Source organism: Acanthopagrus latus, chromosome 2 (assembly GCF_904848185.1).
Source record: "Acanthopagrus latus isolate v.2019 chromosome 2, fAcaLat1.1, whole genome shotgun sequence".
NCBI lineage: Eukaryota > Metazoa > Chordata > Actinopteri > Spariformes > Sparidae > Acanthopagrus > Acanthopagrus latus.
The window spans coordinates 20,198,452-20,661,147 of NC_051040.1; the positions used below are offsets into that span (position 1 = coordinate 20,198,452).

Consider the following 462,696-nt stretch of genomic DNA (forward strand, 5'->3'; position numbering starts at 1 on the left):
CGGCGTATTCCACGGGGTTGTCCCGATTAGGCACACAGAAGCTTGCACACACGTTTTTATGCACAAACACACAAACACACACACACACACGGGGGGGGGAAACACTGAGAGTCGTTTTATGTTTAACTAGAATTCAGTCAGGGAGCCAGAAACACAGTGATCCTCTGTTTAACATGAAGCTGTGTTACTGCCTTTAGGTGCGTTCTCACTGTTGAGTTTTGAAGTTTTGCCATGTTTGCCCAACAGGAATCAGGCGGGCTGGGGCCTCTTCTGTGATGTGTTTGCATGTTTTTCATGTGCTTTTATGGATTTCTTCCCGCAGTCTACAAAAATCAAGGTTAAGTCAATTGAAAAGTGTAAATTACCCAGAGACGTGAATGTTTTTATACGGCTGTGTGTTAGAAGTGTGGATATTTGACCATTCTGGAGAAACCCTGAATACGTTCGATTCGATTTTTTTTTTGTTCACTTTCTCCAATAAGTGTGCACAAAATACGTCATGGTTATAAGAGACATGCTCATATTTACTTAGTTTCATATTTTTTTATTTCAGGCGTCTGCTTGAAAAGGTTTAAATGCTTTTATGTTTAGAAAACACATTATTATTGTCCATTCACCCAAAAGCAATAGAACAGGGCAGCTGCTGATTTTATGGATAAAAAGTACCATAATGCTTACATTTTTAACCTATTTCAGTAGTCGGTCCTACACTCAAGGGTTCATGATCTACGTAGTATAGGAAAAAGTCATGTCAAAATGTTTCTGTGGAACTTTTGGGTCATGCTGGAAGTGGGTCGTCAGCCTATGATAACGGACTCCATTTCTAAACTAACGTCAGCTGCCATTGCCCTCCGTTAGCAGAGCAGAGAGGCACCGGGACGAGGCACTCGAGATGGTGCACAAAGTCACATCCCTTTGGCTGTCACGGAAAATCCGATCCAAGTCTTTCACAAAGAAATCAACAGTCCAGAAGCTTTAAACAGCCACACCGAATCATCCCCAGGCGTGTATAGGCAACCAAGCGAGACAGGGAAAGCCTCATTTTTCATGTCACATTACAATCTGCTCACATATTGCCAACTTATAGTGACATGTAAATTGGAGCCTATCAAATAAGGAATTGTTGAAAACCCATTTATGTCAATCATGAATTTGGCTTTTTTTTTTTTTTTTTTTTTACACTTTGCTGTACTGTTCCTTTCAGGAAAGTCTATAATGTAAAACGGGCACACTGCATTAACACACACACAAACTGGTGTGGATCCCAGAGCAAGACAGGCTTTGTATAACAAGCCAGAGCTGCAGTATTCAAAAAGAAAATAACATGAAAAAGTGTTCAGTCTATTCCTTGTTATTCAGCCCAGCAACATGCTTACGCCTAATTCAACAAAACATACAAATGTGACCTACAAAACAGTAAAACAACGTGAAACATGTCACCACTTACAGCTTTCAAGGTTGAAGTTGGTCGCAGGCAGGCAGTATCGATAAAGTCACTGAAATAAAAGCCCGTCTCAAATACTCTTTCCAAGTGAAGTAAATTCTGGCCCCAGCCACTCAACTGTCCAGCCAATGTCACATACAAAAACACTGCAGTTTTATTTTTCATAGTGCACCCTGCCTCTCACCCAGTACACACTGGGAGGGACCCCAGGTGCGGGATAAGTGCTTTGAAAGGGTTTAGGGAGAAAAACATTTCAGTCAGCTCACCATGGATTTGACATGGAGAGATAAGCTTTGTAGGCTTTTTATAATGCTGCACAGCCACAAATTAAAAACTTGAATAAAAGCTGTGCAGTGTTATCACACTTGGACTGCATCAACAATATCTGATATATATCTTAGATCTTCAGTTCTACACATGTGGAGGAGTTGACGCTTGTTCTGGTGTGGGGCGCATTGATCAGCTGTCCTACTTGCTGTTTCCTGAAAGTTTACTTAAATCCAGGTAAGTAGACAAGGAAAACATAATCCTACAATCCCCGAGATCCAAGATGATTAGGACGACAAGGAGAATTTATGTATAAACACATAAAAAACTGGCTGAGCACCTACACACACTCACATTCGCAGGGAGCTCCTTTAATACCCTGGGCATGTTCACACTTCACGACAAAATAATCATCCCGTCCCCATCAAAAAGTAAGCTTAGAGAAATTCATCAAACTACTGTAGACCAATCGGTTTAACAGGCCTCAGCGAGAAATGTATTGTAAGAATCAGCTGTATAAACAGCGCTACACGGGTGGGGCCCGGCCAAATCAGCAGAAATAACTTTAATTAGGATGAGGGGTGCAGTCACACAGACAAACAAACAAGCCATTAATCACCTCATTGGCAGTCGTATGCACACATATTTTCAAGAGGCAGGCTAGGTGTGTGTGAGGACAAAGTCAGAAAAGACAAAAAGAGCAACGTGAAAGGAACTTTGACAAAGAGGGCTGAATTACAGAAAAAGAACACATTTAACAAGGCCGCGAACAAGAGCTGGATAATGAGACGGACCGTAAAAATGCAGAGCGCTAGAATGACAGAGACGAGGCAGAGAGAGACGGCGGAGGGGAGGGGGAGGGTAAAAAATAATGAACAAAAGTGCGAGAGAGAAATGTACAAATGTAACGTATAGCGTCTTAATGGAAGACATGGTTTGGTATCATGCTGCTGCGTTCGTTCATATTTTATATAGGCTAGCAGTCATCATCATCATGAGGAGAGTTAATGAACCCCTTTGGCTTAGGAGCAGGATCCCTATCCATCTAAATGGAACATTATGCTCCCTATAGCACTCACTCACACACTCTGTTTCTGTCGCCGGAACACACACAGAATGAAACACACTTTCGTGCATATACGATCTAGTGTTCTGTATTTAAAAATGTGAAGAAAAAAACACAAGAAAGTTTCGCGAGCTGACGTTTTGGAGGTTTCTAAGGACACTCAACAGGTAGCTGAATGTTTGTCTCAGTGACCACTAACAGCTCTGCAAATACAAATTTACTTTACAGCACATGCAGAAAACAACTTTGAACTGTTATATTAATGTGGTTGCTGAAGAACAGACCGAAAGGCGGAAGTCATGAGCAGCCATGTAATTATATCTGGGGTGTGATGTCCATACATTTGAGGGAAATACACATCTTGCTTATCCCCTGTGAATGCACAGCACAAAACACAGACACGGGGTGGAAATCTCTGAATTACACATGGTCCCCTGGTAATACTGGTCTCATGGGAATAGGGCTTAAGAGGGCACAACATGTGAATAAAGCTCCATTCAGACGGGATTAATGTTACAGTGGAGGTTAGGAATTAAATGTTCTCTGTGCTCGACTGTTATTTGATTGATCGCGAATCACAGGACAACACCCGTAACAGGTGTGAACACTCTGCAGGACAAAGACCAAAGAGAAAACGATACTCAGGGTTCTCCCCAGACGGAGGAACAACAGCGCTGCGCCGCTATACTGCTAGCTCAGCGCCATTACAGTCATTTTCAGTGTTAGCTGCTTCATAGCGGGTGTTTGTGGGCTGCTGCGGTCTTGTTAAAAAAAATAAAAAAATAAATAAAAAATAAAAAAGCGAGCCCCTGGCTGACCATAAGGAGCGAACACATTTTTGCCATGGTGCCTTTCTGAACCATGAGTAATGTTATTGCTCTAGACCAATTCAACCTTTTCAGAGCGTACTGAACACAAACCAACATTATTATAATATCACTTGAAGGACACCAGTAGCCACAAAGACAAAGCTAAACACCAGAGTTAGCATACAAGCTGACAAGCTAGATTTACCAACAAGCTACATAGCGCCACTGCAACATGGTATGGCGATATGCACTACTGCAAGTATTACTGTGACTGCTGCCACCATAGCCTTGTGTTTAAAACATAAAATGAAACATACATCAAGTAGGGGTCCTTACCTGTCAAGCAGAAAATTAGCCAACTCTGTATTGCTCTTGAGTCCTTTACAAATCCTGCAGCTCCCTCCACCTCTGGAATGATGCTCAGATATGTATCCCTGTTTTCTCTCTGGCTCTGGCCAATTCTTTCTTTTTCCACTGCTATTCTTCGTCAGTCCTCTTATTTCTTCTCCTTGACGAGGGAAATGGTGGAGCATTTTTCGGCTCTACTGTTGTCTGTTGGAGGCCATTGTTCACAGTTTGGGCTTGAGCTTGAACCATATCTTCCCTGGTATGCCTGGGTACTGCACCTGGCGGGGGGCGGGGCACTACACAGCACGTGCACAAGAATGATTGACACTTCTAAGACACTCCCCTTGGCTCTGATTGGAGAGGTGGATTCAAGCAAATCAAACTGGGGCCATTGGGTGGAGCTACAGACATGGTAGATTTTTACACAGCTGACCTGTATCTTATTCTACTATTAGATCATAAAGACAATTTTAGCAGATAAAACAAAAACATTAGTTACAGACTATAACTTTAAGCTTCAGCTCACCAAAATAATCATTGCAGAGAAACTGAATCAGTGAGCTGTGTAGGATTACATGTGACCACTGTTTCATATGATTATGAACCTTACATAGCCACAGATGCATCAACTCAGTGCTTGGCATTCTGAAATTAGCTGTTTTCCGTTAATTTTACTTGCCTCTGAAACAAATGCAAGAACTAGTAATATCTGTCATGGTTGGATATTTGATTTGGTTACTTTCCACTTCCTGTTCTTGTTCTTGTCCTTGTACTCTACCCTGGCCCGTCTGTATTCAGCATTCTTGTGTCGTTCCCCATGTCTTCATGGTTTGTCCTCCATTTTTGTATTTATTGGATTCACCTTGATGTCAGCTTTTTCTGTCCCCAGCCTTTTTCATTGTTAGCATTTTTGTATTTTGTACTTGAGCTTTGTTGCTGAAGCGCACGCTCTGTTTTTTGACCTGCTGTGTTTCTTGTGTCTGGGTCTCTTTTTGTCTCTGGCATGATCAAGGTCTTTATGACTGGTGGTAGCGATGCTCTTTTGAACACATGGGCTGCCAGAATCAACACCAAATGAAAATCCTTGTGGCTGCTTTAAGAATCAACAAAGTTTTAAGTTTTTGTCAGAGTTAAAAGTAACTTCACTGATAGTTGTCTGAACATTGCTACTAGTTGCGGATCCAAGTTTCACACATGTCAAATTTCACATTTTAAAAAAACACACGTTGAAACACAAGGACATCACTCTGGAGAGGATTTCCATTACAGGAGGACCAGCCAGTTTGCCGGTAACCACGGCAGTCATCATTACTGGGTTGGGGGAGGAAATTTACCAGTGGAAGCTATCCATATGGGATTAATCAATGAATGAAAATAAACAACAATATATTCATGTAAAATGCACTGCACTGTAAATTCAAGGTCAACTTCATTCTTCTTCATGTCATTCTTCTTCAGCACTGAAAACACATTTATTCCTCCATCCACCACATTCTTTTAACTGTAGCACAACAAAACCTCACCTTCTGTATTCTGAAGATTGCAAAAAATCCTCAAAAGTGCTTTTTTATAATATACATAATTGAACCAAAGCTACGCCGCTGTACAGAGGAGAGGGACTAATAGTCTGATGGGACGAGAGCAGGGGATGCCTAACGAGGAGCTCCAACAGGTGTTTCTCATTAAATGCAGAATATCTAGTGCAGAGAGAGGAAGAGAGGGAGTGTGAAGAGCGACGAGGAGAGAGAGGCAGCAAACGATGAGCTGATATATTCCCGTGTTATTCATTAGTGTCTTACAGGCTGCTGATACTAATGATTCACTGTCCATAAGATTCCCCACACACACACACACACACACACACACAAAGAAAAAGCTCGACAAACACATACTACTTCACCCTCTCCATCTCCTCAGCTCTCTGGCCTGCTGGAAAAACAGGTTTGTCTTTTAAATCTCGACTGCCTCAGCTTTTTTTTTTTTTTTTTTCATTTTGCCTCACATTCCCTTTTTGGAAATTCTGCTGCTGCTTCTTTTTTTGTGGTTCATCCTTGCTTAATGTTGTTCCTGCCATCTGCGTATGAAGTGTGCGTACGCCTGCAGGTGTTGGTCAAAGGTAGAACAGGCTGTAATTGGTGAAGCAACAGGTTACTGCGATCGCGTCGTCAAGGGAGGAAGAGAAGCTGCGAGCGACTAAAAGCACATGAAAGTACACGCACACACCTACTTCCTACCTTTCTCCCAAAAGCCAGACGTTTTCCATCCAGCCTTTACCTGTCCTAATTAACCAGCTGGACTGATCCCTCACCTTGGGAGCTGCTCTGATTAACCCTCAACACCCCTTCACCTGCTTCACCCTTTCCTCAACCAGCCACCTGCAGTACTTTGCTGCACATGGATGCCTCCGCTCCATTTACCGCGAAACCGGCAAGCGCTGGAGCCCACATGCGAAAGAGGTATCGAAGGAGGGGGAAGATGGGATGGAGGGAGAGGAGGGGGGGAGGGGCTCTCATTAAACACTCTGAGCCACGACAGAATCAATTACAGTGATGTATCGATTTGTCAGAGTCCTGGTGGTTTAGCCGGGGGGACCAGGACCTGCTGCCGAACAGGGAGGGAGCGGAGGGACAAAGGGAGGGATTGAAGGGGGGGACGGCGACAGAGGAGGACATAAGGGAAGGAGAGGTGGAAACAGGAAAGGGAGCGTTCACAAGGAGGGGAAGAAAGCATGGAGGTCTGAAAAAGTGAAGTGAAAAAAGGAGGGAGAAAACGCAGGGAAAATGCATTGCCTTCGTGCTGCCCCACTTCTTTCCATGTCCTTTGTTCACCTTTCCTCAATTTCTATCCTCCCTTCGTCTCCCCCTCCCCCTCCATTATAACTTCCTCCACCTGAACTTTCTGTCCGGTGCGTACTGTACTACTTCCATCTCCAGCGTACAGGGTCATTTAAGCGCAGACAGGGCTGTAACCTTGGAAGTAATATCCAGCCCCGCTACTCAGCTGAAGCGGTGTGGCCTGTAGCATGTGGGGACGCTGCAGGAGGACACGGTCAGGGACACATAATAATACTGTGTGTCCAGGAAACGGGGATTTGTGTTTGTGAAATATGGAATCCTTTGGGCTCTGGAGTAATAAAACAGTATAACTGGCTTGAGACAATTGAATCCATCCATCCATCCATCTACACCATAGGATAACCAAGCTTGTGCTTGCGGCGCATATGAGGAGTTCACACACACACACACACACACACACACACAACCATTATTATCTCTCACTATTTGCCAAAGTCATCCCACACCTGTGTTACACTTTGCTGCTATTCAGAGCTGGGGAATAATAGGGTAGACACATACGGCAGCCCGCGCCAGCTAAGCAGCTACGAGGCTTTTTATGTTTCACAGATGACAGACAACACGTATTTCTCCTTCTCCTGTAATGAGGCGGCAGGGCTCCAATGGACGACATGGGAGGTGATTAGATGGCACATCCAGGGCAAATATGCCTCCAACCTGACAACCGCAGAGAGACAGAGGCAAGTCATTCATGCAATGGTGTAGATGGCGTTCTTGAAGAGGGCAGACAGGTGGAATACAAACAGACTGAATGAGTATGCTTCAGTCCTGGTATGTTGTCAGGGTCAACGGTCCCTGCATGTATATGTGAACATACACTGACATAATATGAGTGTTGAGTGATCCATCGATGACTCAATAGTCTCTGCCATCATGATGTCATGTTTCCCTTGTCTTCAATGCAGATCCGGATGATTCACGGCTTTCTGAATTACTGTTTGTCTGCTGGAGAATGCTGGCTCTATATGTGTATACCACGTGTCCTGTAAGAAAGACTGTAAATGGAGACTTTTTGTCATATTTTTTGTTTCATTAGGGCGCCATTAAATACTCTAAGCGGTTGGTTCTCCATCTACATAGGTGGAGAGCTCGTTTCCATACAACCAAACCAAGTTTTACATAAAGAAGCAACATGTTTTTTAGGCAGAGCAGACAGTGATTCACAAGAACCAGACATCATGTCCTGCACTTCAGGTGGTACGATCTAAAATGTGGTAAAAAAAAAAAAAAAAAAAAAAAGTGTGTGATACATAGTACCCCTGTATCACCTTGTGAGTGAAAAGGAGCATTTCAGGTTAGTTCCTTAAAGATATTTTTTTCTTCCTTTTTTTTTAAATGAATAAATCCTATTATTTAAAACCTTTGACTGGAAATGTGATTTAATTATGTCCGCTACTTCAACAAATACCTTCTGAAAGGCACATATTGAATAGATAGGTAACCTATACATTTTAAAGCATGTACACAAAAATATCAAAATTATCCAATTATATGACAATATCAGCAACAACTACAGAAAATCGTCTACTAGGCGTACTAATAATTTAATATAGCAGGTGTGTCTGAAGCAAAGGGCTGCAGAGTGCGGCTTTTTATCAACAGTAAGCATCATTAATGTTTTAGGATTATGTTTGGACAAATCAAAGCACGTGGTTAAGATTGTGGTCATGGTGTTAAAAAAAAACAAACGCTTGAGACACTGTTTTTTTTTTTCTTTTTTCAATATTTAAACAAAACCATGATCTTTCTCTCACCTTAACGCAGAAATACAGCACCCTCAACCTCACACACCTGGAATGCAACAAGTCCTGCATTTAGTATGCTCATGGTCCACCCTGTTTGCCGCCCTCCGATGGCTGTGCAGTACGAGAAGTCAACGCTTCCTGAGGAAGAAACTGTGAGCAGAATTCAGGCAGCAGTTTCTTCCCAACAGGTATTTGACAAACCCATTTGGCAGTAAACAAACGCTCTGTAACTTTTCCATGACAGAGAAAAAATATAATACAGAAAATCCCTATAAGAGTCCATAACAAGTCTAAGTGAAGGTCTAGAATGGAAAACAGCCCCTTCTCTACATTAGCGGTGTCAGTTTGTCAGTTTGACCCATTTCAGTTTATTTCTGCACAAAAATGGTCACACATGGATGCTACTGCTGTCCTTAGGAGCTCACTGCAGGTGACTTGTGAGACTGTGAAGAGTCATTCAGGGCATCCCTGGGCAAGAAAAATCAAATGGACTTTCATCAGAAACAACAAGTGGACAGGCAGCCGGGGGCAGAGCAAAGTGTGGCCACGGTGCTACTTCTTGTCAAAAAAAGAAAAACCTATGAAAATCTAATATGCTAAAAAAAAATCACCGGGCCTCTTGAGAGGACAGACAGAGGAAAAGGGGAACAGCATTCTTCTATTTGACGGCTAATGTGTGTGAAAACAGTAGCCGTTGCATGTTTAAAACTGAAAAAGATACAAGATTTCTATCAAAAACGTTGTGAGAAAAGTTTCAGAAATGTGCCCCTGAGAAAAAAAAAATAAAGTTAGTTTCATAACGCAGCATATTTGTCTGTCTGCTTTTTGCAACACACCCAGTCTGAACTCCAGTTCCAGAGAAGGGTCAGTTAATATAGTGGAGTTAAATGTCAACTTCTCCGGTTTCACTGTCTTTCTGACAGCGTCAACAACATCACAGACAACTCCAAATCTAACAAAGGTCAGCTCTCTTTTTCTGTTCCGTGTCCCTGTTTGTATGCACGAGTGTGTGCGATTGAGAGAAAACGAGCGCTGGATAGAGAGAGAGAAAGATCTGAGTTGTTTAAACCCAGCCTAGCGGTTCGATATCCATCAGATTTATGTCTCTGTTATTTTCCTCTTAAACACTAAGTGATAAACTCAGTGAAGGACACAATAACAAAGATCTACCTTTTCACCTTTCTCTCTCCTGGTCCGTCTCTTGGTCTCTCGCTCTTTCTCTCGCCTTCTCTTCGCTATCCATCAGTCTTGTGGTGATTGCTGTTGGATTACGGGGCTTTTGCTGTCCGCTTTCATGCGATTAAAGTCAGGACAAATAAAATGCCCTTAAATCCCTTCACGCTGGCTGAAGTAGAGCGGGGCCACATGCACCTGCACTCATAACCACATGCAGTGCACAAATGAACCTAATCTTAATTTCTATTACAAAGTTCAGTCTTTGACATTCATTCGTATCGGAGTTTCTCTGTGTCTTTGGTCATGTAATGCAGGTGTGATTTTCTCCTTTTTGTCCTTGTTTGGTCCTCGCATGCACATCGGCTGGAAATAAAGCAGTGGATGGTGAGTTGCGAACTCTGGTGAGGACAAGTGGCAGCTATGAGAGATTTAGACTGGCTGTGGGGAGTAATGCCAGATGATGAGAAAGAAACACACATAGCAACAGAAAATGTACACGTTCACCACAGAGATGACAAACCAGTTCCAGTGCCTGCTGTTTATACGTTCCCTCCACTCCTGCACACACATACATGCAGACAGATGGCAGCAGCGGCCACTGGCACAGTTCCTTATTCCCCACCCTTACAAACATAATTTATCACCCGCAGCAGCCTCTTTGCTGTGTGTGTGTGTTGACAGTTTGACCTGATCCAGTACCACCGTAACCTTATTAAGAAAGGAACTGATCGCAACAGAGAAAAATGTTGCGCTATCAACCCCTGGAGGTAAAATTGGCACCGCAGCCAACTGTCCCTTTAACACCTGTCGCTTAACACAGACAGACTCATACACACCCTGACAAACACACAAGCAGACTCCTGCTGAGAATTAAGCCCAACTGGCCATTCACCTTCCCATCACCTCACTTCCTGTCCTCCTCCTCTGCCTGTCTCGTCGTTTATTTTATGCCTTCAACAAGTGTGTATCTGGCAGCACAGAAAACATGGACACAGAACTCAAATCAAAACATGACTTCATAAATATATCAAGCAATGTATTTTCAAAGCATTACAATTTTATGTTTGTGTATTTACACAACAAGCAGATTTAGCCTTGGAGGCATCTGCGCCAGCCTTTACCACATGTTGTGAACAAAATCTAGATATATTGTGTGTTTTGGCTTGCTTTCCTCTCTCACAAACCTATATCTATAAGTGTGTCTTCTGATTTGTGCTCATTGAACAAAGAAGTGTGTGGGTTCATGTTCATGTGTGAGAATCTCAGGGTAGTAGAAGGACACTCTGCTGGTCTCTCTGCACAGCCTCATCTTCCTCCTTTTGTTCCTCGCTGTCTCTGCCCCTGCAAGACAAAATCCACCAATCAGAGACAGAACGTCCTATATTCACAGCATACCCGCCTGTGATTGACGGACAGATGTGGTAAGCCTTTTGCAGCTAATTTCAGATGCAGACATCATGGTTTTGCTCCATAAACATTTGCAATATATTTGTATATTTTGTATGAAATTTCTCCACCTGTAAGAGGAGGATGAAAGTAGAGAATCATAAATTAAGCTCTACCTCCCCTTTGTGAGTGTTTTTATTGGTCAGAGTTAACCACATCACTGGGCTTCCATACTTTTTTATTTAGACATTTAGGAGGAGCCTCTCCCCCCATTTTGCATTCGACTATGACAGGGCCAAATTAACTTCAGATTCTATAAAGACAGCGGGCCTATCAGTGCCATCCACACACCGCCCACCTGATCTGACATCGGTGTCAACTCAGCCTGCAGGGATCCTCCAACAGATGTGGTGGTGGTTTTATCATTCTACCTTTTCTTTATAAATCTTCTCATGTCATCAAACAGACCCTCATTTTCTTCATATATTTGATGACATTCAATTATCATTGTGTTAGATGTCCAAATAGACTTTGTCACTTTGATCCAAAGTGTTGCTTGTTGTTAAAACTTCAATAATCAGTACCTCTTTAGAAGCATGACCACATTTTCCTTTTATTTCCTTTTCTGAGCTGGTTGACAGCTGCAAATCTGATGCAATCCACAACTGACTTCAGTCTTTTAAAGGTCTACTCGACTTGCAAATTCCACATTAAATATTGTATTATATCCTGCGGCAACAGTAAATAATCAAATTAATGCCCATGTTATCCTCACTAAAACACCCCACCAAGCTACAAACTGTAATGCCAGTTGCATGTATGGAATGAGTGTTGTCAATACCAAGAAAGCAGAAGCTGACATTCAGATATTATGTGAAGTCAGTCCGAATAGTCATGAATGACCAATTACAGTGCATGTTCTTCAGCTAAATGTCAATATGTACATCATTCAAATCCCATTTAGAATATTACACTGTCATGAAAGCGCACACTGATAAGTGTAAAACTACTAGATGTCCAGCTTGAGCTTTTTCTACAATGTAAAGCTTCTTGTTAGGCTACACCCAGATCTTGCACTGGATTAACTATACATCAGACATTTTCAAAATATGTGCACTTTCCAAGTATTAATGTGATACTGCTGTGTGAGTACACACTGAGTGAAGGTTACATCAAAGACAGCCAATAGACTGAGGCAACATTAAAGCACTGCTGGGCAGCTGGAAGCAGTTGAGTCAGAGCAAAGATAGATGATGAATAGTGTTCTGGATGAGAGGTAAACATCAGCTAGGTCATAGTAGACACACACATCAGCTCACTTACCATACTGTGGTACAGCAATCTCGTGTGTGTTTTGTGTGTGTACTTTAGAGTGAACATGTAGTATTACAGTTGTAGTCACTAAAATGAATGCATATTTGATAAGTTTAATACAAGACTAAATTATAAAGCCACTCATGTTTACCTGACTACACTGTTATTCTATATAATGGTAGGCAGCAGAGACCACTCTAGAGCAGAACTCCATTATCATTATTAGTCATAGTCCCACCACTCAACATAGTCTAAAAGACCAGCTATCTTGTAAAATAATAATTGTGCCTCTGTGAGTACCTGGCAGCTGAGAGAAGCATTAAACTGAAAGCTCCTGTGGGGATGATAACATAAAACCTGTATAAAAGGGGCAGTTTTTGTGTTAAACTTTTTTGCAATTTAACTCTACAAACTGCATTTAGAGAGGAAAAGTGAAAAGAATTAAGGCCTGTTCAGACCAAAGATTTTCAACAAGCAGAGCTGAAACCTGTAACCACTTGTAATGTGCCTGTCTGCATTGTTCAGAAAACCAACCAATTAGACCAATGCCATGAGACACAATTGTGTATCATCTCTATAGCAATGACTCTTTACTTCCGATCTAACTGCCTCCTTTTGGGCATTTTTAAAAAATACCTGGACATTATTTTTTAACACCTTAAAATACAAATGAGTGAGTGGTTGTGTGAGAACGAGTGAGTGGTCAGGAGTGGCTGTGAATGCACGCAGCAAAGAAGAAAAACAGTGAAGATGTCAGTTGAACAGTAGGCTAAATTTGAACTTAAGGGTTTGTGTCATACAGACACAGCTGTTACTCAGGCAAATTAATGAGGTGATCCTCTCTTTAGTCAGTCCAAAACTGCCATTTCGACCTGTAAGTGACCGTTTTTAACTGACTAACCAGCTGACTTTGCTACAAGTCGCTGATTGCATTACGTGCATTACATTCTAAAACCTATAAGCTGAGGCAACATCATCTGGCCGCCTGAGATGGGTCAGCTCACGCTGCTGCGACTTTCCCCTCTAAAAGTTATAAAACAATTTCATCTCTTTGCAGATCTTTCTTCTAAACTGGGCTTTAGATGTACATACAAGTAAAATACCTTTGTTGAAATATGCTTCAAATGTTAGCTGTGACAACTAATTGATTACTCTGATCTGAAAAACCCTGTTAAGTGAACACTGACCAACAACATGTGTCCATATCTGAGTGTGTGTGCATGTTTCAAGGATGTAAGGAGCTGATTTCGGGAGCCCTGTCTGTAGTATGAGTTAATCCGGTTATTACACTTCTCAATGTGATATTCACAGTACTCTGCTAAGCACGAGGCCTCTAGCGCAGATTATGCCCACTGCACACACGCACAAAAACATAAACAACGTACAGACACACACACCCACACACAGTTTCGGAAATGCAAGACAAAATATTCCGACACTCTCTCTCTCTGTCTCATATACATGCATACATTAAGCAGCACATTAAGGCCTGATACCCAATATGCTTTCAAAGCTAAAGTCGTTCTGCTGGCTAACGATCCATTACACACTCCACACATCCAACAGAGAGAGGGACTGACGGAGCACAAAAAAAGAGGGATTACCCCCCATAGCGACCACTGGAACAGCAGAGGAGTATGTGGAAGTGTAGGGGCGAGAAGGCGATGGATTACATGGCGATCATGGTGAAAAGAGACAGACAACAGCATGAAAACAGGAAGAAGGTACAAGGCACCACTCAGATTCTCAAAGGAGAAAAAAAGGCACTTTTGCCTTTCAGGATATCAAACAGGAATGGGAATTTGTTATGCTTTCAAAGCTCCAGCTTCTACTTTTAGCTTCTAGAGGGCATGTAAATGTCTTAAAATGTTATATTAACTGTTTCAGGTTCAATAACAATAACATACAAGTCTCTACATTCATGAAACTGGTGGCATGTCCAAAGGCAGCTTTGGTAATTTTGCGGCCATGCTTGGCTGGAGCATGTGGGGTGCTTGAACACAGAGAGCGACCTCATCATATATTATAGTTGGTTGGTTAGAGGCTTCGACAATCACAAGCACCGCTTTCATCCCCTTCAAACACGGAGCTCGTCACTGACAGCTTGGGGGCTGTCCTCAGAAGAAACGTATTGTTGTGCATCATTGTGCTTGTTTATTTGTCATCAAAACAATCCCTACAACATTATCTGCATTAAAAAATACCACTGTAGTATAAAAAAAAACTAGATGTAAAAAGTGTCTATTTTTGCATGTTTTATTCTCTTTTAAGTTTTAAGTTTATGCAGCTAAGTTCATGTTTTACACTCAAAAAAATATTGCTAACAACCTGGAAACAGAAAAGCTGCTTAACCAGAACAATCTCTGTCATGTCTACTGATTTGTAATTCAAAAAATGTGAATCTCAGCCAGTACTAGAATCATTATAAGGAAGAAGACGTGCACAGGCGTTCCTCCAGTTATCTGGTATTTGGGTGAAAACTGCAGTACTATCTGTGGAATAATTATACGTTTGATTTGCACATGAGCATGCAGGTTCCTGTAGTTATTCTACAACTATCTGGTGCTCGCACAGAATTTAACCAGCAGATCTGCTGTGCATAATTGTGTCTTGTCAGTTACAACATCACTCCAATTAGACTGCAGATGAAAAAGACACCTGCTGCCAGTCAGCAGAGTCAAGGACAGGCCTTCAGTATAGGCTACTAACTGCCACGGATTGCAGAGCTTATAAGAATCATTAATCTTTATTCTGCCTCGTTGGTATTAATGAGCAATGGGAATACTTTTTTTTCAGTGTGATCATATGCCAGCTGGTTGAAAAGCATACACTGAAATTGGAGAACAACCAAATCCTAAATGAAAGGTTTTCACTGTGTGTGTCTTCAACAAATAACGTCACTCAGAGCAAAAGTGTGTCGAGCCGTTTACCTGCTCAGAGTGGACAGGCAGTGGAGTGTGTGGGACACACTCATTCTTGTGTGTTTGTGTGTTACTCACCGTGTGAAGTGATGATTTCCATGCTGATATTGACTTCTACTGTTTCCTGCTCCAAATACCGGCGTCTGCCTCCCTGTTTCTGAAGTAAATAGTACGGGGTTTTAACAGTTATGGCCTCATTTAAAAACCATCAATACCCCAGTAACTTATTTATCAGACATGAATTCACACTCTTGACTTTTTTATTATCATCATGGTGGTCATACCACCATGCATGATGTCTGAGTGTACTGTATGTATGTGTCTTTCTGTACCCTTGCTTATGAGCCTGAGTTCCTCCTCCAGTTTGTAGAGTGTGTGTGCGGTTGTGTCCATTTCTAGGTCAGGGTCCTCACAGCCTGTCTGGTCAACACTGCAGATCTCCATGATCTCCTGGGCTGCCCGGGACAACGGACGAAGCACCGTACCCAATTCTGAGCAAGAAATGGGATGGGACAGGCGACAGGTAGCAGGGGACTCAGATGCAGTTGGTGTGGACTGGTTAGACCCTGACCCTGAATAAAAAAGAAAGAGATAGGTGGTATTATGCAGTAGAATCAATGGATGGATGAAACAATAGATATGAGGTCATACAGTCAGGTTGTCTTACAAAAACAGCAACATGAAGTATGAGTGCAAGAAAGAGATAAGAGAAGATGCGAAGGAAGAAAGAAGAAAGTAAGAGGAAGGCACACAGCTCGAGATTCAGAGAAAGAGGCTGAGACAGAGAAACGACCACAACAGTCAGTGGAATGAGTGGTGTCTCATCCCACTCCACTGCGAGCCACATCAAATTGAATCAGATTGAACATCCATCCCCACCTGCTCACTGTAAATTACATCGAGGCCCCCATTGAGAAGCTATGATGGTGTGGGTGTGTGTGCAGCACACCGATTCCTCATGCTGCGTGCTGTCTAACCAGCTCCAGTGTTAAGTCTTTCATTCTTTCAATCTTACATTGTCTCCTTAACACACCCTCCCTCAGCCATCCCTCCCTCCTCCCCCTTTCAGTGCCTGACTCTGTCTTTCAACTGGCACAGAACCTCTACTTACTACTTCACAACCACCTGCACTGTCAAACCAAGCAGCATGGGAGGAATGATGCATGCAGTACAGTGCTGCAAACACATGTGCACTCACACATAACACTTGTAGACTCAATTTACTTCTATTTCAAAGCAGATAGGACATATTTCTAGATTTTACTCACTGATAAAGCTCTGTGCTCCTAAAATCTGATCTCCTTCAAGAGCTCACCAGGAACAGATTTCAGATACACAGAGGATGTATGCATCAGTGGCGGACTTGGGATGTTTGAGGGGCACCAGCTGTTTGCGGTGAGGTCATGAACTCCATATGAACTCCTTATAATATCCAGAGGAACGGGTCATTAAGACCAATAAAAGGGCTCTGTGTAGCAATTGGAAGCAATCTAAATGTATTTTTCACTTACATATTCGCCAAATGTGAGTAGACTGTAATATGACATAAACAATCAGACCTTCCTCGTCTCTCTTGGTTGCCTGTACAAGCCTGTAAACCATGTGTTTAAGTTGTTTAATGCTGCTGGGTGGGGATTTCCTTCTGCAGCACTCAGGTCTGATTATCTCTGACAGTCCAAAGGATGTGGCCTAATGCATGCCAGCCTGCAATGCAAGGCATACAATGCTATGCATATTCAGTAGCTAAAGTTACTTCAGAAATGGATTCCGCTAACATAAACTAATAACTAGCATCCAGCACAACACAGGAGTTTCACAGAGCACCTTTTAGTTCTTTGCCTTTCGCCACTTGCCAAATGGGTGAGGTGGCCAAACATACTTGTCCATAAAAATGAAAATGTAGGCCTATCAAAAAATTAATAAAATCAGCAAGTCATGAAAAACAACTACTAACTGGATGACAAACCCAACCCAAGGAATCATGACTGGCTAGTGAACAACTAACTACAACAATAACGTTTTTTCAACATGCATTACATTGATAGATAATCACAGCAGACATAATTTATCACTATGAAACTAATTTACAATGTTTTCAAAAAGATGTCAAGTTCAAGGCTGGATTACAAAGCTTCTGAAAAGAAAACACACACAAGCCAACATTGGAACAGCACAACAGTGATCTTCGGGGTAATAAAAGTAAGTTTCCCATGCAGCCTTTCAGATGTTAGCAAAATTATGTAATAATTATGTAGTGTAGAGTTTTATGTTAGTTTTAGTTTTTAATTTCATTCTGTTAATTGCTTGGTTACATACTGACATAAGCATTGTTTTACATGACTAATTAAAATGTCAGGAATAACTGAGGTCTATGCTAAAATACACTACATAAAGCTATAATGTATAATGAAGCCTGCCAAATACCAAATTGGTAACCCGGATGCTGTGAACTTGAAATGGTGTTCTCACTCACAAAAATTCTCAGGAGCATGAAGCTATTTCAAGACTTTCATTAATGGCACGAGGGAGCCAAAACACAGATGTTTTGACGAGAGGCCCTCCTCAGCGCGCTGTCAGACAGCACACTGGAGCATCACGCAGACAAGAGTGAGGCAACTTGCTGAAACGTCTGTGCTTCGGTTCCCTTGTGGAATTAAAAAATATTAGAAACATGTGGAAAACTAGAGACCTTCCGATGCTATAATTAAACATGTTGAAAAGGTTTTAAGCTCTTTAGTGGTATTACTAATGCAAACTTCTTTTCAAAGTATTGAACTTTAGTACACCCTAGGGCAAGTGAGCACAATGTGGGCCCCAGGGCCTCAAAGTAGTTGCTTTAGAGGTCAAACTGCAAATAAATAGAGGAAGGACAGGAATGAAACATAAAAAAGAATAATGGTATTCCATAAATGCATAAAAAATATGAGGGCAACATATACGAAGAAAACAAAAGACAGCAGGACTGAAAGGCTTGACAACATAGAGAGAAGAGAAACGGCTGTTTACAGCAAAATGAGAAAAGAGGGAAAGAGGAAGGGATTCTTGTGAACTGATTAGCAGTGGGGGGCATTAGATACATCACTGAGTAGAACAGATTATCTTCTCGTCTCTCAGGTGTTGTTATTTGTGTAAATGCAAACGTGTGTGTCTCAGAATAAACAGATTACTGCAGTGTTTCTGGGATCCCAGTGAGAGAATTGATGAGCAGACATATTCCTGGACTAAGTCCCAATTCTGCCTGTGTGTGCGTGCGTGTGTGCGCATACGTGTGCGTGTGTGCGTGCAGAACGTGTGCCTGTTTGTGTCTGAGAGTGATACAGTATAATCTCTTAAAGAAACCTGCATACTCGTTGCCAAGAAAGTGTGACTATATACAGAAATGAGCTGTATGAATTGTGCGTGAAATGGAGTTCAAATGGAGTAACAAATTACACACAAGCATGCGCACACGTACATACACTTACCAGATGTTCCTGGTCCATTTGCTGTTATTTCTCTTCTCCTGGTGGGTGTGGCTGAGTGACTTTGAATTCCAGTTGATTGGGTGGTGTTGTTCTTCAACATTTCGTAAACCAGGTGTTCCTCAGTGTAGGAGCTGAGGCTGCTGCTTGGCCAGTAACCATGTGACTCTAAAAGAGTGAAAGAAAAGTAAGAGAGGGAGCCTATCCTAACCCTGCTCTAAAATATTTTTGGAATATGTGGATACAAGGTAAATGAAATGCCAAGACATATCATGTAATGTCACACTGCTGTCAGTTAGATGTATGGCTAGCAATCGGAAATAGCAATGCATTTTCTTTGCTATCCAACTCCAACAGTGTGTGATTTCGTATAGATTCCATGCATGGAATAACTTCTTGACTATGACAGTGCAATGATGCTCCATAGAATACAAAGCAGCTGTGTGAATAATAGAATATGGATATTCCTTTTTTAATTGCTGGTCATTGATTTAAAAAGAAAAACCAAAAGACTGCTGTCATCCCTTTTTGGAAGTGTTCCACTTAGATTCTCAATAGTCAGAGTTTCAATTTCTACACACAGAACTTTGAGGAGATCACAACACATCCATTACATTTGATACAATCATCCACTCAGCAGCAGCATCTGTACCAAACCAATATTGCTTAACAAGTCCATTCAGCCAATCCTGACAGCTGCAATGCAATTACTGCAGTTCTCTTCTTTGTCTCCAGTGGTTAGGCAATCAATTAATACTATTGGCTGGATGGAAAAGCTACTAACCAGACTAAATCAGCTGCAAATGAAAAGAGGAAATTAGGAGAGGAGTCAGACAGCTTCTAAATTCACACAAAGAAAACAGAAAGGGTTGAAACTCTTTTGGGAAAAAAGGATTAATAAATGCATCAAAAGATGCCACTTGAAATTCTATCTTTATGCATGTTTCTTCATCTATTTGTCTGCTGGTCTTTGATTTCCTTACTGCTTGTCTATCAGATGTTACTGCTAGTGCCTCCTACATTTCTTCTTTCAGTCTTTTTATTGAGGTTTGATCATTGTCCTGCCTGTCTGTCTGTCTGTCTGTCTGTCTCCCTCTTTCTCCCTGTTTGACTGGATGCACATGAGGCAGAAGCTGCACACTAACAACCTCATTTTCTGACTGACCGGGTGACAGGGAGTAAGAGCGGAAAGGAGAGAGAGGTGGAAAAGGCAGAGCAGGAGCCATATAAAACCTGTTGGATCTCAGCCCTGCCTGGAGAAAAAAAATACAGGAGACAGATGGAGGGATGGAGGGACATAAATGAGTGCAGAGTGTTGTCAAGGTGATATTCCTCCTCTCTAACCTTTCTCTCTCATTAACTTTGGAGCTTTAACGATGGTGGCAGAGACAGCGCGGGGTTTGACGAGCGGCTGGCTGCGTGGTGCGAGGAGGGTAGTGGTGCCCTTGTGGGAGACTCTCACTGTCAACCTCATTCATTTAATGCAAGCTTGTCAATGAAACAGTGAAGAGGTGGGCTTTGAGACTCGATGAAGGAAAGGTTGATGGGATCACTTTGGCCCATAGCAGGTTTCTTGAGCCAACAAGGTATGAATTAGAAATCCTTGCTCAATCAAACAGTTAGTGCTGTTTGAAATGCATGAAATTCAACAGCCTTGGACAGGAGTATAAGGTGTAATGAACACCGTGATAAATTATAGCAGCTGATTCGATCCAAATATTATTACTTAAACTCTGATGCAATTTAGAGGTGCAGACTAGACTTGCAACAGCCTTGTTGGGCAGTCAGAACACCTCACAGACATGGTGTCACACCGCGGTGAGGCTGTCTTGTCTTGGGGTCTGTCTCGTGAATTTCATGTTTTATTTTGAAAAGTAACTCTCCTCTCATTTCAGGTCACTTGCCCTTCCTCTTGTGTTCCCGGTCTGACGTCATCCCTAATCCCTGATTGTTTCCACCTGTGATCCCCTTCCTCATGTGTATAAAGTCTTTGTCCTCCCCTGTTTGCGTCGCCGAAGTTTTTTCGTCTTCTATGTCGTGTACCCAAGCCATTATCCACAGTCCTGAACCTCGTATTGCTAAGTATATTTCTTGTTTTATTTATCTGCCGTTTGCCTCTCAAGAAGAGTGAATTTTTGTTGTAAGATTTCTGGTTAAGATTTTGTGTTTTGAGTTGAGTTTTTATAGCCTTTTTGTTCTCCTCGTGAGTGAATTTGTGTTTGTAATTTTGATAAGATAGAGCAGTTATATTTCATAGCCTGGTGTATCCTCGTCGGAGTGAATTTATTTTGTAATATTTTATAGCTAAGATTGATTCCAAGAATAGTGTAGGTTTTCCTCCTGCGGGAGCGTTTTCTGTTATTCCATGGTCCATGTTGTTCGTCTCGTTTGTCATCCAGATATTCATAGTCATTTGGTTTTCATTCATTCTGGAGAGTGTCAAAATCAGATTAATAAAACCTGAATTTACTTTCGCGTATTCTGCATCTGAGTCCTCTTTCCTGTCCAAGTCTGACACATGGCTTGTTTACAAATCACTAGTATAAGAAAGAAGAAACCAATTTTCAAAACCCAGACACAGTTGAAGTCTAAAAGTTCTGAAAACATTGTTAGCCATGTCTGTTTGTTGTAGTTCAGAGTGATAGAAGCAATGAGAGCAAACAATGGAATTAAATGTCTATGCATTCTCTCTCAAAGGGTAGTGATGAGTCATAACAAAGAAAACAAAAGCAACATAAAAAACTTCAATACAAACAAAACTCCTTCAAAGTTTGGTGTATATCATAAACTGCATTTTTGCTGCATTTTCTGGGCAGCGATGATAAAACAATATGTTTTTAGCTGCGCTGTCCAAGACAGATGACATTGCATCGACAACTATGCCTTTCAACGTTTCACTGAAAGGTAAAGTCAAAGTAAACTTTATATGCCATGTGAAGGACACGTGCATTATTATCTACAGTTTACAGCTGTGAAAGAAACAAGAAATGCGTGTGATGTCTGTGAGTGTGTCAAGTTTCTAGAAGGTATGTGTGTGTGCCCGTGTTCACCAACAGTTTAAGAAAATCAAGGTAGAAAATATAAGAAAAAAGCATGCAGGCTTAGACATGCACACATACACGCTCAAAATAAAAAGGCGTCTCAGAAAAGATCCCTTCGGACCCACCAGTAGTAAATTATCAGTGTTGTCCCTCATCTCTAGTTTTCCACCAAGCAGCCAGTGCTCCTCTGGGTTTAAAACTCATTTTCATCTCTCTTGTAAGCTCTACGTTTTTACATATTTGTTCTAAATCCTATTATGAGGCCTTTGTGATATGAATAACGCTTGCAAATTGGAAAGTATCTCCAGGCAAAAGTTGGACACAGAGGTAATCTTCACAATCTAATCTTTTGAAGCACAAAACTGCAACTACACTTTCTGATGTAGTTTATAGGAAAACATGAGACGGTTTCAAGAAAAAAAAAAAAAAAACTCTAACACAGGAGGATAAAAATTCAGGCACACACACATACTTATCATCAGCTAAAAATACTTCTGTTCCTCAACCTACCTTTTGGCTCTGAATCATACGATGAAGTCTGGTGTGAGTCCCAGTGTGTGTGTTTTGGTGTGTCGGAGTGACCACAATTCACATCTAAACCCAGAGGCAGAAACACATCCAGATCGGAGAAAAGCTCTGATCCAGACCCAGCGCTCTGCTTGTGCATTACCTAAGGGGACAAGGAAACAGACGGATGGATGCGGGAGATGGAAGAATGGTGGGAAAGTGGTATAAAATGGAAGGAGTAAGGGTGAAAAAGAGATTACGTGAGGATAAGATGGAGAGATGATACACAAAGGGAGATAGAGGGGAAGGGAGGAAGGGAAAGAACAAAATAGATAATGGAGGAACTTGAGGAGGGGTTTATTGGTGGGTGAAGAGAGGGACATGGAGTGAGGAGAGTACAAGGGAATAAGAAATTAATAGTGTGCTCTCACAGCTTGGATTTCATTTAAATCCTAACTAAATCAGTTCAAAGGACAAACTGAAATTCAATATCAATTTAACTTTTATTAAGATAGGTAAGAGTGTTAAAATTTGTATTTTCCATTTTCTCCAGTGCAAATGCATATTAAGAAGCCTGTGTCTTTCACTGGAGATTATTCCCCTCTCTGCCTGTTTCCTTTGTTTCCACTTGATGAATTGATTTTTAATTAACCCCTGGAGCTGCTGAGAGCATCTCACAACCGTGTAGTGGGTGAGCTGTTCCTCCCGTGCATGTGTCCTCCTGTGAGACGGGGGTAAAATGAGGAAGCTGTTTAGTTAAGATTAGATCTGATGCATTAGCATGCTAGCCATAGCACTACAAGACACCGCAGATGGGTCGGGAGAAAATAGGAGGGAGGGCATGTGGGAATAGTGTTGCTAAGAGTGAGGAAGGAGCGAGGATGGAGAATGACAAGAGGAGGACAGGCCAAAAAGAAAGAGGAGAGGCATAACAATGAAATGGCAAGAGACCAGACACAATGATACTGTGTAGAGAGAAAAATTGGAGTTGTCGGTGCCAATACCAGAAGGATGACGTAGATAAAACAAAGAGAAAAAAAGAGCAAAAATAAAGGGGACAGATAATAGGTAGAGACAAAAAGATGAACCAAAGGGATAGAAAGTGTGAGAAATACATGAAGGACAAGAGAGGAGAGAAGATTGGGTCTAAACAGAGAGCGAGAGAGAGAGAGAGAGAGAGAGAGAGAGAGAGAAAATCTATCTAATCATTTTAGGAGCAGCTTGATTCAGCTCCAGAGGCCACGGATAACCACCATTTTCACAATCATGAACCTCATTTTGCTCTAGCTTTTTAATAAAGCACCCCCTACCTCCCACCCACCCTTATTTTTTTCATCCCTCTGTCACAGTATAAAGGATTCATACCATAAATGGCTGATAGGTCATTTGGGACCATTCAAACAGTGTCTTTTTAATCCACTCCATTTCTCTCTTCTTTCATCAGTGGCGTGCACCTTTAACACCACTGCCTTAGGTGTCTCTAGGCTATGGCTGAATAATGTAAAGTAATTAGTGTGATACAAATGTTATCTAATAGATCAAGTCAGCTACAATAAGAACCTTTAACTTTGTGTTGCTGAAGTCTTCTCACTCTATGGAGCGATTATATCCGGTGTATTGATGTGCTTCTCTCAAACTTCTAAAACTTCCTCATTTACTCATTTTATTACCCAGTCTGAGATAATTCACAGACAAACTTTAGTATATTGTCGTATAACTACTGCAGACTAATTCTGTCATTTTTTGTTGGCAGTCAAACATTTTTTATCACATATCAATTAGAACTTTTATCAATTGAAGGATCTTCAGGCATTGGATTTCTTCATCAAAAATGTTGCATCTGCATCAAAATTAGTGGGCGTGCTGGCTTTAAAGGGATGGCTGAGGCCCTGTCCACACCAGACCAAGTTATTTTGCAACTGAGGTTTTGTTAAATAAAATTCTATGTCCAGACAAGTGGTGTAGTAAAAATAACAGAGAATAACTCCGTACACATGCAACCATAAAATCTGCCACCAAGTGATGCAATATACGTGTAATACATATGACACAGCAATGGGTGGGGATGGAAGGCTGTTTAAGGGTTAAAACCGGAAAGGGAAAGCGTAGCAAATACCAAAACACAAACAACAATGGTGACTCGCAAGGGTGCATCGTTTGTTTGCTCGCAAGAGGAGCAGTCTCCTTCGTTGCTCATCCAGATGCTGCCGTTGATGCATTAGGTTGAGCAGCTGGACATGACAGCCGAACACAGCTGACAGCAAGCCAATAAACAACAACTTTGTCACATCCATTTTAGCCAAGTTATCAAGCGAAGCTAGTTTACAACCTCTACCCACCTTCTAACTCTCTGTGTTTACATTGCTGCGCGTGCAATATTTACAGAGGCACACGCTCAGCTCTGATGTAAGCAATGGAAATATTTGGATATATTTTAGTCATATCCACACACAACTGCTAAAACCCGAATCGGCCAAAAACCTCACCATGGACTCCGGTTTCAAACGACCATGGTTTCAGTGTTCCAGAAGCACGGCTGCATGTGGACAGAACAGTAAAACTGGGAACATAACTTCACGGTTGCAAAATTAACCGGGCTGGTGTGGACAGCTCCTGAGAGTGAAACATGTATCGAAAGTGAGTATTACTAAACATGTCACACAGGAAAAATGATTTTGTGCTTTCTATTATTTTACCCAAGCTCTATTTTCTTTCAGCATTTTCTTTTAAAGTGGTTACCAATGACTGCAAATGGATTAAATCATGGATTCAATTTAACAGACTTGTTAGTTACACTGGTTCGACGTGAAAGTCTTTTGTATCGATGCCTGATTGTCAGCTTGGCAACACACAACACATAATCACAGCTGAACATTGTGAATGCATGATATTCCTTTGCAAACATGAGGCTTGTGCTCCCCAGAAAATTGTGCTATGGTAACTATCTAGCCCAAGGATTTTCCACCAAGAAGCAGAAAGCATGTGAGAATATATATCACATTTTACCATGAGTGGTTCCGACAGCTGTTCTTTCTCATCAGACTGAAAATCCTTTTTTCCTTCTGCATGTATGTCAGAATTCTCTTGCTCTTCATCTCTGGGTCTCCCTCTGGTTGAATGTCCTTCATCTGAAGAGTCTTCCTCATGTGAAGCCACACCCAAGCTATCACTGGACATTTCATCTCCACAGTCTTTATGAAAAACACAGACAAATATCTTTAGAGGATTAAAGATTACTTTCAATTATGACTCAAAATGTGCAAATATTTTCTCAGTTTTGGACCATAATTTAAAAAATAAAAACATTTTGTGTATATGGCTCAAAAGCTTTCAAAGTGAATAGTAAAACCACATTGACCATCCTTGACATTTCCTGCTTTGAAAAAAAAAGTGCATTTCGATCCATCCAATGAAAATGTGATCTAAATGTCCTTGACACTGCCACACACACATCAAGCTCTTATAAGCCGATAAAGAAGGCGTCAGTGTCAGACTGGCCAAAGAGCTGCAGGTAAGATGCAAAAGTTAAAGGAAAAAAAACAAAGATGATGGATGAATAGAGCAAGAGAAGAAGATGCCTGAAGTCAGGATGTGGGAATAAGTGAAGCAAAAGCAATCCTAAAGAGACAGCACCCTATACACACACACACATTCATGCATTTATTATATGCACAGACACAGACACACACACACACACACACACACACACACACACACACACACACACACACACACACACACACACACACACACACACACACACACACACACACAGGCATAGCATAATTCTGAGAGTCAGAGGGAAAACAATTAACAGATAAATTGCATTTACAAGTGCATCTAAAGTACTCTAGTGTGAATACATGTAAGTGTGTTTGGGGGTGTTCACCTGCACACATGAGAAAGAAATCTGTGTTTGCATCGGTGGATCTTAATGTGAGTGTGTGCATGCGCATGTGTGTGCATGCGTGTGTGGGTGTGCTGTATACTTAAGGGAATAGAGGGCCATTCTTTATAGTGTAATTACCTTCCTGTCTGTAGTAGCATTTTGTCAAGTATTTACTTAAAACCCTAATCGATATTAAAAAAAATAAAGAACACTTTTTATGGTTGGATCTAAATTGGCTCTGACAGCCCCATGGAATAAGAGGAAGCTATTACTGCCGAGATCCACAAGCAGTTTATTCATATAAACTGCCTGGGCTTTGAGAATCGTATTTAGGTAAAATGAAGCCCTGCAGTAAAGTCCTCTATCAGGAATCACTTTACTGCAAAGACCTGTGCTTCCCTATCCATAAATATGAACTCGTTTTCCTTTTCTTTTTTTTTTGTCCCCTGAAATTATTGTCTGGTCTCTGGAAATCTCACCAAAACATTCTGTCTTGAAAGCAAAACGTATCAAATCCACATGAGATACTTCCACAAACCGTCCATATGATGGAGGTGTTCTGGGTGTAGAAATAGTTGTAGTGCAGAGGAACGAACGATGTTTAGCAGGGCAGCAATAAACTAGGTGTGCTGTGAACAAAGATTTGTTGAACATTCATTTTCTACATAACAACACATTAAATAAGTCCTCAGTCAAAGCATGCTTTTCAGGACAGATTATCTGGTAATGTGAGGAATTTACAGATCCGGTCATAAACCTCCTGAACTGCTTACAGTCTCAATGGGGCTGTCATGATTTTCAATATATCAAACATGTTTAATATTTGTGGTTTAAAATCTCAATGATCATATCTGTACTTTCTGAGCTGGACCTCAGCAATGAATGAGAGAAGCATCCCAGAGCAGCTGATGGTGATGCCAAGGAAAGGTCAACATTCTAGCCCTTGAGGCTAACTTTAGCTAGCACATATACTGAATCACATTTGTGTACAACAAGAGGGAAAACCCCTGTATCACAAATTAGCTTCATGATGTTTATGTTCAAATGTATACATCTAATTCATTGAAAATACATGTTTGATCTTTGACTAATATTAGGTTAGAGACCTACTTGTCAAAGACAATGACAGCTGGAGTTTATCCATATCTAATGCAAGCAAATAGAGATGTTGCTGATGTGATGATATCAAAGACGGTAGCTGATAATTACAGTTTTAAATCTATTTGATTAAATGGATATTCGATTACCTCATGGAGTTAATCCATGATAACTAAAATGCGGTAGTTGTGAATACCAAATCATTTACAGCACATTCACCTTCAAGCTCCAGCTGCAGCATTAAGTAACATCTAACACTAACCTTTTCCTGTAAAAGGTTTGCTTTGAACAATTCTTTAAACAGGCTGCTAGTAAAACAATGAATGCCTCTTTAGAGGTGACCCTGGTGAGGGCCTAAAAGTAAAAAAAAATACACAGAGTGACAAATAAAACAGACATGATGATAAATTACTATAAAGCTGACTCACTGTTGTGCCTTTGAGTATAGTGTGGGTGGCTATTGAATTTGATGTTTGTGACGGCAGGAGTGTTGAAGGTCAAAATTCTCAGCACTTGTAGTACAACTTAACTCTGAAATCAAACACAGTTCAGTCAAGTGTCAAGCTGCTCGTCAGCCTTTAGGGTTCAAGTCGTGTTTGTCTTTATTCACCTGTGACCGTCATTGGGGTAATCAAGAACTTTGTTTAAGCATTACACCTAGTGTTTATTTTTTAAAAGAATTTCATTGATGAAGCTCAGCCAAACAGGAGGCCTTGAAAATAAAGTTGTTCTTAATACATTGTTTGAGCTTTTCAAATTAAATATTTCAAGATCTATGCCAGGAGAAATGTTCTTAAAATGCTGAGCAGAGGTGAAAATGCTCTTTCCAAATCACATGATCTTAGCTGGAGCTGTTTAATATCTGAGGTGTAAATTGGCAAATGCTTTTGGAATAATGAGGAATCTTTTGTGGAGAAATAAATCTCTGGATAGACCATCTGAGCACAGAACTGTATTGTTGGCAGACATATCAGTGTAGGAGGAATGATTTCTGATTGCATGTTTTGTTATTTATGTAGATAGTGAAGAGCCTTGTTTGTCTTTGTGGTGACAGCGCGTAGGCGTGGCACCTGATGTTCCAGTTGTAGTCACTGCCCCCTAGTTGAAAGCAGACTTCAAGATCTATAGCTGAAGTCCAAACAACAAAACCATCACAGTGTAGCGGTGCATCCTACAGTTAGAAGTGTGCTGATACAGCTGTAACAACAACAAAAACCTGACTGATGAAAGACAGATTAAAGGAAAATTTTGATTTTGGAGTGGCCTGTCCCTATAAGGACAAACCACGCATAAAGATTGATTCAACCAACCAGTTCATAAGACAAAGGCCAGACAAAGCTGTTTGTCTCCCCAGGAGGACACAAAATATCAAACATGTTTATGTGGATAACTGGCCCTTATCACACATTATGTGATCTGAGATTCCAACTTTCAACACCAGATAACCCATACTAGGACCGATCCAGTCAAACTAGGTTGATCAATAATCATGCCAAAATCATATTCATAATCTGCTCAGCTGTAATGAATGTCTGTATGAATACTATTAATAGTAAACTTACTAACCATTAGCAAACATTCAACTAAAAAAAAGGAATTTTTTTGTGTCTAATAGGTGCTCTTGTCACCATCTCAACACCATCCAGCCACACACAAACGCATACAGACGAAGAAGACATTTTTACAATTCACTTACCTATTGATAGTTCCTCTTCCTCCTCTTCCTCCTCCTCCTCCTCCATTTTTACAGCTGAATGAGGACTATGCAAGACATCTGAAGGAAGTGATGGGTTACACTGTGCATACTGAAGTGACAGAGTTGATTCTTGGTCTAGAGCATTCTCATTTGTTGGAGTTGAGCTCTGTCTAGAATATGCATCTGGAAGACAGTCATTAAAAAGAGATGCACGGAATAGGGATTTAAGTGGACGTGGGTATTTTCTTGGTGGGTTTGGACTGGAAGACACAGGTGACGGGGGAGGCTGGAGTTGATTATCTGATAGGAGAGAATCTGGGTCACAGGGGCGATGTTGGGATTTCCTTGAGGACTCCAGATTGCTTGGAGGGGATTGCAACAGCTTCGGTGACGAGATTGGTTCCGGGAATAACTGGGAAGTCTGGGCTTGTTCTGGCAACAGTGATGAGTCTGAGCCTTTATGAAATGGGTTTGATTGGTCAACTTTGGGCAAAAAGATTGACTCAGTGGAGCCTGATGGTGAGAGTGTGAAGGTGGACCTGAGGGAAAGATGCTGTTCTGGGCTTGGTGGTCTGGCACCAACCAAAGAAGAAACATCAGATGGAATAGAGAGAGGAGCATGTGAGGATTTAGGGATCTCAGTTTGGATATGTGGTAAAGAGGGGGACAAAAATCTTGTTGATCTCTGGTCAGGTTTTGATTTATGAACAGTGGGGGGGCAATTTGGCTTTTGTGACGTTGAGGTTGGTGTCTTGATTAATGTCTTTGAAGTCCTTGGAGTCTCAGCGGTGGGGCGTGCTGATGGCTTACTTTTAGAGGACGAAGCTGTGCAAAAGATAACACAAATTACAATAAGGATATTGGTTGCTCTTCACATATCTTCTTTTTTTTAAAAAAAGCATACACAAGGGAGTTTTTCAACAGTACAGTGACTATACAATGTGTTTGACTAGAGCTAATCTGCAGGTCTTAAATGCTCAGTACTGATTTACCACTAAACATTTGAATTTTCTTTCAAATATTTCATTATATTTTCAGTTGTTATACAGCCGTAGACAGTGCTTTTATTTCTTCAACTTCCTTACAGTTTATTATATTTCTGTAGATCATATATTGACATTGCAGGCAGCCATTTACCTCTTTTAGCCATCTATTTTCAATAGGCTTTCAAACATGTTTGTGCCATTATTAATCGTCCTGTGACACCCCTTAACAAATACATCACTGTCATCCATCTCTTTTCATGTTTGTTTCAGTGCAGAATTTGCCAAAAAAGTCACATGAATCTCAATGTGATTGTTCAGGTCATATTTATACATAATAGACTGGTGAATACATTAAAAAATGTTTATTTCTCAAGTGAAATAACCAGAGAAAGTATTTCCCTTTCACTCACAAAAAAGCAAACTTACATTTCATTGAGTGTTCTGCTCCTGTAGTCTTGGATAGATGGAGCTTCTGAGCGGCGTTGGGTTGTGCTGGTGATCTAGACTTCCTGGAAGTTTGTATAGGACTGGGAGAAGAGCGGATGACTCTTGAGGACACACCACTAGTTAAGGCCATTTGGGGCACTGGTGTTCTGACCTGACTGTGGACCTCTTGAATAGAGGGAACCCTGTGTGAAATAAAGAGATCTATATGAGAGAGACTACACAAAACTTTACTGTCAGTGAGGGCTGTACTAAATAGTTTGAAGCTTTGACATCTTGACATTCAAATCATAATTAACATTCCGGTGCTGTGCAGCTTTTGTTTTTCTATTTTGCAAGTATATTCATTCTGTTTTGACCTGATATTTCAGCACAGCCTGTGATCCAAACATTTAACAAACTCCAGAGTGCTGAAAACTGCAAGTCGAAAAATATCTCACAAAATCTTGTTTCAATAATCTCTGCTGGCGTTTAGCCTTTCAAAAACAAGTACACCTATTTATTATGCCAAGACTGATGAGAAACATTGACTAAAGAGAATTGAAAAAAAGACAATTTATTTTTTTTGTATTGCAGCTCACTTTATGTTGTTGTCTGTCCTCTGCTCAACAACATCATCTCCATCTACATCTCTGTCTGTCTGTAGAAAACAAAAGAGAACTCTATTGTCACACATGGATGAGGAAGAGAGCAAGAAATGGAAAGAAAGAATAAGCTGGTGTCTGTGAAGTGCATGTTTACTGTGTGTGTTCATGAACGTGACAGACTTTTGTAAAAATAAAATGCCTCAGTCAGTTTTACCTCATCCAGGACTTCTATGGTGAGGCACGATTCAGGTGTAGTAATCTCAGGCTCAGCCCTGCCGCTGCTGACAGGTACAGCAAACAATGACGCACAGTAGCGACGAAAATCCTCCTCCTGAGCTACAACATAACACATACACAAATCACAACAGGAAGAGAGAAAGGCAGTAATGAAATATGTCAGGGCATTTATTTTATTAGTTCGTTCAGATGGTAGGTTTTTGTAGTTGCTACCATTTGTTTTCCAGAATTACATCCTTTTAGACTCAGAGAAATGACATTATTTGAAGTCCCAGCTCCAAAATCCACTTCCAAGCTTTTGGAGAGGTATGCACAGTTGCTTTTAATTAAAAGACGCCCAGATAATTAGAGCTGGTCATTGTGATTGTCAACAACTGCATAAATCAAGTTCAATAATTATTGTTCAAAGAAAAACAACATCAAAAGAAAGATGTGTGCTTCTGAGTGTATTTTCAGGTGATTGTTTCTAGTGCCTCTTATCGCTTTTCTACCTGTGAAAGATGTCAGTGGACATGCTGTGATACTTGATACCGACAGGGAAATTTAATTCTCTCATTGCCTCCTCCTCCCCCAGAGGACAGGGTCATAGAGAGCTGCACACTGGGGTCTGTATTAATCTAATATGTTGTTTCAGCTGAGAGGTGTTGCCAGCACAGCAGGGATGACTACCCTGTCGCTCAAAGGACAGCAGACAATTACGTGTACATCTGTATGACCACTGCGTGTGTGTGTTGATATCAAACAAAATCAAAAGATAATTTCAGCTCATATTGTTATTTATGCAGCTATCCATATGAAGGACAACATGCAGAAGTCTATAATGACTGTGGGTTAAACCTTTTTCTAATGCTGCTGTCTCAAGACTACGAAGCACTTATTATCTCAAGATAACCTGAGCATTGCCTCAGCCAGAAGTAATGTGCAGCAGAAACATCTGCGGTTTTGTCAGCGGGTTAAGAGAAAAGGCGACATGATAAGTCATCCTGTCTTGTCCTTTGGAAATATACATGTAGTAATTACAATTCATTAGGGCACTTGACTGCTTTCCATAGAGAAAAAAAATTAAAAGAAATTCTAAAACAAATCAATTAGTTATTATGATAATAATAAAAAAAAAACATGTTGACTTAAATGTTCAACATGTAACTTCTGCCATTAAGGGGATCTCTTTCAAAATAAAACTAAAGCTGTTTGCAGAGTGTTTTGCTGCTCTGATCTGGAACCGTTTGCCAGTGGGAGGAGGGATCAGAGATTACTTCTGAACTCTTGGGATTAAAAAGTGTATTTATTTTTACTCTTGTTTATCAACCTGAGTGCAACAGCAATCAATGGAGCTGACTTCCATTTTTGGGTAGATGTTCGGTAATGTTGCCTGCCAGCTGGAGCTGGTCAGAAAATGTACTTTACTTCAAGAACAATGTTACAGAAAGGAGAGAAGATAAGAAGACAGGGAGCAGAGTCTCTGGTAAACACCAGAATTCACCAACAGTTGCCCTGGTTGCTCACTAAAGATAGCTTACATAGTGTCCAGTTAAGTAAGATGGCTGAAGAAGATAAACACTGCATGAGTAAGACAAATAAACCACACACTACAATGTCCCTGCAGTCAAACTCGTGTCACTGTTGATGTATACACCATTAAAGGACCACCACTGATGTCAATAAATGATATATGATAGCTGACGTGACTCAGGCACAAATGTTCACAGATGAGAAAATGTTTCAAGTTTTATTCACCTTAAATTAATTTAATTTGCCGACTTCCATATCTCAGAAGTAGTGGCTGGGAACTAATGAACCTTAAGTAAACTTGTCGATTTTTCTAGGTTCGAAAATTGGGAACATTTAGGATGATGTAAGTGCAACTCATCAAAATATATAACAAAGTTCTAGTCATATTTTGACATTTAGATGCTAAATTAATAGATATTATGTCTTTAGGTGTCTTTCTGTCGTTGTTACCTGCCTGTGCCACTTCCTTTTCTTTCTCTCACTCTCTCTCATACTAACAATCCTTCTATCATATCACCACATGGGTCTGACAGCTCAGGAAAACGAGAATGTAAAACAAGGGGGAGCTCCCCACATGATGCCAGAAAATGTATTTTATTATTCATGGACATATACATATCCCACCCTTTCATATTCAAAGAGGAGGAGGAACTCTGCACCTCACCTGTTGTAATTGGCATGTGTTAGAAAAGTTTGAAGCAGGTGGAAGGAATAGTTTATCAGCTTCTGAACAGCTCTACATTTCCCAAAGACACTTCTGTCTTCCTCACATCTGCATATCACTGAAACAATGGAATGTCAGTTATTAAAGCATGAGCAGACAGAAATGAAATTCATGACATGAATTACTGTGTTTTCAGTAGACGATGATGGGTATATTTAAGCGCTGAAGTAAAATACCCATTTTAACTATGAATGGCTTGCGAGAGATGAGAATGAGCAATGACTTGTGTTTCTTTCTAACTTGCTTCATGCACATGGTACAAGTTTTGAGTAAAGTTGCCTAAGTTTACTTTTTCTCTAAAGATGTGCGCAGATCTGCCAGTTTGCCTTTGTGGGAAACCCTAGACTTAAAAACAAAATAGACTTAAAATATATACAATTCTGTCCATTGATTGTGTGTACCAATATGTGTATGGTATAGGTGTAGGCAATCTTGGCAAAAAATAAAATCAACTGCAATCACAATCCACAAACGGAAGGGCAATCTTCTTTCTGAATTTTAAAATGTTCTGTAGACTTGAAATAGCATATGAAATTCTCCACTATCAAAATACAACACTGAATTAAGAATGGGAACTTTGTATAATGATTGGGTATGAAAGCGGCATCCTCAAAAGGCTCAGTCATTCACAAGCAAGGATGGGACGACTGATACATCCCCCTATACCCTTGGAAAAAGCATAACAAAGGTGTACCATACTCTCAAATCAAATTGTCAGCGTTCTGGGTTAATGAGAATTTTGCAACAAAAGTAACTTGGTCATGTGAAAGTGAAAGTTAAGAGACACTCCTTAAGGGAGCTTTCTCAAGAACAGTGCATTTTAACAAAACATAACTAAATAATGACAAGCACCAAGTGTTCTAATCCTCTGAAAGAAATGGCTGAAATTTCAGCCTTCTGCCCTTAATGACCAAGATCTGACCAAACGTCTGGTCCCTTAATTGCTTTCCCGCCATCATAAAGTACTGGGAAGTTACTGTTACACGTTCTGTTTTGTCAATCAACAAACAACAAATCCATTTAAAGTTGAGGTCATACTGTTTGTCAAAAGGTTGTTTCACAAATTAACCAAAAAGCGGGAAGACAGAGAGTGATTTGTATATTTGGAATGGGATTTATAAAAGTGCAACCAGTGATCTAATGGCTAGCATTATTAAAGATGCTGGGGCAGGGAGAATAAGAAGTAAAAAACTACAAAGCTGCTCATCCATAAAAGTCTTAATACTCTGGAGACAGGAGCTGTTTAAAGCTGTATAGTGTAGAGAGCTACAACTGATATTGTTAATGTATAACATGCTCAATAGTCCTTTAAAGCCACTCCAGTTACTGAAAAATGTTAGTCAAAACTCCAGTTTATTGTGTGAAATGTGTGTGGTTGCCTTGCCACATCTTAACCATGTCTTTAAGGAGTACAGGGAACCATTTTGGCCTTGCAGATTTTCAAAGAAACAACTATTTGAGATGGACAGCTATGGGGAAAGGGGTGAGCAAGGACTTGCAGATCCTAACAAGGTCAAGATTGGAGCGAATCTTGATTGATGTGATGAGAGGCAGTTGACAGCCCCAGGGTCCAGAGGTTTGGAAGGGGAGAGATAACCGTAGTCTACCCGTCTCCTGACAGCCTCGGCTGGGGGCCAGACAGCCAGGACACTCCCCTGACTGATGAGCTCCAGGCCCCGAGCTCCAGACTTACAGGCCAACCCACACCCACCCACCCCCCTCACCCTACCCCATTCCTTACCCAGGCAGAGTGCAACCTGTCAGGCATGAGCCGTCTCTAACGGCCCTCTGCCCACACAATCACAGGCAGTGATTACCCGTCACACCGCCACGGATGGATGGGCAGGCACTGATACGTCTGACCCGCTGAGAGGGAGAGCTTTTTTACTTTACAAGCGTGCGTGCGTGCGTGCGCAAGCATGCAGGTCATCTGTCAAACTATTCCGTCCTTAGCTGCATCTTTGTTCAGTCTGAGAGCCTGTTTGAGTGTGTACATTAGTAAAATGTGCACATCAAGAGCACGCAACTGTCATATGGGTGGTATGTCAACATCGTCAACATTTTGACACTACTTTAGTGTCAAAAGGTGCTCATGGACATAGAGGTGTGTGTGGGTGTACACGTGTGTGTGTGTGTGCATATGTGTTACCTGTTAGACTGCTTACAGTATCCTCCTCTGTGTTTTTGTTAGGTAGTGACTTTAAATCTGCACCAAAGGCCGATGGGGGATGATACATTTTGATTGGTGTTCTGCAAATGAAACAAGAAACAAGAAAAAGTCATATATAACTATATATACATGTTGGGGTGTGTGTATATATATATCTATATCTATATCTATGTATACCCACACACACACACACACACACACACACACACATATATATAGATATAGATATAGATATATAGATATATAGCTATATATACACACACACACACCTTACCAGCACATGCCTAATGTTGCTTTCGTCAACGAAAATTATGACTAAATATCGTTGTCAACGAGCCTTTATCACATGACAGAAACAAGACGAGATGCAATGTAAATGGTGGTCATGAGACGAAAACGATAATCAAATATATAATACAATATTGTTAAAAACGGGATAAAAACGGGACTAAATGTGGTTTACAAAATCCATCCATCCATCCATCATCTGTACACATTATGTGTACGCCGCTTAATCCTCTGCAGGGTCGCGGGGGGGCTGGAGCCTATCCCAGCTGACTTAGGGCGAAGGCAGGGGACACCCTGGACAGGTCGCCAGTCTATCGCAGGGCTACACATAGAGACGAACAACCACACTCTCATTCACACCTACGGACAATTTAGAATGATCAATTAACCTCAGTATGTTTTTGGACTGTGGGAGGAAGCCGGAGTACCCGGTGAAAACCCACGCTTGCACAGGGAGAACATACAAACTCCACACAGAAAGATCCCAGGCGTCCCAACCGGGACGCGAACCGGCGATCTTCTAGCTGTGAGGCAGCAGTGCTAGCCACTGGGCCACTGTGCAGCCCCGGTTTACAAAATATAAAACAAAATATCTCTTCATTTTTGTTGACCAAAATGAGATGAGACAAAATGTTATAACATTATTTCATCTCGCTAATATTATTATTATTTTGCAATATTTCTGTTTCCTGAGTCTCAATTCAGGTGCTGCATCAGGTTGCACTCCGCAGATGCAGGCGACATCACTTCCTCAATCCCCACTCGTGCAGCATTATTTAGAAGATGCCGCTGCGGTGGGTTAATGTTAACGACAACTCCAGACACAAAGATAAGTCTGACACAAAGAAAGGGACCGATGGCCGGCCAGCTGGGTTTCAGTGTTTCCCCAGTGTCCCCCCGTTAATCTAAACCTGCGGACAGTTTATAATCATATAGATGCTGTTATAATGTGGTGTGATTGAGATCCTGACCCACCAAACATCCTGGAAAGTGACAAAGTTAAGTTTTTCACTCTAAATTACATAGTTACATAATTGTCATCAGTAAAATGTATGCTGTCTGACTCATGCGTGGGGACAGAGGCTGTTTTCCGGGGCAAAGTTCACTGAAGTCTCACTCTGGAGGGCTGACGATAAATAAATAAATAAAACGACTTTTACGACTAAAACTAGACTAAAATGTCATCAGTTTTCATTGTCAAAACTACACAAAAATAGTCATGGATAATTCTGACTAAAATGTTCAGACTTTTAGTCGACTGAAACTTAACTAGACTAAAAAGAGTATAAACGTGACTAAAACTAATAAAAACTATAATGACAATTTGATACAAAGACTAGACTAAAACCAAAATTGAAACAGGCCGCCAAAAACAACACTACACACACCTGTGTCCTTCACGCTGTCCTTATTTCATCGCCTTACCTTTATTCATTAGGTCAAATCTGACCAACACAAGGCCAGTGAGAGAGATTCTGCAAGAAGCTTCAGGCTGCCCATAAGGGCTGACTAGGGAAGTTACTTGTAGTTTATACCTTCTCCTCTTAATCCATTTCCTCAAACCTGGTAATATTTATCTTTTTTCTGTCTATTTAATCTACTTTGAGGGTTACATTTAATCCTGTCCCTCACATCCCACTTCCTATCCTTTGCTCCATCTGTCCATCTCTTTTCTCTCTACATACAGTACTTTACATGCAGTAGCCTTGCTAGCCTTAGGTTGTTTGCATTTAGGCTTTTGTAGGGGAAAAAAAATCATATTGCTCCCCTGGTGTCCTCTGGTCTTGCATTTTTACTTTCCTCTGGAGATACACCATTGAATCAATCCTATCACAGAATGTTATACATAATATTGAATAAGTATAACTAACTAGATTCAAGACAAATTATAGAGCTGTAGTACTGCATGAATGGGAGTTGCTAAACTGCTAAGTGATGTATAAAACACTCTCAGTCAGTGTTATTTATGATACAAACAATATTTCAGTTAATTTAATCGTACTAATCAGACTAACTGAAATAACCCTGTTTGATGCCCACTACAATGAAGTAAAAGCAAGAGGGATTTGAGAGAGATGAGGCCTTCAGAAGGACCATTATTGCTGCTATATTTGCCCAGCGGACAGAGGGTAAACTCAATCAAACCTGACATCTGAGCCAAAAGTACTTTATATAATCTATCTATCATCTATCAGAGGCCATATTTTCACTATTACTCTAACTATTCAAGATTCTATTTATGTACTCAAAGCTAAAACTCTGACTAAGTGACTTTGTGGTGCAGGTCTAATTAACTGCTTCAGATCAGGTAGAGCTGTATGTGCTCATAACACACGAGTTGCAGGGATGACACACTCTGGTTGGCTCAACAAAAAACCTGGGTTTTTCAAATAGATTTAAGATTTCTGCCAAAAACATACTCTGTGGCAAACACAAGTTTATATTGACATAAGTTTAGCAAGTTAATCTTCACTGATGAACAACACTCCCAGGACTTTTAAAGCTTCCTAGTACACTATAAACATTTTACTATTGATAGATCAACAACTTGAGAAGTTTGAGTAAGGATAGTGATGGCAAGTGAAGTCCAAATCCTGGAAATTTTATGTTAACAACGGAACTAAAGTGAGGCATCTAACCCAACAACCATCCAAAAAATCCAATGGGATGAAAACATTCCACTGGACTTACATTTTTGTTATTAGAGCTGTTTAGAGGCAGCCTGGCATTTGTGTGTACTACAGCATAATATCTCTAAAGGTTTTTATTTTTTTTCTCTTTTTCACCAATGTATTGGCTCTGTCTTCATTCTTTTTTTACACAGACAGAGAAATATGATCATATTATTAGAGCCATGTTCACCAAGCAAATAATGGATTTTATAAAATATATGCGTCTTCTGCAGGCAGGTAAAACGCAGGTGTCTTTATAGATGACATATACTTTGAAGTAATTTCCTTCGACGAGAAACAAATAAATTACATATTGTTTCATTGAGCCAAGGGTGGATTTTTTAATTTGTCAGCATAAGTTGGAAACAGTCAGGTCAGATCTTATAGATGCAGGCAGGGGCCAGTTCAGATCTTAATTCTTTTCCTGTGCAGACTTTTATTTCAGCGTTCAGTGCCTTGATCACAGATACTTTGACTCTGGCAGTTGATAGAAAGGTGAGCATTCACATACCCCACCCAGACTGCCTAGCCAGCTCAGGAAATCAGATTGATGCCCCCCATGGTCGCAAGCTTGCTTTCTGTAACCTACAGGCTATCCACAAATCTAACAAGGCGATAGAGTTTATGACTCTAATATAGCTGAACATTTTTAGCAAATTCTTTAAAACTCTTTCCTCCTGCATGCTCCCTCCTTCCTTCACTCTCTTTTCCATTATTACAAAAGCTTGTTAAAATTCAGCCTCCCACTCTTTCTTTCTGCAAGCCAGCCAGTCTCTCTGTCTCTCCATTAAGCTCTGCCACCATCACCGCTGCAGGCTTATTGCACTCTAGATTGGCTCTCTAGTCTATTCCACAGTTAAAGGCTGCTACAGCTGGGGACTTGCTCACTACCTGAGCATTCCAGCTCAAGCAGTCAGCGAGCGAGCCTAAAACTGCACTCTGCTCTCCTCTCCTCTGGCCTGCTCTCTAGTGGGCTACTCAGCCCAAAAGGAGCCGCTTAAATAAAGGGCTATAATAATGGGACCTGCTGAAGCCCAGCCCTCGGGCAGTCTACGGCACAATAAGTGCTGAGATACTGCTTTGTACACTGGTGGATTTTGTAGGTTGACTAAAGAAAGTCAGGAGAGGCAAGCAAGAGAAGGTGCGTGTGATGTAAAAATGTTGTTTGCACACATGGGTGTATTTTTGTCCTTGTCATGAAAGTGGCAAAATGGAGACGGTGTTCCCAGTTGGACAGTTAGAGACCTCAACCAATCACTATGTGACCATTATTTGTGAAATGGTTAGGGGTTAGGGTTAGGGTTAGTGCAGCAGGTCTCACCCTGGCTGCTACACTGCGCGCCCGCAGGTAGCACTCTCCACCGGGGAGAGAGGGTGGTTCAGTGTCAACTTTTTACCCCCTCGCGTCTAGCCGGAGGACGGAGGGACCACGGTTATGTCTATGTTTATGTCAGACAAAAATGTACCATGCAGTCCCAGAAACAATGGCATTATCTCTGCTTAACTATGGTTGCACTACCGGTATGTCATATCTAAACACATCATGTGCCTTTGTTTAAATTTCAATTCGAAATAGAACTTCCTAGCGGAAAAATTATAATTTAAGATTACTTTTTTGAAATTTAAAAATTATCAACAGGTACTCGATATCAAAGCATTTAAATCAATATTGAATCAAATCAATATTGAATCGAATTGCAACCTAAAGAATCAAAATCGAATCATGAGGTTCTTATCAATACCCAGCCCTAATGTTCATGGACACTTGAAAAGTGAGGAAATATATGACACTGATATGCAATATTAAAAATGATGAAAAATAAAAAAGTAAAACACCAATATGTCTCATGTAGTCTGCAGTCTTAAAATTTTAACACTATGGCAGAGCACTGGACTACATACATTTAACTTAAGAAACAATTAATTAACCACATCTGTTCAGAAATCTGGCTCCTGGCTCATTTGCCATATTGAGTCATATGGAAAGACTTCATGTGTGATATCCACTGCACTCCTCAACAATACATCACAGTTGGAGCCTGCCATTCTCTATAGAACTCACTCAACTTTAGTCCGACTAAGGCATGAATACAGTCCATTACCTCTAAGACCTCAAAGAGAGGGAAGTCCACACAAGAAGACTTGGAAATGATCCCATTTTAGGAAGAAGTAATTTGGATGTAGTGGACAGAGTGAGATAATATTCATGTACGTTGCTCTTTATCAAAGGAATAGTGTAAAGGTACGAATGCAAGTTAGCTTTGTTTTATAAAGCAGGCTTTTGAGAGAAAAAAGTCTGTCATGCATAATGAAGATGGAGAAGCACAGCTTTTCATGGAGCCTACTGCCACTACATGATTTAGAATGTATGAGTGGTGCATGCACTCTGTTGTCTGTCTGTCTGTGTGTGTACCTGCGGTGCTTCTTGAGAAGCAATCTGTCCAAGTAGGTAAGGCTGTTTTCTGTGAACTCCACCCTGACAGGTACCCTCCCCTCTCCACCTCCTCTTCCTCGTCTTTCAGCACTTCTGTCTGAAGCAAGGTCAGCCTGGGTCGCCATAGCTGACACTGATATGGGGGATATATGGGGAGGGGGGGGGGATCACACAAAAATAAAGTTAAGGTAAGACAGTGAGGAAAACATAGCCAAAAGGAAAGAGTCAGACAAAAGTAAAGAAAAGGAGCAGGAAAACATTATTGCCAGCTTCTCAACACCTTCCTCAAAACACCTCCCTCAAGAAGTGAGAAAACACCTTGTCACCACACCAACAGTGCCAAAACACAAAGAGACAGGAGAGAGCCCCGTGGGAATAAGAAAAAGATGTACACAGTACAAGAGATACATAGTAAGTGCATTATAGAAAGGGAACGATGGCTGTAAGAAAGAGAAATGTTATGATTGTACTCAAGACACTTTGGCAGTCCACAGTGGTGGCTTTAAATTGGGCCTGGGTGCCATTGGCTTGACAGAAATAATTAGGGCTGGAGGGGCTAGCAGCAATTTGCAGAGCAGAGCGAAGGGAGAGTGGAGCAGAGTCTGCCCAAGCAGTAAAGCAGAGAAAATAGGAGGCCTAATAAAAAGCACAAACACCTAGACACAAACACACACAACCTGGAATGATAGCACTAATAATACACACCCACATCAGCCTAGATACACAAACACTGTTGCACATGCGCACATGTAGAAACACAGTATGTTTGAAAAGGCATAAAAATTGCCTGACGCAGTGGAGCATACGCATGCACACAGCTGAGGCGATTAGTGCTGTGGTGTAGAGTAGGGCCACCCCAAACACTCTTCTCATTATCTCAATATGCAACAGCCATGGATTACCCTCCTACTGCAGTGGTAAGCACTTTCTATAAGGCCTTAACAGATCAGGGCACAGACAGGGAAAGGGGGAGCTGGGAAGCTGAGGAGTTGGTGAAAATGGAAGGCAAGGAAGAGAACGGGAGAGAAAAAGGCCCATAGTGAGGGGGGTGTAGTGAAAAAAGTACTACTGTAAATACATATAATACACACGTTTAAGCTATCTGCACTTGACTGAATAAGGGAATTGTCTAAATTCAACTCCTATATATTCAACTGATAGTCTTAATAACAGTAATTTGAAGAAAAATATTGTATCATGGACAATTTTTTGTGATGATATTGTAGTTTTTGGTATTGTTGCATCCCAAAGTCCCACTAATCATTATTTTACACCATTAACTGGTTACAGTTACAGCTATGTGTAAGGTTCAAACCAGCACTAAGTTATCTCCCATATCTGCATCTCCAGAGCTCTCCAGCCTGGTAAGAGATTGACAAGAGAGAGGATTCATGGAGGGAACAACAGGAGAAGATGAATATTTAGCTGACTCATTTCTTATTATTGTGTTGCATTGGACTAGATGGCACGGGTGCTCATAAAATTCTGTCTACCCTTAATAAAGAGAAAGAGAGGGGTGGAGTGAGAGACAAAGAGGGTGAAAAGTGATGCAAATGAGAAAAAGTAATGTGAATATAAAAGGCAGGGCTCACAACATCATCATTCTCATTGAAAGTACTGGTTACATTTAAATGTAGTGGCACTGTGGATGTTTGCCAACAAAAGGATTAAACCTGTTTCCTCAAAGTGATGGATGGTCTTTCTACCCATCATGTCATCCTGCTATTTGTACATGTGTATGTCTATGTGCCTGCAACTATGTCTATGTAGTTCACCTGGTCGAACTGGTATCCACATTGCCTCCTCACTCATGGGGTCCCTTGCTTCATCACTCTTCTGTCCTCTCCACTGTCTGAGAGCCTCCTGAAAAGATCTTGCAGAATCTTCCTCATTGTACTCTCCACTGAAAAGATCAGTGGGAACTCCTCTTTCATCACCCCTGTTCCGCCCCTCTTCAGTCATTTCTACCTTTTTCTCCTTTACTTGATTCACAGCCAACACCTGCAACAAAAACAAATATCTCCTGATTTAAGTTAAAGTAATGGATGGCCAAGATACAGTGTAAGGCGAAGAAGCTTCCCTGCTGTATATCTACATCATTACTAAAGGTAAGCACTACCATGAATCAAAAGCTGCCCGGAAAAAATGTGTTTTCTGCAAACAGAGAAAAATCTAATTTGTATTCCTGTGTGCCTTAACTTTGAATTACTGAATATGCATTGGTTGATGAGTGCAAAATAATGTAAAGGGCAAATAATGAGATTTCCAATGCTGCTGGCACACTACAGTCTCTTGATTCTGCAGGCAAAGACAAAAAGGACAAACATGTCCCTAAAGTTTGCCCACATCCAAACTTGGCTGAGACATTTCCTACACCTTTCTTGATACACTATTAAAAAGTGACTGAGAAACTACCTTAATGTATCTATCTTTACATAACATCTCTTAACAAATATATGTTCTCATTGCAGTTGTATTCATATTGTGAGGAAATCATATCAAATGTTGTGAAGGTGCTAAAGGCCGTGTAATTCTTCAGGGTGTATATCTATATTTCAGAATAGTTTAATACATTAAATCCATAAGTTTCATGCTGAACAAATCAAACACCAGTTGGCACTTGGCAGTAACTGAATTGTTCCATCTCAAGCTTCAGGAAATCATACTAAATCAACTATACAGCACAATTTTTAAACCTCAGACCCACAGGGATGGGACAGGCAGACAATTTCTTCCCCTGGGCCCTCCTTTATAATATATGAGAAGTTTTCTTTAAACGTTCAAATGTTAAATGGTAAATTGTGTGCACTGTACACCCATTAATATATTTGAAAAAAGAAAATCTCAAGAATCTTGAGTGGTGAACTCTACAGTGAGTTAATAATTCTACATACTCAGCCTGTTATCGCTGATCAGGATTTATTTATTTTTCCTGTTAAGTCAGGCAATTGTAGTTGTTGCTTTTCAGGTTGGTGGTATTTTGATAGGTCTTCGCTCTAACTGAGGACAGAACATATAAGGTAAACACTAGATTGATATATACTGTATACCGATCTTCTCAGTACCTTCTGACCCCAGCTGTTTGAAATGACTGCTGTGTGAATAAGGTCAACTGAGCTCTGTGGTGTAAAGAGTCTGAAATGTCAATCTAACTGTTTCTGCCAGACTTAGACTGTTGGGGGGTATTTTTTTGTCGAAAGGTACAAGCAGTTCACAAGCCTGCCTGTAGATACAGCCTGTGGATATGGCGTCAATTAGGTTTTTGTTTGAAGTCTTTTCAATTGACTCACAGGGTGCAGAGGTAAAGCACACACAGTGCACAGGCTTGTTTGACATGTTTCTGCTGTTTTGTCGCAGCAAGGGAACTACATATGGAGAGAGATTTCATTCATGGGTCGATAACCATTTGGGAAAAATGACACCTATTTTTACAAAGCAATTGCCGGTAAGAGTAAAGCGCATATTTTTTTGGAAGTTTCAAAAAAAAAAAAAACCTAACTGTTACAGGGGAGCTAAATCAGTGAATGGCTCCCCATACTGGTTCCTACAATGTTGTATTAAGTTATAGTAGGTGTATGGATGTGCCTGTATGTTTTTGAATGTATGTTGCTTTTCAGTTGATGAACTATGTGCACAAATACAGTACATACTAAATTTAGTGAGCCAGTGTTTATCCTTTCAATTGCATTTTTTCATCATCATCTCAGCCCTTGATCATATACAGTATACAGTAACAGGCCTGCGTGCATTCTTGCAAGCATGCATGCATGTGTGCGTGTCTGTAATAAGTAACAATAACAAAATTACCACCTACCTGGCTGTGATCAGGGGACAACTGCAAAGGTTTTGCCACAGTCTCTGTTCCTTCTTCAGGCCTCCCATGTCCTTGTCTGGTGGTTGCACTAGACTTGATGGTGTGACTGAGACTGGGTTTGGGACTAGAACTGGAACTGGTAAAGTTACTGGGATGGGAGCTAGGATCAATCTGTTTCTGGACGCAGCTGACAACATCTCGAGTGCTCACATGGGTCTGGAGGTCTGTCTGTAAAAGGAGGCCATAGTGTATGACATACGCATTTTATTATGTTGCTTCAACATGATTGTGACTGAACAAAAGGGTGGCAGTTGGCACTGGCACAGAAAAATGTCACAAATTTTATATGAGTAAAATAATGAATAAAAACAAATAATTGTATATGTTTGTGTTTTCATTTTAAGAGACTAAAATCATCAAGCTGATTCCTCTGATTCATCAAATACATCAGGCTCTTATAGGATTATTCAACCCCCTGTTGAATGTTTACTAGAAGAAGAACCTGTTCTATCCATGTATCATTAAAAACTTCGGAAAGACACTTTTACACTTTTCATCAGCATTGTTGTTGTTGTCCCCATTGTCTACAACTTGTGACCCACACCAGTGCATCCGAACTGTCAAACTGCAGACTAGAGATGAATGGATTACAACTTTTCCACAGATTTTCATATAATTATGTATATTACCGAGGAAGTTCTACTTCATGTGCTCGAACGACATGAGGGCAATGAGATGAGGCCACTAGAGACAGCTGCCATGAGCCCCATTTAGAGGGTACAACCTAATCATTTTAAGTGCTCCTACCTACATTACTAACATAACCTTAGAATGTCATGAGGAACTCCATTTAATAGAGTTAATGTATGCACCTTTATTTTATGTAAATTAAACCACAAAGTCTGTGCACTATGCCACAGGTAATGCACTTCACATGACCAATCTGGTGACATGTCATGTATATTTGCTATACACTACATCCCATTTTAAACAGAAAGCAATACGGATCTATTGACAAACTCCACCCAATTACACATCACACGTAAATCAATTCTCCTCTTACCAAAAGTGTGATCAGATATCGCCATACGTTTAGACAGGAGAAAATTGTGAAGCACAATCCATGAGAGCTTATTGCTTTTTTCTATACAGGCTGAATTCATTAGTCTTTTCCATTAATCACCACAGACCAGTAAGGCAGCTGAGGTTAACCTGTCCTCACACTGTTATCCTGTCCTTGAAGGTGTCCACCAGATACACACAAACAAACATGAAGTTGGGAAAATGTAGAAGAACTGAGACACCCGAGAAAGACAGATACGGAATTTCGGCAAATAAGCCACAGTTTGAGTTCTTAAACTTTTTGATACATTTTATCACAGGTTTTCAGTTCCAACACCTTGACATTGGACTATAGCACTTTCAAGGAGAATGACGTTGTGTGACAAGACTTAGCCGGGTATTGCAGGACATAAGCAATCTATTGAGTACTGAGGAAAGTTATAGGATCACTTTAATCCTCACAAAATTACTCTTATGAGCCACTTCAGCCCGGGACCTTTGTGGTGACTTTGGTAGTTTCTCTATTGAAACTTCCAGATCCATTCTTTTGGCGACACTACACAGTTTCCACTCTAGGCCAGAAGCACAATCATATGTTTGAAGTCTCCTGGTCAGAAGCTCTTTGTTTACGCCTTTGATAGATCTTGCATCTGGTCCTGAACAGTTGCACACAGTAATAAAGTCATTATGGGTGGATGAATCTGTATACGCCCAATCTGGCAAAGACAAACATTTGTTCTTGGCCTGAAATATCTCTGGTCTCATCAGTGATGAAAGCAGAGTGCAGCTCATTCAGTGACACTCTATCCATGTGTTGAATTAGTTTATTCAGTATCTCGTGGGAGGGAACTTGCTCATGGCCATGAAATCTTTAAGAATCAAATCTTTGTCTGCAAACAATCCAACAAGCCTGGGGACACTACTTTCCACGTCTTAACTCTCAGTAAAAGACAATCTTTGCATTGCAAGACGTTAAAAACCGTGCAATACCCTTCTAGGAGTGTTCCTTTCTCATTACACCCATCACACAACTGTGCTTACAGGTGCACATCAATGGACACTTCAGGCCTTTGTATACTTCAAATTAAGAGCTTCTCAGATCTTCACAAAGCATCTGAAACTGACTCTCTGACCACATAAATGAAAGGGGCTGAGTGCAATCTATAACTTTTCCAAACATACAATCCATTTTTGCACCAACTTCACACAATGGCCTGGTGTGTTGAGATGTAGGAGTAGGCACTGCTTTGGACTTTTCTTTCAAGCTTCCTTTTTTAAATTTTTTATACAACTCCGGTCTCTGTTCGTGTGTACAACCAATTGTGAAACAATGAAGGCCTACAAAGAAACACATGCCAATATCACCATCATGTTCAGGCGGTGTGTTAAAACAGTACTTGCAGTCAGGGCAACCTACTGCAGGGTTCAAGCCAACCCATGGGTATCAAACAAATTAAATATCAACCACATCTACATGATGCAACCCCTAATACACCAGCTCCAAGATACTGTTCAGCAGCTGAACCAGCCTATCTTTGCAAGGCAGCTGGATTTGCAAGAACACGTCATCATGATGTTCAGACCAATCAGCATCCTATAAGGAACTACTGGTAGTTCTGGGCATGGTTAAGGTGTGATGACCAGCAAGAGAAGACACTGATGATTTAAATACAACAACAGCTGTTGCCAAGGTCAGTGGTGATGCTCCTATAGCATCAGTTATTTCAGAACTGGAGAAAATATTTCATTGAAAGCAGGAAATGCTTTTCTCAACAGAAAAGATGCTTTTGCTCTCTTTTGACTGGCCACAGCAAGATACTGATTTACCAGCTGGCTCATGGTTCATTGCTCTGATTGGCTGATTAATTTGTTCGTCCAATCACCTGCCAAGAATTTTTCTTTTTTTCTTAAAGTGCCTGCCCTTTTCGGAACAGTTTCTGTGGAGGACCTCAAACATGGTTGTGTGTGACAAACAATGTATGTCAGGTTAAAGGGATAGTTCGGGTTTTTTGAAGTGGGGTCATATAAAGTACATATCTATAGTCGACCTGTTCCCTACCGTAATCACCGATCAGCGCAGCCTCAGTTTGAACCTTCGTATCATACTGTAGAACCTCCGTATCCCTATGCAGTTGCACTTATGCATAGGGATATGGAGGTTCTACAGTTAAGAAAATGTAGTGCCAAAAGAAAGGGCGGTCTCACGGCGATTGCCTATACAACGTACACTTGAACTGTTATAGATTTTTTAGGTGAGTCTTGTTTCAGGTGGTTAAATTTCGCTTTTTCTCTGGACCCCGTTCACTGCAGTATAAAGCTGAGTGTCTGGGCTGGAGCAACTCTCTACATCTCCAAACTGAGGCTGCGCTGATCGGTGATTACGGTAGGGAACATATCGAATATAGATATGTACTTTATATGACCTCACTTCAAAAAACATGAACTACCCCTTTAAGAACCAGTAGCTGTGACTTGCCTTTTTTTAGACTAAGGGGAAAATGAGTGTACCATTTGCGTTTCCACAGCATGCAAGTGAAAGTGAATGAGAGCTGGGCAGGCGGTTAGCAAAAAGGCAACAAAAGAATTTGATAATTTTTAAGTTAGCTCAACTAAGTCTGCTCATCTATTGCTGTATAACTAAGAACTACCTGACAACAGAATTGCTTTGATGCAGCACACCACACCCATCTGATACTACACAGAGGTGAGGCTAAATAAAATACTAAAACTGCTTTGAATACATTAATTGAACCAGGTATGTAAGTGTGAGGCTAGAAACGGGAGCTAAACGAACAACTGAACTGACAAAAAGTGCAAACACGACGTACTGATGATATTAATATTACTTCTCTGACTCCAGCACTCATTCTCTATCCCTCCCTCATTCTTTCCATGGCAAATGGAACAGGATTAACAGAGGAGAGAAAGAGATGCCTGCGTCAGCTGCATGTGTATAATCCACAGTCTTTATGTCCTGCCAAAATACACAGTTTTCCATGTGTGATTGTACAAGGCTGTGCATGTGTACTGTATGTGTTTGAAACCGAGTGAAGTAAGGAGAGAAACAGCAATGAAGAGTTATAGAGAGAGGTAGAGTTGTCCTGTGTGGTTTCACAGAGCTGTTTCAATGTGTGTACTTTTTGTCTCTGTCAGTGAGTATGGCTTTGTTCCACCATGGAGGCTACTCAGTAATATATGAGTGTGTTGACCCAACCAGCACTCAGGTAGCACATGAGCACTGAATAAAGAGATGGATACATAAGATGAGCTACACTGCAAAAAGGCTGGTTAATAGTGTGCTGTTCTATACATAGACACAAACCAACACACAGTCATATATAAAGTCATAAATACATATTGAAACACCTTTTGCCAGACAAATCACATGATGTACAGGAAATATACACAGCGATACCCATGCATGCTCACAAAGAACACATCATAGTGCAGTAAATCTCCTTGTGAGTATTTCTAGATGAAAATAATGGCAACCAAGAAAACAATCACATGAAAAGAAGTGGCTGAACCTGGAGTGACTCGATAAAACATGGATACCAGCACATGCACACACAAAGACAGGTCAGTGGCAATGATGAGACACTGTTAAAGAAAAGAAAACATCCTTTCTGAACAAAATATGAGCAGAGTAAGAATTAGTAATGAGGTACTGAAGTTCTCTGGCTGAAAATGGTAGAGAGGGTTCTTTTTCTCTTGTCACCTGGATGACCACAACGCATAAATTTAGCTTGGTTAACGGTATAATGGTAAATGGTTGCATTTATATAGCGCGTTTCCAGTCTACTGACCACTCAAAGCACTTTACAACACTTGCAACATTCATCAGGAGCAATTTGGGGTTCAGTATCTTGCTCAAGGACACTTCGACATGCAGCTCAGCTCGTCATTCCGATCACTTGACAACACATTCTACCCCCTCTACCCTACAGCCGTCTTCAATAGTGCAGACCCACTTTGGACTTGCTACCAAGTACGACCATAACATTATTAGTCACTGTAATTATATGCCACATCAGACCTGATAACAGCCATAGCGATTCTTAAGCAAAAATATAGTTTATTGGACTCACCCCAATTCTTTCATAATTAGAAGAGAGAGTAAATCTGAGAAGCTTGATATCAACTATGCAACCGTATGTTTACTAGGGGGTAAACATATCTACATCAAGTGACAAACACAAATAAAAAAATATCTGCTTACGATCCAATATTGAGCAGCAGTAAATATGACATGATTTAAAACATCAAAAGGTAATTATTTAAATCTCCAGATAGATAAATGGTTTTTGCATAAAATAGCATATTCTTATAATGGCTATTTGTTCTAGCTTTGGAAAAATGAGGTGTACCTAATAAAAATGCTTTCCACACAAATTTGGTTTAATGAGCCATTGCTTGATAAATACAACACCCATTGTGAGTGTGAGTGTGTGTGTGTGTGTGTGTGTGTGTGTGTGTGTGTGTGTGTGTGTGTGTGTGTGTGCACGCGCGTCCGTGCATGCATGTACATTCTTGTGTAAAGTGTACTTTGCACAGGTGGTTACAGCTGCCCTGTGCTATGTTCCTGGTGCAGTGTGCATGTGCAAGTACAATAACAATACGTAGTCCCAAAAAGTTCAAACACCATACTAGCATCTAATTTGAACAGATGAATTAAGTGCCTGCTTCTATTTATGTCTTTATCCTGATAAATTGCCGCAAGTGATGTCACACAGTGGTAAACTGCATTATGGGTGATGTAAGGAGAATATGAGGTATCTCTTGTTTTGTCCATCATGAATCCAACAGTATTACAGGAGTGCAATCCAAGACCAGTGGACTGCTTTCCAACACCTGGCACCTACATCACCCACAATGCGACTTAGCCACTGGGTGACATCACTGAAGGCAATTTCTCACAAAAGGCTTTGTGCTACTTTTTTCACATATTCCGTAGTACTCCCCAAGACCTGTAAACATGCTTTAATGTGTAAAATTGGTGGCGTTTCCCTTTAATAAACGCTCCACAGCTGACCTGCTGTCTTGTCTCTCTGTTTTACCTTTGACGGCAGTTGACTGCTGCCACATTGACGTGTGTGTGATAATGTCTTAGTGTGTGTGTGTGTGTGTGTGCGTGTGTGTGTGTGTGTGTGTGCGTGTGTGTGTACATATGAGTGAACAGAATGAGCTTTTGTAATGAAGACATTTTCTAATGAGGAACATTCATTTTGTTGTCCACTAGTAGGCCACTGCAACCTGCAACTGCACAATACAAACGAAGACACACACATACACAGCCAGTGCAGACATACATTCCGGTTGGTATTTTGTGTGTGCACACTTACAAAAATGAGGGTGCAAGAGGGGGGGAGAACAAGAGTTTGATACTGTAGTCAGGGATTCAAGAAAGAGTAAAGAAAAGAAAGAATGAGTGGAGCTGAAGGAGAATGGGATCAGGACAGATATTATTGAAAGTATCTGTGAAAGAGAGACAGAGAGAAACAGACAGAGAGGAGAGGCGATAGATCAGATGCACGTGGGACCATGCTCACCTGAATGGGGATGATTCTGTGGAGCTTCAGTGCCCCCTTCTGGTGGAATTTGGTAAAGCAGCCTATGCAGTAGTCCTCTGTGCACTCAGCACACATCTACAATACAGGGACACACAGTTAAGTCAGTTTGTGTGTGTGTGTGTGTGTGTGTGTGTGTGTGTGTGTGTGTGTGTGTGTGTGTGTGTGTGTGTGTGTGTGTGTGTGTCTGAATATGTGATAGAGATGGGAATGAAGATTTGTGTACTTGTGTTTTTTAGGGATCAGAAAATTAAAAAAAAAAAAGAGTGGCTATATATGTGCCTGTGCAGTATGTGCACATACATATGCCTAACTGCAGTGACAGGCAGAAGCTTAAGTAATATTTGTTCAAGACTGAAACCTAAAGCCGAATATCTTTTCCTTTCCTCTCACCTCAACCTTGCCAAACAAACTTTGACAGGAGAGAGGAATATTGAAATAGATTCTCTGGCTGGATGTTGCACTGTGTGTGCATGTCTGTGTGTGTTTGAGGGTGTATTAGTGTGTGTATGCATGTGGCCTGTGTGTGCATGTATGCATTTGTGCTACGTGTGCTCTGTGTGTGTGTGTGTGTGTGTGTGTGCGTGTGTGTGTGTGTGTGTGTGTGTGAGTGCATCTTCAGGGAGGTCATTATCATATCTATCTGTGAGAATCCAGTCTTATTAGTGGGGAAAAGTCCTTGCATCAGCAGGTTGGGGAGATAGGCCTAGACCGGGTGGACAGAGCACACAGGCGAGGAGTGGAGAAAGCCAATGAGGAGGAAGGATTTGTGGAAGGGAAGGTGGGAGGGAGAAAAGGACCGAGGCTTTTTTTTTTAAATTCTAGAAACAACAAACCGTAAACCCCAGCCACCATTCGTTTGGCTCCCTTCAATTGACATGTAGGTATATTTTTCGTTATGGCATGTGGTTTCATCATCAATACCATGTCAAATTCAGAGAGTACAGTTAAGTGCGTTCCCTGGGGGAACAGTATGAATTTCACTATTTTATTGCGACACTGTTCTGGATCTAATGAATTCTTGCCACTTCTGTACCCATTGCTTATTGTAATAGAACATGGAGTTGAACAAGGCAATATAAATGTATTGTGGATCATTCCATCTCCTTTCTTTTCACTCTTTCATATCATCTTCTGACCCCTTAAATTCTTATTCACATCATTTAATGTCTTTATTTGTAACATTATGTTCATGCTTTTGCAGCCTCCTCTTTCGTTTACATATCATCATGTGATCGTGTGTTTGCTTGCACATGCAAGCCACAACAGCAGCGACATTGCCTTTTAATGGTCCCTTAAAGCAGAGCCTAATTTCCCTTCTCAGACCTGAGGAGAAATTACAGCCACTCCCACGAGACTAGGCATCCCTATCAGGCTGTAAGCGGCATATCACTGTGCTCTCCTGTGCTATGCAGAAGGAAATGAGCTCCCTTTCTTGCCTGGATGACTCTGGAATACAGTACAAGGCAAGGTGCTCAGTGTGTGTGTGTGTGTGTGTGTGTGTGTGTGTGTGTGTGATTTTGGTAGTCTGTGCCAGTATGTGTGAGTCATAGCTTACGACAGGCCCAGATGTCTATATGATTGTGTGTACGTGTGTGCATTTGTGTGCTTAAGTGCAGTTCCAGACAGAATGGCAGAGACAGAGTCATAACGCTCCCAATTATTGCCATCATTATAGGGCACCCGGGCTATCCAAAATGCGCGTGTGTGTGTGTGCGTGGATCGTGTGTATTTGTGTGTATTTAGTCTATGTGCTTTCCCAGACTACTATAAGCGCTGCCATTACACCCATCACTATGGGGCACTGGGGGCATTGGGCCCTTCATTGGACAATTCAGCGCCATCATCATCAAATGCACTATCAAGCAAATTACCACATTACATTTTAACGCAATGTGTGTGCTGCACTTAAAATAATGTATTCCACAACAAAAGGGGCAGAAAAATGGTGGCTGTCAGCTCAATCAGTTCAACCCCTCCCTCTCCTTCATTCCCTCTATCAATCTCTCTCGGTCCCTCATTGCTCTCCTTCTCCTTCTCAAAAGCATCAGTTATTCAATACTAAACTCGGCTGGCTTTGCCATCAGACAAAGGATAGGAATTACACATGAGTAGCTGAGGATCTAGAGGGCGGGGATGTGCGAGCGACTGGTCATCAAGCATGTATTACTCAGCTCGGTTTGTCACAGTCCATTCTACACACACATGCACCACAAATACACAAACAAACAGTTGGGCTTTTCATTCATTTCTTTCTCTCTCCCTCTGGTTCACACATACAGTTGCAGGCTGCAGTCCCTCCTCCTGAGCAGTAGTGGATGAAGAGCGAGAAAGAATAAACAATGTTGCCCTCAGAGGTCTTCAGTATCGATGAATGGATCCAGCTAAACTGTTATCAGTGCAAACACAAACACACAGATAGACCAACAGATAGGACAGTAGAGGAACAGCGAGAGAGAGAATAGCAAGGGAGAGGAGAGAAAAAGACAGATAAACATGATGGATGAAGTTGAGACAGACGAAAGAAACAGGCAGGGATGGACAACAGGAGGAGGACAGACATGAAGGGTCTGTGCTAAAGAGTGAGAAATAAAGAAAGGAAATGAATAATAAAAGGTGAAAGAGGGAAGCAGCTTGGTAGATAGCAGAAACCTGGATGGTAGACAAAGATAATAGCCAATGCAGGAGGAAAAAAAGAACACAAACACAGAAATAGATGGAAGGGACAGCAAAGCACCAGAAACAATTGAATAGATGGATGGAACTTAATGGACAGGTAGAAAAAAAGAGAGAAGGAGGCAGAGAGCTATGAGTGTAGATCAAGTTATTTGACACCCAGGGCCAAATGCATAAAACTCCTCACGTACACCTTGTTCTGTTTTATGACTCTCAACCATTGTGGGACCGGGTGCACATGCCAAGACTCACTTCCACCCCCACAGGTTCTCCAACAGCACTAAAATGGTCTTTACAACCATTACACACAACTGTGGCTATTTATAGAGGCCATACCATTAATTCTTCACATGTCCCTGTGAACCACTTTTGTCGCCATGTCTCAATGATCATTATCAAACATCATAAGAATGCGCGATGATTAATTTAAAACACACAATGAAACAGACTTTACAAAGTGCTTCAGAACTCAGGATCAAATAAGAAGATCAGTAACAGGGACATATCGGCATGAATTAAGTAATATCTAATTATTGCCTCGGAGTGATTTTTATCGTCTCTGCGTAGAAAGCATATATAGTAACGAAATCTGTGAAAGTGGCAAACAACCTCAGTAATTCATGTTTAAGTGTTAGGTCTCTCACCTTATATTTCTTGTCTATCTCATCATATTACCAGTAGCTATCACCAGAAAACGGTGTGTCTGTCTGGGCTGAAGTATGTGTCAGGTGCACATTCCCAGTTCACTTTATTCTTTTATAAATGTGTGTATATTTCGGAAATGGCGTATGCATGGTTTTCTGCAAAAATATTGTATTATATATGTTCTGTGCCCCTGGTTATTTTAACTACTTGTAAATGTGTTTAATTATTAGTGGGGTCATCCTTGTTTGTTTGTTTATTTCTGTCAGGTGAATGTTTAATGAGAGCAACAGGGCAGCTATCCAAAGAGGACATTCTTTATCGGCCCAATGTTGTTACAAAATGTTCGGTTTTCACTTTCACTCATGACCGTCTTTTCTGCATGTCAATGTCTGTTTGAGTGTGCACACATACCAGTCCAGCAGTCTTGACTTCACATTGTCCACAGTATCTTCCTCTCAGCCTATTTTTTCTTGTCGCCCGAGAACCGATGGCAGGGGGTGGAGGTAGAGGCTGTGGAGGGGCTGAACAAGGTAGTATTGTGAGCACTTAGCAAGGGAATTTCAGTTAATATGTTTGACATTTAAATGACTACCTGCCTAGTCCAACAGTGTGTCAAACATACAGTAAATTAAATACATAAATTATCAGAAAAAAAGTTAATATTCTTATGTATGAAATGTATCTGTTCGTTAAAGATCGATCTTTAACAAGCGAACTCCACAGTTCGGCACCTGTGATGGCAAGCATCTACCTCATAACCGTGAGCAAGACACTGTACCTTTACCAGTTCCCAGAGCATTGCTCTGGATTGTAGCTGCTCTTGAATGCTAACTTATATGTGGTGGGTAGAATGAATTTCCCAACAGGGGCAGTGTATCAAAGGTGTCAAGTCTACCTGGTGAAGGCAACCAACAGCTAAAGCTCAGGCTGGATCTGTAAACTACTCACCTGTCAGCGGTTCATCCTTCAGCACTCGGATCTTCACCTTGCCTGCTGACAGCTGTGGAGGAGACAGAGAGCGACAAATCAGTGGCAACAGTTTGTGTAAGCTCTCGCCTTCCTAACACTCCTTATGCGTGTATACATAGGTGCACTTGTATACATGAAATACTGTTTTCATATTCTTGCTGGCACTTTTACATGCATGTCTTAAACTGCAAACCATTTCATCAATAAACAAAGACCTGCTACACATTGTGCTCCTTAATATATTATCAGTCTGTCATGAAATTACTTTTTTTTTTTAAATCCACGCTACCACCACCTTTTACAAAGAGCATTTAACAGCAGGGTCTGTCCTCTGATGAAACTGAAATACTAAGAATTCAATCATCCTTGTTCTTTTTGCTCTCAGGCAGTAGTAACCTTTCGAAAAGGAGTTAGTTCTTCCTACTGCAAACTCTGAGACATTAGAGTGCCTCCCCTAAGATCCAGGGCACAAACTTCTCAAATCAAGGAGCAGGGTGCCAAGTGCACATGTACAAAAGGAGCAGTGCACTTTTGACGTATGCAGGCATATCCACACTCAATTATCAAATGATACACACACATATATAGTTTTAATGCATTTGGTACCTTTTGGAGCATGATCTCCTTGCTTTTCTTGGTGCTGTTTGTTAGAGCATTACCGATTAAGGAATCACATTGTCCAGACTTCCATCCAGAATATCTAAACAGAGAGATTGAGACAAAGGGAAAGTTGTTTAGGCATTTATGAAACAACAATCTTAAAATACAACCCCTTTTCATTAGACAGGCATAGCTCTTCTACAGTATCTTCGCTACAATTTCTAAAAAACAGAAACAGTGATTAAAGCTGTTCCAGTCCTTGATTTGATTTTCTCATGCCTCTCATGAAAATATATTTTCCAATTCAAAAACAGCCACTGTAATGTTCCTTCTACTACAGCAGATCTAGGTATGGAGCTTTGAATACAACAATCAAGATGCTTCAATGAGACACACACACTGATAAACACAGAGCAAACATTTTGTTTTGTTTTTCTAGGGCAATTTCCCATTATATTTGAGGACTTTGGCATAAATGTAAAGCATAATGTATGGATAGATTTCTTATGAGCACAAATAAATGTAAAAAGAAAATAAAATAAACTTAGACAAAGGATTTAGCACAAACTGTATTGCAAACATCTCAGTATTCCTGTATTTTAAGTGGGTAAAGTGAAGGCAGGATAGATGTAACAAAACTCAGAGTTAATGGATTTTAATCCATTGAAGTACTTGAAGAGACTGAAGCATTTTAATAACTGTGTCAGGCTTAAAAAGAGGAGAAGGAACTGATGTCAAGAAAAAGAAAATAATATCAGCATGAAAAAGGCGTAACAGCACCACATAACTAAATCCTAAGTCCTTCAGACTAAATCCATGAAAAAAAAGGAATTTGAAAAATCACTTTGTTCCATTAGATAGAAAAGAGTGTTTAATTTATCAGTCAGTCCTTGTGTTGTTGTTAAGAGGACTTACTGTTGAACAGCAAGGAAAAGCACTTTACCACATGCCTTCACATACACACAAGAATTTGGCCCTGCCAACATGAATTCTGCGCACGTACAAAGTCACAGGGGCCTACATTTTCACATTGCGTCTAAGACCAAAAGGAATGTTTTTCATTTTGCTGCAGACAACAGAGGTCTATTGAACTTCACACAAAAATAGAAGAAATATGATAGGAATTATACTTACTCCAACATTATCACTCACACACACACACACACACACACACACACACACAGATGCAGATTCAAATACAAGAACGTGAATGCAAATGTGCACATGTGTGCATACACACTCATGCAGGATGATCCTGTCAGTTGCAGAAAGTTGAGAAATGGAGAGGAATCCTCATTTAGACGGGAGTTATTCATGCTCATGTCGTTGAATTATTTATGCTATTTATGCTATTGTGATGTCTGGCTGTCTTTGAAAGAAGTTTATTTTGGATTGAGCTGGCAGCCTGTCAAGGCACAGGAAGTCTGACTCTATTTGCGTGTATGAGAGTGTCTCTTTCTATCTGTGTGTGTTGCGTGTGTGCGATGGCAAGAGTTGCCAACAGCCCTGACGCCGTTGCTGTGCTGCGCTGACACTGACGGTGGGTGTCAGGTAATCGCCCTGGCCACATCACCTTGGCAACTGGACTGTCGCTAGGGGAGACAGTTGAGGCACACCCCTGTCGGTGAGAGATGACAGGGTGTCCCCTCAGGACAGGCAGCCTGGAGAGATAAAGTGTATGTGCCTGCATATGTGTATCTCTGCGGACTCTGCATTAGCAAAAATCTCATTATGTAATCCACACATACACATATTATATAAGTAAATACTTCACAATAATTATGACTAACCATTGTTTTTAGAAGAATAAAGATGCATATACATTCCCGCAGCTGACTTTTCTCCATTTTACAAACACACAAATATACAGACACACGGTTTTATGATGGAACTGTCAGTGCAGCCAGCAGACGTCTCCAAAGTGTAAAGTTTAATCAGCACAACCAAAGTTCTTATAACACTTTCAACTAAGAATAACAGTGCGCGTCTTTACATGTGTGATAGAGCAAAAGAGACAGCAAGAGACAGAGGCAGTGACCTGACTACACCTGTTACACAAAGAGAGAAAAACACACACATTTACACACTACTATCACACAGTGCACCTTTCACTGTCTAGTGGGTGGATAGCAGATGATAACCTCTGAGTCACAGCTTGCATATTGGAAACAAACATCAAACGAGACACCTAATACCACCTCATCAAAAAACATTTCTTCATCAAAAGCAAAGCAGAAGAAGCACAGTGAGGAGTACACTTTCACATTAGCTCAGAAGAAGCTCATAATTTGCAATGATAAAAAAAGTTATATTGAAATGAAAGGAGAGGAGACGCCAACAGATTCAATTCAACCCGAGGCAAACACCACCTGTCGTACTTGGACACACTCATGTCTGATACAAGGACATGCACACATACATACACACGGCTATCACCTTTAACTGACCCATGTCACCCAAAGGGAGAACTGACAACATCTGCGTCCCGAAAGCACACGCACATGCAAATGCACACACACTGTGAAGTCTAATGCTAAAGTAATCGTGTCCTCTCTCGATTCCCTCTCTCCCAGGGTGAACGAGAGGATGGGGCAAACTCAGAGATGGATGAGACGAGAGAGATACTTACTAGAGACAAGAACGATTCTGCCATAGAATCCTACAAACACATTTTAGTCCTGCATACACAAGACACACGTGGCACGTATTAGGCTCAACAAACTATCATTTTCATTCTCAATAGATCACCAGATTTTCAAGATTAATTGATTGTTTTGTCTATTATATGTCACATTGTTGGGCTCATCACAACTTCCCAGAGACTAGAGTGATGCCTTCACATTGTTTCTTTTTTCCAAAAAACAATCCAAAGTCTAAATGACGAGGAACGTTGCTAATCCTTACATTTCAAAAGCTAGAAACAGCCTTTTTTAACATTTCTGCCTGACAAAATGACCTAAACAATTAATCAATTATTTAAATGGTTGGCAACTAACTTTCTTTCATCTATACAAAATAAGCTGTTGCAGCTCTAACACATACAGACTGAAACAGGGACCTGAAAGAAATGAGCTAAAAACAACAAATGAGGCCAAAAACTGAGAAAAGAATAAAGGAGGAAATAAAGAGGGCGCAAAAGAGCCAGTAGAAAGAAAAGCACAGCACAGAGACAGCAAAGAAAGCAGGAAAAAATGGGGGTTCCTCAACTGTACTTTTAGATGAGGCAAGAGCTAGTGTCTGTAAGCTGTGTAGGTCTAAAGACAAAGCTACATTAAATCTGAGATTCGGGCAGGCCAAAGCAGAGAATGATGTACTGCATTTGCCCCAAGCCACCGCTCTGGCTTTATTATTGCCTGTGTACTCTTCACAAAGTGATTATACCGCACCTCCTCTCAGCAAACTGAATTTGTTCGCCTATTCTTTGGCTGGGTATGAGAGGGGGAGATACCGTGTAGCACAACTAAGACAGAGATGAACAATTCATCGACTCCGGGAGCTCTGCGATCTAAGAGAGGAGCAGATAGAGAGAAAAACAGAGTGGTGCATAACACAGACACACAGTACACTACACAGCCTGAGCATAAATCACAGCTCTCCAGTACAGACTTGTCAAAGATACACTCACATGTAAGGGAGGGAGCTTAGAGAAAATCCAGGTAACCTACACATCTGAGCACCTGGTTAAACTCCCCATCCTTCCTTTTCTCTCCCATGTCAATCAGAGAGGAGCTGATGAGAAGTTGTTTCCTCTTTTTCATTAGAGGCGTACCAATTAATTGATTCAAACTGTTAAGCTGAGTTTCACATCTGAGGGACTGGTGCATCGCCAGACACACTTTCAGATAAAAGGAAGGAGGGAACTGCAGGAACATTAATGTGGAGCTCAATTGTAAAAGCCTGACAGGACATACCTAATAAGGTAATTTCCTCCATGACTGCTCCTCTTCAATACCAGTTCATTTGTTTTAAGCTTCATCACATCTCCTTCAAATTTGTCTTCTACCTACCATCTACCTTCTGCTCACTGTGTCAAGTGTATATTAAAGAATGTCGGACTAACAGACAGCAAATAAACAAAACAAACTGAGCTTGGAAGTATGGCAGTTGCGTTAAACTAGACAGACAGCAGTCAAATATAAAAAGCTAATCTTCTGACCCATCTCAACTGGCACAGAGGACTTGCTGTGACTCCCTGCTTCCCGTCTTCTGCTCTAGCAGCAGTAGCCTGAGAAATGAAAAAGGTGTTGAAGTGTTTTTCTTGACCACAGCTCTGAACAGTCAAGCCTGAGTAGTTGCACATGAAAAAACAAGTCAGCAGAGCATTATTTATCAATTATTTTCTATATAAAACACTAAACATGAAGTAACAATTAGAATCATTATCATTACTTTTCAGCCGCTTCACATCTGGAGTGCACTATCAATCTATTTATTTAATCTATTGACACACAGCCAGCTGAGCCTCTTCTCCTGGCTTCACACACTACCTTGGACACACACACAAACATTCTCTGTATCTTTCCACCTCTTTCAAGCTGGCTCACCCACAGTAAAATCTTTTTCGGGCTACTGATATTTCAGAGATATACTGCAGGGTTTAAGCAGGAGTCCTGTCCTGTAGCAGTCGAGAAGAGTTGATTAAGGAGGACAAGACATACAGATCTAAAAAAGTGCAGTACTCTCTTTAACAGGCAAGGTGTTAAAAAACACACAAACAACAAAGAGCCATTATTTATGGAGGACTAGTATCAAGTGACACACACAGGCAGCCACGCACACACCTTGTCGTATCTTGGGGCTGGTGGAGCGGTAAATGTTGCAGTATTTCAGTGTGACAGGAAACACTGTGTTTATGTGCTTATCGTTGGTGCAACCCGGACAAGATGGCCCTCTCCCCATACTGATGTATGGCTTCTTAATTAGAGCTAGACCTCCACTGAGAAACAAAGTAGTATTTATACAGGCACGCGTGCACAAACACACACATACACACTTCCTAAAGTGTGTAAAGTACATTAACCTACAATTATAGTCTACAGTATGCATTTCCTTGTTTGGTTGTGATGTATGAATATAAACCAAAGGAAATACATCATGTGGAACAAGTGCCTCTCAGCATACCTCTGCTCTAAATCACTGATATTGTAATTAGCTGCACTGGCTGTAAATGTGTGTATGTGTGTGTATAACCTTTCTGTGGCTGTTACATTTTGCAGGACTCTGTGTGTAATATATGAACTCTGCCTCTCCCTAAAACTATGCCTGAGTTATGTGCTCATATATTGTGATATACACCTCTATTAACATGTTCTCCATAGCTTCACATTGTTTAAAGCATCCCCACACTTATCAATGAAATTAGGTGAGCCAGGAACAGAGAATCAAACAATCACGTTAATAACCAGGGTTTGTTTTCATTCTGCAAATTAATGTCTTGTGCACACAGGCTGGGGTGCCCCTCAATCTGAATTTGTTGATGATAGTCACAGTAATGGACCAGGTACATACTCTGTAATGAAAATGGAGAAAAAATAAATGATTTTTTGTTTATGAGAGTCTAATCCATTAAAGAAGGGCACATACAATTTTTATATTTCAAGAGTCAAACAGACACTTACACACAAAATGATAATAGTTAACAGACTGTTTATCACTAGGTCTAATACTCTGCCCACTATTGATCACCAAAATGGAATCACAGACAAACCATAATCTCCTTTGTAATGATGACACCAAACATATTAGATTGAAGCAGTCTGTTTCCATTGCTTATGATCAGTTTGCACACTGACTCAATTTCATTACATGCAGACCTGGCCCTTACAAGAGAAAAAATACAGTTAATCTACCTCAAAGAGAACACGATCACAAAGTGCTCCTACTGCAGGCAAGTTGAGAGTAGACTTGTATGAATATGATGTTATGGATTTAGGAGACAAGACTTGTCTGTACTTGTGTTGTTGTGAACGTGTGAAACGTCAGTAGTCACAGCCAAATTACTGGTCTAATTCAAAGTCTATATCTAAGTAAGTACAGTCCAAATAACAATTGCTGTTCGATCTCCCAAGTGTCCAATTTCGAACTTGCAATTCTCTGCCGTGAGAAAGGCCTTCACCCAAATAGGTGCAAAGCCTCAAAGATACTGGGTTAATCTTAATCTATAATGTTAATGCTGTACTCTTAATAGTGTCACAAGTCCACCCCTTCTTTTTATTCTTTGTTTTTTCAAATGAAAGACTATCAACTGAAGGACACCGGCTGGGATTTAAATGCTCACTGAATAGTATCATGGGAATAACATGTGGTTCCACTGTGCTGAACTTAAACTTTCGAAGATAATGAAACATTCTTTTCACCTTTTTGCCTTTTATCATTGCCTCCACTTCTCAAAATGCAACAAATATGTGAGAGATATTCACAGAAATAAATACAAGCATTTGATGGGCACCAGTGCACATGTTGCACCAGTAAATATCTAAGCCTCTGTAAATCCTGTGCAATTACTCTGAGAAGTTGTGACAGCTAGTGTATTGCATGCTATAAACAAATTTAATCCTTATTGAAAATATCATGACATTTTCTTCTTTTTGTTTAATATTATATGAGCTTCCAGTTTAGTTTTACTTCTTCAGTTTGCGGTTGCTTAATCTTGCATCCTCTGTTTGGGCTAAGCATGATCTCCTTTGAACGTGACATGAGGGGAATACTGTCAGCCATCGATTCCAGTGAGGGAGGCGGCATCAGAGCACTGACCTTTTGAATAGTCCACTACATTTATGAGCATGAACCTACTTCATCTATAAGTGGCCTTTTCCAATTCTCTGACCATTCCTTTTTTCCTTTCATGGGAACCTTTTCTTGACCTTTATAGGGAGAGAAGTCATTGACCTCCCCCTCTCTTTTATTTAGTCCCCTCCTCCATCCATCTCTATTACTCAGTGTCTTGGCTTTCTTGTTGCTTGCTTTTTTACAGCTGGTGGAGTCTTTCTCACCACCTTACCGTACCTGCCTAACCGACTCCTGTCTCTACATTTGTCACCTGCTTTGTTCTTTATGTGTTTAGCTGTGGCAGTCTGGATGTAATTTTATCTAGCATCTACACATTAAGCTACTTAGCTACCAATCCACTGAATTGATTCCTCTGTCCCTCAACTTTCTCTGAGAGGTGCCCTTTTCCTTTTGGTTCCTACTCTTCCTTCTCTGTCTTCTCTGGTTCCTGTCTTTTCCTGGCATCCCTCTGTCTGTTTTCTCCCTATCTGTCCATGGATGGTAGCTTTGTATTTTTCATCTCACACTGGCGGTTACCGTGACCAATATAATGGTAACATTTCAGTATCAGAACATGCCAAATCAAATACTGTATATATTCCAGTACTCAAGAAAATCAGGCATATGGCTGTTGAGATGTCTTGCATTGTGTTAAAGCGTTGGACAGTCACAGGGAGACAGATGGAGGGCTCCATCCTTAGAGACCTGTTGCTCAGGGGTGGGTTGAGCAGTATGTGCAAAATTGTTATTTTTCATTATTATTGAAAAATTGTGATATGATACTATATATCTTGGGTCTTAGATTTTTAATTGATTTCTGCTGTATTGTGAAATGACATGAGTGTTGTCTTTATAATAACATAACATGGTTGGTTGGTCAGAGAGGGTAGGTGTTTGGTACGTGACATATCAGTTTTGTTTGCCTCAGTCTCTAGCATTAAACAGTTAAAGGGATAGTTCAGGTTTTTTGAAGTAGGGTCAAATAAAGTACATATCTATAGCCGGTCTGTTCCATACCATAATTGCCGATCAGTGCAGCCTCAGTTTGGAGAAGCAGAGAGCTGCTCAAGCCCAGACTCTCGGCTTTGTACTGCAGTGAAAGGGGTCCAGATGCAAAGCGAATTTTAACCACCTAAAACAAGGCCCACCTAAAAAAAATCTATATCTATATCTATATACATGCACACTTAACAGTCAGTAAATAGTTAATGTTATAATAACCATCTCAGAAGGCAAAATTCACTTTTCGCTTTCATGTGGTGCTTTTATGGATGAATGGCAAAGCTGCAAACTGACATCACACAGGCGACACTGGATCACTGGGAAGCAGTGAGGTCCAAATATGCACCTGCAATTGCTGCTTTTGGAAATCTTCAAGAATTTACAGACAGTTTTACTTGTTCAAAAACTTGCCCTTACCCACTTAGTCATTACATGCACATTACTGATGATTATTTATCAAAAATAAAATTGTGCTTATATTTTGTGAAAGAACAAATTTTCCTCCCTACAATAGGTAGGCTACTGTATTTGGTCATCACCATATATGAAGAGCTATTGAGGAGATTTCAAGATATCAAAATATATGTTGTGTATCATTATATAGCCATTTTTTTTAAATTCCTCAAAAGGAGAAGTAAAATGACCTGTGTGGTAACTTAAAATGTGAGTCAGGATTTTATGTCTACCTTTTCTCTGGCTTCCCTAACATCTGCTGCAGCCCAGCCTGCACAAAATTCACTACCCTGTGTCCCGTCTCTCACTCAACCTATCCTCTACTTCAGCTTTCTACTATCTTACTTCCATTCTCACCTCCCCACTAAGGCCTGCCTCTCTCTCCTCCTCTGCCATCTCTCTCCTTTCTTCTCTCACTGCTGCATTAATACTCACCCTCTCTCCTCCTTCTCTTTACTCATGCTCTCTTTCAGCTGTTGCAGTTTTTCCTCCATCTCTTGTCTCTCCTGGCCCAGAGTCACCGTCTTCAACTGCAGCTCTTGCATGTTCCTATGGCAACACACACACACACACACACATGCGCGCACACACACACACACACACACTCACACACACACACACACACACACACTTTTATACAATCAATCAATAACAATCATCATCATACAAATGACCTACTTTGTCAGATTGGGCAGCCAGGCTTTCATCAATATGTTCAATCCATCTGCTGCGCTAGCAGATCCCCATTGCCATGACTGATCAATAGTTTAATCAATTAGTCACTGGATCAGGGTGCCATCAAGGCAGACATCAATTAAGACAATTACCTGTTGGAAATGAGAAACTATGCAGGAGACTGGACTCAATTTTGTATTGCCCAATATATGAAGAAAACAAATACGCTGCTCTGAATCAGAATCCAGGTTGCATGATTAACTTGTCTGAAACTCCATTTTGTCAAATGCTCATTCTCTGGGCAGAATTTGAAAAGGAATAGATGGAAACAGTATGGCAGTCAAGTAACCTTAACAGGCTTTTACCTAATGCCTCAAATTACATAATTGATCTTATCTCATCTTACCTGGCTTTGAGCTTAACGGATTTGGCCTTGTTGTTAGGAAGCACCACAAAGTCATTTGAATTCATGCCTCTTCTTTCTGGAAGGTCAGGTATTTCTTGTTGGGCTTTTTTTCGTATTTTCTTAAGAGTCTCTCTGCAATAAAAACCAACAGCAATAGCATAAAACTGGCTATCCCACTGTGCCCAGGTTAAATCACACACTGCTATCAATGAACACTGCTACAATGAAATAAGCAAAAGAGCAGGCACAGATTTTGCTCAAATGTATAAGAAGCAGTTAAAACAGACAATGTGTGTTTAAATTGTATCTTGCAGGCTTATTGCATTGACAAAGGACTGGCAACTCTTTTCACCAGTGAAAGCCAATTAGCCAGTAAGGCAGATATTATACATAGTTAGCGCAAGAGAGCAAGGCAGCCACACCTGCTTGCAATTCAGCTGACTGCAAAGTGACACTAGGTGGAGGCGATTATTAGCTACAATGAGTTTTGCTCACTGTGGGTAACCTCAAAGACTCTGACATTTCACTTATTGTTACCTTTTATGAAACTTCCACCCACCATCCTAAACAATGGTGGACTAACTTTGCCGTTAAACTGATAACTTACATGTAAGTTTTAAGGGTATTTTTTTTCCATCATTTTCTTCAATCATAAGTATTAAAACTCCAAAAACACATTCCTTGTAAAAAAAAAAAAAAAAAAAAACAACTGCCAACTGCCATTCCAAACTGCCAGGTGACATCAAAAGTGAGCATTTGCCCACACAAGTCAGGTCAAGACCTTGGTGAGGATGGTGAGCATGCAGATGAGCTTCCTTGAGAAAGTTGCTGACAGCTGCATGGCAGCCTCTGCCATCAGTGTATGGTTGTGTGCGTGAACCCTGCTGACCAGTCACCAGCAAGACCAGCATTTGTTGTGTTTTGGTGCTGGTTTGGTGCTGGTCTATGCACTTTGGTTTTTGTTTGTTTGTTTGTTTGTTTTTCAACAGGGAATGGGTGAATGTGACAAGTGTTGTGAAGCGCTTTGGTCAGTAAACTAAAAAAGCATTTAAAAAAACAGTAAATTTACCAAGACTGCTAATTTTAGAATGACATTTTAGAGACACGTCCAAAGTGCACTGGTGCATTAATGTTTTTTTAATCAGCATTTTGATATGCTACACCTGTCAGGTGAATGGGTTTTCTTGGCAAAGGAGAAGTGCTCACTAACACTAACAATTTTCTGCTCAGAATCTGAGATTCAATTATTTTGTGTGCATAGGAAAAGTCTTCAATCTTTTACTTAATCTTGTGATATCATTAACAATGGCTAAATTATACAGTAAATGCCCCTTAAAGCTATACCAGCAACCTAATACACAATGTATCTTGATTAACGTTATTTACACCTGTGTTATTAGAGTCAAATGGGGAAATGTGGCTACATGAAGCTGCCCCTCGCGTCAACTAGCGTAATTTAGCTAGCTGTCACAGATTTTCTGCGCAAATTACCAGGAAAGAGTCTGTGTAAACAGGCGTTTGATGACAGCTAAAGTTACCAGTGACTCGCTTAAAACGCTTTAAGGTACTATACTGCAAAAGGGACAGATACATAGACTGAGTGTAAGCAAAGCTAACCAGTGTTAATAACGTTACATTAACTTTAACGTGATTCGAGGGACATAAACTAACTTCACACGCTGCTGAAATACTCGACTTACCTTATGCTCTGTGATTGTCCTCGTTTTAACCGCTCATTACGGTTAAATCAGTCTTTCGCTTTTACATTCAGCATGCTTTATTGTCACTTAATTGAACCCAATATTTAAATAATTTACGTTTTTTATTTCAATATTTTAGTGTTTCGCCGGCGGCTTGCTCCAGCCTCTGTGCCCAGGGCGTTTGTGTCGGGCTGGTGTTGCCACAGCAACCAGAGCCCATCTCGCGATAGCTCCGCAGCTGGTGAGCGCTGCTCCACTGACACTTATTATGTAACCTCTCCTTGGTTTTCACCGGAGGTTGTTCAGTTTCCCCATGTGTTTGCCGTTATGAACCTTCCCCTGACTGAATTTGTTAACTAATGTTCAACTTTTTAAAAGAATTAATATAGTATGCTTTTGTTTGCTCTGGGAATAAACATCGGATTCAAAGGCATAAAGTCCCATATCGCCTCAGTAATCATGGGCAGAGGGATTTCCCTTCTAATTAAAATTCCTCATGGCACGAGATAAATGTTTTAACTCTGATTAGAGCTTTGAACCCTTGTTTTTTTCTCTTTTTTTATCAGTATACTTCAGAGTTGCCTTCATTCCTCCAAGATGATCTTGTTAAGATCTTTCATGTTGACAATCATTAGAGATCAGAAGCAAAGTAATTTCTCATTCAATCCATAAGAGAAATGTGCTAGAATTAATTTGATAACGCCAAAGTGATTGATACAGTGTGTGTGTGTGTGTGTGTGTGTGTGTGTGTGTGTGTGTCCACAGGAAAACTGAGCCACCATGTGTCTGTTTATTACTTAAAAGTCTACAGTGTATATACAAGTGAGGAAAAAATCTTAATTATTCAAATGTTGACTGGCCACAGAGAATAAGACAAGACTCGAAAATTGAGTTAACTCTTAGCACTGCAATATAATCTGGTCAATAAAAAGAATACAACTTTTGTTTTCATGTTTAATTTTACATTGCTTTAACATTAAACATTTAGTAAAGCATTATTTGGCCATTTTGCTTCATTAATATGATATTTCCCAAGGAAAATAAAACTCCGAATTACAAAATAACATTTTAATGTATCATATAAATAAAACAGAGCATGAAAAAAGTCCTGCTGCAGCAGTACCTAGTTTTTGTATCAGAACTAGAATATTCTAGTGTAAATATACTAAAAGATTAAATAGCAGATGCTTTCCTTAACCATTTTATTAAAAAATACAACCGCAATTCATACTAAAATTTACCTTTTTAAAAGTAAATTTTTCACAGGATCAGTTCTATGTTTCCATATTTTACTGTATATGACACTTCTTTGATCTTGTTTTTAATGAAGTTCTATCACAAATCTGTCAGGCTTTTCGTAAATCTATTTATGAAGAAAAAGCAAAAGAAACAAATGTGCGAGGTTGTCTCTGAGAAGTGGGTTTTTTTTTTCACAATATTAATTTCACCCTGAAGAAAATATTTTAAATCAATAAAAAGGCTTATGCTGCCATAATTTCAAATAGCCCCCCTCCAGTCAAAACTGTGTTCTTTCTTTTGGTCTTGTTCTTACAGTTGAATGTTTGAGTTTAACTCTAGAAAGCTGTTTTAACATTCATCCTTTGAAAGTGTTAAGTGTATCTGTGCTCACTGAAAGTCAGATTTTAAGAGGCGGGACTACAAGCATGATCTGTGCCATCCCAAATGGTTTGATGGCTTATTCCTGTCCAATATACAATACACACAACTGTCATGTGGAAACTTGAAGCTTCCACTACACATACACTGAAAATTGACTACAGTGAAGTAGGAGACATCTTGTGTCTGACAGTTACATTTGGGAAATGATAAATATTTGCAAATCTATATAGTCTGGAATTATGTATATGCCTTAACATATGTATGAAGGAGATCTTTAAAAACAACAAGACACAATTGGGAACCACATCAAAGCCATTACCAAAGGTAAGGGCAATGGCTTTGAGTGTACAATAATAAAACTGTTGCTTGATATCATATAATTTGTATGTGATGTTCCTGCATATTCATCTGACGCTGAGGCTGCGTTTGTGCATACATCCGTCCCGTAACAGTGCAGTCATCCAACAGCCCTCATCTGTATTCCTGGACAAAAGAAACTTTCTGACTCTGTTACAAAACCTCCCTTTCCTGCAGGCCGTGACCCCCTCCACTGCTACTTTTCTCTATGTCTCCATCCTTCCTGCGCTAGCCTCCCTGCCAAACTCACCGGACAGTTATGGCCCAGCAAGCGCTGAACACACCTCCACCTCATCCTTAAATCCTGCTTTCTCATTCTCTTCCTCCCCCCCCCCCCCCACATTGTTGGCAAATGACCTATCGCTCCTGCCATCAGGGAAGTGCGGGTGTATGACTTATTGAACGTGCCCGCCTGTGTGTGAGCGTGGACAGTCATTCAGGGTCGTGACCCTCCAGCTGGATTCTGTCTCTGCTGCTAAACAGTGACTCTCAGCCTCCAAACCCTCTTTCCCTCCCTCCTCCCTCTCTCTCAGCTCTGCCTGCATAGACAGCTGGGCGTGCAGTAGCATACCGATGAGAGTGAGAAGAAGCAAGGGATGGAGTAAGAGGGAGGGAGAGAGGGATATAGAAATGAGGTAGGGAAATGGGGGGGGGGGATTGCAAGAGGCCAGAAGCCACCTGGAACACTGCAAGAGAAAGAAGAAGAACAAGAGAGCGACAGACTGCATGAAAGGAGGGATACAACAGCCGAGCAGTTGCAGGGAAAGGACAAGCACGCTGTGAAATGTCAAGGCTATTTAATTCATTAGGAGGCGATGATTATGGCGCTGTACTGAATGTCATCTGCTGGGTTAAAACTTCCTCGGCGGCCCCACGCTGGATATATATTGACTGTTTGGCGGTGGTTGGAAACCTTTTAGCAATGACAGAGCAGCAGCAACAGGGACAGGGAGAAAGGATGGGGAGAGAGAAAGTCGCCAGCCAGCCAGAGTCAACGCCGTTTTTTTGGGGGGTTTTTTTGTGACTCCTGGTATGCACAGGGGGGTTGTAGATAATCCTGGGAGTCTACTGACGAAATAATGGGGAAATTGTTAAATAACCTTGAAGAAGGAGGTGGGGAGCTTTCACACATCCATCTTGTATATCTACTTATTCCTGCTCAGAGTCACAGGGGGCGGGAGGAGACTATCCCTGCATGCACAAATTGCAGGCAAGCAGGTCACCGGTCCATCATCGGATTAACATCGGGCAAATGCTTTTAAACAGGCAATTTTAATCTGCTAGTTCACCTGATCTGCAGGTCTCTGGTCTGTGCGAGGAAAGCCAGAGCGGGCAACAGAGAGACAGTCAGACGTGGCAGCGGGTGCATGATCCAGGACCATCTTGCTTTGACTGACAAGGCTAGAGCATTAACCACCAGGCCACTGTGTTGCCCCTGACTGAAAAATGAATGGTTGGGGAATCTTTCAGTCTCATACTAATTGGATCCTGACCTGAAATTATCCCGCCAAATCAAACCAAAGTGGTCCAAATCAAAAAGAATATGCTATGTATGATATTAAAGTCAATGAGTGATGCTGGCGAGTCACATCATTACACCAGCTGAAAGAGCAAGAAGAAAAGGCAGAGAAGAAAGAGACGGATGCAAAAAGATCAAAAACAAAGAACAGTGCTAATCTTGTTTCATGCTTCAAGACAACTAAATGGCCAACTACTTCATGAGCAGCCAAGAATGAGAAGTCTCTGAACAGCCACAGCTCACACGTTGCAAAACAGCCTATAAGAAGACAACTGTGATATCTGAACAAGAGAGGAAATGTGTATGAGAATGTGTAATTCACATTTAAGAAAAAAAAAAAACCTTAGTACTTGTGTGTAGATGTGGTTCCTGATGAAGCCGAGGGGTGATGGGAAAATCCCAGGTTTGTTACTTAAAGGAGTATTTCACGGATAGAAAGCCAGACCATGCATAAAACTGGACTGTCTGTGCAGTAGAAAGACACTAATTGTTTGAAATTGGTGTTTCTTGACCAGAGAAAACAGAGTAAAATGGTTGTGATATTCCCTGTGGCCCACAAGGTAGATAACCTACAACAACCACAGTGCACTGCACTGACCAATAAACACTCTGATGGGTGACATACTGCTGACTGGACGGCGCTTGTCTCGGGCTCAGAAACAGTAAGGCTGCCAGATAGTACCAAACACTATTGTATCTCAGCACTCAAACATGTTTTTGAAATATTCTAGCAAAAAAAACAGTGTAGTAAAACTAAAAACAAAAAAAACTTGGTTTATAGTTTATCAGCACTGCCTAGTTCAGACAGTTTGTTGAGACATCCCTCACTCAATCCAGATCCCGCGAAGAGTGCTGGGCTCTGTGTGCAAGCGAAAGCGAGAGAAGTTTATCACTGTTCATTTGCACATATCAACACTGAAGTGAAAAAAAAAATACAGGCAGTGGGGTATGGATTAGCGAAAACTGGAAATACTCAAAGTATTTCAAAATTGCACTTAATTACAGTCCCTGTACAAGATTACTTTTCAACTGATGCCATCATGGCTTAGATTCAGAACAAGAATTCCTTTATTTGTCCTGCAAATGACACATTTCTGTCTCACAGCAGCCAAAGGACAACAATATTACAATAAATACAATAATACTTGTAAAAAATAAACATAATAAAAAGGTAACCAAATAAAGTAGACTTGTATATTCAAAACAGTGTACAATATGAACAGTGTAATTATAAACAGTGTAGTATAATTATGAACAAAGATTTATGGGTCAGCAGTAACACGCTTCCCAGCATCTGCCTCTTTACACCATACTTTTTTAATAACGCAAATTCAAATGTATTAAAAAGAATCCATCTTTGAGATTTCTGCCTCCCCTCCAGTACAGGAGTCTCTTTCCACAGCAGACATTCTGACATGTCACCGTAGGGAGAAGAACAAGTGTAATTAAAATATTGATGATGGCTGAATTACATTTAGATGTTTTGGTGGCAGGGTCCAGATATTTCTCATACACTTACTTACTCACTGAAGGCACAGAGCCCTCACTGACAGAAGTTCCACTTCTTCTACCCTGACAAGTCAAAATGTGTGCTCGGAAAATGGCCTATGAAGGTGACTGGAATTTTATTTGAGGCGCTCACAGCACTGAGGAACTACATATAAAATATTCAACACCACAACAATGTCTGAAAAGCTTTTATTTAAACTTTACCCAAGAAAAGTGCTGACAGCAAGCTGTATGGATAATCCAGAGTAATGGCAACAATGATTCTGCAAAAAAAAAAAAAAAAGATTGGGCTGATGAATCCTCCTATTCCAGGTATCTCAAAACCCACACAAGTGTTTTCAATTATTCTGGCTAATTACACTTCAGGTTATAGTTGGGGCAAAGCTATGCAGGATTTAGGTGAGGTCACCAAAGCCAAACGCACCAATGGGAAACGATAAGGGTGATGAGACATGATCAGCCAAAATGAGAGACACACCTGTGTGGGTAAACAGTGGACACGCACGGCCTTCACACAACCACAGGCCTCTATTCACAGCGGACGGATTGACCAGTAAAGTTCCCATCCTAGCACATGTTGTAACAGAGTCAGGATGTTCAGAACTCATAGTCAAGTTGGCATCACACCATTACTCCACTATATCTTTATATAGCGAGTAGTTGTTTGCTGGTATATTAAGATTCAAAATCTCAAATTAATATTTCCATGAGGTCCAAAATACAGTAATTACAGTATGTACGGGAATTTAAATTTGATGTATTTATTACAGTTTTCAGCAGTGACTCAGAATGAAGATCTGCAGAATTCAGCAGAATGTTTCTTTGCTTTTAGATTGACAAAAATAAGCAAACACAATCGACTGAAACACCATAAAAGCATCTCAAGCAGGTTGATATAAATATTCAGTATTTAGTTCCTCGGCAGTAAACTCATTTTTTAACCACTGTCAAGCGGCACCGTATCTTAACACTAACTGAAAACTACTGTGCCATACATGCACAAGGGGATGAAGATGTGTTAATGTTCAGAGTTTTACTAGCAGCAACTCTACTTGTTTGAAATCTGCGGGAAAATCTGTGGAGTCGTCGTTGAAGTTTTTCTGCAGCCGCAGATTCCACGTGGGCCTGCATCAGGGACTGGGGGCAACTGTTTTAATGGTAAAAACTCTGCTCGCGGCTGCTGCCGTTGCTGTGCACTAAAAGGCTGCAGTAGTCGCAGAGCTCCTTCGTTAGAAAACCGAGATAACTTCTCACAGAAGATGATTCAACGGCTACAACACTAATTTGCCCTCAGTGGTGTTATGTGCGGAACATCCAACAAGCGGATCTCATCCACTGAAAATAACGAGATATGAGATTCCTTCCCACCGAGGTTCTCGTCAGGAAAGCTCTCTCTCACTCAGGCCACGACTGTGAGGAGACATACTTAGTGGACAGTCTGAAGATGTGAGCTACATGATTAGGAGGTAGAGAGGCGAGGGCAGGGAGCAGCGTCACTATGGGCCACAGTGGGACGAGGACACGAACAGAAGTCCTTGACATCGTGGAGACAGTCCAACATACTGACGCTTCTAATGATGTCTTCATTCTCCTCTGACTTCTTGCTGAAGGTCCCACAAGGTGTGTGATTAGCTGATGTACTGTGCGCATGTATGTGTGTGCATGTGTGTGTTTTCTGCCCTCAGATAGAATAAAACATGAAACAAAATGAAAAATGAATTGAATAAATATGGATGCTGCCTTTCGGAAAATAGGAAATATGGTAAAATATATGACATTTGCTGTAGATTTGCTGATGTGCTGCGTATATCTAAAAGCCATAAACAGGGTTGACATTGAAATTTGATACATGAGCGACAGAGAAGGGAAGATGACAGACCGCGCAGCTAGTAACAAAAATAGAAAGAAAGGATGAGAATGAGACCATTTGACGGAGAACCTGACCGTCCAGATTTTGTGAGATAGTGTCCACGTGGATTAAACGCTAGATAGGAAATTGGACAAAAAGAGCAAAAGTCCAGTGAGAAGGAGTAAGTCATAAAGACAGTCGCAACAGGGCAACAGAGGAAGACGAGAATATCGAGGTGTCAGGAAGTGAGAGGCAGCCTGTCATCGGATGTCACAGAGACAGAGAGGTAATGAGAGCTCTGGTGGACGGGACAGAGGCCAGAGGGCTGGACGCAAAGGCCAACTGAGAAATTGTGAGGTTGAGGGACGGAGGAAGTAATGGATGAGTATGAGGGATGAAGGAGGAAAGCGTGTGAGTGGCCCTTCATCATATGGAGTAGCTGAGGCTGATGGCTCTGTCACCGCCTCAGGCACTTAAACACACACAAAGCACATACGTAAGGATTGCATGCATCAGTCAAAGCTCAGATGAGAGTCCGACATTAGTGTAAGACTAGATGGCGTTCTACTGATGACACCAACGGTCAGCTGATGAGATACTAGACAGGCGGACAAGGAGGGGGTGAGGTCAAAGCAACATGAAAGAAAGAAAGAAAGAAAGAAAGAACGAAAGAACGAAAGAACGAAAGAAAGAAAGAAAGAAAGAAAGAAAGAAAGAAATGTCAATTTCTAAATTTTCAATCATCTTTGGAAATATGGACTTTGCATAATTTTCACATGCAAAAAAAGCTAATTTCACATGTGACATTGTTTTGAAAGAAAGAAAGAATTCCACATGTTGAAATCTGAATACACGTGAGAAAAAGCCAGTCAATGAGGAATGTATGTAATTCAAATGTGAAAAAGTAAATTTTATTATGTTGAAATCTTCATTTAAACTAGTGGGAATGTCTAGTTCACATGTGATGTATCTCTATTTTATAGTTGACAAATGTGAACATGACAAATGTGAAAAAAGGAATAACATTGAAATGGGATATCATGTGCCATTTCAATGTCAATTACTACACTTTTTCAAAAAAGCTCATTTCACATGTACAACTTTTGTGAAAGAAAGAAAGAAAGAAAGAAAGAAAGAAAGAAAGAAAGAAAGAAAGAAAGAAAGAAAGAAAGAAAGCATTTGGATGAGAGCATCCAAGAAAAAAGTAAGAAAAGCCAAGGAAGGTGTGCAGAGAGACTAGTTGGAGGACAGTAAACCACAATCCTCGGCTGAACAATGATGAATTGCTAATTTTGGCTTAGGCGACAAGGTTTGACAGCAACACTGACTGCCTTGTTAAAGCTGCGTCGAAATAAAATTACATGTCACTCCTCTCTTATGTTTTGTTTTGGTTTTTTTTTTTCATTTTAACCCCATTCTAATATATCCAACTCTAGGAAAGGTAGCGAGTGTGACAGTAACTGCTGCGTAGGAATCTGGGTCAGACATGACGTTTAATAACCAGGGAACAAGCTGATACTGTTTGATCACATCAGCCTATTGTTCTGCCATGGATTATAGAGACAAATGGTGGCACGAACAAGATTTAGAATAGACAATTTTCCCTCCAATCTCTGTAAAACAATGTGCGTGGGAGCACAGGTAAAATAAAACTCCAATACCTTTCACTGCTGGAATCTTTTCTTTTTTTCTCTCTCTGCTTGATCACTCTAGCGCACCCTCTCTGCCTCTCGCTCTCTCTCTCTCGCTCACACAAACACAAACAGACTTTTGCAGGTGCATACACACACACACACACGCACACACACACACCTGCACACAGCCACACAATCACAGCAGCGTGTGAGGGAGCTGCACCTCTACTGCCATCCACAGGTCGTAGGTGGAACACGCCCTGGATTGATTACAACACAGTGATGAGAGCTGCGGCCTGATGAATGACTGCTGCCTCCTGAGCTATCATTGTGATTTCCTGCATACAGGGTGGGGAGAAATTGCTCAGATACTTCTGGGAACGTGATCAGCACGATATATCACGCATGACATGTCATTTGTTTTCCTGCTCTTGCAAACATATTTGGAAAATGCGAAGCCTAGTCAGTGTGGTGAGCATGTGTTCAATGTTATAAAATAACAAAATGCATGCATGAGGAGTAAGACAGCTATTTATAATCAATCATGCCTGTTTCATCTGTGACGCACACACACCTGTGTGCAACTTCCATGAGGCCGAGCTCTGCGTACGTAGCCCCAGAATCTGACTAATGCCTGTGTTTGTATAACTGAATCTGGTGTGACTGTTTGTACCTGTCAGTGTGTGTTTGTACAGTTTACGGCTGGGATGGGTTTGGTAAACAGGATCCTGTAGGTGTGCTGCAGCGGGTTACACACTATGGACAGAGAGAGACATTCAGATCGTGGATGCGGACAGAATAGCAACAATGGCACAACGATCAACCAAAACACCTTCCACTAGCCATAGTTCAGTCTTTTGTCACAGTTAAATCTATACAAATTTCTCTGTAACAAAAGTGCTTTGCCAGATTTGTATGATAATGTTGCCCTCTGTGCAATGTAAGATCAATAATGCCAGAAATGCCACGATGTCCAATAAATTGACCATTTCGTGACTATGCTTCTCTCCCAGCCAATCATGCCTCAGGATATGATGATGAAAACTGACAACTGTTGTTCTCCCTCCTGCCACTGGACACTTATTTTCAGCAACTTGGAGGTGAACCTCAAACGTTTTATCTAAGGCATGGGGCATTCAAGCCCACTTGTTTTGAATCCACACGGCTGTGATTTACTTAGCATAGCTTATGGCCTGACCTTTCACACATCATAGCTGAGACAGCGCAAGAGTACCTGGTAAACTGCTTTTTTCACATTTCTGTTTTTTGTTTGTTTGTTTGTTTGTTTAGAAAATAACACAAACAGTATACATGTTAATTAGTGAACATTAGAAATGCTGCTTTACTCCAGCTAGCTTCTTCCAATCGCGGATCTCCGTGCTAAGCTAAGCTAATCATCCCCCGACGCCAGCCATACTCTGAACTCCAACTTGTGGTGTTACTCATCCCATCTTGCTCTCGGCAAGAAAGTAAGAAAAAAAACTTGTGCCTTATCTGATCTGTGCATGTTTTTTTTTTCTTTTTATTTACCCATGAAATATTTCTCAGAAAAAAAAGTATTCAAGAATTTACTGAAACTTTGTACTTTGTAACTACATAAAAGCAGCAACATGGTCATTTTAAACATCTAACTTCCACCTATCTGACAATTTTGTGACCGAGAAATTGTTAGAGAAGCTTTTTAAAGGATTTTTTTTTGAAGGGCACAGATTTGCCTCTGTATTGGGGAAAAGAACACATTCCCTCGGCGCACCATTTGAGAACCATTGGTTTGGTGTAAGCAACAACAAAATCAGTGTTTCTAAGGAGCAGCCGGTGGGAGGTTCAGAGGCTTCAATCATGCCGTCCCTTTTTTCCCACCTCCGCCATGCCAAACGCTGAGGCATTAACCACTATTCTGTGGTGGCAAATGGTATTTAATTAGCTTTGTTGATCTGTGTTCATTTATCCAGCCCCCAACAATAAACACTCCAGATTCTTAGTTAATCATCACAGTATCAGGCCACACCACCTGCTAATACTGATTATCTTTGGATTAATGGCCGTCCAAATACTTTTACCCCACGTGCACATGAAAAAAAAACACACATGGAGGAGGGGGGGGAATTCGGGAACATGCATCTTTGTGCATTTTCACTCCATCATATATATATAGAATTATAATCATGAACACACACACACATATACAGTACATCCATGCACACAGCACTCGGGATAGACAGTTTCTGTCATCGCAGCACTTTCCCAAACAGGCTCTGATTAAACAGCAGCTTAGAGCGCTTTAATTTCATGGAAGAACAGACAGCGAGAGAGGGAGCGATGGAGAGAGAGACGGTGTGAGTGGGGGGGGGAGAGAGAGATGGACGAATGAGTTGGGGGGGGCTTATAGGAACAGAAAGAGACTGAAACAAGCAGCAGACTGAGAGCAGAGATTGAAAGGACGGATGGAAGATGAGAGAGAACGGGTGAGACACAGTAAAGAGGGAGATTACTTGAGCCAAGGAGGGCGGCAGTGATAGACAGGATGCGGGGGAGAGAAAGGGGGACACGGAGGAGAGTAAAGGGCACAGAGGGAAGGAGATAAGAGAGAAAGAAAGTGAGAGAGATATATAAAGAGAGAGATCTGAAGGCCTGTCCAGAATGTATAAAAACCTCGAAACAGGAGGTGAGGAGAGGTTGGAAAAGATACACGCTCGCAGGCAAGTGGAGGTGCTTCAATATTTCAGTCGCATCAAATATTTAAATACCCGGCTAAAAAATCTGTGAATGCTGCTTATTTGTGATTTGTCTTACGTGCCGTCACACATCACGCTCGTCTCCTCTTATCTCCATCTCTACACACACATCCCGTGACGCTTTAATGACACACAGACGCACATGCATCCGGTTAGTGGTTGAATGGGAAAAACGGGAGGGAGATTATTAGGGGATATCAGCCACAGGGGATGTGACCGCGGGGGCCAAACCGTCACACCGCGTTCTGAGCCGACACACATGTGAGCCTACAGCAAATGAAAGGAGTTAAGCCAGCAGCCTGGAGCAGTCCAAAGGCACGTGTGTGTGTGTGTGTGTGGATCATTTCTGCACTTTTCAGATGCAATATTCTATAGATTTGCACACTAAAGTGGTTCGGTTAAAGGGTTTTTCGAGCATTCAGAAAAGACAATGTGGACTGTGCAAGTGCACACACACACATAGACATAACAGGCTTTTTAAAATGCAGGACTTTATAATATATGTTAAAGTACTCAGAAATCCATTTCCTTTGAAGAGCTCACTGTGGCCTTAAGGAGAACGCTGCAGTAGCGAGCTATGGTCCCGGAATAGTAATAATATATGAATATTTATGCCACATTCTCCATTTTGCACTGCCTATAGATGGCACGGGACCTTTATTGCTGGATGTCGGCAGTGCTTACATTTGTGGAGTGGCAGGATCGTGCACAGCACACGCAGCACTTTACCTTCACAACCCCGAGAGTTGACAGAATTAAAGTTACATGGACGTTTCAGCAATCCGAGGATAGACTTCAAACACCATAGCTCCCAGGCTATCTAACTGTTGAGTTTTTTGTAACTCTGAATCTTTTATAGTTTTGATCTTCCCAAAACTGTTGGGGCCAATTTGGGCGATCGTAACCAAAGGGAACGATGTTTGAGGAGGGTTTCTGCGCATTGGATCAGGAGCTGAGAAATGTTGCCACATGTAATAAGGGTTAAAATAAAAAAAAATAAAATTAATTTAAAAAAGGAGGAAAAAGAAGGAAAAACTCACACATGCAGATTGATGTCGAGGTCATTAGCTTATGCTGAAACATGAAAAATGATCAACAGGTGGAGCAACCCTCACATAGTCACATCTTCTTCATTAAAGGGGCACTGTGTAGTTTTGGAGAAGAAATTCAAACTCGGAATCGTAATATTTACAATATTAATGAGGTAAAAAATACAAACTTAGAAATATTTATTTCTTTCCATAAGTGAATAAACAAGCTGTTCTCAGAGGAAAATGAGGTCCAGAATACTTTTTGAAGCTAGAAAGGTGGCAGGGTCCGCCACATATAAACAAAGTAAAGCAGTTGGCCTTAAAGGTCAGTTTGTTTATTCAGTTTATTTAGTCATGAAAATGAGGAGAGTTTGTTTATTTGTCATGTTCAGTCAATGAAGATCTTTCTCCTCTGCTTAAAATATCTTCCCCAAAACTACACAATACTCCTTTAAACTGAAGAAATCACATGACATCTGGTGTGTCTTGTGAAAACACACACACACACACACACACACACACACACACACACACACACACACACACACACACACACACTGGTGAGCATCTATCCACTGTTGTCTCTCTTCCCATCCTCTCCTCACCTTACACATATCTTTCTTTCTGTTATCTACAATTTCCCTTTTGCCCCCCCTGACCTCGACACCCTCACATCTCCTCTACATCTCCGTTTCCTCCCATTTTTTCTCTCCACCGGACACCTCCCTTTCTCTCAATCTCCCCATTCTGTCCTCTCCTCTTTTCATCTTCCCTCTGCTTCCTCTCATCTTCGCCCTCTTGTTTCCTCCCTCATTGGCTATTCCCTCACTTGATTCGCTCCCCCACTCCTTCTTCTCAGTCTGCAGCCGTCCTCTCCACACTTCCCTTCATCTTACATATATCCTCTCCCTCTGGCCTCTCCTCTCCTCTACTCCCTCCCTTCCTCCCCTCCTCCACACTTGGCCAGACTAGGGTAGATAAAGTGGGAAAGAAACCTGTTTTGACTAGTGAGGGCATCAGTATTTACAACCAAAGAGTGTGTATACCTGCTGATCAGTAGCAGCCTTACCCCGAGGAAGCAGCGCACAGTGTCAAAGGGAATTTATTGCCCTACACTTTCTCAATATTAAGACTGTTTAAAAACCGCTGCTTAGCATTCTAGTAGCATGCATCTTCCTGCTCTAAGTCAAATATCCCTCCTGTGCTGATTCAATCCAGATATACACAAACACACACACAGAAAACTTTCAAGTGCATGTTAAAATTTAGTCAGGCTCTCTCTTGTGCACACACTGGGCACACACTGGATAGAAGTAAACTTTTATAGGTTTTTTTTATCCAAATCTTGTGTTTATGGTTGAACGCACTGTACTCGATACGGTGCGTGCGTGGACGGACACACTCACCCACACACACGCACACATTCCTTCTCTTCAGGAGGAGATAAACACAGCAAACAGGCCTAATTTGAGCGGCATCTTTCCTGTACATAACATGCAGGAGTGGGTTGCACACCCTGTAATGTGGTCAAAATGTACCCTCTCTCAACATCACCTCCTCATCAAAAATGTAATATTCTGTGGTTTCTGTCTTAGATGTACAAGTGCAGTAGGAATGATAATAGAATGAACATGTCATTTAGGCATCATGTTTGAAAAATACTAGTAGGTCTAGCTGATGGAAAGTGAGCAGGCATACCAGATGTGCAGGCTGACTGACGGATGATTGAGCCAAGAAGCTAAAACTAAAATTGAGTTGCTTTCCATCAGTTATAGATATGGTGCCAGCTATTGTTAACCTGAGGTGCAAACCTAAACCCCTGATTTCCCAAAAGGGGATACTGTGTAAAAAACACAGAAACAGATCACTCGGACCTGGGTTTTATTACCGGGATTGGTCTCAACCCATTATAAAGGGTAACCCCCTCAATTTACAGGTCTTGGGGATTACCACTGCACATGTGAAAAACATAGCATAAAGCCTTTTGTGACTCCAAAGGCAGCTGCATGTAATCTGATTACTTGTCCCCAGTGATGTCACTCAGTGGTGATGTTGCATTGTGGGCAATGTGGCTGACAGGTTTTGAAAAGCAGTCCGCTATTCTAACATCGCATTCCTGTAACACCCCTGGACTTGTGGTTGGCAGTTTGAGAACAAATGATCAAAATCGATACAACAGAACCAGAAATATCAGATTTTTTAAATTCCAACATTTTTCTAGGCTAAAGAAAAATACACCTATTTCATTATTCAGTAATCTGTGTCATCTAACTCTGTCCTGGTTTTTATCCATCACAAAATGGACTCTTTTTATTATCAACAGCTCCCTGACGAGGAGACTTGTCTGTAGGAATACCTAACTATAGCTCCAACAGTTGGATCGATCAGTTCTTCTCTCTGCACTACAAAAACCACATGAAGTGTTTGTTTTCTATCACTGACACACCACGCTGCCCAAAAGACTCACCGCTTGTGCTCTTTAGATACCTAAAATAAGTCAATCAAAGCAAACATCGGGAAAGGAAATGATCTCAAAGTGTCTTCCTTTAGCCTGTTGTTATATTTGTTTCACAAAGGCTGGAGTTATTTAAGGATGATATTTATTTGTGGATTCGTCCAACCGGCTCCCACTAGCTTTATTTTTGTCTCCGGTTCTCTGATTCTGTGCACGTCTGTCGTTGCAGTGAGGAAGCCACAGGAGGAGTCAGATGCAAACCAGTCCAAGTCCTCCCTGAATGTTCTGTACATACAGCAGTGCATTTGGTCATGTGTTTGAGACGTTTCAAATCAAACACAACCGCACTTTCCGTTTGGTAAGTTGTGTTGTGACATCTGTCCCCGTGGATGAGTCCTCGCGGTACCTCCCAACCATTGAATATATCTGGATCACTGCAGCCCGCTCTCAGTAAATTGGATGGTAATCACGCTGGAGAGAAAGCTGTGGGGAGGAATACTGTATCTGAAGTGTCAGATGTTCACACACAGTTCTGGTATTATGATAGCTCCCTTGAGACATGTGTGGGGGGTTGGCGTGTATGTGTGTGTGTGTGTGTGTGTGCTTCCGTTATTAATCTGTATGACAATAAATCTTATTTGCGGTGGACACTAAAATTAACCAGGCAATACCAAGATGAGAACTAAATTACATGACAAATGTAAATTTGATTTATGGTAATTACGCTGCAATAAGGCAGGCGGAGCCACAACGTGCATGCACACACAGGCGACTTCACCTGCAAACAAACTCATACATACAAATGAAGCTACCGCAGAAATACAGTATAAGAGCAGAGAGATTTATGCACCATTCAAAGAGATAAGACAATGTTAGAAGCCCGGGCGCTTCTAGCCAATTATGTGCTTGAACATGCGTGCACACACACGATACACTGTATATACCGCAATTACCATAACGCCAATGAGTTAAAATCGCCAATAAGTGAAGCTCATTCTCTGCAGCAAATAAGCGACCGGAACTCAGACTGTGGAATTGCAATTTAATGGTATCACAAATGATGCCAACGTGTGTAAAGCACGGTCACACACTTATAAATGTTGAGATTCATGCACATGCTATAGGAATGTGCTCAGAGTGCGAGTGTGAGATATACTGAACTTGAATGTCACCTCAAAAACTGTGCAAAACGACAGACACGACTGAATTAGAATAAACTGAGGCTGAAAGGCATGCTAATTACGTAAACACACACACACACACACACACAAGATAAGTATACTGCACCAAGAGGCCCATATAGCGGTGCACTTTAATCACAGAGTTCATTTCATTTCCTCTCCTCTCTCCTTTATCACTGGCTCGGTTCTTATTCATCTTCATAAGAAAGCAGAGGAAGAGGAGCCAGCTCCTAATAGCTTGCTGATTTACATGATGAGTGTTTAGCCCCATAGACAAACTCCTAGGAAAGGGGACAGAAGAAAATACGAGTACATGCAGATATCTTCACACGCACACGCGCGCGCGCACACACACACACACACACACACACACACACACACGTGGTGGAATGTAATTTGTTTTCATATTACAAAGACAAAGAATTAGAAGCAGATACACACACACACACACACACACACACACACACACACACACACACACACACACACACACACACACACACACACACACACATCTATACCCGAGCACACACATCATGAGAACAAACAAGGCAGGCCCTGCTATAAACAGATGAGTTAGCGCTCGTGGACTGCTTTGCTTGTTTAGCGTGTAACTCAATTTGAAATGCTAACACTGCCATGGGCTCAGGGGCATGCAGTGGCAGGCTGGCATCATCAGCCCACTCCCCAGGAATTTAACTCCATTCTCTCCAAACACAACAGTTGTGCAGTGGCCTCATATTTTACACACAGCGGATACAATTAATTGGGCATTTTTGGCCACTTTGCATTGTAGATTAAAGAGGAAGAAGAGCATATTTGAGTGTGACCGTGTGTGTGTGTGTGTGTGTGTGTGTGTGTGTGTGTGTGTGTGTGTGTGTGTGTGTGTGTGTGTGTGTGTGTGTGTGCTTGCATGTGCTGTGGAGTTTACAGTAATGATAATGACCTCTAACTCTGCCATTAGAATTCAACATCAGCCAGAGATGTGTTGGGTTTGGAGGGAGGGGCAATAACGAGGAGGATGGAGGAGAAGAAATGAATGATTCAGTCACAGAATGAAAGCAGGCAGGCTCCATTTTACCTGTGGAAAACAGAATTACATGCAAATATTTATATCAGCAGGCAGGTATGTGTGAAGGAATAAACTCTCTATACAGTAAGCTTAGAAAAATGCAGAATTTTAGTGTAAATCAAGGTGTAAAGTCATGACTGTCGCATTTTAATCTATAATATGAGCAGAGCATGGAGGGGAAGGCGATGGGGTGGTGGTGTACCAGATGGGCCGATTCAGAGATGGCTGTTCGAGATTGCATTTCCACATTTGTGTAGAAAGGTTTCTACATATATTTGTGGTTTTCAGAACATACATTGCCAACACTTCCAGCGATTGTCTTGGCTATAGTATAGCCAGGCCAATATTGGATTTTTGAGGCCATGATATCCGTATTTGGGAGTTTACAAGTGTGATAACAATATATCGGTTAACTGTGCAATACGAAACATGTGAAACATAAACCTGGCCATGCTCACTGGTGGATGAACTAGGTAATGATGACGCCATTTCTAAATTACTTCAGTGTTGTTGAGCTTTTCTGCGCTGCAGTGTCTTGTTGTTCGCCAAGTAAAGATATATCTGCCAAGGTCCACTAGTCACCTTTAATCCAATCAAGCCCATATCGAATAAAACATATTTAAATCTACTAGATCTTGCACACGTGTGAAAGACATACCAGCCACTTAAATCTGCCTGATTTTTTTTTTCTTGTAATCAAGAACCATTCACGTCTCTTTGAGATTTTATCGAAAGAAATTGGAAGAAATTCCTGGATCCATCCTTTTCTCTGGAGCCACACCAAAGGTAATGGGTCTAATTCTGGGCTGAGACTCAACCCCCATCCAAGTTCCTTGGCGATACTTTCAGAAGTCTTCGTGTGATCCTGCTAACAAACCAACCAACAAACGGAAACAGGCGAGACTAGCTCTGTTATACAATGTTGTTATTAATCATGCGTCAGAGGTTAGGATGGATTATACGGTATGCACTAAATTTATGTCAGTGACAATCAGTTCAGTTGTTGTTTTTGAGATATTTTAGTGTGGATCAAAATGAAGAATCGATTGACCAGCACAGCACGTCCATAGAGCCAAATCGCTGGCAGTACATCTTTAAATAACTGTATTCATTGATCAAACACACAGCAGAAAACCCCCAATATTCTCCAAAACCATGTTCGATGACTATCAAACTAAAAACAGAGAAGCCGAGCGAACCTCAAAACCTCACTACATAAAGAATGTGAATGTGAATTTTTTAGAGCTACGCTGACATGTGCTTTAAAGTGCATGAGTATATGAAGAAAAAGCAAAACGATTTCTATGAAATAAATGTGGATAGGATAAGCCAAGAGGCTGCCACAGGCACCATGAGAAGGATGCAGGACACTGAGTTGAAATCTGAATTGCTAGTTAAGGTTTTTCAAAGAGGCAGTACGGTCATAACTCCTGCAGAATTCATCTTCATAATAAAACACATTTTTACTAAAGACTGCCAATCACCACGACCGCCTAACTAAAACTGTTGAACCAATTAATTACAAGAACTTGGAGGAGGAACTTGTGATTAGGCCGCAGGACTTTCGATTAAAGTGAGCGAAAGAGTTTTGCAGGACTGACAACCCCACATTTATGTTTGTTGGCTGTCGACGATAACAGGTGGAGCTCACAGCAAGGGCTCCAATTAAAATCAAAATCAACCTGCCTGCTTGTAATTGCTTTTCCAACTCCACATCGTGTGTGTGTGTGTGTGTGTGTGTGTGTGTGTGTGTGTGTGCATGTGTGAGGAGCTGGTGCTAAATTTAACAACTTCTAAATTTCACAGACTCGTTTGGTTATCAGACGCGTTTCCAAATATTCGCTCATTTAATCTAGGTTGTTATAATTTCTAGTGATCTTTATAGATCTGTAAAAAACACAAAGATTAAACCCTGTGCTGTTTTTTATCTCACTGAGTGTGTGTGTGTCACAGGGCAGGGTGTCTTATTTCTCCCGCGGATACTCGAGTAGTTTGTGTTGCCACAGAGATTAGACTGAGCGCCCAGACCCATCAATATCCATGACTACTGTATTGCCCACAAACACACACACACACACACACACACACACACACACACACACACACACACAGTGATGGAGTGAGCGGAACAGACCTGACGCTCTCACTCACCGGTAAATGGCTGCTCTGATGGACTGAGGCTATTTAGACACACGCATGCACTCACACACACACACACACACACACACTCACACTCTAAAACTCAAACACACTCAGCTGGTGATGGAGTGAGGCCATTCCCTATCCTCACCTCATACCCAGTAGCTGGCTGGCAGCCCAGTGTAGACTTGCCAATTGGCCCTTCCACCAAATCAACCACACAAACTTTTCTGATGAGCTCAGTACAGTACACACACACACACACACACACACACACACACACACACACACACACTCTCTCTCTCTCTCTCTCTCTCTCTGTCTCTCACACACACACACACACACACACACACACACACACACACACACACACAGAGTTAGTATTGATTCCCGCTGTAGAGTCCCAGTGCGCACTTTCTCTCCGGTTCACACTTTTCAGGCATTTCAAAAGTTAGCTATTGTTTTAAAATAGGTCCTTTGTCATTTGACTTGCCCTTGGGCTCACCGAGACACTTAAACTCTCTCCTCTCCACATCCACCGTTTTCATTATCCTTCTGAAACTATTACCCTGTAGATTAATATTACATTATCCTTTTGATTGGTTACAGTTTTTTATGGTTATGTAAGGATTACTTGTGGGCCTAGGTTAACATCATAAGCTTAGATTTTACATCTCATTACAGCTAAATATTATATATTATTGTACAGAAGTGCCTCTGGTGGTAAAAAGGGACAGCAGCTTTTAGGGCAAACATGTTTAATTTAGCTTTATTAACTGCTTTGCGTAATAAACTGTCTCAGACCATCATTAAGGATTAATACTGTAGATGTGGTAAGCATGACCATGATCACTGCAGAGCTTTATGCTGCTGGGCTGGCACAGCGTTACTGCTGACTTGAGATGAAGACATCATTCTTCTTGACTTAAAGAGGACGTCTGTCACTATAACTGCAAAACATATGTCAAAACGTTCCTCACTAGACTGCAGTGGCAACTTTTTTAGTTTCTAAAGAGAAGCTTTGTTTTTTTGTGTTTTTTCTTTTTTCTTTTACAGCACTTCCTCCCTGTCAAAATGTTGTGTGTATGAAAATGTCAGACACGAGCCTGAATGCTTAAATGTTTGGTACTGAGGAAAAAGTTGTAGTGTTGATGTGATCTGCCATCTGCACTAAGCTTGAAAGTAAGGTTCTCTTTACCACCTGGTTCCCAAAGGTCAAGAGTGAACATTCATGCTCAAAGTGGTAGTTCCAGTCTTTAAGGAGTGAAAGCACAAACACTGAGAATAAAAGCACTGAAAATACAATTAACGATAAAAGGAGTGGAACTGTTCAATCAGAGCCTACAATTTATATAGACAATAACAAATGCCCCCCTTAACACACAAAATGAAAAACAGCCTGACAACAACCAACAAATAAACAAATTCATGACAGCACAATGCTGGGTTGGTCAAATGCAGCAGAAGTATGCACAAAGCCTGTGATAAGCATGGGTAGCTCAGGTGGTTCCTTTACGTCCTGCTGACACAATAAATACGTCACATGACAGTTAAGTGCTCTGCTCTAAAAGTGAGCCCACGTAACCAAAAAGTCAATGAAGCAAGGAACAGGAACTGCAAGACTGCATGAAAGACAAATGGACCGCAAAATGATCAGCCAGGCGGAGGCCGGGTGCCATTTTGGATCTTGGTTGGTTGTCAAATACTCTTTAACCCTGTCTCTCCTGGAAGCCTCTGTACAGTTAAATGCCTACATTTGAATGACTGTAAACACAATTCTAAGATTAATGCAGTCAAATAGATGCAGTCCACACAAAGTCATGTTTAAGTCTTATTTTAATGATAATAAAAACTGGAAAACCAGAGTATCCAAACCTCTTATGTGTGTTGGCAAATCTATGCACCAGCCCGAAGCTACTACATAGCAACGAATAGTAGACTGACTTTGAGAGCTGCAGTGAAGACTATCAATTTTTACCAACTTTCATGTTACATCAGCGCAATCACTTTCAAACCATGAGGCACACTGTAATTCTCCCCCAAAAATCATGTTGAATGTGATCTTTCTGTTCTCCAAGCATCAGAGTAAGAATCTGGGAGCATCACAAAGGCTATTTCATTCTTTGCCGCTGTGAAAGGCGGTCCCTGTTACACAGCACAGTGTCCCGAGGCAGAGAAATGAAAAATGTGAGAAAAAAAGCTCCAATTTAGTGGCGTTTTTCTGACTCAAGTTTTTGTGACTACATGGCAGACAATGGTCTAGTTCTCTTCCTGTATCTGTTGAAATATATATATAACATAGAGTAAATTATATCAATCCAACTTGCCAAATCCTTGCAAGAAAAGTTAAAGTATTTCAGTTCAGTTCTCCCTCTCCAACCTCTGCAGAGGTGCCAGATCCTTGGGACCTCTCACTGGCAGCTGGAGGTGATTTCTTCCCTCCCTCTCCGCAGTCTTCTTGTCCTCCGTGTTCTCCCCGGTCCCGCTCTGGTTCCTGCTGTGGGTGCCGAGGTCTCTCCAAGCACCACTGCTCCTCCTACAGCAGCGAGGACCAAAAAATAAAAAAAAAGAAAAGCAAAAATGTGTGGGAGCAGTGTGAGTTTTGTTGGGTTTTTTTTCTTTCTTTTTTTTTTTTTGAGGTGACCTTGTGGCCACAAGACTGCTGCTTTGAATCAGTAAATTTGCTGGGTCTGTGCGGAGCTTGGGGACTTAAAACACACAACCCCGTCTGCCTGAGGAACTTTATCAAACTGTGATGGGAAGCAATTTAATGTGAGCCACTGTTGCTGTACTTTCTCCTTGCACTAAAGCATGTTCTTGATTGACAGTGCGTCCTTTGATTAGCTGATATGTTGGATATGGATGTAGTCTTTGCGTCTGATAAAGATCACACAAAAACAATTCATGAATCCGGTCTAATGAAGTAGTTTTTCTTAAAACGTTCAAAATAAAACACGCTTTTCTTTGCCTACCAGCTCTGTGCATTTACACTGTAGCATGTAAACATTTGGCTGTATTTCATACAGTATGTTATGTAGGTGTTTGGTTTTATTCAAGCATGCACTTCATTGTGTGTGTGTGTGTGTGTGTGTGTGTGTGTGTGTGTGTGTGTGTGTGTGGGCCCGAGGCAGACTGAAAATCAAGCAACACTCAGCAGACACCGCCCCAGGCTAACTTAATATGGGCCTCCTCTGACACAAACACACACACACACACACTCATGATTAACTGTGGCTTGATGCTGAGTTTCACATCCATTTCATCAACTGGATACTACCACCCACCGGCACCCTGCGGAGTGGGAGGATAGGCGCTATCAGAGGCAGCCCGCGCAGCCGCACGTTTGAACCGCAAGGATCTGAGGCCGTTAACCTTGACAGTGTGGTGCCGAACAATATCTCCGCCATCCAACACAATTTGGCTCAAGCGGGCAGGTTACATTATGCAATTCCAACGACAAGTGTGGCGTTCGTGTACCTGTCTGAACAGACCAACGGTGTCTCCGGGCAGGTAGCTAAGAGCCACGCTGCAGTCCGACGACGCAGAGAGGAGGAGGAGGCTATCGTCTTGGAAAAACACCTCCAGGTGAGTCACGCGATCGAAGTGTGGCTGGAAACAGCGCAGCAGTTTTGGAGGCTCCGTGGTCACTCCGTCATCTGGTTGGAGACAATAATGCTGCGGGTTGGAGGAGCAGAGCACAGGATTACGTCATCGATGATTTGGCTGGAATGTCATTACAAGAAGCAGAATAAAAAGGCATTTAATTAATATCACTGTAAGAGCTTCCTCTGCTCTCACAGCATATAGCTCTTTACAAAAGACAGCAAATTAACCACTCAAAATTCTGTATACCCATAAAATGATGGCTCCTTAAATTCACACAGGTTTTATTAGCTCCAGCTAACAGACGACTTGTGTTTATTGTGTTTATCTATTCAAAGTAGTGTCCCCGAATCTGAAGTGACCTTTTCAAGTTGTGCTTAAAAGAAAATAAATAAGATGAGAATGTTTCTATCATCTGGTTTTGAAAGAATAAACTACGCTGAGCATGGCAGTAGCCTCCAGGGTACACTGGTCCTCATTGTAATCAAGAGAGTAAAAGTACATGTCGAGAGCTGGAAACAAAACTGCTTGTTGGCCAACCACCAATAGACCCAACAGGAGAAGAAACAATCTGTCCATTTACAAGGGAACATTGGAATTAATCAGGGAATACATGTATAGTGTTTTGAGAATATCTGGGAAGACGCCAACAGAGGACAGAGAACCTGCTTTCCTCGGAGCAGACAAAGCTGATGACTCATGCGAATGTTTGCGACGTCAGAACGTAATCCTTAAAAACTTTTTTGCAAAATTTAGGACGTTTTATGTCGTCACTTTTCAAAGTTTCACTGATGCAATACTTCAAAATTTGCATGACAATATGTTAATGGAGACGCGTCTATTACGTTATCCATTTCTTGCATTATTCGCCGTTGTGTTTTTGTGGCTTAAAAAAGCTCATATGGCAAGGAAATGTGACCTCCATATCCATTTTGCTGCCAGAAATAAAAAAAAAAAACAAACAGTACAGTTGTTGTAATCATTCTAATCAAAGACTTTCATTGGCATGTTATGTTGTGTGTTTAATAACCACCATGAGGTTGGGACCTTGTACTGAACTGTGAAGTTGTGCTTCTGAAAGCACAACACTGAACGCTGTGCAATCACGTTAGTCATCCAGCTGATTCCAAAGCGCGCTCCAAAGTTGCCGAAGGACAGGATTTCTACCAGAGCACTGAGCTTGTCCAACTCTTCCCCAACTCGGCTACATATATACATAAATCAGCATAAATTAAACTGCGACTCAAATGAGACGCACCCATTTGAATTCATCCCCTCTTATAAACTGTGACAGGGAGTCGAGCTGTGAATGTTGTGGCAATAATACCCGAGAGGGGGTTCTTTTACTGCGATTACGGGCATGACAGTGACGCAGCCATGCCCTGTACCGATGGCACGATCTAAGTCTTCATATTCAGAGTCACAAAGTCAAAAGGCCCCTCTGAGGTGTCAGGAACTCTTCAGCTACCAAACTTGTGTTATGTGTGTACAGTCTTCATACATGAGTCTCTAAGAGGCTAACTTGGCTGAAATGACTGACAATGTTAGTCTTTAATGCTATTATCCCTTTCTAGTGCTGATTTGCCAAAAATGTCACAGTAAATCAGTGTTTTTTCCCCACATGTCATTGTGTGTGTCTGTCACAAAGAGGATACACAATGCAAATAATGCTCCTTTTATTCGTTTAAACTCCCTGCAAAATTTAAGATAAAATGCCAACGAGGACAGGGACATTGCCTTTTCTGCCAATATATCATTGGAGGTTTTCTAAATGACTGACTGGTCTGGTTGTACTCTAGCAAGCCGCTGGGGCTTCAAAATGACGGACAGTGCTGTCATTTTCAGAGTGAACAACATGCCAGATCTTTTGGATCTAATGGAAATATCGAGGCTCACTCTCTCATCACTGTCTACTCCAGCCTGTCTCTTGATCTCTGTCCCTCCCTCTGGCTCTTTGTTCACCGCTCTCCATCACTCTCTCTGTATTTGTCACTTGGTCTCTTGTTCTCAAATGTCATGGAGAGATGTAGTTTCGGTGTGCATTCATGTGGTCCACTGCAGCTGATGTACAATCTGTAGTGCATGTGTGCACGACATGAAAAAAACCTACCTGTATGTCCCACGTCTTGAGTGTTCCCTCTCTGTCAGCGGTGACTAGATATTTTCCGCAGGGGCTCACAGTCATAACAACAGAGCCCAGGTCTCTGTGGTGAGCTGTGAACTGTCCCACCAGACAGCTGCGGGCGGTGCTCCAGACTCTGACCACACCCGAACCTCCACAGGACACCAAGTCTGCACCACCTGCTGGCAAACAGAACATTCATGACTTTTGCAGGGATGATGTCAATGAGATGTATGGTGAGACAGAGGTCAGATCCTGCATGTAAAACTTGTGATTAAGGGAAAAAAAACTCTTTTTGTTAAAATGTAAAGCATTTTCACACCAAACACTGACCTTTGTCGGAAAAATTTGCACGGAAATGTATAAAAACGGATTTTATTGGTTCTTATTCATGTATGCACACTGTCTCGGAACATTTTTTGTGGGCCAAATGTGAAACATGTGTTGTCCATTGGGCCTCATCCAGATCAAATCAGTAGTTGGAATAAAAAAACAGCCCTCCCATTCAATTTGCCTGTCCATGGTACATTTATGCTGCTACGGTTGTGACAGTAAAAGATACACATGCACAAACATTCAAGAGGTCAGCCAAATAGAATCATGTTTTTAATGTTGCACGGTGCCTCAAACAACATCGTGCTCCTAGGAGACTACAAGCTGGCAAACTTGATGGAGAAAGCTCTTCTGGAAGAATTGCTGATTTCACGCATTGAGACTAAAACTGGACGCCATCAAGGGAAAGTTCACAGACCAAACGATGACACCCTGCCCGTTGTGTCGTCCACACTGCTGCACAATCCTGGTCTAATCACTGTAACGGCTGATTTGGTCTGAATACAGCCTGAGGCACCACCTTAACCTCGCCCTGAACCACAGAAAATTCCTAAAAGCTCAACGATCGGAACAATCACGGATGATGTACTGCTGTTCTTATTTTAGACCCCATGGCAGGGAAGTTGAGGTCAGAAACAGATACAGTATCAATAGAAGAAGATGGTCCGACCGCCCACAAGGCCATCTAGGGGCCAATTTCCTAGCCAGAGGCGAGGCGAGATAGTGAATTTGCAAAAGTAGACAGCGCCTTAGCCAAAATAATGTCAAACTCTCCAGCAACAAAGCTTTTTCTCGAGGAGAGTGGCTGCTCAGATGGGGAGTCAAAAAAGTTGTTTTTGGTTTCCTTATCGCAGCTGACTGGATGTTAGCCAAACCTCTGGTTGGAAACTGAGTTGGATCTGGGACACCAGAAGCTCACAGACACGGTGTTTTATTGACAACCTGCGAGGGCTCGATCTCAACAGCACACACAAATACGCTGTCTGAGCAGCAGGCATAAAGGCCAGGGTCCAAAGGCTGATCGTGTCTTTTTACCAAGCAGCTAGACAGCCACAGCTAGCAGAAGCAGCAGCTGCTGTAGGAGTTTCACTCAGAATAAATCAAACTGGAGTCAAAACCCAGGCAGCCACATGTATAGTTAAAAAAGAGGAAGAAAGAAAACTAAACTTCAGAGCTGGAGTTTCTGTGCATGAGAAGTTGTTAAAAAATTGGGAAAACTTGAAGCAAACTCTGCACATCAAACAATCATTGATGTGCAGCGACTATATAGTAACTTCTTCCTGTCTTGAAGCAAGTGTGCATTTGTGTATTTGCAACTGTGTATTTCAACAACAAAAACAGGGCTGCAGTGTATTTTACTGGCTTTTGATTGTGGAAGTCTTTCAACTTGCTCAAGAAACTTCACCGTGTTTGCAACAACTAAGTATTCAAATGGCAGACGATCACATCACTCAAGCTCTACACATACACACAGCCAGGATATGTTTTTTTAAAAGGCTTAAAATTAAAAAGAAAAATCACCTGCTGGTTTAAGAGTTTGGAGGGCTTTATGTTTTAAATAGGTGGCAGGGTCCGCCACATATAAAAAAAACAAAATGACATTGTGTCGTCGTTTAAGGTCAGTTTGTTTATTCTGATAATTCAGTCACAAAAAACAAAGAGAGTTTGTTAATTTAGTTTAGACATCTAAAAAAAGTCAATGAAGAAGAAATGTCTTCCCCAAAACTAAATAATGCCCATTTAATAAAACTGGGAACATCATTTTTGGGCCAGATTATATGAGCAACAGCGTGACTCAGGTCAAAATACACAATTTATTTGGGCAAAAAGAATCTGCTGTGTAATCACCGCCTCTATCTGTGGGATTGCTCCCGAGGGGATTCTGTCCAACACTGTCAACCTATCTCACTGAATCTATTTCAACAAATAACCCACGCTGTGATGTTTCATTTCATTTCATCATTTTACCTGACGCGCGTCCCGGTATGAAGAACAATCTGGTGATGGCAATGGAGTTATCGGAGTCTTCTTTGCCATTCACGACGAAGTGGGAACTGAGGAAATGACCTAGAAAATCAGAGTTCAGCAAAGCATTGAGATACGAAGAACAAGAGGCACAGATAACAGGCAGGAGCGCAAGAAACATTTACTTCACAACTGCAAAATAAAAGTGTTGAATTCATTTGTGTGTGAAAGTGAGCTGCTTCTTGCCTTCCCCGTGCTCAGAATGTGGCCGCAGTTTCCTCAAAGCCTTTTCTGTGCTGTTGTTCCACACTATAATCTCTCCGTCGTAGCTTCCTGCACACGTCAGAAGTGAGAAGCAAAGAGTAAGAACTTCACTGAAAATCTCCAGCACATTGCATGTTGCTTTTTGGAACTTATGTGTGAACAAAATCGCAGCGAAACTTGAAACTTCTCCCCATTATTCAGTCCGAAAATCTCACATTTGAAAATGTAATTTTAACAATCAACACAAACTTTCTCCCGATACAGACACTTTTACTTTCCTCGTGCTGCTGAATCATGCAAGCAGCCGCTATAAACACTTTCGAGAAGATAAAGCTTAACATCTGTCCCCAGCTGCCATCTGTTTCCCCCTCTCAAACCTGAACACTCACCTCAAGAGAGAGTGCTTTTCAAATAATCTACATTATATATACGAAAGTGTGCGCGTGTGCATGTGTGTGCATGTGTGTGTGTGTTTATCACATAAAGCAGAAATCTCATCAGGTGGCTCGACAGTTGAACAGCAGGAGTTAATGAGATATGTGAGGAGTGTGTTAGCTATGGGAGGTGTGTATGTGTGAGCAATAGGAGGTATAAAGTTTATGAGAGTGTGGGTCGCCTGCATTATTCATGCAGCCCAGGGCCAGCTTCTGTATTTCAAGTGACTTTTATCATGCTGTCTTTGTGTGTGTGTGTGTGTGTGTGTGTGTGTGTGTGTGTGTGTGTGTGTGTGTGGCAGATAGGGATATGGAGGAGGGATAAGGTGAGGAAGTGTAGAAGATTACCTGCATCATCTGCACAATGTTGAGCTTCAAAATGGACTAACATCCTCGCCATTAACTTTTAAGTGTGCTCTAATAAAATCTACTCAGCACAAAGGTTAGTGTTACATCATCGTTAATGGAAGAGGAATTGGATGAATGTGTGAACATGATCACACTAAGTGTAATACTTCTGTTTAATTAAAAGATTATTCCACCAATTTAGCATTGCACCTTTTGTAACGGAAAAATCAAAGATATCATCTCTTTCATTCCACAGACTCTTCGCTCTTGTGAAAACCTGGTGCTTACATTTCCAAAACTGTGTGGGTGCAACTGCGAACCGCAAACAATTTGGTAAGCGGTGGATGCTAGTAGCGGTTAATATAGCTTCGAGCCACTAGCCTCAAGCAGAGATAAGAAGTGGTCCATGACGTCGCCCACTGCTTTGTGGACTGACATTTTAATGTCTCAGGTTTTGGCATTATAGGCATCGCCATCTTGATTTCATGGATCAAGAATGACCATAAGTGGATTTTAATTGAAAATCAACATCATGCTGTACTGAAGACGACTTGGGACTACAGATGGAGACCATAAACTCATTAGAAAACGTTTACTGAGGTAATAAATGAAGTGAGAAGTAGGGTCATTTTCTCATGAGCTTACATACACATGGATGCCTATTTGAAACCAGTAAAGTTTGTAGAGCCCTCTACTGGTCATTAGAAAGAATACAGGTTTGATGCACTTCTGTACACTGTAAACTATGTTTTTCAGGGCCCAAAATTACGGCCATATTGCATTCAGTCAGTGGTCCGGTCAAGTGTCATTGACTTAAATGAGTTCACTTGACATTTATCAGACTTGACAGCTTCCTCCTGAGCCACTATTTTCACATATGTTACCGTCATACTCTATATAAGACCTGCAAACATATGTTGGTGTGTAAAAATGACTGGAGTTCCTTTTAAACACACTAACTTGTCAACAACAAAACTTGAAGTATACAGTATGTATGAATCAGAGTGTGCTGCCTTTGAAAAAGATGTCACTGCTGTCACTCAGTATTCTGATTTCAATGCTCCCATTTCCATTTCTAAAACATTTTGGCCGTCCATCAAAGTTCAGATGAGTTGGTGCTTGGTGGCTTGGAAGGTGTTCAGCCATGGAGGATTAAGGGATCCGAGGAAAGAAGGAAGAGTGAAAAGGGGTAAGTTGTGACTGAAGGAGGTACACAGGACCCCTGTTTACATGTGCCGCTTCTGGATGTGTGCATTTGTGTGTGTGTGTGTGTTTGACAGTGTCTGTGCACGGGAAGTCAAGCGGAACTTAGCGAAGACTCTGAATATGAATGAGGAGGCTTCAGTCCCACATGAGCCAAATGTTCCTGCTGCAACTTGATTCAACTTGAGACACAAACAAACAGATGCATGTACAAAAAATAAAATAAAATACACACACAAACACACACACACACACACACCCACACAAGCACAAACACACACAGTGCTGAGAATGTGTGCGTCCAACAGAACTTTAAATTGACTTTTGTCACTGGTGGCCATGATGCCACCACTGCTGGCACTTGGCAGCGTTTGCACATAAATTGGCAACACGCGTGCTTTGATGTCAAACTGCATCAGTCACTGAAGAAATGTGCTGGCAACGGAAATTAATGCGTCATTGCACTGAGACGCCGTCTTCCTGCTCGGTGGATTTGAGGAAGAAAGAATTAGCGAAAATAGTTAATTTGGAAAATAACAGTGACGGTTCACATCCACCTTTTGCCAAGATAATTGAGGAAATGTAGGAAATCGGGACTTAATTGTGATTCCTTCTTTTCTTCATGTTCGCCCAAAGGCCCCGGGAAAAGACAGTGACACACGGGCTATTAAAGCGTAGGAGGAATCTATGAATGAATTATATCATTTTGTGATTTTTCTTGGCGAGGACATGTGTTGATCTGGATATATCAGCACCTCTGATGACAGAAAAACACCCCAAAACCTGAAAAGTCACAGGTTTGATGCTCTTTAAGTCTTTAACCTTTAGTCTTTCTTAAGGAAATCATCGACTCTATGCCAAAGACACTATCAGACAGAGTGCTGCAACAGCTTATAAAATAAAAGGCCATTTATGAGGTGAATCATTTGCATTCATCAGACAAGCTGTCAAGAGGCATCAACATAGAGAGCCGAATGGCTGAGTGACAGACGGAAATAACGATAAAGATAAAAGGAAGATTTCCTGCAAAAATATCAGCTGGAGAAATGCAAAATATTCAACCATGGCTTTTGTTTTGTCAAATTCTTCTAATCAACAACGTGTTCAGTGATTTGGCTTCAGACCCAAAATGCAACCAAACTGTCATATATCAGAGACCAAAACACAAATATGCACTTTAAATACACCAATATACATACTTTAAATCTTCCTCAAGCATATCCAAACATTCAGTTCTGCAGCCACACACACACACACACACACACACACACACACACACACACACACACACACACACACACACACACACACACACACACACAGACACACAAACACACTTGCACACACATGCTTGACAGACAGAAAGTATTGTCTCATTTCCTCTCACTCCTACTGAGAGAGCTCTAATAAACATAATTCAAATTGGCCATTTGGATTAAATTGGAGTGGGGGGTACAGCATGGGGCTGTGTGTGTCTGTGTAGGTGGGTGAGTGGGTGGGGGAAGAAATGCAGCATACCAACCAGGGAGATGAACAGAAGTGAACAGGGAGCATCAGTTAAAGACTAGGTAAAAAAAACAACAACTAGGAGGCAGGCAGAGAGACGAGCAGAAACACACTGACAAAGAAATTGGGGAACGAACTTTGAAGAAGTTTCCAAGTTCACAAAGTAGTTCCTGAATTGTGCTTTTGTTCCAGCTCCAGCTTCTCATTTCCTTCCAAACCATTTCTCCCTCCAGGCGTCGAGAGCAGCCACTCTTATCTACCTTTCCACCTCCATCCCTTCAGTTTATCGCACTCTATACTTACCTCTGGGGCTGATGCGTCTCAGAAGGCCAGAGAAAAGGTCTGCAGTTTGTTGCCCGCGCTCCGCTCGCACAGACTGGTAAACTGAAACTGAACTTTCGATACGAGAACCACGGTGATACAACTTCACGAGCTGAAGAGCATACTGGGGGAAAATTGGATGCAGTGGTCTTGTAGTTTGATGGTTATAGAAGTGGACCAGTGACTGGAGGACTGCCAGTTCAATCCCTCAGGCAGAAAAATCTAAGAATGTGATGAAGGTGCAACACTGGTATTTCAAAGCACGCTGTGTTCACATTTTAAGACCTTAGCAGACCAGGTCGCTCTGATTATCTTTTGTAAGGATTGTATTTTATTCATGTAGCAGTTCTTTCTTTCTTCGATTAAAGATGGCTGTCAGTCTTTTGCTGCTTGATGTAACAGCCTGGCAAATGGGATCAAGTGCCACGGAGGTGAATTCTTGGGTCCACAACATCATTTAAACTAAAATCACAAGCAGAAAACTTTGGAGAAGACTTCCAAAGATTGTATGAGCTCACATACAACCTAGAGTGTCTGACAGACTGGTAAAAATGGTTCTTTCATTAGCCAGAGGCACCCAGGGGTTTTGCACTGTAAGAAGAGCCGGGTCCTAGACTGAGTCCATTACATCCCACTGAATCCATGCGCTGATCAGCTGCTTGATCATGTTGATGGTTATCCTGGATGCTGAAATGTGTAATTTTTTTCCCCTGCTTGTTTTGTACAACAACACTGCTATTAAAGGAGCAGTATTGAGATAAATACAGACACAAAAACAGACACCCCTGCTGGTCCAACCTACGACTTCTGCAGGCAGACTAGCAAAAAAAACAAAAAAAACTAAATAACAAGACAAAAACAGAGGAGGGAATTTGTCTGTCTGAGTAATTGTCCCTCCAAGCTCTCTGTAGGTGGTGCTTAGTTATGGTTACAATATCTCACACACACACGCGCACGCACGCACACACACACACACACACACACACACACACACACACACACACACTCTGTGAGGGAGAGAGAGAGAGAGAGAGAGAGAGAGAAAATACAAAAATACACCAGTCAAATGAGAACTTTTGTTGGAAAAAGATCCAAATCTCTCTCTTATTAGAAGAATGCAAGCACTGAGCAGAGTACAGTATGTGCTGTTTTTATATGTTGTGAAACCATATATACTGCTTGACCTTTCCAGTTCACCTGCCTTTAATATGGCACCACTTAAGAATTAATTAGGTTGGAACCTGCCAATTAACAGGCTCTAACATGTAAAGGTTTCAGCCTGTGGCGGAGGGAAATGTCAGCTCAGAATAGAGGAAAAAGGGAGCTGTTATTCCACTGAGGGATAAAATACAGATTCATGACGGGGGGAAAAGAGCCGGAAAGCATTTAGATAACTGTATGTGTTCAACAGATCTGATTCTAATTGGATTGTTTGCAGTTTACTCATACCTGTTTATTTTTTCACTTGGTTTGTCCAATTTCTCTCTAGCTACAATATGAATAATGTTTGACATTTAACCAAAAATGCTAAATTGCCAGATGTTGCACAAAGCTTTCAAGTTGTAGTCCTTCTGATTGTGAATATCTTAAGTCTCTTTCTGCCTACACATGTGCACCATGTACACACACACACACACACACACACACACACACACACAAAAACACAGCAAAGCTATTTCCAGCAGCGAGAGGCATGTGGAGCATGAATCCTTTGATAACAACACCACTTACTTTAATCAGCAGATAACTGCTCCCAGTTCCATTTTTTCCTTTTTATTTCTAAGATTCATCTTCATTTTGAAGCCAGCAGAATCTCTTTCCTCTGCATGAGCCCTCTTTCTTAATTTAAGTCATGAGTGTGTAATCTAAAAAGGGAAGAGAGCACTGAAGTACAGGAGCACACATGGACATGAGCGCTCACAACACTGGGTACGCGTCTGCTCGAGTCAAAGGTGACGTCGTATTCACAGTAAATCAATTACTTTGTAAAGTGTGTGGGTGAAAGTTGTCATGGCATGTACACGCACACAAACACACACACAGACAACACACGCACCTGTGACCAGAGTCTGTGGAGGCTGGAAGGCTGCACAGAGCACGTCACTGCGATGCTGAGCGCCTCCCCTCCACTCTGACGGTTCAACAAAAGACTGCGAGAAGGAATGCAGACGGAAAACTGTTAACATCCTGCAGAGACACAGAGAGGAGGAGGTGGAGGTGAGAAGTGAGAAAGGTCAGTCACAAACTATAAAGACGAGCTGGATCATCCACACACACACACACACACACACACACACACACACACACACACACACACACACACACACACACACACACACACACACACACACAATCCATTCAGTTCAGAGAACATTTAGTAGATCAAGCAATGTTAATATTTGTTCATCTTATATGTTATTATTGTTCCTGTTACTGGTAGATGCCATAAGAACACCAGTAAAAGCAGCAGAGACAGTAGAAACAGATGATTAGAAGGCAACATGCACACCATCTGGTTTGTTGCGTGGGTGGTGTAGGCAAATAAATATCCTAAAATTAAATTCGGAGAAAAAATAACAACTCAGCACACACTTCTCACTTCTGCATTTATTTATTAAAACAGGAAATGTTAACACTGTCAGTGTATAGGTTTTAAGTGTGCACAGTTATAGACTTTTTTCTTTAGCAGTGGCAGAAGTATTGATTGTAGTCTGCGTACCATATCGACATTTCTACAAAAGGTGTCATACTATTTGACATTGAACATTTCAACATTTCTAAGTGTGGAATCACTGGATATTTTAAAGCAGACCCCAGGATAATTTTCAGCTGTATTTGTTGAGACAAAGAATTGATTTTTTTTCAGGAAGTTGGGACATCACCAGCCATGTTTGTGGCCACTGAATGTGGTATTTTAAGCCAAAGTATGATCTTTCCTTATTTTCCATACCATAAGCATATTGTTGAAACAAGATAACACTGAACATTTAAGTTGGCAACTTTTTTTTTTACATATCTGTGGTTTGCAGGAATGTACACTGGCGATATGTATTCATATAGTAAAAGTAGTAGAGGTAACAATTGCAGAAGCAGTGATAGAAGTAATGGCAGATGTAGTTGTAATAGTGGAGTTAATAGGATGGCAGTCGTTGTGGGAGTGATGGAAATAGTAAGAGTAGTAGTAACAGTAACAGTAGCATTGATGGCAGGATCAGTGATAGTGGTAATAGTGAGTAGTACTGATAGTAGTTTTAGCAGTGATAGTAGTAATAGTAGCACTGATTATGCAGATACAGTACTCATCTAAGTAGCAGTAACACCAGTAGTGAAAGAAATGAGAATAGTATATAGTATATAGTACAATGTGCACATAGTGAGATCCACCTCATGTCAATTTCAGTCCAGGCTAATTGTTTGTATTTATTCCACCCAAAAGGAAAACTTTGTCTCTGCAATATGGATCAGTTAGACTTATTCCAAAGTGTGCCTCAGAGTAGAAAATAGTCTCGAGTAGCAGAAGAAGTAATAGTAACAGAGGTAATAGTGTAGCTATAACATTTGCAGGACCAGTGAAAGTAGGAGTTGTAATGAGAGCAGCACCAGTCCCAGTAGAAACAGTACCAGTCATAGAAGTTATAATGGTTCTGCATCCTTCACATGGCAAGGCAGGCATGTGCACACATAGGGCCCAAGGGCTGCCTAAGCCCCTGCCCTTTTTGCTTCGTATTAAAAAGTTCCCTTTTTGTGTGTATGAATTATTTAATGAATAATTATATTCTTGTTATTCATAGGGAAGTAAAAAAAAAAACAAAACAGTGGTATAAAAATGCCACGGTTATCTACCGTATGCATTTCCTTTTTTTCCCTGCTTGTTAATGAGTTAAGAATAATCTGACAGCTGTCTGTGTCAGCTGTTTATCTTGCCACAAATCTTAAACTTCTTCCAGATATTGAGTTTACTGTGACTTTGCTGTTGTAAACATTACCATTCCTACTAACATTCAAAGTAGCAGTCACAGTAGTAATTTCTTGGTTTTGTCACATTTTTAGATGTGTAGCCTGTATTTCTAGTTTGCACTTGCCCTCCAATAAATAGCCTAATAATAAACCAGTGTTTCATTGCTTTTTCAAGAATTGCAGCTGAATTGCAAGTCTACTAATCCTCAGTAGCCTATTATAATGTGAATCAATTCATGCTGTCAATAATGTGTTGACACTAAAGAAATGGCAATTGCATATCACTCACAGCTACACAGGATATACAGCAAGTAGTTAGCTTTATATTCTTTGTTTACGGGTTCTACGGTTGAGAAAATGTCTTACCAAAAGAAAGGCCAGCCTGACGGCGATGTAAAGCGGTGTGAATTTTCCCTATACAACGTACACTTGAACCGTTGTAGATTTTTTAAGGTGGGCCTTGTTTTAGGTGGTTTATTTTGCTTTTTCTCTGGACCCCGTTCACTACAGTACAAAGCTGAGTGTCTGGGCTGGAGCGGCTCTCTACTTCTCCAAACTGAGACTGCACTGATCAGTGATTACGGTAGGCAACAGAGAGACTATAGATATGTACTTTATATGACCCCACTTCAAAAAACCTGAACTATCGCTTTAAGGCCTGAAAAAAAAATTGGCACGCACATACTGCCCTTTTCTGACTTTGAGCCCCTGCTCCTCTATAATCATAATCAGGTTTTCCATCTTCAAGGAAAGCTATGCATGTTCTCACATTTTGTACCATTTTGTATTATTCTATTGCATTTGACTTCAATACATTTCATTTCGTCATGCTTCACTTGGATAATGTTCAAGCTGGATCTAACATAAATTGTAGTTTTCCTGCGACAGATTCAGCCTCTTGCTTTACACCGCTGTACATCAAGACAGTGTTTGTAATCAACGGGGAAGCTGTTCCTTTAGACTACAGTGCAACAGAGCACACTCATAACCTCAGAAGGGCTTTTAGCACACCTGCAATGAGCTCTACTCCCTAAATCTTCTGTCGTTACACCACTTGTATTGCTTTTTATTGTTGTGCAGGCACCGTACATGAAATGAGAAAATGATGCACTATTGTTGCAGACTGAGGACTGTGTCTCAGTGGGATGTGGATATTTCCGTCAGCATGTGACAGTATGAGCAGCAGAAGGACTTTGAATTAGATGCCATGCGACACAGCACTATATGGATTAAACTGTGGTCTAGGTGGATGTGAGGAAACGGGAAATGATATGAATGATGAAAGTCATAACAGCAGTATCTTCTTTTACTACTGCTGAGCTGTCGTCTATGTTCTCTTTACCACTGTGACACCCTAGAGAGCAAGACAGTGCGTGCGTGCGTGCGTGCGTGCGTGCGTGCGTGCGTGCGTGTGTGTGAGACTGCAAGAGAAAGAGTCGTATAACTTGATGATAGCACACTGCTGAGTTTAGCTCACAGGGTGTGAAATGATGATGATGAAGATGAAGAGCGGATGTGATGTGGGTATACAAAGACATGTGCACACGCACACACGCTCACATATACACACAAATATGAGGTAGTGATCCTCGTTAGAGTCCAGATGTCTGGCTGGCTCTGAGTCGTTGGCAGGCAGAGGGAGCAGGAGAGGACAGATAGAAACACACACACAAAAGCACACATACACATACAGTATTTCTCACATACAAGCATACTCTACCTGACTTTTTGACAGGTGCAGTTTCTTTCATACACAACGTGCAAACACACACAGTCTATGGGGATGTTAGCTCATCCCAACGCTTGATGTTCACCTGAAGCCTCATTACAGAATCGTGTCTTTGTTCTAGATGATATTTAGGGTTTTTAGCAATACAGAAACTTGTTTCCGAGCCCCATTTGGGAAATCCTATCTGAAGACTCAAATTTTGTTATTGCACAATTTGTGAATTTCCCTCTGCCACAGACACAAGTTGAGTTTGAGTTTCTTTGGGAAGCTGCTGGGGAAAAAATTACGGGCTGTCAGGGCTTCAAAAGCCTTAGCTAAGTGGGCTGAGCAATAACAATAATAGTGTACGCAGTATTCACTCAATAAAGTTGCTTTCCTACATCTTCATCTAAGAGTGAGGATTACTGTCCTGTTACTGTGAAAAATATGGGTAAATGACAGGCTGCACCAGAATCTGCAAAAGGTATCATGGAGGCAGGGAATAAGGTGTGTGGAAGATTTGATGTTTAAGTAGGATACCAAGCAGGACAAGCAGTTAGGACATTTTCCTGTAATGACGCCCCTGGGTCCTAAATTTAACTGTGCATACAATTTTTTGCACATGTTGTATATGAATGAAACAGAGGCTGCACAATAAGTAAGTAAAATACAGTAAAGATAATTAAATACACATAGTTACAGTACCTTTCCCAGCCCATTGCCAGTATACTCCTCTTCAATAGCAGAACCTGGGAGATTTCAACAGCCCGACCCATACCAGCATTCATCCTGTGGAGGCAGCGTCCATTAAAGTCCCACACCTGCAGAAGACGGCACAAAAATACTCAACAACACCAAGACATGCTATATTTCAAAACACACCCAAAAGCAAGTGGACACAACTCCTTCAGGATGTTTAGCAGAACATTAAGTCACTACACAAACTGCAAATGTCGACTTCTGTCAGCCTTCATATTTATCTTTCTGTGGTTACAGAAGTGGCAACAGAAATAGTAACACAGAGTATTCACTCATGACGTTTTGATATGACAATATTTTTTAGGCTCCCACGTGAGGAAACAAATTATCATACTGCTATCCTACTGTACATCCATCAAACATCACGGCACAGGTAACATTTCACACTGTTTCTCCCATTTTGCATGACAACACAGTCTGTGTTGTAGCACCAAAGGAACACTGATTGGCCCAATGGGAACGCTGTAATTAAAAGGTCAAAATTTCAAATTCTGAATGGCCCTAACTGCTGCACCGCAGGTTCAGTGTTGATGAAAATTGGAGAGAGGATGCATCTTATTACTAATTGGCCCAGGGGTACCTTACTCCTGAGGATGACTAGTGTAGTCGTTTCAAATGGCACGCTGAGTGCATGCACAGGATGCAACATGGCTGCAGTGTCACATGAGCTTTTTGAGTCAGTGAGCTGATGTGGTTGATTATATTGATTATAATATGCATAATTGAGATTATTATTTCATAATCTTTTTTATCTGTTGGGAACTATTTCACTGAGTTTGGAATCATTATGCAGTGCTTGAATGCGGTGTGCAAATACAGCCACAGAGAAGCACGTTTGAAATACCAAACAATTTTGAAACTCAACGAAAAATAAAAGCCTATGCAAGACATAATTCTGCAGCCCAGTTACCAGGTTGAATGTTGGCAGTTATCATTCCTGCAAACTACTGATATATTTTTTTTTTTTTGCAATTTGTCCATGTCGGAGGTACTGTTTTTACATTTCCATAAAACATGTCATATTCCGTGTACATTACATGTTTGTGATCCAACTTTTATAATCAGGAGTTGGAGATGATGATGATGATGGAATTACAGGCAAGAGGCAAGTGACCACAGTTCAAGACTGTTTTAACGTTGTAAGTGTGAAACCACAGGACATTTTCAGGAAATCTCAAGAGAATTTCTAGCAACGCCTCATCACAAAACAGATCTTTTTGGGGTGGGAAGTTCGGAATTATTTAGCTGTGTTTCTGGCAAAAAAACAGGTATGTTACATGTCCTTTCCTGATCCCAACTAAGGTGTTTTTGTTCCTAAAACCTAACCAGATCAGAAATACACTCGCTAACTGAACCTGAAGAAACAGGGGTTGGATTACACTCAGAGAAAACACAAAACAGGGAGAGTACAAGACCAAACATTGTTTGTACAATGGGGCTCAGGAGATAGAGTGGGTTGTCCCCTGATTACAGGAAGGCAGTTCAATTCCTTGCCCCTCCTTTCCACCCATTTAAGTGTCCTTGCAGTGCAAGATACTGAACCCTAAAAAGCTCCCAATGGTAAGCCAATAATTTGCATAGTAGCCTGCTGCCATTATTATGTGTGCATGGGTGTACAAGAGGCAAAAGTGAATACAAGTATTATAAAAATGCAGTCCCATAACACAGCACACTCAATTGTACTGACACGCACCGTGCCTTTAGAAGTGTGTTGACGATGTCAGTGGGTTGAGGTTAAAATGCCAAAGAAAGAGCCCTGCTTGTTTCTGGCTTCACCTCTGTTTCATTTTTTCCTGGATAAATTAAGAGTAAATAAAAAGTCAGTGAAGTGTTCTTGTTTTATTCCTCGTAAACTGTTTAAAGAGCAAGGTCACAAAGTACTTCACAGGGAAAAACTCCTTCACAGACACTAGTGAGCATGGCAGAGACAGAGGTCAGTTTGAATAATGAGCCTTCAATTGCTTAAATACACATTAAATTCTGAAATATGTAAGCAACTTCACTTTCCTCATATTGTTTGGTTTCATCAGACTCTCCTCCCTCCATTTGTTTGCACTTCAGTCAGTGTAGTTTAGAGTTTGCATCTCTTGCAGGACTGACCTGCAGCTATATGGATCACGGCTGAATGTGTGTGAGTGAGTGTGCGTGTATGTTCACCTACTTTAACCTCCCCATCAGTGCCTGCAGTAAACAACCGGGTCTGCGTACCATCCAGGGCCATGGTGGTGATGTCTGCGTTGCCATGGCAATGGTGAAACTCTTTGACCTTTTGGCCCGTGTCAGCAAGCCAGCAGATCACAGACGAGGCAGAGTCGCTGCTGACTACCTGCAGAGAGACAGAGAGAGGGAGGATATCAATCATCAAAAAGAGTTTGATCCCTTTTATGCTGTGAGGAAAGCAGCTTCCGCTGATGTATTCTTTAATGACTCTCATATAGCCAAACCATTCTCCGCGCTTCGTTACACTTTATTTTAGGGCTAAGCCACCACAGAGGAAAATATGCAACTAATGCTGCTGTCAAGAGGGAATAAAAGCACGCAGGGGAAAATACAAAGAGTGGATGCACTTTTTAAAATGAGAGATGTTCAAATAGGGTGCATTAGCTGTTTTATTATTTGTGTGGTGCTCCTACACTGTGTCGGAAACTAGCAGCAGTGTAAATCTGTCACTGAGGGAAGCAAAGGGGAATAAAACATGCAATAAAATGTAATAATGAGGCCCAAGTTTGAAAAAAAGTGAGAAAGGCACTATTTCTTTGCAAAAACCTCTGCAAAATTTAACTATTTAATGTTTGCATTATATCAAACCGTATCAATCCAAAGTGTATTTAAAAATATACCAAATTTGGCTCCAACAGTAATATGACAGCGTTCCCAACTGTTTAATGAAGTCACCACGTTTCCATACATGCAAGCATGAATTTCATGAACATGTGAAATGATCTTCATCAACAGGTGGATGAGAACATTAGGCAGAAAAGTTTTTTTTTTCTTTACTTCAGTGTTTTAGAAAAGTTCATGTAAAAAGGTCTTGAAGGTTAGACAATTCCACACTCCCAAGAAGCTCCTCTCTCCCACGGATAACACTGCTCCCAAAACACCTCATTAGTAGCAATTACGTGACATCACACTACTTCACCGTGTCATACATTTGCCAACTTTATGTCTAGCAGATAGTTTGTCCATCAAAAATGGAAGAAATTGCACCTGTGCTGTGACTAAATACATGTGGTCAAAGTCTCAAGCAAATCCCAAGTCCTTTTTTCTTGGGCAAGTCAAGTCAGATCTCAAGTTGTTTATTTTCTGTCATGTCGAGTTGCAAACCATCTAAACAATGTGATAGGACTGAAAGCACCAGAGAAGCCACTAAATCAACTTTAAGTTGAGATTTTGTCAACCACTGCTTTCAAGGAAAAGTACTAACTATTCTGCTCCATTAATATATTCACCACAGAAGAAGTAGTCCAAATTACATATCCAGACAACAATGTCTATACTTTTTGCCTACATCTGTGGAAATGTGGAATGTCTGTGGAAAAAGATAAGCAAACAGTAAAAAAGACTCTCAGTCAGTCTCAGGGAGCCATTTCCACCACATACCTGTCTGAACAGACTATTATACAACACACAGGTAACAGGGTGTTCGTGGCTGCTGGTCCTCTTCTCCTCCTTCACCGTCTCCAGCAGGAGGAGGAGACTGTTGAAGGAGAGCAGGAGGAGTTGCTGCTCTTCGTGGAGGAAGAGGAGGGTGTGTGTGTCCTCTTGCGTGTTTGGGAAAACACCAGCCAGACGGTGGACACACAGCTGACTCGATACATCCCACAGACACAGGACCTGGGAAGTTTATGTAAGGTCACAATTACAGAACAAATACAATCACTGACAAGAGGAATGGTCACCGACTCTGCACAATGTTAGTGCCACTTAGTCAGAACTCATAACTCTGTGATGTCGCTTTACGGCACAAACCAGGACAACGTACCACAAACTCTTCCAGAGGTAAAGCTTTCAGAGTGTCTTGCCATGGCAGATGGTGTTTGAGCAGAAGCCAGATGGAACATAAATCACTCCTAAAATATTCATTATCCTCAGAAAAGCCAAAGATGGGGCAAACATGCACAGTGCTACAGCGGTGAGAGGAAAAGCAGCACAGGCGGCAACATCCTCTTTGCATCAGAAAGGAGGAGGGTTTAAAGGAAATGAGAAACGCCAGCTCTTATAACAGCAGCGATGTGAAACAGGCTACCAATCATCGGCACCACCACTGCCTTCCCCTGCAGTAATTATAGCAAGGTGTAACAATTAATTTTACAATGATAGGGCTCTTTATCATTACATGATCTTTTCTAGCACAGCACTGCAAACACACACACGCACAAACAGCTACCTTATCTTTGGAGTAGCTGAGCAGTTGTTGCTTGGTCTGCATGAAGCGAACTGCGGTGACAGGGCTCGTGTGCCCGCTGAGCGCACAAACTGGTTTTGAGGTCACGTAAGGGTTCCACAGCAAGACCTGATGATCCACACCCGCTGTAGCTGCAACCAATCAGAAGGTCCCTGATTATCGGAGGCTCTAACTACACGCACAACCAATTCAAGGTTCACTGAGACATTTAACACTGTCACATCTGACAATGTGACTTTACTTTTTTCTAATTTCAAGTGGTTAAACTTTTTGGCTGAAACAACTTAAATTTGGTTTCTTTGTCTACTTTACTTGGCAATTAGGAGGTAATCTGTTTCCTGACTTTTTGTAAGTAAAGTACACATTTAAAATTGTCAGTGTAGATTATTATTCAGCATTTGGTTTAGGCTGTAAAAAAGACAGTTGGACCAACTTAAAACAAATAATTAATAACACAAATTATTTCATTTTTTAAAAATCAATTTCAAAGCAAATGTGTTAACCTAACTTCTTCATTTGTTTTCAAGTTTTTTTCAACCATGTCAACCAGTAACCAAGACTGACATTATGGCTCTCTAACCTCAATATGTTCAATCATTTCCCTCATGCAGGCTGCCAGCTGGTCCCATGTTATGCTCCTTTTCATTTTATTGTGGATGTCTACTGGAAAATATTTCCTTAAATCGTGCTTAAATACTTTAAAAGACACACTGTTTTCCTTATACTGTCCGTTGCTGCAGCACCTCTATTCACCCTTGGTCTGAACACTCATTGGCCTTTGAGCACACACCGGTCCCCACCTATAAGATTGAGTCCTTGGTGGTGGTCCATGTCCCACACACCCCTCTTCGTTAAGAAAGAAGTGACTCGCAGACTCCTGCTTTCCTTTTCCCTCCAGCCGATCACCATGCTGCTCTGCGGTCTGGTGCTGCACGACACAAAGGCTTCCAGCAAGCCCAGGTAATGTACTGCAGCAGGAATGAGACAGAAATTGAAAGTAAATTAGGTGTGACAGATCCTGTAATTAGCTTTACTACATCTAGACAAGAGTGAGTAACACAGAGGGAGGAAAAGCCTGCTCATGGTTTAAAGCAAACAAAGAGACAATTGGGACACTAAAAAACACTTTCTGTCTCTTTATCTCTTTATCTGTGTGTGTGTGTGTGTGTGTGTGTGTGTGTGTGTGTGTGTGTGTGTGTGTGTGTGTGTGTGTGTGTGTGTGTGTGTGTGTGTGAGAGAGACCTGCAACTGATTCACACAAACGACCCATTTCTATCTCTGTGCTATGAAGTAAACTCAGCAGAAGAGTAGTGGAACACTGTTGAATACCTTGACGAATCTGGCAGCCATAATGTGTAAAGGACTTAGTAAAGGCTTTAATTTGTCAAGTCTGTCCTTTAAAGTATACAATGAAAGGCCTGTGAAAAAGCTCAAGGCAGAGGGGTTGCAGTGTAGAGAAGGGTCACCTGTGACATGACCAGTCTGAAATTAAAAGTAACATGTGACCGGGGAGAGTCTCAAAATGACAGAAATCAATGAACGTTATTCATTGAAATGTTTATCCACAAATTTGATCTTAGCATTTTTCTGTACAAACTGATTTTGAAAGGAGAAATAAGAAAACACTCATAAGTGAAAGTCACTGGCTTTGGAGCAGAACCACCTGTGTGGAGCAATAACGCTGCTGAGGTTACCAGCAGAGAGAGCAAATCAGTTTCAACTCCAACAAATCCAATGTAAACAACACTGCAACATGTTTTGATGATGACACACTGTTTCTTTAATTACATTTTTTAAAATGCAATATTTCGTCCCGCTGACTTTCTCACCACCAGAACACTGAAGGACGTCCACTTTCTGAAAACGGCTCTGCTAAATGTGCATTGACCGCAACCCTGCTGTATGGTAAACCAACCAATCTACAGGCGCTCAGCACAGCATAGAATTAGGCCGGTTTGATTTGCTCACTGGTATTACAGGAAAAGTAATGGATCTTGCATCACCATCTATCTCAATTAACACTTTGATTGAGAACAGCTAAATTGGATGCCACACGTCTCTATTAGAGGCCGCTCAGCTTTCAAAATACTGCACAAATAAGTGCGGGTTGCGAGATGGCATGTGACAGTCGCAGGTCAAAGATCGGCCGCATGACTGGTGCAAATAATCACATCTGATTACATTTCATACGCCGCGTCTTTCCTCCGTCCTGGCAATTAAAAGATCAGTGGAATTTTCAGACAGCGTCGCATGACTCATCATTGATTAATGAGGCCCTTCTCTCTTTCACTGACACACACAAATCGTAAATCAAACTATTTGTGATGCGGACCCAGATACATAACATCTGCTTTAGCTGGCGATGTCACGCTCATCGCTGTGAGTTTAGAATTTGAAAAAGGGAACAGCAGGAGTCACTTTATATCGACATCAAAGCGAGCCTCTTTTGTTCTGCAACAAATCGCTGCACATTTTTGGGGAGATTTTTACCAACACTGCTGACGTTCATCCTTAATGTTCGCTTTCATTTTCTTTGATCGCAACATTATGCAGATATGTAAATGCTTTCTCTCTCGCTCTCTCTCTCTCTCTCTCTCTCAGACGCACACTTCTCTAGAGCTCTCCTTCCTTGTCCTTACGGGTCTGTGTCCATCCCAATTTCCTCCTAATTTCCTCTCAATTTCCCTCTCTGTTCCATCATGCTTCCACCCGCCCCCCGTCTCCCCTTCCCCTCCTTCCCTCCCTCCCCTCCTCTCTCTGGTGGCCCGTGAGCCCGAAGGTTTGGAGGTCTGGATAACCAGCCATGTCTAATGGTACACAGCCCACTCATACTGCAGGGTGGGCAACTTCAAAAGAACAGCAGCAGCACCCCAGAGGTATGCAAACACACATATACAGTCTCACAAGCTCCCTCCTTTCCTTTCTCTCAAAACAACACGCACACACACACACACACACATACACATTTACGCAGACAGCGAACCTTGATATGCGCCCTCTCTTGTTGTTTCGCACGCACGCGCATATACACAGCCTGTAAAATTTCAATTATCCAGCGCTTTTAATGCTTTGGCATTGTCTCCTCTGTCTCCCTCTTTTTTGTTTTCCCTTTGTTTTCCCATTTGTTGTGCTTATTTATGTGTTCCTTCTTCATGCATGTTTTTTCCCCCCTTTTATCAGAATCTCCCCTTTCAGCCAAGCAAGTCTCAGAGCGCTTGCCTCTGCTGAATCATTATCAAACAGCTCCAATGGGTCTTCAGAGGGGCTCTGCGCGAATGATGCAATCGAGATACAACAAAGCGACCTCTTTGTTACCCACGCTGAGCTGAAGTGGTGAGTCTCAAGAGGCCAGACCTTGAGCTTGTGACTTTATGGCAATATTAAAAAAAAAAAAAAAAAGTCTACCTTTGCAAGACTATCAAGTGGATGACTCAGGACTTGATGCATGTGCGTCAGTGTGTGTGTGCATCAGTGGCATACCCAAGCATTTCCACGATGTTGCATAAGCTGTTATTGTAGTGACAAAAAGGAGTGAACAAGCAAGCACAGAGAACGGCTCTCACCCCGGATGTCAAGGTGAAACTGTGACTCAGCGTCAGGTATGTCCGACACCTGGAGCGTGTTCTTTGTTTTCTTCCTCTCTGTCATCTGAGCCACCAATTTTCTATCCTTGTTTCCATTACGTCGATCTAATAAACTCAGGTCTACTATTTTTGACCTTAACCCTATTCACATGGAGGCAATTTTCTTCTGATGTCATGCTCATGGTGGGAGACTTGAATGATGGGATGAGGTTGTGCTGCTGTGATGCAGGTTGCAGGTCACATAAACGTAGGTAATCTGACAAATTGTTTCATTTCATCACTTACTGGTTCAATGGTGACTGAAAGGATTATTAGATTGAAAATCTGGAGGGGAGTTGGGCCATATTTTGAGGTAAAACAACAAGTTTCATAACCAATTAGCCAACATTGGTATCATCATTTTCTAGCTAACATTAACATACATTTCATTGCATAGAGTGGGTTTCACTTCCAGGTGTCTAAGATAGGGGTTAATATTTTGGAACTTACACACGCTTTTCATATTATATCGTGTAACACCATCAAACTACTATCATGTTAGCTAGGACGTGGTTGAATGCTCATGTTAGCCAGTGGTAAATGACAGCAATTTGTCAGCCTCTCTATGTTTATACTGCTTGAAATCCAGAAGACAGCAGAACCACAGTTGAGCTCTCCACTCTGAGTGTGATGTCAGAAGAAATAGGCTGCAGCGCGACAATGGTCGATAGGTGGTGATTTTGATTGTGAGTGGAGTGAACACTTCCCACTCAATATTTAAGCCTAGTACACAAGTATTTTTGGTTACAGGGTTTTAAAACAAACATGATCTCTGTCCAGACGAAGAATTAATCATGTTCTGTATCAAGGAACCCAAAAATATTAGCATACACTGGGCATGCAGTGGAGGTCGCTTTCCAACAAGGAAGCGCGATTAATCATCTGCTCTCCAAACAGTCTCTCAACAAGTCAAAGAGCAAACAGTTTATTTCAGAGTGACTCCACAGACTGTTGTTCTCTGTCTTGCTTGCTAGTCTGATAAAAGCATCATCGATTTTGCTCAGCAGTGGCATGGATGTGATAGACATCAGCGTTCTGTGTTGCAGTGCAAGTGACACAAAAGACAGTTTGATATTCTGATATTAGGATTCAGACTGAGACGGTGTAGAAATCTGATATAAATTGTATCTTAAATCCTCATCCAAATGTGGTTTGGATCGATATGCAAAAATCCCATTTTGTGTGTTTTTTTTTAGCTTTCCAGACTTCCTGAACTCAATTTGGATACAATCTGGATATGACAAAAATCCGATTTGGGCGGGTAGTGTGAACATAGCCATTGTCTATTCTGTGGGTGGCTGCTCCCTTTCAGTGAATACTATAAACAAAGTCAGGGAAATCTGACTGCAGAATCCTCCTGGATAATGCTGTTTTTATTAAAACATTGTCAGCAGTCATTTTTGTCAATCTCTTCTATCACTGTATTATCAATGTCTGTTTGTGTCTATAAAATATAATGTTCATTCCCTCAATGCGCAAACTCAGATATCAATATCATAACAAATACTGCCAATGAACATACACCAATAAGGCCGGATTAGGAGGTAAACGTGGGTGTCTGCATCATTGTTACCAAAAATATCTCTTTCTGCCTGCCAAGACATAAACAGTGACAGAGATTCTGAATATCTTCACCCTGGAGGGAGTTCTCCAAAAGGTCAGTTTTCTGTGATCTAAAACACGTTTACGTGTGTACAAAAGGCCAAAATGCAAAAAGCATATTCTTAAGAAATATCTGTGTATATGTGGACAGAGGTTAGAACACCTGCACATTTGTCTACACTGATGAAAACATGAAATTAGAGGACGACTTGTACTTTGACAAACTGCTTGCCTGAGAGTGGTAGCACATTAAATTCCATTATATATTGAATTATCACCTGCCGCTTGAATTTTGTGTCACCCTTTACATAACACAAGTCATTTCCACTATAAATTGGAACAGAAAGGGCACAAATTGGTACATAAGAAATCAGTGATTCCAAATTACAGCAATCAGCATTGCAGTAATTTATTTATAACAGTTTTTGTATATCTTAACATACTGGAACACATCTACTACAACAGATACACAATATCAAATAATGCTAACCAGAGAAGTCGGGTTGAGACAGGAAAACAAAGACTGATGGAAACGTTGACAACGCTACAACAAAACTCATGTGCAACTCCACAAGTTCACTAGGCTGTCATCAAAGAGAGACTTAGAGTAGGTTTGTTTCCATGTCTTTGTCTCATGATGGCACATCCAAATTGGACTTTTCTTGTGCATGTGTGCTTTTTATTTCCTACCTTTTCTAACCCAGGCAGGCATGTGTGCATGGTGTGTCACAGTGTAGCAGGAGCGATGCTTTCCTTCGACCAGCTCGTCCCATAGGATGATTTCTGCTGAATCTGAGTCAGTCCTCAGACTGAGCCTCTCGAACAGAGAGATATCAGCTGAGGTAAAATATATAGCACTCACCTGGGTCAACACACAGAGACGCAAATATACACAGTTTAACAGCAATGGACACCGTGCAAGAAAATTAAGTTCTTCCCTCTTTCTATTATTCCTTTGCTCAGTGTTTGTATAACCTGTCCTCCAATGTCTCCTATGGTGAGGACAGCCTGGTCCAGGTGAGAGGGATCCACCCAGTAGTCCAGGCACCAGGGTGTAAACTTCAAACCCTAAAGAGGACAAGAAGTTGTGTGAACAATGTAATATTTCATTCCCCTCAATACTCTCACAGGTTATGTAATATATATTGTCTGGGTAAGATGATAGAAAATGCTGAAACCAACAGAACCAAAACATAAGAATACATACTGTATACACACACACACACAAACACGTACATATATACACACATATATAAATATATACACATATGCACATATATGCACATATACATACATATATACATATATATAAAAATATTGTTGTTTTAAGCTGTAGCTGTTACCTTGAGTTTATATTTGCAGCTGAAGTCCTGTGTAGACAGTATGTCATAAAAACACACCTCCTTACTTGTGAAAGACACAGCTATCTGAGAATAAGAAGTGCAGACAGAGAAGCAGAGAGACACACATGCAAGCAGAAATGCATCTCATCAATATGATATACTAATCATTTAACAATCTCCCTGACTGATACTTTTGTGTGTTGTATCAGTCACCCATAAATCTGTAGATTACAGTATCGCTAATTGAAAGTACTTTTTAATAATTGATGGTCTTATCACTGAAAAATGAATGTTTATTTTCTGAACATTATGCAACAGTGTCATGCCTGCGATGCCATTAACCCAAAGCACTGATCAATAATTAATTGACTGAGTGAAATGCTTGTTTACCTCTGTGCAGAACATTATCTGCCCCCAAAAACTGAGGCTGCTGATCAATAATTAATTTCTACATTCATTTCTATGATGACATTTGCAACAAGATCCCGAGTGTGGCACCATGACCTGGAGACAGAACAATGAAACTGACACATTTTTCTTTCTGTGACTTTCTAAAAGTGCGAGTCACCTTGTGCACGTTGTGCAGCAGCACCGTATCGGTGACCCAGAGGTCTTTGGGTGCGACTGTGCTGTTTTGCAATCGATGCGTGTGCAGAAGGGACATGTCCTCTCCGTCCCGCAGCCCCACAGTTCCTCCTTTACTCACAGTCAGATACTGACCCAAACTCTGCAGGTGCAACACCTGAGGAGATCAGAGGACATCACATCCACAACAACATTTAACCTCGACAAATATATTGGGAAAAAGTGACAGAGGTGCTGTCCTTCAGAACAGCTTCAATGCTCTTTTTGATGCAGTTGAGTAGCATCTTAATGGGGAATTAATTAGTCAAATGGATGCTACAACCTTTAAGATGAAATTATGTTTCCTTTCTGGCAAATCTTTCACAATAAAACTGTGAGAGAATGACTGTTAAATCTTCCTCTTATTGAATGAAAGTGAGAACAAGTGAGTCGGGGACGTTCGTCTGTGCTGGCACCAATAAAACACAAAGGATTAATGAGTGATGCCATTTTATTGGCTAAACTAGAAGAGAAAAGGCTCGAGCTGACGGCGTCTGATGAGAAAGGGACACTGAATATCTTTAATGAAAGTAAGGTTTATTAATACTTACAGAACAGAGGTCAGGGCTAAGATGTACTACCGATGTAATTACTGCAGACTGAGTCACTTTGCCACACAGCCAACTGGAGGCGGTGTAAGATCTTTCATATTGGTGTGTCATGTATTTAACCTCTAATAGTTCTAATTAATCATTTATCTACAGCGCGTGAGTCACTGGTACGTGAGTTTAGCGACTTTTTTCACAGATGTCTTGTAAACAGTTGTAGATTTAAAACAGTTCATTAGACTTCTCCTGAAACTGACTGATATGAAAAAAAATGACTTTTAGTTTGACTCGGCAACTTGCAGTGTTTCTTGGCAACAACATAATTAACATTGTTTTATCGTGGTTAAAATGGTAATATGCTCAAATTCTACTGGAGCAGTAGATTCTGTCAGCTTTCAATATGGGAACACCATTTTCTTTCATCTAATCATGCAGAAATAAATTATCCACGGGTAAATATGTGGAGCACCACAAACTAGTAGCACAGCAGCTTAACTGAAAGTGGGGTAGGTCTTCAATAAATTACTTCGGTGTTGAAGCAGCATTCCTTGTTTTTTTCTTTGGTGGCAGATGAACAAGTTCTGATAACAACATTGACAGAATATCACCCTATAACCCTCAAAGACCCACAGACAGCTGGCAGGGGCTGAGATAAATTATTGTTCTAAAATGATTCATCAATGAATCGCTCATCCTGTCATTATGCTTCAAAAACTCATAGAAGCTAGAGTTATCACTTACTGTACGCTGTAACGTTCTCTGTTATGATTTTACAACCATTCACGTTTACATGGCCACTAAATGAAATCTAGGACTCTACCTGTTTTTCACTGGAAAAAGCCAAGGACAATATCATAATTAATAAATAATTTTGCTAGGAAAGGTCAGATGTGGGCATCAAAATGTAGTTATATGCTAAAATAAAATACTAGGACTTTGATTGGCTTTTTTAAGGAAAAGAAAATCAGGTAAATTCATCCATTCTCAGAAAAAGCATATGTAACCTTGGGATTTTAACTTATGGTTCTCATTTACAAATGATTTATGGCACTTGCTGCCGATGGTGGGAATAGGGTAGAAAAAACTAAATAAATACAGGAGAGTAACGTATTCAAAAAGTTAATTGTTTCAGGTCTTTGAGGGTTAAAGCTGTTGTGACAAACATGTTAGCAAAGAGGTGCCTTTTTCAGGTGCCGCCTGAGGTATTCATCTTGCTATTGAGCTGCTAAACACGCTGCTGGCCAGCATGTTCCTAACTTGGTCGTCCATTTGATTGAACCAAACCACTGAAGTTAGCTGTAAAACCAAAACAATCAGCTCAAAGATGCACAAACTGTAAAGCTGAGGTAGCCACTATGGTGCAGAGTAAGAGAGTAACTATCTCGAGGGAATTATCTGGCTATTTTGCCGCTTTATTCATCAGATAGGCGCTTACTTTGTCTACCCTAACCCTGACTGAATAAAAACACTGAAGTTGCTGGTTGTAAAAGCAAAACAATCAGCTGAAAGATGCCAAAACTGTGGAGCTGTCATGAACTGTCATGTGATGATTCTCTGTGGGTTTGTCAATTGATATTTTGTAATATACATAGTATGAATTCATGCAGGAAAGTGTTTTTTTTTCACATTTTGTATTTTGTCTATATAGCTTTAATCTCAGCACACACTAAACGGACAGAAATGGGAGTCATCTGAGCAACATCGGTCTGTCTGCCTCTTTCTGAGTGATCTAAGCTAAAGGGGTCGAAACCTTCCAGCCATTTGCAAAACAACTTACACAACACTCTGACATTTTGACATTCTCTGGATTGAAAGATTAAAGTGGTGAGCCATCACTTTAACCACAGCAGTAGGCACTTTATTCCCGGCTGCTTCATTTACATATTAATTGATAGATGTTAAACTTAAAGGAGTCCAGAGCCATTTATCTCAGAAGAGGTGTGCCATTTTGATGAGCAAGACCCTAATACTTTCAGACTTTTTCCTCACACAATGTTTAATAATTTGGAATTCCAGCGAGTCAGCAGAGTTTTGGATTCCTCAGTCAGTCAATGTCAAACTGTATTTCAGATAACATCCTGCTGGGGCGCTGTTTAGCTCAGTTGGTAGAGCGGGCATCTCATGTACAGAGGCTTTGTCCCTGCTGCAGCAGCCCTGGGTTTGAGTCCCGGCCTGGAGCCTCTTGCTGCGTGTCAATCCCCCCCCCAAAAAACAAAAAAAAGATAGTATACTGCTACAGATCTGTTTAAAATGGCCAACGTGTTCTAACTCACAACCTCTCCTCTCTTATGTCTCCAAGAGATCATTAACCCTTTTTTACCTTTTGGACCGGGTCTCGGTGTGGACAGGTCAAAGTGCGCGGCGGCTTCCAGCAAGGCACGCTGCTGGTTCTGGTGCTCTTCACTTTGTCGGAGAGCTCCATCAGCAGAAAAGAGCACAGACCTCCCCAGTCGACACGCCCTTCTTCTTTCACAGCGTCGATGTCCAGGAGCAGGCCTCGGTGCTCCTGAGTGATGACCACGCTGTCGAACAACAGGCCGTATTCCTCCTTGGAACCACGGCCAACCGATGACCAAGCCATATGAATGAACTCAGCTCTGGACAGGGAGCGAGATTCACCCGAGGGGTCCTGTATTGAGATTAAAAGGAGATGTGTCTGCACATTTCTTATGAGACTTGGAGGTGTGGTACTATAGGGTACTGGTACACACATAGATACACTCACTCAATCGCTCTTTTTTAAAAGGTGCGACGTGTAAGAATCTGCAGAGTAAATGCTAGAGTCAGAGTAAACTGCTGCTCACTGTAGCTGCCATTGCCTAGTCAGATCAATTAGTCATGCAGCCAGTGGTCAGGATTGGGAGCTAGTGTTGCCTTTTACACTTATAGGAGGAGATTTTCAGGCCAGGGATGGGGGAGACCCACTGGAGAATGCAGGAGGGAAGCGGCACCAGCATGGGCACCAGAACTGGAGTGGGAAAAGCAGGCAACAGAACCATGCTCAGCACCCTCCCAGTGAACATGGCCAAACCAGGACTGAACACAGCCTCTTTTTGTCAGTGTTTTATGAAGGTTCTTATGTACGAAAAAGGTCTTGAAAGTTTAAAAAAAAAAAAAACTTCACACCAACTGAAGCTCCTCCCTCCCATAGAAAGGCTCCAGAAGAGACAGGAGCTAAAACAGAGCATTTCAGACCGAAGGGGGAATACACTGGACATTATGAGAAAACTGATGTGTTTTTTGAACATGTAAACCTATTTTATCAGTATCACAACATACAATTATGAACTTGAATATGAGCAAAATATGCCTTATTTAAAGGTGTTGCAGTATGAGGCTATTAATAAACTGGCAAAAAGAAACCAGTTAAACACTTACCAGAAAAAGCCCCTGTAGCTTTCTATAGTCGTCAGTGTTCATCCTGCTCTCAAGCTGTGCCACCTCCATCCTCGTTCCCATGATCACAGTGCAGACCTGCCAATCAATCAGCAGCACGCCAGACAAGGTCAGGACGGTAAAGCATGTGTGTGCCAGTCTGTACTGAGGACTCACTGTCAAATAATAGATTCCTCGCATTTCTAGGTGTAACATGATGAAACAAGATGTTCCCAGCTCAAGTAATCCCTTAGCAACCTTCTATATCCGTTTCACAGCGGGTTGTCATGTCGCCATAATCATATAGCAGAGTCACAGCGGCAACGGACTTCTTTTGTTGGATCTTTCCCTTCTATCCAAACATGTCTGTGTTGAATGGTGTGCAAAGGTCTTTAATTTTCAACAAAATATTACCCTCAGCTCAGTGGCTTTCAAAAGGTGGGTGAATAGGTCTCAGAATTATGTCTCAGAAATGAATCAAGGAGGCAGCAGGTTGCCAAAGCATGTCAAGTCTCTGTTATGTCAGGTAATGTGAAGTAAAATAATGAAGTCGGGTAGAGGAGCAGCCTGAATAAAAAAGTAGGATTTGTTAAATCAGCCTGTGTGGTGACTAAAAAAGCACATTTGAGGTCTGTGAGAGAAACAAGAGATGATGAAAAAGTTTCTTTCTAACGTTCTACAAAACACTACAAAGGGCAGCGCAGGGTTCTCTGTTTGATTTCTAGTTCGACATTAAACGTTTACGAGACAAATTCATTAGAAGTGGCATCAAACTGAGCACAGATTTAGATGACAGGGTGTGTAATGAAAGTGGGGGAAAAAAAAAATCAATGCTTTGCCGAAGCCATTATCTTTTTTATAATGCTGATTAACTGCAGCGTGATCCTGATAGCTGATGATAGTTTATCCACCTCTTTATTTACATCACTGACAACAAGTAGCAGACTGCATCAGCTAGGCTTAAGCAGTAATGAATGAAGAGAACGGTGAAAGCTTTGGGGACATTTTGATCTGGCTTTGTTTATGAGTGTGATAACTTTTAATCAACAACATCCTGTCTTGTATTGTGGCAAGCAGCTGGTGTCAGTCTTTATGGGATTACACAGACGCCGTTCCGTAAAATTCACACAAAAAGAGGCCCATATTTTTGGGCTGATGCTATACATGCTGTTTAAACACATCTAACATACATCAATGCCACTAACTGTCATTTGCTGTCAGGAACTGCTTTCAATCGTGTGCATTTTATGAGACATCTCACAAAAAATAATAAATATACTGCTTGCTGTCACATCTGTTGGCAAATGAAACCCACTTACCCAGGGTGCCTCTCCTCGTCTTAGACGGCCGCTTCAGGTCTCTCCAAACTGTCACTACTGGATTTCTATCTGTGGTTTATTAAAGTTGCACAGAGTATCAGCCATTCCAGTCAAACTGTCCAGAAAGTCTTCTCAGCACCAGGCAGCATAATGACAGGCTCTTGGCCTGGCAACATCACTGTCGGATTAGCTGTACCTGTTTTCAAGGACTGCAAGTGTGTACACACACTTCGGTCAAGCAGCTTTTTAATCATGAAGTCCGTATACTAGAGTTGAGTTTGAACAACACATTCAAACTTACCAATTTCATCCTCTCAGTCCACAATAGGTGTCCAGAGTAAACTGCCTCAGTCCTCCATGCTTGCAGGTGTTGAAACCCATCCTTTTTAATTCTTTAAAAAAAACTATAACATTTTAAACAAATCCTCAGCCTCGGGTTGGTCTGTCTCAGCCTCAGCTCGGCCTCGTCTGTTGGAGATTCAGCTGCTTCAAGGAAGCCCAGAGCTTTGTGTCCAGAGGTTTGTCTAAGCTGGTGATATCTGAGAGGCAATCAACGCTAACAGCCCCGGCTGCAGCACACACACCCCCGAACAGAGTTAACTAACTGCCCCCAGTAGCTCAGACAGTGGCAGAGGCCAGATACACACGCATGCACACACACACACACACACACACACACACACACACACACACACACACACACACACACACACACACACACACACACATACACACTTCTTTCCTTTTATTATCCCTCACTCTCAAAGACTCAGGCGAAGTTTCCTGGCAACCAAGTAGTCAAAAAGAGTTGTTTGTGAGTCCAGGCCGCATCGCCTGTATGTAACACAATGTGAGTGTGCGTGTGTGTTACGTCTATTCACAGATTAGTCACTGGAGAGAAAATAATCTGTGTGAGGTACAATACCCCCACGCACACACACACACACACACACACACACACACCATAGTAACAGCAACACAACTCACAGGAACATTAGTATTCTACTGCCACTCATAAAAGTGTTCTTGCATTGAAACAAGTTTCAAAAGCACTGACGTGAACCTGGACCCAAACAAAAATAAAACACACACAGGCAAAGCTTTATAGTACCATTCAAACCCCTTTGAGAGGACTTCCCATTGGTCACTCATAGCTGAACACACACACGTAACAAAAGAGGGGAAAAAAAAGTCTCTCTGGGATTTGTTAAACTGAGACAAATAGATTGCCTGTATGACTGCAAGCACCAATGCGCACACAAGCTATACATCCCAGACAGATATTATCATTCCCGTCCCTCCCCGCTGCTTCACTGACCACGACCAATCCCTGAGAGTGACTTAATGGCCTGGAATAACTTATATTAGCTGATTACAGCGGTCGTCAACGGTGACAGGATCACAAAATTAGGTCTCAGCAATTTCAATAATAAAGCTTTAAAAATTAACACTATCACAATTGGATTACAGTGGTGCATGTAGGAGCCAGCACAGAGCCTGAAATAGCCCACCACAAAATCCACCATGGAGAATCCACTATTATACCAGGAGAAGAATGAAGTTGCTGGAATGGGGGGAAAAATGGTATGGATCTTAGCTGTGACTGGGAAGGAAAGAGATACAGGCACAGGAAGAGAATGCAAGGGCAAGTGAGCGAAAATGAAGCGCTTTCATTTGACAATGGAAATCTGAACAGAGACCCACTTTTGAAAATCTCTCTCAAATGACAGAACTCTGTTTTCTTTCATACGCACTCTTCTTGACTCCTGTTCAAAAGTTCTTGACGAATTTGTTTCAAGTCACTTTTTTTTTTTATTTACGCTCGCTTCAAGGACTCCTGTCAAGGACATTACAACTTATCTCAAGAAATAAAGACAGGAGCTGACAAAGACAAGTGTTTCATCAAATGTATTTGTGGAGACACATCTAAAATATGCTGCATTGTATCCTACGAAATCTGAATGAAAATATGAACAAATCACTAACCATTAATTTAGGTTTGTGTTGAGCTGTTTGCAAGAATCATCCATCCTTTGTTACTGGAACAGTTCTTCTGTTTTATTCTGCTCTTTGTGGTTTCCAATATGGACGACCATGACTGCAGCTGTGCAGGAGCACTTCCCCGTGTCAGATTGTGAATCAAATCCCAACACAAAGGATTGGTTCATTAATGTCTGACACTGAACAGATGTTTACCATTGATGCTGCTGAAAACACTCTGATCAAACACTGTGTAGGCTTTCTCCGAAAGCTCTCTGTGGTAGACTGCCAAAAGTGGTTATGTTTGCCATGTTTACATTCAGGAACAAAACAGAATATTTCAGTTAACAACAGCATGAAATGTAAGGTTCAAAGTCTGTCACGGTGGAAGTTCCTGAATACATTCAGCGGTGGTGCTGAACATAAAAAAATTGAGGATACAGTTTTCTTGTGAAATAATTTATACTTTTACCTCCTCAAGTCTTTAGATTGTAAACAATCACGGAAGGGAAGAAAAACTCACTCTGGTTGAACCACTCACGCCTCATGTCCACACTAAGGCCCTGACCTGTAATAATGAGTTGCATGTAGATGTTATTTCAAGGTTAGAAACCACTGACATACAGCAAACAGCTAAAACAATGACAATAAAGGGGCTCTATGTAACAAGCTGTAGCAATGTACTGTATATGTATCATTCCTTTTTTTCCATGGGCCACACCTGAGTGGTTTGTGACATCACATGAAAAAAGACACCTTCCCTTGTCTCTCATTTACTTAAACCTGTGGATGATTGTTTTCGTTGTTGAATGCAGATGGACTGTGGACTTTTTGTGAAGGACTCAAATTGGCTTTTTCTGCAACAGTCCAAAGGATGTGACTTAACGCGTGTTCTCGAGTGCCTCGTCTCAGTGCCTCTCTCTGCCCACGTTCCACAGAGCCCCTTTAGATAAAATCATTTCAAATAACTTTTGGTTCAGATAATTATCTTAAATGTACTACAAGGGAACAATTAACTGGTTATGAAACAGTCTCAATCTTAATATTGATGCCTCTATATGACATTCAAAGGCAAACCATCAGCGACAATGGCTATATCAATGTTAATATTATAGTTAATCATAATGCTCATCACCAAGTCAGATTTCAACTTATCCAGTTTGGATGAGTCATAAAATTAAAACTATTTTTTATGGCTGAGTGCATAGGATGAGTTCAGGGGTCTCACAGTCTGAGAAAAGTTCAGCAGCCTCATATTTTGTCCAAAAGGGTAACCACAATCCACAAACAGCTAAAGTTACTTGTAGTAGCTTTACAACTTTTGCATCTCTGATCACCTCTAATCTAAAAACAGCGCTGTATTATACAGTAGACATTGTATCGCTGGTGGACAGTAAATGTGAAAGCTCATATGTGTCTGTGACTAAAATAAAAACAAAGACAGCACAGCTGGGTGAGGTACTGCTCACCTGGATGGTGATGATTTATGAAGCACTGGGTGAAGCAGTACATACAACAGTATACAGACAGTGAATATAGTCCTCCTGAGGGTTTCTCCAGACCTTGATATCTGATTTAAGTTGAATATGATGCATGCTAATAGTGACAGGATATTAGTTAAAAGTATGTGATACCACCATACAGATCAAGATTATATGTTACGATAAAAAAAGTCAATAAATGTGTGAATGTATCTTGAAAGTGAATGATTTCTTTGTACTTTTTCAGAATTGTGCAATCGTCAAACTTTTAAGGCAAAGGAAATAATCACATATTTCCTCAACTTTTTTTTCCTAACCCTAACCCTAACCTTTTCAGAGCTACGCAGTGCTGAACACAGAGGGAAATATATATAAAGGAATGAAGAAATATCGACTTAAGAATCTGATAAAAGAACAACATAAAAGAGAGTTAAAAATCCCTGGCAATTACTGTCAACTTGATTTGCTTTGAACCTCAAACTACCTGATCTCCCCTCAAAGCCACAGAATCATAAATTATACAGACAAAAATAATAAACTTAAAAATTACAAAGCCTCATAGCACCTACTTGCTAATACAAACATCTGTGTGCGTGTGCATGTGTGTGTGCGTGCATCTTCTCGGGCTGCTACACCTCAGTCTTGAAGGCCTGCAGGATCATGTTGGTTTTGTGGGTGAGCTGGTTGGCGCTGACAAACACGTTTATCGCACTGGAAACAACCGTGACAGAGACACAAGGACACATGTGTCAATCACAGAGCAAAGAAACCATGGCAACAATATTAGGATTGATCCGGGAAACACTTTGATCTGGCTGGAATGGAGAATGTCAGGTTTCAGAGAATACACGCCAGCATGAATCCACAGGAAATGGGTCAAGGGAATTATTCAGCAATGGTGGATTTGATAGAAGCCGGCCTGTGATCAAACGACAACCATTTACATGGTGGTGACAGTGTGTGTGTGTGTGTGTGTGTGTGCCGACATGTGTGTGTGTACAACCATCAAATGTTGTGGTGTATACACGTGAAAAAGAAAAATGCTGAACAAGTGAGTGAGGAGACAGAAAAGGAAGAAAAACAGACAGAAAAAAGTCCAAACACAGAATAAACTAGAAACAGTGTCATACTTTCCATCTTTGAAGTAGGTTTTGAGGTTGTCACTGAAGCTCTTGGAGGATTTCACAAACTCTTTCTTCTTCTTTTCCAGTGCCTAACCAATAAATACAGACAGTCTTTCAGCTCCACTTATATCACAGCAACTGCTTTTTTTGTGCGTGCATTTATTCTTCTTCATGTATCTACGTACCATTCTGTTCGGATGGTGGTATTTCCTGAAGACTTTATTCACTATGTCTAGCAGCTCCTTGATGGCACTGGCAATGTCTCTGTGGATGATACACACAAATAAGCGCAAGACAAAATAACAAAAAAACATAAAACAATATTTCAGAATCTGTCTGTTTTTATCAGGCAGTTTTACCCTGAAACTACAGTTCTTTGATCCAGCTCGTTGTCTCCCTTTCTTCCCTCGTTCTTGCAAACATTCTTTCACCTTCAACTTTTTCTCCCCTCGTATGCACTTGAAATCGGCTGTTGCATAACTTTAATTTTTTAGCATTCCTTTTGAATTGATTTTATTTCTAAGCCCTCCGCTGCGTAAGTAACTTAAGCAGTGACTCACTAAGAGTATTGGATTCCATCAAAATAATGGCAAAGTGGGCCAAGAAAATGAAACATCTTTCACTTTTTCTCTTTAGTGTGTGTGTGCATGTGCGTGCGCACGTGCGCGTGTGTGTGTGTGTGTGTGCGGTGCAGCTGACAGGGATATGAAACTGCATGCAGGGACCTTGCAGATTCTTTATGACTAACACTAAGAGCAGCATCTATTTCATGATTTCATTTTTTATCTAAAAGACACTATGCCTTAGACAGCTCTATTGCTTGATGAAGACTGAGATGTGGCTGAAAGCTTGAAACATTGTGTCCTAACAGCATGTGACACAAGAAACCCTCATCAACATAGACAGCATGATGTCATTGTTTCCTATTGGAGATTCCCAACTGGTTGTTTTGAGCCGAACGCCCAGTGTCTGTTTTCATTCCCGTCGCTTACATTGAAAGTGCGACTTGGACAAGGACTGGTTCACTCATGAAGGTCAAATACAATATAGTCTCCTTTTAATACAAATAACTCAATGAGTTTCCAGCCTGCTGGAGGTAGATCTAAAGATCACAGTATGACACATATTTTCTGTTTAAAAAGTACAAATGTTGGAAGATTGAGCACAGCCATCTTTTACCTGAGGGTTACATCTCAAGTCTGATCTCGAGCATAGAGTGAATAAATATGTGGTTTGTTTACATAGTGTAACAGAATGCATTAAAGGATTTAGTGCGGACAGAAAGCATCTGATATGGTGTCGCATCTGATGCTTGCATGCAGTTAGGACTCAGTCCGAGTGAACCACTGAATTGAGATTATTTTGTAACGTGTTCTTCTCCGAAGGTCACAAATAAATTCCCATCCTCAAGAGTTCTCACTGGATTTGATTTCATTTTATCTTGGGCTGCCAAACAAAATTACCTTTTCTATTTAACATAAATACAGATCTTTATTCATTACTTTTGTTTCATCATTCCTTGATATAGCACATCAATAAGCTGGAAAAAATGACGCATAATTCAATATTCATTTGAACACAATTATCACCTGCATGAAGTCTTTCTTTCCCTGTTTTGCTCATTCATATTACAAACTAAGGCATACTACCTTGATAAAAGAAGGCGCTACAGTAATACACAACCATATCTTGTACTGGAGTGACAAAAGGTATGTTCAGAGAAAGAAAAGAATTTTCACCCTGTATCATTGCATGAGTTGAACCAATGAACACTGTTTTTGTGCAGTCTGTCAATTTGCTCCATACAGTTAATGAGGGTTTGAGTCTATTTGAGTCTATTCAACTTAGGAACTGATGAAAGATTTTCAGATTGTGCAAACTTGTTTGTCTCATAAGACTGAATAAAGCAAATCTGTATCCATTTGCAGCCACTCATATCTTTCCTTTGATTTACTATTTTTGTTTTTATGCAGTGAGGGACTTCATCATAAAGATCCACACTATAGCAAAGCTTTACTTTTTGGAATTGTTTACAAAACTTCTTGAGAAATTTTATGGCAATGTATTGAATAATACAGACTGTATTTCAGCCAGACTCAAACTTTGGATAGAATTAACCAGGTGTATACTGGACACGCACACAATATCACAGTCACCCACTGAGCTGTCTTACTTGATGGTCCGTAGGAAGTCTACTCTGTCATTGATCTCATCTGGTATGGTGCTGAGGATGTGTTTTAGAGCTCGGGCCCTCTCATTCAGCTCCTGCAAGTCAGGCTCTCGACTGTCGATCCAGAACTCTGAAAACACCAGGAGGAAGAGAAAAATAAACATCTTCAAAGTCCTCAGTGACAGCATGTCCACACACATGCAAATAGCAACAGAGGACACCAAAATGAGGCAATTAATAATGACAGCATGCGTGAAAAACACACATCTATGGTGCACATGAATACAATGAATACAGGATCAAGTATAATGTGTGTGCATACACTTCACAATGATATTGTTTACTGTGTTAAGTGAAGGCAGGATTAAGGCAGAATTTGGACTATGTCATGCAGGAGGTACATCTAAAATGAATTCACAGTGTGTGTGTATGCATGTGTGAATTCATTACTACCATCAATCACTGTGCACAGCACAAGGAATTCAATTATGGAAAAAAAGGAACATTTGAGAGCAGGGAAAGCAGTTGATTTGTGGAGAAACAGCTCCCCCCAGTGGATAGTTGGACTAATGTAATATTGAAACCCAAGTAAAGCTCAGCGGATAATTATGCAGCTTGCTGAAGTGTCATTGAGTGGCACATGTACATGTCCAGCTTCTGGGGTATGTTCAATTTAAAAAGCATTCACCTCCTGGAAACAATAAAGTAATACAAAATGGTTTGTAGATTTTGGTGTCGGTAAGTTCAATAACACTGACCTATGGTACATCCCATGCTCCCATGCTGTTACTGTTATATGGTTGTCCAGTGTGACACATCATATTCCAGGCATCCTACCTTCCGAATTGTCTGCAGCCATGCGAAGGAGACTCTCATTATAGTTGACTTTTGAGTGCTTCTTCTCCAGTATTTTTATGACAATGTCCTGGGTCAGTCCCGGGTTCTCCTTCTCTGCCTTGAAATACACAAATATACAGCTGCACTGATAATAATCACAGCCAGCCACACTCCTCTGTGGTACTAAAACATATCACGCAGTCAGTCAGAGGAAGATTTAAGGTGTGGGCACAGTTATTAAAAGAAAGATGGTAGTTCATCCCATGAAGTGTAAGCAAACTAACAAAAAGGAAACACGTCTTACCTTTATGAAAGCTGCTCTTAAGGTCTGCGCTGCGGATAAATTGACTTTCTCCAACTGCAAGTTACAATGCACAAACATATACATATATAAGCCAGAAGCACAAAGGACAACATACACAGCTTAGCTCTTATCGTGGCCTCTCCTCTGTCCTGAAATATAATTCTGCAGACAGCACATACAAGCCAGGCGTCCCACAGTATCAGAGGAGCACACCATGTTATGGTATTGTGAGAAATCCATTCTTCTGTATTCTTTATTTAAACTTCAGAAGAACTGAAGACTATTCTATTCCTCTGGGCTGATATAGTGGTATTACAGAGCTCGTCACTCCTTCAAACTACAACTAGGACTCCTTCAAACTACAACTACTGTCAGTTTGCACACTGTGTAATGCACATCGGAAGGATCAGGCAACTTTTCTTGACATTACATCTTTGTGATAATCATTGTGTCATGGTGTTTGCAAAGCTTTAGAACAGAACACTTATATAATCTGTGATATAAATTAAATAGTCCTCCCTTTCAAGTATCTGTGTACACATTACACAATACGTGTAGAAAATAGATGTAGGTTTTGAATTGTTCTCAACACAAAGCACTGAGTAATTTGTTTGATAAACGATTGTTTGGTTTAGTATGTGCTGCCACACAGAGTATCTTAGAAGGAGTTTCGTTGTCCTGTCACTTATGATGTTTTCAGTTTTGCATTTGTACCAACTATATTTAAAACAAAAAATCTAAATGATTTGCCAGAGAACAAAAAGAGCTATTTGCTTACCCTCTAGAGCAATGTTAGCAGTTTGGTGAGGCTGTACTAACACAGAGCAGATCGGGAAAATAAGGGTTTAACAGGTATTGTGTTGACATCCTTGTTCAGCACGTATGCATGCTAAAATTCACTCATTAGCACTAACCACCAAGTACAGCTGAGGTTGATGGGTATGAGAGTGGATTTGAAGATATTTAGTTGTAAACCAAGTAAGCAGAAACAAAACAGCAATTGTCTTCAGATTGAAGTGTATAAAAAGGAGACTTTCCTTAAGTTCAGTCATTTTAAGATGATAGGTTGTGGAAAAACTTGTTGGAGAACCATCCGAACAGAGTATGCAAAGTGCAACAGTCTGATTTACTCGAATGTAGATCAAGAGACATGTCTTCTCAGGGTCCAAGTTCCAACTTCTCTTCATCCAAGTTTGTTAAACACGTAGTGTGTCAACATTGGCATTTCTTGAAAAGTGATCCTTTGGGCTAGTTCATTTTTAGAAACAGCCTTCGAACTTGAAGGACCATTTAGTCAAGTCAGATTTGCCTAAGAGGCCCACTTATCTTTTTGTTTTTTCTCAGAGCCCTAGTGGTAATTTCCCTTGTCATACCTCTGTACACTGTCATACTGTGCTCAAGCGGAATCATTGTAACCATCCAAGGGCAGGTGTCGACATTAAGGTCAAGGGGAAATGACATGTAACACTAAACATGTGGTTTATTTGTATTGTGTTGGCAAAACAAAACGGGAACTAAAAAAACAGAATCTGTGAGCATACTGGTACCTGCTCCATTCATAATCTTTATGTTAAATCATCAGTAGCCAGACACTTCAACAGTCATAACCACAGTTATGAACTACTACAGATATGTAGTGAACCACAATATATGGGCAGTGAGACAGTGAGAATACCACAGAGAGGTGGTAACAGGGACAGAATCCTGCTCCAGAGAGAAGCCTATTGGATACGATGTTTCCTGTGATACAAACATGAGGATTCTGTGATACAGTTAGGTGCTCTTCAGTTGGGATATTTTGTTTTGTTTGTATGAGACCCTCTGTGGTCCTTTGCTCTCTTTTAAAAGGATACAGCTCCCCCTATTGGAGTATATCTATTGTGCAATTCTGGATGACCTATAATTGGCACGCCTGTGTAGTTTGATTTTGCCAGAATAGATGCTGAGGAAGGGCATACTGCGTGAAATGTACATGTGGCAACAATAAACAGTCTGATGAGAGTGCTGTCCTTCATTTTTGTTTTGTTTAAACCAAGTATTAGACACATTTAAAGTGTTATCTGATTACTTTGTAAATAGGTCAGGGGATCAAGCTCTGGTAACCATGAATATCTGTATCAAAATTTGACAGGATGCCTGCCTGGGACTCGATGGGGTTTACAGGAAAAATGCAGCCCAAGAGGAAGGAAAAATTAGAGGATGTTCAAAGTCATTAAGGGTTTTCCTAGAGAACCGTGAATGTGTGTGCTCAAAGTCATGACAACCCATGACACAGATGTTGAGATATTTATGTCAGGATGAAAAGTGATGGACCAACAGACCAACATTTCTATCTCTAGACCAATGGCAATACCAACAGAATAAGGGTTAAGTAGCAAAAATTAAACCTAACCCACTGGTGAATATGAAGCGTAAAGACCTTAAAGAACAGAAATACAGAAACCAGAGATCAACTCAACTTGTATGACGGTACAAAAAAAGAGCCAGAGCCACAGAGCCATAACACTTATCCTTGTTGGTACTCCTCAAAACTAACAGAGAACATTTTAAATAGTTCCTTATTTCTTTTCTGCTACACCATAAACCTTAGCACCACAAAACCCAACTCACAGTAAACCTCCACTAGCAGTTTTCATTCAACACACATACACCCACAAGTCTCATCCAAGTGTCTTTATCTCTCAACAAACCAGCAGGTTCTTTAATCCCCTTCTTTGATTTTTAGTGTTAACCGACACCCTGCGCTCTTTACCTGATTGAAGACAGGATACATCACATTGTAGAGAGCCATAGAGACGATTGAGGCAGTGTCAGCTTCATTCTTCGTGTCCTCCATGGTCATCTTTGACCAATCAATGGGCCTTTGTGTGTGTGACTGGTCAGTGATGCCAGTTTCACTGCATTCGATCACTCACAGGGACTGACAGAATGGGAACAGACAAGCACCTGAAGAAGAAGGAGAGAGTTGGACAGGTGAATAAGCAGGGAAAGACAGATAGTGGTGGATGAAAATAAGTGGGGGACTTAAAAGTAAAATACAACATGCTTATAATCATGAATCAGTTCAACCACTTGAACTGCCATATCCAAGTGTTCTTTTATTAAAAGAAGGGGACAGAAGAGAAAGTGTGGTGAGTCAAAGATACATTCTCAAAATAATTTCATAATGGTTCCAACAATGTACCAGCTTAATTCCTTTCCATTGCGTGTCATAAAATCCCATGTGTACCACTTCCTGGAAAGCTTTTCAGTCACAGTCATGATCATCACATAACAGCCACATTGCCAAAGGGTGTGCACTTTACTGTTCCACCGGGTGCAATTGGTGACAGAACTGGCATGAGTCATACCTGCATAAGGAACACCCTCTCCAATGTTATTGCTGCAATAAAAATAACACTATGATAAATATAGAACCTTGGCGCAAGTAGTCAGTTATTTTTCTCGCTTAATCTTGTAAAAGGAAAAAAATAAGAGAAAATGCTCATGATATTCTCATTTACTGGCAAGTGTTCTGTCTCTTTCATTCACACACACAATCCTGCATCTGACACCTCCAGGACCAGTTCCTCCTCAGCCATTGTTTGTTGTGTGACGTTTCCACATGATCTAAGATGACATTTATGCTTCATTCTCATCATACAACAAATTATCAATCATAGGGCAGGGACACTAACCAACATACCAAGTCTGTCTTCATGTGTGTGCCTCACAAGATTCCTGCGAGTCTCTGCTCGGCTAGTCAAAATAAATACATTTTCGACTTGTCGTACATATGTTAAATATGTATATGACCTTGATCATTTTTGCTGACTTCTGTATTGTGTGTAGTGTTGGTACATTTAGTAAAATTGCATTGGTTGCTTGCTCTTATTCTATTCATTTTTTATTCTAGTTAGATTAATTAAATATTCTTTTCACATTCCAATGTGAATGCCTGATTTTTTTAGAATTAAAAATCCATTGTTCTTTGAAAAGGTGTAGTTCCAGTTTTGTGCTATTATATTATCATTAGAAAAATTGTAGAGATTGATGAGAGATTGATCAGTCACAGTGTCTTCAAACAAGCACTTGAAAACAAGGGAGATAACAACAGACATGGTTACATGTCGTTAATGAAGCTCTAACTTAAAGCTGTTGTAAGGGTTATATTTCTATCAAAATAAGTGTTAAATAGCTCTATCTTCTGACAGTAATCGGAAGTAAATCACTGTTAACACACCAAACGATGCTGTCACAGATTCCTGGGTGTACATTTATACACATACCTGCAGCTAGGTGTAAATCTAAACCATTAGAAGTCAGCAAAGACACAAAAACAAGAAACAAAGATATAATTTTACATATAATCACAAATGTCCTTTCTGTATAATGTTAGTGATGATGACAATCTAAAATTGTACTTTGATCTAAATGGATTTGAAGAAAATGACTTAAAGATAATCGATTGTGGAGACAGTTTGTCAGCTCTTCATTATTTTGGGATACTTTGCTTCTTATAATCATAGAGAGCTGACAACAAATAATCATCCAGTATCCACTGTGTTTCCTCACAACAATTGAAATGATCTACAGATGAAGGTCTTCACATTTGCATTAAAGGACCCATGGTTAAAGTGGCATCTAGCAGTGAGTTTTTAGATTGCAACCAACTGAATACCTCTCCCCTCACCCTTCCCTTCCCAAGCGTGTGAGATAAGCTCCAGTCATCTGCAGGTAATGTAAAAACATGAAAGACCCTCTCTAGAGCCAGTGTGTTGGCTTTGTCAGTTCTCAGCTAATAGCGGGGCACTGTGGCAGACTCCGTGGAAGAGGACCTGCTCTCTGTGAATGGCTCATTCTACAGTAACGAAAACACAACTATTCTTATGTTAAGGTGATTATACACAGATTTTTTCATGTTCCTGGCGGTTGCTTGCCCTGCATGTTTTAGACGTTTCTCTGACCAACTACGCCTGATAAATAAATAAATAAATAAATAAATAAATAAATAAATAAATAAACAAACAAACAAACAAACAAACAAACAATTCATTATCAAGTTCTGATAACGACCAAATTCATTCATTGAGTCAGGTGTGTTGGAGCAGGAAAACAATGTAAAACATGCAGTTACTTTACTGATTTTTTTTTTTTAAAGTAACTTCGTTAGAGTAACACAAGTTACTTTATTAGTTACATTCAGCAGCCCGCCATCTCAACATAAAAATGACAACTGGTTTTGCCAATACTGACTTTTTTGGAAGTGCATTTATAATAGTAACACCAAGCATGGCATTGATAGTAGTAAAGATCTTGCTTATTATGGCACAAAACGAGGGCGAGTCAACCGTTTTTAAGGGCAGCATTTCCTCCTGAGTGGCTGCGTTGTGTGACAGATGAGTTGTCCTCATGCTGAAAACGTGACTTGTCGCACACATGACAACCCCCCCCGAGACACAAGAATAAAGCAAAAACAGATATTTTTACTAAGGAAAACGACAAAAATGATAGTAACGCACAGTGACCTGAATAAGTAACTTTAATTTGATTACTGGTTTGGAAAAATAAGTAATGTTATCACGTGAGATTACTCGTTGCTGAAAAAAGTGGTCAGATTAGAGTAACGCGTTACCAGTATCACTGCCAGCAGATAGTCTCTTTTCAATGGGGTCGGGGGATTTTTCCCCCAGTAAATATTGAAAATTGGGCTGTTAAAGATGCAAACGACTTTTGTTTCCAAAGAAACTCTGTATGTCCAGAATAACTAACCACTATAAATGCTGCAATGGCACTAAACAGTAGGCTGATGGACTCTGGTAATATCCATGATGCATAGAGGGGGAAAGAATAACATGGATGTTTAATTTGCAACAAATTATTCTGACTCTGCCCATATATGGACATATGCCATGGGGAATGTCAGGTCAGCTTCTGCGCTTGTGACAATGTTGAAGTTGTGGCTGCTGGCCGTTTGATATGCAACCACGTGAAAAACTCTGGGGTTATTTCCATCATTAGGCAATTATATTTGATTCTTTTTTTTTTTCCATATAAAAAGGCGCAAAGATCCGGGGCTATTCCCAAAACATCCAGGGCTATAGCCCGAATGCCAAGGTCTAACAAAGCACCTGCAAATGTATATCTGCAAATTTGACAATAACAAAATGAACTAAAATAAATACAAAAGCCTATGTTTAAAAAGTCTATTTTAAATTCAAGTTTCTCTCTTTAACTTGGGTTGTATATAACCAGAATGAACCTTAAATTTTCTTCCACAGGTGGACCAAGCAAAGGATGTATCTGTCTAAAGGGACCCATATTTACTAATTAGGCATCTGCATATTGGCACTGAGCCTTACCCCAATTGGACATGTCACCTGATTAAACACAAGTGTAACAAATAATCAGAATGAGTGAATTATATCTAGTAATGTAGGAGTTCTGGTATTGCACATGCTGGCTCACATCGTAGGCTACAACTCAATGCCACAATTAACTGAATTGGCGTATGACGTGTTAGTAGTTACACCTGTGCTTTACCTGTTATGACATGTAAAGGTGTCTGCCAGGTTTTAAAGCCAACCTTTCCTTTTATTTGCAGGAGCCATCACAAGTAGTCTTGCACTGAGAAAGGCTAAAATCCTTTTAAAACCACAGACTGGCCACAGCAGCAGACATTAACATGGTCACAACCCACATGTTTTACATGTCTGGTTACCATCTTGCTGAGACTGAAGCCACCATGGCACTTGGGCCTCTCTTGTTGCAGCTATCACCACAAACTAAATTACACACTGGGGAGATTGTGGCCATATCTCATTGTGACACTTACAGGTCGAGCACCTGCGTTATGCTGAGGTGGCATTTTCTGAGTGTTGTTTTTGCTTCCTCCTTCCTGAGCTTTCATAGTCCCCAAACAGTCCCCGTGTGTGAATGAGGTCATTGAGTTCGGCTTCCCATCGGCTTTGACAGCTGGGACAGAAAAAGTTGTTTCGTTTTCCATCTTCATTAGCCCTCTACCACCATTTAGCAGGTGATGTGAGGCGACGCTCTAAAGCGCCATGACACCTGAGCCCCGACAAGTTTGTCACTTTAAAAACACAGACATCACAGGTGCAGGGGGGGCTGACAGTTAATTTACCTCACGACGGGACACTTACCTGGATGAGAGCGCTGTCAGTGAACAGAAGAGAGGCGACGAGGCAACAACGAGGAGGTGGATAATGTTAAAGAGCGAAGTACAGGTAGAGTTAACGCGCTAATGTGAGATTAGCATCTTAGAGCAGGTGATCAACTCCGTCCTTAGCTAACAAGCGCTACATCGCTAGCTAAGTACATGGTGATAAAAAAACGGCGGGAATAAAAAAGTAAAAATGCAATAATTGACAAGTGTTTCGGCTGTCGGCTGTGACAGGGTACTCACCCGCTTTTGTTGTGGTTTCACTCAGGAAGTTTTCTGTCTGACAAAGCTGTCGCCGAGAGGCGGGGAGGGCGGCGCTGAAAGCTGTCCGTTGGTATCACCGGGGAGGGTTGTTGTAGTTCTTGCAGTTAGCCACATTCGTCTCTTGTTATTGTAATGGACACCTCAGCAGACTACAAATCCCACAAAGGTACAGGTGGTGTATATTCTTGTTTAAACCTTTGGAGGGTCGACGAGCAATTAAGCGCTTTTCCACTTTGAGAAAGCACACAATTATATCTTCACTGGTATGCAGAAGCTGCATTTAACAGTTAATTAAGCTAGTTATTAGCTCAGCCCGTAATTGTCTGCTGCACTGTGAGTCAAGATAAGTCTCCGCCATCCAAACTATAGTCCGTTTGCCTTACATACAAACGGCTGTATGTATTTAGCGTAAATGAAGTTATCTTTTTTTGTATAAATTCTGAAAATGTGTCACATGTTTAATATACGTTGATAAATACCGCATTTGCTTAAAAAAAAGAAGAAGCTGTATAACCCTTATAGCGGGCTAAATCCAGGTCGGTTAAACCATTAGGCAAATGTAAAATCGTCTGAATTAAAATTTCGTGCAAATTTGACACACGCTCACTCGTAAATAAAAACCACAAAGCAGCCGTGGGTCGAGGACATTTAAATGTCGAAGGCAAAGTAAGTTGAGTTTTTGTTTTAAACAAAGGCGGAAACCAGCAGCAGAGAACCGTTTCGTATTACGTCAATACTCTCTGGGCGACGTCCTTTGGGCCAATCCATGCAGAGGGGGGCGGAGTCTGCGGCAAATGAACAGGCAGTGTGCTGCGGCGCTGGAGGAGAGCAGAAGAGAGAGAGACAGAACATATCCATCCATCCATCCAACACACCTAACACCGTTTATTGGTAAGAGCCGTTTTTTGTTTGTTTTTTTTGTTTTTTTTATGAAATAACCTTCATCTGGTCCGGTCACGGAACCTGTGCTGATGTATCTGAAAAACGTGACTGGATATCAAACATTAACCGCTCAGCTTTTGAGAGATAGGGGGGAAGAAGAAGGAATAAAAAGAATAGCCTGTTTTCTGAGTTTTTCCATAGAATTATTTTCCTATGAAAATGTGGGAATTTGTTGTTGTAATATGGCATTTTTTATTTAATTTTTTTACAGAATAGTATAAAGGGATTGTGACGCTGTAATCAACATGTGCAGGTTTGATAAGGGGGCGGGTGGAGACGCACATTGGAGCCGAACATATTTCTCCAAACCTATTGATTACTCGTTTGTCCACCACCTAGTGCAATTAAATTTCTTACCGGTGGTCTACGTGGCAGTGCATATTTTTCTTGTTGTTTTGTTGTTGTTGTTGTTGTTGTTTTTCCCTCACTGAGCTCGGACATTGCAGTGCGGTTCTTGTCCTTGAAATACAGGCAAAGGCGCAGTGAGTGCATGTGTGTGTGAATTAACGAGGCAGATTGTAGTAGCCTGGTCCTACCCTATCCCCACCCCCCACACACACACACACACACACACACACACACACATAATTACACGCCACTTGTTATTCCTTCATGCAGGTCTGTCTATGTGTACCTGGTGGTTTTAAGGTGAAAATTCATTCAGTAACCCAGCCTGAGGGAGAAGAAACAGGGATACATGTATGTAAAAATGACAATTCTCCTGGTTAAATCCAAGGAATTATATAAAAGGAAGAAAAAAAAACATGGTCACTAACATACAGTTCAGTGTTCCTCATTCTCTCAATCCACCTATGATCTCTTTATCTGTTCAGCTAAGACAGTGACCTCCTAAATCCTTGCAGCTCCATATTCACAAAAACCTTTCAGTCATAATCTCAACGTATTAATCCCATGTGCATCTGATTCACTGGTTAATCTCTGTTGATATATAGCCTGCTGTTTCCTCCCTTTTTTACCCCCCTCCTATGGTGTGTGTGTGTTCTGCCTATTCCCCACCAGGCGCTGCATTAATTGCATTTCAATAATTAAATGTCTTTCAAATCAGCCTAGCGAAACAAAACGAGCAGGGACGGGTGAAGCAACTGACTGGGTTTGAACCCTCTGCTGCACACAAGCATGTGCATGCAGTGCGTGCCCGTGACAGCCTGCCATAACCCCGTCTTGTATGTACGCGTGATTGTGTGTGCAGGAGTGTTGACGTTTTTTCTCCGGCAGCTGTGAGAATAAGAGGAAATTTTAGCAGTAAGTGCTGCTGTTGAGTTGACCACAGATGCATCCTCCCAGGCTAGAGTTAGACCTGTTATGTGCTGCAGTGTGATGTGTGTGTGTGTGTGTGTGAGAGAGAGAGAGAGAGAGAAAAAAAAATCTAATTTAATCTTTCTTTGTCCTGAAATACATTTATGCCCATGGTTACTGAATTTGGAATTTATTGAAAATGCAATAGAACAAAAGGCTGGCAGTGATCAGCATGAAAACGTGCTTCTTCTTCTTTTTTTCTTTTTTTTTTTTTTGTCTCACGCAAGTGGAATTCACTGAACAAAAAAACGGTGTGACAGTTTAGTTTTTTATAATACATTTACACCACCGGTATGTAATTAAAAACATAAAGAAGAGTGGGCAAACTGGATTTCAGCAGTTCTCCGTTTTCCCTCCACTTTCTAAATTAACTCACACACTGAGACACACACTCGCACACGCACACACACACATACACACACACACACACACACAGGCAGTAGGTTTGTCCCCTGTACTGCTGCAGCAAAGACACAGGGGATTAGTTTATACCTGGCCAGATAGGAGGATGAGAGCAGAGAGAGAACGAGAGGGGGAGAGATTCACAGAGAAAGAGGTCAGGAGTTATATGAGTTACAGGAACAAGAGAGGGAGACCAAGAATGGAAATGATTTGTCTGTTTGAATTAATGGACCAATCTGTAAATGGCTGATCCAAAATTGAACTCATCCATAGAATTGAATATGTAAGGGTTGTACGATATTCTTAACAAAAAAAAAAAAAAAATCTCATGTAATTGTGATTACGTTTTGATGGATAATGTGATGTGATTCGGGATCAGTGGGAAGGATTAGTTTTGCATTGCAGTTTTCATGTTGACGTGACATTTGTTGAGTCTGCGCCAAACAAACACGTTTCTTACATCTGGAGATCTGTAAGCCAGAGCATCTCTGCAGCAGCGCAGTACGTCACTATAACGCTGTTTTGTCACACATTTGACCTTTTATTTGCTGTCAGCTACTAAGTGAATGGATACTATTTTGATAATCAATTAATCAATTTGAGTAATTCTTAAGAAAAAATGTAAAATTTCTCTGATTCCAGCTTCTTATATGTGAATATTTGCTGGTTCCTTTACTCCTATTTTACAGTTATCTGTGGGTTGTGGACAAAACAAGACATCTGAGGACTTTATCTCTCGGAAACAACGATCAACATTTTTCATCATCTTGTGACTATTTATAGACCAAACAACTTATTGTTGCTAGTGAAAATAATAGTTGGTTGTAGCCTTATTCAGCCAGGATGCTGAGTTACCTTTTACAATTTGAGGATATCCATTTTGAGACTGCACATACTGTGGAGATTTCTCCACCAAACTTGTACAAGATTGTACAAATTTAAGGGAAATGCAATACCATTTCACAGAGGTCTTTTAGAGTCCATCCAGCTCACAGCAGCTCTCACCACACACACACACACACACACACACACACACACACACACACACATACACACACACACACACACACACACACACACACACACACGTACGTTTCAATCGATCTGCTGATTGATTGGTGGTGCTGAGGGATGGGCTGAATATATATAAGAGGGATGATGAGAGAGAGATCTGTGAGGAGGATGGTAAAATGGTTGAAGTGACTGGGTAACAGTCATATTTTCCCCTCACTCGAGCTCTGTCGCTGTAGCGAACGTGTCAAATACAAAATCAGTTTGAGTTATCCTTTGCAATTGTCTCACTCGTCACCGTCTCGTCTCTGTTTTTCAACCTGTTCAACCCTCCATCTCGTGAAGCGAGCCAATCACGGTTAAGCTGGTGAGCGATTCAAACACCCTCATCATCACCCTGCCGGTTCCCCTGCTTTCTCCGCCTCACCTGACTCTCACTTCTTATTCTGCATCACTCTCCTTGTCTCTACTTCTTGCCAGTGTTAAACACAAACACACACACATACGTTTCCCCCACAGGACTAGTTGATAGTGACCTTTCTTGTTCTCCAGTGTCTCCCCGGTCTTTAGTCCATTTGAAAAAGCCTCCAGTCTTTTCACTTTTACCACTGACCCCAAATAGAGGCCGATCCAATTACAGCTCAGACCTCCTAACTGCGCTCCCACAGCACCATCGCTGTTAGTGCATGTGTGTCTGTGTGTCTGTGTGTGTGTGTGTGTTCTTCCCGATGATACAGAAAAAGAAAAGAGCCGCCGTTGAGTGCGTCTTGGCAGAGTGTGGGGAGCAGTCAACCATCTTGCCGTGCTGTGCAGGGGGTCGTTAGATATCATTGGCTCCGAATCAAAGCAGCTATCTGCATGGAAGCTGCCTCTGTTCAGCTCTTCATTGCACTTCCTGTCTCCGTCTGTCTATCTTTACATGTGTCTTTGTCTCTTTTGCTAATTTTCTACCCACACATCTTCCTTATTTTTGTTGTTTTTTTTTTCTTTCATCCCCCTCTCCATCTATTGAACTGTCTTCATGCCTCTTTATCTCTGTCCTGGCTGTGTTTCTCCCCCTGGGTGTCTCAGTTAGCAGGGATTAATAAAGGGTTGTTAACCTCTGTTTGCCCTCTGTGGAGTCTACAGTGAGCATCCTGGGACTTCAGGCGGGCTCAATAGCACGTTATGTCATTTTCTAACGAGGGGCTGAATGAGCCAAGGCCCTGAGCTTAGGACGGGCTGTAGATAGGTAAAAAACAATGTTTACATCCTTTTTAAGGCAGACATTCTTACTGTAGCTGCTAAGCTAAAGGTGTTAGCTCTCTTCCCCACTACAAATGTCAAAAATATGGCATAATGTTATGACAGAATTTAAGCACATTAAATAATGGGCTGATACTCGGCACAGTGTCCAGTACAGTGCTTTGTTTAATTTAATGTGTTGTTTGTGTTTAACAAGTGTTAATACTGTTGCTTCATTCTAGGCTAAAGCAAGCACCACAAACCCCATGTATAAATGTTGTTGTGGATATGCCTAAAATGCATATATCTACTTAGTGCTGTATAATTGCAGTTATTCAGTTCTGGGCCTCTGTGTATTACAGCACATATCTCATATTGCCTTTTAATTAATGAAAAAATAATCTATAACACATTACACACTTGATTATATAATTTCTTATGGACGAGGAGATTGAATTAATGGTATTGGACTATTTGTAAATTAAATGCTTGGATTAGATGCTGGAGAGACTATTTCTACTTAACAAGATGATGCTGAGTGTCCCCCCAGATTTTACTGTCCACAGAAATCTGATCACTGATCCCAACTCAAATGTATCTAGAATAATGTCTATCTTAGCTGTGACGACACTTTCCGATGTGAATAATCAGAACCAGAAACTGGGATGAAACTAATCACTGACGGCTGATTACTTTAATTTAGCCTCACCTTTTCATTCCTGTAGCATCGCCGTTGACAGATTTAGTCCCTTTTTTCACAGCCCACATTTTGACATGTCGCAGTATGAAAAGGACAAGTGTAAATAAGGAAATTAATCACGGCTGACTTCCATTAAGCCGATTCAGTTTCAGGGTCCTTTTTGTGGTGCACGCTGGCTCGCTGTCACCCTGTCATGACTCTTTACTGGGACACTCGAACAGCATGTTGTAACGCTGCTTTCACTAGCACGACAAGCCACAATGTCTGCTGTGAAAAAGGTCTAGTGTAAGAGAACCTCGTTAACACGAGAAACACAGAGAAATGACTGTCTCTTCAGTATTTAAGTGATGCTTTGGGTGTGCAAGTACGCAGACGGCCTATTTTGCTGTTGGTTTGACCTTCGGGCCTATTTGGTGAATTTTTATTCTGAGACTAATTTAAAAGCAAGTCACTGATGTTTATCTGCTGACACTCTCCAGTTTTATATTTGACACTGACACATCTGTGTCATTGTGGCACCAGTAATCACTGCGTTGCGGACTGCTTTCAGGAAACCACAGAGGAGTTTTGTTTCATATTTACAACATACATTATCTGAGATATTACAACAGTGGTTACAAAATCATGTTAAATCAAGCGGCACTCAACCTACCTCAACTCCACCACTGTGCAACTGATTTTCCATCAGGTTGATGTATAGTTATCAGTCACCTGTTAATAGATATGAAGTAATTCTGACCAGATTTCCCATCATCCCTCTAGATTTTAAAATACTACCATCACACGAATGTACTGTACGCTGTAATGCACAATAGAGCTATCCAATCATGAGCAATGGAGATAAGTGGGCCGTGAATAGTTTGGCTCAGGCACGAACAAAGTTGATACAGCACCAGCAACTTAGCCGCTTAGCTGCTGTTGCTATGTAGTAAGTGCATGTCAGGGGCGTGAGAAGAACAAGCGGCTTGATTGATGAATTGAATCCACTTTATTGGGCTCAGTAATGGAAGTCCACTCCTCCCAGTGGACTTGAGTGCTTCTTTTCTTCTGTTCTGGCATCATTGCAGCCTCCCTCCGTACATTTTCTGCTCTGCCTTACAATCTTCATGTCTGGGTGAACAATAGGTGAGAGACAGGTGTCTAACAGAGACATGAGCGATTTGAGATTAATGATTAGATCAGTGTTAGAGTTTCTTTTTGCATTTTACCCCCGTTTACCCCCCGAGACCAGAATATTATCTCTCACCCACAACATATCATATATCCAATTGTATCCAATCTGCTTTTATTTTTTATTCATACCACTTTTACACCAGAATTAGCATGTTTATGTTTTTGTTTTTCAAATGTGTGTAAACCTGCTAAAATGAGGCAATTAGCACCTCGTTCATTGACAGCAGCTAAGTTTTCCATTCTGCTGTTTTTTTGTGTGTGTGTATGTTTTGTTTTTTTTTCCTTCTGTGTCACATTCATCATCACAGAGGCCCCAGAAAAGCAGTCGCAGATCAGATCATACTTCCAGAAGACATTAAACTAATTTTAAAAAAAAAGATTTTAAAAAGTCGGTTTTAATTATTTGCCCAAAATGAAAAGGGTAGATCTCTGCAGTTCTATATCAAACATCTTGGAACCAAAATAAAGTTGTGAGATTTTTGCAGAGGTGTCAGCATCAGTATAGATCTCACTGGGTGAGAGTAAAATGAAATTGGAACACGGCATAAATAAAATATTTGATTTCCGCCTAACAAAATTTAGCATTTTTAGAGTGAAAATCCACTTGGTGTAATGCAGTTGCAGCTCAAAACATCTAGGAAAAACCATGGCACATCATCTGAACATGCCACCTGTCAGGATCGATGCTAATAAAGTGCGGCAGAGAGAGATTTTAGTAGAGACATATTTAGCCGGAACCTCCAAATGTGCTCTTTTAGCTTGTTTTGGCACCATCTGTGCCATTATAGATTTCTCATGTTACAGCCAATAAAACTCACTCTTACATTACACTACAGGTATTCATTCCAGCTAAAAGCAGCAGTTTTTGGCCTTGAATCTGTAGAGTCTCAGCTTCTATATGGCATACTGTTTGTATTGTTAGCATGGAACATTATGATTAGAATGCCAGGTTTATGAGCATGCATTGATTTTTGTTGCTTTTGCTTAAGATTCTTAATGTTGGAATCTTGCTCTGTTTGATTAAAAATGGTTATTATTGGCTTTTAGCTGAGCCTCTCCCAGTTAAGTGGCTATGCTGCATGATTATGATGCTACATGATTAGCATGCCCTTTAACGGTGTGCTGTTTAATATATCACCCCACCCCCTGTACACAGGGCGATGGGGAACTAGATGTCAACAAAAACTCAACCTGTGGCTATTTTTACAACACTGATAACACAAGTCGCAAAGGAATGAGACATCTCGCTTCTTCTTCTTCTCTGCTGAGAGTTTCTGATCAGTCAGCTGGAAAGGCTCTGTAAGTGACACAGAAGCCACTAACAGTGGCTACTTTTTAAATTTTAGTAGTGTTTAGTATTTATGGCAATTTATGTTTTTTACTTATTAAATGCAGAGTTCCAAAAAAGCAGCTGCTACAGCACCTCCAAGGGAAACTCGAAACCCATAAATGATAATCGGACTCCATTATATGTGTGCTGCAAAACTAACTTGGATGCATTCACGGTGAAATTGTGCCAGATTACCGTGCAGTTTTTAACAGAGCATCCGTCGCAGAAATTCAAGGCTTTGCAAGGCCACAGATAATCACAGCCATCACTCTGCAGTTTACTCCCAGATGGATAGGCCTTGATGAAAATGGGATGTTAGTCCTATCCAAAGCACCTCGGAGCTTCGGCACTTTGGAAGTGTGCTCGGCGCCTAAGTGAATCAGCGTGCTCCAGAGTTGTGGATTTAAGAGGGAGATACTGTGTGTGTGTGTGTGTGTGTGTGTGTGTGTGTGTGTGTGTGTGTGTGTGTGTGTGTGTGTGTGTGTGTGTGTGTGTGTGTTAGTAGCAGACGATGTCAGAGAGTGCCGTGACTGACAGAACTGGAGCTGGTGTGAGGAGTTCTCGCAGGGAGAAGGGTTACGGGAGGCAGAAAATGCTGAGTAGTGTGAAAAAAGGAAAGAGTTTATCTCCCTACATGGAAGAAGGAAGATATCTTTTAAGGGTAAAATTTCTCTCTGTCAGCTCGGGAAAAAACGAAAAATGTCCATCACTCGCAGTTGCCTTGGTAACCTTGGCTTAGAAGTGTATGTGGAAATGTGTACTTCAAAGTGCGTGTGTGAGGATGTCCACATTTAATAAATTCCCCCTGGCCTCCGAAGCATGCTGTCTCAAGGTGTCGGGTTTAAATGGCAGTAAGGATTAACGTGCATGCCGTGGATTTGGGTGACGTCACGTTTTAATTGTCGAAATGTCAACTGCCGATCTATTCTGTCTGAGAATTAGGATTACACAGAGAGATTAGGGGCTGCTTTTTAAAGGCCAGTGAGTTTATTTGCATGGAATTAATCAAGTTGTCAGGATTAAACTCTTGCAACTTAAACCATGAGAGATTTTCTGACATATTCGGTTCCGTTAGTCACGAGAGAGCATTCTACAGCTGGGTGTTGGGTTTCCCTTGCTTACCTGGGAACCCCACCTAAGTAGACCGGAGCCAAAGCTGGGATCCACTTGCGGACGGCATGCCGCAACTCAAAAGGTCAGAATGGTGTCACCGTTACACGTAACAACCAGCCACCCATGGCGTTATTATCCAGACACACACAGGTGCGCACACAGCGACGCTCCACTCCACTTTCCTTGGCTTAGCTGCATGGCTGGGTCTTTCCTTACAGAGAGCGGGGCTGTTTCTCTCCGAAAAGTTCAGCTCCCACAGCTCAGAAGGTCAGGAACATTACCGCCATTTACATCTCTGCCAGCCACCCCCTCCTTTCCCTCTCTCTCTCTCTCTCTCTCTCTCTCTCTCTCTCTCTCTCTCTCTCTCTCTCTCTCTCTCTCTCTCTCTCTCTCTCTCTCTCTGCAATGTCTGACTCACTACATGACACGTGAGCGCAGGTGAACACATGTGATTAAACAGTATATTAACAGCAGTGCATCAGTTATGTGCCTCTGGGCATCATTTGATTTGTTTGGGGTTTTTTTTATTTTATTTTAATCTAAATCTATTTAAAGGAGTTAAAGTCATTAACACTACACGGCTGTCTGCCAGGTTTTAACCACAGCTCGATGGACACGTCTGACTGTGAAATGAGTCAGATCTCATTATATGATTAAGATATTTTACAGTAATTCTATCAAATGATTTAAATGAATTTATGGTATTCAAATAATCTTTAGACTTTTTAGACATGATGAATGGACACATTGACCAACTAGAATGGCACTCAGTAGTGTGTTTACCTCTGCCAAAGAGCAAATCTGCTGGATCTGCATCAGATGTACTCATTCATACTCTTTAAGATCCATGCATTTTTCCGTGAGTAACTGTAAAAACTGTCTAAAATCTCCTGTTAAAAAGGAGAGGAAATATTCCTGCCTCTGTCTCTAAGGGATCCACACCACAAGTTAATAGGATCCATTCTTGGCCAAGACAAATCCTTCATTAACGTTTCATGGGAATCAGTTCTGTAGTTTTTGTGAAATCCTGCCAACAAATTTTGTAATAATTTTAATCAAATTCTTTAATGTCAGTATAGCGTTATCACAGGGACAACCTTTTAAAAATGATATTAACATACCAAGACCTTTCGATAAATAATCATCAGTAATGTGGATATATTGACTCAGCAGGTAAAGTATGAGAACAAGTCTAGAAGTAAGTTCAGAAAATGACATCATTTTACTGTAATGCAGCCTTTAAAATCAGGACGACACTTGGGTCATTTCACAGTATGAAGGTATCTGATATCAGAGATATTTCTTCTCTCATAAAAATGACGATGTCAGATTGATCTATTACCCAGCCCTGTGCTTTTGTATGTTTTGGTCAACAAGTCCATTGAAACGAACCAGAACCACTAATGCATCCGTCTGTCTCTCAGTACTGTTCTCACCTGTTGCTAGCTCTCAGCCCCAACACCATTTGTTACAGCTGAAGCTATAAAATGTACATATATAGATATATGTTTTTCTGTTTTTTTCTAGCTGGATACTGTACATAGTTTCAAACATTCCTCAAAAGGGAGTACTATGAATAGTGGATTGATAGGGGACTATTTTCAGAGGCGGATTAATAAACAGTTGGTGCTCTAGTGAGTGAAGTATGTAGGACTTACAAATCTTGAAGCTATACAGGCACTACATATTAAAGAGATCAATTCTTTGTTTTTTGTAGATTTTTTTTGACAACATAAGAAGATAACCATCTTCATCCTTTTTAGATACAACCAAGGTCACCAAATTGCATTGAAAATGTTCAGTGCAAAACTAAAAGGAAAATGCATGTGCCGTGTGACTCCACTCAACTTTGAAAATCCGTTTCCCTTACTAAACTCAAGTGGATGTAAATCCAGTTGACAGTTTGGTCAATGTCATGCTTGTCAAAAGCAGTTTGTTAGAAAACTAATAGATGGAGAACAAACAAGATGAGATCATTTTTGTCAGTTCAGGAGGACGTGAAGTGGAAGTGACGTGTTATGCAAGAGAATGAGGAATGATGCTTCAAATCTGATAATCTAGATGCATTTCATTGTCAATCAGGAGGTATTGCTTTTTTCTTGTCATTATTTACAAATTACTTGAAAATACCCAAACCACTGACATAACCAATCACAAATTTATAGCATATATTTTTGAAGGATAAGTGATTTCCTAATGAAGCTGGGAACGTGCCACCAACAGGGTGCTTGCAAAGTGTCGATATTTGACAAAATAAATCAACAATTTTTCAGAATCGCTTTAATGATATTGTGACGTGTGTACATTGTTGCAGAGATTCTCCACTGAAGACGGCATGCTAATAAGCTAGCCCCAGCCCATCAAGGTCCAAAGCACCTGAACTACTGATGAAAACGACAACACCAAAATGTGTATCAGCAAATATATTTGGACTGCCGTTGATACACCTGGGCTTCCCTGCCAAAGCAGAATCTGTGTGGGAAACACTGTGGGATTGAGTGGAAAGAAAACAACACTGTGGCTCCCTGATGGTGTTTTTAAGTCAGTGGCACAATGACCGCATGGGCACACGCCCATGCGATCAATTCATTGACGTTTTGGTCTGTATTTAATGGAATCTGTTGACAATAATATCACGAGGTTAATCCTTTAATGGATTTGACATTAACACAGTTCGGAGGGGGAACTGTTTGTCACATGCCAGAGCACAGCAGAGGAGCACAAACAGGACGGGGGGAGCTAATTTTCTGGCTGCTGCCCATTGTTGTTGTAGTTGACACTCAGGTACATTGTGAGCATAGTCACCTGTCATCCCACACATACAGTAGCAGCCAGCAGATTCCAGCACTGCATGGGAACTGCTAATAGAGTCCAGCATGATGACAACAGCACAGCAGCACACAACAAAACAAATGTGTTATTTCACACTTCATCACTGTCTCTCTCTCTCTCTCTCTCTCTCTCTCTCTCTCTCTCTCTCTCTCTCTCTCGCTCTCTCTCTCTTTCTCTCTCTCTCTCTTTTTTTTATGCTATATATCATTGACTCTCTCTTTTTTTTTTTTTTTTGTTTGGGCAGCAGAAAAACAATGTTGCCTGGCAACAACATCACCAGAGAGATGGCGCAGTGTGTGTGTGTGTGTGTCTGTGTGTGTGTGTGTGTGTGTGTGTGTGTGTGTGTGTACAATCCTTGTTATTTTAAAAGACATAAAGGAAGGGTTAAAGAGACGGGAAAGGTAGGAAAGTAGAGAGACGGGAGGGAGGAGGAGAAGATGGTGAAGATGGATGCAACATATGGACGACAGGAAGATGAGGAAAAGGAAGGCGAGAAGTGCGGAGGAAGGAGGATTGTGGGGAAGTGAAGGCCCCTTCCCTCATCAGTCATTCAGCACATACAGTCAGAAAACTCGTCCGCTCTCATACAAAAGCACTCGCGCACAGAGTGAAGCAGATTTTGAAGAAAAGAAGCTGATTTAACTCGAGATGATAAGAACGGCCATAAAATATGTATGAGCTCATTTAGCAGATGTGCTCTGAACGTCAATACTGACTGCAGTCAGCGGTACGGCTGTAGTTACCACACAGTCTTGTTGTTTATGGACTCGTCTCGCTGCCTCTCTTTCCCTGCATCTCTCTCTCTCCGTCTCTTTCCGTCTGGCATTTCTGTAACGACTGGTTTTAACTCTCACGTTGAATATCTCTTCTGTGACCCGCTGCCCTTTAGTCTGAATCCATTTAAATCTGTGACTTTATTCTATCTAATCTCGTTCTACGGCAACATTTAAGCAGTTTTTCCAGCATCTTCATGATGATACAATCCTTTTCTTCACCTCTGCTAAAAGTAGGAATTGTTTCCTTTTTATTTGGCAGAATGACAGACCAACGGTTGTTTTTTTTTCTCTTTCTCCTCTGCTCTCTTTTCGTCATCCCACATCCCCGCTGCTCCCCCACTTTCATCTCTGTCTCCCTCCCTTCCAAAATCCTCTTGTCCTTTATCTCTTTTTCTCCCTGACGCAATAATCTTCTCTACCTTTATCTCTCCCCCTCCCTCTCCTCTTTGCAATCCTCTTCTCCCTGCCTTCACCTCTCCATCCTTTCCTCAGATTTTCCTTCTCTACTTTTGGCACCGTCCCCTCCTCAAATCATTTTCTCTCTTTCATCTTGTCCTCCCTCCATCATCTGTTTTCCTCCTTCCACACCTCTCTGGCTGCCCATCCACCTCCAATCTCTCCAATCACTCATTTCCTGTTCCTTAACCCCCCCGATCCATCCATCTTTTTCGCCTCATTCACTTCCCATCCTCTCTTTTTTTCCCCCAAATTCCATCACCACATTAAATGTCTCTTCTTTTTCTTTCGCTCAGCTCTCTGTGGTCTGTGCTGCGATGTTGATCCTGGACGTCTTGTCCCCGCTCCTCCTCCTCTCCATCCTGGCGCTGAGCCGTGTCTGCTGGGCGGCGGACATCCCTGAGGACGCTACATCAGAGTTCTCAGTCAGGCTGTACCACCAGCTGCAGGCGGCGGGGGATCAGGACAACATAATCTTCTCCCCGCTGAGCGTGGCTGTAGCCCTGGGCATGGTGGAGCTGGGAGCCAGGGGGGCTTCACTGGAGGAGATACGACAGGCTGTAGGATTCAGCCACCTGCTGCAAGGTGATTTTTGGGGGGGATATAGGAGCCACCGTTTTTTGAAGTTGTCCTGAAGTACACTTGGAACTGAAGTCATATTAGCTCGACCTCTGCAGCCCATCTAATTATTAACCTTGCTGTTTTCGATATTTCTCTCATCTTTACTTTTTAAGTTAAATCTCTGGAGTGCCCCTTTACAGCTCCACTCTAGCCAGTGTTTCTTACTGTTAAGAGTTAACTTTCTTTGTAAAACAAATGAAAGTGTGGCTAATAGTTGGACATTATCATTACCATCACAACCAGATTGCCATCGTAACAAGATCAGCACCGTTAATAGGGATAACTATACATTGGATATTAGCGCGAATAACAATAGCATGAATATTTGTTTGGATCATTATCATTATTCATCACAAAAATGCTAATAACTATCACACAAACATTTACTGTACATGCTTCCCTTGCTGCCCCCAGGCATGGAGTTTTCCTTGCTCCAGAACCTGACCACAGCGCTAACGGACGATGATGCCAACTACGTGATCCGATTTGCCAACAGCCTCTTCCTCCAGGAGGGCATCACCTTTAACCCTGAGTTCCTCCATCTGATGAGGAAGTACTTCCGGGCTGAAGTGGAAACGGTGGACTTCAGCGAATCGGCAGCCGTGGCCGAGCAGATCAACACCTGGGTGGAAAATCATACTGAGAGTGAGTGACAGTGAGAGAATATGAACCCATTTTTATCTGCAGTCTCCGCATACTGTAAAGTGACAGGCTTAGTTGCCAAAGGAGGTGCATCGTTGTTTGTTTGAACACATCACCTTGCACAGAAACTACATCACAGCAGCAGCTGTCCTCAGGCTAATGAAAATTAATGTAGGTCCTAACACACAGTTCTGCCCCTCCAGGCAAGATCCGGGAGCTGCTGTCAGCTGAGGACTTCAGCAGCGTGACCCGGCTGACCCTGGTGAATGCTGTCTACTTCAGGGGCTCCTGGAAAAACCAGTTCAGGCCAGAGAACACCAGGACCTTCTCCTTCAGCAAAGATGACGGCTCTGAGGTCCAAACACTCATGATGTACCAGCAGGGAGACTTCTACTATGGTAGGGATGAGGTGTCTCTGTGTGTGTGTGTCTGTGTGTGTATACACTTGTGGCTTTACCTGCGTAGAACTTAGAATTTCAGCTCACATTTCCTGAGGAAACTTAAAATGTAAATCTTAGATCTGAACTATTCATATTTGTCTTGTTATTCCCAGGACCGGCTCCTCTTTTCTGCTCTGTTAGCTCTGCTGCTAATGCCTTCCTCCTCTGGCGTGTCTGTTTGATTAAGTTGTATGTTTTGAGGGCTATTTTGTTCACGTCATACAACATTAGCAGCACTGAATCAGTCTGTGTTAAGTCGTGTTGTTCTATATTAGGTTCTGTTGCATCTTCTCTGACAGCAGGTAGAACAAACAACACTGATGTTCTTCTTCATCTAGTTTGTTCCCCTCTTCACACACCTGTCTTGTCGGGTTCTGGGAGCTGTTTTGTTAATGACTGCTTTTAATTATATTAGAGGTGTCAGGGGTTTTTTTTAGGGGGTTGTCATACTGACTTTTGATGATTTGGAGACATTTTACAGAAGGTAGGTCAGTGTAAATTTCCAAATCTGTCTGAAAAAGCCTTTTGATTCTTTCGCTTTAAAACTTTGTCATTACATTTTCACAAACAGGGCACACACCTCATGTATTTTTAGTTCCACTGGAAGAAATAAAATATTTCATTAACCAGACTGCCTGAAACAATAAAATTCTGTTCCATTGTATATAAGACCACGATTAACTCATTGTTCTATATTCAGTTAAGTCACAAAATGGTCAAAAATGTACACCGCACATTCCAGAGTCAGAGCTCAAGGTGACATCCACCTAAAACCCAATTTTCATTTTACATCAAAATTTAGTAGAGAAAAGCTGGAAATCTTTATATTTACATCAAAAATCTTTATGGAAATCTTTATATTTACATCAAAATTTAGTAGAGAAAAGCTGGAAATCTTTATATTGGAGAAGTTTGAATATTTACAGTTTATGGGATTTATTACATTACATCATTTTCTTTTCCTCAGAGTCGCAAATAACAACAACGCAGGACAAAATGTGAGTTTAGATAGAAGTGGTGGCTAAGACTTGATTTTGTTGGGAGATTTAGTGCCCAGTGACGGACTAAAGCTTTGTGAAAGTGAGGTGTATATGGAACCAATCTAAACGCAGATGGTGTTGTTATTTTAAATCCATCACATTGTCCATCAGCATTTTGTCGTAACTGCTGTTGTTTTTCCTATTCTGGTAAATATGACATTTTGGGGATACCATTACGTAGCTAAATCTAAATCTGTACTAGACTATACTATAGATTATGGAACAGTACATGTACCATATTGTTTACTATTTACCTACAGGTTGGTTGGTTGGTTGGTTGGTTGGTTGGTTGGATGGATGGAGAATGGAGGATGGAGGATGGAGGATGGGTCTTAGACCTGCATAGACCCCATTAACTTTAATGTGCTGATCCAGATAAAAGTCCGGATCTGGTGATTTTTTTTTTTTTTTCTCATCAGGCACTCTTTGACATTTTCATAGATTTCTCAGAGAATAATACATGGATCTTGAAAAAAAAAAAAAAAATTAAAAAAACATTAAGATGCATCTTTATTTTGAAATTCCCACGGCACGTGTGTGTCACTGTTTCTGTCCATGAGCAACTCCTTTCTAAACCATGCTTTTTTTATTTAAAAGAAAGGATTGTAATAATATTTACACTTAAGATTTTAGTAATAAAAATAAATATCATATTTTAGTTGCTTTTTGCTGAGTTGAGAAAAAAAGTAATTGATTACGTTAAATGGGCATATGATATCATCTCATATCGATTGTAGGCCCCCGTATCATATGGAATCATAATCATGGCAGACTTTGTAATATTGGCAAATATCATATGTTTGTCCAAATAAACAATATAATATATCATGATGAAACTTGTGATTTACAAGCCTAGTATTTAGGTGGCTGATACCTGTGAGAGACATGGATGCAGGTTCAAATAAATATCCAGCTCTAGCAAATTCAGACAGGAGACAGTTGGGCCTGGGTGGAGATGTGAGCCCTACTGAGTGTCATTCTACTTTATAAATGTCATAATCTGCAGTTTTGCTCTCACATGTTACATGTTGTAGAATGAATGATTCCAGGATTTTTGTTTTTGCATCTCATCATTTGTTTTTTTTTGTCTGACGTACTGCCAAATACAGTGACAACAGATTCTTACTGCACTGCTGCTAAAACTGACGCATGCTAGTTATTTTGGTGCAGTCTGAACGTGATGTCTAGTGAGGTCGCATACTTCCATACACCTACATTCACAGGGAGCACACATACTCATCCTCACACACTCAGGATCAAGTGGGTGTGTGTGTGTGTGGTGAGCGCACTGTCTGCATGTGTGCCTGTGTGTGTTTAAGAACTGCAGAACAGGGACAGGTCCTTGGGGAGAAGGCTGCGTTTGTGCTTCCTTTTTTGAAGCACAATCATATTGGTTAAGTAAAATGTTCTGGGCGGCCACACCCCGCTCTCTGCTGCATCACTGCCTCACTCTGCTTCAGCAGTCGCTACACAGAATGCCAGGTTAATGAAGGACAATAAGGTTCCCTTTTTTTTGTTGTTGTTGTAATTTAACCTTTTTTAGTGGCATCAAAAGCAAAATGATGTTCAAAGAATGGGATAAAATCTGGCACTGTTAATTGCTCTGTAATCTCCATCTCACACTGAGTAAGTGATAATCTAATATTTAGATTTAAAATCTATCTGGACTTGTTTTGAGTATAACAGGATTATCTCATCCTGACTAAGAAATACTGTCTCCTTTTTATTCAAGTGAATGTTGGCTTGTCTCGATAAGAGCTTTTATCTGTGGGTTTTGTTTAATGAGATACGAGGGACAAGTCTTTTAAAGATCCACCTCAAGGCTATAAAGATTGTAGAGCCTCTGTAGTGATTCTCTAAGACGATGTCACCCTTGCTGATGTTTGTGTGTGTGTAATCGAACATCTCTTAATGTGTGTGGGCGAGTGCATATGCAAGTGTGCACATGTACATGCAAGGGTGTGAGTTGTTTTTTTTCCGAGAGCTTTCATTCATTTGTTGGGTTTTATTTTCTTGTCTTGCCCGTTTCTTGCCATCACATTTCATTCTTGAGAAAAAAGGGCAGTAAGAAACACTGGCAAACGCAGCGTCTTGTCCCACTTAAATTCATTTTGGTTGGACTACATACATTTTCACACCAAGTACAACCAAAGCCTTCGTAGTGAAGAGTCAGTGGTTTTTAATTAGTGCATCAGGGAAATGACCACATGGACTGTGATCAATACACTCGATCGATGTGCCTTACGTTCAGAAACCCATTAAAGGAGACACCAATGCGTGCGCGTTTGTGTGAATGCATATCAGTCAAGTTGAATTCAACTGGCTTTATTCACATGACTGCGTACAGCATTGCCAAGTAATGTTAACACAAACTATACAATCATAATAAACAAAACAATAAGAAAAACATATAGGGCTATGTGGATAATAAGGATGACCTAATAAGAATCTACAGTAAGTTCATCACGTACTAATTAACATCTTTCAGTGTTTCCTCCCCACCAGGTGAATTCAGCGATGGCTCACAGGAAGCCGGCGGCGTGTACCAGGTGTTGGAGATGCCCTACGAGGGGGAGGACATGTCCATGATGATAGTTCTGCCTCGGCAGGAGGTACCGCTCGCCTCCCTGGAGCCCATCATCAAAGCGCCCCTGCTGGAGGAGTGGGCAAACAATGTCAAACGGCAGAAGGTGGAAGTCTACCTACCAAGGTGAGAAATGACACTAACAAACATATATGCTGTGAGAACTATTACCCCCATGCGGGTTGATGAAATTAAATTTCAAATGCTCTTAATTAACTTCACGATATCTTCAGTTTGCAACACCACCGTTGTGCTCCAGAGGGTGTTTTGTCCACCTGATTTACCTTCACATGTCTTTGTTACTTTTGCATATATTAGTGTTCACCTACAGTACAGAGGCATCCTGGAGTTATGGTTAAATATTTCCCAGAATCCAAAGCTTACAGAGAACCTCCCTGAAGTATTTACTGTTTTCAATTTAGCAGGTGGAAGGAGCCATAACAGCTGCTCCGATTTTTTTTTCTTCCCTGTCACTGAATTGCATCCTCCATTATTGGAACTCCCTATAAGACTTGTTTATTGATGGTGGTGTAAAAGGGAGGCTGTATTTCTATTCTTATCTGTTGTGCACCACAGATATATATTTTTCTTTTATTTGTACAAAGGGATGGTACATAAACACCCGCAGAGACACAGATATAGAAATAAAATACATGTAAACAGACAGTTTAAAGGTGAGAACAGACATAACCACAGTAAACTGGTGCCCAACCCTGACCACAGTGGAGTTTCAGCCTCTCTTGTTAAGGGTTACAGTTCAGGGTTAAGGTTATGGTTTTGGTCCAGGTAATGGTTCTGGGTTAAGGTTAGGTTAGTGTTATAGGCATGGTTACAACCTTCGGACCCCTCCATTCCTGCTTTTTGGGAATACCTTCTGATAGGAAGGTCCTAGAGACTTGGAACCACTCTCTGTCCGATGGTTTTGTTGGGATTCTGCGTTGAATTGTACCACCCACAACTTTCTCCAACCAAATGTATATAGGGCAAGATTTTTCATCTGTCACCATGGTAACCAAGAAAATGGAGGAGAAAGTTGTTCTGGCCTGATTTGAGTATCCTGAACATTATCCAACTGATACTATCATAACGGAGACAGTTAAGCCCAAATGTGGGAGCGTATCTGCCAGACACTGGATGTTGCTGATGAGTGTCTTACTTTTATCATCCTCCACATTGTGAGCTTGTTGTTAGCTGTGTAGTCAACCATCTGTTACTAAAGCATTGGCTAATAAAAACAATGTGCAGCACTTTTTCACTGCAAAAGCAGCCAGTTTCACGCCTCAACCCAGTGCTCTCAAGAGCACTGCCAGCATTCTTCTGCTAGAATGAAACATGAAATCCAAAAATTTTTTTTAATTTTTTTTTTTTAGGCTTTCAAGCTCAGTTGTTGTAGCCCCAGTATATAAAGAATGTAGATGTTAAAATGTAGATTACCAACATGCAGTGATGCTGCTAAATTCTTTCTTAATAAGCACTGAGACCTAACCTTCCTGTACCTTGAGTGAGTGCATTAGACATATCCATAATGTGATGACAACTTACTTTTTGACATTTTAGCTAATGTCCCTGTGCCACTGACTGTACCAAATACAATAAGATGTATATGCTTGGTCTGTGGGTCTGTGACCCCGTTTATCACAAGATGATCTCCAACTTAGTGCATCTCATAAACATGTGATTAACTTCACATTAAGTTCTGACTGCACTGTTCAGGTTCAAAGTGGAGCAGAAGATCGACCTGAGGAGCACTCTGCAGGAGCTAGGAATAAAGAAGATCTTCACTACCGATGCTGATCTCTCTGCCATGACAGGTTCAGAACACACACACGGTGCATAACACTGAAATATGTTATCATATAAAATGCATAGACACAAACTGTAGAGAAATAAACTCATAGAAGGGTTCAGCTTGAAAAGTAGATTCAATATTTCTGTTTCTTGGCTGCAGTGAAGTAGCCTCCAGTACTTTCTAAGGTAACCAAGGTAACTGGCACCGAGTGGGCAGGTCAGAGCTGTCACATCATCTGGTAAAAATAGATCCAGAGAGAGAGACAGATGTATATGTAGAAACAGAGATGTAGGGACACAAATGTGTTGGAATAATTTGCATCTAAAGCCCACAAAAAAATCAAACCAAATTACAGTTACATAATTAGAATGTAAAAAATAAAGATTAGAAATAAATAATTGTGAGTAAGAATAAGTAAGAATTCACAATTTGATTAGTCTCAAATGCTTACTTAAAGAGAACTGCATTGAGTCAAAATGCCTTTAATGAATGAGAAAAAAGAGTTAACCTCCATGCTCACTGATGACCCAGTTCAAAACAGTTTGTTTCTACTGGTCAGATGGAGCGAGTATCATTGTGTGAAACACAATCTGCAGACTGTACCAGACTTCTGGCTTCACAGCACATCCTGTTCTAGCCAAAAAACATCCTCATCCCAACATGTTCCCAGAGGACATGTACTTTTTCTAGCAAGAGGGTAGATAAGAGAGGTCGTTTTTAAAAACCTTTTATTCAAACCATCCCAATTATCTATTGTCACTTTTTGATTAAGTGACCCCATGCTCTAGGAATGTGTCCAATAGTATGATGAGGCAGGACATAGTTGGAACCTGTTTGATGTGTGTTTTTGAATATGCATTGTTTTCTTTTGTATGTAGTTACCTCAGGACTCTGAACAGATTTTCTATGGCTAGCGCTTTGTCCGTTACCTTGATGCTAACACATAAAGGGAATTACCAGTAACGTACATATCAAATCGGCACCCAGATAGTGTGATAGCATCGAGTCTGAAGATAAGTATATCATCCTAGCTCTAACATTTGTATGGTGCCCCTCCACTGTGATGTAATTGATACATTTTAAACACAGTAATGTAAGAAACTGTTAGATACTGTAATGTTAGTCATGAAACCTGGTAAGTGCCTTGAGCATGGAGACACGGAGACTAACAGAGTGTCATTCTCAAATTAGACTGCACATCACACCATCTTCACGTCAGACAGACTGATCTGTGCTCTGAAGACAAGCTTATGATCTGTGTGTGTGTGTGTGTGTGTGTCAGATGGTAAGGACCTGTACATTGGGAAGGCAGTGCAGAAGGCTTACCTGGAGGTGACTGAGGAGGGAGCAGAGGGAGCCGTGGGCTCAGGTAGACTTGATCTTTTATTCTTCATCATAATCTTCCTGGTCATTCACATCGCTGGATACATAACATTTGCTCTGTATGAACCCCTTGTGTTTGTGCTCTCTGCCCTCTCCTCCTGCGTCTCAGGAATGATCGCCCTGACTAGGACTCTGGTGCTGTATCCTCAGGTCATGGCCGATCACCCATTCTTCTTTGTCATTAGACACCGGAGGACAGGTGTGTTTGTGTGTCTCTGTGCAAGTAAATGTACCTCTGACATATAAACACATTTGTGTTTTGACTTCACTTTTTATCGTCCTTCTCCAGGGTCCATCCTCTTCATGGGCAGGGTCATGACCCCTGAAGTCATCGATCCCAACGACCACGACTTTGACTCCATGTAATCACAGCGCGAGGTCACTCAGTCTCAGCCAATCAGATCCTGACGTCATTAAAAAAATGCTACGTGTCCTCTATCGCCATCTTCAGCTGTGTTTTATACTCTTGAGAAGAAAAAAAAAAGATATAAACTGAATATTATACGGATATATTATATATTGAAATATGACAAACGACATCTAATGTGACTGTGTTTTGATACTGGAAGCTTTAAACTCTTGGATACAGATGTGTCGGACAAGGAAGTTGTAAATATTCTCCAGTGAAGGATTGTTTGTATATGAGAAGGACGAACACATGATATGTAATCCACGCACAGCCCCTTTAAGTTCAGCAGCTTCACACTCACTCGCGCCCACACGCGATGCACAGAAACAGATTTCTCCACTTCTTCTTAAAAAAAACCTCTCTCTCACTCCGGAAACTGTATGCGTCACAATGTAAGTTTCACACTTTAATTATATCACTGTACATCTGACATTGTGTTCTATATATACATATATATGCTCCGTATTTATTACAGAACAAACATGTGCAAACATTTTCTCCTTATACGATGAATCTTAGTAATATATCCGCTCCAGACAGTATTGAAGTCATTTTATTATTTTTTTTTTTTTACAATGTAGGCACATGGCTGATCTGCTGATGAACTAATATGCCTTATCACATCTGAGTGGTCAATTAAGAACCAGTTGGGCATCTCACAGGTGAGCAAAGGGGACTGCGTAACTAAGGCGGGTTGCTATAGAGACGGACTGGAGCATGCAGTTGCACAGTAAAAGATCCGCTGCACCGTTTTGGATGTACATACATACATACAGGGAGAAACAGTAACACCAGCTGTATTCAGTCTTTTACTCAATAAAAACATGAATGTGTTCCCATTAAAAAAACAACCTGTGTCCTTCTCTGTGTGGAGGTTGTCTTTATCTGGTTGAATGTGTTTCTAATTGTAAGCTGTGTCCAGTTTATATGGGCCGTCCATAGCATTTAAGATGTCATTAACACTTCCTATTCCTAAAATAAATCCATATGTAGAAAAATGTAAATAAATTATCTTGCGGTGCATAGATAAATGGTTTAAAGTATATAATGCATGTGCCTGTCTATTCGAGAATACAATCCAGTCTCCTGCAAGACTGTTGATGGTAGGTAGAGTGAGGTTTGGCTGGAAGGCTGAGTGGAGGTCAAAGAGGTGGTGCCATGATGTTCACCTCCGCAATGATGCTGGTTCCTGTGAAGCACTGCTAAGAGACTTGAACTAAAATCACACCCTCAGAAGACAAGAGAGGGACAAACACAAGGGCATCACTGTGTAATGAAAAGTGCTGGGGACCTAAGGGCTCAGATGAAAAAACATTTATTTAAGTGGTCTAAATGATTAAATAGTGCTTTTAAAAAGCGATGGTCAGAAAAATCCAAACCCAAACAGACATTGGTAGAGTTAAAAGTCGTTTTTGACATCACTTCCTGTAAATGTTCATTGAAAATCTCCCTTATTTAACATGCTCCACTGAAATTGAACCACTTCCTGGCTGACCCTGAGGCATGACCCTGAGGCATAACCTGAGCCAATGTTAAGTTTCTGCCAGCATTATTTATGAAGGTGGGACCTACTGCAGAAATACAACATACTGGATCTTTACAATGTCTGAGCCACAGTGCTGCATGTACTTTTTATAGCTGAGTGTGCAGCTGTTGGCCTTTTGGGGAGGATGCATCCCTGAGCTCTGCCTTCTGCAGGCTGACCAGGAAATGAGTGTCGACTGGACCACTCTCAGTGAGACTCACTGTGGGATGACGCATCAAGTCAGTAGTCTCTCCTAGTCAACATCTACAGTTAAAAGTTTGTTTTCCTTTCTTTTTACACCCAACAGCCTCTGAATTAAGGACACAAGGTGCTGCAAAATTTAAACCTCACTGGATATTTACTTGTTACGTGAGGACAGCCAAATCCTTGCATGCTCTCACTAATGGAAATTTGCTACAGCACACCTCATAAAAAGCTCATGCATGAGTGGAACACTTTTGATGACAAAGTAATTCCTATCTTGTCGTATTGTGAAGCCCATCAGTGCTGCGAGGTGACCCTTGTCCTGAGCCTTCTTGTCCAGGAGGAAAGCCTCGATGCTCTGGATGATTCCAAGGAGGCTGACCTCCAGTTTCTGCCTCATCCAGTCCAAAGACTGAACCTCCAGTGGCAGCATAAAACCCATACGGCACTGCGCACTGTGAGTAGTGAGGATAAGCCTATTAACAGCACAAAATACAACATTAATCAGGACACGCTGATGCAAGAGCGTCCCCCTCATATACAGGATGGACTGCCAGCTGCTCACGTCTATTTGAAGTTCTCCCAATGTGTCCTCTAGCAGGCCTTTCACACGAGAAGATGCTGCTTCTTGGCATAGACCAGATTGACTGTTACGGTTGAACGGCCAACCATAGGGCAGAAGTTGGCCGTTCTACCATAACTCAGCTTTCCAGGGCAGACAATGTCCTGCCAAAGCATCTTGGAGCGGTTTCAGACCTGTGGCATCGCTTAGCTACCACACACACACACACACACACACACACAAGGAAACAGATCATATCACTCAGCAAGGATATACTGTGACCAAGGACAAATGAGACCTGCAGGTGGATTCTGATGAATATATATCGACCCTTCAGAGGAAAATAAGAGTCAGTATGTTCATGATGTACTAACATTTATATGAATTCTTTCTGTGGAGGAAATATCCTGTTCTGGTGCATCTCATGGGTAATCAAAGTCACCTTTTTAGAGCAGGTAGCTTAGGAAGGGACAGTTTTACATTTCCCAATAGCAGGCAGTAAAATATTGGTATTAAAAAGTCTATAAACATCTGTTTGTTCAATGTACTTCAATGCATAATCCTTTAATAACTGTTTGGAGCACATACTCAACATTAAAGGAAAAATTGCTCAAAACAAAATGAATCCAACAGCCCCATCACAGCCAACACACCTTTTCTTGTATGTGCGTCATTAGCGCACTGATGATAAAATATTAAGAGATGAACCTCAATAATTACATCCCCAACAGATGTTCCCTGCCATTATATGAGCGTTTGTGCGGGGCGATGAAAACAAAGACTACAATAAACACAGAAAAAGCTGCTTTGAAGTGTCAGCCGCCTTCCCCTGTCTCCAGCTGATGGTTTAGGAACACCAATTATCTGCGATGCGATTGTCATGCAAGATGAAACAGATTGTAAAAGAACAAAAAAAGTGAGATGAACAGCAAAAAACACTATAGTTTACTACCGCAAATGATAACTCTGTCTTCAAATAACCAGCAAAGACAACAGAGACGAGTCAGTACGAAGTCGGAGGGAATCATTTTCCACGCTCCCCTGCAGTACCAGCGGTTTTCATTTACCTCCATGAAATATCTAATAGCTTTTTCATCTCTTCAGTGTGCACACTGTGTTTCAGTGCTGCAATATCTTTAAACACAACGAGCTGCATTGTTGAGCAACGACAGCCCAAGGGTGCAGCGAGTTATAATCTAAATTACTTTCACCAGCTGGTATGATAGCTGTGCCTTGTGTCTTCATTGTGCGCCACTGACAATCTAAATCAACCTCATCCCTCGTCCTCCTCCCCGTGACACCATCCACACAGACAGAGACGGCGACGACGGGGGAGTTTCTCCAAACCTATCCTTATAGTAACTGTTGCTGGTTGTACATTCATCATTAAGAGGTGGAAAGTAACTGGACACATTTACAGTCGTTCAATTTTGAAAGTAAGTGGTATTCTAGTTTTACGCCACTTCGTGAATCTGGAATCTAAGGAAACCCATTTCTCCCAGTGAAAGGGACGAAACTGATGAAAACTTACCTTTGATTAAAAAAAATACTCCCCTGATAAATCCCAACTATGAGTTAAAAAGTTTAACTGGCAGAAATTACCTTTCATAGTCGTGCCATTTCTTGGCAAATACAATTTGATAGACAAAACGTGTAAGCTCATAGAATGTGTTGCGCTTTATTAATCTTCACTGTCATTAGTACTACACTACACACTACTAAAAATATGCCTCAAAGAGTGACTTTAACTATCCTAATTACATGTAAATGTTCCATCTAATTCTATTAATTGACACTAAAGAGTGACATTAATTACTTGATGTGTCATGAACGACAAGAGAGAGAATAATCAATTTGAAATGTATTACTTTAATAAATGTCATGTCATTATCCGTAACCGCTTATCCCTTTCCATGGGGTCACGGGGTGTTGCTGCTGGAGCCAATCCCAGCCTTGTCTCAGGGCGAGGGCAGGGTACTCCCTGGACAAGTCGCCAGCTCATCGCAGGGCCCTCACTGATGAGCAATGTGGGGTTCAGTATCTTGCTCAAAGACACTTCGACATGCAGCTCAGCCTTGCCCTGAGCCGGGATTTGAACTAGCGACCTTTCGATCACTAGTCGACCTGCTCTACCCGCTGAGCTACAGCCGCCCCACTTTAATAAATAACACTTGAATTATAAACACTTGAAAAAGACAATATGTTTATGTAGAATTCAATTGTATATGTAATAAGTGAATAAACACAAGGTTTATGTATACGTCTGCATTGATTTAAAGTGTTGAGTGTATTTAATTTACTCACACTAATGCAACATGATGAGAAAACTTAAGGGGGTTAAAGGGGTACTATGCAGTTTTTGGGAGGAAATACAATTTCAGAATTTTTTACATTTACAATATTAATGAGGTTGTAGCATTCCAATTGTTTGAGACTTGCTAGCTTTCTTTGTCTGGGGCTGATTTTCCAAAATCCCTCAAGACTGACTGCAGGAAATTCAGCTCACCTGTGCGCAGGTGGGGAGACTGACGTCTGATTGAGGAGTGGAAGCAGCTTGGGTCATTTCCCTCCCAGCCAATCATTGCATTATTACACCCTTTCTGTAAAGGCTTGAGAGAGGTGGGAAGGGGCTCTCATTCCTCATCTGAAACTGTCCCTGACCCACTGAGAACCTCATTCCCCTTAGACTGTCAGCCAGCAACTCTGGTCTGTTGAGGTCCTACTAGGTTTTCTTGGCTGCCCCCACATAATTTGTAGTGAGGAAACTGTGTTTTTTTTTTTTTTTGGGAACCCCTTAAAATCCAAGCCCCTATACACCTTCTGTTTGAGATGTTATTTCCCTGGGGCTTGTAGGAAGCATTTGTTTATTATACCTGGTATAGGCATTTGTATATTGGGCATTTCACCTAGATTTTTGCGTTTTTTGTTTATATTTTCATGTAGGTTTTTCTGGCCTGTAAGCAATTTACTGCCAGTACCACCACAAGGTTATAATACCAAATCAAATAATATTTTTATTTTCCATAAGCGAATATATGTAATATGATAAAATGTATTCACATTGACTCAACATGATCGGAAAATGTTGCATTAAATGTGATATTTAAATTGAACCAGAATACATTTGACGGATAATGTATGCGCAAATGTTTAATATGTACATGGACCAGCCATAAGATTAGAATAATGCTTAATGCGTCAATGCATCAGTAAGCTACTCTGCACAGGACTATTTTACACTTAGTGGTAGAGCCACTTTAATGCATCTTGCACCTCTCTACTTTACTTGAATAAAATGTAAATTTGGGTGTTGTTGTGTACAGTTTTTGCATCAGATTTTTTATCTGAATTAGAACTTGAGTCCCTTATTTTTATCTTTTTTTTTTTTTTTGACACTGTAAACATGACAGATTTATTACAGAGACAGTACTAAAGATCTGCCCCTACTCTGCCTCTGATTGGCTCTGACGCGCAAACTTTTATACCATGTAACCAACCACTTGATCAAGACACGAACTCTAACCAATCACAGGCAGAGTAGGGCGGGTCTTCGCTGAATGCGGGTGGTAAATGAAAAAACAAAAACTCAAGCGTCTTACCTGCAGCAGCAGCAGCAGCAGCTGGGTCCTGACCGGTGTCGAGCCAACAAAGAGGACGGTAAACTTTCTCTCGGTGAATACCAACAAACCCAGCGGGCTCCATGGGTCACAGCTGCAGCGTTAACCGAGCCGTTCACAGGGTGTTCAAGAAGGCCAGGGCAATTTCTCACACGCCGATTGGGACATGTCAGAAAGGTAAACTTACATATCGTGTTCAGTGATGTTGTGTTGTTTGCCAGGTTAATTATCATGTGCGAGAGACGTCTCAGTACTCAGGACAGTTTTACCTGTCTTTATATTTTACGATGCAACTAGTTTAGCTAGCACTGAACTCCAGCACAACGAAAACATTTTTTTGATGCTTTTGAATTATTTCAAGAGACCGTGTCGCTATTTTATTCTATTTTATTTGTCTTTAGCTTATAATTATGGTTGCTTTGTGTGCTCTGGTTTCTAAATAGCCCACTGTAACTTGTCTAACACTTAGGCTAAAACAAAAACTTGCCTCTGTATCCCCTGAAATGTAAGATGGCTACCGTCAGGTCAAGCTAACTTAAATTAACGACGTTTAAAGTTGCATTTCAAATTAAACGAATACATGTCAAACCATTTTATAGTGGTATAGAAGCACAGCAGATCATTACTAGACCGGCAGTATCAACGGAGGACCCAGTGTCCAGTTATCTGCTGCATACAGCGGCTATTATAAGCTAATAGCGCCTGCTCAGGTGTCCGCTGCTGCCATGGCAACGGGTTCTAATCTGCATTGTCAGGCCCAGTTCACTGAAACTCTACCCACTCGGCCGGTGGTCAGGGTTTCACACACACCAGGGCTTACATTACGAAAAAGACAGCTCCCCTTCAGGGTCAGGGACTAAAGATGTGACAGTGTCCTGGATGAACCTAAACTATATGTCTTCTTCTTCTTCTTCTTCTTCTTCTTCTTCTTCTTCTTCTTCTTCTTTCTCCACTCTTTGTTTCCTTGTCTCTCAGTTCTTCAGGTGTGAACACTCTCAGTGGCAGTTTTCCCAAATCCCACTCGTCCCAGTACTCTGACCCCGGCGTCGCAGGCACATCTCTCTCTGTGGACCACAGTCCTGATTCTGGACTAGTAGCTACACCTGTGAGTGGCACATGTGCACACACACACACCCACACACACTGACTCCTCCATCTTCTTACCTCGTCAGTGTCCTTCCCCTTTTTTCTCATCATCCTTCCATCTTCCAATCCTCCCATTTCAGCCGCCTTCCCTCTGTGAACTGAACCTGATATTCTCAGTCTGTTCTCTATGCTATTTATTTTACCCCTCAGGCCACTGGCCTCTTGCCTAGATTGCTATGCAGACTGATTTTTCACCCTCTTGACTATTTGAATAAGGGAAGATGAAAAATGGCTTCTTACTTAATCCTCCCTGTGTTACATGCACTGTTTCTTACTTGAAAATATTCTACATACTCATGACTCTGCAAGGTGTGAGGCTTAAAATCCAGCTGCAAGAATGAATTTTCTGAAGAATTTTATTGCTGGGTACAAAATGCTGAGTGAACTGAACCTGTGCTTCTGGTTATCAAGTGTAAAATGAACAATAAAAACAAAAGTGGTAAACACTGCAGTGAGCATTGAGACAACATTCATAACTTAGATTTTTGGGTTCAATACCAATATTAGAAAGTAGAAAATTCCAATATTGAATGTATGGGCGAATATACGCTCATATTTTGCATTTGTCCATAAAATTTGGTTTACACAAAGACATGTAATCGAGGCAGAATGTGTTACAGTTTGACAATAAAATGTGTTGCCCAAAATGACATCAGTGCGCTGAAACAATAATCCTCACTGGGAATTTAATAATTATACATTTCACCAAGCATCTGCGGGTTTGACTTGTTAAACTACTTTTCGTGTCGACTGGAGAGTTTATGTTAGTCTGTCAAGTTGTATTTTATTATTTATCTGCTGTATTTTTGTATGATGTATGTACAGGTCACCTGGTGTAGTTTTGCAATTATCCAGTCCACAACAAGGGGTCGTCAAATAAAGTGGGGTCTAAAGTATCAGGGAGGTGTTGAATTACAAAGACAGAGTAAGGGTGACCAAGATGAGTGCAGGGGGCCTGAAAAGGTCAAGTCAGGAGAAGAAGTCTGGAACTGCATCCCACTGGAGAACAGAAAATGCCTTGCGTTGCTATTTTGAGGATGGAACAGCTACAACAAAAGACACACAGCTGTTTGACTGTCCACACTGATATACTGCAGCCGGACTAAACATCTGTATGGGCAGAAATATTTGTGAAGGGATAGAAGTATAGAGGAAAGCAATAAAGGATGGAGTATTGGCGAGGAAGAAGGAGGCTGATAATAAAACATAAGTGGGGCTTCACATCACCCTGTTAACACATGTAGCAGTATAGGTTAATGGTCTTAGAAATTACCCATTGATTTTTGCAACATACTAACTGCACACTCAGGCATCACAGTTTATATTTCACTAATGGGATGCTACGGTAGATTTAGCTTCAGTGCGTCTTCTGTTTTCCCATACATGCTCTGGTTTTTGTCTGCCATGATGAAATTATAGTGTGACTGTTTTCAGCTGACGTGAATCTGAATATCTGTGAGTGCATTTTGATTAAACCTAGGGGCAGAATATGACTCATCACTGGTGCCTTCAGCATCACACTGAACATGTCAACATATCAATGTCATATTGTCATTGTGATATATGAGACAATATTTTTATCCCATGTATAAACGTACTGACTACATATTTGTAGTGCATGATATTACAGCCTCTAGATTAGATTTTAATGAAGGCGGGTAGATTGATGCATCTCACCCTCATTTTTCATCCTGTTCCCTTCTTCTTTCTTCGGTCAGCTTCCATCGAGTCGGTTCCGGTTTGTGTCCTGGCACCGCCTGGAGCAGTGTGATGTCACAGGTGACCAGCTGACCTGCCCCAGGGTCAGAGAAGGTCTGGACCACCGCTGCTGTGGCCTTTACACTCTGATAGAAATACATGCAGCCCTAGCAGAAGTACTGGATGGAATATGTGATAAGAACTCCCTATTTTTATGCACTGCTACACTGTGGCTTCTTAGTTTGAGAGTCTTCCTTCAGAAATGCTCAGTTTAGGTTTGTAGGTCGTAAAAAGAAGCAGAGATTCTTACAACCAGCCATCGGAAAGTGAGATTTGCCGCAGTGACCTGCATTACTAGAGCTGAATCTTAAATGATTTCAGCACTCAAGGAACAAAATCTCAACTGAAAAAGAAGCAATTCAAGCTGTAGCATCTCTCATCTCTGTCTCATTTAATTTTGCAGATCTAGACACAGTACTGTGACAAAGACTCTGAATTGCAAGCAGGATTAGGAATCTTTTTTATTTTGACTTGATGGATGATGATGTGAACATTGTTAGAGTCTCTTTTGTTTTGACAATGTCATCAAAAAGGGCCATCAGAAGGGGAGCTGTTTCAAAGAGAGGGGGATGTCATCTGTTTGGAGAGGGGGAGAAGAGAGAGGAGGAGAGAGGAGGAAGGACAGAGGTGGGAGGAGAGACTGCAAGAGAACTGGGAAAACTGTCTGGTAAGTCAGCAAACATTTGGAGTGTGTTTAATGTTAAAAATAAACAGTGCATGAGAAGACTGAAGACAGAAATTTTAGGAGGAACTGAGGGAGGTAAAAAGAGGGAGGGGAAGGAGGAGGAGCCTGATGATTCTCCCCCCCCATCTCCTCTCAGGAGTTAAATCTGTCCTACCAGGACTTGGGCGACCCCTTCCAGCAAGAGAATTTCCTCCGGATCCTCCGCCGGTTGATCCGTGTTGAGAAACTACAACTGGTCGACAATTCCCTCACCAACCTGAGTTCTGTACGTCTGCCAAGGTACGAACCACACCACCAAAAATACACCACAACTCCATCACCTGTACAACAATCTGATCTCCCAGTGCAGAGGTCTTGAATTCCTATTAGCTGCCACGGAGGGGTTGCACAGTATCAATGAATGAAAAATCTTTTTCCATGTAACAGTCAACAATGTAAACAAAAGCTAAATTCTAAAAAAAAAAAACAAACGGGTGCAAATAAAAACAAACAATACGGTACAAGAACTACTATAACAAAATTATATCTATGATATTCTTTTGAAAGGTAGCTTGTCTGCTCATAAATCTGTCAAGAAGTCTCTCATGAAGCACATACATTTATTGTTGAGTTTAATTCTGTTGTTTATGATACTGTAGTTCCCAGTATTCAACTGTTTTTTTTTCTTCTTCCTTTTATGTCTCCTTCATTCAGTATAATGTTATTATGGGTCACAACAACCCCAAAAAGCTAAAACTTATTTGTGCTTCCTTTGGGCAGGTGCAGAATGCTAAACCTGCAGCGGAACCACCTGGTGTGTCTGCGTCAGCTGCCAAAGCTCCCAGCAGTGGAGCACCTCTGTCTGTCAGAGAACGCCATCGGCTCCCTGGGGGGACTGGGAGCTCTGGGGAACAGCCCGCTCCGCTCCCTCAACCTGACCCGCAACCCAGTGACCTTCACTCAGGACTACCGTGCATGGTGAGGAGACAAAGATTTAAAGGATAGATTTGCCCCGAAGTGGAAAGACAGTTATTATTGAGCAAAATATTTTTGGAGCTTCAGTCGCAATCATTGTCAACATTTTAAAACAAGTCCCCATCAACTTTAGTGGTTAAGTAGAATGCTGCAGATGTGTTGCTGTGAAGCAACAGAAATGTTTTGTGGACTGTGAAACTTCACACAGCTTTCGTGCATGAGCGGGCGACAGTAGGTGAATTGTGAATTTTGGGTAATCTCATCCTTTATTGAATCAAAGCAGTGAACAGAGACAGTTAAAGTAACACATTAGGCAGATTGATTTTTATTTTTTCTCTAACCTTTTCTCATTTCCCTCTCTGCTTTTGCCTCGGTGCAGTGTTTTCCTTTGTTTGCCAAAGCTGGAGATCCTGGATGGAATCCCCAAGCTGCCAGAAGACTCTCTGCCCACCAGACTACAGTTCCCAGAAACCACCAGGATGTGCAACATTCTATGACATTCTTCCCTGGATGTGTACGGGGTCAGTTCTCCCATTCCTACAGCACTTGAACAGATGACAAGACTTCAGCAAAGCACTTATCAGCAAACTTTGAAGTCACAGCCTCATCTACACATATTGTGTCACAACAGTTGCCGAAACACACTTTGTGGACCACTCTTTGTCACAGCAGATGTGGTAATGTGCTCTAAGGCCATGCAAAACGCTTTTTTAAGTAGTACCAGTTATATATAGATTGATATTATATAGATTGATATACTTGTGAGATTTTTATTGATATACTTGTGAGATTTTTTTTAATATATCAAACAAAAATGTTTTCATAATAAATTGAAAATCCCATCAGATTTGTATTCAGTCTTGAACTGAATGTGGTGCAGCACAGAGATGTATATCAAAGGCTCATGACGAACTTTGGCGGTGATGGAGTGAGAGAGAGGGAAGGCTCATCAGATGCTGCGTGACTCATCTCCACCAGCTCAACATTTCTCAGGGCTTTGCCCAGCCAACACATTCACACTCTCTCTGCCTGCTACAACCGCACACGGGAGAATATTTTTTATTTTAGATACAGCTACAGAAACACGATCGCAGCCAACTGAAATGCAGCGTCTCGTACGGATTCCCGAGTTTTTAATGTGTCTTCAGTGTCCATCTGTAATATGTGAGAAGAGGAACAGGACATCCGCTTTTTGAGGCTTATCAAACATTTAGTGTCCAGACTCCCCGGGATAATGGCCTCTTGTGTCCTCTGACTGACTGGGTAATGACCCGTGAGCCTCATGCACACACTCACTCACACATACACACACACACACACACACACACACACACACACACACACACACACACACACACACACACACACACACACACACACACACACACACACACACACACACACGCATGCACAAAAACATGTACACAAAGAGTAATCCTTGGTAACCTGCAAAGTTACACCGGCAGGATTTAATCCCACTAAAAGTGTACGTACTCTTGGTACAGTAAAGTACTTTGGATAAAAGAGTAAAGCTAATGGCATCCGTACTCAGTGATGGAATATAATTACGTACATTTACTCAAGTATTGTACTTGTCTTTATATATATGTACTTGTATTTTACGTGTGTATTGAAGGAGAAATGTCAGACTCTTTACTCTACTACTTAAGTTACTAGTTACTTTGTAGATTGCATCAGAGCCAAAGCACTTGAGAGAAAGTCAGAAAGTAATATTTTAACACATCTTTATTTGTACTTGAGCATGACTCACTACTTTTTTACAACACTGTCATACATGAATTAGTTTTGAAGAGGTGACACTCGATTTATTCATCCATCGCAGCAGCGTATACTTTCTTGTGGTTTCATTTTCAGCCTGCACCTGAGACATAAACACACTTTGTCATCTGATACTGCAGAAGTATGAATACTGCATACATGCATATACACAACAAGTCTTGTGTAGGAACTGGGGGCACAAGGAGCAGCACTCGCCTCCTCTTCCCTCACAGTAATGCGGAGAAAACACATATTTAAGCAGCCGGTATCTCTCTTAACAAGCATACAGCCGGGCACAAACTAGAAGTTACATGCCTCATTGGGATTCGTTTAAGTGTGGAAGATTGTTGGTGCAATTTCGTGTGTGGAGACAGAGATAGAAAACTAAGTGTGCAGCCCAAGAGTGAGAGATCGTTACTGCTGCATAGAACGAGAGAGTGAAAGAGAGAGAGAGAGAGTAATGAGCTCGCTGGATCCTTGTGTGTACTGCAAACAGGATCCAGGTCGAGAAGAAAGGGCTCCAAGTGATGGTTTCAACATGCTGTCAATTATCTGTGCAGCCCATTCTGACTCTGTGATCTCTTCCAGCGTGGTCGTAAAATAGGAGAGGAGTTTGATTTGATCCCCCCCCCCCCCCCCCCCAAAAAAAAAAAAAAAGTGGGTGGAAGAAGGAAAAAAAACACCTTTTCATAGCTTGCAGCTTCAGCTTTCAAGTAAATCTTGCACTGGCGTTAAATGGGAGATTTGAGAATTGGTGGCAGTCGTGTGGGCACGCGTCTCAAGATAGACGCGGGCTCTAGGCGTCGACACGTTGGAATTATTCATGCCTGGTAATTCAGCCATGAAGTGACGACTGAAAGGAGCGCGAGAATGTGAGGAATGTGGAGGAGTTATCATCTCCGCCGTCGCTCGTCACTGTGAAAATGCGCGCGCGTCTCCCCGCGGCCTGCTATTAGCACAGTAATGAGACACCTGTTACTCTCGCACTCCTGCAGCATCCCACGGTCCCTCTTGGGAGATCAACAATCGCACAACAGCAGAGGGGGTGATAGCAGGAGAAGAAAAAAAAAAGAGAGGCAGAGAGAGAAAAATCACAGGGATGGTGACAGGAAGTGAGAGGTGGCACGTAAATAGAGAGCGGGAGGAAGAGGAAGGGTGATTTGATTGAGACTGTGCCGGGGACAAATGTTGTTCATTAGAGGTAATTGCCTTTCTCTGTCAACCTCCCCTCGTTTGATTTTCATTTCGTCCTGATTTGTCGGTTCATTTCCCATGTGAGCGAGTTCACACGCAATCTTCTAACCTCTCAGGTCCTAACCTGAGAAAAAAAAAGGAGACGTAGAGGAGGAACAGACCTGGCAGGATGTGTCCCGGAGAAGACGATGTGTCTCGCAGTGCAGACGTGATCGACTTGAGCGCCCCGTGATCTGTAAACTCGAGCATGAATATTTATGGTTTCCTTTTCCTCCTGCTTGATACATATTTATGATCATCTTGTCACTGTTTGAAAATAGACTCGACGGAGGACTGTGAGTTGAGAGTACGCGCATCTTTCCATTTTATCAGTCATGTCAGGCGACAGGATAACGACAGCAGTGGAGCATCCCAAACAACTTCCCCCGGATGCTTCACGGGATCTCCAGTTGCTCTCCGGCAAGATGCAGATTCAGTATTTATACACTATACATATTTATGATCACTGGGAAGATAAATACATGGCAGCGATTATTGTTGTAGCATCGTGTGTTAAAGATTCAGTGGATTGACACGTCCTCACCAATAATACTTGGAAGGGTACAGAGACAAAGGCAGGTCGAACAGTCTTTAATTTAGATCTTCTTACAGTTTCAGATATTTTGAGGAGTACAATTTTTTTTTCAAACCTTTTGATCTTGATAGTATGTTGTTGTATTTTTTTCAGTTTTTTCATCCAACTTTTTGCTTTTACAGATATGTTTTCAGTTTAACGGTTGCATTTTGATCACAACTACTTCGCCTGTTTTGTTCTTGATTATTTGATCCATCATTTTCCTTTTAAAATGGCGGCGAATACTTAGAAACATTGAATCTAGATTTGTGTAAGATCAGACATCATGGTCATCCTAACATCTGAAAGCTGAAACCAGAGAAAGTTTGCCATTGTTTAATCCTAAAATTACTCAAAACATTGATGATCAAAAAAGTTGGAAATTGATTTTCTGTTTATCTACAAGTTGATTAATGGTTTCGGATTATGTGCCCAGGGTATACTTTTCCTGTGGCAAACTAGCATTGTTTAGTAATTATACTAATTAACACTATAATGAAACTAAATATTCCAAAAAAAATCATTTTGCCTTTTGTAACTATTAGTTCTTGAATTTCATCAAGTCTATTTAAACAAAAAAAAAATGTAAGGAAAAAAATCAAAAGTTGGTGTCACAGAGAAAAAGATCTTTTGTTTTGCTTTAAACTTTTAAATGCTCAAATACTACATTTTGTGTTTTTTGCAAGGATTGTTTGGACTGCAGCATCTTATATTCTTTCCTAAATGCGGAGGAAATAGTTATAGAGGAATAAATCAATTTTATTGTATTTTTTGTATTTCTTCTTCTGAAGTTTTGTTACAGCTCCTCCTAACTTTGAGGAAAGCTTTACGTGCTACAAGAACATTCAAAAAGTCTAAATGGTAGCTAACATCCTGAAATGAACTTATAACACTACGTGATACTTTCATCTTCTATTCTCTACCAAAGACTGACTCAAGACCTTGGATCGTGTCCTTTAAAAATATGAAAGTACAGAATCAGACAACACAAGCTCAATGACCTGAAATCCTTTGACCTCTTTATTCCACACACACACACACACACACACACACACCGCTCATGTGACAAATGTGGTTCAATACAATCAAAATCCCACTGTTTTGTATCAAATATAACTGGTGGAAAAATGTACAAATTATCAGCATTTATTTTTACTGCACGTTGTACAGTAGACTACAGATTTTGCAATGAATTGCATTAAGTTTGTGAATTTAATTCACACCAGCAGTCAACATTAAAGCAGCCCCGATTTAAGGCTGTGCTGAAGCACTACGCAACAAGTTCGGCAACAACTGGCCTCTCATCTCTCCTTTCCTATTGAAATGCTTTTCTGACTGTAAAATGACTAAGAGCTAGAGGAGGTTTCCAAGAATGGAAAGGCACATGTCAGTGTGACACTTTGAGCACAGAGCGGCTTCACCAGAAATGTCTCTTTCGTCTGGCATTTGTGGAAACATCCTGTGGAAATACTCCTGCAAGTGAGCTTCAATAAAAGCTTCGGTAAAAGCCATCATGACACAAACTTTTTACGATTGTCAGAGTTGTCACAATCAACAATAAATAACAGAAAACAACTTGATTGATTGGAATGACAGGAGGTAAATTAAAATAATCTGAGCTCTACGAAGAATACGACTGCATAAAAACATATATATGAAGGTCTGAAACATTAGGACATCAGAATAACATAATTTATCTTTGCTTTCTTTACACGTACTCAAAGACAACACATGATGAAAATACATTCTCTGCCTGGTAAAAAAAAAAAAAAAAAAGACACATCAGGCAATCAGGCAGACGTTCGAGCAGACAGAAAATTAAAATAATAAAAGACAATACAGTATATATTCCATTTCCACCTAACAAATTCTGTCCGTTTCCACAGTGTAAGCTGCTCAGTTCCATCCCACAGTGTTTGGAATAGCATCCCATCTTCTAGGCATAAAATCCCAATTTTCTTACTTGGAATTCTGAACGGATGGCTGGTTTTATTCCTCTGGGAATCGAGGGAAAGAAAGACCTGATTGGCTCCATGGGGGGGCGACTGAAAAGGCACTAAAAGTCTTCAAAGTCTGTCTTACATTTCCGCCCTCCGATTGGTTCCCTTGTCTCGACCAGCGGTCTCATCTTCCGCCTCCTCTTCCTCCTCTTCGTAATTCTCTTCCTCGTTATTATCTGCCTCTTTTTTATGATCGCCATCCTTTCTTGGTCCCTCCTGGTTTTTGACTTCATCCTGGAGGAGATCACAAGCACACAGCTATTTATTAGCCTTTATAAGCACATTTTGGATACTTTTCCACAAAAATATGATAATTTAATACACATACCTAAATTCTTGATCAAATTTAACTTACGTGGAAATATTATTTATCTTAGACTGTTTTTTTAAACTCATGATTACGTGCCATTTTAGACACGCAGGAAGGAATCAAGTATGTAAACATGTCAACAGCATAGCTAACTTTTTAAATTCACAAAACATTTAAAAACAAAGTCAATCCTTATAAAATCTCAGGATTGTAACACACTACAATTTGAATCTACTGTGTGTAAGTGGAAGCAGAGACACTTTTATAAATGGTCCAACAGAAAAACACCTCCATCAGAGCAACTGGGCAAGAGTGGATGAATGAAGCTGAATGGGGTGAGAGCTCCACTGAGCTCGGATTACAGAGAAACACAAGTACGTCCACTCATGAGGTGACTGGGTCTGAGTATCAAACACAAGTCAGTACAAGAAGTGGAGGGACAAAGAACCTTTCAGATACACCATCATCTCAAATGATATGATCTTAAATTACATCTTTCATCTGCATGATAATTATTTGATTAACAAATCTGATGTCTTTTGGAACAACCGCAAACTGAGAGCTTCAGACAAAACAAATCCACACATTCATGATTACAAACAAAATAGACAGGGCAGAGTTTGTGGCAAGACAAACCCTCAAGGGATTATAAATAAATGAATGTCATTGTTTAAGTCTACGGAGGTTTGGAGTCAGGGTCAGTTACAGAACAGAGAGCAAGAGTCAAATGTCTTGCTCAAGGACACTTCAGCAAGCAGGGCTGCTGGTTTTCAGAGGGGTCGTATATTACTGAACTCTGGAGATCACATCACCTCTTAAGAATGGCCGAGTAAACATACCATACCGTTTACAAACTTGTGTAAATAGGACTAGTACAAAACTTTAAAATGTTATATTTAAAGAATATAAAATGTGTGTGAGCATCTCCATTCAGATTTCCCAATGAAATAAACCAAGCCCTGATGGTGACATGACACCCCAACAGCCTCAACACCTGATCTCTCTCATTTACCAGAACACACACGGGTAAGGTTCAAGTTGCATGGCCAAAACAGAGTCACAAGCACACACGCACCTTTATCTCTGTAGCTGATACAGCTAATATGTCAGTGTTATGAATAATACTTTCCAGATTTGATATGAAAGCTAATATACCTTGTACTACAGGTGTTTTCTGCTGTAAGTGTTAGAGCTGCGACAGGGACCACTTAGAAGCCCCCAGGGAATAAAAATGGATTTTCCAGTCGTTCCATGCTGAGTTAATTATTATTGTTAGGACTCTGCTGTCTTAACTGGCAAACCCCCTGGTTGAATACTGAAACTACAGGTAGTCTTTAATGTTTATATAATTTGCTAAATTTTTGGTAAAGTTGGGTGCCAGCTAGAAAATGTGGACATGCTTACAATGTTCAAAAAAACATTATTCTTCTCATACTGTTAACTGCTGCACCACCTCTATTCCCCTTTTGCCTTCCCCGTCTTAGTGCCCGTCTCTTCTGGAAAGCCCAGTGAGCAGGGATGGTGACTGTATAGTTGTGACCCAACAACCTCACATAAGTCCTGACAGCTTCGTTTGAAGGCAGTTTCTGAATTCCTGCTGTGTGCATTTATCTGTGGATCGACCTTTTTAACTTCCGAAGTATGTATGTATGTATGTAGCACAACTGACTTCTAATGTCCGTATCTCCTTCCATAAACACGAGTTGGCAGATGTTCAACCCACAAGCAAGGAGTTTCACTGTAAAGTCAAATAGTGCACAAAATATCGACACCGATGGCAACTTTTTCCTGTCTGAAACTGAGGGTCCAAGGACAGAGGATGCTGCTCGCTGTACAGATTGTAAAGCCCACAGAGGCAATGTGATATAAATAAAATTGATTTGATTTGATTTGACACCGACCCATCACAGGCACTTTAACCACTCAGTGGGACTTTCCTATGTGCCACCTGGGGATCTTTTGAAGAAAGTGTCTAGTAGGATTGCAATCAACAGTTATTTTCATTGTAGATTAAATTGTTAATCTACAGATTAAGGAGTTGTTTGGTCTTTAAAATGTCAGATGATAGTGACCCATGTCCATCAGTGTTTCCCAAAGCCCCACATGACGTCCTCAAACATTTTTTATTCACATCCGCAAAAAATATTCAGTTTACTCACGTAGAGGCGTATAGAAACCGAAATTAGCCCATTTAATAATTAGGAATCAGAGAATTTTCCTTTTTTTCTTAAACCGTTTCTCTAAGTGATTGATTGAATGTTAAAATGGTTGGCAATTGATTAGATAGTTGACCACTGCTCAATAAATCATTGAAGCCTGAGTGTTTACTAAGGAAAAAGGCCAAGTTAAGCAGCGGGGACAAAATGTGGTACTGTAGAATTTCAAATGCCTTGAGCCTCGAGGAAATGGAGATTTCCTGATTCTGCTTCCCTGCAGAAGAATCTACCTGTTCCATGTTCTCCTCGTTATATGGATCCTCTCCTTCCTCCTCCACCTCCTCCTCTCTCTTCTGCCCACCAGCTATGTCCTCCTGCGCCTTCAGGACACCAAAAACAAGACAAAGGAATTGTGTGAAAATAATAATGTAAATACAAATATATATGTCTCATATAGTAGTGAGATATACAGTACTTTACAGATTTGTTCCTAATATATAAAGTTTGCGTCAGAGCATCAGTGTTCCACACCTCATCCTCCACTTCCTCCTGGTACTGGTCATCCAGCGTGTCTTCCTGTTGATCCGGGTTTCCAGCCATCTGAACACAAAAACACAGGCAAGTAAAAAACACAAAAAACAATCTACTTGACTGATGCTGAACGCAGCTTCCGAGTGTCTGACCGTTCTCCGGCCCGTCACTCACCACCAGTTCCTCCTCCACGGCAGGCTGTTGTGGGTGTGTGTCTCTGTGCTGGGCTGGTGCTGCCGGCTCCTCTTCCTCTTCTACCACCTCCTCTTCCTCCTCCGGGACCCTGTGGTGGTGTTGGTCCTCTTCGGCCTCCTCAAACTCGTCCTCTCCCTGGTTGTTGGGGTCGTCCTCGGGGTCCAGCTCACCGTCAACACCCTGCAAATGAAGAGATCGGGGTGAGACGACGCAGGAGAAGAGAGTGATGGTGGGGAACATATATTAAGAGGATCTGATGTGATGAAAAGGAAGCACTAACACTGTAGTGCAGAGGATTAATAACAGACTGTGTTTGGCAGCATTAAAGTGATGGTGGCAGTCAGTGTACTGTAATGTTGTATTAATAGCCTTGTTAGTATTCAGGAGACTTAATTGGCTGCTGGGTTTGACTGACAGGTGGAAGATGAATGTGCCAGCGCAGGACAGTGGGCAGGGAGGATGAGAGAAGCGATTTGTGGACGGATGGCTGTGTGGACATATGACACATGATACACTGGTGTGAATGTTAAGTGAGCGGATGGGCTGAGAGGATAAGACAGATGACGAGGACGCCCGTGTGAACAGATGGAGGGATCGCGTCACCTGCTGATGTGGCGGCACTCTGTGATCCCCTTCTTGTTTCTCCTCCTCCTCCTCTTGTAACATATGAACATCTCTCTCTGTTAACACACAAGCAACATATTTAAATGCATTTTAAGAGGATGCAATGATAAATTGTCGAGACTGTTCATCCAGGATTTTATTTTTTTTACTGGTAATCTCTCCTTACCTGTCTCACCGTCTTCGTCATCGTTGTGATGATCCTCGTCTCCTTGAACAATATCATTGTCCATATTCTCGTACTCGGTTCTCTTCCTGACAGTCAGAGGAGCCACAACAAAGCAGAACAATATGTTACTGTATGGCATTTGTGTGGTAGAACTGTTCCTTGGGTAGAAACATCTGCTTTAAAGACTTTCTTCTATGCACAAATGTAATCAACGCGTCACGTTTCCTCCTGGATCGTCGATGTGTGTGTTAATGTTCAGGTCAGAGATTATTTAGTGTGGTGAGTAGCAAACATCCCTGTGAATTACTACTTCCAGTGAGCAGGGAGGAGGTTTTATTACGGGCTCACATTAATCAATAAAACACTTATTAGGGGTTCCTTATGACATTTCTTTAAGAAAAAAATAATTAAGAAAATGGCCGACAGCCGTGGTTGACTGAGCTGCAGATTCTTTATTTCCAACAGGACTGAAGATAAAACACACCAGGTGTGGGTCAGTTCATCATTTCACTTTCTTCTTGTCAAGAAGACTTAATACTTTTTACTCAACTACAGTAGTTTTTTAGCACATCCTGAGCGATTATACAAAATATGATCAATAAATAAAACGTGATATGTTATGATAGGTTAAAGGGGCTGTATGTAATGTTGACAAATTTGAAAGCAGGACTTTTACAGGAAGTATTTCTACACTGGTTTTGCTTCTTTTACTTCAGTATCACTGCCATTGTTAAGACTATTTTTGATGATTTTAAGTGATTTAATTAAATTGCACTTACTTTATTGGTATTGGCATAGAAATAGAAAGTGTATTTTTTTTGTAATTTGGGCCAACTCCTTGTGCACCTGATTTCAAGTGACTGTGATTCTAATTTACATCTGACCTCTGATGCTCATCTTTCAGCATCTTCTCCCGTCTGTCAGCCTCCTTGTGCTGCTGCTGCTCTCGCTCCTGCTCCTCCTTCAGTTTCTGCTCCCTCTCCTTCAGCACCCTATCTCTCTGGGCCTGCAGGGCCTCCTGATGCAGCTGCATCTGCCTACGCTCCTCGGCCCGATGGGCCTCCAGGCGCTGCTGCTCCTGCTGCTGCTCGTAGGCTGACTTCTCACGTTCCACCTGGGCGTGCGCCTCGTGCTGCAGCTGGGCCTCTGGGTGCAGCTCCAGATGGGGACCCTTTTTTGAGAGGACAAATGGATGCAAAAAGGAACAGCATGTACTAGAGTGTAGAGAATTAGAACGACCTAAACACACAGACGTGCTGATTATTTGAGACATAAAGGTAGAGGTAGGGTATAATTCATCCTTTGGGGAGGTTTAATAGATGAAAATGACAGCAGAAAACAACGAGCACAACACATAATGAGCAAGCTGTCATTAATCAAAGAGGTAAGCACTGAGGAAAGGCTGAAATTTGTTCTGGGAATTACAGCTAAATGACTAGCACTTGACTTTGAGCGGTAGCTATGTCCCTGATATAAGGACACACATGATTAATCTAAGATTGGAAGGTTTGTGACAGAGCTCAAAGAAGGTAATCTGAAACGGCTTTAACAACACCATATGTAAACACATTTTAAAATGAAATCCTTTGAAGGGGGGTTTCAGTCTTGTTTAGGTGAGAATCACTGGTCTTAAAACAGTCCTGACCGGCTGTGGATTGCGCCTCTGTCGCTCCAGGGCATTCTCGTCTGCCTGTTCCGGTTCTTGCTCCTCCTCTTCCTCCTGCTGCTCATCCTGTTGTTGGTCCGGGTCCTCCTCCAGCTTCTGAGGCTGTCCTGCTTGAGCCATCTCCTCCTCGGCCAGCTCCCTCCTCCTCTCGGCCTCTCCCTCACCATCGTCCTCCTTGTCTGACAGGGTGTGCTGGGGCTGGCCGTGCACCTCCTCCCCTTGATGGTCCAACTGAAGAAGAGGAAACGAGACAGATAATTTGATCTGTGTGTTTTCATATTCACAGATAGCAAAGTGATCCCAAAGACTCCCACATTACCCTGGACTCAGTGTCCTGGTGTAGCTGGTGATGATCCTCATGGGCAGGCTCATCTTTGTGTGGCTCGTCCCTCTGGACTTCATGAACGTGGGATACGGGGGCTACGGCAGCTGCTTGTGGCTGCGGAGGGGCATGGTTTTGTTCAGACTGTCTCTGAATCTGACTGTGCAGGGTGTCCTTCAGCTGCTTGTATTCATCCACCTGCATCTAAAGGAGAACCAACACAATGACAGGAGGACCAATAAGAGAAAATTCTGGGGGAATCATGAATCTCTTAAAAGCCTGGCATATTTAAATCCCTCTGGTCATAAATAATCACCAAACATTTACCTATGGGAGGAGAACTCACTCGGAGGTTACTTTTCAGGTATTAAAAGGGGATTTATCTTCACTCTTGTTTCTCAACTTGTCTGCAGCAGTGAGCCATGGAGGTGCCAACCTCTACTGTCAGGTTTAATGTACTGTAATTAGTCTCTCTGTATCCTTGTTGATTGCTGAGAGGAAGGGAAATATACTTTGCTTCACAATTACACAGAGAAGAGAGGGGAAAAAGAAGTGACTGGAAGGAAACGACCTCACAATAGATCAACCCCACCACCCTTTATTCATACACATACTTTCTAACCAGACCCGGGGCTAAATTCTAGAAATGTTTGCTAAACCCCCCCCCGCCCGTCCCTCCATTAAATCTTTCTGGCTGATTGGCTAGAACGTGTTTTAGATGCACTGCTCTGACAGCCTCGACTAAACCAAACCCCCTGAAGTGAAGGAAAGAGTTGTTTGTGAGTGTGTGTGTTTGTGCCTGGTCAACCAGAAGCACTGATAGAAACCAGGACAGGCTTTAAAATACATTAGCAAATGCAGAGAGACAAGAGAGGGAGAGAGAGAGAGAGAGAGAGAGTGTGAGTGAATATCCATCAATGCAGACAAAGAGGAGAAAAGCATTTTAAATGAACATTTCAAATGTTCAATAAACCATTCAGGCATTTCAAAGGTTGCTCCACGGGGGGAAACAGCAACAACTGATCTAATTATCCAAAAACCAAGCAAAATCTCTGGCATCTTTACTTCTTCTTCTACTGGAGATTTTACCGTCCACTGCACAAATCTTTTTGCTGTGTTATTAAGAAAGCAAAAGTTAAGATAAGGCTGGCAGGAAACAGGGAGGGAACAGAAACTCCCAAACATCTGGCAACTTTCCAGTCATTCTATAAATTACTGGTCTAAATCTTCCAATGAAATTTGCAACACTGGATGCGGAGAAAAAAAACAAAACATATGTGACTAAAATACTTGTGATGCAGCAGTCCAGCATCAATCAGCCGACTGAAGTAAAGAGCGAGCCTGCCTCTCTGCTGCTGCTGTCCTACCTGAGCTGCAGCCAGTGCACTCTTGTGGTCTTCTAGTGTCAGTGCGAGATGGTCGTGCGCTGCCTTCAGGTCCTGATGGCGAACCTGAACACAAATGTGAAACAAAACAGCATAAATTCCTATTTATTTTTATGAGGTTTCACATTATACAGCTGAAGTAAGCATTCAAGTCAAGTCAATGTTTTTTTTTCTCCAGTTTTGCTGCCTCATTTGCATGAGTGACTTATTTCTTCTATTTCAGAGAGGCAAACGGCATAAATTCAGATGGCAACAGTTTGTGTCTCTACACACTAAAAGACAGCTTACAGACAGAAGACAATTCTCTTTTTTATTTAGCCTCACCTGTGCATCCTGTAGCTGCGTGTGGATGTCATGGTGAGCCTTTCTCAGCTGTTTATTTTCCTCCCTCAAGTTATATATATTATCTGCCACAGAGCAGAAACAGCAAACACATTAACAGAAAGCGAGCATCTAAACAGGAAAAGCATGAAACAGGATCAATATTCTACTGCAAAGCATACAGAAAAATAATTTGAATCACTTGTACTTTTTTATCCATACGAGTCACGTTACAAACCTGGTGCCACTTGTCAGTATATACCTGCCTGAAGCAGTGGCCTCATAATTTTGTCTATGACTAAAGTTTAAGTGATACGGCTGAAAGTGTAAGACTAAATAGTCTAGAACAAAGCATCTGCTCATAAAGGACTTAGACTTGGCTTCAGACATGCAGTATTTCATAAAGTCAGAAGATGGAGACAAAGAATGTTTGATGATGTCATGACTTCAGAACACTATATTGCATTTGTACGAAATCTGTGTGCAACTGAGTGGTGTTAAAATACAGTATATAACAAAAAGTGTGTGTGTGTCTGTTTGGGTTGGAGAGAGACCATCAGTACCTTTGAGTTGACCGATTTCCACCTCTTTGACCTGCTGCAGTTTCTCGTAGCGTCCTTTGTGTTCGTCCAGCAGCCGGCTGTGGTCCTCGCCCTGAACCTGGTGCTGGTCCTGCAGCTCATAATACTGCTTCTTCAGGTCGTCGTGCTGGTTCTGATCAACAGGAAACAGAACTGCCGTCATCATATGATCTAGGGGTTGTTTTCACATAACATGAAAGCATACACTCATACACAGGATATAGCGTGGTTCAGTCAGAGAGATAGACAAGATAAGATTGTGTTTTTTCTAATGATCTGTACCTTCAGCATCTGATGTTGCACTTGTAGAGAGTTCAGTCTGCTGCTGGCATCTTGCTGTTTGAACATAAAAGAAACAATAATGACAAAAAGTAAAACAGGCGGCTTTGTAGGCCAGGCTTAATGGTACTGTAACAACCGATAATGGCGAAGAGATTAGTTATATCTGATGGGGGGCCATGTAGCAGCAGCATTTGTGTTGTGATTTTCAAAACACAAAGTCATGCTACAAAGCACTTTACAAATTAACAAAGCAGCACAAGCAAACAGAAAAACACAGAGGTCAGGCAATTGGATGGATTAAAAGGTTTGTACAAGATATCTATACATGATAATAGTCAGAGCAGAGGGGGTAATTCTGTGGAAACACACCTTCTCTTTGTTGAGTGACTGTTGTGCTTCCAGTTTATAAACCAGATAATCTAGAAAAGAGAAACAGCATGGATCAACACAGTTAATTCTTTCTTCAGTTCTCACCAAAGATAGATGAGAAATACAACGCTTTAATGATGTGATGAAGAATACACTACTTTCTTGCAAAACAAAGACTTGTCTCACTTTGTTCAGATAAATGGCAAATGCTCTCTAAAAATACTATTTGTGATGCTACAGATGGAGTTGGAACCAGTATTACATTACATCCCAGTTAAACTACACATTTTATTTAGCACAAGTCTTTGTCCAAAGTGACCTACAATGATACGGTCATCCAGGCTTTTTTATTAAACTCTACAATCAGAATTCCCCACAGCCCCTTTGAATAGAGACCTCCTTCAAGAGTCAGAGCTAAGTGTTTTCTTTCTCACCTTCTTTGGTCTTTTTGTGCTCTAACCTCTCTTTCTGAAGGGACTTCTCTAACCTGGAGCGATGCTCGTACACCACTGAACATGAAAAAGAAGAGATGGAGGGGAAGAGAGGGATGGGGAGAGAAAACACGGAGGTTTAGTGAAATCTGTTTGGGCCAGGCAGACGGTGAACTAAACAAAAAGAGAGACTGAACACAAATATATACACTGCACAAAACATACACAGTCACAAACTGTCATTTTAGACAGAAAGCCGATGTGCATTTCATGGCTGATGTGAGAGCCAGGTGTGATATTTATTCATCTGAGTACATGACAGCTTCTCCATCGACAGGAAGCTGTGGTATTCCTCACAAGACCGGTGGTCTAAAGGTGTTTACACACTGTAAACTACTACCGTGGTGCGGTTCAGGCCGCTTCTGTGCCTGGTGGGTGGTGTCTGCCACAAGAGTAAAATCATGAGGAAATACAGGTGATTACAGGAGAGTTTATGAAGCAGTCTGAGAGGTCAAAAATATGAACACAATTCATGGTGAAAAATATTCCCCGACATTCTTTTATAACTTTGTATATCTCTTTGTTTGAAATGAGATCCTGCTTTAGCTCTTACACTCACTTCTAATCTCTCCAGCTGTCCTCCCCACATTTTCACACACATTCTTCTTCTATTCCCTCCTTCATCAGATTCAAGATGGAATCCAATGAGATGGAAATAATCCCTGTGGGGACTGAGGCTCATTGTAGCCGCAGAGATACAGTAACACAGCATAGCGTGGTGTTCTGAGGCAGATACAACTGTTAATTACACATGCAAACAATGTACCAGATAATTTAGTAATGGCAGGTTTGCACGCTGCAGGCCCTTTCTTGTCAAAATACTCATCTCCTCTGCTCTAGCCATCCTCCAGGCTTTTGTTCTTCCAAATGAAGCCTCACTGAGAAGGAGTTGACTGGGTGACGTTTCCAGAAACCTCCTGTGAGCCTGAATAGTCTAGACAAACAGACTGCTGGGGATCAGTGTGATCAGTGTGCGTGTGTGATTGTTTGTACATAATCTAGCAGAGGTGAGTCAGAGTTGGTAACAAACACCAAATGAAACAAAAGTGGGAGGAAGATTAGAGAAGATGAATGGAAGGAAAGGGGGGGAAATATTTGAATGAGACAATTTAAACTGTAAACATATAAACGGGTCATCCTCACACTTAATAAATGCATTCAAAAATTATACTGGATGAATACATAGATAGATAATAGATTTCTTTTTATGATTATTGGAATGTTTGAATTTTTCTTTCACCAGACTGTAAATTAAATAAAGTAACACTGATCTAAAGTTATTAAATAATCATAGAGATTAAAAAGTACAATATTTCCTTCCAAAGTATCATGGAGTGAAAATATTCAAGTACATTTACTTAGTTCCCGTCCATCAGTGTTCATTTGCCACGGCTCTGCCTTGCACAAGAATTTGTGACAAACTCTGTTGTTTTAAGGCCATTTTGTTTGCACATGTGGATGCACAGTAAATGCAAAAAAAGACTTTCATCTTATTGATGTACTACATGTGCATTTAGATATAAGAATAAATGTATTTAGTAGATAATAGTACCGCACCTCAATAACTTCCCTTGTCTGATTTGTTATCTTTTCGAAATTGGCTGGTAAGTTGCTTTGTTTTGGTGATAACAACAGTAGCTGCCCTCATCAACACTTTGTGTATAAACAGTGTGTGACCATGACCTCAGTTCGTTTGTTCAAATAATCCATTACTGCAACAATTAATATGAAATATACACCAATGCTTAAATCACCATTGAGTTACTATGTACTCTGGCACTAATCCCTGGTTGTGGTCTTGTGCCAGCTCTGACTCACCCGTCTTTTAAAAGAAAACAAAAAAACAACCCTTCCTGAACAAGACAACCTGGTATGTGAATACTAAGTCATCTCTTCCTCCGGTTTCTTCTCTGTGACTCTCCTGCCTTTGGGTCGGGGGGCTGGGCGGTCTAACTGATGATGTGGCTGTTCCTCCTTCTGAGTGCCAACTCAACAGATTCTAAGATAAACTCTTAGATATGCAGAATTTCCTTAGAATTTCATTCAAGATATCAAGAAGCAGAAGGTTGAAAAAGTGAAGGAGGTAGACGTGACTGTAACAACGGAGAAGTGACCAAAAAAAGAGAAGCAGAGTGAAACAGAGGAAAGCCCACAGATGAGAGAGGGAGGGCAAAGATAAATAAACAGACGAGGAGAGACTGAAGGGAAAGAGACAGTCAAGGAAACACACACACACACATACAGTAAGAGAAAGAATGAGACAGACTTGGAATTCTGGTTTTATAAGGTAACTAATGGATATCTCAACTAAAAGAGAAACAAACATTAAGTTCTAACCGATTACCTCAATAGCTTGTTGGTTATCTAATGGAACTATTTAAGCCACTGGTAATGTAGGAGCATGTCTTCTCAACAGGGACATGGTTACAGCCCAGTGATGGTTGCGCTACATCAGATCTTTGCTCCAAGTCACATTATTTTATTAGTCAGCCCAGACTAATGCTGCTTTCAGGTCATTGCAGAGGACTGAATTTCCTGTCTCAAACTCCCAACTTCCGACCTCAAAGCGGTCCAGGTGCCAGACACAAAAAGTGAGGAAAGAAGTCTGCTGACTGGAACAGAATGAAGTCTTCTTTGGAAAGAGTAATCAGACTTGAACCTTGCATTGTAAGTGGAAATACAATAAGAAAAAAGATTCCATTGTACATTGAATACAGCACTTTTTATATTTGATATGTGAACATTTCCTTCAGTCTGCAAACACACCCTAGTCCCTTCCCTCCAGACATGTTGTCTGATATGTAGCATTAGTGTGCATAATGCTGCGTGTTTGGTTCACTTTTGGCGCTGTGCACTTTCAACGCTTTTGAGGTCGTATACTACAAGTTTAATTTGTAACCTCAAACACTGACTGAAACATAGCAATAGGAGAGGTTTAGGAGTTGTTTTTAATGAGTGTTTTAAATGCCAACCAACAACAATGGCAGACTGCTCTTGTTTAATAGAGTAAACAAACAATGACCCCGGTGATACTACGAGCGAAGTTTCATGTTGTGTCGAGCCTTCTTAGTGTTTTAAAAAGTGCCTGTAGCACTCCCATTGAAAATGAGCTGACACGAAGATGAAAATACAGTCAATCTTAAAAGTGTCTCTTTCATTGTAATTATGCTTTTACACGAAGATTTCACTCATATACATTCACAAAAAAAGCCTAGGTTGCATTTTGGCGAGAGTTTCACTTAAACCACGGAATCACTCGTCTTTATACACGTGTCAACATAACTAATCAACTGAGTAATTGCTTGTTTCAGATCAGTCCTGTGTTAATTTGGACATCATAGTCCTGACTGAAACTGCATATAAAAATACGTTTGTGCACTCACATTTTAATGAGAAAACCACTGCAAAGTCTTTTTCTCTGTTCTCTGCCCGAGGCTGTGAAACCAGATCTGCTGATATTGAATGGGTTTGAATTTCTCTGTAACTCTGCTCTAAATACTGTTATGCCTACAAAAGCCAGATTTTACATCTCTCACCTTGGCTTAACAAAACACATACATAATAGAGTTCAGGTGTGGGGAGTGTTGGTGCAGAAACACAAAAGTGGATTATTAACAGATGAAGACACTGCTGATGTCACATTATAAGCTTGATAAGAATGAGAGTCAAATATTTTTCTGATATATGTTTTGCTAACAAGCCCTTTCCCAACACTCTTTCCAATGTTGGTAATTGCCTTAAAACCCAACTACTTTTTAACCATTAAATGCATCTAGTGTGGAGGTGTATTTCTTTTTTGCTTTTCTCATAACATTTAAGGTATCAGGTCCATAATGTCCACCAAATGGTCCCATTTTCAGCCACTAATATTATGGTGTCTTAATATTTATCAGATGTTTGGGATGTGTTTGACCTGTATGCTTTGGAGTGAACACCTCCCTTTCTCCCAGCTATGTCATTTACTATTTCAAGACAGCCAGTATCAAGCCTCTTCTCAACAAAAACTGGCCTCGATCTCTATATTTACAGACAGTTTAACGACAGCTTCTGGCAGCCCTGTCAGACAATAAGGCTTTCATAAAAATCATGGTACAGACACTGCCCTTCTCAGACTCACAAATGACTTTTGCCTCAGACAGCTTCATTCTCATTTTACTGGAATTAAAACCAGGACACGGTATACAGTGGATCCTGGCATCTTGATAAACAGGGCTCAGCAGTGGACTGGAATATCTGGTGAAGCCCTGCAGTGATTTTCAGCATATTTGTCAGATTGTAGGTGTTTCAACTGGTATTTCCTCTTTAGCCATGATGACTTGTGGAGGGCCCCAAGATTCAATGTTTGGACCACCTGGTGTGGTACATTACAAACACAAAATGGAGATGATATATTGGATATTAGGTGCAATATTAGATACAGCTAGCCTGACACTTATGTCTTGCCATATCCTATAATATCTACTACTGGCCCAAGCCTAATGATGTCAGATTTTATTGCTATTCAGATGAAACCCAGATATATCTCCATATAAAAGGCCAATACCCTTCTGATCTGTTCCATCTGATTCATTGGCTTACAGATGTGAGATTCTTGTCATCAGCTATCTAATGTTCACAACTTCACTTCATAAAATTGTTTAAAAGAAACATTTCACTCTTATATTGGCAGGAATTCTACAAACATCAAATATGTGCCTTTCCAAATTCTTTTGATATCTGAACTGACAGCATGACTTTCTTCACATCTCTGAGCTTGATCTGATGGAAGTCTAGCTACATAAGATTAGGGATGTTTCCCTCTGCTTGTTAGAAGCTCTGTACCCTCTCAGCAACAACAGTGGGAAAAGCCAAAGATGAGGCCATTTTACTCCAAACTTAGCTCAGGTCAGGCCCCTTCAGTCACACACACACCCTCTCTCTAGGGGACAAGTAGGGCAACACCCACAAAGAAGTGACAGTCTAAGAAGTCATTTGAATGATTCAAATCTAATAGTGCCACAGGGCAACCCCATTACTTATATGGTACATTTCAAAACATGTAATAGACAAAGAGGGGAGAAAGAAAAACATTTTAAAATAATACTTGTATTTATCTTTGTTTGTCTTTTATTTCTCTTTCTAAACTGCAACTTCAAAAAATCTCTTCCACAAATATTCAACTGAAAACATCTGCACCATCATCTGCTTGTGTTTCAGAGTCCATCAGTCATCCATGAATGCTCCACTGTAAAATTTGTAAAGCTGAACAGGCCGCTATCCCCAACGTTCCCTAGAGCCTCCAAACACATACTGATTCATTTTACAGTTACCCTTATCTCATTCAAACCTCAGTGGGCACGGGAATGAACATTTATTGTGTGACGGTTTCCCCACAGACCAATGAAACATTTCCCTCAAGGTGCAGTTAAAAGTACATCAGCAGAGAGAGAACAAGGGAGCTCTCTATGGTGATGACCTTTACTCGCCTATTGGTTAGGGTTGGCAAAGTGCTGGGACTGTGAATACTATCAATCACACAGGGAATTAGGCTACAAGGCTTTGTCTAAGGAGTGTGTGTGTGTGTGCGTGTGTTCACACTCACATCTTGTGTACACACATGGAGAGCAGTTCAGTCTAAGAATGAGTGAGATTCAACATAGATCTCAGGTAATTCTAATAACACACACTGTGGTTCCTGTATCTACATTGTCGGAGTGATGAAAGACTTTGCAGAACACCTGAGCTATGCAAACCGTCTCTGTAAACTTCTGTATCTTTTGCCAGACGGCAACAGGCTGAACAGACTGTGGTTCAGGTGTGTGTTGTCTTTCTCGCCACACCGAGTTCAGTGATACTTGGTATATGCTTATCAACCATTCTTACAGTCCTAGTTCTGAGGTTTCTCATTTTAAGTGGAAGAGTCCCGTGAAATGTGTGACAAGCATATTGCTTCATTATTTCAGTTCATTTTGATTCTATGTTCTTACCGGGCACATGGTTACAGCCTGGTGGTGGTTGCTTAATGTTAATTTCTTTGCCCCCTTTCACAATATTTTATTAAGACTGAAACAAATTGTAGCTTTCAAACTTGTGCCTCTCATGGTAATTCCTGTGGCTTTCCTTCTGCCTCCTATTGGTAAACATAACCACACAGGTACCATTATACCCTGCAAACCCATATCTATACTGTCCATACTGTGCATAAAACAAAAACTACAGATTTGATTTTCTTTTTTGCACAAAAGGTAACTTAGAAGATGCGAGCAGGGGGGGTGTGAGTTTTCACAGCTCAGATGTCTTTTTCACTGAAATTGTAATCTCCGTTAATCTGAGAAACCTCAGACAGGTGGGAAACCAGCAAAACACTCACTTCCTCAAATAATGGACTTGAAGATGAAGGTTGAAGGAGAGAATTTTTGACCTCTGAGACTGCAGAACAACCCAACCAACTCCCCGGTAAACAAAATAAATCTTAATTTTACCTTTACAGCACCTTCAAAATCATGTTGCTCGTGCACCGTTTTATAGGCTAAATGGTGTCTACCTCAATCTGACTCTGTGCCCCAATCACTTGTACTTGTTCTATGCACACTGGCCGGGTGGGTAGGAACTTCTGGAAGAGATGCCAGACACCTTACGGCATTGGGCACACAATACCAACTATGTCAAAGAAACTGGATCATATTTAATGGAGAAAGTATTTTCTAGTATTACTTCTATCGCCCCATTATCTTCCTGCCTTGACTTTCTGTATCTTACAGAGCTTGGTAATGGACAGATAGCATTACTTGTTGCTAAAAGAACCACTAACTGCTGCTAACTGTAGCTGAGCTAAGCTAGTTAGCTCATCTGACATAACATCTGATAATTTTGTTACACAAACCTTGGAATTATTATATAACGGTGCTGTTACTCTTGGAAACTGTGTTGGCACGAATACCAGTTTCTACAAATTCTCTCAAGTCATCCCATCTTGATGTTATTGCTGAGACGGCACTCAAGATGACAACATCTGAGTCAGTGCATTTGTAACTCCAAGAACTACAGCATTTATTTCCTTTTGTCTCGTGGATAAAAACAAACCATTCCATCTGTTCCCACAAGAGTGTTCATTAAGATAATCAACAGGCAACAACAGTTGCGATGCTGAAAAAAATATTACAACACTCATTTAGAGACAGCTGCAATTATTCCATTTGATTAATGTTTCTCAAATGACATATAAACAATGAATGGTTGCCAGTGTGTGAGGGAGTGAAGGGGTGTTAAATCACAGGGACACATTTGTCACAGAGCACACAAAACCACAAAGTGCCAGTTGATTCTTTCAAATGACTGACAACTGCCAGCCTGTGGTTAAAGTGGGCAACAGTGAATCAATAAAGTTGGCTCACAGCCCCCGAGCTATGGCCCACCTCTAAATATAGGACACAAAAACCAGCAATCAACAGCCAGCTGTGGATATCAAGTGGCCTGGGCCTTGTGATTGGCTGAATGATCCGTCGCTTCTCGATAAAAGTAAGGGCGTGGTGCACAAGTGGAGCGATGCACACGGAGTTAAGCAATACCCACTTCATTCAGACTGTCATATTATATTGTCACGCTTACTGTTTTTGGATACAAAAATACTTTGAGAGAAACGAAATAGGAGCCACTTGTGTAACACCAACCTAAAATAGACTACAGGAAGCCGTTGAGCTGGAGGTAAAATGATATGTGATACAGGTGATAGATGAACAATGCCTTTCTTCATTTACCTTGTTAAATTTGGGACAGCTGTCCAACCTGACCCAACTCCCTTAGTCTAAGAACTGGTCTTATTTTCTGTTAAACAATGTAATTTGTCACAGAGTGCTTCACATGACATCAGGGCCTATGTAGGTGTGTATGTAAATGTGAGTGGTAGGAGCTTAAGGAAAACTACATGCTAGGTCTGCTGGACTGCGCTGCGTACGGCAGGAAGTGATTCTGACTGCTGGTTAGGTGGATCAAAGGTTGTATTAAATTAACAGGTCGACAGTCTAAAACCCTGAAACACTATTTGACTCCCTGATGTGGGCACAAACCTTGTTTTGTGCACATGAAGCCAAGGAGGAGCGGGCTCTCCGCCCAGCTGTTAATTTTAAACTCATGGCATAATGGCATGACACGAAACCTCACATCCTGTCGGCGCAGCACTGTGTGTTTAAGTGTGTTTATGTGGAGGGAGAAAATCTGTAAGGTCACTACAGGACAAATGTTTAATCTTCTGTAGAGGCGGGACAGTTGCTGAAGTTAGAGTTTGTAATACGAACATTTAAGGAGTGACACAAGACAACATTTTGTAGGCCTACTAATTTGACTGTGTCAGTATTTTCCAAACATGGCAATGATACATATAGATTTACTGATTTTCAAATGTGAACGTTGCAGTTTTTACTGGTAGCCATAATGTTTCATGACTATGACTAAATATCTGATGACTGAATGCCACCGATAACAATGCAGGACAGGAAGCCACGGATGCTATTCAAGAACAATCTCTGATCCATATCAGAATTTAAAAACACACCACTGAAACTAGAGCTGAAGCCATCAATCCATTCACTGATTAAGAGCAAAAGTAATCCATAACCTGTTTATTATTGATTTATGTATTGGTCATTTTCAAGCAAACACAGGCTCCTAAAAATAACAAGCCAATTGATGACAAGAGATTGTAGCAGGCATTATTTTTCAAAATGTTATAATGTTTCAGCCCAATAAGCATACTGATCATGAGAATAGACATCCGTTTTAGCCCGAACTACGACTTGCTGTCTGTACCCATATTTTAAAATGTTTTTAACATATACAAACCAACTATACATCATATATTAATGGTTAATGCTGCAATAATGTTGTATAATTTCTGCAAAAATGTGACTACACACAAAATGCTTATTTATGTATCTCAAGTTCAAACAATTCAATAAGGCTTACGCTGTTGACAGGGTGATGAGAGAAGACTTAAATATGGCAACTTAACAATTCTTTGCTTGCAACCAAGGTGACTGCGCCCTCATTTACTCATCTGCTCCTCCAGATGTGGCTGCCAGACGCAGATGTTCTGACCGTCCCATGACTTGAAGGTATTTGTATGCAGTTAAGGTTAGCCTTGGGACACAGTACCAGGTGTGTGTTTAAGTGTGTGTGCCTGTGTGTTATAGCCTTTAGTCAGCAGTAAACTGGGTAGAGTGGGCTCTAGTTTCAGTGTTACAGTGGGGCTATGCAATACAGGAAGACCTGTCCAACAGAATGAACTCTCTGTTAAACTTTAAAGCCCAATCCCCTCACACCATGACCTGGATTTATCACAAGATTAGAAGGCAGGCTGAGGTCAAGGGGTCAAAGACAGGCTCTTGGTAAATCACTGCTGAACTACAGTGTAGTTACAGTCCAGTCAGGTCAGATGGCAGACAGTCTCAGAGGACCCTCTGTGGAGTCTCGCATTTGAAACGCACCCAAAATAAGCGCATGTAGTGATGCAGTTTCAACTACCACCCACTTCGTCTTTTGGTCAGGCTGACAGGAGGACACTGTGACATGTTGTGCTGCCGAATTGAACTATAGTTTGTTGTGAATCCTAGTGAGTCATAAAGTATACTTTTAAAAGGTGTAACCATTTGAGAGTGAGCACGACAACAACAAAATCGCGGTTTTCTCGGGGGAGTGCGGCGTGACGTTCGCTCTCACGCTCACCTCCGTCACCTGCGCTGGAGACGGACCAGCCCTTCAATCATAACGCCGTCACCGTGTTTACCTTGGAGCTGAGCCGAAAGTGCCTCCTGGTGCTGCTGGTACTTCAGTGCCATCGTCTCCGTCCTCTTGAGCTGCTTGTGCATCTCGTACGATATCATCCCGGCGTACATCGTCCCGCAGACCACGGTGACCAGCAGGAGACACTGGAAGATCCGTCGCTGCCTCCGGGAGCACACCCCGTTTCCCATGTTGGACCCGCACCCCTCCCCGCTGTCTGCACGAGAAAACCCCGTCTCTGCTGCTGGAAACTTCGGTCTCAACTTTTTTTTTTTTTTTTCCACCTCCTGGTCCTCCGCTCCCCTCCTGCCTTCCTCTCAGTCCCCCAGCATTTCCAAGCACAAAAATACGAGTTATGCGCTAATGTTTCTCGATGTAGACATTATTTTAGCATAGCCACATCCACTCGCGACTCTCCGCTGCGACTTCAAAGTAGCCGCTCAGATTTTCGGGCTGACTTCACGTCAAACCGCTCTGCGACGTTCAAAACGCAGCTCGGTCCGAGTCCAACGACTCCTGCCGGGGTCTCCAGTCCCTCTCTGTGCACGCCTCGACTTTTCCTGCCAAATTCGGAGACGCCAAAAGGGGCAAAAAGTGAGAACCTCAAGTCTCCGACGAGGCCTCCGTAGCACCTTTAACTTTAGTTACGTGTCAGCCCAGCAGCTGCCTGCCATCCAACTGCTGCTCTGAAGGAAGTCCCTCCTCCGAGAAAAATCATAAATTTCCCTACTCCCGCCCTCAGAGGAGAACATTTTAACAATTGGTTGCCAGAGAGCTCGATCAAAAAACTCCCAGGCCTGTGAGGGTACGTGGGGAGTCTGGAGACTTTCCTCCTCTGAGAGGAGTGTTGTGATCCTGTGATAACATCTGAGGACACTTGTAAACACGTACAGCCATCAGAAGGTTTCTGAGACACATCCTGCCACCCTGCAGTAGCTATGAGACCTCGCCTAGAAATGTAAACATTAAACTGTTTGCAATATTCATTTGTAATTTATATGATTATGCATTTGTGTAATCCACAAGTAACACTTCCCAGGACATGTATTCAAACGTTTCAGTGCATGAACGAAACAAGCAGCACAGTGTAAAAGTCAAATAAACCCACCAACATGCAGGGGGTGGGAGTAAGAGATTACATCTACTCAGATTTCAGTAATTAAATCATGCTTTCAAGTCTGTAATTTTCCTTGGGTTTAAGTGTGCATAACACTGTGTAATCCATTTAGTTTCCTTTAAAGGTGCACTATGTAGTTTTTGAAAGAAATTTAAATCAGAAGAGAACGATCTTCTCCTTTTTCATGCCTAAACAAAGGGAATGAGCTCTTTGTTTACATGACTGAATAAACAAACTAACCTTAAAGGGCAACACAGTTGTGTTTAACTTTGTTTACTTGTGGTGGACCCTGCCACCTTTCTAGCCTCAAACATTTTCCTCTGACAACAGTTTGGTTAAATGATAATAAATAATAAGTCTCTGAGTTTGTATTATTAACTCATTAATATTGTGAATATATTCAAATTCAGTTTTTATTTCTTCACTACATAGTTCCTCTTTAAACACAATTTGAATTAATATATAAGCCTTTGTCATCTGCTTGTTTGTAGCCAATAAGCATATCTGATGACTTACAGGCCAGTGAAAACCCTGACATATGCATGAAAACCACAAAACTCTGTTGAACGGTGTAACCCCTTTGAATGCCTGCTATTAATAATGCACTAAACATCAAGGTCTAACTAACCCTTTCAGTTTAGTATTTATTTAATCCCAGTAACTGTGCTAATACTTGAGTAAACGTTCACTACTCTTAGTGAAAATAATTGTCAAAAATGCAGCAGGCAGAGATTCTTGGTCTTTGGCTGAAACAAGGTTTAGTCTCATGCCACTACAGACCAGAGTCTCTGATCATAATGTGACATTTGATTTAAAGAAATGTGTCACTGTTTCTAGGCCTTCTTATCAAAACAACACAGACGAAGATCTCTGCTGAGGATATACCATACATTGCAGTTTATTCAAGTTTTGTACACATGGTTATTATCATACATATAGTGGTTTTCCATACATGTAATATCAGAAGACATCATCAGTCAACAGAGCCTGGCACAGAGCTTAGAAGTACAGTATAACTGGCCATGGAAGGTTAAATACTAAAAAAAAATTAACATTTTGTTAAAAAAAAATACAAATAAATAGCAATGGCGTTATCATTTAAGTAAAACTACAGTAATATAAATACAACATGTTCAACAATATACTGTAGCAATATATACAAGTACTTTTTGGGGCTATATTGAAAAAGACTCATTAAAAAGAGAAAAAGGATCAACGTATGACTCGTGCAATACAAAAATAATTTATTAGTGAAAATTATTTACTCTTATTGCATATATTTGCAAACAAATTTCCTTTTCAGTCACTAAAGTCAGAACAAATCATCCTTTATTTATATATTTCCACATTATTGCATCATCTGAGAGGCTGAGAATAGAAAAAGGAACCACTCATGATCTACTTTGTAATTCTGATATTGACCAACATTTACTTGCATGTGTTTCTGAACTAGGTGCTACAACATAACGTCTATTTTCACACAAAGAGAAATAGTTCACAACCACATGATACTGAGGTAGAGAAATGTGCAGCTCTCTGCAAGTGAAATACTTTCGTTATGACCAGGTTAAACAGTGAGCATGACATGCATACTGTGCAACAACATTTGGCACAACACTGATGTGCAGTTAGCTTTGCTAATCATATAAATGAACCTGAAGTGCTCATTTGGCTCATCAAGAAGGTCATCATCTATTTGTTTTGTTACTCTGTGAATAAACATATTGAAGCTATTAACGTATTTTAATAAATTTGACCTGACAAGAGCATCCTCTGTGTTTTTAACCCGATGACAGAAAACACAAAACATCTTAAATGTGCAAACTAATTCCGAATCTCATCACTTTATCAAGTCTACAATAAAATCACATTAATATTCCTACCTTCAGATACATCTAAAAAATAATGATCACTCCCTCCTGTTTTCTCTAGTGAATGTCTCAAAATGTCATGGAGATGTCACAAAAGAGGACACCGTTACTATTAATGCTACTCATAATACTTAAAACAGTGAGGGTAAATGAAGATAACTGGTTCCAAGGCATTTTCTACAAAAAAAAAAATATTTTTGTTCTAAAACGGATATACAGTGCATTTATCTTTTAGTCTAAGAAGGCACAGACAACTTCTTTCTCCAGGAGAGAAGAGGGCTTGGACCAAGAAAATGGAGAAATGCAACATCAGTTCTCAAAGAAGAACTTAGACGTGCACATCCTGTCTTCTAATGTAATACTAACTAACTAACAAGTCTTGCATTCTAATGTTGGACAATTTCCTGTTTGCCAAATTCACATATTCATGTTGGTTCCTCTATTACTGTGCTCACACTCCATTTCATGGCACTCAAATACCAAACTCTCCCCATACCATGCGTCCTAGTTTATTACTGCAATCCTCTACAACAGTATTACCTTGTCAAAAGTGTGTAAATATAACAGGCACTTCATTCTTCCATAACGCCTGCATTTGTGAAAAGACATCTGGGATTGAACCTCCCCCTCTGGGCTGTTTGGTTCCCCGTGGCAAATAAAAATAATTATTCCACCCAAAATAAAATAAAGTAGGCCAAGATGAAGAAGTTATCAAAAATGACAGCACTCATAATCAGAAAAAGATTGCAGTGATGCTAACTCACATCCTAGACAAAAAATGGCCTGAAATCTTTCTAAAGTGGTCCTATGCTTACTCTTAAAGAGGCCACATTATTCCATTTTTCAGGTTCATTTGGGGGTCCAACTAGAATAAATTTACACACTTTAATTTAATAAAAACTCGTTATTTTTTCTCATATGGTGCATTTCTGCAGTATCCCTTTTCAAACTGTGTCTTGTACGCTGTTTCAGAGTGGGACATCTCGCCTTAGTTCAATCTTTGGTGAGAGTTGTACATAGGCCTTACTTAAGGAGCAGGATGTAACCAATCAGAGGCAGAGTAGGGCGGGTCATGCCAAGCAGAGGAGTGTGATCTAAAATAACGCTGCTACAGTAGTAGCAACTGTATGTCTGCTGACTAACTGGAGTGTATACATTTTATAATAAATACATAAAAATATATATTCATATGACTCTTGTTACATAAGTCAGGGAAGTAAAGGCTCTACTCCAACCAGGCATTTCAGGCAGCGCAGGAGCAGTGTTTTCTGTGGGAGAGTAACTTCCTTTGGCGTGGACTTTTCACTTTGCAGACCTTTCAAGTGCACAGATGCTCCAAAAGACTACCAAGGAAAGGCAAAAACCCCAAATTCACAACATTAATTTTTTAACAAAAATGTATTTACCAGACCTTTTCTTTAGCCTTTCCTTCCTTCCTTTTACCACATTTTACGCTTCTGTTCTCTGGAATAGTTCTGAGTAAACTAATGATCACTGACAACACAACAGAATCATTCAAAACGACCTGTCGACTGACTGGTCCATTTTCGATCTAGTGGCCCATGTTGGTGTTCACGCTGTGACCTATAATACTGACAGCTCCTCGTCCTCACACAGGAGAGGTTCCACCTCTGGGACGCTGAGCAGTGTGCTGGTTTTAGGAGAGCAGTTCTTCCTGTATATGACAAACTGGGCAGTCACCTTACCAGGTTAAGGCTCATACAGCATTATACAGATTATAGCAATGTTAACTTTTCTCTAGACAACTACTGATTTCTTGGCATGAATAAAAGGCTTCATGTCATCTTTTTGTAAAGCAATTTTTTGTGGCATTTTGGGATCTTTGGGCTACAGCTTAGTGTCATATCTTATTTGTTTAATTCAAACAGAAATCAACTTGTAAAAATTACAATTTAATTTTTCAGGTTAAATGCTGGTTTTGTGCTACTCTATTCTTTGGTTTGGCACCATCACTTCCTGAATTTTTTAGTATGAAGTTCATACTTAAACGATCAGACATCACAGTTGTATTGCTCCGTCAAACTATTACTCTAAGTACAGGTTGGTTGCATGCAAACTCAAATTTGTGGTCAAACATGTCCACCAGTATTTTAATTAAAGCAATTATTTGACATCAACACAGCAGGTACACATTGCAAAAGGATACGAAGAAGTCCAGTATGAGGACTCCCAGGCTGCCAATGAGCCAGGCCAGATGTTTGATGATAAAGTTCCGTTTGGAGCCCTTCAGTGCAGGCAGGATCACGATAACACTCAACCCATATGTTCCATTGCCCATCATGGCCAGGGCAAACAATAGGTACGAGGTGCCCTCTGTAGACTGTCGCTGGAACTTGAATGGATAGAGTTTATTTTATTAACAAACAAACAGCAGCACAGGACCTGTACTGGACTTGTATGCAAGTATTGTAGAGCTGCAACAACTAGTATTGTGTTGCCAACTATGATAAATGATTCATCATTTCAACCAAAGAAATGTCACATGTGCTGGGTCCAGCAGAGGATTTGTAGCATTTCTTTGTCTTTATTTATTATCAAGAGTCTTTATTGACATTTTGGCAGACTAAATAGTTAGTGGATTAACCACTGAAATAGACTTATTCTTTTCAGTGGGTATGACATCTTCCTCCTAGCATTCAAATGTGAAAACCCGCAGTCAGAAAAAAAAAAAAGGTGAGGTACTGTCAACCACAAGCCAGGTTTCTGTTTCGCTCACAACAACTTATTTGCTCTTTGTGTATATGTGCCCTTATCAACAAACCCCCTGAAGGGATGATAACCAGCAATGAATTAATTCTGCTAACAAGCACTGCATTGTCTATGGCATGGCAGTGGACAATGAAAAAAAAAAACTGTTTGTCATTTCTAAGTGTGTCATGTGGCAGGCAGCAGGAAGGATGTGTGTTTTGTCAGTGCAACTGAAATACACAGGCTAACTGAGTTCGTCACCTGCATTATACACACATCCTCCCAATAGTGTGAAACCAAAGAAACATAACCTTGACTCAGTGGTGGAGGTTTATAATGTGTTTTGGCTACTCGCCTGGTGACACATTGGACCCAAACAACACTGGGTAACCACAAAATGTGTTTACTATCGTAAAACTGAGGGTAATCAGTCCTATTTTAATTTTTCCACCAAACTGGAAAAGTAACCTGTCACTAGAAATGATATAAAGGTGGAAATGTTTGGGGTTTCTGCTGAAAAACAAACATGTTTGAACATGCAGGAATTCCCAGGGGGCAAAGCCGACTAAAATGATCTACAACAGGCATGGAGTGTGAGTGTGTTTGCATGTGTGTGCCCAGAAATACTGGCACTGGCGGGACACTGAGATGATCTCCCATCTGGTGATTAATGGCTGCATTCGATCCAGGATGTTTCCCCAGTACAACAGCACCATTGTCTTCAATGTCTGGTTCTCATTTTGACACAAATAAATCCATAAACAAGCACACAAATCCCACCACCCTCTTCAATCACAGTCACTGTTTATGGCAGACTTAAAAATAAGTTCAGTTTTCCATGGACCACTGAGAACAGACCCTGAGAATGCCGTCCAGGATCCCCCGTCCAGGATCCCCCGTCCAGGATCCCCCGTCCAGGATCCCCCGTCCAGGATCCCCCGTCAGGATCGTGGCACTCTTCACATGCAAACCATGTGATGAAAAAAGGAAACCAACTCCAACATCACTAATGAATCAAACCAACAAATCATCACTTACATTTTTATAAAGCTGGGGGAAACGTGAGCAGAGGTAGAAGACAGATGCCAGGTATCCACATATATAGCCAGTGATTTCCACTGATTTCGAGGTAGTTGGACTCTGGCAAAGATGAGGAAAAAGAGGCGAAAGGGTATAAACACAATACAAATTTGATTCATGAACACTTCTATCACCTGCACATGTACACACACAGATATGCACATCACACTGCACACAATCCACCTACCTGGGTGTCTAAAGTTGAACTATTGTCTATGATGAGTTTGGGTAAAGCCAGGAGAACTAACGTAGCAGCACCACACCACATGAAGCACAGCCACTTCAACACAGGGCTTTCTAGAGCACGCATACAAAGATATAAAACAGAGAGAGAGTGAGGACACACAAGTTATCCCCCAAAACCAATCCAACTCTTTGCCTGACTTGAAATCCATCCAAGATTCCCATAAATAGCGTTGATACGTATCTTTTTATATTACTTAAGTCCTAAAAGGTTCAAGAAACTGGGCTAAAGTACAGAGTGTAGTCATTCTGATATGTAAACATTAGTCATGCGGTCAAAGGGATATTTAACTCAGGTCTAGTAGAAGTGGAGTGTGAATCAAATTGCCCAGGACTTGTGTTAACAATGTTTGTGTTAAAAGAGGCTCAGTTTGACTGGTTTTGCAGGTCCATTACAACAGGGCTACCTAAATACTCATTCTCCCCACAGTACTGTCCAGGAATAGCTGCGAACACAGCCCCACTAATTGGGTTATGAACATGTTTCATTTTCTACACAGTATCTTAATGTTTCTCAATTCTGTTCCTGTGGGCCCATGCCCTAGATGTTTAGATGTTTCTCTGCTTCAGCGCACCTGATTTGAATAATGAGCTTGCCTGATAAGGATCCATTCATTTGAATCTGGTGTGTTGGAGAAGAGAAACATGCAGGGCAGGAGGCCCAGAGGGTCAAGATTGAAACACTGGTATAACTTCATCAAAAGTCCCCCATTATTAATCCATTTAAAATCTTTTATTATGCAACAGAAAAATCTGGACATGTTGGATTTATATCAGCAGTAACTTTACACAACTCCAAAAACACTTGAAAGCGTACATATCAAATACAGTGGACGAAAAAGTACAAACAGGGATGCAGGAGAGGAACATAAAAATTGCCCATCTGTCAGCTTCTCTGCATAGACATGAACTTAGTATTGTAACATAGGCTTGTCTGAGGGGGAGAATGGGGATCATCACAGATTGCCCAAGGTTGCAAGACATCACCACAGCCCACTTGGAGACAGGGCGAGCAAGCAATCTCAGGCCAAACGCGGTGCAACTTAGTAAAACTGATAATGGAGAACCAAATCTGCGTAGCATGATTTGACTTGGCAAGTGCAAGTGGAATAGCTCCATTTAACAGCTCTGTGAAGGGTTTTTCACAATGCATAATCTTATGTGTGTTGTCTTGGTTAAGTCTCGGTATGATTATGTGTCATTTAGCAGTCATGCACTTTTGGCTTTGGCGGTAACCACTAATAAGTGGAACAGCTGGATCTGACCCGGCCATCTCTGAAGTGATCTGGTGGCTTGTCTTTTGACTTCAGAACAACAGAGTTTTCTCATGTCTGTTATTTATTCATCTTATCCATGGAACTAATAATTACATAATGTAAAACTGCTAGTACGCCAGCCTTTGGTGGTGTGGTCCATTCGTGAGCTTTCTCCATCAATGTGAGGACTGGGATCTACCTAATCTCAGTATCTCTAGGATATATCTCTGTCGTGTGTTAATGCTCACACAATATGTCAGATAACTAAGTATGATGATCCAAAATATTAAATGTGAACAACCAGATGTGCAGGTTTTCATTTTCTATATATTTTGTGTTTGTATAGCTGTATGTGCACATACATATAGTGACTGAAATTTCATCATTAACAAAGCTGTAAAGCTAACACTGTGCTGCATCCAAAAAAAAGTCTAACTTTCACTGCAGTTCAACTGGAACAGTAACTGTGTCAACAGCAGGAAATACTTCCTTCCTCATAGTCATGATTTTCATTTATCTACAGAGACATGATATGGTTGACTAACACAGCACCGTCATCACTTCCCAGCTCAAGAACAGAAATAATGTCGGGGCTTACTTCTGCTGGAGCTGTTCTTGATTTTATAGTAGAGAAACTGGGAGATCAGGATCAGGTCTGTGAAGATGTAGAACACCACGGTAACTATCTGAGAGAGAGACATGAGAAAAAGGAGTCACAGTTTAGTTAAGATATTAGATTTTACAACTTAACTAATCCCATGTGTAAGTTATGAATAAAAGTGTTCACACTGTTGAGTGTTCTCTTTGTAGAGACAGGGTTATTAAGTTCAAAATTCAAAACCCCTGGAGTCTCGTGCTGTTGACATATTCTCCTATCTTAAGAGTGTGAAAAAGTGAACCGTAAACCTAACAGTGTCAAACGAACAATCAGTGTGAGCTATACAAACACAGATGTGAAAAAAGCCTGCAGCAAAAAGATGGCCTGAACGCAGCCTGTCTGAATGTTATGTATTAAGTCTCTAATTCCTGGGACAAGAGAGGAAATGGCTGAGTTCTGAGCTCACAGCACAGACAGACACACTCCAACAGATCAGCTGCTAAAAGTGAGTCAGGCTAGGTGGTTGCACACCAGTCAGCCACAACATTAAAATTTAATGGTGAGTGGAGAACACTGATCATCTTGTGACAATGCTCAGTGTTCTGCTGGGAAGCCTTGGGTCCTGGCATTCATGTGGATGCCACTTGACAAGAAACACCAACCCAGACACTGCTGCAGTAGTAGTACACCCCCCTTTACATCAGCGTTGACCTGTCTTACTAATTCCTCAGATACAAACCTGATCGAGCATCCATGGAATCTCCCTCCGAGTTGTTTCATGGATGCCCCACTGTGTATCAAACTTGGCTCTGACCCACTGAGGCACACCTGGCGGGTGTCATGCGGTACCTAGCATCAGGACTATTTTTGTTATTGACAGGGTGTGCTTGTTCTGCAGCGGTGTTTAGGTGGGTGTTCCATGTCTAGTGTCTCCCAGCTGAACACTGCACTGCAACCAAGTGATTAATGTTATTCCTATGGAAGTCCTTTAAATGTTGTGTCAGGTCAGTGTAGGCCTGATTGAGGATGTGTGTGTGTTCACCTGAATGGGCAGCTGGCTGGTGAGGTAGCAGCCTGCAAAGCTGGTCAGATCTCCGCTGAAGAGGAAGAAAAGAAAGCCAAAAGACATGGCCTCCTCCACTTTACCGTTCCGATAAGCTTCAATGACCTGCCTAGATAGATAGATAGATAGATAGATAGATAGATAGATAGATAGATAGATGAGTTTGACCGCAAGATGTATCACTGGTTTTAGAATGTCATGACATCACAATTATCTCGGACTTACGGTAAAGTGGAGAGCAGGAAGCAGAACATGGATATGAGTCCTATCACCACGCTGCAGTACTCCCACACATTATCCACACACTCCTCCAGCAGGTACAGGATCCACGGCGTCCCGTTGACGCACAGCGGCCTGCTCAGCGCTGGAGCTGTCCAGTTGGCGGCGGACACGTCCACAGTCTTCCCGGGGAAACGCGCGGAGGCCATGGCGAAAAAGCGGCTCCGTCAGCTGGCAGCAGGGGTCTGAGCTCCTTCCTGCTGCTAGCGGCGCCTCCAAATTGTGAGTAGACGCGTGTGTTTATTTTGGCAACAAACCCCAAACCTGTAGAAACCAGGTCTGACACACCCGCCTACCTCATAAAACAGACGTGTGATGACTGATTCTGTCATTTGACAAGCCTACAACTAAAAGCAGATCATGCGTGGAGTAAAAGCGAACAGCAAAAAAACTGTTAGAAGTGATGCAAATTGTTTAGAGTTAACCCTAAAATAATTTTAACGCCTATATCTCGGACAACCTTTCTATTTTAGTGAAGCAAGCTTAACGTAGACAGTCTATTTACTCTTAAAAATACACTAGACAGGCTCATTTGTAGCTCTATTTGCATTAGCTGTCCAGACTGTGATATTTAAGGCAAATTTGCATTGGACTTGAGGATGCTAGCAGACAATGATGCTAAAGTTAGCCTCAAGCAGCCGCTCACCTGACAGGACAGACTCGGTACGGACTGCAGAGTGTTTGTTGGACCACACGAACTGTCCCCACATCCTCACACGTTTCTCTGAACAGCGTGTTTGGCCCCTGAGGAAAATTACAGATTAGCTCCCGGTGTCACCATCAGCATCCATCGCTGTCTGGAGGTCCTCCGAGCGTCAAGACAACCGGAATGACGTCGTGACATCCTTTGAAGATTTTCAAATTAATGTCCTTACAGGGAAATATTTCAATACTTGAGACATACTGATTTACAAATTGAATATAAGGAACTTCACTCGTGATTAGTTGGTGCCAAACATTTTTTTTTTATTATATACATTATGAATAATGTATAATATATAAATGGATCATCAGATAAATGTATATGCTATTAAATGCACCAAAACACAACTGAAAATTAATAAAGGCAGTAATTAGTTTATAAAATGTGACATCTTGATATTTCATATTTAATTTGTCCCTGTATTTATTAACTTTTGTATAAATTCTGCTATTAATCCACTTTTGCATTTAATTTTCAGTTTATTTATTTATGATTTTGGCAGTTTCAGTCCTCTTTATGAATGTAGATTTGACTGTACAAATATATGCCATGCAGCAGAATTACAAACAGTTTGGCCACATATATACTATAAAAGAGAGATACAAATACATCCTTTAAGTTGTCTGCATGGTATTTAGATGTTGCAGTTTGGAATGACAGAGATTTCATTTTTACTTTTCATCAGGAAATGCCACAAGCCAATAGAATATAATTCATGGTCTTTATTTTACAAATGTAATTCAGTTAAGTGACTTCATTCCGATCTTTTAATATAGATTTCCATCTTCTGATGCGTTCCAGTCCACTTGCAGCGAGGCGTCAAATCACACAACTTTTATTTTGAAGACAGAATTGTCTCTACGACTTCATTGAAATTGACGCGCCGGAAACTACCCGCATAGTATCCAGCTTCACTGCTGATGGGTGATGTCTGGGAAAATACCGCCACCTACTGGTCACATGTGGCGATCATCAGCGCAATCTTGGAGCCAACAAATAAACAAATACAATTAAGTCAAGTCAAAAACAAATTTAAGGCTTATCTGGAATCGTTTACCTTTTTGGTGAGGCCCTCATGTTGTTTTCTTCATTATTTTTGTTTTATTATAGTTATTCGTTTCAACAATGCGATAACTGCTACTGCAGGTGGTAGGCTACTGGTGATAATCATATATTCAAGGCTCAGAGTGAACTTTTAGCAGAGATGTGTAACAAGGCCTTTCATCTTTTCCTCTAAATGGCTGCAGCCAGTAGTCTCATTATGGCATTCATGCAAACATTGAACGTTATGTCTGAGCTGGGAAAAGGGATTAGAGATAACTTTGGTTTGGAATGCAGCCACGAAGTCCCTGAGCCTCAACTCCTCTCTCTCTTAATCCCCTTTGTGGTACCACGCTTCCTTTTAGAACTCATTGTACATTCCCAGGATCATTACATCATGATTTCATGTATTGGTTGGTGGAAATATGATCAAGGTCGTTCCTCAAACAAAAGGTTAAATTTATCTTAAGGTCAACAGCCCATAGCTTGGTTGGCTACTTTAAAAGGAGAGTGGCAGAAATTAAAAAACAATTTAAAAGTCAAGGGACACGATTTTGTGTCAGGTAAACTTTAACAAAGATGAATAGGCCTACTACTACTAATACTGACCAAAATGCCAGATCTAAACATGAATTATCATTGATGTATGACATGGTCCATCCAGAACACTCAGCGGTGACTGTGCTGACAGGTTTATTTAGAGTAAAGGTGGGGAACCTCCGGCCTCCGTAAGTACACCCCCCCCCAAAAAAAAAATTAATTCAGGAAAACATTTTTCAAATGTGCAATTAAATGCCCCCGGGGCGAGTGTCTGTCTTTCCGGGCCAAGATCAAGGTTATTGAACACACGCGTGTCATCGCGTGGTGTCCTGGGTGAACAAGGGGAGGAGACGAGCGTTGGCTAAAAGGGAACATGACGAGACTTCGAAAGCTGCAAGAAGAATCTGGGCAGAAAAAAAAAAACCATCAAGGACAACCATAAAAAAAGTAGTGGAGAAAAAATAAAAAAATATATTATCTTGTGAACCATTGGAGAAGCCAGACCACTAGGTTAGGAACCACTGGCTACAACAGAGCAGAACTCAAAGTGGCAGTGAGTTATTAAAATGAATGGAAAGGGTCTTAAAAAGGTTTTAAAAGATATTACATTTAACTTTCGGATTCCTGCATACACCTTGCTGTTTTTGAGATGCCAACAGTGGAGCAAGACATCTCACAGATCTCCTTAATCCCTTAAAGAAGCTGTATTCCTTTAAAACTACTCCCTGGTTTGCGATCAAACAATTGCACCTTATCAGAATTGTCCTAAAGTTTACAGAAAAGCAGAGAAACACTGAACAGCCGTTAAAGACATCTGAAGCAGCTAACAACTCATATGAGATCAACTGTTGATGGAATTCTCTCTCTGTGAGTTTCTTCCCTTCTCTTCAGTGGGTGCTTTAACAAAGTATGATATGATGATTTGCCCTCTGCAGATATCCACTGTACCACTATACAACACAATCCCTGCATTTCAGGACAAACTGAGCACTGATGCCAGACAGGCTCGAAGCCTTATGGTGGTGGCCGGATGTGTGAGATATTTACTAAATTGAACACAGACTAAATGAATATCCTCCTTCATGGTTATGTTCACTGCCTAATGGAAACTGATACAGCCAGAAAAATAAGTTGTGCAATAATGAACCTTTCTAACAACGATCCAATGGCCTACGTCGTACTTGATATATTTCCTGACTGTACCTGAAGGCAGCACCCTACCCTGTCCCTCCCTCCATCGACCTGTTGCTGTCGCGCCTCGCGCTCTCGTCTGCCGCACGGTGGCGCGCTTTCCAATGGTGGCCGACGAGGATGACGGTACGGCTTGCACCGTGGGAGAACTTGAAGCTGTGCAGGGGCAATTTGTGTTGCCATGTACCGCTTTCTGACCGAGCCTTGGAGCCGCTGAACGAAGCTCCGCGTACAGCGTCCGTGAGCCCTCGTCCTGCAACGGAGCAGGTAAGCTGTCCGACGCGGTACCGGGCCGGGTCTGTTTTTTTGTTTGTTTGTTTTGTCTTGTTGCATATGGCTCTCTGTTCAATACAGGCATAAAACGCGGTGCTGAATGAGCGAATGTCGCCCGCATTCCCTGATGTCGGGAAAGTTGACTGGGTGAGGTGAAATCGCCGGCCGACGTGATGCCTTCAAATACCTTTCGCTCCAGAAATGTAAGGAGGAATTCACAGGGAGCGCGCAGGTGGATTGGAGAGGCTGTTGCCGTTAACACTGGCTGTAATATAAGGTGAAATACTTAATTATTGCATATAGTGACTGCGTTTGCAGGCAGGGAAAGAAATATGAAAATATACATATAAAAGATATAGAATAAAAGTAGGTGTCAGACACACAGTGCACTTAAAAATAGATATTTTTAAGATTTGATGGAAACATTGTGGCATCCTAGACTACTTATTGTACACCTGCTGTACTTCCATGCCTCCCTCCCTCCCTGCCTGTCTCCCCCACTCCCTCTGCCTCACGGTGTTTCGGTGTAAATACAGTGGAATGTGCTCCGAGAGCTTGAAAGGCGAGTTCAGTGGCATTACTCGCATGTGGTCCGTGCATTTTTTTTTCTTTATGCTCTGTGCAAGTCTAAATCCACTGTTGCTCCATCTGTGTGTGGAGACAGAGACCGAGAGAGGGAAAGGGAGGGGAGGAGTGGAGGGGAGGGGAGGGGATTGGATGGGGGATTCCTCAAGGTCACAGACTTCAGAGATTGGACAGATGTTGATGTCCCAAGATGGAGGGACATGATAAGGACTGTCCCGCTGAATGTATGAAAATAGTTTTTTATTGGTGTCCTAGCCTTCTTAGGGCAGGACAGACAGATGGACACACAGCTCATGTGCACTCACTGGCTTCCTTACAGACTGCGGTTGCTAAAATCCAAGTATTATTGGATTTCTATGGTGTCACATAGAGTATTAATTCACATGCTTTAGACAGGATTGCAACTCCTTCATTTGATTTGATCTCAGGATCTCTGAGGGACAGGGGCGAAATGTATAAACATTAAATAAAAAAGGGGCACCAGCACCCAGAAAGGGCACGTTAGAAGAGCATTATATCATGTTGTATCTACCATCGGGGCATCCCAGAGGGCACTTTGGTGGCGTTCTTTCAGACACAGGGGGTGAATGGATGTTTGTCTCAATTTCCACTGAGCAGTCCAGCTCTGTTCAGTATTTACATATGACAATGGATAGTTTTAATTTTCCATTATCAAAAGTTGTGGATGGTCCCAAAAAAACTGCTCCATGCTGTCCTGTTTCTGCATTACCCCTCTTCGATACTGGTGCCTAGCACACTGCTCTGCAACTAAAAGAGGGAGTTAAAGCAACATTATGTAGAAATGGGCATATTGTGCAATTTGGTGCCCCCCACAGTTTCTGAGTACAACATTACTGTCGTAAATACAATCAGTTATCAGACATAATGTAGGTGCTAACTACAAACAAAGCTCATCACGTCATAACAATATCATGTGTTGAAGACACAGTAAACGTGTGTAATGCTGTGATCCGACCCTCTTGCTGAAGTTACACAGTGCAGAAGCAAGTGATGGGGGGGCGGAGTGGCCGAGACAGAGACACTGTTCACCCTGTTCCACACACTGAACCATCAACATGATTTAGAAGCTGTTATTTTAAGGTCAAAAAGTTACATAACGTTGCTAACCTGAGTTTATGGGAGGTTATCTTTTAGCGTGTTTGCGTTTCCTTGTGCTGATGGCATTTAGCTGATGTCCCTTTCCGAAATGTGCACCTGGCAAGTGAGAGCAGTAATGCATCATAGGTTAAATCACCTATTCGACCCACTTAGTCACTCAGGAAGCAGGAAACCTCTGTAGTGTGGCGGATGCAAGCTGCAAAATCATTTCTAAACTTAGAAACATATTAAACATGTATTGAGGAGGATATTTGAGAGCAGCTCACTATTAAGAATGAGGTCCTCGCATTTAGTGCACCGAATTTATCGCTCCAAGCCTGCACTCCAGGTTTACTGGATCCGTATGCTGAAACCAGAACATGCTTCCGTTCAGCTCTCGGGGCAAGATTCTTGAGTTCAGGCTGCGGGAAAGCAGTGGGGAATGATGAATAATGAATGGTTTAGAGAATGCCTGTGAATGTTGGTTGGCGAAGTGTGGCAATAATGCACTCTTCCAGCCAGCCCCTCTCCTCTCTGCTGTGGAAATCCTCTCAGCAGTCGTGAGTTTCACAGCGCCGCAGAGCCAGAGGAACCCCCCCCTCCACACTTTAGGTTCAATTCACTCGCGTTTGTCACAGTTACGCCTCCAGAGACTCAGACACACAGTTACACACGGTGAAGTCAGTTTTAAATCAGCCTGTAGAGACCGTATTTTTTTCCCGCTGTCTGGGATTCAAGTGTCGTTTCACCTTGGTATCCAGCACGGTGGGTCGCACAAGATATTTTTGTGCGACCAATTGGGGTTAAAGCTGTTTATAAGAGTTTATAAACACAAACCTTCCATATGATGGATCATTTTCTGGTTCATGATTTTATTTATAGTGTGTACTGGAACAGTTTTTACATGCTATAAATGTTAAAGTTCTCATGATGCAGCACCTCTATCTGTCTGACTGCTTAGTGTGCAGTTTTAGTTAGTTTTAGTCTGCAGTCAGCTCTGATTGGCCAACTCTCACAGGCCTGAGCAAATGACACCGACCGTGTTACCACATCGCCTCTTCTGGTGTTTTTGCCCCCATGCCTTGACCTTTTTGTAGATTCAAAAAGATATGGACGTTTGACTTTTCACAATACAGGACTCTTCAGGTGTTACAGACAGAGACAGGTAAACTTCATCCACTAGATTATTCCTGTAGCATGTCAAAAGAGCTGAATGGGATGCGCAATATGGATTTATGTTGAGTTTTTCCCTTCTCTCAGAACCTTTGCAGTCATGTTCTCTTCCTTTGTAACTGTAACAGATGTCCGCACCGGCAGCAACTGTTTAGTTGCACATTCTTGATTTTAGAGTTTGTTTATTTTTAAACAACTGAGATAATCACAATTTCTTGTTGGGTGTGTTTGAACTACATACATGTATCTCTACCTTTTTTCCTGTTTGAGTTATCGTTTGGATAATGTCTTAAGAAATTAATTTAAAATGTATTATTGAGCACACTTAAGTTATGTGTTGGTGCACCAGTGCAACCAAAGGGATGGAATAGTTTGGACACCTTTTCTGTGTTTATTGACTGATTTCAAACCAGTGTTTATCAGGCGGATATTCATCGTGTATCACCAGAGCTTAGCCAGTCTGACATAAGTGTCACATTAAGTGTTGCCGTGGTCTGTTTCTAGTTTCTCTTATCAGGTCCACAGTGACCGCTCTCCAGAAAGTGAGATCCTCACCTCCTCCCCTCCTCGCGCTCAGTCTCTCTCTCTGTCTCCCCACATTTCCCATTCTGTCTGTCTTTATCTCTCAGTGTGTTTTACAGGAGCTATTTTCTCCGGCTCCTGTCATACTGTAATTCCCAATCGGAGCTCCGCAGCTGCATAACTGCAGGGCATAAATAATGGAGAACTTTCCCTTTCGCCCCGCTCACACACATGTGCGCACACACACACACACACACACACACACACACACACACACACACACACACACACACACACACACACACACACACACACACATACAGTCACCCACATTTATACAGTAGACTCTTACAGTATGTTCCTAAGCTGAACCTCGGGGACCTATCTTTCAAGAAGCCTTAGCTGAGTCCTCTGCAGAAGTGTGGATAATTTTCCAAAGAAGTCTTCAGGGAGTCTCTTCTTTGTGACTTATTCATCTTATTTATTCATGATATTCATGGCATCAGTTACATAACTGATTGGCCTAGATATAAAGAATAAATACCGATGTAATCGTACCATTTATATGGACGATAGATTTCTGCTCAGGATGTTCTCAGAGGACCAAAACATTAGATGTCACAGTGCGGTATATACTTTGACTGTTGGATGTATGGAGGCCTTTTGACAGATTGGAACTGAAGGGTGAGTCGAGTCGCTCATTGAAAGAAAGATAATCTGACAACAATATTTTAAGCAATTAATCGTTTGGGTTGTTAATGTGTGGTTTTGGACAGCTTCTGTGTCTCAGGAGGCAGAGCAGGGCATCTGCTAATCTTAGGGTTGGTAGTTCGGTCACCGGCTCTGGCTTCATATGGAAGTGTCCTTGGGCAAGACACTGAACCCAAATGGCTTTTCCATTGGCGTGTGAGCGGAAGTGTGAATGGCTTAGCGCAGAGGGTAAGGAAGCGCCGCACAACTTGTTGTTTTCGATATCCCCCTGCTCCAACACACCTGATCCAAATGAACGAGTCGTTATCAGGCTTCAGCAGAGCCCGAATGAGACAATACCAACACTCTCCCCTTGTGCTCTGAACTCTCAGTCAGAGTCAGATAATATTGCCACTAGCTGCATGGCTAACTGAGCTAACTTGCTAATAGCAGCAGTGAGGGGTTACTCAGGTGATACACTGTTCCCTGTCCCATTTCTTGGATGTTGCACTTTTAATATACAATTGTTAGTGTATAATGAGCAAACATAATCAGTGAAAGTCATGAGGATGTCTGTTCAAAGTGTTCCTGCCTGCTGAACGACAGCCAGTTGGGCATATTTATCTTTATTTTAATGGTGCGAGATGAGAGCAACTTCAAACAGTATTTTGAAAAGCAGCTTTCCAACAGTGTCAGGCTGCCTCTGCCCCATTTTGAAATCCTTGTAATAATTACATCAAAAAAAGAACAAGAGAGAGACAGAAAGAAAAAAGAAAGAAAGAAAGAAAGAAGTATTTCTTCCACATCCTGCTTCTGTAAATTCAGATATGAAGCAGTAATGAAGATAAAACAGTGGAATGTGGGACTCTTTCCTCCTGCTGTTGTCCCCTTCTGTTTCTCCCTTTCACCCGGCTACTCTCTCTAGTATTTGTGTGTGACCGTGTGTGTGTGTGTGTGTGAAATGTCTTGCAGGCCGAGCAGGTGCACATTACAGAGAAGGACAGGGCCGACTGAGCAGAGAGAGAGGGAGAGACGAGGCAGGGAGGAAGGGGTGGTCTCTCTTATAGGTCGTACAAAAGAACCAGTGTTTCCTCTCCCCGAGCGCTGAGTGAAGGCAGTCGTGGCGGTGCAGGAGGAAAGAGAGAGAGGCCCTTCGCTCACATTGTCCTCACATAGCCCCTAACCCTCTCAGGCACCCCCCACCATACACAACGCACCCCCCGTCACCCCTCACCCAGTGGCCCACTCGCAGCTCTCCTGCAACATGTGGGTGCCTGCTAGAGCTTTACATCTAATAGGAGTTCATGAGAAGAAGCGGTGTTGTTTGTCAGAAGCTCGATGGACAACAGTAAGAAGATAATGAAAAGTGCAGCTCAGTTATGCTGTTTAGTACAGGTGAGAACAAGGTACGGTGTGTGTGTGTGTGTGTGTGTGTGTGTGTGTGTGTGTGTGTGTGTTTAAAGGCTGCATTCCTGAGCTTGCTGAGCCGTAGCTGGGTGATTAATAGTAACTAGCTGATTGTTTAAGAACCGAAATTCCTCAGGCCCATTTTTTTCCTCTGCTTTTACACACACACACACACACACACACACACACACACACACACACACACACACACACACACACTGGCGCTCAGTCACTCAGGCGTGCTGAGATATAGGGAGAGCAGGAAAGGATACAGTAAATAAACACAACAGTCCACCAGCGAGGACAGAGAGAGAGAGGGACGACGTGTGTGTATGTATTGCACTGTATGTACAAGTGTGTGTGTGTTTGTGTGCAAGCATGTTGTGAGGCATTCAGGTAGAATAATGGAAGCTCAGTATGCGAGTTGTCTGCAGGTTACACTGGGAATTCAGGACAGCGAAACATTATCCACCTCTGGCTTTTCCCTCGCTGGTTCTCTGTCAGCTCTTTGCCTTTCACTGCGTGTGTGTCTTTTCTTGATCCTCTCCATCTTTATTCCCTGCTTCTTTCTTTCTTACTTTCTTTCTTTCTTTCTGGTGAATATATATTCTTGCCCCCTTTACTGATTGAAACTTTAAAACTGTTTCATCAGAAACTAAATATAAAAAATCTTCGTAAAGGAAGGATGACTTATTTTATGACTGTTGTAACAGACTGTATTTGTTTTAGCTAGGTGTACTATCACTATCTAGCTTTAATGACAAACCTTTTAATAAACTGCAAATTGGGATTTTATGTCTTGTTGTGTTCAATAGTTTAAGAATATATAAAGTAGGGATGTGCTTGATGACTAATTTCCCTGACATTTAAATGGACGTTTAAACTAAACTGTCTAAAAAAAACATTGCAGATGTATTATAAGTAGCATGTGGCTGCGTGACATCTTAGACTCAACAGTTAACTGACGTTGTTAACATTAGTAACAGATGCTCTTTGACAAGGAAGATGCTTCAATGCAAATAATGTATTATGTCAAAATGTCATTTGAAAACGTACAATATTATAAGAATTTTATTACTTTTCAGGGACTATAATTCCCATCATGGCTAGCAAGAGTAGCAATGAACATCCTAAGAAAATTGATAGACGACTTTTTGAATTAGTAATCGCTTAAATGTTTCAGTCATTTCTCAAGTATCACACATTTGCTGTCACCAGCCATGTAAATGGAACGATTTGCCTCTTCTCGTTGTCTTTTCTCAGAGTTGGACAAAAGAAGCAATGTGAAGATGTATTGGGCACTGGGAAACTGTCATGAGAACATTAAAAGTGCAATATGTGTCTGAACATGGGAGTAGTTGTCCTCATTTACCCACTAACATTGCTGATGAATATACATCCACGTGACGTAAGGCACAACCTGTTCACGGACAAATTCATTTTTGTATGTTTTGTCCTCACTACAATTAGTCATGTTAGCAGACTTCATTCCTCCTTCTTTGACTCAATTCCTGCAAAACCAACAGGAAACCAAATCAAATGTACTTTTACCTTAATGAAATTGTGAATTTCTCTGCATTTGAACATTGTTTGTCAACATCTGGGATGATCTAAGTACACAACTTGACAAGATATGTAACAAAGTTCTAGACATTTTAGACATTTTAATGCCGAAATGTTACATGTCATACCGTTAAAGTTGAAAATAATCAGCAGATTAATCACTAATGAAAATGTTGGTAAGCTGCAGCTCTATCATGCACATCCATCATACAGTAGTGATATACCGAACAGTATGTGTAGATCACATGTTGCAGGGTGTTGGTACCTGATGTCCCTCCAACACACACTTGCTGTCCCTTCAACATGCAGACATGCAGAAGCCCTGATTGTTGCTCTACATAACCAGGATAATGTGTGTGTGTGTGTGTGTGTGTGTGTATGCGCGCGTGCATGTGTGTGTGTGAGAAAGAGTCTCTGTCTGTGTGCTACAGATAAATCCCCCTGCTCTGTATTTATGCTTGTTTTGTTGTTGTGATCCCAGCGGCCTGGCTTTGACCAATACGAATTCCTGATGTGGTATCCTGGCAATGGGCGGCTTTCCATGGCCATCAGCGGCTTGGCAGGAGAGATAACGGTCTCCCAAGCGCTGCGCTTTGTGCCGTCCTCTGCCCGAGCTTGGGCTCGCTCCAATGTGACTTTGAGAGAAATGGTGTGAGCAGGAGATAGATGGCGTCTGATTGTGGAGGGTAGCGGGCGCGGGGGAGCAGACAATGACACAGATACATACGCTTAGCTGCTCATTCTCTGAAAGGAGGCGGCAGCAGACGAGCTGGGTGGCTGCTTTGAGGAGTGTGTGTGAGTGTGTGTGTGTGTTTCCGTCTTGCTAAGATATTTCTGTAAAAAGCAGAGGAACATGAAGAGTGGGTGTGTTTGGGTCTCTTGTCATTGTGTGAGACCAGAGACGTAACACACTTTCAGAATGAGCGTACATGAATCGTGCATGAATGTGTTTGTACGTGTGTGTGCGTGGTGTGAAAGCTTCCCTCCGCCCCTCCGGTGCCCCTCGTAGAGTTAATGTTTTAATGTTTAATTGAGCTTCACGGAAACAGAGATAATGGTTAACGTGGAGCCTTTGAATCCCAACAACTCTGACTCCATGCATAACACTTCATGGTGGAGGACTGTTTACTTTCATTGAACCACTAGATTTATTTACGTCCTCATGAACCATTGTATTGTATTGTAGTCTCCCAGGTTTAATGTGAACCCACCACAGCACAGTGTAACTTCACGCAAACTGAGGCTGCACAGTTTAAGTAAACGACCCTGTGAACTGGAAGCTCCAGGCACACATTCCCACGGTACATGCATGCATGCGTGTGTTTGTGTGTCTTTGTATGTTTGTGTGAGGTTGTAGCGGATGTGTCACACATTACCGAGGAGTCATTTGGTCCACATCCTCACATATTAACTAACAGTCACTGCACCTGTAGAAGGAGGAAAACAGGAGGTGACAGAAAAAGATTATTAGGATGGATGCGGGAGTGTTTCAACAGATATTTTAAGATACTACCGATAATGAATGTTTCTGCTGTTTGAAAGCGAAGCACCACCAGCAATAGTTGCTCAGAATTAGGCGAGTAGAAAACTCTCGAGAAGCAGGTACAGCATATTAGCACATTTCCCAAAATGTCGAACTACTGCTTTAATATTGACTTGCATTCACTTCTGTAAGTCTGTTTCTTGGTTGTCCAAATTGCCCAAGTCTGTTTTTTGAGACCCAAAATCCCTCAAAAATCCCCAGTTAAACCTCCACAGCTTCTCTTACTGGATCAAAATTGACTTTATATTCTTTTGTGGACAAAATGAAAATCCCAGCATTTAGTTTTTTTATTTAGTTAATTAAATCTTCCTCACTCCCTCTTTCAGGACTCTGCTGTGAAAAGACCGCCTTCTCCAGAATATGCCCTGTCTCCATGGTAACAGGCCTCAGGCAGACCTGGAAAAACATTTGGCCAAATTTGTCCACTGTTGTCCCGCCCACCAATCCTGGACTGGACTGAAGAGGATTTTGACAAAAGTTCACACAATTAGGATTCTCTCTATATGATTAATCTTCTCTATTATTAACTGCAGTTATTTTACCATTTGGAGTGCATTCACAGGACCCAGGATGCATAAAATGGTGCCTGAAATTGAAAGTTGTTGTAATTTTAGAACGTATTATATTTTGCTCTTGGGATCCCAATGACAGCAACCCTGTATACGCTCAGCATGTATGCCTGAAACCAACAGGAAGCATTATGTCAGGAATGTATTCATTCTCAATTAAGGGATCTTAAACTGGACTGCACCAGTCCCAAGCTGGTCTGAAAGGACTCCTAATCAAGGACCAGGATGCACCAGCTGTTCAGCCAGGTGCTGGGGCAGAGAGATCTGTCCAGAGCGGGGGACTTATTTTCTCTGGAGGACGCGGAGATCGAAGACTGTCTGTCTCAGGCCTTGGACCAGATCAAGGTCATCTCCTGCTCACCGGTCAGTAGGCAGAGCAAACAGACAGGTGATATTTATCCAAAATATCACTTTGATTTAATAATTCATGTTCTTATCCATTATTCATCTTTTTGTCCTTAATTTATCATTGCACCCTTAATCTTGCATCCTCTTACCGTCTGCCGTGTGACAGGACTACTTGACCAATGACAATGACCAGGCTGTGGTGGAGATTTGCATAACGCGCATCACCACGGCCATTAGGGAGACGGGCTCCATCGAGCAGCACAGCACGGCGCTGGTGGGGCTGTGGGAGTCGTGTCTGGAGCATAATCTCACCCCGCAAGGTGAAAACACAGAGGACACGCCGCATGCTAAGATAGCCTCCGACATCACCAGCTGTATCCTGCAGGTACGCGCATGCACTCACACACACAAGACTTTGCTTTGTAGTGTTGTACTCCAGAGAAAAGTATGTTTCTAATTCTTGGCCTGAAACACAAACCGCACATACAGAACATACATTTTCACCTACCTGTCAATACTAAGACACTAAGTGCACTCAGATGGTGTAACAAGTGCAGCACAACTTTTACAACAGCAGCCAAGGTGATATGTAGTATTTACCATTCCTCTATGATTTGATACTTCAGTGCTACATTTGCAGTGGAGGGATTTGTCTGTATGTAACAAGGACATCATGCAGAAACGTTGAACTTCAAAATACCCTCTGAGTTCCCAATCTCTTTGAAATTAAATTAATAAGTATGCATCCAAACTGTTAAAAACAACTCAACCTATGTTATATATTGTGTTGAGTTGTGTACTAAGGTCAATCTAAATTTCCCCAACAATGTTCAGACCCAAAATAACAGTGTGTTTCATTTGGTGGCCCGTCGCTGTAACTTCCAGGATGAGGAAGGTTTCCAGTGAGGCTGGAAATGAGCGCGACCTCGTCCTTCAACATTTGCGCCACCAGAGACTCCGGTCCTCTCTCTTCTGTTCCCCTCTCCTCTCTTTGTGGAAAAAATACATTTCCCCTCCAGCTCCAGTCCGCAGTCAGCATTACAGTAAATTAACTACCGAATATGGAGGTCACCTCCGTCGATAGCTGCTGCGGTCAGGTTGACAAACAGCAACCAAAATTAAATCCACCTTTGAATCACAAAGTTAAAAACTTGATGCTGTCTGTCGAGTTGGAGCTTATTTAGATTTTAATGACATAGACTTTTGGGTAGGTTAATCCATAACAGTGTATAATGTATATCATAAATGTATCATGTTTAGATAAATATAACCTTCCAAGACACCACTATACCACTGCTTGTACTCTAATCACAAGCTGAATTTGTCTTTTGCCCTGTTTCCACTTAATTGTTTTCCATTTGAAAAGGTTGTGGATATTACCTGGTACCTGGTCAATTTTTTGGTATTACCTCAGTCGAAGTTCCAAGGAAGCTGAGGTGATCCTAAATAGGATGAAAACACTGATTGGTTCAAGAGAATAATTACTTGAATAGTAACCTGGACAGTGACTGCACATTGTCACCGAAATGATCAACCCAGATTTCAGCAAGTGGCAGCCTGCAGAACCATGCTGTATTTTCAGACAAATGTAAAGATTCCTCTGTTTGGTTGCTGATGTAAGGATCTCAGCAGGAAAAAAGTGTCCTTTATTGTTCGTGTGTTTGTGTAGCATTGAAGATGACACCATGGCAGATTTCCTGCTATTTTGTCCAGATGATCAGATAAGTGTCACTATTGTGTTCACAGGTTATTAGCTGCAATCAGCTGGAAAAAAAAAATCAAGGAAAGTGATTGGGGCCAAAAGCATGTGGAGCTGAGTCAAGCCGAGTTGTACCTTGCAGAGAAAACATGCTATATAAGTTTTGAACCAGTGAGTCGTTTTCTCCTGGGATACCTCTTAGTCTCAAAACATTATTATTATTATTATTTTTCTGTTTCATAAATCATCTTGGGAACTGTCTGTCACATTTTTCATGTGACCGCTCAGAGGGGTACCACTGGTCTGAACCAACACTGAACTCAAAAAACAGTGGCAATGCAGTTTGTTTTTCTGGGTCCACATTCTTTTTTGGTAATATTTTTTAAATCACAATATTGCTGTAGACTTGTACTCAAATCACAAGCTACAAGTATCTAATACAATAAGCATCAAGTTGAAAGGCATTCTGGAAAGTAAAAGTAGATGAGAAAGGTTACTGCACAAGTGTAAATCCTAACATCCATCATGCAGCACATCCAAAGTAGATTTTCGCTTTAAGAGCAAATATTACTTTCTGTAATCAGCTCTGAGGGTTTTTAAAATGTAAATATAAAACTTTTCCCATCAGACCTACACAACACGAAGACTGAAAAGCAGAGGGACCCTTCATCTCTCCCTCTCTCTCTGTCTTACCTTCTCCCTCTCTTCATCTCCTTTGGGAATGGGAATGCACCTAATACCATCATAATGAGGCTAATTCTTGTTGAAAGGCATGCACACACACACACTCGTAGAGGTGAGACTAAAAGTCCTGACAGCCCTGACAGCAGCAGCTCCGGGCTCTGATGTCCTAACTCCAGCAGTTATCAGTCGAGCACTCCTCTCTCTCTTCACCCCGCCGCTGCTCCTTTCTCTGCCTCTCTCAATCTGTCTCCCTCTTTGATTATTCCACCGACTTCTCCTGCTTCACTTGTTCCTTCTTACCTTCCCTTACCCTCAAACTATCGGTATCTTCTCTCTGATCTCTCTCACTCTCTCTGTCTTCCTGTCATTTTGAATCTACAGATGCACAAACACTTTTTCTTCCCCTTCCCCTGAAACTCCCACAGAGCAGCAGACTGAGGGAACAAGGGGGTTTTATTTGCATACACATATATTTCTAGCTTCTGACAGCATCTTCAGTGTTTTTTTCATAAGATATGGGCTGCTTGATGTTTGACTCTCAGTAGTAAGATGGAAAAGAGAGACAGGATAGAGATACAATCTGTACATCCACAAATAAGGTAGATAAAATGATTGCCTGCCAAATGAGTATAATGTGATTTAGATATATGGTATGATAGTCTGTATTGGTGGAATAATAAAGTTTTTGTGGACACTGCCATCATGTGGCAGAATAGAGGCTTGACTGACAGATAGTGAGAGTGAAACGCTCTTCTACTTCACCGTAGCTTATTTTGTCCGCCAATATGGTATCACAGAAATAAATGCGATTAACAGTATTATTTTCATTTTGAGACAGTTTAATGTCAACAATATAATGGCAATTTGAAAGTAATAATAATCCAGTTACGCCCTTTCAAAGAGCATTGAACTTTCAATTCTTATTTAAAATGTAGCCATTGCACACATTTTTTAGATATTTGTTTGTAGTCTTGACAGCGTTCAAAATCATGCCAGTAACTTTTTTTTGTCTTTTCAAGTGTAAATTATATCACCATTCTAATAAAACATATACAATAAGGAAAAATCTATTTTAAACACCTCTTCACTCAACATTTTGAATTTGTGATGTCATACTCGAAATAAACAGATATAAACATAACACTCAACTGGATTGTGGACTGGGATCATAGGGTCCACCACTCGGTAGCTGAGACATCGTACTCTAACTTAAGGATCTGGAGTGGCTTCCAAATATCTATCCAGTGTAGTTGACACCATGCATTGAAGCATGCAGACACAATGCTATCTTGTAAATTGGTAGATTAATTAAACATAAATAAGATACAACCACACAACTGAAACACTGAAATAAGATGTACCATCGGCGTCTGGAAACAAAATTAGCATTTTAGCAAACTGGGCAATATTGAGGTCAGTGAAAGTGATCAAGGTCATGTACATAAGTCGATAAGATCAGATAGGTATGATAGGTTGATAACATGATTATCACAACAGGCCTTACTGTAGACTTTTTCAGCTGGAAAAAAAATCACCAGTAAATCTTCCGGTTGAAAGATATAGATAGATATGTAGATACAGATGGAGGAAGCTTGAGTTTGAAAAGTGGGAACTCAAATGAATGAGCGCAGATCAATGATACATCATAGAACATATCCAGCAGTGGATTTTTCCTTTAAGAGTAAATATGCATTATGTAATCGCTGCAGAGGGTCTGAAACTGTGAATCTAAACACAGATAAGTAGTATCAGTCTCCATTGGCTGTCTTTTTCCTCCAGCGTTCCCTGTCTTTGTCTCACACAAACACATGTGCCTGTTCAAACAGACTCAGTCTGTCCTGTTGAGGGAGCTAGTGCATTTGAAATCCCCTTCCTCCCTCTAAATTCTCTAAATGTTCACAGGGACAAACTTCTCAGACACTTGCCATTCAGAGCTGCTGCTTGAGATGAGAAAAAATTTATTTGATGCAGGGCTCCCAGTAGTGAGGATGTTTTTAGGCCACACTGTGTGGAGTGTAAACATGCAAAAATCAGACATCTCTGTTCTTAGCCATTGTAGATGATACAAAATACAGGTCACTGTGGATCTGTCCACTTTTATCAATTGAGTGACCAATTGAGCAATTTTTTCATCACTGTTAAAAGGCAGAGCAATAGTTACTGTTGATATAAAAATGTGTTGCTGTCTCCTCAAACCTCCTCTCTCTCTTCTCGTCTCCTCAGAACTACAGCTGTCCGTCAGTCATGGTTCTGGCCGTCCCGGTAGCGGTGCGGTTCCTGCAGAGAGGGAACAGGGAGCTGAGCAGGAACATGTCCAGTTATCTCTCCCTGGCTGCTATCGCCAAGGCTGATCTGCTGGCCGAACACACGGAGGCCATAACGCTCAGTGTGCTGGGAGGTAGGACACGCTTACACATGTTCATACACAACGAGGCAGGAATATGTCTGTGTTCACATATTAACATGTCAGCGGATTTGAAACCCTGACCCTTTCAAATCTGATGCTGTGTAGTTCCTCTCCTCTTTTTCATTTGTGCTGCCCTACATAGATACAGATCTTCTCACACACTTACGAAAATGTGTGTGTGGGTGTCTGTGTGGGTGTGGGCATGTGTCTTTTGTAGAGACTAAAGAGAAGAAGATCTTTGCAGGAAAACTCTGCTCGAGAATAAACATGGAACAGATTCTCTATTAAGATGTTATTTATTTAGCTGTTAATGGTTGACGTGTGGGTTTGGCTTGTAGAAAGAGTGCTTGGATGCTTCTCCTGCGAGGGTCGCCAGCAGATCTGGGACCAGCTGGTTCACTGGAGTGGAAAAATGAATTACTGTTGTAATCAGCAGTTGTAGTTTTTGTCTTATCCTATCACAGGGCATAGTGAATGATGCCATAATGTTTGCCAGCCCATTGAGGATAGTAATGGTGGTAAATAACAGCTGTTGAGAATCATCATTTCCCTGATGGACCTCTGATGCAGCATGGAAATTTGTACGTAAGAAGAAGTTATTGTGGAAAGAAAAGGATAATAACTGTCTCATCTTGTGTAGTTGATCTTGTTTTTGTCTGTGTGTGTTTGTGTGTGCACGCATGCACTACATAAACTCGTTTTGAACCTCTCCACTTTTTGAGCAACGCATCAAAAACAGTTTCATTGTTTTCTATGACATGTTTTTCTACTCTGATGCAACTTTTCTTATCTCATAAACATCGTTTATTTCTTTGTATAATTCACTCAACTAACAGACCATTGTGTATTCAGCCCACATACCTTACGTATATATAGATGGATGACATGACAGCACCCTAAATGTTATCCAAAACATCTGGATCACCCCCTGGTGGCTGGCTGCAGTATCAGTCATAAACCTGGACATGCTCCAAGTTTCCACACCGCACCAGTGTGTAACCCAGTAGCCAGGAAAAAACTTAAGTGTTTACATCACATGTTTATTATCTGACTTTCATCTCATTAGATGGGTGGGAGTTACAGGCAACATGGCCAGCATCTCCACATTTGTGCGCATGAAACCAATGGATGGATATTTTTAAGGAGACCTCAGGGCACGTCCAACCATGTTTGTAGCAACAAAACCAGGGCAAAACATGATGTTTTTCTAACAAGCGCACTGTTGTCATTTGATAGAACTGAAATCAAAAGAAACTTCAAGTTGCAGAGTAAAGAAATGCATTGAACTTTTCTGAATGGGCAGAATCTTGATGCTGCAGCTCCTCCAATGACCTCTACAGCGCAATATGGCAGTGCTTGTATCAGGGACATCTTGTCTTGTCTTTATTTTTGAACAGTCTGAGGACGTGGTGATGCGTTGTCTATCTTTATGTCAGTGATTCAGCCCCATGAGGAGTTAAGTTCCACACTTGAAGAAAAACAAATGGGACCAAATAATAGGAAGTTTGATATTAAGTGTGTGAGGAAGTGCATATATCCTCTAAAAGCAGAACTAATTTGCTCTGAAAATCATCCTTTGGCATTCGTTTTCAACAACTTCCTAGACAGGTCAGGTCAGAGAGAGGAACTGAGCTGACCTCTGGTCAGTGCTTAACGACAGGTGTTCCCACAAAACTTTTTTTTTCTGCCCTTTTAACCCTGTTTTCCAATACAGATGCTTATCAAGCTCATTAGTGTTATGTGGCTGTCTGAGGTGCTGCAGTTAGCAGTGCCTGATGGAGATCTGTTTACCCCTCAGGCTGTCACACACACACACACACACACACACACACACACACACACACACACACACGCTCCAATAATGCGAGTGGTTGCTGCGCAGGGGTTCAGTTAATAGAGAACAGTTTACTTTCTTTATAAGTCAGTTCACACATTGTGTGAACATGATTTTGCGAGGCTCTGTGTTTATTTGCATGCTGCAGGTGTGTTTTTCTCTGTGACACTTTTGGCAACATGCTAAACTAACACCTCTCTCAAACACACACACACACACAGACACACACACACACAGACACACAGCCCTACAGAACAGCATGTGATGCTAATCACCTCACGCAGCACCAGAGTGAGGTGCCCACCATGGTGATGCTCCCACCGAGCACATTTTCTGCCAGCAGCTCGGCACATGAAACAGCTTAGCTCTCTGCTGTCTGCTTCATTTTACAATTGTAGTTTAGCCAGCCAAGGTTTGGGCTCGGGGCGTTAAATCGTCGGAAGAGGCTTTGCACCTGTGGTCCATAAAAGTGGGTGAAAATAGAGATAGCAAGTGGAACCTACTGATGGGAAAACAGAAATCAGATGCTCTTTTCTGATTGAGGTAGCTAGTTTTTGATTTGTTGTTAAACAAGTGCCATTTTTTTCTTTTTCTTGGAGAGTTTGGACTGTTGAAGCACAAAATATCAACATTAGCTTTGCATATTTGCACCGCTGGCCCTCTGTGATGCGTCTTAGTTCGCTCTGCGCTTAATCAAAGTTGAACTCATTTCGTTTGATGGACTGAAGAAGCAAACGAATATCAAATTCGTGTTTGCCAGCTGCTCAGGGGAGATACAGTCATAATGTTTGTTTCAACACTTTGACACTCTTTCCAAAAGTTTTAATGACACCCCCACAGTCATCGCATGATATCACTCTGTGGGACATTAATGCAAAGTGAAACCTGGCTTTGTTTGCTGGACAAGGCAGAAATAAAAAGAATAAAAAGGGAAGAAAGATGAGGTAAAGATGGGAGAGATAAAGAGTTGTATGGAAGTAAACAGTAAAGCTTCCAGTGGCTGTGATCCAGCTTGACAGGGGGCGATGAACTGATGGTGAGCCTTATTAAAGCTGGACTATAACACACACACACACACACACACACACACACATGCACACGTGTGCGCGCACACACACACACACGTGCACACACGCGCACACACACACATACACTGAGACCAGAGAGAGGATGAAAGTGAACAAGTCCTGCTGCAGGGCTTTATTATAGCAAGTTCAGATTCAGGTTTCCTTGGGCAGTTTTTAATGCAGCCGAGGCAGTTTCAAAACTTTCCCCCCTGCTGAGGCTCATCTACTGTGCGCTCTGAACATTTCAACCTCAGGTTGGGGTTTTAACAAGCCTCCACTTTTCACCTCCCCTCCGAAAAACCTCAACATAAACACAACACAATGTAAACACAAGGCTACAGACAGGCGTAAGCATGTCGGGCCGAACCGCGTGTTCACACACTCACATAGCTTGTAGAAGCAATAACAGATGACCTCTCTCTTCTGCAGCACTCTGTTCAGGAAGTGAGCTGATGTAATGGGGTTTGGTTGATATTGATGACGGGGGTGTGATGGTTTGGTTACATGTGTTTGCACGTGTGCATTTCTCTGTGTTGTCTGTTTGCATTGGCACATAAATTGTCTGTGTTTTTCCACTTTGTTGTTTGTTGTTCCACTTTATCTTATCTGCCAGCTTAGTGTACAGCCAGCTTTATGTGGATGTGCATGTGTGTTTAGTAGGGACAGGAAGTGAACAGCAGGATACAGAAAGGAGGTTTTACAGCCTGCTACAGTAACTACTACCTGCGCACAGAAACATGTGGCATTGCTTTGGCCCCAAGAGTTCCTTCCGTCTTTAAGTAAAACCTGATCTTAAGTTAACACTGCAGCTTGGAGTGAGCAATCTGTCAAAAGTTTTATGTCTTTTTTGGCTCCCCCGGTGCAAAACGTGGGTAGTTACTGTACTCTGGCTTGTAAGGTGAAGAGACAGCAGCGGGCTCGATGGGAGTCCTGAATGTTAAAGGCGACGTTTCCATTTTGTAACAGGTCACAGTTGCAAAAACAGTTGGAGACTGTGCAGAGGTCGTAGCTGCAGGAGAAAGAAATTTTCACTAATGGGCCCGTAGCAGGATGTGCCACAGTAAACTGTAAGCATATGTGAGCTGCAAAAAAAACTGGTTGTCTACAGTTGCAGATGTGTTATTTGATTTTTACCTCTGACATTGGGGTTCTGTTTACACTCGGGTTCATGTATTGGTTGGTTAGTTTGTCAGCAGGATTACACAAAAACCACTGAACAGATTTCCATGAAAGTGGGATTGAGGATCAGCCTCGGCCCAGAATAGACCCCTTTAACTTCTGGTGCTTATCTGGATAAAGGGCCAGATCCAGGGATTTTTCTCCCTCTTTAACATTGTGAGATAGGACAGTTTTGTTCATTTCTGAGGGAATAATGCATGGATCTTGATGGAAAGGTCAGATGTATTTAGGTGGATGGTATTTGTGAATGAATAGTTATGGGTGGGGAGTGTTGGGCCTTGGTAGAGATATGCACTCCACTAAGTGCCACTCTAGTTTTAAGCAAAATATTATATACAGTAGATGTTTAATGAAAGTATCTGTGTGACATAGGCTTGAAATCCAGGCTATATCAGGTTCTTATTGCTTATTTAAAGCACTCCGAATTACCTTTATGCCTGGAAGATACAGGCAATACAAATAAACTTCAAATAAACTAGACTACAGTTTAACTCAGCTTGTTACTACTGAGTAGCATTTAAATGGTAGCCCTCATATATTTCAGTTTTCAGTGCCAAATGTGCATTTTATTAATATTTTAGAAGCTTAGATACAATATTATATTTTCAATATTGTTTTGTTATATAGTTATACATATTTTTTCTGCTATCTAAGAGGGTGCAGATGGATGCATGTCAAAAAGTACTATATAAGTGCAGCCTGTTTATTGATTGTATCTACAAATCATTAGCAGACTTTGTAGTCAAGGGGGGGAGATTTAAAAATAACAGAAAAACACTGCTTACCCAGCCCAGGAACATACCATAACTTGTAATGTTTATTCATACATCAAGCTCCATTCATCCATTCATGTTATGCAAAATATATTTATGTACAAAATACATTCAGTTTAAACTTTTCACAAGATCAACAAAAGCCATTTACAGTATAATACAAGACAACTTATTTCATAAAAGATTAGGTCATGTAAACATTGTCCTCAGTTTCTTTTATCAAATTCATAAAAACAATGTCAATCTCACATCACAAATATAACAGTTCAACTCTTGTTACTTTATGCAGTATCAATAAAAAAAGACGACATACATTTATTACCCTAAAATTAAATGAGTCCTACTGACAGAAAGAAAATAACAAAGCAGAACAGGAATTATAACACTCATATTAATGTAAACACAAAGTTTTGCAATGTAACATCTTAAAAATGCGTCAGAAGCTTTCACAAATTCAAGAAAGTTATGATAATGAAATTATAAGTCACAAAACATCATGACATTTGAAGCCATTTCTCTCAAGTTGGGCATGGAAGGAAGTACAGCAGTTTTCAGTCACTGGGGTATTTCATACATCACATGTTAACACATTAGTAAAGTACCTCTGCTCTCAGTTGTAAATGGGAATCGTCAAATTCTAATAACTGTACCTACAAGACTGTGAGACTTGCCATTGCTTAGAACTTAGTTAGAAAGAGTGAAACACATTCTTCCTGTAAAACATACATCACTCTACAGCTGCAAGACAATCTCTTAAACTGTGTGTGTCATCTTGTTTCCGCCTTCCTGCATGGCTGTCTGGTGATTACGCTGTTTACTGGCTCAGAACCAGTTCACACTTAAACAATGGATGCTTTGTCTTTCTGGCAGTCTAATTAAGTCTTTGGTAAAGGTTTTTCCTGCTAGAAAATTAGTTTTTTCAAAGCCAAATGTACATCTTTGTGTGTGTGTGTGTGTGTCTGTGTGTATGTGTGTTTATGGCAACAGATCAAAAGGTTATGTTACAAAAATAAACTTCGGCTTCTCACAGTTTTGACTTTCTCTCAGTTGAACCTGTCCCGTAAAGTTCATTGCAGCATTAGTGTTCATAGCGATGGAGATGATGAAGTCTTGATAATAACACCATAATGAAAACATTTAAACTCTAGGGACAAAGATGATGATGATCAAATCAGCTCTCTCTTCAGTTTTAGCGTGAAAGCTTATTACGATGTTGCTGATATTCATTGGTGCTGATGAAGAGTATGAATCTATTAGTTGATGAACTGAGCGCCTCCATGTGGCACCATCTCCGTCACTCCCCACGCCACTATGTTTCCCCTCTGCCCGCAGCCCTGGCCCTCCTGCAAAGCCAGCTGGGAAATCTCCTCCTCTGAAAGCACCCTGTCCCACATATTCACCCCTGACATCTTCCCCGCGAACGCCAGCTTGGTATCGAACCCTCCCTCAAACCCTGGCACCCTACTCTCGCTTGGAGACAGAGGGCAGCAGCCGTTCCTCTCCTGCCCCAGCTGGAGTGAGCCTCCGTCGGGTAGGACGTGTCCTTCAGCCACTCCGGGTGTGGCGGCCACCTTTTTCCCACCTGCCCACAGGGATGCCAGTCCCCTCTCAGATGACCAAGCCCCACACAAGTGGATCCACTCCGATGTGACTCCTGGGTTCACCACACCCCGTGCCTCCACCAGGTGAGCCTCTCCTCCGATGGTGAGGAGCGCTGATGTTTGACCGAGCAGCAGCTGGATCTCGTATGGGTTGCGGCGATTTCCGTAGGAGACCAGCACGGTTTTGTTGGAGACGATGGTCGGCTTCACCCACATGCAGACAGTGAAGGAGGAGAGGGAGAGAGGGACGTCCGGTATGACAGAGGTGTAGATACGACGGGAACGCATGGGGAAGAGGAGCGCCATCTCACAACCTAAACAAGAAGAAGAAGATAGAGTTAATTTATATCGAATAAGAGTTGTCATTTCATATTTTCATAGTTTTGAGCAATATAGGATGTCCATGACACAGACTGACGTCATGATCTGTCCTTGATATACACCAATCAGCCAGAACATTAAAACCAGAGTGAATAACATTTGTCATCTTGTTATAATGCTATGCTCGGCAGGGAAATCCTGGGTCCGGAACTCATGTGGATGACACTTGACATGCACGACTCACCCAAACACTGTTTCCGATTATGTACTCCATATGTCTAAGGTACATGGCAGCGTTCCCCTCAGCAGACAATGGACCATGCCACACTGCAAAAACTTCTCAGTGATGGCCTGAAGAACATGACAAGAAGTTGAGTGTGTTGACCTAGCCTTTCAGATTCCTCTGACTCCGATCTGATTAAGCATCCGTGGGAAATGCCAAAACATGTCCGATCCATGGAAGCCTGATCAAGCAACCCACAGACCTTAAAGCATGCACTGCCAATGCACTGGTACCAGGTCCAAGCCTAAGTTCCACAGATGCTTAATTGCAAGGGGATGTGGGGAATTTGGAAGCCAGGCTGATGCTTCAAGCTTCTTTTCACGCTCGTCAGGCCATTCCTGAGAAATCTTTGCAGTGTGGCAGGGTGCGTTGTCCTGCTGGGGCCACACTGCCACTGGGGAGTGTCTTTGCCATCAGGGGATGCACTTGGTGCAGTGTTGTTTGTCTGGTTTATGTGTGTCAAGTGGCCAGAAGTCCAGAAGTTTGTTTTCTCACAAACAGTAAGATGCTTCACTTTTTAAATAACCAAAAGGCAGGCAACAGACGGTAAAAAAGAGGCAAGGACCAGGGTGAGCCAGATGAAAGTAAGATGTAACCAAAGAAACCTGGGCCCAAAATAGAACCTTGGGGGACTCCACACGAAATACATTTTGAGAATGAGGACTACCAGTCTATAGCCACAGCTTGCTAAATCTATGTAGACTCTGCATTATATAGATTAATTTGACTTATGCAACTGATGTGTATTCATACATTTTCTAGACTGCATTGCTGCATAATGTGTGTTAATATCTCTACCCAGAAAGGATCGCGAATGCGTGCTGGTTCGAAAAGGTACATTCAGGTGGCAGTATTGGAAATGAAAGGCTTGTTGGAAAAACAGAGTTCAGTTCACGGTCAGGTGATGAGATCATAAATCATAGGAGGTTTTTTTTTTCTCCCCCACCAACACTCGTACACACCTCCCTCTGTGGGTCATTGGGTTCATTTGGTTTCTTCTGCTTCATTTCATTCTTCTTCTTCTTCTCTCTTTTTAATTACTCAAACAAAGTCTCAAGCACTCTCTTCTGATCTCACCCTCCTTTGTGAAACCTACTTTTGTTACCTACAGGCAGAAACTATGTGTGTGTCCTGTTGAGCGAAGGCTTTCTGGGCAATTTATTCCCTATTACATAATACAGTGTAAATGCATTTTGCGCGTCTGAGCTCTGTCGGAGGTCTTGTGGACTGTGGTCCTTTATCTTCTGTTCTACTTTTCTCTTTTGAGTTTTCACGTCATTACATTTAATTTCCATTAGTCTTTTTTCTTCTCAGTCTGCCCCCCATCCCTCCGGTTGCTCCAGTTAGCAGACACACTCCAACCCTGCTAAAACCAGAGTTCCCAAATATTGATGTTACATTTGTCTCAGGTTTCTGCCACTCAAAAAATAATGGTGAAAAAAGACATTTTGAACATGCTGAGTGTCTGTGTTCATGATGCTTTCCATCTGGCTCTGCTTTCCCAGGGTGCTTTGGTGCGGTTGTTGTGGCAACTGGCCAATGATTACACCTCCCTTGACGCTGTATGTAGGGCAGCTATACATTAAAGGTGTGTGCATGTGTGTGTGCATTTACGTGTGTGTGTGTGCATTAAGTGAATAATATAACGTATCAGGTTTGTTTTGCAGGTTTTATTTGATTAATTCTAAGAAATGAAGTTGTCTCACTTACATGACCACTGGCTTTGTGGGACTACAATTGATCCAAATTTACTTACTCACACTTAATAACTAAATCTCTAAAGTTACATTGTTGTTAGTCAGTGTTTAAATTAAGAATGGAGAGAAAACGAGAGTAGTAGCTCTGCTAAGTGAAACCACATGCTCTGGTGGCCTGAATCTGAGATGAATTTAAGTTTGCGGCCCATCCAGCTAGAATGATCTTTTTTTTTTAATCTTTTGTGCATTATTGGCTTCTGCTATTATCTTTAACTATCTAAACTTTGTTAAATATATTTAAATGGACATAGCTGAAGGCAAAGGTTTAGATTGATGGATGAAGTCCCACTCTAACTGAACTGTTTGGCCCAGGGTTTTGTTTTTCTTGTTGGATGATTCACCAAAATGTGTTTTTAATAAACGATAAACAAACAGAAATAATAGGCAATAAGGGAGTATTATACCACTGACCCTGTACCTGACCACTAGTTCCTCTTTTCACATGCGTGGCTGAACTGTATCAACTGAGACTAATGATAGTGGATAGTGGAAAAGGATAGATTTCTACTTGAGGACAACTTGCCTGGAGACAGACAGAGGAAGTGGAAAAGGCATGTACGACAAGGCGTATTGATTAGTTGTTGGTATTTGAGAAGCAAAGCCCAACAGAGAGGGGAGTCTCATTATTTTGCTTGAAGCATGAGCTGAATGTGTCAACGCAGAAGAAAATTTGAAGGTGGAAGTTTGCTTGGGGTGGTGCTGAAACAGAAATCCACAGGTAAAGACAGACACGTAGATTGCTGGTGGTGAGATGGATTGCTCACCTGCGGGTAGGTATCTTTGCCTTGATGACCTCAGCACCTCCTCCAGGCCGACCCTCGTCTGTTGCAGGGCGGCCAGCACCCCGTCTAGTGCGTGCTCTCGTGACGTGACCTCTTGCTCCTGGTTCACAGGTATTCTGCTGTCTGATCCTGTCTTTGGACTCGTGCCAGCTCCTGGGCTGCTGAAGCACCCGGTCTCCAGTTTGGCGAGTCGGGAAGCTTGTGCTCTTGCTATTGAGAGGAGCTGCTGTAGCATCGCCTCTAGGTGGTTTGAATTCCCGACAGAATTCCCAGCAGCAGCAGCAGCAGCAGAAGAAGTCAGATCTTTAGATTTGAGGCGCTCAAGGGTTTCTCTGAGGCGGCCCTCCAGCTGCAAGGCCATCCTTCTTCCTGCTGTCTCCACTGCAACCCCACAGGAGCCACCATACTGGGCCACGAACCTAATCAAAAGAACCAGCGTAAAAGATTTGAACCATTTTAGCTTAAATCCACCAAAGCTCAATTAGAAGTCAGTCTTGACTTGAAATGGAGAGCAAAACTCTTGAGTGAATTTGTGCCATCTTTCAAGGTAAAACAACATATTTGATAACCCATTGGCTCAAGTTAGCAGTTAGCCACTCTAGCTAACATCACCATGAGCTATGGAAACATGTCATGGGCCTTTTTCACTATGGAAACCCTAACCCTAACCCATAATTCAATAGACCAAAAGATTAATCAGTTGATTGAGGAAATGACTGGTTAATTATTTATTCTGAAAATAATCAGCCCTTGCACTGACAACATAGTTGGATCAAGGATAGGACTACTTGTATTTGCATGTTATAAATTTTGATCACCAGTGGAGTAAACTTCCAAATTACCTTTAAAAAGCATGAACTCAGGGTAATATAAAAACCTTCTGAGAGCATATAAAACACTGAAACTCTAATGGGACCTCTTACTATTGTGACCGAGTTGCTCAATTCACATTTTCAGCTGAACTGTACACTCATTTTAATCGCTCAGTCCCTCTGATCCCTTTGTCCAACCAACCTGAGCATTTCTCCGCGCAGTGACCCCATCTCCACCTTGATGATGTCATCTGCGTACTGAAGCAGCATGTTCTCCCTCATCTGACTGTTTTCCAGCATCGAGAAGATCTTGTCCCATTTGGTCAGGTCTGAAGAACTACAGGGGGCCGAGCTCGGCGTGGCTGGAGAGAGGAATTGTAAAAAGAGAGAGAAAAGAGAGAAATGTTAAGACAGCTAAGAGATAAAATCACAGGGGGTTTTATAACATGTATTAGGAGGAGAAAGATATTGGCAATGCAACATGAGAAGTGGTATTATTAATGGATTGTGTCTTAACGCACTACATTTTGGAACTGCAATTCCCATAATGTGTTGTTAGATTTAAACAACATGCACAGTATAATGTATTCAGTTACTGTAGTTAGCTGCCCTCTACAACCACCTAACAAACTTTTTTGCAAATGGGCACCATTAACAATGTGCAGAATTGGCTATTGGTTGTTCATCTTCGCACTGCACCCATGGATATACAGACAGCTATTACTCAATTACTTTAACACCAGAGAATATTTAAAAATGTAATGATTCTAAGGCGAGTTCTGGAATTAGAAGATTTTTTTTCAGTGACTTCGTAAGGGGATAACAGACATCAGTGATACTGGTAAAGCACTAAACATGTCCAATCCAAACACTTATGAATCATATTTGTGTGTTCAGACTAGATGTTATGACACTGACAGAGGGAGAACAAATTCCGGCTCAAACTGCGGCTGTAAGGCACTGAGGGTTTTAAAGTGAGTTTTTGTCTGCCTCACAAAGGTCTGGCATTCAAACAGATCAAGCTCATCATGCTGTATGTCATCATTTTTAACTCATCTTGAACGAGAGTGTCGGGAACATGAATTTGTTTAACCTCCCCGCTGTAGCAATTCAGCAGATGCTATGGCACCTGTGGCTGCATAGAGAGCAACCAGGAAAATATACAGAACTTCTATTACATGTGCTGCGTTGAGCATGCTATGGTCTCTGTAGCTTTGACAGGAACTTCCATGCCATATGGAGAAAGACAGAAGAAGTGGAACATTTGTTTTGGTCATCTGGAAGCTCAGAGAACTGTAAATGCTGCAGTCTAAGAAAGAGTGTCGAAAGATAGATGGATGGAGTACAGGTGGAGGTAAAGGAGGAAGTGAGGCTGTTGAGGGGAGAGATAAGAACGTGAGAAAGAAACGGGACAATTGCCCCATAAACCAACGGATCCTCTGCTTCCTTTTAACTCTCAAAAGGAAGGACGACCTGCTGAGAGCGTTGAGGGGAGATAACAACAGTCGAGAGAAAGCAGGAGAGTGAGAATGTGTGTCAGACACACTGTTCAAATTAACGTGAGCCTCTCAAAGTCTGTTTATACCCGCAAATGTCTTCTAGAGGGGCATTATCACATTTGTTTTGGCTACCTGTCCTCACGGTTCAAACTAAATTAGACAGAGGGTTCATGCACCCTGCTCCCCTTGACTTACCAGAGTAAAAGCACAGGTCTGTCAGGGCTTTGTGATGTATTTTGATGGATCTGAAAGTAAGTAGAGGGTAAAAAGTCCTTGGATTCTCGAGCCTTTGGGGTACTTTGGAATCTCAGAATTTGAGGTCTTTGAAAGTCAAATGAGCTACTGCATTTGGTTACTTCTTATCTGTATTATTATTATTATTATTATTATTATTATTTTCAAAACTATTTCTACTGTTCTTTGATGAATGAATTACATTTATTTCAGTTTTTTCAAAAGGACAACCCTGTACACTCATTTTAATGGTGAACAATACAGAACAAGCAGATGGAAAAGTACTTTAAAAGGTAGAAGAAGTACAACCTGTACCCTCCTTTGGCCAACAGTCGGCATTTACTTCTCTGCTACATGTATTTTTTTAACCTGTCATTCATTTGAGAATGAACCATGTCATGACCTCTTTCTCATCCCCATTAATTCAAATTCCTCTCAGACATTCAGTGGTTATAGCAGGTCAGAAGTAATCATCTGTGTCTTCCTCCGGGCTTTGACCCCTCAAACTGTACCGAACTCACGTGATCTCCTTTCTCGTTCGGTGAGCCAATTCTGCATTTTTGCGTGCTTCTTTGTCTGTCTCGCTCCCACCTTTTCATGCTTTGGCAGGCAGAAACAATCTGTTCTCCCCTCTTGCATTTCCTGTGCTTGTATTTGACTCTTCGTGGTCATTTGTTCAAGCCACTCTCATGTTTAACCACATCCCAGGCTGTACTCAGAGCTGAGTTTGCTGCCTGCACTGCAATTAAACCTCTCTCAAGCTATAAATCAACAAACAAATGTAAAATGCATGCTTGCGAGGGCCCCACCACACTCATACTTTCTCTTTCATGTGCACATCTTACCTGAACATGTTCCTTTCCCTCACAAACAGCTGAGGGAAGAGTTTCATACTGATATGCTGAAGTGTTTGTGACTGGTGATCAGTCATTCATGCAGTAATATGTGTTGGATCCCGTCGACAGCTGCAAAAGCCCTCTGCTTCTCTGGCTGAGCATGCTCTTTGATGTGACTCGTCTCGTACACAAACTGTCTCTGCCAGCAGTCTATATGCTGTATATACTCGTTCTCCCTTCTCTGTCTCTTTCTCTGTACGTTTTGTCTTTGATTGCCCTTGCCGAGTTTCTGTGTTTGATTCTAATCTTATTCTGGTTTTACACCATGTATTTATGTTGCACTTTCTGCTGCAAAGACAGAATATTCCCTCCTGGGTCAATTAAGGATTTTCTTATCTTCATGAAACACTACAGTAAGAGTCTCTTAAAAATAAAATGAGGGTGTAACAACAGATTTACAGCCATGACTCTGTAATAAGAACTGTCATCATATCACAAAACATGATCACTAGATGGAAAAATGTTTTGCTCCGGTCAATATTGGATATTATCAAATATTTGCTGTCATGTGTCATTTTTTCACAATATCGAATATGATCAGCGTTTATGACATCTTTGGGCTATTATTTTGAAAAGACATAGCACATGGCAGCTTTGGGAGATTATCACAGGTTAAAGCATGCATGCAACATTTTGTGGTATGTTACAGTTTTGTTATTGTTGTAATGCTTCTGAAATCATAGAGACTACTATTCCACACTTTTTGTCAGTTTTAAAGGCGAACGAAGGCGTGTTTTTTTAAATTTATTTTTTTATGTCGCACCATTCAGACACCAGGCATTCCAGAGGGCTTTACAGGAGCACAGGAATGCATTCAAAATAAGACATCAGGGCATCACACTAACACAGTATCAAAGCTGCTCACATAGTACACTATACTTGTGAATGATTCCTTGTGCAACGTGATCAGTCAAAGGTGCTGAATGCTGATTTCCACTCGAGTCAGTGATGACAGCGACTGAACATACAGTACGAGGATGATGCTATAATGTCCTGAGCTCACCTCTCAAGCAACCGCACACATGAATCCTACTTGAAATCAAATTTCACACTCCAAGATTAGATTAAATCTGAGTAGCTTCATCAGCACACACACACACACACACACACACACACACACACACACACACACACACACATATGCACAGTTCAGCACTTACGTTCTGGCGCGTCTCCCTCTGTGATTTCATTGTAGTAGGGGTCAGCGTAGTTGACCTCAAAGTCATCCTCCCCGTACGCGAGAACGAGACACACGCATGCCGACAGCATGCACACTGCCCGGGGGAGCCTCCACCAAAACATGCTGCCGCTGCTGATTGTGTGAGAGAGTGTATGCGGATGAATGAGTGTGTCTGCTAAATGTCAGGTCTGCTCCTCTGCCTACCTGCTTGTCTGTGTGTGTGTGTTTGTGTCTTGTGAGAGAAAGTCAGGTTGGGGGTGTGTGTGTGTGTGTTTGTCTCTGCTACCTCTCTCTGTCCGTCTGTCTCACTTTCTACAGCGCTGCAGGTCCACCACTCTGTTTTTCTACCCCTCACTCTCCCATACAGTATTTGTCCCTCCTCCCTAATGACTCCCCACCTCTCTCTCCTTCTCTCCCTCCCTCCCTCTCTCTCTCTCTCTCCCTCCATCTCTCTCTCTCTCGCTCTTTCTCGTTAAATGCTGAGCAATCCTTTGGCAGGAAGCCCGGCAGTGTAGAGTACTCCAACAAGAGTGAGGGACTGTTTGGTCCCTAAACACACACACACACACACACACACACACATTTGAATAAGAGAACTTACTTATCCATAAACCTCTGGACTCTAATTTTCAGCATTCTATACTTTTAATATCAATAAAAGGTCGATCCTGTCAGTTCTGATAACTCACCACAGTAACTATGATATGATGATATATATTGTATAATTAATATTGAAGTTTGCATGACCACAACTCAAAGAAACATGGAAGAGAGAACGACAGGAGAAAGACTCTGACCAGCCAAGACAAAAGACAAAAGCAGAAAAAGTGCTATATTATGATACACTATGATTATCTGGATGTATCAAAATATGAGATTTCGGTCATATCGCACGGCCCTAATGTGGGAACACGGTGACATCACTGCAGCAAAGTACAAGAAATAGGACAAGAAACACAAGATAGTCAGACTGGTTGTAAACAAGTCAACAGTTGAGTCACCAAAATCTGTTTTTTTTTTCTGGAGTTCAGAGAAACTTTACAAAGTTTATGAAACACTACTGATGACATGATGACAGATTCTTAAGTATTTGGGCCTTTTTGATTTGTTGTACATCAAAATATTTCTGTATTCCTGGCCGATCTCCCCTATGATATACAACTTTTTTCATTGGTAGAAGAAGAGTCAGACCCTGTTGGGTCACTCACTTCTGTCTTCGAGATCAGTTGAGTTAATATGAGTTTGTGATCTGGCTGATTAAAGCCAGGGTTGAAATTGAATTAAGTGTTACATTTTTACATATTTCACACATCAAGATGTACTAAATTATCTTTGATCCTGTCTCTGATCTTAACCTCATCTTGAACCCAGTTATTACACAAAATTATACCTTTAAACTCGTGAGGAATGTTGCTCTAGGAAGTGAGGAAATGTTAGAAAATTTCTCAAAATTTCCGCCCTTGTGAAAACGCTTGGCCCTCTCAAGTAAAGAAGTGTAAAAGCAGTGCTCCAGCTCGTGAGCGAGGCGGTGAGTAATGCGTCGTTGGAGGTAGCCTGTGTGTCGTAATCAGATATAACTTCAGCTCCTGCGACTTGGAGAGAAACAGAGAAAGGGAGAAAGGGAGAGGGGGAGGAAGCATGGAACATAAACTTTCCTGATTTTTGCCCCCATGCAGAGACTGTGTGTGTGTGTGTGTGTGTGTGTGTGTGTGTGTGTGTGTGTGTGTGTGTGTGTGTGTGCGCGCGCTTGTGCATTTGTGCATACATTGAGGGAGGTATGAATAGATCCCAGACATCGGGGGGTTTCTAAAAGGGTTTATTGTTCTTCTGCTTCGCTCTGTTTATTTATTTATTTGTCAGCCTTGCCATGTGTGGTTGTGCACGGTTGTGTGTATAGACTGTATGTGGTTAGAGTGTTGTGTGTATGCGTTTGTTTGTGTGTATTTTCAGCGGGATGGAAATAATGACTTCCTCATGAGATTTAAGGATTCTCCCGTTCTCCCACTCTCACCCGTCTCCCCCTCCCTCCGTCTCTCCGCCTGTGTCTCTTTCATTGTGTTTTCTGTTTTCCCTCTCTCAAATACCTACTGATACACACACTTGTTCTCTTGTTATCTGGGTGGAACAGCCTTTTCATTCAGACAGCTGCACATGGAGAGACAGAGTGGGAGAGGTTTGAGAAAAAAGAGAAAAGTGGCAAAACGGATTCACAGGGACAACATATTGCTTTAACCTGTCCCCAGTTTATTAAAGCTTTATGCCTTATCTTTTCTACACAACAGGGCTGAATTCACCACCGTCTTCAGCAACACGTCCTTTTCTTTCACTCCCATCTAGGTGTGTTGGTGTCTATTAGACAACACATTTTGACACTTTCTGCTGCTGTCTGGCAGGTTTTTCTCAGTAAAAAGTGAAGTTCTGGAACTGACTGACTGACTGCCGACAGATAAAAATAAAAGCACAACCACCAAGCATTTAAAAGCCATCATGACTATCTAAAAGAAAACTAGGGAAGCGCCTCAAACATGACACTACAGCACCTAGAAATCTTTTTTTTTTTCTTCTGGTGTTTCCAGAAGTTTGTATGTGTTCGTAGGTGTTGTGTATTTATATGCCATCAACCTGCCAGGGACAGCTGTCATGGTCTAGAGTAGTGGTTGTGTTATTGTGTCATGACTTGTTTGTGCTTATGTGTCGTGGGTTTTTTTTTTAAAAAAAAACAATTTTATGTCATTAACCCGTCAGCGACAGCAGAACAGCATTGTGTGTCTGGTCAGTTTTCAAAATAAAATACCTGGTGCCAAGTTGGGTATGTACAGCACAGCAAAGAGGGAAATGATTTACAGTAAACACACAAAACAACCAAATAATGAAACGATTTCACTACATAGCTCATGTTCTACCACAGCAGAGGCACAAAAATCCAAACAATCCGAAATTCCGAAATAAACACCATCAGAGCAAGTCGACTATATGAGGCTGATGTGATGCTCCGCTATTGAAATACTCCCAGTGGGGTCTGAGGCTGCTTGGACGACTGAACAAGATCGTGTTGTACACACCAGGTAACAGAGACGTGCCCAGTGGAATCAAGAGGCTCGGCTCAGTAATGACACTGAAAATGGAAAACAAGCTCCTGCCAAAAAATCCGTCCCACATTATAAAAAGTTGATTACAGAATGTTTTATGTCCAAATCTTTTGCAATTAAGGAATTAACAGGATACATAAAATGAAATATCGAACATTTGTGCTTCTTTTGATTCATGAGATACAATAGTTGGGTATTTTAAAAAAAATGAAAGCTCCACTTTCCCCATTTTATGTCATCATTTTACCTTTTGGAACTGTTTTTGTTATGAATTGTGATACAGACGTGTACAACAAGGTCAGTACACTACGACCTGTATCACTGTTGGGTGTTCCTATCAGTACAACAAACATAACAGCTGTTTTTAGTTCTTGTATCAAGTTCTATCACAATGGGCAACTTGTTTTTTTTCAGGTCCCCACTGACAACAATAAGAATCATTTCCTGGAAACACTGTACCCACACTGTTGAGCCATTATCTTCCATTGCCACAATTGGAAAAATAAAAGTTGAGAAATCATTGAATTGAGTGCAAGAGAGGACAGACGTGGCTCTTAACTTAAAACACAGAAACAAGCAGTGACAATCTGATGAAAGGCTGGACTATAATGTGTCAATTGATACCACATTGAGGTCTGTAGATCATCGACTGATTTTGGCGAAGAAGTCAGTGAAAAATCTTAAGCTGTGTAAGGAAACACTACATTTTCTCATTTTGCCCATGTTGTGATTAAGTGTGACTGCCTCTCAAATTTAACACAACTTTGTGTTGTTAAGCTCGACTTGGGGCTGCATTTATGCTGAAAAAATTGTTATATGTGTTGGGGAAAAAGATTTTGGCTGAATTATTAAATATATGCTATTAAGTAAGAGTTAAAGAAAGATTTTAAACAGAGTGGACCCATACCTGCAATGAAGGTATGAAATTAAGAATGGTGTAATGCCTTATCATAGGAAGAGGCAGACAGATATCATACACCTAAAGATGATGATTGAAAAAGACACATGTGGGTATGTTATACACATTATGTGTGTAGTGTAAATGCTTCCATGTTTTGCCTAATGGTCACAACCTGAGGTAGGAATTAAGCCACCTGGAAATACATCATACGAGTTCCTCCGACAGACCGGTAAAGAAATTACTTCAGTGTGTGTGTATGGACAATATGCAGGTTATACGTTGCGTCTACATTCTTGTATAAGTGTGACTTAATAGGGTTCTCGAGAAATCAGAAGACTGTATTTTAAATAGACTTTACTCTTATTAAGATTATACAAATGTATAATTTTAATTGCAGGATGTCAATAAAGAAGTCAGTAAAGCTTCGGAAAGGAAAAAAACACATACAAATCCAATCAGTGAGTGATGGCATCAAAGGCCAGCAGCCAGGCTACTGTCCAAAGCAAAAAACGGTTTGACCAAGAAACCCTGATGTCAGTGCTATGAAAAGGCAGGGTAACACACCTGGTTGTATTTATAAGAAGAGAAGTTTTGTTAATTAAAACACTTAAAGGAAGACAGCCGGTTTTGAACTGTCTCAGGTCGTAGTGTTAGGGGAAACACATATCAACAAAGGAACAGCCTTTGACGCAACACCAGAGTGCTCTCCATCGAGTGAATGGCCGTCCGCTGCCTCTTGTTTTTCCGCAGTGTCTATGACTCTCCCTTTTCTCCTTCTTTGCTTCCTCCATCAGCAGCGTTCTTTTTCCTTCCGGTGTAGAGTTTCCACAGTTATTCCAGTTGTACCACTGTTACCTGGGGATAGCGACTGGGGAAAACAATACCTCTTCCTGTTTTGGTTGCGTAATGGCAGGCGGCTTCCTTTGTGCCTTAATTTGACCTTCATTTCAATAGCATAGGGACTCATTCTATTTGTAAAGCCATTACACCGATCATTCAGTATTTACTTCAGAATGATCAGTAGAAGCAAAAAGTTGTTTACAGGTCACTTAAACTGTGATGCTTTTGTTAAAGTTGGTAGTTTAACTGTTTGAGAAAAGAGGAAAATGATCAAAAATATATGTAGTTGTCAGCACTGTCATACATTATCCTCTAACAATTATGCCTTTTTATTTCTGTGTTATTTGGGTTCTGGTGCATGTAAAGGGTCTCCTGACAACAGAAACTCCTCTATCCCTCAGAAAACACTAACACATCACGTCAGAAGTCCTTTAATCCTACATCAGCAACCAGTTTGGCAGCTCCTCTGTTGTTATCAGCGCCACTAGCTCAGGCATGTGCAAGCTGACCAGTCAGAGCCGACGCTGTGTTCAGGAGGGGGGTTTCTTAAAGAGACAGGAGCTAAAACAGAGCGTTTCAGACAGAGGGGGAATACAGAGCTGTAGCACTGGACAGTATGAGAAAACTGATGTGTATTTTGAGCATTAAAGCATGTAAACATATTCTAGTAATAATCCAAAATAAAATGATGAAGCTGAAAATAAGCAGAATATGTCTCCTCTCAGTCTGCAGTGACTCCTTTCTTATAACAATAATAGTGAATTCTCCTGTACATTACTCAGTCCTTCTCAATGTTAAAACATACATTCAGTTTTAGAAAAATGCAACTGAGTCACTTTTGGACTCATGTCCTGCTTTGCTTATTTAAGTATGACTTATTGAACTGACTTTACACCAGGGTGCTTCATATCATGTGACATCAAGCATGCCACTGTGATGGCTACACCTCCAGCTGCGCTTAATTTCTGCTGACTCCACAGTTGGTGAAAGAAATGCTGAGTAATGGATCTGTCTTCGACTCATCACTGTCTGAAAACGTCACTCTGAGTTCTTTATTAATTACATGGGTTGAAGAGGAAGTTCACGTCAGAGTGGAGGGGACATTTAGTCTTCCACAGACAGAGAGTCTGTGGGTGAAGTTATGTAGGTGAAAGGGGAGGACGGTCATTGAGTTTAAACTTTGCACTAGAGACTTTCTGTGATGTTTATAGATATGGATCTGTATGAAGTGCACATCTGGCCTGCTGTTATGGTCTTCACTTTATGATTTAGAAGTAAAACACTTTTATGCATTTAGGATTTTGAGTCATGTGTACACGTGAGGAAAATCCTTACGTCTTTCTTTGAGCTCCAGTGACTGGATCCCCTCCGGCTTGGCCGTAATGGTTTCATATGGTCCTGAATACTTTAAATCATTTGCACTGTGTTGCAGAGGGGTGGTGGAGGGTTCAGTCATGAAGCAAAAATGTACAGAATCCCAAAGATATGGGCTCCCTGGGAGAGGTCTGACTCCTGTCTCTCACATTTTGATTTGACAGTTCTCCCTGCCCTCGCCCACCTGAGCTTGTTTTTGCTGCATGATATATGACTTTCGGGAGATGTGTACACGAAATGAACACTGGAAGCTACAGAGAACACGTTTAAGTCGTAAAAATTTGTAGACACATCCCTCTGGATATCATTTGTGCTGATCTGTGCATTCTTGTCTTGTATAACCTCCATTGCACAAGAGTTTAGGATTCAGGGGTGTCTCTTCGCTGTGCATTGTTGGATATGAATAGATGTGAACATGTGAATGTCCACAATAGATAGATTAGATGGATGGCCATGAAATTTGGTACAGATGTTCATGTTTCCCATTCAGTAAATCCAAATAACTTTCGGGTTCCCACACTACCAAAGCCAGCACTCAATCAAAAATAATTAATCAACTAATGAAATGTATGTCCAAATGCCTGATGATAACCCTGTCAGCTCAGCAAATGTTAGCATGCTAATGCTAAACAAAGATGGTGGATGGTGTCCACCTAATTTCTAGTGCACCTAATTCCTATTCAGTTTGTTTAGGCATAAAATAAGCAAACGGTCAACAAAGATATTAACATTACTTCCTCAAAATTACATAGTACGCCTTTAACATCAGCATGTTAGCACTGTCATTGTGAGTATGTAAACATACTGGTGTTCAAATCAAGCTCTCTCAGTGCAGCTATCATGGCTGTTAACACCTTATTCAAAAATGTTTTGTTATCTTAATATTTTAGAAATGAAGTCATTGTAATCTGTAGTCTTTACTCTGTGACTTTGTTGATCTGTGACATTTGTAGGATGTCTGTCCGCCCCAAGAGAAGCAGGTCTTTCCTCACCCGCTTCAAGGGTATAAGGACAGAGGGTGACGTCTGCTGTAGACATTATTCAGCCCTCTGAAGCAAATTATGAGATGTGATTTTCAGCTACATAAATGATTGATTGATTGACTGGAAAAGCCAAAGAATCATGAAAAGGCAGCTGCATGCCCTTGGTACTCGTGGTGGACATTTCTCACGAATTGCTGATTTTTTAAGGACTGAGCGATGAGCTGATAAAATCCTCGGTAGATTATTTGATGATGAAAGTAATCATTAGTTGTGGCCCTGGTCTGAGAGTGACTAATTGCTCCATAGCTGCCACAACAAACATCTTGAGCATGCTGAGCCTGACAGAAAAGACAACTAACTAATGAGTTTGGATGCTGTTGTTCTTATTTTCGCCTTTGTAAATATTCCATTGAAGTTTAAAGAACCCTTTTCAAATCAATGTGAAATAGAGTTTTATGGAATTTCGAACACCTTGTTCTGCTCTTCAGTTCTTCTGTATGCACTCAGGGTCTCCTCTGAACCACTTTAAGGGCTGAAATGTCTTCACTTAAAGGTCCAGTGTGTAGGATTCAGGTGGGGTCTATCGGCAGACATATAATATTCATTGTTATGTTTTCATTAATGTATAATCAACTGAAACTAAGAATCATTGTGTTGTCCTTTCCTTAGAAACTTAGAGCGTTTTGTATCTGCAGTGGGAGCGCGTCCTCCATGTTGTACTGGCACGTTGGTATAGTAGCCCATAAGGAACAAACCAATCACAGTCTCTCTTTCGGGTTTTTCGCAGCCACACCACCAGCTGCTATTGAATCCTACAGATTTGGCCTTTAGGATGTTAAAAATGAAATATATATGTGCAGTTAATAACTTTGACTTAGATGCACTGGTCCCAGCGCCGTTAGTGATACCTTCACTTTATGGTTTTGTCATTGCTGTGGGTTGTAATTGCTTCTTACCACAGCCATGTCTGCAGTACAGCAAAGGAAATTATTTTTCTCATGACTCAGACTGTTTAAGTGTCCTCTTAGGGGCTTTATGGAAGTATTTTGCACAGACATTTTGATATATTCAGGACAAAGAAAGAATAGCCAAAAGCTATGTTGGAGTCATTTTTTTCTTCAGAGCTATGTAAGTGTCTCTCCAGAATTGGTAATTATATATTTTTTTGTGACTCTCCTTGGGATTCTAATGTGACATTTGGGAAACAGCACTGCAAAGAGAGAAAGCCATCACGTCCTCTCCTGCCTCTTCACATAAACCTAACAATAGTGTAACAGATCAGTTAGGTCTCTGTTTTCTTGGAAAAATATCCGAGGAGAAAAATGTTGCCTTTGTGAGCTAGAGAACCAAAGGTCATTACAGGAGGTTTTTAGTGAGATTTGTAAGTCATGATGAGGAGTAGGCTGTATGCTGGAATGAAGGTATGAAGGTCAGATAATGCACACACGCACAGTTGTAGGACGACACAGCTGAAGTCAAATAAAGTGCTCTCTCAAAATAAAATGTGGGTCAATTAGTAGATATTTAATCATCAAAAAGAGTACATTCAGTCCAGCCAGGCTGCATGTCACATGTACCCCGTGTGCGTTTAGATCAGCACTATAAATCCTCCTCAGTGTGTTTCGGTACAGAATCTCATCTCCTCCTGCCTTTTAACATTCCTCTGAACAGGCCTGTAAATGTAGCAGCCTTAACTTTATGGTTATTATGAGCTCTCTCCCTCTTTCTGTACATCTACCTCTGCTGTCTCTTTTCATGGTGATTTATGTCATGCTTGATGTTGAGTATGATTTATGATTAAAGTAAGGGACATAAAAATAATCACTGGTCATCTTCTAGATATTTATGTGCACTCTTCTTTTCCTCCTCCTCCTCCTCCTACACAGAACAGAACAGTACAGAACAGTCAGTCCTCCCTGTTGATCAGTACCGGTCATCTGTTCTAACATTAGGCCTGTGCTTAAAGTGATTTATAGCTGTGGATCACCTGTTATGTAAAACCTCGATTTTAGGCTCCTGCCTATATGACAAAAGTTCCCCATATTATAGACCAGATGTTCATGCATACAATATATACTGTTAATGTGATAAAAACTGATACACAAGGTAATTTTGTTTTAAGAAGTCAATGCAAAGGCAGGTATGTTGTTACCTAATTGAAATTTGTTGATTCGCTGACTTTTCTTGTAGCGCCACTCTGAGCTTTACATTTGTGGTTTTGAGTGAAATGCTTGAACAACCACAAGATGGATTGTCAAGACATTTGGTTCAGACATTTGTGCTCCCCTCAGGATTCATCTTTGATCACTGCTTAAAGGGTAACTCCATCAATTTTACACATCAGTGTGTGTCAACAGGTCTTCGGAAGTACTACTCCATACAGTTTAAGTAGTATAAATCCCTTTGTGGCACACTTGTGTAGGAACTTTGTGTGATCATATAAATTGCCACCAGTGATTCCATTCAATGGTTACATTGTGGGTAATTTAGGTACCAGTTTTTGAAAAAACAGTCCATTATAGCGTTGCACTCCTATAACCCTTTTGGACCTGGATTATGTACAGGTTGATATGCAGTAGTACTCCCCAAGACCCATAAACGCTCTTTAATGAATGTTACCCTTTAACTTGCTTACCTTGTACCACCAACTAGTCAAAATATCACTTTTTGAAATTTTTGGTTCATGAACAAATGCCTACAAAACTAAAGACATTCCCATCAGCCTCAGTTGTACAGACCAGCAAATGTTTTTTGCTAACATGTAACATTATATACCTGCTACATGTTGGCATCTTGGCATTTCTTGTTGATATAGTATATGGCAAGAATAAATAGTTCTAATATAGAAGAATAATGTTTCTTTTTGTGGGATTTTGATTAATGTCAATCCAATAATCTGCTTCTGCTACCTCTTGCAGCACATGTCAGCAGTCCACCATGAATAGATAAAGTTTATCTAGGATAATTTAATTAAATCATCACATGGGACTCAATCTGAAACCTGCTGAAATGGGTTGATCTCACAGTGAAGCTGTATGTTATATTCCAAATGAAGTGCTGATTTCTTCATCTGTTAAATTGAATCAGTTTGTTTTATTTTTCTGACTTCATCAGACTATGTTCACACAGTGTTTCAACTTTTTTCTGCAGATACTGTAAATAATGTAAAATAGAAGACCAACAGACATTCAACATCAACACCACACAAAAATTATCTTTTGTTAGTGTGGTTAAACACTGAATTTACAATATTTTCTTAAACATTAAAGGGACAATATCTTCTGCTTGTCAGTTCACTGTAGGACACAAAAGCCATTGTTTGAAATCTTGAAATGTCACCAATAATGAAGCTACCATTTGGAAACAAGAGTCTTTGTTCTGAACTGTGAATGATTTAAAGATGTTGCATACGTGAGTCAGTGGCTGTTGGGTAATGCTGTGGGTTGATTTTGCTTGTGCGTCAGCTCTGACTTTCTTTTTTCCTGCATCAGCATCATTGAAGCAATATTGACAACAAATGGGGAAATGGATCTGAACACAGATGTTGCATCATGACTGGGGGTCATGTCTGCTTTATGAGAAAAATAACAATTTCAGGAAATACACAAGATGTTGATGAACAGCTGCACCACAAACAGCTCAAAGGAAAATTCTTGAATGTTTTCATAACTTTGGCCGTCAGTTATTTTAGTAACTTGACCCTTGTAGATACAGTCTAATACAAGTCCTGCAATAAGTTCACTATCTGGCGAGTCTGAAATGCTGTTGAATTGTATTGCATTATATAAAGTGTAGTTTATGTTGACTGTAGAAAATATGGATGGAGCTTCTGTTTTCAAGAAGAATCTGATTTTATAGTATATGATTATGACAAAATGACCCAATTCTCACTTGATTTTTTGCCTTAGTAGTAAGCAACAGTTTCCTATGACTTTTTGGTCTTAATTGCTAGTTTAAGTCTACTTTAATACACAGTGATGTTAATTTTATAGATTATGGTGATTATGGATTATGGTAAAACAGATGATAAGGGAGGGTACAGCTTTCGGGTGAGGATACCTTGTGATTGACAATTTGGCAACCAAGATGGCGATGGCCGTATTGCCAAACTCAAGGCTTCAAAATGGCAGCCCACAGACCATTGGGTGATGTAAGGGTGAGTTTTCGCTTGGTGCACCCTCATTGCTATAAATGGGGTGGACAAAATAATGGAAACACCTTTCCATATAACGCTGTCAGTTCCACAGCAGCACAAACTGTGGCCTCGGATACGATCATAAAGTTGAGTCAACGCCTCAGTAACAATGAAAACTGATCATTATGTCCTTGATAAAGGGAGAATTCATCGCAGTGCTATTGCATTAGACTGTAATAGGTTTAACTAGATGTACCTAATGAATTAGCAACTGAGTGTACCAAGGATAAAGTTTATAACACATAAAAAAGTGGTCTTGGTTTGAACAGGGAGAAAGATTTGAAAAGACAGTAGACTTCACATTGGTCACCACTGTTCACACTTAATACTGGTTTCAATACCATGGTTCCTGTCAAGTTTGTATTTTAAATTTGTTGTTTGTACAGTTTTGATTTTTTATTGCATGGCTGACCACATATTGAAACCAACTCTGTCTCTCTTTCTCTCTGACAGGTAACCACATGCTGTTACGGGTGTTGCCCTCGGTCTACCCCCGACAGCCAGACACCATCCACTGTCACCTGGGCAACCTCACTGCCATGATGTCACAGCTGGAGTCCCCGGAGCAGCAACACCTGATCAGACTTATTCAGATGGTGGCAGAGCAACATCCACTTGTGAGTTGTTTGAGTTGATTTTTATGTGAGGAAAAAAAAAACACAGTGTACCGTGGGAAGATAAAACTATTCACTGTCCCATCCACACACTGTTATTTTGTGTGACCACATGGGCCTGAGTGAATTATCCCACTGCCACTTTCCCACAAATCTGAATGCAATTTATATTTCGTCACATATTTCAAAAACTTTTTGTTGGCATCTTAGTCAGTCTTAGATTAACTGTTTCAAGAAGCATAGAAACACCTAATTGAACACCAATTATTCAAAATGATGATGAGGGAGTAATAGCAGACAGTTTAGTTATCTGAAAAAAAAAGCACCATAAAACTAAATCAGAACTGCGTCTCTATGGCATGAGTTTAAATTCATCAACAATGTAGAGCTTTGCTTTAACATCTCTGCCAGTGAGTCGAGCTTAATCAGACATTTACCGTTAAAATTTGCTTGATCCTGTAAAGATCTCATCACGGAATGTAATAAAAATTACGCTGGAACGTAGCTAGAAGTGAGGAATTGGAGCACATCTCTCAGTAGGAATTCCCTTAATCCTGCACATTTCGGAGCAGAGCAGCTGATGTTCAAGATTAGGGGAAAGTACCGCATACCAACAGACAGAGCACATGCTGGTAAAACATGGATAGTCTCACTCACATGTGACACACTAGAGCCACAAAACCAGCCATCTGGAGTTATTCTGATCCCCACCCCCTCTACGGACACACAAAATATTTCTGCTCTGATTGTGGCTACATTCATCACAACAGTTAGATCCACTTACTGGAAGAGATGTGGTACTATTGAAAAGATTTTATGGAACTTTGAAATTGCATAATATCAACATCTTCTCCTTGATGAACAGATATTTTTTAGATTAACAAGATTGTTCAGAACAAGTGACTCATAAAATAGCAGCAGGAAGTCTTTGTCGGACTGATCCAGTCCAGATCTAGTCCAGTCCAGTGGGACCAGTCCAGATAATGAGGCGGAAGAGCTTTCAAGCTTTTCTTTTTTATTAGTTACCAGTCGGTTTATCTCACTACAGGGTCACTCCTCTAACCTGCAGCCTTTGTTAATGACACCTTGAGCCTCTACTCCAATGACTGGTTGGTTTATTCTCAAAATTAAGTAACTTTCTGTCCTCTCTACCTGTGTTTCTTCTCACCTGAACAGATGTTGAGCCCTCAGGTGCCCACACTAGTCAGTTACCTAGGAGACCATTCCCTAACTGAGGCCCTGCTGGTCGCGCTGGTGGACGTGTCACAGGCCAGCCCTTCCTCACTGGTCAGCTTCCTGCCAGCGCTGAGGATTGTGGGACAGCAGTGTCCTGCTCTCCTGGGTCACGTGGCTGAAATCCATGGTGCTGTGGGGATCATCAGTGAGGTACAGATGCACATGAATTAATACTTTTGTATTCATCTGCAGCAGTGATTTATAGTTGGTAGTTAGTTGGAAGCTTGTGTTTCAGGATTAGTTCAGACTGAAGAGAAGGGGACCATCAAGTTCCCATAAAAGCACAATCAGTGCTAAATGGTTTTCTACAAAAAACAATGTTATAACTTTTTTCACTGACTTGGGTGAAACTGGAGGATATAGATAAAGATTTATAGAATTTCTGATGACAGCTTTACCACTAAAGTAACTGCCAACCGCTGCTAAATGCATCTACCCTTAACTTTGTTAGTTGAAACCCAAACCCAGCAGGTAAATATCCTCTGCACTATATTCCTTGTTGGCCTTCACCGTCTCACAGGCTGTAGTGTTCCCTCCTGGTCCGGCCATCTTCACTGTTTGGAGACATGTTCGGACTGCTAGCTCCATGGCGGGTTGTGTAATGCACATTCAACACTTCTGGCTACTGTAGACGCCAATAAAACAAACAACATACAACATTTGAATCACAAGTGAGCTTTAGAGGTGCTGGTGAAGGTTAGTCGCTTCCCTCAGCTTCCAGTGTTTGTGCTAAGCTTAGCTTGGCATTGTTGGTGCCAGCTCAGTATTGACTTAATACACATTACAGTGGGATCAGTCTTTTCATCTAACAGTAAGAATGCAATTTACTTAATTCCCAAACTGTCAAGCCACGCCCCTCAAGAAAAACATTCAAGTAAATAGTTATATATGTTAGCCAATTGTGGTGCATTGGCTGTTCCTAGTAAACAGAGTCAGATAAACACATTCATGTAAAAATGGCATTGACTTGACATTATTATACTCCTTATGTCTGCTTGGCAGTCACACACACACACGCGCACACACACACACACACACACACACACACACACACACACACACACAGAAACATGCAGGAGTGATTATTTTAATGAGTATGGAGAATTTGGCTGCACTCTCTCATGACTTGTTCTCTGTTGTCCTGCCAAGCATAAAACACACACTCTCACACCGGACAGGCCGGGCAGATCCGGAAGTTGTGACTGCTGTCTGACACCAAAATCAGGGTTTGCCTATCCTAAACAAACACGTGCCGGCTCCTCAGAGAGTTCTGTCTCTCTGCAGCTGAATAGAGATGAATACATACAACAAACTGCAGCCCCCGTGGGGGGAAAATTTGAATATGATGGAGCAATTAAGTAGCAGAAATGGAAAATCAGCTTTGTTACGATGGATTACTTTATTATGATCTGTTCTCAGAAAGGGACAGTCTCAACTGAACCGCAACTGGATCATCCAAACTTCCTGTCTAGTGTGTGAAAGTATTTGATTCAGCAGATTTTTAAAAATACATCTGCTCAAACTATAACTAATGCTTCTAATAACATAGGGTTTTGGAAGACTTACAATATCAAAATATGTTTCAGCTAAATTGGTCCCATTAGCCCCGTTTTGCCCAACCTGTGGGTTAAACACTGGGCTGCCCTGCAGACTTGGCTGCTCGTTTGACCTAATAGCACTTCTTTGTTGTAAAAAGTGGTGTTTGAGCCATTAGCTGACTGTGGACCCCTCCCTAGAGACCCTCTACAAAAACACTTGAGCTGCTGATTGCAGGTTAATTAGCCTTGCAACTGGCGCAAACTGCAAGGTGGCGTCACTGCTGACTGATGGGTTGGAAAGGGAAGGAATAATGTCACAAACACAGACATGCACACATTGGAGGGTCAGTCATTAAGACTTGTTTTATCAGCTGCCTAAATTCTTTGGTGATCCTGTTTCATGTAGCCCTGTAATCAGGTCACGATAATGGTGAAAATTGTTAAATCATACCTGCCAAACACCATCATGTTCACATTGTATTTGTGGGGATGCTAGCATGCTAATGTTAGCTTTATCTCTCTTTTATTTCAGTGCAGCCTCACAGAGCTGCTGGTGTGGCTGTAGACTGTTAGGCCTTGTTCAGACTTCCGGCTTTTCAGATTGTATCCAGATTTATTTTAGATGCACCCTAAGTCCACAACACAACAAAACCACGTGAAATGCAGTTTTTGCAGATTGGATCGAAGCCGCTTTTGGCGGAGGTTTGAAATATGATTCCAATCAGATTCAGATGTGTATTGTCTTAAATCAATCTTAAATCAATTGTCTTTTGTTGTTTTAAGTGCTGTGTCATAGGCAACTGGACCTGTTTCAGCTTCTTGAAGATGTTTCACCTCTCATCCAAAAGGTTTCTTCAGTTCTAAGTAACTGGAGGGGAGTTGCAGGTAAGCTCTGTGTGGGAGTGTCCTTGCAGAGTCATTAAGGGCACCTGTAAGCTCTGATTTTCAGGGTCGTTAGGGACACTTATGGGTCACTCCCCTCCAGTAAGTCAGAACTGAAGGAGCCTCTTGGATGAGCGGTGAAACGTCTTCAAGAAATGGAAGCGCGTCCAGCTGCCTAGGATACAGAGCTTAGAACCACTATGACCTGGATGACTGAGAACCTTCATCAACATGTCTTTTGTTGTCTTTCCTAGCAGCCCTGTCTCCAAAAAATTGTTCACAAATGCATTCTGAAACGTAATACTGATCAAATCATGTTTTCTTAACATAACATAGTGAGGATATGTTGTAATTAACGTATCTGGCAAGTCAGCAAGTTACTTTACTGAACTGGGCACAAATAAATACCGGATTTAAATGTTGGTTTCACCCATGGGCATTTGGGATCTTAGCCAAGGCAGACCGTAAACAGGAATTGAAAACACCTCGGAAGATGCAAGCTGCTTCCGTATAACAGGTTAACAGGTTATACTTTTGTGTTTCCCACACATACGGTTTAAGTATTGAGTCACAGTGTGCAAAGTGCAGTGGTCCATTTGGGGCCTGCCTGACACATAGGTATGTAGTGCATGAGATAATTGCATGAACTTGTGTTGTGAACACGTAGTGAGTAATATGTGATTGTGCCTGCAACAGTGTGTAATGATAGGTAGGATGAAGTCACACACTAGTCCGTGTGTAATGTGTGTGTGCATTGTGAAGACGGTGACAGCAGGACAGGGTGAGAGTTCCCACTGTTTTCCTCTGGGTCCATTTAAGGCAGTTTAACATCAATTTGGGGGAATTAACGAAAGGGGAAAATATGGAACGACTGTCTTCAGAAGACACACACACACACACACAGATAGAGACATACACATAGAGAACACAGAGCTGGAAACCATAATCAAGCTTTCTGCTACTCCAGGACAACCTTTCCTCCAAAAGCTCCCTTCCTCCTGAGTCTTTTTGTTGAAGAACCTGCCAACCCAGCTTTTGTACAAACACAAATACACTCACACTCACACTCACACACGCACACACACACACACAGTTGGTCAGACCTCAGTGTCCTGTCTTTCTTCACATTGGATCCATTTGGAAAATAACCCATGTTTTTCTGGGAAATGCCTCCACCGAGGCCTCCTGGTGATGGCAGTGGAGAGTACCTCCTGTGGGTTTGTGTTCGTGCCCTACACACACACACACACACACACATGCACCCACACACACACACACACACACACACACACACACACACACACACACACACACACACACACACACACACACACACACTAGGATGCATTTGTACTTGATTGTGACAGGATTGCACAATAGTCTCTCTGGCTTCCTTTACCCCCTGAAGGGAGTTAGTCTATATTGTGTTTCTGGATTCACTGCTTGTTAGATCAGCATATATCACCATGTTTATTAAAATACTGAGGGAATAAAACCCCAATAATGCTGTCCGATCCAGCAGTCCTGTAGTAAATCCTAGCTTTGATGCTGGTCAGAAATATGTCAATGTTATAGTTATTTTAAGGCTATAGTTTGGGTTGACCTTCTGTTATACCTCATTTGTCTTTCTTAGACTCTGTGCTCCTTTTTCTGTGTTGACTTCAGTGTCATAACAGGTCACTCAGTTTTTCTTTAAATGTTATCGGCCAGAATTATGGTTAAACAGTTGCACTGTTACCGTGTACCCTCTTCTTCATTGAGTGATTTAATTTAATTCAATGTCATTTAATTTAATTTAATCATTATTTTAGAAATGTAGCAGTGGTTGTCAGTCCATGGTCATGGTCTGATTATTAACCAGTATTTTGTGAAATACTGAATCCTTTTAACCTCTTATGGGCTATAAAACTTATTCAGAGAAGAAAGTTAAGAAGGTAAGAATAACTCGTGAAAATCTTTAAGTGTCGACAAGTGGGCCCCAAGTTTGCTTTGTTTTTTGAGTGTCACGCACCAAAAAGGTTGGAAATTACTTGCACAGACACAGAACATGTTATGCAGTCTTGATTTTGAAAGTGATTGCTGAAAGATCCAGGAATAACATTCAACGCGAATATGGAGTATTTCAAAAGCCAGTGTTGCCACTCATCTGCCATGTTGGCTCTTATTTAGGGGCTAATAAGGTAATCTAAATGAATTAGGAGAGAATCAGAATTTATGATAAAATTTGCATGTACGGAGTCACCAGTCAAATCTGATTGAAAAGATTAAAAAAGTTAAGTGACTTTGGTCCAAAATCAGCTTTAAAACTCCTACAACTGCTGTCTCTACCATTACAGACTTTTCTACCTATGTTTTAAGTGGTTTTTCTCCTCTCCCATATCATCTTAAGATTTATGCTGGTTAAACCTCATACTGTACGGTTGATTTCGTATGGAGAGAATACTTTCAGTGACTCTGCTGAAAGTCCCCACACTTACTCTGTTAAGATTTCAAAGCTGAAATCATCTCTCCTGTGATATATAGCCTACTCATTTTCACAAATAATTGATGCGCTCTGGGAAGGAAAGCACACATTCATGCACACAGCAGCATCTCCATGGGGCTTGTTAGAGACCAGGGTTAGTTGTCATGTGCCAGACTGCAGCTCTGGAGGAAGCAGAGCGACCAGTGTGCTGTCAGACAATCAGGGGACACTAAGAAAGCAGGCAGGTCAGCGAGCAGAGAGAGGGTCTGGCCTTTTCCCTGGACCTGCTACTTGGCTATCAGTGTTGTTGGTGTTATGTTACCAGATTGATGGAAGTGAATAGGCCAAGTGTGTGCGTGTTTGTGTAGTTGCGCACACATGTGGCAGAAAGATCCGTATCTGTCCTGTTACTTTGGAGGAATATCTGTTACTCTGTTTGGAGAACATTAACAGTCATTATTAAATACAACAGATCTCAGCCTTTCTTTAAACCTTCTGTTATTTTCCTCTTTTTGCAGGGTTTTCCAAAAGAATTTGGTCATGAGTTGAACCAGTGATGTGTTCAAGGCCAAGCGCCTTTTCCAGACAATTAAACACAATCTGTCGTGTTTGATGATTAAGGAGGGTGTCATACGGGCAGGCTTTTAATAGTTTTACTGCACCAACTTATTAACAAACTGTACATGATGCAAATTCATGCCTATGCTGTAATGTTTGGATATTTTGTAGCGAGTCCTTAAAAAGTAAAAAAATCATCCCGACAGTAAAAAGCCGCCACAGCCTTTGTACTTGCAGCCTGGACTCCAGGCACGCTCCTGTTTCTCGACCTCATAAACTCCTAAATACCTACTTGGCATGTTGTAACAGTATAAAGTCGAGTTCTACCTTTTCTGGTAGTTACAGCGTCCACGTATAATTTTGGCATCCTACAGAGAGTGCTTGTGAAACTTGCCCAAACTGTGTGGTAAGCGCATTCTTCTCTCCTTGTTACAAGGTGAGCCGAGCTCCGTAAACACAGGTTGGCTCTGTCCGTCTTTCTGTCCCTCCATCAATCAATCATTTGGTCTCTCTCAGAAGAGGACAGGGATGTTTTTAGTTTAGCTTAGTTTTTTTCAGTCCAAACAGCGTAAGATTTTATAAGCCTTTCTAAGTTTTTGTTTCTTGTTTTTTAAATCCTGGTTTTGTTTTCAGACCCACAGTTGGGGGTTTTGTTGGCTTTGGTTCGGCTTTAAAACACAGCAAGAGAGCTGTTACTAAATCATGTCACCTTAGTTCATCTGTTATCACAATGACTTAAGTGTTGACTGGTTTACAGCGCTTCAAAATGTCTGTTTTTTGTTAAAGGTTATATGTGAGATTCTGAACAATAGCAGTGTGAATAGTGAATAGCAGCTATATCAGCTTTTTGCTTCATGAGAAATGTCTGTGTGTGTTTTAATCTGTGTTCTTTGTTTCGGTAGCAGGACAGCTGTGTCTGCTTGTTGCAAAAGGGCATGCGTGTTAGGGTGCGTGTTTTAAATCTTGGCCCTGAATTTACATGTTGTGTACATGAGTCATACTTAGCAAAAGTTATTGAACTGATCCAGTAGGTGGCCTTAGGCAGGAGTTGTTATCCTGCGTGTGTGACAACATTATGGTAAAAATTCCGACAGAGATTGACTTATTTGTTAAATAATAACTTCCTTCATGTAACCGGATGCACAAGTCTCATTCAGGGAGAATCTCGTGAGGTGAGTTGTTACAGTTGTTGCCTCAACAGAATTGTCAACATTTTAGTTAAACATTCAGCCATAGCTTTGAGACATTTCTGCTGCTTTTCTAGATGAACTCTTCTTTCCAACTCTGACTCATGTTTCCACCATCATCATCCTAATGCAACAATTTACATCTCACAGGATTTCAGATTGAGACTTGTTTTTCAAAAAGGACAAAAAGGATCTTCTTATTTAACAAAAAGCCCTCTCTCTGTAGATAAACTTACAAGGACAACCAATGAATAAGGGGTCCGAAGTGGATATGGATAAAACATTGCAGTTTTAATCAGTGAGCATAGGAAAGCAGATACTGCATTTGTGGGGCTTTATTGATTATGATTTTGCATATCTCAAAAAAGGGTACTAATGAACCTCCCTTTAAGAATACAACAATTATGCATTACAGAGAGTTTAAGTGTTATGTCAAAGGTGAGCAGACTGTATATGCTCTGGATACAGTTTACCTAGAGAGCAGGCAGAGAATGATGAAATGATGTTGTTACAAAGGCCTAGTGGGTGAAAGTAAAGCCATTTTAGAGAAGAAGACGTTTATACTTTCTCGGTTGCTGAGAGCTATTATGTCAGAGTAAGAGTCAGAGTAAATAAAATACACTCCTGATTCACCAAAACACACGCAGGGAACGAAACTTTCAATACAACACTGACCTCATTTTCAGTAAGTTTAGGAAACCAATTCCAACATTAGAAATAAACATTAAACTGGATGGTTTGTGTGCAGTAAAATGGACACTTTTTGTGTTTCTTTCTCACTTTTCTTGTTTCTTCTTTTAGTTTAGCAACACCAGATATCATTTTAACAGCTCGCTTCTCTGTTTTCTTCAGGCTCATGCTCACAGCTCGTTGGTCTACCTGGTGTCCCTTCTGGGCAGCATGGAGCACAGCTTTCACCACACGCTGCTGCTGGAGATCAGAGCTCTGACCGATCGTTACCCGTCTATACTGGGAGGCTGTGGGAAAGACATCTACAGGATAAGCAACTCGTTTACTGCTATAGCCAGACTGCTGGGGAGGAGACTGGAGGAGAGCACGGCCATGCACTGCAGGTTAGAGACATATTTAAAGGGACTGACAGGATGTGTTTTAATCCTGTTATAATTTTCTCTTGTTTATGTAAACAACTATACAAATTATTCATGCAGACTCGTGCAGTGCCTGTTGAAAACATGATATTTGGCACAATAATCTGTTAATGTGAGGGTTTACAGATCCAGTCTTAAACCTCCTGAACTTCTCAGAGTCACTGAGACTGTCCTGACATTATCAAACATGTTTGATATTTATGGTTTAAAATCTGAATGATTACATTGGTACTTTCAGAGCCGAACCACAACAACCAATGAGAGAGGTATCCTAGAGGAACTGTTAATATTGCCAAGCAACAATAACATTTTATCCCTTCAGGCTAACAGCTAGCACAAAACTGTTGACATAAACTTCAAATCTCCCCTCCAGTTCTCAGTGAAGAATAGTAAACCAGTGATGGCTGCGTCTCCCCAGTCATTTAGTCTTCTGCTTTTGTTTTTGTCTCTCTGCAACACGTTACTTCAGCAAGTTGTTGCAACATGCTTACCTCCATTTTGTTTATGTCTGCTTGCCCATGAGATAATGTGAAAAGGGATCCACATGAGTCCAGCTTCAGTCAGCAGAGCCATGAAGCTCAAACATAGAACAATACTTGACATTTAGCATGTCCAAACTGGACCAAATCTAACACTGCCCTACCTTTGGTCCTCAGCAACGAATCTGTGTGAAGTAGACTGGATGAATGCTTCTCAAGTTATACAAATAACTTAAATGCAAACAGACAGAGATTCCATTTATTATAGCTAGATTAGATACTCCTACAAGCTCTCAAGAATCTACAACATAATAATATACATTATATAATTATTGTCACATATGCTGTTAGTTTTTAAGAATATATATATATTTTGACATGTTGGGTGATATGCCTGTTTGCTTTCCTTCCAAATAAAATTCTAGCATGCAACTCCCCATAAAATGACCACTTGTCTTTTTTACTTTCAAAATGGTTGGTGCTGATCTGACAGCAATGGGAATCTAGATGTGTGTCTCATTTAGAACTACAGTAGTAACTTGACTTGTGATATTTGATTGATACTTCATGTTTATTATTTCAAAGGATTATAGTCCTATAGGATTAAAGTAGTGTCAAACAACTTGAGACCAATGACTGAACACAGTACCTGAAAGTAGCCATAAAAACCTGAACTGAAAAACCTATTTTCTTTACCAGCTTCTCACTAAGACTGACTTGATCCAGCATGATCGTCTGTAATCGATTGTTTTGCTTGTGGTCTTGTCCCTGGTTTGAAGTTGGAAATGGGTTATGTCACATGCCTGATCAATCAGGGTAATGGTCATGCAGCTGTCCTTTGATTTTGCTTTCAATCAAATGTAATCAGTCAACACACAGTTTCCTGACTGTTAAGCTCTTAATAACTAATAACAGAGATTTTTCTCCAAAACTTTGATTATTGCACATTAACTTGTTACTTTTTAATGCTAGGCAGAAATACAGATTGCAATAATGTTTTAAGTGGCTTTCAAAGTTGTTCATGAATGACAAAGCATACTATAGTTGTAAACAAACTGAGAATTAATGAAATCAATATTGAGGAGTTTTGCCTGCACAAATACGTTAGCCCACAGATCCAACTGATTTGTAGTTCTAAAACCTATTAAATTTAGATTTGTGAGAACATACTGTTGTTATTAACCCCCACTCAAATCTTTTTCTTTTAGTATCTTTATGTCCAAGTGTGTCCTTCAATGACTTCTTTCATATAATTGCTATATTTTAAGTCATGCAGTTCTTCAGAGCGCAGTATATGAGGACAGCGTGTGCTTGTGTGTGTGCGTGAGTGCATATTTTTGCATGCTGATGTGCATGAGTTGACTGGGATTCATCTGGCTGCAGTATGGGAATGACACACACAGCTTTCTCCGAAATCAGAACATCGTGTGCCGGATTGGAGGCTTTGCTTGGGGTCTTCTGGAAGAAAGATCGAGTGAAGGAGAGATCAAGAGAGGCAGGGTGGTTTAGCAGGGGGTGAGGACAGCAGAAAATCAACAATGGGGTAGTTGAAAGTCCTCTTTCAGCTAAACAAGTGGACTGTTTACTGAAGTTATGAAGGCCACTTGTGGAAAAAGAAGTATGGACAAATAAAGGGAGAGGGAGCGAGGGAATAACTAGTTTGAGTTAGAGAGAAAGAGAGAGGAGACAGGCACCGTGGTGAGGGACAAAGAAAAACAAAGCCAAGGTGAGAAGGAGGGGGACAGACGGGGTGAGAGACTCAGAGATAGAGCCAGTAATTGTGAGAAAGTGAGAATTACAGGAAAGCTCACCAGAAAGGGAGGGAGGGAGGGAGGGGGAGGCTACTGAAATCCATCCAAATATGTCTGTCCAGCTTCATCTCACGTGCCCAACACCTGCAATTCAACCCTTTGCCCCTTATGTGTGTGTGTGTGTGTGTGTGTGTGTGTGTGTGTGTGTGTGTGTGTGTGTGTGTGTGTGTGTGTGTGTGTGTGTGTGTGTGTGTTTTTCACAGGGTGGCCGAGGCATGCCCACCGTCTCCCTGTGCATCTCATCCCGGAGGGGGAGGAGGAGTAGGGGGAGATGAAAGGTCAGAGCAGCGGCTGCAGGTGAAGATCCAGGCCTTTGAGGAGAAAATGGGGGAAGAGGTGGGTGAGGTGGAGGTGGAGGAAGACTCTCCTGCCCCCCAGCGACGCTACAGCCTGAGCCAAGCTGTCAGGGAGGAGAGGCGAGAGATGAGATTCAACAGGTCTGTTAATGTGTGGCTTTTCATAGGACTCTGCTGTGGAAGACATTGTTTTCATGAATAATCGGCTGTTATCACTGTCACTGCGGAGCGTGTTGTATTTGATTGATCTCCTGTCAATTCAGGAAGTCATGTTTCGAGCCAAGATGAAATAAGTCGTCTGTAGGATTCCTGTTTAAACAATGTATAGCATACAGTGCATCATCTTTAGAGAGACTGTGTGCACATTTAAGCGCAAGGCACAGCAGCATACTTTCATTGAGTATTTACATCCAGTTAGATCTGATGTTAACAGCTGTTACGTGTTATTTTCCAAATCCTTAAGGTCTCACACGCACAGTTGCTTCGTACAGTAAAATAGTTTGGAGTAAAACAGCTGCCCTCATGATAAATCCTGAGCTCCATCAGAGCTGTCTAGAAATATTTATTTCAGAAGATAAAAGTTTAATTCTGTTTCCCCTGGAGAGTTTCTTCTGTCCTGTCAAGTGTATAACTTCTACTTTTAGTTTTACTGCTTAAGTACATCAGAATATTTGCTGCAGTGACGTTACTTCGTGCATGGAATCATTTCATTGTACTGAAAGCAGCCTCAAATCATAAAAGCAGAGTGTATTTGCATTGAGAACAGGCCCGTGTTAGGTGCATCTCGTCAACTGAATAATGAATTCTTTGAATAGGAGGAAAGCTTCTTGTTGGTCTATGGCACAATCACTTTCAGAAACTAGAAGTTGGCTAAAGGCTGCAGTTTTCTTACAATGAAACAGATATTGTAGGCGGGTAGTGAGTACAAAAGATTAGTATCTTTAACAAACTCATGCTTATTCCCACACTACTCCTGTCATGAATTGAAATTCATTTTGCCCTTGTGTTTTTCTCTACCTTGTTACAAAATCACTGTGAACAATGTCCTGTTGAAGCTTTTTGCTTCAGTGGTTCGCCCACAGAATCCTGGAATTAAACCAAACCCTGGACAATTTGCTACATGGTGTCAAAAACAGGAAGCAGCCAAAGTTTTAATCTATGATTTTGCAGCACTTTGACTGTTTTTATTTCCTGGTCTCTCTAAGGTCAAAGAGCCTGGCCCTCCACGCTGTGCGCTCGCGCTCCATCAACTCAGACACCGGGGAGGACGGTGAGGGGTTGGAGCCGAGCCCAGACAACATCTTCTCCAACACCTTGGCGAATTCACACTCAGAAAACCAGGAAGCACCTCCTGCTGAGAGGAAACTGATGGCTGACAGCTCCATGCCCGTCACTCCTGCCCTGAACAGAAGGGTCAAAGAGGCTGACAGAAGTCACAGGAGGGAGACGGATGGACAGAAGGAGGAGCAGGAGGAAGCCGATAGACTCTTCATTCATTTAAGAGACAACATGGAGGTGATCAGAGACTTCTGTAAAGCCATGATGCAGCAGATCCCCACACCAGATCACTGTGTGATAGAAGGTAATGTCATTAAGAAGCACAGAAGGCTCTATCAGTGAATACATTGTAGTCTGATGAATTTATGGATCTTTAGATAGGATTATGGGATTAGGAAGTATTCACAGACCTGTCCATACCTTCAGCTGCAGACTCCACAGAGCTCTTAATCTGGACTGAAAGATTGAGAGTTTGGTTACTTGAGCCAAACTCTGTGGGGGAAAATGTCACAGAGCTAATTTGTTAATGGAAATATTAATCAAGGTATAGAGACAGAGAATTGTTTTGAGGTGGGCTGGGCCATCGTATTCTGTTACATTTGTACAATACGGTCATGTTAAAGTAGAAACAGATGAATGTTATGCATACATATGCAGTATGCATAAAGTACATAATTACATGTGTGTACAGTGTTTTGTGTGTGTAGAGTTGTGGCCATGTACACTGACGAGAAACAGGGGGTCAGGCAGTTCATGAAATGAGAAACCTCTTACGTCTCCAAACTAATCTAATCCACTTTCTGAAATGTTGTAATCCACTTTCACATTTCCCCTCTCGTGATTCTCATGTTCAGGGTTTTGATATTTTATTTTCATATAGGTCTTGTGATCCCTGCTTATATTCCATGTCTCAATCCGATTTGCTTCACTTGAATCAAGACCTCGTTGCCATCTTTCAGCAGGGCCCGTATCACCTTTTCCATATTGAATCAGATTTGTCTGACTTTATCTTGCTCTGTCCTGACATTATGATTGTTAACTTGACATAAATCATACAGCTAAGTTCAATCAATACATGCTGAAAAGCACGTAGGCATATATCTTTTACAAAACACATTCGCACAAGAACTGTTGGAGCTCACACACCTGAAGTCTATGTGCAGACATCCACACGCACATAATTCAACACATCACTTGACACTTACGTACATGAATATGCAACTAGACAGTACAATCCTGTCTGTACTCATTTGTTTGAGCCATCTGCAGCAGTGAACCCCACCTATGAGGACAGGGCTTCATTCATTTGAACATATTAAGAACAGACAAAGCTAACACACACACAGCAGAGGTGATGATATTTTGATTGACACGAGGGGGATGTTATTGCTCTGCCTTTGGCCTTAATGTCATTTGAACTAAGAGGCAGCCAAAAGTCACACACACATACACACAACCACACAGGAAACAAGGCAAAATATAACAAACTCCTCCTTTGGCCTCTGGTTAATTGATTAAATATGAAAATAAATGTAAATATGCATTTGTTAAACACACACGCACTGTAGATGAAAGTTTTTTGCTCATCTCATCATTAGTGCTTTGCAGTTGCTGCCTTTGCATTAAGTCTCTTAATGAGAATCAACCCCAAGGCAATTAGGATATGATGTCACAGGTGGTCTCAGATGGATGATGTCATCATACTGCTGACCTTACTTTCTCAAGGGATTAGGATTACGCAGAAGAGTGCGCACACACATGTACACTTCATCCAAACGCACACACACAATTGTGCTGACAAAAAAATATACAGCGTCAGTGACTGTCCGATATAAACAAACTCTCTGTGTGCTAAGTAAGTGGAGCCGTAGGTACAGACACATGTTGTTGCTTTCATAGCTTCTCAATTTTAAACACATTAATTGAGTTAACTTTTGTTTTTGTATATTGTAAAGATGTTTGAGTCTTTCTCGGACATTTGACAGTGCCGACTTCCATATATTATAACAACATTATATATTGTATAATGAATCTATCTATCTATAGAGAATAAGTCTCTGACGTGCCAGATTGTTTTTGCAGAATAACAAATTAAAGTTTAGATTGGCTGTAACTCTCTTTGGACCACTTCCACCACCTAAAGCATAGATAGTTTAACTTTTTTTTATGTTAAACTGGTAACAGATATCCAGCACAGCCGACAGGCTTTTACAAAGGTTTGAGTAGAAGATGAGTGTAATGTTAACAGGATAGTTTGATTTGTTCAAACACTGGAGAAAAAAAATGCACGTATTGCTTCCTGGCATGAAGTTGGAGTTAGAATATATTGATATCACTCACATATCTATTTTGTGCCACCTTGTTTCAGATCAAGTGAAAATCGGAGGTGGAGCTGTGATTTTTTTGTCTGTATATACTATGTAACCTGCTGTCAAATACAGCAAAAAGTATTGATTTGATTACAGTTTTGGGAGCATGGAGAACGTCAGTGTACAGACAACCTGTCCTTTTCCTTTGTATGCTGTTTTTTGTGCTGCACCTGTACACAACTGCGGTTTAGAAGTGTGCATTGTCCATCTCCTTAGCTTTGAGTGTTATCAATGCTTCCATCTAAATTTACCAAAATGTCATCCAGTTATTGCTTTAAAAGACAGAATAACTCTAAAACCTTCCTTCCAGCAAAATTAGACTTAGCTGTGCTGTATAAAATTCATTGTTCATGCTAATCATATGGTTGAAAAAACATACATTTTATTTTTCTTTGTCTGTAAGTCAAAAAAATGATATACAAAAATGAAGCATTCAAAAACATAACATTTATCTTTTTATTTTGATCATTATTCTGATCTGCTGGATGATTTCCACATCAAACTCACTAACTGCTGGCCCTTCACTGCTTTTTTCTCCTTGGTGGAGAGGTGGAAGTTCGTGGGAGGTGGCGTTGGAAAGAGAAGACGTCTTCTGATGATTACAAGACGCAGTGTCCGTGCTTACTATGAATCACTGTGTAAATATGTTCCCAAGGTTACACAAGTCCATATGTGCAAGAGTGGTACGCAGAGAAAGTGAACTGACTCTGTTTAAGCTTGGGAATTTCAATTTAAGATAAAGACATTTTAAGCATCGGCTAAAAAATTCTAATTTTGATATTTTTATACATTTTTGTTTGTGACAGATTCAAATCGAGGATGTGTGGCCAAGCTGTCGTTCTCCTGTCCTCTTAAGGGTCATTACTGTCTGTACGCCAAGTCCAGTTTCAACCTGACCAGCCGACAGCCTCATCTGTGGATACACATCATGCTGCTGCATCTACAGGTGCACAGAAAATGACTTACAATGCAAAAAAGTACAATTGTTAAAAGAACTCAGAAGTGCAAGTTGTAAATCTACTAAAATATATCTATAAGGAAGTGAAATGAATGTGTACTTTAAGAAAGCATTCTGACAGTGTATTGCAAAGCACATGAAAATCGTACTTTACTAGTTTACTAATATAAGAATTTACAACTCTTTTTCTCTCCTTTATCCCCATACTTCCTCTGTCTCTATCTGAACCATGTCTCTGTTTTGTGTAAATGTATTTTTTTTCTTTGGACCAGAGTAAGTCCAGTGTCCCCCTGTGCTCCAGGGACGAATGTATTCAGAGACTTGCTTCTCTTTGGGAGAAGACGCAGCTGAAGGGAGCTCACAGCTTTCCCTTGGCCATGACGCAGCATGCCACCCCACACAGAAAGGTAATGGTCCACAGAGTGTATGTGTGTGTGCACACGTGCTGCTTTCTCCTAAGAGCTATCTGTCTGCAGCAGAGGGGATGAAGTCATTGGTAGTGAAAAAACACTCCAAGAAAGGAAAGTGTTAAAGTTCAACATCCACTTTGTTTAAATATGGAATTTATTAAATGGACATTTTGTATACAGGGCCTCTGCTCACTGCAACTTCTCATCGTGTATGTGTGGGTGTATGTGTGTGTGTGTGTCTGTGCGCCTATGTCAGTGTGTGTTTGTGTAAGTGTGTGGATGTGGGCAGTGTCCTCACTCTCCCACTTCATAACGTGAAGAGCTAAGTGGTCACTAGGAAACAATTAGACCCGCAAAGAAAATACAGCTGTCGTTTGTCTTTCTCTAAACATGCGTTGAGGCGGCTCTGAGATGGACCAGCTATGGTTACCATATGGAGCCTGAGCAAACTCTGTTATTCATAAACACACACACACACACACACACACACACACACACACACACACACACACACATGAACTGTGCACTGGGCAGGAAGACTCATGCTGTGTTAATCTCAACGGTTCAAACATGCTCGTAAACTTCTGCTTTTACCGTCTTCGCTGGATCAGTCACTGATTTACCAGCTCAGTCACCAGTAAAATAACTTTACTGGTGATCTCAAGTTGCCCCAACTGGGCCACTCAGACCGTTAAAGGCATTTTAAAATATATTGAATTGTTTGCCAATGTCATGTCTGTAGTAAACACCGGAAGCAACCCAGCAGCAGTTAGCCTGGTTTGGCCAGTAGCCCAAACTGAGTATATCAGGTGATACAGAGTATTGAGCCAATACCAGTGTTGTAGAAATGTTGATATGATAGTATGACTGATAGAAATGTGAGCTTGACAATGAAATTTGAAGTTCCCCTAGGTTCCATTTTTAGGCCTTTTCTGTTTAACATCTACATGCCCCAACTAGCTCAGATTATGAAAAACAATAAAAAGTCTCACCATATCTAGGTCAATGACATGAAGATTTATTTGCTGAGTGGTGAGTTGAGATGAAACTAAAATTATTGTTTTAGGAGCCAATTAAGAACATTTAACAGTTAGAGCTTACAGTGACGACCAGGGAGAGAAGTGACTGTTTGAAAATACCAATGGCAGCTCCTCAAGAGCTTAGCAGAGGTAATGCTATAACATCAATTAGTGAGTGTTCTGTTTCCTATATTTGCCGTGGCCGCTGCTACCATAGACAAGTTGGAGGAGTCAACATGTGAAATATCTTGCCTGTTTCATCAAACATTGGGAAGATGGATGATGATGAATGAATTTTGATGCTATCCCCAGGGTCCCCAACACACTGAAAATGAGTTTGACCCAAAAACAAAAATATGTTAAATCTTAAAAGTGCCTCTCTCATCATAATTATGCGTTTACACAAAGGTTTGACTCATATACATTCACAAAAAAATCCAAGGTTGCATTTTGGCGAGAGTTTTGCTTTAAGATATGTATTTAATGTGGATCAGTTACGTTTGCCGGATACCCAATAGGTTCAGTTTTGACCCCACTCCAGCAGACTTACCAAGTACACAGTGTCGACTAACAGGGTGACAGACTCTTTAACATCTTTTTCCTGTAGAATGGTTTCAGTCTCATTCTCCAGGGAGCACCAAGAAAACCACAGAAAAAAATGAAGAGGAGATTTAACAGGAAAGAGGATGTAGAAGGTCACAACCTTTCCCTCTATGCATGTGCTCCACATTTCCTATTTTCTCTCGGTTCCTTTTAGTCCGACAGCTTCGGTCCTGTCTCTGTCAGCCAATCAGAAACACATGTAGTGGAGGACGAGGAGAGAGGAGATGCAAAAGGGAGGAAAGCTCAGACAGATATGAGACAGGAAAGGTTAGCGATTGTGTCTGTACTGACAGGGATATTTACAGCCTATCGAGCATTATGGGGCTTCAGAGATGTAAAAGGGATTTATGCACGGCCTCTGACAACTTAGCTTAATAGTTTTATGTCACGGAGGTAATGGGAAGCTGGTGTGAGCAGAGATGAGATGGATGGAGGGAAGTAAGAGATTCAAGAATGTGCAGGGGGTAAGGAGGAAAAAGTTTAGAAAGATATGGTAACAATAAAAAGAGAATGGGTTTAAAGCACGCAAACAGTAAAAAAGAGATCAAGAGATTAAATCAGCCCCACTGGAGAGCCACATCTTCACTGTGACATAAATCAGTACGAGGGGACTGACGGACGAAAGAAAGGGACATCGTGGGTGGAAAATAGGCAGGATTTCCACAGTAGGTGTGACCGGAGAGAGGAGGAAGAGAAGGAGGAAAAGAGAGAAGACATGGCATGAGATATAGTGGCAGAGGGAGCAAAGTGGAAGCCTGAGAGAGTAGATACTTGACAAGTATTGCTTCACCTTTTGCCCAGAGTGAGAGCGTTTGTTGATACAACTGTGGTGGAGATAAATTTTGGTGGAGGAAGAGTATGAAGGAGAAAGACTGAGACTGAGATTAGATAAGCACATTTGGGGAAGGAAAAGACGAAAAGAGAGCAGGATGGGGCGAGAGGGCTGAGGGACTTTTGTGAGAGTTGTGGCCTCTGTCTGTGCCTGTTTCAAATGGCCTCTAATGTCAGGACCCCTGTTTTTCTCATGCACTTTATACCCAGACAGAGGATAAATGTCAGGGGAGACAGAAATAAAGCCTCTGCCATGTTTATTGCCTTCATCCATCTCTGCTCCACTCCCCTTTGCAACACTCCCACTTCTCATCCACTCACCTTTCTCCTCACTTACCCTCCCCTCTATCCTCCTCTTCCTGCCTCCACCTCCCACTCACCATCCTTTCTCTCTGTCTCTGGTTAAAATCTCCAAAAAGCCTCTGTGCCCTGTGTCTCCTATCCCATTACTTCTGGGTGGCAGGCAGCCTGCAACAGCAGCTCTCTCCTTTCTATGCCTTGTTAGTTTATTTTTGCCCACTGTCTTTGTGGTATTTCTTGCTTATTTTCTTGCTTTCTCTGGGCTTAAAAATGCAGCCAACACTTCAATTCCCAACACTGTAAATCCTGGGAATGGCCACTTGAGGCCTGATTTTAAAAGCGAGTTAATCCCAGTGAAACCCCATATTAGAAGGCCTAACTTTGAAATAAGCATGTTTTGAAGTCTGATACGGTTCTAGTTCCTACAACTGGTTTTTCCATTCACGACAAATGTAGCAGTCTTGCTAGCTGTTTGCAAAACAGGCTTTGTTCTGCACACCACATCTCCACCATGCTCCACCACTTTGACCATTTTGGATTAGCTCAAGCGAGTCAGGCACTGCCAAGATGTTGACTGGTGGAGCTGCCCCCTTTGAACCTGTGACTTTACAGAGAGTACATCCATGTTTTAGGCAACAAATGCTTTGGGAATCCATCAAGAATTATTTTACCTTTTCTTTGTCCGCTCCTGTTTCCTATCCTTTCTTTTTACCATGGGTGATTTCTATCATTTCAGTGTATTTAAAACATGCTACTAGTTTGCTGATGTCTTGGCAGCTAACTAGCTAGCTTGCTAACATTACATTGTTATTGCTCACTAAAAATATAATGCTCCGTTGAGGGCTTTTGACACCCAACATTTAACTAAAGCCAGCAGTGAAGTTGCTGCACTTGTTAGGTGTGGTCGGAGCACGGGTTGCTAATGTTAGCCTATAAAGTGCCCCAAGTCATCAGGTAACAAAGCAGGTTGGAAGATGGCAATGCAAGAGAAATCCACATGAGGTTCTTGAAGGGTTGTCCCATTTTCTCTGGGGCATATATAAAAATGTTAATGAGTTTGAGCCTAAATATTCTAATAAATGAGCTGCTTAGCTTTTAGCTTTTTCTTTTGGTTTGCAGATTCACCACAGCTCACTCTCCATCTTCTGCCTACGGTCATCATCAGTTGCAATCTTGCATCTTGATCAAATTAAAGTGATGGCCTACAAACAGTGATGGGGGGGAGAGGGGGCTGTACTCAAAGGGTAAAGGAGGGGTTACATGAGGATAGGCGGATTATATTCAGAATCACATAATCCAGCCTTTGTCTCTTCATCTCTTTATTGAATCCACCTCTCTGGTCCAGATGAATGCAATATGGGCTTGTGTTTGTCCACATGAGCCTGTTGCCCGGCTGCAAATTTGTCACTCTTAACATCCTTTAAGCTAATTTAAACCATATACAAATCACTCTTTACTCTATGAATTATAGCCTGTCAGTGGCATGTTGCATTGTGGTGAGCCTGGCACACACAGACTGTAGTTTGAGGTTTTCTGTTAATGGACTCAGGAAGTAGATACGTGCCTTCTTACTCATTTCTTCTTGTTAATGATTCATTTCTCATTCAGTTAGCCATCAGATATGAGCTCTTTGTTCACTGATTTGGTCTTGCTCACAAATTGCTCAACTTCTGACTCAGTCTCTCTTTCATTGTTTTTCCGCTTCTGTCTCGCCTTTGGCTGCAGCTTCTTAGAGAAAAGATGATTCAGGTTGGCTTTGCTTTATTTAGCAGTAAATGATGGTAAAAAGTATTTTAATGACCTTGGCATTTGTTTATGCATGAATTGGATTGTCCAATCCAGGAAACACATTTCTTGTCTCTGACAGCCAGAACTCAATGGAATGAAGATGACTGTAAAGTCCAAATAGATTCAAGGAGTTCATGTCAGAAGGAGTTCCTGTTTGTCCGCCTCAAGTGGTGACATGGGCAGTCCACAGTTTGACTTTTATCTGTTTTGCTTTGTTTCCTTGAATTACTGCCCAGGATTAAACTGTCTTTATCTCTAAATCAAATCGCAGCAGCTGCTATTGGTATTTTTTAATAACACATGTATTGCATCGTTTTGACCGACCATCCACAAGGATCCTGAAAACGCATTTATTGAAAATGGGTCTCAAGGTGGAGAAATCCGAAAATGCAGCTCTCCCATTTACATGTGGATGGCGAATCCGCATACTTTCCAAAACGATGACGCTGTCGCCCCACCCCTCGATCTCTTGTCTCTGACCTCTGAACCCGTGACGTCTCATAACAACAACAACAACAACAATGGCTGCCTACATGTTCGTGTTTGTGCCGCAGAAGATATTGAGCCTTTCTTGAAACTTACATGCCTTGTAGTTGAGTGTCAGTCGCAGCAGCAGTTCGACCTCATTAACGGTCCACACAAATGATTCTGGTTTCCTTGCACTAGCCATTTTCATCTTCTTCTTGTTGTGTTCAGTTCTCCGTCTACTGTCTGTTTGTTTACAGCACGCAAGCTTAATGCGCATGCAACGTGTCTCCCTCTTCGTTTTTGGTGAATGTCAAGCCCCACCTATAGGCCTGGAATATGACCTACAGCGTTTTCGGACGTTTTCAGTGGATCTATGTGGACGCAAATATTCTTAAAACGATGACGAGGAAGACGGAGAAAAAAAAGATTGTTTTCGCCTGTGGGGATGGGGCCTTAGTGCATGTACTCGAGTGCCTTATCTCAGTGCCTCTCTCTGCTCCGCTGACAGAGAGCAACAGTAGCTAACGCTTCGAAACTGAGGCCGCTTAAATAATGACTGGCTACCAGTGCAACACAAAAGTTCCACAGAGCCACATGAAGATTTTTTATTTTAAACTTAAGTTGTTTTCCTAGCAGTGTGCCTGATAACAGATAAATTGTTGGAGTGCCCCTTTAAATACATTACCATTTGGTAGTTGAATCTATAAGATTAAATTTTATGAGCTCTTCATGTTTTTTTTATGTGAAATTCTAACATGCAAGGGAAATAAACAATATAATTGCCTCTGAAAATGAAATGGAGTAAAAATATCAAATGATATACATGGAAATAGTCAAGTATAAGTACAGGCACCTCAAAAGTACTTAAAAGTGCTTGAGTATGGTTATGAAGTAAATGTAGTTATGCAGCTACTTTCCCCCTCTGTCACTGTAATTCCTCTCTCTTGTTTTCACTGTCCAGCCTGTTTTATCCAATAATCTTAATCGGGTTTTCTCACCGTTGCAACATGTGTCTCCTAAAGACCTCTCTATCCCATGGATAGGTTCCAAATATTAAGGTTCATGTAAACCCACAGATGGTCCCTCTAATTCGGCTGCACATGGTCCTGGTTTATCTGTATCCGCAGGCAAAGCCCTTTGACCTCAATTATTTAAGTTGTAACAACACAGAGAAAGCTCTGATGTATGAATACATCAAAATGGTCTGACACTCTTCTAATAAAACATGTGCATGTTCAAAGCCAGTGTTGTGTGTGTGTGTGTGTGTGTGTGTGTTTAAATTTGGTTGTGGTCTAAGTTACATGGGAATACGCACATAAAAACCAGCTTTCACATTTACATCCTCGCTCATTAACATCAAGCACTGAAAGGTCGCAGGACTAAAAGGTCAAACACAGTTGTAGCTCAGCCATCACGGCTACCTGTTTTTCATAGAGTCCCTCAAATCCAGCAACCTCTGGGCAATTAATGGGAGTCTAACATTTGCCGTAGTGAGAAAAACTCCTCTCGCTCTCAAATGGATCACCTGAAAATGGGAACAGACTGCCGCAGGGTCAGAGTTCAAGCGAAAAATGATGTCTTCTGCTGGGTTGGTGGTCGGGATATTTAAACTATGATTTCATCAGACAGAGATTTGGGTAAACTCTGCAAACACACACACGCATGCTCACACTCTCTCTCTCACACTCACACACACACGCGCGCACACACACACACACACACACACACACACAGGAGAATGAGTGCTCATATCATATTGTCATGAAGACTGATGACAGTAATCCATCATCTCTTTAAATGTCCCCGTTTTTCTCCAAACCAGCCGAAGATAAATATGTATTATCTCGTGGGTTTAAGTGTCACCGAAGTGTGTTTGTGCATTTTTGGACTGAAGTATAACTCTTACCATGTGCAGGGGGTCTTCAGGGATTTGGAATGGGGCTCTTGGTTTCCAGTGCTTTTCTATTCCGACACATACACACTGATGCGCAGTTGCACAGTCTGTAACTGGAATGTCAAGCTCTTAAGTACCTCTTAATGTACGGGATCACTCATCATTTTGTGTGTGTATGCTTGTGATTGTATGTGTGTGTTCCGTGTCCTGGTGAAACCTCTCCTGTAGATTACCATGTATTCTTTGTCTTTAACATGTTTAGTTTGATAGAAACTAGAACAAAAGCCTGATTCTTTGAATTATATTGGATCACTTTTCCATTCACTTGATAAAAATGCCTCACTGTGCCCCTCTGTGGAACTGTAAACGTCTCCTAATGCAAAGTGTTCTGAACTCCAGGTGAACCACAGAGGTATACAGTATAAATAAACAGCAGCCAGTCAGCAGACATTTTGACTCAAACATTTTGTCCAAGTCAATCATGCATGAGCAACACTGAACCGAAGCAGCTAAATGCATTCTGCCTTCATTTAATTTAACATTCACACTTGTGCTCTTCCTGTTGTGACATGTCAAACTGTCTTCTGTGAAAAGGGGCCTATTATTAAAACATAAAGTTAAAATATTGCCACAGAGTAAATACTCAGTCTTCTTTCCTTCTGTCCTCAGGACCTGGACAGTCTCCAGATTCAGCTGGAGGAGGTGCGTTTCTTTGATCTGTTTGGCTACAGCGAGGAGGAGGGAGGCTGGCTCTGCTTCATGTGTAACAACCCTGAGAAGGCCACAGGTACGTGTGTGTGCGCACACACACACACACACACACACACACACACACACACACACACACACACACACACACACACACACTTAAACATAAGCCCACATACATGTAAATGTGATGAGATTACAAGTTGGTTTCACACAAACAAAAATATGTGAGAATTTGTGTTTCGTTGGTAGAGCTGAACAAGAAAATGACACATTAGTCCAATGAGCCTCATGTGACGTGATAAACTGTTAACATGGCTTCAAAAGTCGACAACCTGTGAGGATAGGTTCTTGCTGTAGGTGTTGTTGTTTTTTTGCTTTACCTTGAATTTAACATGGCAATGATTGAGTCATAAATTCATGATGATGAACACAAAAATAAATAAATAAATAAAAAAATGAACAAGTATTTTTTTAACAGTTTTTTTGCTGTTAGTCATTTCACCAGCTCTCTCGGGCACAGTTGTGTTTCCCTGGGGTCTGATGGTAAAAGCTTCACGGGATGTTTTCACTCAAAATACCTCTGAGGGGAATAATCTTTTCCCAGAACAGTCAAAGCAAACGGAGCAAAGAGAGGCTCTTATTTAATAGCTGCCAGTCTGATTTTAGTGTCGTTATGACGGGTCACTGCAATCAGTCGGTCACTTCCAACATGGCTCAGTTCTGATTAGTTTACTTTGGTCCTGCTACTCCCTCTTTGATCAGTGCTTTGTCCTGATGACTTGGAATAATGACTAAATCCTTAAATCACATTTAAATTACTGTATGTGTCTGTCTACTTGAAAAATCAAAAATACTTATTTTTCCTCTTACCTGTGCTGCTGTGTACACATTTAGATTGTTTTGGTGTGAGCGGCACAGTTTTGGAGATCTTGGCGTTTTTCTCAAAAATAATGGAACTAGATGGCGTGAACCTTTAAACCTGTCCAAAAAGATGACTCAAATATATGGTGTAGGAAGCATATGGAAAAGCATAAAAATTCGACTTTCAACTCTGCTATACACCTGTTTTTCACATAGAGTCTCCTCACTCAGGCTTGATTTACTCTGTTAAGCCTCTCTCCTCTGCTGCTCACTTGTTTCTCCTCCTGACAAACAGAGACAGCATGAGGAAAGTGCATGTAGGTGAGCGATGCTGCAGTAAATTTTATAAATCAATTTATGACAGTTTAGCCTCAGGAGAGAAGATGTGACAGAGTTAGGGATAAAAAAAAGCTTTAAATCTGCTTGCATCTCTATGTCAGTCTCACATGGAAGCAGTTATTAGTTATATAAGAGCAGTCGGGGGGTGAAGGTGAAGAAATATGGTAGAGAGAGAGGGGGCCAGGAGGTAAAAATGAGAGGGACTGGCTTCTGAGAAAGTGAACTTGAAATCAGTGAGGTGTGTTGTCACTGATAAGTAGCTGTAAACCTCCGTCCCAACAAGCAGCACTGTGTTTTCAAGCTCTGCTTTTTGATGGCCACTAATAAGAAGCCAGCAGGTATTTCTCAGAGAGGTCACGCCAGAGTCAGGAAGTTGTTTGCCAGTGGAAGGAAACAGGCTGATGGGTTTGCAGTTAAAGTTTAGCGAGCGCATGTGTGTGTCTGTTTATTTATGTTGCTTCGGAGGGAGAACAGTTCAGATTTGAGTGGATTTACACATCAGTGTGACGCAAGGTTTTAACAAAAAAAAATGAGAAAACAACTTTGTTCTATGTGAGTAAGTGTATACGAAATGAAACAGCTCACAGTCTGAGGTTTTGGAGAAGCTCACTCTTACTCTGAATGTCAGAGTTAGTGATAAACTGTTGGCAGTATTAGAGGAAATGTTCAAGTATGATTAGGGATAATTCCAAAAAGATTATTGCCTTATTGTCTGCATTTATTTTTGATCCTGCCATCAGTTTGGAAGTTTTGTCTTACATCAGTGTTCATTTCCACTGAGCCAGCCTTAGTAGAATCCTCTGGGGCTAATACAGGCACAAATACAACCGAAACACGTCTTTTTCCCAATTGTCGGCATGGAAAACAACAATATGACCCTATATTAGTGTGGTACGTATGTTTTTTAACTAGCTTCAGGTGGTTGGAAAGCAGGTAGAAAACTGAGTACGTGGAACAACGCTGCACGCCACCAAATTATCTCTCCAGTCATCAGCATTCAAGATCTGAGATGATTTAGTGAGTGATAAATGATCTTATCCATTCAAGTGGAGTTAATGTCCATTCAGTTCATTTATATCGAAGCTGTCATTAAGCTGGGTTCACAGTCGTTGTCTTGTCATCACCCATTTCTTCAACTACACAAACACATACCGTGAAGTAAACAAATACACACACACAGTCACACACACACACATCAGACTGTCCAAAAGCCAAATGAAAGCCATTCTTCCAGCTCTGCTGCTCAGAGCAAACCCGTGTAATCACTGAGCCAGCTGAAGGACTGCGAGGAACGGATGATTACCTTTTAGATTCATGCCAGTCTCTTGACATTACAGGAGGATTTAGGCAAAGAGTAGTAGTACTTTCCCACTGTATGATTGAAAGCGTGTGTGGTTACCTGTGTTTACTAAAGTATTTGTGGCCTTGGATGGCCCTGCTGCTCAGCATGCCTGCATGTGGAAAATACTGAGTGGGTTACGTAACTTAAATTACAAAAAAACATAATATTTTCTCTCATAACCTGTATAGAAATGTCTAATAGGATAAATGGTCAGAAAAAGTTTTTAAAAATGTGTTTCCCATCCTGTCCTCAAATGTCCTGTTTTGTTTGCAATACCAGCAATACTCAGTTTACTGTCATAGAGGATTAAAGAAACCAGATACTATTCACATTTAAGAAGCTGGAATCAGAGAATTCTGAATTTTTTTCCTTAGAAAATTGCTAATAACCAGTTAATTGATGATCAAAATAGTAGTAATTAATTAGTTTGTAAAAAAAAGTGCATGTCTTGATACCACCAAATTCTAACTAAAATAATTGCATCTAGGCACATGAAACCTTCAGTGAATGTAAATATGTCAGACATTCACCTTAATTATCCTCTTGTTCAACCAATGATATGTTTCTCATGCGAAACCTGTACTCAAAAACAGGTTACCAATTTAAATGGTAATAAACTCACCCACCACCCATGATTTAAAACACACAGAGCAGACGCCCTCTGCACCAAACTCAGAGGCAGCTCCTGTAACTGCGGAGCTGAAATCACCATCATTAATCCTGTTAAAACACACACACACACACACACACACACACACACACACACACACACACACACACACACACACACACACACACACACACACACACACACACACACACACACACACACACATATTCTCTGTTCAGGTTGTAGCAAACAAACATGCTTGGAGCCTCAGCCAAGAAAGTATAATTTCTTTATTGAGACAGGAAATGAGTTTGCAATGTGCAGTGCTTCTGTGCATCAAAGACTGTGTATGTGTGTGAATACATGCAGCCAGCAGTTTACTTGTGTACTTCAGTGCATGCAATGTTTTCAGCTGAAAAACAGTCAGAGAAATGAGCAATGAGAGAAGGAGCTCCCAGCGTGGCCATATTTCCATCCTGTGTTGTATTCAAACAGCCCACTGTGTTAAATAAGGGACCCCTCTCTGACCTTCACCACCTGAGGCATGACATTTTTGTGTCAGTCACATGAACTCATTGGCCTGAGCCAACACTACCTGCAACTGATCATCAGTCAGCTGTCAACACTCAGCTGCACAACTTTGAGGAAAAGTGGCTTTGTAACATGTTACGCAAATGATAATGTCAGTGCATTATGTACATTTTTAATTATTTTAGATTAGTACTACGAATTCTTGAGCATACTGTTTTAAATATACATACAAAAAACAACTGCATAGAAAAGGGGAATATAATAAGATTGAACGTAATCCAGCTTCACTAATGTTCACTTTGGAATTGCAAAAAAATAACCTAAACCCACACAGTGTTTGTTTGATATTTTCTAAATTACTAAAATGAAGACCCAATCTGATCCCAGCCTCATGGGATAGAGGAAAGGATGACTTCCATGAATTACTATTAGTTGTCTAGCCAATAGGGTCAACAAGGCCACAAAGACTGCCTTCATCTTTGGCAGGTCTGCTGTATCTGGTATTATCCTAAAGAGTGTTGTTAAATGATTTGACTGGACCAAATGACATCCAAGGTACACCTGATAAAATCTTGTATAGTTATAGTTAAGACTTAAAAATGTGTCAATACGTGAGGCAGAAGCTTGTTCACACTTGTCACAAATAGTGTTAATATTAGGATAAATCGGGGAAAGTCAAAAGCAAAGGTGGTGCTTGCAGGCTCAGAGAGAATTTGGAGGCCTGTGTCCTGGACAAAACCACAAAGCTGTAGGTATCTAAAAAATTAAGAAAATAACCTACTAAATTTGGCTGAAATCTGTTGGAAGGATGTAAAGATGCTCTCAATCTCCAAGTGATTAAATGCCTTGACTATGTAGTCTTTGGTGTGCAGGACACATTTCTAAATGTTCAAATAGATTTTCCAACCATTTATAAAATATTTATAAAGATGATGTAATGATATGCAGTTGAGAGAAATGTAAGGAGATTGAAAAGCAGACATAATACAAGTGCTGGTTTGTAATAGCTGCAACCTGGTACCCGCAGGCATCCATGTGTTCATGCAAACAACCTCTCAAACACTCATCCTCCAAGGCATATTTCTGCCTCAAGGTTGGAAAGCTGCGGTTACTATGTGGTAGACACAGCTTTGTGCACCAATGAACAGATAGATTTTTCTGGACTATTGAACTGATGGACCAATAGATGGAGATAAGAGACAATAAAGGAACTCTGATGGGTTCAATGATGCTTCCCTCAAGAGTTTACAACAACCTGGTCACAGCTAAACAAAAAACACTGAGTCATTTTATATACTGTGATGTGATGATAACTGTGTTCTATTGGTGACTCATCAAGTGGCGGAAAGTTTATTGAAAAAATACATTTTTGGAGGTGACGTCCATGCAACCAGAAGAGATTTACAGGAAAGTTGTTCTCAGTTTAGATCTTACCACAGTGTCTGTATCCATGCCACCAAATATTGGACACAATCCGTAGTAATTTGAAATGGCTCATGTACATGAAATTGTCCATAAACTCAAATGGTTTATGAGATTATGAAGATGTGAACCTGTCTTTCCCCAAAATGAAAATGTCCATAAAACAAGGCCACGGTGTGAAGTCGAGCCAGAAAACACACGAGTACTGTCCGCTGGAAACTTTCTTACTTGTCCAACTGAGAGCTGTCCAGCTTCATCCAGTATGTTAGGTCAGGTTACTGTAAATGACAGCAATGACTCATCTCATCCTCCTGAAACAAATGAAACTTGACATCAGAACCAGCACAAATTTGCATTTGGAGCTTATTCTCTTTTAGGTGACCCACTTTTTAAAAAAATTCTGGAGCACTGCACGTATTTACAATGTCTGCATGCTGTTCGCATTACCAGCTGCCACCAGCCAACGTTTCACTTTACAGTGTATTATATTGTTTTACCATTATAAATACTTGCTGACTTGGCCTGAGCGGCTCGCTGTGATTACTGCAGAGGACGCACACAAAAGTAGGCCGCTGCTCTCGTGTTTTAACAGTATAGGAAAAAGGAGAGAAAGGTGAAGTGTTTTCCATTGTGAAGGACAAACTGGAGCCAGTGGTTTGTGCAACTCCATGATGCTTTATGATATACTGGTGAGTTTAACTACTGGAATGCTTTTGAAGTGGGCGGTAATGAGCGTGCGTGTGTGTGTGTGTGTGTGTGTGTGTGTGTGTGTGTGTGTGTTTGGGCATTTACTGTATGTGTGGACATGCCAGAGTTACGTACGCACGTTCAACATGTACGCTCTCTCATTTGCTTTTTGTTTGTCTGGTGTTGTTGTGCGCTTTGACTTGGAGGGCTACAGCACGCCATCACCTAATCAATCACCAAACTTACCACACAGGTGATCAGAAACAAGAGATTCAAACAAACACACACACCTAAAAATGTGCACATGTAACATTGCTCCCTCATGCCTCTACATGTAGATTTGCACACACATTCACTTGTGTCTGAAAGATGGATCCCCCTGTTCAGGGAAAGATGGAAAACCCCTCACAAGGCTTTCCATCACTCCACCATCCATCAGTGAAGACATGCTAGACAGAAATTCTCACCTCCAGGAATTATGTTGCAAATTCAGGAGATTCCCTGGCTAAAGAGATGTTCATCATGCTGCGCCAAAGATTAAGTGCCATTACCACAGATGGAGTTTTGAGAGTTGGAGATCCTTGTTGAAATGATTGAAGACAGCATTTCTCAAGGGTGCTGTTAGATATTCTGGCAACTTCAACAGGCCAGATTGTGGTCAGAGGGAAATGTTAGCTAATACCCTATTACCGACACAATCATTTTATAATATTCCTCTATAGAGCTCTAGCTCTCATCAAATAACCACTAAATCTTACTGCATCATGGTTACACTAGAGTTGGCAGGGCTGGATTCAGGTTTCATATCCTGATGTTTTCTGCCTTTATTAGTTTTCTTTATGAGTCTTGAAATTATTTTTCTTTAATTCTTTAGCAAAAAAGTAAAATAAAAGACTTAAATGAGACAATCTGATCAAGTAAATGTATATACTATTGTGGTAATGCAAGTTTTGAGTGGTGAAGCAGGACCAGGACTAGCAAGCAGTAAATTAACACACGCTACCAATAGAGCTTTAAGGACAGCAGTTAGCCTTTGAGGTTTTTACTCATAGAAACTGAATCTGTAAAAACATTGCTGGAGAACAGTGATAGTGAATACAAATCAGAAAAAAAGATACCATAAACAAAATTTACAGCAAAGTATAGTAAAAAAAAATTTAAAAAAAAACAAACAAAAAAAACAAAAAAAAACAAGGAAGCTGAACTCACCAAAGCATAAACTAGCTAGCTATCTGTCAACTGTAGCTGGGCTACATTGTAGCCTACCTCATGTCAGGAAGAAACAAAAGACACATAATTTTGGGAGTAAAATATGTTTCTCCCAGATCATGCTGTCTCCATACAATAGAAGGTCATACGTATCTTTTATGGATGTCGAAGTCTGGATAAGGATAGTGAAGATTACTCTATGAGCAGTCTTCTTGTGGTCTCTGCTACCTAGATACTCAAAGCTACTGTAGATATGTCTATAGAACAGATGTCTGAGGAACCAAGCCAAGGCAAAGTTAACTGCGTAAATCTCGTAAGGAGCAATCTATCTGTGTTTACAGACTAAGTGTCTTTGACCTATTTTGCCTCTCAGTCCTTTGGCTAGAGGGGAGAGACCTCTTGCTATGTTGTTAAACAGATAACACTGTATGGAAGCACTGCCTCCTGAAACTGTAAGATAGAATTTAGGAAGACTCGTTAGGATTATCGTGGCAGCAGTCTGTGCAGACAGACGTGATGTTATTTTGCACTTCCACGGCCATGTTCTATAAACTATCTCAACGTAAGTCATCAGTGTCTCTGAGTCTTCTTCATCTCTCCTGAATGGTCTAGCAAGCCGAAATTCCACAACAGTAATGTATTAGCCACATATTAGCTAGTAACCGAGGCCTAGAATAACTAGCTTGGTTAATATACAACTCATCTCAGAAAAAGCTAAACCACAAATGAACTGTTGTAACAATGTCAACATGGACATTTATGGTGCAGATAAATCATGGCTGTTGATATTTACTCTACTCTACTCCACTCTCTGTTGATGAGGCTAACTATAACTTAGCATAGGATTTTTCTACCAGATTTAGAGCACATACGCAGTTTTTTTCAAATAGGATACTGGTAAATCAGATAAAGTTGGTGGGTGACGATAATCACACGTGGCTGCTGCAGTCATTTGACCTGGTAATGAATGGTGATTGTACCCTTAATCACCAAAGAAACAAGTCAGATGTTATATTCGTCCAGTGTGAAATGGTTATCAGTTAAACTGTAACTGCTCTGTAACTGTGTCTCTAACTGCTACTTGTGTGTGTCTGTTTCTGCTTTACATCACGTGTTTTTTCTCTTCTAAAACATGTTTTTGCAAAGCTAAACATGTTAGAAGAAGCACTGTTTCCTTCGGTAATGACTTGGCATTTTTTTACACTTATGAAATTCTGTCACTCAGAAAGGAAACTTGACATTCATTGAAGGGGGGGTGGCGGCTAACTTCTTTACAACCACATTTTTTCCTATCATTGGTGGTTAACAAGGCTGAGTGTACTGTCAGCTGTGGTTTAAACCCACGGCTTTCTTTCTGGATATATCTCACTTTCCTCCTCACACCTCTTCCCGATGTCAATGCCTCGAGCCAAAAACTACAAACACCAAACCACACACATTAATCCACAAATGCACTCATACGTTACAAAAGTCAAACAAATAGACAAAAACAAACACAAAGGTCTTTTCATTTGTGGACCTGAGGGTGTAATAATGCTCGTTTTGGGGGGACAGCTGTTTCTGGTAATGATTTGGGTTTGGACACTTGACTCCTGTCATACTTTTTTAAAAGCCTGTCACTCCCATGAAGCTCAAAATGTAACCCAAGAGCCACTGGCATTAAATGTCAGATTAAGAAATAAATGTTTTGAATAATCTCACTGCGCTTGGACAGGTCTAGAATCATTAAAGCAGCAGCGAGTGCAATTCTTAGACTCATTATTTGAGCCAGCACCATCACAATTAATTTGTGATTTAATTTCCTGACTTTATTACTTCATATACTTCGTGGTAGCATGTGAAATTACCCTCAGCTGTCTATGAAGTGTAACTAACGTGACTAAATTTATGAAGAGGATCAAGAAGTATAACATTTCCTTTAGAAATGTAGTTGAGCAGAAGTGAAAAGAAACAAAATGGAAATGCTTAATTAGAGTACACATACCTTAAAACTGTACTTACTTACAGTATTTAATGTACGTATACAAAATTACTCTCCACCACTGTTTGCGTCTTTGTCTCATTGTTTGATGTCAGCGTGTGTCAGACGAGGGGTTGTGACCTGCGGCAGCTGCCTGAGGCTGCTGACAAATCAATGCATCACTTTCCAGGTGTTTGCATCAAAGCGAAGAGACGGCACGAGGTGTGGTGATTTACGCGGCAGACAAGTTTATCTCTGCACCCAACCTGAAATATTTGTTAGATGATGCAGACATGCCGGCACCCTACAACTGACAGGAAGTCGATGTGGCCACAGACTGATCATTGATAAATGTTTGACTCAGATGGTCGGCATCCCCGTGACTCAGTACAATTTAGAAAACATACAAATACCAAATCTTAACACACTTTACCAATCTCCTTGAAAAAAACACAACTGTTGTCTCTAAAGTTAAATGGCTAATTTACTCAAATTCTAAAGAAAAGTTTTCTGCTGCCACATCAATACAATGGAGATGAATTGAATGGTTTATGTTGAGCTTATATCCCTACATACAACTAGGATTGTAAAAATGTGAGATTTTCACAGTTCGTTGATTATCTCAGAATATATCAAGACACCTGGTTATATGGTGGGAGGTTAAGATTGTTATTAATCGTTATAACTTTTTTTTTAATGCACCCGAGTCAAACCTTCATGTAAATGCATAATTGTGATGAAAGAGGTGGTGTCTCTGTCTCGGTCACTCCGCAACCGGGTCACTTGTTTCTGCACTGTGTAACTTAAGTGAGAGGGTCGGATCGCAGCATTACACACATGTCTACTTCAACATACAAGCTTTCAACACATAACATTGCTATGATGTAATACGTTTTGTCTTTGGTCAGCACCTACATTATATCTGACAAACTGTTACAGACCTGGGATTTGTATTTACGACAGTGGTGTTACATTTGGAAACGGAGGGATGTGGCAGGGCCACCAAATCACACAAAATGTCAATTTCTACATAATATTGCTTTAAAGGAAGGGAAACAGAGGGTTTTTGTTAGTTAGTTAGTTAGTTTGGTTTTGTTAAACAAATGCTTTTATACAACTTCACAAAGTAATCTGTCTTGACAGACATGAAACTTGATTAGAAACTTAAAATATCAATATTTTGGATAAGGCTAAGTCACAGTGTAGAGAAGCAAATCTACACGGTACCTTCAATTTTCATGCCACATATACCTTGAAACTGGTATGCTGCTGCAACCCAACATAACACTTTTGATGATGATCTGTAAGTTGTTTCAGAAAGACGCATAAGGGCCCTTTCAAACACAACGCAACACTTCTGGCAACTCTGTATTTACCCATTATTTCCTCTGGCTCGCACCACGCCACGATGGAGGTGAATTCCATTCACATCTGTTGGACTAAGTTTGGGTGAAATGTTCCTTTTATAGAAAGACGTGGGACGTGTCTCTGTTGCAGCCCTGCATACCAAGGTGTTCTCTATTATGTTGTATTGTTTTTGGCTGCAAGTGAGGATTATTATCATTATCAATCAGTGTACTTCTTCTAAGTAATTACTTCATCATTTCATCCCTAAACTGAGACGCATATGATTAAATGCCCATTAAAAGTTCTCACCCCCTGAATTAATGTATTCATAATGACACAAAATGTAGTTGTGTCTGTTTTCTGTCAAAGACGGAAAGGTTTTTGATTTACAATGATGTAAAGCAGAAAAACAGGAGACCAGAGAAGCTGCGCCTCCGTCTTCTCTCTTCTTATTGGAGGCTCTGATGACCTTTAAAGGTTTGTCCTGTTTGGCATCGGGCACCTCCGTGAATCACCTTTCCAACATGCCCACTCAGTCACACACACACTCCAGTCAGTTTGATGTAATCTCCTTACTGCTTTACTCATCATCTGCATACAAAGAGTGTCTCTGTTCGGTGGTCAACATCTGACGTCCTGGTTCACCGGCTCCAAACATGAACCCATGAAAACATCTCTGTGTTCACACATTTCAAGCGATCAGTCACAGAAAAATAATCTGAGATCTCTTTGATCAGGTTTATTAATAAAGCTGGCCACTTGTATTTAAACAGAACTCCCATATACGTAAACACTCTCTCTCACACACACACACACAAACACACACACTCCGACTGGTGCTTGATCCAGCTCAGTCCAGGAGGTTGCTGTGGGTGGGTGTTTCTAATCAGACCGGTGCAGACTCGGCTTTGTGGGTGTTCTCCTGTATCTGAGACAAAATGCTTTTGTTGATTCAAACTGAGCAACCCATTAACACTGACTGGAACTTGTTTGTTTGTGTTGCATGATGTCATTAAAATGTAGTTGCAAGGGCTTTATGGTTCTAAAATGTCACAACCGATAATTCAAGAGACAAAATTAAAATGAAAGGAAATTGAGAACAGAACAGAACTCCACTACGAGAATGGTTTTACGGTAAATTCATGATGTTACCTCACTTTATCAAGAGAAAGATGTCAAGGGACATAAAGAGGGAGGATCTGTACTGTTCAGACATTTGGTGCATTCAGTAACATTTACAACCTTTGTGTTCCTGGGTGTTTCCGGCTTAAAAGCTGTGCTTTAGTCCTGTATATTAAGAAATGCAATACCAATTGCACATACTTACATATATGTGTCCTTTGTTTGCATTGTCTCAATTGAGGGACAACTAGTGGCAGAACGCCTGGAAGTAGTCACTTTAAAATAAATCTGTCCACCTCTACCAAAGCTTTCCGTCCTCCAGATCCACCTTCGTTTTGGGTTAAAAAGGAGACATTTTGGTGCATGATGTGTTCGTTTGTGAAAAGCAATTAGGTCCAGCAATTTGTACATACGAAATAAAAGGCCTTTTATGATGTTACAGACTTTGGTAAAAACAAATTTAATGATTAGTGTAAAATAAAATACTAGTGAAAAAAAATAATAAATAAATAAAAATAGAAATTATTTGCCAGATGTAATAATAAATTCTAAGAATGAAGGAGGTCTTACGAAATTGTTTCATGCTCTTGATTTGGCTTCAACTTGAGTCTTAAAACTCACCGGGGGTGGATCATTTATCACAGTGACAAATTTAACTGATTGGTTGCCAGACATGCTGCATTTATTTCACCATCCTTAAAACCATTTTTACCTTTTGGGATAGATTTTCTGGCAACATAGTTTCATGAGCACAGTGCCTGGTTGTGAACGCAGATGTCATACCCGCCCACCAGGTCATGAATTGATGATAGAACTTTCAGATCAATACACTGGTGGTCAGTTGTAAAGTAAATGAGCATAAACATAAAATTAAGAATATTTTCTTGTTTTCTGTCGGCCTTTAAATTTGTTTTCCTTTCTTCTGTGTCTTTTCTTTCATTCCTTTCTCTCTTTTCTTTTCTTTCACCCTTCCTTCCTTCCTTTCTGTGTTTGTGTGGCCGTTTAGTTGTGAACCAGGAGGGGCAGCCTCTGATCGAGGGGAAGCTGAAGGAGAAGCAGGTCCGCTGGAAGTTCATCAAGCGCTGGAAAACCCGCTACTTCACCCTGGCAGGAAACCAGCTCCTCTTCCGGAGGGGCAAATCAGTACGTAGCCAATGAAAGCGAAGCCTCCTCACGCAAACACACACACATGCACATTGTCCCCGGCCTCTCATTCAGAGAGCCCTGATTAATATTTCCCCGTTCCGTGTCGTTTGAATCATGATGAAACTCTGTATGAAACAGTGGAAACCTCATCCTGTGATAAGCTCAACCGTCCCCCAGGAGCGTCCAGTGAATCTGACCGTAACAAACCTTGGCCTCGGTGAGGACTGGTGGGGGGGTCCCAAGGCCAAAGCATGATGCTGCAACAACATGAGTCACTCTGACCCACTATAACTCAAAGCAGATATCATTACGCACAAGTAGCGGCGAGTACATGCAACTCGTGCAGTACGTGTGAGTGAAAGAAATGCGGTGCGCTAAGATGAGGAGGTTTCCCTCTGGGTTGCAGCAACACAGTTTTCCCCTCCAACTTCTCCGTGCTGGCTGGTGACTTACTGTAAGCTGATGTCACGGGACAGAGAATTGTTGTGCAAAGGAAAACTCTGCTTAATCAGGTCAAGTTTGATTCTATCCAGCTGACACTAAAAAATGTTATCTGTTCATGAAAAACTCTAGTTTATTTGGAAGTTTTTCTCTGCTTGTGTTTATCCATGCTTCTATCCTGGATTACGGCAGTCATCTACTGATTAATTAATTGTAACTGAAGTAATTTTCACAGCCAACAGGAGATCGGGTTTCCTCTGGATCTTAGGATAGAGCCATATTTGCACTGGGCTCAGGGGGTGGGGGGTGGAGGGGGGGTTATTCTCCAGTGGTTGAAATGCAGAAGTAGTTTAGCTCTCTCTTTTTTTTTTTTTTGTACTCTGAACAATAGTCTTTGTGCTCCTATCCAGATGGTAATGGATTCCTCTCAGCAGCCACAATTTGGAAAGGTTTTTTGCCTTTGTTCATGGAGCTCAGTGTGTCTTTGCCAGCGTGTTCTGGAGGTGGTTGGTATGTTGTGAAAGACCTTTTCCCTACTGGGGAGTGAGATTAAAAACCCAAAAATGTGTTGTTTCCTTCACGTTGAATGATTGAGCAGCTTTGACAAACAGAGAGGTTTGAAACATTCTTCAAAACCACTCAAAGCTGAATTTGTATCCCACTGTGGTGCTCAACTTGTCACATTTATTTCACTTAGAATACCAAATGCTCTAAAGAGAATACCTATTTCTCTATATTGTAGATTACTTCTGAGCCCCAGTGTATCTTCCTTTGAATGCTGTATTTTCTCCTTAATTGAGACCAGACAGAATTATAATAAACTACAGGCAGGCCTGAGCGGATTTGGCAGGACCCCATGCAGAAATACAGAACGAAATACAGACAGAAAATGGGAAAGACATGAGAATGAATGATGTATTATGTTGATAAGATCTCAATGCTGTCCTGATACAGTAGCTGGTATGTGTAGATATAAGCTATAGAACACGCATGTATACATCTTTTCATGTTTACTTTACACTGTCTCTCTTAGTGGTATAATTTGGCACAATGTGTTTCATATTAAGTTCATTTAAAAGAAGTATTATTTGCCTATTGTTTTTGCTGCTCAGATCCTCTGAATGTTATTTTCCTAGCCTCAGGTAGACATTAGTTTCCATTTCTTTCCGTTTTAAAGGAGCATTTTTTAAAGATATGGCTGGAATTCTAGTCTAAAACATTCAGAAAATGAACAAGCACGATCAACAAAGACAACAGTGTTGGCATTATGTCAAAGATGTCTGTGTATTGTGGTGCAGAGATAGCCCCAGCCCATTATAACACATTGAACAACAAGAGGCAAGTTTTTTCATGAGGCATGAACAAAATAAACTCACGAAATGCAAAAGAAATGAAGCACTATTACTTGTATTTCCATAATGAACGGGACAACACATCTGTACCTTCTGAGTTCAAGTTTCTCTCTTTTACCCAACTTGAGCTGGCCCAGTGGCCACGGTGACTCCCAATGTGATCCCATCTCAGTCCAGACCAACTTTGGCCGCTGGTTCAGTCCATCTATCTGTCTGTCCCTCTCATTCTTGTGAACACAATAACCCAGGCACACATAGAGGCAATTTCTTTAAATTTGGCACAAATGCCCAAAGTGGGCAGACTCAAACAGAACGGGGGACTGTGACCATATTTCACATTAGGTTGGATTCTGAATTGGCGACACTAACCTTGGGTGCTGCCAGGTTGAACATGTGTGTGAAGCATCCACATTACAGGATGTGTTGCTTCTTTGCAGAAACATCCATAGTTGATGCAGTGTAATCTATCACACGCTCAGTGGTTTTGCTGATATTGATTTTCAGTCTTCTGTCGAAATAACCTCTGAGAGGAGACGGCATGTTTCTGAACCTGAACCTGAAGCTGGTCACTGGAATCACACAGATCTTTATAGTGATAACTTACATTTCGCCTAAAAAATACGGCTATTAGCTTGCATTATATTCTTCAAAACATATGTTTTATGAGTCTGGACAGATATGAATGTGTACTGCATCCTGATTGGTTGGCGGGGGCATACAACCATGATAATTCTAGTTGTTAGTGAAACTTATTGAGCTGCTTAAATGTTTCCCTCTTAGTAATGGTGCGGTCACTTGCTCTAAGAAGATCCAAAATGCAGCATTTTGTTTGTTTTACAAGATAATATGATTTGTCAGAAAATAAGAGCAAACATGCACATCTTGAAAAGAATAATGGGATACAGAATGGTTCTGTTCAGCAGCCAAGTGTAGTTGTACTTGTGAGTATCATTGCCAATGATAATAATTATAAAAAACTTTCTAGCACACCAAACCTTTTTGTAAAATGATGTATAATAAAACAGTATAATTGTGTAATAATGTGAACAAAAACATATTTTGCTGTCTCAACAAATACAGACAGAATTATACTCATGTCTCTGGACACCTTGAGTTTTTATTGCAAAGAACAGGATCTTCAGGACTTTGGTTTTGTACCAGGACCAGAGGACCTTTTCTTCAGTGAACCCTGTCAAATGCAATGAATGAATGAATAAGTTGCACATTAAAGAGCCACATACTACCAAAAACGTTAGTGACGTGCATTAAGCTGAAGAATAATGAGACAATACCTTTTGATCTTTCTGGTTAAGATAATATTTTCCATTATATTAAAATCAATCAAATATCCTTTTGGATCAGTACATGAGTCCACTGACATGACTCAGACCCTCAGCAGAGCCAGCTGGGAGGTAAAACTGTGAACATGTCCACTTCAATTGAATGCTTTTTCCACACACACGCATGCAGGATGTGGGCTGAGTCCTGCAGCTAGCTCTGGTTATATGGTTCTAACCACATAACCAACTCTGGCATAAGAAGACATGGCCGCGGTGCCGTCCACACACCCACAGTTACAATCACAAGCATTCAACATGACACTCGAGGTAAAACATGGACGTGATGAGCAGCAGACCTGACAGAATGAATTTCCTGCCCCGAAGAAGCAGCAGAACAATAAAGTGTACTTGTTCATCCTGTGAATTGTTCCTCTGAGGTTGTACATACTGGAAACAACACTGATGCAGTATTGTGATGCTGACATTAGGACGTTACGACTGACATTGTTGCACTGACATGACAGAGGTACTTAAACGTAGCTGAAGATACATTTCTAGATGCACTTACTTGACTGGATATGTCAAAAAAACACATCACACTGCAAAAATCAACCATACTTGTTCTTTATTTGACCATTTCCTTTGTATGCTACTTCACACTTTGACTTGGCTTCACTTTATAGGGAGTGGTGTAGTTTTTACTGCACTATATTTAATTTACAGCTATAGTTACAGATCATTTGGCAGGTTAGCGAAGAAAAGATTATCTTATGAAATAGTGAGCATTTTATGGGGTATACTACTCAAACATTAATGAGAAAGAAGAAAAGAAAGAATTTGCTCCACCTCAGCCATTCCAATGTATATGCTACTTCCATGTTTATGCATCAGTAATATGATACATAGCACTACCATAACCTTTCAATAACCTTTTGAATTCAGTTGTATGTCAAATTCTTAATTTTTGCTTAATGATGTTGCTGTTTTTAAGAAAAAGATTTGAATACATCTCTATTTTGTGTTCACTCTCAGGGGTTATATGATGTGTTTTCATTTGCTCACGTTTCTTTACTTCTCTAAATTTCTGTGCTCACCACAGAAAGATGAGCTGGATGACATCCCTATTGAGTTGAGCAAGGTGCAGAGTGTCAAGGTGAGTAGGATGATAATATAATATATTGTAATAATAGGAGTAATATTGTCATCGAGCCTCATGAACCTGCTCACAAAACCCTTCGATTCACACTACGACACTTTATTAGCATTATTAGTGTTGTACCTGGTCTCATGACAGCAACACTTTACATGAGCAGTTTACAGACACAAATACCATGAGCAGGCTTAACTAGCAACTGTATATTAAGAAGAAAAGCCAGATTGCATCCCATAAATGACAGCAGCATCTCTCACCGGACGACACATCTTTATGTCTTGAGGTTTTCTTCTGCTTCTCCACCTCTTTCTCATCTTCTGTATTTTCCATAGGTGGTCGCCAAGAAGCGGCGTGATCGCGGCCTGCCTCGGGCCTTTGAGATCTTCACAGACAGCAAGACGTACGTGCTGAAAGCTCAGGATGAGAAACATACCGAGGAGTGGCTGCAGTGCATCAACGTGGCCGTGGCTCAGGCCAGAGAGAGGGAGAACAGAGAGGCTACCACCTACCTGTGAGACGAACACATGCAACTAATGAGGACTCTACACGTATCAAGCTGTGTTTCCACTGCAGGAACTTTCCCCAGGAACTAGGAACGTTTGGGTCTTAATTAAGTTCTGGGAACATTATTTTACCACCCAAAAGTCCTTGCATGGGGCGTTGTACCTGCAACATTTTACTTCAGTCATCATTTTTCAAAATCTGCAGCCGCAAACCAGTTAATTTTTTGTTCACCCACTGTCGATACACCAACATGGCGTTACAGATGAAAGGATACGTTATTAGATCATGTAATCATGTGCAGAAATGTCATTGCTTTTTCATTGTAAGCAGACTAATTAACCTGGTCTTTGCGGGCCTTTCAACTGTGGTGGAGACGCAGACAACAACAACGGGCTGAAGGAACCTTTCAGTTCCTTGAAGACGCCATTCCTGGGACTAAAAGTTCCAGATTTAGGTGGAAACTTGGCTCTATTGGTAATAATTCTATGCACACGTGCAAACTCATACAAAAACAAGTTTAGCTTCACACACACACAAAAAAACACACAAAACAGCCACTGCCAGTAGCATAATCTCATCAAGTAAAGAGAGCCTAGAAGAAATGATCAAAAAGACTCATTATGCAGAATTTAAAAAAAAGAAAAGAAAACTACTTAAAATAAACCAGCAATAACAGACTCACAGTGTGGTGTTTATCCACCAATGATAAACAATGGTGACATGTTTAAAATACTGCCTCTAACTATTGTTACATCCCTGATGTATCTACAGCTGTAGACCTTCATAAATGAATGTTACAGTACAGAGGTGTTACAGACCTTCACATGACTTTCAACTTGAGCCCAGACTCTGCTGTGAACTTCAACAAACCAAACCAAACGTGCATCTGTGGAAACTTGGGATGTCTGAGTGTGACCCATGATGATTGAGACGAGCTTGAGTCCAGAGTATTATTTAGCAATAAAGACTTCACTGAAGAACAGACCTCATAAAGACTTGTAGCAATAATGAGACTGAACAGATCTCCCTGAAAGCAGGAAGGACAAAGAAGAGGAGGCTAATGGACAACAGCTGGGAAAAGGCATTCAATACTGGAATAACATGCGCGCGTGTGTGTGTGAGAGAGAGAGACAAAGAGACAAAGTATGATGTTGTCTAAAAGGAATATTTCAACCTTTGGAGAAACAAACTCATTTGGTTTCTTGCCGAGAGTCCAGTGAAAAAACTGCTACCACTCTCATGCCCATACACTAAATTTGAAGCTAAAGCCAGATGTCTGTTAGCTTAGCTTAGCATCAAGAATGGAACAGAGAAAAAAGGCTGATCTGGCTCCAAAGTTTACTAATAACCAACTCACATTTTTTGTTTGTTTAATCTGTGCAAAAACCAAAGTATATCAAAAATAAAACAAGTTGTTGTTTGATGGGGGTTGTGTGCGGGACTGTTTCTTGGCCAGGTGCAGTGAGTTCCTGTAATTTTTGCTGGTTTCCTGGCAACCTCAAGGTAACTTCAAGATTCAGGAATTTGCTGCTTCAGACCAAGAAGTAGTCCCACCAGCACTCCCTGTAAAATCCAACTTCTCAACCTTAGGACAGAGCCAGGCTAGCTGTTTCCTTAACCTTCCTTAACCTTAATGCTAAGTTAAGCTAAACAGCTGGTGGCTCATATTAATGTGACAGAGTTGTATTGATCTTCTCACCTAACCCTTGGCAAGAATTATTGAAATGATTGCTTTAATGTACATATTGTTCTCATGTGGAACATGGATGTACATATTCAGTCTAGTCTTTTAAATGATTTTTATCATGTCTCTTCTGTATTTTTGATTTATACTGTGTTTTTTATATCTAACAAAACGTTTTCTCCTCCAGAGGTCAGTAGGCAACAGCTCGAGTTAATTAAGACCCAAAGTGTTTCATCCAACATATAAGATCAACACTGTTTGAAGAAAAAAACTGAGCCTGTTTTCCGTTTATGCTCTTATGCTACAGTGACTAATGAAGCAGCCCCCTAAAGACTGGTCAGTGGTCAGATTTCCGCTCTTTTGCAATCTTGATACTGTATGGATTGGCTTATTTCTGTCTTTCTGCAGCAATTCAGTCCAGTATTACACTCCAGTGTCTGCTCAACTGTTGCTTAATACTGGAAGTAGACCACAGATTTCTAAGAAAACACTGCCATAAATAAGTGGTTTCCTTGCAGATTCATAAACAGTCCCACTTAAGTCAGATTGATTTATGATGATTCATTGAAAGGCTGCATCAATATCCATCTCTGTCGTCTTAAAACAGCCACTCACCAAAGGTTAGAGTTTAAAAGCTTTGATTTATAGTGTTTTATTCTGACCGTGAGTGGAGAAATTTGAGAAATGGAAGTGAACATCCGACTGTTAGAACCTGAGCTCCAGCTTGTCTTTACAGCGTTCCACCTGAAGACTCACAGCCTGTGGCACAACATATGTGGAGCCCTATAACTCACTTATGTTACTCACCAACCAGGATTCAGATGACAAACTTGTCTTGTTCCAGTTAAGCTCTGAACTGCATGAACCAGACAAACATTCATGGTCAGCTGTGGCAAATCAGTTATTTTGTATGATGTCTGATTTAGATCTTTATCTGGATCCACATCTGAACACCGTGTGTCTGCCCACAGGTGCATGCATTGCTCTCCTCCTTCGTATCAAACGCTTTTGGTTTTGGTTAAATGCATAAAATGCAAAGCTCAGAATATTTTATAAATGCCCAAGGTGCTGTTAATCTTAACGTCCATGACTGAAAAGCACATTTTCTTTGGTCCAAGTTTGTCCCACAGCTTAATCCCTGTTTGCTGTGTACAGGCAGTCGTACGCTGCCTTTCCCACTGGGTCAGGTTACCGCTGTTTATACTATACACCAGATTTGACCTGCATCTGATTCCACATTATATTATTTACATCATGCCTCTCCGTCACACTTTGATTCCCTTTTTTCTTTTTTTTTCTTTTTACATTTATGACCTACTTACAGCTGGCTCTGCACCCCAACATGAGGGGGATTTCCTGCAGTAACAATCAATGTTTTTTAAAAAACAAATGTTTTTTGGCCTTGCTAGTGATGTTGCTTTGGAGACGGCAATGTCCATCTGTGTATCAGTTAGCCCTGACTGAAACAGATCAGTGACAATGATTAAGGGACATAGTCCTGCAAAACAAATCAGGCTAGTTTCTAATCAGCCTCAACTGTGCTTTGTCTGTAATTGGCAAATTTTAGCATGCTATAGAATACCACACTAAGGTGCTACAAATGGTAAACATTCTATGTGCTTAACATCTGCATGTTAGCACTGTAACTGTGAAGATGTCTGCCTGCAGAGGTTAGCATGTAGCTCACTGCACCACTGTTCTGGCATAGTTTCACAGAGATAGCATGAGTGCTAACATGATTGTGGGCTTCGGAATTAAGCTGACCGTGGCTAATGACATTGAACATATATCCGCTGTAATTTGCACTTAAACAAAAAGAACCAATTAAAACAGATTTTTCACTGAAGACTAAAGTTCAGAAAGTCTTCTCCTCTTTGCTCTAACTGACCCTTTTAGTTGTAGTGTTGATTTCATGGCATTTGAAGTGAATGTCTGATCATATGAATGTCAGAGTTGTCTAATGTACACAGTCTGCTGTAACGCTGCCATGTTGGCCTAGTTTTCAGGCCTGTGGGGCCAATATGATCTATCTATCTATCTATCTATCTATCTATCTATCTATCTATCTATCTATCTATCTATCTATCTATCTATCTATCTATCTATCTATCTATCTATCTATCATCTATCTGTCTGTCTATCTGTCTGTCTAAATTTGTCTCACACTGGAGAATAGTGAGCTGTTATTTTGTCTACTCTAAAGCACAATGAGACTACATTAACAGTATAGAGAGCAGATAAATTGATGGAAACACTAGTGCAGATTTCAACAATCAAACACACACTTTATATGTGAAGGTGATCCACATGAGTATTAACGTTTCTGAATGTATAAATACATTTTTGAGTATAAATATCCGCCTTGTGTAAAGAATCATAGGATTTCTTTTTTGCTTTAGTGTGCTGTTAAATTACTTTGATTTTATGTCTGATTTTTTTTTTTTTTAAATAAAAGGTCAATATTTATTATTTACAAGCACTATTGTGACACTTAATGTCTGGAAAGACTGATGTCTCCTCTGTGTCTTCCCTTTCTTTTCCATCATTTTTATATTAATAATGCAATAAAGGAACGCTGTATTTTATTGACTACTTTAACCGGTATAGTAATGGACTGTTTAGTTGCCTGTTAACCCATTTGCATGTCTGACACTGCCTTCTCGTCTTTTTTTTGACAGAATTGTACAATAAATCTTTACAAGTGAAATCAATCAACATCTGAGTCTCTTTCCATGCCTGGTTTTCAGTTTTGGTCCCATGAGCGATTTAAAGGAGAAAAACAACAGATTCCTGGGTCTTCACAGGATGAAAAGGTGACATTGATTTGAACAAAGTGAACAAAGGGATTGCTTCTGGGCATGTCCAGCTTTAGCTCATTTGTCCAGTCGACTTCACTTACTGGGCTGGCTCACTGAGCGTTGTCCACTATCTGTTGCTTCAGTGCTCTCAGCAGAACTCTACAGAGGATGAACACAGTCATTATAATCTCTGGGAGATCACTGCATTACATCCAAATGTAACATAAGAACTTTAAATTCAGAACAGAATAATGCTGTGTGAGCACTGAACACACCCGCAGAGACAAAGAGAGAATCACTGAAATTCTTCCATATGCCCGGAGAGTAAACCAAAACATTCCTTCCTCTGTGCGTGTGTCTCAGCACCATTCTTGTAATCCAAAGGGCTTTCTCTGATGCGATCTCTCTCTCTTTCTGTCTCTCTGCCACACTCAGCCTGTCAGCCTGTCATGATCCGTCACATCCAGGAATCAGTGCCACAGATCAGCTGAACTGAAGCTGGCAGACATGATTACTTGACATTCCCGAAACTGCCATAATGTCCAATTTCAAGCCTCCAAAAGCACTTAAAGGAACAGATTTGTCATAAAGGGATTGGAAGGGAAAGTAGGCAGACCAGCTAAAACCACAGGATGATTCAGTGTGAAGACACTTTGGCTGTAATGCTTGACTCTATCATTTCTGCGGTGTCAACATCAGAAAGCACAAGACCTTGAAGAGTTGTTAGAGTTTGATCGGAACGGGATGTGATTTCTGCTTTTGAATCAGATCGCACTCAACTGATGTGCACAGCAGCGTTGTAGTCAAGATCACCAAAACTGAGACCAAGTCAGATTTAAATTGAAACAGTATGATTTGTCCAATAGATGGCAGCATTATAATTGTAGCCATAGGAGGGAAACAATGACCTGAAGGACACAATCAGCAGTGCAAACACAGCTGAAATCACATGAGATAACTTGAAAATAAAAAAAAACACAAGGCTTACAAAGCATGATTAATTTATACATATGGAGCTTGTGCTGTGTTTCAGAAGCTTATAACATTCATGTTATCATCTGCTAAGCACTGACTGTGAAAAGAGGTGTGCCACATTGGGTCTTGTATGCAGTGAGTGACAGCAGTGACACGTTGAGAAAGGAAGGGTAAAACTGCTTAGCAGTAAATGATTTCCTGTTAGAGCTGAGACATGTGCAATGAAGTCAGTTCAACAACCCCAATGTTATCTGCCTCCACTAATGATCACAATCACAGTAAGCTTTCAGCAGTGGTTGTCAACTTGATGACTTTAACCCAGGTTTACCACAATTGAATGATTCAGTTTCTAAGATAGGTATGCTTTTGCAATCAATTGAAATTTATTTACAGAGTCACAGCAGATGAAAAAATGTACAGAGCCCCATCATTACCCCACAAGCCAGCACTTGGCAACAGTGGCGAGGAAGAATGCCTTTAAAGGCAGAAACCTCAGAGCAGACCTGGCTCAAGGTGGGCGGCCGTCTGCCATGATTGGTTCGGTTCTTCTACGGTTTCTCGTAGAACAGCACGTATGCTGTGTTCTGCCGCAGCTGACAGATGAGTTTTGCGGTTGACTCTTTTATGATATTGTCATTGTAAGTGAGCCAACACTCTGTGATGTCACCTGATTCCTGCTGTCTGTAAGCACTGTCACAGATGAAATGGCCTGAGAGGACAGGACATTATTTATTAGTGGGACATCTGATTCCTTGACCTTGAGTCTATTTTGATGTGTGGCTGCTGCAACACTTACCAGAACCTGCTGAGGGGCCCAAGTGGCTGATGATGCTGACAAGAGAGTAGCGAGTCTGGAAAAACACAGGTACCAACAGTTAGAGCACATTTAATTAGACTGCTGGCTCTGTATATTTGACAGGCTGATTTCTGTAGGCCAAAATCATTGCCCGAATCAGTGTATATCCAGAAAACAAAGCTGACAGACAGTTAAAGCTGCCTTTTATATACTGAACATCATCATTACCTGTTCGGTGGTGTTGGAGTCAGAGTTAAGCATTAACTCCCTTGTTATTTCCACACAAATATCCAGCTTCCTCAGATTGTTGGATTTGTCCGATCTAAATCTCTGCAGCTGAATGATCAACACACTGTTGACAGAAAAGAGGTGGAGGAAGAGGGTCAGCCACCAAGTTTACAGAGGAAGACTGCACTGTAGTGACGGATAATGTTACTCACTTTGGCAGACTCACAAACGACCACTGCTGCGATGACTCCTGAGCACGACAGGACTTGCAGCAATCCTCCAACTGGTTCTTCTGTGGGAGGGAACATGAGCAAGAGGCAGGTTTTAATTTAAATTCTCTTGCAACAAACTAAATTCTAAGTAAATGAGCAAATGTGCAAACTTGCTTTCAGGTAACTCTGCAGAAACTGGCTCACTGACCCTCGATACGCAAGGTCCAGGGACAGGTTCACATAATCCTTAATGCTCTTGGATTGCATGCCACATCTGCACATTAAAGGAACAATTCAAATTAAAAGCATTAAAGACACAAGTCAGAACAGAATAATGCACGTAGTCAACATCAGGAGTTTCTAAACTGTTGGTAATGTAACAGTATGTGTCTTGGAGTTCATACCCCATGCAGGTCCTGGTACTCAGCATCTGGAAGGCCATGTGGGCATTAACGGGGCAGGTGTAGGTCATGCCCAGATCGACTGCTGATTGATGCAGATCCACAGACAGAGATCTCATCTTCGTAAGCACACAGCTTAGGAACTCATACGCGTCCTGCAGAGTAACGCACCGAGCGAAGGGCTTCAGAAGGTGCAAATTAGCTAAGGATTGTACTATGCTGTGTGTTCTAAATAAAAAGCACACAAACCTTCTGACTGTCATCGTCAAACTGCGAGTTCAACTCAGCAATACTTTTTTTAAAAGCAAACAGGATGCATTTCTTCTCCATCCAGTTGGCGGAGGAATGGCACAGTTCAACGTTCTCAAGCAACCTGAAAACAACAAAATAGGAAAGAATGAAGTTCATGAGAGACATGTATGTTTTTCATTTTTGCTGCTTCATGTTGACCTGAAAAGTTAGCAGATAGAAAAGAGTGATCTGTGTGAGGGTGTGGAGGTGCGTCACCTGATTAGCTCAGACTTAGGGTGAAAATTCCAGACCGTGTGCTGGTTGTGGACCTCCTGCATGAAATGAGTCAACGTCAGGAGGCCTTGCAGGGTAGAATTCATGTAGCAAGTCTGCGCCAGGTTGGGGAGCCTTAAACACAACAAGACAGAGGAGCAAAGTTAGACTGGAGCACGTTTGCAAGTTTAAAAACAATAAATTAACATTCAGCATGCATTTATGAGTCTCTTTAACAGGTGCTTACCCGAGGCAAACAAGCTTCTCTGTGGAGAGGGTTTCTCTGCTGGCTGCCACATTTCCATAGACCGATTCTGATTTGGCCTGTTTACTCACATTGTGACAAATGTGGGCATATGGCCTGTATTTAAGCGCATCAGGTGGGAGGACGTCTTTGATGTACACAATGTTCTGTGACTTCAGGTAGCGCTTGGCATAGTCGGTCATGCAGCTAAAGTCTGGTTTTCTGGTCTCGACATTTGAGTAGACCTGAGTGGACTGAACATTCGTGGACTCCACATTATAGAATATCTCCGTTGACTCAACATTGTCGATCTCCATTGACTCAACGTTTGAGTCATTCTCTGAGGATTTCACGATTGTGTCGATCTCTGGGCAATCAACGTTTGAGTCATTCTCCGCGGACTTGATGTTCGTGTTGATTTCCATAGACTCCACATTTGTATCAGTCTCAGTGGAGTTGATGTTTGAGTCGATCACCATTGTCCCAACGTTTAAGTCAATCTCCATGGAGTCGACGTTTGAGTTGATCTCTGTGGAGTATGCGTTTGAGTCGATATCAGCGGAATCAACTTTTGAGTCAACATCCGAGGAGTCGACGTTTGAGTTGATCTCTGGACAATCAACGTTTGAGTCAGTCTCCGTGGAGTTGATGTTTGTTTTGATTTCCATAGACTCCACATTTGTTTCAGTCTCAGTGGAGTCGATGTTTGAGTCGATCTCCATTTTCCAAACATTTGTGTCAATCTCCATGGAGTTGACATTTGAGTCGATCCCCATTGACTTGACGTTTGAGTTGATCTCCATTGTCCCAATGTTTAAGTCGATCTCCATGGAGTCGACGTTTGAGTCGATCTCTGTGGAGTAGGCGTTTGAGTCGATATCAGCGGAATCAACTTTTGAGTCGATATCCGAGGAGTCGACGTTTGAGTCGATCTCTGTGGAGTAGGCGTTTGATTCGATCTCTGTGGAGTAGGCGTTTGAGTCGATATCAGCAGAATCAACTTTTGAGTCGATATCAGAGGAGTCGACGTTTGAGTCGATCGCTGTGGAGTAGGCGTTTGATTTGATCTCTGTGGAGTAGGCATTTGAGTCAATATCAGCGGAATCAACTTTTGAGTCGATATCCGAGGAGTCGACATTTGAGTCGATCTCTGTGGAGTAGGCGTTTGAGTCGATCTCTGTGGAGTAGGCGTTTGAGTCGATATCAGCGGAATCAACTTTTGAGTCGATATCCGAGGAGTCGACATTTGAGTTGATCTCCATTGACTTGACGTTTGAGTCAATCTCCGTGGACTTGATGTTCGTTTTAATTTCCACGGGCTCCACATTTGTATCGATCTTAGTGAACTCGATGTTTGAGTTGATCTCCATTGAGTTGACATTTGTGTCGATCTCCATTGACTCAATGATTGAGTCAATCTCCATTGACTCGAAGTTTAAGTCGATCTCCATTGACTCTAGGTTTGAGTCGATCTCCATTGTCCCAATGTTTAAGTCAATCTCCATAAAGTCGACGTTTGAGTCGATCTCTGTGGAGTAGGCGTTTGAGTCGATATCAGCGGAATCAACTTTTGAGTCGATATCCGAGGAGTCGACGTTTGAGTCGATCTCTGTGGAGTAGGCGTTTGATTCGATCTCTGTGGAGTAGGCGTTTGAGTCGATATCAGCAGAATCAACTTTTGAGTCGATATCAGAGGAGTCGACGTTTGAGTCGATCGCTGTGGAGTAGGCGTTTGATTCGATCTCTGTGGAGTAGGCGTTTGAGTCGATATCAGCAGAATCAACTTTTGAGTCGATATCAGAGGAGTCGACGTTTGAGTCGATCGCTGTGGAGTAGGCATTTGAGTCAATATCAGCGGAATCAACTTTTGAGTCGATATCCGAGGAGTCGACATTTGAGTCGATCTCTGTGGAGTAGGCGTTTGAGTCGATCTCTGTGGAGTAGGCGTTTGAGTCGATATCAGCGGAATCAACTTTTGAGTCGATATCCGAGGAGTCGACATTTGAGTTGATCTCCATTGACTTGACGTTTGAGTCAATCTCCGGGGACTTGATGTTCGTTTTAATTTCCACGGGCTCCACATTTGTATCGATCTTAGTGAACTCGATGTTTGAGTTGATCTCCATTGAGTTGACATTTGTGTCGATCTCCATTGACTCAACGATTGAGTCAATCTCCACTGACTCGAAGTTTAAGTCGATCTCCATTGACTCTAGGTTTGAGTCGATCTCCATTGTCCCAATGTTTAAGTCAATCTCCATGGAGTCGACGTTTGAGTCGATCTCTGTGGAGTAGGCGTTTGAGTCGATATCAGCGGAATCAACTTTTGAGTCGATATCCGAGGAGTCGACGTTTGAGTCGATCTCTGTGGAGTAGGCGTTTGAGTCGATATCAGCGGAATCAACTTTTGAGTCAATATCCGAGGAGTCGACGTTTGAGTCGATCTCTGTGGAGTAGGCGTTTGAGTCGATATCAGCGGAATCAACTTTTGAGTCGATATCCGAGGAGTCAACGTTTGAGTTGAACTCCATTGACTTGACGTTTGAGTCGATCTCCATTGACTCGACGATTGAGTCAATCTCCATTGACTCGAAGTTTAAGTCGATCTCCATTGACTCGACGTTTAAGTCGATCTCCATTGACTCGACGTTTAAGTCGATCTCCATTGACTCTAGGTTTGAGTCGATCTCTGAGGTCTCGTCATCGGCGGTCTTGTGTGATTCGCTAAATGAGTTTGTTGTCACAGATGGATGACTTATCTCTGATTCTTCATGCATGTCAGCTGAAGACTCTGACTTCTCTTTCTGTTTGGCATAAGTTCAGACAAACAGTTCAATACAGCAAAATAAATTACATGCTTCAACCTGAGGGTTCACACAACATGGAGAATCCACATGTTACTGTAACAGTTTGGTCAGCTGGTAACACTAGTGACATTCATCCCAGTGGTACATACATTGTTGCAATACCAGAAAAGGTGACACCACCGGTATTTCTTTTTTCGCTTTTCAGTCCAAGTTGCAGAGGAGACTGTAAGATCAGGGCTGGGTGAATTATCCTGGACACCAGCTTCTCCACCTTCAATCTCTTTGATGATGTCAACACTGGACAAAAGGAGGAAAATACAGGTGTTATTCTACTGTCTGGTCTAGTCACAGAAATGAAACCAAGAAGATGAACAAAACATAGTAAAATTAATAATAATATAATATTCAAGATTCAACTCAAATTCAAAGCAAAGTTTCAGTCAGTGCAGTATGGTAAAAAAATAAATGTCCCTTCTGTGGAGTAAAATAACAAAATAGCCTAAAATTAAATTAATTATAGTAAAATTAAAATGTAATTTAATTAAGCAAAAGTACCTTGAAATTTTAAATGTTTTGAGGAGATGCACTTAGTTACTTTCCACCACTGGTCTGGTTTAGGTGAAAGTTTATCATCTATCATCTACTTAAGTCAAAGCATCAACACCTCAAATTAGTGTTAAAAGATCTGCATTTAAAATGTTCTTACTGCATTAGAAAGTTGAGTTTGACTGGTTTGCATCCAAACTGTAACCATCAATTCTTTGTGTACTTATTATTAGATCGAAATACAATTAAAATCTATCTAGAATGTGCTTAATTTGAAGAGGCTTTATAGACAGCAGAAGGATGTCATAACTCTTTTCTCTAGCGGAAGATGGCAGGTACGAGTCTTCTGCCACGACCTCTTCTACAGGAGTCTGCTGCCGTTTTTTAATGCCCAACAAACCTGTGCCACCAGGAAGGCCGCTTAGTCTTCCTCTTTGGAGCCTCCGAGGGGGTTGAGTCTGTGGTGGCAGAGGTGGTAGTAGTTTCGGGAACCATGTGGACTTGTTTTGGGTCCTCAATGCCACTGGTAATATTAACACTTGAATAACAGTTTTCTGTTTACTTTACACATCCACAGAACTACCTACAGTTATTAGAGAAAAATACTATAATTCTGCTCTGTGACATTTATCTGTTAACTTCAAGCCCTAGTCACACAAGACTTGTATTACCAGGGGACCTCAGCCTGGAAATTATGCAGACTTTTGCACAATGCTGAGAAAAGTGTGACAGAATAAGTGAGTGTGTATCTATATTTCCATAAAATTCAAATAAAGCAACATACAAAATACCATAAAGAATAAAATGAATATATATGATTATGAGGCATTTTACCTCTGCTGTGGGTTGGAGCTTGACTCATCTTCAACTTCCACATCTTGAGATTAATTCTTTTGAATATACACAAACATATAAATGATTAAATATGACACATCATCAACTGCTTCACGGAGAAATTTTATTAAAAACACAGAGATTGTCAAAAATCTTCTAAATGCCCACATTAACAGTTTAAGGAGATAAACACATACCTGATGTCGTTTGCAACGTCCGCAAAACATCATGTCCAGTAATTCTCTCAACACTTAGCGGACTTTGTCGAAGTTTGGAAAACACTCCTGTCTATCTGGCTGTGATATCCAAGGTGAGTTTCCAAATGACCGAATATCAGCAGTAAGTTCTGGTTCATAGTAATGAAAGCCGGTTTATAATGTTGCCCAGCCTCCATGACAACACATGGAAAGTGATGGCATTCAAATAAATTAGAATCAGTGACAGTGAGACTTTAGAATGTATGTTCAAAAACAAATAAACAACTTTAAAACTGGTGATATTTAGTGAAATACTAAAAAAGTACAACAATATGACACCAACAGCAGATTGTTGTTGTTGATGTGACAAAGGCACTGCTCTGAAATATCCATATTATAAAATGTATTTTAAAAAATGTAGTGACGTGGATATGACAGTGTTACATGTTAGATCTGCTGGCAGGGTTCTGAGTGTTATTTAAGCTTTGTAACATCTTCTTTTATACCTCAAGATCCTTGACCTTGTGAAAATATGAGACTAGTTTTTTTTTTATTTACTGTAGAGCAAGATAAACAAATATTACTTCACAGGTGTGTGGCACATAAAGTCAGTGAGTATTTCTTTAAGGTAAGGACAGAAGAAGCAGTTATCTTTAAGGTTGCATTTTCAGTCCAATGTAGCAAACTCACCAACAAATCTGATTGTTGTGTGTAAGACTTGAATAACAGTAGGTTATTTCAGTTCCCCTAAAAGTAAATCCTTTTCCTCACCATGTTAAAGCACTATAATGAAGAAATTGGCATTTTGTGGGATTTGGCGCCTCCCACAGTTTCTGAGTGTAACATCACTGTCATAAATACAAATCCTGGCTCTGTAAGGGTTTCTCAGACATAGTGCAGGTGCTATCTACAGACAAAGCTCATCACATCGTAGCAATGTTATGTCTTGAAAACGTGTATGTTGAAGTAAACGTGTAAGGCTGTGATCCGACCCTCTCACTGAAGTCACAATAAAAGTTAGTATTTTTAATCTGGCACTTGAAAATAAGAGATGCAGTCTTTATTGATAAGGCTAGTTGCATGAGCATGTGTAGGCTACAGGCATGCATTAAACCATTTACGGTCCACTCTGTTCTCTGTGGGGCCTCACACTGATCAGAGGGGTGTTAAAGCTGTTAACTCATATTAATGTCACACCAACAGCTCATAAAACACGAGTGTGAGATAAAAGTTAAATACAGTGTCTTACAGCTCCATGCTGTCTGCTCAGGGATCATTATTATACTACTGCTGCTCAGGAAACAGGCCCCAAAATCCTTCCTGGCACATTGTTTACCACAGGGACTGATTCACCGGAGCACCTCGGGTAGGGTTTTAATATTTTTGTTTAATAATGTTTCATTGTGAGTGCAGCTTCGCTTGATCTGATAACGTGGTCTCCCCATAAGACCCCGGTGAGTCAGAGCAGAGGCAAGTCTACTAGTGGATATCTCAAAATCTGAAGTAGTTCTAAAGCATCTGAAAGACCGGGCTAATGCAGAGGGTTAGTTTATCACTGAGCAGGATTTGTGATGTGGGATCTCGCTCAGACCCACACTGAGCACACTGAATGATGGTAAGCCAGCTCTGTGTGTCTCGGTGGTGTTTCTGACCCGTCACCAGCTCCAGGTAAGATTTACACATCAGCCAGGCCAACAGCCGGGTCACACTGCAGGTTTAATTTAGTGTGTATATGAAGGTGCTTTGTTGCACATCACACAGTTAAAAAGAGAGTGTTACCCGATGTCTTGGCAGAGTGCACAGTCTTTCTGTTTCACAATGTGTAAAGCATCAGATGTCCTGGCAGTGCTGTCGCAGGGCATGTGTGTGTTGTATATTCACGTCAGAGGGCTTTCTGGTAGATTTTATCACTTACTGTGTCAGGGACTGAAACTCTGAGACACAAAAAACTGCTTCCTGACTAGAGAGATGGAGAGGTGATATGAAGAACTACATGGACGCAACGACAAATGATGAAAACAATGTGGCTGATCACTGATTGTTGATTTAAAAGAGCAGTAGCAGTAATGTGTACCTGGAAAATGTTTCAGTGGCACCACATGAAGTGGTTAACTGGAGGATCACCTCTAATCTCAATTATGAAGGTCTCATTAGGATTTTTTAAAGACCCTTTTCTGTGCAATAGTTTGCAGTGATGGAAAGTAAATATGTGCATTCACATAGGTACTTTACTTGAGTATACTGTCATTATCCCACTCTGCTACATTTTGCAGTCACAGTGAAGATTTGTTTTTATTTCTTTAAAAAAAAGGTGTAAATAAAATCTTTTTAAAATCAGTTTGGGATCTCTAATCCTGTGCTGCACATTATTACAAGTTATTTTCTTATTAAAATCTAGTGTACGTAATTGTCCAATCAGCACCAAGTATGCTGTCTGTAGGCCAGCGGCGCCCTCTGGCTGCCACAAAACAAACTTACACAGAGTTTCATTCTACCTGCTGCTTCAGTATTCAGTCTCACATCAGCAGTAGATGTGACTCAAATTCAATTACATTTCTTCAAACAAGGACCAGGATCTCACCACGAGGGTTCATGCAACTCCTTACAATGTGATTATATTTCTTAAGTCTAACACAACAAAATGAATACGAATCCAGTCGTGAGTCTATACTTCTATTGTTCAACAGGCTACATAATATACATAATATTAAAGACAATACAGTGAAGTGGCTTAACTCATTTATTATTGAATAAAAATCGAACATGTACACGTGCAGACTAAAAACCAGTGTAACAAATTGACAACCCTAAAATGTTCTGAAATCAAGTCTGCATCCCCTGCTGTAAAAAAAAAGAAAAACATACTACTATACGTTTGCTTTTTTGAAACTGTACAAAACACAGCTTTAGCAACACATCTGTCAAAAAAAGGAAAAACAAATACCACTCTCCTGCCTGTCCCCTAATGTGCAAACATATTGATCTTTCCTGAATGATCACTTTTATTTTACATTTATTCATTCAATCCTTCCACTGAGCAGTTGGCTTTTATAAATCAAAGCGTTCACATATTGTCAGTGGACATCGATCCATCTTTACACTGTAAATAATGTTCTTTTCCTCCAAGTCAATAACTTTACATGTAAAACCAATAACACAATGATAGGCTAGAGGGATGGTAGTGGTGTGTGGTCTATCATGGAAAAAGAAAGAAAAAACCCCTTTCAGTGGAGGAGACCGACAGCCTGGGACTGATGTCACACTGCACTGGCACCTTCCTTCAACCACCAATTATGTCTGACCAGCTGGGTGAAGTCTGGGTTGCTCAGATGCACACATTCAATCTACATCAACAAATCAACCACCTCTGCTAAATATCAGCTACAGGTGTGTTGCTGTGTTGATTGAGAGTCAAAGCAATGAATAGTCTATTGCCAAGACATTTGTGCATGCAGAAGCTATTATATGATTCAGCCAATTCCAACAATGTTTTCATATATGCCTTCAATGTAGAGGCTTGAAAACTTTTTTTTTTTACAGACAAAAAATATTTATCATAACAAAACTAAATGTTGTGGTATTTGGTTCACGCCAGTAAAATCAAAGAAATTCCTGTAAATTATATAGTTCCAACTGACAGGTTCAGGATGCATAGGAGAAACCCAGAAAAAAAACTATGTTGGTATTTGGTTGCAATATACCCAAAATTAAACCAAACGTGGCGCGTTCTCTCAGTGACAGCTGAAATGTAGCTTTTGTCTTTGACAGCAGCTGAATGTTGACTTTTTTCCCTTTATGCTATCTCTTGGTCATCAACTCTGACTATCAACAGTGCCACATGAAAGCTTGGAGGTATTTGGTTTACTTCCAATAAAGTTGTAGCACTTCTGAGTGGACTGTATGTAGGAGACATCTTGTGTCCAGCAGGAAAACTTCAAAAAAATCATGTATTTGCAAAATCATAGATGAAAGGTCTTTTTAATGAGTACATGTAATTTTAAGGATTTAACAATAGTGTGTTTTTGTGGAAAAAAAACCCATTATAAACAAATTTGTCAAAGTTTATTGGACAAAAAGGTATGTACATCTATAAAAATCTGGGAGGGATCTCTAATCTTTTGAAGAAAATGTGAGATATGTCTGCTGACAAGACTCCAGCTAACAGTGAACTGTATTCAACGGCTTTCACAGAACACGCCACATCTGATTCGGTTTCAAGTATACTGAAAATACTTCAGTGACAATCAGTCCTAGAGCTTGTCTATTGGTGTGTGTGTCAGTGTGTGTGAGTCTCAGCGCCGGTGACGGCTGTGTCCTGAGTGCCCACTACTGCTGTGGTGTTTGCTCTTGTGGCTACGCTCCCTCTCTCTGTCCCTGTCATAGGACCGAGATCTCTCCCTCTCCCTCCTCTCTCCTCGATGACCACCTCCTCGCTCGTGTTTGTGTTTCTTTGAGGTGAGGTCATAGGAGCCACGGTCTCTGTCTCTTTCCCGGTCCCTCTCTCTGTCCCGGTCTCTGTCTACTTTGACCGGAGTACGGGACCGTGACCGAGAACGTGAGCGCTTCCTCTTGTGACCAGATCCCCCGCTGTTGCTGTGGCGTCCGCTGGGCTTTGAGTCGCTGTTGCCATGATGGCTGGTCTTGGACTTGAGGTGGGGGAGGAGGGGTGAGGGCGGATGCCGGCGAGGCGATGGACTGCGACTGTGAGAGCGAGATCTTGAGCGAGAACTATAAGACCCTGAGCGACTATGTCTGCTGTTGTAACTGTGGAAACAAAAAGAGAGGAGGAAGATGAGTTACACACAAGTACTTGTTAACAATCCTTGTAATAAAATGCACTGATCTCTCACACAAGTTAATACCTAAACCATTAGACTAAGAATGTCTATACATATTGTTGGTGATCTTACTGTCTGCGAGGGGATCGAGATCTAGATCGGGAGCGCGTTCTAGAACGAGACCGACTTCCACTCCTGCTGGTCCTCCCAATCTTCACATCTTTCCTTAAACTGGAAAAAGAGAGAAAAGGAATAGGATTGTGAGATTTTAAAAGACAAACTTAAGACGAATACTGGATGTTAACTGGCAAGAGGAGCCAGCCCTTACAATGCACACGTTTCTTACCCATTGTGCGGACTCTTGTTGGCTTGTGTCCGGTTGTCTGGCTCCTTCTTAACTGGTTTGAGGGTCTGGGGGTTTGGAGACTTCTCTTCCACCTTGACCACATTGGGGGAGCAGGGCTTGGAAGCAGGGGAGAAGCCACCCAGTGTTGACAGTGCAGGGGTACCATCGGGGTTAAGACCTTTGGCCTTCAGCTTAGCCTCGGCCAAGAAAACCTTCCTCCTCTCCACTTCCTTCTCCAAGTGATCATAGTTCGGCTGGGGAAGGAAAAAAAACAAAAACTGTCACTATACATTGACAACACTCAGGCACCCTTCTCATAAGAGGTTTTCTGTGATATGCAGTTCCCAGGGAGTCTTTGACTAATGAAATGTGTCACTGTATTTCAACTGAGTAGAATCTAACAATGCAGAACTGAGAAAAACCCATCCAAAACCTACCTTCTTCCTGGTGTAGAGTCTGAGAGTGGTCACACAAATCTCCTTGACCTCATCATCAGTGGCTCCAAACAGCAGGTACCAATGAGGTCGGGATGGCAGAGGTATCTGGGGAAAAAAAGGCACAGAAGGTTCAAACATTTGAAGCTGCTGATGTTGAATGAGCTGATGTGGAAGCATCAACATAGTAAGCATTCATGGGAGGGTGGAAAAGTGGTCCTCTTACCTGCAGAGCGCGGGCAGCAAGGAATATGCAGGCACAGGCGATAGTCTCTGCTTGGAACCTCACAAACACATTGGTCCTCAGGGTGTCATTCATGTAGTTCCTATAAAGGCAAAAAGAACAAAAACAAAAACATAGCATCTTCTCTACACAAAGCCACCTCACACTCATACACACGTTTTAAGTCAAGTCCCAGCTTTAACAAGATGTTATAACTGTAGGTCAATGTGCCGAAACATTTATTATCAATAGAACTAAATCCTGATCAGAGCTTTGTTTTATCTTCTATATAATTTGAGAAAGATATCCATTTTTCCATTACTTAGGCACAATCTTAGTTTTCCAACTAAAATCTTCCTGACCATGAATTCTGAGGTCAGTGCCTTCTGAACATCAACACTGTTAAGTGCTCATTGGTATGCTGGTGAATAGGTTACCATTTGTGGATTTAATTTAATTAAAGAGGCACATCCAGCAGAAGCCCTGATAAATATTAAAAGAAAGAGCTAAACATTTTTTAATCACAGCAAATAATATATGCATCCAGATCTGCAGAGTTTAACTTTGTCCATTTCTCTCTGGGGCGTCCATGGGAGTGCTGTATGTCACAGGTAAAGCATGAAGACATAAATGGGAAAATAAGCTACTGAGGACCACCTGCCAAGACCACCTTACCACAGTATGACCTGGGAGTAACTAGATTAAAAAAATGTGATGATCAAGACAATGACACATGCCTTGTGGGGAATGGGAGGGGGGCACATGCAGGCACACGAATGTAACACTCACTGAGAATGCATTCTGAGGGAACAGGAAGACACAGCATGTGTGGTGGCATGCATGACAGCTAGACTATGAGAGACAGTGGCAGGTTGATGTAAATGATGCAACACTGTACAAATATTCTAACAACTTTAAAGTTTGTATATTAAAACTGTGAGGTCCGTTCATGTTAGATAGTTTCACCACAATGCAGCAACTGCTTTCCACTTTAAATAAATGCTTTCCAACCAAGCCCCATAAGTCCGCTGAATACGGCAAGCCCCATTCTACCCCGTGGCATTGTAAGACACTAAAAACATTAGTTGACTATCTATGCCTTGCTACTTAGGCAGAGTGAAACCTCTGTGCTACAAACCAGATTATGTGTCAGTGGGTTGTCTAGGGCAATGGATAAATTAGATTAGAGAGCATTAGGAAAGACAATATGGAGAGTACAGGGTGGTGTGAGCATCTATGTCCTCAAGAAACATAGAAGTCAGAGAGACAAAAAAGTGAACAGAAACAGGATGGTGAGCCCCAGTAAACTTAGGAGGCCCCAAAACAGGCAAAAATACTAATCACAGAGCAGTGAGGCATCATTTCTAAAGTGGTGACACTTCTCCATATGTATTCACTGTGTCCATTTTCACCCTTCATCTTTCCTCTCAAGTAATTGGAGAAAAACCTGCCACGCCATAACTACCAGTCTAACCCGCCTTCAAAAAACAACCTGACCTGCACTTTGGCAGGTTGGTGTCAACTGCTATGCCATCACTACTACAGATAACACATGGCCGTTGGATTCTGACTGCTGCGAGGGCGAGACAGGTCCTTCGAGGCAAAATCTGAGACCGGATCAGCCTGTAAGACAGACACATGTCTGGACACCATGTCAGTTGGGGACAGGACACAGTATACTACTGTAAATATAAAAAAAATAGGCAGGTAAACTGGTCAAAAAAGTTATTCTATTCTGGCTAAGTTTACTTCATTCCTAGATGTGAGTAAACTGGGAAAAAAACTCAGAATATAAAATGTATCTGTAGCTACTTGGCAAAAATAGGTATTACAATTAAAACCTTTGTAGCAAGACCAAAAATACAAATCCTTTTGGACACCCAAGAGAAAACAAGACGATGTTGGCTGTTGGGAAAGGCCCGCCCGCCCCCTTCAGTGAATCTTGGCATTGGGATTGGCTGTCTGGAGAGGGGCAGCCAGCCCATGGGGGGAGCTTCCTGAGGTCATGTGGTTGGAGGAGGCAGAGTTCAGAGGTTCTTTATGTGACTTACCAGCATGGACTACCCTTTAATCAAAGAGTAGAGAGAAAGGACAAAGTTAAACCAAGTTCCCTGGACACCGCAAATCAAAAAGACTTTACAGCAAAGCCATGTAAGGGCAGACAAGAGAGTGAGCCACGTAACAGGATTAAACAATAAAACAAATTGCTCCATCAGAAAGGAAGAAAAAAAAGAAGAGGTGGACGGGTTCAATGGAGTGAGGGAATGTCTCAGTCAGACCTGGGCAAAATGGTTGTTGAATGCTTTCCAAATTTGTGCTTAAAGACATGAAGGGTACTTGAATGTCACTTATCTGACAAGATGGTGTTTCCACATATGGGGTGTGTTGCAAGCACATAAATCAAGTCCTCTTCAAGTTATTCAACCATTTGAAACTCGTTCAACTTAATTTTTAGCCCAGGTCTGGTAGCGCTTCTTGCAGACATGACAGGTTGCTGCTGTGGGGGATGGTTTGTGGAGTACTAGGAAGGAACTTACCAGGCGGTCTGGACGAGTGTCTGGTTCTTCTCACATTCCAGGACTTGGAGGTACATTACGATAATCTGGAATCATAAAATGATTGCATGAAAACACAGAAACAGACTTAAGTGTGTCATTGGGTGTGTTGTGAGAAGTGATAATACTCTGAAAGCTGCTTCCTGTGTGGTTGCATCTGCATGGAGGACCAAACTTGTAGGTCCAATAGCTAAACTACACAACTTTGTAATAGTGAATAGCATTGCTCACCTTGTGTGGATGCTTGACATGGACACAGAAGCCCAGCTCCTTCAGGACCCGCCGCTCCGCTTTGATGACTTGGTTTTTGGTATTTATGTAGTTCTGATCAAGTATCAAAGAACTTGGAGTCCTAGTTTACAAAGGAATCAAAATAAAATAATGTTTCCCCCCTTCGAAATGAAAGTTAAAAAGAAGGTGCCCTTTTGATTCTTTGTACTCTTTTCTTTTTTCCCGTTTCAACCAACTAAGAGCAACAGGCTTAACTGTTACAATGCCTGACAGTTTGCTGGGGTTTGTGGACTCCTGTGGTTCCAGTGAAAGCTTTTGGGATCTGAGGATAGTCCTCAACTTCCATCACCCTGTGTCACAGCTTCAACAGAAATATCAACTCAGATTATCACCCATATCGCCAACTCAACGCGCAAATACTTTCCACTGTCATTAGTTCCTAATTATAAAACTGATAAGTGCCTAACTCCGATGAATAACTGTCACAAATCACCACATATTCTTCAGTATTGTATACACTGATGTGATATACTACTTCAAAATAATGAACCATTTTTCTTTTGCTTATGGAAAAGCAGGCTAGCCAAACTCAAAGGAGAAAACATCCGGAAAATAAAATTGTTTCTGTCCAGTGTCTACTTTCCACAGAGTTCCATACCAACCTCAAAAAAAGACTTCTGGTTTAGCAGATTATTCAAAATGCTACAGCAACATACAAGCACATCTCACATGTCTTTATATAGTAATTACAACAAAGAACCCCCCCATCATTCTAAATTAATAAACTTGGACTACATGCACTCTGATTTATAAATGTGTTCACAGACTGTGTCGACCTCCCTGTTATAACCAGGCTCTTACACGGAGTACTCTTCACTATATACAATCTACACCTCAAGAACTGCATGAACAGAACTTGGAAAAAACCTAAATGGTATCTTCTTACATCTGAACAAAACTAATACCAAGTACTTTTTTAGAACTGACAATCAAATTTCAGATCCAATTCTATTTTAATGTCTCAAATAACAGAACTGGATGTGAACACAGTCATGCTACAAACCGCATGCATGTGAAAATTCCCAGGGTATGTGTAATATCCATTTCTAAACATTACACTTACACCTCAAAGCTACATTTTCCAAAAAAAACAGAAAAAAGAAAGAAAATAGACTTACTACAAGGACATCAGGATTGTAGATACACTTACTTCGTTGCTGAGTCAATTTAGCAATGTATGTGGCCAAACTATTAAAGCTACGCTGCATGCACTGACCTTCAACGAAAACATAACCCTTACACGTCCGCAAGCATCCAATTGATACCCAACTTGAACGAACAAGGTGATATTTCTATAAAAGCCATGAGGGACAGTTGGTGAATGGAGTTTTGCTCTTTAAGCACAAACAAAATGCATGGTGAGGAGCAGTCAGAGGTGGAAACTACATTACCCAATGGTCCGCAGATTGACGGACAGATACCCAAAGCTTAAGATTGAACCACAGGAGTCCTCAAGGCGCCCCGGGGGCCAAGGACCTTCGGCCAACCTGTCATCCCCGATCCCAGTGCCCAACGGTGGCTCAGACCACGGGCTTCTCCCACAGGAGGGCGTGGGGTGACCCTGGGGGAGGTGAGACCCCCTTGCATCATGGTTGTCATGCCGACTGCTTCGTCTTACGTACCATTCCACATCACCCAGGGTTTGGTAAATGTAGCTGGTCGCTGTTAGTTGGTTGCAAGGGAAAAAAGAAGCCAAGTTAATTCCAAGGCCTATAATACTGACATGTACAGATTTCTACGAAGACAAAGGCACCACAGAAGATTAAGCAGTGGTGCCTTGTCTTACAATATTTAAAATGCACTCAATTTTAAGAGTGTGTTGGGGTATCAATTCCAGTGTATTGTCAAACTACTCTGATGTTATATGAAGACAATTACACTCTGAGATTACGAGTGAAGCGGAAACTGAAAAGTTTTAAAATGGTTTAGAGTACATGGATAAACAGAAGGGCACTTTCACAGACAAACAGATCATCATACAACATACATCATATTTAATAACACAAAAAACAAATGCAATGCAACATGTTGCTTATAATTGAAAACATTCTTTATCATCAGCAGTAAATGAAAACTAGATTCAATGTCGATGCTTACTTTTTGCCTCTGATCTGTCTCAGATGGTGGAAAACATTGATGACATCTCGTATTCGTCGTGGCGCTTCTTCGATCTTGGAGGCCAAGTTGATACAAGCCATGGCGACAATCTGGAGAGAAGATAATTGAAGCAAAAAGGTAGGAAGGGAGAGTTCAATAACTGGACACACAACCAGAGATACAATGCCCATGAATGCCAAGTAGAGTTGAGCACAGGGATGAAATATCCAACCAGCAGATATTCATTTACTAAAGAGATCCCGCCATATATGCAGCCTGCTCAAATAATGGCAGTTCTCATCTCTAAAAAGGGATAACCCACTGAGGTAAAAACAATGTAAATCTGTCTGTTTCAAAGCAATACTGACATTTTTTATACTATCAACATACAAATACTCTACTGACAAATTCCAATTAGAGCTACATAGCGATATATTACACAGATTGATAAAAATGTGTACGTATCTGGGAGTGAGGCGGAAAGTTAAGCTTACCAACCACCACCAGGAAACGTTTAAAAACTGACTGCGAGATAGATGTGTTAAAATTACACATTTGGACATAAACTGGCGCCTCTGATAATGCTTAAAGTACTAATGTTCGGGTTCTATGGTTTAATTTTTTGGAAGACTGAACTCGTGAACTGTTTCGTTTCCTCAAAGGCTCCCCCTCTTTGTCTCGAAACTGGTCATAAACTCTGTGAGAACGTATTGCCAATATGGCTGCCACGAACGTAACCACAGCGTTATGCTGTGCTAACGTTACGTTAAATGCTCAGCATTGGCCTGACAACGATTCATATACATGCTAGGACTTACCTCAAAGCTGTGTTTGACGAATGATTTGGAGTAGAAAAACCGATGGAAAAGAACCTGCCCCGTTGCCATTGCCACCTGTCGAGGAAAACGCAGAGCATTACGTCTGTACTTTGTCTTGTGTAAGCTGGCCTAACCTTGCACAATGGACGGCCGCCATTTTAGCTCCACCACGCCAACGTCAAGGAGCTAAGCTAACATTAACGAAATGCTAACAACCGGCCTGTGTCGTGTTGTGGTCTGGGAAAAAACCCCTATCAACTCACGCTCGCTGTGAAAATATTCACACATGTATGATATAAAATATTATAACTACTCAAGAGGTCTTACCTGAGGTAGCCGGAGAAGAATGCCCGCTGATTGAATCAATTCACAACCAAGGATGCGAAGGTCGGTCTCCGTGTTCAGGTCGAGGCCATCGAGCATCGACGGCGTCGGAGAGAGCCTTTCCTCCGGTATGAGTGAGTTGTCGATTGTAAGGTATACTTCCGAGTAAACTTTGTCACCGATGAGAATGCCATCGTTGTTTGTGGACGCGTTGGAAGATACAGAGAGAGGACCAGCGGCCATCTTCATCCAAAAAGGAGCGGTTTACAGCTTGTGTGCTCACCCGGCCTCGACGAAACGACAGCGGAGCAATGAGACTGACAAAGTACGTGACGTCACCATCCTGTTAAGACTTTGCACATCCGCGGCGGCAAATAGTTCCGTAATATTGACCGATTGAACAAAATAAACACGAATTGTACTGAAATGTAATATGAATCAAAACTCGCACTGTCAATCAATCGGTTCGTACTTAACCCTCTCTCGGATGTGTTCTTTTATCTCACCTGTCTATAGATTACCATTCGAGCGCAGTCTAAATAAAGTTGATAACGGTATCAGCAGATAAATAGTTAACGAACAGATCGATCGACATGATAGGCGATCATGTTTTTATTGTTTCCGCTTTACGAATGGTAAATGAGCTACTGCTACCTTCAATGTCATACGCAAACTTATGTTTTTAATCTTCAAACGTTTTTAAGAGAGTAAAAAGGTGTGTTTGTGTTTGTTTGTTTGTTTTTTTTTACTGCGATGTGTGGTGTGATGCAGCAGTTCTCTTAATCCAAGACAGCTGTCTCTCATGGGAGACAGTAAAGTATCCTTAACCTTATAAATAATGACAAATGAAGCAGACAGTTTTCTACAGTTTTGTTGTCGAAATAAAACATCACAGACTCTCTGAGCCCGCAATTATGGACAAAACACCAGAACTGTGTATTAGGCACGTATGACTCGCGTTTCTCAGTTTATTTAGTCAACCTATTGCAGCTGTTGTTTTCCGGAGGCTCAGCTCTGCCATTTAATTATATTCCCATGTGTTCCTTAAACGTCACATCACGTGTTGGCAACACAAGCTGTAGATGTCATTTCCGACATCACCCGAAGGCAGCAGAAGGAAGTTTACTCACCACCAACGGTTTTTGTGACGTATTTTACGGGAAAGTCCGGACTTCTCACCGATACGTCTGGAACATATCCATCCGCCCATTTAAAAAAAGAAAAGCAGCGATGCCCCTGATTTATTTAGAAATCAGTATTTGAACGGCTAGTTTACACGGAGAGGACAGGACGTCCTTAAGATGTACTCAGTACTTTAACTTTGAAATATTTATGTTGATATAACATAAACCTAGGGAGGAAGAGCAGAGCAAAGAGCAAACTGAGTTTGAAGACTCCATTGGTGGTGTTAAAGATAAAGGTGCAGCTCCATGCCATCGTTTGTGTCAAGAAAGGTGGAGCTCCATATGAAGCAGTCCAAGGAACATTGTGTTCACTCATTCTTCAACCCCCAAGATTTCTTTCTTTCTTTTTTTCTTCCTTTTTTAGCCATTAGCCTTGCAGTCACTGAAAACGGACAGCAGGGGGAACTGAAGGCACATCAAGCGTTCTGATAATTGGGTGTACTGTGTGAAGCAGCAGGCCTCCTGAGGTTGAACAGTTTATTCTGTGAAGACTCATTCACTTTGTACTGAGTCCTCCATCTCTGACCTGATGCTGCGTTTCAGTCGAATGCGATATTTGACTGCACTGGGCTCACAATGCTGTAGTGTGTGTGTGATGTACTGGACTGTGTGTTTTCGGTGCAAGTCCACATTTCACTGCATGTGATGTGGTTTTCAGTTGTTTGATTAACTTGCAAATTTGAGATGATAACAGTTGATGTGCACTTCCGAAGTAAGATATTCAATGTGTCGGATCATTACAGAATTATTGCACAATTCTGAGGTCTAGTCTTGTCAAGGGGCCTGAGGTCAAAATATGCTTATGAGACTTTAACAAATTTAGTTTGTATCACTGGTTTCTGGACTATCACAGATGTATCAGTATCGGCAAATATTTTGTATGTGCTTTAACATGAACGCATCATTTTTAGAGACGATAATGAAAGAAAATGATGATTGGGATAATTGAAAATTATTAAATTCTCAGTGAAGTTTTCGGTTTCAGGGCTTCCCCTAAAAAAATTGATCTTCGGTGAGACTTTAGTGGTTTTCACTGTTTTTGGTTGAGCCCCATTTCAGTGAAGCACTGCAGGGGTCCCATTAGCTCAGATGGTAGAGCATGGTGACCCACAAGCAGAGCAGAGGCTTTGTCCTCGCTGCAGTGGCTCAGGGTTCAAGTTCGACCACACTTAAGTGGGTTAGGGTTAGGGCTGTGTGCAGTGTGCATGGGGACAGCGATATACTGTACATACACCACTCACAGTGGGAGGAAATGTGGTGTTCTGTAGGAGCCTAAGAGCAAATTTTGACCCTGGGCTCCACTGACAGTTCAATCCTGCCATGGCTGGTTATTTCCTGAGCTCATATATATGTGTGCATGTGAGTGTCTGGCTGTAATAATGCAAACATAGCATAAGGGTCTACTTTCACAACCTGTTCGAGGACACACACAGATTTACCTCCTTGGTTTTTTACTAATACAGCGCAAGAGGTGGCAGACTGAGGTCTCCTTGTCCCTGTCATTAACCGACACCTACAACCAGCACCTCCGGCCCTCGCACTTACGCACTTACCACGATGACAAGAATACTGAGCATTCTTTCTCCGGTTGCCCGGGTGACACTAATTATAGGGTGTGGGAGGGCTCACGGGACGGCAGAATTCCGGAACGACCATAACGACGCAGGAGAGAGGCGTTCAGGGACGCCCAGTGACGAACAAGGGCTTAGTTATACACACACATGCCACTCCCTGGAGTGTGTGTATGTGTGTGTGTTTATGAGCAACTTGCACCGATTCCCCCAGGGACACGTGTGCATGCCTGCCCTGCTATGATAATTACTGCGAGGAGATCACACTCCAAATGTGTGTGCGCGGCATGTGTGTGTGTGTGTACATAAGAGTGTTTGTGCGTGTGTGGGCTTTTGTTAAGGGTGATTACACTTTAATGTTTGAGGATGATCAAAACGTCATTCACGTCAAGGTAATGAGGCATTACACTGTGTGCCTGTTACGCACATATCGAGTAGTGTTTCAAGGAGATGTATCTATTCAGGCCAGACTGCTCGCACACACACACACGCACACACACACACACCCCATCTCCCTTTTTTCTCAAACACATGCACACAAACCAGGAAGGACACCAGGTCAAGGGCTACAAAGCAAGGGCATGAGCAAAGGAAAAAGAGCCCTGGTAAAAGAGCAGAGGGGAGTAGAAAAGAGAGAGCTAAATGGATCAAAAATGAAGTGAAGGAAGAGATAGCTGATGAGGAGAGGCGGAGAGGGAATCACTTTTTTAGCAAAAGAGTCAGAGGGGCTGAATACTAAAAGAGGGCCGAATAGAGTAAACGAATATTAACACAAAGAAAGAGAGAGGTAGAGAGATACAAAGAGAGAAAGGGAGAGGGGATGGGGGAGGAGGGGAGGGGTTGTCTTTCAGGGAGACAGGAAATAGAAAAGTAAACCCCTTTCACAACCTGATTAAGGGGGGACTGTTGTGCCTTTATTCCACATCGCCGTTCTCTATATAAGGTACAAAGATGGAATGGGGGATCATTGTTGCTCTGCCTTATAGAACGGCAGCTGAATCGATGTCTGTGTAAAAACGAGTGAGCCGGTGAGGTGGCAGTGGATATGACATTTTGACAACACGTTGTGTGAGCAACCCACAAATGGGGGATAAAAAAAAAATGGTATAATGATGGGGTCTTCTTTTGCAGCAGTGTTGTGGGATCTGGACTTGGAAAGAGGTTATCTCTTCAAATACACAGCAGGCATGCAGGTCACCGTGTAGAGCAGGAACAAAAGGAAGGATCAACACCCAGGACTGCATGAGAGGGGGGATGTGAGCAGCTGTCAAAGGGTCAACACTCGTCTGGAATAGACGCCTTTCACGGCGGAGATTCTGACTTGTCCGAGCAGGAAAAGACCAGGTGTAAATAACAACCACATTAATGATGGCTCCATGCCATAAACTGTCCCAGAAAGCCACGGCAGTGAGCCAGCCGAGCCCTGCACCGCCCTCACCTAAGCCTCTCACACACATTCACTGCGTTGTGGTAATGACCATACAATCGATGTCCTTCAGCAGCATTGCGTGATTACTGAACGTGAGCGATGGTGGTGTTAGGAGGGAATAACAATTGCTCACTGCAGACACACGCACGCATGGCAGAAAGTCGTGTAATGAGTAAACACACACAAGGCCACGCTCTCAAACACAGGAAGGCAACAAGAAAGTCAGCTGCAGAGCACAAAAGAAAATGTTACCGTTAGCACATAAAGGGGAAGATGACCTGTTGTTTTCATTAAAGAGGCCATGAGGGATTTAAGTCAGCTCTATCAGAATTACAAGAAACAATCATGGTTTATTAAGATGTACTAGGAAATCTGATTTAAAAAAGAAATCTCCTGCATCCAAATTTATCAAATTAATCTCTCTACTGTGAGTCAACGGCAGAAAAAAAACAAAAAAACAGTTGCTTTGTTATGTGTCGAAGGAAATGTTCCATGAACCCCCTGACAAAAGTGTAGAAAATTAGATTTTAATGACACTGAATGTTCTCTGTTATATTTCAGAACGTCCTCTCCACACAGGCCGAGATTCTCAGCAGATAAACCACACTTTGTGTTGTTGTGCGTGTGTGTGTTTTTGGCAAACGGAGGAAACGACAAAATCGTTATCATCCCACCTTTCTGTGTGAGCGGCGTGCACAGGCATTGTCTCGCAGATGGATTGGAAGAGAGGGACACGGGGAAGTCAAACTAAAAGCTTTCCATGTGTGCCAGCGAGCGGGGAAATTAGTTCCATGCCACACACACACACACACACACTTCATGCATTTCTCCCATCATGCCAATTCATCCCAAATGTAGAGGGAGAGGAAGAGAGGGAGGGATGGAAAGACCTTGCACGGAGTGAATGATGTCAATAACACACAATGCCTGAGGGGAGAGTGCTGCGTAATTGTTGAGTGTGTGTGTGTGTGTGTGTGTGTGTGTGTGTGTGTGTGTGTGTGTGTGTGTGTGTGTGTGTGTGTGTGTGTGTGTGGTGCTTGCCTTACAGTTCCCTTTGTGTTTGCCTGCCTTTTGTTTGTGTCCACAGGTGGCGAGGGACACACTGTCATGCTCCTTCAGCCCTGCCCTTGTGACAGGCTGTGTGTACATGTGTGTGTGAATACTACGAGGGCGTGTGGGTGTTTGTCTGTGAAGTCCTGTGCGTGCCACTGAGACCGCCGGAGCCCGGGCTGTGAGAAAACAAGTGCACGTCTGTTGTACAGTGTGTGCCCTGGGAGTGCACTGGTGCACGAGGCAGGACTCAGTATTTGTGTCTCGTGGATAAAGTGTGTTTGTTTGTCAATGTGCGTGTGGCTCCTGGTGTAAATTCAGGGTTTTTACTTCAGATTAAAATAATAAAATTGATGTGAAAATACTGCTCATTGACATTTAAAAACTGCACCATCTGAGGTTTTTCAACAGGTGCAGTTAAGTGTTTCACACACACTCATGTTTTCCAGATTGCTCTTTACAGTCTCCCCTCCCTCGCTGTCACTAAGCTGACCTTTTGGCTTTACATTTGACGCTTGCTGCGTTGCTTGTTTTCAGTCTGGGCAGCGTCCCTCTCCACCATTGTACCAGAGCTCCCAAACTCCTTGCTGCTCCTCCTCCACCTTTGCCCCAGCCTCCGTCTTTGTCTCTGCTGGCAGGGGAGGGTTGGAGTGTGTTTGGGGAGTTTGAAGAGAGACTGAGAGGTACCCTGGATTGACTATGGAGATGGAAATGCTTGTCCCCCCGGGGCTGTGTGTCTCTCCATGGGGTTCAGAGGAGACCTATGGAGGGGCCCTGATGAGACGCCGGGGATCGCAGCCTGTGGAGCTCCTCTTGAGGTTGAGAGAGAGCGGCGGTCAGCCCCTCCCTCTCATCACACTCCCTTTCTTACTGTCTCCTAGAGTAACGCTACCTGGAGAGCAGTGACACGACGACAGATGATCAGAACATTTTATTAAATATAGTACTGAGAGTTTCTTAAGCAATATTAATTTTCCGCCAAGTGGAAAAAATGGCTAATTCTACATCAGCGTATTCTCTTTCATCCTAAGAGTGAGATGAGATAAGTGACGTGCTCTCATGTCTGTGGGTACAAGCTGTGTGTAGCTTAGCTTTGCACACAAATCGGCCTCAAAAGTTCCAAAACACATCCGCAAAAAGCTCTAAGACACACGTTTAGGCTAAATGTTGTATCTCGTTTGTTTTGTCTTGTATAGAAATGTAAAAAAAAGAAAATATGATTCTTGTTTTTGGGCGAGCTGCGTACTGTGACTGTTTCTTGGCAAACGCCAGCTGGATCAAAAACAAACGCGTCCTGATATCACAGTGACACATCCAGGTTTTGCTATTATCGTTTGTATGCAGAGGCGAACAAAAACTGGATCCGTGCTCACTGACGGTGTCGGCACATGCACAGGAATGCTTGGCAGAGGGGTAAGTTGTTGTTCGGCAAAGAAATAGCTCCAGTGTGTAACTCCCTCTTTACCACAAATTGTCATATTTACATTTCTTTAATGGCAGTCCTTGTAAAGATAACATGTCAAAATATTAATTTGGTAAAAGTGAACGTCAACCAAATAAACACTGATATTAACTGTGCCTGTGTAGCAAATAGTTTTCAGGCAATAAATGTACTTAAATATCAAAAGTACAAGAAAGAAAAAGTAAAGTATCCATATATTTAGCTGTACACTGTGGAGTGTAAGCTACATTATATCTCTGAGAGAAAGAATGCTAATATGTTACAGCTGATTATGAGGCTGTTTGGCCTTTGTAGCAAGACGGAGAGAGAGACTGCAGAGCTGAGGGAGAAACAGATCATGAGTTCAGAAAGCAGAGGAAGAAGACAGCAAAAGACATTCGGGCGAGGGACGTGCAAAAGACCGGGCAGACAAAGAAGGAAAACATTTTACTAAATTCTAAAGAGCGACTTGGGTGCAAAAGACAGAGGTGGTCGTCTTGAGCAGCTCGCTGACACCGAGGCACAATCAAAGAGACGCAGTCAGAAAGACCCACACAGGCGAGTCACCCTAACACAGTCACAGCGATCCAGTATTTATAACACGCACGGCACCAAAACCTGAGCACAGGATGCTGCACAGAGAGAGACAGCAATCAGACACAACAATCTGATGACTGGAACACAGACATGCATGAAAATAAACACACACATACAGAGGACGTACACGATTGTATTTATGCGCGCAGAACCAGCAAACAAGCGTCTGTGCCGGGAGGTCGACATGTGATACGTTGCGTTTGTTTACGACTTCAGGTCCACTGAGAAACGGAGCCTCGCGCTGGGTCGGATCTGATTAAAACAAACTGCAGCTCTTGTTATGTGACAGCCAGACAGAGAGAGAAAAGCTGCTCACTTCAAGTCCCGAGCCAAAGTGACGAGGCCCCTCGTAGCTTTCACATCGCTCTACATGCATTTCCTACCACCGTGGCGTGCGGCCACAAATACTGATCGCTGGCTCATTTAATCACAAACACGTGCCATTTGAATGGTTTACATCATTACGACCATCTGCTGTTTGATAACAGACGCGTCTCTCGTGCATCCCAAAATGGTCGGACGGCAATCTCGAACACCGGAATATAACAGAAGTTTCAGGCAGAGTCCTTTTTTGGCAGTCATCATCAGTCACTGGCACTCACACTTGGCACATATTTTCTTCTAAGGCAATATAGTGACATACAGATTGTTTAGCAGTATACAATAGCTGCTATACATTTGAACTGTGTCACATTTAAAACAAGATGACTTCATTTTCATCGAGCAAATTACACTTTAATGACAGAGTGTAAATCTTGATGACCAGGAGCCACTAAGGCCACAAATGATGTTTACAGAATAACGGTGAATGCTACAAACATACAGACGAGGGACAAATGAAAGGAAACACCTGTATAAATAAGTGGAGAACAGTGTTATGCTGTTGGGGGCATTTTGGTGGCATGGTTTAGGACCCACATGTAGGAGATCTTAGACCGACGTGTTGGACAGCGTTCTTCACAACCATCACCAAAACACCCAATGAGGGAACATCTTTTGGAAGAATGGCGTTCCGTCTCTCCAAGAGAGTTCAGCTAAGGCACGCTGGAGCGATTCTGACTGCACGTGGTGGCCCAACACCTCATGAAGCAACTTCATGTTTGTTCCTTTAATTTATCAGCCCGTCTGCAGTTACAGTAGCTCAGGAAAAAAGATAGATACAGTCAGAAAAATAACTAAATACCGTCAGCTATGCAACAGTATCTGTCTGTAGTTCGCTAACATTAGCCACCACAAGCTACTCCTCATACCAGACCATGTAAGGCTGTAGCTGCAAAACACGTGTTGCACATTGAATTGAACAATGGTGCATTTTATTGCCATGTTGTTCAACTTGTTGAAACGATTTGACACATTTCAAGAGAATATATCAAAGTAACATTATTTTTGACCTTAAAACAATGCTGAAACTGTGGGCGTCATTCAGAGCTGTGTCAACATAAAAGCCCTTGATTTAGTCGGCCTAATTGCATGATAGAGAAAACCAAAGCGCAAAAGAAACGTTTCATATTCTGATTAGCCAAAGCAGCCCATCAGTTTCCCCAGTGATTTGGTCCTGTCGGATATAGGACACTGGGTGAGGAGCTCCCTGTTGCCACAGTGCAGAATGATTATAGGTTAAAGGATGATCCAAAACATATGTTGTGTTAGTGGGAGTAGTGTGTGTGCTCCTGACTGTAAAAAAGAGCACGTCTCCTCACTGCCAGGTGCTTAACCGCTGTGTGCACATATGCTGGAAGAACACTCTTGACTTGTCAGTGTACACATCTGTCTGTCAATGTACGCACATACAGCTCTACCATGGGGATCTGTCTGTGTGTGCATGTATGTCCAAATCCGTTAGATGGGGGAAATCCACCGCTGATGCAGGACAGACACACACAGTAAAAGTGGGTATAATCTCTTTTTACCCTCACATTTGTGTGTGGTTTTCTTCGTACGCGTCCGTAATTGTCAACATGTGTGTTTGTGTTAATAGGTGCCTATATGGCACTACTATATCCATGTCCCATGTGCAGTGTGTCACGCCTTAAGCCATTGTATGCAATCATTGTCAGAGTGTGTGTGACAGTTTGCACACATGTGTTTTGCCACTTCCTTTCTGTGTGTGCAAGACTTGGAGTGTGAGTCTCCTTCCTGCTCGTTTATATGCAGGCATGTGTGAGATCGTGTGTGTGTGTGTGTGTGTGTGTGTGTGATGTCGTGGTGCATGCCAGTCGAGCTGTAGAGAGAGACAGCCATCATTAGGGGCTCCTTGTGAGAGCAGGATTATAGGGCTAGTAGATGGAAGTCACACGCAGACCCACAGAGCCCCTGCTTTTAATCTAACACTGTAAACCACATTCCAACGGCAACACATACACACACACACACACACACACACACACAAATTATACACCCACATGTGTAAAAAACACAATCAAAGACCCTCAGCAGCATATGCCATATGTAGGGCTGCTTTCAGGCTTGCATTAACAGTGACCGGCACACCCAAACACAGATACAATGCACGACGATGGCACACATACAGATTTTCGACCTTGCGTGTGCTCTGTGTAACGCGACCTCAGTGCTGTTAGTGGGAGGTTAAAGGTCAGGCATCCCCCCCCCCCAGACACAGTGACCTTTTCCTCTTGTCCTGGTCAATCTGTAGCACAACAAGCCAAAGAGTGAGAGGGAGGGGAGGGGGGAGGAGACTATAGGAGACACGGAAGGGGGGAGGGGGTGTGAGTGACAGAGAGAAAACATAAGGAAAGAAAGAAAGAAAGAAAGACAGGAAAGCAGTCGGTGGGGGGGTGGGGGCAGTTTCACGGAATAGGGTGCTACCAGAGTTCATCTCTACACTGTGTTATTCATATGATAGCACATGTGTACATTATTATATAGAAATGTTTTGTTTTGGTTATCCCTTTAAAGTGATTGCTCTCAAGTACTGCTCATGTATTGTTTTGCCTTTGCTTTGCATTGTTGTCTAAATTGTGCATGTTGTATGTCTTCAACTATAAATAAACGAATAAAAACATCTGCAGTACCTCTTGAAGACATTACTATTATTAAAATTCTAAACATAATGCTGACCTTTCAGTTCCTTCCTTTTTGTCAGTAAAGTCACTGGTGGGCTGATACAAGCAACACAGACACACATGATGTAGCTTCACGGCAAAACAGCATTGCAGCATTCTTCTAAACAACTGAAGTGGATGGGGTGGTTTTCAAACATAGTAGACAACCAGAAAAACAAAGCAGAATGGCTCCATACAACTCATACAGTGCATTCCAAGTCTCTAGAAGCCCGAGCACCAATTCAGATGGGGTGATAATTTTGGTGCTTGAAAGGGTCTTTTCAATAACTTTTTTTCTAATCAGTTTGGAATCTTGGCACTTATGGAAACTTAGATTACAACGGATGAGCAGTATGGAGCCATTTTATCTGTTTGAAATCTTAAATAAGTCCCCATCTACTTCAGCTGTTTAGAAGAATCCTGGAATGCTGTTTTACTGCTCAAGAAATCTTTTCAGGACTATAAAACTTCACTTGACTTTCTATCAGCACAAGGATGAGCAGATGATGACAGAAATGTTCATTTTTGGGTGAACTCATCCTTTAAACACTTCAATTACGGTAGCACAGTTTTAATTTTGATTTTTCATGCTTAGTCCCAAAATGACACTTTCATCCTGGTTATCACTCTGACATCTTGAAAACCACCGGGACGAAAGATCACTCGTATGCCCCAACACTTAATAATGAAGACGCCTGTTTGACGTCGCAATGGTATCTTGGCAACAGAGCGATATCGCAAGGTCACGATCAAAACCTGATTATCTCTACCCAACACACACGCACACACAAACACCAATAGATCAATACAACTTTTATAAAGAGATGGTTGATAGAAGATTGGGTTTGAATTAGAGATAAGAACCGTGAGAGATCATTAGAGACAGGACAGAAGAACAGAGTCAAAGGGCGAGGAATACAGAAAGAAAGGAAAAGAAAACACAAAGGTTATCCTGTGGGATTATACTGATTGATCTGCTCTAAAACTACAAGCACAGAGCAGGGAAAAAAAGATGACCTCTTTTAAATTAGATGAGAAGGAAGAGAAAAGAAAAGGGCGGTGGGGGGGGGGGGAGGAGCCGCCGTGCCGAAGGTCTATGAATGACATAAAAGAGCATGTCAGCTGTGAAATTGGCATCAGGGCACCTTGAACTGGCTGAACCTCTGAATCTGGACAGGCACTCTGAGAGGGAGGCGGTTAAAGAAGACAAAAAAGGGAGAGCTGGTAGAAGGCTGTCGGACTGCGGCAGTACAAAGCCAAGCTAGATAAGAGAGTGAGGAGGAGGAGGAGGAGGAGGAGGAGGAGGATGTGATGAGAAGATGGGAGACGCTGATTTGACTTAGTGAACAAACGGATGCACATCTCCTGCCTCAATTGACGAGTCTTTTGTTTTATTATTTGACTTACGTATTTACATATCGTCTGCCGTCACTGAATCACCCTCCAGCTTTGACACTGAACCGTTTTTCCCGAACAGATTTTTACAGAAAAGACCCGTTGTCATGCGGCTGTCAATGAATCTTCTATGGCGGCACACAATGGACAGTACAGTCGCGTTTGAGCGGTATATGAACAACTGTCAACTGTTCGGCATGAAATGTGAATTTTCAGTGGGACCTTTGCCCTCTCTTTTATAATTACATTGGTACTGTTTACATTTTCTACAGACGCCGCCATCGCAAAGATGAATATGGCATTTGGCTGACGGTTTTATACGTCTTTGGGATTTTAAAGGTTTGTTCACACGTGTTATGTTTGTACACAAGAAAAAAAAGGATGTTTGCTTTAAGATTTTACATGGTTAAAGCTGTAGTAAATTATATATTATATCAACAATGGATTAATTGACTACATGTAATGTAAACAGTGTCTTTTTTCTTCTTGATCTTATGTTGCACTTAGCTGAATATTGTGCGACAGTTGGATGTGTATGTCTGTATTGTTTACTGTTGTGACAATGTTAATGCTACCCTCTTAGCATCGCTTCATGAGGTAAACGCTCTGTTTAAAGCTTGTTTTGCTGGCCCCTAATGATGCCCCTTGCTGCTGCTATTGCAAAAAAGATCAGTCAGCGCTGTTTCAAATAACAAACAAACAAATAAGAAAAAAAATAAAGACTGTTGGAAGCTGTTGGAAACAAGATGTCCTCTGTGTGTGCCCCGGAGACTTCAGGTGTCCACGTCACACTTGTGTTTGTTGAACTCTGGACCAGGATTGGCTCCCAAACTATTTTATAATATCACAAATTATAGGCCTGCCTCTTAAAAATCAGGTTTCCACTGGGCATCAGAGAACGTGTACACCGTCAGCGGATGAATGTAAGAACATTCCTCTAGTGTCAAGCTCTGCACACACACCATTCTGCACAGTGAAGCTCAACTGTAGAAACAAGAAGACAAACACATTTCAACTGCAGGGGGACTTTACCTTCGAGGCAATGTTGCGCTAGAAAACCGTAAGTGTGTGTTTGTGTGTTATGACTTTGTGTATCAGCGGTCGGGCAGCTGTGTCGTGACTGCTCTTCTGGTGAAACGGTTAACGAACACACACAAAGACCGCGACACACGCATACACACAAAATCATCTGTCACTCTTGCTCATCTCTGTAGGATGCTCTCCTTCCTGTCCTGTCTTTGTTCTTGTTCCCTCACTCGCTTTCATTCACTCCCTCCTTAACGCACACGCACACACACAGTTGCCTTCCTTCATTCCTTCCTTCCTCCCTTCAGGCTCTTCATATGTACGCCTCATCCTGCTCCCCCCTATGTACTGCCTCCCTCTTTTCACTTTTTGTTCCGCAATTTAATTCAGCTCCACTTAGATGGTGCTGGCACAGAAATCCATCACTGCACTCTCTGCTGCCAAAGCAAATATGAACTCTGTCTGCCTCTATCTCTCTCGCTCTCTCTCCATTTAAACCCTCTCACTCACTTCCTTTAGCTGTGACCACACTCGCACAGACACACACTGGCTAAATTTAATCCAGCTCTGTTTGAATAGCGTTGGCACAGAAACCCCACCAGGAGAACATATGAAACAAATGCAAATCTCTCCTTTTGCTTCTACATGTACACTGACAGCTGCTTTTGTCTCTCTGTTCTTGTGAGGACAATCGAACGCCGCACAACTAGGGAGACATCAGCATCATGCATGCACAGACGCACACCTCCTCTCGCAGCTCAGCATTTCGTCTCAGTCAGCAGCTGTAGTTCAGCTTCAGCTCGGCCCAGCTGCAGCGCCGCAGCTCCTGGTGCACCTCCTCTTCCTCTCCCCTCCTCTTCTTCTCCCCTCCTCCCTGCTCCCCCTCTCCTCCTGCAGCTCATCTCACAGTCCTCATTAGCTTCTGCTCTCTCTCCTGCAGCTAGAGAAAGAGACACTATAGACACTATAGATTCTAATTGTGGATATTTACACTTTTTTCATCTGTTGATGTGTGCCTAAAACATTGAAATGTGGAGTAACTGGAGGACGGCTTCTGATTTCTCACCTGTCATCGCAGCCTCGAACCACAGAGGCAGCAGCTGCTTAAAAAAAAAAAAAAATGCTTAGCTTTCTGGGGGAATCCTTCAGGTTGGCTGATGTCAGGGGGGTTCCCACACGGGTGGAGTGTAAAAAAACTACTTAACCCTAAATTGACCATGATTCAGAAAAAATCAAGGGGTGCTGTTTAGCTCAGTTGGGTGAGCAGGCGTCCCATGTACAGAGGCTTTGTCCTTGCTGCAGCGGACCCGACTCTTGGCCTGGGTCCCGTTGCTGCATGTCACTCCTCCTCTCTCATCCGGTTTCCTGTCACCTCTTCAGCTGAACTATCAAACAAAGCCATAAAAGCCAACCCCCCCCCAAAAAAAAAAAAATTGAAAAAAACTCAAGATCATGCTTCATTGAAGAAGACCTGAGACCAGTGATTAAGACCATAAACTCTGAAGGAAACTGATAACTGAAGTGAGAAGCAGGATCTCGTTCTCATAAGCTTACATGAAATCAGACTTCTTTTTGGAACCAATGAAGTCCCACTCTGCTGGCTGGCTGGCTATTTAAGGCGCTTCTACATTTAGTTTCACTTTGCAGACCCCGAGGCGCCGTCAATATTTTATACAGCTAATGTTTTTTAAACTGACTCAACCAAATATGTTCCAAAATTAAAAGGAAATCCAGATGACGAGAATGTGACCAGGCTTTGCCATCATATGTTGGGAACAACGTGCTTTCTGTTTTGTTTTTTTTTCTGTCTAGATTTTGCACAGGAAGTGGGTAGGAGGGGAAGCTGTAGTGCCAGACACAGTGGGAGCTGAAGGGTTGAGTTGGAATTCTAGATTTCACTACCTGTCACATTAACGGCCTGTCGAGGCTTCCTCGTGTTTCGGTCGTTACTCATACTGCGAGAGAGTATTCTGTGGGCGGATTTATATTTCAGGGTGTGGGTAAAGGCCAATTCACCTAATGTGTCATTGTTTTCTGTTGTCTCACCCCCGCTGTCTGGATTTAAAGTCTCTCTGTCCGAGTCTTTCTCCCATCTTTATCCCATCAGTTCACACAGAGACTAACCCCGGTTCCATCCACACTGTCTGCATGCGTGTGTGTGTGTGTGTGTGTATGTATGCTGAGCGTGTCTTCACAATGGTGTTTCCCATGAGGTGGCAGGCATGTAAGGGAACTTATGACACACGCACACACACACACACACACACACACACACACACACACACACACACACACACACACACACACACACAGTAACATAGGCTGACCAGACAGGAATTACACACAGGAACAAAGTGGGAAATTCTTTGAAGGCAAAAAGTCACAGACAGGCAGACAGTGGACATAAAGGGGAAGTGAAGCAACCAAAGGAGAAGGATGGAGAAGACAAACAAGAGAAACGCAAATATAGTCAGTGTTGCTTTAGTCAATCGGACATCATTCTGCAAGCCCTATCTTCAGGTCATCTTTTCTGATGTGCTCTCAAAATGTGATGAATGAAAACAGAAAGGATGGGAAAACTAGAGAAGAAGGAATGGAAAAAAAGAGAAAAGAATGAAATTACCATAACAATCACACGCAGTCTATTACAAATTCAGTTAATTTCTACATTTCTACAGTGTATAATTGTGCTTTCAGTCATGCATTTGAAAGTAAAAGTACAAAAGTATTACCATCAAAATTTACTCAAAGCACCAGAAGAAAGGTAATAATCCGAATGGCATGTTTCCAATAAAGTGTATCATTTTAAAGTGCTTTTCAACAGATGATGCATTATTGTGTTATCACTTTAATGGTGAAGCTGGTTAAGGTCGATCCTTTATATACTGTAGTTTATTTGATGAGTAGCTCGTGTTTTTTGACTTAATCTTAAGAGGAGTGGTAAGTAAGATTTGGCCACCTGTAAAATTCATACTCCAAACAAATAGGGGGCAGCATACACCAAGAGTGACTACTGTTTGCTAGTAGTAAGCTAAAGAAAAACAAAACATATATACATATAAATACATGTGACGCAATGAAATGTATTTTCATTCGCACAATATTTTACTCTGAATTGTAGCACAGTAAAAGTATGAAGAAAGAGAAAATGGAAAATGAAAAAAGTAGAGTTTCTTTCTGCCAGAGGTATTCACCGTCTGCTGAAGCTGTGCGCCGTCTCGCTGGTACTGAAGAAGCAGCAGCTGGTTCTTCGCCCTGTCAATCATAAGCTCTAGCTCCGCCTCCATCTGCTCCCTCAGGTGCAATGCATTCTGGGTTCTCTGCTCTTCCAGGGCAGCTGAAAGATATAAAGTCAAAGACAAACTAGTGTATTTGTTGATTCTCACACACGGTAATGCAAACACTACTGTACAAAAAGACTTCACCACAATGCCAAATACGCTTTTCATCATCAATAACATTAGTGCATATTTAGTGTGTGATGATAACTCCATGTAGAAGTTCAGTCTCGCCCACATCCTCAGGCCTGTCTCTAATTCAGAGACCTAAGAGAGGCCATGATGTGTTGATTTTTTCGTGATGTAAACAGGAAGGAGGAAGGTCACACAAAGCTTTGTCACAGAGTTCAACAAGGAGCTCTGAGACAGACACGAGGAGACAGCAGCGGTGTATCAAATTGCCGGGTACAAAAACACTCATGCAATGTGAAATACAACTAATGAAAACCATTGAAAGGTTCTGTCCTGCCAGGAAAGGTTTGTGAAAAGAGTTGGCATTGCTCTGCAACCCTTTAAAAACACATCAGTGCTTCTGTAAACACATCTAATCTCAAAATACTTTTTTCTATCAACAGTGTCTAACCTCTAAAAGACACTTGCAGAATGTGTTATTGTTCCATGTTGGGTTATATATATTATCGCTGGTGAGAGCTCTAAATAGAAACAATGTCTTAACCCCTTTCAAAATAAACGAGCGGAACTTTGGTCATGCAAAGCTTTGTCACAGAATGAGACTGACCTTGTCATCAAACTGGCAGCTGGAAGAAAAAATGAAAACGCCAGTTTTGGCTTTTGTAAGAATGGGGCTGGAGTTGCATGCCACATATTTGTATTCAGGCTTGGCCAAGGATACCTTGTTCTCTGAAGATCAGGCAAACTGAGTGTCGGTGCCATGGGCTGGAATCATTGTGGCTGTGAGTGAGTGTGTGTGTTTATCTGTGCGTGTGTGCGAGTGTTAAAAAGGAGAAATAGTGGATGTGGGCGTGAAAAAGAAAAGGGCGGACTGGCGTGTGAAAATGTGTATATTTGGGCATGTGTGTGCGTGTGTATTATGCTTGTGGTTTGGAGAGACTGCATGAAAGACTAAGATTGCGTGTGTTGGATCAAATGAGAAAACACCACTTCCTCTTTGCTGTGTGAATGTACGTGTGAAGAGCGTCGATGGTTTATGTGTGTATATCCTTTGTGTGTGTGTGTGTTTGGGTGTGCTGTGTGTATGTACACAGCTGTTGTTTGTATTTTAAAAAGGAGAGTGACCACTTCCTTCTTATGAGTTTAAGCCCATAATGAACAGTAACCTGTACAGATGTGTGTGTGTGAGCCATCATAGTAATATTTACTTGTGCAGCACACGTTTCACTGTGTGTGTGGTCATCTATCATATGAAATGTACTGAATGTGACATTTTTCTGCGCACAGTATAGTCGGCACTTGTTGGGGTCTCTCTTTTATCAGCGACCAAAAAAGAGATTGATGACACAGTGGGGTTCTATGATGCAGTTTGTAGGGTGAAATATGTTTTTGCTTCAGAATTGGGTCAGTGGTTGAGATCAAATATGTGTCAAATGAAACATGGAGCTCAATCAACACAGCAGTTAGCAGATGAGATTAAACCGTCAGTGCAATAAACTGTGTATGTGCATTAAGTATCTGCGACATGTTGTTGTTCGGGCTGACTTGTGAAAATAGAGACAGTTACAGAATCAAATATTCATTATGTGCATCTCTGCAATCCACGGATACTTTAAATTTGTACAAATCGCATCAACATCTCTACAATACATATGATATGACGTTCATATAGACCATATTCAAACGGCTGCCATTTTCTTCTGACTGATTCTGACAGATGGTGATCACCATCCAAATCCCGACTCATCAGTCACTGAAAAGATATTGGATCTGGGGAGAATCTAATGTTAGCATTCAATCACTTCCTAGCTAACATTACCGTTTGATTACATCTACTTTTTTCACTTTCAGGTTAATATATATATATATATTATATTATAATGCTGTCAAATATGTGCACTGATATTTTAACACTGTTACACTACCAAACAGTAAAGTTAGCTAGGAATTGGTTGAATGCAACGCTAACAGTTACTAAATATGTTGTTTTGCCTTAAATAACGACGCGATGTCCCTCCAGGTTTTTTATGATCCATTGTATTTTCAGTTGCTTATCAACCAGGAACAAGACCAAGAAAATTTTATGATTCCTATGTTTTTTGACTTGCAACCAGAAACACATCAATATTCGAGCTTCCCACCCTGTCAAAGGAAAATGGCCGCCATGTGAATGTGGTCTAATAGCAGACTGTTTTATAAACGGGAGGAGGGGATGGTGGTTACATGACAGCTAGGTGAGAAGGCTGCCCAGCGAGATACCGCTATTAGAGAACGATTTGAGACCACCGCTTGCTCTCCATTTCAACTGTCAAAAACAGAAAATAGCGGAGACAACTGCCAAGCGAGTCAGTGCTGTTTGCCAACCATTTCAACTGGGTTATTTTGTGACCCCTTGAACATTTTGAATCCATCTTTTGTGGGAACAGAACTGGATATTTTTAACAAGCTCTCAGGATTTGTTAGCCGTGTTTGTGCCGACAAAACCTGTATTTTAAGTCTAAACTTAATTTTGGCTGGCCCAAGGAATTTTTGTGCCTGAACCTAACCAGGTAATAACCACGATCCCTTTTAAGCAAAGGCACAGCACTTTTACATGTGCAGCATCAATGTAAATGTATTCAAAAATAGTGATTTGATTTTATTCGTCTCTTTCGTCTTTGTTGTGACACTGAACTGAACCTCAGCGACTCTCGCCGCCAGACAGGCAGACAGTCAGACAATGCAAGAGACACTAGCGCACTGTTTGACTAATAAAAGACAGACTGGTTTTGTGAGTGTGTGTGTATTTAGTTTATCTGGTGTCAAACAGACTGGTGGTCTTGGAGCCTCATAATCTTATCCACATTGTGTGTGTCAGGATCCTCCCTGTTAAACTCCTGTGAACTGTGACAATGGCTTGGATGCTGTCCTAACGCCTATTTACCCCGACACGCTGGAACAAAACGTCGGCCAGTCATAAACTGATACGACCACAACCACTGAGCTTGTGACTCATGTTTTGATGCGTTTGAGTTCATACGTGCGTAATTGAAACATTACATTACATTATTATCTATATATATCTATATAGACCATATATATCCAATCCCAAGACACACTAGGCAACTAGATTACACCACAAAACGTCACATTCATGACTTCTTTTTAATTTGTAACTTTCTGTTAGCTCGTCTCTGCGTCTGCTGTCTTTTGAAATGCAGTTCAAACATTGCGATAATTCTTTCTGTCTTCTTTTAATGCTTGTCTCTGTAAAGAACTCTGAATTGCCTTGTGTCTGAATGGCGCTGTATAAATAAACTGGCTTTGCTTTGGTAAAACTTTAAGCTAGTTATAAGGAAGTCTGTTTTTGTTTTGCGCCAAATCCCAATCAGTGTCCTTATGACTACCCGCTGACACCGGATCATGGAGTGTTTATTTCACTCTGCATTACAAACACCTAGTCGAAATGGATCAGGCTTTGCACAGCTGATCCAAAACACAACAAAAAATATGTGAATCAGGACGGATCATGACCCCCTTTTCTTGACTTAATAAGTTTGTTTCTTATTGTTGCTATTTCTGCAGTAACTTCAAGCGTTACTCTCCCTACAATCCCCTCGTAGTTACGACTCAAACAAGTGTGTCATTACTTGTGCTCTATCTTCTCAAATATCAGCATCATGAGGGGATGGAAAAGAATGTGCCTTTTTGATGCACGTCCACTCAACAATAAAGATATCCATGAAATTCAACAAATTCCAATTCAGTGCCCACTGAAACGTGGGCATATCTGAGGTCTGACTGACAATTACATGACATTTCATCTCAGTGGATGTTGCGGAGAAACACAAACGTAATGTGACAGATCACTTTCTACAGAGAGTAAAAAAGGTAAAGTAATGCATCCTTTTTAGATAACAATTTTTTCAAAAGTAATGCGCTATACATAATGTTTCATGACCTATCACCCCTAATGCTACCTATCAGTAGTAAAGGCCTTATTGTCAGTATTGGTGAAGAATGACCTTTGAGGCTGTTTGCTGTCTGCAGTCCTCCATCATTTCTTCAGGGCTCTGCCATGGGTGTCTGTCAATAACTGTCTGAAAACACACACACAATTACAGAACAGAACAGAAATTATATGAATACTCTAAGAAACACACACATGCAAATATAAACATTCAGTCATTCAGGTATCTCATTCTGAAAGTGTGTGCTGTACACGTGACATAAACTAAATGAAATTTCCCCTTAGAGTACTTCACCTTTATAACTGAGTGTTTATATACCTAAATCTGACAACATTAAACATCCACAATGTAGTGAGACGATAAATGTGGCATCAGGTCAACAGCAACATCTGAAAACGCATTCAAATGGCGACTGTATAACTCACTCCCCTTCTTGATACAGCAGTGACCGACATTCTTCCATCTGTCTCTAAAGCCCTTAACGCTCTGCAGTAAATGCCTTAAGATTCCCACATGAGGCCGAATAACATCTTCACAGTCACTGGCTGCTTTAGCTTCTGGAGGTTTTACAAAGACCCTCTGTGCCCAAAAGAGACCCAAATATAGAGAAAAAAAAAGCCCTGCATCAAAGCCCACCCATGCTCAGTGGCTGGGGGACGTTATGACCTGACTAAACCTTGAAAAAAATCCCCTGCTCAGTTTGTAAAGCAAGAAAAAAGTTCCAGGAGGTGAGGTCACCTTTCCTTAAATACTTTTAGAGCCTTCACTTTAACTGAAGACTTAATCTGACTCCCCTTTTTTTCCCCTCTTTTGTCTTCGCTAACTTCTGCCTGTAATATTGTCTTGTCTTTCCTTTTTTCACAATTTAAACCCGACTGCCAGCACCTTCTATTACTACTTGAGGGATGAAGTACCCTTTTATATTTGATATTCTAGCTTCTAGCTGGGTTTAGTGGGGTGGGGGCAATTGGAACGGGATTGCACGATACTTCCCTCTTATCGTAGATAAGCTTGTCATAGCTGTCATGCACTCCGCAAGTTTCCCTCGTATATTTCGATGACTTATTTAAATATTCTTGAGGAAAAATAAGCGGCAACATGCAGCGAGCAGTGTAAAGTGTAAAATCACCTCTCTCACACACACACGCACGCAAGTTTGCATTAACCAGTTTTACACTGCGGCACTTTCTGCAGCTGAATAGATAAGTTAGTGTGCCAGCATCACATCTACATCTGTCACGACCCAGAAAGCCCTGATAATATTTACACGTGCTTCTCTATTTGATGATCCTCTCAGCATGTCAGGTTGCATAAAGAATATATAATGAGAATGCTCCCAAAAGTCCCCGGGGAGAGAGGGAGGATGTAGAAAGACAAAAAGGACAGAGATGGAGTTGAGATTAGCTAGAAAGGGTGAATTTCATAGACTTGTTGATCGTCTGTCCAAATATAATATGTCATTTCAGCAGCTGGTCCGGCTGATAAGATGTGAAGCAGCATAAATCTTAATCCAGCCCCGAGACAAGTCGAGGAACTGACGGTTTATTAACAATGTTTGTACAGTGAGAGCTGGCGGAAAAGGCACTTTGAGGGAGCTCTCAAAGAATGTGAGCAGCAGCAAGGATTCTGCTGGAAGAATTCAGAGAAAAACAAAAACAAAAAACTTGGCCAGAACTGTCAGAATGACAACAAGAATTTGTTCTGTTTCTATGTACTTAATGCCCTAACAATTCTGGGTGTTGCCTTGTTTGTTATATTTGTCTGTTTCTAAGTTTTGTTTGTGTTTGGTCATGGATGGTCGCTCTTTTATTGGTTGTTAAATGCACCATTTTTTTAGTTCTTAAAATTTAATGTAATTTTAATGATCACTTGAATTATCATAAGTTGATGCACCAGATGGTTTGTCAAACGGAACCATCTGGGAATCTGTCCTTGGAAACTGTTTGGTCATGAGCCAGCAATTTAAAGACAGTGTTTGGCAGGTGACTGGATGAACGTGTCTCAGATCGCCTGTCTTGGGGTCAACTTCAACCAATCAGGTCAACTGTAGGAGAGCGCCGCCAGCGGAGTCAGCTGGTAAATCAAACTCTTGCCAAAGCCTCTTGGGTAAACAACATAAACACATATTAACATTAACTATGCTAACCCTGCATAGACTGCAGTGTATTGCTATTGCATGGTCTTTTCTGAGGTTGCAAAAACTACGTAAGGTACCGGTCTGCAAACTTGGTCTCTTGAGGGGGGGTCTTACTCAGTGTCACGGTGTGTTAGACTGTGGATTAAGCTAACACCGGAATATCCCTTTAACCGTGCCATAGCTACCAGGTCCCAGGACGCTGATTGGTCCAAACTACTGTGGTTTGACCCTTCACAATCGCACGATCTGACAAATCCAGTTGACTCAAAAATGTTGAATTTGAATGCCAATCAGTGGATTAGTTGTTGAGAATTAGCTTCAGCAACTCATCTACAATACAATGGACACTGCTTCTGCAACCGTCACTGTTTGATTGACTTCTTGCTATCTAATAAATTAATAAACTAAAACTACTGCAAACAAAGAGCAGAGAAAGCTGTAAACACTTGTGAATATTGGCTCTTCGCAAAGTCATGAACAGCAAAAGGGATGGGAACGTTTCAAATCATACACATAAAGAATGGTAGCCGTATGTGTCACAGCCGCTGCCTTACAGCACTTTGTGTGTGTGAGTGGGCCCATCTGTATAAGAAGAGCATGGGAGCTGACGTCTGTGTATGTGTGTGTGTGTGTGTGTGTGTGTGTGTGCACGCAGGCACACTTAACAATGTTTATATCTGATAGTGGACTAGATGATCTACAGTATAATAAAGAGCAGCAGCTACATTCCATCTCTTCCTAGTCGGGGCAGACACAATATTATTCACTCCACTGGCTCTGGCTAATCACATCAGCCTACTCATCACACACACACACACACACACACACACGCACACACAAACACACACATGCTCACACACACACACGCTCACACATGCCCACACACACTGAGAGAAGCACAAAAATAGATGCAGACAGACAGCTACGCATGAGCGCTCCTCAAGAGTTGCAAGTTTGATGCCAAGCTCTGACTCCTAAAGCTCATTTAAATGTGTGCCGGCCTTGTTAAAAAGACGGGATTCAGAGAGGAGATGTGAGCTTAAGAAAGGGCTGTTGCTGTTAAACAAGCATTATGAAACTACCCGCCACTTCTGCAGTGACGTCTCAGCTGGTGAAAAACCCCTGGAAGTGAGGATTTGACAGTTTTATGAAGCTGAAGCCTTTTTTAATATGTAACAAAGTGCTGATGCGTACAGTGTTTGTGTGTGTGCGCGCGTGTGTGTGTGGAAGAGAGTGTGTCTGAGTGCTTGCGTGCTTGTGTCCCACTGTCAGATGTAATTTTGGCTGCCTGATTATCAAAACAAAAAAGTAGACCCCTGCAAAGGTACCAGAAGTTTTAAAATCAGCTTTGGGTCTATGTGTGTGTGTGTGTATGTGTGTGCATGTGTGTGACCCCCCGGGGAGCATGAGCGTGCAAATTCAGCCCTCGGAAGGAGGTCTGGGGGGATTACAGGGAGGAATGATGGGAAAATCTGGGAGCACTCTCTCATTCGCTCACACGCCAGGCTGCTTTTAAGGACAGGCGAGTGTGTGTATGTGTGCCGTGTGTGTGTGTGTGTGTGCGTGCAGCTTGAGCGGCTGCTACCTCATCAAAAGGCATAGAACATTTTTCCACTTTATGCTGATACGATCTCTGCGTGCCCAAGCAGACAAAGCAGGCTGACTCGACTCCAAGCGATATCCAATTTTTACGGCGGGGCTCAAGGGCGATCTGAAATAGAATTTTATTGCCTACGAATCAACAACTCAGATCAACAGTTAGCAGGAATTGCTGCTGACATCATCTCATAATCCTCCATGCGACTTTTTTCAGGGACGCATCTCTCCACCTGGAAAGTTGATTAGGATTTTCAGAGTCAGGAATACTTACTCACACCACTCGCCCTCGCTTTCAAAGCGGGATCGGGGCCGCCTTGTAAAATGCTTGACATATGAATTTACAGCGATTGCAATTTATGACAAGTGGATAAAAAAGACAGAGAGCCACAATAAAACTAAAGACCCAGACAAGGATGATATAATACTTTCCACTATGGGGATAAAAAGACTGAAAAATGGAGGAAAATACAGAAACCGAAGAGAGCAGAGAAAGAGCAGAGAAGGAGCCGTAAACATAACTGAAGGGAGCATCTTGAAGATGTGTTGCTGACATTAATCTTTTAAAAGTCTTTTATTAGCCTAATTGTACGAAGCCCGAGGCGTTGGACCACTTCTCCGTGTAGAGGCAGACAGACGAGAGAGTTTTTTTGGGGGGGATCATAATTTTCTGTCACGAAAAACATTCCTCCGCTGCTTGAAACCACTTGAAACAAGTCCTCTCACATTTAACAGATGGATGAGGAACCGCACAGATACTCCTGACCTCTCTTGACTTTTAAATCTTTTACTCTCTCCACTTTCTGCCACTCTCACTCCCCCCACCCCTTCCTCTCTCGCGCTGTCTCTCTGTTTTTAACTTTGCGTCAGTTATGCCGAATCAAGGGCGAGCTGTCACGTTTCGTGTGTGTGTGTGTGTGTGTGTGTGTGTGTGTGTGTGGATCGTGTGCGGCCCCCGTGACCCGGGCTGTGTGCATGCGAGAGCCAGACAGTGTGTGAAGTAACCACTGCAACCACAGTCACGGTCTCCATCCCTCCTCCCTCAACCCCTGCCTCCCACCCTCTCTCCTAATCTCCTTTCCTCTCTCCTCCATTCCTTCCTTCCCTGCCTGTTGTCCTTTCATGCTTCCACCTATCCTCTTCCCTCTAGTTGTTAGTCTACCCCCCTCCGCTCTCTCCCTCACTTTCTTCCAGCCCACACTCCCACCAGCCCCAGGATCTAGCCTGGCCTGGGGAAACCATTGTCTGATGGTTGCTAAGCTCGTCTTTTCACAACTGGTTTTCATCAACATGTGTGCATTGCTCCATATTGCGAGTCATACAGTAACTGCAGGCCCAAGTCAACCTATTGACTGCAGGGAAAATGATACTTTATAGTGTAACTGGGTGACTTTTTCCAGTGGTCAAAGTCATTTGACTCTTATTAAGTTTGTTAGTGTTATACAACCGTCCCTTAAGTTAAGAAACACAGTTTTGGAGGACAGATTTTGCTCCTAACTGTCAATTTACAGTGTTAAATAAATCATTATGTTAGCTCATTCCTTATTGTTTTGTCTAATGCATTCATGCAATGATTGAAGGCCTGCAGCGTCAGAAAACTGTTAGTGTCTTGACAGTTTCAAAAGCCGTATTAACCCGACGAGGGTGCTTATTACACAAGTGATGTGTCCTCAGCATGAATTTTAACTCTAAAAAAGAATGCAAGACCGCTTTAATGGTATTGCATAAACAGTTCCTTGGGGGGGAGTGGATGAGGCTTGTTTCTGGTTAGGTCACGCAACAGAGAGGCTGGCACAGAGGATATGCAGTGACAGGGTGGCACAGAGGGTGGAGCGTGTGTGAATGAGATAACAGAGGTTACAACGGGGACGAAGATGGAATCAGATGAGTACGGGAGGCTCGGCAGGGCACAGCAGAAGTGACGACAAGGCAAAGAGGGCAGAATGAATCTGTGTATGTGTGAGTCTGTAGGAGAGATGTATGTACAAGGGAACAGCGCGTCCTTTCATGGGTCAGTGGAGGTCAGTGGACGTGTTCAAATCTCTGGACTCCATAACGAGGGCTAAAAAAAAAAAAAAAAAAAAGTGTTGGAATGTGTGTGCGTGCGTTATGTCTGTATGTGCGAATGCTTGCGGCCGGTCACAAAAAGTCAGCACAGAGAAGAGTCAGTAATCCGGCCTTTTCCTCTCTGAGCCTCTCTAAACATCTGAGGAAAGGACATTTTTACACACAACATACACACACAGACACACACTGACCATCAAACCGCCAACAACGGATCCCAGTTCAGCCGAGGACACAACAGAACTACAGGCTTGGGAGTCTCTTTGTGTCCCACGGAGCCATTGATATTTATTTAAATAATGAGATCAACTGGAAAAATTGAACTGTTTCGGCCTTGAGCGGAGTGCGTCCACTTTCAAATCTGCCACTGAGTTTTAGCTTCCGGACATTTTGGGGTTACTTTTACATCTCTGCAGTTTGTTGGCTCATCAGATTCAATCAAATCTGATACTATCACCTTTAATTAATCGCAGCAAAAAGTGCAGTTGTTGTCCCTCTCTTTGAAAGGACCGTTCAAAAGAGATGTTATAATCATTTTCACAAATGACTGCTTGCCCATCCTCAGACTTTGCCTTCATTAAGCGACGCTCGCCGCCGTTCCTCTGTGCCAACAGGACAGAGAGGACGCAGAATGGTAAGTCTGAACTTGTGACAGTAAAGCACAGATGAACTGATGAGCAAAACACTTTTTTGATATACTACATATACAAGTATATCAATTTGTCATCTATTTGGCACTCCTGCACTACAGGACATATTTATTCAGTGCCTGGGCCTTCAATTTATTACTTGGGGAGACAGCTGTGGAGTAAACAACTACTCGGGGAAATATGGTGTCCCATGACCATGTGTAAGTGTTTCTGCTTGTACCTTCTATGATTAATCTTTCATATTTGTTTCACAGTGTGACAGCATTTCATATACTGTAATCCATTATGGGGTTTTCAGGCCATCCCTTCTCAGAGAGATAGAAAATAACAGATTGATGCAGAATAAATTACAAAGCCCATCTTCTGAGTCTGAAGCACAATTCTTCATAATGTTTAAAATCCTACAGATTGGCACACAGTCGCTGGGCCAGCTCTAGTGTGAATACACACTGAAGTCCCAGCCACACGTACATGTATATTTCTCAGAATGAGGCTTTTTCAGTGCACTTTGGCCTTTCGTACACATGTAAGCTGCATTTCAGGTCACTGAAAACAGAGCTTTTGGACAACTCCTGCCAGAAGATACTCAGAAATGCCATTTTCAGTGTTTCCATCTGGATGGGAAGAAGCAGAGGTTTAGAAATCATAACAAACCCACACTCGCTTTTATCAGTGTTTGTAGCATCGTTGGCACGTGGGTTATGATATTTGAGCATTTCCGTTTGTGTGGTGGTGGAATAAATGTTTGACATTATATGGAAAGACACAAACTGACGGCTAACGGTGGCTTTATGGTTCTTATGGTGGTTAGCGGCTCATTGGGTCCTCAGTGTTGTTGCAGAGGACACTGGTGAATATTTTGTTGTCACAGAAATCTCTGTCAGCTCAAATAGAGTGTCCTGAGGTCGTAAACTGATTTTATTTTGCTTGACTGCTTAATCTGGACGTAAATACGCTGATTCTATCGTGCCTGTCTTGGGTTTCTCAATTCCGTCACCAGAACATACTCTGGTTTGACCCAATCATGTAGTCCTGGTGAGCAGAGCCCTGGTGCTGGGAAGACTAGATGTTCAAAACATCCTGAGGATTTGTTCCAGGACTCTTATGTTGGAGAGGAGCACTGTTTTATTGTCTGGTGTCAGAGGTCGAGGGTGTTTTTCTTATTAGATTCTGGCTGCTGCTGTTGGATATGAGATAAGTCTGCTCTTCACACTGAGGTCATGCACTGCAGCCCAGGAGAGCTGAATACATGGCAGATTTGTGTGTCTGTGTATAAATATTATATAGGTTTGTGGGGCAGCCCTGTAACCTATGACCCTCAGCTCACCCAACAAATATCTCTCTCCAAGAGCTGAGAAAGAAAAACCGGAGGGCACCTGTCGTTGAAAATATACTGTGGTGCAGGAGAGGTGAATAGATGAAAGATTTGTTTACTGGTATATGTCCAGTTAATCACACTGAGCGATGGCGCAGCACTGTAACTTATGGGCATATAGTCGAGGTCCTGCATGGAGAGACACACACAGGAAATACTCACTTCTAACATCTTGCATCAGACTTTTGTAAAGTGTCTTTCATGTGTGGTTGTGTTTTCATTCAAGTTTTTTTTCTTATGTCAGCCCTTGTTATTTGAGGCTATTAAGATGAAACCCAAGTTATAATAGGTGTAACCTTTTCAGACAAATATAAAAGGATTGCAAAAAACATTCTTGTAAAAGCAGTCCTCGAGCCTGTTAACAGACACTGCTGCCTGTTGGTGCTGGGATTTTTCTGATTTATCCAAAAGATGAAAAGAGGAGGCCTGCGGGTTACGAAAATTCTCAGAGAAGTGGACACACTTCTCCGAATATGGTAATGGAGACAGCACTGTTTTTGAGCCCACGGTGACATCACAAGCTCATCTTCACCAGAGAAAGGTTCACTTAACTTCAGTTCGACTGAAAGCTCCCGACGCGGGGCTACATTTCCCAAAGGTTAAATGTAGCACTATGTGACACCCCTGAGGTTTGGGCTCTGCCCAACTTTATCTGCAACAGTGCAATCGGGGACATGCAGTCAAAGAAAAAAAAATAGGAAAAGTATTGACTTGGGTAAACACCAATAAATGCAAGGCTATTGAGCGGTGGGCTGGGCAGTGGGCCACACAGAGAGGTAACTGCTCCCAACACTCTCTTTGCCCCCACAGAACGTTCCTGGCCCCGGGACTGTACGTCAACAAACACAAATGCACAGGATTCCTGCCTGTACTCACCCCGCGTCCTCTCAGACACAAAAAGGGTTGTAAATATTTAACATTAGCACAAAAAAAACAAAACAAAAACAGTGTCAGCCAGGCACTGAGACAGCCACCAGTCTGTGGTTGTGGTGTCTCAAAGCACAGCCAAGCACTGAACCCTGCTCTCTGTAAGCTTCAATTACTCACGTCAACCCAGATCAGCCACTTCTGACATTGCGGTTCAATATTTGACAGTACCTTCCCATGATGGGTTTTTCTGACGAGCTTTGAGCAGGACTGCTACACGAAAGTCAACCATATGTTACATGAGAGAAACTCACGAGCATGTTTGTGACTGAATCACTGCTGCGTCACATTTGGTTTCTCTCATCTGAAATGGCTTGTGACGAAGAGCACATCGTCACCTGGCTTTGCACACATGGCATGACGCACTTTGGACTGAGGGTGACTACATTTGCACTTTAATTGTATGCATATGCACAGTAATTGCACAGGTACTTTAGGAGGAGCAACAGCACTTTATTGGAGATTTGCTCAGTACAATTTAACACATTTGTATGGATATATTTACTGTATTTATTGAATATTTTTCACCATATTTGTCCTTTGTCGGGTCTTGATTTTGCTGATGAGTGCTGTGTAGGCCACGCAGTTCCACCTACAGAAGAGGGACACAGGGTTAAATGTGAATGTAAATGCATTAATTCTTTAAACAAGGAGCTAAGCTAAGAATGTGTATTGTGTTGCTCAATAAGTGTATTGTGTACTCACCAGTCTTTGTCTTCAGGGTGCGCAGGCAAAAGTCTTCCCCAGGTGACAGACACTGCTTTTATAGTTCCAGGGGCAACCAAGTGTAAACTGGTGTGGGGGTGGTAGAGATGTGTGTATTGTATTTTAGCAAATGTAATATGATTTGGGTGTGTGTATTTTCTTTGTTAGTTGATGTAAATGGTGGTGTGTATATAGGTTACTGATCATGTTGTGTAAATATAGGAATAAAAATGGTGGGCTGAATGTGTTAGGCAGTGGAACAACCTGGGTGTTGTTGTACTGATGACTCTGTGCTGTTTGCCGAGATGGACAAATAAAGAACCACCTCTGTGAACAACCTCCAACCTGCCTGTTGGATCATTCTTTGCTGTCCCATCCAGCCATAATTGTGGTCATTCTCACACTGTTCTACATGTTAATGTAAGCATCCACAGCAGTTCGGCACGCATGTGCACTGCCGAATAATTGCTAAATTTCACCATAGTGTGTAACACAGTTTTACTGGCACTGCAACTTTTTGAAGAAATATAATAACAGATCTTGATGCAGGGTTGCAGTGAAAAAGACAAGACAGATGCCTACTTTTACAGCTTTCCTAATGTAAAGATACTGCAGTCACCAAAGCAAAGCCAACTGCTGCTAGTTAGCTCAGTTAGCCGCACAGCTAGCAGTCCTATTAACTGTCTCTGCTTAGACTGGGAGCTCAGAGAACCAGCACCAGGAGAATGTTTGAATCAGAGACATGGATTCAGTGAAATAGTTAACTATTCCAAACTGTTCTAACTTTAGCACAAAAGTGAAATGTGAAAATGTATGACTTTCTCTCACATGGTTGGAAGCTGACAGAGATATCAAGGGCCTCTAAGACAGATTTGTTTGTGTCCCAGCCTATAACTGGAGCTTAAGAATCAGATGAATAACAAGATATTAAAATAAATGTCGATGTAAGCAGAGCAGAGCCGATATCACAATCACAACATCTCTCTCCTCAGCTCTCCCGTTTCCTGCTGGACCTTCTCCACAACTTCCTTCAATCGCACCGCTTCCTCTTCAGCTGCACAGCGGTTCCGGTTTATTTCTTCCTCTCTCTGCTGCAATGACGACAGCTGCCTCTCTGCGGTGTCGCACCTTCGTTGGCACGACAACCACATCTCGTTTTTCTCCTCAAACTCCCCTTTTAACCTGTTGAGACATACACGCGCACACACACACACACACACACACACACACACACACACAGTGACTGTCTATGCTGTGATACTATAGAAGGAAATATGTTTCATCTGCATTTATATAGGGCATGTGCATGCATGCTTTGAACAGCAACACAGACGCACACCTGCAGGCACACAGTAAGTCTGTGCTGGCAGGTCAACAGGTGAGTGCAAGCGTCAGAGCGAGTCTGTTACATAAGAGAGAAGCTATTTATTCTCCAACCCTATCAGGCTGCTTATAGTCGAGTGGCTGACACACACAAACACACCAGAAATGGGCCACACACTAAATTCAAACGCACATTCTGTTTGTCTTTTTACTAAAACAGACAGGAAAGGTTATCTACACAGGTCAAGTACCAGATCAGTGCAGTGTTGTCCTGACAGAGAACTTTGGTATGTCGAGTAGTACTGACGGAAAAACACTTTCTGCTGGTACGTGAAAACACAAAGCAGACTGAACAAGTGAACACTTGGTGAACGCATATACAGTTTTGTAGCTGTGTTGCTGTGCCTCGGTGCCAAATTACTGCTCCTGTTTGTAGATTTATTCCTTTAGCATGGCATGGACAAGTGGAGTACATGTTTTTGGAGTGGGGAAAGGAAGAAAGACTGAGCAGCTGAATATCTGTTTTCTCATCTCTTCTCTCCTCCTTACTCCAGAGAAATGTTTGTAATGAAACCATTAGAGCAAAGTGGACAATGCTGATTTTTCATTGAAATGTTCATGAAAAATAGAAATTCCACAAATAGTTTGACAGCTGTTTGTAGTTGACTGGTACCTATATGTAGTGACTCTTTTTTGGATCACACATAGTTGGTTTTGGACTTAGACAGTAAACTGGCTTCAATCAGCGACCAAGGGCTAGACCTAATATATTCGGGAAAAACAAAAGTTCCACCAAACTCTAATAAAAACATGTGTGTCTCATTTAACTAGTAACCAAAAACATTGTGACACTGATTTTGAGTCAATACGTCAAGCTGTCAGGGCCAAAATGTTCCTCCAGGAAGTGTCTAGGAGTCCGTTTCAGACCATTTGGAGTCGATTGGTACCTATTTGTCATGACCCCTTTTTGGATCACATCTAGTTGGTCTTGACCATATCCACATTTTTTCCCCCTCCTATGTTCACCAATCTTTGGTGAATTGTTGTCTCCCACTACAGCTATGGAGGAGGTGCTCCCTTCCCGCCAACCTCTCATCCTTTCTGAAATAGCCCCCCCCCCCACCAGTGGAGTGCTATCATATGTTGAGCTGTATAGGAGCCAGAGGGTGAGATCAGAGACTGCTGTGTGGGAAGGGAAATAAATCGACAGTGTAATTGAACACACCAGGCTGCCAGTGGCTTAGAAAAAGAATACCAGCAGATACCATGTGGAAAAATACACACCCCACATACATCTAACGCCTGCATGGAAAGATGAGAGGCTCTGTGTGTATATGCCTGTCTGTGGGTGCACACATGTGGGTTGGGTGTGTAAGCACATGTGTCTGCCTGCATATTAGTGTGATGCACTCCAATGGATGCGCCCCTGCATATCTACACTATGTGCGTGCCTGTGTGCACAGATGAGTGTGTATGTGCTTGTGTGTTTGTGAGAAACATGACTCCACGCCAACTAAGGAGTGCTTCCATCTGTTGCGCCAGCATCACACGAGACTCTCCGATGTGTCACTGGCACTTTATGGAGCCTAAGAACTCCTCAACTGATCCAAGAGCAGATCTCAGCTGACACTCATAACCTCACCTCTCTGTGAATCGAAGGAGGTGGAGACCGGAAATGAAGCGGAGGAAGAGCATGATTTGGGGGAAAATTAGTGGGATGAGTCCAGGGATCGTGGGAAAGCTGGAGAAGGGATGGGATGGGAAAGTATCAGCAGGTAAAAAACGAAAGAGGATAAGTCAATATGTCTGAGTAGTTCTTTTCTTTGCTCTGTCTGTTGGCACAGCTGCTCCTCTCTCCATCGCTTCTGCTCCCTGGAGACACAGAGTGCATGACACGGTCATTCATATCCCACCCTTTGGCTGAGCCAGCAGATTACATAGTTTCCTCCCTCCCTTTAAAAATGCAATTCACATTAATTGCACCCACGTTTCACATTCAGGCAGAGGGATTTGTAATCTCCCAGAGTGTGTTTTTACAATTTCATGAGACAGTCATTGAGTCATGTCATTGAAAAGTACTTGAGCAAGATACCAAATCCATTCAACTGCTCCTCTGTTTACTCCTACGCTTCAATCTCCATGTGGAAGAAGCTTAACAATGAATTCTCCCTCTGGGATCAGCAAAAGTTCAACAAAGCTTCCTGCACATCATGACTCCAGGTTGTCATTTTGACAACTGAACAACTTTCCATGAGTAACTTAGGGTTTTTCTTTTTAGTATGTAAAAATATGCTACGTGCTGTGTTTGTTGCCATGTGTCTGAAATCACCTGACACCTCGCTTTTGAGAGAGTAAATTGGAAATCAGTTCTTTAAATTCTAATTCTGCGTGCCATCACAGTATGTGGTACTCTCGCCTCCTGCACCCCCCCCCCCCCCCCCCCTCCCCCACACACACACACACACAGACTTTACTCTAACCCTCCTAACCCTGTCGGCTTCTCAGCCTAATCCCCTCCCCGGCGGCATGATCAGTTAATGTGTTTGTGTGTGTGTGTGTGTGTGTGTGTGTGTGTGTAGCAGGCTGTCTAGCCCTGTGACCTTGCAGCCACACGCAATGAGGATACAGAGTGAGAGGGCTCGCACGTCTGAGCTCACAATCAGACAGCCTGTTTTCACTGCGACTGTGGGGACTTATTGGTACATCTGACTGAAGGGGATTCATTGAAACAGACACAGCAGCTCACCACTCCGTTAATAATTTATCATATCTGCATCGGAACAGACTGTGGGTTAGTGAAAGTACAGCATTTCAACTGTATCAGGTCAGTCACAGACATACAGAAGCACAGAGAGCGACACACACATAATCAGAGTAATACACTCGCAGCTGTTTGGCAGCAGTTATCGGCCTCCCTCTCTTTGTACCTCTCATCACACATCTCCATCCCATTTCCTCTCTCTTGCTCTCTTTTTTTAACCTTCTTTTCCTGCCTGTGCTGTCACAGCTACTGGTGATTTAGAGTAGACCCCCGAGTGCTCCCACACCGCGGCGTACTGTCCCTCGTCTCTATCCGTCCCGCCTCCTACTTTGTGTCTTCAAGGTCAAAGATGACGTGATTTCTGACTCCCAGCTGCGGTCTCCTGTTCCTGACTTTTTTTTTTTGTCTCCAGAATTAAAAAGGTAGCTGAGAGACAAAGATATTGGAGCAAAAGAGAGGCTGGTGATTTTGTGAATAACCGTAAGGCGCAGGCTTCACAGTGCAGTGGAGGAGTAGAGGAGTGTTTTTTTTCTCTTTCTTTTGGCTCCAGGCGCGTGGTGTACCAAACGTGAGATTTCGAAGAATTTATCACCACGCATCATCATCGAGCGCGTTTGGGGCAGGTTCCATTCATGACTTGCGGGGTTCCTGAGAGGAGACGTGTTGTATTAAAAAGTGTGTCCAACGTGACCTGAGGACTAAACAGAGAAAATCTGTAGAATAATGAATCATCATGTTCAGGAGCGAAAGAAGTGTGCTGGTTGTGCAAGACTGAAATAAGGCAACAGTGTGGATCTGGCCCGCGTGATCACAGCCTGAGAAGACACATCCCTCAAACTATAGACAGCAGATGGAGCACATACCTGCCACCTTCAGCTGACTGTTGAGGAGAGTTAATCAGCTGCTTGTGTATGACAGACGCTGATAGGAATCAAACATGAGTCGTCACTCTGCCTTCCTTGCCATAATCGTGAGACAAAACGTTTTGTTTTCCTTGTAAGTAGATGCGTCAGCTGGCCGGAAAAATGTATCATACCAGTGAAGCAGACACGGAAAATCACCCGCACACTAAAGTGAAGAGAAGTGTGCATGGTGTGCAGCCGATCCAGTCGAAGCAGACGGGCAGCAGACGGCGAAAAACATGATGAACCCTGACACTAAAATTATAGAGCACCAGTGACACCCTGCTGAGCTTCTCCTCCCACCGCGGTGCATGGCAAGTCACCAAAACACCCAACTACGCCACAAAAGAGGGAAAAGCCTCTCTGCATTTCAGGAAAATAGTGTTTCTTGTGCGGCATGTGTTTGCGCGATAACGGAGCCTAGAGAGAGGGCGAGAGAGAGAGAGAAACAAGAGGAGTGGGATTTCCTTTTTAATCTGAGAGAGAAAAGAGGGGAAGGAAAAGCATAAGGGCTTCAGACGCTTTAATCTAGTATGAGATAGACAGAGGACTGAGGTCAGGGGGGGAGACAGAGAAGTGTGAGTGCGTGTTTGTTCTCTTGTGAGAAATTAGGTCCTTGGATACACCCTGAGATCAATAGTTATTTTACTGCCAACCATCACACAGACACAGAGACACCATGCATGCACACACACACGCACACACACACTTGCGTCAACATGCACAGGCGCAGAGCAGTCAGCGTGCATCGGCCTGATGAAAACAAGCTGTATCACATCAATCACATCAATCCTTTGCTCTTCCTCTCTTGACCTTCACTCATTCCATCATCCACTCTTTCATCTCTCCTCCCTTGCTCGGCGCATCCATCCTGTCTTTCATCTATCCCTCTCTTCCCTCTAATCCATCCTTTCAACCTGGTCCGCGCCTGTGTCGGATGATCCACGTGTTCATCCTCTGATGAAAGGATGAGCTCAACATCTTCTGCCAATCAGAAATGCGGCAGGAAGCTCCTCGACACGTTCGACATACGTTTCATTCAGACGGGAAGGGGAGGGGGACTGTGACGCTCTCCACGCTAGACTGACTAACGCCGCAAGAGTGCCCTCAGGTAAAGTGAACACTGTAGCTGCCCATCACTCCTGTGGGATTGTTATCATAAGAAGCACCGGAAGTCCATTACGAGTCATTCAGGGGGTGCAAACAAGATAAACAAGCTAAAAAAGATAAAAGGGTGTGTAAATAGTCATGACAAGACTGCGCCTGAGTGTCTCTGTGGCATGCTGATCAGGTTGCATGCTAGGTTCAGAAGGATTCCACGGCCGGTCTCTGTCCTCAGACCGCCCCTGAAATGTGTGTGTGTGTGCGTGTGTGTGTGCCTTTCCAAGGCAACAGGGCTGGCGCCACAGAAATGCAACAGGTGCGTAACACTGATGTTTGATGGAGGTGTGGGTCAAAGGTTGGGCAGTTGTCATGGCATCAGCCCTTGCACACAAACAAACCTGTACTTTTTTTTTGTTCTTGGATCTGGAGCGAGCATCAAAGGTTCAGGAAGCTTCGGAGCTGATACGGTGCATAGTGAGACTGAGAGGATATAGAACACACACGCGCGTGTGCGCGTGCACACACACAGCGGCTGTGGAAGAGGGTGTTTAAACAGACAACCAATCAGCATCAACTCGACAGTGAAAGGAGGGTTAGCCAATCAACTCAGACATCCCATCTGGAGGTCTGAGTCTAGACCTCGAGTGACTGTCTGTCACGCATGGCACAGAAAGAGAAATCACTCAAGGGGTGGGGTTTATAATTCAGTGCTGGAATGAAAGTACAGTAATCAAGAACAAGTGTAATATGTTATGTATGTCTTACATCCTGATACAAATGAACCAATGAGATACTCAGGAAGCTTGTCCCACAGGTGGAAAGCACAGAAACTAAAAGCTGCTTCATGTTTGTCCTATAACTGCATGCATCAAACTTTAGGGCACTGACATAACAAATTATCATGACAAATATGTTACAGCATGTAAAAGTATGATATAAAGATTTCTTGTTGTTGGGAATATAATCATTAAGCAAACATGAAAGTAAAGCACACAGTTTAGATTTAATACTGAACACAGTGCTGCTGTGTCGACATTAGAGCTGCTGCTGTGAGTCCCTCTCTTCACACAATCCTTTACACACACACATACACACGCACACTCCTTATCATGCAATAAAGTCTCAGACCTGAGCACACACCCGGCCCCTCCCCCTCCTACACATACACCTCAGCATGCAACATGGCCTTAAGGCTGATTCTCTATAGCATATGTCCACATGTCTGGGTGGGTCGCGTGCGACTGCAAACATCCCGTCCATCCTCGCTGTCTCTGACCTGATCCCTGTTTTGGATGGGCATGCACATTCCAAACACACAGACACACACACACATACACACAGAAACAAACAAACAACTGTTTATAACGTGCAGCTTACCAGTGATGGAACAAAAACACTTCATCCAATACCCTTCTACACAGACACATGATGCATTAAGTCTTATATGTACGTGAACAAATTCAGGTCCACCACACATACTTCATAAGATAGTCTTCCCTGTAAGTGAAGGCAACAGCACTTTGAAACTGATAAGAAATAGAGAGAGAGAGAGAGAGAGAGAGAGAGAGAGAGAAATAGTTGTTTCCAAAGCTCAAAAAACAAAGTTCATGACAAAAACATTTGGTTGAGCTAGGAGAGAGAGAGACTGATGAGGAGGTTCTAGAAGGAAAAGGAGGAAACTAGCGACCAAATGAGTGCGTCATCTGCAGTCTGTCAGGTCAAGTAGTCCTTTAATTTTGTGATTATCAGATAAAAGCAACATCTAACATTTACTCCCCTTGCCTGCGGAGGGAAGTTTGTGTTTTTATCTATCTTTGTGTGTGTTGCTGGGGATGTTTGTCCATTTGTTTGTCTGTGTGTGCACTTCTGATGTGGTCTTTTTTACACATATGATAAATGATATTATCAATACAACAATAAAAAGCAAATTAGTCAGTCAGAGTAACTGTGTAAAATAAGACTTAGGGACTAGAGTCATGCTAGTGGCTCTGCGATGCTGTGGCAATTCGACTTTGAGCTAAATACTAACATCAATATGCTAACATGCTTATGTTTAGGAGGTATGATGTTACCTGTGTTTACCATCTTAATTTAGCTTTTTGGTGTGCTAGTGTTTGCTAACCTGCTAGCACTAAACTCTAAGTACACCTGAGGCTGATTGGAATGTCATTAGTTTAGCAGTTTTTCCATTAGAGTGTACCCTCAGTGGGACATGTGCATGTGAATCAAATATAATGGCGAGCCTTCCAAACGTTGTAATGACATTTCACAGTAAGACAGGCATCAACCTCATGGTAGCACTAGAGGAAAAGTCAGGGGATCATCAAAGTCGGAGGAGTCGTTTTCTGGGGAGCACAAATGTCTCTACAAAATGTAGTGGCTATCCATCAAATCGCTGTTGAAACATTCCCACTTGAGAATTTAGAGTTTAAAGGTGCATTTGTACAATATGTGTTGAGGGTGTGTGTGTGTGTGTGTTTGTCTGTAAGGAAACTAAGGGGAGCTGCAAGATGTTTGAACTGACACAGCTTCATCATCAGCATATTTTCAAAAGCCACAGGGACATACTTTTTCTGAAGTCCTAAACCCCCGACTAGACCTTTGTGTGAGTGTATACAAGTCAAATCCTCTGTTGTTGCAGCTTACCAGGCCTGGTATGTGGGACAAGAGCATTTCCTGGTTTGGGCGGTGCCAGTGGGGCTTTTCGGGACACTTTGATTGGTTGAGGAAAATTATACATAAAGCCAAACCCCGCTGTGACCTGTTCCTCACCCGGCATATTCCACATACCAAGATGCACCTGCGTCTCCATCTGTGCATGTGCATGTTTTCATAAGTGTGTGTGTGTGTGTGTTTGTGTGACTTTTACCACATACTGCAGACACTTACATCAGCTGCTGAGTTAGGTGCTCTCTCTCTTTTTTCATTGTCTGAAAACCCACACTGGAATGCTTCAGCTCGTCTTTCATCACTGTTCAAACACACAGAATGGAGTTTACTTGACACAATGAAGATGCTGTAAAAGCTTACAAAAGCTTGCCTGCATATAATGCTGGCTCAAAGCCAGGCTTGTCACCAGAGGCTGTTACACACCATGATTTAGAGAAAGAGAGAGGAAGAGGAGAGAAAAGACACAGACAGGTACAGCAGGCAGAGTTTTCTGTCACATTGTTACTTCACACTCGAGCAAAGGAGAAACCCTACACCAAATGAAACTATCTATGAGAGTGACAAGATTGGACGGGGAAACAAAACAAGAGCCGGAGGGAGAGAACTACAGAAGAAAAGACAGAAGTTCCAGACAGGAACATGAGAGCACCTCAAACAAGTGGTGACGAGAAAGAGTAAGAAAAGGAGTAAGGGTTAAAAACCAGGTGGAAAACTGAGACGCGAGGAAAGCGGTTGGATATGTGAAATAGAGACAGAGCAGAAAGGAGGGGAGTGTGTTGAGAAACAGGGAGTGAGAGGGAATGTGTGCTCAGGGGAAGCCATGAAACAGTACACCCCAGTCTGGAAGTCTTTGTTTTTGAGTGTCTGATACAAAGTAGCTGCTGTATTGCTACCGTTTCCTCCCATCACCGACTCTCCACTTTCACCTTGACAGTTATGATGCTGTGTGCACAAAGCAAGGCGATACAATCGAAACACAAAAGACTACGAGAATAAAATAATGAGTGAGAAGGATGTGATTTAATCAACCGAGTAGTTCTTAAGCAAAAGACAGAGCAGAGCAGGGGCCTCATGCCTGTCCAATCTTAAGTTGCAAAGATAACAAATATCCTATTCACATTTAACAGAATTCCTTCACTCATTGCTCTGTCGTATCCTGTCTCAGACCTTGTGTCCTAGCTTGAGAAATCCTAGAAGGGTACACTTGATTTTTCAAACGGCACTCATCTTGTCATGCTTGTATCGGTGATAACAGGATAATAACAGGATAACTATGGCGTTAGCTTCTCCAGCAGGCCAAAATCAGTGTTATCCTCGCCAACAGATTAACATCGATGTTAGCTTGTCAAAAGGACTGACATCAATGTTAGCTTCTCCAACAGGCTAACATCAGTGTTAGCTTCTCCAACTGTGGTGGCCATTTTTTTCTCATTAAAGCTAACAAAAATGTTTTTTTTTTAGCAGTTATTTTGAATTTGGGGCAGGGTCTATGCCATCCTAGCTTAATACATTTTTCAGTTAAGACAATTCTAGAAACATGTTTCTGTAACACTGAAATTCCTAAACTGTCATTTTGTTCATCGCATTGAGAATCACATAACAGGTTTCATAACATGCTGGTGAATGCATTTTTTTTAAATAGAGACCTGGAAGAAATGCTTAACTGCAATATTTAGGCCTCATGTCAGGTCAGCAACTAATCAGACTGCAGAGCTAAACTTACTGCAACTCCAGGCAGGAGTGGATATCACGCAAAAGAAAAGCTCCAAGTCGTGAATATGAGTAGATTGAGACACACCAATATTATCTGGATGCACTGCACATGACTGTCAGGAGTAGAAATATTTGCATACTGGCGTTTGCTGGTAAAATTCAAAAGCAAGTTGAGACAAGAACAGCTCCTATAGGATGTCTATGCAACATAGAGAGAGGTCTTAAAACTTTTTTCTGGTTTCTAAGTTAAAGGAGGAGTTCCTTGGGCGGAAGTAAGATGTGGGAGGAGGGTGGACATGATGTGGGGTCTAAATACCAAACTGTGCTGATTCTTTACTCCTTGTTAAAACTCTGAATCAGCGAATATAAGTTAATACACCTTGTCAACAGAAGCTGCAGCAGCAGTCCTTTTGGCAGTTTTCAATATCATGAGAGTATCAATATTAGTGTTCCAGTAAGTGTCTGTATCCCCCCGCAAAAAACATGGTCAGAGAAAACAACTGTCGGGCACCGTTTAGTTCAGTTGGTAGAGCGGGCGTCCCAAGTACAGAGGCTCCGTCCTCGCTGCAGCGGACCAGGGTTCAAATCCCAGCCTGGGGCCCTTTGCTGCCTGTCATGTCTTCAAGCTGTTCTATCAATAAAAGCCATAAAGGCCAAAAAAATATACAAAAAAAAAGAAAGAAAAACCAATGGACAAAAGTTCTCTGACTAGTTCGTTGCTTGGCCAACAGTCTGGCAGCTTGAACATTGGAGTGTGTCAAAGCAGTATGTTTGTATGTGTGTGTATGTGCCTGTATGTGTCCACTGTGTATCGAGAGAACGGTCTGTGAGGGTCCTTCTGAGCGGTGCAGCAGGGCACAGTGGCTGTGGCTCTGGAGAGCTCTCGAACCGATCCAGCAATGTCAGCCTGACATTCTCTTGCTCCAAGTCTTTGTTTTCCTCTCTCTCTCTGTCTCTGTCTCTCTCTCTCTTGCTCATTGTTTTTTCTCCTCTGTACTCTTATTCACTGTCTCTCTCCTCTCAGTCCTTCTTCATGTATTTCTTCACCCTTTCGGCGGCTCTGTTTTCCCTTTTTCTCTCTGCGCTTGCCTCTCTCTCTCTCTCTCTCTCTCTCTCTCTCTCTCTCTCTCTCTCTCTCTCGCCCAGCAGGAAGAGGGGGAGTGTGGAAGGTTCTCCTCAAAGCAGCAATACACCGATAATTGCTTTCTGGTCACTGTGACATGACGAGGTCTGCCAAGGCGAAGCAACACACAACCGCGCACACGCACACTCAGATACTCACACAGATTTAAGAAAAAAGAAACACATGAGAATACAGAAACGCACGAGAACACACGCACAGAGAACCGCTTGCAGGGAGACACACAAGCAGCACAAAAAAACACTCCACACACCATAAAAGACACGTCCAAACAGAAATAATTGTACAAAGGCTTGATGAAGCGGAGAGCCTTTGCAATGAAAGCAACACAGCCTTTCTCTACAATGCTCCTGTTATGTGTCACAGCACTTGCACACAGACACACACAGTGTAACACGGTGGCTATAAACATTACAGCAACTTAATGGCAGCTTGCCACACAGGTACTGTGACCAGTCCTCAGTGGTGTTGCTGTGCAGGTTGTTTGGAGTGCGGCTAAAGCACAGTTTTATTTTCAGTAAAGTAAAGTAAATCCCAGTTATAATATAATTTTATATATATAAATATATATATTATATATAAGTGTTCTCCTCCCCTTTGACATATTGACCCATCCTCGTAACAATCCTTTCTCTGTAACACTTATGGCGAGGGTTTTAAGAGGAAACCTATCTGTCCGATATAAGTTCCGATATTTATGGCAAATCAAAAACATTACGGCGTAATTGGCCAGGTTACTGGTAGATAATCTGCACTGCTGGCCACAAATTTGGTGTCCACAGACATCTGTACAAATCAAAAAAACTGTAAGGAGAAAATGTCACCCTATGAGCAATCTACAACACAAAACTTAAAGAGACGACCAAAACAGGCGCTGACATACACTAGCTTTGTCTCTGCTCACCTCATCACCAACCCTAACCCAAATGCTACAATATATGCTGGAAATGACAGAAAACGGTGCTCAAAGTAAAACACACTAAGATGCTTAAGGCAAGATTCTGAATATAGAGGGCTTACCCACCTGAACATGTCTGTGTTACATAAACTGTCAAAAGAACAGGATTTACCCAGAGTGTCTGTTGAGTTGCATCACGTTCTTTGTGTTTCCAAAAATTTGAATCAAATTCACTCATCAGTCAGTTTAATAACTGTAAATAAACTAAAGAGGTGAGAGACACAGCACTACATAGGCTCCGGGTTGGGTGTAGAGGCTCCTGTCTGCTCAAATGAGCTGTCAATCAAATGGCTGCCATCTCAGGTTCTTAAGTGTAGAAGTGAAAAAGCGTCAGCAGTGACATTCAAGGAGTGTTATTTACATATAAAAGGATGAAAAAGCATCTGTCATCACAGTTTTTATTTGCTATTTTGTCACCATGTCATAATGCTACACTGGGGTTTGGACTAAATATAATAAAAACATATAGATCCATAAAATTCTCTCAGGTCATTGGTCACTTTTTCATAACAAATCATTACTGTAATTAGAGTAAAAGATGTGAGAAATACAGTGTCACACAACAGTTTTCCTTCACAATCTACTTTGTTCTACAGCAAAAAAAACCACAAGGCTATAAATTAACTAATTTCTTTTTATCATAATAAGTATATTATTTGGCCTTTCTATGGCTTCATTGTAAGTTTAAGAGATGACAGGACACAGGAAGGGAGAGAGGTGGAGTGGCATGTGGCAAAGGGCCCCAGACTCTAACCCGGGGCCGCCTCATCCAGGACAAAGCCTCTGTACATGGGACACCCACTCTACCAACTGCACTAAACGGCGCCCCAAATTAACTCATTTTGACATGAAATGTTTTGCAGCACAGACAAATTGCTCCCACATAAACATGTGTGTACACAGACACACCCAAAGCCTACGAAATTATTGTCTATGAAACAATATCACGTTTGCGTGGTTGTGCACCGCAAACATTTCTGGGCGTCTGCCTAGTTTATCATGCGTAACAAAAGCAGTACCTATAAACCACAGCAGCAATGGAAAAAAAAAAACGTCATCTGTTACAGCCTCCATATTATTTTCACCTAACCGGAATACGGAACTTACAATTTGTCTTCAAGGTAATTTAGTGCCACGTGAACAGAGAAACGTGTTTTTTTAAACACCAGGCTTAGACTTGTTATGAGATCACTGTTATGTGTGTCTGTAAATCAGTTTATCTTTGACGCAGTCCATAAATCTTCCAAAAATTTATACCAGTTTCAACACCCTCATTTCCTACCTGAACATTTTTGCAATAGCCCTCTTGAAATAATCAACCAGTGAAACGCAGACAGATGACACAGAGGTGGACAGATGACACAGACGACGTGGAGGAGATGTTAACCGTTTGCTAAGTTGTGTAAGAACATATTTGATGTTTCTATATTGCTGTTGTCACTATAAACACACAAAGTTGGCTTCCAGGCAAATGGATATCATATGAACTAAAGATGGCACAGGGTGTTGGCAGATGGCTCCGGTTCAACGATCGGTCATACACATACGGATTCACACACCCTTAATCACGCTTACAGCCTTTCACCTTGATTTCACTGTCAACCCTCTAACCTCTTCTCCAGAAAAGGCTGAATGAAAACTCCCACACTCTCTAAACTCTGTGTCCATCACCCTCACATCAAGCTGTAAGAGTCAGCTGCTGACATCCGCACAAAACGAAACAGAGATTAATCATGTTTTCACGTCTCCCTCCGCTCTCAGGGCTCGTCTTTGTCTTGCTCTCTGTAAAATTCCACACCCCTTGAGGTCTTTTTTTTCTCTCGTCTCCACCCTCTCCTTCTCCACCTCACCATAAACCGCATTCGTCTGTTCATATTAGGCAACCTCCTTGTGTTTCTCTCTCGCCTTTTTTTCTCCTTCGCTCCCTCTCTTTTCTTCTGCTGTTTGACACTAACCGCAGAACGCTGATAGACAGGTAGCACGGTTGAATTGCCAGCTAACGCCCATATCAGATTGGAGTCATGTGCAGGTGAGTGACTAAGGTGTGAGCTCTGCATGACGAGGTTGGAGGGTTTTCACCCACGCGGGCTGGGCTGCGGCCTATTTCTGCGGACACACAGCAAGAAAATACAGATATTAAACGCGAAATGCTTTATACTGTTCGGTTGTGAGATTGATTCGGTTGTGACAGACAACTTGACCAAATGTAACATGAATAAAAGTATACCTCCACACTAGTTTTATGATGTCATTTCACTGTTGCTACCTTCAAGTGCTCCAACATGGACGTCAAAATGAAGTTGTTTTCCGGTTTATCGCTCGTAAACCGAGTGTTTAAAACAACACACTGACAGCTGTCTCCAGTTCTTGAGTGACGAAGTATCGCGAAGGAAACAATGCAATAACATACAATCCATGATTTTGGTCAAAGTTTATTACCATCTACCCAATGCCCGCCATGATTCAGCGTCATGTGATGCAATTCCAACAGCACATGAACGCATAGTGTCTCTTTTGGTCAATTGTTTTTTCACTTTTTTACATACTTTGCATAAAATTAGGGGGAAATATCCTCACAACCGAAGAATCGGCAGCTGGTGGACCTTCGATTGGTCAGATATACATTATACAAACCACAGGCGTGAAAATGTTTTGGAGTTTTGTGATTAATTTAGACAAAATACACATAAAAAGTTGATTTAAAGACAGAAAATTTGGCAAACCAATCCAATTTTGTTGAGTTGTACTTTTTTAGTTAAGGCTCAGCCACCAAAACCTTGACTGATATATCACCTATATAGTCTCTTTCAGACCCATCAGTTTTTTTTTTCTTTTCACCAAGACCAAGGACTACCACCAAATATGTCCTTTGTTACGAACTGTTGCCTTTTTGGGAGACAAAGCACAATTCAAAGAACAAAATACAGCTTACAAAAGTACAATTTTAGCCCAAAGTTAAGTTTTTACGATACGAAAAGTGTAGATTTGTTTGGGAGAAGATGTAGCTTGCTGTGACCATATGCTCTGTGTCCATGTGTGTTAGTATGTGCGTGTGCATTCCTGGGTGTGTATTTTAGTACATCTGTTGGTCCGTGCAGCAGCTGCCTTTCATGCTCACGTCACTGAACAAACACATACTCACACGGCATCAATACAAACAGCAGACGACTTTCTTTTTCTTCCTCTTCCTCTATCAGACTATCCCTCTCACACACACGCGCACGCGGCAGCTGTTTGGAACTTGCAGCAGAGGGAAAAAGACCCACCCATGAGGTGAGCTGGAGGTTAGCTCTCCTCTGGGCATTTACTGTCATTGACGAGCACACACACGCACACACACACACTCACACACATACACACAGTTCCAGTCCGCCCTCTTTCTCACAGTCTCTACAGTTTATGGTAACAGTTTCATCCGTTTACAGCCTTAACACACATATGCCCGTGAACATACACACATTCCCTTCGGACTAAATCCTCTTGAAGGCTAACGGGAGTTTGTGTAGCGACTGCAAACACACATCTACACACATAAACACATTATAGTCATCCATTGTGGGTGCTGCCCTCAGAACTAAAAGAGTGTGCGGCACAGTTAAACTAATATTTATCATTTGCTTGACGCTCTTCAACTCCTTTTCATCCAGCGTCTCTCTTTCATGTCCCGCTCTGTATCAAATACACATAAATTAGCCTGAATATCTGTTTCTCTCTCACTGGATCTGTTAGTACTTCCTTAAAACGTGAAAAAAAAGATTGGCCTGAGTGTGTGTCTGTGTGTGATACCTGAGAACACCAGTGTGCTCTGCTGCAGCATCTCAGATCTGAAGGCCTGCCAGGCATCCATCAGCTGACTGAGGAAACCCCTTGGGTCTGTGAGCTCGCGGCGAGAGGAATGGAGCGTGGAGACAGTCGCTCGCAGGGCCCTGCTGCTGCCGTGCATACACACACACACACACACACACGCACACACAATTCGACAACTTGGAAACTCCAAACTAGTGCTTGGAGTGCAGTAATGCAGTAAAATTACTAAGATAATATTTCTGAACTGGAGAAGTGCATCAGTATTCTCTTTTGCTCAAATCACAGGAAACCTCCAGCAACCAGAATACACTGCACCGCATGAGAGATATTAAACACTCCCGCTGATGGGTAATGTCCTGCAAATTAGGCGATTTCTTGGTTTTCATTACAGTAGGGCGGTCAGCTGATACAAACAGTATTGTAATACAGCTAAACAGTAAACCTTAATACGTTTCTGAAAACATTTAAGAAGAGCTATAGGTCTGGTAGTAACATCATCTTGGTTTATGCTTTAGTTTATGAGCGCTGCCTGGTTAAAACAGTTTATTCAGAGTTTGGTGAGATGCCCCCTCTTCTCCATCCTCACTCCTGTTCCTGTTTATCACACTGTCTCGATAAATAACCAGTATTTCATTGTTATGTCACTGCTGGCCAAAATATGTGAGCATCTTTTGGAGCCGTCACATAAAGATTGAGACAGCACTGTTAATAGCCACCTAGGTAGCTGTTATCAAGAGCTATTAGAGTGACAAGCGTGTGAATAAGATGACATTAACCATTAAAGGTGTTGCTCAGAAAGACCCTTGCTGGAATCCTAACCCGGCAGGGAGATTTCTCTCTGCCTCCTTTACAAACACTTCGACTATGGCTCTTAATCCCTGATTGCTCCAGTTGAGTTTCTCGGTGTGTGTGAGCTGGAGGACTGTGTTTACCACACTCCCTGGTGTGAATGTGTGTAACTGTGGGCTTTTGAAGTGGAGCATACTGTACGTTCTGTGACAACGTTCCCCGGATAGATCAAGGTTTTTAAAGATGCAGCTGCTCCTTCAAAGCAAAGAGTTTGGCCCGCTTGGTAATGAATACTGTATATGCCAATATCATAGCAGTAGTTACATACTTCAGCCTTACAGTTAATTCCATGATATTTAAATATGTGAGACTGATACATGTGGAAGAATATAAACAACACTTAGAGAACGATGCCGACTTACTTACGAACCGCTCTTGAATTGTAAAGTTAATTTCTCATTTATTGGCTGCGGCAGATGTAGGAAGTGCACGAAATGTAGAAATAGAAGCTGATGGTGATGAAATGAGGCAGTGACATATAAAATGAATTAAAAAGGTGAACGTAAGAGGGAACGACAGAGGAAAGCTAAAGGACTGATGTAACCACAGTGTCCTCAGAAAAGGGCACAGCCATGTTTTACAGTACTCTCCCCTTTTTCCCCCTCTCTCTCCCATCCATCTCTCTCGGCCACAAAGAACTGCGTTCAGACGAAAAGCACTTTAAGCAACATGAAAGATCACTAGCTCAGCTAACACACAAGTCCGACACACACACACACACACACACACACACACACGCTTACTCAAGTCAAAACCCCATGCAAAGCACAGACGAGGAAAACTTGTGCGCTAGAATAGAACATTCTGTTATTTCAATGACACTCTTGAAGGAACATATGGGTGAGAACACACCGAAAAAGTTTCCTATTTTCTTACACACGTGACACACAGGTGTGCACACGCATACACACACACACACACACACACACACACACACACACATGCACACACATGCACACACACACAGACACACACCTGTACAAACATGCGCAAGCCTGTGCGGGCACAAACATCATGAACATGGCTCGATCTTGCATGCAAAGCGATGTGACAGTTTTGTAGAAGCTCACTGGGGTTCGAGTGGTTGTTGTTTCTCTTACTCAGGGTTTGTGGCTTAAGGTGATCAAAAATGAACGGAGTCTGAGACGAGACAGGATGAGAGGGGAGACTCCGAGCTGCTCTGCGGTGCCAGAGAGAGAGAGAGAGAGAGAGAGAGAGAGAGAGTGTGTTTGTGCGTGCGGAGCGGAGGAGAAGCATGGGCACAGCTTGTCACGAGAGCCAGTTTTATAATGTCAGATGACATAAATCATAAGGCTGACAGCACCAAATGGAGGAACAGATATGAGCCAGATCTGTCATCGGTGATAAGACTGAGATAGTGAAAAACAGAGAGAGGGCATGCGTTGGCTCACCCCGTGGTTTACTCATTTAGCAGTTTTCAACGTCAGCAGGCCTGATTAAAAAGCACTTTTTTTCCGTCTCCACCTCTCTCCTCTGCTCCTCGGCTGTCACCAAATGCTCCATTTCTCTCTTTATTTCCAGGAAATACCCAGTGGGTCAGCTGAATTAACTTTCTCTACTCCATTCTTTCCATTCTCTCTTTTTATTGTTTTCCCTCTATCATCTCACACAGTTGTTTCCCATCTGCCCTGGCCTTCCTGCCGTGCATTTGGTCAAGGAGCTGAGAGCCAATCAGGATGAAGCAAACCTTGTGCTTTTGTTTTGGGTTTTATCTCCATCCTCTTTTGGTTTAATTGAACCTTTATTCCCGCTCTTTCTTTGTCTGAGGTTGTTTCCTTACCTGAGAATGTCACCTTGCTGCTTTTCTTTTCCGGGTAACCGCTCTGCCTCCTCCGTGGAAGCTGCTACTGCCAGCCTGTCAGGGGGGGAAGAGAGGAGAAGAAGAATGAGGGCGAAGAATCATGAGCAATATTCCCCTCATTAGAGAACGTAAGCCTCACGTAATGCCACTGTGCTCCCATGGGGTAAAATGAGCTTATTGATGATGCAACTTTAATGATTGAGCGGGGAGGACGATCGTGATGAAATGGAATGAGATGAAAAATTAAATGGCTGCTCAGAGGTAATTGATCTAAAGAGATGGGCTTCCCCTCCTCAGCTCGTCTAATCCCGTTTCAGATAATTCAATACATAATAAATCATTTTTTGAATATGAGCAGAGTGAGCGAAGCGGAGAGGCAAAATATTTATTAGGACCGAAGCGCAAATTTGAGGTATTTGCACGGGGAGACACGAAAGTAACCTAATTAGTTTCAAAGAGCTGCACATTTTGAAAGCAGCGGGAGGGTTCAGGCACGGCACAGACTGGAAAGTTAGGGTCCATCCCTACATCCATTACTCACACTCACACGGTGAAGTGCATATTCATGCATGGCGAGGTAGTAGGCAACTGTAGCCCACTAACCCTAACATGAACTACACTTAACCCACACTTTATGCACACATATTGGAGAGCTCTTAAGAGTAACTCCCATAATTCACCATGGTCCACTGTACCACCACCACAGTCCAGTTGCTGGGCAAAATGCACCCATCAGCTAGTCTTATTACCAACAATAATCTACGGACATTAAGAAGTTTAAGTTTATCACAGGCTATTGACTTCTCACAAATACTGCACAGCAAGTGTGTGTAGTGGGGTGGATCCTTCGCCTGCATTCTGGAGATGTTTTTCAGCCTGACTGATTCCAGGCAGGGGAAAACCAATCTGACGGACAGATTCCTGCAAGGAGCAATCAAACAACGACACGTAAACAGCGAGATTGCATGATCCGGACACTTAGAAAACGGAGACGACACATCCTGTTCTTTCCTAAAACACCACACACAAATAACTCTGAATGGTACCGACAGCCAGACTGAGAGAGCAATAAACATAATGAGCAGCAAGTATCACGAGGAGCAGACTAGACAAATAGAGTCTAGAACCAGACAGGTAATAATCCCGACCAACACAGTTTGATCATGAAGTGTAATTTGAACAAGATGCGGTGATCCTGCACGGGGATTTTCTGCTTATTGGCAGCACTTAGGAAACAAACATGAGGAAAGCCAATTTTGAAAGTGCAGGAGAGATGTTTCCAAGATATTGACTCTAGTGATTCCCCTTTGATTTGCATGTGCTTATCTTGTTGGTGAACAAGGCAGTTGTCTAAATTCCCTGTGTAGGAGAATCCCTTAATTACAGAACAGTTCAAAGTAGGGCTGGGCAGTATGTATACGATTTATATCATTACCGTGGTATGAGACTGTATAATCTGAGTCTGGGTTTTAAAGGCTGTATTACGGGAAAGTGATTTCCCGTAATACATTTTCTGAACTTGCCCGACTGTTCTACTTGTTCTAAAACTTGTCATTAACCACTAAATCTCACTGTTTGAAATATTCTGTAAAAGTAGCAGTTTTCACTCCTGCAATATTGTTGCAACATCAATATCCTATCAATATTGAGTAGGGCCTATTTGGTCAAAAATATTGTGATTTTTGCCACTAAAGAAAGACTTCAATAAGATTTCAAAATACTGAGGTATATATTGTACATAATAATATGGCCTAAAATATCCCTCAACCCTAGTTCAAAGTAACCTAAACGTGTGCTGTTGTAGCAGCCGTGTCCTATTTGGTTTGTGTTTCAACTTGACATTTCTTTCCATCTCAACTTTTGTGCAGGTTTTGGATTAAAATATCTATTTCTGTTGCTACAAGCATGTCTTGACAATCTCCTAATATCGCATCCAATTTTTTTATTTTTTGTTTAAGGCTAGAAAAGGCCCTGACGATTGCTAAAATTACCCGGTTTTGTTAGGTGAAACAGGAAGTGAACTGGTCTCAAACAGTGGCAGTCATCCCGCCTAGCTGATCCAGGTATAACATGGCTTAATGTAAGGTATCAAAACCACACAATGTCAACCTTTTATGCTGGATGCATCAGCCAAGTTAATTCTAAAATATCTCATAACACGCCACTGCCCAACAGACAGCAAACTCTATAGCGACGTAGATAGGCTTGTCCTATTTGCAAGTTTGGAGTGATTACGTCACTTGTGTTGACGCATGCTGAGGACAAGGAGTCAAGAGACTTGAGCAGTGTACTTCTTCTACAGTCCATTTTTACGCCAAGAGGATGTTACATTAGTGACCACAGAACACATGAGCAGTCTTATGGTAAAGATTATCCAAGCTTGAAAGTGCACTTAGGATGATTCAGAGCTTTCAGCTGCTATGTATGTCCACTTGTTATCACCTGACTGAATGTTCACATACGGGTCGCGCGATGACATCTGAGCCAGCACCATTCGCTGAACGAAGATGCAGTTAAAAGCTTGGAATCAATAATAATGGGCCTCTCTGCTTAGATTCTCTTCACCATGCAGCATATTGTTCCCAAAGGTCAAGAACAATCATCCGAGCACAGAACAGAAGTCTTATTTGTAGACGATGATGGTGCTGTGTGGGTCGTATTCTCATCTGTGAAATGGGCGGCTGTTTTAATGCATAGATCCATTTCTTTCTTAAGAAATGGTGTGCATTTTGTGGCTCTATATGTCCCACTTTTCTTTCTTTCTCTCTGACTCTCGTTTCTGTGTTTTCATGTTAACATATTTATGCTTTATGCTGGCAAGAGACTACTATGGTTAAACCAGGGTCAAATAAAAGATACATGTTTTCTCTCGACATGCAAATTGTATGGACAGTATAGGGGTTACGAGCAATGTGAGGTGAGAGTGGGTTGAGAATGCGTGTTTCTAGTAATCCTGTGTGTGTGTGTGTGTGTGCGTGTGTGTGTCTGCGTGTGAGAATCAAAGGCCATGTTTGAGTCCAAGTGCGTGTTTACAAGTAAATAAGCATGCGTGTGACTGTGGCTTAGCTGACGTATGTGTCCCTGCGAATGCGAGTGTGTGCGTGTGTCTGTGTGTGATACTGAGCGAGGAAGACTTCTCTGCGTGCATTTTAGCCTGTCTGTTTGTATGTTTGCCACTTTCTGACCAAGTCTGGGTGAGCCTGTGATCCTCTGTGTGTACGTCCCCGTGTGTGTATGTGATAATGTGTGTACTTGTGCATGCGTGCCTTTGCTTTTTCGAGTGATGGCAGCCCAGACTCCCACTGTTCACCCATCTGTCCCCACCAGTCCCAAAGCGAGATCAGAAAGAACACTGCCTCGAGAGGGGTGTGTATATGTTTGCGTGAGGGTGTGTGCGTGTGTGTGTGTGTGTATTTTGTTTACAAATCCGTGTGTGCTTTGTGTGCGTGAGCTTGAGCTCCTGTTCCCAGGGCAGTGGCTGTCAGTGGAATAACTAGGTAGCACAGTGCCAGTGAGTGCGTGCCAGATTAGAGTACCCCCTACCAGCAGCCCAAATCAACTGCCTCATCAGGACATGTCATACACACTCGCACACATACACACACACACACACACACGCACGTAATACACACCCGCGGACAGTCATGCACTCACATCAACAACACTGATCTGCCAGCCACAGTGTTATCGTGACCTACCAAGTCACATTTTTTCCCCCCTTTCGGAGTGTGTATGTGTCACAGAGTTTCATGCTCCTTCATATTTTCAGAGATTTGGACTGAAGGTCAACATCACAAAGCCAAACTTCCCCTAGTAGGCTTATTTTAAGCCCCAGACTGTGTACAAAATGTTCTGTGTCATTATGTCTGTTTATCCTAGTTTTTGTTCCGGGCTAAAAGGGTGATTGGAATTTTTGCAATTGCTGGCTCTTACCTCTGGAACATCCTTCCACGTTTGTATGAGATTATGCAAATTGCTTGCATTGTTTGACTGTGCGAGGATCAATGGGTGCGACATATTAATGTTTTATCTGTTATTATTATTTTTTTTCAAACCTCAACCACAGATGGCGCAGACTTTACAGGGAATCATCAGTGGCGCACTCAATGAACAAACGGCCCAAACAAATGTAGTTGAAGAACCATTTCAGGTCTTGATGAATTTGATATTTTAGTGATAACTTATAAGTGCATGTCAGCTTAAATGTAGCCACATATTTAAGTGTGTGCGTTGGCCTTTCCTGTCACCATTAGAAGTGACGTGAAGCTTCCTCATATCAAAGCGTCATCTGTTCACCCACAGTGTGTGAGCAAGTTAAAAGACTGTTCTGATCAACGCCATTGCAGGACATTCAAAATGAAAGGGCATTTCACTTCGACCAAAACAGGAGCACAGACTAAGCATGAATCCACCCACACCCAAACACAGTCATTCACACACTAGTGCATACGCATAACTGTATGTAGAGCCTGTGAATGTTCTTAAAATTACAAAAAAAAAAAAAAAAAACAACTAGCAAACACATTCAGCCAGAAATTAAAGCAGTTCAGTTCGTTGAGTCATCGCTTCATCAATTAATCATAATCCTGTTTTTTGAAAATGTTGTGTGTGTGTGTGTGTGTGTGTATGCGTGCGCACAACACCTGTCTTGACTATATTTTGTTTTCAAGTTATTTGGTTACCATGTAGGGGTGCCATAACAGTGATAGTGATCATCAAAACAACACGCATGCACAGACATACACAAGTTCGAAATGCAAGCACAATGATATCATTTTATGGCTAACCGAGTCAGCTCGACAGAGATGAAAATGCAGGATTTGTCCTCCAGCTTGTGAATTTTTATTCAAATTCACTTTAGCACAGCATGTCTCTGTATTTCATTTGTGTATGCTGGTTGCTATGCTACTGCTCTAACGAGTTATTGTTGATTACCAAATAAACTTTGTCCTATAGTGTGTATGTGATTGTGTGTGTGTGTGTGTGTGTGTGTGTGTGTGTGTGTGTGTGTGTGTGTGTTCTTGACAAACACTCAGATGCACATTAATACTGTTGTTTTTTGTTTATCCTGTTGTCATGAGCCCCACAGGAAAGTTGAGCCACCATGAGAGCTGAAGAGAGGTTGTCTTCTACCAGGAAGAGTTAACCTCCAAAGCAACTAAAACACACACAACACAGACACAGCAGTGTGTGTGTGTGTGTGTGTGTTTGTGTGTGTGTGTTTGGTGCGGTAATGTAATGTGACCTCGAACTTGGATCTATGCTAATACCTCACATGCTGGCTTTGAAGGCTGTTTGACTCTGTACATAGTAGAGTTGCAATATTACCTAATGCACACACAGCGAGAGAGACTATGGTGATGTGTGTATTGTTTCTGTGGTTGCCAGTAGAAACCAGATTTTGAAATGAAACCACACGAGTACATAACTAATTAGCCATAAAGTACTTCCTCGTTACAAATGGATGCCTTTCTATTCGTCATCCATCATTTGTTTCTCCTCCACTCCTGTTCTCCCACCTGCAAGCCGTCTTATCACTGTTGCAATCCAGCCTCAGGTGTGCGTGTGTGTGTGAGAGTGCATGAGTGTGTTTGTGTGCATTTTCACACATTTTCATGATTCATTCTTCATACCTGCCAAATCTAATTTCTATAACTATGCACAAAAGGTGTGTGCAGGTGTGTGTGCACACCAACACTGCATTACACACACACACACACACACACACACACACACACACACACACACACACATCACACAGAGTTGGGTACAGACGCAAACAGACTCACACCCAGACACACTGTTTGGATCAAGAGTGAGACCAGCCACGGGGAAGCAAGCAGAGCGTATCAAATTCCTAGACACTTCTCTCAGCACCCTGAGCATGCGCACGAGTTAGACGATGTGTTTCAACCTGTCTTTGGTTAGATGAGTTCTGTCTGGACATACATTTTTTGCAGTTTCTTCTACCAAGGGGTAGTTTTTACTCCTTGGTGAGTTTTGATTGACATTTCAATTGCATTCAACTGGTACACAAACAGAAAGAGAAATCACACCAAATGGGTCTATCTGGGAAGGCCCAAACACTGATGACAATAAAGCTGGTAAGTGCAGGGTAAAGGTTTGATAACATTTCATCAGTAAAAAATCCACGGTTTGCTAGGCTGGACTCGCCGAGCTAACAAGCTACCATGATACCATTGTAATGTTTGGTTCCTGATTTAGCCAAAGGATATAAATTGTGCTCCACCTCTGCCTTTCAATACAGGCTTACTTTGCACTGCTTTCTAATATTTCATAGCTACCAGTATCAGCTTCATGCGTCATGTTCACACTTTGATTCAACCACTTTGAAATTGCCTCAAATGCCCCTGAAGCTACACTTTTTGCCTTTACTTTATTTCTCATGAGTAGCTGGCTTACAAAGATCGCTTATGTAGTTGATAAGCTTTTAAATGTATAAATGGGGGACTGTCCTTTATCTAACATGACGCAATCAGATAGATCAGTTGCCTCTCCTTTGGCCTTACTAAATTACAAAAAATACTCACGACCACTGAGTAGTGTTACAGAGCGATGAGTCTTTTCCGACTCAAGTTATCTCTGGTTGAGTACAGACACCGGCTCTCAAAGAGCACCCAAACCTACTTTGGTCTAGAGTCTCAAATGAATAAGTCAAACACAGCTGAAAGTGAATCTAGCATATCTGTGTCGTCTGCTGGAGAGACGTTTTGCCACATTCACAGCATGTGGGGTGGAAGATAGAGGTAGAAGGTAAAAAGACATCAGAAAAGGGTCACTATCAAAGCTGGGACTGCTAAGATTGTAGAAACCAACAAGAAAAAGCTATTTAAGCAAAAGTTTCCAACCGATATATTCCCAACTCCCTTCAGGCCTCCCTCCAAAGCCACCTCTGAAACATGTGAGCGCACACTGCCTGCCTACATAGGCATCGACTGCCCTGTATCTTTCACTGGCCAGCAGGTTAATGTGTTAGCAGCTACTTCGCTACATTCAACGAGCTCTCGTCATTTTTAAGTCTAATAAATAGACGAACAAACTACTCTGTTATATGCCAAAATTAAGCGATCATATAAACACGAGCAAAATAGCTGACAAAAACATACCTCAGTCTGAAAAGGCTATCCGCTGCAGCTACTCCTTACTGCTAGGTGTGTGCTTTGCGGGTTTGCCCGACTCTGGGGCAGTGTGCTTTGCGCTACAGTTAGCCGCTGCCACCATGGCTCTGTTTCTCTGGCTCAGGGCCTGTGTGCTTTGTGCTAAGGAAAGCTGCTGAAGAAGTCTGCTGCTGCTGCTACACCTCTGTTCTTTGATTCAGGGGCCATGTGCTTTGCTCTACTCTGTTAGCAGCTGTAGAGCAGACTCGGAAGCTGTGTACCGTGACATCGTTGACATCGGTATCCATGTCCACCCACCTCATGTCTCACTCACATGTAAGAAAACACCTAACACTCTTGCTAATCAACTTATAAAGCAGACATATCACAATATCACCAGCTCATCTGTGCGTGAACTTGTTTAGCAGGTGACGTTATTAAATCAGGTTTAATTGCGTGCTGCACATTATTACCCTTCTTGGTTTGTTTTCCTCTGTCATGCACCTGTCATACACACACACACACACACCTCAACTCGTGTCACGAACACACGCGCTGTCTTACAGGTGACATTTTAATCAGTCTTGGGTTGCACACACAAGCACACACACACCACTTCTCTTATCCTGTCGGACCAATGTGGGGTCAAACAAGAGAGAGCAGACAAAAACCAGTTGGGGAACGGGGGGTCTTAGTTCAGTGTCTCTAATTAAAACTTTGCTCAAGTGCCAGAGCCTTTTGTTTAAGTGCCCTGCTGGCTCGAGACATTTACATCCATTCCAGTATAAAATCTATTGTCCTTTTATGGTAAATTACATAATCTCCCAACAAAAGCTGTATTAAGTCTCTCGGGGTGGGAGGGGAGAGCCGTCAATCATAAACACATCTCACATAACAACAGAGTCACACTCCTGCTGTGTAGCCAGCCGATCAGAACATCCTCATTAACTCCTACTCGCATGCTATCTTTCTCCTTTTCTCTCCCCCTCTTTTGCTTTTTAATCTGTTCATTACCACCTGTGTGAGTGACAGTGTGCAATTGCAGCAAAGCACCGGCAAATTACTGGTGTGAGTGTTCAGGGATCAACAGAGGGGCGTGAAGGAGAATGAGTTTGTAAGCAGGTGATGGAGGCAGAAGACAGATATTTGACTGAAATGACAAAATAAATATATCAGAAGGCAAATGAGTGAAAGAGCGTATTCACTGATGTCAGCCCATGCTGGCGTCTCACACATCACTGTGTCGTGCATCATTATCTCCGACTGAACTTTGACCTCCTGACCCACGCTTGGCCCCCGAGGCTTCAGAGTACAACTGTGTTTGTCTGTGTGTGTGTGTGTGTGTGTGTGTTTGTGTGTGTGTGTATGCTTGCGTGCAGTGTATGAGCGAGATAATCAGCTTACATTAGTGGATTGGCTCACCAGTCTACCATACACACAGCAACATACGGACAACCTGCAACCCAGCAAGCCATATGAGCATACTGGCTGTGGCCTACACACACACACACACACACACACACACACACACACACACACACACACACACACACACACACACACACACACACACACACAAATTAAAGCTAAATATCTACTGTGAACCAATCTGTGCTGGAGATTTAAACCTGGCTTTGACATTTCTGTACCGTAACCTCTTGTTATATTATATAGATGGTTACCTATAGATCCACTGTGACTTTTAATTCCAAAATCTCAATTTACTGCTCACCACTGAGTGACTTTTTTGGTCCATTTTTGGGATTTTTTTTTGTGGGTACTATCAAGAGCATGAATTTCAAAACAATGAATAAAGAAACCAATGTGAAAGTGCCTTAAACCTGTCACTTCACCTCTCGTCCAACTGTTGTCGCTTCTAGTTTTAAAGAAAAAAGATGAAGATGGCCAAAGTGCCAAACTCAAGGCTTCAAAACATTATCGTAAAGACTAATGGGTTATGTCATGATGGGTTTGCACTTTTTTTTGATTTTTACAATTGGGACACTCAGAGAAAATGACAGTTGTCTAGTGGACTAGTGGTCTAGTGGAGACCACACTGAGGCCATCACAGTAACTACAGTAAATCAGTTATTAAAATTGGTTGCACCATGAGCATGAAGTCATAACTAAGGCCAATCGACAGTGATGGATAGCGGTCCCTCGAACAAGGTCAACATGCGCATTACTGGCATGAACCACCTGTCATCAAGGCACATTGTAGGAAGTTGGACCAATAAAATATAACATCTATAAATCAGATCCCTACAGGATTACTGTGCTGCAAAATGGTCAGCAAGTAATGAAGAAATTATGCTGGGTGGCAGAAAAACTACCGTTTAACCATTGGTGAGTATAAATTTGGTGACATTTTATGATTTACCATAACATGTGTAGCTATTTATTTGTTACCTAGAGTTATGGTGTAACTTATCTCTGTTTTGCAACCACATCTATTTTAATAAGGCAAAAATCGCAACTTAGTAGTAACAACTAGGTTCAGTTTGAAGTTACACACAGCTGGTGGAACTGCCTACTGATCTCCAGCTGTTGCCCAGTGTTTCCCAGAGAAGGAGAGCAGAGGGAGATTATTAACTAGTTTATTTATTGTGGATGCTTTATGAAATAAAACTAGAGTAAAACATGCTAAGATGGGTCGCCAATTACACTTGGCCTAGGAGTGCTAAAATGTGACATACAACGAATGACACCAGAGTATATATGCAACAATTCCCAGAAGTAATCTAACTAAACCCTATGGAAGAAAAGGAAGAAAAAGACATTTGCTAAACCTTAACCTAACCAAAAACAGGAGAAAATCAGGGAGTATAGAAAAGGCAGCTCACCCCTACTGCTTCGTGCCTGTTTCTGAACAGGCTTGCTTTGGAAAAAACACAGAGCACTCTAGCACTTAACTAAACACTCTTTAGTTCTCAAAAGATACTAATTTCTCAGGTGTAAACACAATTCAACCACAAGCGAGAAGGACATTTTTTGCTGGTAGTGATCCTCGGCATCTTCCGGGCAGAACCAGTTTAAATATCCCCACTCTCCAGCACCAGCCAATCCCCAGCTCCCATGTCACTTGCTCTTTGCCAATGTGGTGCCGGACAGGATGAGTGTAGATCAGCTTTGGAGGCAGACAGGAGCTCTCTCTCAGCTTGAAACAACACGGAAATTAATGGCACAACAAATGCAAAATACAGCTGGAGTCTTAACACCATCCAAGAAAAGTTTATGTGTGGGAAACACTGTGTATGCACTCCTGTCCCTGTATCCCCTAAGTAGCTCACCTGGCATACCGACGACCTGGCCTCAATTTTTCCTGCAGGATTGTTCATTGTGCTTTTGCCTACGTCAGGCATTAACCTGCCGATTTATCAGTCTATCTCTAATAAGCACCAGAGGAAATAAGACCGAAAATGAGTGGAGAAAAGCTAGAAAGGTGCATCTTTCAGAATTCCATGCTTAATTACATGTTTTTAAGTGGAGAGTGCATCAAATGCAGTGAATCAGACAGAGTAACTGAAAACACCCGTGTGGTTCTATAGAACTGTTACCTGAATGGTCTCCAGCTGAGTTAATAAGAAAACATTTAATTGTTATAATTGTGTGAGTGCAGGAGTGTGTGTGATTGTGTCCACAACACCCTATGAAGTATTATCTATTTGTGTTGTGCACATTGGGCATTTGTGGGTGAGTCTACTGGTGTGTGTGTGTGTGTGTGTGTGTGTGTGTGTGTGTGTTTGTGGCTGTGTATGCGCGTCTGTATATACTCGTGTGAGTGACTCCACGCGAGCACTTCATACATATTTTCCCTGAAACTTAACTCAGCCTTTAATAGCTGTTTGATTACATACACGCCTGCTATTTGATTACCAACCATTTAAAGCTGATGTAAGTGACACAACAGGAGTCTTCACCACCTGTTTGGGCGTGTGTGTATGTGTGTACACCATATGTCAGTTAATGTGGGTAGCTGCACACACAGAAACATACATACGAACATACTTTTGATGCTAATGATGCTTGAATCTGAAAATGGGGATAAAATGCAGCAATATCTACCAACATCTTTTTAATTCTAATGTACACACACACACACACACACACACACACACACACACACACACACACACACACACACACACACACGAACACACACGAACACACTAGCAGGCAGAGAAACAGAGGCTCTGATGTTTGTAAGCCTCCTGAGGTGAATCGATGCATATTTAAACTTATTCACATGAGCATTCTTGGTGTATACATTCCCTGGAATAGCTTCTTGCAGCCGGCAGAGAACATGAGTGAATTTGTTGCATTCAACTGAGATATACAACATGTGTAGGTGGAGAGAGAAATTGCAGTAAATGACAGCATAGTAATGAAGAGAGAAGGGAATGGCTGTATCCACTATTTCAAATATAGACAATGCTCCATGGCTCTGTTGCACTCAGAAATGATCTTATTAAATTCTGCCGGTGTGACTATTTAATGCTAATGTGAAGGTGTAAGTCCTTTGTCCCCAATTCTGAGGGACCAAAGGCCTTCACACACCAAGCCAGTTTATGTGAAGATGAGTTTGTGGCCCTATCCCTTCTTGAGCAAAGACAAAGAAAATAGGTCCTAATTAGATAATAGTAATAGATCAAAAGTTTCCCATGCTGATAAAAGGGCTGTGGAATTATTGTGATTATTTCCAGGTGTGTTTCAAGATGTCAGCGCTCCACTTTGAAAACTGGCTACACTGGAACCACACATTTAAAATAAGACCACTAATTTCCACAAACCAGTTGATCCTGAACAAGGCACATGCACACACCACCCACATCACATCACATCATTAATCAATATTGTGTCATCAGGAAAGTGCATCCGCAGACATTCACACTGGATCGCGGTCAATCGCCTAGTTGTCCTGTGATCAGTCTGCTCACACTGATTTGACACACTACACTGAATCAGAATAGTCAAACAATCCTCCTCAACCCTCTCAATCAGATAATAAACCGATACAAAAAAGTGACCCCATGTTGAATATAGACCTGATATGGGCTAGAATCCTTGCATTGGCATTTTAATTGAAGATGGAGCAGACCAAGATATCAACATCAGTTGGTGTAATTTACTGGTATCACAGAGTAATTCACAGCGATCAAAGGAGTACATCTACCCATCAACTGAATAAGATGGGAGGCACTGTGTGCACGCTCCTGTGGAATAACATAATTCAAACATTTGTTATCGATCAGAATGCCAAATGCTTTTTTGGGAGCTGCTGTAAGTCTCTACAGTGCACTTTTGATGTTATATAAAGCCTCCAGGCATAAACCATCAGAGAAATCTTTACAAAATGGTATTACTTGCTTTTCTTCTCCTAATTTTGCCTTTCTTTACATGCCTCTGTTTTCCTTCCAAAACATGGGCTCATGGCTGAGAACTAACTGCGAAGCATAAAGTATAAATGTACTTAGCTACATTCCAGTGCTGCCAGTCAAAATGTATGATAGTATAAGGATCAAGAGAGAAAACGGCACGATGGAATAAGTTATCGTTTTTGGCATGTGGAGTGCTGAAAACAAAGCTAAAATAAGCTCTCTACCTTTGAGTAGAACTCCATTCTCTCTCACTATGTTATGAAAGTGACAGGGTTACCTTCTGTCCACCCAACACCTCCACACATCCTGATAAAAATGAAGCCTGCCCCCTCACGTATCATTTCTGGACACTGATCTAATGTGATGCATCAGTGAGGTGTTACTTGGCTGCTTGTTTCAGTTTCCTAAATATAAGCAAGCGAGTCGATTCTCTAACAAAATGAGGAGGATGTTTGTCGAACCAGACCCTGCTGGCAGTGTGCATGAGTATGTTTGCCACTGAGGAAAACAATTCCAGCCAGTGAACAAACCTGATAACTATTGTAAACAGTCTGGTCTCATAAAAGTCATGTATCCATTTTCCCCCTTTTCTAGGCACTGGATCATCGAGGCATTTAAAACGGCAGTGGAATCTGTAATTATACGGCAAAGGTCTGTGTCAGAGATGCACATACACACACCAGATAGTAGGATACATGTTTGATTTGCCCGAGAGTGTGTTTGTGTGTTTTTGTGTTAACAGCATGACTCACAGGATAATTGCCCACATGAAGCCTAGTATTAGAAATCGTTTCACACCGGGGACGGGAAGCACAGACAAACACATACAAACCTCACCTCTCTTCCAGCTGTTGGAGGTATTTTCTCAGCTCGTCTACATTTTTATTGGCCTTTTGAAGTGCGTCACTCAGAACTTTCTCTCTCTCCTCCGGCCCCCCCTCCTCAGCTCCTCTCTCTGCTCCCTCAGTCGCTCCTCCTCCATGCTGTCCAGTTTGCTACCAAGTTGTCTCTGATTTTTCTTCATTGATTCTCCAATACTCTCCTTTAATCCCTGTCTTCTTCCTCTCATTCCTTTCTTCGAACTCCTCTCTCCCTGCTTCTTTGTGCCTTGTTTCTAGCTCTTCTTCTCTCGCTTCTCTCTTTCTCCTCTGCCTGTCTCTGCACCTCCAGCTGAAGCGCCCTCTCCCAGTCCAGCCTGCCCAGCTTCAGTGCCTCTCGCCGGGCCTTTTCCCTCTCGGCGGTCCCTCTCACTTCTCGGAGCTCGGCCTCCATATGAGCCAGGCGAGCGTGGAGTTGCTAGAACTCATGGAAAATGAGGCAGCTTACACCACAGTACCGGCAGATCGTCTCACTACACTCAATCTGAAGGAAAAACACATATCATTTATTAGAAATGACAAGGTTTTGTATGTTTATCTGTCACATGACAGACTACTGTGAAATGGAAAGTACAGTTAACTCATGATGATTGGAGAACATGTTGTTGTTGCTGTTGGACTCAATAATTTTGTATATCTCCATCTGGTAAATATTGTTCATCATATCAAACAAGAACTGAATTGAGCTTTGCTGTTCAAGAACATAATATTTTAACATGAACTTAATGTTATTAATTCAAGCAATTCTACATTTGTAAGTACAATAAGCACTTTAAGTGTGTTGAACATTATAGAAATGAATGTTTAAATCAAGATAATACTTGTTTTTGATCAGGGAAGTGAAAACTTGAGCATAAGTCTGGAAATAGCATTTAGTTTTGAAGGATTTAATGTATGGAGCCTTTTTACATCTGAAATATCAAAGCCGTCTATAAAAACATTTAGACTGACAACTACAAGCTCCATTATCCATCAAAATCTGTTGCAACCGCTGGTGTCAAAAACATCTCTTTATCTGTCAGCCTTTCAAAGCCGAGGAACACAGATACTCTAATCCCTCCTTCAGATATTGTTTTTATTGCTGTCTGTTAGAAAAAACACATCCCAAAATTATCTCTTCTTTTTCTGTGTGTGTCTACGCATTCTCTCCAAGCTGCTGTCACTTCTTTCAGGCTTACGGGGGATAAGATCACATCCCCCGAGCTTTCATCTTCATGATGATTTGTGGCAGAGAGGCAGCGGAAATTCAGATGACATGCTGACGGCTGCCGTGTCAGAATGCTCCAAATAGACTGCTGCATGATGTAAACAAGGGGAAAGAAACTTGCAAAAGAAGCTGACATGCTTGCGAAGACAACCGGGAACTGATCATTCAATTACTGCTGTCAAGGCACAGAGGTCATACGATTGTCCACTTGGACACCGTCTTGCGCTGTGGTGCACACACTTTGCTTCCAAGGGGTAGGAGACCTATTGATTTTGATTCTGCAATGGCCTTTTTAAATGAGTGTGTCTCTTAAACAGACATTCACGTGGGCATTCTTGTGTCAGAAGTTAACTCTTCCTCTTTCCCCATCTAGGCCCGCACTTATGGTAGTTTTTGATTGAACTGGTCCTGTTTAACTTAACCATTTGTGATCATAAGGGACAAAGGAACTTATGGTAAAGGTAAGAAAAGCAGAGTAAATGGTGTCAGATGATGTGTATTTTCATCAGCTTTCTATTCAAATCACAGGCTGCAGAAAATTAAATGCAAATTAGGCAAAAATCAATCAGCTGGCTCCAACTCCAAGTAAGCTCCTTCAGATGTAAACATGTAAATAAAAATGTAAATACTTTGTGACATTGAAATCAACATAATTTACAGTGAGAGAATAATTACGGCTGAGGGCTAAAATCTCCACTCAGATGACTTTGAAAAAGTGTCTGAAAGCCACATCGTCTCGTTCTCTCTGGTGATATAGGCGTACAACCGGAGCAGAACAAATGGTAAGAGCCTAAACTGAGAAGACAGCTGAGTCAAAGGACGGAGATCAAAAGAATGGCAGCCCACTGCTTGAAAGTCTTTTCCTGAAAGACACTGAAATGAGTTTCACTCAGTGTTCGCTGTCCTTGCCGTCCCTCTCTGGCTGCATCTGCCTCTCTTGTTTCCTCCTTCTTTACAGTAAGAGAGAAGTCAAAACGAATGACAGGATGGGAGACGAGACAGGCAGACAAAACACGCAGCAACACTTAAAAGTGCTTCTGACGTGACAAGTGATTGACAGGTGATGCATTTAAGAAGATTCCGCTTCTCTCTCTCTCTCTTTCTTTGTCTGAGTCTCTCCATCTAACTTTCTGTTCCCACCTATCACAGTGTCTTCTTGCTTTGTGTCAGCACCTTGTCTATCCATGTCAGGTCTAGGTGCAGATTACGTCTGCCTCATGTCTTCAGGACAGCGGGAGTCTGTCTTCTAGCAGCCATGACAGACAGAAAGACAGACGAAAGAACACTTTGGAAAAAAGGCCACTCCACTCCCAGCAAATGCTGTGGTACAAGATGAGGAGCAAGGGTCTGTGCGATGCTTGCAGTAATGTTTGCCATGTTCACAATCTTGGTTTAACATGCATAAATTTGGAAACTAGAGTGGCACTCAGTAGAGTGCATACCTCCACCATTAGTCATTATTAACAAAATTGTCAATAATGACTGTCTCACAATGTTACAAAGTTAACAGGGTCTGGGCTGAGACACATCCTCCATTCACGTTTTATGGAAATCGGTTCCGTAGCTTTTGATGTGATCCAGATAACAAACAAACCAACCAATAAACAAATGGACAGGGTGATAACATAACCTAATCCAAGGTACAGTTGAAGAATGCCATTATTTTTGCAGGTATTTGGTAATAAACCAAAGCACCAAATTTGACTTGATGGTGGTGCCAGATTAAAAGTCAGAGGATGAGAGATTACAATTCATCTAGTTGAAAAGATGATGGATAGTGAAAATCTGGAGAGATCATCAAGCCACATTTCAAGTTAAAACAACATGTTATCATATAGCTGACATTAGCATTCAGCCACTACCCAGCTAACATGACTGACTGATTACATCCAGTGTGTTTTAGTTCCAGGTTATTCCTAGAATTATGGTCCCAAGATATCATTTAAAACAGTAACTTTAAACAGTAATGTTAGCTAGAAAGTGGCTGAATGGTAACATTGGCTGTTAGCGGTCTAACGGAAGCAAATGGGCTACCAATATGTTGTTTCAGCTTGAAATATGGCTTCCAGATTTTCACTTTCCATCGTCTTTTTAATTACTAATCAATCAGGGAGCGGTGAAATGACAACAGTTTATTAGATTCCCTGTATTCAAACAGCATTTAACCTGGAATGCAGCAATAAGATATTTGAGCTTCAGACCCTGACATTGAGATCAAAGGAAAACAGCCACTATTTGAGTATGGTCTACAGCAACAACAAATCAAAATGAAACTGAACAGAAAAACAGTCGACATGGAAGAACTGAACATTGAATTGATAATGAAATGTAGAGAATACATCCCTCAGATACATCAATATACTCCACCCACACCATGATACTCCTGATTCAACACGCCAGAGCCTAATGAGTTTGTCACAAAACAGGAGTGGGAAGCAGTCTGAGATCTGGCGCCTGATTGCTTTTTGTACTGCTTCATGTTCATTTCTTTGCAGGGTTCCCATGGATGCTTGTGAAATAAAGCAAAGGTGTGCGCCTAATGCTCTCCCTATTAGGTGTTGGCGTCCCCCGAGCTGGACTTTTACCCCGAGAGAAAATGAAAACAGGAAAATCGACAGAGAGGACATAAAGGGAGAGGAGGGAATGTATTAGTGTGGGTGGAGAAAAAGCTACACAACACGACAAAGTATTACATTGTGTTGCTGCAGACTGCACTCTGGAGAATATGGGCTATTATCTGTTTGCAGCGTGAGCGTGTTTGTGTGTGTGTGTGTGTGTGTGTGTGAAAGAGAGAGAGAGAGAGAGAGAGAGAGCCAGAGTGAGTAAGTGCGTGCAAGTGTGAGCAATATTTGGGACTGGGACTCAGGGGGTTTAGTGTTTACTGTGCAGATGTCCTCATGGTTCCTGCAGGCATAGATACAGCAAAAACTACTAAGTGGGTGTGTGTGTGTGTGTGTGTGTGTGTGTGTGTGTGGGTGTGTGTGTGTGTGTGTGTTTGTGAGTGGGGTTGTATTTTATCCAAAAAAGCTTATGCACATAAATGATGAGTGCGTGTGCATGTGATGGTGATGGTGATGGTGGTGGTGTGTGTGTGTCGGGGGGGCTTCTTAATGCGTGCGATGCAGTCATGAAGACCGACAACAAGAGGGCAATACGCAAAGCTAAAGTGACCTGAGGGCTGAATCGTGCCTTCGCTATTTCTTGAGCAACACACACAAATATACACAGCTTTCTCACAGTCATACAGTCCAGCACAAACACAGTCAAAAGCACATTTTTTGCACACACGGGGGCAGATGAAAGACGCAGACAAAAACACCCAGCGACGCACACAGACTGACAAACAGACACACACATCACAACCCACACAGATACAAGCACAAACACGTACGTGGGCACAAAACAAAAGACGCAGACATAGACGGACACACACAAAGGCAAATTTACTCACATAAGCATCTTCAGACAGACAGGAAACAACAACAATTGCTCACTCACACACACACACACACAAACACACACACGGACATAACCTCAGGGCAGAATGTCTGCGCCACCAGTGGGTTGTGTGCTCCCGTGACTGAGTTTGGCCCCGCGGGGAGACCCCTTGCCCTGGGCACTGACACGTTCACTTAGCACTCAAACCACAAAGCTAACCCCCTTCACACGCTCACACGCATACACACGGGCACACACACACACATACACAATTACAACCACACACAGGCACATGCGCTTGCAAAAAAAATACCTGAGAGGAAAAGAGAGAAAAAAGGCCTGTTTGAATGAAACAAGTAAAAAGAGAGAGAGAGTGAGTGAGGGAGAGGAGGAGAAAGGTCTTGATGTCCTTTAAATGTTTAATGCCAGCAGCCAATAGATGCGTCTCCACTCCACACCGAATCTCTTTGTCCTCTGGTGCACACAACACTTCTATGGCTCCCCTTGTGTCTCTCTTATCTCCCTTTCATTCTGTCTCTTGATTGACTCTATTAGCATGCTGGACCGCGGCCACGAGCAGCTCTTACACTTGCAACACATTTGTTTCAACTCATCTGGTGAAGATTATTCTATTATATATGAAGTGAATGAATATCTCTTACAGAGGCTCTTATTGTAAAATCAACATAATGTATGTAACTATGCAGAACATGCATAATGCCTCAGGGTACATCAGTGACATAGGAGTTCAATCCTTATTCAATAACCACAGAGCGCCAGTCCTCTACCTCTTTGTGTAACTGAACCTCCAGCATGTGTCTACACCTAACAGGTACCATGACCGTCCCGCGTGTGAGTGTGGGTCCGTGTTTTTGCGTCCCGGACCCCCTCCACAGCCCATGTTATCGCCACATTGCCTCCATGCTCCATCAATTAAACATGGGGCTATTACCTCTCGCCTGATGTGAAACATTTAGGAGGGGTGGAGTGGTGCAGGTGGGGGTGGGCATTCTGTGGGTGGCTGGTGTCTTGCCAGGATAAGAAACATAATTAATTTACATGATGCCTTTTTAACTCCCCGACTGTCTTTGTGTGTCTGTCTGCGCTCATTGTCTCATGCGCTAAGGGTGGAGATGTAACGCCATGCAGACAAGACGCATAAAAAAAAAAACATTTCTTTTTTTTTAATTTGGCAACTTCTCCTTTGCTATGTTCACACCACCTCTCCACTCCTCCTTCAAGTTTCCCTAATCTTCCATCTGCTCCATGCATCCTTGTCTCCTCTTATCTCTTTCCTAAACAACTGTCCTTTCCTGCCCTTTCCTCCTTGTCTCCCTCGTCCACCTCCGCCTCTTCAGCTACAGCTGCTGTGGACCATCTGGTATGTCAAAACACCAGAATAGGGTCACTGTCACGAATACAGACACCATACACACACACATGCACACGCACACACACACACACACACACACACACACACACACACACACACACACACACACACACACACACACACGAATGCCCCGTACACTCTCGATGTCCACTCACATGCATTCAATGACAAAAAACTGACCAAACAGACCTCCAGCCGCTAACACACATAAGCACACATCGTTCCCACGCAGTACAATCCATATTCATAACATGGTTGCTGTATGTTGCGACATGCACGATTCATTGGAGAAGTTAGAGGAACTACAAAGGCAGGCGCTTAAAGGGACAACAGAGGCTAGGATTGATGTTCTGCATCAAACAGACCTGCTCCTTTTATTTATGTCAGTAGAGCTGCAACAATGACTTGATTAATTTATTATTCACTCAAAAGAAAATTGATTGCCAACTATTATTAAAAATGATTAATCATCTTAGTCATTTTGCATCAACATTTGCTGGTGAGGGCTTGCTGCTTGCCTTTGTTGTTTATGACAAAGACAAGCAGTAAATGAAGAGTCTTTTGGTTTGGACAGTTGGTTGGACGAAAGAAGACGTCACTTTGGGCTCTGGGAAATTGTGATGAGCATGTTTCACTATTTTTTTGATAAAAGCATTGATCATAAAAATTTGAATAGCACTCAGTAAAGCGCCAACCTGCGCTAAGGCCCAACAGTTCCCTTTAAGTCTCTCAAGCCAAATCCGACACCAAAATCGACAGCCATATATCAGCCTAAATTTTAAACCAGCCATAACTGCATAACCAGGTCTAGGATCCACATCAAACTGTACTCAGAGATATTACAGAAAATGTAAAAAAAAAAAAAAGCCTGGTGAGGAAAAATTCCTGGATCTGTCCCTTTATCCACAACAGTTGTTAATGTGGTCTATTCTGACCTGAGACCTTGGCTCCATGCAAGTATTTCGTGGAAATCCACAGTTTTTGCACAATCCTGCACACAACAGGTAACCTCCTAGGTGGAAGTAATAGTCCACAAAAAAAAAATCAGTTACTAATCGTTACTTCAGATACTACTGACCTATATTACTTGTGGTCAAGGTTTTTGATGGAGGGACAGCTTGCAGGCTGTACAAAGCAGGCAGACACAGAGCTGTGCAGACAACAGGCCCCGACAGATCTTCACAAACAGCCAGACTACACAATTTAATTTCCTTTAATCCTCAGTACTAGAAAAACCAGAATTCTCTCGTGTGCTTTTGGAAAGCTGTGAGGCTGGAAAAACTACAACCCACACCCACAGACAGACTCACTCGCAGAATTACTGTATATAGGCACAATTCAGTGCACAGAGAGATCTGTTTAGAGATGTTATGGAGGAGTAAAAGGCACTTAGGTGTTTTTTTCTTTTTTTTGGGTGCCTGGAGGATTAGAGGCATTAGGATTAGGTTTAATCAAGTGATATGATGATGGGCGGCGGATTTAGACAGGAAAAAACAAAGGCAGGGGCGCTGCCAAGCATCATACCTGGACCCTTTCTAAACTCTTTCAAACTCTCTCTATCTGTCGCTGTCGCTCTCGCTCACTCCCGTTCAATCAGACAAATGCTTTCTCCTTTCTATCTGCTTAGCTGGCACTTCACCCCATTTCTCTCTCAAATCACACACACGATAGATCACGCAATCATTTAAGAAGGGATTAAGTAGTTAAGGGTCTTATCCATGTTTTTTTCCCCCTAATTTTCCTAAATTATTTTCTTTTTTGGACTGTAACTGTGCGTGAGAGCTTGTGGGGTGTGTGTGCGTATGAGTGTGTCCTACTCAGAACATGGTCCAGCTGTGCTCTTGTCTTTGCGTGTCAAAATGCGAATGTTTTTCGTGAGCTTTTATCACTGGCTTTTTTTTTTTTTTGTTCTTCCTCTTTGCTTTTTTGTGTGTTGCCAGCTTGCCCGTGAATGGGACCGGGCGTATGTGCGCACATGGCCGCGTACCTATCCCTGTGCCTGTATTTGTGATGGAGACGGCTGCTTCGTGACTGTGGCTTTGTTGATTTTTGCGACGATAAAGACCCCCTGTGGTGCTCAGTGTAGCGAGAGCCAACACTGAGATTCCACTCATCTGGACCCCATGGCGCACCACACATCACATGACAAGTGTGTTCGCATTTATGAGCAAGTGCATGAGTGCGAATGTAGGCAAGTGCGTTTGTTTTCGTGCACTCGTTCCTTGACCACGGCCCAGTGGACGATGTTTCAGGGTCTTGTTGCCTGGGTGTGTATGTGTGCGTGTATATGGGTGTGTGTAGATGAGGGAAATGGGAGGGGTAGCGGTGGTCACAAGGGATAAATGGAAGTGCAAGGCGGAGGGGGTGGTGGGGGCAGAGGCATGCGAGTAGGGGGCAGACAGATCAGGGGCATACTGTACCGTGGAGTGGATGAATCAAAGTGTGTGAGAGGTCCAGCGTCTGGGTTGTGTGTGTCTGCAAGGTAGTAGCACAGACAAATCCACAGTCAATCACTCAGACACGCACACGGATGTATGCATGCAGAGGGCAGGGGTTGAAATTATCAGAAACAGTCACAGGAAAGCCAGCAGAGCAGACAGAGGGCAGGAAGGAGGGGTCGACAGAACCTTTGGGGGGTAGAGAAAAAAAATTAAGGAGCATAATAAAGTGAGGGGCTCAGAGGGGGTGTAATCCAGTGTTGCATGTTTGTCGGCTGACTGGCTGTACTCGCGTTCGCACCCCTTCTCTTTCCTCGCCATCCCCTTCCCTGTCTGCCTGGCTGGCCTACCTTGCTTGCTCCTTTGCGTGGAAGCAGGGAAAGGGCAGTGACAGGGAAAGAATCACCTATGGCTGCTCGACCGGCACTTGGCCACGCATGACATCACATCCAAACACAGGGTGAGGCACAGCACGGCATGGCACGGCACACACAACAACAAACAACTAGCCTGAGGAGCAGGCAGCAGTGTCCATTTTGTTCCTTGTGTGGGGGGTTTGATCGCAAGGGAGTCAACCACTCAGTCTACTTGTCCCAATGTATTTTCTTATATTATTATATTATATTAGGGTATACACCTCTCCAGAACTGACTTGTGACAGCACTTATTGCAACTAGGTGGCTGTTCACACTCAATGTCTGTGGCATTGGAAAGTTATACATATATACATATAACAAAGTATACCATATTTTTGGGAATTTAGCCTATTTAAAATGTTCTAAATTAAAAAATGGCTTGTACCGCACAAACTGATTCTTCCATCAAGATGAGTTAAATATCTACACAGTCTCCCACTTTTGGCTGCTAACTGAGCCTTTACCTGGCTAAATGTAGCAAAACACATCCTACCAGACACTTGATCTGCTGTTTATAGCTTAATATATGAATGTAAAGTAGGAAGATTATAATGTCATACTAATGACAATAAACTAAATAACTAAACAATGTTTAAATAATGTCTAAATAGTGCTGGGTTAGCATATTTGACCATTTTTGATCATCTGAAACCCATCTCCAGAAAGGCATCTCTTCAATCAATAGTGCAAAACTATTTAGAGTTTACTCCTGATGGCATATAATGTTACAGTAGCTCTTCAACAGTTGAATGACACTTTAGAGACTATAGTTTGACTCTTATGTGCCAGAAATTTGAACTGGCCTGAGCCCTGCAATTGACGTTCTGTAATATTAAAACCTTGGCTGTTTGTGCCATAGTCTCCAATACACTCCATACTAGAGCAACAAAACAAGAGAAACGCTGTATTATATTTTAATGACTCTCTCTCGTACTCAGGGCTCAGGTTTGAAACGCAGACTGAGTGCAGACATGAGAGAGGTGAGGGCAGGACAGCAGGGCAGCCAGTGAGAAAAAGCAGCCGGAGAGAGAAGGGGGAGTATAGTCTGTTACATTAATCAGAGTTAGCAGACAACACATGTGCTTCCGTTAGCCCCACTAGACCACGCATCACAACACATGTCTCGGCACGACATGGCACGGCACGGTAGGCCAAGAGAGGCCACAGGAGGTAACACTGGCTGAAATGCTTGTGTGTGAGTGTGCGTGTCTGCCTGCCTTGTTTATCTGGGTGCATTACTCTGTTGTTTTGGTTTTTTTTCGATCGCTGTCCAGTTTGTCAATGAAGCCCACACCCTTTTGGACATTTATCCTACTTTTGTGTTCTTCATCTGCGGTTTGAACCAGGTGGACTGACATTCTGTCTGACTGGATGACAGTCATTGGAGCGAAGCAAATCGCAACCTCATTTAACCTTCCCGTGCAAGAGAAAACAAGTGCCATTGCCTGTGGTGTTTAACTCTGTGCTGCAGCTAAGTGCATTATGCAAAAAAAAAAAAGCTTCAGACATTTATGAATGAGTAAAACAGAGAGCAGCTAATTCAGTTCAACTGTACAAATAACTGAAGCTTTATGTCACTATAGACCATTTTAAAACGAAGTGTTCAAGTAAACATTTTTCAAACCTTATCAAGAATTTTGCATAAACATATTGACTTAGATCCGTTGTTGGCGGTTCCAGGAATAAAACACTGACATAGTAAAAGAAACAGCACAGAATCGTGGTATCATTTGTCAGCCTGCTGGCACTAACATTTATCTCACTCATTTGAAAAAGAGAACTAAACCAACACATTTTAATCTAATTAAGAATGCAATGAAACGATTGGAACTAGAGGGAAGTAAATTCTCTCTGAAATAACAAGAAAAGAAATCTCTGCAAAATTGGCAACCTTTTAGACACCACTTCAATTATTTGAGAGGAATAAAGATAGTCCCTTAGAGCAAGTAAATAAAGAAACCGAATATATGAAAGAACAGACTTCTGAGACATCCAACATCCCTCTGATTTTTTTTCATCATGCAATCTGCACTGACTGATATCAAATATCCCTAATTAGAGATGAAGGTTTTGACACAGTTATGAAGCCTTTAACAGAACAGGCCTTCTGTAATCATGGCTAAATTTTGAAATGCACATTTTCAGTTTGTAAAGACTATATTGAGTATAGACGAAATATATGGCATGTTAAAAATAGTAACCACAGCTACATACAATATAAGAGGGGTCAAGACAGGACACTTGCAAATTATAGTATGTCATATTGTACTTAAATCTAGTTTAATCATAAATGTGCTTAAGCCTACTGGTTTAGTTTTTACCTGAATACCATCATGGGTTCTTGAAATGGACAGCTAGATGCTAAATCATACACACTGGTCCTTGAATGTTAAAAGACAATCCTGTCCTTTTCCACTGTTAGGTATGATCAGTGATCACTTCACATTTCAGTTGTCGCCATGCAACTTGCCTCAGTTGCTAACTGACTTTTCAAGCATTCCTAGACATTCAACAGGACCAATCAAACACATCAGGACTAGTCATATTCAGCTTTGAGTATGCGTAACTGGTGAAAGCCATAGCTTCGATACTGAGAAATTAGAGTAAATGAATGGCTGGTAGTAAGAATGACAGTGAATGCAACAAAAAGTGCAAAAATAGCTTTGCCCAAAAATACAAAACATCTTAGCGAACACAACAGATAATGGTCCACTGAGGTGACTATCAATAGGACAATCCTTCTTTTTTTTGACACTGAATGTTTTGTCTGTATGACTGTTCAAGAATTAGAGCAAAGTATTGAGTCTATTAAAAACCCTTGCTCCTATCAGTGCATGCTGGAGAGAACTGTAACCTGAGGTATTCTGACATGTAAAATGTAACATGTTGAGGACAGTTTCACCAACATTAATTTCATACATGCCACAAACCCTCACAATAACTAAACAAACGGAACTGTATTTTTTATTTAGGGATTGACTGTCTGAACACAGTGTATCTTTGGAAAACAACTGCCGCAGTGGCTGGCATGACAACTGCTTCATAAAAGCAGCATGTGACCTTGTAATGACCCTGGATTATCATGCAATATTGTCACTTTGTATTTCCAGGCTACAGACAACACCCGTGACAATATTGCACAATAATCCCCCTGCTGCCTCTTAGTCATTACTGCAGATCAGCATTCACCTGATGAAACCTCCCCCTCTCCCTTTCCCTCTCCCCCAACTCTTAATCTCCCTCCCTCTCCAAGATTTAAAAAAAACAGACTGAAAAGGGCCAGGAAAGGTGAGGAAGACGATGAAGAGGGAGGAGGAGGAAGAGGAAGGGAGCAAGTCTGAGATACACTTATTAGAGTGAACAGACAACACATGCGCTGCCATTACCCAGCAACTTCCTGAGGTCTTACTGAGGGGAAGGAATCAAGACTTCAAAAAAAAAGAAAGAAAGAAAAAGAAAAGGGAGGAGCGTGTCTGGTTTAAAACTATCCATTATTCAAGAAAGGGAGGACTGAGAGAAAGAAAGCGAGACAGACGGAGAAAGAAGAGAAAGGGAGCGATGTGTAGCATGGTGTGGCTCACTGGGACACAAGGCTGCTCTCTCTCTTCTCTTCCTCTAGAAGACTTTGCCATGCACACATTAAAAATGGATGGATGGAGGAAGGGAGAAGGAGAGCAGTTGAGAAACTTCAGTTGGACAGCTGACAGTCCGAGGCATGGAAAGACACGACAAAGGCTAGTCAGAGCTTCGATTTACACCTTAACACTGAGTCAGACATAGCAGTCAATGTAATGATGTCAGAGTTTCAGAGAAAAAAAAGAACAAGATCGTCAGTGACCAACCAGGCTTGTGTCTGGGGTTTCACAGTGTTTCAGTTGAGTCAGGTAGGTGGATGGACAATCTGATGACTTAATATCATGATCGATGTTAAAGACGTCCACAATCCACTTTTCAGGTGAATCGTAGAGACTGTGTGCTCTTACTTCTGTTTCCAAACTTCCCATAACCTCATTAGTTAGCAGATCCTTGCTACATGAACATACCTGTAGGTTACGGGGACAACTATAAAGCTGTGCTGATTGAATGATTTACTTCACTTCCCAGCAGTTAACGATTACTCTGACAATTAACGCCCCATTTGTCACATATTCCAACTTTAAAAAAGTGACTTATTAACTCAGTATGTTTGTCAAGTACAATTTCATGCAAACACAGCTAAAAACGCTTTACAGAATAACAAAACAGTAAATTAGAGGGGAAGAAATAGGTCAAATGTGTGTACACAAAGACAGAAATTAGTAATTCTACGCACTTGTGGGCAACCCACAGTGGTTCAGCATTCTTTGAGTAACTACTGCCAGCTACGGTTTAGATGTGATGCCCAGCAAGTGAAGCGAAAAACAACATTGGTGGCTTCTCAAGAAGTTAGTGTAGATGTTGCTATAGCATCAGTTATATTAAAGTAGGAGAGTATATTTCATTGAAACTGAAGGTTTTTCTGTAAAAAAGATGTAAAACATGTTTCCAATCTTCTCTTGAACGGCTTCAGTAAGAGTTTGATTTACAAACTGGTTCCCCTAGTGGTAGGGTTATCGATCTGGTTGATCTGATTGGTTAAATGTAGCTCAGTGATAGACAGATGGCTTGTCCAGTCTCTTTCCAAGTGCTAATCCTAATATTAATCATCATAAATACATGCCCATCCCAACATGTTTTCCACTAAATTCTCCACATGAAATTTGTTTCAGCCATTATTATGTCCTTGTAAAACTAATTATAATACGGATTCACTAAGCAAAGAGGTCTGACTGATGTGGCATTTTTGGAGCAACAGTGTTATGGAAAAAATGTCAGGACCCTCTCAGAAGTTTGATTTTACTTTGTGAGCTAAAAGAAGAAAACGATGTAGTCACACAGAGGTGGTTAAAAAGGAACACAAGCATCAAAACTCAAACATCCAGCATGTCATGAAGAAGAGTAAGGCCTTTTATACAATGTGATAGGTTGTCTACCTCCAGGGCAGACACAGTGATGCTCAACAACAGGTGTTCAGTTGTACGTGGAGCAAATCTGTTTCCATTTACCATAAGGAGTGCACAGCAAAGAGGATACCACTGACTCATCCATATTAACAATAAACATAATCATTTTTTGATGAATCTTTATCCTTTTGTTACATAATGTACTCACACCACAAAACCCACCCTAAGCTTAGGTAAACGACGTACTAAAGCCTGTCTATAGGGAGACGTTTCAGCAGCTGTCTGCCTTGAAAGGCTGCAGAACCAGCAGCTGGCGTTTCCCTTGCACATGACCGCGACCCAGAGCTGTTTTTATGCTTCAAGTCTATTTTCTACTGTTTTTCATGTAACTACAGTGATTAAGTGTCAGGCTCTGAGTGCTGCCAAAACACGGGTGGCTTGCACTCAATACTGCTCCTGAGTGCACCCTACAGTATGTAGACACAGACGAGAAGCCGGAGCTGCTGCTTCTGCTCTGCTAACACACTGCTTTCATTGGGTAACCGTAACTCTAAAATCAAGTCTTGAAGTGAGGACTGGCTGAATTGTTCTCCCATTACTTTACAAAATGTCCTGCTCTCAAGGTCTAAAACTCACACAGTGAGGAATACAAGGGCACACACACACACAGAATTATTAAACTACATACAGTGTGACCTACGCTTTAAACTTTAAGAGACGACAGCCAGCCGGAGCTGTATTTTGGCTCCCCAGTCAGTACTTGTGGCCCTACAGTGACACATCCAGTGTCTCTGCTCTGTCAGCTATCCATGTAGTGCTACACTTCCAGCAGTGTAACCCTTACAGACAGAGAAGGAAAAGTACCACGTTGCTGAGACACTGTTGTATGGATGGCAGCCTCAGGCTAATAGTTGGAATGAATACTAAATGAATCTATTAGTTGTCAACTATTAAATTAAGTGGCAACTGATTTAATTAGCAATTATTTTGTGTCATTTTTTTAAGAGAAAATGTCTGAAAAAAATCGGATTTCAGCTCCTCAAGTGTCAATAATGTCTGATTTGTTGAACTTCCTCTGACGATTTATTGACCCACAACTAATCCTTCACCGGAGAAAATAACTGACAGATTAATCGATAGTAAACAATAATTGCACTGACTAACAAAATTTAGCACCTCGTCACTTATGAATGAAACTGCAGTCAGGTAGGTAGTGAATGCTTGTCATGACGTGCAGTGTGTGTGTGTGTGTGTGTGTGTGTGTGTGTGTGTGTGTGTGTGTGTGTGTGTGTGTGTGTGTGTGTGAATAACGTGTCTCCATTTTTGTTCTTTCTGCTCTCATTCCATTCATTGCTTCTCTCTAAGGGAAACAAAAACAGAAAATCTTTCTCTTATCTCTTTTACTCACACACAGAGATGCTCCTGACTCTCTCCCTCCGGTGCGCCCCGCTCGCACCCTAATTATCTCTAAAAAACGTCTTGTCCTGTTACACTGTGTTTCGGAGCTCTTCACACACCACAACATTTGACAAGTTAAAAGGGAGTATTGTCCCTATTGTCCAGCCTTCCTTTTCTTGCTTTCTCTCGCCCCCTCTCTTTCTGCATGTGCTTCCCTCTCTCTGGGAGGTGAACGTCTTGTCCTGTTACACTGTGTGTCGGAGCTCCTCTCGGACTGTGACGCTTGACAAGTGAATAGGTAGCATCAGCACCTCGTGGAGAACAAGTGGTGCTCAGCAGCTGCGTAAAAAGGCTGCAGTGTACTCGGCCCTGTGCCGCACTGAAAACAACTAATCCATCAGCCATGTTTGGACTGGAGCAGCGTGCCAGAAAACAGGCAACACATCTAAGTTAAAGTGTCACTTTGACAACTTGGAAAAAAATCCTGCCAAGTAAGGAAGGAGAGAAACAGCTTTGTTTTGAGTTTTGGTGGTGGCAATTATATGAAGGCTTGTGCTGTGTTCAGGCCAACAATAGCACTGCTGATGCATTAGCACAGATGGGTCCTGACGCAGAGGGCTCCCACGGATAAATTATGCTTTTTTTTCTGCAACGCAATGCACCGTCATCCAGGGGTGCGCTGTATTGGCCCAAAAGTGCAAACACCAAATCCAGGCAGACTGCTTCAACATGAACAGGACATTCTACCAGAGGCACTCGCAGGGTACTAAAAACCTGCCCTTCAGTGTACTAAACTCCTGCATGGTGTTTTGGAGCCTGATAAAGCTTGGAATTAACAGATTTTTTTAATCAAACAGGACTTCCTGGATCATATTTCATCCTCTCACTGGTACCTGTAACTACACGCCAACGCAGCTCCTGCTGTTTTTTAAATGCAGCACTATTTTTAGTCCGACCACCTGCTTAGAGAAGCAGGTTTGACTTTTGATATTCAATTCAAAAACCGTAAGTGAAAGCTCTCTGGTCCCTGAATAATAATTGCTAATGTGCCCTAGATAAAGACAAAGAAAAGGGACTGAGGGGAAGGGTGACTGTAATCACATGACACAGGTTGAAACTGAAATTCTCAGCATATTTACAGTGAAATACAATACTACATTGATTATCTTTGATTCCTTTGTTAGAACTTTCTTGGTGGCACAGACAAAAGTTCTGCGCTGAAGATGGAGTGGTAGCTAGAGGAAGTGGAAAATATGTGCAAATATGTGTTGTAATTGCAGGTTACTGCAAACCACATATACGTTAAATTTGTACGTGCCATACAGATCATATCAGCGCATCTACGATACATGTCATATGACATTCAGATTACATACATATTACAGATTACATGTACAGTATGCGCTGACTTGAGGTGATATGGCTATACAGAGAGAGACCACTGTTTGACATGGCATTTCAACAGTTGTAAGTGAAAAAACTATGGACATCTTACAGCCATGTTTCTGGTGACAGAACAACTTTAACCAAGTGGTTTTTATGCCCATACCTAACCACAACATAAAAATATAGAAAGAAATTCAAATAAACATAAAGAAGTAGAAAGCTGTAACATAATAGACCAAAAAGTTTCGCATAGCTAAAAATATAGCCGTGGTTTGCAGGAACAAACACTGCCAGTATTCACTGATTGGGTGATTGGGTGGTTGACAATGGATGTCACTAATGAAAGAAACACCCTGATAGTGATGAGTTGCTAATTACCTTAACTAATGTCCCAGCATGTACTGGGCAGAAGACAGGGAGGAGATGCCATGGACAAGCTGCCAGAGCAGATACTGCGTACCCAACAAAAATTAAAACTCAACATGAAGATTATACATTTTCAATCTCCAGATCCTCATCAAAAGGAAATCCATGTAAGTAGCTGGTGGTGTCACACCCTGTCTACCATCGTTTGCTGTCTTGTAATGTGTGTGGAAGTACTAGAAGGTATTTTTCATGTGGTAGTGTACCTGCAGCTGTGTATATAAATATACTGTCGGCATTAAAGTTCAGTGGAAGTATGTGCGTTGCTGTACCCAAGTGTGTGGGTGGGAGATATGGTGTGTGTGCGTGTGTGCGTGTGTGTGTGTGTGTGTGTAACCGCAGCGCTCTCCTTCTCAGCAGCCCACCATTAAACCTTGGTGCCAGCCCTCTCCCAGCACACCAGGATTAACAGCACTTAAATGGGCCTGTTAGTACACCACCTCCTCTTTGCCTCCCACGCTGACTTGTGCACATGGTGCTGCCCACAGCTTTGCGCTCGCAACGCACACACTGCCTCTGTTGTTTTTTGTTCTCCGCTCGCCCCCAGCCACCTAAGCCTCCTCTAATAAATGGTGCTGAAGTGTACTCAGCGGGGGGCTAAGCCCAGAACATCCTCTATTTTACAGACCTATTGGAATCTGAGTGGGTGACAAGGGGGTGAAGGAAGGAGGGAGGGAGGTAGACCCTGAGACTGAACCAGATGGATGAGCTATGATCAAAATGTCAGTCTCTCCCTCCCTCTCTTTGTTATTGTCTTTCCTTTGCTCGTGTCTGGTTATCACATGGCCCTTGTGACAAATCATAAACAGAGGCACTGAAAGGGATGCGCACACACAAACACACACGCACAAACACACACGAGGGAGAGATGGTTGCCCACCACAGAAATCAATAAATAAAATAGATTCCCATTTGTGTCTGTTGGCCGCACCACAGCAGGCAGAGAGACAGACAGACGAATGAATGGATGGGAGAATGGACAGTGTGTTTGTAAGAGATGTTCGGGGTGGGGGGTGGGGTGGTGTAGGGGATGGGGGGGTTGGAGCGGGGTATGGGTTGTCTTTACATGGAAAGGCCACCCTCACATAATACCAGGGGATGTATTGTTCACAGCCATCAACTGGCCTCAATGAAAAATTCCAGAAATGACTAGAGAGCAACAGACAGAGGAACTGAGAGAGACAGGAAGAGAGTCCAGAGCACACACAGAGAGGGAGAGAGAGAGAGAGAGAGCAGAGAAAAGCCTCACAGACACTTTGCGTAATCTAATTAATTCACTATATGCTAGGTACAGTGTACAGTACAGTTGCCTTCAAGGTATACCATGGTATGTAAATCAATTATCATGCCACATTCATTTGATTACTGAATTCTACACAGTCAGTGTTGATAAAACATAATATTTCATGTTCATATAAAGTTTAATATCTGTAAGGACCCAGAACATAAAGTTTTGTAAAATTATAATAAAGCGTGTGTTCAAGTCATTGAAACCTCAATACATTTCATACTGTTGCAACCCGAACACAGGAACACATATTAAAGTGCAATTCCAGTCATTACAAATGCGGTCTTGCTGTTTTTGTTACCGTTTCTGACGGTTATCATAACAGTGAACTGATAAAACTGGGACTCTGTTGACATGACAGCTGTCTGTTAACTTTGATAGCACCAAAAACAAGCACCTGGATGTTGAGAGAGCCAGACAGGCAGTAAACAAGTCAACAGCAGGCCATATAACGTTAACAAATTAGCAATTTGTTAATTTACATCACGACCCTGCAGCTGCAATATACATTGCTAAAACTGGAATTGAGGTTGCTGCTGGCTTCACAGGAGAGTTCCAGTACCAAAATAGCACTGGTGACAATGATCGATTGCTTACAATGTAGCACAAAGCAATACTGGGAACAGAGAAACTCTGTTACAGTTCTTAATTATATTAATTGTAGATATCATTGTTCCAAAAATACTGTTCAGTCAATGTAGCCTACCCCTAAGAAAAGATAAGAAAATGAGTGTCTAGTTTAGCCAGAGCTAAAGCAGGTGCAGAGGTCCTTCCCACATCAGCCAGCTGTTTCATTTGGAATATTATACAGTGTTAATGTGGAGGAGATGAACTAAAACATATTCAAAGGTTACCAATGTATGTGTAAATGAAGCCAAGCTGGCTAGGTTTCCCACAGGCATGAGAAATGAATTAACTCTGCTAAGGACGCAGGTGGGAAACACACCTCTTCTCACACAAATCAGAATGGGAAGTAGAACCACTGGTTATGCAAATTGGCAACAAAAAAAAAAAAGTCATAATCTAATTACTTTAGTTGGCTGCTTTGCTTTGATGTAAAGGCATGTAAAAGAGCCTATTTGAAATATGCGGTTTTATGTGAAAAATGCTTTAGCGCCTGCTTCAAAAGAGTTTTCAATTTCTGTAAAACATGGTCTTTGGAGAAAATTATTTCCTTTGACAGACAGAGAATACACCGACCGTAGATCCTCCATGTGCTTCCTGTTTGAATGGAGAGAAGCTGGAGACTTTCCCTGCTAATTTATATTCATACCATATGGCATATCATATGGGAATATGTAACTGCCACCTGACATTGACAAGGATATAAAGCAACACGCATCACTGCCATGTTAACGTCCTCTGTGCTTTATCTTAAAACAGATGGAAGATAAAAAGAGGAAACAGTGTCCCATTTCTTCAAATCATATGGATTACTGCAGCATATGGAGAGTGTGCAGTGTCGAAACACTCATCAAGACGGAATAAATACTGTACGTTCTCAACACTTTTGTGTTTCTGGATGTATATGTAAAAAAATCCAACATATGTTGTGTCAATATGGTCTTCCATTGACATGTCATTTTGAACGGTTAAGTGCAGTATGGTCCCACAGTTAATACATGTCTGTGCTGTGAAAATGATTCCATATTGGTTCTCCTGGTATTCAGATCTAACTTCAAATAAAAAATAAAATCAGCAAGGTACCTGCCAGGGGTTTTCAGGGACATGATTTTTCTTCAATCGCTGCCTACCTTTTTTTATCTCTTCAGGCAGTGGGTGGATCGGAGGACAGTTCAGAACCATCTTCATTTCCTCCTTCCCCTCCTGCTCCACCTCCATTGGTCTCTCCTTGTCTCCTGGAAACAAGAAGAAGGCCAGCAGAATAAGCCATACTGGAAATGTTGTACAGTGTGTGTTATGGATTTTTTGTTTTGACCACCAGCACAACATAAGCCTAATATCCTTACATTTGATGAACTGGAACCAGCATTTTACTTGAAAAATAAAATGATTATCAAAATTACTATTGATTAATTTTGACTAGAAGACGAGCTTAAACCTTTACAGCAGGGCTGTTCAAATTGGAATCCGCAGGCCAAAGTCGGCCTACGATGAGCTGATTCTAGTGAAAAAAAATAATTAGTATAAAAAAATGATATTGTGAATTGTTGTTTATGCTGATCTTTTGAGGGAATTTGGGATCTGTGAATTTCTTTCAAATAACACCATTTTACATGTTAACACAACTGGTGCTTGCTTTTTGCCTGTGTGGGTCACCATTCACCTTTTCAGTGCATCAAATAGAAAAAAGTTTGGGCACCCCTGCTTTAAACACAAAATACTGAACACTTTGTCTCCTCTTTTACATTCCATCTTCTATTTAGGTTTCTGAATGACACTTAAATGTCTGTCATTCGTATTATATGATGTCACCACCCCAAAAAGGAAAAAAAAAAAAAAAAAACCTCAAACAAAATCCTGCAATATGAACAAAGTGGTTCATCAGATTAAATGAGTTGATCTTTTTTTTTCCTAATAAAATTTGACTTTTAGACTTTACAACCTTTTGGAGTTATTGGAAATATTAGGATCAAAACAGTCAGAGGCAATCCTGCACTGCCACCACTGGAATTTAATCTACAAATAGTTTAATAGTAATAATGTTAATGTTGCCTAATCTTTATCTGCAGCTGTGCAGACGTACCAGGTCTAGACAGACATGCAAAAAGATACACTGTATAGTATAGATATATAAAAGTTGAATGCCAGACATTACAAATTACATTTTGAACTATTAGATACTGCCCTAATCTTGAACTGAGCTCTTAAGAGATGAGTTTTGTGTCTCTCTAGTTCTTTGAGTTCAACATTTTTGTAAAAAAGTCCCTCCCTTTAAATTAGAACACACTGTCCAACAGTAGTAAAAACATGCCAATTAATCACAGTAAAGTAAACCCTGATCAAAGTATGTCTACAAAGACATTGTGCTCTGCCAAATATTACCCAGGAAAATTGACTCCTCTTTTCAGGATAAAAGTGGGTGGCACCTTTAAACTGATGAATAGCAATTAAGGTGCCTCTGAGGTTAATGTAAGGGTAAATCCCTTAGCGTGATGTCCACCATATTAAACCCATTTTCCGTACACGCTATTCAGTAGATTAATCAGTCAAGCTTATGGCAGCATTAAGCTTATAGACTGTAGATTATGGCATTTCACAGCTGAGGGTATTTGGACTTCACAGCCATACATTAGTCTGTCCTCCAATGTAGGGCAACACAAGGTCTGACAAGGACTGACTCAACTTTCAAGAGTGGAAACAATCCCAAAAACAAAGTTCTTGTACGTTTCATTAGTGGTGATTAATGATTAATTGTATGATACATTCTAGTTTCAAATAAGTCAGGGAGAAAATTAATTGAGTACCCTCCGTTCTATGTATTTTTAGTTGCTACAAACAAAGGAAAGACCCCTGCAGTGTAATAGTAACCACTGAGGAACAGTCAGTGATGCGCCTGTGGGTGAAGGAGGTCATGCGAGGAGAACAGAAATGCAAGCCTCACCCAGCCTCTGTCTGTCTGTCTGTCTGTCTGTCTGTCTGTCTGTGCACCCTCTCAGGGTATTTATCCATCCTCACCATTAGGGAGGGAAAACTATCACGCTAAGTCAACACTTGACCTCAGTTTGAATACCTCTGGCAAACTTCGGGGTCAGAGGTCACTCTTATCAGATGGTCCCGGCACACGGCTGCACGCCAGACATTAAATGCCCTCGCAGACCATCGGAGGGAAATAGAGTGAGAGGGCACACAGGAAAATGTACAGCACAAACACACAAGGACTTGGCCCAAAGCCTAATGCACACACACACACACACACACACACACACACACACACACATCAATCTGTACTGACAGGCAGGTTTAACTTAATACACACACCAAAACATTCACTCATTCTCATGTGTAAACAAGCACGTGAACTCTGTCACACACACACACCAGTGCAGACACACAAACCCTGCCCAATCAAAGAGCAGGCTTCATGGTCATGCACGCTAATAGCCTGATTGCCCCCCTACTGTCTCTAGGCTCTGCATTTAAAGCACAGCAGAGATCCTCAATCGCTGGCTCACACAATGCCGATGAATTAGTTACGCCCTGTGAAGGCATTAAGCAGGCCTATCCTTTTAGATGGACGCAGATATATAAAGGCTGATTTTGCACGACAACTGTTCCCCCGTGACATTTTGTCCGTTTTAGCCCTGATTGAACTATTAATCAGTCTAATGTGAGAGAGGCAAGCTGTTCATAAACTCATCTATTCTGCATGGACGCATGCCCGAGTCGTGAGAGGAAACAAACACGAACACATAAACTCATGAGGGCACGCAGTCTGGCACAAGCATGAAGAAAAGCACTGGAGGGTCCAAGACTAAGAAGTTATAGACTCTGACTGATATTAGGGATTTAAAAAATTCTGATGGCGATCACACAATTTTGCAATGATCCCCTAAATGTGGTTCTGAAACAACTGTGAGGATGATATATAACACAGGCAGGACAATTTACAGTTTAACAATAAACTTTATCATCCAACATGACATCAGTGCACTGAAATAGGAAACTTCACTGAAAATAATTATAATTATTAATCGCCCTAATTACCTTTTTTTTGTTGCATTATAGTCTCTGAAAAAACAGAGTTTTTGATATCTGTGATAGACCAATATCGGCTAAACAATATATCGGTTGGGCTCTAAAAGAAATGTTCCTCAACCACCTCAATATGAAGGAAGAAGATGGAGTTGATTAACTAATTTGACTGTATTTAACCACAAGATTCTAAGTGTCTGTTTCAGGATTTTGAGCAGCATTAAGTTTTGTTGTTATGGTATCCAACACATTGGCCTCCCTCCTGCCCAACAATGCATTAAGCATGCATTAATGCATTGTCGTCTGACAGTCGTCAGAAAATAGTTCACAAATCAAACACAATCAAAGCACATGTTTGCATGGTTTACAGACCAAACATGCAGACTGCTAAATATCCTGCAAACCTATCAGATAACCTGGGGAAGCGATTTAAAGTTTATATATGTGAACAGAGATGTCATCTATAATAAAATAAACTGTATATACATTATTAACAATGAGAGACACATTCAAGTCCCTAGATAAGTTTACCTGCTGTTCGTTTTTTGTTAAAACATCATGTATTATTAATTCCACATTACTTTAAGTCAATATTTAGTTAACAAAGGGGCTAGCACTGTGTGTTCGAAATAGAAAAGAGACGTAGTCACAAACACTGGAAGAGCTAATTTAGCGTTAGCTGACAGTGTAAACAAATCAGTGCAGCGGTCTATTTCAGCACTGCAGCCATACAAGACTGAATCTTTATGATTTGACTCTTAACCGCTTGCAAACAGAGTCTACCTTTGCCGGCCACATTCATCAGTCTCTGTCGTAATGAAGGCGAAAATAATCATAAAATACAAAAAGTTTTAATAGACTTTTCCCTGACATGAGCCATGTCAGAAAACTGTTGCTATGGCTACGACGCAAGGACGCAGCCTCGTCACATATCCACGCAGGTAGGAAGTTAGTCTGCTATCAAAATAAAAGCATTTTAAAAGAAATTATTTAATTTGAGACTTGATTATCATGATACACAAATAGTCACATGTAATATATTACAAAATTATTCAGTCAAGTAGTTGTAACACATTTTTTAAAAGTCCTGTTTGAGAGGGAAATGGCTCAGGTCATCTTAACCTCGGACCATCTTCAGACTCCATCAATCTTGCGGTGTCCGTCTGCCATTCTCTTTCTCTCTCATCTCATTTTACCTCTTGAGACAGTTAAACCTCACCACAACCACCTTAACTGCCTTCAGTCTCAGGGAATGGAAGCTTGAGTTCGTAATGCTCATCACTTCAATGTTATGCTTTGACAGCTGTAGGCTTCACATGACAGGCCTGACATGAACAAGCCAGTGGCGTTCCTTTGGTTGCATGACACAACAGAGTTAAAGGATGAGAAAACAGGAAGAGGAAACTGATATTGATCCTTCCTTTATAATTTAATGATGATTTGAATTAAATGACTAATAATATCCAAATGTCAGAACCTTTCAGAAGCACAAGCTTAACTTAAAATTAGCAACATGTTTTGTGAAAATAAAGGATGAGTAAGTTATTGTGTATAAAATGCAGGCAGACAAAGGCTTGAAGTCACATTAGCTGAGCTCTATCCGCTTGCATGCATAGGTCACAGTCTGTGCTCTGTTTGGGTTGTGTGCACTTAATTCATTGCCTCTGAAGTAATTTGAAATAGCGGCCAGACATGCCCACCGGGGCTTTTACAGGACCAATCATTTCATGGTAATACTTGGTTTACAAATTACTGTAGACAGACATTTTTGCATTTTTATGTGATATCACTGCCCTTATTTCTCTGTGAACGACCAGAGCAAACCTGCGTCCTAATTGGAGCAAATGTCCCTCACCCCAATAGAGAGTGAGGGGGAGAGAGCGAGATCCTTGCCATGATTTCATTTGTAATGTGTGTCGTGCTATTTATGGCCCCGTCAATGAATCGTGCAGACTCAGTTGCTCTGATGCAAATTGAGCTCACCCACTCAAGTCCAGCCTACCTTCCATGCTTGTTTATCTGCCTCCACAGCAGAAAAAGACTTGGTGAACGTGACAAGAGGGGGAAAAAATGTTGTACTCAGGCAGAGACAATAATCAAACCTTGCACCCTACTGTGCCATGAGGGGAGAGGAAAGACAAGCAAACCCACCCCCCTCCTCTTTCTGTCTCACTCCCTCTTGCCCTCTCTGAAGCGGTCATATCCTCAAATACCCCTGAGGCAAGGGCATAAGAAGAGGGACTTAGTGGCATGGATTTAATGCAGCATCATAAAGCATATAACTGGATCAAAACTGGGAATCATGTTATCATATGAAAAGTTTATCAGAGGTCTTTGTGTATTGTATCAAATAGATATAGATAGAACAGTGCACTCTCAGAATAGTCTGGTTACATCAGCATTATTAGAACAATTTGATTGTCCTTGTCATCATCATTTTTGATCTGGCTCATATCTATTTCACTTTATCTAGTGTTATTATTCAACCCGCCGGGGTTAATAATTGATGAGAGCTGAAATTTACACAAAAATAATCTAATTTTTTCTCGGTGGTAATTGTTTCAGGGGAGCACTGGACTGTGTTTTGGGCTGTCTCCCTGGCAAAAGCAAATTAACCTAATTTGGGAAGGTGCATCCAGTGTTTTAGGGGCACTGAGCCTGCAGGGACTGGGAGCTTGGCATCTATTGAGTCTGTTTCCGGCACGCTATGCTGTGTGGGCAAGTGTATAATGAAGCATGCTGTGTGTGTGCTTGCGTGCGTGTGTGTAAGAGAGAGAGAGACAGAGAGACAGAGAGAGGACGGAGGATGGGGGGGAGGGGCGACAGGCAAAAGTGAATGCGTGTCTGTGTGTGCGTGTACGGATTTAAGAGGGGTAGGAGGGGTGGATGTGACCCACTATTCTTTTTTTGGGCATGAAATGACTAATATTGTCACGCTTGACATATTTGGGCTAGGCTATGCGGGACAAATCTGATGGCCAACCATGGAGGTTGAACTCACCAAAAAGTCTCCACAAGATACTGCAGGAGCAGCACTGCACACTTGGAATTGCGACTGACGCTGCAAGACAAGAACAAAACTGAACTGATGAAACAGATGATGTATACTTTCTTTCTCTAAACAAAGACCCACTCTTTCTTTTCTTGTCTTTCTTTTGTCTGTATTGTGCCATGACTTTTATGACATAAGTCCCCCCAAAAAGAGCCCATCCCACCTCTACTTCCAGTGCGCTATTCATGTATGAGCTGCTTCCTCAGGATTTCTTTGGGTGATGCCAAACGGTCCTCTTGTGCACGCGATGTTTCTCTTCAGTCCACCTGTCATGTTGCGTCACTGTGTGGTATCCCTCTGATCCTGTTTTGCCAGCCTCTTACTGGGCCTCTGCTTTCCTGTTTCCTTTGTTAGTAAAAATTGAAAAAAAAAAAATCCCACATCTGATTCATGAAAGATTTGAAGACTGCTTATTTGCTCATACCCACACATTGCATGCAATTAGTCATCTGACTGTGTAAATGCCAGAATAATCCTACATACATAAATCCTCAGAGCTACATGTGGATGCGAAAATAAGAATAAGAGAGATGATTAATCCGTGATAAGAAATCTCTCAAAACATGCTGCCTTACAAACTATACTGTAACATACATAATTTACCCCACAGTATTCATCAGAGTTCACAAGTGAGGTATTTTCAGTTTGAATGCTAGTTTAAATGATCAGCCATGTAATAAAGAGATTAATCATCTAACTAACATCACTGTTAGGACTAGCTGTCATCAGCTTGTGTTACACTTGACACTTGCAGAATCCCTAAAAAAGCTGCAAGAAGAAGCAGTGTTACTTGAAAAAATATTACACAACAATATACATTATATAATGATATTGATATGATTATATTTGAATAGTCAAGTGTCAGATCTGGTTAGAGAGCAGTGACAGTAAGCTTCAACCAAAGCATTTATCGGACAGTCTGAAACTCCCTCCGCCCACACCATCATCCATCCTGGCATTCCCTGGTGGACTCTCATTTCTCCTGGATCTCCCATGTTAAAAATTAAAAAAACACAGCAAAATTGCACCACATTGCCCGCATGGCAGATTTAATATGATAACATATCCTTCCAGTCAAATAATTCCCTGTGTGTTTTATTAAAGAGGTGAAGTAGTTACAATCACATAATAAAAATCATTTCATTTCAACCAGGGCTTGTAACTATTCCACTATAAATGTATCATGACATTCTGCGCACACTCAGCAGTCAACATTCAGCTGGTGCCCTTGTTCATCTGCCACAACATTAGACATAGTTGGATGGCATTAACTGGTGTGTTTCGGTTATACCCTGGCCTATTGACCTGTGATGTATGGCTGATCTTCTAGTCCACACTGTCTCCATCTGCACCAGGCACTAAGCAGAGGACAGTTCACTACAAAGTGACGTGAGTGCTAAGTTAAATTCAAACTACTACCTCTTGCTACCATCTGGGGCCACCAGTGAGCGAAGTAGGACAACTTTCACACTTTGAGGACTCACCCCTTGTTAAATTTAGACTTGAATCTATCCATCGAGATAGCTTTCAGCTTATGCGTGCCTCCGTGTCCTCAGGTTGATTTGCATGTCTCTGTCTGTCTTCCCGTCTTTACCCTCCTCCTCTTTGGTCTCTGTCTGGTTTTCCTGTCCACCCATCTCTCTATGCCTGGGTCTTTACATGGCTCTCTGCTTCCCTGCCTGTCTGTCTCTCTGTCTTTTTGCTTATCTGCAGGACTATTAAGTGTGTGCATGTGTGCGTGCGCGTGCGTGTGTACTGAATGGATTTGCATGAGAGCCAGTGGGGTGACCCTGCTCTCTCACGCCAAGGCTTCTGTGGAACAAATAGGACTAGTCGGATGTCGTGACAGCACTCACATCAGTTTAAATAAGAGTGCTGTGCTGCAGCCGCGCGTGTGTGGGTGTGTGCGTCTGTGCGAGAGTGAGTGTGTGTGTTTAAGCAAGCAGCCAGGCACGCATTTAGTCAGAAAAGCTTTGCGAGGCTTTGTATGCGCGTATGTGAGTGGGTCTTTGTGTGAGTGGGTCTGTGTGTGTGTGTGTGTGTGTGTGTGTGTGTGTGTGTGTGTGTGTGTGTGTGTGTGTGTGTGTGTGTGTGTATGCGTGTGAGTGAGTAAGTGAGTGCAGGACTGTGTGTTTCAGTGACTGAGCATGCAATGTCTTGCGAGGTTTGAGGTTTTGTGAGGAGGAAGACAGTGATATTAACAGTCTAATGAGCTCAGTGGGGTTCATGCACACTGACACACAGGCCAAAACACTCCACGGAGTTCCTTTGAAAGGGAACAGGTTTGTCCTGTAAGGCCAACCTGCCTTCTGAATAAATGAACGCTGTCACGGGGTTAAATAGAGTTCACTTCAACATACATCACTGCAATATAAATGAGTGCAAAGCACAATTACGAGTTACAACTCTGTGCTATAGAGGAGATGCCTGGGAATTTAAATGGGATTGTTATTTGAGAAGGTGCAGTCAGGCACGGCTGATTGCTAGATCAAATTACGTTAATTATTTTTAGATTGTTTACTTACACAGGGGTTCATCTTATGTCATGTTTCCTCATCTGCATGCTCCCATTCTGTCATATAAAATGATGTTAGTTTCTGTTGCCTTTGTTTATGCCACACAGCTGCTGTATGTTTTTCCTGTGAGAACACACTCACTGCTGCCTTCTAAAACACAATTGATACTCGCATCAGACAATAAAGTTCAAAAGGTGACATGTTTTATTTTCCAGTGGGGACTTTGGTTTCTCTCTGAGTGCGACCTGACTGACAGTGAGCAGAATGTGATGTTATGCACAATTCATTGTAGTACAGTTCAACAATGGTACAACTAAATGAAACCGGCGTAGTCAACTTTCTTTGTTTTTTTGATACTATACAGCTAGAATGAACCCTAGTATCTGTAACTGTCCTTTGTGCTGACAGTGTTTTCTTCTGAGGGTGTCAGCAGTGTGTTTGCATTGCAGCTGTTGTTTACTGTGCCTTGAGTGCCACACAAATGTGTACTTATGCACTTTATGATGATTGCAGCTTTTGTCCTTGTGGCGGCGTGACTACATTTTCTGGTTTTAGATTTATTGTACCATGAGGAATGTTTTTTTTGGAGGCTAAAACCGAAGGTAAACATTTAATGTGTTCAGAAGTTATGCTTAGGGTCAGGCGGAGGGAGTGGTGAAGCGCAAAAACAACAAAGATGGAAAATTGCACGTTCAACTGTTTTGCATAAAAACCCACGATAATTTTTTGAAGCTATGATAATAATTTTGTACTATTGTGAAAAAAGTTGGATCAAGTGGACTTGTATTGTGAGTGCTATACACCGAAAAAAGGTGGGAGAGAAGAAAAAAGATATTGGAAAATAATTCAGAGAGTGTCCTCATCACGCATTACATGACTTTAATGGATATTTCTTATTTCCGTACGTCTGGACATTTTTCATATTGACAATAATAGCTTTGTTCTCACCAAAGTTATTCTGAGATATGGGAAAGATGACGATATTAACCATAACGAAGTACAAATCCATCGGTCAGTTTATCAGACAGGTCATAAACAAGTCAACAATTTAAAGCAGCTTACTGCGAGGTTAAAATGCCGTGGAGGTTTGCAGTTTGGGTTGTAATTTATTTTCATTTTTAACTCCAATATCAGTTTTTGGAATTTGTTTAAAACCTGTATGTTTGTCTAACTCTTTGTGCTTCCTGCCCATGTTGACTTCTTTAAGGGTGCACTCTGTAGTTTGGGGGATGTTATTCAGAAAAGAAAGATCTTCACTTACTGAAATAAACAACCCTCTTCATTTTTTAGACTAGATAAACTGAACACAAACTGACCTTGAAGGACACCACAATTTCCTACTGTTTTATTCTGTTCACATGTGATGGACCCTGCCACATTTTCTAGCTTCAAACAGTGTTCTGGGGACCTTATTTTCCTCTGAGAACAGCTTGTTAATTCAGTTATGGAGAAGATGAATATTTATGAGTTTGTATTGTTTTTCCTCATTAATATCGTAAATATTAAAATTCTGAGTTTGCATTTCTCCTCCAGAGCTACATAGCACCTCTTTAAGTGATGTTTCGGCATTTCCATATCTCAGTAATTCAGTCATTTCAATACCTTTATACAATCAGAAAGAATATTAGACCCAAGCTGTAACAAAACACAATCCTCTTTTAAAGACAAAGATAGCTGATTGTTGAGTTTAATTCCCAGGTTGATAAATAATGACAATTTTGCTAATATATTTCAGCCTAGCAGAGCTGAACTGCTCATTAGATTAATGATATAATTGATTGTATCTTTTCAATAAATGCCTATGTCTTAACAACCACAACTACCAGTTCCTGTTTTAATGTAATCAAGTTCTTTTGGAGAGGGCTTCCCTTTAAGCTGGACTCCCATGAACCCGGTCAGGTAGTCTGGATTTAGGATGCCCACACAGCTACTGCGTCACGAGGCACCCTGAGGCACGACGGCGGATGAGACACAAGGAAGATTTGCGTCACCGTAGCAGGACGGGGGAGATGAGAGTGACGAGTGCGGCGGATGACTCTCGCATTGGAAACCCCTTTCACTATATGGCAAGTCACGAAGGCTATTGCATCTCTTTGTTCACCCTGGAGCTGTGAAGGGAGTTCCTCTGAGCTGTGTCTCGACAGGATAGTAGCCCCATCGCTAGGGTCACACACATAGAATATATACACACACACACGCACTGCCAGTCACCCTGAGGCAACCACGACTCCGGTCTCCTGAGAAAAAAAAAAACACATAGAAGAAAAGAGGAGGTGAAAAAAAAGAAAGAACCAAGAGGACAGGGAGTCAATGTATGTGTGTGACTGTGAGCGAGCCGACTGTGAGACATAATTACGGCAGATTAGTGAAGCCACACTGAGAGCCGTCTTGACCCAGAGACAATGACCTCTGGGATACAGGCTCTCACACGTCACAAGCTCACACGCACACACACACACACGCGTGATCGTCATAGGAAGGCGGGGTTAGGTTAGAAAAAAAAAAAACAGTAAATATCTTAACACTGATTCCTGCTTGTAAATTCCGATCTGAGCTGCATGTTTTTAGTCTGTCAGCAGGATCATTAATTCACGAATCCCTGAGGTATCGCAAAGTTCCAGCATGAATAACATCAGTGAAGCAATGACGAGACATTAAGGACACTGCTATGAATCAGCAGACAAAGGGCACCTGTCATCCACAGATACACATACTACTGCACACATGGTGGCAGGCTGCTTGGCTGTTCAGTGTGGTTTCTGAAGCGTTTCCAGTAAATATGGGTATGACAGTTGTTTTTGCTTTAATGAAAATGCATCTGATTGAAGCTGGGATATGTCATCCGGGCCGCAGTTTTCAAATTTGAACATCTGGAGCCCGTTTTAAAATAGCTCTGCTTCCACACACATTGCAAATGGAGGCAGTGTCACGCCTTGTCACTACCAAATTGCAGATACATTTGTGAGTCCTTCAGGGCCGTAATTAATCCATTTCGATTAATGAAATGTGTCAAAAATGAACAGGAGTGGAAATTATATCATGTTCCAGTTCTGTAAAACTACATTTTTAGAGCACATTCCATACAAAATATGCAATTCAATGTGCTCAGGGATGTTGCCTTCATGTTCAGAAAAAAAATGCAGCAGAAATGCCCTCATGGATTCCCCGAAGGTAGAGAAAAAAACTTGATTAATAAAACTACCTTTACGGTGCCTCTCCAGTGGAAGAACCGTGATGAAGTGCCATCTTTTCACTATAAATACATGACGATTTTCGCCCCTGCCCCCCAAATATCCTGAGTCCGCCACTATCAAACACAGTAAAATGCAAACACAGTTTCTATGTAAAAGCAAGACTGACTATTTTTAAGTTTTCTTCTTAAAGTTGTAAGTGATTCTGACACTCCCAGATGCACAGGAATGCTGCTCCAGAGTCTGGGGTTGTGTGAACTAAATGCAGCATCACAGTAAATTTTTGTTCTGGACTGAGTAACATTTAATGAAAGCACACCAAAGTGAAATGTGAGGAACATATGTGCAGAAGTTGTGGATGAAGACTGGAGTGAGGCTGTTAAATGATCTGAAAATGATGAGAGATAATTAAACCGTCGAGGAGATTTTAATAAGGGTGCGATGACATGTGCACTCGGTTTAGCTTTGGTGAAGATCCTGGCTGCAGTGATTTGAACGACTGTAGATATCCAATCTGGTTTTTAGGAAAGCCTCTGAGCAGAGCATCAGAGTAATCTAGAACCATCTTTAAACAAAGAAATGTTCACGTTATCTTTTCCATGCTTTCTGAAATACAACTGACAAGATTTTGACATGTTTTACACCAGAGACACAGAATGTTGGTCATCTGCTTAGCAGTGTACACGCAGGTCATGTCTGCACCTAATGACAGAATACAGACACAGAGAAGAAGGGGGCCCATGATTGAACCTTGGGGCACACCAAAAGAAACAGTTACTCTCCCTGAAAAGAACTCCTCAACGCAAACACGAGAGTCTAACCAAATCTCTAGCCTTTCTGTAACACAAGCTTTACATGCCTGATTCAGTTAGTTAACAATAAAGAGAGAACCACCTCTACAAAACAAATAAAACCTTATTTAATTTATCTTTTTTAATAATGAAAAGCCACTTTTGTCTACCAAGATACACTGAGGAAACGCAAACAAACACTTGTGAATGCTTTGAAATGGTATATATGCACTCATTTTGCAGGTTCAATAGACAGTTCTGGGAAGTTGACGTGTTTGTTTGACAGAACAAAGAACCTCCAGCCTTCTGCTTTCACTCACCTCTTTTTCTCCTCCTGTGAAAGACTGGCAAACAACAAAGAATGCTGATTTTTTTTTTCCTTTTCTTTCTACAGAATGCCTTTTTAATTTCCTCCTCATTATGTGTGTGTGTGTGTGTGTGTGTGAATGTGTCTGGGCAGCACTCCAGTCTGTCATCTCAATCTGATCTCTATCACCCACGGCTGTCTGGCAGGGGTTATCTAGCATGAGGACCACCCCTGCTGAGGGGAAGAGGAGTGCAACACAGGAGCACCGCTCGTCCTGCCCATATTTTAACATCCTCTTCCCCACTTCCTCCTTTACTCCTTCTCTTTCGCAAGTCATTCATTAACACCTGCCCCGTTTGCCTCGGCTCTCACTTGTTCTTCTATCCTTAGCGCTGTTTTTGATCATCGCACCTTGACTCCTTCTTCTCAAATCATACAGTCTTTTTCTTTTAGACCTTTTGATTCTTTATCGCCATCACACCCCACAACTTCCTTTGTCATACTATCAGTGCACACAAACAGCAAGTTACTGTGAATTAACACACTTTTAATGGTGAAGGAAGAGTGTAACAAACAGTTTGGGGAACTGGGAAGAGTTTGATGAGAAGATACCACTCTCATATCTGTCCGTGAAATATGAAAACACAGCTGGGAAATGATTAGCTTTGCTTAGCATACTCAGAGCATACGACACCTTATCTTGTTTGTTGAATTTGTGTAAAACACGCACCTGTAGTTTTTTATTTTCAGTTGAGCACTTACCCTTGGTAAGAATCACTTACAGCCAGCCTGGAGCTAGTTATCCTGGAGCTAGTTATCCTCCATCTCCCAGCTCTGGCTTTAGATCAACTCACTCTAAATCTCAAACTCAGTATGAGCATATTTTCTTACAGTGACAAATAAATACAAGCAATTTGTAAAATACAAAATATGTCTTTAAACATTAAAAAAAATGAAATTACATTATCAACACTGCAAATTAACAACAGCGGTGACGTCAGGTCCAAGACATCTATATATTGTGTTGCAGAGATGATGCTGAACAAGCAGAACAAGCTACTGCTAACGTGAGTTGTTCAAAAAACTTACAACGTACAATGTTCTCAATGCTTGTGTAGAGACCCTGGTGATACTACGGGCAAAGTTTCATGTTGTGTTGAGCCTTCTTAATGTTTTAAAAATAGCGATTTTAATTCTAGCATAACTCCCATTGAAAATGAGTTTGCCCTGAAAATGAAAATACAGCAAATCTTAAAAGTGCCTCTTTTGCTGTAATTATGCTTTTACGCGAAGGTCTGACTCTGGTACATTCACAAAAAAAGCCTAGGTTGCATTTTAGCAAGAGCTTCGCTTTAACTCATCTTAAACACGCAGCATTCAAACTTGACAAAAACTAAATACAACTCACCAGCATGTTCTTGGTTTGTCTTACACCTCTGGTTTGGTCGGAAGGAAAAAACTCACAGAGAAAGATGTGAAAATTTATCCCGCCTCTACGCGCTGTTTTCACTGGCCAGCCACTGGTTCCGAGACTAACTGAGCCATACGCTAATTAGAAAACCGGTCGCTAGCTACAGCCAACGATAGCTAGCAAAAAGCAGCAGTTGTTGGTAAGGCGCCTACACTGGTGATATGCTGTCCCCTGATTTTGGAGCTCCCTTCAAGTGCTGGCAATGTTCTACAAATGAGAGGGGGGAGCAACTTTAACAGTCATGAAAGACTAATTGACCATAAGTAACATTTGCACTGAGGTCATACAGTATCTCTTTAATATCATGTACAAGGTTATGTACTTTACGTCACAAGTAAATGTGAGTGAACTGCACTGTGAAACACAAGAGTAGGTGGAAGAACTTTTTTCCACATGTGCAGCATTCATACCCGCACATACAGCAGGTCTACTGTGTGCTGATGCAGAATTCACAGGCATACATTAGTTTTTTGTTTGGTGTTCACGTGCGCAGTGTAGTGTTGAAGCCTGATCAGGAAACAGTGTTCACGGCGTTCGTTGTGTGGTCCGTGCACGTAGCATCTCTCTCACCACCGTCTTTGTATCCGTCTTTGTAACGCTCAGTTTCAACATGAAAAAAAAAAAAAAAACCCAAAACAAATTAAAACAAAGTCCTCAGAGTCTGGACAGCCCCATGGCCATTAGAATAGGGTGAATTCTCGACACATCAGCTAATGGAAAACTGTATAAATCTAAACACAGTCGACTCACATCGCCGGCGGCCCACCCTTTGTGTCAGCGTTGATGGTTCCTTCCTCACTTCCTTGCAGTGAGATAAGGAGTTGGTCCGGCCCTTTGGAGGGGTGTGTGTCTTAATCAAGATCAGAAACACAAGCAAGAGTGAACAAATTAGACTTGGCAGAGACCAGGGGGGAGTTTATTAGGATTGGGATCTTGGAGGGCGTACAGGGATATGACCGTATATACAAAGATATCCAATTTAATTTCACTACTCGTATTGTTTTGTCTGTTATTGACTCTGGTGGGGCTGCCAACATTCAGCCGTAGCATTTCCTTTCTTAACAAAGTGTGGAAAAAACAGAGAAGGGGGTAAAAGGCAAATTGCCCTCCTTGTAAGCAAATAGGTTCAGTGTTGAGTTAAAGTACATCTTGCAGTTTCACTCTATTTGCCCTCCTATACCTGCCTAATCCGTTCTTTTGCTGTTAATATCTGGCAAATTAATCCTTAATTCATCCCAGGCTGCGATCCAACATCAGATTATAATCGTTTGATCATTAAATCTGCCGCTGAAAGCTGAACTTAACCGTGTCAGTCTGATCTTTTGCATGGCTAAGCAAGGTGTTTGCATTAGAGCTGTCCCAGATCCATTTTCCCCTCGGTAATGCTCGCTGTGTAACGCACTTAATTAACACATACAGCCAGACACACATAAGCAAAAAAGCTGACATATGCACACATACACAGATGTGAGCACAGGCTTTCAGACACACACACACGCAAAAACCCCCTAAGCCATGAAAGCTTTCTCTGTACCAGAAAGTGCACATTAACACATCTTTAAAACCTGACATTTATATCACTCCTTCTCTCCGCTACCCCTCTCAAAATTGTTTGCTATATTGGCTGTGGTGTTGTTGGCTCCATTTGAATCCCCAGCTACTAATTAGGCATTTGTTTTGAATTTCTCTCTTGATTTTTCCTGGTTGTTACTTTTCCCACATTTGCATGTGAAGCGCGGGCACGCCCAGCCATTAAAACTATCTCACGGAGGGACGACACATGAATGGCACATGAGAAAGGCAGAGAGGAGGCTGAGGATTATCAAAGCCACGTTCTTTGGAGGTTAAGAGGAGGAGCGACATAACGATGGATGTCTTGTTATTGAGAGAATGGAGAGCGCTGCTGGGAAGAAAAAAGTTCACAGGCACTCAGAGAACTAATGGGAAACAATATCAATATAAATTCTATTTCTGATGTAACATCGGACACGCTGCTCTAATACATAATTTCCGAAGTCTGTGTTAAAGTAGGACACCAGTCGTGAGACTAAAGATACAGTGCTGTATAAATAAAGCTCGTGACGCGCTGCCAACTTTAGATTCCCACTCATCAGCTGAAGTCGTGAAAGGTTCCTCGGCTTCATCCTACAAACACTAACTCACGCAGCGAGCAGAACCACGGTGACGTATTCACCACACATGTCTGAGCGTGTGCGCACAAGGAAAACTACACATATCACCTGTGCGTGTGTGTGTGTGGCTCCCGTGTTGCCTTGACAACCTGCTGCCGTTCCTGTTTTTGTTTGCCCTTGGAGCCGAGAGCAGACTCACACCAACGCAGGAGCAGAAATCGGAACAGAGGGAGGACGGAGAATGACACCGTACTGGGCTTTTCATCTCACCCCGCGAGTGAACGACACCCACGGCTCTCCCACCTGCTTTCACCTGTCAAGCAGCAAATGTAGGCTGATCGTGCTGATATGACTACAGGTGAGGGGAGAGAGAGAAAAGCGTGTCTCATCTGTGAGCGCTGTGTTCTCAGGAACTGGTTGAACTGCTAAACTGCGTGCGGCACTGGGGTCCAGGTTTGAGGGCCAGCTCTTGGGTCTTGACAGGGCAAAAAGTAATAATGTGTTTGTGAATGCGTGTGGTTTTCGCTTTATTTAAGACAGTAGACAACACTCTCGTATGCAAATAAAGCTGGTGCACATGCTTTACAGGCCCCAAAACACCAAAGTTATGTGGAAGACTTTTATACTTTTGTTTTTCTATGGATTAAACAGAAGAAAAACACACATTCACATTTCATAAATGCTTGCATTCGGACAGAGCCATGCTTGCTGTTTTCCCATTTTCTTTATGCTAAACTAAGCTAACCAGCTTAACCCACTAGCCTTGTATCCACCGGACAGATTTTGAAAGTCATATTGATCCTCTCCTCTAACATTCGGAAAAACAGCAAAAAATAGGAGCATATTTACAGACAATGCTTTAACGGCTTTGCTGCTTTAACAGTTTGTCTTGGGTTAACCGGAAGAGGCCAGTACTGTCAGAGAACAAATCACATTTTAAGGAAATAATTTTTTAAATCCAATTTTACCTTTAAAATTTCAAAAAGGACTGTACTGGGTGTCACATATTTGACTAGGTATATACATCAACATTAAAAACACACTTCAAAATAACAAAAAATAAAGTCCCACAAAAGCAAAGTCTCATCAGCAGTCATTACAGTCACAGTGTTTTATTCTGCCATAAGTGACGAACAGGCCGCTGGGTGATGACAACGTATATCAGGCCCTTCATGCTGCTTTCCACCTTCCACCACAATCTCCATTTACCGAGCAGCTGTGTTTGGCAGTAAACATCAGTTGGCTAGTGAGTACAGACAGCTTAAGACTGAGTCAGTGAAAATGACCTGAATCAGCCACGGTCCTCCACAACAGAGGTGCCCTGAGAGTTTAGAACAGAAACAGAGCAGAGCAGGTAAACCTGCCCCCCAGTGAATACAAGGATCTGTTCCTCCAGCTCTGCTCTTTCTCTCTCTCCATCTCCCTTGTTTAGGGCGTGTGTGGGATATTTACCAGAGTACCAGACACTGTAGCCCTGAGCCCACCAATATCCTGTAAACCCCCTCCAGCACCTTGTCAAACTACAGCGTGTGTGTGTGTGTGTGTGTGTGTGTGTGTGTGTGTGTGTGTGTGCGTGCACTTCAATCAGTGGAGACATCGTGACTGCTAAAACAATATCAGATGATTGGGGACCACGATGCGCCCGAGGCTTGTTGCCAAGGTTACGAGAGCAAAGGAATAACAACAAACAGTCACTATACACACCACAGACAAGTGAAAGGTCCAGGCTGTCCATTCAAGTCCAGCTAACAATGATGCAGTCAGTAACAAAGTGCTGTGCTACTTTTAGAGCATTTAGAAGTTGGACAGGAAGTGCTGGGACATGTGGTCAGGGCACATTTCCAACAAATGTTTAAAACATGTTTAGGAGGAAACATGAATCTTGAATGTGCTATGTTCATTGGCAACTTTTTTCAAATCGTGAAATGTGACAAATGCCAAAACAAAGGCCTTGATGATAGATAACCATGGGTACCCGACTTTGGCGTCAGAGATTTCCAGGTTTTTTTTTGTTCAAGGTGTTGCCTGCTCATGTTACTAAAAAACTGGGTGTTGTCTTATCATGTGTTAAATACTCAATTCTTTTTCATTATTCAACAAAGCCCATATTTTTTTCTGAACCCTAACCAAGCCATCTGACCCTACCAAACACAACCATGAAGACATTAAACACACTGTGTGAAGATACTTTAACATGTTGGAAATCGATTCAACCATCTGTTTTATATGAAACATAATCATCTAGGCATAAAACCACTTGGTTAGGCTCAGGAAAATATCCTATTTTGACCTGAAGTACCTCGATCACCACAAACATGGCTGGAGATTGTCCCGAGGTCTCCTTAAAAACATCCTCTAGATTCGCACAAATGTTGAAACAGTCTCAAACAGCGGCAGCCTTCTTGTCTGTAAATCAGCCACCTACCAAAGAGACTGTGAGAGGACCCTCATCACAAGTACGGCTCAAGTTTCGTTCTCTTAGAAAACCTTTTCCTTACTTCAGGGGGAGTTAGTGGAACATTGGGCAAGTCTACTTACTAAATGTTGACATTTTTGTAACTCCTTAGAGAAGATCAGAGCCCTGACATAAATGATATTGATCAAAACAACAACTGCCACCTGGACGGATGCTATTCTGTCCTCCTGTCTGCATGTGAGTGGAGAGAATCTGCAAAAGGCAAAAGTCAAGCGAGAGTCAAAAAGGCTGAGTGGGGACTGACAGCCAGGGAAAATACAGATTGTGTTTTAATTATCATCCTGCATCTTATCCTTCTCACAATACTTCAGTGAGTGGGGTTCGCCCACGTGAGAAACCCTTCACACTAAATCTGATGTCATTCATATGAGACGTAGACACACGAGTCATATGGTGAGTCACATTGTAAATGAGTACATGGATCGTCATTGTTTAGAGGCTGACTTTCCAAACCCTCTCTTTTCTGGAGAAATACTATGAATCTTCTTTAAATCTGAAAAACACAAGAACAGTGATATTATCAACAGACACTTACCAGGATTACGTGTTTTCTTCTCTGCAGTGCTCCTTACTGCCTCACATATCGCTGGAAGGCTTTGAGGAGCTGACTAATGATGAGCACAACAACAATTTTCACGTTACGTTATGGTGCTATATTATAGTCAATATCAAATCAAAGCCAAAATATATGCATAAGAGAGATGAATTTGTTGAATAAACCATTTAAGAAACAAAACAGATGATGATGGACACAATTCATTTTACAAGAGCTTTTACATGGAATAGACTGAGATCGTTATGCGGCGGACACTGCAATGTTTGTTCTGAAAAAGTCTGGCACATGTTTTCATATCACACTTCCTGGTCAGTGGTGGAGAAAACAACACATGCTGTCACCGGGTGACTGCATCCTTGAAGGGAACAATGCTGGTACACTAATGATTCACTACCATCTCCTTTACACATTTACCCACAATCGTTGAGGTCAGAAGGTAGTTTCAACCATCCAGCTCATCACACCAGTGGACGGATTCATTTTTAAAAATAAAGCCTTTTATCAAATGCATAATTTGTCATTTCTGCTAGGGGGTTCGCTATCAAAACAAAATGAAAGCCATTTGACAAGTTTTGTGTTATAAACATGGAATACACATTGGATTTTGCTCTGATCCGAAGTGGGAGGGAAGACGAGAGGAGAGCTCAGATATTAAATTGAAACTTTTGGGATTAAAAATGTATCCTCACTCCTGTTTAACGGGATTCTCTGCTGAGTGCTGAGTTCAGTGGGAGTTGACCCGAATTCTAACACACAGATACACAAACCATTGGTGTGTGCTTATGCTTGCTACCTTACAGCTAATGTATAATCTGGCTGCAGTTACAATTATCCGTAGAATATGAAGAAATAGCTGTTACAATGTTATGATATCTACGTATTGCTGCAGAAAGCTAGTTACTCTGGTGATATGCTGCCCCCAATTTGGCGTATGAATTCAGTTATTCCTGGTTCAACCGCATAAAGAGTGTTGTAACTTTATTTTGTTATTATTATTATTAATTAAAGGTGAGTTACTTTAGCTACAAATTGCAAAGTCCAGTATAGAGTGTGCAGGCTGACGGCAGAAGGCTGGAATGCAGGCCTGCTGTGGCTAGTTAGCCAGCCAGAGCTAAGGCAGCATGCGGCACAATAAATAAAGTGCAGTCTGTGCTGTTCTGTTACATGGTCTGTACTGTTCTGTTCTCCAGGATAATCAGGACGAATGGAGAGCAGCTGTTTTTTTGAAGGGGGGAGCAAGGACGGAAGGAGGAGGGGGTGGTGGAAGTCGGGGGTGCGAGAGCGTAAGGCAGCGTTTTTTTACATGGGAAAAGAATGTGGATGAAATGAATGGGAAGGGAACATGCCCAAGGCTACTTGTCAAAAAACATAAGATCCGGCCTGATGCGTACGAGGGCTGCAGAGATGCAGGAGGTAAAAGTGCAGGTGTAATGTCAACGATTGCAATCAGGAGTCAGATGAGCGACTTCTCCACTTCTGCAGATTCTTCGGAGGCTGAGAGAGGCAGCGGCATGTGACACAAAGGTCAACAAGGCAACCCTCGTAGTCGTGAGCTGCAAGCTGTAGCCACTCGCGGGGCTCCCCTGGGATCCCCTGGTGACTCATGCCACGGCAGCAAGATGTGACGCACCGCACTGAAGTTTTGGGGGTTTCAGAGGGCACAAAGTGATGACGGGATCGTGTGCTGGCATCCCGTTCACTGCGGTCGTTTCAATCTCACCCTCTCTTCTAAAGCAATCTCTCTGACCTTTTTTTAATATCCCAGGTCCCAAAGGCCTTTTCTCACAGCCTCACGCTCATCCCTCCTCCTTTAATTCCCCTCACTATCTCCGTTTACAGATCTCCCTCTCGCTCGCCCGTGTGACTGCTGCGTTGTCTCACAGAGAGAGAGAAAAGGAACGGCAGAGGGGAGATGGAAGGAGAAAGGAAAAAGAGGTGCAGGCTCGCAGAGGGAGGGATGAGTTTCACAGACGTGCCACCAGGCTATACGCATTCCTCAAGGGCCGTGCATCCTGTTCTTTTTCGTCCCCACCTCCGCCGAAGCTCACACACCACACGGCACGTACGCACGCCTCACACACTCTCAAACATGCACTCCTCCTCCTCCTCCTCCTCCCGCAATGGTGCCCACTCTTCCTCCAGCATGCTCCCTATAGGACAGGAAGTGGTGACTTTTTTCTTTCTGCCAGCTCATTACTGTTTTCCCCTCGCAAGCCGCTTCCTGCGAGCACCAGTGTTTTCCCTCTGACTGGGAGAGCTGTTTTCCATTTCACCTGGACGATTGGGAACAAAATGTTTCTGATAAGCCGAGTTTCCTCCCTCCTGCTCGCCGTCCTCCTTCATGTCCATGTCTCCCTGTAACCTATTATTGCATCATTTAGCTTTAGGGTTTAGCAGCATGGCATGGCAGGGGACATGGGGAGAGAGACAAACAGAGAGAGAAATGACAGGAAAGCAGCTAGAAAGAAGGTAGCTAGGCAAACACTGGTTGGATGGTGACCTGAATAGAAACGGCTCCGTTTGGTTGACATTGTAAAATTAACAAGAAAATTATGTAAATCAAGAAAAACTCAATTTAACATACAAAACAGCATATGTATGATATCAGGTTCGCTCTCTGGTTTAGTCAGACGTGTGTGCAGGACAAACTGGAAACACTGGTCAGGTTTTTTTTGCTTTGGGTCATGAGCAGCCCAGCTGCCAGAATACAATGTCGGCTTTTTATGATTCCACAAACCATGGATATGTTTACCTTTGTGAATGTTATACGTGCCACAACAACGTATCACAGTTACACTCATATGAGCTGACTTTCATGTCCAAAGGATGGATGGGATAGTGATGTCAATTGAGCTAGACGGGTCGCCAAGCTAGAGGTGTGTGGTGGCAAAAAACAGGAATATTTTTATCCATTATTTTTACCTTAACCAAGTGTTTTTTGTGCGTAAACCTAACCAGCTCATGAGCACAGCGCTGTCACATCACTGACCTGAAAATTTACTAATTTGCCAATTGGATTGATATAGGCACATTTGAACGGGTCTTTCAACGTGAAATGCTTGTAGAGATATCCAACCACTAAGGGACATCGCTCTGAGCCAATATCCAGCGACGTAATCAATGTAAGCTGAAGCACTGACTTTGTGCTACCCTGACGTGTTACCATGGTGACAGCTTTCCTGTATACCCTCATTGCAGACATGTGCAGTGTAGATTTCTGTGAGTAGGCATTGTTCTGCACACACACACACACACAAAAACAATTAAAATATGTGTTTTTATATCAAACCTAAACCGAACCTGGACGTCATTTCTAAATTGTTGCCGGAACTTGTAAACTGTGAATCACGTAAATCCTTTAATCAAACTTTTAATCTGATCATTGACTGTCATCAGGGATTTAATCATTTCCTCGGGTCATGACACAGAACAACTTGACACAAACGCTGTATGAACCCCCAGAGTTTACTTGTTTAAAATAATAAGAAATGTGTGGATGCAGCAGTTCTTCCATGAACCCATCTGGGGACAAAAATCTGCTCCAACACATTTAGCCCTGGTTGACTTGGACGGATGGAACAAGACATACAAGTTCATTCATCATGTCGGGAGCGGCCAGACGCGCTTTGAGTCCCAGCCCATTATGTTAAGAAACACCGCGGCACAGAGCGTGAAAATAAGACAAGTGCTCTGATTCATAGCCAGTTGTCATTTGGCAACTGCTGGAATTTAGTCACGTACAGTCCGATTGTTAGAGACGTACATACACACACACACACACGCACACACACGTCTGAGTAAATAGGGAGTGGAAAAGATTTATAATGTTCTGGGCGTGACTGATGCAAAACCGAGTGTCTGTGAGAACGAGATCGTCCATCTCAGAGAATAACTGAGTAACGATTAGATGTGCAAGACTGAGCGAGTATTTGTGAAAAGTGTGTGTGTGTGTGGATGTGTGTGTGCACTAGCTATAATCCTTGAGGCCTTAGGGAGGTGTGCGCACATTCAGTCTTTTCCTGTTGCTTCCCATTAATTCCACCTGTATACACTGGGAATGAGCCCCTGCTGGCCCTCACCCTTCCTGCCTCCTCCCTCCTTCTACTCCTCCCTGGCTCTAAATCCCCAGATGTAGGCTTACTGAACACCCAGAGAGACCAGGCTGTGCTTTACTGTTGCACGCTGTTCCTCGCTGCACACTGTGTTCTCCAGCCATGGCTCCGCAAATTACAATTTGAATGGATGGGAAGAGCATGTTTATTCAAATCCACATTTGAATGACCATTTCACTGGAACACGTAAGACTGCTGCCACATGGCTGCTCAACGCTTGATAATGTCGCCATGGGGATGGGCACAGGCCTCAGAGGGCTGAGGTGTTGCCAGCTGTCAGCACAACACCGACACTCAGAGTAGTGGTGACATGATATACATGTAAATAACAACCAATGTGGGGGAGGTAGAATCACATTAGCCGAACTGATCTTCTTTCAGTTTTCTTTGTCAGATTTCACTTTAAAGGGATGAATTCAAGCTTTCTTTCAGACTACAGGCCAGCCACATATGAAAGACATCATACAATAACTAGAGTGGCACTCAGTGACGGTAACTTCCGCCAAGGCCCAACATCCAACGTCAAACCTGACAGCCTTTTCTTTACCACTTTAAAATTAAATCACCTGCAATACAATGACTTTGTTTTATTGATCCAGTTTATTTCTCAGGAACAGCACAAATCAATTACTGTTACTGTAAATATTCAAAAGTCATAAAGGTGTAAAGTTGGCAACCTTATTCAAGCTCACCAGATCTATGATCTGCATCAAATTGTACTCACTCATAGATTTTGATCAAGATCCATGTAATATTCACTTAAAACTAAATGAAAATGATCAGCAGTGCAGTATTTCATAATGATAAAGATAGCAAGTACAACCGTTCGCCTCAGTCCTGGATCAGTCCCAGTATCCAGATCCGCACAGAAAGTTACTGAGGTCGATATTATAATAATAATCTTTATTAATGTAGCGCTTAACAAAGTCACAAGGTGTTTGTACAGTGAAATGAAATAGAATTCTGTGCAGGTAAGTTAAAAGGCAAGTAAAACAACATCATGCAAAAACACAACACAAAAGATTGATAAAATTGCAAACTTCAGAGCAATGAAACCAGGACAATGACAGAAAACATCCAAAAACAAGCACTAGATCTAGAAAAAGGAAAATGCACTCAGACTCATATAAAAATGAGTTTTTAAAAGCAAAGCTAATCCGGGCCGAGACACATCCTTCATCCAAGTATAGTGGAAAACCTTTCAGTTGTTTGTGTGTAATCATGCTGACAAACCAACCAACCAACTAACTAACTAACAAATAGGCATGGGTGAAAACATAAACTAACTTATTGTTACTTATTATTTATATAATGTTATTTTCATTTAATGTTTTCACATTCACTTATAACAAAGACAATTTAGCTCAAGTAATAAGAATGCATTTTTAACAAATGCATAAAACATAATAAAGCAGGGTTGTTGTTTTCTTTATATATTCAAAATATATAAATCATGAGATGTGTTCTTGTATCACACAATACAAAGTCCAGTTACTTCAATTAGATATCAAATACAGCAATATCAAAATAATCTAAAAAGTGATAACTATCTTTTTCTGTTTGGATGTAGTCATTTAATTGTTTATTTTTATTTTATTTATGTGGTGAAGCCGTGGAGCCGGCTTCTATAATATCTTACAAGCAATGTGTGTGTGTATATATATATATATATATATATATATATATATATATATATATATATATATATATATATATATATACTGTATATATATAGTAAGTAGTAATGTCAGTCAATATATAAAATACACATACAGCACACCACACACAGTCCCTGCACACAGTGTTATCCAGCATGTAAAGCCGATACTGTTGCCTAAAAGAGGAACCAGACAGAGATCTGAAATTATATTACTAATTCCCTTTGAATCTCAGACATGTCCTGCTGGTTTGTGTCTGAGTGTTAAACACAGAACACAGGGCTCAATGTTAGATTTCTGTTGCAGATTTTTTTTTAAAAAAGTGTGGAGTCATAGTATGAAAAAGAAAAAAAAACTCATATCAGGATCCAGGTTTTCTAGCATGGCAGAAAGAAAAATCACACCTTCCCTGTGAGGGAGATTGACGGTGTTTTCACTGGTGACTAATAGGTGAGTGGGCAGGTGTGTTCCTCCTACTGCACATCGCAACATTTGAATGTGTTAAGAGCTCAAGAGCTAAAGGATTTACAAACCATTATGTAAAAAATACCCTAAATTCCCCAGTGTTAAAAGATGAAACTTTCCAGGTACATATAAGAAAATAGATTGGGTTCACACAGAGCACATGAGCTGGTGAGTAATTGACTTTGGGACAAACAAGCTGTTTTTGCTGCTCTCATGTCTGAGCCATGACTGAGTGAGAGAGGGGGGATCATGATGTTTTAACATGTGCTTGTTAAGCCTCAATTATTAAGGCAGGATCCACGGCTCCGTGGCACGTCTAACCTTTTGAACTCGGCAAAGATGAGCTTGGTTCGCATGCATACTGGCATACATGCGCCTGCACGCACGCACGCTCCATATGGCACAATTAACCTTTTGAACTTCAAACAGACACACAGTCAGACGGATGCACATGAACATACATGGATACGCACACATTATGGACTTTTACACGCAACATTGTGGGAGTGTGTTGAAGGCTCTGGAATAAATCCTTGATTAGAAGCCATCTTTCCGGTCTTTTCTTTTTCTTGAAATTACACATGGTTTGACTGATGTGTGCAGAAGCTACCTGATTCTTACGCGTTCGAATGAGAGCACTTTGCTGGAGAGAGGAAGGAGTGCTTCGTTATTGGGAGTGACAAAGACCCATTTTCTCTGCTTTTAGCTGCCTCTTCAGAGTAAAGCAGCAAACAAGATGTTTTTTGGGGGATTCATCTTACGTGATGGGCTGGGTGAGCTGAATGTCCTTGCAGACTTGTCGCAGCCTTATTCAACTGTTTTTCCTAATTCACACCATCAATTGGATGCTTTACATTTAAAATGTAAAAATTTGCCTCATTGTACAGCTTTACATACCTTTGGGTGTCAAGTAGGGCTCATGCAAACTCCAACCGTCGCATCTGATCGCCAAAAAGACACAGAAGGTTCAAACTATGAATCATAGGTCCCTCTTATGAAATATGTGTTAGGTTGAAAATAGAATCTCAGACTTTTGATATTCAGAACATTAAATAATACTTACTCAGAAATGTTGTTTTTCCCCATAACTGAATAAATAAGTTGTACAAGAGCAAGAAAAGGTGGCAGGGTCCACCAAATATAAACAAAACAGTATGAGATGCATTGTCCTTTAAAGTCAGTTTGTTTATTCGGTTTATTCAGTTATGAAAACGAAGACAGTTTGTTTATTTAGTTTGTTTAGGCATCAAAAAAAAAACAAAAAAAAACCCCAAAAAACAGTCAATGAAGATTTCTCCCAAAACTACATAGTGCACCTTTAACCTGTTTAATGAAAGCGCTAATATTGGAACTTAAATGGCTCTTCTGATGGTCTAATCTAGTACACGACAGAGCCATACGGTTATTCTGCTTCTTTATTTCCCATCTGTATTTCATGATGCCCTGCTCTTCCTCTGGTTTTAGCTGGCTCTGATCCTGACATTTGTTTTTCTAACACTAACCACAACGGAGCAACAAACAGGCTAATCGAAGGGATGGTGGGCGGGTGTTTCCTGATATTTCTTAACTATTGGGGTCAAAACGATGAGCGGTCCTTTACACTCCCCCCCGGGGACATATAAAGTTTTTTCAATTTAATTGAATCCATTTATCAAAAAAGTATTCCATCCATATTGAAGCAACATGTTGTTAATTGGAACTTGGTCTTTGGTAAGAGCACAATAATACATTAACTAACGTTGCAATGTGAACATTTTACACTAAGCGGTTGTTTATATGGAGTTACGGCACATTGAGCGAGCAGAATAGCCTCAAAATGACTCCCTGTGGGGTTGTTTCTGATGGGCCAACAACATCAGTTATCAATCCCTAGTTCTTAAGCCTATATCTTTGTTTTTTTCTGGTTAATGCAGTGAATATGGTCTTACAACACAAGAGACCTACTTGCCAGGATTATAACTAACTAAAGAAATTACGAAATACATATCAACCGGCAGCAGCAGTGTTTATGTTTTAAGAGCAGGTTGGAGTCAGAGCCACAGATGAGCCAAGACAGAGAGATTACCCCGCTCAGGCAGTTTTTTCGCTTAATCCGCACCATATATGTTAACGTTTTTTTCCCCAACGCCAATCCCTCGGTGGCTTTAACATCGCAGACCGTCCTCCACCCTCCGAGCTCCCTGACGCTGCAGACCAGCACTCCAAACAGATTAGTTCAATTCGATTTGAATCTTCCCGCCTGCTCAGACTCCTAATAGGCCTGTTCCCGAAGTCTCTTTGTCCCTCTGCCTCCTCCGCCGCCTCCTCCTCCTCCTAATCTCCGTCTCCTGTCCCCCTCCCTGCCAGACTCAAGTCCCCTGAACCCCAATTATATAAACAGGAGATGACAGCAGGGCTGGTGGAGCACAGCCAGAGCGAAAGATGATGATGATGATGATGAGAGAGAGACTTGGATGAAGAAACAGAAGGCCTTAATATTGCTTGGATCGAGCATGGTGACTAGCGGGGACGTAGTATTTCTCCTGTAACAGGTGGACTTTTACGCCCTCACGTGATTGGCTCTTTCGTGCCTCATCGTGACATTGCTTTGGCACACTCACAGGGGGATGCACGACAGGTAAATGTCAATAAAGCGGTGGCAGCTCAGAGGAATTTTGGTATCATTATGGTTTCTTCCTCTTCCTCACCCTGGCACAAGCACCAGTGTCACCTGCTGTTTTCTGTGGTTTCAGGCGGCTAAAACCATCGAAGGCCTTTGGGAAATATCAAAGCTCCACGTTCACCTTTCACAGCACTCAGCTCCAGTGTGGGAACCAATTCACACCACTTCCCGTGAGAGAAGACAGATTATTATAAAGGTGATTCTGTTTGTTTAGCAGTTGTAGAGATCGAATGTATCTAAGTACATTTACTCAACTATTGCACTTTAGGTCCTTGTACTTACTCAAGTACTTCATTTTCTGCCCTACACATACTTCTACAATTCAGAGGTAAATAATTTTTCTCTTTACTCCTCGAAATTTATACGACAACTTTAGTTGGTTGTCACTATGCAGATTTAGTTTAAGGAAACAGTTCACACGCGAATGAAAGTTCCATCATTATATATTCATCATGCTGATGGAAAGACAGGTGAAGTTTTTTAGCATGTTACTTAACAACTGAAGTAGATGGGGACATGTTTTAAAATGTGAAAAAAAAAACACTGAAAAAAACAAAAAACAAAGGTCCATACAGCTTGTCTGGCTTAATCCAGCTTTCCAGAAGCCCAGAGAGTCCAAATTGATAATAAAAATATATTTGTTATTATTAACTTATTAAAACCTTTTAAAGCGGAAATCTTCACTGTGGCTGCTGAGCCAAAAGTGTTATCACGTAGCCAATCTGAATTGAGTGCATAAGCTGGACTGCTGGTTGAGGGTGTGGGCTCCACAGACTAAGATGACATCAGACAAGCTGTATGGAGCCATCTGAATCTCCAGGAACGCCTTGTGGAGTATGACACTTCATCCGACTTTCCACTGGCATGGGGAAGAGTAGATAATGACAGATTCAGAATCATTCTTGGGTGAATTTATCATTAAATGAAACAAAATCTGATCACCAAATAATCTATGATTGATGTAATATTAAAGGTTCGGATGAAAGGGTAGAGAGTAGGGTAGTATGAAGGGGTAAATTCACAAGCTGTCAATGTTTATGCAAAAAAAAAAAAATGGACCCAAATCCAAGACACACATAGAGGCAGGTAGGTAAAGGGACAAAAAGTCGAGCTTTAATGCTGATAAGCAACGTCCAAAAATCCAACTAAGAAAAAGTCAGGCAAAGAAAATACCAAAGCAATACAAAAATTAAGAGTGAGCCAGAAAACCACCAGAACAAATCAGGAACACACACAAGGACTGGGGAACAGACACAGGAGACGCTTGGTCGAGAACAAACAAACCAGCAAAGAGAGAGGGAACAGCTTGAATACAAACCAAACTAACGAGGGGATGAGGTGCAGGTGGAGAGACACCGGGAACAGGGCGGTGCTGATGAGGCTGATGTGAGACAGGTGTGAGGGGAATCAGGTGGGGGAGGAGCACAGGAACACAGGAGGGAAACAGAACACTGAGAACACAATAAGACACAAGAGGATATAAATACTAAACCAAAACCCAAACCCGGCTACCCAGCAGATTGAAGTGATGAACACATAAATACATCAACAATTATAATCCACGTACGTGTGCAACTATCAGGGTCGGCCCAAGGCATAAGCGAACTAAGCGGCTGCTTGGCGTGAGAATTTTTTTTTTTCATATCAAATAGATCAAACAAGTGACATAATTGAATGAATGAATGAATAATTCAAGACAAATGATTCTGATGCCATGATCAATATACCTGCTTGCTACTGCTGTGTCTGCCAGCGTTTGAGTCAGCGTTTGTGGCATGTGAGCAAGGATGGATTACTGAATGAGCCAGCCGGGCCCAAAAGATCAAGGGGCCCTGAAGCCCAAGTCGTTGCGTGAAGTCACTACCTCAATAAGTCAAAAAGCAAAAGAGCAAAAGGCTATGAATTTGAACGAATTTAGGTACTGGCCTTCTCCAGCTGGCCATCCCAAAAATGCACCAGAATACAGGAGATCACATCCACCAAACTCAGAATTCTCTGGGGGAGGAACCCCAGACCCCCCTTCACCCATATGCACCCACTTTCGTACAAATCCTTATGCATCTGTGTCCAGGGGGACAGTAGTTCACAATCTGTCACTGTATTGATACAATTTATAATGTAACATTATAGTGTGAAATTTGTGTTAATAATTGTCAAGCACAGGTGACTCTGCAGTGGTGGGAGGGGGGCCCCGAATCAAATTCTGCTAAGGGCCCCCAAAAGGCTTGGGCCTGCACTGGCAACTATGTCATTCTGCATAGTGAGTACTAGTACTCACTAATCTTTATGCTAATCCTTACGTGCTTGTACTTGAGTAAATATTTAAATGTATGACTTTTATGACTTGAGTACGAGATCTGAGGTCTTCCTCCGTCTCTGGTCACAGAAATGAAAGTCACTGGCTGGAGGGACTTGCCACTTCTTACTCCAAACTTCTGTTTCCTAAATCTTTTTACTGCATTAAGAGGAAGAAATAAAAATCGCAGAGAACATAAAAATGAGTGCTGTAGATAATTAGGCTGCCATAAATCGAGGATGCAGAGACAGTAAAATGAGACATTAAACGCTCACAAGTATTTAGTACGTCCCGGGTCATGAACTCTTCCCTCGGACTTAGCCGCCGCGGTGTGCATACATGCACGTGCACATCGGACTTCTCTCCGTGGCCATGCCAGGCGGTGCCTAAAGCTCAGCCTCAGGCAGGGTCTTAAAGGTCACGATCTCTATGCCGGTTTAGAAGGTCGCGCAAAGTTCATGACACAAGGCTGACCATATTTGGCTGCTGGCTCTCTTAAAGGCTTAGAGCTGAAATTTGAAATGATAGAGAGGGAGGGAGGAAGAAGGGAAAAAAACAGTAACTGGAATGTTCATTGGTTGCAGCTGGGCATCGCTGGAGCAATATGGACATGGGCTTAATGCAGGAAGTGTGTGTGTGTGCGTGTGTGCATACATATGTGCATGCACGTCAGTGTGTTTACACGGCCATGCGTGTGAGAGGAGGGGAATGAGATATTGGGTTAATACGGACCAAAGCTTAGACATTTCCAGATACATGTGTGTGTGTGTGTGTGTGTGTGTGTGTGTGTGTGTGTGTGTGTGTGTGTGTGTGTGTGTGTGTGTGAAAAGAGAAAACACACACGAATGCAAGACCCAGCGTGCGTGTCTACTTGCATGCCGGCATGTGTGTGTGTGAGTGACAGAGATATTAGAGCAATATGAGAAAGCTTAAGCCGGAAGTATGGGGATGGAGAGGTTTTTGGCTGAGCTGAGCAGAGCAGCAGAGGAGAGGAGAGCAGGGCGTCTTAGAAAGCTACAGAAAAAAATAAGAAAAGACCTTGTCAAAGAGTCTTTTACATCATTTTGTGTCCAAAGAGACATTTTAAATCGTGTCTCCTGCAATGTATAAGCACTGAATGACTCCATTCCACACAGAGTTAACTTCCTGAACGACTCTCTATGTAACCGTATCTCATGTGGAGCAATAATGTGTCGCGGGGCACGGCAGATTAACGCAGGGCAATGTTCTGCTGCTTTTCTTGGTAACGGCGTCATCTATTAGGGCTTCAAACAGCACCACGAGTCTATTACAAGCCCTGATTGAAAAATCAGCAGAGGCAATTTCACACACACTCCATCATCGCAGAAACTGCGTGTAACAAATCAGTGTGGGAGTGTTTAACTGTCTTGTTTCCTTTTTTTTTTTTTACACACTGAGCAATTTGGATTGAAAAGTTTTTTTTTAAATAAGAAAGATTCAAAACCGATGTGTGTGTTTGTATTTGTGGGTGCACATTTAAAATCTAATATACAAAGAGACTGGGGTGAATGACTCCCAGATTATTTGTAGGGGACTGTTCCCCATTCAGAGCCTTGCTTCAGCTGAGCAGGCGGCGGCGTACGGCGGCGTACAGCGTGGAAACACGGCTGCTGTGGGACTGCATCAAACATCACACACAACAATCTTGACTCCTTTGAATAATTCAAAGTTCTGTCGTTGCTCTCATGAAGGCAATCCTTCACTCTCCGCATGCCTTTATCTTCCCCGCACAGACGCATAGTCCTCCTTTTTCTGCAACCTCATCCCTCCTCTGTCCCCCTTTTCTGTGTCCCCCCCCCCTCCTTGTCTCTGTCTCTCCTCTCACTCCCTCCATCCTCCCCTCCACACCTTCCCCCTGCACTCCCTCCGCCGACTCTCCTTTCTAACCCCGGCCAGCAGGTCTACAAAGTGGTGCTTTCTGTGCCGCCAGCAGCAATTCCTGGAGGGCAGTCAGGCAAACAAACCCAGCCAGTGCCCGCTGCATGACTCACAGAGAGACAGAGACAGAGAAAGACAGAGAGAGAGAGGAGGAGGAGGAGGAGGTAGAATTATTAAGATGAGAGGGCAAAAGGATTTTAGGATGTTAAGAGCTGATGAGGGTGGGGGCAGGTTGGGTAAAGGAGAAAAAAAAAAAGAAGTGGAGAGAACGAAAGGCTGTAAGAGAGATTAAGAGGGGGAAGCCAGGAAAGACTGGAAGATAGAGAGCGAGATGGGGGCAAATGGAGGGCAACCTGCGCGATCTCGCATGCACACGAGAGGAGCAGACAGGCACGCAGCTCAGCGAGGAGGCACGAAGAGAGCAAAATAACTCTCTATCTCCCCCCCCTTCCCTCCCTCCCCTCTATCTCTCCGGTTCCCCCTCGCTCCTGTGCCAAAAAAGCAAAGCTCGGCACAACAGTCTTACGCGACACGGTGACCCGGAGCCGATCAGAGAGCGGGGTCTAGACGGAGACCGAGAGGCACTTGCAGAGGAAACGATTGAAATGGGAGTAAAGGGAAGAATGTGCTGACGGATGAGGGCTCCCCGCATGAGGATCATTTCCTCAAGTACTTACTTACATTTAGGATGACAATCATTATCATTATGTGTTTGTTTACATTTATTTGTGAAATGAGTTTTTCAAATGGTTGTTTGTAGCCAATTTTGGCTGTTATGTATTTATTTATGTATTTATTTATTTATCTATTTATTCTCAAATGTGCCATTAACCAAACCTGCTTCAAACTGAGTTCATAATTTCCACCAGGCTTCTAGAATATTGTTTTGTGATATTCGGTTTTAAACCATCTTTATTTTTTGAATGAGTGATTTTTTTGTTTTCTGTTTTTTTTTTCCATGTTAAATTTTACCCTCTGAAAATTGTACCTTCCCAAAATTTGGGTGTGAAATGCAGAAGATCATTTTGCTAATCTTTCATTTGGTTGGTCTAATTTTAAACAGCAACAGACTCTACGAATACTGACATCAGCCAATGAAATAACCACCATGTGCCGGTTCAAAGGAATGATTCCACAGTGGTTCAGTGTTTGGGCTGGTGGTATTTCTTCTACAGGTTTCATCATCACTGTGATGTTGGCAGGTAGTAAGTGGAAGTCACTGAGCCCGGCTAAAATATAGTTCTGCACATAACCCACTGCAAAACCACTGCTTGTTGTTTTAACACTTCTGATTTTGCACAAATTTTAAAAAACAACCGGTAACCTGTGCATTTTGTAACCTTTGGACAGAGCCAGGCTAGCTTTTTCCACCAACCTCCAGCTTTTGTACCAAGCTAAGCTAATCTGCTAGCTATAGCTTCATGATTGGTGTAGAGTTGTGTTATTTCTTTTTATCCAAGTCTCGCCAAAAAGTCAGACTACTCCATTAACCTGCAGGTTCCCTGGGAAAAAAAAATAAAACAACGAATAGCGAGGACGTGACCTCATTGTCCACGGTGGTTCAGGAAACAAATCAAACCTGCAACAAGAACACGCCAGATTGAAAGAAAGGAAGCTTAGATAAAAGGATTAGACACAGAAAGATAAGAGATGAGGTGAGAGATACGACAGCACGGAAAAGTTTTCCTGAGAAACGAGAGGTGCATGAGCTGTGGAGGACGAGGAGGAGGAGGAGGAGGAGGAGCTCTGCTGTGCCCCATGTGAGCCGTCTCCAGGCTGGGTAGACTGCTACCTTCGCCAGCCTCCCTCTGGACCGCATTAGACATGGCGCTCAGATAATACACTGCTGGGGATGGGGGAGGGGGGCACAGACAGGGAGAAGGCTGAACACGGGAGAATTCCTTTCAGATTTTAATACACAACGGGCCAAGAAGGCGAAAACAAGTAATCAGATGAACAAAACTCTCCTCGGCATGACCGACAGTTGAGAGCCACCTCTCTCACTGTGTGTCGCGTAGGCCAGATGTTCTTTAACGTCAATGTTTGAAATACAACACTCAGAGGAGAAGATTGATACTACTCTCACATTTGTATTGTAAATATAAAGCACAGCCAGTTAGCTTAGCCTAGCATAAAGACTGTAAACTGGAGGAAAGAGCCTCGTTCTGTCCTCAGTTAAAAACACCTACAAGCACCTCTAAAGCTAAGTAATGAACACTGTATGTCCCATTTGACACACACAAACACATATACAAAAACAAGTATAAGAGCAACAGTATGAATATTTGAATCAGTGAGTTTGAGAGGTGGATTTTGCTGGCTAGTATTGCAGGCTAGTCATTTACCAAATTCCAGGCTTTACTGTTAGCTAAGCTAACCATGTCCTGCCTCAAGTCTCATATATTTAGCGTGCAGACAAAAAATGTCAAAATATTTTATTACTTTCCACTATCAGCACCCTTTTATGTTAAGATACACAACTAAGTTTAGCTTCTAGGGATTATCTCAATAAGTTAAAGGGGCGATATGTAGGAATTTGAGTGTAAAACACTCAAAAATGTACTTAAAATATCGAGAGAATGTGAAGAAATGACAGTTACTTTGGTGATATGCTGCCTCTTATTTGTAGGTGTGAATTTGACAGGTGGCCAATTCTTACATATTGGACCTTTAATTAATCATGTCTGACTGACAAAATGCAAATTTTGCTGTGACCCAATTAAACCACATCCAATTCTAAGGCCTTTGGTGAACACTACTTGCTGTAACATTTACCTGGACAATCAGGAGGGAGGTTTTACTATCATTACCACGACATCGCTTCTACATCTGAATCGACATGATTCAAATAAAACACAAGTTCGCCAATAAGTCATTTTTTTCTTTTAGATTCTTTATTTAATCAATGTTACATTAAACTAACATAAATAAAATTTTTATGAACAAAAGGCACACAGTTCAAATATAAACAAAGAGAACATCTGTACAGTTTGTCACATGTCTACTGTCTCAGAGAGAGAGAGCGGTCCAAGAGAGATGAGTTTCAGAGGGGGTTCGTTGACAAAATGCTACAGCGCTGCCGCCGCACTGCTGCAGCACATAGTCTCAGCGAGAAACTGTACACTCTTCAATCCACCCCGCGAGGAACTTAAGCGGTGGGCGCGAAGGCAAAAACGCCAACCGGAAACAGCACCGGCTTTCATGTGAAACTTCTGCATGGGGGGCTTTACAATATGTGGATGTCCATTTGTAAAAGGTCCCACTGAAACTCATGTCCGTTGTCTGTTTGAAGAGGCCACAAGATTCATGTCCACTAACGTAAAAGATTCAAACACGCAGCACATAGACTTGGAAAAATAAAAACGAATGGGTCGGAGGCCGGGTAAACACTCACTATTATGATTTTTGTAAGAGACCGACAGGAGTCAGTGTCGCCGTGGTTTCTCTATGGAAGCGTTAGATTGGTTGCTTGCTGCTTCCTCATAATAATAATAATATGGCCAGCTGGTCATTCACAGTACTGGCAGGACGCTAACTGTCTACTGCAGCCTTTGTCCTGATGTGGAGTTCATATACAGCCATACAACTAAATGATAAGAGGGCTGGGTTTGGTTGTTCCTGCATCTGCTCCAGATCAATAAGGTAGATAAATCCTTGTGTGTCCCGTGATCGCCACTGCAGGCTCCTGTTCATGCTCGATAACAAAGCGCGGTATATGAGTCCAGGCAAGTCTGTTGTTATTCACCTCCGAATGCTGGATGAAACAGTCCTCTGCTAGTCCAGTTCTTTCCAGTTTAATCCGGTCTGGACCAGTCTTTACTGCAGTCCAGTCTGGTTGGATCCAGTTGACTTGTAGACCTAAACAGCTGAGTATTTGCAAACTTGTCTGACGGTTTTAACCTGTTTAGCGCAGCAGATGGGTGAAGTTCAGTTGGTTGAAGCAACAGTCCCAATCCAAATTTCCATTCCTTTTCGTCCCAAGTGGAAAACTCCACCCATCTCGCACATCGACAGACTACATGAGCAAAGTGTGTGCAAATACAGACAGATCCAGGTCTGATCCAGGGCTTAGATGGTGACAGTGCTGGGTACCTCCTCATAGTGAATGATAAAGTAAGGGTAGCTCTGGTCATCGTTGAAGATGACGTAGATCTGGGGGTCCACCCAGTTGTCCACACAGGAGTCAAAAAGGTCACTGGAGGGGTCACGGGGGTTGATGGGTGGAGGTCGCCGCATGGAGGGGTTTCCTACAGTTAACCTGCATAATCACAGAGGAGAGGGACAGGGTTAGGACTTTAAAAGTGAAGACACTACACTTAAATATAAATCACCATCAAATGAGAAAAAACTAAAATACCTGATTAACACTTTAATGTACATTTTGTTCACTTTAAACTATTTCCTTTCAAGCACTTGGACAAAAGACATGTTACGGAAGTCAAACAGCCCAAAATCTCAGACTTTAACCAAAAGTTTTTAAAAATGCTGCTTAAAGATTTCCATTCAGCTCTGCAACCTTGGAGCCACACAGGATGAATCTAAAAGAAGCCTCTTCTTAATGTAATGCTTACAATAATGTGTTTTAGGGAACTCTAAATGATATAAGCATATGCTATTCGTGCATGGGATAAATGTGCTGTATGTGTATGAAATGAGTCAGTGCATTGTAACCGGCTCGTTTTTCTTCTGTTAAATATTCCCGTCAAGCTCTTAAGACCAGTAATCCATCAATCTTTGTTCCATTTCCTCTGGGGTCATAAATAAAACATATTAAAACAAGGATCTTTACAGAGAAAGGCAGTGACATTGAAGAGTCTGCGTGCCGGATGTGGTTTCAGACAGGAGCGCTGACCACACTGTACAGATATCTTCTTCATATGTCTGTTTCCCTGCTCAGGTCTGGAAGTCTGTGCCACAGAACAGATTAAACACAGGTTTGGTGTTGGGGGGTGGAGTATGTATGGTGTCTATCCAAACCACGACACCATCCTCTGGGTGCACAGGCTCCCTGCCGCAGCCTAACAAAGCCTGTGATGAATGATGGAATCAGCCAAATCAGCTGTTTTACATGAGCGGCTCTTGATTTGACTTGGCATTTTAAGGAATGGGGGCAGTATGGTGTACAGCATGGCTGAACAATGGTTTATGGAAAAGAACCTCAACATTTCCATGACCCAAATTAATGCTTGTGTGCACTGAAAAGTTTGTTTGACAGAGCGAGATAGTGATAGGGTTGGGAGCAGACAGATGTGCTGGATGGAACATACTGGTAAAGACTAGGAAGGGGGGACACGATGGCCCCATGTTCGAAGAAACACCGCCAAAAGCCCTCTTGGGTGCCCGTATTGTAGCTAAAGCATGACTGAATGCCCACTAATGTGCCATCCCAGTGCCCTCTCTGGTGCCCCACCACATACAGCTGGTGGAGTTTTTATTTTTTCCACCACTGTTTTCAGACAGGAAACCCCGATAAAAACTAGCTACACAAAACCTCACTTTTGCATCCACCCAAACTGTGTCACCTCCTGCAAACACATCCAAACCAAGCACGATGTAATAGATTAAGGCTGCAACTGATAAATACTTTCATTATGAATTCATCTGCTGATTATTTTTGACATTAATCGCTTAGTGGTTTCATGCATAAAATGTCAAAGAATCGTAAAAAATGTTCAAGTGACATGCTCACATTGCTTAATTGGTCCAACAAATAGTCCAAAACTCAAAGACTCTTCATTTACTATTATAAATGACTAAGAAACGTAGCAAATCCTTACATTTAAGAAGCTGGAAGCAGAAAATGTTTGCATTTATGCTTTAAAAAAAATACTAAAATAATTAATTCGTTTTTAAATAACTGGAAATCCATTAATCAACTTATTGTTGCAGCTCTAGCTGAGACATACGACAGACACAAAGATTTAAAGAGCTTACGCCACCAGTAAATGCAGGAGACAATAGCACAGTACTCTTTGATATCTCTGGTTGCATTAGGTTACTGCCGACAATGTAGTAAATAAAGACTGCTTTAAGGCAATATTGTATTTATAAGACTTTGTGATGAAGTACCTTGGTTTATCAAATATTAAGCCAAAACCAGACATTCCCACCTGGTTTCTCAATTTTAACCCACCCAAAATATTCTGTATTCTCACATTCAGTCCCTCATATAGTGTGTTTTTCTGCAGAGTTCAAGTTTCAAGTAGCGAGAGCTGTGAAAAATCCCATCCATCACCACAGAGACGAGAAATGTTCCCACTGTCAACTTGTTAAATGCGGCACCCACACACACCTGCCAGTGAGGACTTTGGCCAGGAACATGCAGTGGACTCCTTTGGGCGAGCGCTTGGAGAAGTTGTGGGAGTAGACGGCCTTACGGGCGAAGTAGGAGCCCTGGCCGAACATGGTGGCATGTTTGCCGCAGACTCGGGGGTCGAAGTTGTGCTTGCAGATGCCCTCCACCACGTCGGCCGAGGTGCCGTGGAAGAGGTGGCGCTCGCTCAGCAGCCGGTCCATCTCCGACATACGCCGGGACATGTACTCCTTCTTCCTGTTAGAGCAGAGAGAGGCGGGAGGTCAGATGGGATTTGTTGATGAAATTAACTGCTTCAGTGAGTTGCTTTTGCTTAACTTTACTTGCCAAAAGATAAAAGAATGAACAAAAGACCCCTCTGTGCAGTTCATCCTTTATGTGAATATGCTGATACACTAAGACAGATCATCTCTAAGGTAATAAATTAGTAAACAGCTGCTGTTTCTATTCAAAGGCTGTGATCACAGCCGCACTTGCTCTGAACCTTGGTAAGAACATCGGGCTTAATCCGTTTTCTTGAGCAACACACACACACACACACACACACACACACACACACACACGCACACACACACACACACACACACACACACACACACTCCCAGCTCGTTTGATGGACTGAGCGGATCAATCAGGCATGCAAAGGCGAAAGCGTTTCAGAGACAGAGAGGCTGTGACCCAACCATGACCTCCTGTGACCCTGCAGCTTGTGACCTGACACAGGCTTACATTCACTGAATGCTTTCAAGCACACACACACACACACACACACACATACGGAAACACACACCTCAATTTTCTTGCCATACAATTTGCTCCAAAACTTTAACACACAAACACGCAAACAAGTACTTATGGTTACCCTGTCACGACCCGAGAGTGGGAAGAGGAAAAACAACTGACATTCACAGGGGGGCATCACTTTTAGAGTCAGTGACACACACATACACAACACATGCGGTATCAGTCATTGTGAAACCGTGCGGTACCAGTCAACGTGTGAGAGTTTAACTGTCACAGCGGAGAGGACCTGCCTTGCTCTAACCACAGCGGTTAGCCCGCTGTGTGTTCGCGAGAGGAACATCCTCATCACCAAACAGCTCTCCATCCTCCGTGTTCTCACACCACCGCCGTCCCACACAGCTGGTACCATTTGGCCTATTTTCTGTTTTTTCTTCCTCCTTTAATGTTGTTCCGCACCCACCCTGTGTTTGTTAAAACAATGTTCTTATTCATGTTTATGTCTGCAACAAAATGTGCAGCTGTGTCGTCTGAAATACCCTTGGGTTCAGCAACAGAAATGCAGAAAAAGAGACGAAGTTTGTGCCACAACAGCAAAATATGGAAAACTATGACAAGAGAGGATTTAAGACAAGAGACACTGCACCACTTTGTGTCAATCATGATAAATAAACAAATAAATGTAAATATATATGAAAGACTTACTTCTGTGCTTCTAATCTAATTAGGTCCCCAAGTGCGGTCAGATCTCTTGACTGTGGGAACAAATTAGTATCAACTGTGCTACATCCACCACTTAGACTCATAACACTCTCGTGACAGAGTAGCTGCTGATTATTTCTGCAGATTTATGTTCAATTTAACAACCACAAGTGCGTCAAAGTTCAATGCCGCAGCTGCACCACACAGCATGCAAAGAAAAAAAAACTGAAGACACTGAAACCTGTTGAAAGAGAACTTTCTGACCCCGAAAAAAAATGTTTCTGTTTCCTTAAAAACACTTGGTTACGATTACTGGAAATGACTTGTTAGATTAGATATGAGGTCAGATTGATAGATGATATCTCCAGCAGAGAGGAAGTGCTTTAAGAACGTCTCAAATAAAAATGTTTGCGCTCCCCGGCTCACCTCTTGTACTTCTCCCAGAGGAAGGGGTTCTGCACACGCTGGATCTTGATGATCCTGAACTTGGTCTCCGAAACTGTCTTGTGGAAAAGGCTGTAAACCGTCCGGTAGCTGCGGTCTTCACGTGAGACCGGTACCTGCAGGAAGTCCTGGCTCATCGTCATGGGCAACCACGTTTCCGGAAAGAGGCTGGGTGGGTTGGTGGTCGTCGGCGAGAGGGGATGTGACGCGGAGAGCTCCATGGATGAGGAGGAGGAAGAGGAGGAAGAGGTGGAGGAACAGGGGAGGGGAGATGAAGAGAGGCCACCCAAAGTCCTAAAAGGAGAAATGAGATGTGTGGTTAGAAAATTACAATTGACTTTTTTTTGGTTTGTTTTTTAACTTTGTACTTCCAGATAGTTGAACTGAACTACATACACACACTCACTAAGTACACTTACTTTATATAACAGAGTAAACCTGTTCCTTACAGCTCTATCCTTGTAGCTCTTTTATCTAAATGTGGTAGTGCTTTATTTTACGGGGCCCATAGTTTCCTTCAATTTCCAAAACAGGAAATGAGACAGAACTGTAAATTCAAAGGAAAGTTCCTGCAGGAACTATTTAATGTAGTGCTAATGAAAGTGACTGCTCAACAGGACAGCCGACACGCTAAAATGTGCAATGTGTTCGCTGACAAGGATCCAGCACAACATATACAGTGGGGTCCAAAAGTCTGAGAGTCTGCTAACTCTTTTTATGGTAACATGTAAAAAATAATATTTTGAGAAAATAGGACACAACTGTCACTCTGTCTTCAGGTGAACTACATATTAAAATGTATTCTTTGAGCATATAGCCAATTAAACAGAACTCAAAAACAAATGGGGGGAACAACATATCATTAGGTAGTTAGCTCAGTTAGCTGTGCAGCTAGCGGCCTGGACAGGGCCCCTGGGAAGTGTCGTGGTTTATATCACTGGCACATTTGGGATAATGATACCAGGAGCACACATTTATGGCAGGAGCTTTATAATAAGGCAAACCAAAGCATGTGTTTCCAAAGTGTTTCCATTCAAAGCCGCATCCCGACGTCAAACAAACCTGCTGCGATGAACCTTTCCGAAATCATCAGCTCTCCAACTGTCAACAATGACATCACAGCACTGCTGAGCGGTGCGGAGAAGCTCCACAGCAGCCGCCAGCCATCAGCAACCAAACAAAACAGCAGGGCTGCACGACAATGAAACCCAGACACCAAACAAGACGACAGGGGAGGCAGAGCGAGGGAGAGACAGGAATGAGAACAAGAGAGAGGAGGATGAAAATGCCAATTGCTGAGCTGTCATGGAAGTGACAAAAAAACTATTGTGTCTGGCATCTAAGTCAGTAACAGTGGTTGGGCTGTCAAGTTATCGCTCTGTAAGTGTAAATGCTGTTAGCCCTTTCAGACATAACCGAGTGTGCGTGTGTGTGTGTGGGTGCGCGCGTGTGTGTATGTGCGTGCTGTCAAGAGACTGTGATCAGTGTGACACTTTTTTTTTTCTTCTTTCTCATCTCTTTTCTCTCTCTCTTATCTTGTCTCTACGGTCTCGATCTCTCCCCGCAATCGATGTCTCTATTCCCCCGTGCGCTTTGAAGAGATCACAGACAGCCTGCTGCAGAAAACAAGTGTCAAATGAAAAGGGACAGATAACAAGAGAGTGACGGAGTCGAGGAGAGGAAGAGTGAAAAAGGGGAGAAAAGATTGGGACGGATAACAAGGGACGGAGGGAGGAGACGCCTGAAAATAACATCATGGGGATAGAGAGAAGAGAGAGGGAGAGGGAGTGCCAATCAAGCTAATGACCCCAAACTCTAAGCCTAGCACAGATTGTTCCCGACACACACACACACACACAAACACACACACACACACACACACACTGAGGACGCTCATTGACTTGCTTTCAAAACACTAAATTCAGCGCAAAAAAACAAGCGTTAACACACAACATTTTAACACTCCTCCTGCTTTCTCTCATCATAATGTGACTGTGTGATCATATTCTTGTGATTCACTGAAGCGCGCACACAACAAACGGATGAAAAAAGTCCCAGGAACAAATCCCTCGATCCAAATTCCAGCTCCCCACAGTCACATTTCACACTCCTTCATTCACCAGCTCCACTCTGCTGTGCAGCCAGTCTGGAAGCCATTTAGCCCTCTCTCACTTCCTCCCCGGCTCGCTTGTCTTCTTTTCTCTCCTCCGTCTCCCTCTCCCTCCATCTAATTTTCTCTTTCTCTCGCTTCCTCTCCTCCGTCCCCTGCTCTCCATTTTGTCCTCTCATGACTGTCAAAGCCCCCGGTGCAGGAACAGCCCGTGCTAGCGTTTCTGTCTGTGCGGGACACTGGCAGGACACCGCAGCGGCAGCCTGCTCAGCAAAGGAAGTGAAACATTCTGCAAATGGGGTGAGATGACTCCACTTGTTTCCAATCTGGTATCACTTGTTTCAGGGATATCACTGGCGAGTGCAGCGGAGGCCAGTCGCTTCACTGCTTTGAATAAAATAGCAGCTGAAAGATAGAAAGTCCTTAAATTATGTTCTTTCTTTTAGAAAGAAGTGGACATATCGCATCCTGTTCACAGATTTTCTCCCTAGTTATGAGGAAAAAAATTAGATTTAAGACCAAATTCAATCACTTCAGTGGGTATTTCTTGAGTTGTGGGACCTCGCTGAATGGATTTTGTCCTTTGTCCTCTGTCCCATCTGTCCTCATTTGCCTCATTATCTCATTTTCCGTCTGTCTGGCTCGAGCCCACTTCACCCTGCACATGACGGCTCCTGTGTCCCGGTGACTCTGTCTGATTTGCCAAAAAATCTGCAGTATTAATTTGGGCTTCAAGTTCAGCTGAGGCTGCCAGTGTGGAACGGATTAAAGGTGACTGTGGCGTTCATAGGCTTCTGAGTATTCAGCCCTGACTGCGACATTAGCATTGTGTACGGACCTCTGTGTGCCTGCCAGTCTTCCAACAAGGACTCAGAGAACACAGAGAGCCATGAGAGACAGTGTATCACATACTGAAGAGCCAACTTTGTGTTTGTGTGCGTCTTTCCAGGCATTTTAAGTTGAGGACTTTGTTTCTAATAGTCAATGAAGCTTCATATCCGAAATACAAAATGTTCTCGAACAAGGTTGAGATCTGAGTGCTGAACAATCTGCGAGGCTCTGCCAGAGAGAACAACAGGAACCAGAGGAGGCAGTAAAAGACAAAGAGGGACTATCAATCAAGTGAATGACTTTAACCTCTCAGCTGGGCACCGACTGTTCCTGACACTTTGCCTTACTGGTGATTAGCTGCAATTACCGCTGATCAGAATGTTCTGTTATTCTTCATAGAGAGTCCCTGTCAAACACATGACCCAAAATGTCCAAATCAGTTGGTCTGGTCCAGTCTGCGTAATGTTCTGATTAAACCCATGTGTAGAGCTGATTGATATGGTCTTCAAATAATGCACGTTAAAGTTAGGTATGCAAGGGAAAGGCCTGTTTATATAAATCTACCACTGCGGATAGTATACTGCTCAGAAACAATAGCTTTGGTGACAACACCAAGACAGTTATCTTATTGGTCAGCTCGTCCTTTATTTGATAGGATTATTGGCAGAAACAACAGATTACGGCCCAACGTCAGCACACTCACAAGCTCACAATAACAATGGTAGATGTGTAGTAAATAAAATGTTTACCATGTTCATCATCTTAGCCTGTTACTAATTCAATCAAAACACAAAGTGCAGCTGAGTTTTTCATGCATTCACTCATGAACCAGAGAACTGAAAAATCAAAATTCAGAAAAAACTCCAGAGAGTACAGTTTATCCTGAGGGGGATGTGAACATCGATCCAAAATTTCAAAGCAATTCATCCAAAAACAAACAATCACTGTCCCAAGAGCCACTAAAACAACAGAGGACACCTCAGGATCACTAACATCTGCTGGAGCAGACGGGAACAAGAATGTCTTGATTGTCTTTACTTACTGTAGGTGGGGTGTTAGCATCACGGAGGACATGAACATGGGCCGCTTCTTGATCTGGCGCCTGAACCCGAAGACGGCATTCTGCTGGAAGCCCTCCCTGATGTTGAGGATATACTGGTTCTGGAGCGTTATGAACCGCACCTCCTTAAGACCCCTTGAACTTGCCTCCTCTATGAGCTTCACCACCGGCTGTGGAGGAGCAGAAAAGTAGAAAAAAGGAAGGGGTGGACAAAGACACGTAGAAGAGTTTAGACTCAACATCCGACTGTTTCTGCATTTCCATTCATCAGAGGAAGGAGGAAGGGAGAGCTTGGAGAGGGAAATGTCTGAGGTGTGGTGCAATCTATTGATAACACAAAGCAAAGCTTGGTAATGAGTTTCATCATGAGACACAAACTCACACGGACAGAAACAAGTCAATCTTTACTGATTTGGTGAAATAAATTGCAGTGGTGTTTAGGGGTGTTTAGGTGTTTACAAGTGTGTGTGTGTGTGTGTGTCTAAATCGATCCCATCACAGTGGCAGGACAATCGATTGGTGTGGGCAGAGTTAATGTGTCTGGCCTCATGTTCATAGAGCATGCACGCAAACAAACACACACACACACACACACACGTGCACCGACGGGCTCACCTCGGAGTATTCCCTCCAGCCAAAGTTGTCTCTGCAGTAGTACTTCCACACTGTGTGACAGCTGGGGTTGGGGTGTGGGTTTGTCGTTGGGATGGGTAGAGGGCTGGCGGGGGTGGTCAGTCGTCGGACGCGGTCAAACTCCAGGTCACATACTCGCATCGCCCCAAAATCTAGGGAAAACACTCGACCCCTGGAACACAGATTGAAAAATCATTAACTAACCACTGCAGCCGGCATGAAATAACATTATATACAGTTAGACGGTTGATCAAAACAGTATATCTACCAGTATATCTAAGTATTTTCAATGTTGATTTATCTGTCTTTCTGAATTAACCTACTGGTGGTTTAGTTAATACAATGTCAGAAGAGGGTGTAATGATTACAGTAACTGTGATGGTTCATGTTCATCAACAATGTGAATGATGTTGTAACATCTATATGCCAAAGGTAGCATGCTAACCAGCTAGCCACATCCCATCCTAGTCTAAAGCTAATGTTTCTGTGTGAGAGATGTAAACACCAACACTCCCCTGGTTCTCCAAACTCCCAGTCCAGACTGCTAACTGCACGGCTAAGTGAGCTTACTTGCTAACGGTGGCTACAGTTGGCAGCAGTTAGCATGTCCTCTACAATATGCCACCCCCTTTTGTTTGTTTGTTTTGATACATATTGCACCTCTAACATACTTTAATAGCAGCCCAGAACCTGAGAGATTCTGTCCAGACTGACATAACAAGCAAGAGCAAGACTTCAAGTGATGTGCTATTTAAAAATGTAACATGATGACATGTGTATGGGAATAGTTCAAGATGTCAGGTGCTTTCTAAGATAAGAGGACTAATATCACTGTCATATCTATAGAGGTGACTAATATGTTTGCTGTCACCTTAGCTTCGCTGGCTAGTTTGGCCTATATTGTGTTTATACAACAATAATATGTGAGTGTCCGAGCTTCTTGTAGTGATTTCTAATTGCCTCTGGCTAGCTTGTTCCCCCTGTTTCCAGCTTTCTTATGAGAGTGGTATCAACCTTTTCATGTAACTCTCTGCAAAAAGAGTGAACAAGCAAATTCTCAAAATGTCGACCTCTTTCATTTTTGTGCTACTGACATTTGCGCTCAAGATCATTGATTCTGTAGCATGTTTAAGTGTAAACATCTGCTAAGCAAATAAATGCTGTAAACATAATCTAATCATGCACATACAACCTCCTTTAACCCCTCTCTGTCTCGACAAGCAGGGTCAAAAGCCCATTGTCTATGTGTGTCCGAGTGTGTGTGTGTGTGTGTATGTGTGTGCATCAGTCTCTCTACATTAGCCTTCTATAGGGCCTCTGGCAAATCCTTTCTGGGTCAGACATACCACTCAGATAAATGTGGGCATCATACATTGGCACGCTATGCCATGGACTGCAGACAGACAGAGAGGGTGAGACGCGCGCGCACACACACACACACACACACACACACAAACACACACACACACACACCAAATACACATGGAGAGACAAGCAATCTTTGCAAGACAGCCACATGGCCAAATCACACAAAAACATGCACCCAGCCTGACGGTGTTAATGGGTTCATCGATTTTCGCAGGGAAACTAATTGGATGTAATGTCAAAGGTTAGACGTGGGTGAGTGCGTGTCTGTCTGGAAACATGTGTGTGTGTAAAGCAGGGGCTGTGTTCTGCCTCAGGTTTGTTCAAAATAAAGCACATTAAATGAAAGCCTTTAGATGTTTCCCATTTAAAAACAAAGACAACCCGAGAGGAAGTGCGATGAATTATTAGTTCAGCAGCCTCGAGAAGCGAAAACCTCACATCAAGTATTCAGTTTCATCCACTATGATCACAATTACCGGTCACTGGGGATACAGGCACGTGCACACGCGTCAGTTTCGGTCAGGAAGGTGCTAATGAGAGCTGCTGAGTCATTTTTTAAGAAACATATACGCACATGGATACAAATGCTAATTATAAACCCTGTATTTAAAGACAGTGATACTGCTAAGTCATGGGGTGACTGCATTTGTGCAAGAGGAAGTGAAAAAGGAATTCATTCAGTGAGCACATGCAGGAAACAAAACTAAGCAACTAAGGAATGAGTCAGTCATTATCAGATCACCAGGTTATCAGTTGAAACGGGGCAGATATATTACGAAAATGTAGGTTTCCTGAACTGTGATTGGGCATTAATTCTTATTTCAGCGACAGATCAAACCCTATGGAAGATTTAACAGTTCTCTAAACTGCATTCAGGCATTCGGTTAACAATAAAAGTCTGTTTCCATGTCACACAAAAGAAACAGATAATTAAATTTGAAGAGAGTGGATGATGGCAGTGGAAACAAATTAACTGTGGAGATATCACCGCTTTTATTTCACCTCTGGTCAGCCCTGTTCTTCCCTGCTCTCTTTGTTTTCTTAGTTTCTCCTCAATTTATTCCCTCGTCTCCCTGCTCTGTTCTCTGTTTCGCTGCTCCTTTATGTCTCTCCACAGATCTCTGTTCTTTGTCTGAAGCAGAAGGCTGGCTGCACCTGCGTGGCCTGCTCTCTCTTTCGCTGTCCCCGTCTCAGAGTACAGAACGCTTTCTGCCTGCAACAGTGTGTTATGATGTCTAGGGCTTCTGCGTGTGTGAGCTCGAGAGCACTGTACGACGCACAAACACGCACGCATTCTGGATTTATTATGAGGAAGTTAAGTTTAACTGTGTCACATTTACAGGCAGCCTCTGAGCCTCTCCCTCTGACACACTCAGATGAAGACGGGTCTCCAGAGAGGTCAGTCCTTTTTTTCCCCCTACCCTCGCTCCCAGACTAGTTTGTGCCGTTCTAAAAATAAAATTCTGTTGGTTAAATTAAGTGCACTGAGATGCTGTGCTTCCACGGCGAGGCCAATCAAAAGTTGGAGAGAGACGCGAGGCACACCCACCCTGGCACGGTCAACAACTTCTCAAGACTGTGCTTGAAAATGTGGGACCGCTCCGAGCCTGTGCGAAGGTTCACACATGCAACGGAAAATGCAAACCTAGAGAGAAGGTTTTCGAAGCTGTGTATTTTAGTCTTCCAGGGGGGGAAAAAAGGGACGACAAAGTGCTGACTAGGGCGGGGTGTCTGTACGCTAAAGGTGAAAGAAGAAGGCCCTTGAGCGTAGCACGTGGCGCTGAAAATGCACCAAAACCTGCTATGTCCTTGTAGCGGGCAGCTCCCAGGTGTGGATGTGTGGATCAGAGCAAGGTAAGAAAAAAAGAGAGAGGAGCTGTGTTCAGCAAAACATTCCCCTGGAAAAATAAAGGTTAAGAAAACTCCCCGCACTGTCAAAATGGCTGTTAATCCCTTACACTGCCTTCAGCACACACACACAAACACATGCACAACTTTGAACTCTCTCACGGCTGCACACACAAGGACCCGCATACCAGCATCAGTCATGCTATTGTGAACGTCACAGGCTGGGAAAAAAATCCCCAAAAAGAAAACATGTACGCACGCACACTTTCTTTCGACAGATTCACACACACATACACGCATGCACGCACACACACGTGCGCAATCTTCGACCGGTCACGCCTTGATAAGTCAGTCAGTCAACCAAGACTGCTGACGAAGGCTTCTCTCTCTCTCTCTCTCTCTCTCTCTCTCTCTCTCTCTCTCACACACACCACCTTGATGTCATGGGTAAGTGTCATTTCGTCGTGTTCACTAGCTATTCACATCTCTAGCTATCTGTTCAAATGTGTTTCATTTGATTTTTTTGTTTTTTGGCTCCGAGCAAATTACATGAAGCCAACCACACACACACACACACACACACACACAGGGCGCGAGAACAGGAAGAAATGTACTCTGTCATCTCCTGCGCGTCCTGGATTGTTCCTGTTAAGAGTGTGTCTCTGTCCTCCTCTGTAGCAGGTCATTAAGCTCACAGTTCAGAGTGTCCTCGCTCTCAGTCCTCCAAACTGCTCTTTGAATTTCTGAGACTCTCTCCCCGGGCAGGGAGCGTGAAATAAACAGGGCCGAGGGAGGATATAAATAAATGAGTTTGACATTAAAAACAACATGGAAGAGCTGATCGGTAAAACAGAGGAGAAAAACACACACACATTTCCACATCTCTTACACCGATTTAGGGACAATTGAGGAATGGACGAGAGACACACGAGGAGTTGGAAAAGGAAAGGTAGAGGTAAAGGCAGACTCTGAGTAACAGAGGCAGAGCGACCCTGACCTCGCCCCGCTGATTCATGGCATGGGCTGTCTGACACAAACACACACAGACACACACACACACACACACACACACACACACACACACACTGCCAAGAGTGAACACACGCGGTCTGATTATCTCGACACCACCTCTTCTTTCACACACGCACAATCACCACATGCAAAAAAAAAAAAAGCCCTCAAAGACACAACCATCCTTGATTTTCTTTGATTGGTGACACAATAAGGGGGTGGTGTTGGCATCCCCCACGCCGCACACACCAATGACTCTGCTCACACACACGCACCTTGGTGTCAGGTCGCTCTGCCCTTGGTGTCCGGTGACTTTTTATGTCAGTTGATGACAAGCGAGGCTTTTATCACCTGGCCGACAAAAGAGTCTCTCTCTCTCTCGCTCACACACACACACACACACGAAAAGCGGGTGCTCTGTCTTGGTTACGCAGATGTTTTTCTTACGCAGATATTACCAGAGGTAGGCCCGGCTATATGAGATTTGGTTCTCTTGTAAATAACAGACATCACGTAATAGTCTTTTAAATCAGCTGAGGGGAATTAGATGTTTTCTCTTTCTCCCACACACACAAACAGCACAGTATAATAAATCTGTAGGCAAGCGAGTGTACAGCCAAAGATTATCACGGTATAACTTTTAGAAGCGATGACTGCGACATTCCTTCTTACTGCTGAGTTCATGACTAAGGCGGATTAGCCCGACTTCCATTCCTGCTTATCATATGGATGGGATTAACCTGTGCTATGGATCATACACACATGGGAACAGCTCGACACGGAACACACACTCACATATGTATTACAAAAGGCCATGCAGGACATCAGATGCGCGCACACACACACAGACACACAGAAAAAAGCCCATCCACTCCCTTTCTTCTGCACACACACACACACACAGGGCAGGAGGCAAAACAGGCCTGTGTTGCCATACCGACAGAAGAGCTTGTTAAGTCATCTGCTGCTCTTTAGATTACTAACGATGTTATCATTTGGCTATGGTTACCACAGCGATGCCTGCGCCCAGTTGGTGTGTACTTGCGCGCATGAAAAGACGGGCTGGGTTCTCTAAAGAAAAGTATCAAAAGGGCTCACACACATACACACACACACACGCACACACCCTGCACAACACAAAGCTTCGGGTAAATGACTGAACTGAGCACTGAATAGCCAGAACGGTGTGAGCACGGCACAGTTTACAGACTTTGGCGTTTGTCATCTCATCTCCCGACAGGCTGCTCGGCTCGAAGAGCACCGAAAACCAACAGTGAGTTTACCCAGCGTCAACATGTCACCGAAACAAACAATTTCACATTCATGTCCACTAGAGGCAGGTCACCACCTTACTGCAGTTGCAGACTGTGGTGCTGGATTAGACGAGGGCAACAACAGAATAAAGCTCTTTTTTCAAACCAGGAATTAGCCTGTGTTTACTTCCTGTTGATGAATGGCTACAGTCCTGCCAGTGTGTCTCAGGACTGGAGATGTTATACGTCACGTTAGATGTTTTACATTGTGTATTCACTCCACCATCCTCAAACAGCCGAACCCGTTTTTAGGGTCAGGGTTACAAAAACGTATATAGACATTCTTGGGTTGAGTGTTGCGCCTCGAGCGCTTTGCAAAAATGTCACTCCAGGTGAGGCAACGGGGAGGATTGTGATAAAGAACAGTCACGATGAGAATGTATTTCAGAGCTACGTCCTCATAGGTGACATTCAAAAGCGGGTGACGGTGCCCGGGATGATATAATTAAGTGATTATCTAGCCTGTGAGAAAAGTTGGCCGTGTGTCAAGAGGCTTCAAAAGCTAATTATCAGATCAAATGTGTGAGTCTGACTCAACTTGTAGGGAATCAAAAGATAGATCTCGAATGGCTTGTGTGCTAGTCAAGCCAAGAACAAACACAGATCACATCTGCGCTGTGCAAAATATTCACTGCACATTACAAACTAAACTGCTTTTGCACAATACTGTCACGGCCGCAACAAACAATTTTGCTGTGGATGAATCTGTTTCTTGATTAGTTGATTGGTTGTTTGGTCTATAAAACGTGTCCAAGATTTAATTTGAATGTGCAATATGTAAGACGTGGCATCCTAATGAATTCAAAGCTAATATGGAGCAAAATATCACCAGAATAGCCAACTGCTCCTTACTATATCTACCATTAGCTAGTTAGCTCAGTTAGCTGTGCATCTAGCAGTCCAGCCTAGAAGATCTGAGCACCAGGAGAGTGTTGGTGTTTCCCCCCGCTACCACAGGGGCACTGGCCAGAAAACAGTTGGCGGTTAATTAAAGAGGTAACAACTAATCGGATGGTTGTTGCAGCTCCATTCAACACAAATGAATATAATGATTTGAATTGTAACAATGAATGCATCTCAAACATACTGGTGAAATAATTGTGGTGTTTCTAGTTTCTACTGGAGTTTCAGGCAAGCGAGCCAGATGGTCCTGTCTGACTGTGTGAGAGCGTAACACACTTGGAAGGTGTCTGAAGAATTTGGGTTGACACCACCAGGTGCATATCCTGTTTGTGGAGCAATACGCACTTTGCATAGAGTTTCAGTTGAAAACATGAGTCAACAAGTCAAACGCGAGGACACATGAAAGTCGCTGAGCACACACGTGAAACTGTGTGTGCATGACACACATACATATAAACAAAGACAAAAGACGTGTGGTCCCAAAGGGCTCGGTTAATCATCAACGACCAGTTGATGTGAAGGATGTGGTGGATAGTTCGGGATGATGACGCTGTGTCATTGACGTGTCTATGAGAGCATTCACATCTCCTGATTAACACATTATGAGAACACGCTTGGAGTAAACACAGTTAACGTGCTGCATTTTAAAACTTTAACTGCATTAAAGATATGTCTTCACATTCATCAAACGATAAAATGAAACACAAAACACAAAAATACAAATGTTATGATAATGTTACGGAGTGGCATGCTACCAGACAAATTGCTAACTGCTGCTAACTGAAACTGCTGTTAGCTAGTTAGCTCAGTTAGCCACACAGTAAGCGGTCCAGACTGGAAGCTAGGAGAGGCTTAATTTGAAAAATGTGTCTAATATATCATAAAATCTGTCATTTCTTCACATTCTGTTGGTAATTTTGGTTCATAATTTTAAACTAATATTAGAACTTCAATGCATCTGCAAGTATTTTGACCTAGACAATTGATCAAAAGATGTTAAACATGCCAAGTTCCAGCTTCTCAATTGCGACAATTTCCCTGTTTATCTTTAAATTTATGTGAGGCGTACTAAATATCTTTGGGTTTTGGACTGCTGGCCAGATGAAACAAACTGAAGACCTGAAGAAGCCACAGTAGGCTGTAAGAAATAGTACAAAAATATTCATGAGTCACGACAAAAAGAAAAAATACATAAAAAGCAGTATGCTGGCAATATTTTACAAAATCTCCACTAATATGCTGAGATCGGATTAGAGCTGCAACCAATGATTATTTAAATTTTTATGAATAATCATTTTGTCAAAAAAAGCAAATAATCAAGAAATGTGTGTAATGCTCATCACAATTTCCCAGAGCCCAAAGTGGCATCTTCAAATTGCTTCTTTTGTTAAACCACTGGTCCAAAATCCAAACACTCTTCATTTATTGTCATAAAAGACAAAGAAAATCAGCAAGTCATTACTTTTAAGAATCTGGAACCAGAAAACGAATGACATTGTGCTTGAAAAACTGACTGAAATTTGTTGGAGCTCTTTGTGGGACACTGCAAGTGATCATGTAACAAGACATGAGGTCCAGGCTGAAGGAAGTTGGGACTTGGGTTTGTCATGTGGGCCAGCATAGGGGGAACGTCTCCAGTCATGTATATCGTTAACAGGAATAAACCTCGATCAACCTGCGTTTCCAATCAAGTCAGTATAGTCGGCACAGACGCGCTCGCTGCGTGTGAAACAGTACGGTTTCACAGGAAGCGCTGCGTGCTCCTTTATGTCACCCCACCGGGGCCTGCCAAGTGCTCGCATGTGTGTGTCTCTATGTGGGTGTGTGTGAGAGAGTGAAAGAGAGGTTTATCTGCTGTCTGCTAAAAGGCGTGCGTGTGAGCGCTGCGAGCCACTGAGCTCCTCTCTGTGCGGCCCGTTCGTGTGAGCGCCTGCGTGCCAAGCAGCGCGAGAGTGCGTGTGTGTACACAGCGGTGCGCATGTTTATGACCGAGGGAGGGAGAGGAGCTGCCAAGTGCGTCTGTGTCAGTGACCGCACAAGGCAACCGAGGGTCATTGAAGTTCACAGCTTTTGTGCCGTGAGTGCCGTAAAAAAAAAAAAAGTCTGGGATTTGAACAGAGCTCTGGCCAATCAGGGGCTGAGTTTGGGAGCATAGGAAATACAGGAAATAGATAACCAATATCAGGGGCCGGGTGGTGGCAGCGCCATGTCTAACACAAGGGCACCATACCCGGTATATGATACAGATTAACTAGGAGCCACATGAAGGCCAAAATCACACACACACACAGATACATAACACACACTTTCACACAGTAACACTCAGACAGGCACATTGACTTGGCTGGAGTCCACCGGCCTGCACATGCACAGGACAGCTGTGGAGTCATCGTGGTGAAACCAAAGAGGAAGCTCGGCCCGAGGTCTACTGTTTCAGACACGCCACACCAGAAGTGCTTATCATTCACGGGCAGACTATCAGCTTACTGTGCCATTGTTGCCATGTCACAAGTGTCAAATATTTGTTAATTCATAGGTACTTGTGACATGGCAACAATGCACCTATCGGTTTACCGCACAGTGGCCTTTACAGCGGGAACTTACAGTGTGCTGCACTGTGCAACCTGTTCAATCCACTGAGAGGACCTCTGTCAGAATGGTTTTTCAAATTGTGTCTTGAGGGATTACCATAAATACCATGTGCGTGTTGTTGTCCAGAATAAACAAGTCATGACAGAAACCGAAGCTCCTCTGCGAGTGCGCATATCACACTTTCAGTTCCCATTCTGAAATGATTGAACCGAAAAGAGTTCACAGATCCAGAACAGAAATACAGAAACACTCTGTAACTGCTTCCCCCCGCAGCAGGTACCAGTATCTAACCAGAGGACGTACACACACACACACACACACACACACACACACACACACAGTACAGGATAACACAGCCTGCAGGTTGCAGCACACACTGCAGAGGGACACTTACTGAAACTTGAGCCTGACTTGCTCATTGTCCGGGTTGCAGTACAGTCTCTCCAGCTGTTCCTGGGAGTCGTCTGCTATGCTCTGCCACGTCTGACTACTGCTCCTGCGGATCTGCCAGTGGAAGGGCAGCACGGTGTGGTGGTGGGCACAGTCATTCCCATAAACACACTGTCCTTGGAGGAAATCCACACAAATGTCCACCGAGTCCGACTGATGCGTGTGATACTGGAGCTGGGTGAGCAGCTCGAAAACCAGGTCGAGGGAGGCCTCCTCACTTTTATCCTGAAATAGCACTCCTTTGTCGGGCTGCAGGATGAGGGGATGGGGGTCCTGGAGGCCTGAGCGGTCTTTGACTGGAGGGCTCTTGGACCCGGGGGTCAAGAGGTCATTGCTTTTGATGCCCCCCTCCTGGTGAGGAGCCTGGGGTGCCACCACGGGAGGTATATCCCTGCTGGGGGGCGTTATTGTCACGGTGCTCCCAGCCGCCCTGAGGCCAGGTTTAGGCTGAAAGCAGCGGCTGTCGGGGGTGGGATCCGTGATCTTGGGTCGCTCCCCTCGCCGCTCGGTCTCCTCCAGCTCCGCAGTAGTATCGGCTAATTCCACATCACCGTCCCGGGTCATCAGCCCCGGCACTCCAGCTCCAGCTGTGGCATCGTCGGCGGCTCCTGGGTCTTTGAGACACACCTGGCCCATACAGTTCTGTTTCACCACGGCCGCCGCGCACAAGGTGCCAGGAGTCCGGCCCGGCTGGTTCCGGGGAACAAACACCCCGTCCCCGGAGACCAGCGTGTCCGTGCTCAGTAAAGTGGTCAGTATAGGATCCTCCAGGGCGCGGTGGAGGCATTTGGCGTCCAATTTCCTCTGCTTCTTCTTGAAATAAGGTTTCACCAGAGGTATTTTGTCCGGGAGCCCCACGATCTGCTGCTCGGTGAAATCCTCCCCTTCGTCCATGTTCAGACTCATATCCAGCGAGATCCCAGTCGGCACACCGTCTGCGGATTTCTGGAGAATGTGCAAAGTTTTATCCATGGTTAGCTACCACAGCCCGACGGTCCTGAGGGGAAAGAGAAAGAAAGAGAGAGAAAGAAAGGGACAGTCATTAAACTTAACACCTATAATCCCCAAATATTAGTTTCCCAAGGTGAAGTCACCCTGGCGCATGGAGACATGATTAACAGGCTGCTCGGACGCGCAATTATGCCATAAAAATAACCGTGAAAACTCATGTTTCCTTTCCTGGAAAGGAAAGAGAAAAGAAAGCCCTCGCTCTGTGTGCCGAAACGAAACCTGTCTAACCTCTCCGACAACAGCCACAGGCTGGGTCTGATCCCGTAATGACCCTGCAGATAGAACAGGAATAACGCAGCAGCAGCATCCACCATAATGATCTGCTGACACAGGCACATTATCAGATGAGCCCATACAGGAGTGTTACAGGAGTGTAGCCTGTTAGAGTCACTCCGCTCTCAGAGAGGAGAGACGGGTTCACGCTCGCAGCCAGAAGAGCTGAAGCGGAAAAATATTACCTAATCCCGAGCACGGAGTCAGCAGCCTCAGATTAATCATATGAAGGGAGGAGGGAAGAGGAAAAACAAAACAAAAAAAACAAAAAAACACGGGGATACACAGATAATCAGTGTATTTGTTGCTCTTTATTCTGCGGTCTTTGGTCTCTTTGCTAACGTCATGCCTGCAATTACAGCTGCGTCTCCGAGCAGGAGCGATAAAATCAGCACTGTAACAAAACCCCTCTCTCCCGGGACCATATATTTTGATCACGGGAGTCCGATACGCGGCCCCTGCCGTCTACGTGCCGCTTACACATCGCTGCCCGAGCAAGTTTGCACGTAGGCTACAATCGAAACACACACACACACACACACACACACACACACACACACACAAGGCACTGCGGCGGAGCAGCGACAAAAGCTACATCGGGCTCCCCGGTTCCACCAGCAGCTCTCCCCCCGCTTCACGAACACTCCCTCCGGCCGACCCGGAGATGTGCGGGACTTCTCCGAAGCCGAACACCGGAGCACTGCAGTAGTCGGCCGGGGTGATTTTTTTTTTCTTTTTTTTCTCAGTGATCGCGCAGCTCTCCCGGAGCGAATGTCAAGCTTCAGGCAAAAAGACGAACAACCCTCGGACCGCATTTCTCCGACAAAAAAAACCCCTACCTGCGCGATAAAGTCCGCCCCTCTCCCCCCGGTCTCGACACTCTTTGGTGGGTGAAATCCAGTGCGTACATCGGCGGAGCTCCGTATCCAGTCCGGAGATAATAGTATCCGTGTGTGGACTAGACTGTAGTCCGGCTGGGTTTGTCGCGTCCCTCTGCTGCCTCCGCCGCTCTCATGCTCCGTCTCTATTTCATGCTGTCCGCCTCTCTCTTTGTATCCTTCTGCCGGATAGAGAAGCGCAGGAGAAAGCAGCAGACGCCGACAAAGAGTGGGGAAGCACAGCTGTGCCGAGAGGACGCTCTGGCTGCCTCCAGGCTCCGTACAGCCAGGCCCCGCCCCCTCGCAACCTGGTCAGGGGCGGGGCTTCGCTCCAGAGAGGGGGGGGGGGGAGGAGGAGGGAGAGACGGGTTAGGGTTAACCCTATCCCTCACCCTAACATTTGGGGGAGAGAAGAAGGCATACACCTGACAGTCTGCCAGCACAGCTATTTCATTTCTTTGTGTGCCTCGGCCTGAAGAAGACCCACGGTGGTCGAACTGTATTCATAGTTTCAAATACAAAATTAAAAGCATACATCATCATGCCTTACCAGCAGGATGAGAGAGGGGAGAGATTTCTGGTGGAAGGACCGTGCACCTCCTGTCTCCCACGTTTTTACGGAGGACAGGGCCCCTTCTCCTACCCTCAACCTTGGGGAAGAATGAGAGAGAGAGAGAGAATAGTCTGGCTGAAGAAGCTTCATGGGGGTGTGGGGACCTTCAGGGGTCCTGGAAGTAATAAAAAGCAACAAAAAAAAAAAAAAATTCATTACTTCACATATCCATGACAGACAGTTTCTTCAGTAAAAGTAGTAATACCTCAACATGCAAAAACTACACTACAAGTAAAACCCATGTTTTAAAATTGTTTTTAGGTGAGTACATATGTATCATTATATAATTCATAATGCACTTTTAGATGTGTGATGTGTTTACCTGTAAGGGCCCCAGGGGAAAAAAGGAGTTGAGCCCCTGTTTTGGTCCCAAGTAATTTTTTCATGTCTGAGTCGAGTCAAGTCACAAGTTCTGTCAAGTGAGGTCGAGCCACGATGAGTCCTTTGTTACTGCATATCAAGCCACTTTTTTACCCTCTAATATTCTGCAGTCTAACCTGCAGTATTTAATCTTTATAAAGAGAAAGGACACAGTGTTAGTGTCTGTCTAACGTTATTGGCCAACCTTTCTAACCTGCTCAAACACTATGACAATTGATTCAGTTTGGATTGTAATCGTTGATATTTAGGTCGATACATGTCATGTAACCAAAAAGAAAACACTTCATAAAAGCTAATTTATTTGTTATCTAAATTTCTTCTCAATCAAAATAATCCTTCCCCATCACTTTAAAACAGAGAAATACTGACAGCCATACCAAAAAAACACTTGGAAAACTAAGCAAAAACCTAAATTGAACACAGACAAGTCGTTCAAGTTGTCGTGTCTCAAGTCAAGTTCTGTCATGAGTGTTTAACTTCCAGGTCCAAGTCCACTCTCAAGTAATCTATTTTCTATCAGGTCAAGTTTCAAGCCATCAAAGCGATGAATCCAGTCCACACCTCTGCTAGTGACCCATCCGATCTCATTAACTAGACTGCACACAAATAAGCAAAAAAGAACCAGTCCCATACTGGACCAGTACTACTCAGCATCAGGTTTTCTATTTGTGAATCAGTTTAAACACATTATTTATTAGGGAACATGCATCACATGAACACAATCTAAAGGTCCTTAAATGCTACAACAGTGAGATCCCCCCACTAGACAGTTTACTATCAGGTAATAATGCCAGACCCTTCTTAATGTTTGACTCCAGTGGTGCACATTCCTGAACAAATTGACTTGCAGTGAAGTGGGGTTTTAGAGACCCTGTGGGTATGAAGCCCCCAAGGGCAGGTGCCTATTTTTTTCCTGGTTGTTATTCCGACTTTAGAACAATGCACTTTGAGGACTGGTTCCTTAAAAACCCTATTCACCCAACGAATGGATTTTTCTACATGGCACGGAAATGATCGGCCTATTATTATCTATAATGCGCTATAATAATTAACGTCATGACAAAGGCATTAGTTATCAATTATTAACCCTTTATATGTCTCATTAGAAATTGGTAACCAGCATTTAATGTTAATCAGCAATCAAAACTGTATATAAATACGGTACTTGAGCAAACGTATTCGTCTCAAGCAAAAGATCATGTGTGCTGACAGGAAATGTGTTAATAATTTGTTTGCAGGGTCTTGCTTGAAGATGATCTTGTCACTCCTCTCATGACATTTCTTGCAAAGAGGTGAAACTACAGTCCATGAGGAACCTGATGTTCAATCGCACCAGATCATTTCGCATGAGACTAAACATGAAACTTGTTGAGACATAATTATAATTCTACCAAAGGCAGCTGTGAAGAGAATGAGTCACCTACATAAGCTTCTCTGGTGTTTATTGGTTTCTAAAAGTAATTAGGAAGGCAGACTCTGTCCTGCTAGCTGATCTGTCACATTTCCATAAAGGAGTGTTGTGTTTACTGACCGTGCGTTGAGTCAACTTCCCTCTCCTCCCTGTTTTACCAGAAGTAGGGTTTTAGGAACCTGCTGTGCTACACCGCCTTCCGCCGTAAGTTTCGTTGTTTGCAGACAAGCCAGCTCAGAGTGGATTTCTGGAACGGGGCTGGTCTCTGCGCTCTGAAAAATGCAACTTTACCACGTATTTGTTTACGCCAGATCATAGAAGCAGCAACTCAGGGGTTCTCGGATATTACGCAACATGCTGCGTGTGGTAACAGTTATCATTTAATGCAACTGATTTTCGACTAACACTGCCTATGTGACATTAGATGAGTGGTTCTTGACAAGCCTGCTGTGGCAGTCACAAGCTGTGCTCTATTATTCCCTTTCAACAGGAATTAGAGGCACGTTTCTACAAGTAGGTTATATCAAGACATCTAAAAACTCAATCAAGCATTTAAAACCTGTTTGTGTTCAGTGTTTGTCTCTGTACAGAGGGGAGATAACAGTGGGATGAAACCTGCAGTCTTGTACTTTTTTCCTATTGTTCTAGAAAGTGAAATAACAGGAAATTAAAGCAACCCTCATTTCCCCCTCAGGGTCCTTGTGGGAGCCACTATGGAGGAAACTGAATATGTTATTCATAAGATTAATTGTCCCCTTTTAACATCTCGCGTCATTAACCCCCTGAGCTTTAATGACAAGGGGTCAAAAGGGCAAAAGCCTCCTGATGTTGTGCCACAGCAATTTACATGCAAACCATCTTACGCCATAACACCCACAAACCACCAATGGACCTCTGTGCAGTTTTACATTTTTCCATGTCCAGGCCACAGGCTGCGGTTCAAGAGGTCAGAAATGAACAGAAATGTGTACAACCATCTCTCAGACAAACACCGAAAGCGTCAAAGCAGCTCCAATGAGGGTTAGTAATTGGGAAATTACAGGCTTGCCTCGGAAGACATGGGAGAGCTGACGTATATGAGAGTAATTGCCTGGTTGCATACCGACGGATCTCGAGCATTCCTCCTCGGCTGACATGCATAACGACGTCCTATTGTTCAAGCTCTGGCTTGTCTCAGAGGACGCCCTATAAAAGAGATACCTGCCTGCCAACTCCTGCTCGCTTGTTGTTTTACAAAAGCCAGTGAGTGATCTTCACACATGAAACAACAAGTACTGCGATGATCCTTTAATACATCAGCGAAGGAGTGCTGCTATGAAGTGTAACAACCCTAAAGAAACCATACTCAGATCAGATTAAAAATAACATAGTGTACCATATAGTGTATCTGTAGTGGGAGTGTTATTAGAGTATTAACTTGGTGTAACTCAGACACACTGACAAATACAGGATCAAATGTACTGATGCCTCATCAGTCCCTGTGGCAAAAGCTTTGCCCACAAGTAGTCAGGTCTTGTACTCACAAGGAGCATTTAACTGGGTTTAAAGCAGTCTCAGTGTGATTCTGAAGCCTCTGTATGACCTACATAAGCAAAGGAGAAGAAGATAGGCTATTTCTGTATAATTATTATGGATATCCGCATATCTGGGTCAAGTAAGTCATAAAATCAAAACTTTTTTTTCTTTTGGCAGAGTGCTTCGAAGGAATCAAGGGGTCTGACAACCTGAGGGAAGGTGCTGCTCTGTAGCCTGGTGATACGTGACAGTGCTAAAACTAAATGTCACGTTGTGTCACCATCGCCAACTTTTGTCCACGGGGTCGCCAGAATCAACAAAAAGTGAAACTTCCTTTCAGTAAAAGTAACAATACCACAGTGTAGAAATAGTCTACTTGGAGTAAATGTCCTGCATGTATATTTTGAAGTAAAGTACAAACACTTTTATCTTCAAAATACACTCAAAGGTGCAATATGTAAGAATTAACCATCAGCAATGGGGGGGCAGCCTAACACCGGAGTGCTGGCTAACTGCTGCTAGTTGTAGCTGCTGTTAGCTAGTTAGCTCAGTTAACTGTGCAGCTAGCGGTATGGACTTGGAGTTTACGGTGGTATTAGGAGAGGGAACAAGCCGGGGCTAGCTAGTGAGCATGCTAGCCTCAGTAAATATCTCTGCAACACATTATAAAGATGTGGTTGACAAGGCATTAACATTTTTTCTTTTAATTCAGCAATTTATTCTTTCAACCTTTCCAGTTCTAAAATTAAACATATGCACTATGCAGAATGTCATATTTCAGAATGAAGTTTATTTATTTATATATTTTCACTACTTTTTGTTTTAGATTTTCGCTGCGTGGTTTATGATTTTATTCTTGAATAAAGATTAGTCTTTTTTTCAATTTTGTTAGTTAGATTTTGTATCATTAGTAAAAGCACAATATTTGGCTTTAATTGGTCATGGAATAGAAGTATAAGGTGGCAGAAAATGTAAATACTCAAGTACAAGTTGAAATTGCCTTTAAGTACACTGAGTTAATGCACTCACTCACTTTGCTCCACTGCTAAAACGTTGTGGTTGAAGGTCAGCTCTCAATGACAGGAACATAAACCCAGGTGTGTTTTTTAAACCTACACTTAGTCCCGAATAAAACGGACAGTAAACAGATTCTAGGAACCAAAACCACATGAAAGGGTATTAGGCGGGTCTTTGTGAGTGTCAGCAAAAAGGTGCTGTGTTTCAGCCCCCACCTTCTGAATCTTATCTGTTCACATGCCTGCACACAACGCAATTACTGGGGGCAGATCAGTTAACACGGTGACAGGCCTGCAGCCTCGACACGCCTGTTTTACGCACCAAACACTTCCACGGCATGGAAACATAAAAATACATTTTATTGTGGTAATTGGCGTTGGATTGGCAGCGGGTGCCATAAACACTGATGAAAGTCTAGCCATATAATTATTGTCATTATGGCCAGTAATTTAGTCTCTTTCATGTCAATCGCATTGGGAATATTTCTGGATTTTATACAACTGTAAAGAAAGTGTTTCATGGTGGAAACTCATTATCTCATACATTTTAACGTTCGGCATGCCGAGTACTTTGCTGCTAATCCCTCTTCTCGTCACTCAAGTAAACTTCTAATTTAGGACGTGACAGGAAGTGAGGGTTCTGCATACCTCCCCCAGCACATATCAAGCTTCACTGATATAAAGGCAGTGTGAGTGACCTGACACTGTTGGCTTGATATGACTAAAGATCCAGATACGTGTAACTCCCAACGCCCATATAGCAGGTGCCTCATGTTGTGAGACAATGACACAGCTTGTTCCATCACACTGAAACTGGTTCCCTGTTTGTCTCATACAAGCTTCTGAGCTGTGCCAAAACCTTTTTTTTTATGACTAATTGTTTTGAGTGAGAGACGAAACATAATGAAAATGGACGAGGTCATTGGCTGCATGAAATTGCCAGATGAAGACTGGAAAAATCCTGTCGATAATGGCAAATGAGGGGTAGTTATGTGTTGTTTTATGATTCAATTTCCACCTCTTTTAATCCAGCCACAGAAAGAAGGCGGCACATGGAAAACTGAGTGGAGCCCTAACAAGAGGAGAAGAGACATGCATAAGTGGAAGTAGCAGTAAGATAAGAAGTGTACAGCTAAACAGAACATTAAAACACGCCTACCTGCACATACTTGTCTCACAGTGGCTGCTTCAGATCATTTGTAGGTCACTGGTTTGATGAAATCCAAACACCTGCTTTGTGTTGATTTCAGCGTGAACCATGTCTACATCTACATAGTCAACAAGAAGACAAACATGCCTGAATTGAGGACTTTGTGACCCAAAACTTATTTTACAGAGACATGGGTAGTATCAGCAGTAATGGAATATTACTTACAAGTAGCTACATTTATTTAAATACTGTAGTAAAGTAAAATGTTTTACCTTACTTGAGTATTTACATTTTTTCTTACATACTTCCTTTCCATTCCATTCTGAAGTCACATAGTATATTTGATTCCTTTACATTTATTTGACAGCTTTAGTTACTGGTATCTTTACCAATTGTGTGCCACATCAGAGGCTAAGTAGAGCCTTTTTAAATCAAAGCTGCCATAGGTGATATATTCTTTATTACTGCAGCTCTTTATTCTGACAGTAATCACTGTTATAGAGTGTTGGGTCGCTCTTCCTGTCCTCATCTAACTGCGATGCAGACAGGAAGTTAGTTAAAGGACAACAAAGCTTAGATAAGTTTGAATTAATTCAATTTATTTAGAATCAGAAAATACTGGATATTATATGTATTAGTATATTTAGGCCAGGCTGATTATCAGCTGATCTTTGGTATAGAGTATAGTATATACAAATACAATTGCAACACACACAAAGACTAAGACTGGACAAAGAATATGTTTTGTCTGTTGGAGATGTGTGTCTCTTCTTCTTCTGAGGGACCAGAGTCAAAAGGTACAAAGGGGTTTTCATTGAAAAAGCAGTGAGATGATGTAACCAGGTAACTAACATGGTTGAATGGGATGTTAATGGGCCACAGGGCTGGAGGGAACACTCTGTGGTGGTGCTAACCCATGACAATGCTGCGGTGTTAAGTGGCACCAGGAATTTCTCTACTGCATCTTCTTTCACCACATCTCAAGCTCACCCTGCACACTCTGGCTGTTCTCTTGCTCTGGAATATAAAACACGCAGACACAACTCTCTGTCAGGCCACCTGTAATTTCTCTCCCTCTAAAAACAGCATACATCCAGAAATAACCTGAGGAGCTATCACAGGCACGCTTCTTCAAGTAGAATGACTGGAATCCGAAGACACTGAGTAGTTTAGGTGTATGTGTGCGCGCTGTGTGTGTGTGTGTGTGTGTGTGTGTGTGTGTGTGTGTGCGCTGTGTGTGTGTAAATGAGATTGTTTTTCTGCACTTCTTGTGTTGTCTGCACATGTGCCAGTGCATGGGTTGGCAGACATTAACTTTCTTTCACTGTGAGCTATGTGCCCTGGTACACTCCTTCAGCCGAGTCACATGTAGTAGCATGTGTGTTCGAACCGTTGATGCAGTGAAGGCTGAAATCATACCAAAGATTATCTTTGCCTTTTTGTAGTATCTATTTCACCTTCTTCCCTATAACATCTGCGATAACATAGATAAATTATAGTAAATAGATTGACTTGTGTGTAAGCAACATAAATGCAGCCTCAGTTTTAAATCTATTAATTAAAGCAAAATAGGCCCCCTGATGAATTTATAATCAAAACAAACAGGGGTCAGCATGTCACTAGAGTAGGCTAACTGCTACATGCTGCTAACTGTAGCTGTTTTAAGCTAGTTAGTTCATGCAGCTAGTGGTGGGAGCTCTGAGCACCACAGAAGTGTATACACTGCTAGAGCAGGAGCTTTGGACCAGAGCAGGCTGGGGCTAGCTGCTGCGCATGCTAACTTCAGTTGTCTAGATACCTGTGACACACAATACATAGACATCATAATGTAAAACTGCTATTGTGTCCCATTCTGTTGATAATTCTACAGAGTGTAGAATACAATGTACAGTGAATGCATACATGCTGATATTGCTAAGAGATTATCCATGTAAATTAGCATTCTTGCTAAATCCAGCATGTTAAGGCTACATTGTTAATTTTTTAGTTTTGTTCATTAAAGGTGCTCCATGTAGTTTTGGGGAATACATTTTAATTAGAGGAGTAAGATCTTCACTGACAGATTTTTTTGATGCCTAAACAAACTTCCATTTTTAATGACTGAACAAACTGAATGCGCAAAAACTCACCATACAGGTCAACACAGTTTCATGCTGTTTTGCTTTGTTCATATTTGACAGGCCCTGCCATCTTTCTAGCTTCAAATGGTGTTCGGGGCACCACATTTTCCTCTGAGAACATCCTGTTTCACTAAGGAGACAAAGTCTGGACACCGAGGACATTCAAATCAAATTTTGTCCCGCCGAGCAAAATCACTATCCCATAAGTCGAGGCACTAGTGTGGTTAAAAAAAAAAAGAAGAAGAAGAAGAAAAAAAACACGTCCATTGGGTCTTCTTATAGCGCTGACCATCCACTACTTCATTCACCTTCTTCTTGATATGTCACTGTGAATAATGCATCTTAGCTTTTCTTAAGACTTTTTCAAGCTTCTACACATGCATTAACCTTTAGTGCGACCTGTCTCAGTGTCACATCAGATCTGTTTGAATGGACCGGAAAGGTGAGAATGACCTACTCGCATACAGGTTCAAAGCGTACTATCAGGGATCTGTGCTGCTATGGCAACATAACAGGAATGCATGTGTGTGTGAGCGTGTGTTTGTGTGAGCTTGTGCTCTGGTGGTCTCTTTGATGATCAATTCCAAGAGTTTGGCATTAGTGTATGTTTGAGGTTCAAGGAGAGAAGGAAGAAAGGTCAAGAAGAAAGAAAGAGGGGGAGAGGGAGACGGGGAGGGGCCGGGGAGAGGTTGAGGGTCAGCTAAACAAAAGGCTCTTTGGCCGTGGTTCCCCGGGTCAGGGCTTAGAGGGCAGGAAGTAGCGCAACAATATCCGGCACT

The 462,696-nt window shown here is 41.8% G+C and overlaps 13 protein-coding genes and 4 long non-coding RNA genes across 44 annotated transcripts; 5 read left to right on the forward strand and 12 right to left on the reverse strand.

Moving 5' to 3' along the window:
* Positions 1-5,892: 5,892 nt before the first annotated feature.
* On the forward strand, positions 5,893-9,339 carry LOC119011123. Its single transcript, XR_005072127.1, has 3 exons — positions 5,893-6,390; positions 8,554-8,722; positions 8,952-9,339. It is a non-coding gene; the product is annotated as an uncharacterized LOC119011123 (long non-coding RNA).
* A 1,386-nt stretch (positions 9,340-10,725) lies between these two features.
* On the reverse strand, positions 10,726-67,627 carry zbbx (zinc finger, B-box domain containing). Of its 3 annotated transcripts, XM_037083953.1 has the most exons (21): positions 67,415-67,626; positions 65,715-65,846; positions 65,069-65,182; positions 56,417-56,510; positions 55,790-55,841; positions 55,253-55,362; positions 51,503-51,598; positions 44,892-45,119; positions 42,853-43,078; positions 41,057-41,210; positions 35,663-35,763; positions 31,255-31,376; positions 31,035-31,093; positions 30,436-30,638; positions 29,024-29,848; positions 25,347-25,531; positions 22,344-22,503; positions 18,796-18,960; positions 15,664-15,903; positions 15,410-15,488; positions 10,726-11,051 (listed from the first exon to the last, which is right to left on the reverse strand). In XM_037083953.1, the coding sequence occupies exons 2-21, from the start codon at positions 65,777-65,779 to the stop codon at positions 10,973-10,975; spliced, it is 3,357 nt and encodes a 1,118-aa protein (XP_036939848.1). In that variant the 5' UTR covers positions 65,780-65,846; positions 67,415-67,626; the 3' UTR covers positions 10,726-10,972. The 3 variants fall into 3 exon arrangements, with proteins under 3 accessions (XP_036939848.1, XP_036939857.1, XP_036939865.1); XM_037083962.1 differs by lacking the exon at positions 51,503-51,598; XM_037083970.1 differs by lacking the exons at positions 10,726-11,051; positions 15,410-15,488; positions 15,664-15,903; positions 18,796-18,960; positions 22,344-22,503 and adding an exon at positions 22,916-23,061 and having other exon boundaries at positions 67,415-67,627.
* Positions 67,628-88,333: 20,706 nt separating this feature from the next.
* LOC119033911 (WD repeat-containing protein 49-like) lies at positions 88,334-125,172 on the reverse strand. 5 transcript variants are annotated; one of them, XM_037124545.1, is made up of 19 exons: positions 124,330-125,172; positions 121,878-123,994; positions 120,562-120,657; positions 119,504-119,812; positions 116,580-116,753; positions 116,012-116,095; positions 115,644-115,736; positions 115,359-115,530; positions 110,244-110,411; positions 109,426-109,574; positions 108,639-108,872; positions 107,200-107,364; positions 104,985-105,100; positions 100,671-100,801; positions 94,785-94,871; positions 94,542-94,640; positions 92,229-92,419; positions 89,993-90,190; positions 88,334-89,051 (listed from the first exon to the last, which is right to left on the reverse strand). In XM_037124545.1, exons 3-19 carry the CDS (start codon positions 120,640-120,642, stop codon positions 88,872-88,874), a joined length of 2,631 nt encoding a protein of 876 aa, XP_036980440.1. In that variant the 5' UTR covers positions 120,643-120,657; positions 121,878-123,994; positions 124,330-125,172; the 3' UTR covers positions 88,334-88,871. The 5 variants fall into 5 exon arrangements, with proteins under 5 accessions (XP_036980440.1, XP_036980431.1, XP_036980422.1 ...); XM_037124536.1 differs by having other exon boundaries at positions 121,878-121,946; positions 122,179-125,172; XM_037124527.1 differs by having other exon boundaries at positions 121,878-122,086; positions 122,179-125,172.
* Positions 125,173-125,311: 139 nt separating this feature from the next.
* Positions 125,312-137,318, reverse strand: pdcd10a (programmed cell death 10a). Of its 4 annotated transcripts, none has more exons than XM_037124594.1 (9): positions 137,179-137,318; positions 133,124-133,155; positions 132,526-132,719; positions 129,774-129,827; positions 129,470-129,587; positions 128,636-128,762; positions 126,648-126,726; positions 126,469-126,551; positions 125,312-126,049 (listed from the first exon to the last, which is right to left on the reverse strand). In XM_037124594.1, exons 3-9 carry the CDS (start codon positions 132,613-132,615, stop codon positions 125,968-125,970), a joined length of 633 nt encoding a protein of 210 aa, XP_036980489.1. In that variant the 5' UTR covers positions 132,616-132,719; positions 133,124-133,155; positions 137,179-137,318; the 3' UTR covers positions 125,312-125,967. The 4 variants fall into 4 exon arrangements, with proteins under 4 accessions (XP_036980489.1, XP_036980494.1, XP_036980480.1 ...); XM_037124599.1 differs by lacking the exon at positions 137,179-137,318 and adding an exon at positions 136,916-137,172; XM_037124585.1 differs by lacking the exon at positions 133,124-133,155 and having other exon boundaries at positions 137,179-137,315.
* serpini1 (serpin peptidase inhibitor, clade I (neuroserpin), member 1) lies at positions 136,844-160,231 on the forward strand. 3 transcript variants are annotated; one of them, XM_037124565.1, is made up of 10 exons: positions 136,844-136,999; positions 137,894-138,090; positions 150,772-151,060; positions 151,511-151,741; positions 151,942-152,136; positions 155,724-155,928; positions 157,516-157,613; positions 158,874-158,960; positions 159,084-159,173; positions 159,264-160,231. In XM_037124565.1, the coding sequence occupies exons 3-10, from the start codon at positions 150,793-150,795 to the stop codon at positions 159,338-159,340; spliced, it is 1,251 nt and encodes a 416-aa protein (XP_036980460.1). In that variant the 5' UTR covers positions 136,844-136,999; positions 137,894-138,090; positions 150,772-150,792; the 3' UTR covers positions 159,341-160,231. The 3 variants fall into 3 exon arrangements, with proteins under 3 accessions (XP_036980460.1, XP_036980452.1, XP_036980468.1); XM_037124573.1 differs by lacking the exon at positions 136,844-136,999 and adding an exon at positions 137,247-137,365; XM_037124557.1 differs by lacking the exon at positions 137,894-138,090 and having other exon boundaries at positions 136,870-136,999.
* A 156-nt stretch (positions 160,232-160,387) lies between these two features.
* Positions 160,388-162,795, reverse strand: LOC119033969. The gene is made up of 3 exons (XR_005079447.1): positions 162,742-162,795; positions 161,678-161,884; positions 160,388-161,588 (listed from the first exon to the last, which is right to left on the reverse strand). It is a non-coding gene; the product is annotated as an uncharacterized LOC119033969 (long non-coding RNA).
* Positions 162,796-165,206: 2,411 nt separating this feature from the next.
* Positions 165,207-170,681, forward strand: LOC119030336. Of its 2 annotated transcripts, none has more exons than XM_037117837.1 (7): positions 165,207-165,468; positions 166,267-166,396; positions 168,156-168,249; positions 168,729-168,862; positions 169,038-169,159; positions 169,640-169,837; positions 170,214-170,681. In XM_037117837.1, the coding sequence occupies exons 1-7, from the start codon at positions 165,458-165,460 to the stop codon at positions 170,329-170,331; spliced, it is 807 nt and encodes a 268-aa protein (XP_036973732.1). In that variant the 5' UTR covers positions 165,207-165,457; the 3' UTR covers positions 170,332-170,681. The 2 variants fall into 2 exon arrangements, with proteins under 2 accessions (XP_036973732.1, XP_036973725.1); XM_037117830.1 differs by having other exon boundaries at positions 165,210-165,468; positions 169,017-169,159.
* Positions 170,682-174,417: 3,736 nt separating this feature from the next.
* golim4a (golgi integral membrane protein 4a) lies at positions 174,418-195,269 on the reverse strand. Its single transcript, XM_037083744.1, has 16 exons — positions 194,580-195,269; positions 184,763-184,837; positions 184,329-184,378; positions 183,960-184,013; positions 183,660-183,810; positions 183,100-183,182; positions 182,758-182,841; positions 181,388-181,594; positions 181,048-181,299; positions 180,287-180,573; positions 179,403-179,488; positions 179,216-179,292; positions 178,592-178,792; positions 178,418-178,486; positions 178,177-178,266; positions 174,418-175,654 (listed from the first exon to the last, which is right to left on the reverse strand). Exons 1-16 carry the CDS (start codon positions 194,764-194,766, stop codon positions 175,499-175,501), a joined length of 2,109 nt encoding a protein of 702 aa, XP_036939639.1. The 5' UTR covers positions 194,767-195,269; the 3' UTR covers positions 174,418-175,498.
* A 1,294-nt stretch (positions 195,270-196,563) lies between these two features.
* LOC119011371 (lysosomal amino acid transporter 1 homolog) lies at positions 196,564-205,631 on the reverse strand. 4 transcript variants are annotated; one of them, XM_037084457.1, is made up of 8 exons: positions 205,438-205,631; positions 204,738-204,994; positions 204,492-204,621; positions 203,450-203,537; positions 201,540-201,649; positions 201,311-201,412; positions 199,731-199,916; positions 196,564-199,264 (listed from the first exon to the last, which is right to left on the reverse strand). In XM_037084457.1, the coding sequence occupies exons 2-8, from the start codon at positions 204,938-204,940 to the stop codon at positions 199,148-199,150; spliced, it is 936 nt and encodes a 311-aa protein (XP_036940352.1). In that variant the 5' UTR covers positions 204,941-204,994; positions 205,438-205,631; the 3' UTR covers positions 196,564-199,147. The 4 variants fall into 4 exon arrangements, with proteins under 4 accessions (XP_036940352.1, XP_036940327.1, XP_036940335.1 ...); XM_037084432.1 differs by having other exon boundaries at positions 204,738-205,004; XM_037084440.1 differs by having other exon boundaries at positions 204,738-205,070.
* A 2,660-nt stretch (positions 205,632-208,291) lies between these two features.
* veph1 (ventricular zone expressed PH domain-containing 1) lies at positions 208,292-294,924 on the forward strand. 6 transcript variants are annotated; one of them, XM_037082745.1, is made up of 16 exons: positions 208,293-208,816; positions 213,580-214,002; positions 217,447-218,052; positions 218,204-218,422; positions 222,644-222,818; positions 248,881-249,044; positions 250,218-250,427; positions 257,759-257,979; positions 260,509-260,742; positions 261,807-262,183; positions 265,055-265,194; positions 265,479-265,613; positions 273,189-273,306; positions 285,667-285,803; positions 289,979-290,032; positions 290,365-294,924. In XM_037082745.1, the coding sequence occupies exons 3-16, from the start codon at positions 217,915-217,917 to the stop codon at positions 290,545-290,547; spliced, it is 2,505 nt and encodes an 834-aa protein (XP_036938640.1). In that variant the 5' UTR covers positions 208,293-208,816; positions 213,580-214,002; positions 217,447-217,914; the 3' UTR covers positions 290,548-294,924. The 6 variants fall into 6 exon arrangements, with proteins under 6 accessions (XP_036938677.1, XP_036938640.1, XP_036938659.1 ...); XM_037082764.1 differs by lacking the exon at positions 213,580-214,002 and having other exon boundaries at positions 208,293-208,533; positions 208,621-208,816; XM_037082753.1 differs by lacking the exon at positions 213,580-214,002 and having other exon boundaries at positions 208,293-208,742.
* Positions 227,698-237,396, reverse strand: ptx3a (pentraxin 3, long a). Its single transcript, XM_037082826.1, has 4 exons — positions 237,026-237,396; positions 233,439-233,598; positions 232,407-232,843; positions 227,698-229,595 (listed from the first exon to the last, which is right to left on the reverse strand). The coding sequence occupies exons 1-4, from the start codon at positions 237,165-237,167 to the stop codon at positions 228,934-228,936; spliced, it is 1,401 nt and encodes a 466-aa protein (XP_036938721.1). The 5' UTR covers positions 237,168-237,396; the 3' UTR covers positions 227,698-228,933.
* A 516-nt stretch (positions 294,925-295,440) lies between the features above and the next one.
* LOC119010516 (dentin sialophosphoprotein-like) lies at positions 295,441-302,987 on the reverse strand. 7 transcript variants are annotated; one of them, XM_037082694.1, is made up of 15 exons: positions 302,763-302,986; positions 302,566-302,621; positions 302,132-302,189; positions 301,335-301,482; positions 300,351-301,182; positions 298,382-299,378; positions 298,138-298,269; positions 297,880-298,003; positions 297,634-297,785; positions 297,404-297,503; positions 297,230-297,309; positions 297,018-297,141; positions 296,790-296,844; positions 296,497-296,702; positions 295,441-295,462 (listed from the first exon to the last, which is right to left on the reverse strand). In XM_037082694.1, the coding sequence occupies exons 2-14, from the start codon at positions 302,606-302,608 to the stop codon at positions 296,542-296,544; spliced, it is 3,006 nt and encodes a 1,001-aa protein (XP_036938589.1). In that variant the 5' UTR covers positions 302,609-302,621; positions 302,763-302,986; the 3' UTR covers positions 295,441-295,462; positions 296,497-296,541. The 7 variants fall into 7 exon arrangements, with proteins under 7 accessions (XP_036938589.1, XP_036938598.1, XP_036938606.1 ...); XM_037082703.1 differs by lacking the exon at positions 295,441-295,462 and having other exon boundaries at positions 296,353-296,702; positions 302,132-302,254; positions 302,763-302,987; XM_037082711.1 differs by lacking the exon at positions 295,441-295,462 and having other exon boundaries at positions 296,353-296,702; positions 302,132-302,269; positions 302,763-302,987.
* A 2,501-nt stretch (positions 302,988-305,488) lies between these two features.
* ccnl1a (cyclin L1a) lies at positions 305,489-314,960 on the reverse strand. Of its 2 annotated transcripts, XM_037082803.1 has the most exons (10): positions 314,632-314,960; positions 314,305-314,379; positions 313,487-313,596; positions 311,330-311,450; positions 311,081-311,145; positions 308,547-308,646; positions 308,324-308,428; positions 307,887-308,140; positions 307,673-307,771; positions 305,489-307,526 (listed from the first exon to the last, which is right to left on the reverse strand). In XM_037082803.1, the coding sequence occupies exons 1-10, from the start codon at positions 314,875-314,877 to the stop codon at positions 307,055-307,057; spliced, it is 1,647 nt and encodes a 548-aa protein (XP_036938698.1). In that variant the 5' UTR covers positions 314,878-314,960; the 3' UTR covers positions 305,489-307,054. The 2 variants fall into 2 exon arrangements, with proteins under 2 accessions (XP_036938698.1, XP_036938707.1); XM_037082812.1 differs by lacking the exons at positions 313,487-313,596; positions 314,305-314,379; positions 314,632-314,960 and adding an exon at positions 312,877-313,009.
* LOC119010587 lies at positions 314,821-319,791 on the forward strand. Its single transcript, XR_005072009.1, has 3 exons — positions 314,821-314,953; positions 318,515-318,729; positions 319,374-319,791. It is a non-coding gene; the product is annotated as an uncharacterized LOC119010587 (long non-coding RNA).
* Positions 319,792-329,858: 10,067 nt separating this feature from the next.
* LOC119012209 lies at positions 329,859-338,181 on the reverse strand. Its single transcript, XR_005072398.1, has 3 exons — positions 336,011-338,181; positions 330,578-334,872; positions 329,859-329,962 (listed from the first exon to the last, which is right to left on the reverse strand). It is a non-coding gene; the product is annotated as an uncharacterized LOC119012209 (long non-coding RNA).
* Positions 338,182-344,711: 6,530 nt separating this feature from the next.
* Positions 344,712-376,734, reverse strand: lekr1 (leucine, glutamate and lysine rich 1). Its single transcript, XM_037085795.1, has 6 exons — positions 376,581-376,734; positions 363,227-363,301; positions 360,556-360,701; positions 353,177-353,258; positions 347,163-347,261; positions 344,712-345,379 (listed from the first exon to the last, which is right to left on the reverse strand). Exons 3-6 carry the CDS (start codon positions 360,614-360,616, stop codon positions 345,169-345,171), a joined length of 453 nt encoding a protein of 150 aa, XP_036941690.1. The 5' UTR covers positions 360,617-360,701; positions 363,227-363,301; positions 376,581-376,734; the 3' UTR covers positions 344,712-345,168.
* A 55,368-nt stretch (positions 376,735-432,102) lies between these two features.
* LOC119004470 (TCDD-inducible poly(ADP-ribose) polymerase) lies at positions 432,103-453,988 on the reverse strand. Its single transcript, XM_037071396.1, has 7 exons — positions 453,673-453,988; positions 451,494-452,546; positions 442,047-442,236; positions 441,414-441,601; positions 437,413-437,724; positions 435,523-435,780; positions 432,103-433,488 (listed from the first exon to the last, which is right to left on the reverse strand). The coding sequence occupies exons 2-7, from the start codon at positions 452,519-452,521 to the stop codon at positions 433,299-433,301; spliced, it is 2,166 nt and encodes a 721-aa protein (XP_036927291.1). The 5' UTR covers positions 452,522-452,546; positions 453,673-453,988; the 3' UTR covers positions 432,103-433,298.
* Between the last annotated feature and the right edge of the window lie 8,708 nt (positions 453,989-462,696).

What these genes read in the sequence shown, in the direction of transcription:
- LOC119033911 (XM_037124510.1), bottom strand. Translation starts at nt 120,774, where the DNA reads ATGTTACACCTAGAAATGCGAGGAATCTATTATTTGACAGTGAGTCCT. An exon ending in TGCTGCACAACGTGCACAAG is followed by an intron (nt 116,096 to 116,579) that starts GTGACTCGCACT and finishes TCTTATTCTCAG; the next exon opens with ATAGCTGTGTCTTTCACAAG. An exon ending in CATACCGGGACGCGCGTCAG is followed by an intron (nt 92,420 to 94,541) that starts GTAAAATGATGA and finishes GTTTGCCAGCAG; the next exon opens with GTGGTGCAGACTTGGTGTCC.
- serpini1 (XM_037124557.1), top strand. Translation starts at nt 136,979, where the DNA reads ATGTTAAAGAGCGAAGTACAG. An exon ending in GTGGAAGTCTACCTACCAAG is followed by an intron (nt 155,929 to 157,515) that starts GTGAGAAATGAC and finishes TGCACTGTTCAG; the next exon opens with GTTCAAAGTGGAGCAGAAGA. An exon ending in TGATCTCTCTGCCATGACAG is followed by an intron (nt 157,614 to 158,873) that starts GTTCAGAACACA and finishes TGTGTGTGTCAG; the next exon opens with ATGGTAAGGACCTGTACATT.
- LOC119030336 (XM_037117830.1), top strand. An exon ending in CTGGACTAGTAGCTACACCT is followed by an intron (nt 166,397 to 168,155) that starts GTGAGTGGCACA and finishes TTCTTCGGTCAG; the next exon opens with CTTCCATCGAGTCGGTTCCG. An exon ending in AGTTCTGTACGTCTGCCAAG is followed by an intron (nt 169,160 to 169,639) that starts GTACGAACCACA and finishes TCCTTTGGGCAG; the next exon opens with GTGCAGAATGCTAAACCTGC.
- ccnl1a (XM_037082803.1), bottom strand. Translation starts at nt 314,877, where the DNA reads ATGAAGATGGCCGCTGGTCCTCTCTCTGTATCTTCCAACGCGTCCACA. An exon ending in AGACAGATCAGAGGCAAAAA is followed by an intron (nt 311,451 to 313,486) that starts GTAAGCATCGAC and finishes TTTGTAAACTAG; the next exon opens with GACTCCAAGTTCTTTGATAC. An exon ending in ACACTCGTCCAGACCGCCTG is followed by an intron (nt 308,647 to 311,080) that starts GTAAGTTCCTTC and finishes TTGCCTTTATAG; the next exon opens with GAACTACATGAATGACACCC.
- pdcd10a (XM_037124594.1), bottom strand. Translation starts at nt 132,615, where the DNA reads ATGACCATGGAGGACACGAAGAATGAAGCTGACACTGCCTCAATCGTC. An exon ending in TGTATCCTGTCTTCAATCAG is followed by an intron (nt 129,828 to 132,525) that starts GTAAAGAGCGCA and finishes TGTAACTTGCAG; the next exon opens with TTGGAGAAAGTCAATTTATC. An exon ending in GGCTGCAGACAATTCGGAAG is followed by an intron (nt 128,763 to 129,469) that starts GTAGGATGCCTG and finishes TGGTGTTTTCAG; the next exon opens with AGTTCTGGATCGACAGTCGA.
- LOC119004470 (XM_037071396.1), bottom strand. Translation starts at nt 452,521, where the DNA reads ATGGATAAAACTTTGCACATTCTCCAGAAATCCGCAGACGGTGTGCCG. An exon ending in ATGCTAACACCCCACCTACA is followed by an intron (nt 437,725 to 441,413) that starts GTAAGTAAAGAC and finishes TTCTCCTTTTAG; the next exon opens with GACTTTGGGTGGCCTCTCTT. An exon ending in CTCTGGGAGAAGTACAAGAG is followed by an intron (nt 435,781 to 437,412) that starts GTGAGCCGGGGA and finishes CTGCTCTAACAG; the next exon opens with GAAGAAGGAGTACATGTCCC.
- golim4a (XM_037083744.1), bottom strand. Translation starts at nt 194,766, where the DNA reads ATGGGAAACGGGGTGTGCTCCCGGAGGCAGCGACGGATCTTCCAGTGT. An exon ending in GCACAAAAAGACCAAAGAAG is followed by an intron (nt 184,379 to 184,762) that starts GTGAGAAAGAAA and finishes TCTCTTTTCTAG; the next exon opens with ATTATCTGGTTTATAAACTG. An exon ending in AGAGGCGCAATCCACAGCCG is followed by an intron (nt 180,574 to 181,047) that starts GTCAGGACTGTT and finishes CTCTCAAAAAAG; the next exon opens with GGTCCCCATCTGGAGCTGCA.
- LOC119011371 (XM_037084457.1), bottom strand. Translation starts at nt 204,940, where the DNA reads ATGGCCTCCGCGCGTTTCCCCGGGAAGACTGTGGACGTGTCCGCCGCC. An exon ending in CCAGCCAGCTGCCCATTCAG is followed by an intron (nt 203,538 to 204,491) that starts GTGAACACACAC and finishes TCTCTCTCTCAG; the next exon opens with ATAGTTACCGTGGTGTTCTA. An exon ending in TCCCCCAGCTTTATAAAAAT is followed by an intron (nt 199,917 to 201,310) that starts GTAAGTGATGAT and finishes TATCCATTCAAG; the next exon opens with TTCCAGCGACAGTCTACAGA.
- lekr1 (XM_037085795.1), bottom strand. Translation starts at nt 360,616, where the DNA reads ATGGATGCCTGGCAGGCCTTCAGATCTGAGATGCTGCAGCAGAGCACA. An exon ending in CACCTAACTCAGCAGCTGAT is followed by an intron (nt 347,262 to 353,176) that starts GTAAGTGTCTGC and finishes TCCCTTCTCCAG; the next exon opens with CTTTCCCACGATCCCTGGAC. An exon ending in CTCCTTCGATTCACAGAGAG is followed by an intron (nt 345,380 to 347,162) that starts GTGAGGTTATGA and finishes ATGTCTCAACAG; the next exon opens with GTTAAAAGGGGAGTTTGAGG.
- LOC119010516 (XM_037082694.1), bottom strand. Translation starts at nt 302,608, where the DNA reads ATGTGGAAGTTGAAGATGAGTCAAGCTCCAACCCACAGCAGAG. An exon ending in CGGCCTTCCTGGTGGCACAG is followed by an intron (nt 301,483 to 302,131) that starts GTTTGTTGGGCA and finishes CCTTTTGTCCAG; the next exon opens with TGTTGACATCATCAAAGAGA. An exon ending in GAGAAGCTTGTTTGCCTCGG is followed by an intron (nt 298,270 to 298,381) that starts GTAAGCACCTGT and finishes GTTGTGTTTAAG; the next exon opens with GCTCCCCAACCTGGCGCAGA.
- ptx3a (XM_037082826.1), bottom strand. Translation starts at nt 237,167, where the DNA reads ATGTTTTGGTGGAGGCTCCCCCGGGCAGTGTGCATGCTGTCGGCATGC. An exon ending in AGAGGGAGACGCGCCAGAAC is followed by an intron (nt 233,599 to 237,025) that starts GTAAGTGCTGAA and finishes TCCTCTCTCCAG; the next exon opens with CCACGCCGAGCTCGGCCCCC. An exon ending in GCAAAGATACCTACCCGCAG is followed by an intron (nt 229,596 to 232,406) that starts GTGAGCAATCCA and finishes CTTCTTGTTTAG; the next exon opens with GTTGTGAGATGGCGCTCCTC.
- zbbx (XM_037083953.1), bottom strand. Translation starts at nt 65,779, where the DNA reads ATGAATTCAAATGACTTTGTGGTGCTTCCTAACAACAAGGCCAAATCC. An exon ending in TGTCCCCTGATCACAGCCAG is followed by an intron (nt 43,079 to 44,891) that starts GTAGGTGGTAAT and finishes TTTTTGTTGCAG; the next exon opens with GTGTTGGCTGTGAATCAAGT. An exon ending in ACTCAGGCTCATAAGCAAGG is followed by an intron (nt 15,489 to 15,663) that starts GTACAGAAAGAC and finishes TATTTACTTCAG; the next exon opens with AAACAGGGAGGCAGACGCCG.
- veph1 (XM_037082745.1), top strand. Translation starts at nt 217,915, where the DNA reads ATGCACCAGCTGTTCAGCCAGGTGCTGGGGCAGAGAGATCTGTCCAGA. An exon ending in CAACCCTGAGAAGGCCACAG is followed by an intron (nt 273,307 to 285,666) that starts GTACGTGTGTGT and finishes GTGGCCGTTTAG; the next exon opens with TTGTGAACCAGGAGGGGCAG. An exon ending in GCAAGGTGCAGAGTGTCAAG is followed by an intron (nt 290,033 to 290,364) that starts GTGAGTAGGATG and finishes TATTTTCCATAG; the next exon opens with GTGGTCGCCAAGAAGCGGCG.